Here is a 446,246-nt window from a genome sequence, read left to right as displayed (position 1 = left end):
ACTTCTGCCTCCCAGGTTCAAGCAGTTCTCCTACCTCAGCCTCCCGAGTAGCTGGGGTTACAGGCATGCACCACCACGCCCAGCTAATTTTTTGTATTTTTGGTAGAAATGGGGTTTCACCATGTTAGCCAGGCTGGTCTCGAATGCCTCACCTCAGGTGATCCACCTGCTTCCGCCTCCTCAAGTGCTGAGATTACAGGTGTGAGCCACCACCACACCCAGCAAGAGGTAAATCTTTACGCTTAGGCAATAGGAGGTATGTGCCTTCAGCAGCCTACAGTCATGTAATTAGAGAAACAGTTTTGGCCCGGCGCGGTGGCTCAAGCCTGTAATCCCAGCACTTTGGGAGGCCGAGACGGGCGGATCACGAGGTCAGGAGATCGAGACCATCCTGGCTAACACGGTGAAACCCCGTCTCTATTAAGAAATACAAAAAACTAGCCGGGCGAGGTGGCGGGCGCCTGTAGTCCCAGCTACTCGGGAGGCTGAGGCAGGAGAATGGCGTAAACCCGGGAGGCGGAGCTTGCAGTGAGCTGAGATCCGGCCACTGTACTCCAGCCTGGGTGACAGAGCGAGACTCCGTCTCAAAAAAAAAAAAAAAAGAGAAACAATTTTACAAGCTCTATGGGTGCTTAAAGATGGGAATAGGCCGGGCGTGGTGGCTCATGCCTGGTAATCCCAGAACCTTGGTAGGCCGGTGAGCGGGGGCGGTCAGATCAGAAGGTCAGGAGTTCAAGACCAGCCTGGCCAACATAGTGAAACCCCGTCTTTACTAAAAATACAAAAATCTGGGTGGGCATGGTGGCTCACTCCTGTAATCCCACCAATTTGGGAGGCTGAGGTGGGTGGATCACAAGATCAGGAGATATGACCATAGTGGCTAACGCAGTGAAACCCTGTCTCTACTAAAAATACGAAAAATTAGCTAATCGTGGTGGCACGCACCTGTAGTCCCAGCTACATGGGAGGCTGAGGCAAGAGAATCGTTTGAACCCGGGAGGCAGAGGTTGCAGTGAGCTGAGATGGCACCACTGTACTCCAGCCTGGGCAACAGCGAGACTGTCTCAATCAATAAAATACAAACATTAGCCAGGTGTAGTGACATGTGCCTGTAATCACAGCTACTTGGGAGGCTGAGGCAGGTGAATTACTTGAACCTGGGAAGTGGAGATTGCAGTGAGCCAAGATCGCACCACTGCACTCCAGCCTTGGTGACAGAGTGAGACTCCATCTCAAAAAAAAAAAATGGTTGGGATTAATCAATAGATACATAGATACAGATTTTTTATTTTTTTTGTTTGAGATGGAATTTCACTCTTGTTTCCCAGGCTGGAGTGCAATGGCGCGATCTCGGCTCACTGAAACCTCCACCTCCCGGGTTCAAGCAGTTCTCCTGCATCAGCCTCCCGAGTAGCTGGGACTACAGGCATGAGCCACCATGCCCAACTAATTTTGTATTTTTAGTAGAAATGGGATTTCTCCATGTTGGTCCGGCTGATCTGGAACTCCCAACCTCAGGTGATGCCTCAGCCTCCCAAAGTGCTAGGATTACAGGGGAGAGCCACCGTGCCTGGCCTTTTTTTTTTTTTTTTTTTTTGAGACGGAGTCTTGCTCTGTGCCCCAGGCTGGAGTGCAGTGGCGCGATCTCGGCTCACTGCAAGCTCCGCCTCCCGGGTTCACGCCATTCTCCTGCCTCAGCCTCCCGCGTAGCTGGGACTACAGGCGCCGCCACCTCGCCCGGCTAATTTTCTTGTATTTTTAGTAGAGACGGGGTTTCACCGTGTTAGCCAGGATGGTCTCGATCTCCTGACCTCGTGATCCGCCCGTCTCGGCCTCCCAAAGTGCTGGGATTACAGGCTTGAGCCACCGCGCCCGGCCTTTTTTTTTTTTTTTTTTTTTTTTTTTTTTAAAGACAGTTTCACTCTTGTTGCACAGGCTGGAGTCCTATGGTGCTATCTCAGCTGGTTGCAACCTCTTCCTCCTGGGTTCAAGTGATTCTCCTGCCTCACCCTGCTGAGTAGCTTCACCCTCCTGAGTAGCTGGGATTACAGGCATGTGCCACCATACCTGGCTAATTTTTGTCTTTTTAGTAGAGATAGGGTTTCGCCGTTTTTGGACAGGCTGGTCTCGAACCTCCTGACCTCAGGTGATCCACCTGCCTTGGCCTCCTAAAGTGCTGGAATTACAGGTGTGAGCCACCGCGTCTGGCCTCCTGAGTTTTTTTTTTTTTTTTTTCTTTCTTTAAGACGAAGTTTTGTTCTCGTGCCCCAGGCTGGAGTGCAGTGGCGCGATCGCAGCTCGCTGCAACCTCGCCTCCCAGGTTCAAGTGATTCTCCTGCCTCAGCCTCCCGAGTAGCTGGGATTACAGGTGCCTGCCAGCAGGCCCGGCTAATTTTTCTATTTTTAGTAGAGACGGGATTTCACCATGTTGGCCAGGCTGGTCTTGAACTTCTGACCTCAGGTTATCCACCCGCCTCGGCCTCCCAACGTGCTGGGATTACACGCGTGAACCACCCACCGTGCCCGGCCTCTGGCCTGATGATATTTTTAAGGGTCTCCATGAGTATCAGTCATAAAATACTGATTTGAGGGGACCATAAGAATCATATAAAGGTCTGAAAGCAGGGCAGGTACCGTGGCTTGTGCCTTTAATCCTAGCACTTGGGAGGCCTAGGCAGTCGAATCATGAGATCAGGGGTTCGAAACCAGCCTGGCCCACATGGTGAAACCCTGTCTCTGCTAAAAATACAAAAAAAAATTAGCTGGGTGTGGTAAAAATTAGCTGGGTGTGGCGCCTGTAATCCCAGCCACTTACGAGGCTGAGTCAGAAGAATTGGTTGAACCCAAGAAGCTGACGGTGCAGTGAGATTGTGCCACTTCACTCCAGCATGAACGACAGGGTGAGACCCTGTCTGAAACAAACCTGTGGAATGGTGTGTGTGTTAATGTAGTCTACAGTATTCATACCACCTGTCATATTTTGTGACCTTGACTTCCAGGTTAAATTCTTTTCCTCTTACAGGTATGAAAACGAAAGGGGGCCGGTATAGAAGAAAATGAAAATAACCATTAACCCTGCTAAGTTTGACAGGGGGAGGCGAAGGATTTGGCGTGCTGTTGCCACCCATGTTCTGAAGACTATGAAATGGGAGATCAGGTAGAGGGCAGAAAAGAACCAGCCATGTAGAAGTGAAGCTCAACAACAGAGCAGGCCGGGTGCGGTGGGCGGATCGCCAGAGGTTGGGGGTTCAAGACCAGCCTGGCCAGCATGGAGAAACCCCGTCTCTACTAAAAATAAAAAAATTAGCCAGGCGTGGTGGCAGGCGCCTGTATTCCCAGCTAGTCGGGAGGCTGAAGCAGGAGAAGCACTTTAACCGCGAGGCAGACGTTGCAGTGAGGAGATCGCACCATTGCACTCCAGCCTGGGCAACAGAGTGAGACTCTGTCTCAAAAATAAATAAGTACAGAATTAGCCAGGCGTGGTGGCAGGCGCCTGTAATCTCAGCTACTCAGGAGGCTGAGATGGGAGACTTGCTTGAACCTGGGAGGCAGAGGTTGCAGTGAACCAAGGCCATGCCACTGCACTCCGTCCTGGGTGACACAGCCAGACTCCGTCTCAAAAACAAGTGGCCAGGCTCGATGGCTCACACCTGTAATCCTAGCACTTTGAGGCTGAGGTGGGCAGATCATGAGGTCAGAAGATCGAGACCATCCTGGCTGACACAGTGAAACCCCGTCTCTACTAAAAATACAAAAAATTAGCCCTGCGTGGTGGTGGGCGCCGGTAGTCCTAGCTACGTGGGAGGCGGAGCTTGCCGTGAGCTGAGATCGCGCCACTGCACTCCAGCCTGGGTGACAGAGCGAGACTCCATCTCAAAAAAAAAAAAAAAAAGCCAACAAGCAAAAAAAAACTATGATATTTAGAAAAAAGGAATGAATGTGGTGGGTGTTTTTTTTTTCCTTTTTTTTTTTTTGAGATGGAGTCTTGCTCTGTCACCCAGCCTGGAGTGCAATGGTGCCATCTCAGCTCGCCACAACCTTCACCTCCCAGATTAAAGGGATTCTTCTGCCTCAGTGTCCCAAGTAGCTGGGATTACAGGCGCCCGCCACTCTGTCTCAAAAAAAAAAAAAAGGCCAGGCGTGGTGGCTCACACCTGTAATCCCAGCACTTTGAGAGGCTGAGGCGGTTGGATCACGAGGTCAGGAGTTCAAAACCAGCCTGGCCAAAATGCTGAAACTCCATCTCTACTAAAAATACAAAATAATTAGCTGGGCATGGTGGCAGGCACCTGTAATCCCAGCCAGTCGGGAGGCTGAGGCAGAGAACTGCTTGAACCCGGGAGGTAGAGGATACAGTGAGCTGCGATCACACCATTGCACTCCACCCTGGGCAACAGGGTGAGACCCTATCTCAAAAATAAAAACAAATGGATGATCACGTTCCCCATTTGCTCCTCGTTCAACTTGCCTATCTCAATGTCTATCACCATTGGCCAGGCCACAACTCTGGAGACAATCCTCTCCTCTTCTCGCTCTTAATTTACCAAGTTCTCAGTCTTACACAGTTCACTTCCCTCCCTCCCCACTGCTGCTCCCCTAGTTCAAACTGCCAGCGCCTCTCTCCTAGATGACCTCAACAGCCGCCTAACTGGGCTCCTTGTCACGAGTTTTGGCCCTTCCAGTCCATCCTCCACATTGCAGCCCCTGTAAGCTTTTATATCATCTCCTGTTAGATTATATTCTCCTTCAGCCAGTGTCTCAACTCCCTGCAAAGGGAAACAGAGCTCTTCATGTTCCAGCTCCTTTCCTTCCCAGCCTCATCTTCCTCACTCTCCCTCCAGTGCTCTGGGCTCTAGCCACACTGAATTTCTTGCCCTGTCTTTACCTGACCCACCTGCTCTCTCCTCTGGGCTTTTGGACACTGTAACTCTATCTCATTTTCAAACATCAGTCTTACCTAATGTCCGAATTTGGATTAGGTGCTTGCCCTGTGTCCTGTCTTGCTAACATGCACTTACTGCCATGACCTCACACTGAACTGAGATTGCCCATGAGTGTGTCCATCACAAGGCCACGGCCATTAAATTGTTGTATTCCCAACACCCAGTCCTGTTGGACACAGCAGATACCCAGGGGTTGTATTCTGAACCAAAGAATGAAAACACGATAGGTGGGCTAGGTCATCAAAAGCCACGTGGGGCTGGGCACAGTGGCTCACCCCTGTAACCCTAGCACTTTGGGAGGCCTACATGGGCAGATCACCTGAGATTGGGAGTTCGAGACTAGCCTGGCCAACATGGTGAAACCCCATGTCTAATAAAAATACAAAAATTAAGGCCAGCCACAGTGGCTCACACCTGTAATCCCAGCACTTTGGGAAGCCAAGATGGGCAGATCACTTGAGGTCAGGAGTTCCAGACCAGTCTGGCTAACATGGTGAAACCTTGTCTCTACTAAAAATACAAAAACTAGCTGGGCCTAGTGGCAGGCACCTGTAATCCCAGCTACTCGGGAGGCTGAGACAGGAGAATTCCTTGAACCCAGGAGGTGGAGGTTGCAGTGAGCCAAGATCGCACCATCGCACTCCAGCCTAGGCAAAAGAGCAAGACTCCGTCTCAAAAAAAATAAAAATAAAATTAGCTGGGCATGGTGGCGCATGCCTGTAATCCTAGCTACTCGAGAGACTGAGGCAGGAGAATCACTGGGACCCCTGAAGCAGAGGTTGCAGTGAACCGAGATTGCACCATTTCACTCCAGCCTGAGCATCACAACAAGACTGTCACAAAAAAAAGTATATCAGTTAGCTTTTGCTGCAGAGTAAACCATGCCAATCCTTAGTGGCTTAAAACAACAGTCACTTAGTCATAATTACACAGGTCAGCAGCTGGGGTTGGGCTTAGTGGGGCACTTCTCCAGGTCTTGGCCAGTTTCACTCATGGATGACGTCAGCTGCTGATTGGCGGGGACTGGCTGGTCTTGGATGGCCCTCAGCTGACACAGTTTATCTTTGCTTCGTGTGATATCCCATCCTACAGCAGGGCAGCCTGGACTGGTGGCTATTGGCAGGGTTCCAAGAGAGCAGGCAGTATTACACTAGGTCTCTTAAGATGTAGCCGTGGAATTGACACAATGTCAGTCCCCCCTGCATTCTTTTTTTTAAATCTTCCCCAATTTAAATCTTTTAATTTAAAAGTAAACTTTATTGTCAAAAATGCAAAATTGGGGCCGGGCGCAGTGGGTCACACCTGTAATCCCAGCACTTTGGGAGGCCAAGGCGGGGATCACAAGGTCAGGAGATGAAGATCATCCTGGCTAACATGGCGAAACCCCATCTCTACTAAAAATATAAAAAAATTAGCAGCCGGGCGTGGTGGCGGATGCCTGTGGTCCCAGCTACTCAGGAGGCTGAGGTAGGAGAATGGTGTGAACCCGGGAGGCGGAGGTTGCAGTGAACCGAGATCGCGCCACTGCACTCCAGCCTGGGCAACAGAGTGAGACTCCGTCTCAAAAAAAAAAAAATGCAGACTTGGGGAGGGCAGAAAGATCACACACAAGGCTGCCACTTCACACCTGGAGGGTTGCACAGGTGCCAGGCAGAGGTGCTCCTCGCTTCCCAGATGGTGCAGCCGCCGAATTGCCCTGCATTCTCTTGATCAAAGCAAGTCAGGAGGCCAGCCCAAATTCAGGCAGGCTTTGTCTGCTTGCAGGATCATCATTTTTGTTTAGTTTTGTTTGTTTAGCTTTGAGACAAGGTCTCATTTTGTCACCCAGGCTTCAGTGCAGTGGCATAGTCACAGCTCACTGCAGCCTCGACCTCTGGGCTCAAATTATCCTCCCACCTTAACCTCGTGATTAGTGGGAACTATAGGTGCGCACTACGTCCAGTTAATTTTTGTATTTTTTATAGAGATGGGGATTTCATCATGTTGGCCAGCTTGGTCTAGAACTCCTGAGCTCAATCAATCCTCCTGCCTCAGCCTCCCTTACTGCTGGGAAGTCTTTTCTCGTGAGACAGAGTTTCACTCTATCGCCCAGGCTGGAGTGCAGTGGCACAATCTTGGCTCACTGCAACTTCCGCCTCCTGGGATCAAGCGATTTTCCTGCCTCAGCCTCCTGAGTAGCTGGGACTACAGGTACCTGCCACCACGCCTGACTATTTTTTGTATTTTTAGTAGAGATGGGGTTTCACCATGTTGCTTAGGCTGGTCTTGAACTTCTAAGCTCAGTTAATCCACCTGCCTCAGCCTCCCAAAGTGCTGGGATTACAGGTGTGAGCCACTGTGCCCGGCAGGATCATCATTTTTAAATCAAACGAGGGCACTTCTTTGGCAGGGATACCTTTTTTAATGTCCCACAGAAGTTCCCTATGAGCCAACAGGGCCCTGATATTCAAATGAAAGCACAGAGCTGGTTACTAAAGAATATGCAAGGGCACAAGGCACGTAAAGCAGCAAAATGAAGTAAGCACAAAACTAAAGACACAGTTTTGTTTTTTGTGGTTTTTTTGAGTCGGAGTCTCGCTCTGTCACCCAGGCTGGAGTGTAGTGGCACAATCTTGGCTCACTGCAACCTCCGCCTCCCTGGTTCATGCCATTCTCCTGCCTCAGCCTTCCAAGTAGCTGGGACTTCAGGCGCCCACCACCACGCCTGGCTAATTTTTTTGTGTATTTTTAGTCGAGACGGGGTTTCACCGTGTTAGCTAGGATGGTCTCTTATCTCCTGACCTCGTGATCCGCCCGCCTCGGCCTCCCAAAGTGCTGGGATTCCAGGCGTGAGCCACTGCACCCAGCCAGACACAGCTCTTATTAATGGATCAGAATAAATCATTGAGGAATTGAGAGAAACGAGAGCAAGGAAAAACAACAAAGACTCAGGTTAATATGTCTAAATTGAATTCAGAAGTCACCAGAAAAACAAAGCACACAAAGTCTGGTTTGTTTCTATAAAAGGCAACTCTATAGAGATAGGAAATAGATTAGGGGTTGCCTCTGGCTGGGAGTAGGAATGGAGATTGATTGTAAACGGGCACAAAGTTTGATTTTAGTATGACAGGAATGCTCTAAAATCAGACGGTGGTGATGGCTGGGTAACTCAGTCATATACTAAAACTCATTGAATTATTGCTCAAAATAGGTGAATTTATGGTGTGGAAATTGTATCTCAGTGAACATACTCTTTATTTTGTTTTGTTTTTTTGAGACGGAGTCTCGCTCTGTCTAGAGGTGAGGTTTCACCATGTTGACCCAGCTGGTCTCGAATTCCTGACTTGGGGTGATCTGCCCATCTCAGTCTCCCAAAGTGCCAGGGTTACAGGCATGAGCCACTGTGCCTGGCCCCAAGAAACATATTCTTTAAATATTGTCACTTGTCAGTCTTAGCACAATAAGACCAAAGAAAGGAAGCTTGCAGCAAGCACCACCTCTGAGGTATTCTGGCCAAAAAAAAAAAAGAAAAAATATTTAAGGAATAGGAAATAATTTAAATAGCATCGCAAGAAAGCAAAGAAACAAGTCCAGAAGGCCAGGTGCGGTGGCTCACACATGTAATCACGAGGTCAGGAGATGGAGACCATCCTGGCTAATAAGGTGAAACCTTGTGTCTCCTGAAAATACAAAAATTACCTGGGCGTGGTGGCAGGTGGCTGTAATCCCAGCTACTGGGGAGGCTGAGTTCAGAAGAATGGCTTGAACCCGGGAGGCGGAGGTTGCAGTGAGCCGAGATTGCGCCACTGCACTCCAGCCTGGGCGACAGAGCGACACACCCCTGTCTCAAAACAAATAAACAACAACAACAAAAAAAACGCAAGTCCAGAGTGTGAGATATTTTACATGACAAACAGCCCAGAGTCGTCGTCTTTTCATACATGATGTGAAAAATAAAATGTCCGGGTGCGGTGGCTCACGTCTGTAATCCCAGCACTTTGGGAAGCCAAGGTGGGTGGATCACCTCAGGTCAGGAGTTTGAGACCAGCCTGACCAACATGGAGAAACCTCATCTCTACTAAAAATACAAAAAAGTAGCCAGGTGTGGTGGTGGGCGCCTGTAGTCCCAGCTACTCAGGAGGCTGAGGCAGGAGAATGGTGTGAACCTGGGTGGCGGAGGTTGCAGTGAGCCGAGATCGCACCACTGCACTCCAGCCTGGGCGACAGAGCGTGACTCCATCTCAAAGACAGACAAAAAACAACCGCCTAAACCCACAGGGCATCGACCTAATGGCTAAGGTTAGTATGACCATAAACCACGAATAACATTTCCGAACAGAAACATTCCACACTCCTTCCTGACCAGAGACATGTTAGCCCCGAGATAACCCTCTCCACCCAAGACATTCCAACCCTGCCATGAAACTTACACACACAGAAACATTCCCAGCTTGTAATAAGCCCCCTCACCCTAAAACCAATATATACTCAGTCTGTAAGAGTAAGCACTCTTGACTGAAGTCAGCCAGAAGCCCCTCTCAGGTTTATTTTCTCTAAAACAAATCCGTCTTTAACTGTTGAGCTGCATTTCATGTTTTTTTCCTTCTTTCTTTCACTCATCGAGAGGATCACTTGAGCCCAGGAGTTTGAGTCCAGACTGCAAAATAGCAAGACATTTGTGTCTAAAAAATCAAATAGGCCGGGCGCGGTGGCTCAAGCCTGTAATCCCAGCACTTTGGGAGGCCGAGACGGGCGGATCACGAGGTCAGGAGTTCGAGACCATCCTGGCTAACACGGTGAAACCCCGTCTCTACTAAAAAATACAAAAAACTAGCCGGGCGAGGTGGCGGGCGCCTGTAGTCCCGGCTACTCGGGAGGCTGAGGCAGGAGAATGGCGTAAAAACCCGGGAGGCAGAGCTTGCAGTGAGCTGAGATCCGGCCACTGCACTCCAGCCTGGGCGACACAGCGAGACTCCGTCTCAAAAAAAAAAAAAAAAAAAAAAATCAAATAGAGGCCAGGTGCGGTGGCTCACGCCTGTAATCCCATGAATTTGGGAGGCTGAGGCAGATGGATCACTTGAGGTCAGGAGTTCCAGACCAGCCTGACCAACGTGATGAAACCCCATCTCTTCTAAACTACCAAAATTAGCCAGGCATGGTGGTGGGCGCCTGTAATCCCAGCTACTTGGGAGGTTGAGGAAGGAGAATCGCTTGAACCCAGGAGGTGGAGGTTGTGGTGAGCCAACATTGTGCCACTGCACTCCAGCTTGGGCAACAGAATGAGACTCTGTCTCAAAAAGTAAATAAATTAGGCCGGGCACGGTGGCTCAGGCCTGTAATCCCAGCACTTTGGGAGTCTAAGGCAGGAGGATCACCTGAGGTCAGGAATTCGAGACCAGCCTGACCAACACGGAGAAACCCCATCTCTACTAAAAATACAAAAAATTAGCTGGGCATGGTGGCGCGTGCCTGTAGGCCCAGCTACTCAGGAGGCTGAGGCAGGAGAATCGCTTGAACCCAGCAGATGGAGGTTGCAGTGAGCCAAGATTGCGCCATTGGACTCCAGCCTGGTGACAGAACAAGACCCCGTCTCAAAAATAAGTAAGTAAATAAATTTTAAAAATAAATAAATTTAAATGAATAAATAAATAAAACTAAGAATGTTGGAACATGGAAAAAGACAATAATGAAATAAAGCAAATTCAGCCCGGCCTGAAAGCTCATTTTTAAAAAACTCTCTCACCAAATTAGAATTAGAAGGATCTCCTTAACTTGATAAAAATTATTTATCAGGGCTGGGTGCGGTGGCTTACGCCTGGAATCCCAGCACTTTGGGAGGCTGAGGCGGGCGGATCACGAGGTCAGGAGATCGAGACCATCCTGGCTAACATGGTGAAACCCTGTCTCTACTAAAAATACAAAAAAATAGCTGGACGTGGTGGCGGGTGCCTGTAGTCCCAGTTACTCAGGAGGCTGAGGCAGGAGAATGGCACGAACCCGGGAGGCGGAGGTTGCAGTGAGCCGAGATTGCGCCACTGCACTCCAGCCTGGGCAACAGAGTGAGACTCCGTCTCAAAAAAAAAAAAGAACTAATAAGACAGTTCAGTAAGGCAGTTGGGTACAAGATAACTATCAAAAATCATTGATTTGGGGCTGGGCACAGTCGTTCATGCCTGTAATCTCAGCACTTTGGGAGGCTGAGGCTGGAAGATCATTTGAGCCCAGGCATTTGAGACCAGACAGATCAACAGGGCAAAACCCCATCTATACCAAAAAAAAAGGATTTTTGTATGTATCAGTGGAAGTATAGCTCAATCAGAAATATAAAATAGGGGGAGAGCCCATTTATAACATCAATAGCCTCCTAAATAATTGGGAACAAAACGAATTAGAAATATGTGAGAGGCTGGGCGCGGTGGCTCACGCCTGTAATTCCAGCACTTTGGAAGGCGGAGGCGGGCGGATCACGAGGTCAGGTGATCGAGACCATCCTGACTAAAACAGTGAAACCCTGCCTCTACTAAAAATACAAAAAAACATTAGCCGGGCATGGTGGCGGGTGCCTGTAGTCCCAGTTACTGGGGAGGCTGAGGCAGGAGAACAGCGTGAACCCAGGAGGCGGAGCTTGCAGTGAGCCCAGATCATGCCACTGCACTCCAGCCTGGGCGACAGGGCGAGACTCCATCTCAAAAAAAAAAAAAAAGAAGAAATATGTGAGATCTCTATACATTTAACTATACAATTGTATTTAAGTTCATTTCAGGCCAGGCGTGGTGGCTCACGCCTGTAATCCAAGCACTTTGGGAGGCTGAGGCAGGCAGATTACCTGAGGTCAGGAGTTCAAGACTAGTCTAGCCAACATGGTGAAAGCCCCTTTCTACTAAAAATAAAATATTAGCCAGGTGTGGTGGCACACACCTGTAGTCCCAGCTACTCAGGAGGCTGAAGCAGGAGAATCGTTTGAACCCGGAGGCAGAGGTTGCAGCGAGCAAAGATTGTGCCACTGCACTCCAGCCTGGGTGACAGAGTGAGGCTGTCTCCAAAAAAAAAAAAAAAAAAAAATCATTTCAACAAGGAGATTGGAATAAAATTGGAGAATTTTCCTGAGAAAACTCATTTTTGAACATATCTCCAATTCTTGGGCCGGGTGCAGTGGCTCACGTCTGTCATCCCAGGACTTTGGGAGGGCGAGGTGGGTGTATTACGTGAGGTCAGGAGTTAGAGACTAGTCTGGCCAACATGGCGAAATCCCATCTCTACTAAATGCAAGAAAATAGCCAGGCATGTGGCACATTCCTGTAGCCCCAGCTACTTGGGAGGCTGGGGCAGGAGAATCACTTGAACCTGGGAGGCAGAAGTTGCAGTGAGCCAAGATTGTGCCACTGCACTCCAGCCTGGGCAACAAGAGCAAAACTCTGTCTCAGAAAAAAGAAAAGAAGGCTGGGCGCGGTGGCTCAAGCCTGTAATCCCAGCACTTTGGGAGGCCGAGACGGGCGGATCACGAGGTCAGGAGATCAAGACCATCCTGGCTAACACCGTGAAACCCCGTCTCTACTAAAAAAATACAAAAAACTAGCCGGGCGAGGTGGCGGGTGCCTGTAGTCCCAGCTACTCCGGAGGCTGAGGCAGGAGAATGGCGTAAAACCCGGGAGGTGGAGCTTGCAGTGAGCTGAGATCCGGCCACTGCACTCCAGCCCGGGCGACAGAGCGAGACTCCGTCTCAAAAAAAAAAAAAAAAAAAAAAAGAAAAGAAAAGAAAAAAAATTTTCCAATTTTATTTTAATTAATCTATAAATTCAGAACAGTCCCCCAAAAAATCTACATGGGTCTTGAGAGAACTTTTCAAGTTTATTCTTTTTTTTTTTTTTTTTTTTTTGAGACGGAGTCTCGCTCTGTCGCCTGGGCTGGAGTGCAGTGGCGCGATCTCGGCTCACTGCAAGCTCCGCCTCCCGGGTTCACGCCATTCTCCTGCCTCAGCCTCCCGAGTAGCTGGGACTACAGGCGCCCGCCGCCTCGCCCGGCTAATTTTTTGCATTTTTAGTAGAGACGGGGTTTCACCGTGTTAGCCAGGATGGTCTCGATCTCCTGACCTCGTGATCCGCCCGCCTCGGCCTCCCAAAGTGCTGGGATTACAGGCGTGAGCCACCGTGCCCGGCCATCAAGTTTATTCTAAAATTCATCTAGGAGAGTAAAAGTACAAAAATGAGTGAAATTTTGAAGAAAAAAATATTTAACCATACATAAAAACGTACTATAATGGCATTATATTTAAAATCTTATCGACATAAGAACAAACAGGCCGGGCGCGGTGGCTCAAGCCTGTAATCCCAGCACTTTGGGAGGCCGAGGCGGGTGGATCACGAGGTCAGGAGATCGAGACTATCCTGGCTAACATGGTGAAACCCCGTCTCTACTAAAAATACAAAAAACTAGCCGGGCGTGGTGGCGGGCGCCTGTAGTCTCAGCTACTTGGGAGGCTGAGGCGGGAGAATGGCGTGAACCCGGGAGGCGGAGCTTGCAGTGAGCCGAGATCACGCCACTGCACTCCAGCCTGGGAGACACAGCGAGACTCCGTCTCAAAAAAAAAAAAAAAAAAAAAAAAAAAAAAAAAAAAAAGAACAAACAGATCAGTGGAACTGAATAGAAAGATTCTAAAACCAGACATAGGAAAATTTGAAACATAATAAACATGTCATTTCAAATCACTTTAGATATGGAATTTTTTTTTTTTTTTGACATGGGTTCTTGATCTGTCATCCAGGCTGGAGTGCAGTGGCTCAATCTCAGCTCACTGCAACCTCCGACTCCCTCGTTCAAGCGATTCTCCTGCCTCAGCCTTCCGAGTAGCTGGGATTACAGGCACGCGCCACCACGTCCAGATAATTTTTGTATTTTTAATAGAGACGGGGTTTCACTATGTTGACCATGCTAGTCTTGGTCTCCTGACTTCGTGATCTGCCCGCCTTGGCCTCCTAAAGTGCTGGGATTACAGGCGTGAGCCACTGTGCCTGGCCTGTTTTGTTTTTTTGAGACACAGTCTGTCTCACCCAGGCTGGAGTAAAGGGGTGTCATCAAGTCCCACTGCAAACTCCAACTCTTGGGCTCAAGCAATTCTTCCTCCTCAGTCTCTCAAGTAGCTGGGACTACAAGCACACACAACCGTGCCCAGTTAAGTTTTGTATTTGTAGTAAAGACAAGGTCGGCCGGGCGCGGTGGCTCAAGCCTGTAATCCCAGCACTTTGGGAGGCCGAGGCGGGTGGATCACAAGGTCAGGAGATCGAGACTATCCTGGCTAACATGGTGAAACCCCGTCTCTACTAAAAATACAAAAAACTAGCCGGGCGTGGTGGCGGGCGCCTGTAGTCTCAGCTACTTGGGAGGCTGAGGCGGGAGAATGGCGTGAACCCGGGAGGCGGAGCTTGCAGTGAGCCGAGATCACGCCACTGCACTCCAGCCTGGGAGACACAGCGAGACTCCGTCTCAAAAAAAAAAAAAAAAAGACAAGGTCTCAGTGTGCTGCCCACGCTGGTCTCAAGCTCCTGGGTGTAAGAGATTCCCCCACCTAAGCCTCCTGAAGTGTTGGCATTACAGGCATGAGCCACCAAGCCTGCATAGATTATTTCTCTTTTTTTTTTTTTTTTTTTGAGACGGAGTCTCGCTCTGTCGCCCAGGCTGGAGTGCAGTGGCCAGATCTCAGCTCACTGCAAGCTCCGCCTCCCGGGTTCCCGCCATTCTCCTGCCTCAGCCTCCCGAGTAGCTGGGACCACAGGCGCCGCCACCTCGCCCGGCTAGTTTTTTGTGTTTTTAGTAGAGACGGGGTTTCGCCGTGTTAGCCAGGATGGTCTCGATCTCCTGACCTTGTGATCCGCCCGTCTCGGCCTCCCAAAGTGCTGGGATTACAGGCTTGAGCCACCGCGCCCGGCCTGATTATTTTTCTTTTTACTTTGTTCTTTTTCTTTTTTTTTTTCAAGACATAGTCTGGCCCTGTTGGCCATGCTGGAGTGCAGTGCTGTTATCATGGCTCCCTGCAGCCTCCACCTCCTGGCCTCAAGTGATCCTCCCACTATAGCCTCCCGAGTAGCTGGGAGTACAGGTGCATGCCACCACACTAATTTTTTGTAGAGACGGGGGTTTCACTATGTTGCCCAGGCTGGTCTTCAAATCCTGGTCTCAAGTGATCCTCCCACTTTAGCCTCCTAGAGTGCTGGGATTTCAGGCATGAGCCACTGTGCTGAGCCTGGGCTTTTTTTTTTTTTTTTTTTTTTTAATGCCATTAAGTCTATTGATTTTTTTCTTTTTCTTTTTTTTTTTTTTTTTTTTTTTGAGACAGAGTTTTGCTCTGTCACCCAGGCTGGAGTGCAGTGGTGTGATCTTGGCTCACTGCAACCTCCTCCCCCCAGCTTCAAGTGATTCTCCTGCCTCAGCCTCCCGAGTAGCTGGGACTGTAGGTGTGCTGCCATCATGTCCAGCTAATTTTTATATTTTTATTTTTATTTTATTTATTTATTTTTGAGATGGAGTCTCGTTCTATCGCCCAGGCTGGAGTGCAATGGCGCAATCTCAGATCACTGCAACCTCCACCTCCCAGGTTCAAGCGATTCTCCTGCCTCAGCCTCCTGAGTAGCTGGGATTACAGGCACCTGCCACCATACCCGGCTAATTTTTTGTGCATTTTTAGTAGAGACAGGGTTTCACTATGTTGACCAGACTGGTCTCAAACTCCTGACTTCAGGTGATCCGCTCGCCTCAGATTCCCAAAGTGCTGGGAGTACAGGAGTGAGCCACCAAACACAGTTAATGATATTTTTGTAACATCTTATTTCCTTCTATAGTGCTTAGTAGACTGCCACGTATCCAGGGGCTCTCCGGACGGACGAAGTGAGTTCTTGTTTCTTATTAAAGCAAATTTTCAGTCAGGCAGGGAGACTTACACTTGGGGCTGTGACCTAATGACCTGGAGATTGTTTCAAAGGACTTTCAATAGCACGTGCAGGATCTATTGCCGCAGCAGCAGGGAACAGCAGTGAAGAGCGCAGGACCGTATCACGACAGCCACCTCTGTGCAGCACCAGGATGTTTTAGATCTGTTTATAATCCCAAATGCGACATCAAAATGTTTCTGTGTATATTTTTGGTGCCCTATCAACAAGGTCTGCCCGTTAGTTCCGTGTATTGCGAGAACAGGCAGTACAGTCACAGAAGCAATCTACGTGTAGGATTTCTGCCGTCTCAGCAGTTACTTAGGAAGAGGCACTTTTGGAGAGATTTCAGCGGGTCTAGGAGACGCTGTGCAGAAGCTGCTTTGAGAAAGCGACGACAGAAAGCTGCTTTCCCTAGCACAGACAGCGGCATGTGCACGGCAGCCCTGCAGTCAACCTGGCAGCACAGCTGTCTTTGTAGGTAGCGTTTTGTGAACGTGTTGACCAAATCCGTAATTTGCCCACCCCTGTTGGCCACTCATTGCTGTCAAATTACCTGTCTGTCTTCACTGCTCCTCTCAGGAGACCCCTACACTTACCAGTTCCACTTTCTCGGCTTCCCTGAGCTTCCACCAAACGCAGTCGGCTTCCAACACCATTTTGAAACTCCTCTTGAAGGTCACTAATGACCTAATCGCAATATCCAATGGCTTTCCCTCAGTGCTAATCTTATGTTTCTGCAGAATTTAATTCAACTGACACCCCCTTTATTCTTTTTCTTTTTCTTTTTTTTGATACGGAGTCTCACTCTGTCGCCCAGGCTGGAGTGCGGTGGTGCAATCTCGGCTCACCACAACCTCTGCCTCCCAGGTTCAAGTGATTGTCCGGCCTCAGCCTCCTAAGTAGCTGGGATTACAGCTGCGTGCCAGCGCGCCCGGCTAATTTTTGTATTTTTAGTAGGTACAGGGTTTCAGCATTTTGGTCAGGCTGGTCTCGAACACCTGATCTTGTTATCCGCCCGCCTTGGCCTCCCTAAGTGGTGGGATTATAGGCGTGAGCCACCAAGCCCGGCCAACAGCTTCCCTTCTATTTGGGATGCATGTCCCCTTTTACAACTCCTTTGTGGTCATTTGTACCTGGGTGATCCTTGGGTACCTAAGGATCTACCTGAGGATCCCTGATCCTCTGAACCAACATGTGCTAAAAGGAACTTTGTCTTTCTCTGCATTCCATCAGCAAGTGTTCCTAGCATTCCCATTTTTTGTTAATATTCTCAGGGTGGAGATGGAAAGTCAATTTTTATTATAAGATCTCCAATCTGGGCCTGGAGCGGTGACTCACACCTGTAATCCCAACTTTTTTTTTTTTTTTTTGAGACGGAGTCTCGCTCTGTCGCCCAGGCTGGAGTGCAGTGGCGCAATCTCAGCTCACTGCAAGCTCTGCCTCCCGGGTTCACGCCATTCTCCTGCCTCAGCCTCCCGAGTAGCTGGGACTACAGGCGCCCGCCACTGCGCCCGGCTAATTTTTTCTATTTTTAGTAGAGACGGGGTTTCACCATGGTCTCGATCTCCTGACCTTGTGATCTGCCTGCCTCGGCCTCCCAAAGTGCTGGGATTACAGGCGTGAGCCACCGTGCCCGGCCTGTAATCCCAACTCTTTGGGAGGCCGAGGCGGGTGGATCACCTGAGGCCAGGAGTTCGAGACAAGCCTAGCCAATATGGTGAAACCCTGTCTCTACTAAAAATACGAAAATTAGCTGGGCAGTTGTGCACGCCTGTAATTCCAGCTACTCGGGGGACTGAGACAGGAGAATCGCTCGAACCCGGAAGACAGAAGTTGCAGTGAGTCAAGATCGTGCCACTGCACTCCAGCCTGGGCCACAGAGCGAGACTCCATCTCAAAAAAAAAAAGCTGCAATCTGCTCAGCTACCTGTGGCTTCCTTCTATAGTGCCATTCCTATTTATCCTTTCCTTTCTATTTTCATTGCTCCCATCTATTATCTTTGGTTATCCTCCTCTTTAATCATTGCTATGGAATATTTGTTAATATTTCTGAAATATAACTATGATGGTGTCATTCTCCATGCAAAATCATACAGCTCCCTTGGCCACAAAATAAGATGCAAAGGGCCGGGCGTGGTGGCTCACGCCTGTAATCCCAGCACTTTGGGAGGCCGAGGTGGGCGGATCACAAGGTCAGGAGATCGAGACCGTGGTGAAACCCCGTCTCTACTAAAAATAGAAAAAATTAGCCGGGCGCAGGGGCGGGCGCCTGTAGTCCCAGCTACTCGGGAGGCTGAGGCAGGAGAATGGCGTGAACCCGGGAGGCGGAGCTTGCAGTGAGCCGAGATTGCGCCACTGCACTCCAGCCTGGGCGACAGAGCGAGACTCCATCTCAAAAAAAAAAAAAAAAAAAAAAAAAGATGCAAAGTTGGGTACGTTGGTGCAAGCCTGTAGTCTCCCAGCTACTCGGGAGGCCAAGGTGGGATTGCTTGAGCTCAGTTTAAGACCAGTCTGTGCAACATGGCAAGATCCCTCCCTATCCCCACTTTATTTTTTGAGACAGGGTCTCACTCTGTTACCCAGGCTGGTGAACACTGGTGCAATCACAATTCACTGCAGCCTCAACCTCTTGGACTCAGGAGATCCTCCTGCTTCAGCCTCTGAAACTGCTAAGATATGGCCAGGCGTGGTGGCTCACACCTGTAATCCTAGCACTTTGGGAGGCCTAGGCGGGCAGATTACGAGGTCCGGAGATCGAGACCATCCTGGCTAACACAGTGAAACCCCATCTCTACTAAAAACACAAAAAATTAGCTGGGTGTGGTGGCATGTGCCTGTAGTCCCAGCTACTCAGGAGGCTGAGGCAGGAGAATCGCTTGATCCCAGGAGGTGGAGGTTGCAGTGAGCTGAGATCGCAGCACTAAACTCCAGCCTGGGCAACAGATGGAGATGCCGACTCAAAAAAATAAAAATAAAAGGTTTTTGTAGACATGAGGTCTTACTATGTTGCCCAGGCTGGTCTCAAACTCCTGGGCTCAAGTCATCCTTCTGCATGGGCCTCCCAAGTGCCAGGCACCGAAGCAACGTTCACTGAGTTATTCCTGCCTCCACAATCTTAATTTGATCTTGGTCCAACTCTTCTGTACCCTGTACTCCACACCATCCTCATCTAACAAATTCCCTGCTCCTATTCATGGTGGGCCTAGGGAGGAAAAAAGGTTAAATAGGAGGAGAAGAAAAAGATCAGTGTGAGGGGAAAGTTGATGCCTGACAACTGGAGCTCCCCTGTCCCTGGCTACAACAGGACCCAGTTCTTTTTTTTTTGAGATGGAGTTGTGCTCTTGTTGCCCAGGCTGGTGTGCAATGGTGTGATCTTGGTTCACTGCACCCTCCGACTCCCTGGTTCAAGAGATTCTCCTGCCTCAGCCTCCCAAGCAGCTGGGATTACAGGGGTGCACCACCACACCCAGCGAATTTTTGTGTATATATATATATATTTTTTTCTTTTGAGACAGTCTCGCACTGTCGCCTGGGCTGGAGTGCAATGGGGGGATCTCAGCTCACTGTAACCTCTGCCTCCCGGGTTCAAGAGATTCTCCTGACTTAGCCTCCTGAGTAGCTGGGATTACAGCCATGTACCACCACGCCCAGCTAATTTTTTGTATTTTTAGTAGAGACGGGGTTTCACTATGTTGGCCAGGCTGGTCTCGAACTCCTGACCTTGTGATCCGCCCGCCTTGGCCTCCCAAGGTGCTGGGGTTACAGGTGTGAGCCACTGCACCCGGCCAGGGCCCAGTTCGTTACCCTGAGTGTAAAAGTGTCTGAAATGGGCCCATGACCAGGAGTGGCGGAGAAACCCAGGACGCGGGCCGGGCGCGGTGGCTCACTCCTGTAATCCCAGCGCTTTGGGAGGCCGAGGTGGGCGGATCACCTTGAAGTCGGCAGTTCGAGACCAGCCTGACCAACATGGTGAAACCCCGTCTCTATTAAAAATACAAAAGGTAGCTGGGCTTGGTGGCGGGCGCCTGAAATCCCAGCTACTCGGGAGGCTGAGGCAGGAGAATCACTTGAACCCGGGAGGCAGACGTTGTGTTGAGCCGAGATCGCACCACTGCACTCCAGCCTGGGGAACAAGAGCGAAACTCCGTCTCAAAAAAAAAACAAAAACACAAAAGGAAACCAGGACACGGTAGTGACAGCCGCTGCTTTCGGGGAGTAAGACCTGCCATGACAGAAACCGTTAGCGCCTCCGTCGTTCTCTTCCGCAGGTCGGGCCTCGGGCCCAGGTCTCCCGCCGGCTTTTTTCAGGAGCAGTCCCGGCCGGCCCCGCCTCAGCCCTTCCCGTTCCCCGGGGGCCGCTCCCTCTCAGCAGTCGCAGTTCCCGCCTCTGGGCTCCGGCGCCCGCTGAGCCGACGGAGGAGGAGCGTCTCCTGCGCTGGTTCCAGCCTCTTCGGGCGTCGAGTTCCAGGACCCGCCCCCCGCGCCAGTTGCCAGGGAGCGGTTGCCATAGAGCTGAGCAGTTGTCCGCGTGCGCAGGCGGAAGTCCCGGATTGAGGCGCCGCCATTTTTGCTGCCCGGACGCGGAGCGAGAGGCTGAGAGAGTCGGAGACACTATCCGCTTCCATCCGTCGCGCATACCCTGCCGGAGCCGCTGCCGCTATGGATGATCGAGAGGATCTGGTGTACCAGGCGAAGCTGGCCGAGCAGGCTGAGCGATACGACGGTGAGTTGGGGGGGCAGCGGGGGGCTGGAATTCTCGGACCCTCTGCCGCCGCCCACAGAGGCCGGGAACAGGAGACAAAATGGCGGCATCGTCTGCGAGCCTGGCCCGGGGGCTTGGGTTCGGGAAGCAGGAAATGGCCTGGGAGCTCCCGGGGCAATGGGAGGCTGTATGCCTTGGAATGTGACCCCTTCGCCGTCCTTAACTGCAAACAACTCGCGGGCCGGGAGGCCGGGGAGACGGGGTGGAGGAGTTGGTTGTAAAATGGCGGCTGGGGGGAGGGCGAGTCTCGGGGCGGGGGAGGGGGAGGAGATGGCGGGTGCTGTCTCCGAACGAGCAGCCCTCAGGGGAGCTTCTGGGACGGTCTTGGGATGTGGAGAACAATTGGGTGCGGTGACGGGGGAAGCAGCACCCGCCACATGGGAGAGAGCGGAGACCGGGAGCTGTAGCGCGGGCGCCTTTCAGGGAAATATGGCGGGTGGGGGCGGTGGCTTTTCCCCGGAGGCCCCGTGTGGGGCGGCGGCCGTGGAGTCTCACAAAGGAGAAGCCTTCAGAGCGATGGGCTTCCTCAGGCCTGAGGCGGGGGACAGTCCCGGGTGATGGTGGGGGGAGAGGGGTGAGCGGGAATCACTGCGGTTCGTCTGGGGCGGTGGCAGGCGCCGACGCTGCGATCGGGTTTCTCTCCCGTGGGCCGGCACCTCGTAGTGAGGGGGTTTGGGGCTTTTCCTCCTCGCCGCCTGCTGGGGAGGCCCAGAAAACCCTCACTCCCTCCCCTTTCCTCAGACTTAAAACGGGAGACCTCGAAGTTCCTGTAACCTTTCTCTGACTGCATCACCAGTGGGTTCTGATGGATAGAAGCAGGAGACCAGGAGGCCACGACTCTGAGAGTTCGAGCCTTTGTAGGGCCCGAGCCTCAGTCCACCCGTTTGTAAAAACGATGACTTTACAGTTTGTGCGCACCATCATGACACATGGAAAGACCTGTTGAAATAAAGTTATTTCCAATAGTGTTCAGTCACTGTATTTTGGTTGACTCTGCAGGCTCGGAATGCTGGTCTGTACTTCGTGGGGGAGCTTAACCTATTCCAGGCACTCGGCTGAGGCTGGGGTTTTTGAGTTATGAAGGTTGGAGATCCTGTTGCTTTCTTTTTTTCCATTTCAAATAAATGGGTTTATGTAGAAATTTTAGTAGTTCCTCTTTGTTCGTTGTTCCTTTGCCCATAACGGGTTCTCCAGTCCTTTTTCATAACTTTATCAAAATATCCATTGTGTCTGTCTAGTCATTGTCAGGAAGTTTATTCTTAGTCCTCCCTCCCAGTCCACCTTTTGAAATACCCTCACATTTATAATTGTGCGATACTGTAGTATTAAAGGAAAAGTCATGTATGTGGGTCCTGTGGTTTTAATGCTTTTGTGTGGTAGGGTGGGATGAGACATGGTTGGAATCAAGTATCTTTGATCCTTAGATTTTTCCTGATTAAGCTACCTGTATTTCAAAATGTTATGTAGGGCCGTTGCTTTCCTGGAAATGCAGATTTAGTCATGTGGATAACCTCAGGGCTACTCCCCCTTATCAGAAACGAGGATTCAGGGATTTGAAAATAAGACAAGGCCTCTAGAAGTCAAATTTGGAATAATACTAAACTAAATTTCGTCTTGTAAATTGTTAAATTGCTATTTGTATTGAACAAGATTCCTGTTGGGAGAGGGAGGGGGATTAGGTGGGGAAGTACAGCTCAAGGTCAGCTTTGTCTTTATTTCAGTGTTTAAAAATCAAACAGATAAAGATGTGCTTGTATTGGAAGTCTCCTCCTCCGCTCCTCATCTCCAGATGTTCCCCTCTTCATCTATTAGTGTTCTTGGGAGGAAACAAATTATACTTGAATGCTTTCTGTTTTGTGGGCATTGGAGCTCTGAGTAAACTTGCTGTGATAACTAGAAAGGATGTGAGAGAAGGTCTTTTTTTTGAAAGCTCCTTTAAAAAACCGATTTGAAAGCTTATGATTGTAGTTTCCAATTAAATGACAGGTTAGTGATAATTATATTTTTGATGTGAGTGGTGAAGATTTCTGACCAGAGCCCTTACTGGTTATTGAACATAGGACTCTGATAAAGCCACATCCTTACAGTTGTTAATGTTAGGTGTCCCCTTCAGGATCTAAAGGGGTAAGGAAATAGAATCTGCAAGGTGAGGAGCTATTCCTGTGACTTGGGGCATATGGTAGGGATTCAGTAGAAAGGAGAGGAGGAGAAGGAGACAGACACCAGGAATTTCTACCTGTGTCCTCTGCCTGTGTCCATTCCTTTATTGAGTGCAATATTTTTTTGTTTCTGGGACGAAGTGTTGCCGGAGTCCTGGTCACCAAACAGAATTTAGCAGGTGTCGGTGGTGGAAGAAGGTAAGACAGTATATTAGCAGGATTTCTTTGTTGGATACTTGTACCCAAATGCTGGTTTTCCAGCTGCTCTTTTATCTTTCTGTTAACTGCAGTAGGCCTATTTTATTTTGCTTGCTGTGTTGAATTAATGCCTAAACTTACATGTACCCTCATTTAATTCTATCCTGGGGCGTTGGAATCAATTTATATGGATTATTTAATGGTACGGGAGGAAGAGCTAAGCTGTATTCAGGAAAAGGACACTTTAATGTCACAGGAAATATTTAAGTTTGGGGCCAGGAGGTGAGGATTAAATCTAGCATCTCATCACTTTAACAAGCCAGTAGTCTAAGGAATCATTTTTACATCCTTTGAAACCGTATTAAGCAAGTCCATTATTTCTTAATATTTCTCAAATATTGTTTGAGAATGTATATGAATTAATATAAAATGAATAGTATATATGAATTAGTACAAAAAAGTGGGGAATAGGCCCGGCGCAGTGGCTCACGCCTGTAATCCAGCACGTTGGGAGATCAAGGCGGGTGGATCACCTGAGGTTGGGAGTTTAAGACCAGCCTGGCCAACAAATTATCTGTGCATAGCTACTGAGGAGGTTGAGGTGGGAGAATCACGAACCCAGGAGGTGAAGGTTGTAGTGAGCCAAGATTGTGGCATTACACTACAGCCTGGGCGACAGAGCGAGACTCTTGTCTCCAAAGATAAAAAAAAAAAAGAAAGAAAGAAAGTGAGGCTAGGTGCGGTGGCTCATGCCTATAATCCCAGTACTTTGGAAGTCTGAGGCCAAGGCGGGCAGATCACCTGAGGTCAAAAGTTCAAGACCAGCCTTACCAACATGGAGAAACCCCATCTCTACTAAAGATACAAAATTCTCTGGGGGTGGTGGGTGCCTGTAATCCCAGCTACTTGAGAGGCGGAGGCAGGAGAATCACTTGAACCTGGGAGGCCGAGATTGCAGTGAGCCAAGATCACGCCATTGCAGTCCAGCCAGGGCAACAACAACAACAAAAAATGGGGAATGTAGAGGGGAAAAATGAATAGTTTCCCCGTTTTGGGGGAGCAGAGGGGCAACATAAACTACATTTGGGCTTGTGGAGCAGTTGTTGGTTTTGTGTCTTCCCTGTCAAATTGGCTCCATGGAAGGTAGGGTGAAGTTTTGATGGTCATGTTGGATTCAGTAGGAATGCATCTGTTGTGTTATTTACTTGAGAGCTGTCTTTTTTTTTCCCTCCGCCTCCCGGGTTCAAGCGATTCTGCTGCCTCACCCTCCCGAGTAGCTGGGACTACACCATGCCAGACTAATTTTGTTTTTTTTTTGTTTTTTTTTTTAGTAGAGACACAGTTTCTCCATGTTGGTCAGGCTGGTCTTGAACTCCCAACCTTAGGTGATCAGCCCACGTCGGCCTCCCAAAGTGCTGACATTACAGGCCTGAGCCACTGCAACCGGCTGAGAGCTGTCTTTTTTTTTTTGAGGTGGAGTCTTGCTCTTGCTGCCCAGGCTGGAGTGCAATAGCACGATCTTGGCTCACTGCAACCTCCACCTCCTGGGTTCAAGCGATTCTCCTGCTTCAACTCCAAGATTACAGGTGCCTGCCACTATACCCGGCTAATTTTGTATTTTTAGTAGAGGTGGGGTTTTGCCATGTTGACGAGGTTGATCTCGAACTCCTGACCTCAGGTGATCCGCCCGCCTCAGCCTCCCAAAGTGCTGGGATTACAGGCGTGAGCCACCAAGCCCGCTGAGAGCTGTCCTTTTAAAACACCAGAGCCTCACCTCTAGCTAGCTTATTCTGCTGGTTAGTGAAGAATAGGGAAGGGAGCATGTGCGGAATGAACTTTTTAAAAACTATGGTCTTGTTAGGGAAAAAGTAGGTAGTAGTAAATTAACTTTGTTAATAAGTTTAGAAGCATTTAGATTACCCATTCTTTGACTGTAGGCCAGTAATTTTCCATTGCCATTTCAGTTAATGGAGTAACTTTATGGAATAAAGTTTTTCTCCTTCTTAAATGCATAGGCAGAACTGGGTAATGTGTTAAAAATCCCTTCTGGCCGGGCGCAGTGGCTCACGCCTGTAATCCCAGCACTTTGGGAGGCTGAGGCGCGCGGATCACAAGGCCAGGAGATCGAGACCATCCCGGCTAACACGGTGAAACCACGTCTCTACTGAAAACACAAAAAAGTAGCTGGGCATTGTGGCGGGCGCTTGTAGTCCCAGCTATTTGGGAGGCTGAGGCAGGAGAATGGCGGGAACCTGGGAGGCGGAGCTTTCAGTGAGCCGAGATTGCGCCACTGCACTCCAGCCTGGGTAACAGAGCGAGACTCTGTCTCAAAAAAAAAAAAAAAAAAAAATCCCTTCTATGGCCGGTCACAGTGTCTTGCACCTCTAATCCCAGCCCTTTGGGAGGCGAAGACAGGTGGATCACAAGGTCAGGAGTTCAAGACCAGCCTGACCAACATAGTGAAACCCTGTCTCCACTAAAAACACACAAAAAAACTAGCTGGGAGTAGTAGCGGTCACCTGTAATCCCAGCTGCTTGGGAGGCCGAGGCAAGGAGAATCACTTGAACCCAGGAGGCAGAGGTTGCAGTGAGCCAAGATTGCACCATAGCACTCCAGCCCAGGTAACAGAGCGAGACTTTGTCTCAAAAAGAAAAAAAAGAAAAAAAAAGAATCCCTTTTACAGGTAGTACTTAGCCTGTGTATTTAAAACAGATGCTCTTTTGTGTATCCTTTAGGTGTTTTTGTAAAATTGTATATATCTGGCATATTGTATTTGGTTGTCTCTCACAAGTTTGCGATATATGAAATCAAGAATTCCTGCAATTTGCAGTGAAGGGTAAATTTTTAACTACTGTGGATATGCTGCCCGCCTTGTCACCTTTCTGTGAAAAGATTTCAATTTGAGCTTTTACAATATGGGAAATAACACGGCAGGTATTAAAACAGCAAGATTTTGTAGTCAGTAGGTACAGACAGACACATTGAAAGGCCATGCAAATAGACTTTTCATAACTGTTTTATAGCTTGGTCAAAGGAGTAGGAGATATTTTTAAAATTCCTTGCCTTTAACCTGGTATATACCAAGTGAAATTTCAGCCCCATAGATTAATATATTTCATTTATAAATAAATATGTTTTAAATACTTGATCCAGCTGATCTGAAAGCATTGATTTTTTTTTTTTTTTTTTTTGAGATGGAGTCTCTGTCTCCCAGGCTGGAGTGCAGTGGTGCCATCTTGGGTCACTGCAACCTCCGCCTCCCGGGTTCAAGTGATTCTCCTACCTCAGCCTCCTGAATAGCTGAGATTACAGGTGCACGCCACCTGGCTAATTTTTTTTTTTTTGAGACGGAGTCTCGCCCTGTCACCCAGGCTGGAGTGCAGTGGCCGGATCTCAGCTTACTGCAAGCTCCGCCTCCCAGGTTCACGCCATTCTCCTGCCTCAGCCTCCCGAGTAGCTGAGACTACAGGCGCCCACCACCTCTCCTGGCTAGTTTTTTGTATTTTTTAGTAGAGACGGGATTTCACCGTGTTAGCCAGAATGGTCTCGATCTCCTGACCTCGTGATCCACCCATCTCAGCCTCCCAAAGTGCTGGGAATTACAGGCTTGAGCCACTGCGCCCGGCCCTGGCTAATTTTTGTATTTTTAGGTTCTTTTTTTTTTTTTTTTTTTTTTTGAGATGGAGTCTCACTCTGTCATCCAGGCTGGAGTGCAATGGCGTGGACTTGGCTCACTACAACCTCCGCCTCCTGGGTTCAAGCGATTCTCCTGCCTCAGCTTCCCGAATAGCTGAGATTACAGGTGCACGCCAGTAATCTGGCATGCAGATAATCTGGAGTACAGTGGCGTGGACTTGGCTCACTACAACCTCCGCCTCCTGGGTTCAAGCAATTCTGGCTCAGCCTCCCAAGTAGCTGGGACTACAGGCACGTACCACCACACCCAGGTAATTTTTCGTATTTTTAGTAGAGATGGGGTTTCACCCTGTTGGCCAGGATGGTCTTGATCTCCTGACCTCAGGTGATTTGCCCACCGTGGCCTCCCAAACTGCTGAGATTACAGGTGTGAGCCCCCGCGCCTAGCCAGTTTTTGTTATTTTTAGTAGAGACGGGATTTTACCATGTTTGACAGGCTGGTCTTAAACTCCTGACCTTAGGTGATCCGCCCGCCTCGGCCTCCCAAAGTGTTGGAATTACAGGCGTGAGCCACCTCGCCCGGCGAGTTTTTTTTCTTTGTTTTTTTTATTGTTTTTTGTTTTAGATGAAGTCTTTGTCTGTTGCCCAAGCTGTAGTGCAGTGGCACAGTCTTGGCTCACTGCAACCTCTGCCTCCCGGGTTCAAGCGAAGCGATTCTCTTCTCTCAGCTTCCTGAGTAGCTGGGATTACAGGCGCCTGTCACCATGCCTGGCTAATTTTTGTATTTGCAGTAGAGATGGGGCCTCACCGTGTTGGCCAGGTTGGTCTCGAACTGCTAACCTCATAATCTGCCAGCCTCGGCTTCCCAAAGTGTTGGGATTACAGACGTGAGCCACCGCACCTGGCCCGATTTGGACGACTCTAAGGCTGACTGATAACTGCAGGCATATTTTTTCTTTATATTTCAAGAACACTGTACACCACCAGTAATGACAAGCATAAAGGCTACATTTTTGTTTTTATTAATTTTTTTGAGACAGAATCTCGCTCTGTCACCTAGATTGGGTGTAGTGGGACGATCTTGGCTCACTGCAGCCTCTGCCTCCTGGGTTCAAGCAATTCTGCCTCTGCCTCCCGAGTAGCTGAGACTGCAGGCGCCCGCCATCGCACCTGGCTAATTTTTGTATTTTTAGTAGAGATGGGGTTTCACCATATTGGCCAGGCTGGTCTCTTAACTCTTGACCTCAGGTGATCCTGCCCGCCTTGGCCTCCCAAAGGGCTAGCATTACAGGTGTGAGCCATTGCACCTGGCCTAAATTTTTAATTTTTTTAATGGGTACATATTAGGTGTATCTATTTATGGGAACGCTAAATTTTAAGCTTTTTGTTTTTTTTTTTTTTTGAGACAGGATCTTGCTTTGTGATCCAGGTTGAAGTGCAGTGTCACTATTATAGCTCACTGCAGGCTCGACTGCCTGGGTTTAAGTGACTCTCCTGCCTCAGCTTCCCGAGTAACTGGGACTACTGTGCCTGCCTAATTTTTGTGTTTTTTGTAGAGATGGGGTGTCTGTATTGCCCAGGCTGGTCTTGAATTCCTGGACTCCCACCTTGGCCTCCCAAAGTGCTGGGATTACAGGTGTGAGCCACTGCCCTTGGCCTAAACTTTACATACATTACATATATGTAACATACATGTATGTAAATGTTATATACATATATGTATATGATATTATGTACCTCACAGTTCACAGACCACGTTGACGAAAGTTTTTAATTTATATAACCAGATTGAAGCAGGTAAAGTGTTACTCCCATTTTCTGGTTCAATAAAGTGAATTTGAGAGAGATTTTTCTGTGATCATATGGCTAATCAGGTATTAAATGATAAAGCCAGAACTTAGTGTCTGCTCACCTTTAGACCGGTACACTTATTCTTCTTAGCCTCTCAAAAAAGACCTCTGTTTAAGTAAGGTGGTGCCTTTTAGGAGAGTAGGGGGTGAGTACGGTATACTTCTTTAACAATTCTAATAGCAATTACTTCACATCTTGATGTTTATGATGACTAATATCCATGGTGAATTGTAGACAGTCTTTTCACTTTTAAGCCACAGTGAAATTAAAATGAGGGGAAGTTTAGGTACTCTCAGAATGTTTATTCACATACAGGTTATTAAAAAACAGGGTTTATTGTAGACAGATGTCACCTCTTTAAGCAAAAGGAAAAAACCAAAAAATCTCCAGCCGAGTGCTGTGGCTCACCCCTGTAATCCCAGCACTTTGGGAATCTGAGGCGGGCAGATCACCTGAGGTCAAGAGTTTGAGACCAACCTGACCAGTATGGTGAAACGCAGTCTGTTCTAAAAATACAAAAATTAGCTGGCTGTGGTGGCTCGTGCCTTTAGTCCCAGCTACTGAGGAAGGAGGTTGAGGTGGGAGAATCGCTTGAACCCGGGAGGTGGAGGTTGCAGTGAACCCAGATGGCGCCGTTGTACTCCAGCCTGGGCCACAGAGGGAGATCCTGTCTCAAGAAAAGAAAAGCCCCATGTTTTATCATAATGTCTGTGCTGGAATATGGCTGATGCTGTGCATTTCTGTAAAGTAGCTTTAAACTATTTTCCCCTCTCACTTTTATCTTTTTTTTTGTTTGTTTGTTTTTGAGACGGAGTCGCCCTCTGTTGCCCAGGCTGGAGTGCAGTGGCTGGATCTCGGCTCACTGCAAGCTCCGCCTCCCGGGTTTACGCCATTTTCCTGCCTCAGCCTCCTGAGTAGCTGGGACTACAGGTGCCTGCCACCTCTCCCGGCTAGTTTTTTTGTATTTTTTAGTAGAGACGGGGTTTCACCGTGTTAGCCAGGATGGTCTCTATCTCCTGACCTCATGATCCATCCGCCTCGGCCTCCCAAAGTGCTGGGATTACAGGCTTGAGCCACCGTGCCTGGCTGTCTTTTTTTTTTTTTTTTTTTTTTGAGGCAAGGTCTTACTCTGTCACCCAGGCTGTAGTGCAGTGGTGCGATCTTGGCTCACTGCAGCCTCTGCCTTCCAGTGTCATGTGATTTCCCCACCTCAGTCTCCCAAGTAGCTGTTTTTTTTAAAAATTTAATTTAATTAATTTATGTATTTACTTGGATAGGTGGAGTCTTGCTCTGTCACCCAGGCTGGAGTGCTGGAGTGCAGTGGCGTGATCCATGATGCCCGGCTAATTTCTTTTGTATTTTAGTAGAGACGGGGTTTTACCATGTTGCCCAGGCTGGTCTCAATCTCCTGAGCTCAGGCAATCCTCCCACCTCGGACGCCCGAAGTGCTAGGATTACAGGTGTGAGCCACCGCTCCTGGCCTTTTTTTTTTTTTTTTTTTTTTTGAAACGGAGTTTTGCTCTTGTTGCCCAGGCTGGAGTTCAGTGATGTGATCTTAGCTCACCACAACCTCCGCCTCCCAGGTTTAAGCAGTTCTCCTGCCTCAGCCTCCGGAGTAGCTGGGATTACAGGCATACACCACCACACCTGGCTAATTTTGTATTTTTAGTAGAGACGGGGTTTCTCCATGTTGAGGCTGGTCTCGAACTCCTGACCTCAGGTGATCCGCCCGCCTCGGCCTCCCAAAGTGCTGGGATTACAGGCGTGAGCCACCGCGCCTGGCTTTTTTTTTTTTTTTTTTTTTTAAGTCTAGGGTTTCGCCGCCGTTGCCCAGGCTGTTCTTGGAACTCCTGGACTCAAGCAGTCTGTCAAACTTGGCCTCCCAAAGTGCTGGGATTATAGACGTGAGCCACCACCTCAGGCTACCTTTGTCTTACTGAATGCTGTTAAGTTGCTAGGTTAGTGATGTAGTCATACAACTTTTTTTTTTGTTTGAGATGGATTTTGGTTGTCATCCAGGCTGGAGTGCAGTGGTGCGATCTTGGCTCACTGCAGCCTCCACCTCCTGGGCCCAGGTGATTCTCCTGCCTCAGCCTGCCGAGTAGCTGAGACTACAGACTTGGGCCTTCATGCCCGGCTAATTTTGTATTTTTAGTAGAGACGGAGTTTCACCACGTTGGCCAGGCTGGTCTTCAACTCCTGACCTTAGGTAGTCCTCCCGCCTCAGCCTCCCAAAGTGCTGGGATCACAGGCATGAGCCACTGCACTCGGCCAGATACAGTCATACAACTTTTAGGAGGGACAAAGGTTGGCATGTGATTCACAAATGTTGTTCCAGGTAGTTGGCTAGATAGCTGTCAAATGGAATCCATTAAGGAGTAGCAAAGAGCAGCAAGAAAAAGGGCTGTTTTCACTATTACTTTTGAAATGGTTGGTTAACAGTTTGAGAGAGATACATATACTCTTTTGAGACAAGGTCTTGTTCTGTTGGCCAGGCTTGGATTGCATTGGTGCAGTAACGATTCACTGCATCCTCAACCTCCCAGGCCCAAACGCTCATCCCATCTCAGTCTCCCACGTAGCTGGGCCCACAGCTGTGCACCACAATACCTGCGTAATTTAAAATAACTTTTTTTTCTTTCTCCCCCCGCCCCCCGCCAAACCAGAGACAAGATCTCACTGTATTCCTCAGGCTGGGATGCAGTGTCACAGTTATGACTCACTGCAGCTTCGACCCCCTGGGCACCTCAGCATCCCTAGTAGCTGGGACTACAGAAGTATACCACCACTTCTGGCTAGTTTTTGTAGAGACAGGATTTTGCCATGTTGCCCAGACTGGTCTTGAACTCCGTAGCTCAAGATTCATGTGCCTCAGCCTCCCAAAGTTTTGGGATTACAGGCGTGAGCCACCATGGCTGATAAAAAAAATTTTTTTTGATAGAGGCCTGGTCCCAGCGGATTGCCCAGGCTGATCTTGGACTCCTGAGCTCATGTGATCCTCCCACCAAGTAGCTGGTACTACCATGACCAGCTAATTAAAAAAATATTTTTTTGGTAGAGACGGGATCCCACTGTGTTGTCCAGTAACTCCTGGGTTCCAGCGATCCTCCCATTTTGGCCTCCCCAGAGTGCAGGGATTACAGGCATGAACCACTGCTCCTGGCCAGCTTGATATATTTAGGTATTGATATATCCAAATTGATGAATTGGGTTGCCAGCAGAACTTCATGGGTTGTGCTCTGACTAAATGTTAATGCTAATCATGGCCCTGAGAACAATTTCAGATGTTCATTTAAATTTATTAAATTGTAGCAAGTAATAATTAAAGTCACCGTAATTTAACATCCAAATGAGTACATCTTGAAAAGACGTACTAATTCATAAGCTAGAACAGCAGGCATAAACTGGGATTGTCCTGGGCAACAAACTTACCTTGTGGTCACCCTACTTAAGGCCATTTGTTACTAGATTTTCTCATTTAGACTCATAGAAAAGTTTCCCAAACTTTGTCCAACCTTTTATCACAGAGATATCTTCGATCTAAGTCTCTAGAAGGTTGAATTTCATTTTTTTCCAAATGAAGTTAGCATTTGGCAGAACATAAGTCAAAGGAAAAGTGAAAATTTCCTCCTCCTAGCTCCCTCCTCCACAAATGGGAACGTTCTAGTTAAGGATGTGGTAGTTGCTGAAAATAGAGTTTGCTGGTATTCCAAATCCTCTGATGGTGTCAACACCTAGTGTGTTGGTTTTCTTATGGCTACCTTGAGCCAGTCCTGTGTTTAAAAATATAATAGACCAAGGTGTTGGTAGCAGTGTCCTAAGCTCAGAGCTTTCCCCACATACTTTTTTTTTTTTTTAATTTTTGCAAGTCTCTTTCAAACCAAATACCCACATAAAAATTTAAAGACTCACCCCGTATCTTGTTACAACTGTTCTGTTCAGAACGACAGACTGTGTAGTTCAGACCATATGACCATGATCCTGGCTTATGTCTTTTGAAATTTTAATCTTGAATTTATTGCCCTTTCAACAATTTATCATAGTAGCTGGACAGATCTGTTGTTGGTAGCTTGATTTGTGATCGGATCAGGATTTTGTCGAGCTAAAGCAATATGAAATATGTTCAACTCTTCATATCTAAAGTTTGAAGGAGACGCATTACTGTAAGAGTTAGGACGGTATTTCATAATTTGGCAGTTGTGGTGTATCTGCCATCCCAGAATGCACAGGACTCTCTGGGTTCCTTATCTTTGGAATGGGGATTAGTGATGTCTCTCTTGCCTACTAATTTACAGGGTGGCTGTGAAAGTGTAATACTTGTCAGTACTATTTATTGTGAAACATTCTTTTCTAACGTGAAAGGTCAGATAAGTGTTTTTGTTACTGCTGTGCTAGGATTATATTAGGAGATGATAACCTACCTTTTTGAGTTATTCTTAGCAAGTGTACTCTGCTGGGCTTAGTTCTTTTTTTTTTTTTTTTTTTTGAGACGGAGTCTCGCTCTGTTGCCCAGGCTGGAGTGCAGTGGCGCGATCTCGGCTCACTGCAAGCTCCGCCTCCTGGGTTTACGCCATTCTCCTGCCTCAGCCTCCTGAGTAGCTGGGACTACAGGCGCCCGCCACCGCGCCCGGCTAATTTTTTGTATTTTTAGTAGAGACGGGGTTTCACCATGGTCTCGATCTCCTGACCTTGTGATCCGCCCGCCTCGGCCTCCCAAAGTGCTGGGATTCCAGGCGTGAGCCACCGCGCCCGGCCTGCTTAGTTCTTATGTAAGATCTGCACAAAGAAATATTTTCAAAATCCTTAATCTTACATCTGTAAATTTGCATATCCAAAGTAAAGGTCGTCCAAATTATTCCCAAATAATAATTTTGTCATGTTGAGCTGGTATATAGTTGTTTTGGTATTAAATTTAGATTAATAAGAGATTATTTTTCTTTAGCAAATGTAACACCTTTTGTCTGAATTTGGGATGAAAGCTTCTGTAGTATGAAAGTGTAGGCTGGGCGCGGTGGCTCACGCCTGTAATCCCAGCACTTTGGGAGGCCGAGTTGGGCCGATCACCCGAGGTCGGGAGTTCAAGACCAGCCTGACCAACACGGAGAAATCCCATCTATACTAAAAATACAAAATTAGCCAGATATGGTGGCAGGCGCCTGTAATCCCAGCTACTTGGGAGGCTGAGGCAGGAGAACCGCTTGAACCCGGGAGGCGGAGGTTGCAGTGAGCCGAGATCACGCCATTGCACTCCAGCCTGGGCAACAAGAGTGAAACTCCGTCTCAAAAAAAAAAAAAATTTTAGTGTTAGTAGGGGCCAGGTGCAGTGGCTCATAATCCCTGTAATTCCAATACTTTGGGAGGCAGAGGCAGGAAGATCCCTTAAGCCCAAAAGTTTGAGACCAGCTTGGGTAAGAAAGTGAGACCCTGTTTCTACAAAAAGAAACAAAATTGACTTGGCCTAGTGGCATGCACCTGTAGTCTCAGCTACTTAGGAGACTAAGGTGGTAAGAGGTCTGGCTTGAGCCCGGAAGGTCGAGGTGCAGTGAGCCATGATAAGACCGCTGCACTCCCTCCTGGGTGACACAGTGAGACCTTGTCCCAAAAAGGAAAGAAGAAAGATTTAGTGGGATTGATGACTTGTATTTGATTGTAATAGGTTTAATTGTAAAATAATTAGTTAAGATTTATGATAGGATTACCATGAAATTTTCAAGAACATTATTTGACCAGAAAATAATTGTTATTGTTGTATGATAGTTATGACAGTTTTTGTAGATTTTTAGAAACACATTCATGAGTATGAAATACTTTATGCAGAATATACTGCTTAAGAAACATTAAAATATATTATTAAAGTATTGAAATTTTGGTGAGGGTTTCTTAGCTCATCAAAGAATTGAGGTACCTGTAATCTCATTACTTTTGGAGGCCAAGGTGGGAGGGTCATGTGAGGCCAGGAGTTTGAGACCAGCCTGAGCAACATTGCAACACCCCGTTTCTATTAAAAAAAAAGAAAAAAAGGCTGGGTGTGGTGGCTCACGCCTGTAATCCTAGCAGTTTGGAAGGCTGAGGCGGGCGGATCACGAGGTCAGGAGTTGGAGACCAGCCTGACCAACAGGGTGAAACCTCGTCTCTACAAAAACAAAACAAAACAAAAATTAGCCGGTCCCAAGTGGTGGTGGCGTGTGCCTGTAATCCCAGCTACTCAGGAGACTGAGGCAGGAGAATCGCTTGAACTCAGAAGGTAGAGGCTGCAGAGAGCCAAGATTGTGCCTCTGCAGTCCAGCCTGGGAAACAGAGTAAGACAAGACTCTGTCCCCGCCCATGCCCCCCCCCCCCAAAAAAAAATCCTTACCACTCTCAGCGACTTGAGAAAACAAGTCAAACCTCTTAAAAATCTGAATGGATAATCCTTCTTCTAAACTGAATTGGACCCAAGGGTTATTTATGGTGGTTTTCTTCCTGAGTATTCCAAAACAGAATTTTAAAGTATTTTTTGTTTCAGTGTCTTTTCTAATTCCATAAAAAGATTTAGACTTTGATCTACCTCTTTTTCCTGTACTTAGTGTTTTAGGTCATTGATCTTTCCAGCCTCTTATTTTCCACCTCGGCTTTCACTGGACCTTCACCTCTTTGGTTCTGCTGCAGCCAAATGTGTTTACGAGGGAGTATCCTCATAAATTGAGAGGAGGAATCTCCCATTCTGGTGGACTAGGGGATTACTCCCCTATCCCCAATATTTTTTTTTTTTTTTTTTTTTTTGTTGAGACGGAGTCTCGCTCTGTCGCCCGGGCTGGAGTGCAGTGGCCGGATCTCAGCTCACTGCAAGCTCCGCCTCCCGGGTTTACGCCATTCTCCTGCCTCAGCCTCCCGTGTAGCTGGGACTACAGGCGCCCGCCACCTCGCCCGGCTAATTTTTTGTATTTTTAGTAGAGACGGGGTTTCACCGTGTTAGCCAGGATGGTCTTGATCTCCTGACCTCGTGATCCGCCCGTCTCGGCCTCCCAAAGTGCTAGGATTACAGGCTTGAGCCACCGCGCCCGGCCTGAGCCACCACGCCCGGCCAATATTTTTATTTTTGTTTTTTAATCTTTGTGTCATTCCAGTTTTAGAATGTGGACTGATTTTTATTTCTGTTTTTTAATCTTTGTATTATTCCAACTTTAGTGTATCTGCTGCCAAAGTGAGCACAACCCTACCCTAAATATTGAGATCGAAGGGAAAAGTACCTTTTGCAGTCAAAATTGTAGAATCTTGGTAAAAGATTGTCTTGTTTTTCTTTTTAATCTAGCAGAAGCTGGTTTGGAAAGAAGTCTTAAAGTTCCATAGAAGGTTAAACAATTCATGTTTTACTCTTTTCCTTTTTTCTTTTGAGACGGAGTCTCACTCTCTTGCCCAGACTGGAGTGCAGTGGCGCGATCTTGGCTCACTGCAGCCTCCCCCTCCTTGGTTTCAAGCGATTCTTCTGCCTCAGCCTCCTGAGTAGCTGGCATCACAGGCACCCGTCACCATGCCCAGCTAATTTTTGTCTTGTCTTTTTTTTTTTTTTTTTTTTTGAGAGACAGAGTCCCGCTCTGTCGCCCAGGCTGCAGTGCAGTGGCCGGATCTCAGCTCACTGCAAGCTCCGCCTCCCTGGTTTACGCCATTCTCCTGCCTCAGCCTCCCGAGTAGCTGGGACTACAGGCGCCCGCCACCTCGCCCGGCTAGTTTTTTGTGTTTTTTTTAGTAGAGACGGGGTTTCACCGTGTTAGCCAGGATGGTCTCGATCTCCTGACCTCGTGATCCGCCCGCCTCGGCCTCCCAAAGTGCTGGGATTACAGGCTTGAGCCACCGCGCCCAGCCAATTTTTGTCTTTTCTTTAGTGGAGACGGGAGTTTCACCGTGTTGGCCAGGCCGATCTCAAACTCCTGGCCTCAGGTGATCGGCCCGCCTTGGCCTTCCAAAGAGCTGAGATTGCAGGTGTGAGCCACCTTGCCTGGCTCATGTAGTTTCAGAGTGAGGAGAGGTACCTCTGTTTAGGCCGGCATATGAAGAGGAATCTTGACATCCTTGAGTGTCAAGATTATTGTCTTTTGAAAAACCTTAATCAAGGTATTAAAGTATTAGAAAACAAATTCCCAAACTCATTTGACAAATACTTATTGAATGCCAACTATGTACCAGGCACTGTTCTAGACACTTGAGACACTTGGTATTCATCAGTGAACAAAATAGACAGAAGATCTCTTCAAGGACTATATATTCTAGTGAATATATAATTGCTTCAGAGTTACTCTGTTCCTATGTGTAATTAAGAGTTACTTTGAATTAGTTAACAACAATCGTGTCTGCTGTATGCAGCGTACAGTATCAGGTGTTGGGGGTCGCATATTAAAGACTGTAGAAAGCTCAGTGTCTTCTTCACTGACTACTGGCGTAAAATGGCACTAACAAATTGAAAAACCTCTTTAAAGTGTTTCATTTTGATGATAAAACCCTGTAGTAATAATACCATCTACTGTTTATTGGCTATTTCTCTCACTTGTCATCCAAACAACCATGCAAAGTACTACCCATTTTACAGGTACGGATCAAGTACTTGAGGAGAAGTGACAAATTTGAAATGTCACTGGTATTCTGCCAAGGCTGGTGTCCTGCAAAACTGATACTCCTTCCACTTTGGTGTTTCTTGTAGGCTGGCTGCAAAACTGGTACTCCTTCCGCTTCAGTATTTCTTATGTGTAAACATGTAAACATCAGTCCAAACTGCTTGGGGCTTCCCCCCCCCCCCCCTTTATTGTGGAGACTGAGTCTCTCTATGTTGTTGCCCAGGCTAGTCTCTCAGCTGGGCTCAAGCAGTCCTCCTACCTTGGCTTCCTAAAATGGTGGGATTGTAGCAGTCTTTTGGCTTAGCTTCTCTCTGAATAGTGTTATCTTTTTTTTTTTTTGGAGACAGAGTCTTGCTCTGTTGCCCAGGCTGGAGTGCAGTGGCGCGATCTCAGCTCACTGCAACTCCGCCTCTCGGGTTCACGCCATTCTCCTGCCTCAGCCTCCCGAGTAGCTGGGACTACAGGCACCTGTCACCATGCCCGGCTAATTTTTTGTATTTTTACTAGAGACGGGATTTCACTATGTTAGCCAGGATGATCTCGAACTCTGGACTGGATGATCTTGAACTCTGGACTTCATGATCTGCCCACCTCGGCCTCCCAAAGTGCTGGGATTACAGGTGTGAGCCACTGCACCAGGTCTAATGTTATCTTTATTTTATTTATTATTTTTATTTTTTTTTTTTGAGACCAAGTCTCGCTCTGTTGCCCAGGCTGGAGTGCAGTGGCCGGATCTCAGCTCACTGCAAGCTCCGCCTCCCGGGTTCACGCCATTCTCCTGCCTCAGCCTCCCGAGGACCTGGTACTTTCTGTGCAGGTGTTTTGTTTACCATTTCATTATGTTACATGGATGCATATTTATATCTGACTGAATATTACGTGAATATTTATCTTACATTATGAACTGCTTGTGAATGTTTTTATTGACTAACATATCTAATACTATTTTGTATTGACACCGCAGTGAACTATTTATATCCAAAATGTAATTTTTTGTAATTTGAATTGTTTACTAATTATGAGAAGTGGGATTTGTTAGTAAATGAGCATAAATCTTTTTTTTTTTTTTTTGAGACGGAGTCTCGCTCTGTCGCCCAGGCTGGAGTGCAGTGGCCGGATCTCAGCTCACTGCAAGCTCCGCCTCCCGGGTTCGCGCCATTCTCCTGCCTCAGCCTCCCGAGTAGCTGGGACTACAGCTGCCCGCCACCTCGCCCGGCTAGTTTTTTGTATTTTAGTAGAGACGGGGTTTCACCGTGTCAGCCAGGATGGTCTCAATCTCCTGACCTCGTGATCCGCCCGTCTCGGCCTCCCAAAGTGCTGGGATTACAGGCTTGAGCCACCGCGCCCGGCCATTTTTTATATTTTTAGTAGAGGCGGGGTTTCACCATGTTAGCTAGGATGGTCTTGATCTCCTGACCTCGTGATCTGCCCGACTCAGCCTCCCAAAGTGTTGGGATTACAGGCATGAGCCACCGTGCCCGGCCAAATATAAATCTTTTTACATGTGTACTCTTATTGTTTTGAGATGTGGTCTCACTGTTGCCCAAGCTGGTGTGCAGTAGCAAACACACCTCACTGCAGCCTTTACGTCCTGGGCTCAAATGATCCTCCCACTTCTGTGTCCTGAGTAGCTGGGACTACAGGTGTGCCCACCGTGCTTGCCAAATTTTTTTTTTTTTTTTTTTTTAAACAGGGTCTCACTCTTTCTCCAAGGATGGAGAGCAGTGGCTGGATTTTGGCTCTCTGCAGCCTTCGCCTCCTGGGTTCAAGCAGTTCTCTGCCTCAGCCTCCCGAGTATCTGGGATTACAGGCGCCTGCTTCACGCATGGCTAATTGTTTTGTATTTTTAGTGGAGGCGGTGTTTCACCATGTTGGCCAGGTTGGTCTTGAACTGCTTACCTTGTGATCCACCTGCCTCAGCCTCCCAAAGTGCTTGGATTCCAGGCATGAGCGACTGTGCCCATCCCTCTTCGGCTAATTTTTTAAATGTATGAAGAGATAGGGTCTTGCCAGATTGCCCAGGCCGGTCTTGAACTCTTGGGCTCAAGAAATTTTCCCACCTCAGCCTCCCAAAGTGCGGAGATTACAGGAATACTGTTTCTGTTTTCTTCTTTTTTTTTTCTTTTTTTTTTTGAGACGGAGTCTTGCTCTGTCGCCCAGGCTGGAGTGCAGTGGCCGGATCTCAGCTCACTGCAAGCTCCGCCTCCCGGGTTTACGCCATTCTCCTGCCTCAGCCTCCCCAGTAGCTGGGACTACAGTCGCCCGCCACCTCGCCCGGCTAGTTTTTTGTATTTTTTAGTAGAGACAGGGTTTCACCGGGTTAGCCAGGATGGTCTCGATCTCCTGACCTTGTGATCCGCCCGTCTCGGCCTCCCAAAGTGCTGGGATTACAGGCTTGAGCCACCGCGCCCGGCCTGTTTCTGTTTTCTGAAAAGGTTTATTAACTGTATATAATATTGGCAGCTTACAAAGGTGCAGCACAAAATTTAACTAAAAACTTGTGTTTTAAAAAATTTAGGCCGGGCGCGGTGGCTCAAGCCTGTAATCCCAGCACTTTTGGGAGGCCGAGACGGGTGGATCACGAGGTCAGGAGATCGAGACCATCCTGGCTAACACGGTGAAACCCCGTCTCTACTAAAAAATACAAAAAACTAGCCGGGCGAGGTGGCGGGCGCCTGTAGTCCCAGCTACTCGGGAGGCTGAGGCAGGAGAATGGCGTAAACCCCGGAGGCGGAGCTTGCAGTGAGCTGAGATCCGGCCACTGCACTCCAGCCCGGGCGACACAGCGAGACTCCGTCTCAAAAAAAAAAAAAAAAAAAAAAAATTTAAACAAGGGCAGGGTGCGGTGGTTCATGCCTTTAATCCTAGTGTTTTGGGAGGCTGAGGCGGGTGGATCACCTGAGGTCAGGAGTTCAAGACCAGCCTGGTCAACATGGCGAAACCCCGTCTCTACTAAAAATACAAAAACTAGCCTGGCGTGGTGGCACGTGCCTGTAATCCCAGCTACTGGTGGGGGTGGAGGCAGGAGAATTGCTTGAACCTGGGAGGTGGAGGTTGCTGGGAGCCGAAACTGCGCCACTGCACTCCAACCTGGGTAACAGACCAAGACTCTGTCTCAGAAAATAAAATAAATAAACAACAATTTGTGAAATACAGTTTTTCCACTTGTATTTTTTTGAAACGGAGTTTTGCTCTTGTTGTAGTGCAGTTGCGTGATCTCAGCTTGTGGAAACCTCGTCCTCCCGGGATCAAGCAATTCTCCTGCCTCAGCCCCCAGAGTAGCTGGTATTACAGGCATGCGCCGCCACACCCAGCTGATTTTGTATTTTTAGTAGAGATGGGGTGTCTCTCTGTTGGTCATGCTGGTCTCGAACTCCCGACCTCAGGTGATCTGCCCGCCTCAGCCTCCAAAAGTGCTGTGATTACAGGCGTGAGCCATCACACCCAGACTAATTTTTGTATTTTTAGTAGAGGTGGGGTTTTGCCATGTTGGCCTGGCCAATCTGTAACTCCTGACTTCAGGTGATTGTTGGCCTCCCAAAGTGCTGGAATTACAGGCGTGAGCCACTGCGCCCAGCCTCTTGGACTATTTAATCAATACGTATTTATTTGGCGTGTATTGGGAACAACTTTCCCCTTGTGAGTAATAAATGATTACTTACAATACCTACTATGGAAGAGCTACAGTCTAATCAGGCAAGCTGTGGCTAGAAACGATGATTGCCAGCTTGTATGATAGAGGCATTGTAGAGAAGGGGAATAAGGGATTGTGTGCTGTAGTAGTTGGGGAAAACTTGAGTAGTAGATGAGACATTAATTGGGGGATAAGATTTGGATGTTGGGAGAGTGAGGTTATGTTACCCAAGGCACAGATATGGGATTAAATATGTGAGATGTAAGAATGGAAAATCTGGGTTAGAATAAATGGAGCCATATTCTACAAAAGGCTTTATTAGACTTAGATTCTAAACTCTGTGTTCTTTGTTTAGCTCGCTCTTATATCAGGCACATTAACACCCCCACCCGTCTGGATTCTTGGGTTTTTTTTTTGTTATTTAATCTTGGAAGTGAGGCAAAGAAAAGAAATTAAACATATAATTGAATTCATATTATATGCCAGACAATTTATTCTACAATCTCATTTTAAACTCTCATAACTCAGGGCTGGATATCCTCCATGTTATGAGTGAGAACAAGCTCCTAGAGATTAAGTGGCATACTTGAGGTCAAATAGCATATGAACAAGCAGAAATGGAAATCTAGTCTGGGCTGGGTGTGGTGGCTCATGCCTGTTGTAATCCCAGCACTTTGGGAGGCCGAGGCAGGCAGATTACCTGAGGTCATGAGTTCGAGAGTAGCCTGGTAAAACCTCGCCTCTGCTAAAAACACTAAATTTAACTGGGTACGGTAGCATGCGTCTGTAGTCCCAGCTACTTGAGAGGCTGACGCCGGAGACTCTTGAACCCAGGAGGCAGAGGTTTGCACTGCACTCCAGTCTGGGTGACAGAGTGAGACTCTGTCTCAAAAAAAAAAAAAAAAAGGCCGGGCGCGGTGGCTCAAGCCTGTAATCCCAGCACTTTGGGAGGCCGAGACGGGCGGATCACGAGGTCAGGAGATCGAGACCATCCTGGCGAACACGGTGAAACCCCGTCTCTACTAAAAAATACAAAAAACTAGACGGGCGCGGTGGCGGGCGCCTGTTGTCCCAGCTACTCGGGAGGCTGAGGCAGGAGAATGGCATGAACCCGGGAGGCGGAGCTTGCAGTGAGCTGAGATCCGGCCACTGCACTCCAGCCTGGGCGACACAGCGAGACTCCGTCTCAAAAAAAAAAAAAAAAAAAAAAATCTAGTGTTCTAGTCTGAATCTTTTTTGCTGTAACTGGTGTTTTCTGTGCTGTGGTGGTACGTTCCTGTGCTGTTTCCCAAAGTGTGTGTCATTTTTGTCTAATAAAAGTGCAGGTGGTGTGGGTACTAGAAGAAGAGTCAAAAGTTACTAGGTTAGAATAGGGCCTCTTCAGAGAAGCTTTTTAGTACTTCCATTATTTTGTTTACAGCATCCTGGTTCTTTCACAGTCCTGAACACAAAGTATAATTTACATGTCAACTAATCCTGTTCATTTTACAGTTTATATCTTTTTTTTTTTTTTTTTTCTTTTGAGACGGAGTCTCGCTCTGTCGCCCAAGCTGGAGTGCAGTGGCTGGATCTCAGCTCACTGCAAGCTCCGCCTCCCGGGTTCACGCCATTCTCCGGCCTCAGCCTCCCGAGTAGCTGGAACTACAGGCGCCCGCCACCTCGCCCGGCTAGTTTTTTGTATTTCTTAATAGAGACGGGGTTTCACCGTGTTAGCCAGGATGGTCTCGATCTCCTGACCTCGTGATCCGCCCGTCTTGGCCTCCCAAAGTGCTGGGATTACAGATTTGAGCCACCGCGCCCGGCCCATTTTACAGTTTATATCTTAACTTATATTAAAACACGTTCCAAGAGTGTTTCCTAAATCTTGTCCAACTGTTTACCTCAGGTTACTCCTTCCTTCATAACTCATTGTAACACACCCAGGATACATCCCAGCCTTTTGCTTGTCTTAGTTGAATAGAGCTAGTGATTACTCTTCTTGAATTTTATCTAAGAAAATATGACTTAAGACTCCTCAAGCTACAGATTTGACATTTTGTGACATTCTTAGATTCTTTACATGTTATTTACTATTAGAATTAGTGTACTTGATAATTTGTAAGTTTTGCATATATGAAATCTTTTGAGGCAGAGTCTTGCTGTCTTTGCCCAGGCTGGAGTGCAGTGGTGTGATCACAGCTCATTGCAGCCTTGACTTCCTGGGCTTAGGTGATCCACCCACCTCAGCCTCCAGAGTAGCTGGGACTAAGGTGTGTGCCCCATGCTTGGCTAATTTTTTGTATTTTTAGTAGAGATGGAGTTTTGCTGTGTTCCCCAGACTGGGATCAGACTCCTCAGCTCAAGCAGTCCGCCCACTTCAGTCTCCCGAAGTGTTGGGATTACAGGCACGAGGCCATGTAAAATCTGAAGTGTGTCTTAACATCCCATAGAGCTCTTAGGTGATTTGGAAGCACACTGACATGAGTATAGTCAGCCTTAAAGTGATGGCATCGCAAACTTTGAACAGACTTCAAGCAGCCGAATTAATTATGATAAAATTAAAATTGCCAAATTTGGGCAGAGATTTAATGTTTAAAAACCAATATAAGTCAGGTTAGCCATCTGAGAATGTTTTGTAACTTTCTTGGGGATCATACTGATTCTTTTTTTTTTTTTTTGAGACAGTTTTGCTCTTGTCGCCAGGCTGAAGTGCAATGGAATGGCATGACCTTGGTTCATTGCAACTTCCTCTGCCTCCCAGGTTCAAGTGATTCTCCTGCCTCAGCCTCCTAAGTAGCTGGGATCACAGGTGTGTGCCACCATACCTGACTAATGTTTTGTATTTTTAGTAGAGACAGGGTTTCACCATGTTGGCCAGGCTGGTCCTGAGCTCCTAACCTCAGATAATCCACCCACCTTGGCCTCCCAAAGTGCTGGGATTACAGGCGTGAGCCGCCGTCCTTGGCCCATACTGAATTTCTTTTATGGTAAACTAGTAGTGTTGCTCCTAAAATTGTCTGAATCAGGTTTTTTAGACATTCTTTATAGTACAGAACTGATGCCTCCCAGATTATTTGTCAGTGTGATAGAGAAAGTGCGTGATAATTGTTTTAGAAAAAGTTTTGCTCCACCTTTATATTTCTGAATAGTTAAGAGGAGAGTTCTCGTGTCACTAACAAGATATTGGGACCTTTTAGAAATCAGTAAGGTGGGCTGGGTGCAGGGCCTCAGGCCTGGAATCCCAGCGCTTTGGGGGGGCTGAGGCGGGCGGATCACGAGGTCAGGAGATCAAGACCATCCTGGCTAACACAGTGAAACCCCATCTCTACTAAAAATACAAAAAAAAAAAAAAAAAAAATTAGCTGGGTGTGGTGGTGGGCGCCTGTAGTCCCAGAGACTCAGAGGCTGAGGCAGGAGAATGGAGTGAACCTGGGAGGCGGAGCTTGCAGTGAGCCGAGACTTCGCCACTGCACTCCAGCCTGGGCCACAGAGCAAGACTCTGTCTCGAAAAAAAAAGGTAAGGCAGAATGTTGATTGTCATTGAATTATCTGTGAATTGACTGTGTTTAGTGATTGTCCAGCTTTTGCTTAATTTTACTCATTCCTTGGAGGCTGTCCAAGCTTAATCAGGTTATTTGAAAGCTCCACAATTCCTGGGCATTCTCATGTCGGCCTTCTGCAGAAATGTCCTCAGTTATTTCATGGTGTCAGAAGTATCCAATTGAAGATTGCTTCGCATGTGTAAATCTAGTCATATATTTCCTGCGATGACTCCTTTTTAAGTAAATATCCACAAGGTAAATTCCTTAGAAAGTAGTACCTTGTAAGTGTTTCCCCAACAGACTTGCATACTACCCCTGCCAAACCATCAAAACAATTTGAGGCTTTTATTTTGAGATGGAGTCTTGCCTCTGTTGCCCAAGCTGGAGTGCAATGATGCAATCTCGGCTCACTGCGAGCTCTGCCTCCCGGGTTCAAGCACTTCTCCTGCCTCAGCCTCCCAAGTAGTTGGGATAATAGGCACCTGCCACCACGCCTAGCTAATTTTTGTATTTTTAGTAGAGATGGAGTTTCACCATGTTGACCAGGCCAGTCTCGAACTCCTGACCTCAGGTGGTCCACCTCAGCCTCCCAGAGTGCTGGGATTACAGGCGTGAGCCACTGCTTCCAGCCAGGAAGTCTTTACGTAGTAAGACATTTGAGTGTGATCCAGAGGGGTGATGTTTGCTAGGAGAAAGGAAAGGTCTTGGCTAATTGATTAGCCTTTATATAAAGCAAGCTCAGGACCTTTCCAGAACCTAAATGACCGAACTGTTTCTTTTTGAGAGACAAAGTCTTGCTCTGTTGCCCAGGGTGGAGTGCAGTGGTGTGATCATAGCTCACTGTAGCCTCGGACTCCTGGGCTCAAGCGATCCTCCTGTCTCAGCCTCTGGAGTGGCTGGGACACAGGTGTGAGCCACATTCTCGGTTCTGGCAGAACTTTTTTATGTCAATGCCTGATGCTATGCCCTTTTCTTCCCTTGGTGTGATTTCTTTTACTGTTCTTGAGCTGAAGAATTTGTTTCTGTGAGCACTTTGATTGCAAAGTCATTGAAGTTTGATGGTTAAAAGTTCAGGCTCTTAGATTGTCTGGGTTTGTTTGGGTTTTAAAACATTGTGTGAGTTTAGGAGCAATCCTCTCAGCTTAATTTTTCTGCCTTTAAAATCAGGATTAAGGCCGGGTGTGGTAACCCACGCATGTAATCCCACCACCTAGGGAGGCCGAGTCAGGTGGATTACCTGAGGTCAGGAGTTTGAGACCAGTCTGGCCAACATGGTGAAACCCTGTCTCTACTAAAAATACAAAAATTAGCCGGGCACAGTGGCGGGCACCTGTAGTCCCAACTACCAGGGAGGCTGGGGCAGGAGAATCACTTGAACCTTGGAGATGGAGGTTGCAGCGAGATTGCACTTCAGCCTGGGCAACAGAATGAGACTTTATCTCAAAACAAAACAAAAAAAACTTAGGGTTATGACCCTGTATGCTTTGGTAAGAGGTCCATTAATCCTGTCAGCCAGTACAGAACCTGCTCGTTTTTCCCATGACAGATTCTGAACAGTTGTTTTTTTTCCTGACCCTGAATTTCATTAGAAGCTGTAAATTGTGTCTTGTGACGTGTCAGCCTGATGGGGGAGACCTGCTCCTTTTATGATTTTGTACTCTGTGTTTGTCAGAAACTGTTGAAGCTCAGTGGAGACTTGTTTTACTACTAGGCAGGGACAGTCTTGGGAAGATCAAGTTTACTGGGATGTTGATGTAAAGATACTAGAGGTATGAAAGTAAGCTTTTTGTATTCAGGAGGCTGAAGTGGGAGGATTGCTGGAGACCAGCCTGGGCAACATACAGAGACTCCTGTCTCTTTAAGAGAAAAGAATATAGCCAGGCGCGGTAGTTCAAGCCTATAATCCCAGCACTTTGGGAGGCCGAGACGGGCGGATCATGAGGTCAGGAGATTGAGACCATGGTGAAATCCCGTCTCTACTAAAAAATACAAAAAAAAAAATAGCCAGGCGAGGTGGCGGGCGCCTGCAGTCCCGGCTACTCGGGAGACTGAGGCAGGAGCATGGCGTAAACCTGGGAGACGGAGCTTGCAGTGATCTGAGATCTGGCCACTGCACTCCAGCCTGGGTGACAGAGTGAGACTCCGTCTCAAAAAAAAGAAAAGAGAAAAGAATATAAAAAGCTTTTTTTGGGAGAGGGGTGAACCTCTAGGTGGAAAAAGAAATGTGTTTTAAGTGGGAGCAAACCTCTTTTCTTTCTTTCTGTCTCTTTCTGTCTTTTTCTGTCTTTCTGTTCTGTCTTTTCTTTCTCTCTCTCTGTCTTTCTGTCTTTCTTTCTTTCGACAGAGATTTGCTCTTGTTGCCAAGGCAGGAGTGCAATGGTGAAATCTTGGCTCACTGCAACCTCCACCTTCGGGTTCAAGCGATTTTCCTGCCTCAGCCACCCGAATAGCTGGGATTACAGGCATGCGCCACCACATCTGGCTAATTTTGTACTTTTAGTAGAGACGGAGTTCTCCATGTTGGTCAGGCTGGTCTCGAACTCCCGACCTCAGGTGATCCGCCCGTCTCGGCCTCCCAAAGTGCTGGGATTACAGGTGTGAGCCACCGTTCCTGGCCCCACATTTTATTTTTAAATTATTGTTGAAACTGTGTCTCGCTATGTTGCCTCCGTTGGCTTTGAACCTCTCAAGCCTCTTGCTCTGCAGGTAGGTCGGACTGTAGGCAGACGCCACCATGCCTGGGTCTAAACCACATTTTAATATATGAAATTTGTCTTTCTGCTAGAGTCACTGAAACCAGTTATTTTCCCTCTGTTGTTACAGAAGCAAATAAAAGGATCCTCGTACAGATGCATTCAAATACATATTCAAATCTGAGGCAATATGATTAAAGCGCAGCTCAAGTCCGACCCCCTGAATTGTAGTCCATTGGCTTTGTGATCTGGAATCAGTTTAACCTTTATGTTCTTCAATATATGGAGATATTCTAAGATGGGATAATATTGGTACCTACTTCAGAGGTCTATTTAGAATATTAAGTGCATTAATACAGCGAAGCATTTGGAACAGTGCTTAGTTTAGCATGGGGTGTTTTATTTGTGAATTACTTTGTTGAATGAATGCATAAATACTTGAAAGAACACAACCAAAAACCAAACCTCAGTTAACAAGTCAAGGTAAAAAACTTCTCTGACTCTACTGGCAGCAACAGATTATGGGTGTCCCAGACACAGGCTGGTTCCTCGTGGTGGATCTGTGTCTAGGCTATTACCATACAATGAAGGGAAACTTCCCTGGAACTAAACAGACTTAACCATGTTTAATTAACTTGTGAGGATTATGTTCTTCAGAGTGGTGATTTTAATCACCCACCCATTGTCCCCAAATCATGAAAAGTTGCAGAAATTCGATTTTGTTACTCAAACTTACTGTAGCAAAACTGCCTGTGGATCCAAAAGAAGTGGTTTCGACCATTTCGGTTTTCTGGTTCATAAGTTTTGATCACACCTGCTGCAAGCACGTGACAGCCTTCCCCCACCCCCAAAATGCCTACATCCCAGTGATAAAATACTTGCTGCAAAGGTGACTTCAGGAAGTGCTAATTGTGTTGAGGACCTTTATGTGAATGGTTGGAGTTCATCCTCTACTGAGGGAGGGCTGAAGGGTGTAGTCAGTCTAGAGTTTTGGATAAATCAGCTTTTTCTATATAGTTTTGGGGTACATTATCATTAGTATTATGTTTCTGTTACTGGTGTTAAAAGGACAAAGATGACAGTGATATTAGGAGAGTGTGTCATTGTAGTCATTATTTGTGCGAACTGGTACAAAGCACTGGTCGTAGAATGTTTGGAGAGATTGAGAAGTTAACTTTTCTTACTCCTGAAGGAGTAGTGTGCTGGGTGGTGCGCACCTGTAGTCCCAGTTACTTGGGAGGCTCAGGTGGGAGGATCACTTGAGGCCAGGAGTTTAAGCTACATAGTTCGTTATGATCATGGGCCTGTGAATAGCCTCTTCACTACATACAGCCAGGGCAATGTAGTGAGTGAGACCCTGTCTCTTGAAGCAATAAGTGTCTCCTGACTCATGCTACTTCTGTTCCTTAATCTGCTACCTTAAGGGATGAGTAGCGGGGGTTGGGGTAGAGGAGTCAGTGGGATTTAAAAAATGAACAACTCCTACAAACCAGTAATGAAAAGACAAATAATTAAATATTTGGCAAAATGTTTGAATAGATACTTCTTCAGAGAACACACAAAAGGCTCATAAGCACATGAAAAGATGTTCAACACTATTAGCTATCAAGGAAATGCAAATCAAAACCACAAGGAAATACAGCTTCACACCCACTAGGATGACTAGTTTAAAGCGTAACTAACAGATGTTCCTGAGGATGCAGCCAGATTAGAATCCTGCGTTGCTGGTGGGAGTGTAAAAATGGTGCCGCTCCCGTAGAAAAGTTTGGGATGTCCTTCCTCAAAAAGCTAGTTACTATGTGATCCTCAAGTTCCTCCTAGGTGTGTACTCAAGGGAACTGAAAGCGTATATTCATACAAAAATGTCAAGACTGTTCGTAGCAGCATTGTTTATAATAGTCCAAAAGTGGAAACAACCCAAACGTTCATTAACTGATGAATGGATCCCCCCGCTCCGAGACCAAGTCTTGCTCTGTTGCCAGGCTGGAGTTGAGTGGCGCGATCTCGGGTCACTGCAACCTCTGCCTTCTGTGTTCAAGCAATTCTCCTGCCTCAGCCTCCTGAGTAGCCGGGACTACAGGCGTGTGCTACCACACTCGGCTAATTTTTGTTTCTTTAGTAGAGACAGGATTTCACCATGTGTTGGCCAGACTGGTCTCGATCTCTTGACCTCGTGATCTGCCTGCCTTGGCCTCCCAGAGTGCTTGGATTACAGGTGTGAGCCACTGCGCCCCGCCTTTTTTTTTTTCTTACTTTTTGTTTTTCTTTTGGAGACAAGACAGTCTCGCTCTGTTGCCTAGGCTGACCTGCAGTGGCGTGATCTCGGCTCACTGCAGTCTCCACCTCCTGGGCTCAAGTGATTGTCCTGCTTCTGCCTCCTGAGTAGCTGGGATTACAGACATGCGCCGTCATGGCAGGCTCATTTTTGTATTTTTAGTGGAGACGGGGTTTTGTCATGTTTTGGCCAGGCTGTTCCTGAACTCCTGACCTCAGGTAATGCAACCGCCTCCCAGATTTCTGAGATGGCGTGAGCCACCGCCCCGGCTTAATGAATGGATTTTTAAATCATGGTATATCCATACAATAGGTGAAGTACTGATGCCAGGCTACACTAGGTGTGAACCTTGAGACCATGCTATGGGAAAGAAGCCAGTCACAGCAGGCTCCATACTGTAGGTTCTGTTCATAGGCACACCTTGTTTATTTTACTTCACAGATACTACATTTTTACAAAACAAACGGAAGGTTTCTGGAACCTGCTTTGAGCAAGTCTGTTGGTGCCATTTTCCAACGCAGGTGCTCACTCTGTGTCACTGTTTTGGTAACTTGTGCAGTATTTTACACTTGTTTTTTTTTTTGAAATGGAGTCTTGCTCTGTTACCCAGGCTGGAGCGCAGTGGCACAGTCTCTACTCACTGCAAGTTCCGCCTCCCGGGTTCACGCCATTCTCCTGCCTCAGCCTCCCGAGTAGCTGGGACTGCAGGCGCCCACCACCACGCATGGCTAATTTTTTTTTTGTATTATTTAGTAGAGACAGGGTTTCTCCGTGTTAGCCAGGATGGTCTCGATCTCCTGACCTCGTGATCCACCCTTCTTGGCCCTCCTAAAGCGCTGGGATTACAGGTGTGAGCCACGACGCCCAGCCTCAAACTTTTCATTATATGTTGTAGTGGTTATCTGTGATCAGTAATCTTTGACGTTACTATTGTAATTGTTCTGGGGATCCATGAACTGAGGGAAATTAATTGATGTGTGTATTCCTTTTTGTTTGTTTTTTGAGACAGAGTTTCACTCTTGTTGCTCAGGTTAGAGTGCAGTGGTGCGATCTCAGCTCACTGCAGTTTCCGCCTCCTGAGTTCAACGATTCTCCTGCCTTAGCCTCCTGAGTAGCTGGGATTACAGGCATGCACCACCACGCCTGGCTATTTTTTTGTATTTTTAGTAGAGACGGGGTTTCTCCATGTTGGTGAGGGTGGTCTTGAATGCCTGACCTCATGTGATCTGCCTGCCTCAGCCTCCCAAAGTGCTGGGATTACAGCGTGAGCCACCACACCCGGCCTGTATTCTTTTACTATTGATTTTTTGAGACAGGGTCTCACTCTGTCACCAGGCTACAGTCTTGTGATCATGGCTCACTGCAGCCTTGACCTCCTGGGATGAAGCAATCCTCCTGCCTCAGCCTCCTGAGAAGCTGGGAAGACAGGCACACGTCACCATGCCTGGCTAGTTTTTGTGTTTTTTGTAGAGATGGGGTCTCACCTGTTGCCCAGGCTGATCTTGAACTCCTAGGCTCAAATGATCTTCCTCCCTTCGGCCTCCCAAATATTGGGATTATAGGCATGACCTCTTGTTTGTGTTCTGACTCCTTGTCTCTCTGCCTCCCCTTAGGGTTACCTATTACCTGAAACACAACAATATTTAAATTAGGCCAATTAACAACCCTGCAATTGCTTCTAAGTGTTTAAGGGAAAGGAAAAGTCCCAGTCTCTCACTTTAGGTGGAAACGATTAAGCTGAGTAAGGAAGGCTACCTTAAAAGCCGAGATAATGGTCTGAAAGCTGGTCCTCTTGCACCACAGTTGTGAATGCAAGGGAGACGTTCTTCAAGGAAATTAAAAAGTGCTACTCCAGTGAACACAGCAGTGATGAAAGCAAAACAGCCTTCTTGCTGACAGAAAGTTTTAGTGGTCTGAATAGAAGATCAGAACTGCCGCACTATTCCCTTAAGCCTCATTCAGACTAACCCTCCAACTCTTTTCAAATTTAAGAAAGCTGAGAGAGGTGTGAAAGCTACAGATGTAAAGCTGGAAGCTAGCAGAAGTTGGTTCATGAGGTTTAAGGAAAGACGCCATCTCCATTACTTAAAAAGTACAAGGTTGGCTGAGCGCGGTGGCTCACGCCTGTCATCCCAGCGCTTTGGGAGGCCGAGGTGGGCAGATCACGAGGTGAGGAGTTAAAGACCATCCTGACCAACATGGTGAAACCCTGCCTCTACTAAAAAATACAAAAAATTAGCTGGGCGTGGTGGCAGACACCTGTAATCCCAGCTACTTGGGAAATGGAGGCAGGAGAATCGCTTCAACCCAGGAGGTGGAGGTTGCAGTGAACCGAGACGTTGTGACAGCACTCCAGCCTTAGCGACAAAGTGAGACTCTGTCTCAAAAAAAAAAAAGTACAGGGTCAAGTAGCAGGTGCTAATGTAGATGCTGCATCTAATTATGCAGAAGATTTAGCTAAGATTATTGATGGTGCCGGGCGCGGTGGCTCAAGCCTGTAATCCCAGCACTTTGGGAGGCCGAGACGGGCGGATCACGAGGTCAGGAGATCGAGACCATCCTGGCGAACACGGTGAAACCCCGTCTCTACTAAAAAATACAAAAAACTAGCCGGGCGAGGTGGCGGGCGCCTGTAGTCCCAGCTACTCCGGAGGCTGAGGCAGGAGAATGGCGTAAACCCGGGAGGCGGAGCTTGCAGTGAGCTGAGATCCGGCCACTGCACTCCAGCCGGGGCGACAGAGCCAGACTCCCATCTCAAAAAAAAAAACAAAAAAACAAAAAACAAAAAACAAAAAAAAAAAAAGATTATTGATGGTGACCACACCAAATAGATTTTCAGTGTAGACAAAACAGCCCTTGTATTAGAAGAAAATGCTGTCTAGGACTTTTCGTAGCTAGAGAGAAGTCAGTGTGTCTGGCTAGGACAGGCTGATGCAGTTAGGGGCTGATGCAGCTGGTGACTTTAAATTGAAACCGGTGCTCATTGACCGTTTCAAAAATTCGAGGCCTCTTTAAGAATTATGCTAAATTTACTCTGCCTGGTTTATAAATGGAACAGCAAAGCCTGGAAGACAGCACTTCTGTTTACAGCATGGTTTTCTTTTTTTTTGTTTTTTTTTTTGAGACGGAGTCTGGCTCTGTCGCCCGGGCTGGAGTGCAGTGGCGGGATCTCAGCTCACTGCAAGCTCCGCCCCCCGGGTTCCCGCCATTCTCCTGACTCAGCCTCCCGAGTAGCTGGGACTACAGGCGCCGCCACCACGCCCGGCTAGTTTTTTGTATTTTTTTTAGTAGAGACGGGGTTTCACGGTGTTCACCAGGATGGTCTCGATCTCCTAACCTCGTGATCCGCCTGTCTCGGCCTCCCAAAGTGCTGGGATTACAGGCTTGAGCCACCGCGCCCGGCCTACAGCATGGTTTTCTGAATATCTTAAGCCCACTGTTGAAACTTAGTACTCAGAAAAAAAAAAACTACCTTCAATATATTACTGCACATTGAAAATGCCCCGAGGCTGGGTGCAGTGGTGCACAACTGTAATCCCAGCACTATGGGAGGCTGAGGTGGGTGGGGCACTTGAGCATAAGAATTCAAGACCAGCCTGAGGAACATGGCAAAACCCTGTCTTTACAAAAAATAATAAAAATTAGCTGGGTATAATGGTGTACACCTCTGTAGTCCCAGCTACGCAGGAGGCTGAGATAGGAGCATTGCTTGAGCTGGGAAGGTTGAGACTGTAGTGAGCTGAGATGGTGCCACTGTATCATCTTGGGTGACAGAGTGAGACTGTTTCAAAACACACACACCATACAATTCTTTCTCTCACACTCACACACTGTTCTTGGTCACCCGGAGCTCTGATGAAGTTGTATAAGGAGAGCAAGGTTTTTTTTTTTTAAAATAGAGGTGGGGTTTCACTATCTTGTCCAGGCTGGTCTTGGACTCCTGACCTCATGAGCCACCACGCCCGACCTGCAATGTTGTTTTTGTGCCTGTTAACACAGCAGGTGGGCAGATCACCTGAGGTCAGGAGTTTAAGACCAGCCTCACCAACATGCTGAAACCCCGTCTCTACTAAAAATAGAAAAGTTAGCCGGGCATGGTGGCGCCCGCTTGTAGTCTCAGCTACTCAGGAGGCTGAGGCAGGAGAATTGCTTGAACCCTGGAGGCAGAGGCTGCGGTGAGCTGAGATAGTGCCACTGCCTGGGCAACAGAGCAAGACTCTGTCTCAGAAAAAAAAAAAAAAAAGTTTTTTTTGTGGGTAAATGCTGTCCAGCAGCATCAGATGCTACAAAGAAATCATGCAGGAAAGGAAAAGTCCATCAACATGGCAGACTTCATTGTCTTGCTGCAGCCACTCCAACCTTCAGCACTGTCACCCTAATCAGTCAGTAGCCATCAACATCAAGACAAAACCTTCCAACAGCAAAATATTATCACTTGCTGAAGGCTCAGAAGAGCATTAGCATTTTTTAGCAATAAGGTGTTTTTAAATTAAGATATGTACATTGTTTAGACATAATGCTGTTGTACACTTAATAGATTACAGTGTAGTTTAAACATAACTTTTCTATGCACTGGGAAACACAAAATTTCATGTGACTTGCTTTATTGCAATATTTTTTTTTTGCAGTGCTCTGGAACTGAACCCGCAGTATCTTCCAAGGTATGCCCACACCTGAAATGTGCATAAGAGACAAGTGTGTAGAGGCGGAAAGTAGATCGTGGTTGCCTTGGGCTGGGGTTCGGGTACATGGGAAGTGATCGTTAGTGGGGTTCGGGCCTTTCTTTTTGAAGTGATGAAAATCTAAAATTATGGTGATTGCAGAGTTCTGTGAATATACTAAAAACCATTGAATGGAAGAGTTTATTTATTTATTTTTTGGAGACAGAGCCTCTCTCTGTCGCCCAGGCTGTAGTGCAGTGGCGCCATCTCGGCTCACTGCAACCTCCGCCTCCCGGGTTCAAGCAAATCTCTTGCCTCAGCCTCCTGATTAGCTGCGGCTACAGGCACCCGCCACCATGCCCAGCTAATTTTTGTATTTTTAGTAGAGATGGGGTTTTACCATGTTGGCCAGGCTGTTCCTGATCTCCTGACCTCGTGATCCACCCACCTTGACCTCCCAAAAGTGCTGGGATCACAGGGGCTCACCCCTGCTCCCGGCCAAATGGTACACTTTAAATGGGTGAATTGTTACGGTAGGCGAATTATATATAAATAAAGGTATTATTAAAGGGATAACTAACTGTTGCTTCTATAATTTTACCAGTCTGTGCATTGTTTTGTTTATATCTAAAATGAAGGCATTTATGCTTGAATCTGAAACAGTGGAGCATCACTGAGTGTTATATTTCCCCTTGCATTATAAAAATACTAAGTCTTCATTGTTGAAAATTTGTAAAGCACAGAAATTTGAAGAAAATGAAATCATGTGGAGTAATATTCGAGATATGTAACTGTTAAATTTTTGGTAGTATTGGACATCTGTGCGTAGTTTTTCTGTATAGAATATTGTAAAGCCTTAAAATTAAAAGAATTAATGGTACTGTTTTTGTGTAGCTGGATTAAGATTTACTTTGCGATCAGTTTAGAAAGTTTAATTGGCTGGGCGCAGTGGCTCACGCCTACAATCCCAGCACATTGGGAGGCTGAGGCAGGCGGATCTCGAGATCAGGAGATCGAGACTATCCTGATTAACACGGTGAAACCCCGTCTCTACTAAAAATACAAAAAATTAGCCGGGCGTGGTGGTGGGCGCCTGTAGTCCCAGCTACTCGGGAGGCTGAGGCAGGAGAATGGTGTGAACCCAGGAGGCAGAACTTGCAGTGAACCGAGATCGTGCCACTGCACTCTCGCCTGGGCGACAGAGCAGACTCCGTCTCAAACAAACAAACAGACAAACAAAAAAAAACACGAAAGTTTAATTACAGGCTTACCTCTGAGTTATATTTGACTTGCTGATTTTTGAGAATTAAACTAGTGTGGAGGTGAGATTACTTAGTCCGCTGCTTCTAAATTTAGCCTGTTTCATGACTATAGTTTAGAAAACAAAATTGGGCATGTTTTAAATGAATGCTTTCAGACTCCTACAAATGAATTAATGAGTGGTCTTATTACCATATTGTAAAATTTTGTGTTTTTGGAGACAGAATCTCACTCTTGCCCAGCCTGGAGTGCAATGGTGCGATCTCAGCTCACTGCAAGCTCCGTCTCTGGGGTTCAAGCCATTCCCCTGCCTCACCCTCCTGAGTAGCTGCCACTACAGGCGCCTGCCACCGTGCCCGGCTATTTTTTGTATTTTTGTTTTTCTTTTTTTTTGAGGTGGAGTTTTGCTCTTGTTGCCCAGACTGGAGTGCAGTGGCGCGATCTCCACTCACTGCAACCTCCGCCTCCCGAGTTCAAGTGATTCTCCTGCCTTAGCCTCTTGAGTAGCTGGAATTACAGGCATGTGCCACCACGTCCGGCTAATTTTTTCTTTTTCTTTTTTTTTTTTTTTTTTTTTGAGACGGAGTCTCGCTCTGTCTCCCGGGCTAGAGTGCAGTGGCCGGATCTTAGCTCACTGCAAGCTCCGCCTCCCGGGTTTACGCCATTCTCCTGCCTCAGCCTCCTGTGTAGCTGGGACTACAGAGGCCCGCCACCTCGCCTGGCTAGTTTTTTGTATTTTTTAGTAGAGACGGGGTTTCACCGTGTTAGCCAGGATGGTCTCGATCTCCTGACCTCGTGATCCGCCCGTCTCGGCCTCCCAAAGTGCTGGGATTACAGGCTTGAGCCACCGTGCCCGGCCCTGGCTAATTTTTTCATATTTTTAGTAGAGACGGAGTTTCTCCATGCTGGTCAGGCTGGTCTTGATCTCCCGACCTCAGGTGATCTGTCTGCCTCAGCCTCCCAAGGTGCTGGGATTACAGGCGTGAGCTACCGTGCCCAGTCTAATTTGTGTATTTTTAGTAGAGACGGGGTGTCACCGTGTTGGCCAGGCTGGTCTTGAACTCCTGACCTCAGGTGACCAACCTGCCTCAGCCTCCCAGAGTGCTAAGATGACAGGTGTGAGCCACTGCACCCGACGTGTCATCCTTCTTTAATGGTTCAGAATTGCATTAGAAACCTCAGCTTGAGGTGTACAGTTAAACGTGCCACTTCTACAGGTACAATTCCGTGAGCTCTCCTTTGCACAAAAGCCCCTCACTTCACCCCTGCACCTTGATAACCATTTGCTTTGTCTTTTTAGTTTGTGTTTTTTGTAGTTTGATATAAATGGAATGACAGTCTTTTTAATCTAGCTCTTTTCACTTAATATCTTTTTGAGATTATTCCATGTTGTTGCTTGTTATCAGTTAATTATTTTCTCCTCTCCTCCTCTTCTCTTTCTGGACACAGGGTCTCTTGCTCTGTCATCCAAGCTGGAGTACAGTGTTAGGATTATACAAAGTAATTGTGGTTTTTACCATTACTTTTTTTTTTTTTTTTTTGAGACGGAGTCTGGCTCTGTCGCCCGGGCTAGAGTGCAGTGGCCGGATCTCAGCTCACTGCAAGCTCCGCCCCCCGGGTTTACGCCATTCTCCTGCCTCAGCCTCCCGAATAGCTAGGACTACAGGCGCCCGCCGCCTCGCCCGGCTAGTTTTTTGTATTTTTTAGTAGAGACGGGGTTTCACCGTGTTCGCCAGGATGGTCTCGATCTCCTAACCTCGTGATCCGCCCGTCTCGGCCTCCCAAAGTGCTGGGATTACAGGCTTGAGCCCGGCCACCATTACTTTTAATAGCAAAATCCGCAGTTAATTTTGCACCAACCTAATAGCTCACTGCAGGCCGGAATTCCTGGGCTCAAGCAGTTCTCTTGCCTTAGCCTCCTGAGTAGTTGAGACTACAGGCACACACCCCCACACCTAGCTAATTATTGCAGAGGCAGTGTCTCTCCATGTTGCCCAGGTTGGTCTCAAACTACTGGGCTTGAGTAATCCTCCTGTCTTGGCCTCCCCAAATACTGCGATTAGAGATGTGAGCTACTGTGCATGGACAGTGAATTCTTTACTTTTGAGTGGTGCCCATCTTACAGATATGAGCACCAGTTTGCTTATTCATTTCCCCTCTGGATGCACATTTGTGTGGTTTCCACTTTTTGGCTATTATGAATATAGTTGCTGTGAGTGAGTGAGTGTGTAAAAGTCTTTGTAAAGGTTTATTTTTCTTCTGTATAATACATAGAACTAGGATTGCTGAGTCATGTGGTAAATGTTTATTAAAACATTGCCAATTTTTTTTCAAAGAGACTTTACAAAATATTCTTTTTTTTATATTCCCAAAAGGATTAATTTTTTTTTTTTTTTTTTTTTTTTTGAGACGGAGTCTTGCTCTGTCTCCCAGGCTGGAGTGCAGTGGCGCGATCTCAGTTCACTGCAGCGTCTGCCTCTCAGGTTCAAGCCAGATCTCAGCTCACTGCAAGCTCCGCCTCCCGAGTTTACGCCATTCTCCTGCCTCAGCCTCCCGAGTAGCTGGGACTACAGGCGCCCGCCACCTCGCCCGGCTAGTTTTTTGTATTTTTAGTAGAGACGGGGTTTCACGGTGTTAGCCAGGATGGTCTCGATCTCCTGACGTCGTGATCCGCCCGTCTCGGCCTCCCAAAGTGCTGGGATTACAGGCTTGAGCCACCGCGCCCGGCCCAAGGATTAATTTTTGAAACATATTTTCCTGGATACATTAGGTACACTCCCCTTAATTTAGTAGTGTTTTGGTTTTTGTTTTGTGTTTTGGTTTTTTTTTTTTTTTTTGGATACGGGGTCTCGCTCTGTCACCCAGGCTGGAGTGCGGTGGCGCGATCTCAGTTCACTGCAGCGTCTGCCTCTCAGGTTCAAGCAATTCTCCTGCCTCAGCCTCCATGGTAGCTGGGATTACAAGCGTACACCACCATGCCCAGCTAATTTTTGTATTTTTAGTAGAGACGGGGTTTCACCGTGTTGGCCAGGCTGTTCTCGAATTCCTGACCTCAGGCGATCCATCAGACTTGGCCTCCCAAAGTGCTGAGATTACAGGCTTGAGCCACTGTGCCCACCCAATTTAGTAGTGTTTTATGAAGTCACTATCTCTTTATACCTGTTAGTTAAAGTATACTTATGCTTAGGGTGTTAATGAATGCTAAGGATGCTTATTTAAATGCAGATAATTTTTGTTGTTGTTGTTTTTTTGACACGAGTCTTGCTATGTTGCCCCGAGTGGCAATACAGTGGCGCGATCTCAGCTCACTGCAATCTCTGCCTCCTGGGTTCAAGCTATTCTGCTGCCTCAGCTTCCCAAGTAGCTGGGATTGTGGTGGTGTGCACATTGGTCAGGCTGGTCTTGAATTCGTGACCTCAAGTGTGATCTGCCCACCTTGGCCTCCCACAGTTCTGGGATTATAGGCGTAAGCCACTGCATCCAGCCTATTTTAATTAATTAATTAATTTTGAGGTGGAGTCTCCATCTGTTGCCAGGCTGGAGTGCAGTAGCACAGTGTTGGCTCACTGCAATCTCCACCTCCCAGGTTCAAGCGATTCTCCTGTCTCAGTCTCTGGAGTACCTGGGAGTACAGGTGCGCATCACCACGCCCAGCTAATTTTTATGTATTTTTTGTAAAGATGGTGTTTCACCATGTTGGCCAGAATAGTCTCTATCTCTTGACCTCGTAACGCGCCCACCTCGGCCTGCCAAAGTGCTGGGACTACCAGCATGTCCAGCCTCTATTTTAATTTTTTAGAGACAGGGTCTGACCGTGTTGCCCTGGCTGGTCTCGAACTCCTGAGCTCAAGTGATTCTCCTGCCTCAGTTCCCAAAGTGCTAGGGGTATGAGCCACTACTACTGGCGTAAAATGCAGATTCTTGAGTCTCATCACCAAAGATTCAAACGTGGGTAATGTTGGAGAGCCACGTGGTAATACAGCATCAAAATAAGTTTCTGTTAATGTATTCATTCAGTTACTATTTCTTGTGCTATTGCGCTTTGCATTCACACGCTGTTAGCTGTATTTCCCTATGCTTGCGATAGATCCCAAGGCTTCTCTGGGCCCCTTTCTTTGCTCGCCACCTAGTGGTAACAAATAGGAGTCATCAGAAGTTTCACCAGAAGGAGCTTCATACGAGGAAGGATAGAAAACATCCAAAGTCTGTTGGTGGCCAACCATACACTCCGTACATTTTTGCTGTATGAACAAATTGCCCCTTCTCTTGTTTTTTTGGAAATACTATTTATTTGTAAGACAATACGTTTTAGCATCTGTAAATTCTTAATCTTTCTCTTAAACTGGCGGCTTTTTTTTCCTTTTTTTTGGCTGGAAAATGGTTAGGTATGCCTAATTAGAGAGGTGCTTTCAGACCACACTAAATTATATTAGATAGTATATGAAGTCTTCCTGATTCCATAGAACTTACATTCTAGAGTCTTTGCATTGGCTCTTAGTTTGGTTTCCTTTACATGTTTTTGGCTTTTTACTCATACTAGTTTTGATGATTATGAAATTATTTTTGTTGAAAAATTTTTTTTCCAGTAGCTTGACAGAAAAAAACCTACTTTGAATGGGATATGTTAAGAAAACTTCCAGTTTGTAAGATCTGACTTTTCCTTTTCCCATGCAGAAATGGTGGAGTCAATGAAGAAAGTAGCAGGGATGGATGTGGAGCTGACAGTTGAAGAAAGAAACCTCCTATCTGTTGCATATAAGAATGTGATTGGAGCTAGAAGAGCCTCCTGGAGAATAATCAGCAGCATTGAACAGAAAGAAGAAAACAAGGGAGGAGAAGACAAGCTAAAAATGATTCGGGAATATCGGCAAATGGTGAGATTGCTGTGCCGTCGTCCCCCTTTATGCACAGTTTGAGTTACCTGTAGGACGGTACACTAAGAGGTTTTGAGAGAGAAGGAGACTGCATTCATATAACTTACATTACAGTATGTTATAATGTTTCCGTTATTAATCTTTGTGCCTAGTTTATAAGTTAAACTTTCCCATGGCTATGTATGTATAGGACAAAACATAGTCTATATCAGATTTGGTATTATTCATGGTTTCAGCACATCCACTGGCTGGTCTCAGAATGGATGCCTCTTGGGTAAGGGGGAACTGTTGTTATTTTCAAGCAAAATGATGACTGTTTTTTAAAAAAATACGGTGGGTTGGCTGGGCATGGTGGCTCATTCCTGTAATCCCAGCACTCTGGGAGGCCGAGGCGGGCGGATCACGAGGTCAGGAGATCCAGACCATCCTGGCTAACATGGTGAAACCCCGTCTCTACTAAAAATAGAAAAAATTAGCCGGGCGTGGTGTCGGGCGCCTGTAGTCCCAGCTACTGTGGAGGCTGAGGCAGGAGAATGGCGTGAACCCGAGAGGGGGAGCTTGCAGTGAGCCGAGATCGTGCCACTGCACTCCTGCCTGGGTGACAGAGTAAGGCTCTGTCTCAAAAAAAAACACACACACACACACACAACAAATATACTGGGTTAATTTGTCTCATTCCTCTTCCCCCCGGCCCCCCAGACTCACCTTGTCACCCAGGCTGGAGTGCAGTGGCACGATCTCCACTCACTGCAAGCTCCGCCTCCCGGGTTCACGCCATTCTCCTGCCTCAGCCTCCACAGTAGCTGGGACTACTGCGCCAGCCACCACACCCGGTTAATTTTTTGTATTTTTAGCAGACACGGGGTTTCACCGTGTTAGCCAGGATGGTCTCGATTTCCTGACCTTGTGATCCGCCCGCCTCGGCCTTCCAAAGTGCTGGGATTATAGGTGTGAGCCACCGTGGCTGGCCTTTTTTCTTTTTCTTTTTTTTTTGAGGCGAAGTCTCGCTCCGTCGCCCAGGCTGGAGTGCAGTGGCCAGATCTCGGCTCACTGCAAGCTCCGCCTCCCAGGTTCACGCCATTCTCTTGCCTCAACCTCCTGAGTAGCTGGGACTACAGACGCCCGCCACCTCGCCCGGCTAGTTTTTTGTGTCTTTTAGTAGAGACAGGGTTTCACCGTGTTAGCCAGGATGATCTCGATCTCCTGACCTTGTGATCCACCCGTCTCGGCCTCCCAAAGTGCTGGGATTACAGGCTTGAGCCATCGTGCCCGGCCCTTTTTTTTTTTCTTTTTTTAAAGAGGAAGTTTCGCCCTTGTTGCCCAGACTGGAGTGCAGTGGTGTGATCTCAGCTCATTATAACGTCTGCCTCCCGTGTTCAAGTGATTCTCCTGCCTCAGCCTCCTAAGTAGCTGGGATTACCGGTGCCTGCCACCACAACTGGTAAATTTTTGTATTTTTAGTAGAGATGGGGTTTCACCATGTTCGCCAGACTGGTCTGGAACTTCTGACCTCAGGTGATCTGCCAGTCTAGGCCTCCCAAAGTGCTGGGATTAGAGGTGTGAGGCACCACACCTGGCCTAGTTTTTTCAACAGAATAGAACATATCAGAGTGGAACACTGTAAGCATAAGGATTATTTAATGAAGTTATTTTACATACTGTGTGTGTAGATGCATATATAAAATGTTTCTTATTGTAGGTCTTGTTAAAAAAGTTGTATAGCCATCACTCTAATGCAGCAGTTTTCAATTAGAGGTGCTTTTGTCCTTCAGAGGACATTTGACAATGTCTAGAGATACTTTTGTCACTTAGGGGGTGCTGCTAGCATCTAGTGGGGTGGAGACAGGATGCTGCTAACCATTCTACTGTGCGCAGCACGGCCCCACAGCAAACTCCAGTAGTGCTGCTGGTGAGAAACTGATTTAGTGGAAGAGACAGGCACGTAACGCATGAACGAGAACAAGGAAGAGAATTACAGGGCAGGTGGAAAGTGAGCTTGGTTGGGAGAGGGAAAGGTGGGGGAACCACAGTTACTGACTCGCCAGCTGTACTGGGCACTGTCCTGAGTAGAGAAATATTTCTGTTATATGTATTTGTGTAAGGTAGTACGTGAAATCTTTAAAATAGCACTGGAAGGGGGAGGCATTATCCCAACCTATGAATGCACAAGCCAGGATTTTGAGTGTTTAACATACCTGAGGTCACTTAGAAAGTTGTGAGCTGGGGCCGGGCGTGGTGTCTCGTGGCTGTAACCCCAGCACTCGGGGAAGACAGAGGCAGGAGGATCGCTTAAGCCCAGTAGTGGGCAAAAAAGTGAGACCCTGTCTCTAAAATTGTAAGCTGGGGTTGATGTGTTAACCATTACCCTGAAATATGTTGGGTCAAAGAATTTGGTTGGTCAGTAGACAAGTTGAGTGTCCCAGTGGAAGGAGGAGGTGAGGAAGTTGAAAGTGCTAAAGAAACAAGCCCAGGAGCTCCACTGTGGGATTTCTGTGGGATTTTGGCTGCCTGGGAAAGGGAAGTGGGAATCAAAGACAGCAACTGATAAAGTGGGAGAAGACGTAAAAAGCTCAAGAGTCTGATGTCTTAGATGAGATACATGCATTAAAAAAGAAAAAGTGGCGAGGCGTGGTGGCTCATGCCTGTAACCCCAGCACTTTGGGAGGCCAAGGTGGGTGGGTCACACCTGAGGTCAGGAGTTCGAGAGCAGCCTGACCAACATGGTGAAACCCCGTCTCTACTAAAAATACAAAAATTAGCCAGGCATGGTGGCACGTGCCTGTAATCCCAGCTGTTCAGGAGGCTGAGACAGGAGAATTGCTTGAACCCAGGAGGCGGAGGTTGCAGTGAGCCAAGATCGAGCCACTACACCCCATCCAGCCTTGGCAATGAGTGCGAAACTCTGAATCAAAGAAGGAAAAAGTAAAAGAGTCCAGGTGTCTTGATGAGTCCATAAATAGAAATTACAAGAGAAGAGGAACTGAAAAAGGAAGCCATGGGCCCAGAGTGGAGTGTTACAATTCAGACTGCTAGTATAGGGCAGCGCGGTCATGGGTGTGGACAAGTGGAAGTCTTGGAGTAGAGAGCCAAGAGCTTGTCGAATGGAACACGGCCACACCATACCTTGGTGTGATCTCAGGTATCGGATGGGTTTGCTGTAGACATTGAGTGAATCTGGGAGAAGGGTGTAGAGATCTACTGAAGACAGAAGCTGAGAAATAGAATGTAGAATATCAGCTTGTGAGGAGGAAGGATTTGGAGTAATAGGAGAGCAGTCATTGACTGTGCAAGGAGCTAGGAGAACTTAGAAATCTTCCTTTTCCTAGACCAGTCTCTGTTGGAAAAGCCGTCAGGGCGGTGGTTTATTCAGAAAATGATTTTGCTTGGGATAAGGATGTGATTATAGAAGAAAAAGTGAGAGAATGTTTTACAGTGAAACGGAGGTTCCGGGGGCATGGAGAGGAACGAAAGGTTCAGCAATAGTGCATGAGTTAATAGCAAATAGGAAGCAAGCTGGGGATGTGCGTCCAGAGGTGGTGTACGCGTTCAGCATTATCAGTGGATAGAGATGGTGGCAATAGCTACTTTGGTAGATAGGTTTTTGGTGTCTTAACTAGTTACAGATCTCTGCCATTTAAGGAATTGCCTGGTGACTGTTAGGAATGTGAGTGCTGAAGGCAAACTGCCTGGGTTTAAATTTTGATTTTGTCCCTTGCAACTGGCCTGAGTTCAAATCCTAGCTCTGCTTATTAAATTCTTTTAAGTTGATCTTAGAACAATGTGTTTACATTGCTACCTTGTGGAAGAAGTTAATTCATGTAATTGACCAGCATTTATCAAGAAGCATCAGTGTTTTAGTCATTGGTAATTCTGTAACTGGACTGAGAAGGGAGTGTGGGGGCTGGCGTATGTGCGCCTGCATGTGTGTATGTAACAATAGCATGCAGAAAGGAAAAGATGCTTTTTATAACCTAGAGGCAGCTTTTCTCTGCTTTTGTGTCAAGAAGGAAGAAGGGAGTTGGGAGGTGGTTATTAATTCTTTTTAATACTAAGCTCTCCTCCTAAAAACCAGAGATAGAATGTGTAATAATTTGTAGAATTTCTAGACTTAATCAGATTTTTTAAAAAAATTTATTTTTATTTTTTCAGGTTGAGACTGAGCTAAAGTTAATCTGTTGTGACATTCTGGATGTACTGGACAAACACCTCATTCCAGCAGCTAACACTGGCGAGTCCAAGGTTTTCTATTATAAAATGTAGGTTCTATACTAGAAGGGAAAATGTAAGATTGAAAGTTGGTCCTTTTAGAATTACAACTTTTTTCTATGTGGGTTTTCAACTTTTATTTAAGAATAATTGTTCAATGTTAGAAGGATAGTTAATATTGGAATAAAAAGATGGACTATTATAAAAATGTAAAATTTTTAATAGTTACTCGTAGAAAACATAATTTTATATTTTCTGTTTTAGCATAAACAAGTTTCAGTCTTACTAATGTGTGTTAAACTGTTCTCCCATTTATACTTCAGATTGTTCCCAGCTTTTGCTTATTTTATATTCTTTGTTTTTGTGAGACCTATCCCATTCCCTTCCCCCAAGCGGCATACATTTCACAGTGCTTAGTGTTTTATATAGAAATTTTATTTTATTTTTAATAAACAGTCATGCCATTCCTTGGAACCACTTGCTTAATTCTGGTTTATTAGGTGATAATTTTGTTAATTTTTAGAGGCTCCTCAGTTAATTTCCTTGGGATTTTTGCTTATATTTAGTAATATGAAATGTCTAAGGAAAAACACAAAAGGAAGCCAATTATTCCTGAGGGTATTTAAAATTATTGAAGTATACCTGCTAATTGTTACATATATTTTTGTCGCATATTTTATATAATATAGAACAATTTTAGCTTATTTTCCTTTAAAAATCGTCATTCCTGGTTTAAAATTTTTTTTTTTTTAATTTTGGTTTTGTTTTAGGAAAGGGGACTACCACAGGTATCTGGCAGAATTTGCCACAGGAAATGACAGGAAGGAGGCTGCGGAGAACAGCCTAGTGGCTTATAAAGCTGCTAGTGATATTGCAATGACAGAACTTCCACCAACGCATCCTATTCGCTTAGGTCTTGCTCTCAATTTTTCCGTATTCTACTACGAAATTCTTAATTCCCCTGACCGTGCCTGCAGGTAAGTTGTGGGGAAGAAAAAAGCTCTCAGCTTGAAAGTTAAGGGGTAGCCGGGCGTGGTGGCTCAAGCCTGTAATCCCAGCACTTTGGGAGGCCGAGACGGGCGGATCACGAGGTCAGGAGATCGAGACCATCCTGGCTAACACGGTGAAACCCTGTCTCTACTAAAAAATACAAAAAACTAGCCGGGCGAGGTGGCGGGCGCCTGTAGTCCCAGCTACTCGGGAGGCTGAGGCAGGAGAATGGCGTAAACCCGGGAGGCGGAGCTTGCAGTGAGCCGAGATCGCGCCACTGCACTCCAGCCTGGGTGACAGAGCGAGACTCCGTCTCAAAAAAAAAAAAAAAAAAAAAAAAGAAAGAAAGTTAAGGGGTAGCTATTTGGATTTTCCGTATTGTTTCTTGGGCCTGCCTTTGTAGACTTGGCTGCGTATTGATTCTTTTGACTCTTACTGAAACTACTTTGGATAGTATTAAAACAGACCTATCTCAACCCACTAGCGTAGCAGTCAGGGTAAGTATTTTTATGTGGGATATTTTGGTAGATTGAAATCTAACGTGTTAAAATGAGTAGAGGAAGGGCCAGGCGCGGTGGCTCAAGCCTGTAATCCCAGCACTTTGGGAGGCCGAGATGGGCGGATCACGAGGTCAGGAGATCGAGACCATCCTGGCTAACACAGTGAAACCCCCTCTCTACTAAAAATACAAAAACTTAGCCGGGCGAGGTGGCAGGTGCCTGTAGTCCCAGCTACTGGGGAGGCTGAGGCAGGAGAATGGCGTAAACCCAGGAGGTGGAGCTTGCAGTGAGCTGAGATCCGGCCACTGCACCCCAGTCTGGGTGACAGAGCGAGACTCTGTCTCAAAAAAAAAAACAAAAATGAGTAGAGGAAGGAAATGAGAGGAATTATAAGATAGAATTATTTTAATTTTATATATTAGTTTTCAGTCTTTTTTTAAAATTTGAGACGATGTCTCACTTTGTCTTCCAGGCTAGAGTGCAGTGACGCCATCTCAGATCACTGCAACCTCCACCTCCTGGGTTCAAGTGATTCTTCTGCCTCAGCCTCCTGAGTTACTGGAGTTACAGGGGCCTGCCAACATGCCCATCTAACTTTTTTTGTGTTTTTAGTAGAGACAGGGTTTCACCGTGTTGGCTAGGCTGGTCTGGAACTCCTGACCTCAAGTGATCCGCCTGCCTTGGCCTCCCAAAGTGTTGAAAGTACAAGCGTGAGCCACCACACCCAGCCAGTTTTCTGTCTTTATGGGCATGTTTTTAATAGTTACTCTCGTCGAAAACATAATTTTATATTTTCTGTTTTAGCATAAACAAGTTTCAGTCTTACTAATGTGTGTTACACTGTTCCCCCATTTATACTTCAGCTTGTTCCCAGGTTTTGATAATGTAGATACAAATGTAAGGAATATTTGTATGTACATAGCTTTTTACTTTTAAAAAGTTGTGATAGCCTCGGCGCGGTGGCTCACACCTGTAATCCCAGCACTTTGGGAGGCTGAGGCGGGTGGATCACCTGAGATCAGGAGTTCGAAACCAATCTGACCAATATGGCAAAACTCTGTCTCAACTAAGAATACAAAATTAGCCGGGTATGGTGGTGCATGCCTGTAATCCCAGCTATTCGGGAGGCTGAGACAGGAGAATCGTTTGAACCCAGAAGGCAGAGGTTGCAGTGAGCCTTGATTACACCAGTACACTCTAGCCTGGGTGACAAAGCAAGACTTTGTTTCAAAAAATACACACGCGCGCACACACACACACACAATTTAGTGGCACCAAATACCTTGACAGTGTTGTGTAATCACCACTATTTATTTGAAAACTTTCTCTTCACCCCACACAAAGCAAATTACAGCCATTAAACAAACAATAACTTCATTTCCCCTCTGCCCACCTGCTAGTAACTTTTATTTTACTTTGTCATTATGAATTTTGCGCCCATTCTAGATACCTCATGTAAGTGGGATTATATAATATTTGTCCTTTTGTGGCTGTTTTTATTTCATCTAGCATCACGTTTTTATCCATGTAAAAGCATCAATCAGAGCTTCAGTCCTTTCCGTGACTGAATTCACACAATTCATTTTACGTGTTTTGACACATTGTTTAGTCATTAAACTTTGAGTGGTCAGTGGGTATCTTTCCACCCTTTTTCTGTGGTGAGTACAGTGCTGCTGTGAACATGGATGCATTAAGTATTTGCTTCAGTCCTTGTATTTAACTTCACCTTGAGGTGGAATTGGGACTGAAAATTCTGTGTGTACCTTTTTTTTTTTCCCCAGACAGGATCTTGTTCCGTCTCTGCAGTTGTGCACTCATAGCTCACTGCAGTCATGGCTTCCTGAGCTCAGCTGATCGCGTACCTGAGCCTCCAAGTAGCTGTCACTAGAGGAGGATGCCACCATGCCTGGCCTTTTCTTTTCTTTTCCTTTGTTTTTTGTTTGTTTTGTTGGTTTTTTTGTTGTTGTTTTTTTTGTTTTTTTTGAAGCAGAGCCTGTCACTGTTGCCCAGGCTGGAGTGCAGTGGCACAATCTTGGCTCACTGCAATCTCTGCCTCCCGGTTTCAAGCGATTCTCCTGCCTCAGCCTCCCAAGTATCTGGGATTATAGATGCCCACCACCATACCTGGCTGATTTTTGTATTTTTATGTAGAGACGGGGTTTCACCATGTTGGCCAGGCTAGTCTTGACCTCACCTTAAGTGATCCGGTCACCTCAGCCTCCCCAAGTACTGAGATTACAGGCGTGAGCCACTGCACCCGGCCTCTTTTAAATTTTTACAGTAAATATTGCAGTAGCAAAATGGTTGTTTTTTGCTTTTTTTTTTCAATGAAGTCTTGCTCTGTTGTCCAGGCTGGAGTGCAGTGGCGCGATCTCGGCTCACTGCAAGCTCCGCCTCCTGGGTTCACGCCATTCTCCTGCCTCAGCCTCCCGAGTGGCTGGAACTACAGGCACCTGCCACCAAGCCTGGCTAATTTTTTAATATTTTCAGTAGAGATGGGGTTTCACCGTGTTAGCCTGGATGGTCTTGATCTCCTGATCTCGTGATCTGCCTGCCTTGACCTCCCAAAGTGCTGGGATTACAGACGTGAGCCACCATGCCCGGCCTCTTCTGCTTTTTGTGTGTTTTTTTTTTTTGGTTTGTCGAGGACCACTGCTTAAGCCAAGTAGATTTTTTAAGTGAAAGCCTTTCAGAGATTGAGGAAAGTAGATTAACTGATACATTAGAACTTTAACGTTGACTATTACAGGCATGCTTCACTGTGCTCGACTGATTTTTTTTTTTTTGCATTTTTAGTAGAGACGGGATTTCACCATATTGGTCAAGCTGGTCTCGAACCCCTGACCTCAGGTGATCCACCCACCTCAGCCTCCCAGAGTGCTGGGATTACAGGCGTGAGCCACTGCACTCAGCCAATCTAAAAATATTCTAAATGGCTAGTTGAGTTTGTCCAGGATAGGGGTCATAACTGAAGAAGCTTTGGCTATTTAACTGATACTGGTGGTTGCACCTTTCCTTGTCAGACTCCAGTCTAGCTGTCCCACGTGTAGCTCCAGTTTTAAGTCACTTCCATGCCTTTGCTCATGCTTTTGCTTAAACTTGAAGTGTGTTCTTTTTGCTTTCTCCTGATCCATTAAGGTTAGCTCAAATTTGACCTTCCCATTAATTGCTCCTCCTGGGTCCCTGAGATACTTCATTTAGAGTAGCACTTGAGTCTTCGTCGTCTTCTTTTTTTTTTTTTTTTTTGGTTCTTTTTGTCCAGGCTGGAGTGCAGTGGCACAATTTCAGCTCACTGCAACCTCCGCCTCCCGGGTTCAAGCAATTCTCCTGCCTCAGCCTCCTGAGTAGCTGGGACTGTAGACATACACCACCATACTTGGCTAATTTTTTGTGTTTTTAATAGGTTTTGCCATGGTGGCCCGGCTGGTCTTGAACTCCTGGCCTCAAGTGATCTGCCCGCGCGCATTGGCCACCCAAAGTGTGCTGATTACAGGCGTGAGCCACCACACCCAGCCTCCTCCTTCTTTTAAAATAGTTACACATTTGTCCATCCTCCATTTCTAAAGTTTTAAGGTGATTGTGGACTTAGATTATGTCTCTCTTTTTTTTTTTCTATTGGTATCTGGTATCATTTCTTGGGCATAGTACACAGTATTCAGTAGGTGTGGATTTTCTTTTAAAACTGTAAAAGGCAGGCCGGGCGCGGTGGCTCACGCCTGTAATCCCAGCACTTTGGGAGGCCGAGGCGGGCGGATCACAAGGTCAGGAGATCGAGACCACGGTGAAACCCCGTCTCTACTAAAAATACAAAAAATTAGCCGGGCACGGTGGCGGGCGCCTGTAGTCCCAGCTACTCAGGAGGCTGAGGCAGGAGAATGGCGTAAACCCAGGAGGCGGAGCTTGCAGTGAGCCGAGATCGCGCCACTGCACTCCAGCCTGGGCGACAGAGCGAGACTCCGTCTCAAAAAAAAAAAAAAAAAAAAAAAAAAAAAAAACTGTAAAAGGCTTACATGACCACATTTCCGTGGCTTCTGTGTTGCCTTTTATTTTCTTTGCTTCCCTGCCTCCATTAATGTGAAATTAAATTTTATTAAACTTTGAGGTATTGTCCAAGATTTTCTTTTTGCATTAATACTTTGTTAAATATCTCGGGGGGGGGGTGGTTTGTACCATTGGTCCCAGCCACTCAAGAGGCTAAGGTGGGAAGATTGCTTGAACGCAGGAGTTCAGGTCCAGCCTGGGCAACATAACGAATCTCTTAAAAAAAAAACTTGGGGCCGGGCGCGGTGGCTCAAGCCTGTAATCCCAGCACTTTGGGAGGCCGAGACCGGCGGATCACGAGGTCAGGAGATCGAGACCATCCTGGCTAACACAGTGAAACCCCGTCTCTACTAAAAAATACAAAAAACTAGCCGGGCGAGGCGGCGGGTGCCTGTAGTCCCAGCTACTCGGGAGTCTGAGGCAGGAGAATGGCGTGAACCCGGGAGGCGGAGCTTGCAGTGAGCTGAGATCCGGCCACTGCACTCCAGCCTGGGTGACAGCGCGAGACTCCGTCTCAAAAAAAAAAAAAAAAAACTTGGCCGGGCACGGCGGCTCACTCCTGTAATCCCAGCACTTTGGGAGGCCGCGCCTCTGCAGATCGCGCCACTGCACTCCAGCCTGGGCGACAGAGCAAGACTCCATCTCAAAAAAAGAAAAAATAGTAGTGCTCCACATACCTTTAAGTTAATTTTTATTGTATTTGCTTTTTCTTTGTATCATTGTCACTATTACACACTGGAATAACTGAAGAAGAGATTGATGTCTAGCATGTCTTTTCTAATTCTGATTTTGGATTTAATTTTTATAATACATTTATTTAAATACCTTTAGGTTGGCAAAAGCAGCTTTCGATGATGCAATTGCAGAACTGGATACGCTGAGTGAAGAAAGCTATAAGGACTCTACACTTATCATGCAGTTGTTACGTGATAATCTGACACTATGGACTTCAGACATGCAGGGTGACGGTAAGCAAACACTAGGAAGTAAAAGAGGCACCTCTTTCAGTTGCAGGATTTGTTTTTACTCTCTGTAGACATTCCTTGGCATATCTTTACATCAAGCTACAATTTAGACTCACTGCCTGCTCTCTATGAAATTTTAATTATTGCCTTTATAGGAAATGGTGCTAAAGTACCGAGTTCCATTTTGGGGAACTTAGTTTAAGTCTTCCTTTACACTGTTTCAAAGGTTGAGGAAAGGAAAAGTGGAAAGCAAGTAGTTTATTTTATCTTCGTCCAGATTCAATTTTAGGGGGCTGAAGTTAACTGTATTTAAATCCAGATGGTATCAATAGGTATTTATGAAGTTTTTCTCTTTGTTGAAATTTTTTATCTAAAAGGGAACTAATTTCCCATTTACCTCTGGGGTTCAGCAGAGAAATTGTATGTTGGCCCTTGGGTCTTTTTTTTTTTCTTTTCTTTTCTTTTTTTTTTTTTTTGAGATGGAGTCTCGCTGCAACACCCCGGCTGGAGTGCAGTAGCATAATCTCGGCTCACTGCAAGCTCTGCCTCCCAGGTTCAAGCGATTCTCCTGCCTCAGCCTTCCGGAGTAACTGGGGTTACAGGCACCCGGTATCATGTCCACCTAATTTTTGTATTTTTAGTAGAGACGGGATTTCGTCATGTTGGTCAGGCTGGTCTTGAACTCCTGACCACAGGTGTTCCGCCCGCTTCAGCCTCTCAAAGTGCTGGGATTACAGGCGTGAGCCACTGTGCCCGGCTGTTGTTACTTTTAAGAGGTTTTCATTGCAAACAATTTAGCTAGAGTATTTTACTAAACTTAATTGTGATGGTGAGTGTGTGTGAATGTTTACTTTAAATACAGAAGCCCAAATTTGTTAACGTTTGTTGATTTTAAAGGAAATTTAATTCTCTCTCTCTAGAGAATCATTATTATCCATGGTAGATTGTTGAACAGGGGTGGAGAAGAAGACAAATTAGTGTGATATGAGCATTACATTACAAGATAGTTTTACATTTGGTGGTGCTGGTGCTGGTAGGAGGTTGGAAACAAAGTCTGTTGTCAGTTTTAGCTGCGATTCCTTTAAGCATGTTTCTTAAGCTGGGCTGGGCGCGGAGGCTCAGGCCTGGAATCCCAGCACTTTGGGAGGCCGAGACCGGCGGATCACGAGGTCAGGAGATCGAGATCATCCTGGCCAACACAGTGAAACCCCTGTCTCTACTAAAAATAGAACAGGTGTGTTGGCGGGCGCCTGTAGTCAGTCCCAGCTACTCAGGAGGCTGAGGCTGGAGAATTGCTTAAACCCAGGAGGCGGAGGTTGCAATTAACTGAGATCGTGCCATTGCACTCCAGCCTGGGTGACAGAGGGGAGACTCCATCTCAAAAAAAAAAAAAAAAAAAAAAAAAAAAAAAAAAAAAAGTTTCTTAGACTGAAACATATGTCGCGTTGCTTGAGGCTATCTGTAGTGTCTGTTGGGGAAATCGACCTGCTGTATTGTCTTTGGAAGTGTTACACTTTTTGAAAACGCTTCTGAAAGTGGGCACGTATGTGTCTTTTCTCTGAAAGGATCAAATCAGATTTGTGACTTTTGGGTTATGGTACTAAAGTGAGACTCAGCTTTTAATGCTTCCTAGCTCTAGGAAATGTTTAGGATTTGACTAAATCGGGATTGGCATGAGATACTCATATACATAGGACTTACTTACACGCTTGCAATAGTGCCAGATGGAGCCACGGACCACTTCCCAGCGCAGCATTTCAGGCTGCTACTCCCAGTCCTTGGAACTCAGAAACAATTTACCAACTCTGAACAAGTGGCTTCCAGCTTGAAATCTATCCCACTCTGGTTGCGGTGGCTCATGTCTGTAATCCCAGGACTTGGGAGGCCAAGGTGGGATGATGCCTGAGCCTAGGAGTTCAAGACCAGCCTGGGCAACATAGTAAGACCCTGTCTTTAAAAAAATGAAAAGAAAAAAAAGGCCGGGCGCAGTGCTATGTGCCTGTAACCCCAGCTACTTGGGAGGCTGAGGCAGGAGCATTGCTTGAACACAGGAGGTGGAGGTTGCGGTGAGCTGAGATCACGCCACTGCACTCTGGCCTGGGAGACAGAGCGAGGCTTCATAGAGCAAGACTTTATCTCAAAAAAAAAAAAAAAAAAAACTCCAGTGAGGTTGGGGGATCTTGAGGCTGCAGTGAGCCTTGATTGCGCCACTGCATTCTAACTTGGATGACTGAATGAGGTGCCATCTCTTAAGGGAAAAAAATTGTTTTAACAACTATGAAGAAGAATGGCCAAACAGCTGTGGACTCCTAACAGTCATCCCCAGCTCAGATACTAGCATCTCTCTGCCTGTTGATGGAGGGAAAGCACGTGGAGAGTTTGGGAAGCGGGATTGACTTGAGGAAATGATACCCTCTCACCCCTGGGGATGGGTGTTTGAGAGTAAAAGTAATAAAAAGTAATAAAGGTGACTTGACTTGAATATGTGTGTGTGTATGTGTATTTTATTATTTATTTGTTTATTTTTATTTATTTATTTATTTTTGAGACGGAATTTTGCTTTTGTTGCCTAGGCCAGAGTGCAGTGGTGCTATCTCAGCTCACTGCATCCTCTGCCTCCCAGGTTCAAGTGATTCTTCTGCCTCATCCTCCCTAGTAGCTGGGACTGCAGGTGTCCGCCACCACGCCTAGCTAATTTTTTGTATTTTTAATAGAGACAGGGTTTTACTATGTTATGTTGGCCAGGCTGGTCTCAAACTCCTGACCTCGTGATCTACCCATCTCGGCCTCCCAAAGCGCTGGGATTACAGGTGTGAGCCAGCGCGCCCGGCTCATTTTTTGGTTTGTTTTGGTTTGTTTTGTGATGCGGAGTCTCCCTGTGAGCCACCGTGCCTGGCCATTTTCATTATTATTTTTTTTTTAAATAAAAACATTGCCAGGCACAGTAGCTCATGCCTGTAATCCCAGCACTTTGGGAGGCCGAAGTGGACGGATCACCTGAAGTCGGGAGTTCGAGATCAGCCTGACCAACATGGAGAAACCCCGTCTCTACTAAACATACAAAAATTAGCCAGGCGTGGTGGTGGGCACCTGTAATCCCAGCTACTCAGGAGGCTGAGGCAGGATAATCACTTGAACCCGGGAGGCAGAGGTTGCGGTGAGCCAAGATCGCTCCATTGCACTCCAGCCTGGGCAACAAGAGCAAAACTCCCATCTCAAAACAACACATTTGATGCCAGCTCATGACTAGGTCCTGGATTACAAAATTAAATGGTTTATAGTTAGTAGTGGTTCTGTAGCTCATTATCACTGATAACCAAGAGTTGATTAATGAAAGTAGACTACCTGTCAGTCTACATACAGAACTAACGATATCCCTTATTCTTGGTTGTCGAGTACAGTTTTAGGAAATGGATCATCTTTTTTTTTTTTTTTGAGACGGAGTCTCGCGCTGTCACCCAGGCTGGAGTGCAGTGGCCGGATCTCAGCTCACTGCAAGCTCCGCCTCCCGGGTTCACGCCATTCTCCTGCCTCAGCCTCCCGAGTAGCTGGGACTACAGGCGCCCGCCACCTCACCCTGCTAATTTTTTGTATTTTTTTTAGTAGAGACGGGGTTTCACCGTGTTAACCAGCATGGTCTCGATCTCCTGACCTCGTGATCCGCCCATCTCGGCCTCCCAAAGTGCTGGGATTACAGGCTTGAGCCACCGCGCCCGGCCTGGATCATCTTAAAATAGGGTAATACATTCAGGCGCAGTGGCTCACGCCTATAATCCCAGCACTTTGGGAGGCCGAGGCAGGCGGATCACCTGAGATCGGGAGTTCGAGACCTGCCTGACCAACATAGAGAAACCCCATCTCTACTAAAAATACAAAATGAGCTAGGCATGGTGTCGCATGTCTGTAATCCTAGCTACTGGGGAGGCTGAGGCAGGAGAATCGATTGAGCCTGGGAGTTGGAGGTTGCGATGAGCTGAGATCACACCATTGCACTCCAGCCTGGGCAACAAGAGAGAAACTTCATCCAAAAAGGGGTAATAACTTCGCAGTTTTAAAAAATCTAGTGAAATTCGGCTGGGCGTGATGGCTCACGCCTGTAATCCCAGCACTTTGGGAGGCCGAGGTGGGCAGATCAGGAGGTCAGGAGATTGAGACCATCCTGGCTAACACGGTGAAACCCTGTCTCTACTAAAAATACAAAAAAATTAGCCGGGCGTGGTGCGGGCGCCTGTAGTCCCAGCTACTCGGGAAGCTGAGGCAGGAGAATGGTGTGAACCCAGGAGGCGGAGCTTGCAATGAGCCGAGATCCTGCACTCCAGCCCTGGCAACAGAACAAGACTCTGTCTCAAAAAAAAAAAAAAATTCATTGAAATTAATTTGCATTCCGTTCCTTATTGGGTCTGTAAATCACTTGATTAAATTTGGTTAAGCAGACTAATTTTCACAATTAGTTTTTATTAAATGAAATATTTTTATTTATATAATGTTCCCAGTCATGAAATGGTTCAACAGTGAAAAATTCAGGTTGTCTGCTGACGTTCTGGTACAACTAACAAACTGAATACACAAATATTTGTGGGTACAGAGAAATTTTTCATCAGTTTGAGAAGTTGAATTTGTCAAAAAATAGAGTATTTACTTTTTTCTTTTTTTTTTTTTGAGACGGAGTGTCACTCTGTCGCCCAGGGTGGAGTGCAGTGGCGTGATTTCTGCTCACTGCAACCCCCACCTCCCGGGTTCACACGATTCTCCTGCCTCAGCCTCCCTGAGTTGCTGGGACTACAGGTACTACAGGTACCCGCCACCATGCCTAATTTTTTTGTATTTTTAGTAGAGACAGGGTTTCACCTTGTTACCCAGGATGGTCTCAATCTCCTAACCTCGTGATCCACCTGCCTCGGCTTCCCAAAGTCCTGGGATTATAGGCCTGAGCCACCGCACCTGGCCTAGTATTGCATTTTTTTAATAAATTGGTTTTGAACTAGCCGGGCGAGATGGCGGGCGTCTGTAGTCCCAGCTACTCGGGAGGCTGAGGCAGGAGAATGGCGTGAACCCGGGAGGCGGAGCTTGCAGTGAGCTGAGATCCGGCCACTGCACTCGAGCCTGGGCGACAGAGGAGACTCTGTCTCAAAAAATAAATAAATAAATAAATAAATAGGTTTTGAAACTGCAATGGTGCCTGCCTGTAATTTTAGCTGTGTGGCACTGTGAGGCAGAAGGATCACTTGAGCCCAGGAGTTGGACACCAACTTGGGCAACATAAAACTTCATCTCACGAAATAAAATACTACTTCTGTGACTTGGGTTCCATGGTGATTATAGGAGAATCGTCATGAAATTGGCAGTTTACTAGGATGTGACTTTGCATTTAGTTTAAGAATTATTTAGAGTTTTTTTTTTTTTTTTTTTTAAGAGACAGGGTCTTTATGTCTTTTAACTTTAGAATATATTAATGTCTGTCCCAGCATGTTGGAACATAATTTCTTTAAAGGGAGGGATCATTGCTTTTTCTCAAGTGATTTTAGTCCCTTTACCCTGTGATAAGAGGACTATTTCATATACGAATCCATGGATAGGAAATATGTGTTCTCTCTGCCTGTTCCTCTCCCTCCAGAATGTAGATACACTGGGCAAAGAAACATATCCAGGGAATCCTTTCTCCCCTAGTATCTGTATGCCTTTCAAGAGGCTAGTACACCCTTCGCAGAGTACGAGGAAGGAGGAGACAGATTGTTTCTTAGAGTGAAGTTTACACGAAGTAAAAAGACCCAAGTCTGGCTCCTATGTCATTGATGTTTTCCTTTGTCCTGCTCTGTTGGTTTATTTTTCTTGTAATGTTGCTATCATATGATTGTTCTCCCTCCCTTTTTCCTTGCAATATAGATTCCTAAAGGAAAGCCCAACTCTTCCTTTCCTAAAAACTCTACTTTGTAAGTCATGTTCATGGCACAATGAATTCTGCTTTCAGTTTTGGTTCTTCACTAATCATGCCTATGTATGATCGTCCTGTTGCTTACAGACTCTGCCTGTTCCACTTTCCAGGGCGCTGACCTAAGCCTTTTCTGGCCTGCTCCTCCTGCCTACTGTGGTTGGGTGTGATGTATATGACAGTGACATTTTTACGCCAAAGTTACTTGGAACTTCTGGCACATCTCATGGTTGCTTACGAGCGAGTTGTGTTCTAGTGTTGTGTGTTAACGATATTTTGGCAGCGATTTGCTGTTAACGAGAGTGAATGTTCCTGTCATGTTTCCTGCATTTGAATACATTACTGTCCTTTGAAGAACAGTTGGGTATCCATCAGTTCTTTCATCCCTAAGCAATTTTTTTTTTGCCTTTGCATGTTTTTTTCTGTATTATGAATTAAAGATCTTCATGTATCTTAAGTAGTTTTTTAATTTTTTACACTTTTTTGAGACAGAGTTTCGCTCTTGTTACCCAGGCTGGAGTGCAGGGGCGCGATCTCGGCTCACTGCAACCTCCGCCTCCCGGGTTCAAGCCATTCTCCTGCCCAGCCTCCCGAGTAGCTGGGATTACAGGCATGCGCCACCACGCCCAGCTAATTTTTTGTATTTTTAGTAAGAGACGGGGTTTCTCCATGTTGGCCAGGCTGGTCTCAAACTCCCAACCTCAGGTGATCCAACCACCTCGGCCTCCAGAAGTGCTGAAATTATAGGCGTGAGCCACCATGCCTGGCCAGTTTTTTAAATTTTTTAAAGACAGGGTCTTGCTTTGCCACCCAGCCTGGAGTGCAGTGACTTCAAAGCTCACTGAAGACTGTAACTCCCCCCACCTCAGCCCCCCAAGTACTGGGACTATAGACATGTGGTCCCATTCCCAGCATACATACTACTTTTAGTTTGTTTTTTTTTGTTTGTTTGTTTTTGAAGACTAGAGTCTCACTCTGTCACCCAGGCTGGAGTGCAGTGGCGTGATCTTGACTCACTGCAACCTCCGCCTCCTGGGTTGGAGCGATTCTCATGCCTCAGCCTTCCAAGTAGCTGGGATTACAGGCATGTGCCACCATGCCTGGCTAATTTTTTGTATTATTTTTTCAGTAGCGATGGGGATTCACCATGTTAGCCAGGATGGTCTTGATCTCCTGACCTGATGATTCGCCTGCCTTGACCTCCCAAAGTCCTGGAATTGCAGACATAAGCCACCACACTCGGCCTTATTTTTATTTTTTGTAGAGACAGGGCTTCACTGTGTTGCTCAGGCTTACGTGTTTTTTTTTTTTTTTTTTTTTTTTTGAAGTCACAAATCAATGTCAAACATTTCCATCACAGAAGAGATTTTAAAACTGTCTTCACTGAAACCTTAATGCTGTGACATTTATCACTTTGAGATCTTTTAGGCTGTTTCAAAGCTGTCCTCAGTGTAAATGCTTCATGTTTGTAGGCAGCTAGTTTGGTGGTGTTTGTCCATCCTATTTAAATAATTTAACAAGCATTATGAATGGATGGTCATCTGAACGTTTATGATTCTTGGGTTGATTTTTCATTTATTTATTTATTTATTTATTTTATTTATTTTATTTTATTTTTTTGAGACGGAGTCTTGCTCTGTCACCCAGGCTGGAGTGCAGTGGCCGGATCTCAGCTCACTGTAAGCTCCTCCTCTCGGGTTCACGCCATTCTCCTGCCTCAGCCTCCTGTGTAGCTGGGACTACAGGTACCCGCCACTTCGCCCAGCTAGTTTTTTGTATTTTTTAGTAGAGACGGGGTTTCACCGTATTAGCCAGGATGGTCTCGATCTCCTGACCTCGTGATCCGCCCATCTCGGCCTCCCAAAGTGCTGGGATTACAGGCTTGAGCCACCGCGCCCGGCCGATTTTTCATTTATTTTGATTCAAACTAGTTAAGTATGTAGGAATTGTAAGTGGGTTTTTTTAAGTACAAGTGAATGTAACTTTTACCTGTTACATCATTTTTAAGAGAAAAGCCTGCATGCTTCTTTATTTCGGCTGACTTGTTTAATGCATACTAATAGGTAGACACCCTCCAACCAATAGGCTGGCTTTCTATTGCATGTCATAGTGCAGTTGAAACTCCTTCGGGTAATCACCCTGTTTAAAGGCGAAAGACAAATAGCATGAGTGAAGTGGTCCAAATGCCGTTCTTTAATAACCTCAGTGGTCTGATTTACTTTGAGCATGCTGTGTTTCACTCCGCAGTAGAATCTGATTATAGTTTGGTGTATCTGGCCAAGATACAAAAGGTGAAATACTCATAACAGCAGAACCCCACAATAAAATACTGTAGAACTTCTTGAGAACAGTTTATTGCTCAGTGAACTGTTTTGAATCATTTCTGAAAATTAGCTTGTGGGTAAATTAGATTTTGCAAAAAGTTTGCAAAATACTCTTTGATTCTTGAAGAGGTGAGGTTATTGAGAAAGAGTGTTTTGACCCAAGATTTATGTGAAAGCTTGAACGTCATTCTAGTAAGATGGTTTCCTTGGCTGTCTACTTTAAGAGCTTGTTTAGCATAAAAGCATTGAGTTGTACTGTGCATCAGTTTTTTCATTCTGTTGACCAATAAATACTTTCAGGACCATAATCCCTTCTTGGCTTAGGCATCTCAGGTGTCAAGAATGATAGAATTCCTTTGCCTGTGTTTAATACCAATCGTAGCAAATAGAAGGAGTCTTTATGCTTGGAATGACACCTTTGTTTGTGGCTACCATAGCCTGATGTAGTCAGTACGAAATAATTTAACTTTTTTTCTTTTTTTAACAGGTGAAGAGCAGAATAAAGAAGCGCTGCAGGACGTGGAAGACGAAAATCAGTGAGACATAAAAGCCAACAAGAGAAACCATCTCTGACCACCCCTCCTCCCCATCCCACCCCTTGGAAAGTCCCCATTGTCACTGAGAACCACCACATCTGACTTTTACATTTGGTCTCAGAATTTAAGTTCCTGCCCTGTTGGGTTTTTTTTTTTTTTTTTTTTTTTTGGTTTTTTTTTTTTTTTTTTAAACAGTTTTCAAAAGTTCTTAAAGGCAAGAGTGAATTTCTGTGGATTTTACTGGTCCCAGCTTTTAGGTTCTTTAAGACACTAACAGGACTGCATAGAGGCTTTTTCAGCATTACTGTGTCGTCTCCGTGCCAGATGTGGCGAGATCACCATTAGAAATGGAAATCACATTTGAAAGCCATTAGACTTCTAGGTGATGCAAGCATCTAAGAGAGGTTAATCACACTATAGAGGCATAAGTGGTATCAGTTTTCTAATTGTTTAAACTGTATTTTATACCAGTGTTTGAAAGTAATTGGGTGTTAGCTTGAGATGGTTAAAGGTTGTTTTGGGGAGGGAGTTTGTTGTAATGGTTTTGCTGTAAAAAAATGTTTCAAACTCTGCTGAAATGTTGCTGAAAAGCATGGTGCTGGTAACAGTTCAACAATCCGTGGCTGCTCATTCTTGCCTACTTTACTCTCCCACTGAAGCAGGTTAGCGTTGAAGGTGGTATGGAAAAGCCTGCATGCCTGTTCAATTCTTTGTTTCTTCTCCTTCCCCCTCCCCCTACCTCCTTCCCCTCACTTCTCCCCTCCTTCGCTCGCTCAACCTCTTTTGTTCAGTATGTGTAACTTGAAGCTAATTTGTACTACTGGATATCTGACTGGAGCCACAGATACAGAATCTGTATTGTTCTTACTGAAACACAGCATGGAATTAACATTAAACTTAAATAAAACAAACCTAAATTAAAAATGCCAAATATCATCGCGCCTCCATCCTTTATACTTCTAAAATAAAATCTCTAGTCCAAGCACACTGACAGTATTATGTTTGCCTGAATGTGAAACATTCCTCCTTTTTTCTTCCATAAATAATTTGTTTGCTTCCCAAAGATGTATATTTTGGAAAAAATTTGCCTGTAGCCTAGTTGTGAAGAACACTGAGTCAGCTGATGGTGTGTCTTGTCCTCCAGACCGGGCAGCAACAGGGTATTTATTTTAATCATTAAAGTACAACCTGAGTAGTACAAGGTGTAATTATGGATCATTAAGCGTAGTATTTTGTACAACCAAATAAGGCTGAATGTCTTACAATAATTCTTAGAGGTAAAACTGTGTGCCCTCTTCCTCCAGAGGCCAGTGGCAGTAGTGGAGAACTAGTCAATCCTTTGTTAGTAATCCATGCACACGTTGTAGACAGCAGTGTAGCAGTCTCCTTTCCCAGAAACACTCCCTCTAAGAAGCTTCTTTCCATTAACATTTATACATCAGTGTGTGTAGATACCTAGTTACTGTAGATCTTTTTATGTTAGGCATTTAGATGTGCCTCATTCTGACTCTTAACACTGATGTACACCTGATGTTTGTCAAGATCAGTTTGCTACTTTTGGGCAGGTGCTGCAGTAAATACCCTTGGAACAGTTTCTGCTTAAATATTTGTATATATCTGGAAGGTGCGTTTCTAGATTCCTTGTGTCAGTAAACACTTTTGAGTTGATAAATGCTTCCTCCTCACACTAGTCTTCTAAAATTGGATGTTAAGACTGCAAATTGGCCGGGCGCGGTGGCTCAAGCCTGTAATCCCAGCACTTTGGGAGGCCGAGGCGGGTGGATCACGAGGTCAGGAGATCGAGACTAGCCTGGCTAACATGGTGAAACCCCGTCTCTACTAAAAATACAAAAAATTAGCCGGGCGTGGTGGCGGGCGCCTGTAGTCTCAGCTACTTGGGAGGCTGAGGCGGGAGAATGGCGTGAACCCGGGAGGCGGAGCTTGCAGTGAGCCGAGATCACGCCACTGCACTCCAGCCTGGGAGACACAGCGAGACTCCGTCTCAAAAAAAAAAAAAAAAAAAAAAAAACTGCAAATTTACTCTCAGCTTAAACTCTTAGTAGCAGAGATTTAGGAAATGAACAGATTAGTGATATCCTAGTTGTGTTTAGTGAGTGCTGGCAATGAGAATAAACATGTTTTTGTGAGTTGCTTTTCCGAGAGATAGGGAGACCATTGAATATAATATACTGCTGTCTGGAGCAACCTCCAAGAAGCTTTCAAGTTGATTTGTTCTTGCTTCCAGCACACCTGCTACAGGTCAAAATCCAAGGAATTTGTCAAGTCTGTTGGAGAGTAAAGAAGCCACTCGTGAGATGCAGGGATTTGCTGCCACCACACTGAACACTAATGAGTGAACGGACTCGCAGAGCTCAGATGAGCACATGTAATGGGGGGTGTTCGTTATGAAAACATGCTTAATGGAGGTGGCTCTGCTGTTTATCTTGTAAGGAGGCAATACCAAATGTTACAACTGTCCCAAGTTGGTTCACATGATTTTTGCTTTGTGAAAGGGTTTCTTTTTTTTTTTTTTTTTTTTTTTGAGACGGAGTCTCGCTCTGTCGCCCAGGCTGGAGTGCAGTGGCGCTATCTCGGCTCACTGCAAGCTCCGCCTCCCGGGTTCCCGCCATTCTCCTGCCTCAGCCTCCCGAGTAGCTGGGACTACAGGCGCCCGCCACCGTGCCCGGCTAGTTTTTTGTATTTTTAGTAGAGGCGGCGTTTCACTGGGTTAGCCAGGATGGTCTCGATCTCCTGACCTCGTGATCCGCCCATCTCGGCCTCCCAAAGTGCTGGGATTATAGGCTTGAGCCACCGCGCCCGGCCTGTGAAAGGGTTTCTTAAGACTGTCAGCAGTTTCAAGATGCATGAGCATTTTCAAAGGTGTGGCGATTTTTGCAAGGTGAAAAAACAGAACCTACCACTCAGAGAAACTTAAAGGTAGGTAGGAAAGAGGTGATTGGTACAGGTTTATAAGAAAGATCCTTGTCGGCCGGGCGCCGGTGCCTCACTGCTGTAATCCCAGCACTTTGGGAGGCTGAGGCAAGCGGATCATGAGGTCAAGAGATGGAGACCATCCTGGCCAACGTTGTGAAACCCCGTCTCTACTAGAAATACAAAAATTAGCTGGCGGTGGTGGCACGAGCCTGTACTCCCAGCTACTCGGTAGGCTGAGGTAGGAGACTCGCTTCATTCTGGGAGGCGGAGGTTGCAGTGAGCCAAGATCGCATCACTGCGCTCCAGCGTGGGCGACAGCGAGACTCTTATCAAAAAAAAAAGATCCCTATCAAAAATTGAAAGGCCGGGTGCGGTGGCTCACCCCTGTAATCCCAGCACTTTGGGAGGCCAAGGCGGGTGAATCACAAGGTAAGCAGTTGGAGACCAGCCTGGCCAACATGGTGAAACCCTGTCTCTACTAAAATACAACAAAATTAGCTGGACGTGGTGGTGCATGCCTGTAATTGCGGCGACTTGGGAGGCTGAGGCGGGAGAATCGCTTGAAAACTGAAGGCGGAGGTTGCAGTGAGCCGAGATCGCGCCTCTGCACTCCAGCCTGGGCAGTAAGAGCAGGACTCCGTCTCAGCAAAGAAAAAAAAAAAAAAAAAATTGGCCGGGCGCGGTGGCTCACGCCTGGAATCCCAGCACTTTGGGAGGCCGAGGCGGGCGGATCACAAGGTCAGGAGATCGAGACCACGGTGAAACCTCGTCTCTACTAAAAATACAAAAAAAAAAAATTAGCCGGGCGCGGTGGCGGCGCCTGTAGTCCCAGCTACTCGGGAGGCTGAGGCAGGAGAATGGCGGGAACCCGGGAGGCGGAGCTTGCAGTGAGCCGAGATCGCGCCACTGCACTCCAGCCTGGGCGACAGAGGGAGACTCCGTCTCAAAAAACAAAAAAACAAAAAAAAAAAAGAAATTGAAAGGCAGCCAGGGAAACCTGCAGAAGGTGCCGTCGCGCTGTGAGGACAGTGTCACTCCCAGTTCCTGTATTTGTGGGCTGGAAAGGGAACTGCCCCAGAAGTTTCTGCTCTTGATTTGAGTCCCTTTGAGGATCAGTTAACTTAAATACAACTTGAACGTAGCTAATTAGTGTTTTTTTTTTGTTTGTTTGTTTGTTTTTGAGACGGAGTCTCGCTCTGCCGCCCGGGCTGGAGTGCAGTGGCCGGATCTCAGCTCACTGCAAGCTCCGCCTCCCGGGTTTACGCCATTCTCCTGCCTCAGCCTCCCGAGTAGCTGGGACTACAGGCGCCCGACACCTCGCCCGGCTAGTTTTGTTTTTTTTTTTTTTGTATTTTTTAGTAGAGACGGGGTTTCACGGTGTTCGCCAGGATGGTCTCGATCTCCTGACCTCGTGATCCACCTGTCTCGGCCTCCCAAAGTGCTGGGATTACAGGCTTGAGCCACTGCGCCCGGCCGCTAATTAGTGTTTTGATTACACATCTCAGTACTTTGCCTTGGAAAAGAAAAACCCAAAGCTTTCCTACAATGTTAGGAGCGACAGTAAGTGGGTTTGTGTACATGCTCTGTTCCAGGTGGGTGCCCAGAGCAGCACGTCGTCTGCACAGTTACATTTGGGTCCTACAGGAAGATGGGGATGAACGTCCATCACTGAAAGGGGAAACTGATGGAATAGATGGAGACATTTAATTGGCCCCTGTCCCAGACAATGCCTTGAGCCTCATAAATCTCAAATTAGCTGCTTCCTGATCCTAGGACAATAGAGTGGGCTTGCTGAAAAATCGGGATAAAGGTGTGAACCCTGTTTTCTTTCGAAAATTGTAACAGTAGTTCATGGAAAACTGGTGAAATCCTAGAATGTGTCATTAAAGGAAGCCTTTGTGAGCACCGCGAGAGGAAATGGGAATGCTGCCAGATCCAACCTGGATCAGGAAAACCAAGCCCTGTGTTGTTTTATCCTGTTTCTTTGAGTTCGTAGGATTGTAATTGATACTGTTAATATTTTGCTAACATTGGCCGGGCACGGTGGCTCACGCCTGTAATCCCAGCACTTTGGGAGGCCGAGGTGGGCGGATCACAAGGTCAAGAGATTGAGACTATCCTGGCTAACAGATGAAACCCCGTATCTACTAAAAATACAAAAAATTAGCCGGGCGTGGTGTCGGCTGCCCGTAGTCCCAGCTACTGGGGAGGCTGGGGCAGGAGAATGGTGTGAACCTGGGAGGCGGAGCTTGCAGTGAGCCGAGATCGTGCCAGTGCACTCCAGCCTGAGCGGCAGAGCGAGAGACTGTCTCAAAATCAAATAATAATTTTGCTAACACTGAGTATCAGCTTTGCACCAGGCACTGTGCTCATTACTCAGCAATGTCTGGAATCTAGCACGTAAGTGCTCAAGAGTAATCAGGTGAGCTGCTGCCTGCGTTTTTGCAGATGGAAAGCTGAATGGGAAGTACTTAAGGAACTTGCTGACAGCTGTACAGCTGATGATTCAAATACAGAATTCACTTCATCTGTATCACTGAAGAGTCCCATTAGGCCATACTACCTTTGCTCTTCATTAAAACTCTGTTTTCTCGAAATACTATATTCCCCCTTATTAATATATTCTAAAGTGATCATTTAAAGTATTTAAACTTTTTTTTTGTTGTTGTTTGTTTATGAGACGGAGTCTTGTTCTGTTGCCCAGGCTGGAGTGCAGTGGCGTGATCTCAGCTCACTGCAAGCTCTGCCTCCCAGGTTCACGCCATTCTCCTGCCTCAGCCTCTGGAGTCGCTGGGACTACAGGCGCCCACCACCACGCCCGGCTAATTTTTTGGTATTTTTTAGTAGAGATGGGGTTTCACCATGTTAGCCAGGATGGTCTCGATCTGCTGACCTCGTGATCCGCCCGCCTCCGCCTCCCAAAGTGCTGGGATTACAGGTGTGAGCCACCGCGCCCGGCCACATTTTCAAGGTCAGTATATGTTTTATAATTAATACGTGTCTTGGAAAAGCTGCAATATGCATATTCACCAGTGTATTAGAATTGAAATATAAATGATACCATTATTTAGAGCTCAGGTGGCTACTGTCCAAAAAGTTTATTTTGTAGGTTAAGGTTTTGGCAATTTTTGTTTTTTAAATTTAGCTTAGGCCGGGCGCGGTGGCTCAAGCCTGTAATCCCAGCACTTTGGGAGGCCGAGGCGGGTGGATCACAAGGTGAGAAGATCGAGACTATCCTGGCTAACACGGTGAAACCCCGTCTCTACTAAAAATACAAAAAATTAGCCGGGCACGGTGGCGGGCGCCTGTAGTCCCAGCTACATGGGAGGCTGAGGCGGGAGAATGGCGTGAACCCGGGAGGCGGAGCTTGCAGTGAGCCGAGATCACGCCACTGCACTCCAGCCTGGGAGACACAGCGAGACTCCGTCTCAAAAAAAAAAAAAAAAAAAAAATTTAGCTTAATTTGGAAATTTTCAAGAAAAAATTTTACAATTGGATCAATACTTCATTCCAGTATAAGATACTTTACCTTGGACAAGTAGAGCCACCGTCCACGTGGAGAACAATGCTTATGAGTTGTCGGGTTGCCTAAGAGCCGTAACAGTTTTCTAGAGAACCAAAGCCTTAATACCTTAAGGTCACATTCATTTGTAGCTGCTTTTGGGGGAGACATTTCCAGTGTGCCTGCCTTCTAGGTAACGTTCTCAGCTCCTGCTTTGGGGCAGAGCCTGGGTCAGCCCTCATAGCACCAGCTCACCGTGCTGGACAGGAGGTAACCGGCCTGCTGTGTATAAGGGGAGACAGAAAGTTATTTTTTTATTTGTATTTGAGACAGGGTCTTGCTCTGTCACCCAGGCTGCAGTGCAGTGGCATGATCACAGCTCAGTGTGACCTCAGCATCCTGGGTTCCAGACATCCTCCTGCTTCAGCCTCCCAAGTTGCTGGCACCACAGGCGTGCCCCACCGCGTTTGGCTAATTTCTGTGTTTTTTGTAGAGACGGGGTTTCACCATGTTCCCTAGGCTGGTCTCAAACTCCTGGGCTTAAGCAATCCGTCCGCCTCAGCCTCCCAACATGCTGGGATTACAGACGTGAGCTGCTGCACCTGGCCGGAAAGTTGTTATTTTTTGTAAATCCCTTGCTTTTTGACGCTTGTTTCTCACACAACTGGATTTAAGAACGTCTAAGAGCGTCTAATCACACAACCCGGGCAGCGTCAGTTACGTCCGGGCATTTTCTTCCCTCACGAGAGCCACCAGCCACGCGTTCCAGTCATGCCGCGACTCTGGGCATTTGTTGGCGCTCGTGCTTCTGCCCCATGGTGAGTGCTTGTTCCTGGGTCTTCACAAAGATTTTGTCTTTGGCATTTAGACAAATGCCAAAAGGGCGCGGTGGCTCACGCCTGGAATCCCAGCACTTTGGGAGGCCGAGGCAGGAGGATCACGAGTTCAGCAGATCGACACCATCCTGGCTAACAGGTGAAACACCGTCTCTACTAAAAATACAAAACATTAGCCGGGCGAGGTGGCGGGCGCCTGTAGTCCCAGCTACTCAGAAGGCTGAGGCAGGAGAATGGCATGAACCCGGGAGGCAGAGGTTGCAGTGAACCGAGATTGCGCCACTGCACTCCAGCCTGAGCGACAGAGCGAGACTGTCTCCAAAAAAAAAAAAAAAAAAACAAAAAAAAAAACAAAAAATTCCAGGAACAAACAACCCTAAAGAGGTTTTATCTTGTTTGTCATTAAGGAGATGTAAGCCAAAACAGGAGATAAGATGTCAGTTTCACCTGCTTTAATTGCAGTAATTAGATTTATATTATATCCTGTTATGGTGAGGATGTACAGAAATCTTCTTTTTTTTTTCTTGAGACAGAGTTTTGCGCTTGTTGCCCGCGCTGGAGTGCAGTGGCACAATCTCGGCTTACCGCAAACTCCGCCTCCCAGGTTCAAGCAATTCTCCTGCCTCAGCCATCCGAGTAGCTGGGACTACAGGAGAGCGCCACCACACCCGGCTAATTTTTTGTATTTTTAGTAAGACGGGGTTTCTCCATGTTGGTCAGGCTGGTCTCGAACTCCCGACCTCAGGTGATCCACCCGCCTCGGCCTCCCAAAGTGCTGGGATTATAGGTGTGAGCCGCCACGCCCAGCCGAGACACGTTCTTGTATGCTGTTGCTGTATTTTTAAAGTAAACTTTTATTCCAGTGTAACATAAAAACATAAACCATTAAAAATAGCTTAATGCATTTTGACAAAGGGAATGCACCATTTTACCACCGCCCACATCAAGAACTAGAACAGGACCAGCATCCTGTAAGACCCCGTTAAGATCCCCTCTGATCATTGACTCTCTCACCCCCAAAATGGAATCGAGTATCAACTTTGTGGTAGTTTCTGAATTTGGTATAAATGGAATCATACAGTATTTTCTGGAGTTTCATCTCTCAGCGTGTTGGTTGTATGAATCCATGTCATTGTGATACTTAGCTATGTCGTAATTCTGTGGCAATTGTATACCACTGTTCTGTGGATGGACATTGGAGTATTTTCATGTTTTGGATGTTACAAATAACGTTACAGATATTCTTGGACATGCGTTTTGGTAGATACATGTATGCATTTATAAGTAGGAAGGTGACTGACTGGGTCATCAGACATTACAGTAGATAACTGCAAAACAGTTTTTTTGTTTGTTTGTTTGTTTTTTTGAGACGGAGTCTCCCTCTGTCGCCCAGGCTGGAGTGCAGTGGCGCAATCTCGGCTCACTGCAAGCTCTGCCTCCCAGGTTCATGCCATTCTCCTGCCTTAGCCTCCGGAGTAGCTGGGACTACAAGCACCTGCCACCACGCCTGGCTAATTTTTTTGTATTTTTAGTAGAGACAGGGTTTCACCATGTTAGCCAGGATGGTCTCGATCTCCTGACCTTGTGATCCGCCTGCCTCAGCCTCCCAAAGTGCTGGGATGACAGGCGTGAGCCACCACGCCTGGCCGCAAAACAGTTTTTTAAATGAGTTGTACTATTTTACGGTCCTATCAGCTGGACATGAGAGTTCCAGCTACTCCACATCTTCACTGAGGTTGGATATGGTCAGTTTTGTTCCCCCCCCCCCCCTCCTAAAGAGACAGGGTCTCACTCTATCACTCTGGTGGTCATGCAGTAGCATGGTAATAGTTCACTGCAGCCTTAAACTCCTGGGCTCAAATGATCCTCCCATCTCAGCCTCTTTTTTTTTTTTTTTTGAGATCGAGTTTTGCTCTAGTCACCCAGGCTGGAGTGCAATGGCGCAATCTCAGCTCACTGCAACCTCCACCTCCCGGGTTCAAGCGATTCTCCCACCTCAGCCTACCAAGTAGCTGAGATTACAGGCGCCTGCCACCACGGCTGGATAATTTTGTGTTTTTAGTAGAGATGGGGTTTCATCACGTTGTCCATACTGGTCTCGAACTCCTGACCTCAGGTGACCCACCTGCCTTGGCCTACCAGAGTGCTGAGATTACAGGCATCACGAGGTCAGGAGTTCAAGACCAGCCTGGCCAATATAGTGAAACCCCGTCTCTACTAAAAATACAAAAATTAGCCAGGCATGGTGGCGCATACCCGTAAACCCAGCTACTTGGGAGGCTGAGACAGGAGAATCGTGTGAACCTGGGAGGCAGAGGCTGCAGTGAGCTGAGATCATGTCACTGCACTCCACTCCAGCCTGGGCGACAGAGCAAGACTCTGTCTTAAAAAAAAAAAAAAAAAAAAAAAACAAAACAAAAAAAAACTTGTTGGCTTGATTTCAGTGTCTTTAGGCTTCGGTTGGTGGCCTGCGTTTTCTACTGTGAGGGAAAAAACACTCCATTTCAACAGCTTTCCTACCCCATGTACCAGATACTAAATCACTCCTGCTTTTTTTTTTTTTTTTTTAGGCGGAGTCTGACTCTCTTACCCAGGCTGGAGTGCAGTGGTGCGATCTCAGCTCACTGCAAGCTCCGCCTCCTAGGTTCATGCCATTCTCCTGCCTCAGCCTCCCCAGTTACTGGGACTACAGGCGCCCGCCAGCTCACCCAGCGAATTATCACTCCTAAGTTTTACTTCCACTTGGAGGAAATGAAGATATCAGGGATAATAGACAAAGGAAAAGTAAGATCCTTTGTTTCAGAATGTCATTTTGGTGAAAAACATAGTAAACTGTTAGGCCCCAAATAGAGAGGCATTAATATTTATCTCTTTTTAACAGATATCATTTTTAGAGGGGAATGAAAAGGATTGTGCACTCCGTTCTTTCAAAACTGTGAAGCGGCTCAATTCACGTATTCTCAACATCACTAGGTCTGTCACTTAATCTGATTTTGTATTCTCTGCCAAAAATGTTTTAAATTGTTCTTTTTTGTCCTCGGTCACGTAAAAGTGGGTCTGGAGCAAACAACGGAAGGACTGAACTATTTTTGAAAGAACATGACCACCTTTGAAAGTAGGTGTTATTGAATGTATGTGTATTATCTGGTTTTCCGTGTTTATTAATTCATTTACTTGTGTAACAAACCTTTTATGATGTTTTTATAGAAAGTGCTTTATCCATGCAAATTTATTTTATTCTCCTAGTGACTTTTTTCATTAGAAAAGGAATTGCAAGGCCGGGCGTGGTGGCTCACACCTGGAATCCCAGCACTTTGGGAGGCTGAGGCAGGTGGATCAATTGAGGTCAGGAGTTTGAGACCAGCCTGACCAACATGGTGAAACCCCGTCTGTACTAAAAATACAAACAGTGAGCCGGGCATGGTGGTGGGCGCCTGTAATCCCAGCTACTCGGGAGGCTGAGGCAGGAGAATCACTTGAACCCGGGAAGTGGAGGTTGCAGTGAGCTGAGATCGCGCCACAGCACTCCAGCTTGGGGGACAGAGTGAGACTCCGTCTCAATCAATCAATCAATCAGTCAATCAGTCAAAGCTGTTGAAATCAGAACACAGACAGGGCAAGACCTGTTGAGAATTTCTGCCTGGGTGCTCCCCACGTTGGAGCTGGTGTGTCTGAATCTGTTGGTGTTACTGATTCCCACCAGGGGGCGCCCTCTCCCAGGGTATGTGTCGCTTGCAGCGGTCACAGCTTCGCAGCTGCTTTTTGTGTTTGATCAAGACCACCATACAAAGTATTTTGCATTGCGTCCCAAATTACATTAATACATTCTTGGGGAACACAGCCACTTTGAAGAGATGGCATCGCCTAGTAGCACAGAATAAAGATGAGATGGCACTGTGTTTTTATATTTATTGCCTCAAGAAGCAGCAGTTAGAAATGCAGCAGTTGGCCGGGCGCGGTGGCTCACGCCTGTAATCCCAGCACTTTGGGAGGCCGAGACGGGCGGATCACGAGGTCAGGAGATCGAGACCATCCTGGCTAACCCAGTGAAACCCCGTCTCTACTAAAAAATACAAAAAAAAACCTTAGCCGGGCGAGGTGGCGGGCGCCTGTAGTCCCAGCTACTGAGGAGGCTGAGGCCGGAGAATGGCGTCAACCCGGGAGGCGGAGGTTGCAGTGAGCCGAGATCGTGCCACTGCACTCCAGCCTGGGCGACAGAGCGAGACTCCGTCTCAAAAAAAAAAAAAAAAAAAAAAAAAAAGAAATGCAGCAGTTTACTTTGAAAAGATGATTTGATGCTGAAAAGAGTGAACCATTTCATTACTCCATAACCCGTGTATTAAAACTCTTCTAGTGGCTGGGTATGGTGGCTCACGCCCGTAATCCCAGCACTTTGGGAGGCGGAGGCGGGTGGATCACCTGAGGTCAGGGGTTCGAGACTAGCCTGACCAACATGGAGAAACCCCGTTTCTACTAAAAATACAAAAATTAGTCAGGCGTGGTTGCGAGCACCTGTAATCCCAGCTACTCAGGAGGATGAGGCAGGAGAATTGCTTGAATCCCAGGGCGGAGGCTGCAGTGAGCTGAGATTGCGCCACTGCACTCCAGCCTGGGCGACAGAGCGAGACCCCATCTCAAAAAAAAAGTGGGGATTTGTATAGATAGTGATTGGATCAGTGCCCAGCACACAGTAAGTGCTAAGTACTTTTTGCTACTACAGTAGTTTCTCAATAACTACAGATTCTAAATCTAAGCATTTGATATAAATTTCCAGATAAACTCACTATTCTGATGAAATCTATGATTATTAAGTATGCTTTTTAATTTTTTTTTTGTTTTTTGAGGCAGAGTCTCCCTCTATCGCCCAAGCTGGAGTGCAATGGTGTAATCTTGGCTCACTGCAAACCTCTGCTGCCTGGGTTCAAGTGATTCTTCTGCCTCAGCCTCCCGAGTAGCTCGGATTACAGGTGCCTGCCACTGTGCCTAGCTAATTTTTGTAGTTTTAGTAGAGATGGGGTTTCACCATATTGGCCAGGCTGGTCTTGAACTCCTGACCTTGTGATCTGCCCACCTCAGCCTCCCGAAGTGCTGGGATTACAGGCGTGAACCACCATGTCTGGCTGATGTTCCCTTTCATGGCAAGGGATCTGAGGCTCTGTCCTGACACACTCTCCTCTGATGGCAGAGACACCAAGAAGTCGATAAACAGGTGACTGGAGAATCTCGCTAAAGATATTTGCTATCGGGACATTTTCTTTTGTTTCTCTAAGTCAAAAACTGGCACAAAAACAGGCCTCTTCCTCCTAAAGACACGGATTTGTGTGACTGGCGTGGAGCAGAAAGGAAGGAATGCACCCTGCCTGGTGATTTCCGCTCAGCTTGGCAAACATTTCCCACCTTGGCAGAGCTGCTCAGCTTGCAAAGCTCGTTTCATCGTTAACCCTCTGACGACACAGAAGAGGTAAGACAGGAGGGCGCTGGAAAGTCTTTCTGCTTGGAGGAAGACCAGAGATCACTTGGTGATGTTTTCTTCACCCTCCAAAATTATCTTTTAATCTGTTGTCCTGGTCTGTGGTATTCGGTTTCCCTCCTTGAGAGATAAATCTTTTGCAAACAGCCACTGTCTCTTAACCAGTGCATTTTTTTCTAGAAATTTTCTTTTCTTTTTTTTTTTGAGGCAGAGTCTCGCTCTGTCGCCCAGGCTGGAGTGCAGTGGCCGGATCTCAGCTCACTGCAAGCTCCGCCTCCCGGGTTCCCGCCATTCTCCTGCCTCAGCCTCCGGAGTAGCTGGGACTACAGGCGCCCGCCACCTCGCCCGGCTAGTTTTTTGTATTTCTTAATAGAGACGGGGTTTCACCGTGTTAGCCAGGATGGTCTCGATCTCCTGACCTCGTGATCCGCCCGTCTCGGCCTCCCAAAGTGCTGGGATTACAGGCTTGAGCCACCGCGCCCGGCCATTTTTCTAGAAATTTTCAAACATCCAGTCTTTTACAGAAATTACTTATAGCTTACGTGAGAACAGGCAAATATGGTTGGTAGCCATTTTTATCTTAGTGCCAAAACAGGTTTGGTTTAAACGATTGTTTCCAGGCCAGGCATGGTAGCTCACGCCTGTAATCCCAACATTTTGGGAGGCCGAGGCAAGCAGATCACCTGAGGTTGGGAGTTCGAGACCAGCCTGACCAACATGCAGAAACCCTGTCTCTACTAAAAATACAACAACAACAACAACAAATTAGCCGGACATGGTGGCGCACGCCTGTAGTTCCAGCTACTCAGGAGGCTGAGGCTGGAGAATCACTTGAACCCGGGAGGCGGAGGTCTCAGCGAGCCAAGATCACGCGACTGCACTCCAACCTGAGTAATAGAGCAAGACTCCATCTCAAAAAACAAAAACAAAAAACACAAAAAAAATCCTTTCCCAAAAAGTGACAACTTTTTACTAAATGAATATGGCAGTGTGTGTTTTTCACCCTGGAACAGGCCCTCGCATCCTCTCCGTTTCCCGTTCTATCCCCTGTTGCGTGCTCTGCTGGCTGGGGTCCCGTTGTTTTCGACCTGACTCAGTGCTGGCCACCTCTGAGCCGGTGCCCTGCCTCTCGTGTAAGCCCCTCAACCCACCCTGCACAGAGCTGCCGCCTTATCTTCCTCAGCAGCGTGCAACCTGTCATCTCATCGCTCTGTTCAAGGATATGGTGCAGCTCCCTGCTGTTTGTGACCATGTGTGGTGGTGCGTTAACCCATGAGATGTCTGGCCAGCACTTTGCTTCATACATTAGACCTAACACACACAAGAGCATGGTGGCTCACCCCTGGTTTTTTTTGTTTTGTTTTTGTTTTTTTGAGATGGAGTTTTGTTCTTGTTGCCCAGGCTGGAGTGCAATGGCAGGATCTTGGCTCACTACAACCTCCACCTCCTGGGTTCAGGCGATTCTCCTGCCTCAGCCTCCTGAGTAGCTGGGATTACAGGCATGTGCCACCACGCCCAGCTAATTTTGGATATTTATTTATTTATTTATTTTGAGACAGAGTCTCGCTCTGCTGCCCAGGCTGGAGTGCAGTGGCGCGATCTCGGCTCACTGCAGCTTCTGCCTCCCGGGTCCATGCCATTCTCCTGCCTCAGCCTCCCGAGTAGCGGGGACTACAGGTGCCCGCCACCATGCCCGGCTAATTTTTTGTATTTTTAGTAGAGACGGGGTTTCACCATGTTAGCCAGGATGGTGTCGATCTCCTGACCTCATGATCCACCCGCCTCGGCCTCCCAAAGTGCTGGGATTACAGGCGTGAGCCACCACACCTGGCCAAACCAGGCTAATTTTTGTATTTTTAGTAGAGACGGGGTTTCGCCATGTTGGCCAGGCTGGTCTCGAACTCCTGACCTCAAGTGATCCTCCTGCCTCGGCCTCCCAAAGTGCTGGGATTTCAAGCATGAGCCACCATGCCCAGCCCAGATTGCATTTTTAAATCATTTGAATTATATTTTTCATCAGAGTAATAGGTTGCTTTGAAAACATCAGTACTGAAAGCATGTTTCTTAATGGACGGATGGAGACTGTTCTGTTTCGCCATGAACACTTCAGAAGCTCCACTTTGGTAGGAGATGGGAGCACTGAACCATTAATGGAGTGTGAGCCCTGTACCTTGGGTTATATTCAATCATTTATGGTGGTGCACAGTTGGCAACTATGGCATCTGGGCCTTGGCTCCTCTGAAGCCCCATCAAGCACGACTTGATATTTATATTTAACTGAATATGGTTCCGGCTTTTAAACTTCCTGCTGAAGGTGACCTATGCAAAAAGAACCCAAGAGTGGCTCTCCCAGTTCGCCTTGGATGAGGGTCTTGCTAATTTCTCTTCTCACAGCCACTTTCTGCTTCCAGCGCCGCTTCCCACCCGGGACACGGTGCAGGCGTGTAGGTGCCGTGCCATAGACGTGAGGTAGGTAAGTGCCTCATCCAAGTTCATACCCTTTTAAGAAAGCAATGGAGAATTCACAGTAAATGCTTAATCTTGTAAGACTTCTTTGTGACTCTATTCTGGTCCTGCTGTTTGATCCAGCCCATTTATTAGTTCATAAAAATTTCACATAAACTAAATTTCATCTCCTAGGCTGAGTTCTATCAGATTAATATTTAACTCCAAGGAAATGTGGACATTTGCCTTAAAGAAATTGTTTATGGCCAGGCGCGGTGGCTCACGCCTTTATCTCAGCACTTTGAGAGGCCAAGGCGGGTGGATCACGAGGTCCACCCATCCTGGCTAACAGGGTGAAACCCCGACTTTACTAAAAAATACAAAAACTTAGCCGGGCGTGGTGGCGGGCGCCTGTAGTCCCAGCTACTGGGGAGGCTGAGGCAGGAGAATGGCATAAACCTGGGAGGCGGAACTTGCAGTGAGTGGAGATATCACGCCACTGCACTCCAGCCTGGGCAACAGAGCGAGACTCTGTCTCAAAAAAAAAAAAAAAAAGTTGTTTATTCCAGGGAAGAATCTATACTGTTATTATTTGAATGTCTTTGATTATGGTATGAAATTTTATTGTAGCCCAGGCTCCCACCAATCTTCTGTTGAAAATGGCAAATTTTTATGGATCAATTCACTGGTTCAGCATCTAAGCATTTTTTATTACATTTTTTTCTGACAAAATCAATGTGTGTTTATTATAGAAAATATGGATCGAGGCCGGGCGCGGTGGCACACGCCTGTAATCCTAGCACTTTGGGAGGCCGAGGTGGGTGGATCATTTGAGGTCAGGAGTTCGAGACCAACCTGGCCAACATGGTGAAACCCTGTCTCTACTAAAAATATAAAAATTAGCCAGGCATGGTGGCAGGCACCTGTGATCCCAGCTACTTGGGAGGCTGAGGCAGAAGAATCGCTCGAATGCGGGATGCAAAGGTTGCAGTGAGCCAAGATCGTGCCATTGCACTCCAGCCTGGGTGACAAGAGTGAGGCTCTGTCTCAAAAAAAAAAAAAAAAAAAAAAAAAAAGGATCAAATAGAAAAATAAAAAAATACAAGGAAAATAAAAATTATGTTTCCCTAATATGCTATAATAGCTGTTAACACTGCATATTTTTGTTTTACATGTCTAAAAACAAGCATTTTTTTTTTAATTGGGATCATATGGTACATCCATTTTTCATGTAACAGCATGCATAGCTTCTCGTGTCATTAAACTTTCATATGAAGCATACTTTGTAATGGCTGCATTGAATTTTATTATGCAGACGCCCAACCCCTGATTAATTAACTTTTCAAAGATAGCCAACATCCTATTTTTAACTGTAAAGTGGTTTCCAATTTTTATCGCATTAAAATAACCAAGCAACACTTGATTTTTCTTTTAAAAAATCTTGAAAGCAGGATACAGTCTCCAACTGCCAGACTGCTGTGATATCTGCAGACTTGTGGCTTCTGAGTGTGAGTGTGTGTGTGTGTGTTTTATGAACTGAGCCCCGTCGAGTGCTCCAATTTGCTGAGCAGAATGTCTGGGCTATTTCTTGAACTTGTGGATACAAAAAGAAGAGAAGCCAAGCGAGACGACTCCGGAGTGGAGGGTACAGTCACCCCTTCAGAGCGTGCCAAGAATAGTTTTCATGTAAGCAGCATGGAGGCGGCAGATGACCCCGGAAGCAGAGCGGAGGCGGCAGATGACCCCGGAAGCAGAGCGGAGGCGGCAGATGACCCCGGAAGCAGGGCGGAGGAGGCGGATGACGACCTTTGCAAGGTTCCTTTTAGACTTAAAGTCTCATGGTTCCCACGGTGCTACCTGTTCTTTGGAACACTCCACCTCCTGTTTGTCAGTCCATTACTGCAGGCATGCGCAATCCTTTTAATATATTAGCATCACCTGCAAAAGCGGGGCTTTAAAAACAGCAGCAGCAATGCCGGAATCTACTTCCAGAGTGCTGTTGATCCAGTTTTGATCCAATTAGACTAAGGTGGAACCCAGACACATGTTCCGTGTGTGTGTGTGTGTGTGTGTGTGTGTGTGTGTGTGTGTGTGTGTGTGTGTTTAAGCTCTTCCAATCTGCAGCCGGGGTTGAGAATTTCTGCTTTATGGCTTTTTTTTTTTTTTTTTTTTTTTTTGAGAGGGAGTCTCACTCTGTCGCCCAGGCTGGAGTGCAGTGATGCGATCTCGGCCCACTGCAACTTCTGCCTCCTGGGTTCAAGCGATTCTCCTGCCTCAGCCTCCCGAGTAGCTGAGACTACAGGCGCCCGCCACCACGCCCAGCTAATTTTTTTGTATTTTTAGTAGAGACGGGTTTCGTCATGTTGGTCAGGCTGGTGTCGAACTCCCAACCTCAGGTGATCCGCCCGCCTCGGCCTCCCAAAGTGCGGGGATTACAGGCGTGAGCCACCGCGTCTGGCTTCTTAGACTCCTTGGGGTTTGGGTCACTGGCCTTGGTGCTGAATAGCTTCAGACCACCAGCACTATAGAAGAATCTATACCTCCCATCGGGTTCTGCCAAAGTCATAAGCAGGTGTTTCAAAAATGCTGATGCGGCCGGGTGCGGTGGCTCACGCCTGTGATCCCCGCACTTCGGCAGGCCGAGGCGAGTGGATTAACTGAAGTCAGGAATTGGAGCCTGACCAACATGGTGAAACCCTGTTTTTACTAAAAATACAAAAAATTGGCTGGGCGCGGTGGCTCACGCCTGTAATCCCAGCACCTTCGGAGGCTGAGGCGGATGGATCAAAGGTCAGGAGATCAAGACCATCCTGGCTAACACGGTGAAACCCCGTCTCTACTAAAAATGCAAAAAAAAATTAGATGGGTGCGGTGGCGAGCACCTGTAGTCCCAGCTACTCGGGAGGCTGACGTGGGAGAATCACTTGAACCCGGGAGATGGAGGTTACAGTGAGCCGAGATCGCGCCACTGCACTCCAGCCTGGGCGACAGAGCGAGACTCCGTCTCAAAAAAAAAAAAAAAAAAAAGCTGATTCATGGAGGAACAGGGTATCCCGGCTCTTTCTAAGTGTCTTGGCTGAAAGATCAGTATTTTCTTGCTGCTGCTGCATCTGCCTCCCCAGACAGCCAATTAGCCACAGAAACAGCTGCTGCCTAAGGAGACAGTTCAGAACTGAGCTTTTAACATCCAGAAGCACATCACGTAGCTAAACAATAGAATATTCACATCAAGCAAAAACATCTAGCTTTGAGTGACCATATTTGCTTTCTGGAGAAAGGGGGCCTCAGACGGCTACCATAATTATACTGGGATTACAGGCATCTGCCACCACGCCTGGCAAATTTTTTGGTATTTTTGGTAGAGATGGGGTTTTGCCGCGTTGGTCAGGCTGGTCTTGGACCTGGAGCTTGGTAGTTCCTGGATGGGTAGAGAGGAGGGAAGAGCATGCCTGACACTGTGGGAGGCAGCTGGCTATGGAGGAGGGAGCATCAGACCCAGATCAGAGATGTGGGCTTGAATGTCATTTCTGCTTTAGCCCAGCAGCGTGACTTTGCAGTTAACCCAGCTGGTGGTCAATTCCTCCTCTGTAAAGTGGCGATAAGGATGGCTACCATAATTATGCTCTAATGTCAGGGTTATGTGAGAAAATGCTCATATCAGCAAAGTCAGCTGACCTGACATAAGAGAGATCCTTGGGTTTGTCCTAATAGCCAGAAACTGGGCCTCTTTTGTTCCCCCTCACTGATGTGAGAGAGGAGAGAACATTTCAGAGGTCTTTAACATCTTTAACTTTGATAAAGGCAGCTAAGTGGGGGACATGCAAGCTATGTTCTGTGTGGACAGACAGGTGGAACCCAGCCATCGTTTTAACCAGCTTCCCAGTGGTTCTGATGCAGGCCAAATGTGGAGAACCACTATTTCGTAGTGGCACACTCTACAAACACCCATGTTTTACTCGGTTATTCTCTCTGTCTCTCTCGTTTTTGAGATGGAGTCTTGCTCTGTTGCCCAGGCTGTGCAATCTCAGCTCCCTGCAACCTCCGCCCCCTGGGTTCAAGCAATTCTCTTGCCTCAGCCTCCCGAGCAGCTGGGATTACAGGCACCCGCCACCATGCCCAGCTAAGTTTTTGTGTTTTAGTAAAGATGGGGTTTCACCGTGTTGGCCAGGCTGGTCTCGAATTCCGGACCTCAGGTGATCTGCTCGCCTTGGCCTCCCAAAGTGCTGGGATTACAGGCGTGAGCCACCACACTCGGCCTTTGTCATTCTACTTTCTTTTTTTTTTTTTTGGAGACGGAGTCTCGCTCTCTCCCCCTGGCTGGAGTGCAGTGGCGCGATCTCGGCTCACTGCAAGCTCCGCCTCCTGGGTTCCTGCCATTCTCCTGCCTCAGCCTCCCGAGTAGCTGGGACTACAGGCGCCCGCCACCACGCCCGGCTAGTTTTTTGTATTTTTAGTAGAGGCAGGGTTTCCCCGTGGTCTCGATCTCCTGACCTTGTGATCCGCCCGCCTCGGCCTCCCAAAGTGCTGGGATTACAGGCGTGAGCCACCACACTCGGCCTTTGTCATTCTACTTTCTTAATGGTGGTTTTGATAAATAGAAGTTACGAATTTTAATGTAACCCAATTTATCCATGTTTTTCCTTTGTGGGCAGTGTTTTGTATCCTGTTAAGGAATCTTTGCCTGCCCCCATTGCCATGAAGATAGTCCCCAGTGTTTTTTTTTCTAGAAGCTGTATTATTTTGCTTTTCAATTTAGAACTATAAATATTCTGCAACTAATTATCATGTATAATTTGAGGCAGGGGTCAAGATTCATTTTTCCATATGGATATACAATTGATCCAGCACCCTATGACAAGGTCATCCTTTTTTTTTTTTTTTTTGAAACAGAGTCTTGCCCTGTCACCCACGCTGGAGTGCAGTGGCATGATCTCGGCTCACTGAAAGCTCCGCCTCCCGGGTTCAAGCGATTCTCCAGCCTCAGCCTCCCTAGTGGCTGGGACTACAGACGTGTGCTGCCATGCCTGGCCAATTTTTGTACTTTTAGTAGAGACAGGGTTTCACCATGTTGGCCAGTCTGGTCTTGAACTCCTGACCTCAGGCAATCCACCTGCCTCAGCCTCCCAAATTGCTGGGATTACAGGCGTGAGCCACGGTGTCCGACCTCATCCTTTCTTACTGTACTGACGCACCCACTTTGTCATGAATGAAGCTGTTGTCTAGGTAGCAGAATCTTCTGGATGTTTCATTCTTTTCCATTGGTCTATTTTTCTATCCTTGAGAAAATACCACTCTATCTTAATTACTGTAATTTTACAGTAAGTCCTGATACCTGGTAATAGGTCCTGCGGATTTGTTCTTTTTCCCCAAGGTTATCTTGGCTATTCTTGCTCCTTTGCATTTTTTTTTATCTTTTCCAAGACGGAGTCTCGCTCTTTCGCCCAGGCTGGAGTGCAGTGGTGTGATCTCGGCCCACTGCAACCTCCACCTCCCGGGTTCAAGCAATTCTCCTGCCTCAGCCTCCCGAGTAGCTGGGATTAGGGGTATGCACCACCATGCCCGGCTAATTTTTGTATTTTTAGTAGAGATGGGGAGGATTCATCATCTTGGCCAGGCTGGTCTGGAACTCCTGGCCTCAGGTGATCTGCCCACTTCTGCCTCCCAAAGTGCTGAGATTACAGCGTGAGCCCCTGAGCCTGGCTGGTCCTTTGCTTTTTTATATAAATTGTAGAATCACTTTGTCCGCTTCCAAGAAAAACTTGCTGGATTTTGATTGGCATTACACTAAATATATAGATCAATTGGAGGAGAATGAACGTGTTTAGAATATTGAATCTTCGAGTTCATGTCTTGATATTTCCCTCCATTTATTTTGGTCCTGTCAATATTTCAGTGTCTGTTATTGGCAGATGCTGATGCCTGTCTGATCAATGTCCATATGTCCATTGCATTTTTATCCTCCCTGTTATTGGGGACAGTGAGCAGGATATAAAACTGTAGGTTTATACCTCATACCCGTCAGAATGGCTGCCATCAAAAAACAAAACAGAGGCTGGGCACAGTGGCTCACGCCTGTAATCCTAGCACTTTGGGAGGCCAAGGTAGGCAGATGATTTGAGCCCAGGAACTTGAGCCTGGGAAACAGAAGGAGACCCCGTCTCTACAAATAATAAAAAATTAGTCAGGTGTGGTGGCATGTAACTGTGGTCCCAGCGACTCAGAGGGCTGAGGTGGGAGGATCGCTTGAGCCCAGGAGGTCGAGGCCGCAGGGAGCCATGATCACGTCACTGCCCTCCAGCCCAAGAAACAGAGCAAGATTGTGTCTCAAAAAAAAAAAAAAAAAAAAAAAGTGTTGACCGGGCGCCGTGGCTCACGCCTGTAATCCCAACTCTTTGGGAGGCCGAGGCGTGCGTATCACCTGAGGTCAGGAGTTCGAGGCCAGCCTGGCTAACATGGTGAAACCCCATCTCTACTAAAAGTACAAAAATCAGCCAGGTGTGATGGCGGACGCCTGTAACCCCAGCTACTCAGGAGGCTGAGGCAGGAGAATCACTTGACTCTGGGGAGGGGGAGGTTGAAGTGAGCTGAGATTGTACCACTGCATTTCAGCCTGGGCGACAGAGTGAGACTCCATCTCAAAAAATAAATAAATGATAAATAAATAAATAGTGTTGGTGAGGATGCTGAGGCATTTGAACCCTTGTGCACCGTTGGCTGGAATGCAAAATACTGCAATCACTATGGGAAACAGTAAGGCAAGTCCTCAAAAAGTTAAAAATAGAATTACCATATGATCCAGCAATTCCGCTTCTGGGTATATGCCCAAAAGAATTGAAAGCAGGATCTCAAAAAGATATCTGTGTGCCCATGTTCACAGCAGCATTATTTACAATAGCCAAAAGGTGGGCCGGGCGCGGCAGCTCACACCTGTGATCCCAGCACTTTGGGAGGCCGAGGCGGGTCAATCAGCTGAGGTTGGGAGTTTGAGACCAGCCTGACCAACATGGTGAAACCCCCATCTCTACTAAAAATACAAAAAATTAGCCGAGCGTGGTGGCTCATGCCTGTAATCCCAGCTACTCGGGAGGCTGAGGCAGGAGAATCGCTTGAACCTTGGAGATGGAGGTTGCCGTTAGCAGAGATCGGGCCACTGCACTGCAGCCTGGGCAACAGAGCGAGAATCTATCTCAAAAAAAAAAAAAAAAAAAAAAAAAAAAAAAAGAGAGAGAGAGCTGAATGTGAGAGCAAAATGGAGCTTCTGAGAGTAGAACAGTGTAGCTTGTGGTTTTCCCCCAGAAAATTAGCACTGGGGATAAGATTTTTGGTGAAAATAAAAATACAGTACTTACTGTGGATTTAATTAGTCTGTGCCCAGCCTGTCTGTCCTTTATTATTCTTTTAATGTTTTTACATATTTTTTGAGACAGGGTCTCGCTGTCACCCAGGCTGGAGTACAGTGGCGCGATCTCGGCTCACTGCAAGCTCTGCCTCCCCGGTTCACGCCATTCTCCTGCCTCAGCCTCCTGAGTAGCTGGGACTACAGGCACCCGCCACCATGCCTGGCTAAGTTTTTATATTTTTAGTAGAGATGGGGTTTCACTGTGTTAGCCAGGATGGTCTCAATCTCCTGACCTTGTGATCCGCCCACCTCGGCCTCCCAAAGTGCTGGGATTACAGGCGTGAGCCACCGCGCCCGGCCTTATTTTTTATTCTTTTAATGTTTTTATACATATTTTTTGAGACAGGGTCTTGCTCTGTCACCCAGGCTGGAGTGCAATGGCACAATCACAGCTCTCTGTAGCCTCCACCTCCTGGACTCAAAGGAATCTCCCGCCTCAGCTTCCTAAGTAGCTGGGACTACAGGTGTGCACCACTATGCTTGGTTAATATTTTTTGCTGCATTTTTTGTAGAGAAGGGATTTCCCTGGGTTCCCCAGGCTGGTCTCAAACTCCGAGGCTCAAGTGATCCTCCTGCCTCGGCCTCCCAAAGTTCTGGGATTACAGGTGTGAGCCACTGTGCCTGGCCCAGTTTATCTGAAGTGATAGACAGACTGGTGAACTATTACTATCTTCTATGTGTTTTCTTTTTTCTTTCTTTCTTCTTCTTTTTTTTTTTTAATGGAGTTTCACTGTTTTTGCCCAGGCTGGAGTGCAATGGGGCGATCTCAGCTCATTGCAACCTCTGCCTCCCGGGTTCAAGCAATTTTCCTGCCTCAGCCTCCCGAGTAGCTGGAATTACAGGCACCCACCACCACATCCGGCTAATTTTGTATTTTTAGTAGAGACAGGTTTCACCACGTTGGCCAGGCTCGTCTCAAACTCCTGACCTCAGGTGATCCACCCGCCTCGGCCTCCCAAAGTGTTGGGATTACAGGTGTGAGCCACTGTGCCCAGCTTCCTATGTATTTTCATAGGGTCTTTAAACCCCTGACTTTAAACTCCCAGGAGACCCGTGACTCACCTAATTAATCAGCTATCCAAAGCTTTTTGTTGGATTCAATCTTGTGAAATTCATTTTCTTATCAGCACAAACTAGGGCTTTTGATAAAACAATATCCAAATGAAAAGGACTTTTAGGCCTCCGGAGATGTGCTTCACAGCCTCTTTTTAATTGAAAGCCTTTTACAAATGTAACCCATATTTCTGATTTGATCTTTTTCTAAAAGATGAAGCTTTTATTATTAAATATGTGGTTCCCATTCTAATTCCACTCTGACCAGCTGTGAGCTTCTGAGCAAGTTCTCACTTCTACACAAACCAACCCCAGGGGCTGGGTGGGCAGCTCACGCCTGTAATCCCAGCACTTTGGGAGGCTGAGGCGGGTGGATCACTTGAGGCCAGGAGTTCGAGACCAGCCTGGCCAACATGGTGAAACCCCATCTCTACTAAAAGTATAAAAATTAGCCGGGCCCAGTGGTGAGTGCTTGTAATTCCAGTTACTTGGGGGGCTAAGGCAGGAGAATCACTTGAACCCGGGAGGTGGAGGTTGCAGTGACCCAAGATCATGCCACTGCACTCCAGCCTGGGTGACAGAGCCAGATTCCGTCTCAAAAAAAAAAAAAAAAAAAAAGCCACTTAATGTGAAAGAGAGTGGCTGGACTATGGGATTTGGAGAAATTTTCCTCTTAAGGCTTTTTGCATTTTCCAAGTTTGCTGCAATGATGTTGTATTAATTTTGCAATTGGAATGAAATTAAGAAGGAAGAACCCACTCCAGACCCCTGAGGGAGGTCACCCAGGAGGGAGAAGGTTCACGGCCAGGCGGTGGGAATGTTCACGGCCAGGCGGTGGGAATGTGGAGGCCGTGGGCCCTGAGAGGTTTTCCCGTCCCTTCCCCTTCTTTCTGTGCTGTCGTTATCATGTTGCTCTTATAATAAAACCCCCTGTGCAGGGAGCCGTATCTTGGTCGCCTGGGGTGTGTTTACCTCCTGCCTGTTTAAGCTGCTCCCAAGGGCCATGATGAAAACATGAGTTCCTCCAGCTGGGTTCCCCTGGGAGGGCAGCCGGGCCTGCCTGGAGCCTCGTGTTCCCCTCTCCGGGGAACGTCTGTAAACCCTGGAATGTGTGTTACCGGCTAACGACCAGAGGGAGCCAAGCCTGGGCCCTCTGTGCCCTGAGACCTCGGGGCCCTGGGACTTCCCAAAGCCCCCAACAGGTGGATGAGTTCTGGGAAGACTGTGGGGTCTGGTTTTAGGGGTGAGAGCAAATCACACTGGGCAGTTCTCAGAGCCGGGTTCAATCCCATTACCTAGATTTTCCAGCATCTGTGGTGCCTCTTCACTGGATAGCTTGTGCAGCCACGGGCCCCCCGAATGGCAAAGGAGGTCGCAAAGGGGCTCTGACCTCAGTAAGGAAAGAGGAGGTAGAGGCATCCATTTTCCCCACTGGCCAGGCTGGGGCCCGCAGCCCTGCCTCCAAGTGGGCCACGGGGAGGGCAGGCTGATTGCAAAGGAGACGCTGGAAGCAAGAGCCGGGCGAAAGCATCCAGCTCCAGGGCGAGGGCCAAGAGCAAGAACCAAATCCAAAGGAGGGAGGGGAAAAGCTTTTTTTTTTTTTTTTTTTTTTTTTTTTGAGATGGAGTCTCACTCTGTCACCAGGCCAGAGTGCAGTGGCGTGATCTCGGCTCACTGCAACCTCCGCCTCCCGGATTCAAGCCATCCCCCTGCCTCAGCCTCCCAAATAGCTGGGACTACAGGCGCCCGCCACCACGCCCAGCTAATTTTTATATTTTTAGTAGAGACGGGGCTTCACCATGTTGGCCAGGATGGTCTTGATTTGTTGACCTCATGATCCGCCCGCCTCAGTCTCCCAAAGTGCTGGGATTCCAGGCGTGAGCCACCGCGCCCGGCCGGGGAGAGGGAGCTTCTACGGGCTTCCAGCCCCTCCAGCAGCTCAGGCTGCGCTGCGTTTTAGGTGTCGTTTCAGTCAGGTGAGGCTGATGCATCTTAAGGAGGCAGGTTTGTGGGAGACAGAAGGGGTCTCCTGGCCGGGCGCGGTGGCTCATGCCTGTAATCCCAGCACTTTGGGAGGCCGAGGCGGGCGGATCACAAGGTCAGGAGATCGAGACCATCCTGGCTAACACTGTGAAACCCCGTCTCTACTAAAAATGCAAAAAATTAGCCGGGCGAGGCGGCGGGCGCCTGTAGTCCCAGCTACTGGGAGGCTGAGGCAGGAGAATGGCGTGAACCCGGGAGGCAGAGCTTGCAGTGAGCCGAGATCGCGCCACTGCACTCCAGCCTGGGCGACTAAGCGAGACTCTGTCTCAAAAAAAAAAAAAAGAAGGGGTCTCCTACTTAAAAGCCCCTCAAAGTCTGGCTTCCATGCAAAGGCCACTTAGTACAGCCTTCTATTATAAAAAGGCTGTTGCTGTATCTCACAAATTCGTTTTTAAAAGCCCGGAAGAAAAATGTTCAACTCTTCACATTGATTGCTTCAGCTAATGGATTACAGGGAATCATCTGTCCTCCTTCAGACATTCCTATTTTTTAAATTAAATTATAAATGATAAAGGTAATACATCTATAAATGCTTGGTGTAAGGTTCCAAAGATACAAGGTACGTGGGATAAAACCTGGAGACTGCCTTTCACACCTCCAGTCCCACAGCGACTACCCCAGCCAGGAGCGATGGCTGGTATCAGTTTGGTGCAGAGAACTTAGATGGCTTTTCTGTTTTGTTTTAAATAAGTTTAAAGAGTGAATCTCACATGGACTGGGGAGCACAGAAAATTCCTGCGGAAGATGGTTGCCCTACAGTCAGGGCAAGCATAATGTTTTGTTTTAAATACGTTTAAAGAGTGAATCTCAGCGAGGCGTGGTGGCTCACGCCTGTAATCCCAGCACTTTGGGAGGCTGAGGTGGGCAGATCATGAGGTCAGGAGTTTGAGACCAGCCCTTTAGTTTGAGACCCTATCTCTACTAAAAATACAAAAATTAGCCAGGCGTGGTGGTGCACACGCCTGCAGTCCCAGCTACTCAGGAGGCTGAGGCAGGAGAATCGCTTGAACCCGGGAGGCAAAGGTTGCAGTGAGCCGAGATTGCGCCCCTGCACCCCAGCGTGGGTGACAGAGCGAGACTCCATCTTGGAGGAAGAAACAAACAAAAAAAGTGAATCTGACATGGGCCGGGGAGCACAGGAAGTTCTTGTGGACAATGGTTGCCCTACAGAGTCAGGACAAGCATTGCAGCATCAGACAGGGGCCTCTGGGACTGGTCCTTGCACCATAGTCTTGCTCATACATTCCTGGGAGTGTCCCAAGAAGACCAGGGTCTCCTCTCACCCAGAAACACCTTCTCCTGATAGTCAACTGTGCACAAGGGCACCCTCTCGCCACTTGCTTGAGAACATAAAATTCAAACCAAATTGAGAAATTTGTGGAAGAAAAGCATCTGTCCAGTGAAAAAACAAGTGGGGAAACTTTGAAAACACCAGCACATACGAAGGCAGGAACGAGGGCTCATCTGCTTCGCTTCTGGTGACCCAGCCTCCAATCTGCCCGTTGCACCAGGGAGCATTCTCACTGGGGAGGGGAGAACATTCCCACTGAGGGGGCGGGAGCGTTCTCACTGGGGAGGGGAGAACATTCCCACTGAGGGGGTGGGAGCGTCCCCACTGGGGAGGTGAGAGCCTTCCCACCAGGGAGGGGAGAATTCCCAATGGGACAGAGAGCAGATTGGAGGCTGGGACTTCCCAAAGTCCCCAACAGATGGATGAGTTCTGGGAAGACTGTGGGGGTCTGGTTTTACGGGTGAGAGCAATTCACACTGGCTTATTACTAGATCATGTTCAATCCCATTACCCAGATTTTGCAGCATCCGTGGTGCCTCTTCACAGGACATCTCGCTACAGCCACCCATCCTCCAAATGGCTAACCAGGAAGGGAAGGGGCTCTGTCTGAGGCTTCTGGCTGAGATCCGTGTTCACCTGGCACTCTCCAAAGGCAGTTTAGCCCCCATTCCCAGGGGGTCCCCCAGCCATCCCGTCAGTCCCAGTGTCCCAGGCTCCCAGCCAGCTGGCCCTGGGGCTTCCACGTCTAGCCCCATCCCAGGGGCACCCTCCCTCTTCCAGGCCTGGGTGGTTGCCATGGCGACCCAGTCAGCTGACCCAGCGAGGAGGCAAGGCCCAGCCTGTCTTCTTCACCCTGGCTCAAGAGACGGTGGACCCAGTGGGGCCTCCACAGCAAGGGCTGCTTTTGAAGCACCTTTGGAATTCACTCCCCTAGTGCCTAAGCCCTGTGTTTAAATTATAAGTAGGGAGCGGGCGCAGTGGCTCACGCCAGTAATCCCAGGACTTTGGGAGGCTGAGGTGGGCAGATCACCTGAGGTCAGGAGTTCAAGACCAGCCTGGACAACATGGCAAAAACCCATCTCTACTGAAAATACAAAAATTAGCCGGGCATGGTGGTGCATGCCTGTAGACCCAGCTACTTGGGAGGCTGAGGTAGGAGAATCGCTTGAACCCGGGAGGTGGAGGCTACGGTGAGCTGAGATCTTGTCATTGCACTCCAGCCTGGGCAAGGGCGAAACTCCATCTCAAAACACTAACATCATCAAAAATTACAGGCAGGAAAAAAATGGGAGAGAAACTAGATACCTTAATGCCTGGCAATAGGAGAAATGATAAGTAAATAAAGAAGCTATCATTTATGTGCATTATATAGCCGTCTTTTTTTTTTTTTTTTTGAGACGGAGTCTCGCTATGTCGCCCAGGGTGGAGTGCAGTGGCCGGATCTCAGCTCACTGCAAGCTCCGCCTCCCGGGTTTTTACGCCATTCTCCTGCCTCAGCCTCCCGAGTAGCCGGGACTACAGGCGCCCACCACCTCGCCCGTTTAGTTTTTTGTATTTTTTAGTAGAGACGGGGTTTCACCGTGTTAGCCAGGATGGTCTCGAACTCCTGACCTCGTGATCCGCACGTCTCGGCCTCCCAAAGTGCTGGGATTACAGGCTTGAGCCACCGCGCCCGGCCATATAGCCGTCTTAAAAAGATGTTTACAGATAATTTTTTTGTACGCAGAGTTTTTAATAACAGGGAAATGCTTGGGTTTGCAAATCTAAAAGGTAGCTTTGGAAGAAAATGTTTCTCAAAGAAGGGGCTTGGCAACCCACCGAATTTAGGAAATAATGCATAATCCACCCTTTCTTGGAGGTACATGGTGCACGTGGGTGTATGAAAGTCTCTGAGAAATCTTACTGTCGCGTGCCGTTCAGCTCGATGTAATTCACCGTGTTCCTGATCTGTCTGATGACAGAGCCCTTCTCTAGAGAACCCCTTTTGCCATCTCCAGGGCTGAGATGTGTCACTCTGCCTCCTCGTCCCCTGTTGAGGCTGCCACTGTGCGTCCAGCTGACGGCTGCCACCCACACCTTCCTGGAGGCCGCAGGAGCTCCTTCTCCTGCCTGCCTTGCCCGCCCCTCATGCCCGCTCCCTCGTGGGAGTTTTCAGTAACAGCTTGGAGGACTGGACTGAATTGGAGTCCACGCTTGTTTCTTTTTTTTTTTTTTTTTTTTTTTTTTTTTTTTGAGACAGAGTCTGGCTCTGCCACCCAGGCTGGAGTGCAGTGGCCGGATCTCAGCTCACTGCAAGCTCCGCCTCCCGGGTTCACGCCATTCTCCTGCCTCAGCCTCCCGAGTAGTTGGGACTACAGGCGCCCGCCACCGCGTCCGGCTAGTTTTTTGTATTTTTTAGCAGAGACGGGGTTTCACCGTGTTAGCCAGGATGGTCTCGATCTCCTGACCTCGTGATCCGCCCGTCTCGGCCTCCCAAAGTGCTGGGATTACAGGCTTGAGCCACCGCGCCCGGCCGCTTGTTTCTAAGATACGAATGATTTGATTTTTCTCCCTTTCTTTTTCTTCTTTTCTTTTTTGGGACAGGGTCTTGCTCTGTCGCCCAGGCTGGAGTTCAGTGGTGCAATCATGGCTCACTGTAACCTCCTCCTCCCAGGCCCAAGCGATCCTCCCTCCTCAGCCTCCCAAAGACTGGGATTACAGGCCTGAGCCACCACTCCTGGCCTCCTTCTTCTTCCTCTTCTCCTTCTTTTCTTTTTTGAGACGGAGTCTCACTCCATCGCCCAGGCTGGAGTGCAGTGGCGTGATCTCGGCTCACTGCAACCTCTGCCTCCTGGGTTCACGCCATTCTCCTGCCTCAGCCTCCTGAGTAGCTGGGACTACAGGCGCCCGCCACCACGCCCGGCTAATTTTTTGTATTTTTAGTAGAGACGGGGTTTCACCGTGTTAGCCAGGATGGTCTCGATCTTCTGACCTCGTGATCCGCCCGCCTCGGCCTCCCAAAGTGCTGGGATTGCAGGCATGAGCCACCGCGCCCGGCCCCCTTCTTCTTTTAATGGTGTTTATCATAGGGAATGAGTCATCAATCAATGCCACCACTGTCATTAATCTACCTGCTGGAAGGGATTAATCACCGAATGGTCACAAGTCGATGCTTTCCTGACCTTGCATGTGATGAGCCCAGCACTTGCCCTCCTGGCCCTGACCGACGCCTGCCATCGGCCTGGCTCCGACTGGTCACCTTCACCCCTTCCACACCTGGCCCACGCCCTCAGGCAGAGCTTCCCTGATTCCCTCCATCACATACTTTCACAGACACTTCCTAGTCAGTATCACACATTGTAATGATGTATCAATTTGTTTATTCTCTCCAGGCACTAAAAGTTCCCAAAACACAGCAGTGTCTGCTACATAGTAAGCATTCAACAACCCTTCATTCAGTAAACCAACTGTAACTCGATACCTTATTCTTGATTTGCTGATACCTCCATAGTCCACATCTAGTTGAAACGCTGACTGCCCCACGGTATCCATTCTCTTCCTAACAGAACTGTGGTTTTTCCTTGGGGCATCCGTGTGCTCAGCTGAAAGGAGGGAATTTCCCAGCCTCCTCGGCAGCTAGCGGAGGTTGTATGAGGTACAGTTGTGGTCAAAGAATAGAAAGCAGAATCACTGGACAGGAACTCCTGGAAAGGGAACCTGCTGGTCCAGTGCAGTGGTGTTTACAACGAATTGGTCACTACCAGTCACATTTTTCTTTTTTCTTTTTTTTTTTTTAGAGGGAGCCTCGCTCTGTTGCCCAGGCTGGAGTACAATGGTGCAATCTCTGCTCATTACAACCTCCGCCTCCCAGGTTCAAGCGATTCTCCCGCCTCAGCCTCCCGAGTAGCTGGGATTATAGCCATGTGCCACCACGCCTGGCTAATTTTGTATTTTTAGTAGAGACGGCGTTTCGCCACGTTGGCCAGGATGGTCTCCATCTCTGGACCTTGTGATCTGCCCACCTTGGCCTCCCAAAGTGCTGGGAGGACAGGCGTGAGCCACCGCACCCGGCAATTCTGGATCATTGTTTTGATATCTTCCTACCTCCACCCCTGCCCCTCCCTGGCAGCTCCACCCAGAGACACCCCAGATGGGGCATCACCCCCCCTGGTTCACACCCTCTTCCCTGAAGCTCTGGCCACTTCCACCCTAAGCAGGAGGGTCAGGTACTCAGCAATCTCCCCTTCCCAAGACCTTGGCAACAGTGAAAGAAGCTGTTTATTATAAACAGTATCAGCAACAGCATCTACTCCTGTTTAGGGAACTCGTGTTCAGGACCAGGCCAGCTTCTTCTCACTGTAAACACGACCCACCTGATAGATACACTGTTTCCATTTGACCAATGAGGAGGTGGAGGCTCAAAGAAGTTGGAGGGCGGGGCACCCTGGCTCACAGCTGTCATCCCAGCACTTAGGGAGGCTGAAGAGGGTGGATCACCTGAGGTCAGGAGTTCAAGACCAGCCTGGCCAATATGGTGAAACCCCATCTCTACTAAAAATACAAAAAAAAAAAAGAAAAAAATTAGCTGGGCATGCTGGTGGGCGCCTGTAGTCCCAACTACTGGGGAGGCTGAGGCAGGGGAATTGCGTGAACCCGGGAGGCAGAGCTTGCAGTGACCCGAGATCGTGCCACTGCACTCCAGCCTGGCGATAGAGTGAGACTCCGTCCCCGGGGGGGAAAAAAAAAAGATGCTTAAGGATTCAGCATTTGAACTCAGGCTGCCTGACTCTGGGAGGCCTTTCCTGGGCCTGCTCTGTGGGCGGGAGGAGAAGCTTGAGATTCAGTACGGCCTCCCCCACAGAAGCACATTAAGCAGAGGAGTCAACCCTGAGGGGCGAGGCGGGGAGGAGCCGGGCTGCACCTCAGCTCGCAACCTTCTGTGCTTCCTCGCTCTGATGAATTATTCATACCCACCACCAGGCAGCAGATCAATAATGCAGGAGCAGAAGCCCTGGCTGGGCCCCGCTTCCAGCTGACCGGCTGGGCTGCCACCTCCGGGAAAGGACCCCAGCCGGGCACAGCGGGCAGGCCTGTCCAGGACGGCCTCGCAGACTGTGTCCTGCTCGGGCGGTGCCCGGGACCTCTGAAATCCAGCTACGCTCAGCACACCAGGCTGGGCACCCGGCCGCAAACATCCCAGGAAGGAGAGCCTTTTGCAGTTTTCATGGTTTTTCTGTCTAGGAGGGCCCATTTTGCGGTCAGCACAAAGGCAGCATGTGAACCTGTGCCAACTCTGGGAGCCGGAATTCCTGCCCCGGGACTGGGGTGCGAGAGGCCTCACAGCGTCCCGGGATCCCTGCCTTCTCCCACTTCCTCCAGGCCTAGAGTTGGGGTGGAGACCCAGGAGAACCCAGGGTGTTAATTTTAGTTGTGAGTAGAAGTTTCCATCCAAGCAGCTCTGAGACATCCACTTGGCTGTCCTCCAACCCTGGGAAGGTTCTAGAAGGTTCCAACATCCCCCAGAATTGCACTTTTGAGCCATGCCCACCCTGCCCCTTCAACTTCCTCCCACCCACACAAAGGTCATTTTTTCCACCTGGGCCACAGCCTCGCTGTGACCACGCTGGACGTGGGGTGCAGGCCTCTTCTGTGAGACACCCCCAAACTTATCTGGGGTTTCTCTTATCCTCTTAGTTTCTCGGTACTGCCTAGATGTTCTCAGTTTGTTACAATAAATTCTAGGATGAAGAAAGAAAGGAAGAGAGAGAGGGAGGGGGGTTATTTTTAGAGGTGAGATAAGGGCCCCACTGGCAGGGGTCAAGCCTGTGAGTGCCTCTCAGCTCCATGGCTCTGCCTTTCTGGGACTGCAGGAAAGCAGGCCCCGCAAGGAACACTGAGAGCGGAAGCTGCCTCAGGCATCTGATCAGAGCTGGTCCACTATTTATTTATTTATATATATATATATTTTTTTTTTTTTTTTGAGACGGAGTCTTGCTGTGTCGCCCAGGCTGGAGTGCAGTGGCCGGATCTCAGCTCATTGCAAGCTCCGCCTCCCGGGTTTTTACGCCATTCTCCTGCCTCAGCCTCCCGAGTAGCTGGGACTACAGGCGCCCACCACCTCGCCCGGCTAGTTTTTTGTATTTTTTAGTAGAGACGGGGTTTCACCGGGTTAGCCAGGATGGTCTCGATCTCCTGACCTCGTGATCCGCCCGTCTCGGCCTCCCAAAGTGCTGGGATTACAGGCTTGAGCCACCGCGCCCGGCCTTATTTATATTTTTGACATGAAGTCTCGCTCTGTCACCCAGGCTGGAGTGCAGTGGCTCGATCTTGGCTCACTGCAACTTCTGCCTCCCGGATTCAAGTGCTTCTCCTGCCTCAACCTCCTGAGTAGCTGGGACTACAGGCACCCACCACCATGCCCGGCTAATTTATGTATTTTTAGTAGAGACGGGGTTTCACCATATTGGCCAGGCTGGTTTTGAACTCCTGACCTTGTGATCGGCCCGCCTCGGCCTCCTGAAGTGCTGGGATTACAGGCTGGCGACCGCCCCGGCCTAGTCCAACTTTAAATTGCATACAGAGCACCTGAGCATCTTGTGAAAGGGCTGATTCTGATTGATTGAGGCCAGGGTGTGGCCTGAGTTTTCTGACAGCTCCAGGTGATGTCCATGCTAATGGTCCGGGGACCACACTTTGAGTAGCAACAGCCTCTAGAGTCCAGACTGGTAGGGCCCAGCATTGAGTGTTCACGGGGATCACCTGGAAGGCTTTTAAAACTCTGGTGTGTGGCCGGGCGCAGTGGCTCAAGCCTGTAATCTCAGCACTTTGGGAGGCCGAGACGGGCGGATCACGAGGTCAGGAGATCGAGACCATCCTGGCTAACACGGTGAAACCCATCTCTACTAAAAAATACAAAAAAAGTAGCCGGGCGAGGTGGCGGGCACCTGTAGTCCCAGCTACTCGGGAGGCTGAGGCAGGAGAATGGCGTGAACCCGGGAGGCGGAGCTTGCAGTGAGCCGAGATCCGGCCACTGTACTCCAGCCTGGGCGGCAGAGGGAGACTCCGTCTCAAAAAAAAAAAAAAAAAAAAGAAACTCTGGTGTGCAAGCCGCACCCAGACCAATTAAGCCAGATTCACTAGCAGTGGCACCCAGGTAGCAGGATTTTTAAAATTTTTTATTTTTAATTTTTTAAAATTAAAAATTCTCCTGCCTCAGCCTCCCGAGTAGCTGGGACTACAGGCGCCCGCCACCTCGCCCGGCTAGTTTTTTGTATTTTTTAGTAGAGACGGGGTTTCACCGTGTTAGCCAGGATGGTCTCCATCTCCTGACCTCGTGATCCGCCTGTCTCGGCCTCCCAAAGTGCTGGGATTACAGGCTTGAGCCACCGCGCCCGGCCTATTTTTAATTTTTTTTTGAGACAGAGTCTCACTCTGTCACCCAGGCTGGAGTGCAGTGGTGCGATCTCAGCTCACTGCAACCTCCACCTCCTGGATTCAAGCGATTCTCCTGCCTCAGCCTCCGGAGTAGCTGGGATTACAAGCGCCCGCCACCACGCTCGGCTGATTTTTGTATTTTTAGCAGAAGACGGCGTTTCACCATGTTGGCCAGACTAATTGCAAACTCCTGACCTCAGGTGATCCACTTGCCTCGGCCTCCCAAAATGCTGGGATTGCAGGTGTGAGCCACTGTGCCTGGCCGGTAGGAGGATTTTTTTAAACATCTCAGGTGATTCCAGTGTGTGGCCAGGCTTGAAAAGCCTGCTCCAGGCTGAGTCCCTCCTTTACACAGGGAGACTGAGGTCCAGAGGGAGGCCCGGAGCTGCCCGAGGTCCTACAGCCAATGCGTGAAAGGCCTGGGACCGGGCCAGGCGCTGCTGGTTCCTGGACACAGGGCTGTCTCCTGTTTTGCATCAAGGAACGGGAAGCAGGTGAGGTAGGGCTGGGCCTGGAGGAGATCAGAACATCACGGTCAGCCTGGGGTGCCCAGAGCCTCCCAGATTGTGGGATGGGAGGAGCTGCCTGCTGAGCCCCAGGACGCGGCCTTTTGTGTGTCCTGCTCTCTGTCGGGCCTCCCACAGCCCTGTTTACAGACAGGGAGCCAGAGCCCCCGGGTCCCAGAAGCACAGCGTCTGCCACGGAAGCCTCTGCACGGTGACAGCCTCACTTTCCCCTTTCATGTTCTCCTCCCAACCTGCTTTTAAACTCCTGAAATCAGTGTCTGACAAATGATCCCAAAGAAACTTCAGGCCCCCATGCCTGCTGTAAAAGGGCGTGGCTGTCGCGGACAGAGGGTGTGTAGAAGGGGCCGGCTCACCTGAGTGTGGCTAAGTTGCTGACATTACACTGGTGGCATTTCACCTTAATGACCTCCAGATGGCTGGGCGCAGTGGCTCATGCCTGTAATCTCAGCACTTTGGGCGGCGTGAGGTCAGAAGTTCGAGACCAGCCTGGTCAACATGGTGAAACCCCATCTCTAAAAATACAAAATTTAGCCAACGTGGTGGTGGGTGCCTATAATCCCAGCTACTTGGGAGGCTGAGGCAGGAGAATCGCTTGAACCTGGGAAGGCGGAGGTTGCAGTGAGCTGAGATCGCGCCATCGCACTCCAGCCTGGGCAACAAGAGCGAAACTCCATCTCAAAAAAAAAAGTGTAAGTATACATGTATATCATATCTTCCAGTTCAATCAATGTTTATTTTGAAGCTTGTCAGCTTCAACATATTGGTCAGGCTGGTCTCAAACTTGTGGTCTCAGGTGATCTGCTCACCTCAGCCTCCCAAAGTGCTGGCAGCAGTTATAGGATGTGGAAACGGTCAACTGCCTCGGCAGAGCTGGAGAGGCCCCTCTCACCACAGCATGCTTCTCGGGGACTGTCCTGCACCACTGGCTACTGACTGTATGACCTCAGCTAAGCCCCTGGTGGCTCCTGACTGTATGACCTTGGCTAAGCCCCTGGATCTCTCCGAGTTTTATTTCTTCCCAGGAAAAGGGGAGGATCCCTCGTGGAAGCGTTGTGAGGATTAAATGAGGTAATTCCAGCAGAGCAGGGAGCCCGGCACCTGGCATGCAGGAAGCGGTGCTGTGGCCTCCAGTCTGGATGGAAGGAGCTTTCACTCACAGGAAACCTGCAACCCGGAGGCTCCTGGTGGCTGGGGCCCTGCCTCCTTCCTTCTACAGACTTGGCCTCAGCACCTGCTACATGGCAGGCCCCGTACTGAACCCTGGGGATGCAGACATGTGGGACAGCCTTCCTGGACCATGTGACTCTGATCTAAAGGAAGCGCTCTAGGCAGGCAGAGAGTGTCTCAGTAGTGAGGCCAGCAGGGAGGGGAACCTGGTGGTGTAGGGACTGTCCCAGGAGGTCTGGGAGCCAGGAGCAGGGACATGGCTCGGCTCACTGCAGCTCCAACTTCTCTGGCTCAAGCGATCCTCCCACCTCAGCCTCCTGAGCAGCTGGGACCACGGGTGTACACCACCACGCCTGGCTGATTTTTAAATGTTTTGTAGAGACAGAGTCTCATTATGTTGCAGGCTGGTCTCGAACTCTTGCCTGCCCTCTTCTCTCCATGCCTGAGATCTATGCAGAAAGGACTAAAGGGAGATGGGACTGGCATTACCACCTATTTTACAGTTGGACAAACTGAGTCCTGGAGGGGACAAGTGACTTGCCCAGAGGAATGCCTCGAGTTGGCCACGGAGTGTGCCAGGTTCCCGGTGCCCAGCCTCAGCCTGACCCTGGGGCCACAGGCGGAGTGGACTGCTCACCCCCTTATTGTTTGGAACCCCCTTGACCCCCGCAGCACAAACAGGCCGGAGGCGAGCATGCACATTCAGGTTTATTTCTTTCCATGCGAAGACACACAGCGGTGTCACTGGTGTAGGCAGTGTGAGGGGTGGGTCTTGATACTCCCTGTGGGTCACAGGGGGAGGCTGGGTTAGTGCCTTAAGCCGGGCCACTGTGTTCATGCAGGTCAGCAGGGCCACTGACCCCTCCGGCGTCCAGGTGGTGTGGGGCAGGGGCTGGGGGACCCTCCGTCCAGGTCCCCTGGCGTCCAGAATGGCTTTCTCCTCCAGGGCCCGAGCTCTCCTCCTGCTCTGTGGTCTGCGGGCCTCCGCCTCCTCCACACACCTCGGGGGCCTCTGAGCTCTGTCCCTGGCGCCTGAGGAAACTCTCAAGTCATCCTCGCCTGCCTGGAAGAGCGCCCTGGCTGTGCCCATTCCTGGGGCATCTGCAGTGGCTTCCCCTAAGCAGGGCCTGTGGGCTGTCCTGGATTCTGAGTGTGAACAAGCGTGTGTGTGTGTGTGTGTGGAGGAGTGCATGGCGGAGCCTATTTGTGCGGGTGTGAAAAGGTCTGGGCATGTGTGCGCTCCGAGGGCACCTAGAGTCCCTTCGGGTATCGTGTTCCTCCCGTGACAATCCCTCAACCATCGGTTCGTTTCTCTCCTCTCCCTGGGTTGCTGAGGCTGAGGACCCCGGGGGCCTGCCGGGAAAACACCCATGCATTATCTCCTTCCAGAGCCCGTGCGGGGCCAGTTCCATCGACCTCACGTCTCCCCCGTGTCACGTGACTTCACGAGTGACACAAAGACTCAGTGCTCACACCCTTCCCCCACAAATAGGGGCATCGGTTTTGGCCTCAAAGATCCCATTAAGCAAACCCAACCAGTCCCTTCTGTATGACCAGGAGAGGCTGGAGTTTATTCTGCAGGTGGGGGACGGACATAGGAACACCAGCTCCAAAGGACCAACCTGGCACCCCTGAGCCCTGCACCCCTGCCCTGCAGCAGTCTCATGGGCTCTGGAAGGCTCAGAGCTCCAGCTGTGCATAGACCCAGGGCCCCTCCCTGCAGACAGAACCTCTGTGACCCTGGGCCTCTGAGGAGGGTGGGGAGATGAACAAGGGCCCTGGAGAGGAGGCAGGAGGGTCCTGATGGGGCACAAAGGATGTTGACTTCAACAGCCTTGGGCCAGCCTGACTGTGGCTGGGAACCCTTCCCATGAAGGCGTTGACTCTGGTTGTGAGGTGGGGCCTCCTAGGGCAGGACAGCCTGGAGCTCCCCTCTCCAAGGCCCGGGAGCTGCAGTCGGGGGCGGGGGTAGGCGGGGGCAGGAGAGGTGCCTGTGGCTGGAGCCTGGGCCAGGGAGAAGTCTAGGGAAAATCATGGGCCTGGGACGGGGGAAGAGGCCGAGGACCCCGCTTGGCTCCTTTCGGGGATCCCATTAGGTCCTAAGACAGGCCGTGGCATCCAGGCCCCAGGCTCTGTGCATGCAAGTATATTCCCAAACCTGGTCCCCCTACTCTGCAGACGGGGCCCTTCAGCCGAGCCCTTCCCTCGGTCTCAGGACTGTCAAACAGACCCCCATAAAAACTCTGGCCCACGCCCTTGCAGGTGGCACAAACGCCCCTGACAGCCTGGGACCCCTTGGGAAGTCCCCCAGGAATGGTCCCAAAACCTCCTCCAGGGAAGGCCCCGGCTGTTTGTGGATGGCCAGGGGCCCAGGGCCAAGCGCAGAGCATAGGGCTGGGCTGGAGGCCTGAAACCACCACCTGAGACACACCACCGGGGCCCCGAGCTCGCATCCCAGGCCATTGCGGAGGCCACGGCAGGACAAGAGCTCAGACCTCGGCCCTCCCCACTGACTGACCTTGGCCAGGTCTGGTCGGTGCCCCGGGCTACAGCAGAAGTAGGAGGAACAGGCAGACTGGCTTGTCCTGGGAGACATCCTGGGACCAGAGTCCTCTAGAGATGCTTCCAAAGCTGACAGGTTTGGGAAGAGGCATGCGGGTCACACCGTCCCAGCACCTGTCTTCACAGACACGCCTGCCTCTCGGCACCATCACCTTGCAGCAGAGGATGTCAAGTGAGGCGGTTGCCTCCTTCCCGGGAGCTGCACCCCCACAGGTCCTGCGGCGGGTGGCGGGGGTGTCCCGGGCCTGTGCTGAGCACAGCTCCACCTCTGTGCTTGGGGCCCTGGCTGGGATCGCAGCAGGCGTGTGACACGAAGCATGCAAACAGTCTGTTCTCTCCCCGCTTGAGAAAAATACAAAAGATGAGGCCCCACGTCTTTGCTCCTGGTCCACAGACACGAAGGAACTCTGCTGCGTCTCTCCCCGCCGGCGTGTGTCTCGTTTGTGGGGCTGGGTTTTTTCCTCATCCTGGCAGTTTCGTTCTTTGGTAGAACCCGGGAAATTGTGCGAACGAGAAACAAGCCAGAGTGCTGGGGTTGAAATCCCAGGACACGCCCAGGAGAGTAAACCACGTCACCCGTCGGGTTCGCTGAGCTTTCCTTCCTCTTTCCAGGCTTTCCCGTCGGATGGCGGCTGACAATGGGTGACTAGGGAGTTTCCCTCTGAGTTTGTGCTTTTAGAACTTGGGGACAGGGGAATGCTTGACAGTCACCACCCCGGCCTCCCGCGGTGTGTGGGATGTGTGGGTCAGAGGTCTCCTGATGGCCAGGGCCGGCCTCTGCTAGCCCAGCTCCCTGGTTAAGTTTATTTCTTCTGAACTGTAAAGAAAAGAACAGATAAGGCAGAACAGGGCTCAGAACCCTGGCTCTTCAGGTCCCTGATTGGAGGATTTGGGTTTCTGGTTCCCAGTGGGAAATGGTAATAGGGATAAGGCTAAGGATTGGGGACCTCTTTGTTTTGGGGTTCTTGGAGAAACTGAACGCCTGCCAATAAGAAGACTGCGGCCTCGGGACCAGCTCAGAGGTGGGCACTGGGTTAGAGGTGGGCATGCAACCCTAACTGAGCCAATCTGAATCAGTCCTGAGACTTTCGCTAGGTAACTATTGACACTTCTTTCCCTGCTTAGTTACTGGACTGATTAAAATGTGTGCCACTCTGGCCGGGCGCAGTGTCTCACGCCTGTAATCCCAGCACTTTGGGAGACCGAGGCAGGCGGATCACTTGAGGTCAGGAGTTCGAGACCTGCCTGGCCAACGTGGTGAAACCCCATCTCTCCTAAAAGTATAAAAATTGAATTCTACCATATACATTGCTTGCTTCTGGGGTTCCCCGGCTGGCTGTGCGGGGATTTTAGTGTTTACAAAGCACAGTCACATCCGTTATCTGGGGTGATGCTTACAAAAGCCTCTGTGCTGAAGGCTCTTTCCTGCCACTTGATACCAGCAAACACTGAGGCTTAGCTAGTCAGGAACCGGCCCGGTCCCAGGCCCATCAGAGCTGAGGCTGGAGCTCCTGGCCGCTGACTCTGAGTCTGTGCACTTTCCACACCCTTGCCATCGATTCACTCTCCAGGCATCAGACAAGCCTGCTAGCCCCTCCCTGCTCGGCCGGTCCCTGCTGGGAACTGGTTGCTTTTCTGGAGTGGGAAGATAAGGCCGGGGCCCCCACCGTCCCTTCTCCTTCCCCCAACCCACCACCTCTGTCCCTGAGGCTGGGTACACCCTTGCGCAGTCCTCCCACCAGGCAAGCTGGCCCCCTCCTCTCCAAGGAGCTGGGTTTCACCTGTGAAGTTGACGGTCACGGCCACCGTGATGATGACAATGCCCATGACGATGAGGGTGATGCTGAGCAGCCGAGCCAGGCGGCCCAGCCTCCGGGCGCCGTCCACGTTGCCCTGTTGCATGCTACTTCGAGACTGCGGAGAGAGCATGGAGAGACCCCGGGAACCGGGAAGCCTGTCAGCTTCATGGGCCTCAGCAGGCAGCCCTGGGGTGGTCCTGAGCCTGGGCCTCCATCCTGTCCCCATGCCAGCCCACACTCTAGGGGAGAGAAAGAGGGTTCCCCCTGGAGAAGTGGCCGGGGCCTCTTGTGCTGACCCCTAACCACGCCTGTCCCTTACTGGCTGGGGACAGCTGGGAGCAGAACCAGAAAGCCTGGCGCTTCTCAGGGTGGTGGTGGAGGGGGCGGCGGTGGCAGGTGGGAGGCTAGAGACTGAGGGCCTGAGAAAGTGGACCAGCTCCAGGCCAACTGGCAAGAACAGCCAGGCCAGGCCCCCCGGACTCCAGCGCAAGGCTCACTTCTGCAGAGGCACTGGGATCAAAGACAGCCCCTGGGCTCTTCCTACAGCCGACACACCGGCCTCCTGTCCCCCGTGGGCACCCTCCACCCCCATTGCCATAAAAAGAGACATTGTCGGCCGGGCGCAGCGGCTCACGCCTGTAATCCCAGCACTTGGAGAGGCTGAGGCGGGTGGATCACAAGGTCAGGAGTTCGAGACCATCCTGGCCAACATGGTGAAACCCCGTATCTACTAAAAATACAAAAATTAGCTGGGTATGGTGGCGGCGCCTGTAGTCCCAGCTACTCGGGAGGCTGAGGCAGGAGAATGGCATGAACCTGGGAGGCGAAGCTTGAAGTGAGCCAAGATCGCGCCACTGCACTCCAGCCTGGGTGACAGAGCAAGACTCTCTCAAAAAAAAAAAAAAAAAAAAAAAAAAACTGTCTTCACAGCCTCCATTTCCCACCCAAGAACCACATCCTTGTTCAATGGAGCCCACTTTCCTGATCACACAAAAGCATGAAATGCCTCATGCTTGCCTGGGGAGACCAGGACTGGGTGGGGCCACATGTGGCTTCCTAGGGGCCCCGTTGTATGTATCACTCCTTCTCAGTGAGCTCTGTTCTTCCTGAACCTAGTGAAAACGGATGAGGGTGAGGACAGAGGTCCTAGGAGGGTCCTGGGGTGACTTGGTAGGAGGTGGGGCCAAGCGTCTCTAAGGGTCCTGTGTCCCTGCCTCCCTAGAACAGGAACACGCAGGAGTTCTCTGATGGTGTGGCTGGTTTCAGGGTCTCAGGGAAGTCTCTTTGTTATTTTATTTTCTGATTATTTGAGGCTCCTGAGTTCAACATGGAAATGCGGTTAAGTATGATGACGATGATGACGAAGATGATGATGAGTTTACTTCATGCCAGGCAGCTTGCTAAAGTCTGTACCTAGATTACTTCATTTAGCCTCAGTCACCCTGGGGGTTTGGCAATGCAGCCGCACCTCCCTGAGGAAGAAACTGAACCTCAGAGCCCCGCCCCTTCGTCTCTCTGTTCTCTCTCTGCAGGTGGCCTCCTGGGGTCCTGTTCTCTTCAGTGCTCAGAATTCTAACCAACCTCCACCCAGCCCCGCATTTCATTCCAAGCTCCGTCCGGGACAGTGTGATATCATCACACTCAACCCGCAACATCACCAAACTCAACCTATGCCTTGTGTCTCTCCTCCTCCTTGCCCAGGCCTGAGCTCCTCCCTCTCCATGATGACTCCTCTGCCCTCTGTGATAAAGCAGGAGCATCACTATCTTGAACAAACTCTAAGTCTCCCTTGATTAAAAAACCGCCTAAATCCAGCCCCAAAACATCAGCCTAATGGCTAATGTCAGCATAACCAGAAACATGCCAACCCTGAGATGAACCCCTCTCCAATCAGAAACATGCCAACCCTGAGACACCTCCCCTCTGACCAGAGACGTTCCAGCCCACGGTCAACTTTTCCTCACGTAGAAACATTCCAAACCTGTGATAAGCCCCCAGCTTCCAAAAGCCTTAAATATCCTTAGTCTGTAAGAGAGAACAGTCCTGACCAAAATTGGCCAGAAGCCCCTCTCCGGTTTACTCTCTGAAATAAACCTGTCTGTGACAGTTGAGCAGCTTTTTTTTTTTTTTGATGGAGTCTTGCTCTGTCGCCCAGGCTGGAGTGCAGTGGTGCAATCTTGGCTCACTGCAAGCTCCACCTCCCGGGTTCACGCCATCCTCCTGCCTCAGCCTCCCGAGTAGCTGGGACTACAGGCACCTGCCAACGCACCCAGCTAATTTTTTGTTATTTTTAGTAGAGACGGGGTTTCACTGTGTTAGCCAGGATGGTCTCGATCTTCTGACTTCGTGATCTGCCCACCTCGGCCTCCCAAAGTGCTGGGATTATAGGCGTGAGCCACTGTGCCCGGCCTGTTGAGCAGCTTTTTATGCTTCTTTCCTTTTTTTTTTTTTTTTTTTTGAGACAGAGTCTTGCTCTGTCGCCTAGGTTGGAGTGCAGTGGCATGATCTTGGCTCACCACAAGCTCCACCTCCCGGGGTCACGCCATTCTCCTGCCTCAGCCTCCTGAGTAGCTGAGACTACAGGCGTCCGCCACCACGCCCGGCTAATTTTTGTATTTTTAGAAGAGATGGGGTTTCACCATTTTGGCCAGGCTGGTCTCGAACTCCTGACCTCAGGTGATCCGTCCTCGGCCTCCTAAAGTGCTGGGATTACAGGTGCAAGCCACTGTGCCTGGCCTCTTTCCTCTCAAAGATCCCCCCAGCACCAGTCTCTGTTCTTCCTCACCCTTTCCCCACGTCCCCAATTCACACTGTATACCAGGCACATACCTCCGATTCACACTGTATGTATACCAGGCTCATGACCCCGATTCACACTGTGTATATTTATACCAGGCTCATGCCCTGATTAACACTGTACTTATACCAGGCTCATGCCCTGATTCACACTGTCTGGACTTATACCAGGCTCATGCCCCCGATTCACACTGTCTGTATTTATACCAGGCACTATGCGAGGCCTCGGGATGCAGCGGCATGGAGAAGCATCCTGTTCCTGTTGTCACAGAACTTCCAGCCCACTGGCCGCGTTTGTGATCACACAAAGAAAGGTAAAAATGCAACTGTGGGTAGCATGACAAAGGAGAGGCACGTGGTACCAGGAGAGCTCGTGAAAGGGGAGAACTGGGGAAGACTTCCTGGAGGAAGGACATTTCAGCTGAGATGTGGAGAAGGATGAGCAAGAATTCGATTGTTTCCAAAGGAAGGAGGAGTATCCCAGGCGGAGAGAGCAGCCATGTACGAAGGTGCTGCATGGCAAATGTGTAGATGTTCAAAAAACAGTCGCTGACTGAGGAGGTAGGAGGGACTGGACGGAGGTCAGCGTGGCTGGGGCTGATGGAGGGAGGAGGGCGAGGCTGCAGAGGTGGGCAGGGCCAGGCCAGGCCGGGCTCGAGAAGCACCAGGAGAATGGTCCTTACACCATGAGCAGTAGGGACCGGTGTAGGACGTGAGTCTGGAATGATAGGACTGGATACAGATTTCCAAAACACCGTTCTGCCTGCAGCGTGGGGATCACAGGAAGATGAGTCGGGAGCTGTTGCGAAGGTTCAGTGGGATGATGGTGGCTGAGGCAATCCCAGCTGCTCAGGGTCTTCCACAGAACAAAGTCCAAATGCAGGCCAGCTTTACATTTCCTGTGTGTGTGTATTTGTTTGAGATGGAGTTTGGCTCTTGTTGCCCAGGCTGCAGTGCAATGGCGAGATCTCGGCTCACCACGACCTCCGCCTCCCGGGTTCAAGCATTTCTCCTGCCTCAGCCTCCCAAGTAGCTGAGATTATAGCATCCACCATGCCCGGCTAATTTTGCTTTTTTTTTTTTTTTTTTTTTTTGAGACGGAGTCTCGCTCTGTCACCCAGGCTGGAGTGCAGTGGCCGGATCTCAGCTCACTGCAAGCTCCGCCTCCCGGGTTTACGCCATTCTCCTGCCTCAGCCTCCTCAGTAGCTGGGACTACAGGCGCCCGCCACCTCGCCCGGCTAAGTTTTTTTTGTATTTTTAGTAGAGACGGGGTTTCATTGTGTTAGCCAGGATGGTCTCGATCTCCTGACCTCGTGATCCGCCCGTCTCGGCCTCCCAAAGTGCTGGGATTACAGGCTTGAGCCACCGCGCCCGGCCATAATTTTGCATTTTTAGTAGCAACAGGGTTTCACTATGTTGGTCAGGCTGGTCTTGAACTCCCGACCTCGGTGATCCCAGCCTTCCAAAGTGCTGGGATTACAGGCATGAGCCACTGCGCCTGGCCTACATTTCCTGTTTCATCCTCCACTATTTTCTTCCACAACCACTGGGCCCAGCCGATCTGAGTTGCTCGAGGTTCGAGCGCCGACCTCCACAGGGCTTCGTTCTGGCTATTTCTCCTGCTTCTCCAAAACGCCACGTGTCCAAATCCCTCCATCCTTTAAGGGGTGGCGCCAAGGCCACCTCCTCTGTGAAGCCCACCAAGATTCCTCCAGCTCTGCCAGAGGAATAATAAACCCTGGCACTCTTGCAACATATATCTCGTGCTGGGAACAATGCTAAATGCTGCCACCCATTAGAGCAATTCATCCTCTGCATTAGTCTGCTCTCATGTTGCTAATAAAGACATACCCTAGACTGGGTAATTCATAAAGGAAAGAGGTTTAACTGACTCACAGTTCAGCATGGCTGGAGAGGCTCAGGAAACTTACAATCATGGCAGAAGGGGTGGTAAACACGTCCTTCTTCACATGGTGGCAGGAAGGAAAAGTGTTGAACAAAAGGGGAAAGTCCCTTATAAAACCATCACATTGGCTGGTGCGGTGGCTCATGCCTGTAAGCCCAGCACTTTGGGAGGCCGAGGTGGGTGGATCACCTGAAATCGGGAGTTCAAGACCAGCCTGGCCCACATGGCAAAACCCTGTCTCCACTCAAAATACAAAAATGAGCCGGGTGTGGTAGCAGGTGCCTATAATCCCAGCTACTCAGGAGACTGAAGCAGGAGAATTACTTGAACCCGGGAGGCGGAGGTTGCAGGGAGCTGAGATTGCACCATTGCATGGCTGAGGTGGGCGGATCACCTGAGGTCAGGAGTTCGAGACCAGACTGACCAAGATGGAAAAACCCTGTCTCTACTAAAAATACAAAAAATGAGCTGGGCGTGGTGGCACCTGCCTGTAATCCCAGCTACTCGGGAGGCTGAGGCAGGAAAATCGCTTGAACCTGTGATGCGGAGGTTGCAGTGAGCCAAGACCATGCCACTGCACTCTAGCCTGGGCAACAAGAGCAGAACTCTGTCTCAGGAAAAAAAAAAAAATCCACCAGATCTCATGAGAACTCACTATCACGAGAGCAACACATGGGGGTAACTGCCCCAGGATTCAGTGACCTCCACTGGGTCCCTCCCAGGACACGAGGGGATTGTGGGAACTACAATTCAGGATGAGATTTGGGTGGGGACACAGCCAAGCCGTATCACCTTCCTAACACTCCAACGAGGCAGGGATTGTGATTAGTCCATTTCATAGACGAAGAGATGGGGGCAGAGCACAGACCATGATGTGGATGTGGTACAAGAAGCTACTGGGGAGGGGGAAAACGCCAGATCAACAAGGGCCCTGGGCCAGGAGCAGTGGCGCATGCCTGTAATCTCAGCACTGTGGGAGGCCAAGGTGGGCAGATTGCTTGAGGTCAGGAGTTCAAGACTAGCCTGGGAAACATGGCAAAACCCCATCTGTACAAAAAATACAAAAATTAGCTGGGCGTGGTGGCGTGTGTCTGGAGCTCCAGCTACTCGGGAGGCTGAGGCAGGAGGATCGCTTGAGCCTGGGAGGCGAAGGCCGCAGTGAGCCGAGATCATGCCATGTGCTCCAGGCTTGGCAACAGAGCGAGACTCTGTCTCAAAACAAAACAAAAAAAAAAGTGGGGCGTGGTGGCTCACACCCGTAATCCCAGCACTCTGGGAGGCCGAGGCGGATGGATCACGAGGTCAGGAGATCGAGACCATCCTGGCTAACATGGTGAAACCCCATCTCCACTAAAAATACAAAAATTAGCTGGGCGTGGTGGCGTGTGTCTGGAGTTCCAGCTACTCGGGAGGCTGAGGCAGGAGGATCGCTTGAGCCTGGGAGGCGAAGGCCGCAGTGAGCCGAGATCATGCCATGTGCTCCAGGCTTGGCAACAGAGCGAGACTCTGTCTCAAAACAAAACAAAACAAAAAGTGGGGCGTGGTGGCTCACACCCGTAATCCCAGCACTCTGGGAGGCCGAGGCGGATGGATCCCGAGGTCAGGAGATCGAGACCATCCTGGCTAACATGGTGAAACCCCATCTCCACTAAAAATACAAAAAATTAGTCAGGCGTGGTGGCGGTGCCTGTAGTCCCAGCTACTTGGGAGGCTGAGGCAGGAGAATGGCGTGACCCTGGGAGGCAGAGGCTGCAGTGAGCCGAGATCTCACCACAGCACTCCAGCCCGGATGACAGAGCGAGACTCCGTCTCAAAAACAAAGGAACAAACAAACAAAAAGGGCCTGACGGTCCCATAAGGGAGTCAGGATTTTGTCCTGCAGGTACAGGGAGCCAATGAAGGATATGAAGTGGGGACAGGATCAGATTTTCATTTTAGGAATGATCTTTCTGACTACTGTGTAGAGTGTGGGCTGGAGATTGGGAGCAGACAGTTTCAAAGACTGGAACGAAGTAGAGGATTGAAAAAGAGTTCAGATTTGAGAAGTTCTGAAGGTAGAATCCATGGGTTTTGGTGAAAGGTGAGATGGAGGGTGGAGGAGGAACTGGACTCGAAGGATTCCAGGGTTCCCGGCTTGGGTGCAGGATGAGTGGAGGTGCCCTTCCTCCAGCTGGGAACCAGGAAGAGGGCCGTGCAGTGTTCGGGCTTGGATTTGGGCAGAGGTGGGGAGTGCCACGGGGTGTAGCTGTACTTGGAAAAACCGGCCTCATTGTGCAGGAGTCGTCACACAGGGATGCAGCTGAGGCCATCCCAGGGCAGATGGACAGACAGACAGGACTGTGGGCGGGGCAGATGGAAAGACAGACAGGCCTGTGGGCGGGGCAGATGGAAAGACAGACAGGCCTGTGGGCGGGGCAGATGGAAAGACAGACAGGACTGTGGGCGGGGCAGATGGAAAGACAGACAGGACTGTGGGCGGGGCAGATGGAAAGACAGGGCTGTGGGCGGGGCAGATGGAAAGACAGACAGGCCTGTGGGCGGGGCAGATGGAAAGACAGACAGGCCTGTGGGCGGGGCAGATGGAAAGACAGACAGGACTGTGGGCGGGGCAGATGGAAAGACAGACAGGACTGTGGGCGGGGCAGATGGAAAGACAGACAGGACTGTGGGCGGGGCAGATGGAAAGACAGGACTGTGGGGAACACTGACTCATAAATAAAGGGGGTGCTGGGGAAAAGAAGGCTGGAAGGGAGCCTGAGGAGGAGCGGGAGAGGGCGGGAGGGCAGCAATTGGGAAGTGCAAGATGGGAAAGAAGCAGGGAGTGGCTGACAGTGCCCTGTCCCGCATAGGTCAAGCAAGATAAGGACGAAATATCAAACTATTGGCAATGCTGGGTCGTGCTTACCCTTGGCAGGAGGGTTTCAAAGGAGCCCGTGGGGGGATGAGGGGCCCGTGGGGGGAGGAGGGGCCGGTGGGGGAGGAGGAACGCGCGGGGGGATGGGGGCCGGTGGGGGGATGAGGGGCCCGCGGAGGGATGAGGAGCCCGCGGGGGGATGAGGAGCCTGTGGGGGATGAGGGGCCCGTGGGGGATGAGCCGCCCGTGAGGGATGAGCCAGTTGTGGGGATGAGGAGCCCGTGAGGGGATAAGGAGCCCGGAGGGGGATGAAGAAGCTCAGACAGCATGTCTCGGAGGCAGCTCTTAGGAGCTCACCTGTGGATGCGAAGAGGGTGATGGCAGAGCAAATACAACTGGGTGGACAAAAGGGGTTTCTTTCAGATGGGAAAGGAGGAGAGCTGCAGAGAGGGAAGGGGGATGAGACCGAGTGATGGGTGCTATGATGCCCCCTGGCAGCAGAGAGAGGCTGAGGTCTGGACTAGAGCTCAGGGACGGCCTGTGGACAGAGTGGGGAGGGCAATCTTGTTCTTAGAAATTGGATGAGAGGGCCGGGCGCGGTGGCTCAAGCCTGTAATCCCAGCACTGTGGGAGGCTGAAATGGGCAGATCACCTGAGGGCAAGAGTTCAAGACCAGCCTGGCCAACATGGTGAAACGTCGTCTCTACTGAAAATACAAATATCAGCCAGGCTTGATGGCATGTGCCTGTAGGCCTGGCTACTTGAAAGGTTGAAGCAGGAGAATCACTTGAGCCTGGGAGGTGGAGGTTGCAGTGAGCTGAGATCGCACTATTGCACTCCAGCCTGGGTGACAGAGTGAGGCTCTGTCTTAAAAACAACACAACAAAAAAAGAGTTTGGAACGGTCCCTAACATGTAGTAGGTACTCAGTGAATATTAGTGATATTAGCCCTCAGCACTGGGCTCCCTCAACTCCCTCCTCCCTGGCTGCTGATTTTTCCCTTTAGAAATTCATTTCCACAACTACACTCCACCCCTTTGCCATCCCCCGACCCAACTCCTGCTTTGAAACTCAACTCCTAACTTCCCTCTCACCCTCTCATGCCCTTTGTCTTCTCTGAGCCTGTGGCCGCTTTTCTCTTCCAAGTTTATTACCATCTCCCTGGTCCTGCTCCCTCCCACCCCAGCCCAACCCTTCGGTGTGTCACCTCAGCCACCTCGCCAGCGTCTTCCTCGCCACCTGGCCCTGCTCTCACGGCAGCTCTGCCATCCTCAGCCTTGGGGTGACCCGATACGCATGTCTGGGAACCTGCACCTACAGCTGGAGCAAATCACACGTGGATGGCCAACAACAACACCCCACAGGCCGACAACAACACCCCACAGGCTGATAACAACACCCCACAGGCCACCAACAACACCCCACAGGCTGATAACACCCCACAGGCCACCAACAACACCCCACAGGCCGACAACAACACCCCACAGGCCGACAACACCCCCACAGGCCGACAACAACACCCCACAGGCTGATAACAACACCCCACAGGCTGACAACACCCCCACAGGCCGACAACAACACCCCACAGGCTGATAACAACACCCCACAGGCCGCCAACAACACCCCACAGGCTGATAACACCCCACAGGCTGACAACACCACCCCACAGGCCAACAACACCCCACAGGCTGATAACAACACCCCACAGGCCGCCAACAACACCCCCACAGGCCGCCAACAACACCCCCACAGGCCGACAACAACACCCCACAGGCTGATAACACCCCACAGGCTGACAACACCACCCCATAGGCCAACAACACCCCACAGGCCAACAACAACACCCCACAGGCTGAGAACAACACCCCACAGGCCGAGAACAACACCCCACAGGCCGACAACAATACCTCATGGGCCAAAAACAACACCCCCCAGTCTGATAACAATACCCCACAGGCCGATAACACCCCACAGATCAATAACAACAGTCCACAGGCAGAAAACAACACCTCACAGGCCAATAACAACACTCCATAGGCTGATAACACCCCACAGGCTGATAACACCCCACAGGCTGAAAACACCCTGCAGGCCGATAACACCCCGCAAGCCGATAACAACAACCCACGGGCTAATAACACCCCACAGGCTGATAATACCTCACAGGCTGATAACAACACCCCCACAGACCGATAACACACCACAGGCTGATAACAACATCTCACATCCGTGGTCTCCAGCCTCAGCAGAGGCCTCGGGCCATTGACCTGTCTGTGCCTGGTCACCTCCTCTCCCTGCTGCCACCAGGCCCCTAGTTCTCAGCAAATGACCTTGGGCCCACATCCCTGGAGGCCTGGAGGGCACACAGCGTGAGCTAGCCCCTTCGCTCTGAGCAGTTCCATCTGCCTCTGCCCTCACAGCCTCTCCTTCAAGCTCCCAGGGACGGGGCATCTTTTTCCTGGGCTCTGGATCCCATCTCTTCACTGCTTCCCAGACCTCAGCTCATCAATCATCCCTCTCCATTTTGCCGAGGCCCTTCCATCTCCCAGTCATCAGGGATCTACGTGTGGCCAAGGCAGTGGATGCCTCCATGCTCACTGAACCTGAGCTGCCTCAGAGCTGGCTCCTCCCTCCTTCAGACTCTCTCCTCCCTGGGCGTCTCTCCCTCTTTCCTAGATTTCCTTCCACCTCCTGGAATCTCCTTTTCAAAACATTTTTCTGGCCACTCCCCTCAGCCCCTCTCTAGATGTTAGAGACTCCACATCTCTCATGTGGCTCCAGTTTCTCTCTCCCCTCTACTCCCATCTCCTCCCCTCCCCTCCCCTCTCCTCCCCATCCCTTCCCTTCCCTTCCCTTCCCTTTTTAAGGGGAGTTGCGCTTATTTTATTTTGTTTTTTTCCTTTTTTTTTGTGGAGAATGGGGTCTCGCTATATTACCCAGGCAGGTCTCAAACTCCTGGGCTCAAGCTATCCTCCTGCCTCTGCCTCCCTGAGAGCTGGGATTACAGGCGTGAGCCACCGTGCCCGGCGCCTTCCCTTTTTGAGACAGAGTCTTGCTCTGTAGCCCAGGCTGGAGTGCAGTGGTGCAATCTTGGCTCACCGTAACCTCTGCCTCTGCCTCCTGGGTCCCAGTTCAAGTAATTCTCCTGCCTCAGCCTCCGGAGTAGCTGGGATTACAGGCGCACGCTACCACGCCCGGCTAATTTTTGTATTTTTAGTAGAGATGGAGTTTCACCATGTTGGCCAGGCTGGTCTTGAACTCCTGACATCATGATCCGCCCACCTTGGCCTCCCAAAGTGCTGGGATTGCAGGCGTGAGCCACCGAACCCAGCCCTCTTTAATTTTTTGAGATGGACTCTTGCTCTATTGCCCAGGCTGGAGTGCGGTCACATGATCTTGGCTCACTACAACCTCTGCTGCCCGGGTTTAAGTGATTCTTCTGCCTCAGCCTCTTGAGTAGCTGGGATTATAGGCATGTGCCACCACGCTTGGCTAATTTTTTGTATTTTTAAAAGAAACGGTTTCACCATGTTGGCCAGGCTGGTCTTGAACTCCTGACCTCAAGTGATCCACCCGCCTTGGCCTCCCAAAGTGCTGGGATTACAGGCATGAGCCATCGCACCTGGCCAGAACTTAAATTCCTAGAGCAAGTCCCTGCCGCCTCCCTCTCCCGCAACACCCTTGCAGCCCTCTGCCATGTCAGCCAGACTGTCTACTTATCCGATCCATCTGCTTCCCAAATGTCAACACAGTGCCTGGTTCATAAAAGAGGCACATTCATTCACGGGGCCCTGACTGTCCTCTGCTACTTAGTTCCCTCAACACAAGCAAGTTGCCATTCAGGTCGACTGAATGAATAAATGGTCAGTGCATCCAACTCTGAGAGGGTGTCAGAGCCCCTCTGTCTCTGTCCCTGGCCCTGGGCCCGGCCTCTTCGCCTCTCGCTTGCATTCCTACAAGGGTCCCCTCTGCTAAATATCCAGCCTCATCCCCTCCTCTCACCCTGCCCCAGACCGATCCACCAAAATGGAGATCCAACCACACTCCTCTCGGCTGCAAAGCCTACGACGTGCTGCCAAGGCAGAGATGATGCTTGAAGACGTTATGCAAAGCGAACGAGGCCAGGAACACAAGGCCTCGTACTGTATGATTCCATTTATCATTTAATGTCCAGAATAGGCAGATCTAGAGAAACAGAGAGGAGATGAGTGGTTGTTTGGGGCTGGGAGGGTCAGGGATGGAGGGTGATGGCTAAAGGGGACAGGGTTTCTTTCTTTTATTTTTTTTGAGATGGAGTCTCACTCTGTCACTTAGGCTGCAGTGCAGTGGCTGGATCTCTGCTCACTACAACCTCTGCCTCCCGGGTTCAAGTGTTTCTCCTGCCTCAGCCTCCCAAGTAGCTGGGATTGCAGGCACCCGCCACCACGCCTGGCTACATTTTTTGTATTTTTAGTAGAGATGGGGTTGCACCATACTGGCCAGGCTAGTCTCGAACTCCTGACCTCAGGTGATCCACCCGCCTCGGCCTCCCAAAGTGCTGGGATTACAGACATGAGCCACTACGCCCGGCCAGGGTACAGGGTTTCTTTTGGATATGAGGCAAATGTTCCAAATTGACTGTGGCTGTGGTTGCACCTGTCTGTGAATACACTTTAGATGGGTGCATTGTATGGTATGTGAGTTATATCTCTTTTTTTTTTTTTTTTTGAGACGGAGTCTCGCTCTGTCGCCCAGGCTGGAGTGCAGTGGCATGATCTCGGCTCACTGCAAGCTCTGCCTCCCAGGTTCACGCCATTCTCCTGCCTCAGCCTCCCGAGTAGCTGGGACTACAGGCACCCGCCATCACGCGCAGGTAATTTTTTGTATTTTTTAGTAGAGATGGGGTTTCACTGTGTTTGCCAGGATGGTCTTGATCTCCTGACCTCGTGATCCACCCGCCTTGGCCTCCCAGAGTGCTGGGATTACAGGCGTGAGCCACTGCACCTGGCCAAGTTATATCTCAATAAAGCCATTTCTAAAACACCACGATGCCTTCCCACCTCCCCCGGGAGGCTCCCCGCTGCCATCACCCTGGGGCCGGGCGCGGTGGCTCAAGCTTGTAATCCCAGCGCTTTGGGGGCTGAGGCGGGCGGATCACAAGGTCAGGAGATTGAGACCATCCTGGCTAACACGGTGAAACCCCGTCTCTACTAAAAATACAAAAAATTAGCCGGGCGAGGTGGCGGGCGCCTGTAGTCCCAGCTACTTGGGAGGCTGAGGCAGGAGAATTGCGTGAACCCTGGAGGCGGAGCTTGCAGTGAGCTGAGATTGTGGCACTGCACTCCAACCAGGGTAACAGAGCGAGACTTGTCTCAAAAACAAAACAAAACATAACAAAAAACCCCAAAAAACCATACCCTTTCCCTGTCAGAGCCCCACACCCTCCCGGTGTTGTTCTGAAGCCCTGGGTGTGGCCCGTCTCATTTCACCCCCTCACGGCTCTCTCGTGCAGGCATTACGGTTATGCCCATTTTGCAGACAGGAATGCCGGGGAGAAGAGCCGTTTGAATGACTTTCCCAGCTAATTACCTTAAGTTTATGTCTAGCATGGGTGCTTCTTGAAATATGTCGTAAGAATCTGTTTAAGAGTTCCTTCCCGGCCGGGTGCGGTGGCTCAAGCCTGTAATCCCAGCACTTTGGGAGGCCGAGACGGGTGGATCACGAGGTCAGGAGATCGAGACCATCCTGGCTAACACGGTGAAACACCTTCTCTACTAAAAAATATGAAAAACTAGCCAGGCGAGGTGGCAGACGCCTGTAGTCCCAGCTACTGGGGAGGCTGAGGCAGGAGAATGGCATAAACCCGGGAGGCGGAGCTTGCAGTGAGCCGAGATCCGGCCACTGCACTCCAGCCTGGGCGACAGAGCTAGACTCTGTCTCAAAAAAAAAAAAAAAAAAAAAGGCTGGGCGCGGTGGCTCAAGCCTGTAATCCCAGCACTTTGGGAGGCCGAGACGGGCGGATCACGAGGTCAGGAGATCGAGACCATCCTGGCTAACACAGTGAAACCCCGTCTCTACTAAAAATACAAAAACTTAGCCGGGCGAGGTGGCAGGCGCCTGTAGTCCCAGCTACTCGGGAGGCTGAGGCAGGAGAATGGCGTGAACCCGGGAGGCGGAGCTTGCAGTGAGCTGAGATCCGGCCACTGCACTCCAGCCTGGGTGACAGAGCGAGACTCCGTCTCAAAAAAAAAAAAAAAAAAAAAAAAAAGACTTCCTCCCCGCAGGACTGGAGGCTCTGGGGATTGGCAACGGTGTCTGGTCAGCACTGTATTCCTTGTGTCCAGCCCAGTATTCATCAGACCTGACTCAAAAACCGTAAAATGGGCCGAGTGTGGTGGACTCATGCCTGTAATCCCAGCACCTTGCAAAGCCGAGATGGGAGGATTCCCTGAGGTCAGGAGTTTGAGACCAGCCTGGCCAACATGGCAAAACCCCATCTCTACTAAAAATACAAAAATTAGCCGGGCACAGAGACGGGCGCCTGTAATGCCAGCTACTTGGGAGGCTGAGGCAGGAGAATTGCATGAACCTGGGAGGCGGAGCTTGCAGTGAGCCGAGATCGCATCATTGCATTCCAGCTGGGGCGACAGAGCGAGACTCCGTCTCAAACAAAACAAAACAAAACAAAACCTTTAAAGAATGTAGAAACAGGCCAGGTTCAGTGGCTCACACCTGTAATCCCAGCACTTTGGGAGGCCAAGGTGGGCAGATCATGAGGTCAGGAGTTCAAGACCAGCCTGGCCAAAGTGGAAAAACCCCGTCTCTACTAAAAATACAAAAATTAGCCAGGTGTAGTGGCGGGTGCCTGTAATCCCCGCTACTCAGGAGGCTGAGGCAAGATAATTGCTCGAACCTGGGAGGCAGAGGTTGTAGTTAGCCAAGATCGCACCATTGCACTCCAGCCTGGGTGACAGAGCAAGACTCTGTCTTGGAAAAAAAAAAAAAAAAAAAAAAGTAGAAATGCACGGGGGCAGGTTTCTGTGGTCTTCTCGCCTTAGACTTAGGCTCCCTTTGACAGAGGCAGGTCCTGCCCAGCCTGCACCCTGCCACCCTACCTGGAGATGGATTCCAGCAGCTGTTTTCTCCTGAGCCCTTGGGTGGCTCCCTCCCCAAATCTGGTCTCCCCTCCTGAGGCCTTTCCCTGTAACCAAGAGGTGGGCCCTGCCCAGAGACACTGGCTGCACCCCTGGGTCCTGGCTCTACCTATAAGCAGTCCCCAGGTACAGCAGGCATCACAGAGAGCTGCCCGGAAGGCCCCTGCCCAGCCCTGCTTCCAGAGCCCATGCTAAGTCCCTCCAGGGCCCCCTGATGTCCTGAAATGTGGTACTAGCTTTGGTGGGATGCGGAAGGCTTCCCTGGTGGGAGGCTGGGCCTCACTGAAGTAGACAGAGTTGTTTGAAGAAATAGGAGCTTTCTCAGAGGACAGCTCCTGGGGGTTCGGTGATGGTGACGCTGCAGGGAGTCCCTCTTGGGAGAGCTGCCCGCCCCCCACCCCCCACCAGTCCTCTGGCCCTGACCAGCCTGGGCCAGCAGTTTTCTGCCCCCTGCCCCTGACCTCACTCTGAAAACATTGCTGGGCCCTGCTTCTCCCTCTCCCCGCCCTTTCATAACTCTCTCTTCTTCCTCGACTTCAAAAGTCACTTGCCAATATCTGCTGACATTTTCTATGAAATCCTTTATAAGTAGCTCTACCCAAATGGCTTGGGTTGGATACAGTCTAAGACCATTCAAAACCCCATAGACGTGAAGACCCGGCCACATGCCCCTTCCTGGGCATGGCGGGCCATGCCCTCTGGCTCTCACAGTTTTCACTTGTGACCCAGACCTCCCCTGCCGTGAAGACGGAGGCTGAAATCAGCCCAGCTGAGGAGGTGCAGAGGGCTCCGGAGGGAGCTCCACGCCTGGGGAGGAGCAGCCTGCCAGCTCTCCCCGCTTTGTACGCCCCTCGGGGGAACCTGGCCCCGGAGCCCTCAGCCCACTGCAGGGAAGCCGCTGTGACTCTTGGAAACCGGAGCTGGCAGAGGCTGGGAGCATGTCCAGGTGGCCTGGGAGGACACACGGGGCCCTGGGATCCCCGTCTGGTGCAACCTCTGCTGAGACAGCCCTACTCGGTGATGATTCTTTGGAACCGCCCGTCCCTCCTAAAACAGTAAGACCCCCAGCTGGGTATCTTTCTGCCCTGAGGGATGTACCACCAGGCAACTCCCTGAGTGCCCCTCCCCAGCAGCCATAGGCACAAAGTCAAGCTCTGATGCCCAGAAGCGGAGATGAGAGAACAGAACGGGAGCTCTCCCGGCCCCAGGGCCCCTCTCGAAGGGGAAGGAGGAGGCCAGTGAGGAAAGGAATCTTCCTCAAGCCCCCCACTCCCAGGTGTTTCTTCTCCACACCCTGGGCAGTGTGTTTGGTGCCTGCCCGGGGGACACACAGCCCTGGGCCCAGCCCCCGCCCCTGGAACAAAGAGCAGCACTTACCATGATGGAAATGATGAGGGGGATGAGGTTGAGGGGCCAGACGGGGCAGAAGCAGGAGACGATGGCCAGGATGAGGTAATCTCTGGGGGCTTCTTGGTCTTGGGCATAGGAGGTGGTGGCGACGGAGGACGCCCTCCTTGAGCTGGCCCGGGAGGGGGACCGAGGCAGTGGGGCCTCCAGGTGCCCCTCGGAGATGGCCTTGAAGGGCAGGCCGTGGCCATTCTGCTCCAGGTCCAGAGGCCCCGCGAGGGTCTTGGACAGATTGAGGGTCTTGTCTTCCTTGTCCTCTGCCTTGGTGAGGAGTTTCTCCATCTCCGGCAGGTCCAGGGGTGCGGTGGAGCCTGGCTCCTGTGCTGAAGGAAGCTCGGGCTGCACAAGATTGGCCATGTGGGCCTGGGCCTTGCACGGCTGCAGCTCCAGGCTGGGACAAGGGACTCTGGAGGGACCTCAGTGCACCATTGCCCAGCCCTGACTGAGGGCCTCCAGGTCGGGGGCAGAGGCGTCCCTCAGGCGACGGAGGGCGGGCTGGGTGCTGGAAGGGTTGGGCTGGGCTTCTCAAGGCCAGCTGAGTTCAGAGGCTGTGGCCTGCCTGCTGCCCCTGCGGCGCTCCCAGAAAGATGCTGGAGCCTGCAGCTTCGTTCAAGTTTGAGGCCAACTTTGCTGGTGCTGCTGAGAGCACAGATGGGCAGGGAAGCAACAGAAATCTCAGAGAGCAGAGAGGGGAATGCGCCTCTTCTCAGGGAGGCTGTGTGTGTGTGTGTGTGTGTGTGTGTGTGTGTGTGTGTGTGTGTGTGTGTGTGTGTGCGCGCACCACACGGCCTCCCTCCCTCTCCCCCTCCTTGGTGATGCTTTTCCTTTTCAATTCCCCTCTCCCCAGAGAACTACCCTGGCAGCATTTTGCTCCAGCCCAGCCCAGCCCAGCCCAGCTCTGCCCTGCCCAGCCCGGCCCAGCTCTGCCCTGCCCAGCCCGACCCAGCCCAGCCCAGCCCAGAGGGACCTGAGCCAGCCTCCGGTTTCTGTTGCAGCTTCAGGGCCATGCTCTTCAGGGCGGGGCTCTGGATGGGGAGAAAGACGCACCGGGCCCCACGGGGTGTGTCTTCAGCTGTCCTAGGAACTGAGCCCTCTGCTGCTGCTTCCAAAGCAAGCCTGTACTTCTTCTGCTGGGAAATGCTAGACCCTAGACCCCCTCTTGCATCCCACCCAGCCCCTGACCCCCAACCGCTAGGAGCATCCAGGCCAAAGCCTGGCTCCCGACTCCAGAAGGGAAGGGGAGGTGTGAGCACCAGGGCAGCCCCTGGATCCTGCCTGGACCAGCAGGGCCCCTTGAAAGGGTTTCTATGTAGCTCACCACCAGGTGGGGAAGAGGATAAGGGGGAGTGTTGGATCCGCCTCATGCCCATCAGAGCGACTCTGTGGTGTTAAGAGCCGCTAGGTCCGAGCCGTTCTGGGAAGATGCCAGCTCGGAAGGGCCTCAGGCTGTTTGTCCTCTTGGATTCTCCTCTGCGTCTTTGTTCTCTCTGAGGTTTTCTCCCTCTGTCTCTGCCTTCTTCTCTATCCTCGGCATCTCTTTCTCTCTATATCCCTGACGCCTCTCCTTACATGGTTTTACAAGTGTGACCTGGAGCCACCAGGGATGTGTGTGTGTGGTTTGAAAGTGGTTGGGCCGGGCGCGGTGGCTCAAGCCTGTAATCCCAGCACTTTGGGAGGCCGAGACGGGTGGATCACGAGGTCAGGAGATCGAGACCATCCTGGCGAACACGGTGAAAACCCGTCTCTACTAAAAAATACCAAAAACTAGCCGGGCGAGTTGGCGGGCGCCTGTAGTCCCAGCTACTCGGGAGGCTGAGGCAGGAGAATGGCGTCAACCCGGGAGGCGGAGCTTGCAGTGAGCTGAGATCCGGCCACTGCACTCCAGCCTGGGAGACAGAGCGAGACTCCGTCTCAAAAAAAAAAAAAAAAAAAAAAAGAAAGTGGTTGCATGAAATAGTTTAAAATCCTACAATCAGGCGGGGTGCCATGGCTCATGCCTATAAGCCCAGCATTTTGGGAGGCCGAGGCAGGAGGATTGCTTTAGCCCAGGAGTTTGAGACCAGCCTGGGCAACATGGAAAATTCCCATCTCTACAAAAAATACAAAAATTAGGTGGGCGTGGTGGTGCACACCTGTAATCCCGGCCACTTGGGAGGCTGAGGTAGGAGAATGGCTTGAGCCTGGGAGGTCAAGGCTGCAGTGACCCAAGATCGTGCTGCTCAAATGGGAGATATGGGGCTGAAAGGACACCTGGAAATGAATAAGATTTGAAAATTCAGCCGGGCGTGGTGACTCACACCTGTAATCCCAGCACTTTGGGAGGCTGAGGCAGGTGGATCACTTGAGGTCAGGAGTTCGAGACCAGCCTGGCCAACATGGTGAAACCCCGTCTCTACTAAAAATACAAAAATTAGCTAGGCATGGTGGCCGGTGCATGTAACCACAGCTACTCAGGAGGCTGAGGCAAGAGAATCACTTGAACCTGGGAGGTAGCGGAGGTTGCAGTGAGCTGAGATTGCACCACTGCACTCCAGCCTGGGCGACAGAGCGAGACTCCGTCTCAAAAACCAACCAAACAAAAACAATATTTGTGGCTTTGGGACAACTTTTCAGGTTTCATAAATTTGACTATATTACGAATTTTGCTCAGGCCAGGCATAGTGGCTCATGCCTGTAATCACTGCCCTTTGGGAGGCCAAGGCAGGCAGATCAAGAGGTCAAGAGATCGAGACCATCCTGGCCAACACGGTGAAACCCCGTCTCTACTAGAAATACAAAAATTAGTTGGGCGTGGTGGTGGGCGCCTGTAGTCCCAGCTACTCAGGAGGCTGAAGCAGGAGAATAGTGTGAATCCAGGAGGTGGAGCTTGCAGTGAGTAGAGATTGCGCCACTGCACTCCAGCCTGGGTGACAGAGTGAGACTCTGTCTCAAAACAAAAAAAGAAAAAAGAAAAAAAGAATTTTTAAAGGAAACCCATCGTTATTTGCAAGATGAAGACCTTGGGGAGCTGCCTCGTCCTCCTGTCAGTCCTCAGGGAGGCCAGGTGTGGGGCCTGGGAACGAGCTGGGCTCCCCTACTCAGGAGCGTCCAGAAAGATGATAATCCTGTATAACAGGAAAGCTCCTGCACAGGGTGGCTAGGTGGGTCCTGAGACCCCTGAGGCTCCAAGCCAGTATCCAGTTGGGCAGAATTCCATGGTACAGCCTAGGAGCTGACGCCCGGGTGGAGGGACGACAGCTGCCCAGCCCAATTCAGTAGCCCCTAGCCACATGTGGCTTCCGAGCCCTTGAAATGTGACTCATCCAAGTTGAGATGTGCTGTGGGTGTAAAATACAAGACGTCAAAGACTGGGTCCAAACACACAAAAAATGTAAAATGTCTCATTAATACTTTTTATTGATTACATTTTTTTTTTTTTTTTTTTTTTTTGAGACGGAGTCTTGCTCTGTAGCCCGGGCTGGAGTGCAGTGGCCGGATCTCAGCTCACTGCAAGCTCCGCCTCCCGGGTTTACGCCATTCTCCTGCCTCAGCCTCCGGAGTAGCTGGGACTATAGGCGCCCGCCACCTCGCCCGGCTAGTTTTTTGTATTTTTAGTAGAGACGGGGTTTCACGGTGTTAGCCAGGATGGTCTCGATCTCCTGACCTCGTGATCCGCCCGTCTCGGCCTCCCAAAGTGCTGGGATTACAGGCTTGAGCCACCGCGCCCGGCCTATTGATTACATATTGAAAGGATAATATTTTGGATATATTGGGTTAAATAAAACATTATTAAAATCAACATTATTGATTTCTTCTGTTTTAAAAATGTGCCTAGTTGAAAATTTAATGTTTTTTTTTTTTTTTTTGAGACAGTCTCACCTGGGTGACAGAATGAGACTTTGTCTCAAAAAAAAAAAAAAAAAAAAAAAATTGGGGTTTCAAGTCAGGCACTTACAGTCCCTGCTGTTCAGGAGGATCACTTGAATCCAGCAGTTTGACATTGCAGTGAGCCATAATCACACCTCTACACAACAGAACAAGACCCCCCCCCTTTTTTTTTTGAGACAGAGTCTTGCTCTGTTGCCCAGCCTGGAGTACAGTGGTGTGATCTTGGCTCACTGCAACCTCTGTCTCCTGGGTTCAAGCGATTCTCCTGCCTCAGCCTCCTGGGTAGCTGGGATTACAGGCATCCACCACCACGTCTGGCTAATTTTTGTATTTTTAGTAGAGACAGGGTTTCGCCATGTTGGCCAGGCTGGTCTCGAACTCCTGACTTCAGGTGATCCGCCTGCCTCAGCCTCCCAAAGTGCTGGGATTACAGGTGTGAGCCACCACGCCTGGCTATATGTTAAATTTTTGATTGCATGAAAGGAGGAAAGAAATAACTAAGAAGTCCCCAGAGTAGTCCCTGGCACGAGGCTGCCTGGACGGCTGGGGTGGGGGGAATTAGGGACCCGTTCGTTCCGCCCGCGTAGGATGCTGGATTCTCAGCGCCACCTAGTGGCAGGTAGTGATGAGGGGAATGACCAGAGTGGAGCGAGCAAGAGGGAGGCAGCAGCGGATTTGGGGTCCCCGCTGTGAGCGCAGCCAGCTGCCCAGGGCCCGCTCCAGTCTGCAGGTGCTCCAGGCAGCTTCTCACTTAGGTCTTACGTGAAGGTCTGTGGGCTGTATTCATCACACAAGGTGGGTTTGGCTGGCACAGTGTTGATTCAACTTTTTTTTTTTTTTTTGAGATGGAGTCTCCCCCTTGTTACTGAGGCTGGAGTGCGGTGGTGCTATCTCGGCTCACTGCAACCTCCACCTCCCGGTTTCAAGCTATTCTCCTGTCTCAGTCTCCTGAGCAGCTGGGATTACAAGCACCTGCCACCACGCCCGGCCAATTTTTGTATTTTTAGGAGAGATGGGGTTTCACCATGTTGGTCAGGCTGGTCTCAAACGTCTGAACTCAGGGGATCTGCCCACCTTGGCCTCCCAAAGTGCTGAGATGACAGGCTTGAGCCACCGCGCCTGGCCTCAACACATGATTTTTAAACACTTTATTTCATATTTAAAATTGGGGTTTCAAGCCAGGCACTTGTATTCCCCACTGTTTGGGAGGATCACTTGAGTCCAGAAGTCTGAGGTTGCAGTGAGCCGTGACTGTACTCCAGCCTCAGCAATGGAACAAGACCCCTGTCTTTATAAAAAATTGGAGTTTCAGACTTTTAACATAAAGATCTGGGAATCCTGGTCCAATTTCCTGCAACAGCTGGGCCAGCTGCAGCCGGTTTCACCATGTTGGCCGGGCCTAATTTTTCACCTTTTTAAAAAACAATGATGAAGAATCTAATGAAAATCTGGTCAGGCGCGGTGGCTCACGCCTGTAATCCCAGCACTTTGGGAGGCCAAGGCGGGTGGATCACGAGGTCAGGAGATCAAGACCATCCTGGCTAACACGGTGAAACCCCATCTCTACTAAAAATACAAAAAAAAAAAAAAGAAAAAAAAATTAGCCGGGCGTGGTGGTGGGCGCCTGTAGTCCCAGCTACTTAGGAGGCTGAGGCAGGAGAAAGGCGTGAACCCAGGAGGCAGAGCTTGCAGTGAGCCAAGATCACACCACTGCACTCCAGCCTGGGCGACAGAGAGACTCCATTTCAAAAACAAAGAAAGAAAATTAAGGCCAGGCCCCTCACACTTGTAATGCCAGCACTTTGGGAGACAAAGGCAGGAGGATCACTTGAGCCCACGTGTTTGAGACCAGCCTGGGCAACATGGCAAAACCCCATCTTCACAAAAAATACAAAAATTAGCTGGCATGGTGGCACACGCCTGTATTCTCAGCTGCTAGGAAGACTGAGGTGGGAGGATCACCTGAGCCCAGGAGGTCAAGGCTACAGTGAGCCATGACTTAGTGGCTCTGTCTTACACCTGTCTCTTTCCTTTCTGGCATTTTCCTTTTTCTGTGCATTTCATGCCTATCATTGTGCCTTTTAAACAATATTTGGGCAAATCCTGTGATCTCAATGGATAACCACAATTATTTTTATTTATTTATTTATTTTTTGAGACAGAGTCTCACTCTGTCGCCCAGGCTAGAGTGCAGTGGTGCGATCTCGGCTCACTGCAAGCTCTGCCTCCCAAGTTCACGTCATTTTCCTGCCTCAGCCTCCCAAGTAGCTGAAACTACAGGCATCCGCCACCATGCATGGCTAATTTTTTGTATTTTTAGTAGATACGGGGTTTCACTGTGTCAGCCAGGATGGTCTCGATCTCCTGACCTCGTGGTCCGCCCGCTTCGGCCTCCCAAAGTGCTGGAATTACAGGCTTGAGCCACTGTGCTCGGCCATAACCACCATTTTTTAATAATTACAAAATCTTTTCTTCACCACATATCAGTCATCTTGGAGAATGGATATGATCTTGGGAAGCAGACAGAAAAATCAAGCAAGGGTTCCAGAAAACCTAAACAGTACATAACTAAGGCTACTCAGGCCCAGGATCCCCTGTGGCATCAGAGAGATGAGGAAGCACCTCTCAGGTTGATAACGTATATGGATACCCACGCAAATATCCAAGCAGCCACACATCTATATAAACACACACAAAATATGTACATATCACAAACTCAGAATCCTAGGCAAATACATATCAGCACGCAAACACACAACGTGTGCACCCAAACACACAGCCCTGGAAAAACCATGATAGCAGCCAGTGTGTCCTGGACTTTACAGTTTATAAAACAGCTTCCCATGCATTCTCTCCTTGTAACAACCTTGTGAACTGAGTATGTCTGAACAGCCTCCACTCAGTGAGTGTTTATATAGGCCAAGCACTATGCTAGTGCGTTAAATTCATCGTCCCATTTAGTCTCCAAAACAGCCTATGATGTAAGTACTTATTCTAGCCCGTTTACAGATAGGAACACCGAGGCTCAAAGCCGCCAGGTGATTGGCCCAAGATCACTCAGCTGGTCAGTGAGGAGACGGAAGTCCAGAACTGTGACATCCCTCCCACGGAACTCATGGGGCTGCTGCGCCAGGATTCTGCCTGCAGGAGTGTCCTTGCTATTTCCAGGCTGAGAGCGTGACAGGGTGGGGGAGTAGAACCCTTACTTCTTTCTTTTCTTTTCTTTCTTTCTTTCTTTTTTTTTTTTTTTGAGAGAGTCTCACTCTGTTGGCCAGGCTAGAGTGCAGTGGCACAATCTTGGCTCACTGCAACCTCTGCCTCCCGGGCTCAAGCAATTCTCATGCCTCATCCTCCTGAGTAGCTGGGATTACAGGCGTGTGCGCTACTACACCCAGCTAATTTTTGTATTTTTAGTAGAGATGGGGTTTCACCACATTGGCCAGGCTGGTTTCAAACTCCTGACCTCAGGTGATCCACCCGTCTCGGCCTCCCAAAGTGCTGGGATTACAGGGGTGAACCACCGTGCCCGGCCCCCTTATTTCTTTCAGTCCTGGAATTTAGGAAAGCAGGACTTGCTGGTCCTTGTATCATGTTTCCAGATGATAAATACCTGAGGCTGAAACACGGCTACAGCCTTGTCCAAGCTGGTTTCTCATAAGATCCTAATAGTACACAAACAGTTACAGCTTGTGAACACCTTGAACACCTTCTGTGTGCCAGAAACGGTCCTTTACGAACCACTTACAATCCTCACAGCCACCCTGGAATCATTATTCATGTCAGAGGGGAGGAACTAGAGGCTGAGAGAGGCGGCTGAGCAGGGGCTGGACTGGGGCAGGCCTGGCTCTTTCCTTCCCACTGGCAGCCCGTGGCACTGTGGGGCTCGGCGGGCAGGGCTGGGGCCAGCATCTCACGTGTTGCTGCTCCTGGCTAGACCCCACGTCCCCGCTGAGTAGAGTCAAAGCCTTCCCGTGGTCTGTGGCATGCCTTCCTGTGCAATTGGGAACCCTAAGGGCTGTGGCTGGGGACAGGATGCCGAGCGCGCCAGCCAGGGCTGGGGTTTGCAGACAGCACAGGCATTTTTAATTGTAGTGGTGGGCCTCACCCCACGTGCTCTGGGAAACTCTCCCTGGGTTTATGCCTAATGGCGTTTCTCTAGCTTCTGTGGGATCCCCACTCTGCTGTGGAGAACCCTTCCCTCTCCTGTTGGCAAGAGCCCAGCTCTCCCCCAGCACCTCTGGGCTCTGGCCTAGCAGGCAGCCCCTGCCGCATTAGACCCTTAGCCTGATCCGGGCCAGACACCAGCTCGTCTCAGACGCAGGTCAGCTCTCTGGACAAAACTCCCGGGGCAGCTGGCTGTGCCTCTCACTCGCTCAGCCGGCTTGACCTGAGGCCCCTTTGCCCTCACTCAACCCCCTCCCCAGAATCCTTCCTGGGTTCCAAGTCGGCCCCTCATCATGGGCGCCCTGGGCCACAGTTCCCTGGGAGTTCTTCCTGCCTGTCGCTCGAGGTACATGCACGCAGGACTCACAGGCCTCCAATCCTCAGCCCTGCCCTTGGCCTCCTTCCCTGAGACCCGGCCAGACTCTCCCTTCGCTGTGGCTCACTCCAGGCAGGTCCAGAGACGGGGCTGACCGCATCCCTACCCTCCCAGGCCCCCTTGACCCCTCTCCTGATCATGCCCTCTCCCACCCCAGGGGACGCAGGGAGGGGGTCTCTGGATGTCTTTTTCCTCCCCTTGGGCCCCCACAGTGCTCAGCCACACCTGGGGTCTTGCTATGAACGAGTTCCCCCAGGCGCCGACCTGTGGGCCTTAGGCCCCGCCCAGCGTTCCAAGGCGAGCCCGGGGCCCTCAGGCGTTCCTGCCACCCTGGGCCACTGGGCCCACTGGAGTCGTGGTATCGGACAGAAATGAGTTTTTCCTTTTTATTTGGCTGCTGCTGCTGCCTCTCCCGGACCAGGCTTGGGCAGCAGCGCAGGCAGGGGAAGGGGACTCCGCACTCATGTGCCCACGAAACCACAGCAGGCCCCACCCGCACTCCCACGCTCCCACACCTGCTGCCCCAAAGCCCTCACTCTCCTAAAAGCAGCGAGAGCACACAGGGCTCGGAGGCGCAGGGCTGCGAAGGTGGCTCCAAGACGAGTTCGAGTCCAAGATGAGCTCAGGATCCTGAGCCTTTCTGGGAAATGCCTCCCCAGGTTGGGATGCGGGGGCGCAGCCCCAGGCCCTGGAGCTCCTTCTCTCTGGCCCAGGCTGGGATGTGGGGGGCAGCCTCAGGCCCCAGAGCTCCTTGTCTCTAGGGAGGCCGTGTCTCTTTCACGCCAGGTCTCAGCCCGTCCAGTTCTGCTCTTGTACAGGACGCCTTTGCAGTCCCGGCTTTTGTAGTCCAGCTGCCAGCACGGCCTCCCTCCAGCCCCGCTGGTGCCTCGAGGCTGGTCAGGAGCGCGGGTGGCCCATCCTGGGAGCGGCTCGCAGGTAGCCCCGCGGCCAGGGAGGCAGCCCAGCAGAGGAAGGCCCCGGACAGCGGCGCCAGCTTCCCCAGGAGGCCTGGGTTAGGCCCGGCCCCTCGGCCACCGCGCTGGGCCGTCCCGGGGGCGCGTGCGGGGGGCACGAGGCACAGCGGGGCGCAGACGGCACCGAGGGGTGGGCGGCGTCTGGGCGTGCGAGGCTGGGCCCTGCAGGCGTCCGGGGGCTGGCGCCTGTGTCTCCGGTGTCCCCGCGCGCAGCTGGGCCGTGGCACTCCAGGTGTCCGCAGGGCTCGCGGGGCGCGGGACTGGCGCGCAGGACCAGGGAGAGCGCGGCGATGCGGTGGATGGCTCTGCGCAGCGTGGCGATCTTGGAGAGCCTCTTGCCGCCCAGGTCGTGCCGCAGCGCCCGGCGCAGCGCGTTGAAGGCCTCATTGTAGTCCAGGATGCGCTTGCGCTCCCGCACGTTGGCCGCCATGCGCCGCGCCTTGGACCGCACTGGCCGCGCGCGCCTCCTCCCAGCCGGCTCTTCTGCCTCGCCCTGGCCAGGGGAAGCGCCGTTCGCCCCCAGCACCCCCAAATCACCCCCGGGCTCGGGGCAGGGGCCCCCCAAGTCCTCCGCAGAGCCTTCGGCCCCCTTCCGCGCCTTGAGGCCTAGTCCTGGCTCGCCCCGCAGCATTGCCTCCCCGGGCCCTCACCCTCTGCCCCAGTCCCGGCCCTCTGCCCTTTGCCGTCTGCCCCCTGCCCCGGCCCCGGCTCGCTACGCGGACGGTCCCCGGCTCCTGGGGCTGGACACTCCCGAGACAGGCCCCCTCCAGCTGGGCTTTATGGCACCACGCGGCGCCCCGCCCTCCCATCCATCCATCTCCCTCCTCCTGCATTATTACCGGCCTCCAGGTAGGTCGGCGAGGGAGGAACCGAGGGGAAGAAGGAAAGCGAGGAGGGAAGCTTGCAGGTTCTTGTAAGCGGGGACCAGACGGCAGCCCGGCCACGCTGCACGGGGGACCTTGCCCTGCCTCGCTCCGGGGCTGCTGTGGGGTGTCTGGGTTCCACATTCTTCCTCCCCACTCCCAGATACAGTGCTAAGTTTGGCTTCTAGCAGGAAAGCTGATAGAAATAAAGAGTGGCAGAGGGCTGGGTGCCGGCTCACGCCTGTCATCCCAGCACTTTGGGAGGCCGAGGCAGGTGGATCACTTGAGTTCAGTAGTTCGAGACCAGCCTGGCCAACAGGGTATATAAAACCCCGTCTGTACTAAAAACACAAAAATTAGCCGGGCGTGGTGGCGGGTGCCTGTAATCCTAGCTACTCGGGAGGCTGAGGCAGGAGGCTGGCTTGAACCCGGAAGCCGGAGGTTGCAGTGAGCAGAGATCCCACCACTGCACTCCAGCCTGGGCCACAGAGCGAGACTCCATCTCATAACAACAACAACAAACCTTGAAAGGTCTTGTCAAGTCCTGTGGGCAACCACAGAGATGTCATTGGGAAAAGCACGAGTGTGCCAGCAGGGCTCAAATGGGAGGGGCAGGGCCCTGCAGGTAAGGCTGGCCCAGAGCTTCCGGCTTTTTCAGCTATGGAGTGCGGCTGGCGGCAATTGGGGTTCGGGTTTTGGTTAGGCCTGACTCTCCCTCCACTGCCCTTTGACTCCCCTTCTGCAGACAGAGCTGGGCTGAGTCGGCAGCAGAGGGTGAAGGGGAAGATCCCTTTGCAGCCCTGGGTCCCCATCAGGGGCATCTTTGGGGTCCAGAGCCCTCGGGCAGCCCTATCTCGTGACACAGCTCTGCCAGGTTATGAACTCAATGAGCAGCCTCTCTCCTCTTCCCCCAGGGATTTGCATTTGAAAGAGGGTCTCAGAAAAAAGATGTTTATTCCCAGAGAAAGACCCCCAGTGGGATTTCCGGCATCCACAGCTGAGTTATTTGGAGTACCTGAGGGCCACTCATTCCCAGTCACAACCCAAATGCCTCCAAAATGCCAAGGCCTGTGGCATTGGAATGGGTGTGTGGTTCACATCCATCTCGCCAAGAGAGCGTTGCCAGTAACCCCATTATTTCAAACTGAATGTCTCCATAGAAGAAAATAACAAGGCATTAGGAAGCACAGTGTATGTATTTACTTCTGTGATTGTCTGCCTTGCCCAGTAGGATGAAACCATCCTAAGGACATCTACATTTCCCGGGTTCTATTTCCCCCAAATCTGCAATATATGTGGAATTATAAAGCAGCTAGAGGCCGGGCGCAGTGGCTCACGCCTGTAATTCCAGTACTTTGGGAGGCCGAGGTAGGCGGATCACTTGAGGTCGGGAGTTCAAGACCATCCTGGCCAACATGGTGAAGCCCCGTCTCTAAGAAAATACAAAAATTAGACGGGCGTGGTGGCGGCGCCTGTAGTCCCAGCTACTCGGGAGGCTGAGGCAGGAGAATGGCTTGAACCCGGGAACCGGAGGTTGCAGTGAGCCAAGATAGCACCACTGCACTCCAGCCTGGGCGACAGAGGGAGATTCCGTCTCAAAAACAAACAAAAAACAAGGTAAGTAAAAGCAAAGAAAATGCCCACGCAGCGCGCGTTTCCCGGTGGCGTTTCCCGGCCGCTCCCGCCCTTCCCCGCGCAGGTCAGGAAACGGCCCCACGTGAAAACCCCGAGGACCCGGGAGAAGCGCCCCCTCCTGGAACCCGGGACTCCCGGGCGCTGCGGGGCGCGGCCGACTTCAAAGCGAGCGGCGGCCCCGGCATTTCCGCGGCACCTGCCCGTGCCCGGGAGCGCGAGTTCTCGGCCAGGGCGGGAGGAGGCGGCGGGCGGGCGGGGCGGCGTGATTTAGCGTCGGGCGGCTCCGCCGGCGGCCGCGAAGGTGCCTATTAGCGCCGGGCGGGGCCTGGGGTTCAAAAGTTCCGGCTCTTCCTCCGGAAGTTCCGGCGCCGCTCCCCGAGGGAGGACAGAACGCCCGGGAGAGAAAGTCCGGGAGCCGCCCACGGGGGCCTGGAACCCTCCTCCTCCAGAGAGCGGGTCCCAGGAAGCCCTGAGCCTCCTCCTCTCCCGGGCGACCCACACGCGGCCCAGTGTGGGAGACGTAGGGGCGCAATTTCAGCCTCTGCCCCTTCATGCATTCATTCAACAACGTTTCTGTTTTTCTTTTTTTTTTTGAGACGGAGTCTCGCTCTGTGGCCCAGGCTGGAGTGCAGTGGCGCGATCTCGGCTCACTGCAGCCTCCACCTCCCAGGTTCAAGCGATTCTCCTGCCTCAGCCTCCCGAGTAGCTGGGATTACAGGCACCCACCATCATGCCCAGCTATTTTTTGTATTTTTACTAGAGACGGGGTTTCACCATGTTGGCCAGGATGGTCTCCAGCTCCTCCTGGCCTTAAGTGATCCGCCCGCCTCGGCCACCCACAGTGCTGGGATTCCAGGCGTGAGCCACCGCGCCGGCCCTGAACTGGATTTCAAAGGATGAATAGCAGTTTGCCAAGCAGACAGGAGGTACAGGGAACAGCAGGTGCCAGGCCCTGGAAGTGTAAACCGTCACAGGATGATGCGGAAAATACAGGAAAGTGACTTTGCCAAACCACCAAATATGAGGCCAGGGCGTGATGGGAGACAAGGTTGGAGATCACCAGGCGTCCTGCCAAAAGCTTTTCATCCTGTAGGCAGCTGGGTACCGCAAAAGGTTATTAAACTGAGGAATGACAGTTGTATTTGAATTTCCGCTAGAGCTCTTTGAGCAGTGTGGAGAATGAATGTTAAGACAAATTCTACTTAGGAAGCAAAGATCCTGGAGGAAGGGGGGGGCCTGAGCTATGCAGGCGACGGTGAGAGAAGGGCATGGAGTCAACACCTGTTTGGAAAATAGAATTGACATGTGGGGGTGCCAATGGGATAACGCAGATGACAAAAAGGGGTGTCATCTCCATATCCTACTTTAAGAGCAGAAGCCTTAGTTCAGACGCTCTCTACAAAGTTCCAACTATGGACATGGGGACAAGAAAGCCAGGGCATATGGTCACCTTGGACCCAGGACACCCACGACCAGTGATTTTTGTTTTTTGAGACGGTGTCTCACTCTGCCGCCTAGGCTGGAGTGTGGTGGCGCAATCTCAGCTCACTGCAACCTCCGCCTCCTGGGTTTAAGTGATTCTCCTGCCTCAGCCTCCCGAGTAGCTGTGACTGCAGGCGTGCACCGTGGTGGACGTTTTTGTTATCACTGTTTCCTATGCCGCATTTGAACAGCCTACCTGTCTGAGGAGAAGGGAGCCTCCGTGGTGGGGCTCTGCGTGGCAGAGATTTCTGGTAACTGGGACAGACACCAGTCCAGGCACTTGACTGCCTGACTTGAATCTGGAGTGATGTCCCAAAGAAACAAACAGGTAACAGTGGAGAAATCACGGCGCCAGTGCCAGGGCCGGTGGCCCTCCACGTCCCACACTGGCATCTAGAGGAGGTTCCTGGCTTGGCCGTGGGTCTAGCTGCCCAGGTTCCTGTAATTCTTTTTTTTTTTTTTTTTGAGACGGAGTCTCGCTCTGTCGCCCAGGCTGGAGTGCAGTGGCCGGATCTCAGCTCACTGCAAGCTCCGCCTCTCGGGTTTACACCATTCTCCTGCCTCAGCCTCCTCAGTAGCTGGGACTACAGGCGCCCGCCACCTCGCCCGGCTAGTTTTTTTGTATTTTTTTAGTAGAGAAGGGGTTTCACCGTGTTAGCCAGGATGGTCTCGATCTCCTGACCTCGTGATCCGCCCGTCTCGGCCTCCCAAAGTGCTGGGATTACAGGCTTGAGCCACCGTGCCCGGCCTCCTGTAATTCTTATGAGTTTCCCAACCTTAATTTCCCAGACTTTTTTGCTTTTTTTTTTTTTTGAGACAGAGTCTCACTCTATTGCCCAGGCTGCAGTGCAGTGACGCTATCTCGGCTCACTGCAAACTCTGCGTCCCCAGGCAAGCGATTCTCCTGCCTCAGCCTCCCGAGTAGCTGGGATTACAGGCGCCCACCACCACGCCCGGCTAATTTTTTGTATTTTTAGTAGAGACGGGGTTTCACCATATTGGTCAGGCCTGTTTCGAACTCCTGACCTCAGGTGATCCACCCACCTTGGCCTCCCACAGTGCTGGGATTATAGGCGTGAGCCACCGCACCTGGCCAATAATAATAATTTTTTTTTTTTTTTTGAGATGGAGTCTCCCTCTGTCACCCAGGCACAATCTCGGCTCACTGCAAGCTCCGCCTCTCGGGTTCAAGCCATTCTCCTGCCTCAGCCTCCCAAGTAGCTGGGACTACAGGCGCCCGCCACCACACCCGGGTAATTTTTTGTATTTTTAGTAGAGACGGGGTTTCACCGTGTTAGCCAGGATGGTCTCGATCTCCTGACCTCGTGATCCACCCACCTCAGCCTCCCAAAGTGCCAGGATTACAGGCAGGAGCCACCATGCCTGGCAGATAATAACTAATTATTAAGTGCCCACAATGTGCCAGGTACCGTCCTAAGGGCTTTCTGTGCATGGTGTCATTTAATGCTCACAGCTCTCTTATGAGGCAGTTACCAATCCATTTCACAGATGAAGAAAGTGAGGGTCAGAGAGGTTAAGTTACCTGCTGCACCTCTTGAAGCTGGGATTGACTTGGGAGTCAGAGAGGTTGACCAGGATGGCTGTCAGGAGGCAGGAGAATCGCTTGAACCGGGGAGGCAGAGGTTGCAGTGAGCTGAGATTATGCCACTGCATTCCAGCCTGGTTGACAGAGTGAGACTCCATCTCAAAAAAAAAAAGTTAATAATTAGTTATTGTTATTATTATCCTTTTTCTGGAGAACATACTCAATACCCCAGGGTTGCTTTCTAACAAGCTCATGCACACATTTGGTCCTCTCTGCTGCTGCCACTCTCAGCCCACAGAGCAGCGTCCCCCAATCCAGCACCTGCCGACAGCTTGTTCTTTCTTGCTCTAATGCTGGAATATTGCTTGGCTCTTCACCTGCAGTTACCCCAGCCCTGCCTGTAACACTGAACAGCAGACTGTTGTGTAGGTTCTGGAATAAGCTCATCATTTACTAGCTGTGTAGCCTTGGCCAAGATGCTTCACGTCTTTGAGCCTCCGTTTCCTTGTCTGTAAAATGGGGTATGCAGTGGTACTGCTTCATCAAGTTTGCTGTAGGATTAAATGAAATACCATGTTTTTATGCTCTCGGTGCAGGGCCTGGCTCCCAGAAGGAACTCTGTGAATATCAACTTTCTCCTCTTCTACCCTCTGCTCCTTTCCCCAGCCAGCATGTCCACCGCATCTGTAAATCATCCAGAGAAGCAAGAGCATTCTCCTCCCTCCCACCCCAGTACCAAACTGCTCATCACCTCCACCCACTAATGACCTGGCGATTGGCTTCTCATTAAAGAAATGACAAAGAGGCCTCTGTGCTTTTAGCTGGGGTCTAATCAGCCTTAGGTCTGCCCCAGAGTCAGTCTGGAGAAGGAATTCCAGGTCCGGGCCAGGGCAGGGGTGGAGGGGGGTTGGGGGAGTTGGGAGCGGGTGTAGGGGGGTAGGTAGGTGGGTGCTGGCTTGGTGTGGACAGCAAGCTCCGCCTCCCAGGCCCAGGGCTGCTGAAGGCCGGGAGCTCTCAGGAAAGGGCTCTGTTACTGGGAGGAAAAACGGTTCCTACCTGGTGCCCAAGAGGCTGAGAGCCATGTGTAGGCTCAAGAGATCTTCGCTACCCTCCTGAGGTTCGGCTTTCTCATCTGTTTGAGAGGAATTATAGGCCGGGCACAGTGGCTCGTGCCTGTAATCCCAGCACTTTGGGAGGCTTAGGAGGGCAGATAATGAGGTCAGGAGTTTGAGACCAGCCTGACCAACAAGGTGAAACCCCATCTCTACTAAAAATACAAAACATTAGCCGGGCCTGGTGGTGTGCACCTGTAATCCCAGCTACTTGGGAGGCTGAGGCAGACAGGTATTACCTGCTTGAACCTAGGAGGCGGAGCTTGCAGTGAGCTGAGATCGCACCGCCTGGGTGACAGAGCGAGACTGTGTTCAAAAAAAAAAAAAGGAAAAAAGATGACACCTCCCTTGTGGAGAAGCGAAAAGTAGACTTCTGGTCAGACATGGTGGCTCCTACCTGTCATCCCAGCACTTTGGGAGGCCAAGGCAGGAGGATTGCTTGAGGCCAGGAGTTCCAGACCAGCCTGGACAACACAGCAAGATCCTGTCTCTAAAAAAAAATAAATAAATAAACTAGCTGGGCATGGTGGCACGTGCCTGTGGTCCCAGCTAGAGCCCGAGAAGTGGAGGCTTCAGTGAGCCATGATTGAGCTACTGCACTCTAGCCTGGGTCACAGTGACACCCTGCCTCAAAAAAAAAAAAAAAAAAAGTATATTTCTAACACTTTGTAGGTGTCAATAAATGGCATCCATTACTACATTCCTATTGCCAGTATTATTATTGCTTTAATTATTATTGTCATCCTTGGAACCCAGTTACCAATCTTTCCAACTCCTTTTGGTGACCTGTTCACCCTGCCTCCAGTGATTTGTAATGCCACATATCCGCCATGCCACCTCCAACCATTTCTGGGTAATGCCTATCTGGCTAGGCAATCTTGCAGTCTCGGTTTTCTTTTTCTTTTTTTTTTTTTTGAGACGGAGTCTCGTTCTGTCGCCCAGGATGGAGTGCAGTGGCGCGATCTCGGCTCTTTGCAAGCTCCTCCTCCCTGGTTCACACCATTCTCCTGCCTCAGCCTCCCAAGTAGCTGGGACTACAGGCGCCCACCACCACCCCCAGCTAATTTTTTGCATTTTTAGTAGAGATGGGGTTTCACTGTGTTAGCCAGGATGGTCTCGATCTCCTGACCTTGTGGTCTGCCTGCTTCGGCCTCCCAAAGTGCTGAGATTACAGGCATGAACCATCGCGCCCGGCTTGTTTTTCACTTTCAGAATTCTCTTGGGTGTTCTTGGCTCTTTACACTTCCACAGGAATTTGATTATCCTTTCGCCTGGTCTATAACTCTTCTTCTGTGATTATTTCATATCTCTTCTCCGTATTTTCTTTCTCGCTTTTTTTTTTTTTTCTCTGAGACGGAGTCTTGCTCTGTTGTTGCCCAGGCTGGAGTGCAGTGGCCAGGATTTCAGCTCACTGCAATCTCCGCCTCCCAGGTTCAAGCAATTCTCCTGCCTCAGCCTCCCAAGTTCCTGGGATTACAGGCACGTGCCACCATACCCGGCTAAGTTTTGTATTTTTAGATTTTACCATGTTGGCCAGGCTGGTCTTGAACTCCTGACCTCGTGATCCACCCGCCTTGGCCTCCCACAGTGCTGGGATTACAGGTGTGAGTCACCGTGCCTAACTCATATTTTCTTTCTCAAGGTGGCTTACCTCATAGTGGCAAAAGGGCTGCAGGAGCTCTAGGACTCACATGCATCCTCCGTCATGAACAAGAAGAGGAGGGAACCACCCAGGAAGGTCGCTCCTAAAACCCTGACCCACAGAAACTGAACTAACACATGTTTATGGTTGTTTTAAAGCAGTCGGTTTTGAGGTCGTCTGTTACTCGGCAAGATGTAATGAATGCAGCAGTTCTTCCATTCCCAGGCTTTCCTGCAGTTGACTGAGTTCTCCGGTGACTGTGAGCAGGACTGATGCGTGCCACTTGCAGGCCCACCCATACGAACTTCCCTCCAATACCTGTGCAGCCTCCATGTCCCGTCCTGCAGGCTTCAGGTCCCCTAGGCCAGCCATGGGGGCCACAAACTGAAGACAAGAGGAAGAAGTCTGGGCCCTCATCGTGGCAGGAGGAGAGCTGCCCAGGAATACTGCCTGACCAGAGACACCACATGAGACTCCATGAGCAGGAAATAAATCTTCATGTTTAAGCCACTGAGATTTGGGGATTTATCCATTACAGTACCTAAAGTCACCTTAAACTAATACTCTTTTTTTTTTTTGAGACGGTGTCTCGCTCTGTCACTCAGGCTGGAGAGTGGTGCAATCTCCACTCACTGCAACCTCCGCTTCCCGGGTTCAAGCGATTCTCCTGCCTCAGCCTCCTGAATAGCTGGGACTACAGGCACACGCCATCATGCCTGGCTCATTTTTATATTTTTAGTAGGGACAGAGTTTCACCATGTTGGTCAGGCTGGTGTCAAACTTCTGACCTCGTGATCCACCCGCCTCGGCCTCCCAAAGTGCTGGGATTACAGGCGTGAGCCACTGCGCCCGGCCTAATACTCTTTCATATAGAATTTTCTTTTTTTTCCCAGGCTGGAGTGAAATGGTGTGATCTCGGCTCACTGCAACCTCCACCTCCCGGGTTCGAGCGATTCTCCTGCCTCAGCCTCCCAAGTAGCTGGGATTACAGGTGTGAACCACCTGTCTCACCTAATTTTTGTATTTTTAGTAGAGATGGGATTTCATCATGTTACCCAGGCTGGTCTCAAACTCCTGACCTTATGATCCACCCGCCTCAGCCTCCCAAAGTGCTGGGATTACAGGCGTGAGCCACCATGCCCAGCCTCATGTAGAACTTGAGAGAATTTTTAAAGCACTTTCATAAATTTCCTTTAAATTGGATCCTCCTAACTCCTTGTGTGTTAGGTAGGGCAGAATGCTCTTTTATTCCTGAGGAGAACTGAGGCTCAGAGAGGCTAAGACACTTGCTCAATGTCAGGCAGCTCATGGGTGGAGCAGGAAGCCAGCGAAGCAGGTGGTAAAATAACGTAGTCCAAGCAGGTTAAGCTTGGAGGACAGAGTCCTGTACGATTCCTGAACCCACTACTCACTAGTCAAGGGAACTTGGACAAATCAATCACTTCTCTTTTGATTTCTCCATCTGCAAAATGGGAACCATAACGACTTTCAGAGCTGCCTGGTGACATTCAGCAGATAATATATATACACGCAAGATTCCTGGCACCCAATAGGCATTCAGTAACTATTTGGTGAGTTGATACAGTGTTTAGCACAGCTGGGCACACACTCTCTCCATTGCGTTAGCCATGCGTATTACTACGTTTATATTTTATTTACGTAGGAACATGTTATGGTGGATGACTCTCCAGACTGTCCTTTCAACAAGGCCCTAAGAACTTAGGAGCCCCTCAGGCCTCCTGGAACCCGTCTGGGCTTCCCCAGACATGCCCAGCCCCCGCGCAGCACGCGGCCCGCCCCCCATAAATCAGGCCCCACGACCTGTAATTAACAAGCCACGGCCCCCATCCCAGGGGCTTCCTGCGCCCCCCGCCTCTCCAGGAGTGGGGCGGGGGCAGGGAGCTGGGGGGTCCCTCCGCCGGCCCCTGATTTATGGGTCTCTGTGTGAAGGAGATTTACGAGCTAAGACCGGGGCCGGGACGCGTCGGGAGGCGCCCCAGGGGAGGGACTCGGGGGTCGCCACCCGCCTGAATCCCGCGGCAAGTGGGGGTCGCGGGAGGCGCCGGGGCTGCAGACCCCGCTCCTGGCGCTTCCCTCGGCTCCAGCCTCCCAGGGCCGGGCTCTGAGCCGGGGGCGCCCGCGTGGGGGGATTCTGCACGGTCCTTGTTATCCGTCGCCCCGTTTCCAGATGAGAAAACTGAGTCTCAGTAAGTTCTCCTGGACTGCAAAGCTTCCGTTCTCAATTACTTTATTTACTTAATTTTTTTTTCTTTTTTTGAGACGGAGTCTCGCTCTGCCGCCCAGGCTGGAGTGCAGTGGCCGGATCTCAACTCACTGCAAGCTCCGCCTCCCGGGTTCGCGCCATTCTCCTGCCTCAGCCTCCCGAGTAGCTGGGACTACAGGCGCCGCCACCACGCCCGGCTAATTTTTTTGTATTTTTAGTAGAGACGGGGTTTCACCGTGTTCGCCAGGATGGTCTCGATCTCCTGACCTCGCGATCCGCCCGCCTCGGCCTTGATCCCAAAGTGCTGGGATGACAGGCGTGAGCCACCGCGCCCGGCTAATTTATTTTTATATTTTATTTTCGTAGAGATGGGGGTGGGTGGGGCTCACTTTGTCGGCCAGGCTGGTCTCGAACTCCGCGCGCCTCGCCTGGCAAAGCGCTGGGACTACAGGCCGAGCCACCTGCCCGGCGGGCACTGGGCTCCTTTCCCTGGCATCTCTCCCCACTCACTCCTTTTCCGCCTCTTTTGATCGGCTCCTCTTCTTCCGACAACTCCTTCAAGGTCAAATGTCTCTTTCCAGCTGCAGCTTCTCTTCCAACGTTCAGAGCCGCGTTCCCGTTTCCGGGTGACCGTTCCGCCGACATCTTCATCCAGTTCCCACACTCTTCTCCCTGGCTCCCCACCGGGGTGAACAAGCAAAGGAGCAAGGCCCTCGCCGACCCTCCCACCGCCTCCCGCCATCACTGTGGCGAACTCAGAAGGGAACTTTTTACTCCGAAATCCAAACCTCAGCAACTTTGGAAAGAGAAACGTGGATCGTGAAGAACAAACGTGGAATCCCGGCGCCCTCTTCTGGTCAAAAAGTGGAACTCCAGGCCGGGCGCGCGGCTCACGGCTGTAATCCTAGCACTTTGGGAGGCCTGGGCGGGCGCGTATCCCTTGAGGTCCAGAGTTCGAGACCAGCCTGGCCAACATGGTGAAACCCCCGTCTCTACTAAGAATACAAAAATTGGCCGGGCGCGGTGGCTCAAGCCTGTAATCCCAGCACTTTGGGAGGCCGAGACGGGCGGATCACAAGGTCAGGAGATCGAGACCATCCTGGCTAACATGGTGAAACCCCGTCTCTACTAAAAATACAAAAAACTAGCCGGGCGAGGTGGCGGGCGCCTGTAGTCCCAGCTACTCCGGAGGCTGAGGCAGGAGAATGGCGTGAACCCGGGAGGCGGAGCTTGCAGTGAGCTGAGACCCGGCCACTGCACTCCAGCCTGGGCGACAGAGCGAGACTCCGTCTCAAAAAAAAAAAAAAAAAAAAAAGGAATACAAAAATTAGCCGGGCGTGGTGGCGTGCGCCTGTAATCCCAGCCACTCTAGGCTGAGGCAGGAGAATCGCTTGAACCTGGGAGGTGGAGGTTGCAGTGAGCCCAGATCATATCACTGCACTCCAGCCTGGGGGACAGAGCAAGACTCTGTCATCTCAAAAAAAAAAAAAAAAAATGGAACCCCATGAAGCGCTTAAGTCAGGCCTCTAGTTGGGCTAAGGCCCTGCTGCTTGATGCTGTTCACCTGGGGCAGCCCCTGCACAAACTGAAGTTTTATCTCTTCTCATCAGTGCTGGGAGAGGAAACTGCTCTTTTGCCCCGGTCAGGTTTCTCCTGCGCTTCTCTTGGGGGATCTCCAAGTCTTCATCGCTTGCAACCCACAGTTTCATTGCACACAGCCCACCTCTCCTGTCTCAGGAAAAATTGAGGCCAACAGGTGTGAACCCTCAGCTTCCTGCCACAGAGAGATCTGTCTCACCCGCTTGCACGTCCTCTCCTCCTGCCGTCTGAAGATAACCCTGTTGCTGGGGCGGGGAGCTGGGAAGCATCTCCAGTCTCATCCTCACAGAAGGTACACTTTGAGCCGCTAGCTATTATTCCCTCTCTCCAGTTGCTTTTTGATTTTTCAAGGGTTTTTGTGGGGGGGGGGGTTCTGTTTCTGGTTTTCATTTTTGTTTTTTTTTTTTTGAGACATGGTCTTATTCTGTCACTCAGGCTGAGGGGCAGTAGCATAATCACAGCTCACTGCAGCCTTGACCTCCTGGGCTCAAGCAATCCTCCCACCTCAGCCTCCCGAGTAGCTGGGATTACAAACGTGCACCACCACGCCTGGCTAATTTTTGTATTTTTAGTAGAGACAGGATTTCACCATGTTGGCCATGCTGGTCTCGAACTCCTGACCTTGTGAATTGCTGTGACCGACCACCCATTTTTCATGCTTTAATGAACATTTTTTTTTTTTTTTTTTTTTTTTTTGAGACGGAGTCTCGCTCTGTCACCCAGGCTGGAGTGCGGTGGCCGGATCTCAGCTCACTGCAAGCTCCGCCTCCCGGGTTCACGCCATTCTCCTGCCTCAGCCTCCCGAGTAGCTGGGACTACAGGCGCCCGCCACCTCGCCCGGCTAGTTTTTTGTATTTTTTAGTAGAGACGGGGTTTCACCGTGTTAGCCAGGATGGTCTGGATCTCCTGACCTCGTGATCCGCCCGTCTCGGCCTCCCAAAGTGCTGGGATTACAGGCGTGAGCCACCGCGCCCGGCCATGAACATTATTTTTTAGAATGATTTTAGAGGTACAGAAAAATTAGGCCGAGTGCAGTGGCTCCTGCCTGTAATCCCAGCACTTTGGGACCCTGAGGTAGGTGGATCACCTGAGGTCAGGAGTTCGAGACCAGCCTGGCCAACATGGTGAAACCCTGTCTTTACTAAAAATACAAAAATTAGCCAGGTGTGGTGGTGGGTGCCTGTAATCCCAGCTACTTGGGAGGCTGAGGCAGGAGAATCACTTGAACCCAGGAGGTGGAGCTTGCACTCAGTGGAGACTGTGTCATTGCACTCCAGCCTGGGGGACAACAGTGAAACTGCCTCAAAAGAGAAAGAAAGAAAAAAGATGGACAGAAAAAGTGAGAACCTAATACCAAGAGTCCCCCATATACCCTGAACCCATTTCCTTGTTATTAACATATCACATGACTGTAGTACATTTATTACAATTAATTAATCCATACTGACACATCATTATTAAGAAACCCTATCTCTACAAAAAATTAAAAAATTAGCTGTGGGTGGTGGTATGCACCTGTAGTCCCAGCTACTCAGGAGGTTGAGGTGGGAGGATCCCTTGAGCCCAGGAGTTTGAGGCCGCAGTGAGCAAAGATCGTGTCACTGTACTCTAGTCTGGGCGACAAAGCGAGACCCAGTCTCTAAAAAGCAAAAATAAAAAGGGGGTTTCAGGCCTACAAGGAATCAGAAAAATTTCCCTCATGTGCATGCAATTGAGGCAGCTGAACATGATCAAAGAGACTAGAACTGCCTCAGAGACAGGAGTCTGGCAGGTGAGGGAAAGGAAGAAGGAAGTGCTGGGCAGCCGGGGCAGCTTGGTGAGGGGTGGACTGGTGAGCACAGGGCATCAGCCGTTGTCCCCCTGCCCCCACCGACACACAGCCGGATGGGCCCCGGCTCTGTGGCCTCCAGCTCTCACCGTTGAAGCTGCTGCAGTGAGAGCCCTGAGAGAGAAGCCAGAAAGGAAACTGCTCCCACCCAGCACCTCCACCCACCAGGAGCCCGCCGGTGTGGTTTGCATTTCTGCTTGTTTTCCTGGCATCCACCCTTCCTTCTCTCACTAAAGTGATCTCTCTTGGCCGGGTGCGGTGGTTCATGCCTGTAATCCCAGCACTCTGGGAGGCCAAGGCGGGCGGATCACCTGAGGTCAGCAGTTCGAGACCAGCCTGGCCAACATGGTGAAACCCCGTGTCTACTAAAAATACAAAACTTAGCTGGGCATTGCGGCAGACACCTGTAATCCCAGCTACTTGGGAAGCCGAGGCAGGAGAATCGCTTGAACCCGGGAGGTGGAGGTTGCAGTGAGCTGAGATCGCACCACTGCACTCCAGCCTGGGCGACAGTGAGACCCTGTCTAAAAAAAGAGAAAAAACCAAAAAGGAAGAAAAAAAAATCTCCCTTTTCTGTTGGAGCGTCTCCACTCCTTTGTCCTCAGCACTTTGAACGGGATCGGCGTAAGCCTGTCGGAGACTCCCCTCTTGGCCACAGCACATGGTTCAGGGACGGGCAGTTGCCAGTCAGAGCCAACAAGATGCCCAGAGATGTTTGCTGGAGCTGCCAGGAATGAAATACCTCCTTTGTGGAAATTGCCTGAATAGACTCGCACCTGCTGGACATACACGAGCATGGCTCTAGCTCTGGGAAATGACCGTCTTCACCAGGCAACCGTGAAGATGGGAACAGGTCAGAGAATGCAGCCATTTGCAGCAAGAAAAGAGAGCCGGGAAATGCGGTAAGAGAAAAACTAGGCTCTTGGTCACATTGTTTGAATACTAGATCTCACCACGCCTAAAGATCTATCCCCAAACTCTTCAGTTACATGGGTCAAAATACTCTCTTTATTATTGAAACAGTGTATTGACCTGTTACTTTAGCTGTTGTTTGCAATGGCAATGTGAGGAATCCGAAGGAATACGGATGGTCAGAGTCCATTTAACGCATATATCATGATTGTCAGGCTTGATCTTTTATTTTCTCTTCCTTTCTTTTCTTTTTTTTTTTGGAGGCAGAGTCTCGCTCTGTCACCCAGGCTGCAGTGCAGTGGCGCCATCTCGGCTCACTGCAAGCTCCACCTCCCAGGTTCAAGCAATTCTCCCGCCTCTACCTCCTGAGTAGCTGGGATTACAGGTGCCGGCCACCACACCCGGCTAATTTTTGTGTTTTTAGTAGAGACGGGGTTTCACCATGTTGGCCAGGCTGGTCTTGAACTCCTGACCTCAAGTGATCTACCCACTTCGGCCTCCCAAAGTGCTGGAATTACAGGTGTGAGCCACTATACCCGGCCCTTTTTCTTTCTTTTTGAGACAGGATCTGACTCTGCAGCCCAGGCTAGAGTGCAATGGCGTGATCACAGCTCACTGTCACCTCTGCCTCCTGGGTTCAAGCAGTCCTCCCACCTCAGCCTCATGAGTAGCTGGGACTACAGGCACCTGCCACCACGCCTGGGTAATTTTTGTGTTTTTTGTAAAGACAGGGCTCACCATGTTGTCCAGGCTGGTCTCGAACTCCTGGGCTCGAGCAGTCCACTCACTTCAGCCTCCCAAAGTGGCGGGATTACAGGCGTGACCCACCACGCGTCCCCCCACCCCGCCTTGATCTTTATAAGGACTGTGAGGTGCTTGGAAGATGCAGAGATAAACAAGGTGGAATTCTGTCCTGAACCAGTCCCTTCTTAGTCAAAAGAAGGAGAGGAAGAATGGCTTGAACTTGAACTCTGCCTCTTTTTTTTTTTTTTTTTTTTTTTTTTGAGACGGAGTCTCGCTCTGTCGCCCAGGCTGGAGTGCAGTGGCCGGATCTCAGCTCACTGCAAGCTCCGCCTCCTGGGTTTACACCATTCTCCTGCCTCAGCCTCCCGAGTAGCTGGGACCACAGGCGCCCGCCACCTCGCCTGGCTAATTTTTGTATTTTTAGTAGAGACGGGGTTTCACCATGTTAGCCAGGATGGTCTTGATCTCCTGACCTCGTGATCCGCCCGTCTCGGCCTCCCAAAGTGCTGGGATTACAGGCTTGAGCCACCGCGCCCGGCCTACTCTGCCTCTTTTGAAATACGAATATTCCCAATTAGTGATGACACAGGTTCTATAAAATCAATTAGTAGACGCGTCTTTGGCAGCCCAGCTGTGAAAGCCTGTCTCGGGTCACTGCTAGTCAGGCTGGTGACACAAAAAATTGACATTTGATACTTTTGCTCTAAAGATTTGGGATTATGTCAATGTGTTCATCTATGAAATAGCAGCCTTTGAAAACCCAAATCCCACATCATTAAATGGGATTAGCAAAGCTTTATTATTTATGTATTTAATTTTCTTTTTTGAGATGGAGTTTTGCTCTTGTCGCTCAGGCTGGAGTGCAATGGTGCAGTCTCGGCTCACTGCAACCTCTGCCTCTTGGACTCAAGCAATTCTCTTGCCTCAGCCTCCCAAGTAGCTGGGATTACAGGTGACCGACCGCCAACACGCCTGGCTAATTTTTTTGTATTATTATTGTTATTATTATTATTATTTTGAGACAGACTCTCGCTCTGTCGCCCAGGCTGGAGTGCAGTGGCGCGATCTTGGCTCACTGCAACCTCTGCCTCCTGGGTTCAAGCGATTCTCCTGCCTCGGCCTCCTGCGCAGCTGGGACTACAGGTGACTGCCACCATGCCCGGCTAATGTTTGTATTTTCAGTAGAGATGGGATTTCACCATGTTGGCCAGGCTGGTCTTGAACTCCTGACCTCCGGTGATCCTTCCACCTTGGCCTCCCAAAGTGCTGGGATTACAGGCGTGAGCCACTGCGCCCGGTCAAATTTTTAGTAGAGATGGGGTTTTGCCACATTGGCCAGGCTGGTCTCGAACTCCTGACCTTGTGATCCACTCGCCTCGGCCCCCCAAAGTGCTGGGATTACAGGCGTGAGCCACCGCGCCCGCCGGACATTGGGATTTAAGATTTCAAGGCAGGATTAGGCCGAGGTCCTCGGGTGGCCGTGTGACCTCTGCACACCCGGAGGCGCCTCCTCCCTGCGCCTGCAGACAGGTCCGACGTGTGGAAGCTCTGGGTTCTCCTGGGGCTTCAGCCAGCGCCCGGTCTTTCTGCCTCAGCTCCACGGGGAGCTCTTTGCTGCACCGCAGCGCTTTCCGAGTCCCCAGTTCTCTCCAGTTCCCGCCGGGACTCCAGGAAGGGGCGGTGTTTGAAGGCTCCTCCCACGGAGTGCGAGCGTTTCCTGTGCAGGAGCTGGGCAGCCTCTCCGCAGACTGGTGTGAGCTGGTGCTGCGGGGAAGGTTCCAGAACACCGGGCTATGTTTAACCTGGCACAGGTGCCCAATTCCCAGCTCAGGGAAGGGCTGCGGTAGGTGGGAAACAATCTTGCTTTCATTGCTTATTTTATCATTTCATTGTTTTTTACATTAAAAATATTTTTTTTTGAGACAGAGTCTTAGCTCTGTCGCCAGGCTGGAGTGCAATGGCACGATCTCGGCTCACTGCAACCTCCACCTCCCGGGTTCAAGCAGTTCTTGGCCGGGCGCGGTGGCTCACGCCTGTAATCCCAGCACTTTGGGAGGCGGAGGCGGGTAGATCACTTGAGGTCAGGGGTTTGAGACCAGCCTGATCAACATGATGAAACCCTGTCTCTATTTAAAAAAAAAAAAAAAGGCCGGGCGCGGTGGCTCACGCCTGTAATCCCAGCACTTTGGAAGGCCGAGGCGGGCGGATCACAAGGTCAGGAGATCGAGACCAGGGTGAAACCCCGTCTCTACTAAAAATAGAAAAAAATTAGCCGGGCGCAGTGGCGGGCGCCTGTAGTCCCAGCTACTTCGGAGGCTGAGGCCGGAGAATGCCGTGAACCCGGGAGGCGGAGCTTGCAGTGAGCCGAGATTGCGCCACTGCACTCCAGCCTGGGCGACAGAGCGAGACTCCGTCTCAAAAAAAAAAAAAAAAAAAAAAAAAAAAAAGCAGCCACGCATGGTGGCACACACCTGTAATCCCAGCTACTCGGGAGGCTGAGGCAGGAGAATCACTTGAACCTGGGAGGCGGAGGTTGTAGTGAGCCGACATGGTACCATTGCACTCTAGCCTGGGAGACTGAGCGAGACTCCGGCTCAAAAAAGAGAGATTCTCCTGCCTCAGCCTCTCGAGTATCTGGGATTACAGGCGCATGCCACCACGCCTGGCTAATGTTTGTATTTTTAGTAGAGACAGCGTTTCACCATGTTGGAAAGGCTGGTCTCGAACTTCTGACCTCAGGTGATCCTTTCACCTCGGCCTCCCGAAGTGCTGGGATGACAGGCATGAGCCACCGCACCCGGCCCATTATTTATTAATTTTTTAAATTTTTAATTAATTTATTTTTTTGAGACGGAGTCTCTCTGTCGCCCAGGCTGGAGTGCAGTGGCGCGATCTCCACTCACTGCAAGCTCCGCCTCCCGGGTTCACGCCATTCTGCCTCAGCCTCCCGTGTAGCTGGGACCACAAGCGCCCACCACCACGCCTGGCTAATTTTTTTGTATTTTTAGTAGAGACGGGGTTTCACCATGTTAGCCAGGCTGGTCTGGATCTCCTGACCTCGTGATCTGCCCGTCTCGGCCTCCCAAAGTGCTGGGATTACAGGCGTGAGCCACCGCGCCCGGCCCATCATTTATTATTTTATCAAACATTTAGGATGCCGGATTCAGTGGGCATCTTCACCTGGCTTCGCTGCTAGTTTTCCTTTCCACAAATCCTTCCGGCTTGTTACTTAAGAAATAACTATCTCCCCCAGGGGCCAAAGAGGGCCGGGGAGAAAATGAAATTGACCAAGTGTCAATGAAGGAGGGCAGGGGAGAGATAAATGCTCCATCAGCAGTGGGAGTGGGTCCAAAAAGACTCTTAGACTCCTAAATTGCTCACTTGTCCTCCGTGTAGTGAGTTTGCTCCAAATGGCTGGAAAAGCTATTTCTGCTAATCGCAGCGCAGGCCCGTTGCTGGAAGGGGGCCAGCCTGGGCCCAGCCGGAGTGTGAATTGCACCCGGATTCATTATCTTTATCTAGTCCAACATTTTAGTGGTAGGTTTTTGTTTGATTTCAAAGTGAGATGGTTAGGTCATTATTTGTTAAATTATAGCTTTTAATTAGCAGATCTATTGAAATGAAAAGCCTGGAAGAGACGCACACACAGACACATGCCGCTACGTTTTTGTTTGGAATTTATAATTATTACTGTTCGGAAAACATTAGTTGGGGGTATTAAGGTCTTTTTTTTTTTTTTTTTTTTTTTTTTTAAAGAAAATCTTCAAATTATGCGCTGTTGGGGGAAGGGGGGAGGGAGACACCAGTGAGCTAGAGACCTCTAGTAATGCCATCAGTATTATTACCCAGCCCCGGGTCCTTGTCTTTGCAGAAAAGAGAGGGAACAGATGGGTTTATAATAATTCATATACTTTCTCCTCAGAGTGGGAATCAGATTAAATCAGTGGGTAACCAAGATTGGGTGCGATGGAGTTCTGTTCCGTTCCTAATTCCAGTGGAAGGCAGGGAGGATGGTTGAGGGTGGTGGGGTTGGAGTAGGGCAATGTGGTGGGGAGTGGATCAGCCTTGGTAGATTTGCCCCTTGGGGATTTAGTTTCTGCCTTTTGGAGGAACACGGAGGAGCTAATATTCTCTCTCTCTCTCTCTTTCTCTCTCTTTTTTTTTTTTTTTTTTTTTTGAGAAGGAGTCTCGCTCTGTTGCTCAGGCTGGAGTGCAATAGTGAGCTCTCAGCTCACTGCAACCTCTGCCTCCCAGGTTCAAGCGATTCTCTTGCCTCAGCCTCCCGAGTAGCTGGGACTACAGGCGCCCGCCACCACGCCCGGCTAGTTTTTGTGTTTTTAGTAGAGATGGGGTTTCAACATGTTGACCAGGCTGGTCTCGAACTCCTGACCTCAGGTGATCTGCCCGTCTTGGCCTCCCAAAGTGCTGGGATGACAGGCATGAGCCACCGCGCCTGGCTGGCAGTAATCTGGATCCCCTCCCTCTTTCCCAGGGTTAGGGTGCGGGGGGTGAGTTCCGATTCAGATGTCTTCCATCCTCTCTGATTCTGAAACCCCTTCCTTTGAAAACAGAACACCTTGCACAGGTCATTTGTAACCAGAGGCTTTTTGGTTGTGTGTTAGGGTTTCTCTGAGTGAGCTTTCCCAGAAGGGAAGATGAGAAAATAGCCCATTAATAAGTAGCACGTTGTTCTAAAACATAGTTACAGCTTCTGTTGGAACTGTTGTTTTGATTTTGCAAAATCTGAGTGTGGATCTGATGCTCCCTCTCCCTATCTTGCTTTCATTCTTATGCTTAATAATCACATTCACTCCACTCTAGGAGTAATCAAAGCCAGGCAGCCGTCTCAAAGCTGTGGGGGGAGAACAGCACAGATAAGAAGCCCAGAATCGGGAATTGTCTTCTGATGAGCAAATGTCAAATTTTTTTTTTTTTTTTTTTTTGAGACGGAGTCTCGCTCTGTCGCCCAGGCTGGAGTGCAGTGGCGCTATCTCAGCTCACTGCAAGCTCCGCCTCCCGGGTTCACGCCATTCTCCTGCCTCAGCCTCCCGAGTAGCTGGGACTACAGGCGCCCGCCACCGCGCCCGGCTAATTTTTTTGTATTTTTAGTAGAGACGGGGTTTCACCGTGTTAGCCAGGATGGTCTCGATCTCCTGACCTCGTGATCCACCCACCTCGGCCTCCCAGAGTGCTGGGATTACAGGCTTGAGCCACCGCGCCCGGCCGCAAATGTCAAATTTTATAGATAAGCTTTGGGGATGAGGGAAAGGGTTATCGTGATAGCCTGAAGCAACTTAGATTCGTTGCTGGCGCTCTGACGACAGGATACGTGTTTGGGAGGTGATTCCACGCACAGATTTTGGTCTCCGCAAAAGGCTAGAGCGTGAAATAAATACAAGAAAAGGCTTTAAAGCTTTTTACTCCGGCAACAACAAAAAACAAAAATTTAATCTTTGTAATTTCATGTTATTGAAAATCTCCTCCACTACATGTTTTGTTATTTTTGAAGCACATAATTGCTCCAGTGGCAGCTGTGTGCACTGGTGTCAATAAAATATCATCTGTCATTCACATGACATTTCTTCCCTCCATAGCTCCCAGCAAGGGTCCCGACGAACACAATTAAAACCACTGCACTAGGGGCCGGGCGCGGTGGCTCACGCCTGTCATCCCACCACTTTGGGAGGCCAAGGCGGATGGATCATGAGGTCAGGAGATCGAGACCATCCTGGCTAACATGGTGAAACCCCTCTCTACTAAAAATACAAAAAATTAGCCGGGCTTGGTGGTGGCGCCTGTGGTCCCAGCTACTCTCGGGAGGCTGAGGCAGGAGAATGGCGGGAACCCGGGAGGCGGAGCTTGCAGTGAGCCGAGATTGCTCCACTGCACTCCAGCCTAGGGTACAATACAAGACACTGTCTCAAAAACAAAAACAAGAAAAACCCCACTGCACTAGGCAGGCGCCGTGGCTCACGCCTCTGATCCCAGCTACTCGGGAGGCAGAGGCAGGAGAATCGCTTCAATCCGGGAGGCAGAGGTTGTGGTGAGTCAGAATCAAGCACAGCACTCCAGGCTGGGCGACAATGCAAGACACCGTCTCAAAAACAAAAAGGAGACGGGAATGTCACCAAAGCTTTCAAGAAAAGATAATACCAGGGCTCTTTAAATTGTTCCAATCTATAGGAAAAGAAGAAAAAGTTCCAAAATCTTCTAAAAACATGAGCACAAGGCTGATCGCAAACCTGGGAAAGACTCCACTAAAAATATAAATGTAGGCCGGGCGCAGCGGCTCACGCCTGTCATCACAGCACTTTAGGAGGCCGAGGCGGGCGGATCACAAGGTCAGGAGATCAAGGCCATCCTGGCTAACACGGTGAAACCCCGTCTCTATTAAAAAATACAAAAAACTAGCCGGGCGCGGTGGCGGGCGCCTGTAGTCCCAGGTACTCCAGAGGCTGAGGCAGGAGAATGGCGTAAACCCGGGAGGCGGAGCGTGCAGTGAGCCCAGATCACGCCACTGCACTCCAGCCTGGGCGACAGAGCAAGACTCTGTCTCAAAAAAAAAAAAAAAAAAAAAAATATATATATATATATATATGTATAAATGTAGAAATATCTCAGTCATTAACATTAATGCAAAAAGTACAAATTCAATATTGGTAAACAGAATATAGCATATTGATTTATTTTTATTTTCATTTATTTTCTTCTTTTTTTTTTTTTGAGACAGAGTCTGGCTCTGTCGCCCAGGCTGGAGTGCAGTGGCCGGATCTCAGCTCACTGCAAGCTCCGCCTCCCGGGTTCATGCCATTCTCCTGCCTCAGCCTCCCAAGTAGCTGGGACCACAGGTGCTCGCGACCTCGCCCGGCTAGTTTTTGTATTTTTAGTAGAGACGGGGTTTCACCATGTTAGCCAGGATGGTCTCGATCTCCTGACCTCGTGATCCGCCCATCTCGGCCTCCCAAAGTGCTGGGATTCCAGGCGTGAGCCACCGCGCCCGGCCTGTAACAGTGTTAGGAGGTGGGACCTTTAAGAGGTGATTAGGCCGGGAGGGGCTTCGCCCTCATCTTATAAAAGGGCTTGGCCCTCATGTGTGGTTAGTAGTTAGTTTAATGCCATCATCGTATAAAAGGGTGCGTCTGGGCGCCTGTTGCTGGCTACCCCTCCGCCCTCTGCCGTGTGAGTAACACGCCCCCTCCCTGGATGACGCAACTTTCAAGGCTCCGCTGGGAAGCAGAGACCCGGCCCTCACCTCACCAGGCCTGCCGCTGCCTTTTGCTCTCCGGAACTGTGCATTATCTGTTTTTTTTTTTTTTTTTTTTTTTTTTTTTTTTTTTTTTTTTGAGAGGGAGTCTCGCTCTGTCACCCAGGCTGGAGTGCAGTGGCCGGATCTCAGCTCACTGCAAGCTCCGCCTCCCGGGTTCACGCCATTCTCCTGCCTCAGCCTCCCCAGTAGCTGGGACTACAGGCGCCTGCCACCTCGCCCGGCTAAGTTTTTGTATTTTTAGTAGAGACGGGGTTTCACTGTGTTAGCCAGGATGGTCTCCATCTCCTGACCTCGTGATCCGCCCGTCTCGGCCTCCCAAAGTGCTGGGATTACAGGCTTGAGCCACCGCGCCCGGCCTGCATTATCTGTTATTTATGCATTTCCCAGTCTCAGGTATTCTGTTATAGCAGCACAAAATGGACTAACGCAATAAGCAAAGTCAAATGATAAATGACAAGTTTGGAAAAATATTTTCAACTCACAGCACAGGCAAAGAGCTAAGTTCTCTGGTATTTAAAGAATTCCTACACATGGATAAGAAAAAAATTAACAGCCCAAGAGAAAAATGGGCAAAAGACTTAAACAGATGGTCCAGGTGTGGTGGCTCACACCTCTAATTCCAGCACTTTGGGAGGCCGAGGCGGGGAGATCACCTGAGGTTAGGCGTTCGAGACCATCCTGGCTCACGTGGAGAAACCCTGGCTCTACTAAAAATACAAAAATTAGCCGGGCGGGGTTGCGGGCGTTTGTAATCCCAGCTACTCGGGAGACTGAGGCAGGAGAATCGCTTGAACCCGGGAGGGAGAGGTTGCAGTGAGTGGAGATCGCACCATTGCATTCCAGCCTGGGCAACAAGAGGGAAACTCCCTCTAAAAAAAAAAAAAGCCTCAAACTCCTGGGCTCACGTGATCCTCCCACCTCAGCCTTCCTAGGACCTGGTATTACAGTTGCTGGTCTGGAACTCCTGGGCTCAAGCAATCCTCCTGCCTCGGCCCTCCCATAGCGCTGGGATTACAGGCGTGAGCCACCGCACCCGCAGAGAGTTCTGTAAGGGTCCTTACGTCAACCCAGAACAGACATTTTTGTTTGCCGGTTCCTTTTTTCTTGCCAGCAAGGCTGTGATTTCTCATGGGGAAATTAACGCTTCCCGGGGTCTCAGCCATGTGGTTTAGGTACAGTTAACCCCCCGCCCTCAGCTCCAGGGACAGATGCTAGTTGACTTACAGCAGTGCCACTGGCAGCAGTGATTAGTTTAAAAGAGAACGAGACCATCCTGGCTAAGAAGGTGAAACCCTGTCTCTACTAAAACTTCTAAAAATTAGTCAGGCGTGGTGGTGCAGCCTCTGCCTCCAGGGTTCAAGTGATTCTCCTGTCTCAGCCTCCTGAGTAGCTGGGATTATAGGTGCATGCCACTGGGCCCGGCTAATTTTTGTATTTTTAGTAGAGATGGGGTTTCACCATGTTGGCCAAGACTGTGCCACTGCACTCCAGCCTGGGCAACAGAGCAAGACTCCATCTCAAAAAAAAAAAAAAAAAGAAGAGAAGCCGGGTGCGGTGGCTCACACCTGTAATCCCAGCACTTTGGGAGGCTGAGTGGGGTGGATCATTTGAGCCCAGGGGTTCAAGACCAGCCTGGGCAACATGGTGAAACAAACAAAAACTGAAACTACCAAAAAAACACAAAAAAAACTTAACAAAAAAAATTAGCCAGACTTGGTGTTGCACATGTGTAGTCCCAGCTACTAGGGGGGCTCAAGTGGGAGAGTCCCTTGAGTCCAGGAGGTTGAGGCTGCAGTGAGCAATGAGTGAACCACTGCACTCCAGCCTGGGTGACAGATCGAAACTCTGTCTCAAAATAAATAAGCTGGGGGCTGGGCATGGTGGCTCACACCTGTAATCCCAGCACTTTGGGATGCTGAAGCAGGAGGATCACTTGAAGCCAGGAGTTCAAGACCAGCCTGGGTAACATAGCAAGACCTTGTCTCTACAAAAAATAAAAAATTAGCCAGAGCAAGTCTCTCTCAGTCAGTCAGTCTCTCTCTCTTTTTTTTTTTTTTTGAGACGGAGTCTCGCTCTGTCGCCCAGTCTGGAGTGCAGTGGCCGGATCTCAGCTCACTGCAAGCTCCGCCTCCCGGGTTCATGCCATTCTCCTGCCTCAGCCTCCCGAGTAGCTGGGACTACAGGCACCTGCTACCTCGCCCGGCTAGTTTTTTGTATTTTTAGTAGAGACAGGGTTTCACTGTGTTAGCCAGGATGGTCTCAACCTCCTGACCTTGTGATTCGCCCGCCTTGGCCTCCCGAAGTGCTGGAATTACAGGTGTGAGCCACCGCGCCCGGCCTCTCTTTCTCTTTAAGTTCCAGTTGGAGAAACACCAAATTGGACAGAGTTCCCCCAGGGAGAGGTGCCAGAATGGGGACAGATGTTCACTCTTTTTTTTTTTTTTTTTTGAGATGGAGCCTTGCTCTGTCACCCCAGCTGAGATGTTCGTTTTTTATCTTATATAATTCTGGATTCTTCCAGTTTTCTTTCACAAGCCCTTATTGCTTTTGTAATTTACAAAATGTGAAAAACAAGTTGCACATGAGACCTTTCCTTGCTTATTTCTAGAAAGAGAGGCGTGGAATCGGCAGAGCCCCGGCAGCCTGACAAGCAAACGGACCCCATTCTGCAGTAATTAGAAAACGTCATGCTACAATGCCATGTGAAGCACACACCAGCATCTGCCAAAACGCTCAAGCTGGATCGAATTACGGGGAAACATCAGATGGGTCCAGATTACGCAGGACGCTCTCCCTGATGACTGGCATGGAATCCTCAAAAACAGCAATGCCGTGGAAGACATAAATAAAACAGAACAAAAGGTAGGAGGGCTGGGTGCAGCGGCTCACGCCTGTAATCCCAGCACTTTGGGAGGCTGAGGCGGGTGGATCACGAGGTTAGGCGTTCAAAAACCAGCCTGGCCAAAATGGTGAAACTCTGTCTCTACTAAAATTACAAAAAATGGCCGGGCGCGGTGGCTCAAGCCTGTAATCCCAGCACTTTGGGAGGCCGAGACGGGCGGATCACGAGTTCAGGAGATCGAGACCATCCTGGCTAACACGGTGAAACCCCGTCTCTACTACAAAATACAAAAAAACTAGCCGGGCGAGGTGGCGGGCGCCTGTAGTCCCAGCTACTCGGGAGGCTGAGACAGGAGAATGGCGTGAACCCGGGAGGCGGAGCTTGCAGTGAGCTGAGATCCGGCCACTGCACTCCAGCCTGGGCGACAGAGCGAGACTCCGTCTCAAAAAAATAAAATAAAATAAATAAAATAAAATAAAATAAAATTACAAAAAATTAGCCAGGTGTGGTGGTGCATGCCTATAGTCCCAGCTACTCAGGAGGCTGAGGCAGGAGAATCACTTGAACCTGGGAGGCGGAGGTTTCAGTGAGCCAAGACTGAGGCATTGCACTCCAGCCTGGGCGACAGAGCAAAACTCCATCTCAAAAAAAAAAAAAAAAAAGCCGGGCAGGTGCAGTAGCTCATGCCTGTAATCCCAGCACTTTGGGCGGCCAAGGTGGTTGGATCACTTGAGGTCAGGAGTTCGAGACCAGCCTGATCAGCATGGTGAAACCCCATCTCTACTAAAAAAATACAAAATTAGCCGGGTGTGGTGGTGCATGCCTGTAATCTCAGCTATTCGGGAGGCTGCGGCAGGAGGATCGTTTGAACCCGGGAGGCAGAGGTTGCAGTGAGCTGAGATCATGCTATTGCACTCCAACCTGGGCAGCAAGAGTGAAACTTGCCAGGTGCGGTGGCCTACGCCTGTAATCCCAGCACTTTGAGAGGCCAAGGTGGGTGGATCATGAGGTCAGGAGTTCGAGACCAGCCTGACAAACATGGTGAAACTCCATCTCTACTAAAAATACAAAAATTAGCCGAGTGTGGTGGCACACGCCTATAGTCCCAGCTACTTGGGAGACTGAGGCAGGAGAACCTCTTGAACCCAGGAGATGGAGGCTGCAGCAAGCTGAGATTGTGCCACTGTGTTCCAGCCTGGGCAACAGAGTGAGACTCTGTCTCAAAAAAAAAAAAAAAAGGGGTCCAATATCTAGAACATATGAAAACTCTTACAACTCAACAAAAGAAAGGCAAACAATGCAACTAAAAATTGGGTTAAGAATTTGAGGCCGGGCGCGGTGGCTCAAGCCTGTAATCCCAGCACTTTGGGAGGCCGAGACGGGCGGATCACGAGGTCAGGAGATCGAGACCATCCTGGCTAACACGGTGAAACCCCGTCTCTACTAAAAAATACAAAAAACTAGCCGGGCGAGGTGGCGGGCGCCTATAGTACCAGCTACTCGGGAGGCTGAGGCAGGAGAATGGCGTGAACCTGGGGGGCGGAGCTTGCAGTGAGCTGAGATCCGGCCACTGCACTCCAGCCTGGGCGACAGAGCGAGACTCCGTCTCAAAAAAAAAAAAAAAAAAAAAGAATTTGAATAGACAGTTCTCTAAAGAAAGGCCGGGCGTGGTGGCTCACGCCTGTAATCCCAGCACTTTGGGAGGCCGAGACGGGTGGATCATGAGGTCAGGAGATCGAGACCATCCTGGCTAACACGGTGAAACCCCATCTCTACTAAAAAATACAAAAAACTAGCCGGGCGAGGTGGCGGGCGCCTGTAGTCCCAGCTACTCTGGAGGCTGAGGCAGGAGAATGGCGTGAACCCGGGAGGTGGAGCTTGCAGTGAGCCAAGATCCGGCCACTGCACTCCAGCCTGGGCGACAGAGCGAGACTCCGTCTCAAAAAAAAAAAAAAAAAAAAAAAAAAAGAAAATATATAGATGCCCAGTGGGAATGTAACTGCCTAAGGAGTTCAGCCTGCCCACTGCCCAGACACAGTGGGCTCATCAAGATTGGGGATCGCAATAGAGAAAGTGATTCACGCAGAGCTGGCTGTGCGCGAGACTAGAGTTCTATTATTACTCTAGTCAGTCTCTGTGAGCACTGGGGAATTGGGGAGCAGAGCGATTTTTTTTTTTTTTGAGACAGAGTCTCGCTTCGTTGCCCAGGCTGGAGTGCAGTGGTGTGATCTCGGCTCACTGCAAGCTCCGCCTCCCGGGTTCACGCCATTCTCCTGCCTCAGCCTCCCGCGTAACCGGGACTACAGGCGCCCACCACCATGCCCGGCTAATTTTTTTTGTATTTTTAGTAGAGACAGGGTTTCACCATGTTAGCCGGGATGGTCTTGATCTCCTGACCTTGTGATCTGCCCGCCTCAGCCTCCGAAAGTGCTGGGATTACAGGCGTGAGCCACTGTACTTGGCCAGGGGAGCAGAGTTTTTATTTATTTATTTATTTATTTATTTATTTATTTATTTATGTTGAGACAGAGTGAGCGTCCTGTCCCCCAGGCTGGAGTGCAGTGGCACGATCTCGGCTCACTGCAACCTCCGCCTCCGCCTCCCAGGTTCAAGCAATTCTGCTTCCTCAGCCTCCTGTGTAGCTGGGACTACAGGTGCCAGCCACCACGCACAGCTAATTTTTGTATTTTTAGTAGAGAGGGGAGTTTCACCATGTTGGTCAGGCTGGTCTTGAACTCCCGACCTTGGGTGATCCGCCCGCCTCAGCCTTCCAGAGTGCTGGGACTACAGGCGTGAGCCACCACGCCTGGCCAGGGGAGCAGAGTTTTTAAGGATAACGTGGCGGGTGGGGGAAGCCTGTGAGCCAGGAGTGTTGATTGGTCAGGGATGAAATCATAGGAAGTCAAAACTGTCGTCTTGCCCTCAGTCAGTTCCTGGGTGGAGGCCACAAGATCAGAGGAACCAGTTTATCTATCTGGGTGGTGTCAGCTGATTCATAAAGGGCAGGGTTTCCAAAATATCTCAAGCACTGGTCTTAGGAGCAGTTTAGGGTGGGTTGGAATCTGGTAGCCTCCAGCTGCATGGCCCCTAAACCATAATTTCTAATCTTGGGGCTAAAGTTAGTCCTACAAAGGCAGTCTAGTCCCCAGGGAAGAAGGAGGTTTGTTTGGGAAAGGGCTGTTACCATCTTTGTCTAAACTATAAACTATAAATGAAGTCTCTCCCAAAGTTAGCTCAGGCTACACCCAGGAATTAACAAGGACAGCTTGGAGGTTAGGAGCGAGACGGAGTTGGTCAGGTTAGATCTTCCACTGTCTCAGTCATAATTTTGGAAAGGTGATTTCAAGAACGTGAAAATACGCTTGCCATTAATTATTAGGGAAAGGCAAATAAATCAAAACCACGATGAGGCTGGGTGCGGTGGCTCACGCCGGTAATCCCAGCACTTTGGGAGGCTGAGGTGGGAACACAGCTTGAGCCCAGACTTTGAGACGAGTCCTGGCAGCATAGTGAGATCTCGTCTCTACAAGACAGTTAAAAAAATAAATTAGCTGAGTGTGGTGGCATGCGCTTGTGGTCCTAGCTACTCAGGAGGCTGAGGTGGGAGGATCACTTGAGTACCGGTGCTTGAAGCTGCAGTGAGCCACAATTGTGCCACTGCACACCAGTCTGGGCGACAGAGCAAGACTCTATCTCGAAAACAAAACAAGGCCGGGTGCGGTGGCTCACCCCTGTAATCCCACCACTTTGGGAGGCTGAGGCAGGCAGATCACAAGGTCAGGAGTTTGAGACCAGCCTGACCAACATGGTGAAACTCCGTCTCCACTAAAAATACAAAAATTAGCTGGGCATGGTGGTTGGTGCCTGTAATCCCCGCTACTCAGGAGGCAAAGGCAGGAGAATCACTTCAACCCAGGAGGCAGTTTGCGGTGAGCTGAGATTGAGCCACTGCACTCTAGCCTGGATGACAGAGCAAGACTCCATCTCAAAAAAAAAAAAAAAAAAAAACCCAAAAGGAAACAAAAACCAGAGAAACAACAATGAGAGACCACTTCACACGCACTGGGATGGCTATGATACAAAAAATGCAAGCTAGTGTGGGAAAGAATGTGGAGCAGTTGGAGCCCGTATACACCAGGAAGGTAAAATGACGTAGACGCGTCGGAAACTGTCGGACAGTTCTCTGATAAGCGAAATGCAGAGTAAGACCATACGAGCCAGCAATTTTGCTCCTAAGCAGAAACAGAAAATAGAAAACATGTCCACACAAAATCCTGGACACGGCCGGGCGCGGTGGCTCACGCCTGTAATCCCAGCACTTTGGGAGGTCGAGGTGGACGGATCGCAAGAGGCCAGGAGTTCCAGACCAGCCTGGCCAACAGGGTGAAACCCCCGTGTCTACTAAAAATACAAAAATTAGCCGGGCATGGTGGTGTACACCTGTAATACCAGCTACTCAGGAGGCTGAGACAGGAGAATTGCTTGAACCTGGGAGTAGAGGTTGCAGTGAGCCAAGATTGCACCATTGCACTCCAGCCTGGGCAACAGAGCGAGATTCTGTCTCAAAACAAAAAACCAAAAAAACAAAAATAAGCCGGGAGTGGTGGTGGGCGCCTGTAGTTCCAGCTACTTGAGAGGCTGAGGCAGGAGAATCACTTGAACCTGGGAGGCAGAGGTTGCCGTGAGCCGAGATCAAGCCACTGCACTCCAACCTGGGAGACAGAATGAGACTCTGTCTCAAAAACCAAAACAGGCCGGGCGCCGTGGCTCACGTCTGTAATCCCAGCACTTTGGGAGGCTGGGGAGGGTGGATCATGAGGTCAGGAGTTCGAGACCAGCCTGGCCAACATGGTGAAACCCCGTTTCTACTAAAATACAAAAAAAAATTAGCCAGGCATGGTGGCGGGCGCCTGTAATCCCAGCTACTGGGGAGTCTGAGGCAGGAGAATCACTTGAACCCAGGAAGCGCAGATTGCAGTGAGCAGAGATTGTACCACTGCACTCCAGCCTGGGCAACAAGAGCGAGACTCTTTCTCAAAAAAAAAAAAAAATCCAAAAACTTTAGTCATCACGGCAGTGTGGCGTTGTCATGAGGACAGACATATACATGAAACAGAACAAGGTCCAGAAATAGATCCACACTTTTTTTTTTTTTTTTTTTGAGACGGAGTCTCGCTCTGTTGCCCAGACTGGAGTGCAGTGGCGCGATCTCGGCTCACTGCAAGCTCCGCCTCCCGGGTTCACGCCATTCTCCTGCCTCAGCCTCCGGAGTAGCTGGGACTACAGGCGCCCGCCACCACGCCCGGCTAATTTCTTTTTGTATTTTTAGTAGAGACGGGGTTTCACCGTGTTAGCCAGGATGGTCTCGATCTCCTGATCTCGTGATCCGCCCGCCTCGGCCTCCCAAAGTGCTGGGATTACAGGCTTGAGCCACCGCGCCCGGCCTAGATCCACACTTTTATGGCCAAATAATTTTTTTTTTTTTTTTTTTTTTTTGAGACGGAGTCTTGCTCTGTCGCCCAAACTGGAGTGCAGTGGCTGGATCTCAGCTCACTGCAAGCTCCACCTTTCGGGTTCACGCCATTCTCCTGCCTCAGCCTCCCAAGCAGCTGGGACTACAGGCGCCTGCCACCATGCCCAGCTAGTTTTTTTTTTGTATTTTTTAGTAGAGACGGGGTTTCACCGGGTTAGCCAGGATGGTCTCGATCTCCTGACCTTGTGATCCGCCCATCTCGGCCTCCCAAAGTGCTGGGATTACAGGCTTGAGCCACCGCGCCCGGCCTTTTTTTTTTTTTTTTTTTTTTTTTAAGATGAAGTCTTGCTTGGTTGCCCAGGCTGGAGTACGCTGGTGTGATGTCAGCTCACCGTAACCTCCGCCTCCCGGATTCAAGTGATTCTCCTGCCTCAGCCTCCCAAGTTGCTGGGATTACAGGCATGTGCCACCATGTCCGGTTAATTTTTGTATTTTTAGTAGAAACGGGGTTTCACCATGTTGGCTAGGCTGGTCTTGAACTCCTGATCTGAAGTGATCTGCCCGCCTTGGCCTACCAAAGTGCTGGGGTTATGGACGTTATAGCCTTTTTACTAAATGGTCCTGAAACAACTGGATATCCATGTGGAAAACAAGCAAAAAAAAAGCCTTCTACCCCTATTGGATACCATACCCTCAAGCTAACTGAGAGTGAAAATTACAGACCTACACATAAATTCTAAAACTATTAAATTCCTAGAATAAAACATAAGGGAAATTTTTGTGATATTGGGTTAGGCAAAGATTTATTTTCTTTTCTCTCTTTCTTTTTTTTTTTGAGACAGAGTCTCGCTCTGTCACCCTGGCTGGAGTACAGTGGCCCAATCTCAGCTCACTGTAAGCTCCGCCTCCCGGGTTCATGTCATTCTCCCGCCTCAACCTCCCGAGTAGCTGGGATTACAGGCAGTTGCCACTGCGCCTGGCTAATTTTTGTATTTTTATTTATTTTATTTTATTTGTGAGAAGGAGTCTTGCTCTGTCACTCAGGCTGGAGTGCAGTGGTGCGATCTCGGCTCACTGCAACTTCTGCCTCCTGGGTTCAAGCGATTCTTCTGCCTCAGCCTCCTGAGTAGCTGGGACTACAGGAGCGTGCCACCAGTCCCAGCTAATTTTTTTTTGTTTTTTAATAGAGACGGGGTTTCCCCATGTTGGCCAGGCTGGTCTCGAACTCCTGACCTCGTGATCCACCCTCCTCGGCCTCCCAAAGTGCTGAGATTACAGGCGTGAGGCACCGCGCCAGGCCAAGATTTCTTAAACAGAACACAAGAAGCTCAAACTATTAACAAATTAATAAAAGCTGCTTCATCAAAATAAAAACCATTTACTATTCAGAATCACAGATAAAATGAGAAGCCAAGCCACAAACTGGGAGAAAATTATCTGCAAAAAATATATCTGGCCGGGTGCGGTGGCTCATGCCTGTAATCCCAGCACTTTGGGAGGCCCAGGTAGGAGGATCACCTGAAGTTAGGAGATTGAGACCAGCCTGGCCAACATGGTAAAACCCAATCTCTACCAAAAATACAAAACTAGCTGGGCGTGGTGGCACACACCTGTAATCCCAGCTACTCAGGAGGCTGAATGAGGCAGGAGAATCATTGAACCTGGGCGGCGGAGGTTGAAGTGAGCCAAGATCGTGCCACTGCCCTCCAGACTGTTGCTCCAGCCTGGGCGACAGTCTCAAAAAAAAAAAAAAAAAAAAAAAAAAAAAAAAAAAATCCATCCATCCATCCATCCATCTATCTATCTATATCTGACAAAGAGCATGAATAAATAATATAAAGAATTAGGCCAGGTACAATGGTTCAGGCCTATAATCCTAGCACTTTGGGAGCTGAGGCAGGTGGATCACTTGAGTCTAGCAGTTTGAGACCAGCCTGAACAACATGGTGAAACCTGGTCTCTACAAAAAATACAGAAATTAGCCGGGTGTGGTGGTATGTGCCTGTAATCCCAGCTACTCGAGAGGCTGAGGTGGAAGGATCGCTTGAGTCTCAGACAGATGTTGTAGCAAGCTGAGATGGTGCCACTGTACTCCAGCCTGGGTGACACAGCAAGACCTTATCTCAAACAAACAAACAAAAAAACAAACTAGAGCATACTGACTCATGTCTGTAATCCCAACACTTTGGGAGGCCAAGGAGGGAGGATCACTTAAGCCCAGGAGTTCAAGACCAGCCTGGGAAACATAGGGAAACCCTGTCTCTACAAGAAAAAAGAAAGAAAGAAAAAAAACAAACATAGCCAGGCATGTAGTCCCAGCTACTTGGGAGGCTGAGGTGGGAGGATTACTTGAGCCCAGGAGTTCCAGACCAACCTGGGCAACAGATCTCAAGACCTTGTCTCAAAAAATATAAAAATAAAAAAAGGACTATTACAACTCAACTCTAAAAGGATATCCAATAAAAAATGGACAAAAGGTTTCACAAACATTTCACAAAAGAAAATATGCAAATGGTCAATAAGTACATGAAAAGATGTTGTACATCATTAATAATCAAATTAAACCACAACAAGATAGCATTATATACCCACTAAAGTGGCTAAAGCTAAAAAACTGACACCACCAACTGTTGACATGCACATAGAACAATGAGATGCACACACATTGCTGTTAATCATGGAAAACGATGTGGCGGCTCACACCTGTAATCCCAACACTTTGGGAGGCCGAGGTGGGTGAATCACCTGAGGTCAGGGGTTCGAGACCAGCCTGGCCAACATGGCAAAACCCTGTCTCTACTAAAAATACAAAAAAAATTTTTAAAAATACAAAAAAAAAAAAAATAGTACAGACACTTTGGAAAACGTTATATGGTAATATCTTTAAAAGTTAAACGTACGGTTTCCTTACAACCCAGCAATACCATTTATATTTATTTTTTGTGGGGAATATAAATGAAAACATATGTCCACACAGAGACAACTCAAATATCTATCAACTGGAGGATAAACAAATGGGGGTGTATTCAGACAATGGAATATTCCTCCACAATGAAAACGAATGAATTATGTAAACTTGAATAACTATCTTATTTTTTTCGAGACGGAGATTTGCTCTTGTTGCCCAGGCTGGAGTGCAATGGTGCGATCTCGGCTCACTGCAAGCTCTGCCTCCTGGGTTCAAGGATTCTCCTGCCTCAGCCTCCCGAGTAGATGGGATTACAGGCACCTGCCACCACGCCTGGCTGATTTTTGTATTTTGTACTTTTTTTTTGTAGTGAAGAGGGGGTTTCACCTTGTTGGCCAGGCTGGTCTTACTCCTGACCTGAGGTGATCCGCCCGCCTCGGCCTCCCAAAGTGCTGGGATTACAGGCGTCAGCCACTGAGCCCGGCCCTGAATGACTGTCTTAATCTCATCAAACCACGCTTGTTTATCTGCAAAATGATGATGATAACACTTTTGGCACGGCATTAGAATGAAGGCTGAATGCCTGTCTCCACCTAGTATGTTCAAATGCCTATTTCCGACCCTGGGGGAAGGGAAGGAAGGAAAGAGATGTAAACACACAACAGTGCAGATCAAACTCGGAAACCCTGGGCTAAATTTCAGCAGTCCAACACCAAGACTACATTCTTTCATACAAGATTCTAGGAAGGGGGGCCGGGCGCGGTGGTTCACACCTGTAATCCCAGCACTTTGGGAGGCTAAGGTGGGAGGATCGCTTGAGCCCAGGAGTTTGAGACCAGCCTAGGCAACAGAGTGAGACCTGATCTCTACAAAAAAAAAAAAAAACAAAAAAACCAACAAAAAACACCACATGTGGTGGCCTGTGCTGTGATCCCAGCTACTTGGAAGGCTGAGGAGCGGGGACCACTTGAGCCTGGGAGGTCGAGGTTGTAATGACCTGTGGTTGCGCCACAGCACTCTGGCCTGGGAGATGGAGTGAGAGCCTGTCTAAAAAATAAAAATAAAAAAAAGTAATTTCTAGAAAAGGTAAGACTGTAGTGACAAAAGTTCTAGAAAACTGGGTTCCTGTCAGGGTGCAGTGTCTCACGCCTGTAATCCCAGCACTTTGGGAGGCCGAGGTGGGTGAATCACGAGGTCAGGAGTTCGAGACCAGCCTGTCCAACATGGTGAAACCCCATCTCTACTAAAAATACAAAAGTTAGCCGGCCATTGTGGTGGGTGCCTGTAATCCCAGCTACTGGGGAGGCTGAGGCAGGAGAATCGCTTGAACCCAAGAGGCGGAGGTTACAGTGAGCTGAGACGGCGCCACTGCACTCCAGCCTGGGTGACAGAGTGAGACTTCGAGACTCCGTCTGAAAGAAAAAAAAAAAGCCCTTCAGAGATAGCAGCCAGGGGCTGTTTATTAACCAACCTCTATTTCCACTGGCCTTGGTCCAGCCAGTGTTAATTGGCCATGGCTCTGGGGGTGTTAATATCCTGTCCCCTATCTTGGCCGTTCTTGAGAGCTTTGTGACTTTGACAGAAGCCCTAAGGCAGAGAAGTAGAGAGCAGTGTGGGAGGTGGCGCTCAAGGTGAGAACCCGCAGCCCCCAAGGACTGTCCACTGCAGACACCCAAGATAGGCCAATGGGAGGTGGCACGGGACATGAAATACATCTGCTCCAGAGGCCACTTGTGTTGGGTGCTGAGTGGGTGTAGCAGGCTGGGGAAATTCAGGAAATGGGGTTGGAAATGTCAGCTGGGGTCAGGGGACCCATTTCAACAGGTCTGATATGCCAGGCTACAAAGCTTAAACTTGCCAGGCGCCATGGCTCATACCTGTGATCCTAACACTTTGGGACGACAAGGCAGGCAAATGGCTTGAGCCCAGAAGTTCAAGCCTGGGAAACATGGTGGGACCCTGTCTGTACAAAAAATACAAAAAATTAGCCAGGCTTGGTGGCATGCACCTGTGGTCCCAGCTACTCAGGAGGCGGAGGTGGGAGAATCCGTTGGGCCCAGGATGTTGGCTGCAGTGAGCCAAGATTGTGCCACTGCTCTCCAGCAAGACCCTGTCTCAAAAAAATGAACCAAAAACAAAGTTTAAACTTAATTTGCCAGGCCCTGGGACCTAGTGGGTGCTCAAGAAATGTTTATTAAATAAATAAATGCCACTGACAGATGCACCTGGACCAAGCTCTTACAAAGCTGCGGGACTACAGAATCCAGCAGGCTGAGCACGGTGACTCATGCCTGTAATCCCAACACTTTGGGAGGCTGAGGCAGGAAGATCACTTGAGCCCAGGATTTCAAGACTAGCCTGGGGAACATAAGGAGACCCTGTCGCAAAAAAAAAACCAAAAAAACAAAAAAACACGCCGGGTATGGTGGTGTGTGCTTGGGAGATTGGGGTGGTAGGATGGCTTGAGTACTGGAGTTCGAGGCTGCAGTGAGCTGTGATAGCACCACTGCACTCCAGCCTGGGTGGCAGAGTGAGACCTTGTCTCTTTTTCTTTTCTTTTTTTTTTTTCAAGATGGAGTCTCACTCTGTCACCCAGACTGGAGTACGGTGGCACGATCTCTGCTTACTGCAACCTCCGCCTCCTGGGTTCAAGCGTTCCTCCTACCTCAGCCTCCCACCTCAACTGAGTAGCTGGGATTACAGGCGCCCGCCACCACACCTGGCTAATTTTTGTATTTTTAGTAGAGATGGGGTTTCACCATGTTGGCCAGGCTACTCTCGAACTCCTGACCTCAGGTGATCCACTTGCCTCGGCCTCCCAAAGTGCTGGGATTCCAGGCATGAGCCACTGCGCCAGGCCTGCCCTGTCTCTTTTTTTTTTTTTTTTTTTTTGAGACGGAGTCTCGCTCTGTCACCCAGGCTAGAGTGCAGTGGCCGGATCTCGGCTCACTGCAAGCTCCGCCTCCCAGGTTCACGCCATTCTCCTGCCTCAGCCTCCCGAGTAGCTGGGACTATAGGCGCCCACCACCTCGCCCGGCTAGTTTTTTGTATTTTTTAGTAGAGACGGGGTTTCACCGTGTTAGCCAGGATGGTCTCGATCTCCTGACCTCGTGATCCGCCCGTCTCGGCCTCCCAAAGTGCTGGGATTACAGGCATGAGCCACTGCGCCCGGCCTACCCTGTCTCTTAAAAAAAAAAAAAAAAAATTCCAGCAGACTAGCTGTGTGGCTTCTAACCTCTTTGACCTTCCGTTTCTGTCTGTCTGAAGCGACGACAATAATACCTTCTTCACAGGGTTGTTGTGAGGAATTAGATGAGATTAAAAATGTATGGCAACTAGAGGTGTGGATTCAATAAATGTCAGCACCCTACCCCTGTCCCCATGAGGGCCCAGAGCCAAGTCATAAAGCTGAACTCTCCACCAGCTGGGGACAATGAAGGCTGCTCCTGGGATCTGTTTACAGATGGATGCTGGCGTTTCCAGCTCTGTTGATCCTTGTGGAAAAAATTAGTGGTATTGGTAACGATTTCCTTGGGCCAGAAGAGAATCATACCATGGCTTTAATTAAATGACAGACTGGAAACTCTCCTCCCAGGGAACTTACACATTCAGAAATGGATGCTTATTAGGAACCTGTATTTTTCTTTTTCTTGGTGCATTGAAATATACATATTGAAACAGCTTCCAATCAATATGCTGTTCCCTGGGGTCGTCCATCACTTCTGGACTGCTCTTCCTCTCCCATTCTGAAATCTTTACACAGGCCAAGCTGTCTGCGGACTCCCTTTGATGGAGTCTCCCTGGCATGGGCTGGCGATAGACAAAGGAATCTTCTCAGTCCTTCTCAGTGGACAAAGGAGATTGTGAAGACCCCTGGGGTGTGCAGCAAAGGTGGGAGAGAAAGCGGGTTGAGGAAGTAGGTGAAGGACTGAGAAATCACTCAAACTGGGGAATAGTAAATGAGTGCATTTCATTTTTATTATTTATTTATTTATTGAGACGGAGTTTCGCTCTTGTTGCCCAGGCTGGAGCGTGATGGTGCAATCTCGGCTCACTGCAACCTCTGCCTCCCGGATTCAAGCAATTCTCCTGTCTCAACTTCCTGAGTAGCTGGGATTACAGCATCCACCACTACACCCGACTAATTTTTGGTATTTTTAGTAGAGACGGGGTTTCAACATGTTGGCCAGGCTGGTCTTGAACCCCTGACCTCGGGTGATCCGCCTGCCTCGGCCTCCCAAAGTGCTGGGATTACAGGTGTGAGCCACCGCACCCGGCCAAAGTAGTGTATTTCAAAATACATCCGCGGGGCGCGGTGGCTCATGCCTGTAATCCCAGCACTCTGTGAGGCCGAGGTGGGCGGGTCACTGAGGTCAGGAGTTCAAGACCAGCCTGGTCAACGTGGTGAAACCCTGTCTCTACTAAAAATATAAAAATTAGCTGGGTGTGGTATCACGCGCCTGTAATCCCAGCCACTCGGGAGGCTGAGGCAGGAGAGTCACTTGAACCTGGGAGGTGGAGGTTGCAGTGAGTGGGGATTGCACTCCAGCCTGGGGGACAGAGTGAGACTCCATCTAAAAAAAAATAATAATAACAATAATAACAAAAAACATATCCATTTCTCCATGGCAGTCTGGCATGCAGACAAACACTAGGATGATTCATGCCAGTGGCACACCAAATTAAAAAAAAAAAAAGAAAGAAAACAAGGAAGAGGGGTATGGCTAAAATGAGTAAACACAGACTTTGGCAAGAAAGGAAATTTTTAGAGTTGACATGTGGGAAGCAAGTGTGCCCCAGTCAGGAGTGATTCAGGACAGGAGAAGCCCAGCAGGAGGCAAGGGTGGGGGTTGCTGCATCTGTCTGTTTGTTCATTAATTTATTCATTTCTTTCCTTCAACAATGATCAGTCGTCTCTATACCACACTCTGCGAGAAGGAGCCGGAATACAAAAATGAAAAAAATCTGTGCACTTGAGGGGTTCTTAGAGGAAGGGAGACAAAAGGTCTCACTAGTAACTATAATAAGGGGAAGTCCAATATGGTGGCTCATGCCCATAATCCCAGCACAGCGGGAGGCCAGGGCGGGCCAACTGCTTGAGTCCAGGAGTTCCAGACCAGCCTGGGCAACACAGTGAGCACCCCATCTCTATGAAAAATAAAAAAAAAAAAAATATGGCCGGGCGCGGTGGCTCAAGCTTGTAATCCCAGCACTTTGGGAGGCCGAGATGGGCGGATCACGAGGTCAGGAGATCGAGACCATCCTGGCTAACACGTTGAAACCCCGTCTCTACTCAAAAAAAATACAAAAAACTAGCCGGGCGATGTGGTGGGTGCCTGTAGTCCCAGCTACTCGGGAGGCTGAGGCAGGAGAATGGCATAAACCCCGGAGGCGGAGCTTGCAGTGAGCTGAGATCCGGCCACTGCACTCCAGCCTGGGCGACAAAGCCAGACTCCGTCTCAAAAAAAAAAAAAAAAAAAAAAAAAAAAGCCAGGTACGATGGCACATGCCTGTAGTCCCAGCTACTCCGCAGGCTGAGGATGGAGGATGGCTTCAGCCCAGGGGGTCCAGGCTGCAGTTTGGGGGTCCAGGAAATGTGCCACTGCCCTACAGGTGAAACAGCTCCAGTGGCTCATGCTGGTAATCCCAGCCTTTGGGAGGGAGACAGGGTGGACTGCTTGAGCCCAGGAGTTCAAGAGGAGCCTGGGCAACATGAGATGATGGGGCAACAGCAGTGACCATGACTTTGAGATGGTGGATTTGTTTTGGTTTTGGGGGAATTTTTTTTTTTTTTTTTTTTTTTTTTTTTGAGACGGAGTCTCGCTCTGTCGCCCAGGCTGGAGTGCAGTGGCGCGATCTCAGCTCACTGCAAGCTCCGCCTCCCGGGTTCACGCCATTCTCGTGCCTCAGCCTCCGGAGTAGCTGGGACTACAGGCACCCGCCACCACGCCCGGCTAATTTCTTTCTGTATTTTTAGTAGAGACGGGGTTTCACCGTGTTAGCCAGGATGGTCTCGATCTCCTGACCTCGTGATCCGCCCGTCTCAGCCTCCCAAAGTGCTGGGATTACAGGCTTGAGCCACCGCGCCCGGCCAATTTTTTTTTTTTTTTTTTTTTGAGACAGAGTCTCGCTCTGTCACCCATGCTGGAGTGCAATGGCGTGATCTCGGCTCACTGCAGCCTCCGCCTCTTGGGTTCAAGTCATTCTCCTGTCTCAGCCTCCCTTGAGAGTAGCTGAGATTACAGGCACCCGCCACCACGCCCAGCTAATTTTTGTATTTTTAGTAGAGATGGGATTTCATCATGTTAGCCAGGCTGGTCTTGAACTCCTGACCTCAAGTCATCCATCTGCCTCGGCCTCCTGAAGTGCTGGGATTACAGGCATGAGCCACCACACCCAGTCGAGATGGTGGATTTGAAATTTGTTCCATTTGCTCGTGGCCCCCTGCTGGTTCAGGGACTGAGATGATGTGGAGAAGCCAGCTCCTCTCTACAGGAAAATAAACAATAAAAGGTGGAACAAGGGCAAACAAAGATAAAAGCCAGGCCCCAGATCCAATGCTGATACAAACAAATCAGAGGGGGAGGTCCCCAGGCAGTGGGGACTTTTGCGAGCGTGTAGGGACAGATGAGAAGTTCTAAGGAAGAAGAAAAGGGTGTGAGGTCTTTGGGGCCGGCTTTGAGCTGGCAAAGCTAAATTATAGGAAGAAGGCAGAGAGGTGGGCAGAGACTAGATGTGGGAGGACTTCCTGTGTCACGCTAAGGAGTCTGGACTCCACCCTGTAGGGGACAGGAGCCAAGAAAGGGCTTGGAGCAAACACATGGCACATTTGTGGTTAACAAACATCTTCCTTGTAGCCTTGAGGGATGAATTAAGGGGCTGGAAAAGTGGGAGCAGGACGGCCTGTACCCGTGGTTCAGGTGAGAGCCGGGTGGGTGGTGGGGGCTGCGGAGAAGGTGGCTGAGTTTAGCTCCAGTCCCCAAAGGGTGCTGTGGGGAGGAAGAATTTCCAGCTGCCAAGTTGGCCTCTTTTTTTTTTTTTTTTTTTGAGACGGAGTCTCGCTCTGTTGCCCAGGCTGGAGTGCTGTGGCCAGATCTCAGCTCACTGCAAGCTCCGCCTCCCGGGTTCACGCCATTCTCCTGCCTCAGCCTCCCGAGTAGCTGGGACCACAGGCGCTGCCACCTCGCCCCGCTAATTTTTTGTGTTTTTAGTAGAGACGGGGTTTCGCCGTGTTAGCCAGGATGGTCTCGATCTCCTGACCTTGTGATCTGCCCGTCTCAGCCTCCCAAAGTGCTGGGATTACAGGCTTGAGCCACCGCGCCCGGCAAGTTGGCCTCTTAGATCAGTTTCTTTTTTCTGTTTTTTTGAAACGGAGTCTCACTCTTGTCGCCCAGGTGGAGTGCAGTGGCGTGATCTCGGCTCACTGCAACCTCAGCCTCCCAGGTTCAAGCAATTCTCTTGCCTCAGCCTCCCGAGTAGCTCGGATTACAGGCATCTGCCACCATGCCCGGCTAATTTTTGTATTTTTGTAAAGACGGATTTCACCATGTTGGCCAGGCTGGTCTCGAACTCCTGACCTCAGGTGATCCACCCGCCCCGGCCTCCCAAAGTGCTGGGATTACAGACATGAGCCACCGCGTCCGGCCTCTTAGATCAATTTCTTCATGCTTAAAATGAAGGAAACGTGAATCATTGATAAGGTGAATTGATAAGGTGAATAAAAACGTGAATTGATAAGGCGTCCCCTCTTTCCAAAAGCACGAGGTGGCTATCAGGGCCTCTCCTCGCAGGCAGTGGGGTTTCACCCACAACCCCGGAGAAGAACTGGAAAGCGTTGCTCAGCCAGGTGCGGAGGGCAGGGCCACGTGGCACCGCCATCCCCAGGCCCCCTCTCCAGCTCCTGCTTCTTGTCCTCCCCAGGGGAAGTATCTGAGGCGGCAAAGAGGAGGTGGACTGGGGGGTGGTCCTCGTAGACACCCACGCGGGCCCTCCGCCAGGCCGCGGCCGCTGCAGCCACGGTTGGACTCAGTCCCCCGAGAGTCCAGGTTTGAGGTCCGGGCGCCTCCCGCAGAGCCGCTTGGCGCCGTCGTCCTTGAGTGTTTTTCCCTGGAAAAGGAAGCTTACAGGGGCCAACAGAACCCCAAAGCGTTACCCCCGGATTTGGATTAAACTGCTCCGTGTTCTTTGTCAAGTTAGTTTAAGGCATGATCTCGCCACTGTGCTCCAGCCTGGGCGACAGAGCGAGACCTGGCCTCAAAAAAGGAAAATCAATCAATCAATCAATCAGTCCCCGCGCAGGGCGACCCCGCGGGTCCGCGGTGACACCAGCCACATCGCCTTCAGCCCCCACGTCTTCCCGCGACCCGGCAGGAGGGTGTCCGGGGCCCCGCGCTCGGGTGCGGGGAGCGGGGCCGCTGGGGGAGCGGGGCGGGCGGGGTCCGGGGCCGGCAGCGCGCGGCGGGGAAGGCTCGAGTCCAGGCCCCGCAGCTCCCGCCCTCCCCCGGCGGCTCCGCGGCCCGAGCTGGCTGTGGGATGCCCGGGGCGGGTTCTCATCCCCCAGGCGCCCGCCCCCGCCGCGAGGAGCCGCTGACGTCAGGGAGGCGAAACCCAGGAGGGGAAGAAGAGGAAGAAGAAGGGGAAAAGGCGCGAGGGCGGAAGGGGAAACTTGGTTTTTCCTCTGGTCTGTTCGGGGCCGCGGGGAAGGGTCGGCGCGGGCGGAGCTCGGGGCATGTGGGACCCCCGCGCGTTCGAGCGGCGCTGGCGGGCCGAGTTCCCCGGGGCGGAGGTGCCGGTCCCGAGGCTGGAGTCGGTGCGCGACGCGGAGCGGGAGCTGGAGCGCTGCAGACTCAACCTGGAGCGGCTGCAACAGGTGCTGGCGGAGGAGCAGCTCAAAGCCTCCCTCCTGCAGGCCGCGCTGGCCGGGGACCCCGAGCGCCCCGACCCCGAGGCTGCGCCTCCCCGCGGGGACCCCGAGCGCCCCGACCCCGAGGCTGAGTCTCCCCGCGTGGACCTGCCCGCCTGGCCCGGGGCGGCCGGAGAAGCGGGCGGGGGGAGGAGCTGGGCCGACGCCGTCCACCAGCAGCTCCTGCAGCCGCAGCTGCGGTTCCGGGCCCGGGAGGACGACGCGCCCCTCGGGGACCCCCACGCGGCTCCCGGCACGGACGAGGGGGGCGACGGCAGCGACCACGACTTCGAGATAGTGGATTTCAACGAGAAGTTCGTCCTCGGCCCCTGGCTGGCGGCCCCTTGCCGGTTCGGGACCCGCGAGGAGGCGGAGAGGCCGGGGCGCGCGTGCAGCCCCCACCGCTGGACGCACCTGATCCCCGGGGGGTGGCGGCCTCAGCGGGGGACCCGCGACCTGGAGCAGCGGGAGGCCGAGGCCAAGGACCGCCCGGGCTCGCCCCTCGCCGCGGAGGAGCCCCCCAGGCGCGAGCACCTCCCCCCGTGGAGGCGCCAGAGGTTCCTGCGGGTGCCGGAGCGAGACTCGCCCGGTCACAGCTCGCCGGAGAGAGACAGCGACGGCAGCCGGCACAGCTCCGACCGCGAGGACGGCTTCTCCGCAGGTGGGCGCCCCCCTCGGACCCCGCTAGACCCCGCCGCGCCCCCCACCCCAGGCTGCAGGGGCCCCTCCCCGGCCGACTCCGTGGCCCTGTTTAACCTCAAGCTCGGGGCTGGGGAGCGGGCGGGAAGGAGGATGAGCTGCATCTGTTTACCCCAAAGCCACTTGTGGAACTTAGAAAAAACGTGCAAAGCGACGTTAAGCTCGGGCGACTCTATGAAAACGAGCCTGTGGCGGCGGCAGGGCTGATGGAATGGGGAGTGTGGCCGACCCATGGGAGGAGCCTGCGCCCAGGCCTCAGGCTTTCAGCTCTAGCCATGACATCCCTCACCCCCCATCCCTCCGGCCAGACCCCCGCCAGCTTCCTTCGCACCACCCGATGCTGTCACCCCTCTGTCACCCCTCTCTGCACACACTCCAGGGGCTTCCCGTTTCCCGGAAATTCCCGGTCCCTCTGAGCTCCGCTTTCCTAGCCGTGGAAGGCCAAACGTTCCACTCAATTTTCTGAACTCAGACTCCTCTTCTCCAGGCTGCTTTGTGTGTTGGGGCCACATGGAAACTTCAGGGAAGGTCCATGGCCCTCACCAGCCCCCTTTGCGGACTCGTTTTCTTCTTAGAAGGCTGCGCCCGGCCTCTTGGCTTTCTAGGAGGCTAGGAGCATGAGAGGAAGGGAAAGGCTTAGGCCCGTCTGGTTTTCCAGCTGGCCTGGTGCCCAGAGATCATGTCTAGTCCAGCGTCTTCGTTCGATAAAAAGAGGAAACTGAAGCTCAGAAAGATTAAATGCTCGTTGGGGTGAGCGGAGACCTTCACCCCGTCTCCTGGCCTCTCTCTCCCCTCACATCTGCTCTCTTTTCTGAGGACAGGGCCTGGTCTTAGTCATCTTTGAACCCCCTTCTAGTGGTACGCGCGGTGCCTTGCGGCAGTCAAAGCTCAATGAATAATGGCTGAATAAATGATTGCCTGGAATCACCGAGCTCTTCCACCGAGCTCCACCGAGCGTCCACCGAGCTCTTCCTAGGTCAGGGAGTGGGAATGCAGCTGAGGAGGAGAGGTCAGGTAGGGATGGGAGTGGCCTGTGAGCCCCTTGCTGTGTCTGCGAACTGTGAGGGTCTCCGTAGCCACGCGGAAAGCAGGACACTGGTGGTGTCTGGTTGGGTGAAGCTGCAACCAGGAATTTGAGATGCCTTCCTGCCCAGTGAAGGAGGAAAAAAAAAAATCATTGATGCTGGGATTGTTCCAAAATCTCCATTATTAGATTTTATCTGGGTGAGTTTGCATTTGAATGAAAAACTGTCCACTTTGCTAAAAGCACATTTGGAAGGTCCATCAAGTCATCTGTTTTGATCAATTACACTTATTCATTAGCAAATATTGGCTGTGTTTCCCATAGGCAATGCTCTTGCCGCCCATGCTGGTAACATTTTTATATATCCCTTTACCTTAAGGGAAGAGCCTGAAGATTTCACCCCAGTGCCAAGTTCCAAATGCCCCCGGTGGAGGCTACCCAAGTGGCCCCAGCTGCTTCAGAGCTGGCTCCAATCCCATCTCCCCCCAGACCTACATCCATCACCCTGCCTGGGGTGCCCAGCACACTAGATTTTCCCCAGGGAGTGATTTTTATTTCTGTGAGTCGTCGCCTGTCTCCCGTAGGACACTCTAGCACACAGGGTACCTTGATGCACCTTAGGAATCGGCACCGTCTGGGTGGACCAATGATAACAAGAGTCTCCTTCCTCTGGACTACAGACGTGAGCTGGGCACATGTCTGGCACTCATGGCATTGGCGATCGATGCCTGGGCTAGAGTTCAGGCCCCATTCCAGCCCCCTCTGCGGGGCAAGCTCCTGTGGCAAACTGCAGTCACATGTTTGGGTTCTGCTTCTGTCTCCAAAGATGCCTCAGTGAGGAAGTGAGTGGGGGGTGGACCTGCACATGGTTACATGCATGCACACACGTGCATAGCAGCACATGTATACACATGGTACACTGCCACTTACATGCACTTACACATATGCCTGCACACGTATACACGTTACATTGCCACAAACATGCATGCACACACACCTGCACACGTATACACTTGGTACACTGCCACAAACATACATGCACACACATACACCTGCACATGTATATATACATGTGCACACTAACACATACATGCATGCACACATTCACACCTTCACATGTACATGCATGCACACACATCTGCACATGTACATGTGCAGTGCCACATACCTGCATGCACACATATACACACACCTGCACACGTATATACACGGCACACTGCCACATGCATGCACACACACCTGCACATACATGTGCACACTGCCACATGTGTGCACACACAATCTAGGAGAAAAAGCCTTCAAGCATATAGGGAGGCACTAGAGTAGAGGGATTAAGGGAAGGGGTTTTCACGCTGTGGGTAACAGCTTACTGAGATTAGTGCAGTCGGCAACAGAAGCACCCGGGAGGTCTTCTTTGGCCACCCTTGTCCTTTGCTGCGTCATTTTTCTTTACAGCGTTCCCAAAATTACCACCGTGGATGCCACAACTTTGCATGTGGATCTTATTCACTGTCTCCCTCCAGTCAAATGCAGGCTCCAGGCCGGCAGGGGTTTTTATCTCTAAGGATGAGTGCGTTGGCTACGGCGAGTATTATTCCGTTTTTGGACTCCGTTTCGATTATATGCGGATGTGTGTGGGTACACTGGGAGCTGGTGTAGAATGTATGTCTTGTTGTGAGATGAACATAAAGGTTTGAAAACACGGATTAAAACCGTGTTTCTGAAGCTAGACTGCCTTCGTGACGTTGGGAGAAGTTACTTGACTTTTGTGAGCCTGAGTCCCTCATCTGTAAAGTGAGGCTAACAAGCACCTCTTCTCTCCTACTATTGCCACAATAAATAAATGGGATCATATTTCTAAAGGATTTTGGACAGGTCCTGGCACATAGTAAGCACCCATAAATGTTAATTAACCACTACTACAGGTCATTTTTCTTTGAGTTGTTTCTTTTTTCTTTCTTTTTCTTTTTTTAGACAGAGTCCCGCTCTGTCACCCAGACTGGAGGGCAGTGGCGCCACCTCAGCTCACTGCAACCTCCGCCTCCTGGGTTCAAGTGATTCTCCCGCCTCAGCCTCCTGAGTAGCTGGGATGACAAGAATGTGCCACGACGCCCAGCTAATCTTTGTATTTTTTACATGAGATGGGGTTTTACCATATTGGCCAGGCTGGTCTTGAACTCCTGACCTCAGGTGATCCACCTGCCTCAGCCTCCCAAAATGCTGGGATTACAGGCATGAGCCACTGCGCCTGGCCGAGTTGCTTCCTCAGAGCTTCCCACTCCCCAGTCGTTCTGGATCACAGATGATTTGGTTTTCCGTGATGCCTGTGGCTGAGTACAATGGCTCACACCTGTAATTGCAGCACTTTGGGAGGCTGAGGTGGGGGATTGCTTGAGGCTGGGAATTTGAAACCAGCCTGGGCAATAGAGTGAGACCCGATTTCTTTCTTTTTTTTTTTTTTTTTTGAGACGGAGTCTCGCTCTCTCTCCCAGCCTGGAGTGCAGTGGCGCGATCTCAGCTCACTGCAAGCTCCACCTCCTGGGTTCACGCCATTCTGCCTCAGCCTCCTGAGTAGCTGGGACTACAGGCGCCCGCCACCACGCCCGGCTAATTTTTTGTATTTTGAGTAGAGACGGAGTTTCACCGTGTTAGCCAGGATTGTCTCTATCTCCTGACCTCGTAATCTGCCCGTCTTGGCCTCCCAAAGTGCTGGGATTATAGGCGTGAGCCACCGCGCCCGGCGAGACCCCATTTCTGAGAAAAAAGAAAGTCAGTCAGATGTGGTGGTGTGCACCTATAGTCCCAGCTACTCAGGAGGCTGAAGTGGGAGGATCACTTGAACCCAGGAGGTCGAGACTTCAGTGAGCTATGATTGTGCCACCGCACTCCAGCCTGGGCGACAGAGCGAGTCCCTGCCTCTAAAAGGTACAAATGAATAAGATGCATGTTTCCCCCTCCCAGTAAGGCTCTGACTCTTTCTAGAACCTTTCAGGCAGCAGGGCAGGACTCAAGGCAGAGGTCATCTTGGCTCATGAGTCTCTTTTTGCTGGATTGGCCCCCACCAGCAATCACACTCATTATCTGCATTCAGAGGTCCTTAAGGTCAGGTTTTACTGGGCAATCCAGGCTTTGCCTTTGTCTCGGGGTTTCAGAGAGAGAACACGTGAGGCCTCACCTACAGAGGCCCAGAAGCAGGTGAAAAGGGCCTCCTTTGAAAAGGGCCATTTCCAGGCCGGGCGCGGTGGCTCAAGCCTGTAATCCCAGCACTTTGGGAGGCCGAGGCGGGCGGATCACAAGGTCAGGAGATCGAGACCACGGTGAAACCCCGTCTCTACTAAAAATACAAAAAATTAGCCGGGCGCGGTGGTGGGCGCCTGTAGTCCTAGCTACTCAGGAGGCTGAGGCAGGAGAATGGCGTGAACCGAGGAGGCGGAGCTTGCAGTGAGCCGAGATCGCGCCACTGCACTCCAGCCTGGGCAACAGCGTGAGACTCCGTCTCAAAAAAAAAAAAAAAAAAAAAAAGAAAGAAAAGGGCCATTTCCTTTTAGATGAGGGGCAGATTCCTAAGCCAAAACACATTTTGGCTTTTTTGTCCACGCATGATGGCAACATCAGAGTGTAAATAAGTTAGTCTGCCAATTCGTTTAGTATCTTCCTTTTCGCACCTTGCAGCCTTGCTTGTTCCAGAAGAAAGACAAAGACCAGGCCGTGTTGGTGTGGTGAGGAGCGGGGGGACGGGCAGAGCTGGGATCAGCTGTGTTGGGTGGTACGTGCTGTGAAGTCAGGCCTGCCTCTGCCCAGGTGTGAGACCACCGGCCAGCCACTGGCCCATCCAAGCCTCTGTCTCTGTCAGATGGGAATAATAAACATGGCTAACCCTGAGGGCTTACTTTTGCCAGCTCCTGTTCTGAGCACTTTATATGCTTTAATTCATTGATTCCACACAGCACCTTCATGAGATAGGCACCGATAGGGTTTGGCTCTGTGTCCCCACCCAAATCTCATCTCGAAGTGTCATCCCCACGTGTTGAGGGAGGGACCTGGTGGGAGGCACTGGATCATGGGGACGGTTTCCCCCAGGATGTTGTCCTAATGCCAGGGAGTTCTCATGAGATGTGGTGGTTGTAAAGCATTTGGAAGATCCCCGCGGGCTCGCTCTCCTGCTGCCTTGTGAAGAAGGTGGTTGCCTTTCCTTTGCCTTCCGCGGTGATGGTAAGTTTCCCCAGCCATGTGGAGCTGTGAGTCAATCAAACCTCTTTCCTTTATAAATTACCCAGTCTCGGGTAGTTCTTTACAGCAGTGTGGAAACAGACTAATACAGGTACTGTTGTTATTTCCAGGCCTGGAGAACTTAAATAACCCTGCCCACGGTCACCCAGCTTATAAGTAGCACTTAGGATTTGAACCCAGGCAGTCTGGCTTCCAAGTCCATGCTTTCGAACACCAAGCTGTACCGCCTCAAATATTAGTACTTACCTCTCAGGATAGTTATGAAGATTAAGTGCAAGAGAATATTTAAAGACTTCAGAATACCTGGTGTAGAGTGACCGTGGAGGGTATTCGTGTCTATGTATGTGTGTGTGTGTTGTTACGGTTTTTTTTGTTTGTTATGGTTTTTTTTTGTTTGTTTGAGAGGGAGTCCTCCGAGTAGCTGAGATTACAGGTGTCTGCCACCAAGCCCGGCTAATTTTTATATTATTTTATTTATTTTTTTGAGATGGAGTATTGCTCTTGTCACCCAGGCTGGTGTGTAATGGCAAGATCTTGGCTCACTGCAACCTCTGCCTCCTGAGTTCAAGCAATTCTCCAGCCTCAGCCCCCTGAGTAGGATTACAGGCATGCGCCACCACGCCTGGTTAATTTTTGTATTTTTAATAGAGACGGGGTTTCGCCATGTTGTCCAGGCTGGCCTTGAACTCCTGACCTCAGGTGATCTGCCTGACGTGGCCTCTCAAAGTGCTGGGATTACAGGCATGAGCCACTGTGCCTGGCCTATTTTATTTTTAAGACAGGGTCTCACTCTGTTGCCCAGGCTGGAGTGCAGTGGCATGAACACGGCTCACTGCAGCCTCCACCTCCTAGGATCAAGCAATCCTCCCACCTCAGCCTCCCACGTAGCTGGAACTACAGGCACATGCCACCATGCCTGGCTAATTTTTAATTTTTTTGTAGAGACGGGGTCTCACTATGTTGCCCAGGCTTGTCTAGAACTCCCGGGCTCAAGCAATCCTCGCTCCTTGGCCTCCAAAAGTGCTGAGATTACAGACATGAGCCACTACACCTGGCCCTGACACTTTTTATTTTTAATCTTTATGGGAAATGAATTTCCTACTAGGTAATCATGTTACCTGTAACCTGGTTCATCTGTAACCTGATGGGTTTTTTGTCCTTCCCATCAGTGACTAATGAGATTGCTGCTCCAGGAAGAATTCCTTGTGGTCAGTGGGTGTCTGAGTAACTTCGTTTGAAGGATTGAATTTTCAGCTTTAGCTGTGATAGAGTCATTTTTTCATCCCTATTGTGAAGAGATGTTAAGAAGCCATTTGAGGCCGGGCACAGTGGCTCACGCCTGTAATCCCAGCACTTTGGGATGCCGAGGTGGGTGGATCACCTGAGGTCAGGAGTTGGAGACCAGCCTGGCCAACATGGTGAAATCCCATCTCTACTAAAAATACAAAAGTTATCCGGGCAGAGTGGCATGTACCTGCAGTCCCACCTACTTGGGAGGCTGAGGCAGGAGAGTCGCTTGAACCCGGGAGGCAGAGGTTGCAATGAGCCAAGATTGCGCCACTGCACTCCAGCCCTGGGTGACAAAGCGAGACCTTGTCTCCAAAAGAAAAAAATGCCATTTGAGACACATGAGCTGGTGGTTTGCTGATTCCTTTGTAACCCGAGTTGATATTGCATCACTGTTTGCTGGGTTCTTCAGTACTTCCCTCCATCCAACCCAAACCGCCGCTGTCTTCACCTCACGAACGCGTTACCTGCCACCCAAAGGGTGGAGGGTGAGTTTGTTGAACAATTCCAGGCCGGGCGCAGTGGCTCAAGCCTGTAATCCCAGCACTTTGGGAGGCCGAGACGGGTGGATCATGAGGTCAGGTGATCGAGACCATCCTGGCTAACACGGTGAAACCCCGTCTCTACTAAAAAATACAAAAAAAAAAAAACTAGCCGGGCGAGGTGGCAGGCGCCTGTAGTCCCAGCTACTCAGGAGGCTGAGGCAGGAGAATGGCGTGGACCCGGGAGGCGGAGCTTGCAGTGAGCTGAGATCCGGCCACTGCACTCCAGCCTGGGAGACAGAGCGAGACTCCGTCTCAAAACAAACAAACAAACAAACAAACAAAAAAAACAATTCCTTCCTCCTGTACAAGCAGTAAATGCAGCCATGTCTGGAAACTTTTCCTCTGGTCCATCTGTTTTTCTTCTGGATAAGAGACTATTCACAAAGCAATTGGCTCAATATTTGACTGTGTATCTTTTCTTTTCTTTTTTTTCTTTTGAGACGGAGTTTCACCCTTGTCGCCCAGGTTGGAGTGCAGTGGCACCATCTCGATTCATCGCAACCTCCGCTTCCTGGGTTCAAGCGTTTCTCCTGCTTCAGCCTCCCAAGTAGCTGGGATTACAGGTGCCCACCACCACGCCCGGCTAATTTTTGTATTTTAGTAGAGACGGGGTTTCACCGTGTTGGCCAGGATGGTCTCCATCTCTTGACCTCTTGATCTGCCTGCCTTGATCTGACAACCTTTCCAGGTCCCCTGGGGTTCCTGATGCTTCCCCCGTCAAGCCCTGTCTCTCCTGACGTCTGCAAAGCCACCGTCTGGCTTCGTATTTTCTGTTTTCTACGCAGATGCTTTCCGCCAATGCTCATTCCATCCGGCATCTTTTCCTGTGCTCTTTCTGGCATTTGAAGTGCCCTCCCACCTCGACTTCCCCAAACCAGCCCCCAAACCAACCCTTCCTTTAAGGGCTGATTTTCCATGGAATCTGGGATTGGTTGATAGGGGTTTGCTGTATATGACAAAACTAAAAATAAAGTAACTTAAACAAGATAGAGGCTTATTTATCTCACATGTAAGGGAATTCCAGCAGCCAGCAGTCCGGGCGAGAGTATGGTGACTCCATGATCATCAGGAATGCAGGTTTTTCAGTCTTTCTGCTTCTCTGTCCTCAAGCTCACCTCCTGGTCTGAAATAGCTGCTAGAGATCTGGCCATCACGCTCACGTTTCAGGCAGGAATTAGAAGAATGGGAAATGCAGCGTAAGAGTGAGTGGTGGCGGTGGCTCAAGCCTGTAATCCCAGCACTTTGGGAGGCCGAGACGGGTGGATCACGAGGTCAGGAGATCGAGACCATCCTGGCTAACACGGTGAAACCCCGTCTCTACTAAAAAAATACAAAAAACTAGCCGGGCGAGGTGGCGGGCGCCTGTAGTCCCAGCTACTCAGGAGGCTGAGGCAGGAGAATGGCGTGAACCCGGGAGGCGGAGCTTGCAGTGAGCTGAGATCTGGCCACTGCACTCCAGCCTGGGCGACAGAGCGAGACTCTGTCTCAAAAAAAAAAAAAAAAGAGTGAGTGGTGGGCCGGGCGCGGTGGCTCACGCCTGTAATCCCAGCACTTTGGGAGGCCGAGACGGGCGGATCACGAGGTCAGGAGATCGAGACCATCCTGGCTAACACGGTGAAACCCTGTCTCTACTAAAAAAAAAATACAAAAAACTAGCCTGGCGAGGTGACGGGCGCCTGTACTCCCAGCTACTCGGGAGGCTTAGACAGGAGAATGGCGTGAACCAGGGAGGCGGAGCTTGCAGTGAGCTGAGATCCGGCCACTGCACTCCAGCCTGGGCGACAGAGCGAGACTCCGTCTCAAAAAAAAAAAAAAAAAAGAATGAGTGGTGGCTGTTGGTCTCCCTTTTAAGGCACTTTCCTGGGAACCTCTCTTGACAATTTCTGTTTCTCCTTAGCCACCTCGAGCTATAAGAGAGGCTGGGAAATGTAGTATTTTATCTGGGGATACGGCCACCTCACGTAAAATAGGGGCTCTGTTACAAGGAAAAATAGAAGAATTGATATTGCGTAGGCAGCTAGCAGCCTCTGGTACAGCCTTTTCCAACGACTCCAGCCCATCTTGCCGTTCTTAGAGTGGGCCCACACGGCACAATTGTCTTATTATTATGCCATCTATTAATTTATTGACCCAGTGAACACATAACAACAGACCCACTGCCCTGTACAAGGCACTAGCCTTTGACGTGTTTACTGTGAAGTGTTGCTGTCAGACTAAGCGGTTAGTTGGCTCCTTGAAAGCAGAGACCGTCGTTTAGATCCCTTTTCTCTCTCACAACAGTATCTTTCACAGGGCTGGGCTCATGGCCGGCACTTGATACGTTCCTGGTTGATTTTAGAATAGTCACGAATGAGAAGCTCAGTGAAAACAAAGACATTCCCTGCCTTGGTTTACTGTGCTGGAAAATTCTGGTTGTGTAAGGTTTGTTTTTAGCTTGTTCTCGTTTTGAGGAACCCGTGGCAAGGAGGGTGGAGAGTGGATCGTCTCCAAACATCAGGGCTGTGTTGCAGTCACAGGGGCATCAGGTGTTGGGGCAGATTTGGCTGTTTTGGAAACTGGGCTCTGTCTACCGTACTAGAATCATAAACAGAAATCCCTGCCTTTGTACCACCGCTCTGTGTGGCTGTATTCACACCACGCGAATCTCTCCTGTTATTTTGGCGCTGCGTAGCTGCAGAGTAAATCCGCCGTCTTTCTGCGGCGATCCTGCTCCTGTCTTCCCATTTGATGCTCACTACAGTCAGCTTGAGATAACACTGTCTGAGGGGAGGTTGCCCGGACCTCACGTTGCATTTTTCTTTTCTTTTCTTTTTTTTTTGAGATGAGAGGCTCTGTTGGCTCTATTGCCCAGGCTGGAGTGCAGTGGCACAATCTCCGCTCACTGCAACCTCTGCCTCCTGGGGTCACGCCATTCTCCTGCCTCAGCCTCCTGAGTAGCTGGGACTACAGGCGCCGCCACCTCGCCTGGCTAATTTTTTGTGTTTTTAGTAGAGACGGGGTTTCACCATGTTAGCCAGGATGGTCTCGATCTCCGGACCTCATGATCCGCCCTCCTCGGCCTCCCAAAGTGCTGGGATTACAGGCTTGAGCCACTGCGCCTGGCCTCTTTTTTTTTTTTGAGAGCATTTTTCAACTGCTGAGAAAAATGATTACTTTAAAATTTTTATAGAGACAGAGGTGGGAAGGAACTAGAGTATCTTTAGCATCTACTCTCTGCAAGGCACCAGGTTCAGTGCTTTACCTACACTGTCGCATTTAGTTTTCAGAACAGCCTCCTGAAGTGAGCGCTACTATTATCATTGTGCAGATGGGGAGACTGCGGCTCTGACTGGTTCACCAGCAACCCAAGGTCTCTTAGTGCTGAGTGGTGGGATTGCTCTTTCCCTGGTTTTAAAAAATAATTATTTTATTTTTCTGGGGACGAAGTCTCGCTCTGTCGCCCAGACTGGAGTGCAGTAGGGCAATCTCGGCTCACTGTAACCTCCGCCTCCTGGGTTCAAGCGATTCTCCTGCCTCAGCCTCCCGAGCAGCTGCGATTACAGGCATGCACCACCACGCCCAGCTAATTTTGTATTTTTAGTAGAGACGGGGTTTCTCCATGTTGGCCAGGCTGGTCTCGAACTCCTGACCTCAGGTGATCCGCCTGCCTTGGCCTCCCAAAGGACTGGGATTACAGATGTGAGCCACTGTGTCTGGCCAAAAATTAATTAATTTTTTTTTTTTTTTTGAGACGGAGTCTAGCTCTGTTGCCCAGGCTGGAGTGCAGTGGCCGGATCTCAGCTCACTGCAAGCCCCGCCTCCCGGGTTCACGCCATTCTCCTGCCTCAGCCTCCCGAGTAGCTGGGAGTACAGGCGCCCGCCACCTCGCCCGGCTAATTTTTTTTGTATTTTAGTAGAGACTGGGTTTCACCGTGTTAGCCAGGATGGTCTCGATCTCCTGAACTCGTGATCCGCCCGTCTCGGCCTCCCAAAGTGCTGGGATTACAGGCTTGAGCCACCGCTCCCGGCCAAATTAATTAATTTTTATTAAGAGATTATTTATGTTGGTCAGGCACAGTGGCTCATGTCTGTGATCCCAGCACTTTCGGAGGCCAAGGCAAGTGGATCATGAGGTCAGGAGTTCGAGACCAGCCTGGCCATCATGGTGAAACCCTGTCTCTACTAAAAATACAAAAATTAGCTGGGCATGTGGCAGGTGCCTGTAATCCCAGCTACTCAGGGCTGAGGGAGGAGAATGACTTGAGCCCAGGAGGCGGAGGGTGCAATGAGTCAAGATCACATCACTAAACTCCAGCCTGGGCGACAGAGTGAGACTCTGTCTCAAAAAAAAGAAAAACAACAACAAAAAGAACAAAAGAATATCTAGACACTCATGTCATCATCCTTCATCTGAACCACTGCAATCACCGAATCTTCTGCCTCCTGGCTTTTCCCTCCAGCTCCCAGCTTTTATGTTCCACATTAAATCTAAATGATTTATCTAGCCCCTATGTCCAATTACGCACCCCCTGCTGGCATTCTTCTATGGCTTTCTGTCACCTACACAGTAACAGCTGAGCTCCTTAGATGCAAATGTGCCAGGCTACCCGTGATCTCACCCTCCCCCAGTGCAGACACTGGATTCCCCAGCAATGCTGAGCTGCTCATAGTTTCTGAACTAACTTACCTCGCACACTCATTTTTCAGCATTTCCATGGATATGCCCTCTCCACGTTGTCCATGAGGCAGACAGATTCCTATTAACTCAGGTCTTGGCTAGGAGGCTGCCTCCTCTGTGAAGCCTTCCCCGCCTTCCCTAGGTAGAGCCAGGAGTTAGTTAGGTTTCAATTCGGAGTGCGTTTGGCAAACAGCAGCAAACCCTCTATCACAATGGCTATGGTAGGCAGAATAATGGCTCCTAAACATGTCCACATCCTAATCCCTGGAAAGTGTATGTTATATTACATGGCAGAAGGAACTCTGCAGATGTGATCAAATTGAGGACTCTTTTTTTTTTTTTTTTTTTTGGTAGAGAGTCTCGCTGTGTCGCCAGGCTGGAGTGCAGTGGTGCAATCTCGGCTCACTGCAACCTCTGCCTCCCAGGTCCAGGCGATTCTTCTGCCTCAGCCTCCTGAGTAGCTGGGATTACAGGCACCTGCCACCACGCCTGGCTAATTTTTGTATTAGTCTGAGACTTTAATGGGAGGCTGGCCACATAGGCACATCCTGCTACACAACCAGCCATGGCAAGATAAAATAAGGACCCCATTGCTACAGGTGCAATATTATTTTATTTATTTATTTTTTTTGAGATGGAGTCTCGCTCTGTCGCCCAGGCTAGAGTGCAGTGGTGCGATCTCGGCTCACTGCAACGTCCGCCTCCCGGGTTCACGCCATTCTCCTGCCTCAGCCTCCCAAGTAGCTGGGACTACAGGCGCCCGCCACCACGCCCGGCTAGTTTTTTGTATTTTTTAGTAGAGATGGGGTTTCACTGTGTTAGCCAGGATGGTCTCGATCTCCTGACCTCGTGATCCACCTGCCTCGGCCTCCCAAAGTGCTGGGATTACAGGCTTGAGCCACCATGCCCAGCCAATATTATTAAATCACTAATGTAGTGAGAAGGATCCTCCTTGTCACCCACGAGCCAGGTGTGTGAGGCCATGGCTGGGCACGGTGCCTCACACCTGTAATCCCAGCACTTTGGGAGGCCAAGGTGGGTGGATCACTTGAGCTCAGGAGTTTGAGACCAGCTGGTCAACATGGTGAAACCCCATTTCTACTAAAAACACAAAAATTATCCAGGCGTGGTGTCGTGCACCTGTAATCCCAGCTACTCGAGAGGCTGAGGCAGGATAATTGCCTGAACCCAGGAGGCAGAGGTTGCAGTGAGCCGAGATCGTGCCACTGCACTCCAGCCTGGACAAGAGAGTGAGACTCCATCTCAAACAAACACACAGAAAGGGATACTAGAATTAAAAACCATGCAAACCTATTGTGTTCCTGATGTCACTGACCTAGTAGTATATTAACTGCATTTGTGAGGGCAGAAGGCCCAAAGCTGTGATTGCTCAGCTCTCTGAAAAACGTGATTTCCTTGGGGATTTTGCACATTTGGAATGTATGAGGAATTCAGAGAAGTCTCGAAGTACGCTGCAGTTTTCCAAGGTCTTTGTTAATTAGACTTGGGGGGCCATCTTGGCGACCTACTCATCACTTACAGCATTATTTCAAATCATAAAGAACAGACTCATCAGCAAAAGTTTGAAATCGTCCATTTGTAATCTGGGGATAGCTGACTATAATGAGATGGTTTTGGCATGCTGAATGTGGAGAAGTGTAGCTTACACACATACTTTAATCAGTATGTTCCCATAAGACTAAGGATCATTCTTCTCATTCTATACTAACGAGTCTAGAGACATTGAGTCACTTGTCACACAGCTCACAAAGGACAGAGCCAGGATTGGAATGCAGCCCTTTCTGGGGCCAAAGTTATTCTCTACTCCAGCTCACCACTAACTGTTAACTTCTCCAGACTATAGCTTTTCACTTTAAAATAAGGTGATTGGACTAGATAATTTTCCAGACAGACCTAAATTTTATGGACCCCAGTAAGTTAAATGAGCTGGGACTATGTACCAAGTAAGGTTAAGATCCTGGCTTTGAATCAGAGGAACCTGGGTTTGGATCCAGGCTGTAGCCACTTGTTATTTTGTGTCCTTAACCAAATTAATTCACCTGTCTGTAAACCTATTTTCTTTTCTATACAGTGGGGATCATTGTACCTCACTTGGTGTTGCAAAGGTTAAATGAAATAACGTAGCACGGGGTCTGGCATATGGTGAGCTTTGTATAAATGAAAACGGCTACTGGTGTGATCAAGAGCATGCTGTTCAAGGTGGTGGATCACTTGAGGTCAGGAGTTCAAGACCAGCCTGGCCAACATGGTGAAACCCCATCTCTACTAAAAATACAAAAATAAGTTGGACGTAGCATGTGACTGTAATGCTAGCACTTTGGGAGGCCGAGGCGGGCAGATCACCTGAGGTCAGGAGTTCAAGATCAGCCTGGCCAACATGGTGAAACCCCGTCTCTACTAAAAATACAAAAATTAGCCAGGCGTGGTGGCAGGCACCTGTAATCCCAGCTACTTGGGAGGCTGAGGCAGGAGAATCGCTTGAACCTGGGAGGTGGAGGTTGCAGTGAACTGAGATCGTGCCGTTGCACTCCAACCTGGGCCACAGAGCAAGACTCTATCTCAAAAAAACCAAATAAAGGCTGGGCGCAGTGGCTCAAGCCTGTAATCCCAGCACTTTGGGAGGCCGAGACGGGCGGATCACGAGGTCAGGAGATCGAGAACATCCTGGCTAACGCAGTGAAACCCCGTCTCTACTAAAAAATACAAAAAAAAAAAACTAGCCGGGCCAGGTGGTAGGCGCCTATAGTCTCAGCTACTCGGGAGGCTGAGGCAGGAGAATGGCATGAACCTGGGAGGCGGCGCTTGCAGTGAGCTGAGATCCGGCCACTGCACTCCAGCCTGGGCCACAGAGCGAGACTCTATCTCAAAAAAACCAAATAAAATAAAATAAATAAGAGCACACTGTCTAGGGCCACATTGCCTGGGTTCAAATCACAGCTCTGCGACTTAACTGCTACATGACCTTGAACAAGTTCCTCGACCTTTTTGCGCCTCGGTTTTTATATTTGTAGACTAGGGGGCGATGATAATACAGTATCAATAGCCGGTTTAGTTGGTGTGAAGGTTAAATCAATCAATCAGTGTGTATACAACATACCTTGAACCAGACCAGACACGTAGTAACCACTCAGCATGTGTTGGTTAATTTTATGATTATCACCATCGTTACTAGTCTGGCCGTTTCTCTCGCTGAAATAGACTATAAAGGTGAAACATGGTATCTTGCTCATTTCGTTGCTTGGTCATAACCTTAACTGAAACTGGAAATCCTGCAATTTGAATAATCCAAGAGCTGGAGCAGCGAAGCATGAAGCATCCAATTACGGACGCGTCACAGCTGCAGCCTGGGGAGGACGGTGAGGCCACCACACTGTGGGGCTGGGGTTGGGGTCCTATTACAGAGAAAGCCTCGTTTTGTAGGCAGCTGCCTCGCCTTCTGTTTGGCTGCATAATTGCACCTTTTTGTTTTATTTTAAAGTATCTTGAGGAATCCAGAGCCCACTCCCGCTGACAGCAGGGAAAGCCGTGGTATGTCGCATCTCTAATGAGCCTCTGTGATGCTCTGTGGCCCCGCCTAGGCAGCAGGCTGGGCCGGCATCCACTGGCTCTCTGAGCACAGCCCACCAGGCTGGGCTTCATTATGAGGCTCGCTGAACACCCCTAAGATCCCCCCACGCCTGTCCTCATTGTCTCAGAGGGCACAGAGTGGCTTCCTGAATGCCGCGCTTGTTGGTGACCTTTGTGGGCTGGCAGTGGGCACACAGAAATTAATTATTCATATCAACGGGCCTGAAGATGCTGTCGTTCATTGAGGTGACTTTGGCCACAAGACCCAGAATTCCCCAGGGCCTTTGGACAGGCAGAGGACAGTGCCGTCCCTAGAGACAGCTGCTCTGACAGCAGGTGCCGTGTGGCCGGCCCCAGGCTAAGTTCAGTCTGATGTGCTTTGTTTGGGCTACAGAGGGTTAAAACAAAATTGGATCCGTTTAAAACCAGGAGGTTTTACCTAGCAGTCTGGATTTCTGGCTTTTCTTGAAAGATGGGAAGATGGGCGATGTGTATGGGAGGTGTTAGTCAGAGCCGAGGGGCCACTTCAGGCTGGACGTGATTTTTCCGGTGGCGTCAGCTTTCCTCTGGCCCCTTTCTCCACTTCCACTGGGAGAGGAGTGAGTCTGGTGCAGGGAACGGAGGAAGACTCGGAGCTGGGTTTGCGTCTGCCTCTGCCACTCACTCCCACATGACCCTAGGTGAATGACACAGCCCTGCGGGCCCTGCTCTCCTCCTTTGGAGGAGCTTCCGGAACTGCCTCGCAGATTTGTGAGAACTAAGCAAGTTGATATAAGGGCTGAGCTTGGCACGTAGTAAGTTCTATTTAGGTGTTCAGTTTCCTTCCTTCTCTCCTCTCTCCTCTCTCCTCTCCTCCCCTCCCTTTCCCCCTCCCCTCCCCCCTCCCCTCCCCTCCCCCCCTCCCCTCCTCCCCTCCCCTCCCCTCCCCTCCCCTTTTCTTTTGAGACAGGGTCTTGCTCTGTCGTCCAGGCTGGAGTGCAGTGGGGAATTCTAGGCTCACCGCAATCTCTGCCTCCTGGGTTCAAGTGATTCTCCTGCCTCAGCCTCCTGAGTACTTGGAACTACAGGCATACACCATCACACCTACCTAATTTTTGTATTTTTTGTAGAAACGGGGTTTTGCCATGTTGCCCAGGCTGGTCTTGAACATCTGGACTCTAGCAATCTGCCTGCCTCTACCTCCTAAAGTGCTGGAACTATAGGCGTGAGCCACCCCACCTGGTCAAGAGCAATACTTTTTTTGTCTGAGGATTTTATTTGGAGAGAAATAGAACTTGGCCATTGAGCTTATATACACCGAAATAGCTGCCACATTATGGGGAAAAACTATGTACAATCAGAATTTTTTTTTTTTTTTTTTGAGGCGGAGTTTCGCTCTTGTCGCCCAGTCCGGAGTGCAATGGTGCGATCTGAGCTCACCGCAACGTCTGCCTCCCAGATTCAAGTGATTCTCCTGCCTCAGCCTCCCTAGTAGCTGGGATTACAGGCATGTGCCACCATGCCCGGCTAATTTTGTATTTTTAGTAGAGACGGGGTTTCTCCAAGTTGGTCAAACTGGTCTCGAACTCCTGACCTCAGGTGATCCACCCGCCTCGGCCTCCCAAAGTGCTGGGATTATAGGCCTGAGCCACTGCACCTGGCCAGGATCAGAATTTTTATACACAAATCTTAAATCTCTCCTTTATATTCCTTTAAATTGCTATTGAGTTAACTGTAGACAGTCAGCATTGTTAGGGTAATTTAAACTTCTTATGGAATAATTTAAATATTTTGTCTAAGTCATTCCTGAGGTAGTGGTTACTCATGGAGAGGAAATATATATATATATATATATATATATGTGTGTGTGTGTGTGTGTGTGTGTGTGTGTGTGTGTGTGTGTGTATAGTATCATAGATTCAAAAACTGATGATAGCCAAAATAAATACTCATTTTAGGTTGAAGAGACCTAAAGTTACAGCTAATCTTTAGGTTTAAGGCGGTAGGGGTGGAGGGGGGAAGTCCAAGTCCTGTATAACATTTCACATCTCAGGCCAGGCGCAGTGGCTCACGCCTGGAATCCCAGCACTTGGGGAGGCCGAGGCAGGTGGATCACCTGAGGTCGGGAGTTTGAGACCAGCCTGGCCAATATGGTGAAACCCCGTCTCTACTAAAAATACAAAATTAGCTGGGCGTGGTGGCGGGCACCTGTAATCCCAGCTACTTGGGAGGCTGAGGCAGGAGAATCACTTGAACCCAAGAGGTGGAGCTTGCAGTGAGCCAAGATCGCGCCACTGAACTCCAGCCTGGGCAACAGGGCGAGACTCCATCTCAGAAAACAAAAAACAAACCATTTCACATCTCTCCAAAATAGAAACAGTGTCTTAGACTGCCTTGTTTTAACAGTTTTGTCTCTTTGGAACCACAGAGCCTGTCATCTTTGAAGAAGTGAAATCACTGTGGGGTTAAGGACAGTATGTTTGCACAGTGTGTGCCCAATCTCTGAGAAGCTAGCACAGAAGGACTCAGGAGTTAAGACTGTGATCTTTGGCCGGGTGCGGTGCCTCACGCCTGTAATCCTAGCAGTTTGGGAGGCCGAGGCGGGTGAATCACGAGGTCAGGACTTTGAGACCAGCCTGACCAACATGGTGAAACCCCATCTCTACTAAAATAAATACAAAAATTAGCCGGGCATAGTGGCGCACACCTGTAATCCCAGCTACTCAGGAGGCTGAGGCAGGAGAATCGCTTGAACCTGGGAGGCGGAGGTTGTAGTGAGCTGAGATCACGCCACTGCACTCCAACCTGGGTGACAGGAGGGAGACTCTGTCTCAAAAAAAAAAAAAAAAAAAAAGAAAAAGATCTTCAAGCTCTGCAGCCTTAATTCACACCAAATAATATGTGCTTAGTCACCTAAACTATGACCATCTTCCTGTTCTTTGGACGCCCCTTAGTTTGCTAGTTTGGTCTCAAAACATGGTAGGTGAATTAATGGCAGGCACCGTGTTTGGGAGAAAAACAGAATCTGCAGTTTCACATCTCATCATTTTCTGATCTGAGCTGTCTCCCACCCTGAGCATATTACAAAATTAAGAGGTTTTAGAAGCTGAAAAGTGGAAATAGCCAGCTTTCATTTCTGGACTGCAGCTTGTTTAGTGCCACATCTTGGAGAAGGCTCTGTGCGGTGGTGAGATGGGTTGACGCTGATGGTCTGCAGCTCCGTTCATTGGAGAAGGCTCTGTGCGGTGGTGAGATGGGTTGACGCTGATGGTCTGCAGCTCCGTTCATTGGAAAAAGCTCTGTGCGGTGGTGAGATGGGTTGACTCTGGTGGTCTGCAGCTCCGTTCACTGGAGAAGGCTCTGTGCGGTGTTGAGATGGGTTGACACTGATGGTCTGCAGCTCCGTTCATTGGAGAAGGCTCTGTGCAGTGGTGAGATGGGTTGACGCTGATGGTCTGCAGCTCCGTTCATTGGAGAAGGCTCTGTGCGGTGGTGAGATGGGTTGATGCTGATGGTCTGCAGCTCCGTTCATTGGAGAAGGCTCTGTGCGGTGGTGAGATGGGTTGACGCTGATGGTCTGCAGCTCCAATTGTCTGTTCAAGGATTTGTTGGGGAAATTTCACACTCCTTTAGCTGTTTGGCAAAAGGGTGAAAAATTTCTTGCGTCCAAATCCCCATCCCAGATATAGCTTTTCTCCAAGTACCTCTTTTTATCTCTCTCTCTTTTTTTTTTTTTTTGGACACAGTGTCTCACTCTGTTGCCCAGGCTGGAAAGAAGTGGAGAGATTTCTGCTCACTGCAACCTCTGCCTCCCTGGGCTCAAGCACTTCTCCTGCCTTAGCCTTCTGAGTAGCTGGGACTATGGGCACCCACCACCATGCCCGGCTAATTTTTGTATTTTTAGTAGAGACGAGGTTTCACCATGTTGGCCAGGCTGGTCTCAAACTCCTGACCTTGTGATCCATCCGCCTCAGCCTCCCAAAGTGCTGGCATTACAGGTGTGAGCCACCACGCCTAGCCAGGAATCTATATTTTTAATAAGTTCAGGAGATTTATCAGCAGCCAGCCCAGCATCCCGGAGTTTGGCAGGCTTTGCCAAGTGCTTGATAAAAGGTGGTAAATATCTGGTGCGTTTAAAATATAGGGCCCTTTCCGTCCATCTGACTCCACAGGTTGACATTAAAAGGATGCAAAAATATGGTTCTCATTATACTTAAGAGATTAAGGTTTGTCTAAGCAAAGCATGGAGGAAAAAGCCCCTTTGAGTTTGTGTGTGATTAGATAAGGAGTTGCCAGTTGGTTGATAAAGTAATAAAGTAATCCTTTTGTGTTAGGAGCCAGGAAGCAGAGAGAGGGGAAGCAGCTCGAAGTTATCTTTGGCTTGAGAGAAAACACAACAGCAGAAAGCTGAGTGATACCTGGACGTTAGTGTGGACAAGCTGAGTGACAAATGGACGATAGTGCGGAGAAGCTGAGTGACACATGGACGATAGTAAGGAGAAGCTGAGTGACACCTGGACGATAGTGCAGTGAAGCTGAGTGACACCTGGACAATAGTGCAGTGAAGCTGAGTGACACCTGGACGATAGTGCAGTGAAGCTTAGTGACAAGTGGACGATAGCACGGAGAAGCTGAGTGACACATGGACAATAGTAAGGAGAAGCTGAGTGACACCTGGACGATAGTGCAATGAAGCTGAGTGACACCTGGACGATAGTGCAGAGAAGCTGAGTGACACCTGGACGATAGTAAGGAAAAGCTGAGTGACACCTGGACAATAGTGCGGAGAAGCTGAGTGACACCTGGACGATAGTGCAGAGAAGCTGTGACACCTGGACGATAGTGCAGTGAAGCTGAGTGACAAGTGGACGATAGCGCGGAGAAGCTGAGTGACACATGGACAATAGTAAGGAGAAGCTGAGTGACACCTGGACGATAGTGCGGAGAAGCTGAGTGACACCTGGACGATAGTGCGGAGAAGCTGAGTGACACCTGGACGATAGTGCGGAGAAGCTGAGTGACACCTGGACGATAGTGCGGAGAAGCTGAGTGACACCTGGACGATAGTGCGGAGAAGCTGAGTGACACCTGGACGATAGTGCGGAGAAGCTGAGTGACACCTGGACGATAGTGCGGAGAAGCTGAGTGACACCTGGACGATAGTGCAGAGAAGTCCATTAGATCTGCCACTTCAAAACACTCGGCCAGCTGGGGTTTGAATCCTGTAGGTGACCCTCTCTCTGCCCCAGTCATCGTGGTGTTTGAGGGTGTCAGGTTCTGGTTTTCAATGCTCACCCACATCCATTCCTCTTGCCACACTCTGGGGAAGGAGGGCACTGGGGTGGGCTCAGAACTTTCTTTTTATTTTTTATTCTTAATTTTTTTTTTCAGATGGAATCTTGCTCTGTCACCCGGGCTGGAGTGCAGTGGTGCAATCTCGGCTCACTGCAACTTGCGCCTCCTGGGTGCAAGTGATTCTCCTGCCTCAGCCTCCTGAGTAGCTGGGATTCCAGGCGTGTGCCACCACACCCGGCTAGTTTTTGTATTTTTAGTAGAGACGGGGTTTTACCATGTTGGCCAAGCTGGTCTCAAACTCCTGACCTCAGGTGATCCACCCGCCTCAGCCTCCCGAAGTGCTGGGATGACAGGCGTGAGCCGCCGCGTCCGGCTTAGGTCTGAACTTTCTCCTCAGGTGAAAGCCCCCGCAGTCCCAGAACAGTTGGGCTGAGCTTCTCCCTCTCCAGGTTCTGTTACTTTCTACCTCTTTCTCCCTCTCTCTCTCAGAGATCAGCCTTCACTAATTTAGTGCTTTACTAATTTAGGTGTCCTTGCCGTGAAAAATACGTGTTTTCTTTTTTTAGTTTGTTGGCTGTTCTGAAGGCACTTTGGCATATGCATCTGTTTTCTTCAGGAGCAGAGATCATCGTGGAGATCACGTGGCAGCTTTGTTGTGATTTGTAAATTTGCTGAATTTGTAAATAATTGGGGATACCTGCTGGACTTTGATAAATGCAACTTTTTTTCCAGTGCTTAAAAGAATTGCTGCGGAGGCCGGGCGCGGTGGCTCACGCCTGTAATCCCAGCACTTTGGGAGGCCGAGGCGGGCGGATCACAAGGTCAGGAGATCGAGACCACGGTGAAACCCCGTCTCTACTAAAAATACAAAAAATTAGCCGGGCACGGTGGCGGGCGCCTGTAGTCCCAGCTACTCAGGAGGCTGAGGCAGGAGAATGGCGTAAACCCAGGAGGCGGAGCTTGCAGTGAGCCGAGATCGCGCCACTGCACTCCAGCCTGGGCGACAGAGCGAGACTCCGTCTCAAAAAACAAAAAACAAAAAAAAAGAATTGCTGCAGAAAGCGTAGAGTGATTATACCTCCAAACTGCTCAATGAAAAAGGTCAACAAAATAGTATAATTATCTATATGTACGTGTAACTCATATGTGTGTAGAGTGTCCATGTCACCAGGTCTTAGAAGGTTGAGAGAGAAGGATGTGGACAATAAAACACCACCCTCGGGAGGCTGAGGCAGGAGAATGGCCTGAACCCGGGAGGCGGAGCTTGCAGTGAGCTGAGATCTGGCCACCGCACTCCAGCCTGGGTGACAGAGCGAGACTCCGTCTCAAAAAAAAACAAAAACAAAAACAAAAAAAAACACCACCCACTTCAAAGCAGGTCCAGAGAGTAAGGCATCGTATGTCTGATTTTAGGACCACAAGAGGTCAGTTCTGGGCTACTGTAAACTCCTTCTGGAAGAGGGGGGTTCAGGCACCATTCAAGCAAACTTTGGCTGAGCCTGGTGGCTCACTGGGAGTGAATCACCTGAGGCCAGGAGTTTGAGACCAGCCTGGCCAACATGGCGAAACCCTGTCTCTAGTAAAAATACAAAAATTATCCGGGTGTGGTGGTGCACACCTGTAATCCCAGCTACTCGGGAGGCTGAGGCAGGAGAATGGCTTGAACCCAGGAGGTGGAGGTTGCAGTAAGCCAAGATCACACCACTGCACTCCATCCTGAAGGACAGAGTAAGACTCTGTCTCAAAAAAAAAAACTTAGGCCGGGCGCGGTGGCTCAAGCCTGTAATCCCAGCACTTTGGGAGGCCGAGACGGGCGGATCACGAGGCCAGGAGATCGAGAGACGATCCCGGCTAACACGGTGAAACCCCGTCTCTACTAAAAAATACAAAAAAACTAGCCGGGCGAGGTGGCGGGCGCCTGTAGTCCCAGCTACTCGGGAGGCTGAGGCAGGAGAACGGCGTAAACCCGGGAGGCGGAGCTTGCAGTGAGCTGAGATCCGGCCACTGCACTCCAGCCTGGGTGACAGAGCAAGACTCCGTCTCAAAAAAAAAAACAAAAACAAACAAACAAAAAGCTTAAAAGAGAAGGATGCATACAGTAAAACACCACCCATTTCACCCATTTCAACGCAGGTGCAGAGAGTAAAACTTTGTATGTCTGATTTTATGACCATAAATTCCAGGCTCCCATAAACTCTATTAATTCCGGGCTCCCATAAACGCCATCTGGAAGAAAGGGATACAGGCACCATGAAAGCAAACTTTACTGGCACCTGAATTGAGCCGAGCGGTGACCCAAGGGAAAGAGTTCAAAATTCTGCTCCAGGAGCCTTCAGTGTAACTGTGGTACTAGGCTAGTAAACAGGTATTCGCTACATACAGGTATGTACAAGAGAGACTCATACTAAATGCTTGGCGTCTTTTTTTTTTTTTTTTTTTTTGAGACAGAGTCTCGCTCTGTTGCCCAGGCTGGAGTGCAGTGGCCGGATCTCAGCTCACTGCAAGCTCCGCCTCCTGGGTTCACGCCATTCTCCTGCCTCAGCCTCCCGAGTAGCTGGGACTACAGGCGCCCGCCACCTCGCCCAGCTAGTTTTTTGTATTTTTCAGTAGAGACGGGGTTTCACCGGGTCAGCCGGGATGGTCTTGATCTCCTGACCTCGTGATCTGCCCGTCTTGGCCTCCCAAAGTGCTGGGATTACAGGCTTGAGCCACTGCGCCCAGCTGCTTGGTGTCTTTTAACCGACTTGCCAGGCACAAAACAGGCCTTTTTTTTTTTTTTTTTTTTGAGACCGAGTCTCGCTCTGTCGCCCAGGCTGGAGTGCAGTGGCGCGATCTTGGCTCACTGCAAGCTCCGCCTCCCAGGTTCACGCCATTCTCCTGCCTCAGCCTCCCGAGTAGCTGGCACTACAGGTGCCCGCCACCACACCCGGCTAGTATTGTAGTTTTAGTAGAGACGGGGTTTCACCAGGTTAGCCAGGATGGTCTCAATCTCCTGATCTTGTGATCCGCCCACCTCGGCCTCCCAAAGTGCTGGATAATAGGTGTGAGCCACGGCGCCCGGCCAGCAGCTCTCTCTGAACCTCCCCCTTACAGAGTCAAAAAGTGAGCAGTGGTCAGCACTCCTCTACCACGACGTTAGCATGAGAACTCGAATCTCATTAGCAGCAAGGACTTCTCTGCCGCAGATGTGGCTCTGAGACTGGGTCTTCACAGGCTGACAGGTGACCCTGGCATGCAATGATGGTGTGGGAATCACCCGATGGAGACGCAGCACAGGCTGCCACTGTTCCTGCAGAGGAGAATGTCAATTCCTCAGTGCTAAGCCTGGCTGAGGGCACTTCACACTGGGGTGCCCCTCGTTGCTGCTCCTGACACCCAGTTCCTTCAGGTCACAGACAGAGCTGCCTCCCGTGTGTCAGTTGCCCGGGAAGGCCAGGAGGAACAAGTTCTAGTATCCATCATTTCTTTTCTCCCCAGGGACTCATCTGGGGATCGAGCAACTTCTCTTTTATAAATCCTCATAACTGTGGGTCTGCTACACCCTCATTCCTAGACAAGAGCAGGGAGGCCATCTCTGATATCAGTGTCCCAAAAGTGGTTGATCTGGCCGGACATGGTGGCTCCTGCCTGTAATCCCAGCACTTTGGGAGGCCGAGGCGGGTGGATCACCTGAGGTCAGCAGTTTGAGACCAGCCTGGCCAACATGGTGAAACCCCATCTCTACTAAAAATACAAAAATTAGGTGGGTGTGGTGGTGGGCGCCTGTAGTCTCAGCTACTTGGAAGGCTGAGGCAGGAGAATCCCTTGAACCCAGGAGGTAGAGGCTGCAGTGAGCCAAGATCGCACCTGTGCACTCCAGCCTTGGCGACAGAGTGAGACTCTGTCTCAAAAACAAAACAAACAAACAAAAAACAAAGTTGCTGATCTTCTAAGAGAGGCTGTGCAAGGAATTATAGTCATAAGGTCTGTGATTCCAACGGTTTCCTTTCTTCCCCTACTTCTCTTTTTTTTTGAGACGGAGTTTCGCTTTTGTTGCCCTTACTGCCCAGGCTGGAGTGTACTGGCGCGTCCCAGCTCACTGGCTCACAACTTCTGCCTCCCGGGTTCAAGCAATTCTCCTGCTTCAGCCTCCCGAGTAGCTGGGATTATAGGCATGCGCCACCACTCCCAGCTACTTTCGTATTTTTAGCCTCGGCCTCCCAAAGTGCTGGGATTACAGGCGTGAGCCACCGCGCCCGGCTGGTCTCCATCTCTTGACTTCGTTATCTGCCCACCTCGGCCTCCCAGAGTGCTGGGATTACAGATGTGAGCCACCGCGCCTGGCCAATTTTTATATTTTGTAGAGATGAAGTCTTACTATGTTGTCCAGGCTGGTCTCAAACTCCTGGGTCAAGCTGTCCTCCTGCCTTGGCCTCCCAAAGTTCTGGGATTATAGACGTGAGCCACTGTACCCAGCCAATGCATTTTCTTTTTCTTTTTTTTTTGAGACTGAGTCTCTTGCTCTGTCGCCCAGGCTGGAGTGCAGTGGCGCAATCTTGGCTCACTGCAAGCTCTGCCCACTGGGTTCACCCCATTCTCCTGCCTCAGCCTCCTGAGTAGCTGGGACTGCAGGTACCTGTCACCACGCCCAGCTAATTTTTTGTATTTTTAGTAGAGATGGGGTTTCCTGGTGTTAGCCAGGATGGTCTCAATCTCCTGACCTCGTGATCCGCCCACCTAGGCCTCCCAAAGTGCTGGGATTACAGGCATGAGCCACCGTGCCCAGCCCACATTAAGTCTTTAAATGCCCCCAGGCGTGGTTTCAGGCGCTAGGGACTAAGATGCCCCTGGCGGTGGCTTCTGCGGGGCCCAGGCGGAGATGAGGGAGAAGCCGGGAGGAGTGGGCTGGGCTGGCCCCTGGGCCGGGGGGTCGGTGGTTTCTCGCGCCCTCCCCTCGACTCCAGGGATTTCCCCTGTGGACCCGGCACCGAGGCCCGGACACGAAAGCACTTTGAGCCAAGGATTTATGTTAAGTCCAGATGAGGAACTGAAGCTGGTTTCTCCTCCCGCGTCAGGCGGCGCCACCGGAACGTCCTGGCGGGACACACACTCACGCCACACCCCCTGGCGGGTCCCTCCCCAGGCGGAGAGAGCGCCCGGGTCCCCTTGGCCCCGCGAGGTGCCGAGGGTGTAGACACGCCTGGAGGGTACCATCCGCCTTCAGGCCCGGGCCCTGAAGGCGTCTGCATCGCAGCTCCCGCCTAAACTTCAGAAACGGAGGCCGAACTCTCGCCGGGCTCCTCGCAGCGGCTGCGGGCGGCGACTCAGGGATTCCCGAACTGCGGTTTAAACCGAACTGCGTTATTTAAACCGAACTGCGTTATTTAAACCGGTGACCCGCGGTTTAAATAACGCGGCATCATCACGTGACCAGGACCGGCGGCTCCGCCCCGCAGGTCCCGCCCTCACAGGCCCCGCCGCGCAGGCTCCGCCCCCACGGGCCAGGCCACGCCCCCTGAGGGCTGGGCGGAAGCCGGGGTGGATCCGAAGCCCCTTCCAAGGGGCCGCCCCAGGATGGTCTGCTCACACCGGCGAATGGAAGACCTGTTAAAAGGAATGGGGCCGGGCGCGGTGGCTCACGCCTGTCATCCCAGCACTTTGGGAGGCCGAGGTGGGCGGATCACCTGAGGTCAGGAGTTCGAGACCAGCCTGGCCAACATGATGAAACCGCGTCTCTACTAAAAACACAAAAATTAGCCAGGCGTGGTGGTGGGCGCCTGTAATCCCAGCTAGTTGGAAGGCCGAAGGGGGTGGATAATCTGAGGTCGGGAGTTGGAGACCAGCCTGGCCAACATGGGGAAAACCCATCTCTGCTAAAAATACAAAAATTAGCCAGGCGTGGTGGTGCGCGCCTGTAATCCCAGGTACTTGAGAGGCTGAGGCAGGAGAATCATTTGAACCCAGGTGGCAGAGGTTGCAATGAGCCGAGATAACGCCATTGCACTCTGGCCTGGGTGACAGATCCAGAAGTTCTTCTGGATCCCAGCATGCCCGTGTTATAATGCTCAGCTATGTCCTAATTTATTGCATAGATGTATAGATGTGTGTGTGTGTGTGTGTATGTGTGTATGGATACAGGCTCATTTCTGACTTTGAGAAAATTTTTTCTTTATTTCTTTAAAACGTTTTGATTTAATGTCTACTCAGGACAAGTCAATGTCTAAATTTTTTTTTTTTTTTTTTTTTTTTGAGACGGAGTCTCCCTCTGTTGCCCAGGCTGGAGTGCAGTGGCTGGATCTCGGCTCACTGCAAGCTCCGCCTCCCGGGTTTACGCCATTTTCCTGCCTCAGCCTCCTGAGTAGCTGGGACTACAGGTGCTTGCCACCTCTACCGGCTAGTTTTTTTTTATTTTTTAGTAGAGACGGGGTTTCACTGTGTTAGCCAGGATGGTCTCTATCTCCTGACCTCGTGATCCACCCGCCTCGGCCTCCCAAAGTGCTGGGATTACAGGCTTGAGCCACTGCGCCTGGCCCAATGTTTAAAATTTTAACATACAATTAGTCATATATTTTTTTGTTTCGAACACACTTGGACACATAGAGTCTTCAGACCTCAGTTTCCCTTTTGCTCTAGAAGAAGGCTCTACATTGGTACCTTGGAGAAAATTCTATTTCTTTTTTTTTTTTTTTTTTTGAGGTGGAGTCTCACTCTGTCACCCAGGCTGGAGTGCAGTGGTGAGATCTCAGCTCACTGCAAGCTCTGCCTCCTGAGTTCAAGCAATTCTCCTGCTGCATCTTCCCAAGTAGCTGGGACTACAAGCACCTGCCAGCATGCCTGGCTGATTTTTGTATTTTTAGTAGAGACGGGGTTTTACCATGTTGACCAGGCTGGTCTCAAACTCTTGACCTCAAGTGTTCTACCCACCTTGGCCTCGTAAAGTGCTGGTATTATAGGCATGAACCACCATGCCCAGCCAGAAAATCCTATTTCTTAAAAAAGTTTAGGCCGGGTGTGGTGGCTCACACCTGTAATCCTAGCACTCTGGGAGTCTGAGGCAGGAGGACTACTTGAGCCCAGGAGTTGGAGACCAGCCTGAGCAACACAGTGAGACCTTGTCTCTATTTAAATTTTACAAAGAAATAAGAACATTATAGTTTCTTTTTGGATATTACAAAAGTTGATACTGGCCGGGCGCGGTGGCTCGCACCTGTAATCCCAGCACTTTAGGAGGCCGAGGCGGGTGGATCAAGATGTCAGGAGATCAAGACCATCCTGGCTAACATGGTGAAACCCCCTCTCTACTAAAAATACAAAAAATTAGCTGGGCATGGTGGGGGGCGCCTGTAATCCCAGCTATTCACGAGGCTGAGACAGGAGAATGGCGTGAACCCGGGAGGCTGAGCTTGCAGTGAGCTGAGACTGTGCCACTGGACCCCAGCCTGGGCAACAGAGCCAGAGTCCGTCTCGAAAAATAAATAAATAAAATGAGGTGAAGGGATTATGTTTTTCTAGATGGACCTTCTTTTTCTTCATCTAGCTGCTCTTGAATAGCAAAGTATGGGAGGAACACACTTATGAAGGATAGCGTTGCTTTGGCTTTTTAAGAAACACTAGTAAGCTACCTCTACAATGACAATGAGACACCCCCAGAAAACAAAGCATGTGGTTTTGCTTTGGTGACCTTCACACAATGCACAGTATCAGCTTGCTGTCTTCTCTTCAGGGGGCCTGTTTCACTTTTTGTCTTGTTTTTACCCTCGGGAGAGAGGTGTTGCGTGTGTGTGTGTGTACCCATTTTATACAGGCTCACATAAAAGTCAGCCAGCATCATGATGATAGCTAATACTGCATGAGTGCTAATGAGGGACCCGACGCTGTGCTGGTTGTCTTCTATTCATGATCTTCTATTCACGGTCCCCTTAACAATCTCAGTTAAAAGCAGTTACCATCATTACTGAAGAGACTGAAGCTCAGAGAGGTTCAATACGTCATGACACCTGGCCTTGAACCGGGTCTGTTCTGTCTGTAGAACCCACATCCTGACCTAAACCATTATGCTTTGCGCCCGGAGCAGCAGCCGCGTGGACACTGGCCCCGTGTAGCTATTGCTGATGTGAACAGTCTTGAGTGATGCGGCTGCCTGAGGGGGACCAAAGTCCCTGCAGCTGCTCCCCTGCTCGTTTTGTTCCTATCAGGGTTTGGGGCTTGGGCCCTGAATGCAAATCAAACTTTCTCTTTACAAGTCTTCCTGTACTTCCGTCCCCCCATCCTCCTTAGTTTCCATTGCTGAAAGGCGGATGACACGAACACAGGCCCTCCTGAGGCAGATGGGTAGCCCTGGCCAGCCTCAAGACTTTCTCCCAGTCTCTAAGCTGTAGCCCGGCCCAGAGGAAGGAAGAGCCCCAGGACGTTGTCAGGAGCAATTCTCAGCTTGTTACTGGGGACGTTATAGATGAGGTTTTATCTCTGGTGTCCCTGGACGGTGCTGACAACCCAGGTCATGTTCCTCTCTCCCTGAAGTAACCGGAGACATCGTGCACCATGAACAAACTGGGATGACGTGCCAGAGTTTCCACAAGGGAATCCATCTTTGTGTTTGTACCACGGAGGCCCCGAGTAAAGCGAGGTCATAGCTCATGTAGGCGAAATTTGTTCTACTTGATGTCACGGGACAAGGGGAGAAAATGAAGCTGGACTGGCCAGAGATCAGGCTGAGAAATTCCTGGGCACAGTCTGGAGAGCTACTCCAATTACACCTGTGCCTCCATTTCCATGGGGGATTGGCCCCAGGACCCCTCACAGATACCAAAATCCCAGGACGCCCAAGTCTCTTATACAAGGTGCTGTAGTATTTACATGTAACCTAATTGCATCTCCCATATACTTTATTTTTTAAAATGTTTTTTTAATAGAGACAGGGTCTTGCTATGTTGCCTGGGCTGGTCTTGAACTCCTGGCTTTAAGTGATCCTCCCAAAGTGTTGGGATTACAGGCGCGAGTCACCATGCCTGCCCCCCCAATATACTTTAACTTATCTCTAGATTATTATTTTGTTTTGTTTTTTTTTGAGACGGAGTCTGGCTCTGTTGCCCAGGCTGGAGTGCAGTGGCACAATCTCGGCTAATTTTTTTGTATTTTTAGTAGAGACCGGGTTTCACCGAGTTAGCCAGGATGGTTTCGATCTCCTGACCTTGTGATCCGCCCACCTCGGCCTCCCAAAGTGCTGGGATTACAGGCGTGAGCCACCACGCCCGGCCTAGATTATTATTATTATTATTTTTTATTTATTTATTTTTTTTTTTGAGACGGAGTCTCGCTCTGTCACCCGGGCTGGAGTGCAGTGGCCGGATCTCAGCTCACTGCAAGCTCCGCCTCCTGGGTTCACGCCATTCTCCTGCCTCAGCCTCCCGAGTAGCTGGGACTACAGGCGCCCGCCACCTCGCCCGGCTAATTTTTGTATTTTTTAGTAGAGACGGGGTTTCACCGTGTTAGCCAGTATGGTCTCGATCTCCTGACATTGTGATCCGCCCGTCTCAGCCTCCCAAAGTGCTGGGATTACAGGCTTGAGCCACCGCGCCCGGCTCCTAGATTATTTTTAATACCTAATACATTGTAAATGCTATGTGGTTGTTACACTGTATTATTTGTATTTTTTATTTTTGTAGGTTTTTTTTATTGTTTTCCCCCCAAATGTTTTTTTTTTTTTTTTTTTCTGAGGCGGAGTCTCGCTCTGTCGCCCAGGCTGGAGTGCAGTGGCTGGATCTCAGCTCACTGCAAGCTCCGCCTCCCGGGTTCCCGCCATTCTCCTGCCTCAGCCTCCCGAGTAGCTGGGACTACAGGCGCCGCCACCACGCCCGGCTAATTTTTTTGTATTTTTAGTGGAGACGGGGTTTCATTGTGTTAGCCAGGATGGTCTCGATCTCCTGACCTCGTGATCCGCCCGTCTCGGCCTCCCAAAGTGCTGGGATTACAGGCTTGAGCCACCGCGCCCGGCCCCCCCCCCCAAATATTTTTGATCTGTGGTTGGTTGAATCTGAGGGTGCCCTTGGATAGGGATAGTGTGGCTTCCCGGCCAGATAGGAAGGCTAACTATAAAACTTTATGGCCGGGCGCGGTGGCTCACGCCTGTAATCCCAGCACTTTGGGAGGCCGAGGCGGGCGGATCACAAGGTCAGGAGATCGAGACCACGGTGAAACCCCGTCTCTACTAAAAATACAAAAAATTAGCCGGGCGCGGTTGTGGGCGCCTGTAGTCCCAGCTACTCGGGAGGCTGAGGCAGGAGAATGGCGGGAACCCGGGAGGCGGAGCTTGCAGTGAGCTGAGATCCGGCCACTGCACTCCAGCCTGGGCCACATAGCGAGACTCCGTCTCAAAAAAAAAAAAAAAAAAAAAAAAAAAAAAAAACTTTATAAAGAACTCAAAAAACGCTGGAAAATGCTGATTGGGGTGGTGTATTTTATGGGTCACATTTTACTCTTATGGTCTAAAAGTTTTTAAAATTCTGGCTTTATGACTTACGACAGAAAAAAAAACTGAATAAACTTACAGTTAAAAAAAAATGGGTCAGGTGCTGTGGCTCACACACATAATCCCAGTACTTTGCGCAGCTGAGGCGGGCGGATCACCTGAGGTCAGGAGTTCAAGACCAACCTGGCCAACATGGTGAAACCCTGTCTCTACTAAAATTGCAAAAATTAGCCGGGCGTGGTGGAAGGCGCCTGTAATGCTGGCTACCCAGGAGGCTAAGGCAGGAGAACTGCTTGAACCCGGGAGGCAGAGGCTGTAGTGAGCTGAGATCGCACCGCTGCACTCCGGCCTGGGCAACAAGAGTGAAACTCCATCTCCCCATCGCCCCACCCAAAAAGAAAATCTCACCGGCTACAGTGAGCCATGATTGCACCACTGCACTCCAGCCTAGGCACCAGAGCAAGACCCTGTTTCAAAATAACCAGAAAACAAAAACCCCAACAGCCTGTGTGCCTCGTACCTTCCATGTGGCCTCTTGGTGGTCTATGACGTGTGTACAAATGGGCCCCTGCTGCGTGTTAATGGCAGTGTGGCTTCCGAGCCAGCAGCCTGGGTGATCTTCCTAGCGGGGCTTTGGCTCACTGCCTCTGTGTCCCCCAGTCTTCCCTGGCACCTACAGAGCCAGGGAGACCTTTTGTTTTCCAGAACCAGGCACTTAGGACCCTGACCTCCCCTGAACAAAGTTTTCACACCTTCCCCAGCTCCCTCAGAGGCATGAAGGTCTGGGAGGAGATAGTGCCTCGTCCTTGGAACTGGGCACCATTTTTTTCTTTTCTTTTTTTTTTTTGAGTCAGTCTTGCTGTGTTGCCCAGGCCTGGAGTGCAATGGCACCATCTCGGCTCACTGCAACCTCTGCCTCCCAGGTTCAAGCGATTCTCCTACCTCAACCTCCCAAGTAGCGGGGATTGGCCAGGCACGGTGGCTTACGCCTGTAATCCTAGCACTTTGGGAGGCCGAGGCCGATTGGCCTAGCACTTCGAGGATCACGAAGTCAGGAGATCAAAACCATCCTGGCTAACACGGTGAAAGCCTGTCTCTATTGAAAATACAAAAAAAAAAAAAAAAAAAAAAAAAATTAGCCGGGCGTGGTGGCGGCGCCTGTAGTTGAAGGCTGAGGCAGGAGACTGGCGGGAACCCGGGAGGCAGAGCTTTTAGTGAGCCAAGATCACGCCATTGAACTGCAGCCTGGGCGACAGAGCGAGACTCCATCTCAGAAACAAAAACAAAAAACCAAGTAGCTGGGATTACAGGCGCACGCCACCATGCCTGGCTAATTTTGTATTTTGAGTAGAGACGGGATTTCGCCATGTTGGCCAGGCTGGTCTTGAACTCCTGACCTCAGGTGATCCACCAGCCTCAGCCTCCCGAAGTGCTGGGATTACAGGCGTGAGCCACTGCGCCCCGCCGGAAGCAGGCAGCTTTGATTGCAGAATCAGGCAGGCCAGATGGGAAGCTGCTGTCTCTTGGTGTCTCAGGCCATGCTCTCCTTGGCCAGACAGAACCTCTTCCTTTTTGGTCCTGAAAGTCACACTAAAAATCAGCAGCAGCTCGGCCTTGGGTAATGAGCCATGTGTACTGACGTTGGGGTTCGTGGTCTTTGCAGGAAGTCGAGGTTCTTTGTGGGCCTGGAAGGAAATGTGGCCTGCGTGTACATCCTCGTGTGTGGTCTCTGGGAGGGGGAGCAGACAGAACCCGGAGCCCCAGAGACTAGGGAGGCTTCTCTGTGGTGGCTTCCTCATTTCTGATTAGTTGTGGCAGGGTGCAAATACAGTCTGTTTTGCAAAAGCAGCTCCTTTACGTCCAGAAGGCAACAGCTCAGCTCTTCTTTAGGGCCTCCAAAGAACTAACCCCCAGTGTGGGGCCGTGGCCAGCCGGACGCAGCAGCAGCAGCAGCAGCAATGTTCCTGTCTCAGCAGACTGCAGTGTGGCCTTGATCTGGCGGTCAGCGGGGTATATTCGCCCCCAGAGCCAGGGGTCTGAGGAGCCCAGCTCCAGCTAGGTCTTAGGTGGAGGCACCGTAGGTGCTGCTCTCTGGGGAAAACCAAGTCACGATCTGATTTGGGTGAGCGCTGATCTTCCCCCCAGTGTGACCCAAAGCTCCCTGGGATGTTGGCTATAGGGAGGAGTGGGGAGCCACTCCCCGACTCCGGGGACCAGCCCGGGGTCCAGGAAAGGAGACTTCCCAGCACCCTCCCCCTCTCTGCTGGGGGCCCGGCATGCCCCTCATGTGATAGGCATGTGGCTTTTTGGAGGAAAGAAAATTTCACAATCAGACAGAAACGGCAACTGGGAAAATAACTCATGCAGGGGATTGAGCAATGAGTGTCTAGAAGACTGGGGGCCACGAGAAGGGGATTAGGGTGAGGTTTCACCAGAGCCGTGGCTAAGATCCCAGGAGGCTCCTGGAGCTCGAGGCTTCAGAATGGTCAGGATCCGGAGGGATGGTGTCTTTCTGTCTCCAACCTGTCAGAACACAGACTGGGCATGGGGCTGACCCTGCCCAGAGACGGAGGTTTGAGATCATTCCCTCCGGCATTAAGTGGAGGTGGCTTCCGCTCAGAGCCGCCAGCCGAACCCTCTCTGCCCCACAGCAGGAGATCAGGGCCTGTTCCCAGAGGCTCTGAAATAGGAATAACTCTCCTTACAGTGCTCCTTGTGATACTCGGCCAAGCCTGGGCTGGGCAGGGCTGGGGGCTGCCTTGAAGAAAGAGATGCCTCCGGCCGGGCGCGGTGGCTCAAGCCTGTAATCCCAGCACTTTGGGAGGCCGAGACGGGCGGATCACAAGGTCAGCAGATCGAGACCATCCTGGCTAACACGGTGAAACCCCGTCTCTACTAAAAAAAAATACAAAAAACTAGCCGGGCGAGGTGGCGGGCGCCTGTAGTCCCAGCTACTCGGGAGGCTGAGGCAGGAGAATGGCATGAACCCGGGAGGCGGAGCTTGCAGTGAGCTGAGATCCGGCCACTGCACTCCAGCCTGGGCGACAGAGCGAGACTCCATCTCAAAAAAAAAAAAAAAAAAAAAAGAAAGAGATGCCTCCAAGATCCGACACCCTCGGGAGTGTGGCAGGATGCGTCTGCCCGGGAGCACTGCAGGGGAGCTGGGATTCCTGGAGCGTTTGGGAAGGTTTCTGAGCAGCGCAGTGTCCTTACTTAGGAAGCTGGGTCTCGGCCAGGCACGGGGCTCACGCCTGTAATCCCAGCACTTTGAGAAGTCGAGGCAGGCGGATCACCCGAGGTCAGGAGTTGAGACCAGCTTGGCCAACATGGTGAAACCCCTCTCTACTAAAAATACAAAGCAAAACAAACAAACAAAAATAGCTGGCCGTGGTGGTGTGTACCTGTAATCCCAGCTGCTTGGGAGGCTGAGGCAAGAGAATCACTTGAACCTGAGAGGCGGAGGTTGCAGTGAGCCAAGATCGTGCCATTGCACTCCAGCCTGGGTGACAGAATGAGACTCTGTCTCAATCAATCAATCAATCAATAAAAATATAAATAAAGAAAACGAAGAAGAAAGAAAATACCCTTGCCACCAGAGATCCTCCAGGTACAGACCTCACGTTCAAGGAGGAGTCAAAAGAACCCAGGAGCTTGTCAGATTTCAGTTGAGGAGAAAGACAATGGAAATTCATCTTCATGTCTTCCTTCCTTTGCCACTTTCCCTGGAGAGTAGCTTTAAGAGCTGCACTGGCCGGGCGCGGTGGCTCACGCTGTAATCCCAGCACTTTGGGAGGCTGAGGCGGGCAGATCACAAGGTCAGGAGATCGAGACCATCCTGGCTAACATGGTGAAACACTGTCTCCACTAAAAATACAAAAAATTAGCTGGTCACAGTGGCGGGCGCCTGTAATCCCAGCTACTCAGGAGGCTGAGGCAGGAGAATCGCTTGAACCTGGGAGGTGGAGGTTGCAGTGAGCTGAGATCACACCACTGCACTCCACACTCCAGCCTGGGGAATAGAACGAGACTCTATCTCAAAAACAAAAACAAAAAGGCTGCACTGATGTACTTGACTTAGCAGCAGGTGCCAGTGCTGCCTGGCCTGCTGGAAACCGAGCTCTTTGTGAGTGAATGTCAGGGGGCATCCAGTCAGGAGGCTTTCCTGAAGCTTCAGGACTGGCGGCCAGGTACAGTTGCTCTGGACCGAGCCAGACCAGGGTGTGAACTTGACTCCTTCACTCGCTAGAAGTGTGACCTTGAGCCTCTTCTGTAAAGTGGGCGTTGTGACTGTGGCTTCCACACAGAGAGGCTGCTTGCGAAGAGTGAAGGTTACGTGTTTAACCTGTGCCTAGAACGTAAATACTGGTGATGCTCGGGACACATCGGCCAAAGGGCTTTCAGCAAACTCGCCAGGAGAGGAGGGGAGTCCTGAATCCTTGTGTGTATTGAGGGGGAGGGGGTGTCCCTGAAAGGCTTCTCTTTAAGGTGGATCCAAGAAAAGCTGCTAATTCTGTTGTTTTCCTGGATTCATGCTGAGGCCACACATTAGATTAGTAGCAGTTTCTTTCTTTTTTTTTTTTTTTTGAGACGGAGTCTAGCTCTGTTGCCCAGGCTGGAGTGCAGTGGCCGGATCTCAGCTCACTGCAAGCTCCGCCTCCCGGGTTTATGCCATTCTCCTGCCTCAGCCTCCCGAGTAGCTGGGACTACAGGTGCCCGCCACCTCACCCGGCTAATTTTTTTTTTTTTTTTGTATTTTAGTAGAGACGGGGATTCACTGTGTTAGCCAGGATGGTCTCGATCTCCTGAACTCGTGATCCGCCCGTCTCGGCCTCCCAAAGTGCTGGGATTACAGGCTTGAGCCACCGCGCCCGGCCTAGTAGCAGTTTCTATATTCGCCCCCGGTTCCCAAAAGAACCTTCTCCACAGTCATCCATTCTAGCTCTTCACTCTATTCCCACGTCGGTCTCTGTGCAATTTTTTTTTTTTTTTTTTTTTTTTGAGACAAGTTTTGCTCTTGTTGCCCAGGCTGGAGTGCAATGGCGCCATCTCAGCTCACTACAGCCTCTACCTCCTGGGTTCAAGCGATTCTCCTGCCTCAGCCTCCCCAGTAGCTGGATTACAGGCGCCCACCACCATACCCCACTAATGTTCTATTTTTAGTAGAGAGAGGGTTTCACCATGTTGGCGAGGCTGGTCTCGAACTTCTGACCTCAGGTGATCCGCCCACCTCAGCCTCCCAAAGTGCTGGGATTACAGGTGCCTTCCACCACGCCCAGCTAATTTTTTGTATTTTTAGTAGAGACGGGGTTTCACCATGTTGGCCAAGCTGGTCTTGAACTCCTGGCCTCAGGTGATCTGCTTACCTTGGCCTCCCAAAGTGCTGGGATAATAGGCGTGAGCCACCGTGGCCGGTCCACATTCTTTCTAGAAGCATTTAGTCATCAATTCAGTTTGAAGTGGTGCTTCCCTCCTACCCCCTCCATAACTCACTGTCCAGACCTCTCTCTCTGCTTTCCCTCTTTGTGATTTCTGGACATGTCCGAAGTCCATTATCATAAGCAACCTGGGAAAAGGAACTCTGGCTTATACAGTAGGGCTCAGGGAATATTCAATGAAATAATAAGTAACTTTTCTGCAGGGTGCAGTGGCTCATGCCTGTACTCCCAGCGCTTTGGGAGGATGAGGCAGGAGGATTGCTTGAGCCTAGGAGTTCGAGACCAGCCTGGGTAACATAGTGAGACTCTGGCTCTACAAAATAATAATAATAATACAACTTTTCTAGCTCTGAAAACCCATTAAACTTCCGGGAATATAGGAACTGAAGGATGGGAAAGAGGAAAGATTCCCCCCTCCGTTATTAGCTGCTGCCGGGGACTTACCTCTCTTCATGTTGAGGTGAGGAAATCAAGGGACAGACGGGGAAAGGCAGCTCTTCAGAGTCACACAGCAAGTGAGTGGCAGAGCCAGCAGCTAGATTCAGGCTGTGCGCGGCTGAGCGTTCCTTCCCTTCTGTTGGAGAGAGGCATCGGGGTGTTGAGGGGCTAATGTGTGGCTCCTGGAGCGGTCGTGTGGCACTGTGACAGTGACGTGATTTAATACATGCAAAGTCCTTAGGGCAGCCTGGGCACAGTAAGCGCATGGAAGTGTTTGCGGCATCATTTCTATATTACCCTCTGTTCTTCTTCCACACCCCTACTCCTTTCACCAGGCCCCTCATTTCAGGAGAGAGAAGAACCCTGACACTGTTAAATATGCCAGAACAGGCTGGGCGCTCACGCCTGTGATCCCAGCACTCTGGGAGGCCGAGGCGGGTGGATCACCTGAGGTCAGGAGTTTTGAGACCCGCCTGACCAACATGGTGAAACCCTGTCTCTACTAAAAATACAAAAATTGGCCGGGCGCGGTAGCTCAAGCGTGTAATCCCAGCACTTTGGGAGGCTGAGACGGGCGGATCACGAGGTCAGGAGATCAAGACCATCCTGGCTAACACGGTGAAACCCTGTCTCTACTAAAAATACAAAAAACTAGCCTGGCGAGGTGACGGGCGCCTGTAGTCCCAGCTACTCGGGAGGCTGAGGCAGGAGAATGGTGTGAACCCGGGAGGTGGAGCTTGCAGTGAGCTGAGATCCGGCCACTGCACTCCAGCCCGGGTGACAGAGCAAGACTCCGTCCCAAAAAAAAAAAAAAAAAAAATTAGCTGGTCATGGTGGCACATACCTGTAATCCCAGGTACTCAGGAGGCTGAGGCAGGAGAATCACTTGAACCCGGGAGGCGGAGGTTGCAGTGAGCTGAGACTGCACCACTAGACTTCAGCCTGGGCAACAGAGGGAGATTCTGTCTCATAAATAAATAAATAAATAAATAAATAAATAAATAGAAAAGAAAAGAAAAGAAAAATGCCAGAACATCCAGAACATCGTTACTAGGCAGCGGTGAAAAGCTGGTGGGAAGCTTGGTGGACTAACCCCTGTCTGGTGGGATGACTTTCTGGATCTTTACAAACTCAAGGCCCAAGAACCGGATCTTGATTCGACATTGGTTGTTTTGTTTGTTTATTTGCTCTGGTGATGGGAACATGGAAAGGAGCCGTCCTCCTTTCCGTGCACAGGCCCCCAGCAGACCAGGAGTCCGGTGCCGCGCTTTGCAGGACCCTCGGGTCGGCGTGCTGGTCACCGTCACCCAGCGCAGTCTGCACCTGCAGAAGTGTTGCCCGAGCCCTGTCTGTCAGGCCCTGCAGACTCGCTCAGGCCAGCCCCTCGGGAGTGTGAAGGCCCGGAATCCGTTTCTATCCTATTTCTCCCCATTGAACTGAAAGCCAGATTTCCCATCTGTCGGGTCGGAGGTGCATCAAGTCATCCCTGGGAGTTGGTGAGTCACAGCATCAGCCTGCAGCGCCGTGGGGCAGAGGGGTAAGCATACCGTGAGCAACTGGCATCTTCCTTCTCGGAACCCCGACAGACGGCGAGAGGAGACGGGACGGGCACGTACCCAGAAACTGCTTTCTTCCCAAGCTCCCTCCCCCAAACACAAGTTTTTGTGTGTGTGTTTTTTTGAGATGGAGTCTCACTCTGTTGCCCAGGCTGGAGTGCAGTGGCATGATCTCGGCTCACTGCAACCTCCACCTCCGCCGCCTGGGTTCAGCGATCCTCCTGCCTCAGTCTCCTGAGTGGCTGGGATTACAGGCACCCACTACCACGCCTGGCTAATTTTTGTATTTTTAGTAGAGATGGGGTTTCACCATGTTGGCCAGGCTGGTCTCGAACTCCTGACCTCAGGTGATCCACCCGCCTTGGCCTCCCAAAGTGCTTGGATTACAGGCGTGAGCCACCGTGCCCGGCCTAAAAACAAGTTTTATTGCAAATTTGGAACAGGCCTCGGAGAAGGACTCTGACAATTGAGACCGAAGTTCCCTTAGTGGGCTGAATGATTTCTGGGTTTCTATGCCGTTTCCATGTTGGAGCCTGATTGGATAAAAAGGAGTACAGCCTCCAGTACTGGCTGCTGAGCAAGGCAGCCCTGTGCACTGGGGAATTTTCAGCTAGGGTTTTTCATGAGCAGTTAGAGAACTAATTGGAACAGCAATTCTCCCACTCCAAACCCCGTTCTAGGGGCCGGTTGTTCGTTCTTCGCGTCTTTCCAGAGAGGGTGGTCATTCTGGACGTGGTATCTCAACCAGCCAAACAGTTGTCTTCCAGTCGGTGGAGTTGGGCTGGCTGGAACATCTGTACTGCCTCATTCCGGGCTGTTTGTGACCAGGAATATACTTGTTCATTCATTCACATTTGCTCATTCATTCACTGAAACTATTTGTGCAAGGTCCTGGGGTTACAGTGAATAACGGAGACGTGGTTCCTATCCTCCCAGAGACCTCAGTCTAGCAGGAGAGACAGGCATGGAACGTTTACAAGAGTACTGAGCATTGAGAAGGAGGGAGCGACGCAGGCCTTCCTGGTCTGGTGGGTAGGGAAAGCTCCCTGGAAGACGAGATATTTAAGTTAAGACCAGAAGGGTGAGTAGGAGTTACCCAGGCAGAGTGGGGGCAGAGCATTTTCGCCAGAGATACCAACCTATGCAAAAGTTCCGAGACAGGAAAAAGTAGAAGACAGCAAGGAGTAGAATGTGCCAGATGAAGCTGAAAGGGGTGCAGAGGACCGGCCACAGGGCCCTTAGTCCACCAAAAGGATGTGTGGGTCTCTATCCTGACAGCAGTGACTCGGGAGGCTGAGGCAGGAGAATTGCTTGAACCTGGGAGGTGGAGGTTGCAGTGAGCCGCCGAGATTGCACCATTACACCCCAGCCTGGGGCACAACAGCAAGACTCCATTTAAAAAAAAAAAAAAAAAAGGCCGGGTGCGGTGGCTCACGCCTGTAATCCCAGCACTTTGGAAGGTTGAGGAGGGCGGATTATGAGGTCAGGAGATCGAGACCATCCTGGCTAACATGGTGAAACCCCGTCTCTACTAAAAATACAAAAAATTAGCCGGGCATGGTGGCGGACGCCTGTAGTCCCAGCTACTTGGGAGGTTGAGGCAGGATAATGGCGCGTACCCGGGAGGCGGAGCTTGTAGTGAGCTGAGATCGCGCCACTCACTCCAGCCTGGGCGACAGAGACACTGTCTCAAAAAAAAAAAAAAAAAAAAGGAAGCCATAGACAGCTCTTAGTAAGAGGAATGACATGCCACGTGTTTTAGGATGTTTTAGAGCAATTCTTTAGTTGCTATGAGACGCTGGGAAACTCTTTCCTCTAATTAATCTTCATATCTTTGATGTCAGTCTCGTGAGCCTGGGACGGCTCCAACCAACGGACCCAGCCAAAACGTGGCCACTGTGGCCGGAGTCTCACCCTTCTTCACTCTCCTTTCGGGAGAACACGGGTCATGTGTGCTCGTTTCTCGTACCAGCTCCTGGCACCGGCCTGTGTGTTCATGAGACTGAACTGACCAGCTCGGGACGAGGCGCCAAGGGCTTGGGGAAGAGGAAATTAGGAGTCACGAGGTTTCACGATCAGAACCCGAAAGTGCCTTATGGAAAATTTGCATGTCCTGGGTGCAGCTCAGCCTAAGAGAACCCGGTGCGGTGTGTGTGTCTGGCTTCTGGGAGAGGCAGCCAGAGGCACCGGCTTCCCTTGTGAAGGTGGCTGGGTCAGACTGCCCCCTCCCTCCACCCCTAAGTTTGTGAAGGTGAAATTTAGTTAGGAAGGACATCCAAAGCAGCGTGATGGGGAAGGACGACCAGCTGGGGGTGGGGTGAGAGCTTGCCATCCGCCATCCTCCGTTTTCCCCAACCGGGTAGAGTTCTCAATGCTGTTGGCATTTATGACAGATGTTCTTGAGAGCAAGTCCTGCAGGACATTTTAACATTTCTGGCTTCTGCCTTTTGAAGGGTAGTAGCGACCCCTAGTTATTATGACCTCTTTGTTTTTTTTGAGACAGAGTCTCACTCTGTCGCCCAGGCTGGAGTGCAGTGGCGCAATCTCAGCTCACTGCAAGCTCCTCCCAGTGGGTTCAAGTGATTCTCCTGCCTCAGCCTCCCGAGTAGCTGGGACTACAGGTGCCCGCCACCACACCCGGCTAATGTTTTTGTATTTTTAGTAGAGATGGAGTTTCACCGTGTTAGCCAGGATGGTCTTGATCTCTTGACCTTGTGATCCACCTGCTTCGGCCTCCCAAAGAGCTGGGATTACAGGTGTGAGCCACGGCGGCCGGCCTATTGTGACCTCTTCAAATGCTCCCGCACGTTGTTATTTTTATTGACTTATTTGTTTTTTTGAGACAGGGTCTCGCTCTATCTCCCAGGTTGGGGTGTTAGTGGTACGATCTCAGCTCACTGAAGCCTTGATCTCCTAGGCTCAAGCGATTCTCCTGCCTCAGTCTCTTGAGTAGCTGGGACTACAGGTGCCCGCCACCACGCCTGGTTAATTTTGTTTTTTTTTTTTTTGAGACGGAGTCTCGCTCTGTCGCCCGGGCTGGAGTGCAGTGGCTGGATCTCAGCTTACTGCAAGCTCCGCCTCCCGGGTTTACGCCATTCTCCTGCCTCAGCCTCCCGAGTAGCTGGGACTACAGGTGCCCGCCACCTCGCCCAGCTAGTTTTTTGTATTTTTTAGTAGAGACGGGGTTTCACCGTGTTAGCCAGGATGGTCTCGATCTCCTGACCTTGTGATCCGCCCGTCTCAGCCTCCCAAAGTGCTGGGATTACAGGCTTGAGCCAATGCGCCCAGCCCTAATTTTGTATTTTTAGTAGAGACAGGGTTTCACCACGTTAGCCAGGCTGGTCTTGAACTCCTGGCCTCAAGTGATCCACCTTCCTTGGCCTCCCAAAGTGCTGGGATTATAGGCGTGAGCCTCTGTGCCCGGCCCAATTTAAGAATATTTTATTTTATTTTATTTTGTTTTAGAGGAAGCCTCACTCTATCATGCCCAGACTAGAGTGCAGTGGCACGATCTCGGCTTACTGCAACCTCAGCCTCCCGGGTTCAAGCGATTCTCCTGCCTCAGCCTCCAGAGTAGCTGGGATTACAGGTGCCCGCCACCATGCCCGGCTACTTTTTGTAATTTTTTTAGTAGAGATGGGGTTTCACTATGTTGGCCAGGCCGGTCTCGAACTCCTGACCTCAGCTGATCCGCCCACATCGGCCTCCCAAAGTGCTGGGATTACAGGCGTGAGCTGCCACACCCGGCACATTTGAAGGTGTTTTAGCGAAGGTTTTGTCCGGCGGGATAGTCATTCTCCCCATGTCACTCCTGGGGGCTTCTGCTCTCTCCTGCCTGGACGGAGTTCCTCCTGACTCTCCCAGCTGTGTTCCCACCAGCAGCCTGCAGCCCCGTGTCCAAGCTGGAGATTGTTGTCCAGGCACTTGCGGGCCGCTTGGCAGGAAGCCTCCGGTGGCCGAGGTGCTGCTATGCGGCCACCAGATGGCGCTGGGGAGCACCCCACTGTCTGCCGCAGGCCGGGCAGAGGCAGGACTGGACTGCAGAGGGAACTTGCCTTAAAGAGGCCTGGTCCTTAAAGACACAGCACACACGGCCTGACTGGCAGTCCCAGAGCCAGGCTCCACTGATGGCAGGCGCCCCTGGCTAGGCTCTGAGGTTCTTTTGCCCTCGCCTTGCTGAATGGTGAGCCTCTGACTCTCGGAGCCCGTCTCCTTGACGGCCTGCCCTGAGCTCCTGCACCCACTCCTGGGCCTGATGGGGACAGGGCCAGCCTGCTGGGTGGTGTCCGAGGTCCTGGCACAGCAGCGTAGGCCTGGGATGCGTCTGCAGAATTCTGGCTGAACGAGCAAGGAGCACGGCCAGCTTCGGGGCCGTGGTGACCACAGGAGGGCAGAGGGCCAGCGCGTGAGCGCTGACCCCAGCTGGACGTGTTCTTGCTTCCCTTGGGGCTGAGGAGATTGGAGCCCCAGAACTGAATCTCTGGGTTTGGAGCCTTAGAGAATCCACTGTCTCTTCTGCTGGCATCTTTCTGAATGCTGATGGGGACTTGGTGGTAAGTAATGAGGAGGGGACTCCAGGCCCTGCTGTCCAGCCCTCGGAAAACTCTGCTGTTGACCTCTGGGTGGTGTCATCTGAGCCATGTCAAGTGAGGGCCATGTGAGCTGGGGCTTGGTGAGAGACCCTTCTAAAACTGTGGCTCGGGGGGTGCGTAATCTAAGCCAGCGGCTCTGTCCACGATTCTGCACTTGCTGTGGCCCCTGGCCGTGGGAACGGGGCTTCAACTCGGCCCCTGGGAAGTGTGTGGGGGCGTGTGGGGAGTGTCACAGCTGCAAGGACCTGATGTCACTGTGCCTTATCCTGCAGTGATGCCTAGAGAGGCAGCGAGAGGGGGAGCAGGTCTTCCCATGACTCAAGCTGACACAAAACTTCGGTGGAGAAATGACTAACTGGGAAGGGCTTTCAGTTCACCTCTGTTGCCTGTAGGTCTCACTGGCTACCGGAAAAGCCAGGAGGCTGAGCGGAGGGCAGGGGAGAAGAGGGCAAAAGACAGACTCCTAGGCTGAGCCTTCGCCCTTAGAGATGACGCTATGGAGGCCTGGGGAATTTTCTTTCCCCAGACTAGAGGGCTGAGAATGAATCTTAGAATAGTAAATGCTGCCCGGGTGCAGTGGCTCACGCCTGTAATCCCAGCTCTTTGGGAGGCTGAGGCGGGCAGATCACCTGAGGTTGGGAGTTCGAGACCAGCCTGGCCAACATGGCAAAACCCCATCTCTACTAAAAATACAAAAAATTAGCTGGGCGTGGTGGCGGACATCTGTAATCCCAGCTACTCGGGAGGCTGAGGCAGGGGAACCGCTTGAACCTGGAAGGCGGAGGTTTCAGTGAGGCAAGATTGTGCCACTGCACTCCGGCCAGGCAACAAGACTCTGTCTGAAAAGAAAAAAAAAAAAAGGAAGAATATATGCTGCTTTACTGTACCAAGGAAATGGAAATGGAGCAAAGCGTGGCAAACAGGCCTCCCCAGGATCTGCCAGGAGAGTTTATAGTCTGCCGGGAGGTCATCTTCTTGATCCACCTGGGCACACTTTTTTTTTTTTTTTTTTTTTTTCCATGAGACGGAGTCTCACTCTGTCGCCCAGGCTGGAGTGCAGTGGCGAGATCTCAGCTCACTGCAAGCTCTGCCTCCCGGGTTTAAGCATTTCTCCTGCTTCAGCCTCCCAAGTAGCTGGGATTACAGGTGCCCACCACCATGCCCAGCTAATTTTTGTATTTTTAGTAGAGACGGGGTTTCACCATGTTGGCCAGGCTAGTCTTGAACTCCTGACCTCAGGTGACCCGCTGGCCTCGGCCTCCCAAAGTGCTGGGATTACAGACGTGAGCCACCGTGCCTGGCCCTGGGCGCACACCGTCTACAGATGTGAACACTGAGGCTGGAAATTCTTGAGATTGGCCAGAGGCATCAATGAAATGGGGTTTTGCCGGGACTGGCATTTGGGAGATTGTCACTGGACTTTGTTCAGCTTGTCTCCATGGTCATCTGGCCTGCTGTAGTAGATACGGTTTTCTTGGGAAACCAGTTCTCTTCCTACTTTATCATCAGTGGCCTCGGGAGGGTTCTGAAGTAACGCTGCGTGCCTCCCTCGTGTAGCTCTGATTTCTTCCTCCCTGAGTTTAACTTCATCCTGTTCGTTTCTTCATTCAGTAATTGTCGCTCAATGCAGAGATTACCCACGGGAACCCCAGATTCAGGCTTAGTTCGTTTCCAAGCATCGCCATCTGCTAGTTAGTCAGTGGCTTAGCCTCTCTGCACCTCAATTTTGTCCTCTGTGAAATGGAGATAATAGTAAATTGGCTTATTGTAAGGATTAGGTGAAATAAACTATGTAAAGCAGATAGAGCAGTGCCTGGCACTTAAGAACCACTCGGCCGGGCGCGGTGGCTCACGCCTGTAATCCCAGCACTTTGGGAGGCCGAGACGGGCGGATCACGAGGTCAGGAGATCGAGACCATCCTGGCTAACACGGTGAAACCCCGTCTCTACTAAAAAAATACAAAAAAACTAGCCGGGCGAGGTGGCGGGCGCCTATAGTCCCAGCTACTCGGGAGGCTGAGGCAGGAGAATGGCGTGAACCCGGGAGGCGGAGCTTGCAGTGAGCTGAGATCCGGCCACCGCACTCCAGCCTGGGTGACAGAGCGAGACTCCGTCTCAAAAAAAAAAAAAAAAAAAAAGAACCACTCAATAGACCAGGCATGGTGGCTCACACCTATAATCCCAGCACTTTGGGAGGGTGAGCCAGGAGGATCTGCTTGAACCCAGGAGTTCGAGGCTGCAGTGAGCTGTGATAACGCACTGCACTCCAGACTGGGTGACAGAGCAAGACTTTGTCAAAAAATAAATAAATAAAAAAAAGCACTCCATAGCTGTTAGCTGTCATTAATTTTATTTGTTCAATGTGCATTATTGAATGCTTATCTGCTGGGCTTTCGGCAGAAAGCTGATCTGGAGGCACAGTGCAGTCATAGCTGCGTTGGGAGTCTACCTGAGCCTTGTTCACCCCCTGCGCCGAGCACTGGGTCTGCCCAGTGAGGAAGGTGCAATCCTGGCTTATTTATTTATCTTTTTTGAGACAGAGTCTTGCTCTGTCACCCAGGCTGGAGTGCAGTGGCACCGTCTCGGCTCACTGCAAGCTCCGCCTCCCAGGTTCACGCCATTCTCCTGCCTCAGCCTCCCGAGTAGCTGGGACTACCGGCACCTGCCACCTCGCCCGGCTAATTTTTTGTAGTTTTAGTAGAGATGGGGTTTCCTCGTGTTAGCCAGGATGATCTCATCTCCTGACCTCGTGATCCGCCCACTTCGACCTCCTGAAGTGCTGGGACTACAGGTGTGAGCCACCGCGCCCGGCTAATTTTTTGTGTATTTAGTACAGAGTTTCCCCGTGTTAGCCAGGATGGTCTCATCTCCTGACCTCGTGATCCACCCACCTTGGCCTCCCAAAGTGCTGGGATTACAGGCGTGAGCCACTGTGCCCAGCCCCGGCTTTTGTTTTTTTTGAGAGAGAGTCTCACTCTGTCGCCCAGGCTGGAGTGCAGTGGCGCGATCTCGGCTCACTGCAGCTTCCATCTCCCGGGTTCATGCCATTCTCTTGCCTCAGCCTCCCGAGTAGCTGGGACTACAGGCGCCCGCCACCATGCCCGGCTGATTTTTTGTGATCTGCCCGCCTCGGCCTCCCAAAGTGCTGGGATTACAGGTGTGAGCCACTGTGTCTAGTCCCGGCTTTTTTTTTGAGAGGGAGTCTCACTCTGTCACCCAGGCTGGAGTGCAGTGGTGCGATCTTGGCTCACTGCTGGGATTACAGGCACATGCCACCACGCCCAGCTAATTTTTGTATTTTTAGTAGAGGCAGGGTTTCACCAGGCTGGCCAGGCTGGTCTCGAACTCCTGACCTCAGGCTATCTGCCTGGGTCGGCCTCCCAAAGTGCTGGGATTATGGGTGTGAGCCACTGTGCCCGGCCAGTCCGGCTTTTAAGGAGCTGATGGGCCATTGAGGGCCAAACTCTCGGTGGTTTGGTCATCAAAGTCTATTTTTGGTTTTGGTTTTTCATTTTTATGTAGAGGGACCCACTCCCTCCCACCCACTGTGCATCCAGCCTCTGCACGCACCGGGGCTCCCTGCATGGGAACATATTTTTGTCATCAGTGCTGACCTCTGGGTGATCAAGGAAGCAGAGACTCCTGGGGCCTTTCTGTCGTGTGCAGTGGAGCTGAGCTGCTAACATGAGAAGGGAGGAAAAGTGGAGATACCCAGTTTTGGTTCTAGGGACCGTCCCCTTTTTTCCCTCTTGGTCAAGTGATTGGTAGAAGCAAGGGTTGCTTGTTGGAGAGGCCGTGAGTAGCACATGCTTGGGAATTAGGAGCAGGGCAAATGGCCTTGAAAATGGGATGTACCTTCTTCCCACTCAGCCCCTCATCATGAACCCAGTGCTCCTGGCAGTGCAACTAACCATGAAATTCCCTTTAAGTCCAGTGATGAGGCAGAAGCAGGCAGGTCACCCCGGGGCTGGAGAGCCGCAGACAGTCTGAGTGCACAGGCTGGAGGGAGGGCGGAGGAGGGTGGAGAGCACTGGCCCCATGGACTATCTGGGGAATGGTTAGAGAAGGGGTCTGGAGGAGGCAGCGTGATAGGTGGGGGTTCAGTGCCTTGGGGAGCACTGGCTGGTCCACATTTAGCTGAATCAGGAAGGTCTGTCTACCACAGCTCCCCGCTGCTCTGACAGATTGGGGTTGACGGTTGCGGTTAAGAGCACTTCAGGGTAGCATCATCTTTGGCAAAGCCCAGACGGGGACTCTTTTTTTTTTTTTGAGACGGAGTCTTGCTCTGTTGCCCAGGCTGGAGTGCAATGGCATGATCTCGGCTCACTGCAAGCTCCGCCTCCCAGGTTCACGCCATTCTCCTGCCTCAGCCTCCCGAGTAGCTGGGACTACAGGCGCCCGCCACCTCGCCCGGCTAGTTTTTTGTATTTTTTAGTAGAGACGGGGTTTCACCGTGTTAGCCAGGATGGTCTCGATCTCCTGACCTCATGATCCGCCCGTCTCGGCCTCCCAAAGTGCTGGGATTACAGGCGTGAGCCACTGTGCCCGGGCTGAGAAGGACTCTTTAACTCCTTCCTTCCCAGTGCGTGATGTTGCATCTCCCCAACTCCTCAGTGCCAGGGATGTGGAGGTTTCTGTCCCCATCCCAAATCACTGTGGTGCTCAAAGGCTCACACGCTTGTCTGTAGGGCCGAGGTTAGCATCTGGCCGTGTGGTGTTAACATCTACTGGAAGCCATCCAACAAAGGCATCAGGGGAATCTCGAAGTGTCTGCCCTTTCCCGAGCCACGTTGTCTGAGACAGACGTCTGGAGATGGAAGCGGGTTGACAGGGTTTCCCAGAGGGTGGTCTCTAACCCCATAGACCCGCAGAGATTTCTCAGAACCTTCATTACCCGGTGATCCGCAGTTAGCTGGCCGTGGAGGCAGCGTGCGTGGTGTTTAAGAGGATGAACAGGCCGGGCGCGGTGGCTTACGCCTGTAATCACAGCACTTTGGGAGGCCGAGGCGGGTGGATCACGAGGTCAGGAGATCGAGACTATCCTGACTAACAAGGTGAAACCCTGTCTCTATTAAAAATACAAAAATTAGCCGGGTGTGGTGGTGGGCGCCTGTAGTAGCAGCTACTCAGGAGGCTGAGGCAGGAGAATGGTGTGAACCTGGGAAGCAGAGGTTGCAGTGAGCCGAGATCTCGCCACTGCACTCCAGCCTGGGCAACAGAGTGAGACTCCATCTCAAAAAAAAAAAAAAAAAAAGAGCATGAACAGACTGCCAGGGTTCAAGTCCCAGTCCTCACTTGCTCTCTGGGTGGGTTACTCAGCTGCTCAGGGCCTCGGTTTTCTCACCTGGAAAATGGAGAAAACAGAGATAACAGTGACATTCACAGTGAGATCACGCTAGTGAACGAAGCACTAAGCCGGGCACACAGTAGGCATTCTGTGTGTGTTATTAGAAGTTTTCCTCCCTAGAGCCCTCAAGATTTGTCTCTCCCTCTACCCTCTATCGTGCTGTGGAGTGGAAGGTCCGAGAGTGCCAGGATTGGACAGAATGTAGACAGAAAAAAGCAAACTATGGCAATGCGAAGGAAAGCAACTGCCACATTTTAGCTTGGAGGATGCTGAAAATAGCTTGTTCAAGCCTTTGTAGATAAAAATGTAAAATGTACGCAAATGTATGTGACTCACACAGAAGCATACATCCATGGCTCCTTCACAGTCAGCGCCGGATGTGGCCATCAGGAAAACCCCGCAGTGTGGGGAGAGGGCCCAGGCTGTCTTGGTGGTTGTTGTTTTGAGGAGGGGACTGTACTGCTGCCTCCTGGGCTGGTGGCTCCTGGTGGCAGCAGCTCACGCCCCTGTTTCCACCTTTCTTCTGGGCTGTCTTCTGAGTGTTCCATGTGGGAAGAAGAGACGCCCTTGGCCCCTCATGGCTCCTCCAGCCTCGCGGTCCTCCGAGAGCCTGCTCGTTCCCTTCCCATGCCGAAGCTCTATTTCTGGAGCATCTCATTGGAGATGCACGCCCCCTCCCTGCCAAGCTCCAGGTGCCTGCTTGGCCCTCCCAATCCTGTGTGCCAGTCAGGGACGGTGGGAGGGTGACAGCTGTAGGGAGGGGCGGCAAGAGACAGCGCTGGTGCCTGACCAGGAGGATTGGGGCGGGGGGAGCCCAGGGGACGCAGGGAGGGGCTAATAATATTGAAAACCACTTGTGCCGCAGCCACCTGTAGAGGCTTCCCCACCCAGAGCATCATCCCCTGCGTCTCCCAGGGGCTCCCCAGCCTGTGATGAATGGGTGACCCCCATCTCCCCAGGGGCAGCTGCAGAGGCCTCTGCTCAAGCCGCTTATGGGGCTTCCTCTCAGCATCCTGGGGGAGGAGCTGCTTCTCCCCTTAAGAAGTAGATATGTGTGTGTCTGTTTGGAGTGACGAGGACCGACCCCCACGCCCCTCCAGGGTTCTGCAGGTGCTGACCACACCCGGGCCCAGCAAAGGCCAGGCTGACTTAGCCTTCCTGGTGGGCCTCTGTAGGGCTGGGCTCCAAGAAGGTTTTCCCCTTAAGCTGCCTGGGGATGGGGTGGGGTGGGGACAGCTCCGGGATCTAAACTGTTACTCTGGGGTACCGGGCACCCTGGGTGGTCCCCACTGTTTCCCTTCCCCTGGGTTCAGGAAGGGGCTTCAGCCTCACTGCCCTGGACCCCGCTGGCCTGACTCTCCTCCCCTCCTTCCCTGCTGCAGGGTCACTTGGCCCAAAGAGGTCTATGTGGAAGCTGCCATGGCTGCCACAGAACCAGCCCACGGGAGACAGGCATGGGGCCCCCAATCTCTTCACTGCCCTTGGGCGAGGGGGTCTTCGTTAGAGGGAATTTCGTCTCTAAACGTTCTGTACTCAGGCGTCTTAACCCGACTTCCCACCATTTGTAGGTGACGATGCAAACAGGATTCGGGGTCCCCAGAAGGGGTCCTGGAGGGGAACACGTGGAGCCCCTGGTGCTTCTCCTGGCTCCAGTTTGTCCTCCGCCCAGCAGGGGCACATGTGGGACTGTCCTGGCCCCACGGCCCCGGGACTTCGGCCCTCCAGTGTCTCCAGCCGCCCCCCTCCATGTGTGGCGGGAACGGCCGCGCTCTGAGGTCAGGGGTGTGGAAAGGGACGAGCTGGGTTAGGTTCGGGAGGAGAGAGGCGCCTCCGCGGCGCGCAGGACGTTCACCTCGTGGGTGCCGCAGCGGGTCTGGCTGGGGAGGGGCCCGGCCGCGGTTCCCGCCCCCGAAGCCGCGCTTGGAGATCCCGGGCGGGAGGTGATGTCACCCCTGCGGCGCCCGGGCCCCCCACGGCACCTGGTCTGCGGGTCGCCAGGATCCTGCTGAGGCCGGCGCAGGGGGGGCGAGGGGGGCCTGGGTCTGCGCCGCCGCCCGGAGACCCCCGAGATCCCCGCGGCCCCTCCTCGCCCGGTGCCAGAGCCCCGCTGCACCGTTAGCCCGGCCGGGGGCGTCCTGCGGGGGGCGGAGCCTCGAGGAGATTGGTCCCGCCCTGACCCCGCCGCAAAGCCCCGCCCCGCCACGAAGCCCCGCCCCCGCCCCGCCCCCCGCGAAGTTGCTCGTCGGCTCCAGGATCCGCAGCTGAGCTCCGCGCGGCCGCAGGGGCCGGGAGGGTTCGGGAGGGTTTTGGGGGCGCCCGCCCCGCCCTCGCCCCCGCCCCGGCCGCTGCGCGCTCCTCCCGGGGACCTGGTTCCAGGCCTCCTCGCTCCGCCGCGCTCGCAACTTCGGCCTCCCCCGGCTCACGCCCGCCCTCCCTCCTTTGTTGCGCGATGAGGGTCGGGTTTCGGATCTGACCGAGCCGCCGCCGCGGGATGGAGCCGCTCAGCCACCGGGGCCTGCCGCGCCTGTCCTGGATCGACACCCTCTACAGCAGTACGTGCGCCGGGCGGGGGCGGAGCGGGGGCGGGACCCCAGGATCGAGGTCGGGACCCCAGGATCGGGGTTGGGACCTCAGGCGCCGGACTGGTCTGGGGGACGCGGGCGGGTGCGGGATCGGGGTCCGGATTGGGGTCGGGGTGGGAATCAGCATCAGGGTCGGGACCCAGGCGCCGGGCTGGTCCTGGGGGCGCGGGCGGGGGTCCCCAGAGCGGATTCCCGCGGGCCGGGGGCGGGGACCGTGGGCGGACCGAGCCGAGAGCTGTACCCCCCTTCCCACCTGTTGTGAATCTGGCCTCTGCTAGCCTCGGGTGAGGGAGACCCTTCGGGGTGCTGCCCCCGCCCCCGGACCAGCAGCTTCTCTGTCCAGGCTGAAGCCTAAAAGCCATTTTGAGAAAGTCGTTGGCACCCAAGTTTGCCACCCAGGGGCACTGGGGCTGTGTGGGGTTCGGGGCCCGGGGGTTCGGGGCAGGGGTGGGATCGAGTGGGAGGGGAGACGATGGGTACAGATATCCGCGGGGGCCCTTTGGATGTGGGAGCTGAAAATCCCGGGCTCAGCAGTCTTTCCTGCCAGCCTCATCACCACCCCCACCCTCATCATCACCACCACCCTCAGAAGGGAAAAAAAAAAATAAACCTTCTCGAGTTCTCCACCCCCTCGCTCCCAAATCTGCCTGGGTCATGTGATTGGTCTTGCGTGGCCCCAGGGGACACATAACTGATCACGGGTAATGGGGGGGCTTGGGGCGATCGGAGAGCCACCCCCCCACCCCACCACCGCACCTTTCGCGGGTGCTAGAATGGCACCGCCCCTTCTCTCCACCCCTCCCTGAGACACCTTCGCTGGATGCGCTCAGGGATTAGGAAGATGGTCCTCCTGGGCTTACATAGTGGATTTCACCCTTCCTAAGGCCCACATGAGTGGGACCCTCCCACTCTCTCAGCTCATCTTCCAGGCAGGAGTTGGGGGAGGCGGGTGGGGCCAGGTGGAGCCTGGTTCAGCCTCATTCTAGGCACTGGATGCCATAGAACAGGAGCATTTGTTTTATTTTATTTATTTATTTATTTATTTATTTATTTTGAAACGGAGTCTGGCTCTGTCACCCAGACTAGAGTGCAGTGGAGGATCCTGGCTCACTGCAGCCTCTGTCCCCTGGGTTCAAGTCTCTGCTCACTGCAGCCTCTGTCCCCTGGGATCAAGTGATTCTTCTGCCTCAGCCACCCGAGTAGCTGGGATTACAGGAACCCACCACCATATCTGGCTAATTTTTTGTATTTTTACTAGAGACGGGGTTTCACCATGAGGTCAGGATGGTCTCGAACTCCTGACCTCAGGTAATCTACCGGCCTTGTCCTCCCAAAGTGCTGAGATTACAGGCATGAGCCACCGTGCCCGGCCAACAAGGGCATTTTTAAGCGTCATCCCAGCTAGAGTTCCTTGATAAGTCATATGGGGGGGGTGGGAGGAGTAGAAAAGGGTGATGCCTCGAACCCCAGAGTCTTACCCTGGAGGCTCTGTGGTATCCAACATTTAACCTCTGACCTCAGCATCCCCTTGGGTCCAGGTCATTCCCTGTATCTTCTTCTCCACCCGCCTCCTCCTCCATCCCAGGTTCCTTCCTCTCCTCCCCCCAGGAGCTGTCCTTGTGATGGTTCATTCTGCTTTGGTTTCTCAACATCAAAGGGGCAAAGCCGGATCCCCTGGGTGTGGGTCCTGTGCCAAGTGCCGCCGCTCCATCTGCTCCTTCCCCTGCAGAGGCCAGCGTCGTTGGGTGAAGGTCACGGCCCACGGCTGTGTGGCATGTGTGTGCACGTGTGTCTGCATGAATGGGGGCACACATCTGTTCAGAGCGCCGGTGCAGATCAGCTCCTGACCCGAAGGCAGGATTAGTGACCCTGTCTTAGCTGTGCGCTTGCAAACAGCTTGCAAACAGCCGTCATAACAATGCCTCAGATTCACATGTGCTTAGGTTCCTGAGTATTTCTGGCTCTTTGCAAAACCCAGTTCTTGTTTCCCTATTTCCTGAAGTGTGGAATCCTATGGAAACCTGTCTCTAGCTTTCTCTGTGGCAGAAGACGACTCCCCTGACCTGATCATTTCCAAGGCTTCCATAGCCCACCCTCTTTCCCCCATGCCTGGAGCAAAAAAGCAAAATTGCTTGAGGCCACCTTACAAATTCCTGACCAGAGGAATGCCAGAAAAGGGAATTAGGCCAAGGCCTCTTAGGGGGCTCTGTTGGGCAGCCCTGATTCAGGCAGACTGGCACCTGGGCTGTCGACCCTCCTGCTGCTGCCCTGGCCTCTGGGCGGCTCCTGGGGTGGCCTGGATGGTGGGTGGGAGGGGGCGCTGATATGGCTGCAGTGTGAGAAGTCCCTGCCTCCCACTTCTGAACATCTTATTGGAGAGCTGTAGCAGGAGGCTTCCTGGGGAGGTGCTGTGCAGTCATGTTTGGGCTGTTAGCCATCAACTTTCCTCTTGACAAGAGCCTAAATTAAAACAAATACCCGGGCTGTCATTTGCCTGGCAGTATGGTTTTGTGGCTCCCAGAGGAAGTTCCTCTGCTTCTCAGGAAGCTGTTTGCTTACCAGGCTCGCAGTCCTGGGTGACAAATCTCCACAAAAGCCAGATCCATAGGGAACTGTAAAGGTGGTATACTCAGGGCGTAGGGCGGCAGTGTGACTTTGAGATGGGAATGACTCAGTGGTAGAGGTTCCCTGCCTTCCCCTCTCTGAGCATTGTTCCTGGTGACAATGATAATAGCATTTCCAGAGCACCTGCTGAATGGCAGGCACTGGGATGGGCACTTTCTCTCCCTCCCTCCTTCCCTCCCTCCCTCCCTCCCTCCCTCCCTCCTTCCTTCCTTCCTTCCTTCCTTCCTTCCTTCCTTCCTTCCTTCCTTCCTTCCTGTCTCTCTCTCTTTTTCTCTCTTTCTCTCTCTCTCTCTCTCTTTCTCTCTTTCTTTTCTGAGACAGGGTCTCCCTCTTTGCCCAGGCTGGAGTGCAGTGGTGCGATCTCAGCTCACTGCAACCTCTGCTTCCTGGATTCAAGCAATTCCCCAACCTTAGCCTCCTGAGTAGCTGGGATTACATGTGTGCACCACCACAACCCAGCCAATTTTTGTAGTTTTAGTAGAGATAGAGTTTCACCGTATTGGTCAGGCTGGTCTTGAACTCCTGACCTCAGGTCATCTTCCCACCTTGTCTTCCCAAAGTGCTGGGATTACAGGCGTGAGCCACTGCGCCTGCCCTGTGCTAGGCACTTTCTATCCATTTTCTCCAAACCTCACAACTCTGCAACTCTTACAGATTAGGAAAGAGAGTCTCAGTTAGCACAAATCATATACCTAAGATCACATAAGTAACAAATAGCTGAGCTGGAATTCAGATTGTACCCTAGAATAATGAGGAGGACCCTGAGTGCCCCCTGGGTATGTCTTAGTTGATTCAAGGCCTTGGAATGTCATGGAATGGGGGGCACCATTCTCTACAGTCCTCTTTGGCAGAGTTCTCCCTGAAACGGTCTGGCAGAGTAAATGGCTTCAATGGATCTGACCCCAACCTGGCCCTGTGCCTCTTGTAGGACCTGGGGGCTGGGCCTGGAGCCCAAGCAGGGACAGCGGAGGCTCTGTCTGAGCTCACTGAGGCTGGTGACTCTCTGCTCCTAAGGTACCAGCCTGCCAGCCAGCCCCTCCCCTCACACACTTCTTGCCTTTGGGGTTGGCAGTTCATTCTTTCTGGTTTTGCCAGGAGGAGTGTGCCCACTTCCATCACAGGTTTGGTGGTCGTTTGATGAAGGGTGGGCAGCAAACGCCCCATCTCTCCTATGGTAGAAGTACTGAAGGGCTGGGGTAAGTGTGATTTGTCTGACTCAAGGAGAAGGGTTGGATCCCTGCTACCAGGGACTCTGGGACTGATGGGAGCAGAGTCCTTTGCCTGTGGAGTGACAGATGGTTTCAGACATCCCCCAGTTCCTATGTCTGCACCACTCATTTGCCTGCATTAATGTAGCAATGTCAGTTTCACCCCTCAGTACCTTACCTAGATTCTCTCCCTGGGGCTGGTGTGATGCTCTCTCTGAGGCTTTTTCTTTTGTTTTTGTTTTTTTTTGAGACAGAGTCTCGCTGTCTCGCCCAGGCTGGAGTGCAGTGGCACGATCTCGGCTCACTGCAACCTCCACCTCCCTGGTTCAAGCGATTATCTTGCCTCAGCTTCCTGAGTAGCTGGGATTAGAGGAGCCCGCCACCACGCCCGGCTAATTTTTGTATTTTTAGTAGAGATGGGACCATGTTGGCCAGTCTGGTCTCCAACTCCCGACCTCAGGTGATCCACCTGCCTTGGCTTCCCAAAGTGCTGGGATTACAGACATGAGCCACTGCGCCCTGCCATGTTTTCTTGGTTATAAGCCCTCTATGTCTTTTACCACCCTTTCCACTAAACACTTACCATCTTCTCTTTGTTTTTATTTTATTTTTTATTTTCCCAATCCCGTGGGATTAGATTGGATTAAATTAAGTTCTGCGGAGTAGCCCAAAATGGGGGCAGAGCTGTGCTCTGAAACTGTCTCTGTCCCTGGGATTCTCCAAGCAGATCTGGATTAAGACATACGTGTGCCCCAGGCAGGTTGATTATCTGGCACCTCTTCAAATGGAAAATCTTTATATTTGGGTTTAGGACTTATTTAGAGGAGAGGCAAAGGCTACATTTAAAGCCTCTCCCTTTTCCATTTCAGCCTCCATTTGGTCCCAAGTAATTTAGTCCTGGTCTCAAACATACCTTCCCTACTGAGCCAAGCAAGAGCCTGCAGTGACTTGGCCCTCATGGAAGGCAGAACGTGACCATCTGTTGTTACTAGAGCCTGCCTTTTGGAGCTCACTTCTCTTACCCCAAGCAACATTTCCAAGGGCGATTTCAGTCTCTTTTGGTATTTTCTTGCCCTTTATAGACTCAGTGCCTCATCCATGGGCCAGGAAAGTATCTGGGGCAGTGGGGATGCAAGCCTGTCTCCAGGTGATCATGAGCCTGCCTCAGTTTCTCATCTGAGCCCTACGTTTCCTACACCAGGGACCAAGCCACTTGACTGACAGCCTGTGTGCGTTTGATCAGAGCAGCTCAGTTCTCGTGGCCGTATCAGACCACTCCACGTGTGCTAGTGAGCGCCTGCTGGCGGATGTTCACATGTTCTCTGAATAGCCCAGTAATTTATTCCTTTTTGTCAACACCGGCCCATAATCGTCATGGCTGCTGGAGTCTCAGAGGTGGGGCTGACAGAAGAATTAAGTCATCTACTCAGAGAAACTGAAGTTTTTGTGGTCGTGATTGTTGCTACTGTTGTTCTTTGGGAAAAGGAAGGAAATTTGTGGAGAATTGGCTGGAAGATGCTGCTAGGAGGCTGGAAGATGGGGAATGGTGAGGAGGCTCTGCCTCACTCTTGGGGTAGGATGGAAGACTTGTTCTCTGTCTGAGGTACGATCTGCTTTCTGGGACGATTCCGGTACCTTCCTTGTGCCCGTTCCTCTGAGGGAGGGCATGACGGCTCTCATGGGTGTTGTGTGGATTAATTCATATGTATAAAGTGCTTTGAAGGTGAGGAGTGCTGTTGAGCTGCTCAGCTGTCTGGCTCATCCGCTCTTCATCCGGGAAAGCCTTGAGGGACTGGGAAAGGCTGGCACGTGACTTAGGAAGGGGCAGGGAATGTGGCAAGAGGACTGGCAGGAACGGTATTGGACCAGCTTTGAGGCGGCGCCTCCCCAGCGGCTCCTGCACAGGCCCTCCATAGGTTTTGGTTGCCTGAGTATGGGCAGGAAAAGAAAACTCAAGTTCTTGGCTCCTTGAGCTCCTCCCCCAGCAGAAATCCCTGTTAGCTGAAACCTGTTCGCTGGCCCGTTCACGAGCTTCCTGGTGTGTGGATCTGGTCGTTGTAGTCGCTTGTAGTGGAGTCAGAGACCCCCAAGGGAGTCTTGTGCTTTGGTAGGGTGTGTGATTGGAAGACTTCACTGCCAGTGTTTGCGGCAGCTGTTTGGCTCAGCTCGAGCCCTTTGGGGCAAACCGAGGGCAGGCAGCTTCAAGACAACCCCGCACCCGCTGACCCTGCCAGGCCCTTGGTGGTGGCAGGTGACGGTGATGTGTGTGGGGTGGGCTGAGGTGATGTGTGTGGGGTGGGCTGAGGTGATGTGTGGGGATGGGCTGAGGTGATGTGTGTGGGGTGGGCTGAGGTGATGTGTGTGGGGTGGGCTGAGGTGATGTGTGTGGGGTGGGCTGAGGTGATGTGTGGGGTGGACTGAGGTGATGTGCGGGGGGTGGGGCTGAGGTGATGTGTGGGGGGTGGACTGAGGTGATGTGCGGGGGGTGGGGCTGAGGTGATGTGTGGGGGGTGGACTGAGGTGATGTGTGGGGGGTGGGCTGAGGTGATGTGTGGGGTGGGCTGAGGTGATGTGTGGGGTGGGCTGAGGTGATGTGTGGGGTGGGCTGAGGTGATGTGCGGGGGTGGACTGAGGTGATGTGTGGGGTGGGCTGAGGTGATGGGGGTGGTGGACTGAGGTGATGTGTGGGGTGGGCTGAGGTGATGTGTGGGGGTGGACTGAGGTGATGTGCAGGGGGTGGGGCTGAGGTGATGTGTGGGGGGTGGGCTGAGGTGATGTGTGGGGTGGGGCTGAGGTGATGTGCGGGGGTTGGGGCTGAGGTGATGTGTGGGGGGTGGGCTGAGGTGATGGGGGTGGTGGACTGAGGTGATGTGTGGGATGGGCTGAGGTGATGTGTGGGGTGGGCTGAGGTGATGTGTGGGGGGTGGGCTGAGGTGATGGGGGTGGTGGACTGAGGTGATGTGTGGGATGGGCTGAGGTGATGTGTGGGTTGGGCTGAGGTGATGTGTGGGGGGTGGGCTGAGGTGATGTGTGGGGTGGGCTGAGGTGATGTGCGGGGGGTGGGGCTGAGGTGATGTGTGGGGGGTGGACTGAGGTGATGTGCGGGGGGTGGGGCTGAGGTGATGTGTGGGGGGTGGGCTGAGGTGATGTGTGTCGGGGGTGGGCTGAGGTGATGTGTGGGGGGTGGGGCTGAGGTGATGTGTGGGGGGTGGGCTGAGGTGATGTGTGGGTTGGGCTGAGGTGATGTGTGTGGGGTGGGCTGAGGTGATGTGTGGGGATGGGCTGAGGTGATGTGTGTGGGGTGGGCTGAGGTGATGTGTGGGGGGTGGGGCTGAGGTGATGTGCGGGGGGTGGGGCTGAGGTGATGTGCGGGGGGTGGGGCTGAGGTGATGTGTGGGGGGTGGACTGAGGTGATGTGTGGGGGGTGGACTGAGGTGATGTGCGGGGGGTGGGGCTGAGGTGATGTTTGGGGGGTGGACTGAGGTGATGTGTAGGGGGTGGGCTGAGGTGATGTGTGGGGTGGGCTGAGGTGATGTGTGGGGTGGGCTGAGGTGATGTGCGGGGGTGGACTGAGGTGATGTGTGGGGTGGGCTGAGGTGATGTGTGGGGGTGGACTGAGGTGATGTGCGGGGGGTGGGGCTGAGGTGATGTGTGGGGGGTGGGCTGAGGTGATGTGTGTGGGGTGGGGCTGAGGTGATGTGTGGGGGGTGGGCTGAGGTGATGTGTGGGTTGGACTGAGGTGATGTTTGGGGGGTGGACTGAGGTGGTGTGTAGGGGGTGGGCTGAGGTGATGTGTGGTTTGGGCTGAGGTGATGTGTGTGGGGTGGGCTGAGGTGATGTGTGGGGTGGGCTGAGGTGATGTGTGGGGTGGGCTGAGGTGATGTGTGGGGGGTGGGCTGAGGTGATGGGGGTGGTGGACTGAGGTGATGTGTGGGATGGGCTGAGGTGATGTGTGGGTTGGGCTGAGGTGATGTGTGGGGGGTGGGCTGAGGTGATGTGTGGGGTGGACTGAGGTGATGTTTGGGGTGTGGGCTGAGGTGATGTTGGGGGTGGACTGAGGTGATGTGTTGGGGGTGGACTGAGGTGATGTGTGGGGGTGTGGACTGAGGTGATGTGTGGGGTGTGGGCTGAGGTGATGTGTTGGGGGTGGACTGAGGTGATGTGGGGTGGGGTAGAGTATCCTCTCCGTTCCATATTCTTGGTACTTTCCTCATAGTGACTGTATGGGGTGGGGGGAGAGTTCTGCAGCTTGCCCATCTCTAGGGTTGTGACGGGGGGAGGCTCTTTGTGACATGTGATCTTGGCTCGTCTCCACAAGTGAGAAAGTCCATTGCTGCTCTGGGGAATAACTTGCTTTTTTTTTTTTCTGTTTCTTTTTTTTTTTTTTTTTTTGAGACGGTGTCTCACTCTGTTGCCTAGGCTAGAGTGCAATGGCGTAATCTCGGCTGACTGCAACCTCCACCTCCTGGGTTCAAGCGATTCTCCTGCCTCAGCCTCCCGAGTACCTGGGATTACAGATGCCCACCACCATGCCTGGCTAATTTTTGTATTTTTAGTAGAGATGCGGTTTTACCATGTTGGTTAGGCTGGTCTCGATCTCTTCACCTCGTGATCCACCCACCTTGGCTTCCCAAAGTGCTGGGATTTCAGGCGTGAGCCACCGCTCCTGGCCCGGGAGTAGCTTGCGTTTCTTAGGGCAAGATATGGTCAGTTGGGGACATGGTGATCCTGGGAGGCAGTGGGAATGTTCCACTGGTCCCTGAAGCTTAAGGAGAACCTGACCCAGACCTTGTGAAGGGGGGAGGGAGAAAGAAATCAGGGCAATAGGCAGGCTATGGAAGGCACCCCCATTTGGAGGCTGAAGATAATGCCCAGTCCTACCCCTGCCTCGGCATTTGGCAAAGAGTCCTTTGAACCAGCTGAGGCCGTGACTACTTGTGGATGGGGCAGCAGGTTCTCTGTCCCCGGATCGAGACCTGACTGGGGCCTCTCACTCAGTTTTCTCATCCAGGCTTTATCCTGCATCCTCCTCCTGCCCTTCCTTCCTCCCCACACACCAGAGCAAAAGATGAATCTGGGTTTACCGGCCAGACGGAAAATGTCAGAGTCAGCCTGGGCTTCAGTAGATGGGGCCAGATGGGGTGGGCTCTATGGTGACCTGATTGATTGATTGGGTGCCACTCCCCTCCTTCTTCTTTTTTTGAGATGGAGATTCACTCTTGTTGCCCAGGTTGGAGTGCAATGGCATGATCTCGGCCCACTGCAACCTCTGCCTCCCGGGTTCAAGCAATTCTCCTGCCTCAGCCTCCCGACTAGCTGGGATTATAGGCATGTACCATCATGCCCAGCTAATTTTGTATTTTTAGTAGAGATGGGATTTATCCATGTTGATCAGGTTGGTCTCGAACTCCCGACCTCAGGTGATCTGCCTGCCTCAGCCTCTCAGATTTCTGGAATTACAGGCATGAGCCGCGCCCAGCCTTACTCCCCTCCTTCTTGTCCCTGCCCTCACCTCTGATGCCTTGGTATGCCTCTAGGTCACAGGTGGACATGGCAGATGTGATAGGGCATTTTGCCTAAGGTGAGCAAGGTCTCCAGAAAGGCTTGGGTGGCTGGGAGGCCTCAGGTAAACCAGAGCCAAGGGAGCTCAGAGTCCTTGTCACTCTGGGCAGCGTGGCCGTTGGCCTCCCCAGGGGCATCGGTGGAGCTGGTGCTGCCTAGGGAAGCCCGGTATTGACCAGGGATCTATGGGTTTACTCGGGGCTGTTGGGGAAGGATGTGACCATCATTACCTTCGTGGGATTGAAGGGCTGCTTCTGTGAGTGTTCTGGGCTAACCCCTTCCTCTTGGGCATCCGCTCCTGGGCAGCAGCAAAGGTTTAATGGGTCGAGATTATGGGGACCAAAGACGCGGTGTAATTAAGCCAGTTATTTCTCTAACTGGGAGCATCTACTCCTCGCAGCCGCAATTGACTTCCTCACTTGTGGTTACCCCGTTCGGTGTGCACTACCTTGGGCCTAACAACCCATATGTCATCTTTTTGAATGAGTCTCTCCCTTGAAGGCGACGTTTTAGGAGAAAGACCCCTCTGGGAATTGTGGGGTCAGGGTGACAGTGTGTGCTATGCAAGGATGCCCCCTGGAGTTGTTCTGTGCAATGGCGCCCATGGGGCCCTCTTTGGGAACTGTGTCTGGGCTCTGTAGAGGGACATGGAAACCTCATCCTTGAGTCTCCCAGGATCCTGGGGCCCAGTGTAAAGAAAGTCCATCAGTCCTGCTGGGTTCATAGAAATTAGTTTCTAATTTGGTCTAGAAAGAATGGAAGAGACAGGCTGGGCACAGTGGCTCACGCCTGTAATCCCAGCACTTTGGGAGGCTGAGGCGGGTGGATCACCTGAGGTCAGGAGTTGGAGACCAGCCTGGCCAACATGGTGAAACCCTGTCTCTACTAAAAATACAAAAATTAGCCAGGCATGGTGGTGGGCGCCTATAATCCCAGCTACTCAGGAGGCTGAGGCAGGAGAGTTGCTTGAACCTGGGAGGCGGAGGTTGCAGTGAGCCAAGATCACACCATTGCACTCCAGCCTGCGCGACAGAGTGAGACTCCATCTCAAAATAAACTAAGTTAATTAATTCAAGGTCACAGACTACAAGCCAGGAATTGTGCACTAGGTTGGCCCCGCTCTAAACTGTGCTCTGTCTCCCACATTCTTACCCTTCACAGTGGTGCCAGTGGAGGCTCCTTGATGCTGATATTTCACTGAGGTTGATGGATCTGGGTTCATTTCTCTAGCTAGAAAGACAGTTGTGAAGGCTGCATCTTGCCCCCGACCCCCCATGATATGAGGAGACAGCCCTCTGCCCCCAGGTATCCTGGAAGCACTGGGAGCATCCACCAACGGGGCTGCCTCTTCCTAGAGGGATGAGCCTAAGGAAATGTCCTCATGGGCACTTGGAGCCCACGTGCCCGCATTACCCACCTGCCTGCATTACCCACGTGCCTGCATTACCCACGTGCCCGCATTACCCACCTGCCCGCATTACCCACCTGCCCGCATTACCCATGTGCCTGCATCATTACCCACGTGCCCGCATTACCCACCTGCCTGCATTACCCACCTGCCTGCATTACCCACCTGCCTGCATTACCCACGTGCCTGCATCATTACCCACGTGCCTGCATCATTACCCATGTACCCGCATTATCCACCTGCCCGCATTACCCACCTGCCCGCATTACCCACGTGCCTGCATCATTACCCACGTGCCCGCATTACCCACCTGCCCGCGTTAGCCACCTGCCCGCGTTAGCCACCTGCCCGCGTTACCCACGTGCCCGCGTTACCCACGTGCCTGCGTTACCCACGTGCCTGTGTCATTACCCACGTGCCTGCATTACCCACCTGCCTGCATCATTACCCACGTGCCCGCATTACCCACGTGCCTGCATTACCCACATGCCTGCGTTACCCACATGCCCGCGTTACCCACCTGCCTGCATTATTCCTGTGCCTGTGTTACCCATGTACCTGCATTACTCACATGCCTGCATCATTACCCACGTGCCTGCATTACTCACATGCCTGCATCATTACCCACGTGCCTGCATTACTCACATGCCTGCATCATTACCCACGTGCCTGCATTACCCACCTGCCTGCATTATCCATGTGCCTGTGTTACCCACGTACCTGCATTACCCACATGCCTGCATTACCCACGTGCCTGCATTACCCATGTGCCCGCATTACCCACCTGCCTGCATTACCCATGTACCTGCGTTACCCACGTGCCTGCGTTACCCACGTACCTGCATTACCCACGTGCCTGCATCATTACGTGCCTGCATCATTACCCACGTGCCTGCATCATTACCCACGTGCCCGCATTACCCACCTGCCTGCATTACCCACGTGCCTGCATTACCCACATGCCTGCATTACCCACCTGCCTGCATCACCCACGTGCCTGCATCATTACCCACGTGCCTGCATTACCCACGTACCTGCGTTACCCACGTACCTGCATTACCCACATGCCTGCATTACCCACATGCCCGCATTACCCACCTGCCTGCATTATCCATGTGCCTGTGTTACCCACGTGCCTGCGTTACCACGTTCCTGGGATTATTGGCAAGAAATGCTGATTGTTAACATACACAAACACACCCCCCCACACACAAACACACACAAACACAAACACACACCCCCAACACAAACACAAACACAGAGAAAGGGAGAGTGAGAATAGACTTTGGCATTTGGGATGGAGCAGGGCCAGTGCCCAGTTTCTAGAGCGAGGCCAGGGGCAAGGACATGGGGATTTGGCAGAGCCCAATCATGCTGGCCTTGCTCTCCAGCCTTTTAAAATCCACCTCCACAGTTTCGAAAGGAGAATAAAGAGAGCCCTCAGCCATAAATCAGGCCACTGAGCACCGAGGTCCTTTGCTGAGGCCCAGGGCCTGCTGGGCTGCAGAGCCAGCTGCTGTGTTTGAACTCTCCCGCGTGCAGCATGTTAATGACGGGGTGGTGCAGACCCTCCAGACCCAGTCCCACACCCATGACCGCCCTCGAGCCCAGAGAGTCCCCCGCAGAGAGGCCAGCCGCCTGGGGGGAAGCCTGTGTCTGGGGGGCTTACACCTTAGCAGAGCCCCCGTTGGCTGGGACTTCAAATCAAGCCAGACCCTTCTGTAGCTCTGGATTCTGGCCAGATGAAAGGCAACCCCTGACACAGATCTTTTGAGCCCGTTTCCCAATAGGAATAAAAGTAACAGCAATTGATTGGACACTTCATGGGTGCCACAGTCGAGCGAGTGTTCTCACGTTTGTGATCTCCTTTCATCTTCACAGTAAACCTATGAAAGGTTGTTACCCTGATTTGAAGAATAAGAAGGGGGATGGCCATTGTTCTTGGCCTCTGCTGGTGACTTCTGCCATGGGGGGCACCATGAGGGGGACACACGAGGTCTCCTCTGCCCTCCTCTGCTCACCCTCTTCCTGTGTAGCAGAAGCTCAGTCATCCTCTGACTTTGCTAATGCCTCTGTCTAGACAAAACCCACGTCCTCCCTACCTCCTCTTTCCCCTGCAGGGCCAGCTTTGGTGTTAATGGAGCAGAAAGCCTTGGTAGTTACTTTGTGAGTGCGTCACGGGGAGGGTCCTGAGAGACCAGCTGGCGTCCACCCAGCCGCGTGGAACAGCCACCTTGACTTGGTCGAGGCCAGCAGGCATTTTGCAGACCTCGTGGCAGCTCCTGACCCATGTTCCCCCTTGGGAGGCCTGGATGAGCTGGGGCCCCACGTGCCATGCTTGGGTGTAGAATCTTCAGAAACCAAAGGCAGGAGCTCATTCGGTCTCCTGCTCTCTGGCAAGAGAGGATGGAACACACATTGGCTGTCAGGAGAGCTGCTGCTTCTAGCCGGACGGCCCTGCCGCAGCCGGTCAACTGCCAGCACAGCCAGGCCCTTATCGGGGGTGCCTGCAGTGTCTGTTGTCAAGCCCCTCCCTGAGTTAAGGAGCTTGTTCCCTTTCTAATTGCCTGTGGCTGAGCTAAACCCATTTTCTCTCCTTCCGTGGGTTCAGTGGGTTATCGCCTTTCCTGCCATATTCAGTCCAGACTGGGGGAGCCTCTTGTTATCCATTCCAGTTTCCCAGCACAGTGCCCGTTCTCTAGCCAGTAAGGCCCCTCACTTTCCTGCAAACCTTTGTGCTTCAAGGATCTCCTAACCAGCTTCAAGCCTCAACTCAGCTACCACCATCTCCAGGAAGCCCTCCAGGCCTGATTCGAGCACTGGTCTTAGTGAGATCCCTAATGCTGCTTGTTCTGGCTCACATCACTTAGTACTTTCTTTTTTTTTTTTTTTGAGACGGAGTCATGCTCTGTCGCCCGGGCTGGAGTGCAGTGGCCGGATCTCAGCTCACTGCAAGCTCCGCCTCCCAGGTTTACGCCATTCTCCTGCCTCAGCCTCCCGTGTAGCTGGGACTACAGGCACCCGCCACCTCACCCAGCTAGTTTTTTGTAATTTTAGTGGAGATGGGGTTTCACCGTGTTAGCCAGGATGGTCTTGATCTCCTGACCTCGTGATCTGCCCGTCTCGGCCTCCCAAAGTGCTGGGATTACAGGCTTGAGCCACCGCGCCCGGCCCACTTAGTACTTTCTTATCTTTTTTTTGAGACAGAGTCTCACTCTTGTTGCCCAGGCTGGAGTGCAACGGCGCAATCTCCACAACCTCTCGGCTTACTCCTACCTCTGCCTGCCAGTTAGTGATTCTCCTGCCTCAGCCTCCCGAGTAGCTGGGATTACAGGTGTGCGCCACCACGCTCGGCTAATTTTTGTATTTTTAGCGGAGACGGGGTTTCACCATGTTGGCAAGGCTGGTTTTGAACTCCTGACCTCAAGTGATCCACCCACCTTGGCCTCCCAAAGTGCTGGGATGACAGGCGTGAGCCACCGTGCCCGGCTGATACCATATTGCTTTCTAGTGTTTACCCGTGCAGTGTTTCATGGCAGTTGTCATCTCTTCTCTGCCAGACCCTCAACTCCTTAAAGACACGAAGGATAATAACAAAGGCTGCCGTGATAGGATGCCAGACGTTGTCCTGTGCGCTTTGCTAACAGTATCCCATTTAGCCTCCAGCCACCTGCTGAGTTCTTAGCCGTTTTTATCCTGTTTCATGCTTCCCCAAGACTTCCCAGAGGTCACACAACACAGATCTGTCTGGATGCCTCAGCCTGTGTTCTTTGCCAGAAGTGCCCAATGCCAGGGTCTGGGGCATGAGACCCCAGGTTGGGGCCCAGGCCTCTGCATGTCTGAAAATCTCAGCTCGCGCCCTCTGCTCAGGGGACCGAGCCTTCACCATGGTGGTTCTCCCTTCCCCACAACACCCAGCAGGTGAAACCCTGGGAAATGCTGCTTTGTGGTTGGCTGGGGTTGGAGGTGGCTATGAAGAGAGGAAGCGCACTGGGTCTCTGGGTCCCTGGATCCAGCACTTGGGATGCCCCGGAGAGTCTTGGAGCAGGGAGGATCCAAGCAGGAGGTGGAGGTGCGTGTTAGGAGGGAAGAAGGGCCATCAGAAGGGGATACTGGAGACATCCAACCAGTGGCCTCTCTCTCCGCCCAGCCAGAGCTCAGGGCTTTGCCTCACCAGAGAAGATGAATCACTCGGGTATCATGGGGTCCCCCAGCCCCCGGGGAAGGTCCGCCATGATGCAAATGCAGGTTCTGATTTGGCAGGTCCGGAGCCTTGGATTCTGCATTTCTTTCTTCCTTTTGTTTGTTTGTTTGTTTGTTGTTTTTGAGACGGAGTCTGGCTCTGTCACCTGGGCTGGAGTGCAGTGTCATGATTTCAGCTCTCACTGCAGCCTCCTCCTCCCAGTTCAAGTGATTCTCCTGCCTCAGCCTCCCGAGTAGCTGGGATTACAGGTGCGTGCTACCATGCCCGGCTATTTTTTTTTTTTTGTATTTTTAGTAGAGACAGGGTTTCACCGTGTTGGTCAGGCTGGTCTTGAATTCCTGACCTCAGGTGATTTGCCCACCTCAGCCTCCCAAAGTGCTGGGATTACAGGCATGAGCCACTGCGCCCGGCCTGGATTCTGTATTTCTAGCAAGCCCCGGGTGAGGCCTGTGCTGCCCACACTGGGTGGGAAGAACCAGGCACCCGTAGCATCTGCCCTCCAAGCCTTCGTAGCTCCCTCCTTCCTGCAGGATAAACTCTAAACTCCTTAGCACAACGTGGGAGCCTTTTCAGAGACTGGCTCCAACCATCTCCAGCCGCAGCCTCCCCTCCTGGCCCCACTACAACACCCCCGGGCCTCCGGCCACACTGAGCCTCTCCCGCTTTCCCAGGCATACCACGCTCTCCCATTCATAGTTTGGTGCCTTTTGCACATGCTGTTCCTCTACCTGGGGATGCTGTTGGCCTTTCTCAGCCAGGTCAAGAGGAGGCTGAATGTCACCTGCTTGAGTGTCAGGACCGGGGACTGGGCACTGGACCTAGACTCTTGGCCCTGGAGAGAAGCCCTCCACGGGGCTGCAGCCCTCCCCTGTCCCTGTGCACAGAAAAGCTCAGCCCTGCAGCCTCGTGGAGTCAGGCGACTTGGCTGTCCTGCTTTGAACGTTTGGCGTTCCTTATCACCTCTGAGTAAAAATAGAGCTGAGAATGACCGAAGTGAAACTCCACCTCGGGCTCTGGGAGAGCGGAGGTGGGACTGTGCTGGGGAGGGTGGGTGCGGGCACCCTGGGGGGCAGGGGCCGAGGCCATCTGCATGGTCTCTGGGAGAGCAGAGGTGGGACCGCGCTGGGAAGGGTGGGTGCAGCACTCCGGGGGGCTGAGGCCATCTGCATGGGCTCTGGGGAGGGGGCCCTGAGAGCCAGGCAGAGTTGCCGGGCACTGGGGTCTATGCCCTGGACTGAGAGACCATGGCACCCTCAGGGCTGCTCTCACTTGAAAGTTTTCTGGCTCATGCCTGTAATCCCAGTATTTTGGGAGGCCGAGGTGGGCAGATCACCTGAGGTCAGGAGTTCGAGACCAGCCCAACCAACATGGTGAAACCCTCTCTCTACTAAAAAATACAAAAATTAGCTGGGCCTGGTGATGGGAGCCTGTAATTCCAGCTACTCTGGAAGCTCAGACAGGAGAATCACTTGAACCCGGGAGGAGGAGGTTGCAGTGAGCCGAGATCGCGCCATTGCACTCCAGCCCAGGCAACAAGAGCAAAACTTCATCTCAGGAAAAAAAAAAAAAAAGTTTTCACTCTGGGCTGTGGAACTATTTCAGGACTTCCTGAGGGGTTTCCTCTGGAGCTTCCTGAGTTTTCTCCTGGATGTTTTCCCTCCGGGTCCCAGCGCCAGGCAGGGGCGGCTCCTGGAAGCGCTGTGGGTGCCACCCTGACTGACTGCGGCCCTCTCCCGCACCTCCTTCCGGCCACCCACCTGCAGGAGGCCTTCCCCCGGCACTGGCTTGTGGGGAGCTCCCTCTTCCAGGGAGAAAATGGCTCCTCCGGGTCACAGGCTCCCCTCCAGGGACTGAGGGGCATTTTTGGATTGTGGGAAGGTGCTCCAGGGCCCGGTTCTCTGGCCCCAGGCCTGTTGCTCAGGTGGGCGGAGGTACCTCTGCAGGCCGGGAGCCTGGTCTTTCAACACCTGCTTGGCCTGTGACCTCCGGCAAGTTACTTATGCTCTAGTGAGCTTTGTTTTTCTCACCTTTAGAGTGGGAACAACCTTACCAACCACACTGAAAGGGTTGCTGAGTGTTTCAGCAAATAAAAATAAAGATGCCCAGTTACATTAGAATTTTAGATAAACAATGAATAATTTTTAAGTATAAGTATATCCCATATGGTTGGGCATATTGGGAGGCTGAGGCAGGAGGATCACTTGAGGCCAGGAGCTCGGGACCAGCCTGGGCAACATAGTGAGAACTTGTCTCTAATAATAATACAAAAAATTAGCTGGGAGGGGTGGCTCACGCCTGTAGTCCCAGCTCCTAGGGAGTCTGAGGTGGGAGGATGGCTTGAGCTGGGGAAGTCGAGGCTGCAGTGAGCCGAGATCATGCCTCTGTAGTCCAGCCTGGGCAACAGAGTGAGACCCTGTCTCAGAGAAAGAAAAGAAAGTATATCCCATACAAAACTTGGGATATAGTAGACGGAAAGCTTATCTGTTGCTCACCTGACCTTCGTGTTCACGGGGCGTCTTGCATTTTATCTGGTGTCCCTGCATCTAGATTCAGTGCTACGTGTGGCACTTTGCCAGGGTCCCACCCTGATCCTCCTTGCTCATCTTGTTACTTGCTTCTCTCTTTTGTGCCACCCCCTGGCTTCCAGAGGCCAAGCTGAAGAAAAGTGTCTATGGCATTGTCACAGAAACATTTGAGATTTTGCTTTTACAGAGTCGATACAGAGTCCACACAAAAAATCATGGTGCGATTGATGGAGAGTGGCCAGTGATCACAGCTAACGTTAGCCTAGCACTTGCTGTGTGTCCCACACTGTTGCAAGCCCTTTGTCTGTATTAACTCCCTTATTCTTCACAAAGTCTATAAAGAAGATACTTATCATCTCCAGTTTACAGGGGAGAACACTGAGGCACAGAATAATGGAGCCTCATTAATTTTTTTTTTTTTGAGATGAAGTATCACTCTGTCGCCTAGGCTGGAGTGCAGTGGTGCAATCTCGGCTCACTGCAAGCTCCGCCCCCCAGGTTCACGCCATTCTCCTGCCTCAGCCTCCCGTGTAGCTGGGACTATAGGCGCCTGCCACCACACCCGGCTAATTTTTTTTTTTGTATTTTTAGTAGAGATGGGGTTTCACTGTGTTAGCCAGGATGGTCTCGATCTCCTGACCTCGTGATCTGCCCACCTCGGCCTCCCAAAGTGCTGGGATTACAGGCGTGAGCCACCGTGCCCAGCCTTTTTTTTTTTTTGAGACACAGTCTTTTTCTGTCGCCCAGGCTGGAGTGCAGTGGCCCGATCTCGGCTCACTGCAACCTCTGCCTCCCGGGTTCAAGGATTCTCCTGCCTCAGCCTCCCAAGTAGCTGGGACTAGAGGCACCCGCCACCATACCCAGCTAATTTTTGTATTTTTAATAGAGACGGGGTTTCACCATATTGGCCAGGCTGGCCTCAAACTCCTGACCTCGTGATCTGCCTGCCTCAGCCTCCAAAAGTGCTGGAATTACAGGCGTGAGCCCCTGTGCCCAGCCAATTTTTTGTGTTTTTAGTAGAGACAGGGTTTCACTGTGTTGGCCAGGCTGGTCTCAAACTCCTGACTGGCCAATGTTAATGTTCTTAGTGAGAACCCTGCACTTCAGGCTTGCTTGCTGTTTCCTACAATCAAAGCATGTATAGTTTTTTCTTTTCTTCTTCTTCTTTTTTTTTTTTGAGGCAAGGTGCCTTTCTGTCACCCAGGCTGCAGTGCAGTGGTATGATCACAGCTCACTGCAGCCTCGACCTCCTCAGCTCAAGCCATCCTCCAACTTCACTTTCCCACGTAGCTTGGTACCCATTACCACATCCAGCTATTTTTTGATTGTTTGTAAAAATGGGGTCTCACTTTGCTGCCCAGGCTGGTCTCAAACTCCTGGGCTCAAGCACTCCTCCCGCCATAGCCTTTCAAAGTGCTGGGATGACAGGTGTGAGCCAGTGTGCACGGCCTAGCCTTTCAAAGTGCTGGGATTACAGGTGTGAGCCCCCGCGCCTGGCTGCATAGTTTCTTTAAGGTCAAGGACCTGGAAACCCACAGGGATGGTTTCACAAAGCAGGTGATAATGCAGCATTATCTCCCCAGCATGTATCACCTGAGGGGGAGGTGTGACTTCTGTTCCTCTGAGATCCTTGCAGAGAGAGAGGGCCCAGCCAGGCATGTGGAGCTCACGTGGGCTTTATACCTTCCTGTCCGCCACCCCATGACTGTTATGGAGACATTGGTCACGTGCCAGCCTGTCCCAGGTGCAGACAACCCCAGTGTATCCTGAGTGTTTACTGCGAACATCCCTGATGCCAGCATCCCTAACAGGCCGGCTTCCAGGCCCTATTGATCTCCCTGCCTGCAAATCCTAATTCCCAGTCCATTGCAGACCTAACTGATTCACAAAGAATTGTGGTCCAATGTGATGTCTCCCTTCTCCTTGAAAATCTTCATTATTCTCCCGGATAGGATATTCTCCCTTTTGTAAAATGAACGCATGGAGCTAATGAGGATTAGGAAAATATCTAAAAGCAGAAGGAGGGAAACCCACGTCCCGCTGCCCCACCCGCTGAGAAGAGCCCTCCTCTTTGCTCTTCTCCACCACCCAGGGTTTGGCCGTGCAGCCCGGCGATGTGCTTCTGGTGGAGGCGAGGCTGGAGGCCAGTGCGTGACAGAAACCCTAAGTCCCAGCACCAACCTTGGGTACTTAGGCCATGGGGAACACATGGGAAAGAGGGTCTCAGAACCAACAGGTGGCACCTCCCTTTCCCAGAGTCTTGGCTGGCTCCTCGAGATGGCAAGCTGGGCATCAGGTGCCTGCAACCTCCCCCTCCAGCCATCAGCTGCTCACCTGTCCTCGCCCCAGGCCCCTTCCAGGAGCAGCAGTGTGGAAATGCCCATTGCTACAAGGGTGCCCAGGTCCTCCTCTCAGCTTGTGAGCAAAACACTCCTAGGTAGCACCAGCAGCCTCACTTGGCCCGGAACCTACATTCCGAGTTCTCTCCACTTTTGTTCCCACCGTGGGCCTCCCCCAGGCCCAGCTTCTCAGCATTAGGATCTTTTTCCATTCTCCTAAGGTCAACTCGGGTTAATTCAGAGAAATCTGAGATGCAGGAGCTTTGCTTGTTGTTTCTGCTACCAGCTCCTTCCAGTTCCTTCCCGTCTTCCTTTTCTCCCTGTCCCTCCCCGCAAGTCCCCAAGAGACTACTCAGTGATGTTTGTTGTGGGGTCCGGAGAGGCCCTGGTTCATCCGTCAAGAGACCGGAGTTCCCAGACTTTGAACTGCTGGCTGCCGCATCCATTAGGGCCCGTCAGGAAGCAGATGCCACACTCAGGCTGGGAGTGTGAGGAGAGCTGTGACGGAAATGTGGGCGGGGTGAGGGGAGGGTCTGTGTCCTAGATCTGGAGGCAGAGGCCATGTAGTGAGGGCTTCTGTGCAGGAGTGTGCACAGCCCGGGTGGCCCACAGTGGGGAGCTGGGGGTACCGCGTCCCAGCCTCATGCCCTTGCCTTCCTCTCATCTCCTGCTGGGGTGGAAAAGAGGATGGAGAAGCAGGGAGAGGGGATCCGGAGGGGCACATGCCAGGAAACTAGGCTGTGTCCAGGTGCAACTGTTCTTGCTGAGTCTCTCCTGTCTGCAAAGTGAGGGCTATAAACGCCTGCCCCACGTATGTCCTGGGACTGTTGTAAAAATCAGCTAAGAAGCTGGATGCTGGTGATGTGTGTTCATGGCACTGTTCTCTACCAGAGTAAGGGATGATTGTTACTCTTGATAAACACTCACTGGGTCCTCACCACAAAGTGAGTCTTTTAACATCCTCACTTCTGCTGGGAGTCTCTAACCTCTGGAGGATGTGTCGGCAAAGGAAAGAGAAATTGCAACATGGCAGAGCCTGGATTTGAATCCCAGAGTCCCAGTCCGTGCAGCACTGGGAGAGTCATTTAATGAGCCTCCGCAGTGAAATGTATCTCCTGGGCTGGTTTGGGGCTTCCATGGGAATGGGTGCTATGATTACCGTTAGCTAGTGGTGCAGGGGGTGGAAGAGGACCTAACAGGTGCCTTCAGCCCAGCTATAAAAGGAATGACGTCTGGCCAGGCACGGTAGCTCACACCTGTCATCCCAGCACTTTGGGAGGCTGGGGCGGGCGGATCACTTGAGGTTAGGAGTTTGAGACCAGCCTGGCCAACATGGTGAAACCTCATCTCTACTAAAAATACAAAAATTAGCCGAGCTTGGTGGTGCACACCTGTAATCCTAGCTACTGGGGAAGCTGAGGCAGGATAATTGCTTGAACCCTGGAGACGGAGGTTGCAGTGAGCCAAGATCACACCACTGCACTCCAGCCTGGGCTACAGAGCGAGACCTCATCTCAAAAAAAAAAAAAAAAAAAAAAAAAAAGAGTGCCTTTGACCAGGCACGGTGGCTCACACCTGTAATCTTAGCACTTTGGGAGGGAGGTAGAGGTGGGAGGATTGCTTGAGACTAAGAGTTCAAGACCAGTCTTGGCAACGTATCAAGACCCTGTCTCTACAAAAAAATTTTAAAAAATTAGCCAGGTGTGGTGGAATGCCCCGAGAGTCTTAGCTACTTGGGAGGCTGAGGTGGGAGGATCTTGTGAGCCCAGGAGTTTGAAGTTACAGTGAGCTGTGATCACATTCTGTACTCTGGCCTGGGCAAAGGAGTGAGAGCTTGTCTTTAAAAAAAAAAAAAAAAAGGCCGGACTTATGGGTGACGGGGGTTCCCTGCAAAACCTTCCCAGGATAGGTGCCGGGAGGCAGATGAGACTCGGGCGCCCCAACCTTGTGTCCCTGAGAAGGGATGGTGTCCTTGGAGCGGGAATCCACATAGATATTTAGAAGGCAGGGCGGTCCAGCGACACCTGCCCCCTTCTCTCAGCCCAGGCACCGTCTGCAGCACTTCCGGAGGTGGGGGAGCCAGAGAGCAACGGCTCAATGGAGTGACGTTACCTCCTCCCCATGGGCGTCCCACCTTGGGAGATTTCCATATCGCTGAAGTTCCTTTTGTGGAGCGTGGACTCTGTGAAAAGTGTTAATAATTCACGGTAGAATATGTGCTCAGATGCGCTACATCTGTCCTCCCCCACTTCTTCAACAGAGAATGGCAACACCTCCATTAACCTGAATGTGAGCTCCTCCGGGGCAGCCCCGTCTGAGTCATCTGTGCCGCCTCCCTCCCCAGAGCCTCGTACGCGCTCCGTGTGTGGCTGTTGCATGAAGGTGGCTCCACAGGGCAGACCTTTGGTCTGTTTACCGCTCTGTCATACCCTTGGCTCCCAGAGCAGTGCCTGAAACGTGAGAAGTGTCTGGTGAGTGAGTGAATGGATGAAGAATGAATGAATGGACGTTTGTTGGAATTCAGTTCTCCTTAGAGTCAGAGAGACGTAGGAGTCAGTGCTGATTCGATGAAGCTGTTGCATCTTTGAGCGTTTCCTCATCTGTGTTTGGGGTGTAATTCCTACTGACTGTGCAGTTGCAGAGCTAACATTTGACGAACTTTGCTTAAATAATGTGTGAGTGCCTGGCCCATAAGAGGATGTGTTAGTCCTTTTGTGTGTGTCGGGGGAGGGTTTTTTTTTTGTTCGTGTTTTGTTTTTGAAACGGAGTCTTGTTTTGTCGCCTAGGCTGGAGTGCAGTGATGTCATCTCAGCTCACTGCAGCCTTCACCTCCTGGGTTCAAGTAATTCTTGAATCTTGTACCAGAGAGGAGCGGTACAGCAGTCCTAGACCCCAGGGCTCTGCTCCTGTTGGTGTTAGCGTTTCCTCCTGCGTCCTTCCTCCCTGTCTCCAGGCAGGGCCTGCTGTGGGTCCCTCTCCTCTCAGCCCTGAGTGACCTGTTCTCTCAAGAAGGCACCTGCCTCTGCGGTGGCAGCATCACGCGTGAGGCCTGCAGTTCAGGGCCAGCATCCCTTATCCCTCAGCCGAGACCAGGCCCTGGAGGGGCTCCCATGGGTCTGACTCAAAGGCATGGGTCCCTGGGCCTCCCTCCTCAGCATCACTGACCCAAAACCAAGGATGTGGAAGGGATTCTGAGGGTGAACGCTAGTAAGTGTTGCTGGCTTTTACTGAGTGCTTCCCAAGTGTGAGTACCACATTCTTACTTCTCCTGTGTGAGTACCGCATTGTTACTTCTGTGTGTGAGTACCGCATTCTTCTCTTGTGTGTGAGTACCTCATACTTACTTCTCTTGTATGTGAGTACCGCATTCTTACTTCTCTTGTGTGGTGAGGACCGCATTCTTACTTCTCCCCGCATTCTTCTCCTGTGTGTGAGTACTGCATTCTTACTTCTGTGTGTGAGTACTGCATTATTCTCTTGTGTGTGAATACCGCATTCTTACTTCTGTGTGTGAGTACCGCATTCTTGTCTTGTGTGTGAGTACCGCATTCTTACTTCTCTTATATGTGAGTACCTCTTTCTTCTCTTGTGTGTGAGTACCGCGTTCTTCCTTCTCCTGTGTGTGTACCGCATTCTTCTCTTGTGTGTGAGTACCGCATTCTTACTTCTCTTGTGTGGTGAGGACTGCATTCTTACTTCTGCCTGCATTCTTCTCCTGTGTGTGAGTACCACATTCTTCTCTTGTGTATGAGTACCGCATTCTTACTTCTTCCCGCATTCTTACTTGTCCTGTGAATACCACATACTTACTTCTCCTGTGTGTGAGTACTGCATTCTTTCTTCTCCTGTGTGTGAGTAATGCATTCTTACTTCTCTTGGACTCCTGAGAGTTTCTATGACTAGGACAGTATTTTAATATAGTTGGTTTCCTTTGTCATCCTGCATAGTTTAGTTTTATGCATTTCAAAACATTCTTCAGAGAAGGATACCTTGGCTTCACCAGGCTGCTGTGGGTCCAGGGCACAAAAGCATGAAGAGTCTCTGCTGATCGCCAGAGGACTGTGAGTCCCAAACAGGCTCCCTGTAGTCTGAACAGGCTTCAGCCTTCTCTGGGTAATTCTGGGCCATGGTTACAATGGTGGCTTTTGCTGCACTGGGAGGCAGGAAATCTGGGTTTTTATTCTAGCTCTGCTACTCCCAGGCCAGCCCTCTGTGTCCTCAGCTGTAAAACGTAAGGGTTGGACTAGCCCTACACACTTTTGATTCCTTTTTTTTTTTTTTGAGATGGAGTCTCACTCTGTCACCCAGGCTGGAGTGCAGTGGTGCGATCTTGGCTCGCTGCAACCTCCACCTCCCAGGTTCAAACAATTCTCCTACCTCAGCCTCCTGAGTAGCTGGGATTACAGGTGCCTGCCACCATGCCCAGCTAATTTTTGCATTTGTTGTACAGACGAGGTTTCACTATGTTGGCCAGGCTGGTCTTGAACTCCTGACCTCAGGTGATCCACCCTTCTCGGCCTCCCGAAGTGCTGGGATTACAGGTGTGAGCCACCGCACCCAGCCGTTTTCTGTGTTATATGTGTAAGGTACCATATATGCGAAACAGCACATACAATGTCTGGGTTTGGTTTATTAAAGACGAATGAGATGGCTGGGCGCAGTGGTTCACACCTGTAATCCCAGCACTCTGGGAGGCTGAAGCAGCTGGATTGCCTGAGCCCAGGAGTTTGAGACCAGCCTGGGCAACATGGAGAAACTCCATCTCTACGTCAAAATAAATAAATTAATAAATACATAGATACATAAATAAATGCAAATGTAAAAAAAGAATAAAAAGAAGAAGAATCACATTGTAAGTATGTTTCTGTGACCTGCTGTTTTCTGGTTAGATGTATGTTTTGAGGTTCATCGTCGCTTCTGCCTGTAGCTCTAAACTGTGCATGGTCAAAGCTGCCTGGAATTCCATTGCACGAATAAACAGCGACTTACTCAGGGGTGGTCACGCTACTTCCACCTGTTGGGACAGAATCCATAGTGGGAAAATCATTTCACACTGCAACTTGGCACAATATGTACATCTGCACACACACACATATACACACGCACGCTTGAAATAAGCCTTATAAAGTAATACCTGCCCTTATTAGGCGAGATAATCCTTTTCAATCCGTTCCAGAGGGTGACCTACCAAACTGCACGATCCATTCCCAGACTGACCTGCAGCGTGAATGATACGGGGCCGAGTGCACCCCCTCGTGGGTCTGCCTGGTGCCCCTGTGGTTCTGTGCCTGGCAGGCAGGCTCAGGCCATGGTCCTGCTGCTCCCGCTGGGCTGTCTGCCCGCACACGCATTGGCATGAGAGCACCGTACCTGCTGGTTCCTGTCCTTCATCTGCCGGGATCGTTGGCTTCCCCCTGCTCTGCTGGGCATGTTCCAGCAGCGGCTTTTCTCTTGTAGTTGCTGCTTCTCATGGCCTGTGGCCTGGGGGACCAGCCTCCTAGGCAAGTTAGAACTGTGTGCACTGAGGCCGGGCGCAGCAGCTCTCGCTTATAATCCCAGCACTTTGGGAGGCAGAGGCAGGCAGATCACCTGAGGTCAGGAGTTCAAGACCAGCCTGGCCAACATGGTGAGACCCTGTCTCTACTAAAAGTATAAAAATTAGCCGGGCGTGGTGGCAGGCACCTGTAATCCCAGCTATTCGGGAGGCTGAGGCAGAGAATCACTTGAACCTGGGAGGTGGAGGTTGTAGTGAGCTGAGATCGCACCTCTGCACTCCAGCCTGGGCGACAGAATAAGACTTCATCTCAAAGAAAAAAAAAGTATGTGTGCTGTAGCATAACTGACTTAGTAGCAAGAGAGAGGGTAGTGTCTGAGACCAGACTGCCTGGGTTCCAAGCTTTGCCACTCAGCAGCTGTGTGGCCTTGGGTCAGTCATGTGACCTCTCTGAGCTTCAGTTTCCTTATTGGGATTATATAAAATTAATATATATATAAAAAATATATAATATATAATATATATATAATATATAATATATATAATATATAATATATATATAATATATATAATATATATATAATATAATATAAAATTATATTATATTAAATTGGGATAATATTAGTGCCTGCCTCCCGGCGCGGTGTGAGGCTGCAGTGAGTTAACTTATCATGTATGTGTGTGGACCGTTGTTACCGCTGAGGCTGCCTGTGCGTCATAGCCTGACATTGATCTAATTCTTCGCTGGTATCCCTGGACACAGTGACTGTGTTCAAATGGGGTCAAAACACTCGGCTAAAAGGAGGCTGGAGGTGGACGGAAGAGCCGCTTCTCAGGCTGCCTGTATTCAGATCCCAGTTTCACCATTAACTATGTGACTATGAGCAAGTTAGTTCATCTCCCTGTGCTTCAGTTTACTCCTCTATGAAATGGGGATAATAATAGAACTCACTACTCACCATGTAATTGTTAAGAGGATTACATAAGATAATGCACATAAAGCTTTTTTTCTTTATGAGACCGAGTCTTGCTCTGTCACCCAGGCTGGAGTGCAACCTCCACCTTCCAGGTTCACGTAATTCTCCTGCCTCCACCTCCCGGGTAGCTGGGATTACAGGTGCATGCCACCACGTCTGACTAATTTTTGTATTTTTAGTAGAGATGAGGTTTCACCGTGTTAGCCAGGCTGATCTTGAACTCCTGGCCTCAGGTGATCCTTCCACCTCGGCCTCCCAAAGTGTTGGCATTACAGGCGTGAACCACCGCGCCCAGCCACATAAAACTTTTAGTACAGCATTTTGCTCTGCCGTCTACCTGGCTACCCAGCCAGGAATTCAGGAGAGGCCTTTTTTTTTTTTTTTTCCCCTCACATGAAAAGAGGTTTATTTTCTCACTGGACACTGTTGCCCACGTGAAGGGAGCAGCCACCTGGCCCCAGGTTCCCTCTCAGCAAAGGCTCAGTCTTGGGAATGGCTCCTCATGAGTCCCCTGCAGCCGGAGGCCTGCGCTCTTCCCCGCGGCGTGTGCTCCTCAGACACTCGTCACCCTGCGCTCTTCCCCGCGGCGTGTGCTCCTCAGACACTCTTCACCCTGCGCTCTTCCCCGCGGCGTGTGCTCCTCAGACACTCGTCACCCTGCGCTCTTCCCCGTGGCGTGTCCTCCTCAGACACTCGTCACCCTGCGCTCTTCCCCGCGGCGTGTCCTCCTCAGACACCCGTCTCTTCCCCGCGGCGTGTGCTCCTCAGACATCCGTCTCCCCGCGCTTTCCCCCCCGGCGTGTGCTCCTTAGACCCCCGTCTGCTCTCTGGTGTAGGCTGGTGGGCATGCGTTTCTGAATGTGGGTGCCCACGGCGCCCCCATTGAGGATCGCAGTGTTGGAGTTGAACTTGAGGCCACCTGGGCACCAGGACACAGCGTCCCACAGGGAGCACCTCTCCTGTCCCTGATGGCCAGCAGGATCTGGTCACTCACCCACCTGCCACCCTATCCTTTTTTTTTTTTTTTTTGAGACGGAATTTTACTCTTTCCCCCAGGCTGGAGTGCAGTGGCGCAATCTTCGCTCACTGCAACCTGCGCCTCCCAGGTTGAAGCGATTTTCCTGCCTCAGCCTCCAGAGTAGCTGGGAGCATAGGCACCCGCTACCAGCCTGGCTAATTTTTGCATTTTTAGTAGAAACAGGGTTTCTCCATGTTGGTCAGGCTGGTCTCGAACTCCCGCGCTCAGGTGATCCACCTGCCTCAGCCTCCCAAAGTGCTGGGATGACAGGTGTGAGTCACCGCGCCCAGTCTCCATCCTGTTCTTATTACAGACATGAATGCCAAGGAGAAAAGGAGGGTGGCAGGGGATTTTCCCCAGGCACTAGGTCACCATCTCTTTCCAACCCTCCACAGCTGGTCAGTCAGAACCACCCCTCTCTTCGCACCCACTCTCAGCCACCTTACAGCTTCCCCAAGCAAAAATCAGAGAGAGCCTCCCTCCAGCTTAAAATCCTTCCGTGGCTCTCCCTCACTCTGAGGAGTCCTGCTACCTGGTGCAGGCTCTGGGCCTCTGTGGTCTGCCCTTGTTGGCCTCTCCAGCTTGTCCCTCGCCCGGCCCTGTCGTCCCACCTGTAGCTTAGCTTTTAACCCCTTGGCACTTCCAGACCCTACCCTGATTCTTGGCCGTGTGCCTCTGTGAGTCCCCCTTCCTTTTTTCCTTGCATGATGAAAACGTTTAAACCCATGTCACCATCACCTCCCTTAAGCAGATCCCTGATCACTTTTTAAGAGACAGTCTCCCTCTGTCATCCAGGCTAAAGTGCAATGGCATGATCATAGCTCACTGCAGCCTTAAACTCCTGGGCTCAAGTGATCCTCCGGCCTCAGTCTCCCAGTAGCTAGGACTACAGGCATGCACCACTGTGCCCTGCTAATTTATTTTTTATTTTTTGTAGAGATGGGGGTCTCACTCTGTTGCCCAGGCTGGTCTCAAACTCCTGGCCTCAAAGTGAGCCTCCCACCTCAACTTCCCAATGTGCTCGGATTACAGGCTGCACCACTGTGCCTGGCCTGAATCACTTCAGATAATGGACAATATTATGTAATGGTTCAGAACATAGGCTCTAGAGCAGACAGGCCTGAATGTGAATGTGAATCTTGGTCAGACAACTTAACTGGCTGTGTGACCTTGGGCTGGTTACTTAACCTCTCTGTGCTTCAGTTTCCTCATTGATAAGATGGGAATTCTAGGAGTACCTGCTTTATTGTAAGGGTGAAGTGAGCTAATCTAGGTGCTGGGCATATACTAGATGTGTTTATTATCTGTTCATCTCATGTGAGCCTCCTGAGGGCAGAGGCTGAGTTTGCTTTGCCTCCCAGCTATGTTGCTGTTACCTACCACAGTGCCTGGTACATAATCCATGTACACTGGAAATCTGCCAATTGAATGAAGGAGGTTCTGCCTTCATCTTCCTTGGTGAAATATCTATTCAGATCCTTTGCCTAGTTTTTAGTTGGGTTAGATGTCTTTTTTTTTTTTTTTTCTGACACAAAGCCTTGCTCTGTCACCCAGGCTGGAGTGCAATGGTTCTATCTTGGCTCACGGCAACCTCCGCCTTCCGGGTTCAAGAGATTCTTTTGCTTCGGCCTCCCGAGTAGCTGGGATTACAGGCACCCACCACCATGCCCGGCTAATTTTTGTATTTTTAGTAGAGACAGGGTTTTGCCATGTTGGTTACGCTGGTCTCAAACTCCTGACCTTGTGATCCGCCCGCCTCGGCCTCCCAAAGTGCTGGTATTGCAGGTGTGAGCCACCGTGGCCGGCCTAGATGTCTTTTTATCGTTGAGTTGCAAGATTTTTAAAATATAGTCTAGGTATGTTTCTTATCAGATATATGATTTGCAAATATTTTCTTCCCTTCTGCAAACTGTCTTTTCACTTTCTTGATGGTGTCCTTTGAAGCACCAAAGCGTTCATTGATGACTTGCGGTTTTACCCGTTTACTCTGTTGCTTGTGCTTTTGGTGTCCTATTTAAGAATCCTTTGCCAAGTCCAAGGCCACGAAGATCTACCCCCAGGTTTTCTTCTACATGTTGTTTAGCTTTAGCTGTTACATTTAGGTCTTTGATCCATTTAGAGTTAATTTTTGCACATGGTACAAAGTAAAAAGTTCAACTTTTACATGCGGCAATCCAGTTGTCCCAGCACCATTTGGTGAAAAGATTCTTTTCCCCATGGAAGGGTCTTGGCGTGCTTGTTGACAGTCTGTCGACCGTGGATATGTGGGTTTCTTTCTCGACTCACTCAGAGTGACTCCGTGGATCTGTGTGTCTGGAAAGCTACCCTCAGCCTGACAGTTTTCCTCTGCCCATCTGCTGTGGTCGTCCTGGAGGCTCCCTTAGTACCTGTTGCTGGGACATCCCAGAGCTGAACACCTCTCAAGTGGCCTCAGAGGTTATTACTTCCCGCAGGCCGGGGTGACCACGGGGAGGGCCCAGCGTGACTGACTGGCCCCCAGGACGCCCGGGAAGGAACTCACAGAGACTGCTTCCCTCCTCCTGGCGCAGCCTCCTGGCAGGGCGCACGGTCCCAGAGCAGGCCCTGTTTGTGCTGAGGCCTGGCTGGGATTGGGTGGATGCCTTGGTGAGGGCCAGGTAGGAGGGAACGCAGGGTGGGAAGTGGCTGCTGGAATGGGGAAGGGAGCAGGGCCTGCAGGACGGAAAGCATTCTTGGCACTAGCAGCATCTTCACCAGGACACTGGCCTTGGGAGGGCGAACGCTGCATCCATGGGTAGGCGCCAGAGCCTGGAGGACATGGTGTTGCCAGGCTCTCGTCCTGTGGCTTCCTTCCCTGTGTCCGCCGTGCATGGGGGGTGGGTGGGCAGGCGGGACGAAGTGACCCCCGTCCTTTCTGCGTGCTCGTTCCATGAGACAGGAGGATGTGGATGCTTGAACGGGCTCTCGGCTGGTGTGCCTTCCATGCAGAGGAGGTGACACTCCCCAGGGCAGCCAGAGACCCCTGCGGAGTAGGACGGAAAGCTGGGAGGAGGGGGCTTGCCGGCACCATGGAGGTGCTTTGGCGTGCAGGGGGATTCTGGGCTTTATGAGCACTTCAGTGCTACCAGAGCAGGCAGCCCCATGGGACGGGGAGCCGTGAGCCACACCTGTTGAATTCCTAAGGGCCGGGCTGCCTGTGGGCCCTGGGAAGTGGGGGTGCCCAGCTGGTGGGGTGCAGGCGGGGAGGGGACCATGTGGTGGTGGAGACGCCATGGTATAGCCTGTCTCCCACTCCCCCAGGTCCCCTGAGGCCTTAGAGATGACTCTCCCAGAAGTGGCAGCTGCGGCAGGGACACCAGTGTCATGAGGGGCGTGGGAGGTGAACCTGCTGCTCACTTCCTGACCCTCGTCCCTTAGACCCAGTCCTCGGAGCAGAACTGGGGGAAGCTGAGGTTTCTGTGGGCTGTGTGCCTGCCTCCTCCCTCGTCGTTGGTCCTCCCACGTGCCCGCCCCCAAGTGGGAGCAGAGCCGTGTGAGCTGAGTTGGAGCTGCTCAGTGCCGAGAATTGCATCAGCCCCGCCTGGCAGGCTGGAGCGGGAGCCTGTTGCTATGGTGACCACCAGGCTTCAAACCAGTGAGAAGGATGAGATGGTTGCCAGGCGAGGTTTTCTCACCTTGTGATGTGTGTGACAGGCTGACAGGTTCGGTAGACCTGGACCCCAGCCCTCCCACAGGTGTCCTGGACCCCAGCCCTCCCACGGGTGTCCTGGACCCCAGCCCTCCCACGGGTGTGCCTGGACCCCAGCCCTCCCACGGGTGTCCTGGACCCCAGCCCTCCCACGGGTGTGCCTGGACCCCAGCCCTCCCACGGGTGTGCCATCTGCTGGGGGGCATGATGGGCATGGTCCCAAAAGCCGTCTAGGCATTGACCAGGCTAGGGAGTATGACTTAGGGACACAGGGGGCCATGCCAGGCCCATGTGGTGTCAGGGGGCCTTCCTTGGTCCTTCTGCCTAGTTCTGAGGGAAGGGGTATGGTGGGGATTTGACCAAGTAAACCTGATGATGGATCAGGAGAGGGGTCCAGACTGTACCCCATCTCCTGGAACAGAGGGCTGCTCTGGATCCCAGCTTATTAAACCTGCCCAGGCTGCATCCGAATTTTTTTTTTTAATGGAGTTTCTCCTCTTGTTGCCCAGGCTGGAGTGCAATGGTGCAATCTCGGCTCATTGGTTTAAGTGATTCTCCTGCCTCAGCCCCAGTAGCTGGGACTACAGGCATGCACCACCACGCCTGGCTAATTTTGTATTGTTGGTAGAGATGGGGTTTCACTATGTTGGCCGGGCTGGTCTTGAACTCCTGACCTCAGGTGATCCACCCACCTTGGCCTCCCAAAGTGCTGGGATTATAGGCATGAGCCACCAGCCCGGCCTGTCCTGTCTTTTTTTTTTTTTTGAGACGGAGTCTCACTCTGTCGCCCAGGCTGGAGTGCAGTGGTGCAATCTTGGCTCACTGCAAGCTCCAAGTTCACACCATTCTTCTGCCTCAGCCTCGCGAGTAGCTGGGACTACAGGCGCCCACCACCACAGCTGGGTAATTTTTTCTATATTTTAGTAGAGACGGGGTTTCACCGTATTAGCCAGGATGGTCTCCATCTCTTGACCTCATGATCCGCCTGCCTCGGCCTCCCAAAGTGCTGGGATTACAGGCGTGAGCCACTGCGCCCGGCCTCTGTCCTTTTTATTGTATCCTTTCCCTCACCTGGATGTAGGCAGTGCTGTTCCTGTTTTGCAGAAGAGCAGGATCGGGCAGCCAGAGAGCTGAAGTGAGCTGCCCAAAAGGAGTTAAACCTAAATCCTTGGGCTTCACGTCCAGGGCTCTTTAGGATGTCAGCTATCCCAGAATCAGGCATTCTTAGGATGTCCTGCGAAGAAACACACTGTACGTCCCCTGGGGAAAAACCATGACAGTCTCTCCGCAGGGAAGAACACGGCTTCGAGGTGGGGAGTGGCTGGCCCAGGCCCTTTGTGGTTTCTAAACAGCAGGAACAAGAGAGTTGGGGGCATTCAGGGTGCCACCTGTGAACAGGAATACCCAGGAAGCAGTTGCAGAGGGCAGGGCCGGGCACTGACCAAGCCCAGCCTGGGTGCAGGAACTGAGCTTGGGATTTTTGCTTGGGGCAAGAATCTAGGGGCAAAAAACCTAATCCCTCTAGGAATTGGGATGAATTGTCAGGTGAGTTCTCAGCAGAGAGGGCTTTAGGGAACTGGTCCAGGGAAATAAGACGTAGAACCAGAGGGCAACCAGGGCTTCTGCCAGAGCCTGGCAGTCGTAAGATCTGACTTGCTGAGCTTCTGAGGTGTGGCAATAGTAACTAATAACTCTCTTCAGTGTCCTTTGATTTTTTTTTTTAAATTTCTTATTATTTATTTATTTATTTTTTGAGACAGAGTCTCGCTCTGTCGCCCATGCTGGAGTGCAGTGGCCGGATCTCAGCTCACTGCAAGCTCCGCCTCCCGGGTTCACGCCATTCTCCTGCCTCAGCCTCCCGAGTAGCGGGGCCTACAGGCACCTGCCACCTCGCCCGGCTAATTTTTTGTATTTTTTAGTAGAGACGGGGTTTCACCATGTTAGCCAGGATGGTCTCGATCTCCTGACCTTGTGATCCGCCCGTCTCGGCCTCCCAAAGTGCTGGGATTACAGGCTTGAGCCACTGCACCCGGCCCTTTGATATTTACTTATTTAATCGTCATGAAACCCTGTGAACTTGGGTGCTATTGTTATTCCATTTTGAAGGGAAAACAGAGGTACGGAGAGGTTACATGACTTGCCCAAGGTCACGCAGCTGGTAAGGGGTGGAGCCTGGGATTCGGGCCCAGACAGTCTGGCTGCAGAGCATGAGCTCTGAACCAGAATGTTCTCATGCCTCCACTCTTACCTTTTAGAAAGATGACGGGAAGTTGCTTGTGTGACCTCCTCGCCCCCAGGAGTGTGTGTTTGCACGTGTGTATATATATGCACACATACATGCACCAATAGCTCAGCGAGGGAGGGAGGCTCAGGACCGGCCGGGCTCGTGGGCCTCTGTGTGTTGATGGCTGGGTTTGCGGAACCTAGGGAGTCCGGCGTCTGTGTGTGTGATGCTCTTCCCTTCGTCCCTCCCTGCTTGTGTGGTTCCCAGCAGCTGGGGTGCCCTGTTGCCTCTGGTTTAGAGCTGTGGAGGATGTTACTGCAGACCGCGTACCGGGATCGCTCACCCACCCTTGCCGAAGGGCCCTGGACTCCCAGGAAGGGGCTCAGATCTAGGGCTGGGAGTGGACGGCGGCCGCCGGAGGAGTGAGAGTGGGCAGTGTGCTTGCCATGCCTGGGGCCCGTCCTCCTGGGCCTCTCTTGGCGCTTGGGCAACCCGTGTGTTGCCCACACACGTGCCGCTGCTTGCAGCTCCTGGCGACCACCCTCCTACCTTCTGTCTTGCTGCATCTGACTGCTCTAAGCACCTCTTCGGGGTGGAATCATACAGGACGGTGTCTGCTGCAACGCCCGGCACACGGCAAGTGATCAGCACACCCCGGACACAGACTTTGTACCTCCTTTCCCATTGTAGGCAAAAGATGAGAGAGGAGATCTGAACGCAGGCCTTGCACTGGCTCGGCCAAGCGCTCCCTTGTCTTCAGCAAGATGATGAGCTCTGTCAGGTGGTTTACAAAAAGAATTCTGACACAGCTGGGCGCGGTGGCTCATGCCTGTAATCTCAGCACTTTGAGAAGTGTGTCAGCCCTTGAGAAGACACCGAACAAGCTGGCCTTCCTTTCGGTGTCTCTCCCAGGTCGGGACTGTGGGGAGAAATCATAACAACAGTGACAATAGCAGTGACAACATCGGTGATGACAATAACAGCCACTAACGTTATACCACGTGCCAGGCCCTGTTCTTAGAACTTCGCCTGAACTCATGTAACTGTCACAAACGCTCTATGGAATGCTGGTGTTATTGTTATTATCTTCATTTTATAAATGAGGACACTAAGGCACAGAGCGGTGAAGCAAGTTGCCCCAGGTCACACAGCTAAAACTGGGATTGGAACATGGAGAGCCTGGCTCCTGGCATTTAGAGCTGACAGGTGCCCGGCAGCCCCTACCTAGGGTCGAGCTGAGCTTGTCTTGTGCCAGGGAGTTGGCAGCAAAACAGAAATGAGCTCTGGGCCGGGTGCAGTGGCTCATGCCTGTAACCCCAGCACTTTGGGAGGCCAAGGCGGGCAGATCACCTGAGGTCAGGAGTTCGAGACCAGCCCGGACGACATGGTGGAACCCCATCTCTACTAAAAATACAAAAATTAGCTGAGTGTGGTGGTGCACACCTGTAATCCCAGCTACTCTGGAGGCTGAGACAGGAGAATCGCTTGAACCAGGGAGGTGGAAGTTGCCATGAGCTGAGATCGTGCCACTGCACTCCAGCCTGGGCAACAAGAGTGAGATTCTGTCTCAAAAACAAAAACCAAAACCAGAAATGAGCTCTGGAGGTGGGATCTGCCTTTGTAATTCAGAAGGTAACTCCCAACCCCTCTTTAGAAGCTGGGTGGACTCCAGGCCTGGTTCAGCCCCCTGGCCTCCTGTCAGTACCCATGCAGGGGTCTCTGTCCCCGGTATTACTCCTTTCCTGTCTACTTTTTTTTTTTTAATTTAGATTTTATTCTATTTTTTTAAATTATGGCAAAATAGGCTGGGCGTGGTCGTTCACGCCTGTAATCCCAGCACTTTGGGAGGCTGAGGCAGGTGGATCACGAGGTCAGGAGATCGAGACCATCCTGGCTAACACGGTGAAACCGTCTCTCTATAAAAATATAAAAATTTAGCTGGGCGTGGTGATGGGCAGCTGTAGTCCCAGCTACTCAGGAGGCTGAGGCAGGAGAATGGCGTGAACCCGGGAGGTGGAGGTTGCAGTGAGCCGAGATTGTGCCCCTGCACTCCAGCCTGGGCGACAGAGCGAGACTCCATCTCAAAAAAGAAAGAAAAAAAATTATGGCAAAATACACACGCCTAAAATTTGCCATCCAGTATACACATAGGTGGCCTGAGGCACGTTCACGCTGCAGTGCAGCCATCAGCACCCGGAACTCTCACCTGGCTAAACGGAGACTCTGCATCTATGAAACCAGCGCTCCCCAACCTTTTTGGTCCCGGCTTCGTGGAAGACAGTTTTTCCACGGACCGGGGAAGGGTGGGGAGCGCTTTCGGGATGGAACTGTGAACCCTCGCACGCGCAGATCACAACAGGGCTCGCGCTCCTATGAGAACCTGATGCCGCTGCTGCTCTGACGGGAAGTGGGGCAGAGGGGGTAATGCTCGCTCGCCTGCCGCTCACCTCCAGCTGTGCAGCCTGGTCCCCAGCAGGCCACGGACTGGTGCCGGTCCATGCCCGGAGGGCTGGGGACCCCTGTATTAAACAACAACTCCCCATTTCTCCAGCCCCCAGCTCCTGGCCACCACCCTCCCACTTTCTGTCTTGATGAATCTGACTGTTCTAAGCACCTCGTCCGAGGGGAATCATACGGTATTTGCCTTTTTGTGACCAGCCTCTTTCACGTAGTCTAATGCCCCCAAGGTTTGCCTGTGTCAGAACTGGGCTGTGTCCGAATATCCTTCCTTTTGTAAGGCTGAATAATATTCCGTTTTATGTAAAGGCCACGTTTTGTGTATCTATTCATCCACCCATAGACACTTGGGGTGCTTCTGCCTCTTGGCGATTGTGAATAATGCTGTTAGGAACGTGGGTGATGACTTTTGGGGTTACTTCACTCATCAGCAGCAAGCAGGCCATCCTTGAAGCTTACGGTGGGGTGGGCCCACTGATCAGCCTGGGGGGGAGTGGGTGGGTCATCATGCTGGCCGGGAAGGCGTGGCCCTCGGGTGCCGCTTCTACCCAACACTGAGCCGTTGGTGCTCCTGGCAGTTACCTACTGGCGGAAGACATTCCACCTTGCTCTCCCGTCTTTCCCCAGAAGAGGGTGCTGGGTTTCTGGTTCTCTCCTGAATAGGGAAAGGGCAGCTGCAGCCTGCCATGAGGCTGGCGTGGGTGGGGTTAGGAGAAAGGACTGTCAGACGCTGTGTTGGGAAGCATGTGTGAAGCTTCCATGAGGCTGGGGTTGGTCTGCTGAGCCTACATGGAAGGGCTGAGTGGGAGCAGGGTGTTAGGGTAGCCGGTCATGCCGTAGAACCAAACTAATGCTGAAGGCCGGGCGCGGTGGCTCACACCTGTAATCCCAGCTCTTTGGGAGGCCGAGGCTGGGCGGATCACAAGGTCAGGAGTTTGAGACCAGCCTGGCCAACATGGGGCAATCCCATCTCTACTGAAAATATAAAAATTAGCCGGGTGTGGTAGTGGGTGACTGTAATTCCAACTACTCAGGAGGCTGAGGCAGGGGAATCACTTGAACCTAGAAGGCGGAGGTTGCAGTGAGCCGAGATTGTGCTACTGCACTCCAGCCTGGGCGACAGAGTGAGACTCCGTGTCAAAAAAAAACAAAAAAACCCCCACAAATTACTGCTGAAATCCTCATCACTTAACACAAGCAAGGCTGCTGCTTGCTCACAGTGGTCCTGGTAGACAGGGGTCTCTGCTCCCTGTGGTCATGCAGGAATCCAGCCTGATGGAGATGGCACCATTTGGAATGTGTGGCCTCCAAGGGTCACAGGGGGAGGAGAAAAAGCTGTGTGTAATTTTCCACTGTTTAGCCATGAAATGAAACCTGTCACATCCACTTACATTTTGTTAGCCAGGACTGATCACCTGGCCCTGTCCAGGGACTGCCAAGGGGCCAGACAGTACAGCCTTCCATGTGCTCAGAAAGATAGGAGGATGGAGATATTGCTGGGCACTGGTCGTGTTGACCACATAACAGCACATGGCTTATGTGAAGGATGAAGGCCCTTGAGGAGCCTGCTCTGTGGCTAGGGCAGTGGTGGCATAGTGGCAGTGGTGGCATAGTGGCAGTGGTGGTAGTGGTGGCAGTGGTGACCCGGTGGCAGTGGTGGCATGTGGCAGTGGTGGCAAGTGGCTGTGGTGGCATGTGGCAGTGGTGGCAGTGGTGGCATGTGGCAGTGGTGGCAGTGGTGGCAGGTGTCTGGGCACTGAAGGGACTTGGGTGTCGCTGACTTCTAGGAGAAGTGGCAGAATCATCATCATCTTCATGTACCCCATGCTGTGCTGAGCTATTTACAGATGTCATCTCATGGAATCCCCACAGCAATCCTGTCATTCCATTTCACCTCTGGGGAAGCCAGAGAGCAGGGTCACACCTTCCAAGTGATGGCTGTACTTGCTGGTAGGAGGGTGCTTATGGCAGCAGAGAGGCTGGGGGCTGAATGAAGTGTGGGGTCCAGAGGTGGCAGGGCCACAAGGAGGCCAGAGGTGGCAGGGCCACAAGGAGGTGATATGTGTGTGTGTGTGTGTGTGTCTGTCTGTCTGTCTGTCTGCATGTGCCTGCGTGGATAGAAACAAGCAGAGACAAGCTGGCCGGGCTTTTCCCCTTCCCCAGCGCCGTGCACACCTCGCTTTGCACCACTCTGGAGGAACGGTGATGTCGAATGTCCAAGGAAGAGGCTAACCTGGGCACGTCCTCTTACCTGCCCTCCATGAGTGACATGAGACATCGGAAGTCACAGTCACCGGTGCTCTAGAGCTGGGAATGGGGAGAAGGAGGTGACTTCTGAGGCACTCTGACAGCCCAGTTCAATAGTAGAATTATGTTTAAGGTCCGGAAGGCTCTGGGTGGAGAGCCAGCATTCTGAGCCGAAGGCCTGTGAGTGTGGCCACCCAGCAGCACTGGGCAGAGGTGCGGCTGCTTCTGCAGGTGTATGTGTGAAGATGTGCACATGGACGCTTGGGCGACTTCTGTGGACAGGGGCAGGAGCCCGGAGCTGCGTGGCTCTGGGATTGAAAGGCGCCCTGGGGTGGAAGGCAGGGGTGGTGCATCCTGGTCCTGGCTGCTGCCACCCTTCAGGGCTGCTTTGAGAATCTCGCTGGCCTCTCTGGACCTGGCATTACTTGTCTGTTCTCTGAATTGTCTCTTCCTACTTCTCAGCACTGGCTTGTCGTTTAATATTTCATAAATACCCTAAGGACTTACAAAGCTGTAGATGGGAGGGGGGTTCTGAGGAGGCCATCCCAGGCGGGAGCACCGTTGGATTGAAAGGTCCTCCCAGGTCATCACCTCCTGGCCATCCCCCTTCTGCAGCTCTGAGGCTGAGTGGCATTTCCCACTGGCGAAGACAGGAGGAAGAGCAGAGCCTTAAATCAAATCAGCCCAGGATTATTACTTGTTATCAATTCTTGAGGAGGTTCGGAGGGGAAGCAGGAAGTGGGCTAAAGCTGTTAACTCTAATGAGGGTTAGAACTCCTATGGGATTTATCAGAAGGACCTCCTGGCCCCCAGACCCTAAATAATTGAATTGGTTGTTATGGGAAGAGATGAGGAGGATTATTAGGAGATCGTATCACTCAGCCAGCAGTTACTGAGTATCGGCTGTGCGTGAGTCCTGTCCCGGGTGCCACAGACAACAGGCAGTGAGCAGAAGAGGGCCACCACCTCGCGGGGAAGACAGAATATCCCAGACTTGCTTTCTTTGTAGAGGATTTCTTTTCTTTCTTTTTTTCCTTTTTCCTTTTTTTTTTTTCTTTTTTTTGAGACAGTCCCACTCTGTCACCTAGGCTGGAGTGCCGTGGTGCCATCTGGGCTCACTGCAACCTCCACCTCCCGGGTTCAAGTCAATCTCCTGCCACAGCCTCCTGAGTAGCTAGAATTACAGGTGCCCGCCACCACAACCGGCTAATTTTTGTATTTTTAGTAGAGACGGGGTTTTACCATGTTGGTCTCGAACTCCTGACCTCAGGTGATCCGCCCGCCCTGGCCTCCTAAAGGTCGAGCCACCGCACCCGGCCCTCATTTTTGTATTTTTAGTAGAGACAGGCTTCACCATGTTGGCCAGGCTGGTCTTGAACTCCTGACCTCAGGTGATCCACCCACCTCAACCTCCCAAAGTGCTGGGATTGCAGGTGTGAGCCACTGAGGCTGGCCCCCACCCTTTTTTTTTTTTTTTTGCCTGATTGACTGAATGCTTTATTGTTTGTGAAATGCTCTTTTTATTTGCTATCTCTTGTCGCTCCACAGGGGGCAGCCCTGTGAACTGGGCAGAGCAGCCGTGTCTTGCCCATTTTACAGATAAGGAAGTGGCAGTTCCTAGAGATTAGGTTGACGCAGGACCCAGATCTGCCTCCTGGCCCCGTGCCCGCCTCATTGAATCCCGTTGCCTTTCCATGGGCGACTCATAACGGACCTGGGGGTGCTGGAGTCTGTGCCCACCACTGCATCTGTTGTGTGATAGCTTAGGAGATGTTTGTTGAATGGCTGATGCTTGCGTCCACATGCTGTCAGCTTTCGTGGTATCACGGTAAGGTTATACGGCCCTTCTGCAATATCGTTACTCTATGTTCGGTGGGCACGTAACTGTCTTTCCCACAGAAAGATGAGGAATTTTAGTTCCCTCTGTCTAGATGGGGGATTTTGTCAAATCACAGCAAACAATGGCCGTGGTCCAAAGAGCAGCTTCAATGTGGCTCAGTTGTTTCTCAGCCAGGTGGCCTTGGATGAGATCCAGAAGCCTCAGTTTTCCCCATGTCAAAGGGGGCCATTCATAGCTACTTTGACAACCTCCCTGGGCTATGAGGATGAAATGAGATGCCGGTCGTGGGCTCACCGTGTAAAACACCGTGCAGATAATACTCAGCATGTCCCATCCATCCCCAAGAGCTGGAGACTGGTGAAGCCACATGCCCTTCTCTGCCCAGGGCTGCTGGCCACGCTGATACCCTGGTCCTCAGCCTCTGCCCCTGATGTCCAAGACCTGTGATTCTTTTGTCTCAGGCTGTGGAGCCCTCAGCTTCTCCAGGCGGCCACTTCTCCAGGAGGCTACGGTCTCTGCCTCCCTCTTCCAGGGATCTTGGAGGTAGATGATTGGATTTCATCTCCATGACAACCGGAGAGGCCATGCCGCCCGCCCATGGGGGACCTCGAGTCTGTTCCCAGAGCCGGAGCAAACCACTCCTGCAACGGCAGCTGCCCCCCAGGAATGAGCTGCCCCCCAGGAATGAGCTGCCTCCCCAAGAATGAGCTGCCTCCCCAAGAATGAGCTGCCCATGACCTCTGCCCGGCCTCCAGGAATGAGCTGCCTCACGGCCTCTGCCTGGCATCCAGTTGCCGCTTTTCTGGGCTAATGAGGGGCTCCAGGCCTCGGGGTGACGGTGGGGCCATCTGTGCTCCCAGTGGCTGCTACAGGCCAGGCCGAGGGCCCTGAGTAAATGAGACAGGGGCCATCCCCCCACCCCACCCCTACCTGTCCGTGGTTCACAATCAGAGCAAAGCCCTTTCCGTCCGTCTCTTCTTCTCTTCCCAGGCGAATCCCACAGTCCCCAAGACTTAGGTCAAGCCCTGCCTCTTCCAAGCAGGCTTCCTCCCGGTGCTGACTGAGTTGATCATGCGCCTGGCTGGTGGCTTCACAGGCTGCCTCAGAGTCTTTTTTTTTTTTTTTGCGATGGAGTTTCGCTGTTGTCGCCCAGGCTGCAGTACAATGGCATGATCTCAGCTCACTGCAACCTCCACCTTCCGGGTTCAAGCGATTCTCCTGCCTCAGCCTCCCGAGTAGCAGGGACTACAGACATCTGCCACCACGCCTGGCTAATTTTTGTATTTTTAGTAGAGACGGGGTTTCTCCATGTTGGCCAGGATGGTCTCGAACTCTTGACTTCAGGTGATCCGCCCGCCTCGGCCTTCCAAAGTGCTGGGATGACAGGCCTGAGCCACTGCACCTGGTGAGGGTCTTAGTTCCGTTTGGCTGTAAAGACGCTAACTTCAGGGTCCTTGTCTGATCCTGGTGACTCTTGGCCTTCCTATACATTAGAGTCACCTGGGGAACTTTTAACAGGCCTGATGCCCGGGCCATTCCATACCAATTCAGTAGGAATCTCGGGTAGGAGCCAGAGAGCTTCCCAACTCCCCAGGGATTCCAGTGTGCAGTGAAGATTGGAACAGGTGTCTTAGGATTCAAGTCATAAACTGGCCGGGCCTGGTGGCTCACGCCTGTAATCCCAGCACTTTGGGAGTTTGAGGCGGGCGGATCACCTGAGGTCAGGAGTTTGAGACCAGCCTCACCAACATGGTGAAACCCCGTCTCTACTAAAAATACAAAATTAGCCGAGCATGGTGGCGGGCGCCTGTAATCCCAACTACGCGGGAGGCTGAGGCAGGAGAATGGCGTGAACCTGGGAGGTGGAGGTTACAGTGAGCTGAGATTGTGCCATTGCACTCTAGCGTGGGAGACAGTGATACTCCACCAGCCTGTGCTGAATGATGGAGGCTGACTGATGAACAGCAGAGTTCGCTGACAAAACGTTTGCTGTAGCCTTAACTCATTGCAAATTACCAGAGCTCTGGTTTGCTTTTTAAGGGCTGGGAGGTCCCTGAGGGTTCTTGGTACTCAGGAAGGACAGCACGGGAATAATAATAACAGCTGCCATTTAGTTGGCACCAGCTTTGGGTCCGGTGCCTTGCATGGCATGTATTTTCTCACTGCAACCTCACAAAAGCTTCATGAGGTGTACATCTTGTTTTTATCCCCATTTTAGAGATGAGAAAACCGAGGCTCTGAATGGTTAAGTAGCTTGCCCAAGGTCACATGGCTAGGAAATACTAATCTCGGGAATGGAACCCGAGTCTGATTCCAAAGCCTCTGCCCTTGACAACTGAGCTGTCCTGGCTCCTCAGCCTCTGCTCCATCAATCAAAGAGGGGGGGCCCTGAGAAGGAGGTGGCTTGTCCTATAGGAAAGATGCTGGTTTCCAGGATTCCTCCCCTTGGAGCCAGGCCCTGACTGAGGGGCCTCCGAAGGTATTAAATATCTCCTGGATCAGCTGGGGTCACCTGGACCCTGAAGATGTCCACTCTCCTGTTCCCTACGACACCCACTCGGCTTCAGCCGACCTCTCCCGAGGACCCTTCTGCCCTGATACTGTGCCCAGTTCTTTAACCTACATCATGTTATTTAATGTCATTCTCACAGCCACCCTGTGACATGGTATCGTTATCCTCATCTTTTTTTTTTTGAGACAGAGTCTCACTCTGTCTCCCAGGCTGGAGTGCCATGGTGAGATCTCAGCTCACTGCAACCTCTGTCTCCAAGTGCAGTAGAAGATTGGCTGGGCACGGTGGCCCATATCTGTCATCCCACCACTTTGGGAGGCCGAGGTGGGCAGATCACCTGAGGTCAGGAGTTGAAGACCAGCCTGGCCAACGTGGTGAAACCCCGTCTCTACTAAAAATACAAAAATTATCCGGGCATGGTGGTGCGTGCCTGTAATCCCAGCTACTCGGGAGGCTGAGTCAGGAGAATTGCTTGAACCCAGGAGGTGGAGGTTGCCGTGAGCCAAGATCACACCACTGCACTCCAGCCTGGGTGACAGATTGAGACTTTGTCTCCAAAAATAAATAAATAAATGAACAAATAAGTGCAGTAGAAGATAATGGCCTTATTGCTGTAGGTGAGGTGGTAGATTTTGTATCTGAGCCACCATCCCTGCTAAAATTGCCCCAGACAGGTTGATCTGGTACAAGTGGCACCCAGGAAGTGGCAGCCACGCTTCTGCTGGCCGGTTCCCTGGTTCAGGGTCGTGGGCCTCCCAGATCCACACCTGTGGTCCAGACTCTGTTGTCTGGCTGCCCGTTGGATCTTCTGACAGGGATGACCATGAGTCTTCTCAGTCCAGACATGTCTCCACCTGGACTTAGGGTCTGTTCCCCAGGAACCAGCTCCCCGTTCCTGTCCATCACTCAGTCCTTCAAGCCCAGAGGACCTCCTGTGGCCTCATTTCCAGTCAACTCTCCCATCGCTAGACTTTGCCCTTGGTTCCTACCATGGTCACCTTTGACAGCCCGTGGAGGGACGGTTTGTCCCGTTCCACATCATCTCATGCACCACGGTCGGCTTCGTTTTCCTGCAGTCATCTCTGAAGTCACCTTGCCATTTTGGTGTCCGTGGCTCCCAGCGTGCGTGAAATCGGACGTCCGTGGCTCCCAGCGTGCGTGAAATCGGACGTCCGTGGCTCCCAGCGTGCGTGAAATCGGACGTCCGTGGCTCCCAGCGTGCGTGAAATCGGACGTCCGTGGCTCCCAGCGTGCGTGAAATCGGACGTCCGTGGCTCCCAGCGTGCGTGAAATCGGACGTCCGTGGCTCCCAGCGTGCGTGAAATCGGACGTCCGTGGCTCCCAGCGTGCGTGAAATCGGACGTCCGTGGCTCCCAGTGTGCGTGAAATCGGACGTCCGTGGCTCCCAGTGTGCGTGAAATCGGACGTCCGTGGCTCCCAGTGTGCGTGAAATCGGACGTCCGTGGCTCCCAGTGTGCGTGAAATCGGACGTCCGTGGCTCCCAGTGTGCGTGAAATCGGACGTCCGTGGCTCCCGGTGTGCGTGAAATCGGACGTCCGTGGCTCCCGGTGTGCGTGAAATCGGACGTCCGTGGCTCCCAGTGTGCGTGACATCGGGCTCTTCAGGACGATGTTCCAGGCCCTCCACAGTCTGACCCCTCCAGAGCTTGGCTTCAGTGGTACCAGTCTATTCGTCAGGGCCAACCTCTTGTGTCCTGCCCCCGTCCTGCATGCTGAGACCCTGCTGCAAATGGACCTTTTCCTTCCTCACGCCCTGTGACTGTTTGTTTCTTCCACGTGAACCCTTGAGGGCAGCCCACCCACCTCGTTTTTGGTGTTTGTACAAGTCCTACGTATTATAACAGTTTAAGAGCCGGGTTGTGGAGTCAGATGACCTGGGTCCCTCTGGTTGCCCACCTGACCGCCGTGAAATCCTGGGCTAGTAACTTCTCTCCCTGTGCTTTCATTTACTCCATTGTAAATGAATTATAATGGTGCTGAGACAGACATTTAAAAATAAATACGTATTTATTTATGCCAAGAAAAGTAACAGACAAGGCAAGGGTTAAAAAGAAAAAACAGGCTGGGCATGGTGGCTCACGCCTGGAATCCTAGCACTCTGGGAGGCCGAGGCGGGTGGATCACGAGGTCAGGAGATCGAGACCATCTTGGCTAACATGGTGAAACCCCCTCTCTACTAAAAATACAAAAAAAATTAGCCGGGTGTGGTGGCGCACACCTGTGGTCCCAGCTACTCCGGAGGCTGAGGCAGGAGAATGGCGTGAACCCGGGAGGCGGAGCTTGCAGTGAGCCGAGATTGCGCTACTGCACTCCAGCCTGGGTGGCAGAGCGAGACTCTGTCTCAAAAACAAACAAACAAACAAAAATCAATTTTTTTTTTTTTTTGAGATGGAGTCTCGCTTTGTCACCCAGGCTAGAGTGCAGTGTCCGGATCTCAGCTCACTGCAAGCTCCGCCTCCCGGGTTCACGCCATTCTCCTGCCTCAGCCTCCCTCGTAGCTGGGACTACAGGTGCCCGCCACCTTGCCCGGCTAGTTTTTTGTATTTTTAGTAGAGACGGCGTTTCACCATGTTAGCCAGGATGGTCTCGATCTCCTGACCTTGTGATCCGCCCGTCTCGGCCTCCCAAAGTGCTGGGATTACAGGCTTGAGCCACCGCGCCCGGCCAAAAATCAATTTTTTTTTTTTTCTGCCTAGCAAGCTCACTTTAAGGACAGTTATAAGATAACGCTGGTTACGAAGCCAAGGCTAAAGAAATGGGCTCCACACACCTGCCTTTTAGAGCAAGGTTGAAGGAAAAAAGAAAGATTCCTTTACTGTTACTCCTTTCCCTGGCTTCTTAAGCATAACTGTGCTTTACAAATGTCTGGATTTAGCCAGTCCTTGTTTTTCTTTTGATGAAGCTACAAGGCCACAAGGCCACAATCACTATATGATTAACTGCTTTTGTTTTACTATTGTTAAGTCTGCTTACAAAAACCCCACTCTGTCTTTATTCAGTGCTTAGCTTTACAGATGCAAATCCACTGAGCTGGTGCCTACCTAAAATAAACAGTCCTTCTCTTCTCCATATCGGTCTCTCCGGTCCTCAGATTCCCGCAACAGTACAACTTAGATTTTAAATTTTTAGGACGTTTTTCGGGCAGAGCGTGGTGGCTCATGCCTACGATCCCAGCACTTTGGGAGGCCACGGTGGAGGATTGTTTGAGGCCAGGAGTCTAAGACCAGCCCGGGCAACATAGCAAGACCCTGTGTCTACAAAAACTTGTTTGAATCAGCCAGGCATGGTGGTGCACGCCTGTGGTCCCAGCTACTTGGGAGGCTGAGGCAGGGGGATCGTCTGCGCCCAGGAGTTCGAGGCTGCAATGAGCTATGTTTGCGCCACTGCACTCCAGCCTGGGCAACAGAGTGAGACTCTGTGTCTAAAAAACAAACAAACAGGCCGGGCGCGGTGGCTCACGCCTGTAATCCCAGCACTTTGGGAGGCCGAGGCGGGCAGATCACGAGGTCGGGAGATCGAGACCATCCTGGCTAACACGGTGAAACCCCGTCTCTACTAAAAATACAAAAAATTAGCTGGGCGAGGTGGCGGGCGCCTGTAGTCCCAGCTACTCGGAGGCTGAGGCAGGAGAATGGCGTGAACCCAGGAGGCGGAGCTTGCAGTGAGCTGAGATCCGGCCACTGCACTCTAGCCTGGGCGACAAAGCGAGACTCCGTCTCAAAAACAGCAACAACAACAACAACAACAAACAAACAAACAAAACCTTTTCAAGTGCACCAGTCTTAAGCATAGAGTTTGGTGAACATTGCCATAGATCTGCTTGTGTAACTAACACCCAGATCAGGATATGGGACATCCTTAGTGTCCCAGAAAGTTACCTCCTGCCCCTTCCCAGCCAACACTCCCTGTCCCCATCGTCCACCCCCAGACAACCACTGCCATGGACTTCTATCACCATCCATTTGTTTTTGCCTGTTCTTGAGCTTTGTATTTAGGCTGATGCAAAAGTAGTTTAGAGCTGGACATGGTGGCTCACGCGTGTAATCCCAGCACTTTGGGAGGCTGAGGCATGTGGATCACCTGAGGTCAGGAGTTCGAGACCAACCTGGCCAACATGGTAAAACCCCATCTCTACTTTAAAAAAAAAAAAGGTCGGGCGCGGTGGCTCATGCCTGTAATCCCAGCACTTTGGGAGGCCGAGGCGGGCGGCTCACGAGGTCAGGAGATCGAGACCATCCTGGCTAACACAGTGAAAGTGAAATCCCCTCTCTACTAAAAATACAAAAAAATAGCCGGGCGTGGTGGCGGGCACCTGTAGTCCCAGCTACTTGGGAGGCTGAGGCAGGAGAATGGCATGAACCCGGGAGGCGGAGCTTGCAATGAGCCGAGATCGCGCTACTGCACTCCAGCCTCGGCGACAGAGTGAGACTCCGTCTCAAAAAAAAAAAAAAAAAAAAAAAAAAATTAGCCTGGTGTGCTGGTGTGTGCCTGTAGTCCCAGCTACTTGGGAGGCTGAGGCAGGAGAATTGCTTGAACTCTGGAGGTGGAGGTTACAGTGAGCCGAGATCGCAGCACTGCACTCCAGCCTGGGGGACAAAGTGAGACTGTTTCAAAAAACAAAGAAAGAAAGAAAGAAAGAGAGAGAGAGAGGGAGGGAGGGAGGGGGGGAGGGAAGGAAGGAAGAAAGGAAGAAAGGAAGAAAGGGAGGGAAGAAAGAAGGGAAGGAAGGAAGGGAAGGAAGGAAGGAAGAAAGAAAAGAAAGAAGAAGGGAGGGAGGGAGGGAGGGAGGGAGGTTCAGTGTAGTGAGGAAGGCTTGTTGAAAGCCAAGACAGGCTGGAAGCGGAGCCTCTTGTACCAGTTAGCCAAGTTGTGAACGCACAGGAAGAGTGTTTGAAGGAATTGAAGGTGCTCCTCCAGTGAACACAGGAGTGATAAGAAACAGCCCCTTTGCTGATATGGAGACAGTTTGAGGGTCGGATAGAAGATCAAACCAGCCACGGCACTCCCTTGAGCCGAAGCCCAATCCAGAGCAAGGCCCTCGTGCTCTTCAAGTCTGTGAAGGCTGAGAGAGGTGAGGACGTTGCAGAGGAAAGTTTGAAGCTGGCAGAGGTTTGTTCATGAGGGGGATTTGTTCATGAGGGGTCAAGAAAGAAGCTGCCTTCATAACAGGAAAGGGCAAAGTGAAGCAGCAGGTACGGATGGAGAAGCTGCGGCCAGTTGTCCAGAAGATCTAGCAAAGACCGTAAAGGAAGGTCACTGCACTAAACACCAGATTTTTGGCCAGGCGCCTAAATCTGATGGTGGTTCACGCCTGTAATCCCAGCACTGTGGGAGGCCAAGGTGGGTGGATCACTTGAGGTCAGGAGTTCAAGACCAGCCTGGCCAACATGGTGAAACCCCCATCTTTACTAAAAATACAAAAATCAGCCAGGCCTGGCGGCGCACACCTGTAATCCCATCTACTCAGGAGGCTGAGGCAGGAGAATCACTTGAACCTGGGAGGCAGATTGCAGTGAGCCGAGATCACGCCACTGCACTCCAGCCTGGGCAACAGAGCCAGACTCTATCGCAAACAATAACAACAACAAAACAAAACAAAAACAAAACATCAGGTTTTCAATGTAGACAAAACAGCCGTCTATTGGAAGAAGACGTATGTAGGACTTTCATCCTAGAAAAGGCGTCCATGCCTGGCTTCGAAGCTTCAAAGGACAGAAGGACAGGCTGACTCTCTTCTTAGGGGCCAAGGCAGGGGGTGACTTTAAGCCAGTGCTCACTGAACATTCTGAATATCCCAGGGACTTTAAGAAGAATGCTCAAACGATGGTATTCTTTACAGAAATGGAAAAAAATGCTAAAATGTATATGGAACCAAAGCAAAAATAACAAAACTGGAGAAATCACATTACCTGACTTTATTTATTTTTTATTTTTTATTTTTTTGAGATGGAGTCTCGCTCTGTTGCCCAGGCTGGAGTGTAGTGGCCGGATCTCAGCTCACTGCAAGCTCCGCCTCCTGGGTTCACACCATTCGCCTGCCTCAGCCTCCCAAGTAGCTGGGACTACAGGCGTCCGCCACCTCGCCCGGCTAGTTTTTTTGTACTTTTTAGTAGAGACGGGGTTTCACCGTGTTCACCAGGATGGTCTCGATCTCCTGACCTCGTGATCCGCCCGTCTCGGCCTCCCAAAGTGCTGGGATTACAGGCTTGAGCCACTGCGCCCGGCCACCTGACTTTATTTTTTTGAGACAGAGCTTTGCTCTGTCGCCCAGGCTGGATTGCAGTGGCACAATCTTGCCTCACTGCAACCTCCACCTCCCGGGTTCAAGTGATTCTCCTGCCTCAGCCTCCCGAATAGCTGGGATTACGGACAGGCACCTGCCACCATGCCCGGCTGATTTTTGTATTTTTAATAGTCGGGCTTTTACCGTGTTGACCAGGCTGGTCTCAAACTCCTACCTCAGGTGATCTGCCCGCTCCAGCCTCCCAAAGTGCTGGGATTACAAGTGTGAGCCACTGCACCCGGCCTCTTTGAGGACTTTTGATGCTGCTTTGGTGGAATAATGGTCAGGGCTGGGCTCCCTCAGCTGCTCTTCCCTCTCTCACTCCCATCCTCAATTCTTGGACAGAAAATAAGTTTATCACCTACAATCAGCCTTTGTATCACCCTTGCGACGGGCTGGAGGGTGTCACTCCAGCTTGGGTGACGAGTGAAACTCTGTCTCAAAAAAAAGAAAGAAAAGAAAAAGAATAAAAAATAAAGTTAGCAATATTCAGCAATGATGTGGCCAACAAGAGCCTGTAGAGGGTCATGGGCCAGGTCCCCCGTCCTCACTGAGTCCTGAGCAGCTCTCGGCTCAGCCCACGAGGCTCTCAGGAGCAGGTCCCTGCCTCCTCTCCAGCACGGCCCTCTCCCCCTCCGCTCACTGTGTTCTAGCCCTCCGAGCTATTTATAGTCCCCTCCAGGGGCCCTGCTGTTTCCTACTGTGTGCCACTGCCAAGCCTCCTCTCACTGCCTGAAACTCTGCTCCTGTCCCCCACCCGCCTGGCAGGCACCCACACAGCTTTCAAGATCCAATTAATAACATTAATAATAGCAGCTGAGATGGATCGGGTGCTTCCTATGTGCTAAGTGCCTTACGCGTGTTATCCAGTTTAACGCCCCCAGCGGCCCGTGCGCTCGATCCTGTGTCGTCCCCCGTTTCACACGCATTTATTAAACCCGTATCCATGTAGGAGCAGCCGCCCTGTGCCAGGCACTCTTCAGAGGCACAGAGAGGTTAGGAAGTGCCAGAGCGTGGGCTGGAACCTCCGCTGCCGGACCGCAGGGTCTCTGCCCTCAGCCACAGCAATGAACTGTCTTCCTTAGCGTGGCACCGAAGCCTCCTCAGCCACCTCCTCGCCCCGAGTGTTGCCCACTCCCTCCCCCTGCCTCGCCGGGCCTTCGAGGCCTCTGTCATAGTATCTCGGAGATGTGATTGCTGATTGGACTACCTTTCCTGGATATTATTTGGAAATGTGTTCATTTCAAGCAGCAGAAAGCCTAATGTCTAGGGACTTACATTTCGCATTAGCACGAAATGAGACGAGCTCTTCCTAGTGTGGCTTAGTAGCTGAACAGCATGAGGGAAATGGCTCTGTTCTTTCTTTTGTGTATTTATTTAATTTCATTTAATTAATTAATTTATTTTTATTTTTTGAGATGGAGTCTCGTTCTGTCACCCAGGCTGGAGTGCAGTGCCACGATCTCAGCTCACTGCAACCTCCGCCTCCTGGGTTCAAGCGATTCTCCTACCTCAGCCTCTTGAGTAGCTGGGATTACAGGCACCCGCCACCATACCTGGCTAATTTTTGTATTTTTAGTAGAGACGGGGTTTCACCATGTTGACCAGGCTGGTCTCAAACTTCTAATCTCAGGTGATCCACCCGCCTTGGCCTCCCAAAGTGCTGAGATTACAGGTGTGAGCCACCGCGCCGCTAATTTTTGTAGTTTTTTGTAGAGATGGGGTTTTACCATCTTGCCCAGGCTGGTCTCGAACTCCTGACCTCAGGTGATCTGCCCGTCTCGGCCCCCCGGATTGCTGGGATGACAAGCGTGAGCCACCCGCCCGGCCTCTGTTCTTTCTTGACCTCTTCCTGTGGCAGCGGTAAAGCCGCTGTAACTCCAGTCATCCCCTATGAGTTCAAGGCAAAAAGTCCCTTTGTCATCATCAGAGGCAGGGCCTTGCCAGAGGCCCCAGAATGCTTCACTTGGGTCTCACTGGCCAGAATGGTGTAGGGCGGCCATTCCTGGTTATAAGAGAGGCAGAGAAAGGGGGTACCTTGCCTGGGACTGGGCTGTTGCCACTTCTAGAAAATGAGGGTCGAGTAAGCAAGGATGAAGGGAAGGAGGGTGTTGGGTGTCTGCCATGCCCTAGAGAGCAGAGGCCGTATATTCATTTTTTATAAATTTCCAGAATCAGAATGCTCTAATAATTTCGTGTCGTAGCCTTCCGGCCTTTTTCCTATGCACATATATTTTTACTTTTTTCAGACATTGTAACACACTGTACATTACCGTTATTAATCTTTTTGCACTTGATAAGATACTATTCATCATCCATATAGTTTTTAATGCTATATAGCAGCCCTTCTTGTAGAAAAACCGTAATTGACTCAACCAATCCCATAATTCAAGTTGTTTTTAATATTTCACACAAACAGCCCTGTGACTTATAACTTTATTTTTATGTTCATTTATAACTAGTATCATAGATCATAATCTTTTTTTTTTTTTTTTTTTTTTTTTTTTTGAGACGGAGTCTGGCTCTGTCACCCAGGCTGGAGTGCAGTGGCGCGATCTCGGCTCACTGCAAGCTCCGCCTCCCGGGTTCACGCCATTCTCCTGCCTCAGCCTCCCGAGTAGCTGGGACTACAGGCGCCCACAACCGCGCCCGGCTAATTTTTTGTATTTTTAGTAGAGACGGGGTTTCACCGTGGTCTCGATCTCCTGACCTTGTGATCCACCCACCTCGGCCTCCCAAAGTGCTGGGATTACAGGCGTGAGCCACCACGCCCGGCCCATAGATCATAATCTTATTACGCTGGGTGTAAAGCTTGTACCAACCACTAAACCTCTTGATACCAGTTACCAGATTGACTCTAGAAAAGTTGTGCCAGTTATAGGCAGTCTCCAAGAGTTTCTGCGAGTACCTGTGCCCTGACAACTATGGATATTGTCATTATTATCTTAAAATCCTTGCCAGTTTGATACGAACAGTGAAAACTATATAGAACTTTACATTTTCTTTGATTACAAATGAGGTTAACGTTCTTTTTAATGCACTCTGAACATTTGTAGTTCTCTTTTTAGTTTTCTGTTCATTTCTCTTACACATTTAGAAAGTTGAGGTTTTCATCTTTTCTCATTGGCTTGTAAAAGTGCTTTATTGGCCAGGTGCAGTGGCTCACGCCTGTAATCCCAGCACTTTGGGAGGCCAAGGCGGGTGGATCACGAGGTCAGGAGTTGGAGACCAGCCTGACCAACGTGGAGAAACCCTGTCTCTACTAAAAATACAAAAATTAGCCGGGCGTGGTGGTACATTCCTGTAATCCCAGCTATTCGGGAGGCTGAGACGGGAAAATGGCTTGAACCTGGCAGGTGGAGGTTGCAGTGAGCTGAGATCGCGCCACTGCACTCCAGCCTGGGTGACAGCGAGACTATCTCAAAAAAAAAAAAAAAGTGCTTTCAGTATTCAAGTATTGTCGTAATATGCAGAACATAGGAAAGTTCCTAAGAGAGGGCACAGATGAGGCAGATTTGAGGACAAAACAGGATTTCATCAGGTGGACAAGGGGTAAGGAGGGATATGTGTGTGTGTGTGTGTGTGTGTGTGTGTGTGTGTGTGTTCATAGACACAGGGTCTCCCTGTGTGGCCAGGCTGGTTTCAAACTCCTGGCCTCACGTGATCCTCCTGCCTCAGAGGATGCCCCACATCATAGTGCTGGGATGACAGGCGTGAGCCACCATGCCCAGCCAGGAGGGTTTTCTAGGCACAGGAGCAGCATGTGCAAAGAGGGGGGAGCTGTGTGCATGTCAGGCGCTGCATTTGTGTCTTAGTGCTGCCGTTAGAGATTGCCATGAACTTGATGGCTTAAAACAACAGAAATTGATGTTCTCGCAGTCTGAAGACCAGAAATCTGAAATCAAAGTCCCAGCCAGGCAGGCGGTGGCCCCTTCCCAGGCTGCCGGGGCAGAGTTCTCACTTACTCCCTCTCCCGGTGTCTGGTGGCTCCAGGCATTCCTTGGTTGGTGGCAGCCCCACTCCAAACCCTGTCTCTGTCGTCTCCTCTGTCTGTGTCTGCCCCTTTCTCTTTCCACAGGGACACAGCACTGGATTTAGGACCCACTGGTTAATCGGTGATGATCTGTCTCATCTTGAGATCCTTAACTTATTTATTTTTATTTTTATTTTTTTTTTTGAGACAGAGTCTTGCTCTGTCGCCCAGGCTGGAGTGCAGTGGCCGGATCTCAGCTCACTGCAAGCTCCGCCTCCTGGGTTCACACCATTCTCCTGCCTCAGCCTCCCGAGTAGCTGGGACTACAGGCGCCCGCCACCTCGCCCCGCTAGTTTTTTGTATTTTTTAGTAGAGACGGGGTTTCACCGTGTTAGCCAGGATGGTCTCCATCTCCTGACCTCGTGATCCACCCGTCTCGGCCTCCCAAAGTGCTGGGATTACAGGCTTGAGCCACCGTGCCCGGCCGAGATCCTTAATTTAATCACATCTACAAAGAATTTTTTTCCAAATAAGGTCACGTTCCCAGGTCCCAGGAATTAGAGTCTGGGCATACCTTGTGGGGTGTCATCATCTAGGTTTTAAGCCCCACATGCATTAGATATTTGTCCTAATTCTCTCCCTCCCCTTGCCCCCCACCCTCCAACAGGCCCCAGTGTGTGATGTTCCCCTCCATGGGAACAGCAAATTTTTTTTTTTTTTTTTTGAGACGGAGTCTCGCTCTGTCACTCAGGCTGGAGTGCGGTGGTGTGATCTCGGCTCACTGCAAACTCTGCCTCCCGGGTTCACGCCATTCTCCTGCCTCAGCCTCCCGAGTAGCTGGGACTACAGGTGCCCGCCACCACGCCCGGTTAATTTTTTATATTTTTAGCAGAGACGGGGTTTCACCGCATTAGCCAGGATGGTCTCGATCTCCTGACCTTGTGATCCGCCCTCCTCGGCCTCTCAAAGTGCTGGGATTACAGGCATGAGCCACCGCGCCCAGCCGGGAACAGCAATTTTTAAGGGATAGGTAGAGAAAGAAGATTTCACCAAGGAGCCTGAGAAGGAACAGTGACAGTCACAGGAAAAGCACCAAAGTGGGGTCGTCAGGGAAAAATCACCTTAGGTTTGACTTCGGATAATAGAAAAACCAAGTAACAGAGGCTTAAATAGCATTGGCATTTTTTCTTTCTTTTCTGTAAAAACGTTCAGAGGTAGGCCATCCTGGGGTGGGCTCCACTGTGCCATCAGTGACCTGGACTCCCAGCTTTCTGCTCAGCCGTCTTCAGTGCTGGCTTCTATCCTCAGCTCACCTCATGGTTCAGGATGGCTGCTGGGGCTCCAGCCATCCCATCAACTCTCCAAACCAGCAACAGAAGGAGGAACAAGGGCAGCGTGGGTAGTGTACCTTTTCGCTAAATCAGTCTCTTTCAGCAGCTTCCTCCAAGTTCCACACGTATCCATGTAACATCTCGTGGGCCAGAACATAATCATATGGCTCACACCATCAGGAAAGGTGTCTTTGAACTAGCCGCTGGGTGCACTGCCACTCCGAATACAGTAGGATCTCTGTTAGTCGGCGGGGAAATGGTATTGGCTGCCAGCAGCCTTGTCTGCCTTTTCTTCTTTTTTGAGATCTGGTGCGCAAGCCACTGTCTGCTCAGCGTACCCACCTGTGGCCGTTGGAGACTGAAGCCTGTGCTCAGTTAGGTCCCCATCTTCCTCCCCCAGGGCCTTCTCTGAGGATTGGTTTCCCCATCTTTTCTGTACCCCTTTTCCTGGTTGGCGTCTCCTGGGCTCTTACGGTTTTATGGGGGCAGAAATGAAAGGAGAAGGCCCTGGAAATGTTCGCAGACCAAGCACTTTTGCTGCCCCTGGGCCTCCCCTCCGCCAGACCCCGTCCTCAGGCCCCCCATGTTCAGCTCCATGGTCAGCCCCCCTTAACGAGGAGGGATATGGAAGAGGACTTCTCTGGAGTGAGATTCAGAGGGAAAGGGAGGGCATTTGAGACCTGGATTCAGATCCTGTGACTTTCAGCAATTGTATGTAAATGGGCGAAAGAACTGCCTCCCCAGAAACATCCAGGCTGGAAGGAGCAGGAGATAGCAGGGCCAGGGGTCCTCTGCTCTGATCAGGAGGAACTGTGCCCATGGGGAGACGGGCAGAGAGACCTTCAGCCGCCTTCCCTGCCATCCCTTTCCCCCGTGCTCTTGGACAATCTCCCAAGTGTGTGGGTTCCATTGCTGCGACCCCTGGGAACTGGTCAGCGTACAGAAGAGTGTGCTTGGTCGGCTGGAATCTAAACTGTGGGCAAGGCCGGGGTCTACTATTCCTTATTTTCCTTGTCCTTAACTCCAGGCACTAACAGGGCAGCCTGGAGCCTTCTGGAGAGGAGGAGGCAGGAGGGAGGGGCCAGTGGGAGGCTGCCCTCCATCCCCTCCTGTGCTTCTCCAGAGTGAGGGGGTCTCACCAAACGGCCAGACCCCTCTCGGAGCCAGACTCAGGCCAGCTGGGTGGTGCTGTGCACCCAGCTTCCTCCTCCCCCTGGAAGGACCAGAGTCAGTTCACATCCCGCCAGCCACAGACACAGGTGTCATGGCCTCCAGGGCACTGGGCCTTATGTCCCAGGTGTGTGGTGTACACATATCTCAGTGGGAGGGCGTCCTGGGTCCTGCCCGGGTGTGTGGTGTACACACATCTCACTAGTAGGTATCTCTGGGTCCTGTGGTTCTTCATACACAAGCCTGTCTAGGGAAAAAACTAGTCCATGTCCCCTGGCAGCTGAATGGGGCATTGGCTCAGGGACGAGGAGAGGCAGCCGACAGAAGCAGGTGCAGCGAGCCTGGGGGAAGCGCTCGGCTGCCAAAAGGCCAGATTGGGCAGAGCATGGCTGTGGCCAGGCATCCTGGTGACCTGTTGACACCATTCTCCGGCTGCTGGTTGCCTGTGGGCTGGGGTGTTGTGACAGCAGAGGGAGGAGCTGGGGCCCCCGTGGAGAACTTGGCTGGCCGGGACTTGGCTGAAGCCTCAGACCTGAGACAGATGGTGCGATCCTCTGCCCATTCATTCGCTGCACACACTTTCCTGAGAGCTGCCACAGGTGGGGTCGTGGATGCTGGTGCACAGTGATGACTGAGACGCCCACCTCCTACCCCAGGGGCTCAAGGACAAAGGGGCAGGATTCACTAAGGTGCCAGGGGGCCAGGTGCCATAGGGAGGGCGACCTGGAGGAAAGGATGTCTGGGCAGATGGCAGGGCAGGCTCAGCCAGCCTCCCCCATCACACTGCACAAGATTCAAAGATGCCTGGCCAGGGAGTCGCGCCTGGAAGATACCTGGGGAGTGTTTAGCAAGCAGATGCCGCCACTGGGCAGTCCAGTGTGTAGGAAGCTCCCGCTGGCCCCAAGGCTGCCGGCACGGTGATGTTCATGTCTCCAGGACACACTGTGGTGCCGGCTCCCGCTGGCCTGCACGAGTGCTGAGTCTTACCCCTGTCCGAGTGTGACAGGGGTGTCCATCCCCCCGCTGGCGGCCCCAGCCCAAGGAGGTCCACCACGGCCTCTGGAAGCAACACTGTCGCGTTCTCCATTCCCGGTTGTGGCGGGTCAGGGCTGGGGAAGCAAACAGGCCAACGGGCAGGGGCCGGTTTGTGGGAGGGTGTCTCCTGCAGCCTTGCTGGTGGGGCTGGACGCAGGGGCCTTTCCGAGGCCACCCTCGTAACCCTTTCGGAAAGTGTGAAGCCCTGAGCTGCTGCCCTGCACACCCCCCTCGCTGCACGGGCTCAGCCTCCCGTCCCAGGGTGGGTGGGCTCCGTGCCTGGACTCTGGAGCCCGTGTGGTGCTGGCAGCCCTGGGGGGTTAACGGGACTGAACTTCCCGGTCGCCTTTTCTTCCCTCCTCCTCTGAAGGAAGCCCATGTTGGGGTGATAGAAATAAGTGCTGGCTCCAAGGAGTCTGCTGTGAGCCCCTGTCCCTGCCAGGCCTGGGCACAGCCTCCTCGCCCACGCCCTGCTGCCTTGGGTTCCGTCCTCCATGCAGGGCCTTGTTCTGAGGACTGAGGGCTCCCCTCCCACACCCCAGAACCTGCCCTGGCCCCCTGGAGGGAGTGGGCTCAGTACAAATGGTACCCAAGGAGGAGGGCCACAGGAAGTGACATCGCCCGGCCCCCCCCACCTCCTTATTCCCTATAAAAAGCAAAATGGTGACTCAGATAGGAGAGTTGGAAGCGTCCTGCCTCCTGCTCCCACTGTTAATTTTTACACTTGGAATTAGGCAGAAGGCAAAGAAAACAGCAGCTTGAAATACGCGGCTGACATGCTCTTCAACGGGTAGCAACAGCAGAGCCGTTCCTCCCCGCCTCCCAGCAGCCCCGGAGCGTGCAGAGCCTAGTGCCTGCTGGTTCTCCCCGGCCCCTCACCAGGCCCAGGCCCCTCACAGCCCCCATCTGGGCCAGGCGTGGATGGTGCGGCCGGGGCCATGGCAGCCGGGGGCCGCCGCCGGCGCCCACTGCGCTACCAGTCCCTGGCAGCTCTGGTGGAGGATTCTCAGTGGCCTTTCTTGTTCCTTGTCTCAGACTTCAGCTACGGGACAGACGAGTACGACGGAGAGGGGAATGAGGAGCAGAAGGGGCCCCCGGAGGGCTCAGAGACCATGCCGTACATCGATGAGTCGCCCACCATGTCCCCGCAGCTCAGCGCCCGCAGCCAGGGCGGGGGGGATGGCGTCTCCCCGACTCCACCTGAGGGGCTGGCTCCTGGGGTAGGTACACCGGCTTTTCCTTCTGGGTTTGGGGAGGGGTGACGGGAAGGCCTGGGCGTCGTGGGCCAGGCCCTGCTTGGGTTGGTCTCGAGAGATTGGGACTGGAGACATTTGGACCTGGCTGTTCTTGGTGCCTTGTCATCTCGTCCTGGCCCTGGGCCCCTCTCAGGCTCAGGCTCCCCTCCCCACCTGCTTTGCCAATGCTGCCACCCCTGTCTCTTACCCCCTAGTAGCCATCTGCTCCCTAGGCCTCCCAGACCCCTCTCTGCCTCTTTCAGCTTTCCCCCGTTAGCCCCTTTCCTCAAGAGGACCCAGGAGAGAACTAGGCTCTCCTCCCCTCTGCACCCAGGCTGGGCAGTGGCTACATGTGTGGCCCGTGGGCTCCAGGTATTCGGATGCTGCCCCTGCAAAGCCATCTTGGGCCTGGCGCTCCCTGTGGGTGCAATGAGCTGCCCCTCCAGCCCTCCTCTGTTCACTTTGGAAGGGAATCAACTCTGATGGCGTCCACCTCTCCTTGTTGACAGAGACGAGAGCTCTGCTCCGGAGAGAAGCGTTGTAGAAGGAATATTAAGTATGTGCTCTGAGACAGGCCAGGGATAGAAACTGTGGAGGGTGTGCAGTCCTTGTCATTAACGTGTTCCTGGTGACAGGGACTGACGCTGTCTGGGTGCAGCTTGTGTGTGCACATCAGAGACACATGAACGAGCAAAACAGAGATTCTAGGGGGTTGTTTGCCTGAAGCTGCGGAGAATCCAAGCGGGTCCTCTGGTCAGGGGTGTGTGTTGCAGGGGGCGGTGGGAGTGCCCCATCCTTGCTTGATGAGGCTCATCCAGGCACGTTTTGTGGGGGGGTCTCTGTTCTGCCTTCCGACGTCCCCAGAGGAGCAATTGCTGAGATGCCACGGGCTGCCTCTTCCTCCTCCAGGGGCTAGTGCCCCCTACTCCAGCTGAGGCCACCTGAACGCTCCCATTCTTGAGAACCCCCCTACTCCTTCCCTCGCCAGCCTCCCTGGCCACCCTCCACCCCCCCACGGAGCTCTCACCCCCTCTTCACACACTGGGGTGGCTGTTATAGCCTTTGGCAACAGGGGCCTTGGCAACGGGCTTCCCACTTGGGGGAAGCCACATTGTTGCCGTGGCAACAGAGGCCGAGGCAGAGTTTCGCGGCAGCCCAGCCATGCACGTTTGGGAAGGGCTGGCAGGGGGCAGGCAGGTGGGAGGCAGAGGGGCCGACGAGGGGGTTGGTCGGTGTTGGGCCCCCCACAGCTGACATTCTGGGGTGTTTTTGCCCTGCCCTAAGACGGGGAGCGGGTTAGAGACGAGCATCTCAGACCTGCAGGGGCAGGTTTCTTGCCCTGGTCCTTTGGAGGCATTGGGCTCAGGGTACAAATAGTAACCCAAGGGGGCAGAGCAGGTGTTTAGGGATGTGAACGGGGCCAACCAGGGGAGAGCAAGAAGAAGACTTGCTCCCATCTCTGCCTTCAGCTCTCACCACAGCAGGGCTCAGAGCCCCGCCCGGGGGACTCGGCTCCCACCCCACGCTGAGAAGCTGCAGGAAGATGCTGTGGGATCCCGGTGTGGGGCCAGGGTCTTTGCCGCTGCCTGTCCTCGCGCCGCCTCCCTCTTTGCTCCCTGTCCCCGTGCCACGTCCTCGTCACGTGACCACCACGGCTGGCGTCGGTGTCTGTCGATTTTCCGATTCCTTGGTGCTGGCAGGTGCCTTCTCTCGGGAGACAGATCACGGGCGTCACGCACAGATGCCCCCGCCTGGCGCTCTGCGGCTTCAGGACAGAACTTGACTTAGTGGCTGTGCATCTTGCTTGGTGGCTCACGAGGGACCCACTTGGCTGGAGGGCCCTGATATCCAGAGATGCTGGAGTGACTGCCCCCTAAAGTGCTTGTGGTTCTCAGGTTTGATGTTTACACTGTCGGCTGGAAGCCACGCAAGGCAGAGGTGGGGAGCACGTGTCCAGCCTGGGGATGGTCCCGGCACAGGTCCTCTCCTGGGCACCTGCCTTCCCTCCTGGGGCAGCGTGTCTGCGCTTTCCGCTGGGTCACTGGCCCCACCTAGTGGACTCTGCAAGTATTGCTGTTTACACGGGGTGCCTGGAGGCCACTGACGCTGCTTCCTGAGTGCTTGGTTGGGGATGTTTTGGTTTAAAATATTGCTAATAAAAGACCCAGGTTTCTGCGACTTGGCTGTGCTTATTTGGCCAAACAGGTCCCCTCCCCTACCAGGCTTCCTGCTGGGGCCTTGGGAACAGGGAGGACTTCTGGACCAAATCAGACAATTGTTCTAGATATTCAGATATCCGGCTTCTGGCACGGCCTTGTCGCTGAGCCTTCCACGCCCAAACATGCAGCCAACGGGAAGCCCAGGGTTGAGTCTTTGTGTTCGTCAGTGTTCTCTAGAGAAACAAAACCAATAGGGTGTGTGTGTTTATATCTATATCATCTACATACGAAGAAATGTATTAGAAGGAATTGATGCAGGTGATTATGGAGGCTTAGAGGTTCTAATCCCTGCAGTCAATTGCTGGAGACCCAGGACAGCCAATATTAGTTCCAGTCCAAGTCCAAAGACCTGAGAGCTAGGAGAGCCAGCGATGTAAATTCCAGCTCCAAAGCCAGTGGACTCGAGGCTCAAGAAGGGCCAGTGTTTCAGTCCGAGCCCAGAGGCTGGAGGAGGCCAGCATCCCAGTCCACACCCAAGGAGTCAGGCAAGAGGAGTTTCCTCTTATTCTACCTTTTTGTTGATTCGGGTGTTCGGTGGATTGGATGAGGCCCAGCCACACTGGGGAGGACTCTGTTCTACTCAATACAAATAATCAACCTCATCCCAAACGCCTCACAAATATGTCCGGATTAATGTGTGGACAAATATCTGGGCACCTTGTGGCCTAGTCAAGTTGACCTAGAAAATGAAGTATCACACTGTTACTCTCTCAGCTGCCCAGGATGGAAAGCAGTTAAGCTTTGCACAGATGAAAATCTACTGCTCTCAGGCTGGGCGCGGTGGCTCACGCCTGGAATCCCAGCACTCTGGGAGACTGAGGTGGCCAGATTACCTTAGGTCAGGAGTTCAAGACCAGCCTGGCCGACATGGTGAAACCGCATCTCTACTAAAAATACAAAAATTAGCCAGGTGTGGTGGCAGGCGCCTGTAATCCTAGCTACTCAGGAGGCTGAGGTGGGAGAATCGCTTGAACCTGGGAGGTGGAAGTTGCAGCGAGCCAAGATCTTGCCACTGCATTCCAGCCTGGGTGACAAAGTGAGACTCCATCTCAAAAGAAAAGAAAAGAGAAGAGAAAGAAAATCTGCTACTCTTTTTTTTTTTTTTTTTGAGACGGAGTCTCGCTGTGTCGCCCAGGGTGGAGTGCAGTGGCCGGATCTCAGCTCACTGCAAGCTCTGCCTCCCGGGTTTTTACGCCATTCTCCTGCCTCAGCCTCCCGAGTAGCCGGGACTACAGGCGCCCACCACCTCGCCCGGCTAGTTTTTTGTATTTTTTAGTAGAGACGGGGTTTCACCGTGTTAGCCAGGATGGTCTCGAACTCCTGACCTCGTGATCCGCCCGTCTCGGCCTCCCAAAGTGCTGGGATTACAGGCTTGAGCCACCGCGCCCGGCCGAAAATCTGCTACTCTTTAAGCTGTGAGACACTGGGCAAGTGTCCTCATACCGCTGAGCCTCAGTTTTCTTGTCTCTAAATAGCTCTAACTCCCCTGAAAGGTAGTGGGGAGGAGGCCCCACTGTGGGCAGCTGCAGGAAGGTGCTGCGGAATCTCAGCATTAGGGGAGGCCTGCAGCGTCAGGCCTGGCTCACTGAAATGCACAGCCCTTGGCCACCAGGGCCCTCGAGACCTTTCTCACCGGGTTTAGAGGGCTGGGGGACCAAGAGCATTGCAAAGACCGAGTCTGATCAATATCGGCTGCACAATGACCGAAACTGCTTTTGCAGTCAACCTCCTTTCTGCCACGTGGGGTGGCCCCGGGTGAGGCTGGGTCTCTGCGGTGTTGACAGGGCATATGCTCCTCTCTCTCCAACACGCCCTCCCACAGCCTTGCTCTCTGCCTTTGTCTTCGTTTGTGTCCCCAAGACATGCACCCCACAGAGGTATTAGGGTGACACCTGAAGCTGTATCCCACAAACCCTGCCCAGGTCCAGGCTGAGCAGGGTAGCACGGCAGGGCCAGGCCCATAGACCACTGGTGGCTCCATTCAGCTGAGAGTGCCCGGATTCACTCTGAGAAGGAAGGCCCGGGACTCATCTCAGCTACAAGTGGAGATGGAGATTCCTAAGCCAGGACCATGGTGTTCCAGAAAATCTGACTCCCCACAGGCCACAGACTCCTCTGTCTCCCCTCCTGGGAAGCTCAGTAAAAAGAGGCCGCAAGGCAGAGAGAAGAACTGGGTTTTGTCCCTGCTCTACTGCTGTCTCGCTGTGCGGCCTGAGGAGTGTCACTCACCACTCCCTCCCCGGAGCTGCAGTTTGCTCATCTGTAGAGTGAAGGCACTGAGAATTTCCTCCCTCCTGACCTCACACGGCTCAAACCTCACAGCTGTTGTGAGGTTTCTGTGAGATGGTGTTTGGTAGAATGCTTTGTCAGTGTAAAATTGAAACAGGTTTAGACTCTAGCCTGCAGGAGAACCCAAAGATAAGGGTGGAGGTGAATTGAAATCCTCACCATTAGCCGGGCGTGGTGGCTCACACCTGTCATCCCAGCACTTTGGGAGGCTGAGGTGGGTGGATCACCTGAGGTCAGGAGTTTAACACCATCCTGGCCAACATGGCGAAACCCCGTCTCTAGTAAAATCACACACACAAAATTAGCTGGGTGTGGTGGCAGGTGCCATCCACTAGTAATCCCAGCTACTTGGGAGACTGAGGCAGGAGAATTGCTGGAACCCAATAGGGGAGGAGGTTGCAGTGAGCTGAGATTGCGCCATTGCACTCCAGCAGCCTGGGGAACAGAGTGAGATGCCATCTCAAGAGAAAAAGAAAAAAAAGGAAAAAAACATCGTAATTGTCCCTTTCATCCTCTTCCTCCTCCTCCTCATCACAGCTGCTTAAAGAGGCTTGTCCGGAACCTTTTATGTGCGTGGTTTCATTTAAGACCCTCAACAACTCTTTGAAGTAGGTGCTGTAACCATCTCCACATTACAGGTGCGAAAACTGAGGCTCAGAGAAGCTAAGATGAGCTGGGCATGGTGGTTCACTCCCATAATCCCATCTATGTGGGAAACTGAGGCAGGAGGCTCGCTTGAGCCCAGGAGTTGGAGGCTGAAAGGTGCTAGGATCACGCCTGTGAATAGCCATTGTACCCTCACCTGGGTGACAGAGCAAGACCCCATCTCTTTTTTTTTTTTTTTTTTGTTTTGTTTTTTGAGACGGAGTCTCGCTCTGTCGCCCAGGCTGGAGTGCAGTGGCGCGATCTCGGCTCACTGCAAGCTCCGCCTCCTGGGTTTACGCCATTCTCCTGCCTCAGCCTCCTGAGTAGCTGGGACTACAGGCGCCCGCCACCGCGCCCGGCTAATTTTTTTTGTATTTTTAGTAGAGACGGGGTTTCACCGTGGTCTCGATCTCCTGACCTTGTGATCCGCCCGCCTCGGCCTCCCAAAGTGCTGGGATTACAGGCGTGAGCCACCGCGCCCGGCCAAGACCCCATCTCTTAATAATAACTATTAATAATATTATTGTTTGTCCAAGACCATGCAGCCAGTGGGGCCAGAGCATTATTGAGACTTGGGTTTCTGTGATGCCAGAGTCTGCACAGTGCTGCCAGGTCCCGCTCACACGCCCTCCCTTGTGAAGCTTTCACACCCACCCCACCACTGACCCCATTGCAGTTCGGAAGATGTGCACGGTCACTTGTGGGGTGCATCTGCCCTGTGAGATCAGGACCTTAATCCCTGATCATCTCTGTGGCCCCCAATGGAAGCTTCTCGGCACCTAGGGGTTCTAACTTGTATTTGTGGAATGGAACCAAGTAGTTCTGGGATGTTCAGTCAGGAGGAAGGGAGGAGCAAAGGAAGGCTCAGGCAATAATGCTGAGAAGAACTCAGGCTCAGGGTTAACGCTGGGAAGAACTCAGGCTCAGGGACAATGCTGGGAAGAACTCAGCTCAGGCAATAGTCCTGGGAAGAACTCAGGCTCAGGGTTAATACTGGGAAGAACTCAGGCTCAGGGATAGCACTGGAAAGAACCCAGGCTCAGGGCTGGGAAGAAGTCAGGCTCAGGAATAATATTGGGAAGAACTCAGGGATAACGCTGGGAATAACTCAGGCTCAGGGCTGGGAAGAACTCAGGCTCAGGCAATAATGTTGGGAAAAACTCAGGCTCAGGTAATAACACTGGGAAGAACTCAGGCTCAGGGTTAACACTAGGAAGAACTCAGGCTCAGGGATAATGCTAGGAATAACTTAGGCTCAGGCAATAATGTTGGGAAGAACTCAGGCTCAGGGTTAACACTAGGAAGAACTCAGCCTCAGGGATGATGCTGGGAAGAACTCAGGCTCAGGGATAATGCTAGGAAGAACTCAGGCTCAGCGATGACACTGGAAAGAACTAAGGCTCAGGCAATAATGCTGGAAGAACTCAGGCTCAGGGATAACGCTGGGAAGAACTCAGGCTCAGGGATAATGCTGGGAAGAATGCAGGCTCAGGGGTAATGCTGGGAAGAACTCAGCCTCAGGGATAATGCTGGGAAGAACTCAGGCTCAGGGACATCACTGGGAAGAACTCAGGCTCAGGGATAATACTGGGAAGTACTCAGGCTCAGGCATAACACTGGGAAGAACTCAGGCTCAGGCCATAATGCTAGGAAAAATTCAGGCTCAGAGATAATGCTGGGAAGAACTCAGTCTCAGGAATAATGCTGGGAAGAACTCAGGCTCAGGGATAACGCTGGGAAGAACTCAGTGTCAGGGATAATGCTGGGAAGAACTCAGGCTCAGGGATAATGCTGGGAAGAACTCAGGCTCAGGGATAACGCTGGGAAGAACTCAGGCTCAGGGATAATGCTGGGAAGAACTCAGACTCAGGGCTGGGAAGAACTCAGGCTCAGCAATAACGCTGGGAAGAACTCAGGCTCAGCAATAATGCTGGGAAGAACTCAGACTCAGGGATAACACTGGGAAGGACTCAGGCTCAGGGCTGGGAAGAACTCAGGCTCAGCAATAATGCTGGGAAGAACTCAGACTCAGGCAAAAATGCTGGGAAGAACTCAGGCTCAGGGATAACACTGGGAAGGACTCAGGCTCAGGGCTGGGAAGAACTCAGGCTCAGCAATAATGCTGGGAAGAACTCAGACTCAGGCAAAAATGCTGGGAAGAACTCAGGCTCAGGGTTAACACTGGGAAGAACTGCAGCCTCCTCTTCCCTTTCTTGGTCTCTTCTAAAGGCTTGGGGTTGGAATTCGAGGTTGCTGCTAGGTGAGTGAAGAAGCGGCATGGGAGCCAGGAACTCCTGAGATGGTGCCTGCTCCACTCCCTCCTGACTGCTCCGGACCTGGGTTAGGTGGGTGAGGGACGCCCATGGCAGAGTCAGGGACTCCTCGAGTTTCAACCTCCACCCCCAAGCAGCCGGGCCCTGCATTTCTCCCCTTCCTGGATCTTGGGTCCCTGCTGCAAAGAGGACACGAGCTGAACCCTCCCATGTGCCAGGTGCTGTGCTAGGAGCCCAGGGGCTTCCCTGCCACCCAAGTCCTCCAGCCATGGGGCTGCGCCGGTTTGGTAGATGAAGACAGGAGGCTCAGGGTGGCTCTTGGGCTTGTCCCAGTTGGGAAGGACGTGAGTCGGAAGTAGGTAGACTAGTGCCTTGGTTGTGACCCTCGGTCCTGTCATCGCTGGCTCCCTCGTCCTCTCTGGCCCTCCCCCATTCACACCTGGCTGGTTTCTTCCTCACCTTTCCATACTGTTACGCTTCCCTGATGAACCACACCTGGCTGACCTGGCTCATCCCACAGCTCTCATGCCCCGTCTGAAATCTCCGTCTCCGGGCTAGCAGCCCTAGCGTTGGTGCCAAAATTACCCCCATTCTGCAGATGAGGAAACGGAGGCACAGGGAGCCTAGATGACGTGCCCAGGTCACGCAGTTGACAAGAGGCGGAGCTGGGGCTCAGACCCAGGGTGCAGGGAAGTATCGTTTCTGTTTGTTTGTTTCACTGTATAAACAGTGTCATGTACCGGCGTCTCAACATTAGCTTTATTTTGTTTTACTTTATTTATTTGTTTGTTTGTTTGAGATGGAGTCTCACTCTGTTGTCCGGCTGGAGTGCAGTGGCACGATCTCGGCTCACTGCAACCTCTGCCTCCCAGATTGAAGCAATTCTCCTGCCTCAGCCTCCCGAGTAGCTGGGATTACAGGCGCCCGCCACCACACCTGGCTAATTTTGTATTTTTAGTAGAGACGGGGTTTTTACCAAGTTTGCCAGGCTGGTCTTGAACTCCCAACCTCAGGTAATCTGCCTGCCTCAGCCTCCCAAAGTGCTGGGCTTACAGGCATGAGCCACCTCACCCGGCCTATGTATTTCATTTTTTTGAGACGGAGTCTCCGTCTGTCACCCAGACTGGAGTACAATGACATGATCTCAGCTCACTGCAGCTTCCACTTCCTGGGTTCATTCTCCTGCCTCAGCCTCCCGAGTAGCTGGGATTACAGGCACCTGCCACCGTGCCTGGCTAATTTTTGTATTTTTAATAGAGACGGGTTTCACCATGTTGGCCAGGCTGGTCTCGATCTCCTGCTTCAGGTGATCTGCCCGCCTCGGCCTCCCAAAGTGCTGGGATTCCAGGCGTGAGCCACCGCGCCTGGCCAACATTAGCTTTATGTAGTTGAACTCTGTATGTGATTTTGGAGTGACTTGTACTAGAACAGAGAAAGAGGAGGCAGAGGGAGGAGCAAGGTGATCTGGAAGGTGACTAATCTGGTTCCATCTGTGGCTGTAGTTAGTGGCTGCACCTGCCCTGGCACCTACCCTTTGGCGTCGGTTCCCATTGGTGGAAGAGCTACTGATCTTCATACAATCTGGAGGTGGGGCTTGAGTTTCTGCCAGGAAAGTTGAGAGAGCCAGGGAAAAGCAGAGAGGCAGGAGAAAGTGCTTCAAGCCGAGGACCTGCCGCTGTTAAAGGCCTGGAAGTGAGAACGTGCCAGGCCCTTTGAGAGGTGACTGTCAACAGTGAGATGGGTGAGTCATCGGCTGGGGCCCCACCGCCCTTGTTTGGGCTGGCTTGGTGGCTTCCTGCTGGGCACAGAGTGAGCAGTGTTTTAGAAAGAGTCATCTGATGTCACCGGGAGGGATGCAGGACAAATGTCCTGTCACACCTGGCCTGAAATCCTTCAGCACCTTCCCTTTGCCTATAGGGTCCCCCTTCCCTATAGGGCCCCCCTTCCCTTTGCCCATAGGGCCCCCCTTCCCTTTGCCCATAGGGCCCCCCTTCCCTTTGCCCATAGGGCCCCCCTTCCCTTTGCCCATAGGGCCCCCCTTCCCTTTGCCCATAGGGCCCCCCTTCCCTTTGCCCATAGGGCCCCCCTTCCCTTTGCCCATAGGGCCCCCCTTCCCTTTGTCTATAGGGCCCCCCTTCCCTTTGCCCATAGGGCCCCCCTTCCCTTTGCCCATAGGGCCCCCCTTCCCTTTGCCCATAGGGCCCACCCCAAACCCTTTGCATAGCTGTCAAGTCCTTGTCTGACCTGACCCCTGGACCCCCTGCCTGCCTCTGTGGCCTCAGGACCAACTCCCTGCTAGAATGTGAACTCCCACAAGAGAGAGATTTTGTCCGTTTTGTAACAAAACTTTTGCTCATTGTGCTCTCTGGTGCCTAGAACTGTGCCTGGCACACAGTGGGTGCTCAGTGAGTATTAGCTGAATGAATGCATGAACCAGGCAGACTAAACTCACGTCATTGTGCCTCACAGCCTGTCTCCTGTCTGTCCCCCAGCCCCACTGGCACCTGTAACCACTGCTTTTTTCTTTTTTAATTTTGTTTTTGAGACAGAATCTCTCTCTGTCACCCAGGCTGGAGTGCAATGACATGATCTCGGCTCACTGCAGCTTCTGCTTCCTGGGTTCATTCTCCTGCCTCAGCCTCCCAAGTAGCTGGGATTACAGGCACCCACCACCACGCCCAGCTAATTTTTGTATGTTTAGTAGAGATGGGGTTTCATCAAGTTGGCCAGGCTGGTCTCGAACTCCTGACCTCAGGTGATCTGCCTGCCTCGGCCTCCCTGGGATTACAGGCGTGAGCCACCGCGCCCGGCCATAATTTTTTTTTTTTCCTTTTTTGAGACAGAGTCTTGCTCTGTGGCCCAGACTAGAGTGCAGTGGTGTGATCTCAGCTCATTGCAACCACTGCCTCCTGGGTTCAAGTAACTCTTGTGCCTCAGCCTTCAGAGTAGCTGGGATTACAGGCCTGTGCCACCACTCCTGGTTAATTTTTGTATTTTTAGTAGAGACAGGGTTTTACCATGTAGACCAGGCTGGTCACGAACTTCTGACCTCAGGTGATCTGCCTGCTTCAGCCTCTCAGAGTGCGGGACTAAAGGCGTGAGCCACTGAGCACAGTCAAATTTTTTTTTTTTTTTTTTTTTTTTGAGACAGGGTCTTTCTCTGTTGCCCAGTCGGGAACACAGTAGCACAAACACAGTTCACTGCAGCCTCAACATCCTGGCCCAAGCAGTCCTCCTGCCTCAGCCTCCCAAGAAGCTGGGACCGGAGCACAAGAGCACGCCACCACACTCAGCTAACCATTTTTAAAAATTTTTGTAGAGATGAGGTCTTGCCCTGTTGCCCAGCTGGTCTCAAACTCCTGGGCTTGAGTGATCTTCCTGCCTTGGCCTCCCAAAGTGTTGGGATTTCAGGCATGAGCCACTGCACCTGGCCTATATGTACAGTTTATTTGTGGACAGAAATGTATAACTAACTCCTAGAGGTTCCCTCTGTCAGAGGCAACCAGAGGAGACTTTCTCTTTCTATATTATGTGTGTCCGCAGAGTTAGAATTGTTAGTGATGTAACAGGAAAATAAAGAAGTTAAAAAAGAAGTGCCACGATTGGGAACGTAGAGTGGGGTCTGAGGGCACCAGCAGGCACATCTGACGTGGCCAACAGGGGAGTCACGGGAGGCTCCCTGGAGGAGGTGACGTTAAAAGTCGAATCTAAAAATAAGCAGTGGGCCAGACGCTATGGCTCACACCCGTAATCCCAGCACTTTAGGAGGCTGAGGCGGGTGGATCACCTGAGGTCAGGGGTTCAAGACAAGCCCGGCCAACAGGATGAAATCCTGTCTCTACTGAAAATACAAAAATTAGCCGGGCATGGTGGCGGGCTCAGTAAATATTAGCCGAATGAATGCATGAATCAGCCAGCCTAAATTCATGTCATTGTGCCTTGGGAGGCTGAGGCAAAAGAATGGGTGGAACCGAGGAGGCAGAGGTTGCAGTGAGCCGAGACTGCACCACTGCACTCCAGCCTGGGTGACAGAGCGACGCTCCATCTCAAAAAAAAAAAAAAAAATGGCAATAGGTGTTTCCCTGTTACCCTTTCCAGGAAAGTGGCCCCTCAGCTGAGCAGAGTTCTGACACTGCTTCCCTCCCCAGGATGGCCCTGCCCGTCCCTTGACACTGCCTTGGGAGTCAGTCACCAGGTCAGTCTGTCTCCAAGACTGTCAGGTCCACTAGGGTAGGCACGGGTGTCCCTGTCCGTGGCTACATTCCGAATGCCAGCACAGTGCCTCGTGCACAGCAGGTGGTTAGTAAATGCCTGCTGATTGGGTCAGGGAAGGAGGGAATGGAGAGTGGGTATGGGGGAAGGCTGTCTGTGGGGAGTGAGCCTTTGGAGACTGAGATTTAGATTTGATGGTGTCAGATATCTCAGTGGCTGCAAAAGATTTCAAACATTAGCTGGGTGTGGTGTGTACTTGTGGTCCCAGCTGCTCAGGAGGCTCAGGTGGGAGGATCGCGTGAGCCCAGGAGGTCAAGGCTGCAGTGAGCCATGTTTGTGCCACTGAACTCCAGCCTGGGTGACAGAACAAGACCCTGTCTAAAAAATATAAGTTTCCGTGGGTGCCCCATTCGTTGCCCTTGGGGGAGTTCATGCCCCTCACCCTCCATGGTGCTGTTTAGGCCACTTCTCCAAGTTCATCTTCTGTCCTCTAGCAAGCAGTGCTTCTTAACCTACCTTCCTTCCTCCCTTCCTCAAGACAGAGTCTGGCTCTGTTGCCTAGGCTGAAGTGCAGTGGTGTGAGCATAGCTCATTGCAGCCTCCAACTCGAGCTCAAACGATCCTCCCGCCTCATCCTCCTGAGTACCTGAGATTTCAGGTGTGCCACTGCACCCGGGTTGCTGAAGCTGCTTAACCCTTTCCTTTTGGGCCTTCTCTTCTTTGCCTGGAAACCCTTCCCTATTTCCAAACGCTGCTCAGAAACCACCATCCTGTGAAGCTTCCACTCTCAGGCAGCGTTAGTGCCTCTGTCCTCCGTCCCCAGGCGGCTGGTAAACGAGAACACTGCCTTGTGCGTTCACACGTCCTCACCCCAGACAGATCGAGAACCTGCGAACGGCAAGGGCCCCGTCTCCCAGCCTTGTATGTGTGTCATGCCAGGCCTTTTCTGGGTATGTAGGAATGAACAGACAGATGGACAGACAAGATCAGGAGCGAAAGCGGGGAAGTATGTGTGGTCATGTGGGTGTAAGAGGCTGTAAACCTTGGTGGGGTGGTGGCTTTGGCAAAGGAAAAGAAGGAAGAACCGAAGGACTCGGTCAAAGGGATGTGGGGGTTGAGGGAAGGAAGACTCGCAAGTTGGCGGCCGCACTAACAGAAGTGGAAACCCAGAGGGGGAAGCTGTTTCAGGAGGAGGAAGGGTCGTTTGGTTGGGACGTGTGGAGTGGAAGGGCTGTTGCTGGGGCTTCCAAGTGAGGAGACCCAGTGGCCAGGGCAGGTGCTAGACCGAGAGCCCAGCAAGACACAGGGGCTGGAGCTGGCAGTGGGCTGCCATTGGCCTGGAAGGGAGAAGGCATGCGTCTTCGGGGGAAGGGAGCAGAGGGCTGAGGCTGGGCTCAAGCAGGAGCGTCCACATGTAGAGGCAGCGGGAGAATGAAGGGTCAGCCTACACCAGAGAGTGGTCGGGGCAACACCTGCATCAACAGGGCAGCTGAGGGCTTGGAGAAACTCTGGACTGCAGAGGCCAAGGAGTTGGAGAGGGAGGCCTCTGGCTTTGGGATAAACCGTTTTGGGGGCCTTTGAAGCAGCCTGCTTCTCTGGAGAACATTAGGAGCCAGGCTGAGGCAGACGGAGTGTGGACCTCAGGTCCAGGGCTGGCTCGGGGCGTTTGTAAGGGAAGGGGAGGGGACGAGGTGAGTCACTTCCCCTCCAGGGGGGGCACCAAGGGCCTGTGAGTGGAGTCTGTGTCTGATGGAGGGGCACTCTAGTTACTCACTGGAATTTCCAGCCACCGGGGACAGGGTGGAGTAGAGAGGCCCTGGATACTCAGGGAGCCGCTTGTGTGGGGTTCAGGGATTTCGGGAAGAAGTGGGCGTCAGTCTCACCATGCCGCGTGGAGGCATGGGGAACGGGGATGGGGATATCCTGGCGGACTTCCAGGGGCACCTCATGGCCTCTTGGGTGGAGGAAGGAACACAGCAGGGGCCTGTGGGGTTTTAGGCCCTTCTTCGTGTCGCCTGCAGGTCTGACCCGTGTGGGCAGCCCATGCCATGCACTTGGAGCCCGCCGGGCGGGAGACAGAAGAACCTGTGGCACCAGGCCCTGAGCTGGCATACTTGTGCCCTGGGGAATGCCAGGCCTGGTCGTTCCCAAGCCCTGGCCCCAGCCTCACCCGCCCAAACCAAATGAGGAATTGTGGCTGAAAGGGCTGTTCAGATGCGCCCTGGCTATTTATAACCCAGCCAGGCAGGGACAGGGGAAAACCAGGGGCTGGAAGGAGATGGGTGGGGTGGGGTGGGGTGGGGGTGTGTCTCTGCTGAATCCTGGTGGCAGTTCTCTGACCAAAGGCTGTTAGCCCTGGGGTCCCCCAAGGGCTTACCCCCAATCCCTCGCTCTGTATTTTAGCTCTGGAAACAGGATGGAGCCTCTCTCCAGAGAGGGCAGCTTCTCTGCTGCTAATGGAATTGCACAAGCCCCACCTAGAGCCCAGATCTTCTGAAGAATTCTGGGGGGAGTGGAGGACTGTGGGCCGAACTCGGGCCACAGGTGTGGTTCATTTAGACGGCACCATGTTGTTTTAAAATGTAAATTGTCATCGTTTTAAAATTGGGAGCGTTCCTGTTATTAAGCCAGAGTTTAGCTTATTTTGAACAGAGATCAGGCAGCCGTGAGCCTGCGTTTCCTCCAGCAGCCATCAGCTGGAGTGAGTGGTGGTTTCATCCAGCCCTACCTGGTTCGCTTCACCGGCTGGCCTCACCCGCACCCTCATGGGTGCTGTTTGCAACCTTTGCTCCATTGTTGGGTTGTAAAAGAGCTTTTCCCAGGGCCTCCCGTGGACTCCTCCCCGCATGGAAGGAGATGTATGCGCATCCAGGAACTAGGGCTGGGACCAAATGTGGCCTCACTCCCTGCACAGTTGGGGGTTCTGCAACCATTGGAGAAGCCAGGGGAAGCTGGCTGGGAGTGGGCAGGGCCAACAATGGTGCCTGTCCTGGGTTGTGTGTGCCTTCCCCTCGCAGGCTGGCTCCCTGGGGTGGGGGAGCTGGGGGGTCTGCTTGGAGGAGCTGGGGGTGCTGGTCTCAGCAGTGCCTGGGAGTCAGGGGGAGCTGCTCAGAGGAGGTGGGGGTCCTGGTCTCTGCAGTGCCTGTGAGTGGGGGGTGCTTGGAGGAGGTGGGGGTCCTGGTGTCAGTAGCATCTGTGAGTGGCGGGGGGCTGGTCTGTGAGTGGGGGGTGCTCGGAGGAGGTGGGGGTACTGGTCTCAGCACCCGTGAGTTGGGGGCTGCTCGGAGGAGAGGGTCCTGGTCCCTGTGAGTGGGGCGCCCATCGCCCGTGAGCAGGACCCTGGTGGCGCCGCTCTCCTGCTGCGGAGCAGGTCAGGCCTGTCTGTTGCAAAGCCTGGCTGGTCCTGCGGCGGCCGAGACGCGGCTGTGGCTTCTGGGCGGGCCGGGACCTCCCCTCCGGAAGGGGGCTCCGGCGCATGGGACCCCGGGGTGGCTCTGGGGGTCGCCCCTGCCCGCCGGGCTCCCGGCTCGGCCGCGCGCGGGGAATGAAGCTGCGTCTGGGAAGCGGCCTCCCCCCTACCCCACCCCGGCCCGGCCGCGGCCTCCTCGCTCCTCCTCCGCCGCAGAAGCCTCCGCCAGCCGCGGCCCCGCAACCCCAGAGGACGGGCGGCTCCACCTCGCGACGCACGTTTCCTGTGTGTTCCGAGCGAGCGCGAGCCCTGGAGGCCGGGAAGGGCGGGCCCTGCGGGGCCGGGAGCGGGGCCGGGCGGGACACGGAGGAGGGCGCCGGGCTCCGCTGCGCTGCGGGTTCGCCTCCGTCACGGGCCGGGAACGGCGTCAGGGGCTGCCCGGGCCTTGCTCCCCCTTTCGCCGGGCGAGGACGCGTGAGACGGCGGCGGAGCGGGGCGGACTAGGTCCGGGATGCAGCCCCGGGTCGGGAGCCCCAGGCCGGGCGCGCGGGTGTAGACCTGCCCCCCCCGCCCCGCCCGCCTCCTCCCTCCTCCCTCCTCCCGCCGCCGCTGCGTGGACCCCGCTTCCTGTCTGCCCTCCGCGGGCTCCGGCTGCCATGGAGGAGGAAGAGGAGGCGATAGGCTTGCTGGACAAGGTTCTGGAGGACGAAGATGTGTTTCTCCTGGAGGAGTGCGAGCTGGGAACCCCGACCAGCCCCGGCTCAGGGTCCCCCTTCCTGGTGGCTGTGAAGGTGGGAGCGTGACACGCCCTGGGCGCTGGGGGGGGCCGGGCCGGCGCTGCCGAAGGTGCGCGGGAGAAATGGCTGATGGGGGCGCAGAGCGCGCGGCCGGGTGGAAGCCCCTGGCGGAGTCCGTGAGGGTCCCGGCCCCGGCTGCTGTTCCCGGGGGAGAGGGGTGGGCCTGCCTCCCCGACCGGTGTCCTCGGGGGAGTGGCTGCCGCCCCCTCCAGGTCAGCCCAGCTCAGGGCGGCTGTGCCAGGAGTCACCTGGCGGGCGTCAGCTGCTGCCTCCCGGGAGGCGGTGGGCAGGAATCTCCTGTTTCCACAGCAACCGCAAGAGAGGGGCCACCCTCTTCCCAGCCAGGAGACGGGACTCGGTGCCTCTGAGCTGAGGCAAGAGAGTGTTTGCAAAGGGCAAGAGCCAGAGGTCACTGAGCTTCCTTGAAGGAAAAGCACTGGGTCAGCTGAAGCGGGGCAGGGAACAGCTGGCTTGGAGGCTCCAGCCAGGTGGGCAGGTGCGCTTCCTGGGGGGGGGATAGGCAGGGAGCATCTGCTGGGCCCTGGCCCACGCGCTCTGGGGCTGAGGGCGTCCTCTGCAGCAGTGCCCCTGTCCTGTGGGAGAGGTTGCCTCCCGGTAGAACTGGACGGCAGTGGTGGCCAGAATCCCGTTGAGGAGCAGGGCGGCCCCAGAACCACGCCGGCTCTGAGTCTGGCCCGGCACACCACAGCGGTCTTCCTTTCTCTGGCCTGGACACACCTCTCAGAGCTTCAACCTCAGCCTTTTGCTCAACTGCTGTCTTGTTCTGTGTCAAGAAAGGAGGCCCAGTGAGGATGCATTTCAGGGAGTTTGCTGACTGCTAAGCAAGGCTGCCTAACCGAGTGCCCATCTGCGGGGCCTAGGAGGCATGTGCAGAGAGCATTGCTGGGGACAGGAGGCTGTCCCTGAGCCTCCCTGGGCCTCCCTGACCCTCACAGAAGGTGGGGATCACAGTCCTGCCCCACCCACTCTACAGTGTGGCTCTGAGGAGGAGCCAGTGGAGGTAAAAATAGATGCAGAACCACGGTAGATGGCTGATGTGTGGAGTCTGGGTGGAGCGGTGGCTGCAGGCCTGGGTGGGGAGCGGAGCTGTAGGGAGGCTGGCAGTGGCTGGCACCCCACCCCGTGTTCTCTGAGCTGGTGCTGGCGTAGGGCCGTGGGGGTAAGTCACGTCTCTGGGTAGGCTCAGGGAGGCCTCTGCACTTCAGGGTCTGACCAGCCTCCCCAGTAGGAACAGCGTAGGAAAGTCTGCTCGTGAACCAGGAGTCGGGCTGGGAGTAGCAATGCTGGGGTGGCAGGTGTGTGGCCCTCATGGGCCTTCTCTGGAAAGCCCCCAGCACAGATGTGGGCCCCCTGAGAGGCTGCCTCCTGGACCTCCCCTTCTGCCGGACCCTGGCATATGCCTCAGCTAAGCCCATGTTTCGTTCTGCTCAGAACTCTAGACATTTGCCTCCATGGTTATGTCCCATTCTCCTTGAGGACGAGGACCATGTCCTATTCGTTGCTGAACACTGCACAGTGCTTGGTGTGGGGCTGGTGCCAGTGAGAGTCTGCAGAATGTGTGAGGCCCACTGGGGCCCATGAAGGGTGTACCAGGTTCCCAGCCTCGCTCCGTCTCAGAGGTGTCCTACTGCGGTGGCCTACAGATGCCGAGAGAGCCTGAGCACGTATCACACCGAAAAACACTGCTCCTCGTGGGTCCTCATGAGCACCTGGATGGGGTCTTCCTCTCTACTTTGTTGCCAGAATGGGGGAAGGGGACCTTTCTTGAATGCTGAGGAGTTCCAGGCTCCCTGCCTCATCCTGAACACCTAGAGTTCCTCCCTCCTCTACTGACATTGGCCTCAGAGGGAGAAGACAAGCAAGGTGGCTACAGAGCGGTGGGAAGAAAGCTCATGGATTCACTCAACAAACATGCTCAGGTTGGGTGCTATTCAGAGATGTAGAGATGACCAGAGGAACAAGGTGTGATTCTCCCTCAGAAGGCATTCAGAGCAAGGGGCAGGTACAGGGAGTAGGAATAGAGTACAGAAGTAGTCAGGGTGAGCCGGGTGCGGGGGCTCACGCCTGTAATCCCAGCACTTTGGGAGGCTGAGGGGGGCGGATCACCTGAGGACAGGAGTTCGAGACCAGCCTGACCAATATAGTGAAACCATATCTCTATTAAAAATACAAAAATTAGCTGGTCGTGGTGGCGGGCGTCTGTAATCCCAGTTGCTTGGGAGGCTGAGGCAGGAGAATCACTTGAACCCGGGAGGCAGAGGTTGCAGTGAGCTGAGATCGCGCCATTGCACTGCAGCTTGGGCGACAGAGTGAGACTCAGTCTGAAAAAAAAAAAAAAAAAAAAAAAAAAAGGTCAGGGCTGTGAGAAGAGTACTGATAAAAGGGCACCAAATTCAGGGGAGAAGGGACCACTTCTAGCAGAGTTGTAGTTGGGGATGGCCTGAATGTGTCCACGTGTATGTGCGTACGTATGTGTATGTGTATGTATGTGTGTGTATGTGTATGTGTGTGTGTGTGTGTGTGTGTATGTGTATGAGTATGTGTGTGTGTATGTGTATGTATATGTGTGTGTATGTGTATGTGTGTGTGTGTATGAGTATGCGTATGTGTATGTATGTGCATGTGTGTGTGTGTATGTGTATGTGTACGTGTACGTGTACATGTACGTGTACGTGTATGTGTGTGTGTATGTGTACGTGTACGTGTACATGTACGTGTACGTGTATGTGTGTGTGTATGTGTGCACCTGCAGGCCAAGGGTCATTTCTGGATGATACACTCCTGGGGTGCGGACGGTCTTGGCACACCCCTCCCTGGAAGCTGGTAGGAATCCAAGGCAATTCTCTTTGCTATTACTTTACTTTAGGAGTACTTACCTGAAGCAGCAGTTGCGTCCTAAGCATGTGCCCAAGTGCCAGGCCCAGAAATCAATCCTGTTTCCAGTGTAATTTCCAAGACGCTTCATCTTCCTGGGGGGCAGAGGCGAAGTTGGCCTCAGTTTTCTCCAAAGCTATAGCTGGAGGTTGCTGCGTATCTCAGCCCAGACTGACCTTTGAAGAGTTACTGATGTATAAAACTGATAATGCAAATACTGATAGCAGTGTCACGTTCCATCTGTAAAATGGCATATGCTTTCCAAAAATGTTTCATGCCATTCTATTTAAAGATAGGTAGGGTTGTGACAGGGGCCTGGTAGAAGGTGCTATTTTAAGGAACTTATTTGTCAGGAATAAAAACCCTTTGGTAATGCAGATTAACCCTTTAGGTGTTTTTCTGTGCCATTTTTTTTTTCTTTTGATACAGAGTCTCACTCTGTCACCCAGGGTGGAGTGCAGTGGCACAATCACGGCTCACTGCGGCCTCTACCTCCCAGACTCAATCAATCTTCCCACCTCAGCCTCCCCCTCACTACAGGCACATGCTACCACGTTGGGCTAATTTTTGTATTTTTGTAGAGACAGGGTTTCACCGTGTTGCCCACGCTGGTCTCTAACTCTTGGGCTAAAGCGATCTGCCCACCTTGGCCTCCCGAAGTGCTGGGATTACAGGTGTGAGCCACTGAACCCAGCCCAATCCTGTGCCAGTTTTTAATGGATCATCTGAAACATCTCTATTTCTGTTTCACCTGAGCAGGTCTCTTCTGCCTCCACATCATGCCTGTATCCCCCATTTGGATGTTTTTCTAAATACAGGCCCCACATGTGGTGATTTGAGAGATGATCGGTGGCACCTCAATCTGTGTGTTGCATTTTAATAGTTAAGTAGATATTTTAATGTATATTAGAAAAAATATGACCTGTGCATTTTTCTTACAATTTCAATTATGTGTAGGATAAGACTGCTTTTTACAAGTCAGTTCTGGGGCGCGGTGGCTCAGGCCTGTAATCCCAGCACTTTGGGAGGCCAAGGCGGGCGGATCACGAGGTCAGGAGTTCAAGACCAGCCTGCCCAACATGGTGAAACCCCGTCTCTACTAAAAACACAAAAATTATGTGGGCGTGGTGGTGCACGCCTGTAATCCCAACTACTCGGGAGGCTGAAGCAGGAGAATCGCTTGAACCTGGGAGGTGAAGGTTGCAGTGAGCCGAGATCGTGCCACTGTACTCCAGCCTGGATGACAGAGTGAGACTCTGTCTCAAAAAAAAAAAAAAAGTTATTGTAAAGAACAGTATTGAGTAAAGAATAGTGCAGGTGGTGGTATGTGAGTATGGCAAAATTTTAAGGGTGGGATATGAGCAACCGAAATTTCAAAACACTGCGTGTGCCCCGTGGCGCCTGCCTAAGACTTCAGAGAGCACCAGGGAGCCCGGAATACGGGAATCCACCCTTCAGGAGAGAGGAGCCTCTGGAATTCGGTCTTTGTCCCCCAGCAGTTGACCCTGTCTTCTCTGTTCTAAATTCTGCCAAGGACGCAGCTGAAAAAGACTTCCTCAGTGCCTAGCGCTGGGAGAGGAGAGGATCTCTCCATGTCTCTGCACTGCCTCAGCTGTCCTGAGACTGAGACGGGCCAGTTGTCCTGAGGTTGATGCTTGGTGTCGGTATAAGCCCCAGGCACGGCCACCCCCCACCCCCAGGCCCAGTGGCATCTACTCTGAGCAGATCCTGCTGGGTACTCCTGGCAGCCAGCTGTGGCCTGTGGACTAAATTCTGCCATCTGTGAAGGCTCAGACCCTTGCACCCTTGCTGCATGCCCTGTAGCCTTGAGTCACAGCCAGAGAGCCCTGCTTGTTGTCTTGGAGGTCGGCGCTCCTGGAGAGATTGTGTCTTCGCTTGTCCTGGAACCAGACGTTTGGAGGCTTTATTTAGCTTCTAAACTCTGTGGAAGACCAGGCCTGAGCTGGCCACACCTTATCTCTAGACACTGTCCCTCCCAGAGTGACCTGACGTCTTTGGTTTGGCGGCTTCGAGCTGCCACACCGTCAGCCTAGCACATTGTGCAGGTGCAGGATGCTGAGGATAAACGAACCCACCGAGGCTGCATTTCGTCAGTTCTGGCTGGGAGGAAGTGAGGACAGGCCGCTTCCCGGTGCTGGAGACTGGCAGGCAGCGTGGCAGAGGCTGTGGGACCTGAAACTCTTCAGAGAGCTGACTCTGGCGCATTCTGGGCACGTGGGCACCTCTGAAGTGCTCCCTGGGGGGGAGATGATCTGCTTCACCTTCGTGCTCCCGGTGGGAGTGGGTGAGTGAGTGGTGAGCCTGGGCTTCGATGAGACAACAGTCGCCCCACAAAGACTGAAGAAACGATGGTGAATTTCCTCATGGCTCTGAACTGAGGAAAGCTGGAAAAGATGGGAATGGAAAAGGCCTTTCTTTGGTGGTGACTGAGCAACCGGTCTCCCATTAGCCAAGTGCGCCGAGAGGCTGATTTCCCATCCGTGAGCTCTCCAACGCCTTTGCTCCCATTCCAGCCGAAACTGCAGTGTGAACAGGGCCCGGAGCGGGGGCTCTTGCGGCTGACTCTTCATTGCCTTTTGAGGGAGGGTCTCCTGAGCTGTCTTCCCATCAGAACCAGCCTTTCAAGACTGGACGGTGAATGGAAGTCTTGAGGGGAGGATCTAGCAGAAATGGGCGATTACGGGGCTCTGGGGTCTACGCTTATGCTGGGGGAGGGGGTGAAGCTTATTTGTGGATGGGGCTGCAGATCCCATTCTTCCCCCCATCCGAGTCCAAACAGCTCTACAGTTAAAGCTCATAGTGTATCCAAGTGACTTCCTCTACAGGGCATTTGCTAAACCCTCAGGCAGATCCTGAGGCCGGGAACAGAGGGGTGCTAGCCCCCAGCACCGGGGATGAGTCCCCATGTGTCAAGGCTGGGAAGCAGCAGGAAGACCCCCGAGGGTCTGACCTGGAGGGGCTGGGGCTGGGGGCTGTTCCAGGCTCTGATCTTGTCCCCCAGGGGTTCGTGTGCTGCAGGCTCTGCAGGCCTCTGACAGTCCCGACTCTCTCTGTGCCTCAGGAAGTTGATAACACTTGCCAGGTTTTTGAGACTCTGATGAGTGCTAAGCACAGTTCCTGGTATTTGTGAAGCTGCCAATAAGTAACTATTGCCCTTTCCTAAAGCATGGGGTCTGTATTGCTTTTCTAATGCTGCTGAAACAAATTGCCACAAACTTAAGGGCTTAAAACAACACAAATTTATTCTATTATACAGAAATCTAAAAAGGATCTCTGCCCGACACCGTGGCCCATGCCTGTAATCCCAGCACTTCGGGAGGCCGAGACGGGCAGATCACCTGAGGTCAGGAGTTTGAGACCAGCCTGGTCAATATAGTGAAACCCTGTTTCTACTAAAAATACAAAAATTAGTGGGTGTGACGGTGGGCGCCTGTAATCCCAGCTACTTGGGAGGCTGAGGCAGGAGAATCGCTTGAACTTGGGAGGCAGAGGTTGCAGTGAACCGAGATCATGCCATTGCACTCCGGCCTGGGCGACAGAGCGCGACTTTGTCTCAGTATATAAATACATAAATAAATAGATTAATTAAAATAAAAAGGATCTCCAGGGCTGCATTGCTTCTGGAAGCTCTAGGGCAAGCTTGTCCAGCCTATGGCCACGCGTCCCAGGACTGCTTTGAGTGTGGCCTGACACAAATTTGTAAACTCTTTTTTTTTTTTTTTTTTTTTTTTTTTGAGACGGAGTCTCGCTCTGTCACCCAGGCTGGAGTGCAGTGGCCGGATCTCAGCTCACTGCAAGCTCCGCCTCCCGGGTTTACGCCATTCTCCTGCCTCAGCCTCCGGAATAGCTGGGACTACAGGCGCCTGCCACCTCGCCCGGCTAAGTTTTTTTTTGTATTTTTAGTAGAGACGGGGTTTCACTGTGTTAGCCAGGATGGTCTCGATCTCCTGACCTTGTGATCCGCCCGTCTCGGCCTCCCAAAGTGCTGGGATTACAGGCTTGAGCCACCGCGCCCGGCCTGTAAACTCTTAAAACCTGTTATTTTCTTTTAGTTCATCAGCGGTCGTTAGTGTTACTGTATTTTATGTGTGGCCCGAGACAATTCTTCTTCTTCCAGTGTGGCTCAGGGGAACCAAAAGATCGGACGCCCCTGCTCTAGGGGAATGAATTCATTTTGTTGCCGTTTCCAGCCTCCAAAGGCTCCCTGCATTCCTTAGCTCATGGCCCCATCCTCTGTCTTCAAACCTACCAGTGTAGCATCTTCCAGGCCGTCCCTCACCACCACCCTGTCTCTGACTCTGTCATTCCCCTTCTGTGGCCATGATGCCTTGCGGAAAGATGGCATTTTAAGCAGCAGGTACAGAAAGAACCAAAAGCTAGAGGCCTTTGAAGATGAGGAAGCTGGTTCTGCATGTGGGAAGACCGAGCGGTCTCCTGGCTGTGGGAAGGACTGGAAGGGTAGGGACGGGCACCTGGGCCCCTGAAGGTATCTCATAAGGGATATGGTGGGCCTCATGTCCCAGTCTAGGGCCGAATCTTTACTTGTTTGTTTTTCACATGTCTTTCCCACTAGATTCTAAGCCACGTGAGAACAGGGGCCACTGTCTGTTTCCCATGGTATCTATAGGGCCTGGTGGACATTCAGTAAATATTTATTGAATGAATAAATAAATGGACACATAGCGCAATGGAATTCCTAAGTACTCACATTTTGCAGTCTTCATACTCGGTCCTTGGCAAGCCTCGGGCAAGGCGGCACTCTTAGAAGATGAATCCAGCTCTGGTACGTGGGAAAGGCAGGAGGAGAGAGGAAGAGAGGGAGGAGAAGTCGATTCGGAGAACCCAGGCGACAGAGTGAGATGCAGGGGGCCTCAACCACAGGAGAGGGGAGGGGTGGGACAGAGGGAACGGGAGGCAACAGATGAGCTAGGAAGCGTGGAAGGGCTTGGGGGAGATGAACAGCAAGCATGGAAGGGCTTGGGGGCTCAGTGTGGCAGAGGGAAAGGAGAGAGAAGGAAGAGGGGCCCAGGGATGACTCTTGGGGGTCCTGGCTGAGAAGAATTACTATGTATGTTTTTTCACTGAGGAGAACTTTGGGGGTACTTTCTCTGTGCCAGGCACTGTGCTAGTTGGTGGACATCCAATGCTCAATGGCGTGTGACCTCCACGCTAAGGAGCAGCAGTTCTGGAGGGAGGAGAAGGCCACTTTGGGTCTGTTCCTGGCACAGTGAGGTGACCAGGGAGTGCTGCAGCGAGTGTGCGGGGTGGGGCAGTGTAAGGCTGAGGGGCTCACAGCCGGCCTTCTGATATGGGATGGAACCCCAAGGACAAGAGGATAAGGACAGAAGTGTAGCTGGGAGGCCTCAAGGCTGGGGCCCTTCCATTCAGTTCTCTCTACCCACACTTCTCTTGGTTTGTCTGTCACTTCCTCTGGGACCCCTCTCTACCCCCCAGACTTAGATTCTGGCCCCTGCTGTGCCCTGCCTTGTGACCATGCCCTGCCTCAGTCATGATTCTGATTTTCCCTCCTGAACATCCTTGTCCCCGCACCGCACATTAAACTGCCCAGCAGACCTGGGGCAGGTCCTTGTGTCTTGCTCACCGTGAGAAGGTTGACTTGGTTGACAGGTGGATGAATCGATGAATATCAAATGGGGAAATGTGGAAAATAGATTGAGCGAAGCAAAACAAGATGTTACAGGAGGAATATGGGTGATTGTTTTCCCTTTTGTATTTCTGCATGTTTTATATATATATTTTTATCATAGTATCTGACTTTTATCTCGTATGAAAGTGTCACTTAAGGGGAAAGGGACAAGGGTGGCTGGGCGTGGTGGCTCACGCCTGTAATCCCAGCACTTTGGGAGGCTAAGGCGGGTGGATCACCTGAGATCAGGAGTTCGAGACCATCCTGGCCAACATGGTGAAACCCCATCTCTACTAAAAATACAAAAATTATCTGGGCATGGTGGTGGGCGCCTGTAGTCCCAGCTACTCAGGAGGCTGAGGCAGGAGAATCGCTTGAACCCGGGAGGCGGAGGTTGCAGTGAGCCAAGATCATGCCACCGCACACCAGCCTGGGTGACAGAGCGAGACTCCGTCTCAAAAAAAAAAGAGGGAAAAGGGTAGGGAAACAGACAGTCCACTCAGGATTTTGGCCTCCTTGCTCATGAGCTGTTGCCTGTGCTTTGCTTTTGTGCAGGTGGAAGCAGGGAAAGGCCTGGAGATGAGGAAGCTGGTTCTCTCGGGGTTCTTGGCCAGCGAAGAGATCTACATTAACCAGCTGGAAGCCCTATTGCTGGTGAGTACAGTCCCTGCTCTGGGGCCTTCTGTTCCCCCGCGTGGCGGATGATGTCATGCTCTGAAGCTGCTTTTGGAGTTGGAGAGGAAAGAGGACCTGTACCCGTCCCTCCCTGTGGACAGAGTGCAGCTGCTCTGCGTCTAGCTGGGGATCAGGCAGCCCAGGTCATTGCCAGAAAGGGCCCATGCCGCTCAGCTCCAGCTCTCAAAAGGCAGGAGAAGCAGCACACCCGGGTTAGGGGTGGCAGACACACCTGTCATCCGCCACCGTGGCATAGGGCATTGCTAACCCATCACGGTGCTCTGCCCGGGCGACGGCCAAGCGACTCCTCTGCTGTGCTCCGGACAGTCACTCCCAGTCAATCCAGTTAAGAAGTCTTTGCCATCTTGGGTCCACGTCCTTCTACCTCCCTGGGCGAGGGAACCATTAACACCATCCTGAGGCCAAGTGTCAGGAAATAGGAGGTGGCAGGCTGTGTTTGTTGTTTGTTTGTTTGTTTTTGAGACAGAGTTTTGCTCTTGTCGCCCAGGCTGGAGTGTAGTGGCGCAATCTTGGCTCACTGCAACCTCTGCCTCCTGGGTTCAAGTGATTCTCCTGCCTAAGCCTCCCTAGTGGCTGGAATTGCAGGTGCGTGCCACCACACCCGACTAATTTTTGTATTTAGTAGAGACGGGATTTCACCATGTTGGCCAGGCTGGTCTCAAACTCCTGACCTCAGGTGATCCGCCTGCCTCAGCCTCCCAAAGTGCTGGGATGACAGGCGTGAGCCCCCGCGCCTGGCCTGTCTGTGTTCTTTGGAGAGGCAGCACAGCTCTGAGGCATCAGGCCAAGCTCAGCCCTCGGTAACATGCCTCAGTTTCCCTCCCGGAGGGAGGCATTGTTGTGAGAATCCGATTGGGAGGGGAATATGAACATGTTTTCGGAAGATAAAAGTATTACACAGATGTGCGGTGGTTTTGCCTTGGGAGAAAGCGCTCCTGAGATGCGTCTGGATATTATGCCGAGTGATCGTGGCGTGTCAGGTTCTTTCTCTGGGTGTTTCGCAGCCTGAGACATAAGGTAATTGTCAGAGAAGGGAGACTCAGAAGTGTGGATCTGTGGACGCTCATTCTTAACAAGAATTCTAAGATACACATTTAAGTACTTGCCATGACGTGAGGTGCTGTCACGTGTCAACCCTGAGATGCTGTCAGTGTCCCAGAGGACTTGACATTTATATTACCCAGGAAAGACTGTGTGAATGTGCAGATGCAGGCCGGGTGTGGTGGCTCAATGCCTGTAATCCCAGCACTTTGGGAGCCCGAGGTGCGCAGATCTCTTGAGGACGGGAGTTCGAGACCAGCCTGGCCAATGTGGTGAAACCTTGTCTCTACTAGAAATACAAAAGAAGAGCCAGGCATGGTGGTGCATGCCTGTAATCCCAGTTACTCAGGAGGCTGAGGCATGAGAATCGCTTGAAGCGGGGGGCGAAGGTCATAGTGAGCTAAAAGTGTGCCACTGTACTCCAGACTGGACAACGGGAGTGAAACCCTGTCTCAAGAAAGGCCGGGCACAGTCGCTCACACCTCTAATCCCAGCACTTTGGCAGGCTGAGGCGCGTGGATCACCTGAGGTCAGGAGTTCGAGACCAACCCAGCCAACATGGTGAAGCCCCATCTCTACTAAAAATACAAAAAATTAGCCAGGTGCGGTGGTGGGTGCATGTAATCTCAGCTACTCAGGGAGGCTGAGGCAGGAGAATCGCTTAAACCCGGGAGGCGGAGGTTGCAGTGAGCCAAGATCATGCCACTGCACTCCAGTTTGGGCAACAAGAGTGAAACTCTGTCTCCAAAAAAAAAAAAAAAAAGAAAAGAAAAAAAGGAATGTGCAGCTGCTTTGCCACACGCCAGGCTGAATGTGTCCCATATCTCCGGGAGTTTATCTCTATACACGGAGCTGTTTTCCAAGTGAGGGGCAGTGTGGCAGGTAGCTGAGGGTCCTGGTCTGGGGCCAGAGCTGGGGCAAGACGTGGCCCGCCCTGCCATGAATAGCAGGCGTATTGCACCGTTTCTCAGACTGTGCCTCTCAGCCCATCAGTGCATTGTGAAATCATTACAGTGGGTTGTGAAACCAGTACAGTGGGTTGGGACAGCATTGGTTTCATTTTAAACCAATGAAAACATACCAGTATGCATCATACACAGGAAAGATAAGTGAGGGAACTTTCAGTTTGTTGTCTGTGTGCCTGTGAATATATATGTAATTGCTGGGCCCATGGTATCTTGTACCTGTTGTGGGTTTGAAAACTGCTGGCTTTGGCCAGGCGCCGTGGCTCATGCCTGTAATCCCAGCACTTTGGGAGGCCGAGGCAGGAGGATCACGAGGTCAGGAGATCGAGACCATCCTGGCTAACACGGTGAAACCCCGTCTCTACTAAAAATACAGAAAATGAGTCAGACGTGGTGGCGGGCACCTGTAGTCCCAGCTACTCGGGAGGCTGAGGCAGGAGAATGGCGGGAACCCGGGAGGCGGAGCTTGTAGCGAGCTGAGATCCGGCCACCGCACTCCAGCCTGGGCGACAGAGCGAGACTGTCTCAAAAACAAAACAAAACACAACAAAACAAAAACAAAACTGCTGTCTTTGGGTGAGCTATACATAAATTCCCTGAGCCTCCGTTTCTGGATCTCAAGATGAGAGTGATGCCGGTTTTTCTGTCTCTTTCCATGGGTCCTTTCAGGACCTCGTACGGTGTTGAGTACTTAAGACACTCAAATGTTAGTGGAAGAAAGGAGGACAGGCAAAGAGACCACCGTCAGACACTCGTGAAACTCGTCTTTGAAACCATGAATTGCTGTGCCAAAAAAGAACATAGTTGTCCTGACTAACAGGATGTATATTTGAAAGGAGTTCGGACAAAGGATCCAGACTGCCTGGCCGTACTGGCTCCAGGCTTTCAGCAGGTGAATGAGCCTTTGTGCCTCAGTTTTTCCATCTGCAAACAGGGTATATGAATAGTATGCTTTTCATGGGGTCGTTGTGAGGATTAAAGGAATTTATACACAGAGTTATTATTATTATTTTTGAGACGGAGTTTTGCTCTGTTGCCCAGGCTGGAGTGCAGTGGCACAGTCTTGGCTTACTGTAACCTCCACCTCTTGGGTTCAAGAGATTTCCTGCCTCGGCCTCCCAATTAGCTGGGATTACAGGCGCCCACCCCCACACCCAGCTAATTTTTGTATTTTTAGTAGAGATGGGGTTTCACCATCTTGGCCAGGCTGGTCTTGAACTCCTGACCTCATGTGATCCTCCCGCCTCGGCCTCCCAAAGTGCTGAGATTACAGGCGTGAGCCACTGCGCCCAGCACATAAAGCTCTCAGAACATAGCCTGAGTGTTCGTTGATACTGTTGATTTCTCCAGTGCCAGGAGAGGAAACAGGTTAGGGCTTATTGGTTCCTGCCACAACACACCTTTTCCCTGAAGGAGGGAGCGGCGCCCGTCCCCATCAGACACGACACCCTTAGATCCCACCTGCCATCCGCGAGCCTCTTCCCCTGGGCCAAGACCGAGAGCCCTTCCTTCCCTGCCCTGCCTTTCTAACAGCTCATGCCCCAAAGGCAGAATCTGTGGGGTAGGGGCCCCCTTCCTGATGTGCCCGGGGCAGGTCCCCCCGCTTCTCCAGCTCTCTCCTCCTGGGCCCCTGCTTGGCTCTTTCTTGAGCAGGGGCCAGAGGGAGCGACGGAGGAACTTGCTGGGAGGCCAGGTCTGTGGCAGGAGGGCTCAGGAAGCAGGAGTGGGACCTTCCACAGCCACAGCCTCAGAAGAAAACCTCAGAGCGAAAGAATCACGCCCTCCCCCATCTCCTCCCTGAGCTGGGAACCCCCACACCCTCCCCACCCCTCAGCAAGGAGGAAGCTAAACCTGCTCTTCGGGGCGGCCTCACAAAGGGGCCAGCCCGAAGGAGAAGAACATTCATCCCCTCCATGCTCGCTTTCCCGCTCCTGACCCCATTCCCACCGCTCTGCCCCGGCCTGTTTGCTTTCAGCTGAACGCTTCCTGATAGTCAGAGGGCTGGGTGTGTGTACCTAAAACCGTGTGCACACACAGGGCAGACGAGCCTCCGCACAGAGGCCTCCGTCCTGGCCTCTGGGTTGCTGGTGGGGGTCGTCTTCTGGGGCCCTCCTGCTTCCTGGTGGGCTCCGATTACAGGGAAAGCCTGGGAGCCTGGGCCGAGGCAGGGGGTGAAGGAAAAAAGACGAAGCCAAATGCATCGAAATTCTGGATCTCCTTGACGCTGGGAACTGAGCTTGGGAACTGCGTCTTGCTATGCCGGGGCCACAGGGTGAGGCCACTCCCCACAGCCCCTCCCACTGCTGGCCACGACTGGCCCTCCTGGGGTGGACTGTCCTGGCCATGCGTTGGGGCTCATAGCCACCCTGTATCGCAGCCTCTTTATCTATAAAACAGGTGAATGACGCCTTCCTCCCTGGGCTCCAGTGACGAGTAACTAGGGTGGCGTGGCAGCAAGCATGCCAGGCCTTCTGGGGCAGGAGGCGGAGGAAGTGGGTACATTTCTTTCCCCTATTTCGAAAGGCCAGTCGCTGTGGGACAGCAGACAAACGGCTGTGTGAAGTCCCACTGGCAAGTGAGAACCGGCCCAGGCCCGTCTTCCTGAGAAGCAGCTGGGCTGGGAGCCAGGGTGGAGGTCACTCGGGGTCCTCTCCGAGAACTCTCATGGTGAAATGGAGAGCCGGGGCCTGCCCTTGCCTCTGTAGCAGGACTGGGGAGGAGGGGGTGCCTGAGTGGTGTGCTAGCACTTTGGCAGAACGGCTGTGCCGTGCCAAAGCTCAGTGTGCGTCACCGTGGCTTTCAGTCCACCCTCCTGCCCCGAGCCCATGTGGGACTTCACCAGAGAAAAATAACGGCCTCAAGGGTCCTGGCCAGCAAAGGACACACACCCAGCCCTGTCCCCTCCCACCAAGTGAAATCAGAAGTAAGAGCTAAGCTCCCCATTGTGTCATGAGAACCATCTGATGCCCCAAACACAGGCCCCGTCCTTGTGACTGGCTGTGGGTAAGCGTCCATTTCTTCCCCTTTTGCAGACAGGGTGGGAAGTTTAGAAGGAAGCAGAACCACTGTGTCTTGTCTTTGCGTGGGTGGCAGACGAGCGCGTCCTCGGCGGCTTCTGAGAAATCCTGTCTCCTTGGCCTTCCTGCTTCCCTGTTCCCTCCTCAGTGGGGACTGCACCAAGGCAGGGACAAGAATTCATGGATTTGGGGACTTTGTGGCGACGTGGGCTCCTCTGTGGGGTCCTGCGTCGAGGTGAAAAGGATAAACTCTTAGGACTATGTCAATCCTGAAACTCCATGTCCCTCATGGAGGGTGGGAAGTCCCCAAAGCTTTCAGCTCACCCACCTGGACTTGGGGGGACACTCTTCCCTTGCTCCTGCCCCCCAGTGCCTTCTGTTCCCCTGTCTGGGATGCCTCCCTACCCCCCTACTCCTCCACCTGCTGAGCTCTCCAAGGCCCTGGTATGGCTTCCTCCTCCATGCAGCCCTCCAGGCTGCTCCAGCACAACTTTGGAACCACATGGTTGGTGTGCACAGTCAGTCACATTGTCCATAGTCATTTTATCTGTATTGGTCCATTTCACCCAACTGGATTATAAAGGTCTCAGCTGGGGGTGGTAGCTCACGCCCGTCATCCCAACACTTCAAGAGGCTGAGGCAGGTGGATCACTTGAGGTCAGGAGTTCGAGACCAGGCTGACCAATATGGTGAAACCCCGTCTCTACTAAAACTACAGAAAATTGCCGGGCATGATAACGCATGCCTGTGATCCCAGCTACTACTCGGGAGGCTGAGGTGGGATAACTGCTCGAACTTGGGAGGCGGAGGTTGCAGTGAGCTGAGATTGCTTCACTGCACTCCAGCCTGGGTGACAGAGTGAGACTCTGTCTCAAAACAAAAAAAACAAAACAAAAATGCAGTCTGGGACCATGGTCATGTGTGCACTGACCGGAATGTCAGTAGGTAGCGCATGGCCGTATTATCCCAGTTTCACAAACGAGTCTGCTGGTGACAGGAAGCCCGGGGACCCTGAGTGATGTGCCCACAGCAGAGCTGGGACTGAAGCCCACGCTGCCTGGCCTGCACCAGGTTGAACCCCATGCGTTTGCCTAGCAAGGACTGGATGCTGAGAGGCCACTGGTTCTAGCATGGCAACAGTCAGAAGGAGGGGCCTGCTCTGTCCTGCGTGGATTGTTGCATCTGGGCTTTTTAGAGCTCGGAGGATGAGGGAGCCAGAAGGCAGAGCACCATCTGGGTGTCTGAGTAGATGAGAATTCTTCCAGCGAATGTGAGTTCTGCCTCCATCAGAGTGAGGTGATGTGAATGAGTAGATGAGACATCATCAGATGTGAGGCTGGAGTGAGGCTGGACCGGGAGCTTGCCGTGGTTGGCTGGAGCTGGTGATGGCTCCAGAGGGAGCTGGCGATGGCTTTGGTGTTCCCTTCAGTGCAGCATTTTCAGCAGTGGAGTCACCCATTGTCTGCTAGAATACTTCTCTTGTCGGAAAGCTCGCTACTTAATCCTATGGGGGACGGCTCTCGTGAGCCCAAATCTCACCCCATAACTTTTCCCCACTGTTCCTGGGTCTGCAGAGCAACCCAGACTAAGTCTAAGACTCTTTTTTGTTTTTGGAGACAGTCTCGCTCTGTCGCCCAGGCTGGAGTGCAGTGGCGCAATCTCGGCTCACTGCAACCTCTGTCTCCTGAGTTTAAGCGATTCTCCTGCCTCAGCCTCCTAAGTAGCTGGGATTACAGGTGGCTGCCACCATGCCCGGCTAATTTTTGTAGTTTTAGTAGAGATTGGGTTTCACCATGTTGGTCAGGCTGGTCTCAAACACCTGGCCTCAGGTGATCCACCCGCATTGGCCTCCCAAATTACTGGGATGACAGGCATGAGCCACCGCGCCCGGCCAAGTCTAAGCCTCTTTTTTCGTTTTTGGAGACAGACTCTTGCTCTGCTGCCCGGGCTGGAGCACAGTGGCACGATCTTGACTCACTGCAACCTCTGCCTCCCAGGTTCAAGCAATTATCCTGCCTCAGCCTCCCGAGTAGCTGGGACTACAGGTGCGTGTCACCACGCCTGGTTAATTTTTGTAGTTTTAGTAGAGACAGGGTTTCACCATGTTGGTCAGGCTTACTTGTCTCGAACTCCTGGCCTCCCAAAGTGCTGGGATGACAGGTGTGAGCCACTGCGCCCGGCCAAGTCTAAGCCTCTTTCCACGTGGCCTTCGGTAGGTGAAGAACATCGACAGAATCCAACATGGCTGCTGTCCTCCTGGCCGCCCTGCCCTTCCCTGCCACGCCTTCCCTGTACAGCTGGTTATCAGGCCCTGTCTCCTGCAGTGGCCTTTGCAGTACAGCCTGGGCATCTCTGTTTTTTTTTTTTTTTTTTTCTGATTATTCTTATTTACTCATTATAGGTGATTTATAAAATGCAGAGAACCACACTGAGGAAATGCCTGCACATCCCATTATCCCACAGTCCCGCCGCTGGGCTGGAAGGTGATGGCGTCAGCTTGGGTGCTGGGGGTTGGTCTCTGTTGTCTGCCGTCTCACCGTCTACACTGGCAGGGCCTGGAGCACCTTGGTATAGACAGGCAGGCGTTCAGAAAGAGTCTGAGACTGGAGACCCCTGCCATGCGCTGTGGGAAGGACCACCACGGTCGCTTAGCATGTCTACCACGGGAGTGGGATGCAGTGGGAGACACGCGAACCCCCATCTCTTTCCCTGTGCCAAGTGACGGGAACTTGGAGTATCATTGAGGCCAAGACTGGTCTTGAGTAACTTCGGGTCCCTACCCTCTGAGTCCCAGAACCACGTTCTGTTTCGTGTAAGGAAACAGCTATGGGCTTGAGTTCCCAGTCAACCCTCCCTTCCACTGAAGTGTGACAAGGAGCTTATGACTCGGGGCACAGGATATTGTGGAAGAAGGACGTGGACCCTGTTAACCCAGTACAGGCCGCTGCTGAGTTCAGGTGCGTGGTAGGGGAGTGAGCCCCGGCACCACCCCTCGGGCCTGGCAGAGCTGCCGGGCCAGGTTCCTGCCGTTCAGTGTGTGGCTTGTTGGGGCCTGTGGCAGTGGCTCCTTGATACAAAGCTCGTTTCAGTGCCCTGCCTTCGGCGGCCTTGTCTGGGCAGGACTTGGGCAGCGGGAAGGACTAATGATCGGCCTCGGGGCCTGCCGACACTCTGGTTTATTTACCCCGACCTCTGCTCTTTCTTCCCGTCTTTCTCCCAGCCCATGAAACCCCTGAAGGCCACCGCCACCACCTCCCAGCCCGTGCTCACCATCCAGCAGATCGAGACCATCTTCTACAAGATCCAGGACATCTACGAGATCCACAAGGAGTTCTACGACAACCTGTGCCCCAAGGTGCAACAGTGGGACAGCCAGGTCACCATGGGCCACCTCTTCCAGAAGCTGGTGAGTCCCCCAGTGATGGAGGGTCCTCACGCGGGGCCTCAGCGGAGCCGAGAGTGTTGAGGGAGAGGACGGGGCAGCCCTCTTGGACTCCTTGAAGGCCTGAGTCGTCTCCGAGTTCTGGAGGAAAGCCTGGGCCTGTGTGTTAATGGGGCACCCAGGGCCGGTGCCTTGACTCTAGGCCTCTGCGGTGCAGCCTTGGGAGCTTCTAGGGCTGGTGGAGACGGGCTGTGTGGATAGATACTTCTAGGGGTGGTGGAGACGGGCTGGGTGGATAGATACTTCTAGGGGTGGTGGAGACGGGCTGGGTGGATAGATACTTCTAGGGCTGGTGGAGACGGGCCGGGTGGATAGATACTTCTAGGGGTGGTGGAGACGGGCTGTGTGGATAGATACTTCTAGGGCTGGTGGAGACGGGCTGTGTGGATAGATATTTCTAGGGGTGGTGGAGACGGTCTGGGTGGATAGATACTTCTAGGGCTGGTGGAGACGGGCTGGGTGGATAGATATTTCTAGGGGTGGTGGAGACGGGCTGGGTGGATGGGCGCTTCTAGGGGTGGTGGAGACGGGCTGGGTGGATAGATACTTCTAGGGCTGGTGGAGACGGGCCGGGTGGATAGATATTTCTAGGGCTGGTGGAGACGGGCCGGGTGGATAGATAGTCTAGGGCTGGTGGAGACGGGCCGGGTGGATAGATACTTCTAGGGCTGGTGGAGACGGGCTGGGTGGATAGATACTTCTAGGGCTGGTGGAGACGGGCTGGATGGATAGATACTTCTAGGGCTGGTGGAGACGGGCCGGGTGGATAGATAGTTCTAGGGCTGGTGGAGACGGGCCGGGTGGATAGATACTTCTAGGGGTGGTGGAGACGGGCTGTGTGGATAGATACTTCTAGGGCTGGTGGAGACGGGCTGTGTGGATAGATATTTCTAGGGGTGGTGGAGACGGTCTGGGTGGATAGATACTTCTAGGGCTGGTGGAGACGGGCTGGGTGGATAGATACTTCTAGGACTGGTGGAGACAGGCTGGGTGGATAGATACTTCTAGGGGTGGTGGAGACAGGCTGGGTGGATGGGCGCTTCTAGGGGTGGTGGAGACGGGCTGGGTGGATAGATACTTCTAGGGCTGGTGGAGACGGGCCGGGTGGATAGATATTTCTAGGGCTGGTGGAGACGGGCCGGGTGGATAGATAGTCTAGGGCTGGTGGAGACGGGCCGGGTGGATAGATACTTCTAGGGCTGGTGGAGACGGGCTGGGTGGATAGATACTTCTAGGGCTGGTGGAGACGGGCTGGATGGATAGATACTTCTAGGGCTGGTGGAGACGGGCCGGGTGGATAGATAGTTCTAGGGCTGGTGGAGACGGGCCGGGTGGATAGATACTTCTAGGGGTGGTGGAGACGGGCTCGATGGATAGATACTTCTAGGACTGGTGGAGACGGGCTGGGTGGATGGGTACTTCTAGGGCTGGTGGAGACGGGCCGGGTGGATAGATACTTCTAGGGGTGGTGGAGACGGGCTGTGTGGATAGATACTTCTAGGGGTGGTGGAGACGGGCTGTGTGGATAGATACTTCTAGGGGTGGTGGAGACGGGCTGTGTGGATAGATACTTCTAGGGGTGGTGGAGACGGGCTGTGTGGATAGATACTTCTAGGGCTGGTGGAGACGGGCTGGGTGGATGGGTGCTTCTAGGGCTGGTGGAGACGGGCCGGGTGGATAGATACTTCTAGGGGTGGTGGAGACGGGCTGGGTGGATGGGCGCTTCTAGGGCTGGTGGAGACGGGCTGTGTGGATAGATACTTCTAGGGCTGGTGGAGACGGGCTGTGTGGATAGATACTTCTAGGGCTGGTGGAGACGGGCCGGGTGGATGGGTGCTTCTGTGGGAGCACCATCTCTCTCTCCGAGGGTGCTCCGTCTCTCTCCCGGAGGGTGCTCCGTGGAACCAGCCCTGGAATGGAGGCTCCTTGCTGGGCTTCTAGTCTCCTGTCCCTCAGTGAACAGAGGGGCACCTGCCGGGTTGGGGGCGCGAGGACTGCTCCCCTGAGACCTCAGGGATTCACTGCATCTCAGTGCTGCCTCTGTAAAAGGAAGCAGTTGGACCCATCAGCCAGTGATCCTCTCCTGAGGTCCCAAGAGCAGAAAGCACTAAAGCCCAGCCCTGCCCAGCATTGCAGGGTTGGGAGTGGCAGGAGCGGTGGGTTAACATGCGGATTTCGTGTTGGAAAATGCTCACGGAGTCTTCTGGTTCCCTGTGTTTTTTTTTTTTTTTTTTTTTTGAGACGGAGTCTGGCTCTGTCGCCCAGGCTGAAGTGCAGTGGCCGGATCTCAGCTCACTGCAAGCTCCGCCTCCCGGGTTCACGCCATTCTCCTGCCTCAGCCTCCCGAGTAGCTGGGACTACAGGCGCCCGCCACCTCGCCCGGCTAGTTTTTTTTTTTGTATTTTTAGTAGAGACGGGGTTTCACCGTGTTAGCCAGGATGGTCTCGATCTCCTGACCTCGTGATCCACCCGTCTCGGCCTCCCAAAGTGCTGGGATTACAGGCTTGAGCCACGGCGCCCGGCCAGTTCCCTGTGTTTCTGTGACACCCTCTCCCCCAGCTCTGCCCCATCTCTGGCTGTGTCCCCTGGAGGACCCCCAGGTCAGACCCATGGAGCCCCCTCCCCAGCTCTCCTACGTAATGTCTGACAGCCCAGCAGGCAAGAGGGAGACTGGAAGTCCAGGCCGCGGTTCTTCTCTGGGTGTGAGTGGCCAGAGGACCTTCTTCTCCTCCACTGCCCTGTTCTCTGGGTGTGAGTGGCTGGAGGCCGTCTCCTCCTCCTCTGCCCTGTTGGGCTGAATGGACAGGGCTTTGCCTTTCTCACACTGGAGAAGATTCTCCTGCCTGGACATGCCTAGGGCTTCCAGCCGAGAGTGTTCACAGCTGAGCTCCTTGTCTCTGAGTTATCTGCTCCGCTTCCTGCCTTTATCTCAGTGAGTGCCTCAGACTCGTTCTTGCTGCCCCCCTCCCCCCACCTGTCCTGTGGAGTCCACTTTTTGGCCATTGCTCACCGCTGCCTTTTCCTTTTCTTGGCCACCCATGGCCCTCACCTGGACAGCTGTGTGTCCTCCTTTGTGGCTCCTGGCTCCTGCCTCCAGGCCCACTCCCCTCCCACCCCCACCTCTCCTTAGAGGGGAGAGAGTCACTGAAAACCCTGACAGCCCCTTCAGTGGCTCCCCACGGCCCTCGGATGAAGGCCAGGCTCCGAGGAATGGCTCGAGAGACCCTTTGCACACTGACCTGTGTCCAGCCCTGGCCTTGGCAGCTTCCTCCCCGCACCTCTGTGCTTCCTGACTCTGGACTTTCTGTTCTCAGTTCCCAGGGCAGGCGCTTTCTTAACTCTTCGTACTCGAGGCCCCACCTGCCTGAAATGTCCTTCGCCCTCTCCTCTGGCTTCCCCTGGCCAGCTCCCAGCTTAGAAGGGACCTTCTCCGAGAAGGCTTTCCAGGCCCCCAGATGCAGGCCTCGTGCCAGTGCCCGTAGTGAGCACGGGTGACTGCCTGACTCCCCCGAACCACAGCGAGCTCCAGGAGGACGGGCTGACTTTCTTCTTTTGTTGAGTCAGAGTCCCGCTGTGTCGCCCAGGCTGGAGTGCAGTGGTGCGATCTCGGCTCACTACAAGCTCCGTCTCCTGTGTTCACACCATTCTCCTGCCTCAGCCTCCCAAGTCCTTGGGATTACAGGTACCTGCCACCACGCCCAGCTAATTTTTGTAGATTTAGTAGAGACAGGGTTTCGCCACGTTGGCCAGGCTGGTCTTGAACTCCTGACCTCAGGCGATCCACCCGCCTCAGCCTCCCAAAGTGCTGGGATTACAGGCGTGAGCCACCGCGCCTGGCCTGCATTTTCTTCTTAGACCCCCGGAACCAGCCCAGTGGTCGCTCCATGAATGAGTGAATGCACCGTGACCTTGACCACTGGGCCTGGGGAGAACCCGGAGGGGCATCGAAGGAGACGTCACAGGCCCCGAGGTTTCTGTCCTGAGAGCCCTGTTTCTCACGCACAGCTTCTAGAGCCAGATCACAAAGTAGGCTTGAATCCCAGCTCTGCCAGATTAAACCTGCACCTGGGCAACTTACCCAACCGCTCTGCATCAGCTTCCTCATCTGTAAAAATGAGGATAGTGATAGTGTTTCCCTCATTGGGTGATTCTGAGGAGTTAATATCTGAAAAGTGCATGGAGCTGAGTGTGGTGGCTGATACCCGTAATCCCAGCACTTTGGGAGGCTGAGGCCGGAGGATCAGTTGAGGCTTAGAGTTCAAGCCCAGCCTGGGCAACATAGCAAGACCCTGGCTCTACAAAGAAATAGAATAGGCCTGACCGGGCGCGGTGGCTCACGCCTGTAATCCCAGCATTTTGGGAGGCCGAGGTGGGTGGATCATGAGGTCAGTAGTTCGAGACCAGCCTGGCCTACGTGGTGGAACCTCGTCTCTACTCAAAATACAAAAAAATTAGCCGGGCCTGGTGGCAGGCGCCTGTAGTCTCAGTTACTCAGGAGGCTGAGGTGGGAGAATCGCTTGAACCTGGGAGGTGGAGGTTGCAGTGAGCTGAGATTGCGCCACTGCACTCCAGCTTGGGCGACAGACTGAGACTCCGTCTCAAAAAAAAAAAAAAAAAGGAATAGGCTTGGGGCAGGGGCTTACGCCTATAATCCCAGCATTTTGGGTGGCCAAGGTGGGCAGATCACCTGAAGTCAGGAGTTCAAGACCAGCCTGGCCAACATGGTGAAACTCTGTCTCTACTAAAAATACAAAAATTAGCCAGGCGTGATAACGCACACCTGTGATCCTCCAGCCTCGGGAGGCTGAGGTGGGAGAATTGCTTGAACTCAGGAGGCAGAGGTTACTGTGAGCCGAGATTGTGCTACTCCACTCCAGCCTGGGCAACAAGAGCAAGACTGTCTCAAAAAAAGAAATGTAATAAAATAAAGTAAAAGGAAAAGTGCTTGGAACAGGGCCTGGAGCATCATAAATTAATAAGTACTTAGTAACTAGTCATTATCATCAGTGCCATTATTATTATTATTATTAAATCGGGAAGAGGCACCCCAGAAGGTATCCTTTCAAGGGAATGCCACACTCTGGTTCTAGCAGATCCACCTGCTTCCTCCCATTCAGGGATGATGAACACCTGTCATCACTGCCTGCTCGCCTGAGCCGAGTGGCCTGGGGGGCATCCTCTCCTCATCCCTCAGAAGTAGAAGAGAGCAAGCCTAGGGTTGTTGGAAACGCTGTCACAGTTTATCTTTGTCACGTGGACCTGGCTGTCCCCTCTTCTGGTCTCAGCTCCACAGGCCTGGCCATGAATCTACTACCCACCACCTTCCCTCCCCAGCATTGGGAACTGATGCCTGAGGCCGCTGGGGCTGCAGGCCTGGGAGGACCCGGGTGGAGCCAGGTCAGGCCTGGCATCTGGAGGTGGTTTATTTTCAGCCGAAGTCTCTGGGTATTTGATTATTCGTTACTGAGAGAAGCGAATTAGCATCTCTGCTGTTTGTTTTGTGAGATCACTCCAGTGCCAGGCTGCTGTTTCCAAGCAACCTGCACTTCCCAATTAATGTACCTGCCAAACCAGGCCTTGGGTCCTACAGCCTGGGGTGACTGTGGCGATGGCAGTCCCGGAGATGACCGTAACCCTGGACTCAGGCCTCCGCACAGCTGGCTCCTGGGAGGGTGGTGTGCCAACCTGGGCCTCCAGGCTTGCTTCTTCTCATGGGAAAGGGGACAAGAGGGGCCCTTTCCTGGAAGAATCTTGGCGATTTGATTTTGGCTTAGGAAGCCGCTGTCTAGCACATCTTCTGTAGCGTGGGCACTGATGGGCCGGGCCTCAGTACTCCCTGGAAAGCAAAATAAACGCCCTCCCTTCCAGCCCCGCCCCCTTTTAAAGTCCAGCCGCGTCCCCCCCTTTTTAAAGTCTGGCCCTTCTGCAGCTGAGACCTAAATGCCTCTGGCCTTGGCGTCACCCCAAGCATCCCCACTCTCTCTCCCCTCTCTGGCTTTTCCAGATTCTCCCCACTCCTCTGCCCCACCAGCTTCCTCAAAGGGTTCTGCCTCTGTCCTGGGAGGTTCCAGGCTCAGCTGATGCTGCGGCCAGCCTGCCCCCACCCCTACCTCCACCCCCACCCCTACCTCCACCCCGACCCCTACCTCCGCCCCCATCCCCACCTCAGCCTCTCTGGGTCCTCGGGGAACATGAGGATCCTGCAGAAAGCAGGTGGTCCGGGGTTGGGGTCCACAGCAGCCCACTTCCCCCAGCACCTTGGTGGGAAGCGAGGCCCCTGAGGAGGCCAGGCAGCAGCTGTATCCCCCTTGCTACTGTATTGAAAAACATTTAAACCAGAAACTCTGGAGAATAACACAGCAAAACCTTCTGATGAAGAAAATACAGCGTCACACGTTAAGGTGGAATCTCCCCTCCCTTCCTCCTCCCTTTTGAAGCAGCTACTGGTGTGAATTTGGTGGACAGTCTTCCAGACTGCAGTTTGTGTGCTTACTACATATCTATATTTTGGGTGGCCTGTACTTTAAAAACAAAAAAAGGTCTTGCTATGTTGTCCAGGCTGGACTTGAACTCCTGGGCTCAAGTGATCCTCCCACCTCAGTCTCCCAAGTAGCCAGGGCTTTAGGTATGTGTACCACAGCTCCCAACTGCATGTACTTTAAAAATGTATGTAAGGCCAGGCATGGTGGCTCACGCCCATAATCCCAGCACTTTGGGAACCCAAGGTGGGCGATTACCTGAGGTCAGGAGTTCAAGACCAGCCTGACCAATATGACGAAACCCCATCTCTACTAAAAATACAAAAATTAGCTGGGTGTGGTGGCGGGTGCCTGTAGTCCCAGTTACTCGGGAGGCTGAGGCAGGGAATTGCTTGAAACCCAGGAGGCAGAGGTTGCAGTGAGCCAAGATCGCGCCACTGCACTCCAGCCTGGTGACAGAGCGAGGCTCCATCTCAGGAAAAAAAGTGTATCAGTATACACGTGTATTATGTCACAGTTCAATCCATGTCCGCTTTGGAGCTTGTCAGCAATGCTATGTGTGAATCTGGTGCATCCACGTTCATGGCTGTGCGTGCGGCTTCCCCCGTGTGCGAGCATTTGTTTCCAGTCCCTCCTCTACGAGGAGGAAGAGTGAGGCGGTGAACACCCCTGAGTCCCCTGGGGCACACACAGGCCATTTGTTCCAGAGCGCTGCTGTCTAATGGAAATAGCTTATGAGCCACATACGTCATTTCACATTTTCTAATACCCACCTTTTTTTTGTTTTTTTTGAGACGGAGTCTTGCTCTTGTCGCCCAGGCTGGAGTGCAGCGATGCAATCTGGGCTCATTGCAACCTCCACCTGCTGTGTTCAAGTGATTTTCCTGCCTTGACCTCCGGCGTAGCTGGGACTATAGACGCCCGCCACCACGCCCAGCTAATTTTGTATCTTTAGTAGAGACGGGGTTTCACCATTTTGGCCAGGCTGGTCTTGAACTCCCAACTTCAGGTGATCTGTCCGCCTCAGCCTCCCAAAGTGCTGGGATTACAGGTGTGAGCCACCGCGCCTGGCCCCTAATACCCACATTTTTATAAGTAAAAATAGGCAGGTGAAATTAATTTTGAGAATATCTTTTATTTATTCCCGCAGATCCAAATATTATTTCAACGTGTGTAATCAGTATTTAAAAATTAACGAGGTAGTTTACATTCTCTTTCACATACTAAGCCTTTGGAACCCCCTGTGTGTTTTACATGTCCGGCACATCTCAGTGTGAACCGACCCTGTCTCAGGTAGCTTGGCAGCCTCACGTAGCTGGTGGCTGCTGTACTGAACAATACAGCTCTGCGGTTTGTATGTAGAAGTGGATTTGCTAAGCAGTAGATGGCTGTGCCTATTCTCAGCTTTATTAGTTCAACTGAAAATAGGCCTGGCCTATTTTCAGCTTTATTAGTTATTAACAAATTGCTCTCCAAATAATTGTACTAATTTACACTCCCCCAAGTAGTCTGTAAGAGTTTAAATTGGCCGGGCGCGGTGGCTCACGTCTGTCATCTCAGCACTTTGGGAGGCTGAGGCAGGCAGATCACCTGAGGTCAGGAGTTCGAGACCAGCCTGGCCAACATGGAGAAACCCTGTCTCTACTAAAAATACAAAACTAGCCGGGTATGGTAGTGGCGCATACCTGTAATCCCAGCTACTCAGGAGGCTAAGGCAAGAGAATCGCTTGAACCCGGGAGGCGGAGGTTGTGGCGAGCCGAGATCCCGTCACTGAACTCCAGCCTGGGCAACAAGAGCAAAACTCCGTGTCAAAAAAAAACAATGAGTTTAAATTTCCACATATGCTTGCCAGCCCTTGCTGTCAATTAGACTTTTAAATTTTGACCCTTCTGATAAGCATAAAATATCTCATGAAGGTTTTAATTTGAATTGCTACCCTTTTGGTCCCTTGAGAGGAAGTGTGTATACACAGCACAGTGAAGGCTTTCCATAAATATTTGGGGAATTGACTTACGGAGCCTCGGTTTCCCCTTTTGCAGAAAGGGGCGATGGGATCTGCCCTGCCTCTCAGAGGAGGCAAGGCTGTATGTGGTTGTGACTCAGGAAAAGCTTTGTGTTAGATTCTGAGTGACAGGCAAACGTGTACTGAGGCTGGGGCTTTGGCTCCTTGGAGGTAGAGGAGGTGGAAGAGGCGAGGACGGGGCCTTGAGGCCAAGGGACATGGAAAGACAGCACCTTCATTTGTTGTTTTGTTTTGTTTTTGAGACGGAGTCTTACTCTGTCACCCAGGCTTCAGTGCAGTGACGCGATCTCCCCTCCCTCGCTTGCCCGTCGGTGAAGTGGTTACTGTAATGGGTAACACTTAGCCTGATATTTGCTTTCCTGCAACTGACATTTTCCCTCTTAATAGAAGATGATCTATTTTATTTATTTTTTTTATTATTCTCTTTCAGGTTAGAGAGAGCAACAGGGGAGGCAAAAAAAAAAAAAGTGAAAGGCCTCCCAGGTTCAAGTGATTCTCCTACTGCAGCCTCCTGAGTAGCTGGGTTTACAGGCACGCACCACCACGCCTGGCTAATTTTTGTATTTTTAGTAGAGAGAGGGTTTCACCATGTTGGCCAGGCTGGTCTGGAACTCCTGACCTCAGGCCTCCCAAAGTGCTGGGATTACAGGCGTGAGCCACCACACCCGGCCAAGACCGCACCTTTAAATGCTGTGCGTCATGCTCCACATGGGGAGGGAGGCCTGAGCAGGCCACACGTGACAGCTCCACCCAGCACACACACACACACCCCTCTCTCCCTGCTCCAGCTAATTCCCGGATGTGAAGGAAGTATGAGACATTAAGGGATTTCAAACCCTGGGAGACCTTGATGGTGCTGAGGAAAGCTGGATGCTGTGAGGAGTTGAATTTCTAGCAGGCCGACAAAGGCGCTAGCCTGGTCTCCCCAACCCCAGACCCCCTGGTGAACCTTATTGGCTGAGCTGGTTTCCATGGAAACTGTCCAGTTCAAAGGGGCACTGTAATATGTTCATCCCTGCGTTTCCCGGAGTTCCCAGCGAGCCCTCTGGAGCTGAGTGAGAGGTTTTCAGTGCACGGGAGCTCCAGGTACTCTGAAGCTTTCATCCATTCATTAATCCTCTCCCCTCCCACCCTCCTCTCCCTCTGTTCCCTGACTCCTCCCTGCAGGCCAGCCAGCTCGGCGTGTACAAAGCATTTGTGGATAACTATAAAGTCGCTCTGGAGACAGCCGAGAAGTGCAGCCAGTCCAACAACCAGTTCCAGAAGATCTCAGAGGTAGGCAGCTCCCTGCACAGCCTCCCTGACGGACACAGGGTTTTGGAGGCTGCTCAGAGCCCTGCAGCCCTTGGGTCTCCCCTCCCTCGCTTGCCCGTCGGTGAAGTGGTTACTGTAATGGGTAACACTTAGCCTGATATTTGCTTTCCTGCACCTGACATTTTCCCTCTTAATAGAGAATGATCTATTTTATTTATTTTTTTATTATTCTTTTTCAGGTTAGAGAGAGGAACAGGGGAGGCAAAAAAAAAAAAAACAAAACAAAAAAAAAAATCAAGGCAGTGTTCTCCCACACCACACTGTAGTGACCTTGAGCAAGTCACGTCCCCCCTCTTGGCTTTTATTTCCTGTGCTGTAGAATGAGGGGTTTAGACTTGGCCAGATAATCCTTTTTTTTTTTTTTTTTTTTCCTAAGACAGAGTCTTGCTCTGTCACCCAGGCTGGAGTGCAGTGGTGCAATCTCAGTTCACTACAATCTCCACCCTCTGGGTTCAAGTGATTCTCCTGCCTCAACCTCCCAAGTAGCTGGGATTACAGGTGCCCACCACCATGCCCGGCTAATTTTTGTATTTTTAGTAGAGATGAGGTTTTGCCGTGTTGGCCAGGTTGGTCTCAGACTCGGGTGATCTGCCCGTCTCAGCCTCCCGAAGTGCTGACGTTACAGGTGTGAGCCACTGAGCCCGGCGTGGCCAGCTAATCCTAACCTTGCTTGATAAGAATCACTGGGGCACTGTTTAAAACACAGATTTTTCAGGCACCTTCCCTGGAGTTTCTGATTCGGAAGTCTTTGGGTGGGGCCCAAGATTCTGTATTTGAACAAGCTTCTGGGTGATTTTTATGATAGGGAATACTTAAGGAAATTCGGACTATAGGTCGTCTTTTAAGGGTGTTGCCAACTCTAGCAAGACTACAATCCCGTAAACACAGAGAGGGCAAGAGCCGCTTATGTGGAGAAGGAGCCTTGGAATCCCTGGCCGGGAACACGCGTGCTTCTGCTCCTGTGGCCCAGTCTTCCTCCCGCACTCCCTGTCTGGAAGCACACGTGTTCCTGTGGCCCAGCCTTCCTGGCCCAGAACACGCGTGCTCCTGCCCCTGCAGCCCAGCCTTCCTCCCGCACTCCTTGGCCGGGAACACACGTGCTCCTGCCCCTTCGGCCCAGCCTTCCTGGCCCAGAACACGCGTGCTTCAGCCTTTCTCCCGCACTCCCTGGCCGGGAACACGCGTGCTTCTGCCCCTGTGGTCCAGCCTTCCTGGCCCAGAACACGCGTGCTTCAGCCTTTCTCCCGCACTCCCTGGCCGGGAACACGCGTGCTTCTGCCCCTGTGGTCCAGCCTTCCTCCTGCACTCCTCTGCAGGGCAGAGGTGCAGTCACATCTGCCATCAACTGGCATGGAGGGGACGGTTGCTTAGGATCCTTCAGGACAGAGCCCAGTTCCTCCCTTTGTCCAGAAAGACCTCAGTGACACCCCTAAAGCACTGGCCTTGCAGGAACAGCCCCCAGTTCAGGAAAAGAGAACCTCCATCCTAGAAAGGGGGAGAGGCTTCTGCAGTTTTGGGAGTCCTGCCTTAAAGGCCCCTCTTGGCCCTTTGTGTCCCCATCTCAACTCTAACACTAGAAGAGTTGGGGAAATGCAGGATCGTTTTCCTGAAACTTCAAGGGTGACGGGCGATACCCACGTTTGGAATCCACTGAGAGGCAGTAGAGGAGCTGACAGGTGGAGATGAACATGTCAGCTTCATCACTGTTAAAATGCAGCTTGGAAAATGTGGATTTGTATCTGTAGCCACAGTGAGCTTGCTGGCAGTTCACCTCTGGAATGAAATTATCTGTTGAGGCCGGGCGCGGTGGCTCACACTTGTAATCCCAGCACTTTGGGAGGCCGAGGCAGGCGGATTACCAGAGGTCAGGAGTTTGAGACCAGCCTGGCCAACGTGGCAAAATCCCGTCTCTACTAAAAATACAAAAATGAGCCAGGCGTGGTGGCGTACACCTGTAATCCCAGCTACTTGGGAGGCTGAGACAGGAGAATCACTTGAACCCGAGAGGTGGAGGTTGCAGTGAGCTGAGATCGCACCACTGCACTCCAGTCTGGCGACAGCGCGAGACCCTGTCTGAGAGAAAGTATCTATTGAGTGCCTTGCAGGAGTAGGAAACCACAGGCCCCCCCACCCCAACAATGAGGACAGAGCCCACGCCTCTCACCCAGTGTGCAGAGAGAGGACGGCTGACCACAGTTTCTTCTCCCAGACCCATGGAGCAGATGAGTCACCCTCTGCCTGGGAGGACAAAGTGCAGGCTGGGGAAGTCCCTCTCCATGGAGTCAAGAGGCTGGAGAGGCCGGGTGCAGTGGCTCACGCCTGTAATCCCAGCACTTTGGGAGGCCGAGGCGGGAGATTGGCTTGAGTCCAGGAGTTTGAGACCGGCCTGGGCAACATGGTGAAACCCCGTCTCTATTAAAAGTACAAATGAAAGGGGCTGGAGAAAGGGTGCTTCCTTCGCGGTTTCCAGCCCCACCCGGGAACTACCTGGACTCCTCTGGTCTGTGTTCAGAGCAGCCCTGCCAAGGCTGCCCAAGAACCCAGGGTCAGATATGGTGCAGAGGGTGTGGGGTCTTCCCTTGGCCTGGGCTGACTGCCTGTTCCCTGTGCATAGGCAGAAACCCCCACACCCAACCGTAAGCCCCTCAAAGCCTGCCCACCCCAGAGGGCAGAGCCAGGCCCCTGGCTTTCTGCCAGGTGGCTTCTCATCCTGACTCACTCGATGACGTCCTTGCTTCCTGCTGGTGCTGCCACTTAATTACTGCAATTGGGCTCCTTCTGCAGCAGGAGTGATTTCACACCCCTGGGCTTCACCGGAGGGGGGCGTGAGGAAAAAGTCCCGAAATCTGGGAATCCAGGCACCAGCCAGAGACACAGCCTAGGGACGCTGAGTAACCCCACCCCCCGCCCCCCAAAATACACACGCACCCAAGCTCAGTCTCTGGGAGTTTTCTCTGTCTGGAAACAGCTTGAGACAAAGTAGGAAGTTCCTACTGTCTGGGCGCTTCCTTCCCTGTAGGCCGAGCAGGTGACATCACCTGAGCCCCTGACCTTGGCCTCACCTTGCCCCCTGCCTTCCCCCCCACACCCGTCTTTGAGGCTCCGTGTGCGCGGTCTGCCAAGTGAGGATGGCATTACAGCTCCGGTTGCAGGCTGCACTGTCCTGCTAGCAGAAGCTGGGGCTGGAACCTCTCTAAAGGAGGATGAAGAGGCTCGGAGCAGACAAGTCATTCCTGGGGTCTGTTTCCAGTACTCACTACCTGTCGCCTGGCTTGGGGTCCAGGAGTGGCATTGGCTCTTCCTCCCTCGAAGCTTCCTCTCGGGCCCCCAGCACAGGCAGTGGTGGGTGGGGAGTGTCGGGGGTGCTGGGAGCTGAGTGCTCTCTGACGGGGGCAGGATGCAGCTCACTGTCCTGGGGAGCTCCGCGTCTCTGCCACAGATCCACCACTTCCCTGCTTCCACTGCGCAGGCGTGTGGGACCCCTCCTTCCTACCTCACGGGTTGCTGATGCCCGAAAGAGCTGCTGGAGTACCTGGCGCTGGTCAGCTCAAACCCTGTCTGCCCTTGGCCGATGTGTAGGGTTCATGAGTTGGGGTTCCTGAGATGGGTTTCCTGTAATCACGGGGCTCCCTGCCAGCCCCTCTCATCTCTGGGACCTGGAGTCCCTTCCTTCTTGCCCACACCCCAGCCACTGGACTCCACCAGGCTCCAGGAGTTCACAGGTGCGGTGCGGGGGATTGGGGTTGCAGAGGCAGCCAATGGCTGTGGGGCTCCTTTGTCTCTGTTCTCTTTTTTTTTTTTTTTTGAGACGGAATCTCACTCTGTTGCCCAGGCTGGAGTGCAGTGGTACGATCTCAGCTCACTGCAACCTCCGCCTCCCGGGTTCAAGCGATTCTCCTGCCTCAGCCTCCCGAGTAGCTGGGACTACAGGCTTGTGCCACCACACCTGGCTAACTTTTGTATTATTAGTAGAGACGGGGTTTCACCATGTTGGCCAGGCTGGTCTCGAACTCCGGACCTCAGTTGATCCGCCTGCCTCAGCCTCCCAAAGTGCTGGGATGACAGGCGTGAGCCACCGCGCCCAGCCTCTGTTCTCATCCTTGCATCCCGAGTCTCACAGCCCCCCTACCTGCCAGGCTCACGGTAGGGGCTGGGGGCGGTGAGGGACGGAGCAGGCCGTGACTCCTCTCCTCCCTCTGGCAGGAACTCAAAGTGAAAGGTCCCAAGGACTCCAAGGACAGCCACACGTCCGTCACCATGGAAGGTACCTCGGGGAGCGGGCTGGATTACCGGCACCTGCCTTTGTCTGGCTGTGTGGGCGACGGGCTGCATGAACGCAGCGCCCTTCCCCCGTGTGCGCGTGTGAGTGTGAGCGCGCGTGAGTGTGAGCGCGCGTGAGTGTGTGCGCACACGCGAGGACTCCAGCCTCGTGCCCAGGCAGCCAGCCAGCTACAAACGTGCTCCTCTTCAGGATGCCAGCAGGCCGCTGGGTCCCTCCCTCCCCGCCCCTCCTCCCCACCCCTCCTCCCCTTCCCCTTCCCTCCTCTCCTCGCCACGCGCCTCCCTCCCCTCCCTCTTGCTGGAAGAGCACTCGGAAGCGGCTGCTCGATGCTGGAGTCTGTGCGGCGGCATCAGCAAGGGGGCTGAGTGGCCGGGCTGCTGGTGGGCGCTGGGGAGCCTGGAGCGATGGCTGCACGCTCCCGCTGCGGAGACAGAGGCTGCCATGGAGATTCTCCTCATTATTCGCTTCTGCTGTAACTGCACCTATGGTAACCCAGGTGCCCGCTGTGGGAGGCGGCAGACCCTCCCACCTCTGGGGGCCAGCTGGAGTGGGCTCAAATGTGTCTGGCGAGGTTTGAGGGCCACAGGGAAGGAGGGTGGGCAAGTGGCTGGACCTGAATTCCCCCTTCGTTTCCGCCGGCGTCCAGCCTAGAGTTGAAACCTGGGGGCTGCTCAGGGCAGGGCCGTTTGCAAATGGAAGGACCAGGCTAGAGGGCCAGGTGCCCCCAAGGATCGGCGGGGAATTGGTGGGCTAGTGTGAGAGAACTTCCTGGAGGCTGTTAGGGAGAGACGGCGAGGAGCTGTGCCCGCAGATGTAGTAGCCCTGAGGCCAGGGAGAGGGTCCGTGGGGGCCAGGCACAGCGTGGCCATGGGTGGTGATGGTCCGGATGGTGGCGTTGCCAGCCGACAGGGCGCCAGTGTGAGCCGGAGGGAGAAGTTGGGAGTTTCTTTGTTTCTGGAGAGAGGAGCGGAGGCTGGGCGGCAGGGTATTGTGTGCTCCAGTGCACATGCTGCCAGCTCTCGGAGCAGCAGGCGGAGGACACGGAGGGGCTGCGGGAGCAGGAAGGAGCTGAGAGGTTTGTTTTCAGCCATGAAAGACACCGGAGCCGAGGTCTGGGTCCTTAACTGGAAGGCAGGTCGGCAGTGCCAGCGGGAGAGGGGGTGTGGCAAGCTGCTTTGTGAAGGTCACACACACCCCACCTTTCGGTGGAAGGAACCCAGACCATCCTCCTTGCAGCTCCCGAAGCTGGCTGGGGGGGATGGGGGAGGTCCCGGGACAGGTGCATGTCATCAGCACGACTGTTGGTCATAGGAGGATGAAGCCGGCCCAGGCAGGAAGATGTGCAGAAGCCCGTGGACCCTGCCCCAAGAGGCAAGGCGTGCCAAGGGGTGCCCTGTGGCAGGCAGTGGGGCGGGCACATGTGGCTCCCAGGCCAGAGTCTGTGGGAGCAGCGGGCGGCTGGTTTTAGGACCTTCCTCTTCCTTCCCACCAGGTGTTTCGGCTCTGCCCCCTTCTCAGTCACTTTCCCTTCCTATCTCCCTGGTAACCCGGAGCTCCTTGGAGCTCCTTGTCGAAGGCTGACGTGAGGGGGGTGGCAGCTTGCAGAGGAGAGACGGTAGGTTTCCTGGGCTCCTTCCCAGAGGCAGCCATGGTGGAGGGGCTGTATGGGGCCACTGTCCCTTGATCTTCTCGGGACCCTCTTGAGGGAAGCAAGCTCTGAGGCAGCCTTTCTCCTGCGGCCCGGCAGGATGGCCGCGGGAACCCTGTTCTCGCTTGAAATTGGCCTGGTCAGCGATCGGAGGCGAAATGGTCTTTTTGATCTGGCCTAGGGGTTGGTCAGGTCTCGACTCTGCCTCCCTGAAAAGGAAATGTAGCCTTGGCTTCCTCTCTCTTCCCCACAAGGAAGCTTCGACCCGGGACCTGGAGTTCACGCTGCTTCGGTCTCCGTGATACTGTTGTTGAAGTCAGCTTCAAAGTGGGGAATGAGGAGTGAAAGGGCCAGCTTGTGAGGAGGGGGCTCACCCCGTCCTGGTCACTCTTCCCAAGAACCCTCCTGTGGGTCATTGAGATTTTACAGGTGCTGCCCTCCCCTGAGGAAGGGGCAGCTCAAAGCCAGGAGCATGAGTGGATCTGCGTTCAAAGCCCAGCTCCCACCACTTGTAGCTTGGTGATGGGGAACAAGCCACAGAACGTCTCTGGCCTCAGTTGTCTTGTCTGTAAAATGGGGCTAGTGAGAATTTCCTCCCTCTTTAATCACAGGAAATAATGTGAGCAAAGCAGTGAACTCAGTACCCTGGGCACACAGCGAGTACCCAGCAAACTAGAGCGAGGCCAGCTTGCCGCCCAAGTCAGTGGAGAGGGGTGGGGAGAGTGGGTGAGGCCGGGCAGGAAGCAGGCCAGCCTGCCGGAGCCTGGGGACAGGGAAGGGCCAGAGCGAGCGCCTCCCCCTGAGTTCTCAGGGGACCCTGGCGTGCAGGGGCCGTGGGGAGCACAAACTTCAGGGCCGCTCTTGCTCCCTTGGTTCCCTCTGTATCTGACGTGGTCCCAGCGCCCCCTCCCTGTGCACCTGTCCTCCTGGCCGCCCTCCCGGGGCTCATTCCGCAGCCCTGCTCAGGTGGACTCTGGAGGTGACCACAGGCATATTAATAACCCCTCTGAAACCCAACCTGCCATGTGTGCAGACCTCTGAGCTTAGTCAGAAACCTCTTCCTCCTGGGACCCAGGAGAGGGCTGCGGGGAGCCAATAATGCAGTGTCAGCTTTCTGTGGAGCTGCCACTCTGGGGCCCACTCCGGCAGGTGTCTGCTGAGCTTGTGCTTTCTTTTGGGTCTCTGGGATTCTCGAGTGTGATTTTTTCCCGAAGATGGGCTGAGCCACAGGTGGGTGCCTTAAACAGTCTCAGAAATGGACCCACCTGAGCGAGGACCTGGGCTGTACCCTCAGTGCCCCAGGACACTCCAAGACTGGCCTCGTTCCTTCAAGCTTCCATTGCCCATGGGGAGGGTCTCTGGAAATTGCTAGATAAGAAAGGGCTACAAATGTGTCATGTGAAGTGTATTTACGTAAACCAGTGGTTGGCCGGGTATGGTGGCTCATGCCTGCAATCCCAACATTTTGGCAAACTGAGGCAGGAGGATTGCTTGAGGCCAGGAGTTCAAGACCAGCAACATAGTGAGACCTTGTCGCTCGCTGTCCTCCCTCCCTCTCTCCCTCCCTCCCTCCCTCCCTCCCTTCCTTCCTTCCTTCCTTCCTTCCTTCCTTCCTTCCTTCCTTCCTTCCTTCCTTCCTTCTTTTCTTCCCTTCCTTCTTTTCCTCCCTCCCTCCCTCCGTCCCTTCCTTCCTTCCTTCTTTCCCTCCCTCCCTACTTTCTTCCTTCCTGTCTCGCTCTGTTGCCAGGCTGGAGTGCAGTGGCACGACCTCAGCTCACTGCAACTTCCGCCTCCCGGATTCAAGAGATTCCCTTGCCTCAGCTTCCCAAGTAGCTGGGATTATAAGCACCTGCCACCAGGCCCTGCTAATTTTTTTATTTTTAGTAGAGACGGGTTTTTGCCATGTTGGCCAGGCTGTTCCTGAACTCCTGACCTCAAGTGACTCACCCGCTTCGGCCTCCCAAAGTGCTGGGATTACAGGCATGAGCCACTGCACCCGGCCCCTCATCTCTCTATTTTTTTAAAAATTAAAATACATAAAATACAAAGCAGTGGTTTTTAACTACTATTACACATTCAAATCAGTAAAGAAGCTTTTTAAAAATGCTCATGCCCCGTGTGGTCTTGCGGAGATTTGGGTTGAGTTGACGGGGCAGGGGGCAGGCATCTGTATCTTTTAACAGCTCCCCTAGTCATTCTGATGGGCAGCCAAGCTCGGACTGCAGATTAGGCTGGTGGCCCCTGCTGAGGCTGCGTTTTCTTCACAGCCTGCAGATTGCTCCCTGAAGTGTCTGCTTAGCCGCAGGGGATATTTATATCTCAGGCTGTGGAGAACTCTTGGGTTTGGGGCCCGGCTAGGGCATGCATGTTCACGCTGGGACCTGTCACATCCTGGTCCTATGGGACACCCAGTCTGGGATCCTTCTTCCTAGATGAACACCATGCCTCTCTCACTGCCCAAGGTCCTGACCCCAGGGACAGAGCATCCAGGTGCAGAACTGAAGCTGAGCCTCCTGCTGGGAGGGCGGGCACAGCTGCGTGCAGGAAGGGCGTTGGGAAGTGTTGATCCACCAGCTGCCACCTCCACCTGTCCCTGCTGAATCCCAGCCATCCTCACTTGGTGTCTGGGTTGTGGAGGGTGTGGCTCTTGGGGTCCTGGACTGGTCTTGCCTGGGTTCTCCCAGCCTCTTTGGGGCTCTCATATGTGAGGCCTAACTTGAGTTGCTTCAGGAAAACTTTGCCCCTCGGGCTGCCACGTGTTGAGAGCACAGCCTTTCTTTTCTTCTTTTTTTTTTTTTTGAGACGGAGTTTCGCTGTTGTTGCCCAGGCTGGAGTGCAGTTGGTTCGCTATCATCTCCGCTTCTCGGGTTCAAGTGACTCTCCTGCCTCAGCCTCCCAAGTAGCTGGGATTATAGGTGTGTGCCACCATGCCTGGCTACTTTTTGTGTTTTTAGTAGAGACAGGGTTTCACTGTGTTGACCAGGCTAGCCTCGGGGAGCAGAGCCTTTCTGTGGAGATCAGGCCAGCCTCCCTGGCCTCCAGCCTCCCTGCCTCCGGCCTCCCTGGCCTCCAGCCTCCCTGCCTCTGGCCTCCCTGGCCTCCAGCCTCCCTGCCTCTGGCCTCCCTGGCCTCTGGCCTCCCTGGCCTCCAGCCTCCCTGACCTCCGGCCTCCCTGACCTCCAGCCTCCCTGGCCTCCAGCCTCCCTGCCTCCCTGGCCTCCAGCCTCCCTGCCTCCAGCCTCCCTGCCTCCAGCCTCCCTGGCCTCCAGCCTTCCTGTGCTTGCTCTGGGGTTTGAGGATGTGGGGAGGGGTCTTTCCTCTGAGAGATGAGGCCAGTCCTGTGGGTCACAGTGAGGCATGCCAATCCCAGCTGTCTGTGCCCAGCCTTCAGCTGCAGGAGCCTGAGAATGATAAGGTCTGGAGAGCTGCCCTTCCTAGAAACACAGAATGTCTCGTTCCCCGTTCTGGGGTCCTGCGTGTGGCAGGTGTGCTGGACTCTGCAGGGCGTGGCTGGGTGGAGCTGTGTGATTCTGGGGTCCTGCGTGTGGCAGGTGTGCTGGACTCTGCAGGGTGTCGCTGGGTGGAGCTGTGTGATTCAGGGCTGGGGGTCCAGGGGAGCATCTGCCTTGAGCCACGTGAGGCCAGGACAGGCCTTGCGGGGGGCACGTGGCTCTCGAGGAAGCCACATCGGATTGGAGAGGAGGCAGGGCTGGAGAGGGAGCTGGGGCTGCCAGGGCAGTGTCCGCTGCTTGGTCTGCCTGGGGAGTGAGAGCAGAGGTGGGGGCTGCCGTGGGCTCACTCTGGCATCCTGCGAGGGGTGTTCACATGGGAAGCAGGCGGGTGGGGGACGACACTGGTCTCTGGGGTGCTGGGTTGCCCTTGTCCATCATCCTCTTCCTCCTTCTCCCTATCTCCCAAACAGCTCTGCTCTACAAGCCCATTGACCGGGTCACTCGGAGCACCTTAGTCCTACACGTAAGTGTCAAGCCCCTGAATGGCCAGAGAGGGCTTAGGAGTGCGGTGGAAGACTGAGTCTGGGGTGAGAGGGTGCTGGAGTCACTGAGAACAGCCCACGTGGGGAATCAGGGGGTCCCTAGGCCCGGAGGATGCCTTTCTGGCCTGTAGTATCCATGCCACCAGGCCAGGGCCTGAATACAGCTTGGCTACTAAGCTTGACACTGGCCAGGTGCTCCCCGGGAGGCAGGCACTTCCTGCTTCCCCACCGGCTGCCTCCTGGTCTCCAGCATCCTTGGAGCAGCTGCAGGGCGGACACGGGTTTCTCTCCCAGCTGTTCAGGGGATGAGCCTCCACCTGGCGTTTGGTTTCTCTCCCAGCTGCTCAGGGGGATGAGCCTCCACCTGGCCTCCCCACCGGGGAAAGAATAATGACTGTAACTGGGAGAAGAGGGAGCAGCCAGGGCCCTCCACCTGCTGCACTGGCTCTTCTTTTTATTTTTATTTTTTTTGTTTTTTATTTTTACTGTCACCCAGGCTGGAGTGCAGTGGCACGATCTCAGCTCACTGCAAGCTCCGCCTCCCAGGTTCAGGCGATTCTCCTGCCTCAGCCTCCCAAGTAGCTGGGACTATAGGTGCCCGCCACCTCGCCCGGCTAATTTTTATATTTTTACTAGAGATGGGGTTTCACCGTGTTGCCCAGGCTGGTCTCGAACTCCTGATCTCAAGTGATCCTCCCGCCTCGGCCTCCCAAAGTACTGGGATTTCAGGCATGAGCCACTGCACCCCGCCTGACTCTGATTTGTAGTTCAGATTTTTCAGGAATTAGGTGGGTCCCTGAGTGCCCATCCTTTGGATTCTTTGGGTGGGGACTGAGCACTCCCCTGTGGCCACACATCGGGCCCCAGAGCCGCTCCCCTCAACTCACTGCCTCACCCTTCCCAGGACCTGCTGAAGCACACACCTGTGGACCACCCCGACTACCCACTGCTGCAGGATGCTCTCCGCATCTCCCAGAACTTCCTGTCCAGCATCAACGAGGACATCGACCCCCGCCGGACTGCAGTCACAACACCCAAGGGGGAGGTGAGCTCAGGGCCCAGCACGGCCCCTCACCCAGGCTGAGAAGTATGGGGTGGGCCAGACCCCTTGTCCCCTTCTCTCACACATGGGCGGCAGATCGCTCGTCCCCTTCTCTCACGCACGGGCGGCAGATCCCTCGTCCCCTTCTCTCACGCGCGGGCGGCAGATCGCTCGTCCCCTTCTCTCACGCGCGGGCGGCAGATCCCTCGTCCCCTTCTCTCACGCACGGGCGGCAGATCGCTCGTCCCCTTCTCTCACGCAGGGGCGGCAGATCCCTCATCCCCTTCTCTCATGCACGGGCGGCAGATCCCTCGTCTCCTTCTCTCACACACAGGTGGTGCTGGGTGCCCCATGCCTCTCCAGCCCTGATTTGCCATTCCCAGCCAAGGAGAGGTCTTCAGTCCTTGGTCACCCTGATGACCTGCAGCATTCCAGGCCCTAGGCTGAGAGATTTTAAGTCCAGTGTGTCATTAATCCTCATAATAATCTAGGGAGGCTGGGCGCGGTGGCTCACACCTGTAATCCCAGCACTTTGGGAGGCCGAGGTGGGTGGATCACTTGAGATCAGGAGTTCGAGACCAGCCTGGCCAACAAAGCCCCGTCTTTACTAAAAATACAAAAATTAGCCGGGCATGGTGGTGCGTGCCTGTAATCCCAGCTACCCAGGAGGCTGAGGCAGGAGAGTCGCTTGAACTTGGGAGGCGGAGGTTACAGTGAGCCAAGATCGCACCACTGCACTCTAGCCTTGGCGACAGAGTGAGACGCCGTCTCAATAATAACAATCCAGTGAGCCAGAAGAAGAACGTGAGGCCGGGGAGTCTCTCCAGGTTCACCACACGGTCTTTCAGCCCCAGGTATCAGAGCTGGATTCCTCGCCCGGGGCTGTCTGGAGGCTCCATGCGTTCTCCCCCATGCCGGGGAAGCCGGCCTCTGGGTGCCTGGTTCTTGAATGCAGACACCTCCCTCTGCCAGTGTGATGCTGTCAGCGTCCCCTGGGAAGCCAAGGGAGCAGGAGCTTGGAGCGGCTTCAGCTGGGCCTGCACGAGCAGTAGCTTGGGGGGAGCCCGCAGCAGGAAAAGCTGGTGCTGAGGTGACAGAGGCCGTCCAGGTTGCTGGAATGTCCAGCGGGCACCTGCATGTGGGACAGCCATTCCCCGGGGGGCCCTTCTTGGTGGAAGGGTGGGGACGGCCCAGTGAGGGGAGTACCAGGAAGCATGAGAGGGACGGTTGCCCTCTTGGGTTGGCATCTGGGCACAGGTGAAAGGCTTCCTGTCCGGGGGAGGCCATTAGGAGTGAGGCTGACGGGGTTTCTGCTCCTCTGGTCTGTTTACGAGCCCCCAGGTTCTCCTGGGGAGAAAGTGGTGAGGGACAGGCCTGGAGAGTGTCCACTGGGCAGAGAGCTGATCCTCTGCAGCTCCTGGGGCTGGTGTGCAGCGTCCGGGGATGCCCTCGTCTGTTTTACTCTGGGGATATCTGAAAAATCTCCAGAGGGCTCAGCCTTAGCGTACCCTCAGTTTTCGGTCATCTTTTTTTCTTTTTTTTTGACGGAGTCTCGCTCTGTCGCCCAAGCTGGAGTGCAGTGGCGCGATCTCGGCTCACTGCAAGCTCCACCTCCCGGGTTCATGCCATTCTCCTGCCTCAGCCTCCTGAGTAGCTGGGACTACAGGCGCCCGCCACCACGCCCAGCTAAGTTTTTGTATTTTTAGTAGAGATGGGGTTTCTTTTTTTTTTTTTTTTTTGAGACGGAGTCTGGCTCTGTCACCCAGGCTGGAGTGCAGTGGCGCGATCTCGGCTCACTGCAAGCTCCGCCTCCCGGGTTCACGCCATTCTCCTGCCTCAGCCTCCCGAGTAGCTGGGACTACAGGCGCCCGCCACCTCGCCTGGCTAGTTTTTTTTTTTTTTTGTATTTTTTAGTAGAGACAGGGTTTCACCGGGTTAGCCAGGATGGTCTCGATCTCCTGACCTCGTGATCCGCCCGTCTCGGCCTCCCAAAGTGCTGGGATTACAGGCTTGAGCCACCGCGCCCGGCCGAGATGGGGTTTCACCGTCTTAGCCAGGATGGTCTCGATCTCCTGACCTCGTGATCCACCCGCCTTGGCCTCCCAAAGTGTTGGGAATACAGGCGTGAGCCATCACGCCCGGCCAATGGTCATCTTTTTTTTTTTTGAGACTGAGTCTCACCGTGTTGCCCAGGCTGGGGTGCAATGGCGCAATCTCAGCTCACTGCAACCTCCACCCTCTGGGTTCAAGCAAATCTCCTGCCTCAGCCTCCCAAACTCCTAGCTGGAATTACAGGCAGGTGTCACCACGCCCAGCTAATTTTTGTATTTTTACTAGAGATAGGGTTTTACCATGTTGGCCAGGCTGGTCTCGAACTCCTGACCTCAGGTGATCTGCCCGCCTCGGCCTCCCAAGTGCTGGGATGACAGGCATGAGCCACCGCGTCTGGCCTCGGTCATCTTAATTGTATAGTTTGAATACGCTCACCTACATGTTACAGCAGACGTAGGTCACACCGTGTATCATATAGGAAAGGCTGGGACAGATGGGGACGGCCTCCTGGCTCTGAGCGGGGGTTGGAAACTCTTGAAATCCCATGTGGAGCAGAAACCACCCAGAGCCCGAGTTAGAGTTGGCTGCAGGTCCCCTCTGGACACGGCTGCAGCCCCAGGCTGGACCACCCAGGTCTCGTCCCCGGGGGGGCTAGAGAAGCCAGGGAGGAGTAGCGCGGACAGGCCTGAGCGGGTCTCAGCTCTCGGTTGAGCCGGAACTAGATGAAGTTCTCTGCCGCGGTCAGGAGGGATTGCAAGCGGGGATGTACGTGCCCCAGGATGGAGAAACCAGGTTGTCCTGGGCAGGGGGCACCAGGGGTAGCTGCGGAGAGCCCCATGCGTTGCGCACACTTGATGTGGCAGGCACTGTGCTGTTGTACACGCACCATCTCGATGAGTCACCTTAGGAGGCAGACATCATCATCCGCACTTTACAGCAGGTGAACTGGGATTCAGAGAGGTCAGGGAGCCGCCTGAGATCACAGCTGAGAAGCCTGTCGGGATCCAAACCCACATCCGTGTGACTCCGAAGGCAGTGCTTGACCCACCTTGGTTAAGGGGTTACAGGCTATGTCGCCCCTCGGTTCAGCCCTCCCTGGCTGGCCGTGCCCCCGCATGCAGGCTCGGCCCTCGGCCGCACTCCCCTCTGAGCAGGCTGGGGTCTGCCATCTCCCTCAGACACGACAGCTGGTGAAGGACGGCTTCCTGGTGGAAGTGTCGGAGAGCTCCCGGAAGCTGCGGCATGTCTTCCTCTTTACAGATGTCCTACTGTGTGCCAAGCTGAAGAAGACCTCTGCGGGGTGAGTGCGAGTCCGGGGACACGGGGAGGGGGAGGGGGCCGGACCTCTGCGGGGTGAGTGCGAGTCCGGGGACACGGGGAGGGGGCCGGACCTCTGCAGGGTGAGTGCGAGTCCGGGGACACGGGGAGGGGGCCGGACGTCTGTGGGGTGAGTGCGAGTCCAGGGACATGGGGTGGGGGAGGGGGCTGGACCTCTGCGGGGTGAGTGCAGTCCAGGGACACGGGGTGGGGGAGGGGGCCGGACCTCTGCGGGGTGAGTGCGAGTCCATGGACATGGGGTGGGGGAGGGGGCCGGACCTCTGCCGGGTGAGTGCGAGTCCGGGGACACGGGGAGGGGGCCGGACGTCTGCGGGGTGAGTGCGAGTCCAGGGACATGGGGTGGGGGAGGGGGCTGGACCTCTGCGGGGTGAGTGCGAGTCCAGGGACATGAGGTACGGGAGGGGGCCGGACCTCTGCGGGGTGAGTGTGAGTCCAGGGACACGGGGTCGGGGAGGGGGCCGGACCTCTGCGGGGTGAGTGCGAGTCCGGGGACACGGGGAGGGGGAGGGGGCCGGACCTCTGCGGGGTGAGTGCGAGTCCGGGGACACGGGGAGGGGGCCGGACCTCTGCGGGGTGAGTGCGAGTCCGGGGACACGGGGTGGGGGAGGGATCGGACCTCTGCGGGGTGAGTGTGCGAGTCCAGGGACATGGGGTGGGGGACGGGGCTGGACCTCTGCGGGGTGAGTGCGAGTCCAGGGACATGGGGTGGGGGAGGGGCCGGACCTCTGCGGGGTGAGTGCGAGTCCAGGGACATGGGGTGGGGGAGGGGGCCGGACCTCTGCGGGGTGAGTGTGAGTCCAGGGACACGGGGTCGGGGAGGGGGCCGGACGTCTGCGGGGTGAGTGTGCGAGTCCAGAGACACGGGCCAGGGGAGGGATCGGACCTCTGCGGGGTGAGTGTGAGTCCAGGGACACGGGCTGGGGGAGGGGGCCGAACCTCGGCAGGGTGAGTGTGCGAGTCCAGGGACACAGGGCCGAGGGAGGGAGCTGGACCTTTGCGTGTTGAGTGTGAGTCCAGGGACATGGGCTGGGGGAAGGGGGCCGGACCCTGCCCCCCATGGAGGCTTCAGCAACTTTGTGGGTTTTTTTTTCTTTTGAGACAGGGTCTTGCTCTGTTGCTCAGGCTGGAGTGCAGTGGTGTGATCTTGGCTCACTGCAACCTCCACCTCCCGGGTTCAAGTGATTCTCCTGCCTCAGCCTCCTGAGTAGCTGGGATTACAGGTGCACGCCACCTCACCTGGCTAAATTTTGCATTTTTAGTAGAGACGGGGTTTTGCCGTGTCAGCCAGGCTGGTCTCGAACTCCTGACCTCAGGTGATCTGCCCGCCTTGGCCTCCCAAAGTGCTGGGATTACAGGCGTGAGCCACCGTGCCCAGCCGGATTTTTCCTTTTAAAAACTGTATTAATTAACCTAATTTCACCACATAGCCTTTTTTTTTTTTTTGAAAATAAGTCATGTTTTTAATTATAAAGATAATATAAGGACATTGGAGGAAACCCCGTTCCCCACTGAAGCATGAGGTCTGCCTCCTGCCGCGCTGCTTCCTTCCCTGTTTTTAAATGTTCTCATGTTTCTTCACACAGTCATAATCACAGCGAATACCCAATTTGGGGCTCTGCTGTTTCTATTTCGTGTCATAAGCAGTTTCCCTGTTGCTGCCTCATCTTCATAATCATCCTTTTACTTTCCTGCACGGTTACCAGTGGATGTGCAATCGTTTACTTAAGCATTCTCTTTTTATTAGACATCTCTGAATTTCTGCTAACTGCAGTGCTGTGAATATTCACCACGTCTCCTGCTACTATTTATTGAGGGTTTAGGCCATGCCAGGTGCTGTGACACATCCTTTGAATACATGATTTCTAGTCCTCCCAACAACTCCACAAAGTAGTGACTGTTGTTCCCTTATCGTAGATGAGAGAAGAGCCTTGGAGAAGGTAAATAAGCTGCCCAAGCTTGCACAGCTAGAGGCACAGGTGGGATTGGAACCCCAAGCTAACGTGCGAGCTCCTTTGTGCCTCCTCCTCTCTACCCGATAATGTGGGTCGGCTCTGTGCCTCGAGCAGAGAGGCTCATTCCGCGTTCATTCACACATTCTTCCACCCACACTTACTGATCACCTACGACGTGCCAAGCACACGCCTTCTCCCAGCTGAGAAGCGACAGTCTGGATTCAAACCCATGTCTATGGGATGCCAAAGCTAGTGTGTTTACTACCAGGCTATCCTGCCTCTCCCCTTCAGTCCTCCCTGGCTGGCTGTGCCCCCAAGTACGGCACAGGGGTAGCAGGCCGTGCACCCACCACAACACTTGGGTCAGAATGAGAAGTGCAAATCTAAGTCTTAGGGGAAGGATCGATTATTATGAACTTCAATAAAGGGATGACTGGCCGGGCGCAGTGGCTCACACCTGTAATCTCAGCACTTTGAGAGGCCAAGGCGGGTGGATCACCTGGGGTCAGGAGTTCGAGACCAACCTGGCTGACATGGCGAAACTCCGTCTCTACTGAAAGTACAAAAATTAGCTGGGTGTGATGGCGGGCGGCTATAATCCCAGCTACTCGGGAGGCTGAGGTAGGAGAATTGCTTGAACCCTGGAGGCAGAGGTTGGAGTGAGTGGAGATCGCCCCATTGCACTCCAGCCTGGGCGACAAAAGCGAAACTCCATCTCACAAAATAAAAATAATTAAAAAATAATAATAAAGGACATGACTCCCTGGAACTAGATCATGTTTGAGATTGTTCTGAGGCAGAGATGGCAATAATAAGCACACATGCCTCTGCCTGTTGTCCTTTGCCGCGGCAGACATTGCTAATCACACATGCCTCTGCCTGTCATCCTTTGCCATGGCAGACATTACTAATCAACCAGAGCACACTTTCTTGCTAGACTTGGATGTGGCTTTGTAATCCTCCACCCAGTGTTGACCCATGTGACCTCTCTTGATAAGAGTTGGCATTCGGAATAACACCTGTATTCCATTGCTAGCCTGAAGGATATTGAACGTGGATAGTCTAGAAGGGAGGGAGGAGTGTGGGGTGGGGAATAGGAAAATGTGAGCCCAGCCAGGAGGGCTTTGCTCTTCTTGATACCCAAGTGGTTTGGGATGTTTGACAACATGAATCGTCTAGGCCAGAAGCCTGGTAAGGTGATGGGGTGGAGTTGCTCCCTGCAGGCGGGACAGACCCCAGAACCCAGCTCTCATCACTCCATGTGCTCCACGTGTGTTTCCTAGTCAGGCTTCTCAGGAGCAGGGATCGTTCTTGCTTCTGTCAAGTTCTCAGTCAACCCCTGTCAGTGGTTCTGTGGTTCTGGACCCAGGAGTTGAGGCTGGAAGAGCCAGGCTCCCTCTAGCTCATGGCTCCCTCTGGCTCATTTGCAGGAAGCACCAGCAGTATGACTGTAAGTGGTACATTCCCCTGGCCGACCTGGTGTTTCCGTCCCCCGAGGAATCTGAGGCCAGCCCCCAGGTGCACCCCTTCCCAGACCATGAGCTGGAGGACATGAAGATGAAGATCTCTGCCCTCAAGAGTGAAATCCAGAAGGAGGTGAGCAGAGCTTGGTATCTGAGCCTGGGGCCCTTTGAGCCAGCTGTGCTGGGGGAGGTGGAGGTGGGAAGTTGTAAGGTTTGAGAGTTTGAGAGGGAGCCTTGAGTGTGTAGTTACTAGGGGAAAGACCCCAACTACAGTAGCTCCAAGCAGATCGAGGGGGTCAGTGCTCAGGATTTCGTAGGGCTAACATGGAGAGTGCCCTGGAAAGCAGTGCATGTTGAACACGATAGAAAGGGGAAGCAAGCAGCCAGGCGCAGTGGCTTACACCTGTAATCCCAGCACTTTGGGAGGCCGAGGCAGGTGGATCACCTGAGGCCAGGAGTTTGAGACCAGCCTGGCCAACATGGTGAAACCCTGTCTCTACTAAAAGTACAAAAATTAGCTGGGCACGGTGGTGGGTGCCTGTAATCTCAGCTACTTGGGAGGCTGAGGCAGGAGAATGGCTTCAACCCGGGAGGTGGAGGTTGCAGTCAGCCAAGATCATGCCATTGCACTCTAGCCTGGGCAATAGAGTGAGATTCTGTATTAAAAAAAAAAAAAAAAAAAGGCAGGGGGGTTGGGGAAGCAAGAGAAGAAAAAGGAGGCTTTTGTAAGGAAAAGCAGGACCTGTGCAAGGAAGAAGACCTGAGAGGCCTCTCAGAAACTGACAGATCAAGTAGGCAAATAAATAAGGAGAGAGAGAACCTGAATGCCACAATTAACACGCTTGGCGTAAAAATGCCAAGAAGCTTGTGCCCTGACAGAAAACTGAGATTGTTGTCACACATGTGTGCAACATTCACACTTATCCTATAACAGGCCACTAAGGAAATCTCAACATTTTTCAAAAAGTTGATAGCATACAAGTCATGTTCACAGACCACAGTGGAGTAAAATTAGAAGTGAACAAGAAAATTGGTCAGCCTGGGCGCAGTGGCTCACACCTGTAATCCCAGAACTTTAGGAGGCTGAGGCGGGTGGATCACCTGAGGTCAGGCATTCGAGATCAGTCTGGCCAATATGGTAAAACCCCATCTCTACTAAAAATACAAAATTTTCCAGGCGTGGTGGATCACGCCTGTAATCCCAGCACTTTAGGAGGCCCAGGCAGGCAGGTCACCTGAGGTCAGGAGTTCGAGACTGGTCTGGCCAACATGGTGAAACCCCATCTCTACTGAAAATACAAAATTAGCCGGATGTGGTGGCTTGCGCCTGTAATCCCAGCTACTCAAGAGGCTGAGACAGGAGAATTGCTTGAACCTGGGAGGCAGAGGTTGCCGTGTGCTGAGATTGCGCCGCTGCACTCCAGCCTGAGCAACAGAGTGAGACTCTGTCTAAAAAAAAAAAAAAAAAAAAAGAATATTGGTTTGGAAAGTTCAAACTGACAAGGTAAAGAGGAAATCAGAATTCAAAATGGGAACTGCAAACTGTTTAGAGCTGCCTGGAAATGAGTGTACTACATACCAGTGTGCATGGATGCAGCCAAAGTGCTATTTAGAGGAACATGCATAGCCCTCAGTTCACACAACAAGAGTGTTTAGAGGAACATGTAAAGCCCTCAGTTCACATAACAAGTGTTTAGAGGAACATGCATAGCCCTCAGTTCACACAACAACAGTGTTTAGAGGAACATGTAAAGCCTTCAGTTCACACAACAGTGTTTAGAGGAACGTGTAAAGCCCTCAGTTCACATAACAACAGTGTTTAGAGGAACGTGTAAAGCCCTCAGTTCACATAACAACAGTGTTCAGAGGAACATGTAAAGCCCTCAGTTCACGTAACAACAACAGTGTTTTAGAGGAACATGTAAAGCCCTCAGTTTACGTAACAACAGTGTTTAGAGGAACATGTAAAGCCCTCAGTTCACATAACAACAACAGTGTTTAGAGGAACATGTAAAGCCCTCAGTTCACATAACAACAACAGTGTTTAGAGGAACATGCATAGCCCTCAGTTCACACAACAACAGTGTTCAGAGGAACATGTAAAGCCCTCAGTTCACATAACAACAGTGTTTAGAGGAACATGTAAAGCCCTCAGTTCACATCATAACAGTGTTTAGAGGAACATTTTAAAGCCTTCAGTTCACACAACAACAGTGTTTAGAGGAAGGCACCGCAAGAGGAGCCTCCCAGGGAGCAGAGGAAGGGCCTGGAGCTGAGGAAGGGCCTGGCGTGGAGGAAGGGCGTGGAGCGGTTTGGTCAGTCTGGTCTCTTTTCCTCACCTCTCAGGTTCAGCTTAGGCCTCACCGCCCCTGGGAAGCTTCTCTGACACCCACGGCCACCACAGTCTGCATTGGGTGCCCTGTCCCCAGATCCTGTGGCTTTTTGTTTACCTGTGGCTTTGCTTAAATGCTACTGAATTATAATTGCATTGTCAGCCTCTTCTCTTCCCCAGTAGAAAGTGAACTCCACTGACAGCGCTGTTTTCTTCTGTTTTATGTTCCTAATACTTAACACGTAAAAAATAGGTACTTAGGGCCCAGCACGGTGGCTCACGCCAGTAATCCCAGCACTTTGGGAGGCCATGGCAGGTGGATCACTTGAGGCTAGAAGTTCAAGACCATCCTGGCCAACATGGTGAAGGCCCTTCTCTACGAAAAGTACAAAATTTAGCTGGATGTGGTGGTGGGCGCCTGTAATCCCAGCCACTTGGGAGGCTGAGGCAGGAGAACTGTGTGAACCCGGGAGGTGGAGGTTGCAGTGAGCCGAGATCGCGCCACTACACTCCAGCCTGGGCAACAGAGTGAGTGGGACTCCATCTCAAAAAAAAAAAAAAAAAAGGTACTTAATAAACAAACAATTATTGAAGAAAACATGACCAGATGGCCTCTCTAAGGATTCTTTCAACTCAAGCATCTCTCTTTGAACAGGGGAAAGAAAGATCACCATTATAACCCAGGAGTGTTCAGGGCCGGGGATGTCCTAGGATGGGGGTACATCTGCCCAGAGGGAGCTCCCTCACCAGCACAGCTGTCCCCCTCCTGAACCGCTGGGCCCTGCCCACAGTCCCCGCCCAGGAGCATCCTGTGTGCCGGTTTCTCACCCGCCCGGGAGTCAGCAGGCTTCCTGCCCCCACTGTTGCCCCAGCTGTGCAGACGTGGCCTTACACCCAGTCAAGTCAACACTCACTGAGCCCCACTGGCTGCAGTGCCTGGGGTGCGCCGGGTGCCTCATGGATATCCCTGTCCAGTGGAGGAAGCAGATACGCCCCTTGCTGACCACAGAGCGTGGCACATGTGGTGAGTCACTAGAGAGGCACAGGTGCCGTCCTCTGAGTCATGGAAGAAGCAGTGATTTGTTCTTTTTTTTTTTTTTTTTTTTGAGACAGATTCTCACTCTGTCACCCACATTGGAGTGCAGTAGCATAATCTCGGCTCACTGCAACCTCTGCCTCCCGGGTTCAAGCAATTCTCCTGCCTCAGCCTCCCAAGTAGCTGGGACTACAGGCGCACGCCACCATGCCCGGCTAAGTTTTTGTGTTTTTAGTAGAGACGGGGTTTGACCGTGTCAGTCAGGCTGGTCTCGAACTCCTGACTTTGTGATCCACCTGCCTTGGCCTCCCAAAGTGCTGGGATTACAGGCGTGAGCCACTGCGCCCGGCCTTGTCCTTTTAATAATAATTTTTAAAACTTTCGTGTTTTTTCTAATCACCAGTGTAATACTGGCTTGTTATAAGGAGAAATGCTCATAGTACCAGCATGTACAGGGTAAAGCTGGTCGCCACCCACCTCCCATTGCTAACAGCTGGAGGTGTGTTCTTCTGAACTCTTCTTTGCTTATACTGGTGTGCACCTGTGTGTGTGTGTTTGTGTGCGCACGTATGTGTACAATGAGACTAGACTACACGTGCTGTTTTGCAACTTCAGCATTTCACCCCACGGTGGGTCTTTGAGCCCTTTGGATGTATCAGATTCTTTTTGAGATGGAATCTCGCTCTGTCACCCAGGCTGGAGTGCACTGGTGAGATTTTGGCTCACTGGAACTTCCACCTCCCGGGTTCAAGCGACTCTCCTGCCTCAGCCTCCCGAGTAGCTGGGACTACAGGCGCCCGCCACCGCGCCCGGTAGATTTTGCATTCTCAGTAGATACGGGGTTTCACCATGTTGGCCAGGCTGGTCTCGAACTCCTGACCTCAAACGATCCGCCCACCTCGGCCTCCCAAAGTGCTGGGATTTCAGGCGTGAGCCACTGCGCCCGGCGGCATCAGATTCTTTTTAACAACTGCGTCCCGCTCTGTCGCTTGACTGCATGCAGATGTTTCTGGATATTTGGATGGTTTCTGATTCTTCGCTGTTAGCAGGCGGGTCGACAGTAAACACCGCTGCGCGTGTGCGTCTCTGCAGTAGATCCCCTCCGGGGGGAGGGTCAGGGCAGAGTGAGTGTGCCCTTCATTGTCAGGCTTACGTCTGAAAAAGCTGTGACCGATGGCATTCCCCCCGCGGTGTGTGAGGGTGACAGTCCCCCACGGTGTCACAACACTGGCTGGGAACATTCGTTACAATTTTGCCAGTCCAGTGGGTTAAAAGAACAAAACGCTCCAGAGATGAATTCTAACTTAGGAGCTTGAGGATGGCCTTGCACGCTGAGACTTGAAGCATAATCGCGGTTAATAAAAGGGAGAGGATCCTTTATGAAATAGACAGAAACTGGGAACACTGAGGGAGCAGGCTCTGCCCACAGAGGATGAATGGCTGGTGAGGGAGGGAGGCTGAGCCGAGGGGGCCGGGTGGGTTGTCCGCGGGACGGGGGGCCGGAACCCTGCTGTGGGGGCCTCGGTGCCAGGCTGGCAGGCGGAGCTTCAGGCTGAAAGGTGTCTGAGGTTTTCCTAAGCAGTTGTCTCTGTTGTGCCCGGAATTGAATGTGTGGAGGCAATAGAGTGACAGTCCAGAGAGGCTAATGCTGCTGTAATATTTGTGTTATTTAGGGTTCCCAAGAGAAGGAGGCATAGCACCCCGCCCAGGGCCACATGGGGAGGCGCCAGCTTTGAGCAGGAGGCAGGAGTGGAAGGAAAGTGTGGCCACAACTTTTCCGTGGAGAAACAGGGCAGGGCAGGGAAAGGGCTTGGCACTGGCTGGCTTCTGTTACGTTGGCAGCCCTGGGCTAGAGGGGTGGTCTCTAGTGACCTGGTCCCCGGCCCTGGGTGACGTGGGGCAGAGGAGATGCTGGCTTGGTGAGTGAGCGTCGGGTAGAGAAGGTAGCTGGGGACATGGGCTCTGGATCAGTGGGTGTGTGAATGACAGCTGTGCTCACAGGGCGTCACTGACAGTCTTAGAAATTAGCGAGCCCTGCGGGGGAGCAGTTTCTCACCCCGGTACCCGCCTCTCCTGCCACAAGATGTCAAAACATCATGAAATACGGAAAATGTAAAGAGCACGATTAACACACAGCGGAGTGTCGTGCCTAGTGCTGCTCGTGAGAAAGGCCCGAGTGTGAGCGAAACCCTCTGTGTCCCCACCTCCTACAGAAAGCCAACAAAGGCCAGAGCCGGGCCATCGAGCGCCTGAAGAAGAAGATGTTTGAGAATGAGTTCCTGCTGCTGCTCAACTCCCCCACAATCCCGTTCAGGATCCACAATCGGAATGGAAAGGTCAGGAAGGGTGGGGGTGGGACCAAGACAGCCCCTTCCTTAGTCCAGAGCGGCCCAGTCTATGGCTCCTGGCCCCAACCTGTAGGAACCAGAAACTCGGGTCCCTCTTCCTAAGGAGGCTGCCGTGGCTCCAGCTGTTGACTCACTCTCCCCACTTGTGTGGAATGAGTGCCCTCTGCTGGCCGTCCCTGGCACGGCTGCTCCTGTCACCTTGGCTTTCCAGGAAGGAGCTTCCCCTTCACCCACACACCCCCAGCTGCCTCCTTCTCCAAGGTCAGCCGTGCCGGGATAAGGAGGAGCTTTGGGCTGGGCAAGGTGGCTCCCGCCTGTAATCCCAGCACTTTGGGAGGCTGAGGCAGGCAGATCACCTGAGGTCAGGAGTTTGAGACCAGCCTGGCCAACATGGCAAAACCCCGTCTCTACTAAAAATAGCAAAAATTAGCCGGGCGTGGTGGCGCGCACCTGTAATCTCAGTTACTCTGGAGGCCGAGGCAGGAGAATCGCTTGAGCCTGGGAGGCGGAGGTTGCAGTGAGCCGAGATTGTGCCACTGCACTCGAGCCTGGGTAACGAGTGAAACTCTGTCTCAAAAAAAAAGAAGGAGCGGCTGGGCGCGATGGCTCAAGCCTGTAATCCCAGCACTTTGGGAGGCCGAGATGGGCGGATCACGAGGTCAGGAGATCGAGACCATCCTGGCTAACACAGTGAAACCCCGTCTCTACTAAAAAATCCAAAAAACTAGCCGGGCGAGGCAGTGGGCGCCTGTAGTCCCAGCTACTCGGGAGGCTGAGGCAGGAGAATGGCGTGAACCCGGGAGGCGGAGCTTGCAGTGAGCTGAGATCCGGCCACTGCACTCCAGCCTGGGCGACAGAGCGAGACTCCATCTCAAAAAAAAAAAAAAAAAAAAAAAGAAGGAGATTTGGTGGGGTCCCCAGTATCTGGGAATACGTTTGGCCTGACTGTGGTCACCCACTGCATTCTCGTCTCTCTTCAGAGTTACCTGTTCCTACTGTCCTCGGACTACGAGAGGTCAGAGTGGAGAGAAGCAATTCAGAAACTACAGAAGAAGGGTAAATTCCTGCCCCTTCCGCACTCCCCGAATATGTCTGTGGCAATGATGGGCCTTTTGTATTTCTAAGTATTTCGTGTCCAGTATCACGTCTTTGGCCCTCACAGTCACCCTCAAAGGTGCCGGGGATGGGCATTTAAGGATGTTGTATATTGAGACCCGAAGAATCTAAGTGATTGGCTTAAAGACATGATGATTTAGTCCTGGGACTGGACCCAGGGCCCAGCCTGGGCTTTCTCTTTTTCTCTCTGCCCCTCTTTTTCTTTTTCTCTCTCTCTCTCTCTCTCTCTCACACACACACACACACACACACACACACACACACACACACACACACACACTCTTTTTCTCTCTGCCCCTCTTTTTCTTTTTCTCTCTCTCTCTCTCTCTCACACACACACACACACACACACACACACACACACACACACACACACACACACACAGGCTGGGTGCGGTGGCTCACGCCTGTAATCCCAGTCAGGAGTTTGAGATCAGCACACACACACACACACACACACACACACACACACAGAGGCTGGGTGCGGTGGCTCACGCCTGTAATCCCAGTCAGGAGTTTGAGATCAGCCTGGGCAACATGGTGAAACCCCATCTACTAAAAACACAAAAATCAGCCGGGTGTGGTAGCAGGCACCTGTAATCCCAGCTACTCAGGAGGCTGAAGCAGGAGAATCCCTTGAACCCGGGAGGCGGAGGCTGCCTGTAATCCCAGCTACTCAGGAGGCTGAAGCAGGAGAATCCCTTGAACCCGGGAGGCGGAGGCTGCAGTGAGCTGAGATCACAGCACTGTACTCCAGCGTGGGCAGCAGAGCGAGACTTCTTCTCAAAAAACAAAACCAAAACACATACACCACACACACACACACACACACACACACACACACACACAGCACTGTACTCCAGCGTGGGCAGCAGAGCGAGACTTCTTCTCAAAAAACAAAACCAAAACACATACACCACACACACACACACACACACACACACACACACACACGCAAACCTCTTCAGTCAGATTCTCCTACTCTGACCCCTCTGACAGCACCTATACCCATCCCCCTGTGTCCACAAATCCTTCCCCCTCCCTCGCAGGGACCAACTCTGCCCCAGGGATTAGGCCGTCTTCCTGCAGCCCCCAGGGAAGAGCAGAGGGTCCTAGTGGACCAGTGCCCACGCTCCCTTCTCTCTCGGCTCTCCCTCCAGATCTCCAGGCCTTTGTCCTGAGCTCAGTGGAGCTCCAGGTGCTCACAGGATCCTGTTTCAAGCTTAGGACTGTACACAACATTCCTGTCACCAGCAATAAAGATGGTAAGCTTGGGAACCTGAGGTTGCCCAACCGGCAGGTCCCAGCCCCCAGAGCATGGCCGGCTTCCCATAAGGACCCAGGCAGACACGTAGCTGTAAATGGCTGATCCCTGCTCGGCTGTGCTGAGACTGTTCACTGGCCAGGGACACAGAGAGCCTGGGTAGGGGCGACTGTCTCCTGAGTTTCCAGATGACCTGGGCTTTTCCTTGGGCCGCTCTGTCTGGCTTGGGAGAACTGGCACCCTGGTGCACTGAGATAGTGCTGTTAATATATCCATGAGAGAGTGGAGCCGGTGGATAAAACGGTGTATGGGAAATGAGGCTGGAAGTTTCCAGGGACCAGCTCTTGAAATGCCTCAAATGCCAAGCCAGGGAGTTTGGAGTTAATCCCGTAAGTCCAGGAGTCTGGGGGCGGTTTTGAGCAGTGGGGAGCTGTGATCAGGGCTGGGAACTGACCAGAGTGGGTGGATTCTCGCTGCCTGTGTGCTGGAAAAGGGTTCACTTTGTGAACGGGGTTCTGAAGGCAAGCTTTCCTCGTCATAGGAGGGGCATCTAGGGACCCCTGTGTCCCAAGCGGGGGCAGAGCTGGGCCTTCTCTCTGCCATTAGCAGAATGATTTCTCATATCGGTCAGTTTTCACTACCAGGATAGGCAGGATTCGGAGGGAGGGACCGTAGCCATGGGGAATGGCACTAAGTCCCTGGGCCAGGATGGTGGGTGTGCTGGACACCCCCAGGCTGAGTGGAGGAGAGAAGGACCCTCCAGCCCTACCCCGGGCAGCTCACATCCGAGGAAGCAGTGGCCTTCGGAAACTTTTTCATCTGGCCACCAGGTGGTGATGTTGGACCAAGACTCAGCTGAGTCTCATCCCCCATCTGCCTCCTGCCGGCCTCCAGGCCGAGGGACCCGCTGACCACCCTCTGCCCTGGGGGCTTTTCTCTCTTGCAGACGACGAGTCTCCAGGACTCTATGGCTTCCTTCATGTCATCGTCCACTCTGCCAAGGGATTTAAGCAATCAGCCAGTAAGTGCCCTAGCCAGGACGAGGTTGGGTGGGCCATTGTGGATCCCGCACTGCTCTGCTCTGCCCAGGATGGGGGCCTGCCAGCGCGCCTTTAGGCATGGGGTATTCCCCTGAAGGCCAGAAACCAGCTCCTCTTGGCAGGGAAGTCACCCCTGCCCTTTGTCTCCAAAGTCCTCTTTCTCAAGCCCTCCCTGAAGCTGTCTGAAACCTAGGGGCTGGGCGCGGTGGCTCACGCCTGTAATCCCAGCACTTTGGGAGGCCCAGGTGGGCAGATCACCTGAGGTCAGGAGTTCGAGACCATCCAGGCCAACATGGTGAAATTCTGTCTCTACTAAAAATACAGGCTGGGCGCGGTGGCTCAAGCCTGTTATCCCAGCACTTTAGGAGGCTGAGACGGGCGGATCACGAGGTCAGAAGAACAAGACCATCCTGGCTAATTCGGTGAAACCCCGTCTCTACTAAAAAATACAAAAAACTAGCCGGGCGAGGTGGCAGGCGCCTGTAGTCCCAGCTACTCGGGAGGCTGAGGCAGGAGAATGGTGTAAACCCGGGAGGCGGAGCTTGCAGTGAGCTGAGATCCGGCCACTGCACTCCAGCCTGGGCAACAGAGAGAGACTCTGTCTCAAAAAAAAAAAAAAAAAAAAAAAAGCCAGGCGTGGTAGTGGGCAGCTGTAGTCCCAGCTACTTGGGAGGCTGAGGCCGGAGAATCCCTTGAACCCAGGAGGCGGAGGTTGCTGTGAGCTGAGATCGCACCACTGAACTCCAGCCTGGGCGACAGAGCGAGAATCCTTCTCAAAAAAAAAAAAAAAGAAACCGAGGGCAACAAACACGTGGACTCCAACTTCATATCTGCCCATGACAAGCTGTGTGACCTTGGGCAAGTTTCTTAACCTCTCTGGGCCTCCACTAAAAGCCAATCACGCTTGTGAATTTTGACAGGAGAGCAGGCTCGGATATGATGGTGTGTGTGCAGCGTTCCCTGTTGTCTCCTCTATTTGTAGATTCGTCGTACTAAATCTGTTTTTAGTGTTTCACAAAGTACGATTGCACTTCTTTTTTAATTTAAAAAAAAATTTTTTTGTAGAGACAGGTTCTTATTATGTTGCCCAGGCTGGTCTTGAACTCCTAGACTCAAGCCATCCTCCCACCTCAGCCTCTCAAAGTGCTGAGATTATAGGTGTGAGCTGCTGTGCCCAGTCTGGTTGCACTTTTAAAATTTAATTTAATTTTAAATTAAATTGACCCCCAGGCTGGAGTGCAGTGGTGCGATCTCGGCTCACTGCAACCTCTGCCTCCCGGGTTCAAGCGATTCTCCTGCCTCAGCCTCCTGAGTAGCTGGGATTACAGGTGCCTGCTACCACGCCCAGCTCCCGCAGTGCTGGGATGACAGGTGTGAGCCCCCGTGCCCGACCTTGTTGCACTTTTTCTCTACTTGTTACCCGCACGGGAATTTGTGAGTCAGTTAGACAGCTGATAGTTTCTACCTATTTGCCAGAGGAGGTAACTGAGTTACAGAGAGGAGAAAAGACTTAACATCACAGAGGATCAGAAACCCCGGGCTCCTGGCTCCCTTCCCACTCCCTGCTCCTCACTGGCAGGTGGGGTCTGCCCTCGCCCCTTCCCTGCAGCGCCCCACACAGAGGTGACACTGTGGGCCCTCTGCCTTTCCCAGGAAGCCTCCCTGAGTTCCTGGGGCGAACTGGGCTCCCTTCGTTGTGCCCCCATCCCGCTCAGGGCAAGCCGGTTATAGCACCTGTCGCACCTGTCGTGCTGTTTTGTCACTTACAATTTGCCTCCCACTGAGTTCTCTGAGGGCGGGAACCGGGTCTCCTTTACCCCGGCGTGAACAGGAGCTCAGAAATGTGGAATGAAGTTGTTAATTTACACAGCACCTGCCGTGCACCTGGAGAAGATGAGACCGTGGCCGGCGTGTGGACATACTCACACGGTCAAAGCCCGTGGCGTGTTCAAAGCCTCTCAGTCTCCGGCCCGCTCTGAGCCTCCGGCGTCCTGCCGAGGTCACGGAAACCATCCCCATTTTACACACAAGGACACTGAGGCTCGGAGGGGCTCCAGGTTCCTTCCTGGGGTCAGGCAGTAGCTGGTGGTGCAGCAGAATCCACGTCTTCCGGCACCAGAGCCCGACCTCTTCCCTTTAGGGCAGTTCTTGAAGTCTGGCCAGGACCCCCACACGGCCACTCAGGCTGCTTGTTAACGTGGAAGCTTCCTGAACTCTCTCCAAACCCACAGACCCCCCTTCTGGGGGCTGCTGCTCAGAAGCTTCTGGCTAGTGAGCTCCGTAGGACCGTCCCGCCCGTGTGTGGACCAGGCGCCTCCACTCCGCGGCCCCCAGATGCCACCCCTCCTCCCTCTCCTGCTTCCCGCTGGCTGGGAGGTCCTCACCTCAGGGAGCCAGGCCCGTGGCGTGGAGCAGGCGTTCTTCCTCCAGCCTGAGCGGGTGTCAGGGGCGGGTGTCAGAGCCCGGCTGAGCTGCTCCCAAATCTCTCCTTACCCCCAGATTATCCTCACTCCCTTCTCCCCCGCCGCCCCTGACCCACTCACACGTCCGTTCTCACTCAGAGGTGAGGCCCTGTGTCTTCAGCGGTGGTCACCTCAGGACCTCAGGACAGGCAGGCCCAGGGTGTAGGCACCATGACTGTTCCTGCTCTGCAGACAGGGAACCCGGGGAGGGAAGTGAGGTGGTTTGTGCACAGCCGGGGTGTGGCCCAGATGGTCTGACTCCGGAACCCTCGCTCTGACCCTGTGAGCCGTCCCCAGCCCCTTCCAAACCCTGCTCTGACCCTGTGAGCCGTCCCCAGCCCCTTCCGGAACCCTCGCTCTGACCCTGTGAGCCGTCCCCAGCCCCTTCCGGAACCCTCGCTCTGACCCTGTGAGCCGTCCCCAGCCCCTTCCGGAACCCTCGCTCTGACCCTGTGAGCTGTCCCCAGCCCATTCCGGAACCCTCGCTCTGACCCTGTGAGCTGTCCCCAGCCCCTTCTAAACCCTCGCTCTGACCCTGTGAGCCGTCCCCCAGCACCTTCCTGAACCCTCGCTCTGACCCTGTGAGTTGTCCCCAGCCCCTTCCGGAACCCTCGCTCTGACCCTGTGAGCCATCCCCAGCCCCTTCCGGAACCCTCGCTCTGACCCTGTGAGCCGTCCCCCAGCACCTTCCTGAACCCTCGCTCTGACCCTGTGAGCCGTCCCCAGCCCCTTCCGGAACCCTCGCTCTGACCCTGTGAGCCGTCCCCCAGCCCCTCAAGGAGGGTTTGCTCACACTGACATCAGTCGATGATGACAGCACTTCACGGCCCGTCTCAGACACACAGACCCCCTCCCTGGTCTGGCCCGGGCCGGGGTGCTCAGCGCCTCTGTGTTGTTCGCCTGCGAATCCGCCGCACCCACGTTCCGTGTGTTCTGATGCCCACCTGGGTCTCCTTTCTGTTGCTCCAGCTGGAGGCTTCTTGGGGCAGCTGCACTCTCCTTTCTGTGGGAAAGCCATTCTTGTTTTTGAGACAGTCTCGCTCTGTCTTCCAGGCTGCAGTGGCGAGATCTCGGCTCACTGCAACCTCTACCTCCCGGGTTCAAGAGATTCTCCTGCCTCAGCCTCCTGAGTAGCTGGGATTACAGGCACACGTCACCACACCTGGCTAATTTTTGTATTTTTAGTAGAGACGGGGTTTCACTGTGTTGGCCAGGCTGGTCTGAAACTCCTGTCCTCCGGTGATCTGCCCACCTCGGCCTCCCAAAGTGCTGAGATTTATAGGCATGAGCTACTGTGCCCGGCCAGGGAAGCTGTTCTGATGGAGAACAGCCCAGCTGGGCAGCTCCGGGAGCCAAGCGGAGTAAGCCACCTGCACCGTCTGCCCGCACTCTGACCTCTGCCTTGATTCACGCTGCAGAGAGTTGGCCGTGGTGCCCCAAAGGCACCCCCCTCACGGCCTCCGGTACCCTGGGAACAACCTCGGCATCTCCTTGGAGGTGGGAGGACTGCTGGGGTCTGAGCCCAGTGGGGCTGTGGGTTTGCAGAGGGCCTGGGGTCCGGGCCGGTGCTGTGGCCTCAGCAGTTGTGTCCCGGGATAGATTTTCAGCCTGAAGGCCAGGGTTCAAGATGGAAATGCCGGGGAATGCCCCTGGCCCTGCCGTCCCGCCCCAGCCTCCCACCGCCTTGTTACCTGGAGCACTTGGTGGTGGTCAGACCCTCATTCGCCGTGTGCTGGCTGGGTTCCCAGGCCTGTTCTTGGTACTGCGGGTGCACCGGCGGGCAAGAAAACTCAGGCTTCTCCAGTGTGGTGTTTATGTCGTGGGGGGAGAGAGACTAGGGACGCACGGGTAGAGCAGATCCCTTTGGTTTATGTTAAGTGCAGCAGAGGAAACCATGGCACCCTGGGCTTGGGGGGGTTGCTCCGAGCATTCAGGACCCAGAGGCAAGTTGCTAAACGCCTCCAGCACCTCCCACCCCAGAAATGCCACTGTTGAGACCTGGGCACCAGTGTTATGGGGCGAGGTGGCACCAGGGTGCTCAGTGAAGAGTTTGTGGTAACGTCTCCATGGTGAGGAAGATGCAGACACAGCACAGTTGAGGGCCCTTTAGAGGGAGGAGGAGGCCAGAGTGTGGGTTGGGCCGAGGTGAGGAGGGCAGAGCGTGGGCTGGGCTGAGGTGGGGAGGGCAGAGCGTGGGCTGGGCTGAGGTGGGGAGGGCAGAGCGTGGGCTGGGCTGAGGTGGGGAGGGCAGAGCGTGGGCTGGGCTGAGGTGGGGAGGGCAGAGCGTGGGCTGGGCTGAGGTGGGGAGGGCAGAGCGTGGGCTGGGCTGAGGTGGGGAGGGCAGTGTGGAGTGGGCTGAGGTAGGGAGGACAGAGCCCCTAAGAAGGGGGCAGGGAAACAGGAGGAGCCAGATGGTCCAAAGCTTCAGGGAGGCGAGAGCCAAGGTGCCGTCCTCAAGGATGTTGGAAAGGACAGATGTGATGTCCCCCTCCATCCTGAGCGCTGCCCCACCGGCCCCACCCTGGCCCCACTCATACGGTATCTCCGTCTGTCCTTCCCCACAGACCTGTACTGTACCCTGGAGGTGGATTCCTTCGGCTATTTTGTCAGCAAAGCCAAAACCAGGGTGTTCCGGGACACAGCGGAGCCCAAGTGGGATGAGGTGAGTGGTAGGGGCTGGTGTCTCTGCAGGGACCCTCGAGTTTGCCACTGAGTGTGCCCCCACCGCCCTGAGTGTGCCCCCACCGCCCTGAGTGTGCCCCCACCGCCCTGAGTGTGCCGCCACTGCCCCATGCCCATGGCCTGTCTGCTGGGGACGGCCAGGCCCGTTGGTCAGACCAGCTCTGCCTGTGCCCCCCTTTCTGCCCCCTGCTCCTGTGGTTTCTGATCACGGTGTGTGTCTGGGTGTCAGACCCTGCGCCGTCAGCTCAGGCCCCAGACTCCATCGGCGACGGGAGGCCTCTCGGAGCTCCAGAAAATCTGACGTGTTCCTTGTGGGCCGTGCTTACTCAGTCCTCCTTGCGGAGCTGAGGGGCCCGCACCTGCCGGAAAGCCAGGCCTCCCAGCTTCGGAGGTTCAGGGCCCTTTGTCCCATCTTTCCCCAGGAGTTTGAGATCGAGCTGGAGGGTTCCCAGTCCCTGAGGATCCTGTGCTATGAGAAGTGCTATGACAAGACCAAGGTCAACAAGGACAACAACGAGATCGTGGACAAGATCATGGGCAAAGGGCAGATCCAGGTGAGGCCAGGGTGCCACGGCAAGGCTGGGGAGCCTCCGGGAGGCGGTTCCAGTTGAAAAGGAGTCCTGGTCAAGGAGCCTGCTCTTTGGTGATTTTGGTTCCAAGCTGGTTGGAGGAAAGTTCCTCAGGAGGTGGTTCTCCCCTGCTAGAGGTGGCTGCTTGGTGTGGCCTCGGAAGCCCAGGTGTGTGCCTGGCGTCTCAGGTGGGTCATCCGCGCTTCTGCGAGATGGAAGCAGCCAGCTTTGTTTTCACACCCCAGCTTTAGTCTACGGGTGGCTTTTTCGTGGAACGCCGTAGTGAGAAGGATTCTGAGGCTGCGTCGGCGAACGGGGGGAGGAATGCTGTGTGTGAGGAGCTGTGTCTGCCGTTGACGGGGGCCGGAGGGAGGCACACGGACCAGGCGTTTGCTGTTCTGCCCGAAGGACTTAGGGGCCGTCTGGTTGGCTCGGGGGCCGGGGGTGGTCTCTGACTTGTTGCTGGGGTGGCTGGACCTTACTCAGCTGTGTTGGGAGCCTGAGGTTTCGGGTGGGAACTTGGGTGTTAGTAGAGGCTGCACCTCAGGTTAAGGGCGTTTATGCCACTGGGTGCAGTGGCTCATGCCTGTAATCCCAGCACTTTGGGTGGCCAAGGCAGGTGGATCACGAGGTCAGGAGTTCAAGACCAGCCTGACCAACATGGTGAAACCCCATCTCTACTAAAAACACAAAAATTAGCCGGGTGTGGTGGCGTGCACCTGTAGTCACAGCTACTCAGGAGGCTGAGGTAGGAGAATCGCTTGAACCTGGGAGGCGGAGGTCGCAGTGAGCCGAGATCGCGCCTGGGTGATAGAGTGAGACCCTGTCTCTAAAAAAAAAAAAAAAAAGAGCATTTATACCTCAACTGTGCTTTTGGCTCCCTACAAACATAGGTAGGAAAAGAGCCTTTGTGTGTGCTGCGCGTGTCTCTGAAACATTCTGCCAGTTTTGAAGATGGCTGCTATTGACCAGGCTATTAAGAGAACTAGGCTTGGGAGCGGGAAAGGCGTGGCGTGGTGGATTCACACTCCCATCTGGCCCCTCAGGTAGCCTCGCACTGTGCCGCAAGGGGTCTGGTTTGGGGGTGGATCCTGTGATCATGAAATGAAGGGAGACAGTAACTAACAGGTACTTGGATTGAGCCTCGGGCGTTGGGTGCGCTGGGCTTCTTAACGGTAGCCCTGGACGTGTTCCAGGCGCAGGCCGTGATGGCTCCGTCTACAACAGGGGGCTGAATGATGCTTTTTAGCAGGAAGCGTTTGTTCTCTGATATATTGTCAGGGCCACCGAGTTGGGTGTCTGGCTCTTACCTGCAGGTCCTTGGTAGCATTGCCCCCGGGGAGCCGTGTGGGTCTCCCACTCCCCGCCCCGCCTCAGGCTCCAGTGTTTGAACCAGGGACCCCACATGGAGGGGCCTGGCCTCCGCCGCATACACTCCGTGTTCTAAACACGTCTCTTTCCAAAGATGCTGTGGGGCCGGCACCCTGCTTCTCAGTACTCGTCGCCAGGGAAACAGGGCTGCCAGGCAACTGCCAGCCAGTCCTTCGTTATTTGGAAAATGGGCTCTAGAGATTCAGTCCCTGGGACCTGCTCTCTGCAGGGATAAGGGGTGAGAGCCCCATCCTGGGACAGGCACGGAGGGGTTCTGGGCTGGCTCGTCCAGCCCCGGGAGACGCCCAGGCAAGAGACAAGAGTGGCCGCCACGCCACACTCCCTGGGCCACTGGTGTCTGTGGAATAGAAGAGTTATGGGGGTGTGCCAGGCAGCCAGCTCTGTGGGCACGGCGGGCCCCAGCCCCTCGAGAACTCAGCCTCCAGGGCCCGAGGACACATTCCCCCACCTGGACTTCAGCCCCATCGCCTCCCTCCTTCTCAGTTCTGTGGGCACGGCGAGCCCCAGCCCCTCGAGAACTCAGCCTCCAGGGCCCGAGGACACATTCCCTCACCTGGACTTCAGCCCCGTCACCTCCCTCCTTCTCACTCAGCTGCACAAGCCCTGGGAGAAACACACCGTCAGTCACTGCAAGCCTCTTGGAGACGGGAGCAGATGGAGGCCGTGGGGGAGGGAGGAAGCCAGGTTACGTTTGGCAAAGCAGAAGGCAGAGTCTGGTAAGGGAAATGTTTTTGTGTTTAAGCTTCGAGGAATGTTAAATGCCTGGGAGTTGATATTAAAAGAAACACAAACCTTCCTGCTGCCAGCTGACCTGGGTCTGTGAGCGGGCAGTTCAGAGCCAGCGTCCCCTGGAGGCCTTTGAAGTCCCCCAGCACTCAGCGTGCCGAGGCCCGGCCCTGGCCCTCCGCCGCAGAACCATCTCACCAGCTTCCTCCGGTGGGGGAGGCATCCCCCGGGGGCGTGGCTCAGAAAGTCTCGCCTGTGACTGCCCTCAGAGCCACCGCGGATGGCCAGGCTGGGAGAAGAGTCGAAACAGAGCTGTTCCCACGAACCTGGACCCCACGGAGTCATGGAACAGTCTGTCCCCACAGCTTGTCCCTGCCTCCCCTCCAGCCACGCATCTAAGGAAGGGAACTGGCACTGGCCTCTGGAATGCCGTTTTGCTGACCCCCAGCAGGCGCTGAGGACGTAGTCGGAGGTGGCTTTGAGATAGGGTCCAGCCCTCAGGGATATTCACAGGGCCTGAAGGAAAGGCAGGAGGAGGAGGAGGGCTGCCTCTGGGGCCCCCACTTCTCTCTAGGCCCCCTCCCACCAGCCCATCCAGAGAAAGCAAGGGCCTTACGGCCTCAGCGCAGGCGTTTGCTGCTGTGATGAGGCCCCCACTCTGGGTCGCCTGTTGGGGCAGTGGGGCAGGAGTCGGAGCGGCGGGCTGGGGTGGGGGCAGCATTTAGTGACAGACAGATGGCAGCACGCGTCACCGGTGTGTGTCCAGCACTCGTGCTCCCGGAGGCCGCTTCCCGAACGTCATTTCCTCGTGTGATCCTTGTCGTGGTCCTCCAGGGAGAATGACAGTCCCTGTGCCCCATTTTACAGATGAGGACACTGGGGTACTGAGGTTAAGTACCTTGGTCAGGCCACCTCTGCGTATGGTATGTGGGGAAGGCCATGCTCCCTTCTCTGTGCAGTGGCCCCACGTCTCAGGCCTTTGTCGACAAATCCCCCAGCCCGGCAGAGGGCCGTGGCGTGGCTGGTGGCCTGGAGAGGCAGCTGAGGTGCTGCTTTATGGCATAAGGCAAGCCTCCTTTGTTTTGGAGTCCCCGGGGCAGGGGACACTTGTGCCTGGTGCCCCTGGGAGGAAGGAGAGGAGCACACGTGGGAAAGAGCAGGAGGCGGTGGGCAGATCACAAGGTCGGGAGTTCGAGACCAGCCTGGCCAACATGGCGAAACCCCGTTCCTACTAAAAATACAAAAATTAGCTGGGCCTGGTGGCTGGGCATGATCCATAATCCCAGCACTTTGGGAGCCCGAGGTGGGCGGATTACGAGGTCGGGTGTTTGACACCCCCCACCCTGGTCGACATAGCGAAACCCTGTTTCTACTAAAAATACAAAAATTAGCTGGGTGTATGGCTCACGCCTATAATCCCAGCACTTTGGGAGGCCAAGGCGGGCGAATTACGAGGTCGGAAGTTTGAGATCCGTCTGGCCAATATGGCGAAACTCCGTCTCTACTAGAAATACAAAAATTAGCCGGGTATGGTGTGCGTGCCTGTAATCCCAGCACTTCGGGAGGCCAGGGCCAGGGGATCACCTGAGGTCAAGAGTTCGAAACCAGCCTGGCCAACACGGCGAAACCCCCTCTCTACTAAAAATACAAAAATTAGCCAGACGTGGTGGTGTGCACCTGTAGTCCCAGCTACTTGGGAGGCTGAGGCAGGAGAATCACTTGAACCTGGGAGGTGGAGGTTGCAGTGAGCCGAGACTGCTCCATTGCCCTCCAGCCTGGGTGAGACAGAGTGAGATTCTGTCTGGGAAAGAAAAGAAAAGAAAAGAGGAGGAGGGGCACTTAGTGTGATCTGTGAGGTCCCAGCTCCGCAGGTGCAGGGTCCTGGCCTCAAGGGACCCACTGTCAGATTGGAAAGACAAGTCTGTTGGTCCATGTTCTCCAGTGAGAAGAACGCAAGATGCCAGTCACAATAGCCGTGCACACATTGGCGAGCCCAGGACGAGCCCAGCACGGTGCTAAATGCTTCCGTCTGCTGTCTCAGGGGATCTTCCCAGGACCCTGTGGGAGAGGAATGGCATCACAGCTAGAAAGACGAGGAAGCTGGGGCTGAGGAGCCCGGCCAAGGCCATGTGCCCAGGAGTGAGCCAGGGCGGGCAGCTGGCTGCAGAGCCCATTTCTAGATGCCCCGCTGCCTCCTGCCGTAAGAAGACGGGAGATTGTCCCGCAGGAATTCAAAGTCAGAAGGGTCACCCTGGGCTGGAATTAGGGAGGCTTCAAGGAGGAGGTGGAACGAGAGTGATTTGGCAGCCCTGGGTTTTTTAATTCCGGAAGCAATGTTTGTATGAGAAAGAAAATTGCAGTAGAAGCAAAGAGACTTGAAGCATAATCAGAAACCATCCCTACTCCCACTCCTCCAAAGCAGCCAATTTATTCTGTGCCTTTTCCCTTCTCGAGGTATACACATTTTTATAGAGATTTAATCAGGGCCTGGATTGTCTGTTTGTATATTTTCATGGATTGTTATAAACCTCCTCTTTTTCTAGGGCTGTACGGAGTCTTCCTAAGCACTTTTTTGGATACTTTGTTAAAAGTAGTTTATATTGTTTATAGAAATCGTTGTATAAAATGGCCAGCACAGTTGCTATGCTAAGGCTCTGTGTTATTCTAGCAAGGTGAGCAGGCTCTGCATCTGCAGAAAGGAGTAGAGTGGGCATTCCAGGGAGGAAGGAATGTGAAGGGAGGGTCCCAGGAAATTCAGGAGCCTCAGCAGGGGTGGTGCGGGAGCTGTGAGCAACGCCAGTAGAAGGAATGAATAAAAGGAGAGGATTCGTGGGGGTTTTGGCCGGAAGAAGTCTTTTTTTTTTTCTTTGAGATGGGGTCTCTCTCTCTTGCCCAGGCTGGAGTGCAATGGCGCGATCTCGGCTCACTGCAACCTCTGCCTCGCAGGTTCAAGCGATTCTTCTGCCCCAGCGTCCCGAGTAGCTGGGATTACAGGTGCCCACGACCATACCTGGCTAATGTTTATATTATTAGTAGAGACGGGGTTTCACCATGTTGACCAGGCTGGTCTCGATCTCCTGAGCTAAGGCGACCTGCCCGCCTCGGCCTCCCAAAGTGCTGGGACTACAGGCATGAGCCACCGCGCCTGGCCTGGAAGAAATCTTAGAGGGCATTTCATACAATCCTGTTTTTTGGAGAGAAGGAAATGGACACCAGCAAGGGTGAGCAAGACAGCTGCAGTCACAGAGCTTGTTAGTGGGTGAACGAGGGCCCCAGACTCAGGGACGCCATCCCAGTCCGCTTAGCTGGGAGCCCCCCACCGCCCGGCTCTTGCCCCTGCCCCCCACGTAGTCTGCCCTGGTTCCTGGTCCCAGGGGACTCCAGTCTGTTTATCCTACTCTATTTCCAGCCTTGCCGTTGGAGCGACCTACCCGCAAGCTGATTAGCATATTCCCAGGGTCCGGCCCTTCTTGGCTGGCTGGCTCTGAGGAAAGAGCTTTTCCTTGGGGCCCCACAGCTAAGTTTCTGCCATAGTCCCCAGACTGGAGAAGGGTCTGAGACCAAGGAGCTACTTAAACCCGAGGGGCCCTCTGCACCCCCTGCCTGCTCCCCGGCCCTGCTTCATCCTTCCCTCGCTCGCTCGCCGCAGCCCTCACCCCACACTCCACCTCTGCTGCCTGTGCCTGGGAGGCAGCTGCACTTCCCCACATGCCTGCCAGGGCCGCCCTCCCTGGGCACAGCAGCACTGAAGACCCTGTGGTGGGAGGGGCAGGTTCTAGGCCAAGAAGGAAACTCTGACGTCTCGATGCTGGGGCCCCGGCTCACCCTCACCCCCGACGGCAGAGTTTGGGGGCGGTGGCTCACCCTCACCCCCGACGGCAGAGTTTGGGGGCTAGGCTCACTGTCACCCCCGACGGCAGAGTTTGGGGGCGGTGGCTCACCGTCACCCCCAATGGCAGAGTTTGGGGGCGGTGGCTCACCCTCATCCCCGATGGTAGAGTTTGGGGGCGGTGGCTCACCGTCACCCCCAATGGCAGAGTTTGGGGCCCCGGCTCACCCTCACCCCCGACGGCAGAGTTTGGGGGCGGTGGCTCACCGTCACCCCCAATGGCAGAGTTTGGGGGCGGTGGCTCACCCTCACCCCCGACGGCAGAGTTTGGGGGCGGTGGCTCACCCTCACCCCCGATGGCAGAGTTTGGGGGCGGTGGCTCACCCTCATCCCCGATGGCAGAGTTTGGGGGTGGTGGCTCACCCTCATCCCCGATGGCAGAGTTTGGGGGCGGTGGCTCACCCTCACCCCCGATGGCAGAGTTTGGGGGCGGTGGCTCACCCTCACCCCGATGGCAGAGTTTGGGGGCGGTGGCTCACCCTCATCCCCGATGGCAGAGTTTGGGGGCTAGGCTCACCCTCACCCCCGACGGCAGAGTTTGAGGGCTAGGCTCACCGTCACCCCTGACGGCAGAGTTTGGGGGCCCCGGCTCACCCTCACCCCCGACGGCAGAGTTTGGGGCCCCGGCTCACCCTCACCCCCGACGGCAGAGTTTGGGGACGGTGGCTCACCCTCACCCCCGACGGCAGAGTTTGGGGGCGGTGGCTCACCCTCACCCCCGACGGCAGAGTTTGGGGGCGGTGGCTCACCCTCACCCCCGACGGCAGAGTTTGGGGGCGGTGGCTCACCCTCACCCCCGACGGCAGAGTTTGGGGGCGGTGGCTCACCCTCACCCCCGACGGCAGAGTTTGGGGGCGGTGGCTCACCCTCACCCCCGACGGCAGAGTTTGGGGGCGGTGGCTCACCCTCACCCCCGATGGCAGAGTTTGGGGGCGGTGGCTCACCCTCACCCCTGATGGCAGAGTTTGGGGGCGGTGGCTCACCCTCATCCCCGATGGCAGAGTTTGGGGGCTAGGCTCACCCTCCCCCCTGACGGCAGAGTTTGGGGGCTAGGCTCACCCTCACCCCCGACGGCAGAGTTTGGGGGCTAGGCTCACCGTCACCCCTGACGGCAGAGTTTGGGGGCCCCGGCTCACCCTCACCCCCGACGGCAGAGTTTGGGGCCCCGGCTCACCCTCACCCCCGACGGCAGAGTTTGGGGGCCCCGGCTCACCCTCACCCCCGACGGCAGAGTTTGGGGACGGTGGCTCACCCTCACCCCCGACGGCAGAGTTTGGGGACGGTGGCTCACCCTCACCCCCGACGGCAGAGTTTGGGGGCGGTGGCTCACCCTCACCCCCGACGGCAGAGTTTGGGGACGGTGGCTCACCCTCACCCCCGACGGCAGAGTTTGGGGGCGGTGGCTCACCCTCACCCCCGACGGCAGAGTTTGGGGGCGGTGGCTCACCCTCACCCCCGACGGCAGAGTTTGGGGGCGGTGGCTCACCCTCACCCCCGACGGCAGAGTTTGGGGGCGGTGGCTCACCCTCACCCCCGACGGCAGAGTTTGGGGGCGGTGGCTCACCGTCACCCCCGACGGCAGAGTTTGGGGGCGGTGGCTCACCGTCACCCCCGACGGCAGAGTTTGGGGGCGGTGGCTCACCCTCACCCCCGACGGCAGAGTTTGGGGGCGGTGGCTCACCCTCACCCCCGACGGCAGAGTTTGGGCCTGATGGGGTCCCTCCCCTTCCTCCTTTTCCTTTCCAAAGCTTGGAGCCTGTGTCTGACGGGAGGAGTGGCAGGAAGACCTAGGTAGTTTCTTTGACATTCTTGACCTGCCACCTGGAAGCTTGAGAGAGATTAGAGATATTAGAACTGACACTCTGAGGAGGTCATGAAGGCCAGTCCCCTGCTTTGGGACTGGGAATGGCTCACAAAGCCCAGATTGGCAAATCCGATGGTGTCTACACCCTCTTTCTTTCTATTCTTTTTTTTTTTTTTTTTTTTTTTTTTTTTTAAGACGGAGTCTCGCTCTGTAGCCCAGGCTGGAGTATAGTGGCGTGATCTTGGCTCACTGCAACCTCTGCCTCCCGGGTTCAAGCAATTCTCCTGCCTCAGCCTCCCGAGTAGCTGGGATTACAGGCGCCCACCACAACACCTGGCTGATTTTTGTGTTTTTAGTAGAGACAGGGTTTTACCGTGTTGGCCAGGATGGTCTTGATCTCCTGGCCTCATGATCCGCCCACCTTAGCCTCCCAAAGTGCTGGGATTAAAGGTTGGAGCCACCGCGCCCGGCCAAGTTTCTTTATTGATCCAATGGGGATAACTATTCCTACTCCACCTTCAGCACTAGCTTAAAGGATCTCACGTATCTGGAAGAGCCAGTCGGTGCTGTGACATGCATGTCCACACTTTTCACGAGTTTACTCACTTGTTTCTGTTTATGATACATCTTCTGAATGGCAGGCCCTGGGCTGTGGGTACCAAGAATGACCAGGACCTCACCATCTGGTAAAGAAAACAAGAGAACTTAGGCCAGGCACAGTGGCTCACGCCTGTAATCCCAGCACTTTGGGAGGCCGAGGTGGGTGGATCATGAGGTCAGGAGATGAGACCAGCCTGGCTAACAGGTGAAACCCCGTCTCTACTAAAAATTAAAAAAAAATTAGCCGGGCACGATGGCGGGCTCCCATTATCCCAGCTACTTGGGAGGCTGAGGCGGGAGAATTGTTTGAACCAGGACCCGGGAGGTGGAGGTTGCGGTGAGCTGAGATTGTGCCATTACATTGCAGCCTGGGCTACGGAGCGAGGCTCTGTCTCAAAAAAAGGAAAACGAGAACTTGGATTATTCAGCCAGTGTTGCCAGGGTTTTGAGGCCAGATGGATCTTGGGGGCCTGAGTCTACCTTTCTCCGTCATTAGTTGGGAGAACAGAGTGAGTACCTTTGCCTTTCTGAGCCGCAGCTTCCTGACCTGTCAGATGGGCTGTAACGAGGACTGAATATGAGGGTCCATGAAACCCTTGACCCAGGGCCTGGCATGGAGTCAGTACTGGTTTGCCCTCAGCTGGCAGGTTCGGGCACCCTGTCCCCCACCCCCCTCCAGTGGTTCTGGGTGTCACTTGTCCAGCAGCCCCCTCCTAAAGGCTGTCACCTACAAGTGGTCCCCTGGGTCAGGGCCTTTGGCTGGCCGAGGCAGCATTATTTCTTAAGCTAATGGGGTCAGACTGGGCTTTGCCGAATCAACCTCAGAGTAGGGGCGGGGAAGTCAAGGTTGGGGCCCTCACCGCCTGCTGGCCTGAGGTTTCCCTACCATGACCCGGCGCGGCACCTCTGAGCTTGGCCTGGTGTGGTCGGGAACAAGGGGCCTTTGTCAGCAGCTGGGGAGCAGCTTCTGGTTTCAATTACTCTGCAGAGCACGAGGAAGCTTGCAGCGAATGTGGGGCCGGAGCCCGCCGGGGCAGGAGGCAAGGGCTCCCCTGCCCCACTTCCCTCCCTCTGGCCCCCAAGGGGTATCTTGTCCCCGTTCAACTCTGCCTGGGGGTCCTGCGCATCCTGGGGACCCCGGAATCTTAGCCCAGAGCCCCTTCCCGCTCCGGCCCCCTCATTCATCACGGGTGGTCCTGGGACCCCTCCCAGGCAGATGATCCACGTCCCTCAATGGGGGTCCTCAGTGCCTTCCCCCGTGCATCCTTCCAGGCGTCATGCATGGACCACACTGACCACAGCTGGGACACTGGCCCTGAGGGAGGCCTTGGTTCAACTGGGAAGGAAGACAGGCCTTTCCCTTTGGTTCCACCTCGCCTGTCCCCAACCCCTGTCGTGGCCCTCACAGCCCCCGTAGCTCCCTGTCCTGGGACACTGGATTGGCCTCTCCCTGGAAGATCAGTCCCACATCGGCGCCCACCAAGGCCAGGAGCGCATGTCAGGCTGCGCGTCCGCTCCTGGTGTAGGAGTGCTGCCCTCACAGCTGGCCCGCGTGGGGCTCCTCCCTCTGCCGCCACCCCCACCCCTATGCCAGTTCCCCAGGCACATGGGGACCCGGGAGGCTGTGCCCCAGGCCTGGTTCTACTTCCTCCTCACTCTCCACTTCCTCCCAGGGCCCCCTGACTGCAGCCATTGTCCTGCTCTGGCCCCGCCCGTCCCAGCTGTTTCACGCACATTTGTTCTCCAGCCCAGACTCCCACCTGCTGTCCCTCTTCAAGGCAGGTCTGGACGCCTGGTTCTCCTTGGAGAGTGGGCGGCAGAGCCTGTCCTGGGTGGCGGAAGTCAGGGGCAGGGTCCCTTGAGAATGCCTGCCCTGCCATCGAAAGCTTTTCCAAACATGGGGCACAAACCTCTCTCGTCAGCCCTGCTCGGCCGCCTCCATCGCCCAGGTGTTCCTGATTTTGGGAGCCTGGTCTCTGCCCAGTGGATTCTGGGAAGGAAGCATCCAACGGGAAACAGATGGAGGCGTCAGTCGGCTCCGCCCGCTCCCCTCCACCCCTGGGAAGTGCCGCCTCGTCAGGCAGGCCGGGCGCCCGCTCCCCCTGACCCACCTCTGAGGGGCGGGCACCACGCAGAGAAGCCGGTCCAGACAGGACCTCAGGAGCCAATGCAGTCAGGCCCTGAGAACATCCAGCCTCCCGACAAACCAAAACAAAGGTGTTCTCAGCTCTGGGTGCCCGGCTCCCAGACTCAGAGGCACAGGACCCGGGTGGGTGCCTGGCTCCCAGACTCAGAGGCACAGGACCCGGGTTTGATCTCAGCCGGCCAACCTCGGGTGCCCCTTCAGAGAGTGTCGTCTTGGGTCTGTGGGCGTTCAGTAAACTCGCTGAGGCAAGAGCCGCAGACATAGATGGCTCCCCGGCTCCTCCCTGCAGGCGGAGGCTACTGCTTCCTCCTCGGAATCCAAAGAATCAGCCCCAGGGTTGTCCCACTTTCCGTGTTTTCTGAAAGCTTCGAGAGAAGGACACCACCGAAGGGTTGCTAGAGAATTCCTAGAGTTAGGGCTGAGGCTGCAGATGAATGCTGAGCGGGGGTCACCTTTAGGGTCGGCTCTGCTGGCCTCTCTCAAGCCTGCGGCCACCACAGACTCATAGCAGCCCCTCATGGCCAGCCCCTGCCTTGCCGTGGACAGTGGTGGTGCTGGCTGAGGGTCTAAGCCCCAGTGCAGCCTGCAGCCTTGGGCTGGGGCAGGGAGGGCTGGGCACAGCGTGTTCACGCCGTTGGAGGCAAGGCTGAGCTGCCCTGCCTTCAGGAAAGACCATAGCGTGACTGGAGATGCAAGACGACCTAGACAGGCCCGCCTGACCGACTAGACAGGCGCTGTTCCCTTGCGAGGCTGCTGAGGCGAACCCACAGCCACAGAGCAAAAGCCCCGAGTTTCCCAAAGCAGGGAGAGAAGTGGAGACAAGACATGAGCTGCAGGTTCAACGTCTGACCCGGAGGCGTCCTCACAAAGGCCCTAATCTCTCTCACCCCCACACATCGCCCACCTCGTGGGAGAGCGAGGCCCTTGGGAGAACTGCCTGTAGGGGCTGCTGGAGGCTGCTGGCGGCCCAGGCACAGAACCTAAGGTCTGAGCTGTAGATGCCTGAAAGGAGGGCAGGGCGGTGGGGTGTGCCTCAGATTCTGCCTGTGGGGCTTGGGAATTCCCGGGAGGGACGTGAGCCCCAAGGCAGGTGAGGGGTGGTGGAAAAGCAGGTGTGAACAGGTGGGCCCCACATCCCCTCTTCAGCCAGGGCCCCTGCTCTGTCTGCTTCTGCTTTTATCGGACGAGGTGGGCAGGGAGACTTTGGCATAAAATTTCATTTGGAAATAAAGGCAGGGGTGCATCCTCAGCAGAAAAGAAATGTCACCGGAGACCGTTTGTCTGTTCCGAGCTCCTGATTTGACAGCTGTGGAAACTGAACCCAGAGAGAAAAATGTGGCTGTAGAGTCCACAGGTCCCTGGCTCCCAGGGCCTGCTTCTGGCCACCGTGAGCTCGGAGCTTGGGTGGAAGGGAGGTGTTCGGGAATCCAGGATGAAGAAAGAACAGGGAGGCTCAGCCGACCCCATCCCACCTTCAGGTCTCAGCCCCTCCTGCCTCAGGCTGCCATGTCCGGCTGTGCTGGGAGACCCAGCCACACCCCGTCCTTCCCGGGAGGAGGAGCAGGCAAGCAGCCCAGGGGGCCTTCGGCGGCAGGGACAGCACACTGAGGGGCCACGCCCTGCCCACTCGGTCCCCCGGTGGGTTTTGTTCTAGATAAGCAAGATGTTCCCAAAGGCTCAAATGCATTTTTCACTCTTTTCTGTGACTAAATATGCTGTGAGAATCGCTAGGGGTTGCCAGGAACGGGTTGTCAGGACACTTCTCCTGCAGCAGACAAGCTCTTGGGCTGTTTCAGTCTCTCCTCTGCATCTAGAACCAGCGAGCGCCCTGGTGACACCAGCCTGATGTAGGCAGAGGGAGGCTAGAGCTGTGAGAAGCAGCACGTACTCGGGACTGCCCTGTGAGCCGACGCAGGCCTTTGGGGAGTTGGGAGGACAGCAGGTTACCTTGGGCAGGCCTAGGTCTGGGCCGTGGAGCAACTCGCTTTCATCCTGACTGCCTTCTTCCTTACACTGTGCCTATCTTTAACCTTGAGCCTACCTAGGACCCCTCTCCCAGCCCCACCTGGATGGATGGATGGATAGAAGGAAATGTAGTTCCTAGGCTCTGCTCTGCCATTGGCTGCTGGGTGACTCCTGTCCCTGGGCCGAATGCAGGCTCTGAGCATTGCAGATACCCAGAGGTATCCGACCGGTGGGGAGAAAGATCTAGAGTGAGTGAGTCTCAGTGTCTCATGCTGGGAAGACACTTGGCCTTCCAGTCCGTAGGTTTTGGTTAGGGTCAGTACAGGAAATGGTCAGAACACACAGTAAGAATGCAGTGACCACAGAGTCACCGAGTTAGGGGGACACTCCCGTCCCCACTCCCCCACAGCTGTCCCCAGAATGTGCCATCCTACATGCCCTCTGCATGGTCGCTGGGCACTCTGGGCTCCCATGCACAGCCTGCTTGTCTCTCTCTCAGCCTGGAGCCTGTGCCTGTCTTTGAGCAGGACCCACTGGCAGGCTCTCTGCAGCCCCCAAAGCCTCGGGCCTGCCCCACTCTTCTCCAGCACCTTCTTGCCTCCCAGTTCTGCTCCTTTGATGCCCACTGGGTGCCATGAGCCCTGGGGCTGAGAGAGGGAGTATTCTTGGCAGACCTGAGCCACATCCCCCTCGCTGCCCGTCCCCAAGGGTGCCAGGCTCCTCTTGGGCTCTGAACTCTCTGGGTGGCCTCTTGGGGCTCTCCCCACCACAGCTGGTTCCCAGGCTATCCCCACTGGGGTGCCTGTGGCCTTGGGCTAGCTGGCTGCTCAGAAACCCCCTCTTCTGGAGTCATTTGCGCTAAGAGAGAGGACAGGGAATCGGGGTTCTAGTGTGGGCTGGGGGAGATGAGCGTCGTTCTGGTGGGAAAAAGGAGGTCACTCTGGAAAAGCGGCAGCTGCACTTCTAGGTTCTGAGGCAGAACCTTCCTCCTGGTGCTCACAGGCTGGAGGATTTGCCTGGAAGCCGTCCCCACCCCCAGCTGTCACCAAGGCAGCCCCACCGCAGTCCTTGCCCCTCCCGCCCACACGGTGCCGGACGTGTGTTATTCCCTGTTGACCTTTTTTCCTCGTTGATGCTGCTGCTGATCACCTTAACGTGATTTTACCTCAATCGCGGCTGTGCTGGGTAGCATGACCCCCGCCCTAGGCATAACGCCGGGTCCCACCCACATCTCCCCAGGGACAGCCCCCCTCATTCCCCTGGCAGAGAGTCTGGGGAGGGGCTGAGGGAGGATGGGATGGTCCACTAGGAATGTTTTTAATTCCAAAGGCAGTGACATCTGTTCGTGGGGGTCTTTTACCACCCAGGCTCTGTTTATTCCACCAGGGGAGTCTTGTAGTTCATCTGAGGAGGGCTCTGCCAGGTGTGGGGGATGAAAGGGGTGGGGGAGGAGGTGTGGGGGATGGAAGGACTGGGGGAGCAGGTGTGGGGGATGGAAGGGATGGGGGAGCAGATGTGGGGGATGGAAGGACTGGGGGAGCAGGTGTGGGGGACGGAAGGGCTGGGGGAGCAGGTGTGGGGAACGGAAGGGGTGGGGGGAGCAGGTGTGGGGGACGGAAGGGCTGGGGGAGCAGGTGTGGGGAACGGAAGGGGTGGGGGGAGCAGGTGTGGGGGGTGGAAGTGGTGGGGGGCAGGTGTGGGGGATGGAAGTGGTGGGGGAGCAGGTGTGGGGGATGGAAGCGGTGGGGGGAGCAGGTGTGGGGGATGGAAGCGGTGGGGGGGCAGGTATGCGGGATGGAAGGGATGGGGGAGCAGGTGAGGGGGATGGAAGGGGTGGGGGAGCAGGTGAGGGGATGGAAGGGGTGGGGGAGCAGGTGAGGGGATGGAAGGGGTGGGGGAGCAGGTGAGGGGATGGAAGGGGTGGGGAGCAGGTGTGGCTGGATGGAAGGGGTGGGGAGCAGGTGCGGGGATGGAAGGGATGGGGAGCAGGTGAGGGGATGGAAGGGGTGGGGAGCAGGTGCGGGGATGGAAGGGGTGGGGAGCAGGTGAGGGGATGGAAGGGGTGGGGAGCAGGTGTGGGGGATGGAAGGGGTGGGGAGCAGGTTGAGGGGATGGAAGGGGTGGGGAGCAGGTGTGACTGGATGGAAGGGGTGGGGAGCAGGTGAGGGGGATGGAAGGGGTGGAGGGGAGCAGGTGTGGCTGGATGGAAGGGGTGGGGAGCAGGTGAGGAGATGGAAGGGGTGGGGAGCAGGTGAGGGGATGGAAGGGGTGGAGGGGAGCAGGTGTGGCTGGATGGAAGGGGTGGGGAGCAGGTGAGGGGATGGAAGGGGTGGGGAGCAGGTGTGGCTGGATGGAAGGGGTGGGGAGCAGGTGAGGGGGATGGAAGGGGTGGGGAGCAGGTGAGGGGATGGAAGGGGTGGGGAGCAGGTGTGGGGGATGGAAGGGGTGGGGAGCAGGTGAGGGGATGGAAGGGGTGGGGAGCAGGTGTGGCTGGATGGAAGGGGTGGGGAGCAGGTGAGGGGGATGGAAGGGGTGGGGAGCAGGTGAGGGGATGGAAGGGGTGGGGAGCAGGTGAGGGGATGGAAGGTGTGGGGAGCAGGTGTGGGAGATGGAAGGGGTGGGGAGCAGGTGTGGCTGGATGGAAGGGATGGGGAGCAGGTGAGGGGGATGGAAGGGGTGGAGGGGAGCAGGTGTGGCTGGATGGAAGGGGTGGGGAGCAGGTGAGGGGATGGAAGGGGTGGAGGGGAGCAGGTGAGGGGATGGAAGGGGTGGGGAGCATGTGAGGGGATGGAAGGGGTGGGGAGCAGGTGAGGGGATGGAAGGGGTGGGGAGCAGGTGAGGGGATGGAAGGGGTGGGGAGCAGGTGAGGGAGATGGAAGGGGTGGGGAGCAGGTGAGGGGATGGAAGGGGTGGGGGAGCAGGTGAGGGGGATGGAAGGGGTGGGGAGCAGGTGAGGGGATGGAAGGGGTGGGGGAGCAGGTGAGGGGGATGGAAGGGGTGGAGGGGAGCAGGTGTGGGGGATAGAAGGGGTGGGGGAGCAGGTGAGGGGATGGAAGGGGTGGGGAGCAGGTGAGGGGATGGAAGGGGTGGGGGAGCAGGTGAGGGGATGGAAGGGGTGGGGAGCAGGTGAGGGGATGGAAGGGGTGGGGGAGCAGGTGAGGGGATGGAAGGGGTGGGGAGCAGGTGAGGGGATGGAAGGGGTGGGGAGCAGGTGTGGGGGATGGAAGGGGTGGGGAGCAGGTGAGGGGATGGAAGGGGTGTGGAGGAAGCAGTATGGCCACTTCCCCGGTAGTTGGGACAGTCTGAACTGAGCCCAGCAGAGATGAGTAGGGTCTGTGGTGGGCTGTAGGGACTAGAATTCAGACTTCTGCTTTTGCTGGGGACATTTGTCTTGCATGGATCCTCTTCCACCCAAGACCATGGACTCCAGGAAACGATGAGTCGGGCTTAGGGGAGAGAAGGCAAGTCTGTGCCGTCCCCAGAGCAAGCCCCCAGTCCAGAGGGAGGAAGGGAAAGATGAGCGTCTCCGGGGAAGACTCCCAGCTCGGCTACCCATCTGCGAAGGTACTTCTATCACCATGGAGACCAGCTGGCCATCGTGTATCCAATCTGAGCTTGTTTTATCCAGACAAGTATTGAGCCTGTGGTTCCTGAGACAGATGAGTGTCGGGCTTTGGGAACGGGATTTACACTGCCCCCTTCTCCCACACACCCGGCGGCAGGGAGGGGCACGCATTCTCGCAGTCTGCACCCTGTGGTGTGGGACCCAGCCCGAGGGAAGGGGACCACACGGAGCCAGTGAGGGGCCGGTTCCAAAGTTAAGTCACGGCACCAGGAGCACTGCAGCGCAAACGTGACGAGCAGTTATAATGGCACCTTACCAACCAGTTACACAACAGCCATTGCACATTTGCTGGAGGGAGGTTGAGTAAAGCTGGGTCCCAACGAGGGTGGATGGCCTTTCCCCACAGCCCCGAGGGCCCCACACCGACCCCTCTCCTCCAGGAAGCCTTCCCCGGTTCCCTCCAGCTGGAAATTGTGTCTCTCGACATGCGTGGTATTTTGTCTCTCCTGTTCTGAGGCCGTAATATGGGATTTTGTGAGGGCTTTGTCCATCTGGGCGTGGCGCCTGGTAGGTGCACAGCGACCTGAGCCAAATGCACACATGCCTGTCTGCCTCCTGCTGGTGCACATCTCTGCTCTCCCGCATCTCTGCTCTCCCGCATCATCTCTGCTCTCCCGCATCTCTGCTCTCCCGCATCTCTGCTCTCCCACATCATCTCTGCTCTCCCACATCATCTCTGCTCTCCCGCATCATCTCTGCTCTCCTGCATCTCTGCTCTCTCGCATCATCTCTGCTCTCCCGCATCATCTCTGCTCTCCCGCATCATCTCTGCTCTCCCGCATCTCTGCTCTCCCGCATCATCTCTGCTCTCCCGCATCATCTCTGCTCTCCCGCATCATCTCTGCTCTCCCGCATCATCTCTGCTCTCCCGCATCATCTCTGCTCTCCCGCATCATCTCTGCTCTCCCGCATCATCTCTGCTCTCCCGCATCATCTCTGCTCTCCCGCATCATCTCTGCTCTCCCGCATCATCTCTGCTCTCCTGCATCTCTGCTCTCTCGCATCATCTCTGCTCTCCCGCATCATCTCTGCTCTCCCGCATCATCTCTGCTCTCCCGCATCTCTGCTCTCCCGCATCATCTCTGCTCTCCCGCATCATCTCTGCTCTCCCGCATCATCTCTGCTCTCCCGCATCATCTCTGCTCTCCCGCATCATCTCTGCTCTCCCGCATCATCTCTGCTCTCCCGCATCATCTCTGCTCTCCCGCATCATCTCTGCTCTCCCGCATCATCTCTGCTCTCCCGCATCATCTCTGCTCTCCCGCATCATCTCTGCTCTCCCGCATCATCTCTGCTCTCCCGCATCATCTCTGCTCTCCCGCATCTCTGCTCTCTCGCATCATCTCTGCTCTCCCGCATCATCTCTGCTCTCCCGCATCATCTCTGCTCTCTCGCATCATCTCTGCTCTCCCGCATCATCTCTGCTCTCCCGCATCATCTCTGCTCTCCCGCATCTCTGCTCTCCCGCATCATCTCTGCTCTCCCGCATCATCTCTGCTCTCTCGCATCATCTCTGCTCTCCCGCATCATCTCTGCTCTCCCGCATCATCTCTGCTCTCTCACATCATCTCTGCTCTCCCGCATCATCTCTGCTCTCTCGCATCATCTCTGCTCTCCCGCATCTCTGCTCTCTCACATCATCTCTGCTCTCCCGCATCTCTGCTCTCTCACATCATCTCTGCTCTCCCACATCATCTCTGCTCTCCCACATCATCTCTGCTCTCCCACATCATCTCTGCTCTCCCGCATCATCTCTGCTCTCCCGCATCATCTCTGCTCTCTCACATCATCTCTGCTCTCTCACATCATCTCTGCTCTCCCACATCATCTCTGCTCTCCCGCATCTCTGCTCTCTCACATCATCTCTGCTCTCCCGCATCATCTCTGCTCTCTCGCATCATCTCTGCTCTCCCGCATCATCTCTGCTCTCCCGCATCTCTGCTCTCTCACATCATCTCTGCTCTCCCGCATCTCTGCTCTCTCACATCATCTCTGCTCTCTCACATCATCTCTGCTCTCCCGCATCATCTCTGCTCTCCCGCATCTCTGCTCTCTCACATCATCTCTGCTCTCCCGCATCGCTGCTCTCTCACATCATCTCTGCTCTCTCACATCATCTCTGCTCTCCCACATCATCTCTGCTCTCCCGCATCATCTCTGCTCTCTCACATCATCTCTGCTCTCCCACATCATCTCTGCTCTCCTGCATCTCTGCTCTCTCACATCATCTCTGCTCTCCTGCATCTCTGCTCTCTCACATCATCTCTGCTCTCTCACATCATCTCTGCTCTCCCACATCATCTCTGCTCTCCCGCATCTCTGCTCTCTCACATCATCTCTGCTCTCTCACATCATCTCTGCTCTCCCACATCATCTCTGCTCTCCTGCATCTCTGCTCTCTCACATCATCTCTGCTCTCCTGCATCTCTGCTCTCTCACATCATCTCTGCTCTCTCACATCATCTCTGCTCTCCCACATCATCTCTGCTCTCCTGCATCTCTGCTCTCTCACATCATCTCTGCTCTCCCGCATCTCTGCTCTCCCGCATCATCTCTGCTCTCCTGCATCTCTGCTCTCTCACATCATCTCTGCTCTCCTGCATCTCTGCTCTCTCACATCATCTCTGCTCTCCCACATCATCTCTGCTCTCCCGCATCTCTGCTCTCTCACATCATCTCTGCTCTCTCACATCATCTCTGCTCTCCCACATCATCTCTGCTCTCCCGCATCTCTGCTCTCCCGCATCATCTCTGCTCTCCCGCATCATCTCTGCTCTCCCGCATCTCTGCTCTCCCGCATCTCTGCTCTCCCGCATCATCTCTGCTCTCCCGCATCTCTGCTCTCCCGCATCATCTCTGCTCTCCCGCATCTCTGCTCTCCCGCATCATCTCTGCTCTCCCGCATCTCTGCTCTCCCGCATCTCTGCTCTCCCGCATCATCTCTGCTCTCCCGCATCTCTGCTCTCCCGCATCTGCTCTCCCACATCATCTCTGCTCTCCCGCATCTCTGCTTTTTCGACTGCAGCTTTGTTAAGCACTGGCTTTTGATTCGTCTTTGTGATGTCTTAACCCTCACCGCAGGGTCGGACACGCAGACAGGCCCTCAGTCACTGCCTCTAGTGTGACATGACGGGGGCCGGGCACAGTGGCTCACGCCTGTAATCCCAGCACTTTGGGAGGCTGAGGTAGGCGGATCACGAGGTCACGAGATTGAGACCATCCTGGCCAACACGGTGAAACCCCGTCTCTACTAAAAATACAAAAATTAGCCAGGTGTGGTGGCGGGTGCGTGTAGTCCCAGCTACTCGGGAGGCTGAGGCAGGAGAATTGCTTGAGCCGGGGAGGCAGAGGCTGGAGCCGAGATTGCACCACTGCACTCCAGCCTGGGTGATGGAGCGAGACTCCGTCTCAAAAAAAAAAAAAAAAGAATGACATGAGTGGGACCAAGCAGTGAGGCCTGAGGAGTGAGCAGAGCCTTCCTGGAGGAGATGGTTCTGTGGTGGAGGAGATGGTTCTATGGTGGAGGAGATGGTTCTGTGGTGGAGGAGATGGTTCTGTGGCTGTGTGAAGGGGCTGCCTGGGTCCTCCTGGAGCCCTGGAAGGGGCAGGCGAAGGAGAGGGGGGAAGGGTGACTCAGGCCTCAGTTAGTGGACACAGGCATGTTCCTACCTCCATCCGTCTCTCTACCTCCCCCTCAGGAGGTGCTGGCGAGGCGCTTGTGGCTCAGCTCCCACTTAGCAGCTCAGGTGTGAGGAGGCTCCGTGTGCACTGTCCGGGAGTCAGTGGGACATGTGAGCCAGGAAGAAGCAGAGCTGGTCTGGCTGCCCCTGCAGGGACAGTGAAGACCCAGGCCTGGTTCTAGCCTAGCAGGACTAGGCAGGACGCCCAGGAGCCCCCTCCACCAGCCGGGCAGAAGGCAGTACAGGGCCAGATCCTGCCACACTAGAGCATCACAGTAAGTGACAGGGGTGTGGGCTTTGGAGTTAGCCAGACCTCCGTTTGTGTTCTGGCTTGTCCTGGCCTTGGACACGTAGCTCAGCTTGTCAGAGCCCTTCGTTTCCTCAAAGGTAAAGTGGGGATGCTGGAACTGACTTCATAAAGTTGGGAGGGATTAAGTGACGTCATCCATCGTGCCTGGTCCATGCCAGCCTTCCATGAAGGGCAGCTCTGACTACAGCTGTCTATGCCGGGAAGCCGCCCATTTCTCAAAAAACACCAAGGCCTCCAGAGAAATCCTGACATCTGCCTGACCATTGACGCCAGATGCCGAGGGCTTGTCTCTGGACTCTGACCCACCTGCCTTGGGGTCAACCAAGAGATGTCCTGACCCAGCTCTTTTTCCTTACTCCAAAGTAAGGCACAGTGCTTGTGAGCACCAAGGGCTTTTGGGGGACCTCTTCGTCCTCACTTGGCACTGTGTAACGCTGGCCAGAACTGGAACTCCTGACCCTCTGTCCTCACCTCTCTAAAACAGGGCAGTAACACCAACATCACAAAAATGTGAGGCTCAGCCGGGCGCGGCGGCTCAAGCCTGTAACTTTGTGAGGCCGAGGCAGGCGGATCACCAGCACTTTGGGAGGCCGAGGCGGGCGGATCACGAGGTCAGGAGATCGAGACCATCCTGGCTAACACGGTGAAACCCCGTCTCTACTAAAAAAATACAAAAAACTAGCCGGGCGAGGTGGCGGCGCCTGTAGTTCCAGCTACTCGGGAGGCTGAGGCAGGAGAATGGCGTAAACCTGGGAGGCGGAGCTTGCAGTGAGCTGAGATTTGGCCACTGCACTCCAGCCTGGGCATCAGAGCGAGACTCCATCTCAAAAAAAAAAAAAAAAAAAGTGAGGCTCACAGGCAGTTGGGCATTTGAAAGACCTGGTTTGTGGTTGCCACGGTGCAAATACGGGTTTCCTTTCTGCGCCGTGAGGCGGTCTGCAGAGGTCTGAGTCCCAGATACCCCTGGGTTTTGCATAGTTAACCTTTTGGGATTCAGCCTTTCCCTTTTCTCTGAATACCATACTCTAACTTGTCCTGTTACTTGGAGACGTAATTCCTGTCCTAGTCTGCAGTTAGAAAGTTCACTAACTTGAGGGTGAAGAACAAGCTCTTCTCTCAAGGCGCCCAGCACAGACGCGGGTGGTTGCCCGTGGTGTCCTCGGCGCCCAGCACAGACGCGGGTGGTTGCCCGTGGTGTCCTCGGCGCCCAGCACAGACGCGGGTGGTTGCCCGTGGTGTCCTCGGTGCCCAGCACAGACGCGGGTGGGCTACCCGTGGTGTCCCCTGCCCCTGGCAGCAGAAATCTTTTTTGGTGAGGTGCGAAGGGCCACGGTTCAAAGTGACCCCTCGAGAGGCGTCTCTGGCTGGACATCTGTGACCCATGTCATTTCGGGCTTTTGCTCGTGTCCCGCTTCCCACTGAGATTCCCACACTAGAGGTCTCCTTTATCCTTAAATTTCTCACCTGAGGAGGCTTGTGAGTGCTCGTCCACAAGTGTCTGGCCCCATCACTAAGCTGGTTCTGAGGAAGGTGCCTGGGGCAGAAGTTGGGGGTGGGCAAGTGCGACCGCAGGGCAGTGAGAGTCTTTTGGGGGGGGGCCGCTGTTTGTGGCCAAAATGCAGCCCCCGCCTGGCCCTGGCACCTGGTGGCCCCTCCGCGGGGACCCAGCGAGGAAGGACTGGGGTGTGGGGCTTGTGTAAACTTTATTTCGTGGGGTGGCCTCCGTGGAGGGAGGGCCGCGGGGTCGGGGAGGAGCAGCGCCCTTGCCAGGGGTGAGACCCGGGGTTGGAGCTGCGGAGGGGCGGGGAGGCGGCGCTCAGCCCGGGTGCAGCCTCGGGGAGGGCGGGGAGGGAGGGATGCGGAGGAGGGAGGAGGGACGCGGAGGAGGGAGGAGGTACGCAGAGGGCGGGAGGGAGGGACCGAGGGGAGCGCAGGGAGGGAGGGGAGCGCGGGGAAAGCCGGCGGGACTAGGCGAACTAGCGGGACTGGCGGCCGGGGCTGAGCGCTCCGCAGGCGCCTTCTCTCCAGCGCCACGTCCCGGTCCCCCGGCATGACCGACGTCCTGCCCCAGCCCGGCTGCAGCTCAAAGGCGGGGCGCGAACCCCTGGAGCTGGAGGAGTCAGGGAGCGAGCGCCCCCGCAACACCGGCGCCCGGCTCTGGGGCCGCGTGCGCAACAAGCTGCTCCGAAACAAGGTGCCCGCGGGGGCTGGAGGGTCCGGGGGGGCTCGGGAGGCTCGCGGGGGCCGAGGGGGCTGCGGGGGCTGCCGGGTCCCCCGCTCGCCTTTCCCGCTCCCATCCCCTCCGTGGAGTCCCCGGGCAGAGCGGAATCTGTGCGCGTCGCTCTCAGTGGCTTGAACTTGATGGGGAACGCCTGGGGCCGCCCCACCCAGACCCTGGCGCTCCGGCCTCTGCCCCTGTCTCGGGAGAAGGGAGGTTTCTTCTCGGCAGGTGGACTCTGCTTTCCAGGCAGGGAGCGCAAACAGGCAACGGGGAGACGCCTGCCTCTGGGTCTGCCCTGTTCATCCTCAACCTGACCCATGTGTTCAGCGGGCCTTGCTGGCTGCCCCTTTGCTGAGGGGCGCCGACCGTGTGAGGTTTCCTCTGGCAGGGTTGTGCGTGGGGGGATGCTGCCGGGTCCGGGGGCTCCAGGCTTCCCTTCAGGGACCACCCAGCTGACTGCGGGCTCAGTGCCCGCCGGACACCAGGCGTTCAGTCGGTGTGCCAGGGGGTTCTTGACCCAGCAGGCAGCTCAGATCAAGCCGTGCCAGGGCAGACCGCCGGTGCCCCTGCAGCCCCAGACCTGAGTTGGGATTAAAATCTGAGATAGAAGCCGACTGTCCTGCAGCTGGGCAGGCTGCCTTGGGGCTGGCTTGGGGCCCTGGCATCGGGCATCTGAGGAAGAGCCAGACCCAGCGCCCAGCACACAGGAAGCGCTCGATAACTGCAGATCAAATCTGGTCCCAGGGTGCCAGTCCCGGCTGGCCAGGGCTGGACCCATCCCTCAAGAGAGCCACAAGGGAGGGCTTGGCCAGTCGGCGGTGGAGGTCTGAGATCCCCTGAGGCTCACAGGACCCTCTCTGCAGGCTCTTACTGCCAGCCGGCATTGGGGCTCCTGGCATTGGCCAGGACGAGGTGATCTTGGGCTCGCTGGCCCCTCGTTTCGTTTCAGCTCCTGCCGTGGGGCATACTTGACCTCCCAGAGGTGACATCAGCCCTGGAAAGTGCTGGGCAGGGCAGCAACTTGAGCTGTCCTGCACTGGCCCCTGTGTCACCTTCAGCCTCCCTGAGGACCAGGCTAGCAGAGCTCTGCTGGTCCCAGCTGCTGCCAGAGCCCCTCTGCTGAGGCAGCTGTCTGTGCCCGACAGCATGGACTCATCCCCTCCCTAGCCCCTGCTGAGGCCAGCAGACACGAGCCCAGAGCTCACTATCCATCCCCAAACCTGAGTTGGCAAGAAACTGACCTGGCAGGTTCCGGGTCCAGTGCCAGCCAAACAGGGCGCTTCCAGTTTACCTGCCCCTTTGAGGAGGCGCCTGGTGGGCAGAGGGTCCCAGACTTTCAGTTCTTTCCCTGTGCATTTTGTGGCCGGCAGAACTGAGAAGCCCCTTCAGGAATTCCTCAGCTGGGTTTGCCCCGGCAGTGTCTGGTGGCTCCGTGTCTGATGGGGATCTCTGGGCAGGGACGGCGGCCAGGCAGACACCGGGCTGCTGAGCTGACGAGCGGGTTGGCATCAGCGTAGCTCAGGGTGGCCCTGGCCCTGGGCTGCTCTGTGTGACGAGCGATTCAGCCCTCTCGCCGTGCTGTGTGGCACAGTGTGTCCGTGTCATGGAAACGGGGGTCAGCGCTGTGGTGGACAGAGGGACGTCTGCCCTGTGCTTCCCACCTCGCTGTGCGCAGGCCGGCGGGTGAGCAGCAGAGTTGGGGGGCCGGGCCTGCCAGCCTCTTGCTTTCTGTCCTCGGCCACATTAACCTGGTGTTTTCCTGAGCTAGCTTCACAGTTGGGCCGAGGGGCTGGGATTAGGCCGTTTCGTTTCGGTGGGGTAAGGGAAGGGCACCTGGTACTGCTTAGCCTGGCAGGAGGGGTCGCCTCATTAACTCCTCATTAACTTTGCCCTGAGTGATGCTGCGGGTGCGAGAAACAGCCGTGGCCCTCCTGCTTGCACGGACCTGAAGATTCATTAAAGGCTAGAGGCGGGGGTGTGACTCATCCAGGGCTGGGACTGAAGAATCTGTTCATATGGAAAGGTCTCGTTAGAACTGAGCCTTTAAATAGTGCAGGGCCTCTGGTTTCTGGGGGAGAGGAGGCAGGGACACTCACGGAGGCTCCTTTGGGTGCCAGTGGGGGTCCCCGTGGTTGGGCCGTTCTTGTCCCCAGAGGAGAGAGTTCAGGGGCCGAAGCCTCATTCCAGCCCGACTTGGCAGTCAGCTTGTTGTGCGAGCATTTAGCCGGGAGACACGTGGCATCTGGGTTTGTGGGTTCAGCCAGGGCTGTCGGTATTGAACTTGGCGTTTCTACTTTTCTTTTTTTTTTTTTTTTTTTGCCTCAAATCACACTCAAGTAGACCAGGCCTGGTGCCTTGCTTTCCCTCCCGTCCTTCCCTCTTCTGGATTCTCGGTTGAGCTTTGGAGGGGAAGGGGCTGAAGGAGGAACCCCCCACCCCTGCAGCATCCCCTTGTGGGAGCCATGAGGAGGCTCAGAGGGCCTGAAGGGAGGCTGGTCCAGAAGCACTTATCTGTGGGTGAGGTTGAGCCCTTATGTAGCAACAAGACCAAGATGCTTCTGACCCAGACCAGGCCAGATGCTGGCCGGGGGCGGGGACTCAGGCTGAGCTGGCAGGGTCTGAGGAGGAGATTGAGGGCAGCTTCAGGTAACCTTGTCTCTGCCTGGAGGCACAGCCATGTGGTTCCGAGAATTCCCTACCTCCAAAGAGCTCCTCTTAAGCTGGACGCCAGCACTGCTGAGCCCCACAGTGAGTCCCGTGTTCTGTGGTGGGAGCTGCTGCCTTTGCTTCAGAGAGGATCAGAGGTGTTACCGAGGAGGGGTGGGGTGGGAGAGTCCCCTTGGGCCATTTGGGGAAGCTTCAGGCTCGCGATGGTCTTAGAAGAAGGTCCCTTTCTTGGATCACCTGAGGTCAGGAGTTTGAGACCAGCCTGGCCAACATGGCGAAACCCTGTCTCAACTAAAAATGCAAAAATTAGCCGAGTGTGGTGGCAGATGCCTGTAATCCCAGCACTTTGGGAGGCTGAGGTGGGTGGATTACCTGAGGTCAGGAGCTCGAGACCAGCCTGGCCAACATGGTGAAACCCCGTGTCTGCTAAAAGTACAAAAAAAAAAAAAAAAAAAAAAATTAACCGGGCGTGGAGGCAGGTACCTGTAATCCCAGTTGCTTGGGAGGCTGAGGCAGGAGAATCGCTTGAACCTGCGAGGCGGAGGTTGCATTGAGCCGAGATCACCCCACTGCACTGCAGCCTGGATGACAGAGCGAGACTCAGTCTCGGGGGTGGAGAAAAACAGGGTCCCTTTCTTTGTCAGCTTGGTCTCCACCGTAGGACAAACCCACCCCTCTCAGAGCCTATTGTTTATTCCTTCCTGACGGCACCAGGTGTGCATACCACGTTCACGCCCGAGGTTCACTCTGCCACTTACTTGGCCATTGAGGGTACACAAGTGCTGGGTACAAGATACAGATTTATCTTGGGCTCATTTACTTTTTTATTTTTTATTTTTTTATTTTTATTTTTTTTTTTTGAGGCGGAGTCTCGCTCTGTCGCCCAGGCTGGAGTGCAGTGGCGCGATCTCGGCTCACTGCAAGCTCCGCCTCCCGGATTCACGCCATTCTCCTGCCTCAGCCTCCCGAGTAGCTGGGACTACAGGCGCCGCCACCTCGCCCGGCTAGTTTTTTTGTATTTTTAGTGGAGACGGGGTTTCATTGTGTTAGCCAGGATGGTCTCGATCTCCTGACCTCGTGATCCGCCCGCCTCGGCCTCCCAAAGTGCTGGGATTACAGGCTTGAGCCACCGCGCCCGGCCAATCATTTACTTTTTTATAATCCAGTCTGGGCGTTGGGAAAGATCTTGCAGTCTTCTGCAGTAGAAGTCTGGCCTAGCCCAGCTGCCCACCGCCCTTTCTTGTTTTCTGCTGGGAAGGAAGCTTCATCGTGTGTCTTCTCTGTTCACACACACCCCCCTATAGTGACCCCTCAGCCACAGACAGGGGTCTACAGTGGTGCCTCCCCCCGAGAGCTGGAGGCCCCTGCACCAGCCCATTTCTTCCTGGGCCTCTGTGTGGGTCCTGACTGCAGCCAGGCTGACTGGCAGGTTGGCAGTGGGGTCGGGTGAGCCTCCCTCATTTCCACAGCACTTACCCACCCCTGAGGGGGACGACTCACTGCTGGGGCCTCATGAGTACTCTCCTGACCTGTCTGCCAGGCCGGCTCCTAAGAGGCCTGCTTGAGTCCACAGAGGAGGAACCCTGGACTCTGAGAATCTGATGAAGGTTCTGGAGGCCCCCCAGACACAGAGCCACGCCATGCACACACTGTGTGTGACTTCAGACGGGGCTGTGGACACCAAGGCGGGAACCCTGCTCGGAGTGAACTTGGCAAGGTGCTGCTCTTGGTACCTGGGGAGGGTAGAAGGGCGCTGGTCCTCCCCAGCCTCCCTGCAGCCCACAGCTTGGCCAGCCAGCGGTGCTGGGCGTGGTGCCCCAGCTTTTGGATGGCTCTGGACCAGGGCGAGCAGAACATGCCAACCGAGGGGGTTCCTCAGAGGCCAAAGCTGCCCGAGCCCAGTGTTGCCGTAGTACCCAGAGGCAGGGAGGCCCCAGACATTTGGGAAGGAGCCCAGAAGCCTGCAGGTGTGGGTTTGGGGGAGCTGCAGCTGTGGGTTTGGGGGAGCTGCAGCTGTGGGTTTCGGGGAGCTGCAGCTGTGGGTTTGGGGGAGCTGCAGCTGTGGGTTTGGGGGAGCTGCCGGGTGTCACAGGGTATTGATGCTGGAAAGACCTGGCTCTCTGCTGAGTGGCCTCGCTGACTGCCCAGGTGGTTGGGAAGTGGTCGACAGGTGCTATTTTTTGGCCTCCTTTCCCCTGTGAAATCATGCTGGGGCAGGAAGATGTTTGTGTCCTGACGGCCTCCTGGCACCTTCGAGGAACAGACAGTCCCCTGTGCCTGTGACCTGCCTGCCCCACCCCCGGGAGAAACCCAGCATCAGCCCTGGATCCAGTGAGCCGAAGACACTGGGCCCTCCAGGATGGGCCCTAGAGAGGCGGGAAGGGCCCATGGAGCTGCTCTAGGGCTTCTGCAGAGAGGCCAGGAGGCCCCAGGATCCCCATGGCCCCGCTTCAAGACAGTGGAACTAGCTCCTGAGCGGGAATCTGGAGGGATCTCTATCCTGAACCGTGACCCCAGCCGGGGCTGGCACCGATGACGGGCACAGCCAGAGCCGTGACATCCGCAGCACCCTTCCCATCCGATGCCTGGACGCCGTGGCTATGCTCGGGGAGGCCTCCGGGGTCCCCAGCCCTCAGGCTCCTGTGGCACAAGGTGCCAGAGAAGACAGGGCGGCCAGGCTGGTGGGAGTCACGGTTTTCCATTTTTCTTGTCTTGGTCTGCTACTTAACTGCTGTGTGCCCGTGAGTACATCCCTTTACCTCTCTGGTTCTCTGCTGTCAGCTCAGTGAAGGAGCAGAACAGGGTGATCTCCTAGAATCCAGTTCATGTGATGATCTTGGCCATGTCTCAAGATTCCTAGTCCTAAACCTTAAACCCTGAGCACCCTGGGAGAGTCTGTCACAGGGCTGCCCCTGGGCCAACGCCAGCCATTCAATGAACACAGGAGCAGGGGGTTTAGTGGGAACGCAGGGCTTCCGGACCCCTGTCCTGAAGCAACCTTGGCAGGGAGCCATTGTCACCTCCTTCCCCCAAGCCCCAGGTGGTTCCTCTGGCCTGTGAGTGTTGCTGGAGCACCTCCCACGTGCTGGGCCTGCAGGAGCTAGGGACACAGGCACCCGAGACAGACGAGACCCGGTCTGCAGGAGGAGTCCATCAGCAAGTGAGATCCTTGCAGGTCAGACGAATGCTGTGAAGAAAATAAACACAACTGGGTAACACAGTAGAGAGTGACAGGGGGACGCCTGGCTTGAGATGACCACTTTTGAACGAAGATTTAAATGACAAGAAGAATTCAGCTGTAAAAACTGGGGACAGTGCATTTCAGGCCAAAGAACCAGCAAGGTGCACACCCCGAGACAGGTGTGTTCAGAGGCAGAAGGGAGCAGCCGGGACAGCGTAGGGCATTACGCAGGGTCAGGGGACGGCAGCCAGGCGATGTGGGGCCCTGCGGTTCAGGACAGGGAGCTCGGCCTTTAGTGCGAATGCGGCGGGAAGCCACGGGGAGTTCAAGCACAGTTTTGTGGCGATGATATGTTTTGTGGTGGTGATATGTTTTGTGGCGATGGTATGTTTTGTGGTGGTGATATGTTTTGTAGCGGTGGTATGTTTTGTGGCGATGGTATGTTTTGTGGCGATGATATGTTTTGTGGTGGTGATATGTTTTGTGGCGATGGTATGTTTTGTGGCGGTGATATGTTTTGTGGCGATGGTATGTTTTGTGGTGGTGATATGTTTTGTGGCGATGGTATGTTTTGTGGCGGTGATATGTTTTGTGGCGATGGTATGTTTTGTGGCGATGGTATGTTTTGTGGCGGTGATATGTTTTGTGGTATGTTTTGTGGTGGTGATATGTTTTGTGGTGGTGATATGTTTTGTGGCGGTGATATGTTTTGTGGCGATGGTATGTTTTGTGGTGGTGATATGTTTTGTGGCGGTGATATGTTTTGTGGTGGTGATATGTTTTGTGGCGATGGTATGTTTTGTGGTGGTGATATGTTTTGTGGCGATGGTATGTTTTGTGGTGATATGTTTTGTGGCGATGGTATGTTTTGTGGTGGTGATATGTTTTGTGGCGATGGTATGTTTTGTGGCGGTGATATGTTTTGTGGCGGTGGTATGTTTTGTGGCGATGGTATGTTTTGTGGCGGTGATATGTTTTGTGGCGATGGTATGTTTTGTGGCGATGATATGTTTTGTGGCGGTGATATGTTTTGTGGCGATGGTATGTTTTGTGGCGATGGTATGTTTTGTGGCGATGGTATGTTTTGTGGCGGTGGTATGTTTTGTGGCGATGATATGTTTTGTAGCGGTGGTATGTTTTGTGGCGATGGTATGTTTTGTGGCGGTGATATGTTTTGTGGCGATGGTATGTTTTGTGGCGATGGTATGTTTTGTGGTGGTGATATGTTTTGTGGCGATGATATGTTTTGAACATGTACTGAGTACGAGGCATCATTCTTAGCCTGTGACGCAAGTGAGGTGACGCCTACGAGGTGCTGTTATTATCCACACTGTTTTGTTTGTTTGTTTGTTTGGGTTCTTTGTTGTTGTTGTTTTGAGACAGAGTCTTGCTCTGTTGCCAGGCTGGAGGGCAATGGCGCAATCTCAGCTCATTGCAACCTCTGGCTCCTGAGTTCAAGCGATTCTCCTGCCTCAGCCTCCTGAGTAGCTGGGATTACAGGCACACGCCACCATAGCCGGCTGATTTTTGTATTTTTAGTAGAGACGAGGTTTCACCATGTTGGCCAGGCTGGTCTCAAATTCCTGACCTCAGGTGATCCACCTGCCTTGGCCTCCCAAAGTGCTGGGATCACAGACATGAGCCACCGCGCCCGGCCTAAATGTGTTTCGAATTTTTACATTTTTAATTTTTTTGTTTTTTTAGAGGGAGTCTCACTCTCTCGCGCAGGCTGGAGTGCAGTGGCACCATCTCAGCTCACTGCAGCCTCCATCTCCCGAGCTCAAGCAATCCTCCCACCTCAGCCTCCCAGGTACCCGGGTCTACAGGCATGTACCAACATGACTGGCTAGTTTTTGTATTTTTTTCTAAAGACGAGGTTTCACCATGTTGTGCAGGCTGATGGTGAACTTCTGGCTTCAATGGATCCACCTGCCTCAGCCTCCCACAGTGCTGGATTACAGGCAGGAGCCACCGTACCTGGCCCAGACTGTTTTATATGTGAGGAATGAGGCTCAGAGAGTGACCCAGATGAGGTCACATGAGTGGCTTAGCCGAGGGGCAGCACTCAGACCCAGCAGCTCAGCCCCAGCGCAAGCTCTCACCCGTGGTGTCCTCCTTTCCGTGGCTGGTTGGGGTTGGGCTACATGCCCTGAATGGGGGAGTCTGGAGATGCTGGGCTCCTGCCCATCAGGCATCAGTGTGGTGCCCAGCCTGGCATGTGTGCATAGCAACAGGCACAGCAGTTCTTCTCGATGATGCCACTGAACGTGAGACTTGGAGCAAAGCGAGGCCTGGGAGGGGCCGCTCAGAGCCCGCTTGGGCCCTGGAATTGCTGGTGACCCTCATGTCCCCGGCAGTAAGCTCCACGCCCACCTGTCCTGGGCAGGGAGGGTGAAGCCGGTTTCAGAGAAGGCAGTTGATGCTCTTTTTTTTTGAGATGGAGTCTCGCTCTGTCGCCCAGGCTGGATACAATGGCACAATCTCGGCTCACTGCAACCTCTGCCTCCCGGGTTCAAGCAATTCTCCTGCCTCAGCCTCCTGAGTAGCTGGGATTACAGGTGTGTGTCACCACACCCAGCTAATTTTGTATTTTTAGTAGAGACAGGGTTTCTCCACGTTGGTCAGGCTGGTCTCGAACTCCTGACCTCAGGTGATCCTCCTGCCTCGGCCTCCCACAGTGATGGGATTACAGGTGTGAACCGCCGCGCCCCGCCCTGTTGATGCTTCTTAACCACTCCAGGTCCAGCGCGAGGCTTTGGAGCCCGTGGAGGTCTGACAGGTCCTCGGCCTTCCCATGGCCGCCAGCATGAATCTTCCTGGTCAGGACCACAGCAGGTCTTTCATCTTGGACTTTGACCTCTGAGGGAGCCCCTTTCCTTTCAGGAGGGGCTGCTGAGGCCGCCTCTGTATTGCTTTCGCCCTGGTCTGTTCCTTTTCTCAAGAGGGCCCCACTGCCCCTACCCTTGCTACCCTGGCATCCCCGGCCTGCCCTGGGCGGGGGCAGGGCCAGCTTCCTGGTTGGTATTTGCAGCCCAGTTCTGAGCTGAAACCTCCAGCCTGCCTGTGTGGGGAGGCCGTGGTGGGGTAGGCTGGCCCTGAGGAAGACAGAGCCCCAGGCTGCCGGGGGAGATGTGCCTGGCTGTGGGGCCTCCAAGAGCAGCCCAGGTTTGGGTTTTTTCTGCTTCTCCTCAAGGTCAGCCATGCCCAGCCTGGGGGCTGAAAGCGAAGTGGGTACTGGGGCAGGCAGAGGTGCTGGAGGGGCGCCAGGAAAGGTAGAGGTCCTGGGTGGACGTGGGGCAGGCAGAGGCGCTGGAGTGGACGCTGGTGAAGGCAGAGGTCCTGGGTGGACGTGGGGCAGGCAGAGGCGCTGGAGTGGACGCTGGTGAAGGCAGGTTGCCGCGGGTGCTGAGAGGCTAACCTGGCTTCAACAAAAGCCTCGTTCAGAGCTGCTAAACCCCTTCCTTCCATGAGGCTCGGGGAACTTAGATGTTCTGGGGTGTCGGAGGGGAGGCAAGCGGAGGCCCTGGGACACAGTGTCAGCCCTCGCCTATCTGTGGCTGGCCTGGGTGTGCCAGGCGGCCACACCTTGGCTGCAGGGCACCTTGGCTGCAAGGGAGCCTGGCTGGCCCTGCAGGGTGAGGGCTGGAGAGGCGGAGCCTGCCTGGCCTAGCAGTGGGGATGCCAGGCCATGGGAAGATGTGGGGAGAGTTTCTGGAGCCCGACCCGGTGTCCCCCACCCAGCTGCTGAGCTGGAAGCCAGGGGTAGGTCACGGCAGCCCCTCCCTCTCTGCCCTGCCTCTCTCTTGGAGCAGCCACGTTGACGGAATCCTCCGGCGCCTCCTCGAGGGAGGAGAGCCAGGCTTTTGGCAGCTCCCGTCTCCCCCGTTGCCAGCTTGCCAGCCCTGCCGTGCCTCTCACGCCTGTGGTCTGCCCCAATGACAGGCCGGCTTCGGTGTCCCAAGGGGACCCAGCCCTGAGTGTGGGGCTGCCCTTGGGGGAGGGCAGGGGAAAGCCAGCCCGGGCTGCCACCGTGGCCGCTGGCCTGGGAGCCACAGGAAACGTGCCCACCCTCGGACCCGATGTCTGGCTCAGGGCCTGGGTTCCACAGCCCCTCCAGGGCAGGCGTGAAATGCCACAGTTCCACCTTCCACGTGGTTCCCGGTCTGGGTGCGTCTTTCACTGAGGTCCTTCGGGAATCCTTTTCTTTTCTTTTTATTTTTTTGAGACAGAGTCTTGCTCTGTTGCCCAGGCTAGAGTGCAGTTGCACTATCTTGGCTCACTGCACCCTCTGCCTCCCGGGTTCAAGCGATTTCTGGCTAATTTTGTATTTTTAGTAGAGACGGGGTTTCGCCATGTTGGCCAGGCTGGTCTCGAACTCCTGACCTCAGGTGATCCGCCCGCCTCGGCCTCCCACAGTGCTGGGATCACAGGCGTGAGCCACCGCGCCCGGCGGGGATAATTTTCTAGCGTTCCTGTCCCACCTCTCACGAGGAGCAGATTCACCACCTTTGTTGTAAAGAAGCATTTCTTTTTTCCCCCGAGACAAAGTCTCGCTGTCACCCCGGCTGGAGTGCAGTGGCGCGATCGTGGCTCACTGCAACCTCCAGCTCCCAGGTTCACGCCACTCTCCTGCCTCAGCCTCCCAAGTAGCTGGGATTACAGGTGCCTGCCTCCACGCCCAGCTAATATTTGTATTTTTAGTAGAGACGGTATTTCACCATCTTTGCCAGGCTGGTCTCGAACTCCTGACCTCAGGCGAGGCCCGCCTCGGCCTCCCAAAGTGCTGGGATTACAGGCGTGAGCCACTGCACCTGGCCGAAGAAGCACTTTTTTTTTATGAACCTCTGCAACCCCCTCTGAGGGAAGCCCTCCCACCTTCTGGGATGCCAGGGCTCAGAGGGCGGAGGGTAGAGGAGCGCCAGCTGTGAGAGGAAGGGCAGGGTTGTGCCCAGGAAGCAGGGCTCCTCGGGGGGTTGACCCTGGGCGGTGGGAGTGACTGAGTGGGCTCCTGAGGGAAGCAGCTTTCAGGAAGGAGGTGGAGGTCTGGGAGCCCTTGGGGCCCTGGCGAATGTGGTCTTCAGGTTCCCATCGTCCAGTGAGCCCCTGAATCACATCCCGAGTGACGTCTACTGAAGGCCGCTCGGGACCTCTGCCTCCTCCTCCACTGAGAGCCCCCCGTGGCCAGTTCTAAGTTCCACCTGCCTTGGGTAGAGCCCCTCGCTGCGGATTAAAGGGCTCTGGGTGAGGGCTTGGGGGAGGGGAGGTGGCGGAAACCCACCAAAGACTTTGGGGCGAGCTGCCTGCTGGAGTGGAGAGCATGGCCCGGCAGGCAGGGGCACCGGGTTGGAATGGGGCCTCCGCCACCTCCGAGGGAGTAGGAGTGGAGACTGGAGGGAGCCTGCCCCTGAATCCGAGAATGGCGCTGGCCGGGAGCAACCCTCCAGGCAGTGGCGGGAGAAATGGGGTCACCTGCCCCAGGGGGTGAGAGGTGGGCCAGGGGGAAGGGCTGAGACCCTCAGGGGCATCCCCAGGATGTTCCTGAAACTCAGCTCTGGACGACACTCAGGTGTGCGTAGAGCACCCTCTGCCCTGGAGCCTCGAATCCGCTCCCTGCTGCGAGGCCACTTTGCTGATTCCTGCCCCAAACGTGAGGTCGTTTCAGTCCAGAAAGACGAGGTGACCTCCCCCAGCCACCTCTGGGATTCTTGGTGGAGAATCCACGCCCACCTTCAGGTCTTCACTCCTGCCCCTCGGAGGTGACGGAGCCCCACTTCAACCTGGTGCCCCTGCCTGCTGGGTGTTTATCGCAGGGGACCCGGTGGTCTCCTGGACATGAGTCCCCAGGGTCAGCGTTTCTCTTTGGGAGAGGTCTGAATGCGCAGTCATGATTTGACCATGGCTAAGTGCCCAGACAAAAAGAAAATAGTTGGCCAGACGTGGCGGCTCACGCCTGGAGTCCCAGCACTTTGGGAGGCTGAGGTGGGCGGATCACCTGAGGTTAGGAGTTGGAGACCAGCCTGGCTAACATGGTGAAACCCCGTCTCTACTAAAAATACAAAAATTAGCCAGGTGTGGTGGCTCGTGCCTGTAGTCCCAGCTACTCGGGAGGCTGAGGAAGGAGAATCGCTCAAACCCAGAGGTAGAAGTTGCAGTGAGCCGAGATCGCGCCACTGCACTCCAGCCTGGGCAACAGAGTGAGACTCCGTCTCAAAAAAAAAAAAGAAGAAAATAGTTGAGCTGCTCTCAGTGACCATGTGGGGCCCAGTTGTCCGCGCCTGGCCTACTTGTCTGCCCCTGGCCCAGTCGTCCGCCCCTGGCTCAGTTGTCTACCCCTTGCCTGGCCGTCTGCCCATGGCCCACTCATCTACCCCTAAGCCATCCACCCCTGGCTCCCTCGTCTGCCCCGGCCCAGTCGTTCGTCCGGCCTTTGGCTCCATGATGTTTTGCGGCCTATTTCTGTCTCCCGCCTGTGGCCCACCTTGGGGAGGTCCCAGTGCTCATGTGCCCTTGGTGGTCTTCCCAGCCTAGCCCTTCACAAGCTCCCTCTGTCTCCCTGCTTCAGGTGATCGGACATCCCCCAGGTACCTGCTCCCCTGGGCCCATGGATGGCACATGGTGACTGCTGGGACCAGAGGGTGAGCAGTCAGGTGTCCCATCCACCAACGTCCCAGGGGCCAGCCCCTCCACCCTGGTGCTAATCTCATCAGGAAATAGCAGAGTCCACATTTCCCAGGAGTTATAAATAGCCGGCGCAGTTTTGGGCAGCAGCATTTCTCTGGAAAATGTACCCTGTCCCTCTGCCTCCCTCCCTCTGTATTTAAATGATATCCTGAAATAGACTTGGTTTCTGGAGGCTGATGGCCTCCCGGGAGACAGAGTGTCGTGGTCAGGGTGCCGTGGGGCCAGGCAGGCCTCTCTGAGAGGATACCAGGGCCACTCCTGCAGCAGGCACTGGGAAGATGGCCGGGGTTCAGGGGTTTGCAGCTTAGGAAAGTGCCCGTGACCCAGGCCTGGCCTCAGAAGGGGCTGGAGTGTGTGAGACAGCAGCAGGTATAGCCCGGGAGGCTGCAGAGGGGCAGATCTTAGCGGAGCAGGAAGGCAGAGAGGACCCAGAGGTTCCCACCGTGACCTGGGGCTCTCCGAGAAGGATCTCTGGGGGAGGTGAGGCAAGAACTGGGCCTTAGCATCAGGAGTTGCAGTCCTGGGTCAGATGCTCCCAGGAGAACACAGGGTTGAACCTGGCAGCTGGAGCGGGAGTGACGGGCGTGAGGCGGTGGGAGGGCTGTACTGGAGGTGCCCTCCCAGCACCCAGGTCTTGCCCACCAGGTCGGGACACACACCGGGAGGCCTGATGTCGCTTTCTGAGGAAGCAGCAGTTACAGCAGCTGCCAGTCATGGACTTCACACACTCTGCAGTTTCAGCAGAGAGGATGCTGGGGGCCTTGATTTTGAACCCCAGCTCTCACTTCCTAGATGTTCTCTGGGTAAATTCCTTGCTCTCGTTAAGCCGCAGCGTCCTCATCTGTGAGACGGGAGCAGCCACGAGAGCTTAAACCGCACACGTTTGCTATGATGATGAACGGAGATGCTGTGTGTAGAGGATTCGTCAGTGTCAGACTTGCAGGAAAGGCTCAAGATACGTCCGTTGCTCTCACTCTTTTCCGTAACAACCCCGTGAGGCAGGTGTGGACGCCTCCACGAGGAAATCGAAGTTCACGGAGGTGAAAGGCCTTGCCCGAGTGCACACGGTTGAATGGAAGACTCGGATCAGCCTCTGAATGCTGCACACTGCCTCCACCAGGCTGTGTCCAGGTCCCCCTCTGAGACTCGGGAAGGACCCTTGGCTCAGCTTCCTGCAGAAGCTGCCAGGAAGCACCCGGTGGTGGGAAGCTGGGGCCGAGGAGGGGCTCTGGGTGAATCCGACCAGGTGCCGTGGAATTGGCCTGAGGCTTATGCTGATGTGTGGAGAGACCTGCCTTCAGAAGGGGTGGTCCCAAAACGTCAAACTGTGCCCCACAAATACGTAAAACTTTAACGTGCCAATTAAAAAATGAGAACCCGCACAGTGGTGCACGCCTGTAATGCCAGCTCTTCAGGAGGCCGAGGCAGGAGGGTCACTCGAGCCCCGGACAAGATAGCAGCCTGGACGACATAGCGAGACCGCATCTCTAGAAAAATAAATAAATACAGGCCGGGCGCAGTGGCTCACACCTGTCATCCCAGCACTTTGGGAGGCCAAGGCGGGCGGACCACCTGAGGTCAGGAGTTCAGGACCAGCCTGGGCAACATGGTGAAACCCCATCTCTACTAAAAATACAAAAATTGGCCAGGCGTGGTGGCGGGTGCCTGTAATCCCAGCACTTTGGGAGGCCAAGGTGGGTGGATCATTGAGGTCAGGAGTTTGCAACCAGCCCGGCCAACATGGCGAAACCCTGTCTCTACTAAAAAATACAAAAATTAGCCTGGTGTGGTGGTGCGCGCCTATAGTCCCAGCTACTTGGGAGGCTGAGGCAGAAGAATTGGTTGAACCTGAGAGGTTGCAGTGAGCCAAGATCGCACCATTGCACTCCAGCCTGGGCAACAAGAGCGAAACTCCGTCTCAAAAAAGAAAGAAATGTAAGAGGGCATGGCCGTTCCAGAATGTTTCTCTTAAGGGTAGCATCTCAGTTGACAAAGAGCATTTGATCCCTCCACCCTGTGTGGCCACTGCTGGGGGACAGAGCTGGGGACAGACCCAGGCCCGGCCCCGTGTCCAGATGAGACGAAGGAACTACGAGGACAGCCTGTGTGGTCCAGGAGGGTCTGCAAAGAACAAAAGCAGCGTAGAGGGGAGAAGAGAGGTTTCGGGAAAGCGAGGCCAGAACTGGGGCTTCCTTTGAGACCCTGTAGGACCCTTGCCTCCAGCCGGGCAGGTGGCGGCCTCACACCTCCCGTGTGTGAAGAGGTGCTCGGAGCAGTGGTTCTCCCCGAGGGGTGCTTGGTTCTCTGCACGTGCCTGAGTTTTTCTGTCTCCTGTTCTGGGTCCATCTCTCCTCTGGGCAGGGAACAGCCAAAGACAGGGCCTGGGCCACCGCTGGCCCCAAATGCAGGGCTCAGGGCAAACCAAGTGCAGACCCAGACCCCGTCGGAGGCTTGGGTACCACCTGTCCCCAGCCGGTGTGTGGGTGATAGAAGATGTGGGAAGGACCTACATCGAGCGGCAGGAAGCCCAAGGCTGACCCAGATCCAGTTTCCTTTCCGTGATGACAGTGGCCTGTTATAGCAACAGTGTTGAAACCGTGGCACGCACACACCTCAGAGTGCACAGAGACATTCTGAGGGTGACGTGGGCAGGAGAGTTTTAAGGAAATCAGTTTGCAGATCCTCAGCTGCCACATAGGTGCTGTTGCCAGAAAGCCCATCTGCCCGAGAGCCGGCATCTCGCCATCCTGTCCTCTGCAGAGGAGAGGCCGAGGCTCGCTGTGGGGGCTGGGCCCAGGGTGCCCAGACCTCCTGGGTGAGGAACAGAGGGGCTTTTAGAAATGTTGGGGTAGTGGCCAGGCACAGCGGGTCACACCATAATCCCAGCACTTTGGGAGGCCGAGGCGGGCAGATCACCTGAGGTCAGCAGCTCAAGACCAGCCTGGCCAACATGGTGAAACCCCATCTCCACTACATATACAAAATTAGCCGGGTGTGGTGGCGTGCACCTGTAATCCCAGCTACTCGGGAGGCTGAGGCAGGAGAATCGCTTGAACCCGGGAGGCAGAGGTTGCAGTGAGCTAAGACTGCACCACTGCACTCCAGCCTGGGAGACAGAGCAAGACTCTCTCAAAAAAAAAAACAAAAAACAAAAACAAAAAAACGCTGGGGTTGGTGCTTAGAAAGTAAAAGACTCTAGTGGCCACTTACAACTTTTCAAAAGTCAGGTGGTATCCAGTTCTTTGCCTTCCACAAAACTGATGGAGGACTTCATTTTCAACTGAGAGATCATTTCAAGTAGTTTTCAGTGATAGATATATATGCGATTTAAGGCGGATAGCATGGAAAGAGGTTAAAGAATGGTGTAACACGGCTGTAATAAGACTCTTTTTGACCTCATCTACTTCTTTATGTGAACAAAATGTTTCATTGTTCACATCTTTTTTGCTCATTTTAGAGACATGGTCCTACGTTGCCCAGGTTGGTCTCGAACTCCTGGGCTCAAGCGATCCTGTAGCTGGAAGCCACTGCACCTGCATGTTTTACAACAAAACCAGAAACATGAACAGAATTGATGCTGAACCTCATTTCACTCTAGCAAAAAATAACATATAGATACGTGAACTAAAACAAAAAATGTTCCGCCCATCTCATTGAGAGAGAATTCCACCAAAAAGTTACTTTACTACTTAATATTTATGAAAATGTATAATGAGGCCGGGCGCGGTGGTTCACGCCTGTAATCCCAGCACTTTGGGAGGCCGAGGCGGGTGAATCACCTGAGGTCAGGAGTTCGAGATCATCCTGACCAATATGGAGAAACCCTGTCTCTGCTAAAAAGACAAAAAATTTAGCCAGGCGTGGTGGCAGGCGCCTGTAATTCCAGCTACTCGGGAGGCTGAGGCAGGAGAATCGCTTGAACCTGGGAGGCGGAGGTTGCTGTGAGCCGAGATCACGCCATTGCACTTCAGCCTGGGCAACAAGAGCAAAACTCTGTCTGAAAAAAATAAATAAAATGTATAATGTGTAGGCTTATTTTATTTTATTTTATTTTATTTTTTGAGACAGGGTCTCACTCTGCCACCCAGGCTGGAGTGCAGTGGTTCGATCTTGGCTCACTGCAACCTCCATCTCCCGGGTTCAAGCGATTCTCCCATCTCAGCCTCCCAAGTAGTAGCTTGGACTACAGTGCCTGCCACTACACCTGGCTAATTATTGTACTTTTAGTAGAGACAGGGTTTTATCATGTTGGCCAGACTGGTCTCGAACTCCTGAGCTCAGGTGATCCACCCACCTCAGCCTCCCAAAGTGCTGGGATTACAGGCGTGAGCCACCATGCCTGGCCATCTTTTTGATTGTCTACTGCCAATCATGGTACTAACTAATCCTGAATATATTTTGAATATTTGGAACCTTGTGATCTCTGGAAATTTTTGTTTTCAATGTATACAGATTTTTTTGTGGAAGTAAAATATAATGGTGAATAAAGGACTTGAAAATATAAAAGTATAAACTAGGACAACATTCTTTTTTTTTTTTTTTTTTTTTTTTTTTTGACACGGAGTCTCGCTCTGTCGCCCAGGCTGGAGTGCAGTGGCCGGATCTCAGCTCACTGCAAGCTCCGCCTCCCGGGTTCACGCCATTCTCCTGCCTCAGCCTCCCGAGTAGCTGGGACTACAGGCGCCCGCCACCTCGCCCGGCTAGTTTTTTTTTTGTATTTTTTAGTAGAGACGGGGTTTCACCGTGTTAGCCAGGATGGTCTCGATCTCCTGACCTCGTGATCCGCCCGTCTCGGCCTCCCAAAGTGCTGGGATTACAGGCTTGAGCCACCGCGCCCGGCCTAGGACAACATTCTTTAGGAGAAATGGAATGGAAACAAATTCAAGGAGAGAAGATCCAGGAGCTCTGTGAGGGAAAGAAGAGCTTGTTCATGTAGGTTTTTTTTTTTTTTTTTTTTTTTTTGAGACGGAGTCTCGCTCTATCGCCCAGGCTGGAGTGCAGTGGCCGGATCTCTGCTCACTGCAAGCCCCACCTCCCGGGTTCACGCCATTCTCCTGCCTCAGCTTCCCGAAAAGCTGAGATTACAGGCCTCCTCCACCACGCCGGCTAATTTTTTGTATTTTTAGTAGAGACGGGGTTTCACTGTGTTAGCCAGGATGGTCTCGATCTCCTGACCTCGTGATCCGCCTGCCTCAGCCTCCCAAAGTGCTGGGATTACAGGCATGAGCCACTGCACCTGGCCTTGTGTAGTTTTTAAATGGATGAGTGCGGGTATCACGTCGCTGGGGTATTTAGATCCCACTGAATCCATGGGAAGGAACGATGTAACACTTTTATTTTAGGATGGCAATATTGACATGATTCTGGAAATCATACTCTTTGCAACTATTTAAACTTGGAAATGTTCAGATGTTGACTTTAGAATGTGCCAGGGTGCATATTTGCTCAGAATTAGTTCACAGGTGCACAGGCAGACAGGCTTGAAGGCAGACCCCGAGTTACAGAAACAGAACGTGAAACAGTCCTGTGTGAGGGGTGCCTCTGACCTCCCCTGACCCAGGGAGGGTCTGCACCTCCCTGGGCTCCAGCCCAAGCCTGGGGACTTCCCCTGTGGAGGATTTGCTTATTTGGGAGCTGACGGCTCGACCCAAGTTGCCTCCCTGAATCTTCACAGCAATCCCAGGGAGGCAGGTTCTGTTGCTGGCTCCCGTGTGCAGATGGAAAAACTGAGGCTTAGTGAGTTTAAAACTTGCTGGGATTCAAACCCAGGCGGCCTCCTGAGCATGGGCTCCTGACTCGGATAGGCCGGTTCCCTCCTGATGGGCTCCAGCACCTCCTAATCAGGTGCTTACCTTTTGTGCACCTCAGTTTCTGCATCTGTGAAATGGGGTAATAATACGCATATCCCGGGCTGGCAGTCACGAGTGAATAAGGTGTCACGGGCAGGAGTGCCTAACAGGGTGTGCCCCGCCTCCCTCATGGCGGCCACAGGGGCCTGGGGGCTAGGGCCCCCCGAAGGGTTGATTTCCAGGTAAACATCAGCTTATCCCAGCTGCTCACATCGCCTTCCTGACTGTGTCGCTGGCTCTTAGCAGTGCTGACCCACGGGGAGAGCTCTGGCTTGGCCTCCGAGTGGGCACCTCCCTCACCCACATTCTCTCTCTGCAGCTGGACCCACAAACTGTGGAGACCAAGAACTGGCACACAGACGTGATTGAGATGAACGGGGTGAGCCGGGGATGGGAACGATCAACCGGGTGAGCCGGGAGGTGGAACATCTGTGCAGCGGGTGGGCAGCCCGGCCCTCTGGCCGCTCCTGGGGCTGCTGTGCCGCCTGGACCTCCCTGCAGCCCAGCCCCCCTCCCCTCCTGCCCACACCCTGCCCGTGCCGTCCTGCAGGTGTTGAGGGAGCCCTGGGTGTGAGCCAGCCCTCGTTTGCAGTCTTGGGGAGGGGACCCCTGTGTTTTGGGGGCATTCCTTGGGCACTCACGCCCTGGGGAACTTGTACCTGCCTCACCCCCCAACCAGATCAAAGTGGAATTTTCCATGAAATTCACCAGCCGAGATATGAGCCTGAAGAGGACCCCGTCCAAAAAGCAGACCGGTGTCTTCGGTGTGAAGATCAGCGTGGTGACCAAGTAGGTGCTGCCTCCAGTCTCCCAGTCCTGGCGTCGGTGCCCCTGGTCCCCACCAACCTGGGCCCCTGGCCCTCCCCGCCTAGGCCCATCCTGGCACCTAATCAGTCGCTTTAGAAGCACGTGAGCCGGCACTGAAATGCTGGAAGGTGTCTTGTGAGATCCCAGATCGTCTGTTCCTCGTAATGAGCGGGAAGCTCTGTCAGCCGGGGGCCCACGTTTGGGCTCGGCACCAACAGGGACTGGCTGCCCCTCGGGAAAGGGCATGCATCCCCCAGTTCATCGCCACCCCAGCCCCTTGTCTCAGGCCTGACCCACCTCCTCGTGTGGGCTGCCTTCCGGGCCTCCTACAAGCGTCTGAATCTGGGGGGCGTTCTTTCCCTAGAGTCTCGGCCTGACCGTCTCAAGTTCCCAAACCTTCTCCTGCCCACTTCATTCGCGGCCCCTCCGCAGGCAGGCCGCGGGTGGGCAGGCTAGGGTGGGGTGCGGTGGCCTCTTTCTCTGCCCTTTTCTTGCCCTCCCCGCCCCCCTGCCCCGTCTCTCCATTCCAAATGCTAGAAGCTCTCCGGGGGCGGGTGTGCTGGGTGGGGGTTGCTACGGGAGAGTTGTCATGGGGGCCGCCCTCCACCCATCCTCACGCCCCACCCCAGGCGGGAACGCTCCAAGGTGCCCTACATCGTCCGGCAGTGCGTGGAGGAGGTGGAGAAGAGGGGCATCGAGGAGGTTGGCATCTACCGGATATCAGGCGTGGCCACGGACATCCAGGCGCTCAAGGCCGTCTTCGATGCCAGTGAGTCTGGAAGGCCCAGCCGGGGTGGGTGCAGGCTGGTGGGATGGACGGGAGAGCTCGGGAGAACCAGGAGCCTTCCTGGAGAGGAGCCTTGGTCTGTTTCAGAGTCCCTGTGGCAGGTGCTTTTTCTGCGTTTTCTCACGTAATCCGCTCCCTGCGAATCTCTTGTCCGTTGCTGCAGGGAAGGAACTGCAGAAACTCAGAAGGGCCGACTTGCTTGCCCAGGATGACCCAGCTTGTGGGTTTTGGTTCTGGACTTAAACTCAGATCTAACCAGAGTCTGCGTGGCTGGCTTTCTTGCTAGTTCCTGGGTGCCTAGTGAATCGCGGGGAAAGAGCTTTGAGCCTGCACTGCTGTCTCCAGGGCCCCAAGTCCCCGCCGGGGCAGCTCTGCCTCTGCATAGTCCACCATGGTGAGGCCTGACCTTTCTGGTTTCTCCTTCCTGCTCCTGCTGGTTCATGCTGCAGCAACCACACACCCAATTGTCAAGAAACCTGCACTGACCAGGCAGGATGAATCTGTGGGGAGCCTGGAGTGGAGGACCGGCTGGGGCCTGGGAACTTGCTGGCCTTGGCTCCTCTGTGCAGCCTAGAAACTGAGGCTTTGTGGGAACGTGCTTTTACGTGTGAAAAGCGTGCAGTGCCTTCCAGACAGGGGCTTAGCGATGGGGAGGTTCCCGTTGGAAGGCAGGTGCAGGCCGCACGGTATGAATGTGGCTGTGAACTCTGGGTGATGAATTTCACTCCCCAGACACCCTCTCCCGAGCAGCCGCAGCAGATGGCCCCAGGCTGTCTCCCCGTTCCCCCGACCCCGACCCACAGACACCTGTGGGCATTCTCTATGTCCTGCCTTTCCGGGGCAGACCAGAACCAGAGATGGAGTGGGTGGGGGCATGGAACAGGGCCGCCGGCCCAGCTAAGGCTGTCTGACCTCGGCCCCACCCCTGCAGATAACAAGGACATCCTGCTGATGCTGAGCGACATGGACATCAATGCCATCGCCGGCACGCTCAAGCTCTACTTCCGGGAACTGCCTGAGCCCCTCCTCACGGACCGACTCTACCCAGCCTTCATGGAGGGCATCGGTGAGGCCCTGAGGGCTCCTAGGGCTCGGCTGGGCCGGACTGAGCCAGGACTCCCTGCCCGGAGAAGTAATCAGCAGGAGAAATATCTGTGGCTTCCTCTGCTGGCTGACCTTTCCAGTGCACTGGGGCCTGTGGCTGAGGGGCCCGAGGGTGAGGTGTGGCCTGCTAGGACCTGGTGCAGACACTGGGCCCTTTCTGGCCTGCCTCTTGCCCCTGATGTCCCCATGGGCAGCCCCCTCTGCTTCCTATTTGGACATTGGCCTCTTGCTCGAAAGCTCGAGCATCCAGGGCAGACTGCCCTGAGGCGAGTGGCCAGAGGCTGGCATTCCAGAGCCGAGGAGGAGGCTGGTTCAAGCCAGAGGGTACTTGAGACTGGTTGTGCTGAGCCTTCCAGCGAGACCACACACCGTCCTGTCACCTCTGCTGAGGGCCCCGGCCAGCAGGCCTTCTGCCTCCACCCACCTGGGCCAAACCCAGCCCCAAGGGCATCCCTTCAGCCTTTTCTTCTCCTGGGGCAGACCAGAGCTTCAGCCCCCCCGCGGAAGGTTGCTCACACCCACACGCCAGCAGCAGAGAGGGCTGAGAAACAGAATCCACCACTGGCAGGATATGTGCCTACTGGCTTCATCTTTAGCCACACAGACCAGGGGGTGTCCTGTTAGGAGACCCGGGATGCCCCAGCGCCCAGGCCCATGCAGTCGGCTGCAGGAAGGGGGTCTGCTCCCACCAGCCGGCCTCCTGGCTGAGTTACCAGTCATGGTGAGGCCTCCTGAAGGAAGCAGCTGCTAATAGCCCACCCAGACACGAGGCCCTCCCCTGTGGGATCTGCTTCCCAAACGCCTGGAAGCCTGGGGTCTCCTGCAGGGGCCCACAGCCTCATGACCACAGGGGCTCTGGTGGGAAGCCCCTGGAGCTGAACGCCACACTGGCCCTTCTCTCCCACAGCCCTGTCAGACCCTGCTGCCAAGGAAAACTGCATGATGCACTTGCTCCGTTCCCTGCCCGACCCCAACCTCATCACCTTCCTCTTCCTGCTGGAACACTTGAAAAGGTAACAGGGAGGGGCCCCGGCCCCACCTCCTCAGTCCCTCCGCGTGGGCGCTGCCTCTGTTGGGCTGTCTGTGGGGGGTGAGAGTTTGCTCTCCAAGTTCTTGCACTCACGTTTTTCTGTGTTGAGAAATATTTGGGTCCCGTAACGAGTAGTAACCTCAAATATTGACCACAGAATGCTCAGGACTGCAGGCAGGTTTTATAATCAGTGGGTCCTTGACCTACCAGTGGTTCATTGAGTCCATTCAGCCTTCTGTAAGTGAATGGAGAACAGATAGTATTAGGACTGTAGGCAGGTTTTATAATCAGTGAGTCCTGACCTACTGGTGGTTCATTTAACCAGTGTAGCCTTTTCTGAATGAAGTGGAGAACGGACAGCAGTAGGATACACTGCAAGCCTTGAGTGCAGGTGCTGCTGTTCAGTTACCTGGAGGCGTGTGGACTGTTACAACGGGCTGTATTGTGGGCCACAGTCAAAACAGGTGAAACGCACTGGTCTTGGCCCACACCTCACTTGACATAGGGAAACTGAGTCCCCACACCAGGCGGAGACTTGCTTGGGTTAGTAGCAGATCTGTCCTTAGAGCCCTCAACTTCCAGATCCTAAATTCAGACCTTTCTTGCCCTCCCACCACCCTTTCTAGACAGGTCCAACCAAGAGTGGCTAAAGTTGGTTGTACCCATAGCAAAGTTTAGAACTGAAAGTGGCCCTGAAGAGGTCCTCAGGCTTGTGTGGGGAGGTGGTCCCTGGGCGTCCCTTTAACCCGCCTGCACGCCAGGACCAGGGAGCCCCTCAGACTGCTCTGCAGAACAGTTCCTCCCTGAGCTCAGCCCCAACTCAGGGCCAGGCCCCCTGCTGCAGCTCAGCCGGGCCAGGCTCGGGAGAGCCAGCGGAGACCTGGACGCGCCCGGGGCTGGTGTCTTGTTTTTCCCATCATGAAACATTTTTCCTCTGGTTTGGCCAGGACTAGAGCCCTGACCAATTCCGAAAGCGTTTGGCAAGCCTTGTGGGGAGGAGTGAGAAGGGAAAATTCATTCGACTTCCACCCTGGGAACTGGGCACAGTCTGTTCCCACATCTGGGCCCCTGGCTGGGCCGTGTGCGCGTGTGTGGTGAGGGGCTGGCCCCGCTGCACAGCTGCCTGTTGGCATCACAGTGTTTGTTTGCCTGTTTCCAAAGCAGGCGCGGCCACAGCTCCTGCCTGGAGGGTGGGAATGATGGTATGGAGAGGGGTGAGAGGCGCTGCTTAGGCTGGGTGGGTCTCAGCCCAGAAACATTTTCTGAGACTGAAGGAGAACCAGAGCCCCTCTGATGTGTTTGCTGACCCTGGGCCTGCCTGGACACCAGCCCTGATGGCAGCTCCTGCTGTTACCCCAGGGAAGCATCGCAGAGCATCTGGCCTGTTGAGCAAGAGAAGCAGGGGGGGATCCGGAGGGAGGACAGCCCTGGGTCCCACGATGCAGACAGAGAGGCACAGGAGGCAGCCCTGGGTCCCACGAGGCAGACCCTTCCTTCCGGAGAGGCACGGGGCAGCCCTGGGTCCCACGAGACGGACCGGAAAGGCATGGGGGCAGTCCCTGGCTCATCTGGAAGTAGGGTTGCTCCTGGCCCAGCACAGCTGGCAGAGCCCCAGGTCTAGCTAAGGACTCCTGCTGGGCTCCAGGCCCTGCCTACCTTTCTCACCTGCCTCACCCAGGTTGACTCTTCCTTTGGACCACTTAGCATAGGAGTAAGTGACAGAGCGGTTAAGAGCATAGGTCCTGGAGGCAGCCACCTGCGTTCAGATCCCAGCTCTACCACTTGCTAGCTGTGTGACCTTGGGCAAGTCACTTACGCCCTCCTTACTTGGGTTTCTTCATCTAAACAATGGGGATAATGATAATCGTACTCACCTCAAAGGACTGCCTCGAGTGTGAGCTGGTACAGGGGAAGTTTTTAGAGCAGCACTTGCTCTCAGGCCAGGGAGCTGGGGTTGGCCTCTGTGGCTCCCTGGCTCTGGCAGTTCACCGTCAGTTCGGGAGGGCCCAGCAGCTGGAGATGTCAGCACAGAACCCAGCACCTGGCTGGGCCCTGCTCTCCTGGATGAGTCCCCTTCCCCCGGGGGAGGTCCCCACTCCTAGGAGAGGGAGATGGTGACCCCCGTCCAGGAGTCGTTCAGGAGCTCCTACAGCGAGGGCCGAGTGTCCCGGCGTCCGAGTGGCCGCGGAGAAAGGGCTTCTTTCTTCCCCGAAATCTTCTCCTTTTTAGGGTTGCCGAGAAGGAGCCCATCAACAAAATGTCACTTCACAACCTGGCTACCGTGTTTGGACCCACGTTACTGAGACCCTCAGAAGTGGAGAGCAAAGCACACGTCACCTCGGCTGCCGACATCTGGTCTCACGACGTCATGGCACAGGTACCCCGGCCCCCCAGCACCGCCCAGGCCCGTGGCTGGCAGAGGGTGACTCTGGTCCCACGACGTCATGGCACAGGTACCCCGGCCCCCCAGCACCGCCCAGGCCCGTGGCTGGCAGAGGGTGACTCTGGTCCCATGACGTCATGGCACAGGTACCCCGGCCCCCCAGCACCGCCCAGGCCCATGGCTGGCAGAGGGTGAGACAAGCCCCCTCAGGAGGAGAGAGAACAGCTCAGTCTCCACGCCTCTTCCCTCATGGGAAGCTCGGTTGATGGGCTGTGGGGTGTCACCAGGGAGGCAGGACTGCAGACACTTCTGCCCCTCCCAGGCCAAAACAAATGCGTGAACCTAGACCAGGGCCCAGAGAATGTCTGTCCCAGATGCCGGCTGCATTCTCAGGAGGGCCTCGGTCTCAGAAAGCAAGCCCGGGGGTGGGGGAGATGCTGGGTCCTTGTCCTCACACATGGAAGCTCTGAGGTTGCTTCCAAGGGCAGGAGGCCTCCCTGGGATTCCTGCAAGACCCAGAGCGGGGGTCAGACTGTGGCCGCCTCAGGACAGAGCGGAAGCCTATGGCCAGGTTGGGGAAGCGGCCCCAGGCCCCCGCAACCCTCTGCCCTGTAGCGCCTTCCACGGCTGCAGAAAGGCAAACACCTGGACTGCCCAGGAAGGGGGGGTGGCCGGAGCCAGTCTAGGGAGTGGGAGGGGCAACACAGGCTGGAGCCAGCAAGGACCACGTCTTCGCGCACGGCCAAGGCCAGGGAGCCCAGCCTCTGCCTTCCTGTCTCCCCACAGGTCCAGGTCCTCCTCTACTACCTGCAGCACCCCCCCATTTCCTTCGCAGAACTCAAGCGGAACACGCTGTACTTCTCCACCGACGTGTAGCCCGAGGCAGGGTGGCTGCGGGGAGGGGTGGAGCCAGCCCCTCCAGCCCGGGGCCCAGCCCAGACTTGAAAGACTGCAATAGAAAACTCCCAAACCCAGCGCTCCAGACTCGAGGGAAGCCAGCTTCCGAGAACTGGAATGCGTCCGTCTTTTGTACCACCTTGTACAAAGCCGGCTGCCCAGCCCCAGCCTCACCACCGCCTCCCACCTCCTGCCCTCTGTACCTCTAGTTGTGTCTGATGCTCCGTGCTGTTCGGGAATTGTTTCATGTACACTTGTCATGCGGAAAAGGTAGTGACCGGCCCGGCGTGGGCACACAGACAGCCCGCTTTGTTCCTTCATTTCCTCCAGCACTTTCTTTCCTCCTGAGTCCAGCCCAAGGCCTTTTATTTTGCGCTGTGTAACTGCTGCCAGCTTCTCTCTTGGCCCTGCTCCCAGATGGCGGTCTCCTGGCAGCCTCCCCTGTCTTCCTCCACCCGCTCTTCCTTCCCGGCCTGCCTGCATGCATGTGCACCCTCGGTCTTCGCTCCATCACCTTGAAAGCTCTGAAGAGGCCCCGGGTGGCGGGGACAGCGGTGGCCTGTTGGGTGCTGCCGTTTGCCGCTGCCGGCCTCTCCTCGACCTCCGCCTTTGGGAGCACACCTGCTTTGCCTTGCTGCCTGTGCAAATGCTGGACAAGGACATACACTCACACTCGTCCCCAGCTTAGCACAGAGCTGGAGCACCCATTTCTGGAATTTTCCGTTTGGGAATCTCCACTTCTGGGGTTTACCTGTTCAGCCTCCTGCCTATCAGTGAGGCATCTCTGACTGTTTCTTCTACTGCTTTTCAGTTCCCTTCCCTGCTGTTCTATTTCCTTTGAGTGTAAAGACTCACAAGTGACCTGCTATTGAGATAGCCAGAGGGTCAGGAGAGAGTGGGGGAGGAGGCAGTCAGCCTGCTGAGAAAACACCAAGGGCTCAAGTGGGGAGGAATGCACAAGCAGCGCTGGGTGTCCCGGGTCTCAGGTGGGGACGGGCTGAACGGGGGAGGTACGCATACGCAGCGTGTCCCGGGTCGCGGGTGGGACAGCTCTTAGGAGCAAGTTGTGGGGGCTTTTCGAGTGGGGCCAGGCTTCCTGGAGGGTGACTGATGTGGCTGAAGCAGGTGTCCAGGCAGGCAGGTTGCAGCCAGGAGGTCCCTGGGACCGCAGGACCTCGTGGTACTCTTGCCTTAGATTTTACACACTCTCCACAGCCAAGCACTGCCACGGGTCCTTCAGGACCTGGGAAGGAAAGGCACAGGCCCGCGGTGGCCAGCCATTGTGCTGCCACCTCAGCTTCTGGACGCAGCCTTTTGGGTAAACGCTGGGAACTCCAGAAGTTGTGGGGAGTCAGACAGCTGCCTCTCGGGGCTGGGTTCTGCTGGGGCCTCCTTGTTGGTGCTGTAGGCACCCACCAGGGAGTAGGGACCCGAAGCTTCCATTCCCAACTTGGAGACTTCCTAGGAAGGAGTGAGGTGTGTTCCCACCGCAGTTTCCCATACGAGCTGTGGCTGCCAGCCTCGGGCCTTCAGCCTAGGAGAGCACACTCGGCTCCAGGGGCTTGAGTTACAGCCACAGTTAAGCTGCTGGCTCTTCTGTGTGGCAGAGCGTCGTTTCTGGGCCCTCAGGACTGGGGAGCTCAGTTCCCATTCTTGTGCTCAGGGCTGAGTCTGAAAGAAGGGTGTGCTGGCCCTAACACTGTAGCACTTGCTCAGTGAGGGGCAGAGCCCTTTTGGATCCCATTTACTCCTGTTGCCTTGGGCAGAACAGTAAATATTCTGTGCACGGAGGAGACATGCCCAAGAGGAAGGAAGTCCTGACCATCAGCTGCCTGTAAGGAGCCCGTGCTCCGTGGAACAGGCAGCGAACTTGAGTCTAAAGACCCAGCGCCTGGCCCTTCCTGAGGTCCCTGCCTGGCATCCGAGTGTCGGTGTGTGGCACAGAAGGCTCCTGCTTGCTTCCAAAGCGATGGACAGGAAGGGGCAGAGTGAGTCACGGCCCAGAGTGGGCACCTTCGCATCTCAGCCTCAGGGAGCCCCACGGCCCCAAGCTTGCTGAGGCAATATGAGAACAGGCTACGGGAAGGCTGCAAAGGCTGAGAAACGCAAAGGCTCATATTTATAAATCCCACCCCCAGAGCGGGGAGGGTCAGGTGCCCGACCTGGACTAAACTGCACCAAGCAAACACCCAGCGGGGTCTCCTGTGAGCCGGGACCGTGCAGCCTGGGACCTCCAGTCACTGCACCTCGCAGGAGTCAGGAGCCAGGGACCGTGCAGCCCGGGACCTCCAGTCACTGCACCTCGCAGGAGTCAGGAGCCGGGGACCGTGCAGCCCGGGACCTCCAGTCACTGCATCTGGCAGGAGTCACGCTAAGGGTTCTCCTGTGAGCAGGGACTGTGCAGCCTGGAAGCTCCAGTCACTGTGCCCAGCAGGAGTCAGGCTAAGGAACCCCGGTCTGCCTGTCCTTGCTGGGCAATGGCTGATGGCTGCCAGTTTCTGCTGATACACAGGTAGGATGGGACCTGTCATGAATATCTGACTTTAATAAGTTGGTAAGGATATATTTTTTTGTCTATGTTCTGTTTCAACTTATGTAGATTATTATAAATTGATGTAAACCACGTGAGAGGAAAATGTTAATAAAAAAGGCAAAGCCCCAACATTTGCACAAAACTCAGCCCTGGTGTGTGGATGTTTGTGTTCGCAGTGGTCCAGGGAAGCCACCAATCTAAATATTTAACTCTTCCAGCTGCATCCAGATGCGAGTTTCCAGGAATCTGTTTACCTAATTCACTCCCCTTGAGCCTCCCTGTGGCCCATGGGGGCTGGGGCAGCGCTGCGGGGAGGTGGGCTTGAGCCCTCTCCTTGCTCTTCAGAAAGGCCTCCAGATCGGCCAGCATCCAGGCTGCTTCTGGCTCACCTTTGCCATGTGCTGCTACAGTACAAATGTCCCACCCGGGACCTGGCCATTGGTGTGCCTTGAAAGTGGCATGACGTTGTCCACTGGAGAGGAAGCATCTTCTTTGATGTAAACGCTTCTCTACACTTTCCTTCCAAGTGGCACATCTTTGAGGCAGCCTTTTGGTCTGATCTGCTTGTCAGAGAAGCTGGGTCTCTGAGGGCCTACCCTCCCTTTGGGTGAACCAGTGGCATGAATATCGGCTCCCACCAGCCGAAGCAACTGGACACTGAGTTTATTCTGAAGATCAGGAACAGATGTCTCTGAAAATTGCTGTTTGGTTTATGAGCTCATACTGGCTCCCCAGCCATCTAAAACAGGAAACTATTCATCTCTCGAGCGAATAGGCGGTGTGGACAATGCTCGGCTTACGGAACCGATGGCTACTGACAGCCCTGGAGCTCATCTTTCCAGGCAGCATTTCTTGCATTTGCTCCCATGTGCTAGACTGAAAGATGGAAGATCCCAGGCCTCCTAGGACTTTGACAGGTACCAGGTAGAAGTGTCTGCCCTTGCTTCAGAGTGCCTGCAGGTGTCCTGTATTCAGGGACAGTAGAGGAAACAGTTTGTTCTGAGCTCTAGGGAATGCTCCAACTGGCCTAGTAGTGATGAAGCCTCCTAGCTGTGAGACTGGGAGGGGCATTATATAGAATTCACCGTAAAAGGACATGAGCCTTGAGCAGGAGCTCATATTCCAAGGAAATGGCAAACATGACCCAAGGAAGGTGTTACCAGCTGGGTTTGACATCACTCATGTGTACACACACACACTCGGGCCACCAGGCCATGTAAGCTGAGTCTGAACTCTGGTTAAGAGTGTGTGGGCTAGAAGACGGGGCAGATGAGGAAGGAGGCAGAAAAAGAAAGGGCAGAGGAATTAACTGTATTATAGGAAAAAGGAGACTTGTTACCACTGGCTGAAGGGGCCCAGAATTGTGTGGCCCCCACCAGGCTACCTGCCTGTGCCTCTCCCAAGAGCAAAGGCCTGACTCCATCAGTGCCATCTCCCCCGCAGAGCACCAGGGTAAAGCAGCAGCAGTGCTGAAGCCCAACTGTAGACGGCTTTTTTTTTTGTTTTTAAACCCATGGCACACAACTAGTCCAAGAAAAATACCACAAGGTCAAGTGGAAAACACGACATGTTAAAACACGTCCCTGACACTGGAGAACGAGGGTGGTGGTGAGCTGCCCCTCAGCGACGTCTGATCTTGGCCAGTAGCTGCTGTGACCGAGTCACCAAGATGACCACAGCAGGGCCCTTCACGTGTGACCTCGAGCTCAGCCTGGTCCAGCAGTCACGCTGTGAAGCCAGTGTGTGCCTCTCGGCCAGCACAGGAGGCCCAACGAGTTCATGGATGGGATTTCAGTGCATCCCAGGAAGAGGCTGGGCTGGGCTTCTTGAGGCAGGCCCTGGCAGATGTAACAATCTTGGTGAGGGTGACAGTTCTCTAGCAACCCTGCCTCAGCCTCCCCATCCCCAGCCTCCTCAGAGCTTTGCCATTCTTTCCCTTCAGATGGTATCTCTGGGCCACCTGGCACTGTTTTTAGAATTAGGGAATTTGAAAATAGAAATAAACCAACCTTTTGAACTGTAAGGTGTGTGTGGCGGGGGGTGGGGGTGTATTTTTTTTAAAAAAAGGATGGCAGAACACAAAACAAGTGAGATAATTGGTTGGACGGCATCCGTCCGCCTTGCCCTGCCCTGGTATTCGAGACGGATAGTTGCACGGAGTTCCAAAGTAGAACAGCTTCCCGGGTGCCTGTAGAGACACTGCCACCTCTGTGCCCACAACACCAAACAACCTAGAGGGCCAGCTGTGGTCAGGCCTGAAGCTTTGTGGAGCTGAATTCCTATATGTCAACATCCTGTCTCCCGATCTGCTCTGAGAGAATCCGGCATGGGACGTCCTCTGTGAAGGTTGGCTGGAGTCCAGGAGCAGCCAAGTGTGGCTCCCCGAAGGCTGGAGGCAGAGAAGCCAGGCAGCTCCCTCAGAATACCAGTGACACGAGGGGAAACGAATGTCTTCAGGCCCTGAAGCCAGGCCCTGGTGTGGTCCGGACACTGTCCTCCAGAGAGCAGCCTGGGCTCACTCTGGAGAGCTGGCATCGTCCTTCCCCACGGGCAGTTACTCTCACCGGAGGTAATAATCAATCGCAGCAGAGAAAGCAGCAAAACCTCCACAACCAATGGCCCCAGCCTTTAAGCCAGCTGTCAAACAAACAGAAAGAACACGACCTGTGGTGAGTGACACCTGCTGGCTGAGGAGGCACTCGCGGAGTCTGCACACCCTCAGGTGCCATGAAACAAGCTTAAGCACCGCGAGTCATTCAAGCGATCACCGCTCCGGAAGACATCAGTGAAGCAGTGTATGTGATCTAACCCAGTGTGCTTTATCTAACTACATTTGTTTAGCTTTTCTCCTTCAAAGGGTATTTCTAGTCTTAGGGAAACAGCCCCTCACAGGCAGGAAACTGGTTAAGAGAAGCAGCCCTTGGAATCAAATGAAAGCATATGGCCTTGACCCTGGTTTGTTTATGGAATAAGTTCCTGGGAAGGTGATCAAAGCAGTCCTTGAGACAGCAGCGCTTCTCAGAGAGGCCCTGGCATAGCTGAGCCATGGGACGACCGGCAGAGAAGTTACTTGGTCAGTCATTAATGGTGCCTGAGGAGCAAAACCAGTTTCATGACAGCAAATCATCCTGTCCCTCAGAAGATGAGAAAACCAGCTTTTTGCTCTGGGTAAGTCAGGGCATGACAGATGGAAAGTGGCCCAGTGATAAAACACTGATGCTTCTAGGAAAGTCAAGTCACCAAGGCCCTCCCCCACACTCTGAACGGACATGCCAACAGGGAGAAGTGGCAGCAAATTGTTTTTTTTTTCCTCTTTTTTTTTTTTTTTTAGAGCTGATAATCTAATATTTCTAGAATATCTGTACTTAGCATTCAATGGGTAAAAATCAGAATCCCTGAGAGCAGAAAGATATTACTGTTATAATTTCTATCTAGAATTAAAACAGACAATTGTCTAGAATTATTGAGAAAAATGTTGGCCACATGTGGTGGCTCACGCCTGTAATCCCAGCACTTTGGGAGGCTGAGGCAGGCAGATCACAAGGTCAGGAGTTTGAGACCAGGTGAAATCCGGTCTCTACTAAAAAAATACCAAAAAAAAAAAAAACATTAGCCGAGCGTGGTGGCAGTTGCCTGTAATCCCAGCTACCTGGAAGGCTGAGGTAGGGGAATCACCTGAACCCAGGAGGTGGAGGTTGCAGTGAGCCAACATCATGCCACTGCACTCCAGCCTGGGCAACAGAGTGAGATTCGGTCTCTTTAAAAAAAAAAAGTTACAACTGACAGGGATGCTGCTTGCATCTCGTGGGTAGAGGCCGGGGGTACTGCTAAACATCTCAGAATGCACAAAACAGACCCAATCCCAGCAAAGACTCATCTGGTCGAAAATGTCAATAGTGCCAACAATGAGAAACCCTAATCTAGATCCTAGCGAGTTTCCAAACCCGAGTTAACACAGAAACAAACATGATTTATTTGTCAGAGGGGAAGAAGATCAAGTGTCCCTGGAACACTCGTGTGTTTGGAAATGACAACCTCAGCACGTTGTCCAAGGCCACAAAGGAAAAGCATTCGAGAGCCGTTTACTAACCTCTGAAACCAATGGCTCCTCCAGTGATGCAGCCACTAATGACACTGTTCTTCCAGTCCGATTTTCCCCGGTACTGTGGGCGGAGAAGTACATGTTAGAGCCAAAGAAACAAGCCAAGCGGGACCATTAAGGAAGAATACACAGGGTTGCTAGTTAGCTCATTCAGTCCCTACCCAAAGGAAACCTAATCTTTCTCAAAGATACAGTTCATAAGTATACAGCGTGTGTGTGTGTATATATGTATATATACATACTGTGTGTATATATACGTGTGTATATATATAGTATGTGTTCATAGATGCTTCCTGCAGGTGGCACCGGAGTGCTGAAACCAAGTCCAGCATTTGAAATGTAATCAAAATTTCTTCAAGGGGCTCTCCAGTAAGTCTCATGTTTAAAATCATTAGCTACCTTCTAGCCTACAAAAAGTAAAATATAATGCAAGCCCATACTGTAAACACACAAAACGTCTGCATTAGAGACTATTTTATGGAAGTTCAACCTAGAACGTATCTGATGCTTCTGATCTGCTTTCTAGTAACAACTTTCAAATAACTTTTAAAGAGCAGTTTCTCTTTAAAAGTCATGAAATGGTGGCCCCAGCAAGGATTTCTCAGAAGGCAGAGACACTTACAGATTCTACCAAACACTCAGTACAAGAAAACATGGCTCCCACAATGGCAAAATTTTTGGCATAGGACATTCCTCTCTGCCCCATGTCTTTCAGAACTTCTTTCGCAGTCGGTGTACGGTAAGGATCCTTCGGGTCAAAGCCCACGTTCGTATCGATGCCAGCGGTAAACACCCCAAATGCACCTCCTAAGACAAATCCTAGAAGCAAACACAGAGATGAAGGTGTCTTTGGCATGTTTTCTGGATTACTGTATTGGGATCATCCTGGAAGGGCCATACTTTTGGATGACCACTGGTGCAAAGGACACCCCCCTCTTGCCACTCAAACTCTCCACTTGCCTGGTGGAGAGTTTTGCACAATCCAGGGTCTGTCTGACTGACATCATCTTCTCTGTCTCCTCTAGGATTTCTTCTTCCCTTCCCTAACATTTCTCAAGATTCCATCTTTAACCCTCTTATTCTCTCTACACTCTCATATGTAAACTAGTCACCCTCAAGTTCAGCTATCCACTTTGCAAATCACTCTCTTGGCCACTGTGACATTCACAGTAATGCTTTACTGAGCACCACATGCCAGATATGCCACAGCCTCATTCATTCTTCACAATAATCCAGTGAGACAGATGCTATTAGCCTCTCCTTTCTATAGATAAACTGAGGCTCAGAGAGGTTAAGCAACTTCTCCCAAGGCCACACAGCTACCTAATGGCAAATCCCACACTGTTTTCCACATCTGACCTTCCTGAGCCTGCTGGACATGTCCATGTGGATGCCCTCTCATGGCTTCATGGTCAATATGAGTTCAATACAATCATGGGCACCTCCCCTCCAGACTTTCCTGCCTACAGCTCCTTCCTTCCAGTCATGCCATCTCCAAACACTAGGAGCACCTCTGACGGCTTCTTTACTTCCTCCTATAACCAGTCAGTCATGAAACACGGCAAAATCTTTCATCCTACTTTTGCAAGTCAAGTCCATCCCTGCCTACGTCCACAATTACCACCCCAGTCCGGGGCCTTCATCACTTCAACTGTGGAGCACTATGAAGACCCCATTCATCCTTTCAACAACTCTATCAGTGATTTATTAGGGTCAGGCGGAGTGAGGAGCAAACACCCAGTCCATGCCCTCATGAAGCTTCAGTCTCGCAAACTTCCTCTCTGGCCTTCTCATCTACAGATTTTTCTTTCCTTCACCAGACTCTATCCTAATTCACTATGTTCATTACCTCTTGTTACTCTTTGTAAAAAACATCAACTACTGCCCTAATGCCTGTAAGCGAAACGCCCAAATCTCCCCCCGACTCAACCCCAAACTTGAAATAACATTTCTCCTTTGCTTAAGTGTATTTTCTTCCTTTTTTTTTGAGATGGAGTCTCTGTTGCCAGGCTGGAGTGCAATGGCGTGATCTCAGCTCACTGCAACCTCCACCTCCTGGTTTCAAGCCATTCTTCTGCCTCAGCCTCCCGAGTAGCTGGGATTACAGGCACACACCACCATGCCCAGCTAATTTTTGTATTTTTAGTAGAGACGGGGTTTCACCATGTTGGCTAGGATGGTCTTGACCTCTTGACCTCATGATCCGCCTGCCTTGGCCTCCCAAAGTGTTGGGATTACAGGCATGAGCCATGTGCCCAGTCCTTTTTTTTTTTTTTTTTTGAGACAGGATCTTGTTCTGTCACCCAGGCTGGAGTGCGGTAACTCAATCACAGCTCACTGCAGCCTCAACCATCTGGGCTCAAGAGATCCTCCTGCCTCAGGCTCCCGAGTAGCTGGGCTCTCAGGTGCATACCAGCTAATTTTTGTATTTTTCGTAGAGATGGGGTTTCGCTATATTGGCCAGGCTGGTCTTGAACTCCTGGGATCAAGCGATCCACCTGCCTCAGCCTCCCAAAGAGCTGGGATTATACAGGAATGAGCCACCGCACCCACTCTGCCTACCTGTATTTTCTCAATCCTTCAAGACGCAGCTCCAGTCTCACCTATGGTCTTACTCAACAACAAAAAAAGACCTTTCTTCCTACTTCACTTGTTTTCATTGACATTCTCACTACATTCATTTCTTAAATGTCTTTCATTCTCAGTGAGACTTAAACTCATCTGCAAATGGAGCCAACCTATTTACCCTGCACACAGAAGGAATACCGTACATTCTCAAATCTCCAAAAAGCTTAAGGGAAACGTAGAAGGACAAGTGCAGACTTCGTCTCTCCTTGCTCGCTGCTGTCTAGTCACAGTGGTCTTTCAGTTTTCCAAACTTCAAGCAACCGCTGCCCTAGCGCCGTCTGCATGTGCATTTCCATATGTCTGCATCATTCCTCTGCAGAGTTCCTGCTCGACATTCTTCTCCACATAGTATAATACGGCCCCGTGAAGACCAGGCTCTTGTCTCTCTCCTGGCACGTGATAGTTGCTTAGGAACGATTTGTTGAAGGATTTAAGAGAATGAGCGAATTCAAGGGAATGAACGGATGAATGAAGTCACCCATGTAATCACTTTTTTCTTTTCGAGATGGAGTCTCGCTCTGTCGCCCACGCTGGAGTGCAATGGCGCGATCTCGGCTCACTGCAACCTCCGCCTCCTGGGCTCAAGCGATTCTCCTGCCTCAGCCTCCGAATAGCTGGGAATACAGGCACCCACCACCATGCCCGGCTAATTTTTTATATTTCTAGTAGAAACAGGGTTTCACCGTGTGAGCCACGATGTCATGTAATAACTTTTAGGCCCCAACCACAGCAATTTTCTGATGCAATTTTCATCAAGAAAGCTGAGCTGAGGGGGCAGGAGAGGTGACGTTCACGGAACGAGGTGGGGGTGTGGTCAAGGTCAAGGCCCGCAGTCCCTCGCCTCCCAGGCGCGTGGTCTTCTCTGCAGAGATCCCCACTGCCGTCCAGGCCCTCAGCCTCCCAAGCATCCCACTCGCCCGGCCTCACCTCCCACGCAGGCCAGCGCAGCCTTGAAGGCACAGCTTTCCATCACCTTCTCGATCATCTTCTGCTCCTCACTCTTGGCTGGACTTGGGATCCCGCCCAGGCTCCCAGGCTCCAGGAGTCGGGGCTGACGCTTGTCACCCACCAGGTACTGCAGGAGAAGGCTGTACTGCAGCGGAGCTTCGGCGGAACCCGCTGCCTCAGCGGCCGAAGCCCCGGCATTGGAGGCGGCCGCCGCCATGACAGTCGCTGCCCAAGCAACCCTCGCGTCCTTCCCCCCGCAGCAGATTCGACAAGCGTCACGCTGCGAGCCCTGACACTAGCCACCGCCTGTAACGGCAGATTCGCAGCAAGAGGAAGCCGCGGCCGCAAGAGACGTCGTGCGCGCATCAGCGACAGCGCTATCGTGTTTCCAAAAAGAAAGCCTCTTGTGAAAATGGAATTGGGCTTGAACAGCTTTCCCCATGTCACAGACAAACGAGATTCAGATTCACCAGAAAGCGCCCACACGGTCGGGGCTGCAGCGCGGTGAGTACAGAGATTTGTAGTTCCAATCCGACATCCAACTACATTTCCCAGGAAGCGTTGCGCGTGCTCTCGCGTCTCGGCCCCGCGCGGGGCTCCTACGCGCTGCTGAGGGGAGCGAGGAGCGGCCGCGCGCTCCGGGGCTGCCGTGCTCCGGATCGCCGGGAGGGGGCGCGCGAGCATTCTCGCTGCCCTTTCCGCCTCCTGCTGTCATCGGGCGAGGAGGCGTTAAATCCTGTGGTCCCGGAAGGTGCGGTGAGTGCTGGACGCTTTGTAGACACGCGTGAACGTGTGCTGGAAATGCTTGGACCGGGCGCGGGGGCTCACGCCTGTCTTCCAGCACTTTGCGAGCCGAGAGCGGTGGATCATGAGGTCAGGAGTTCGAGACCAGCCTGACCAACATGGTGAAACCCCATCTCTACTAAAAATACAAAAAAAAAAAAAAAAAAAAAAATTAGCTGGGCATGGTGGTGCACGCCTGTATGCCCAGCTACTTGAGAGGCTGAGGCAGGAGACCCCGTCTCTACTAAAAATACAAAAATTAGCCAGATGGTGGCAGGCGCCTGTAATCTCAGTTACTTGGGAGGCTGAGACAGGAGAATCACTTAAACCCGGGAGGTGGAGGTTGCAGTGAGCCAAGATCGCGCCGTCCTGCTCCAGCCTGGGCGACAAGAGCAAGACTCGGTCTAAAAAAAAAAAAAAAAAAAAAATCCTAACTTATAGCATTTGCTGACTTGAGTGGTGTCAATATCCCCATAGTGGCTGATTTCAAACTACCAAGCGAGGTCATCAGTCAGAATTGGGAAGACTCACAGCAGTATGTGGTTAGACAATGTTTCTATCACACAGATACAATCTATAGAAATAACCTCAACAGCATAGATAGGAGTACGGTGTAGTAAAACTTTTAGGAGGTGGTGAGTTTTGAGCACACATTACCTGTTTTTAGTGTAATTTGATTATAAATGTATAAAATGTAATTTTTAATAACAACTATGCTTAACAATCAGCTAAAAAACTGATAATTTATTGCCTTTTAAAAATTATTCTTTTGAGACAGAGTCTTGCTCTGTCACCCAGGCTGGAGTGCCGTGGCACAATCTCGGCTCACTGCAACCTCCACCTCCTGGGTTCAAACAGTTCTCTGCCTCAGGCTCCCCAGTAGCTGGGATTACAGGGACCTGCCACCACACCCGGCTAATTTTTATATTTTTAGTAGAGATGGGATTTCACCATGTTTGCCAGGCTGGTCTTGAACTCCTGACCTCATGATCCACCCCCCTCGGCCTCCCAAAGTGCTGGGACAACAGGCATGAGCCAAGAATGTAATGTTTAATAATAACTGTACTTAACCAGCTCAAAAACTCCTGATAATGTATTGCCTTAATTTTTTTTTTTTTTTTTTTTTGAGACGAAGTCTCGCTCTGTCGCCCAGGCTGGAGTGCAGTGGCCGGATCTCAGCTCACTGCAAGCTCCGCCTCCTGGGTACACGCCATTCTCCTGCCTCAGCCTCCCGAGTAGCTGGGACTACAGGCGTCCGCCACCTCGCCCGGCTAGTTTTTTTGTATTTTTTTAGTAGAGACGGGGTTTCACCGTATTAGCCAGGATGGTCTCGATCTCCTGACCTCCTGATCCGCCCGTCTCGGCCTCCCAAAGTGCTGGGATTACAGGCTTGAGCCACCGCGCCCGGCCGTATTGCCTTAATTTTTAAAATTATTCTTTTGAGACAGAGTCTTGCTCTTGTCACCCAGGTTGGAGTGCCATGGTGCAATCTCGGCTCACTGCAACCTTCACCTCCCAGGTTTGAGCGATTCTCCTGCCTCAGCCTACTGAGTAGCGGGGATTACAGGCACGTGCCACCATGTCTGGCTAATTTTTGTATTTTTAGTAGAGACGGGGTTTCACCATGTTGGTCAGGCTGGTCTTGAACTCCTGATCTCAGGTGATCCACCCACCTTGGCCTCCCAAAGTGCTGGGATTGCAGGTGAGAGTCACCGCTCCTGGCCAGTTAGGGCCTTTTTGTTATTGTTGTTAAACATTTGCCGTTATACCACTGCACTGCAAGCATATTTTGGGAACCAAGAACACGTTCTCCTCTTTGAGGAATCCAGAATCGGGGCCTGGAGGCAGGGAAATTGGGAATGGATTTCTGGTCGTATCCAGGAAAATCCTAGGGGACGTTGGAGGGAGGTTTTCAGTCCCAAGAATGCTAACACTTTGGCATCATTGTGCACTCCTGGTATGAACAAAATGTGGCCTGAGAACACCTCTGGGCATTTAAGCCCACTTTTTGTTAATGGCCCGAAGGCAGTGCCGTAGCAAGCATCTGCTTACTTGGGCCAGGGGCTCTCAGAAGATGTTGATCAAAAAAGATTCCTTTGCTGGGCATGGTGGCTCACACCTGTAATCCCAGCACTTCGGGAGGCTGAGGCAGGAAAATTGCTTGAGTCTGGAAGGTTGGGACTGCAGTGGGTCATGATCGTGCCACTGTACTCCAGCATGGTAATGGAACCAGACCCTGTCCAAAAGAAAAAAAAGACTCCTCTAAGTAAACAGTGGTCGTTTTATTCAGAAGGCTGAAACACAATTTCCATCAAGAGCTGCGAAAGGACTGGGGTCTTCCGTAGCCCAGGAGCCTCACAGATATGTGTGAGTTGTAAGAGGAAGTGAAGTGTCCTCTTAAGGACATTGGCCGGGCGTGGGGGCTCACGCCTGTCATTCCAGCACTTTGGGAGGCTGAAGCGGGCGGGTCACAAGGTCAAAAGATAGAGACCAGCCTGGCCAACATGGTGAAACCCCATCTCTACTAAAAATACAAAAATTAGCTGGGCATGGTGGCCGCACACCTGTAGTCCCAGCTACTCGGGAGGCTGAGGGAGGAGAACCGCTTGAACCCACGAGGCGGAGGCTGCAGTGAGCCGAGATGGCACCACTGCACTCCAGCCTGGAGACAGAGCGAGACTCCATCTCAAAAAAAAAAAAGTTGGGGGGGGGGTCTTTGGGTACCTAGAGAAGAAATGGGTGGGACCTAATGAGCCTTACTGGAAGCCATACTTTTGGGACACGTTGCCCCAGATCAGGATGGAATACCCCACCCGGCAAAAATGGAGACCAGACAGCTGCACAGGCTTATGTGGGGGTGGAGTGGCTCTTAGCTTTTCTCTCTGAAGTCACTTTCCCCACAAGAGGACATTTATTATCTGGGCTGGTGTGACAGATGGGATAAGGCTTGACGCTGCTGGCTGCAGCAGATGGAAACAAGGCAGAGGGCGTGGGGCCTCCAGCCATGAGTCGTGGGGTCCCATGGGCAGCCAGCGATAAACAGCACCCCAGGCTCCGGATGGAGTCCCCCAGGCCCAGCCCTGAGCACCATCGGTCCCCGCCTTCTGTCTCCACAGTGAAGGTCATGTAACAGCATCGTCTGTTCATCTTCATAAATAGAGTATTGGCCAGGCGAGGGCTGGGCTTCCTGCAGGTCCCTGAGACTGCCCCAAACCATCACTGAGAACCAGGTGGTTAAGCTGCTGAGTGCAGAGTTAGTTTCTGACTAAGGTCTGAGGTGGGTGTGTACATTTTGGATTTCCCAGGTGATGCTACTGCTGGTTGGGGACCACATTTTTTTTTTTTTTCTTTTTTCTGAGATGGACTCTCGCTCTGTTGCCCAGGCTGGAGTGCAATGGTGTGATCTCGGCTCACTGCAACCTCCACCTCCCAGCTTTAAGTGATTCTCCTGCCTCAGGCTCCCAACCCCAGCTACGGGCGTGAGCCACCGTGCCCAGCTAATTTTTTATATTTTTAGTAGAGACAGAGTTTCACCCTGTTGGCCAGGCTGCTCTTGAACTCCTGACCTCAGGTGATCTGCCCGCCGCAGCCTCCCAAAGTGCTGGGATTACAGGTGTGAGCCACTGTGCTCAGACCCTTGTGAACTTTTGCTAGTAATTCTTTTTTCTTCTCACAACACTCTACCCATGCCCCTCAGTTCTGTCTTTAAAAGATTCCTGCCCTTCAAAACTTACCTTTTCTGATTAATCTAATTGGAAGTAATGTCTTCTCTGAGCCTCTTTTTTTCTGAGACAGGGTCTTTATGGCCCAAACTGGAGTGCAGTGGCACCATCACGGCTCACTGCAGCCTCGACCTCCTGGGCTCAAGGAATCCTCCTACCTCAGCTCCCCCAAGTAGCTGGGACCATGGGCGTGTGCCACCATGCTAGGCTAATTTTTAAAACCCTTTTTTATAGAAACTAGTTCTTACTCTATTGCCCAGACTGGTCTTAAACTCCTGGGCTCAAGCAATCCTGCCACCTCAGCCTCCCAAAGTGCTGGGATTACAGGCGTGAGCCACTGCACCCGGCCTTTTAATTAATAGGCTCTTAACTGGTTTTGGGACTCCTACCTTGCTCTTCTCCAAACGATTCACAGAATGATCTTCCCACACAGGACTGTGATCGTGCTCCCTGCTCTGAATTTTGCTTCATGCCAGGAGAAAATCTGAACTCAACGTGTTGCTTTTACAACTTGTGCCCAGGAAGACACAGGTGCTTCTGTCCAAGTTTAGCGGGTTTTGTTTTTGTTTTTGTTTTTGTTTTTGTTTTTTTGAGACAGAGTCTTGCTTCTTCACTGAAGCTGTAGTGCAATGGTGAGATCTCGGCTCACTGCAAACTCTGCCTCCCGGGTTCAAGCAATTCTCCTGCCTCAGCCTCCCAAGTAGCTGGGATTACAGGCATGTGCCAGCAGGCTTGGCTAATTTTTGTATTTTTAGTAGAGACAGGGTTTCACCATGTTGGCCAGGATGGTCTTGAACTCCTGACCTCAAGTGATCTGCCTATCTCGGCCTCCCAAAGTGCTGGGATTACTGGCGTGAGCCACCATGCCCCACGTAGGAACAAGTTATAATCCTCAGATCTGATCTGAAAAGTGTTGGAAGCAGATAGAAAAATGCATAATGTTTTCTCTAGCACCTTACGCTTCTACAAGGAAGTCAGAAAAGAGTTAGGAAACTTGTTTAGGAAGTGGAGACTAATGGCCAGGCATGGTGGCTCATGCCTGTAATCCCAGCACTTTGGAAGGTAAGGCAGGAGGATCACTTGAACCCAGGAGTTCGAGACCAGCCTTGGTCACATAGTGAGACTGTGTCTCTACAAAAAAATACAAAAATTAGGCCGGGCGCGGTGGCTCACACCTGTAATCCCAGCACTTTGGGAGGCCAAGGGGAGCAGATCATGAGGTCAGAAGATCGAGACCATCCTGGCTAACATGGTGAAACCCTGTCTCTACTAAAAAATACAAAAAATTAGCTGGGCGTGGTGGCGGGCGCCTGTAGTCCCAGCTACTCGGGAGGCTGAGGCAGGAGACTGGTGTGTCCCGGGAGGTGGAGCTTGCAGTGAGCCAAGATTGCGCCACTGCACTCCAGCCTGGGTGACAGAGCGAGACTCCATCTCAAAAAGAAAAAAAAAAAAAAAAATTAGCTGGGCATGGTGACAGGTGCCTGTAGTCCCAGCTACTTGGGAGGCTGAGGTGGGAGGATTGTTTGAGCCCGGGAGCTCGAGGCTTCAGTGAGCCATCATCGTACCATTGCACTCCAGCCTGGGTGACAGAGTGAGAACTATCTCGAAAAAGAAAAAAAAAAAACCCAGACACCAGACTTGTCCTGCTTTGCTAAGGGATAAAAGGAATAATAGAAAGAATAATAAATAATGGTGGCTTCCCACAGTTACAGGTCAAGTTGGTGCCAGAAAGATCTGCACCACACGTCTGCCATAGCTCTTTCTTCATCTTGATCCTTGTCAGATCTCACCTCCATATTCTGCTTTATGTACTTCTCTATCAAGTAATTTTCTTTATTAGTGGATCTGTCACAAAATACGAACTTTTTAAAAAGGAAAATATAAAACAGACATTAAAACTTGTAATACAGGCCGGGCGCAGTGGCTCACACCTGTAATTCCAGCACTTTGGGAGGCCGAGGTAGGCGGATCACCTGAGGTCAGGAGTTCAAGACCAGCCTGGCCAACATGGTGAAACCCTGTCTCTACTAAAAATGCAAAAATTAGCCGGGCGTGGCGGTACACACCTGTAATCCCAGCTACTAGAAAGGCAGGAGAATCGCTTGAATGCAGGAGGCAGAGGTTGTAGTGAGCCGAGATCGTGCCACTGCACTCCAACCTGGGTGGCAGAGTGAGACTCCGTCCCAAAAAAAAAAAAAAAAAAAAAAAAATTGTTAATACAGCATTAATCTGCAAGTGAAATCTTTTACAGGCAACTCCCAAGTAAATGGGATAAATTTTTCGTTTGCATCCATTTTGATTCAGATTTTGTGGAATCAATTATTTGCTGAATGAACTGGACTGAGAAAACGTCTATCATCCAAATGTTCGTTTTCTGCTAACATTTTGTAGAAATAACAGCTTTGTTATGATGGAATTTGATTTTTCCTGTGTGAGATAATTTTTCTCTTTCATTCAGAGTTGTCCTGCTGTATTTTAAATATTTCGTTCTGCACTTACAGTAGCTTATCCTTTGAATAAGTTCTTATTCAAAAATTCAAAAACTAGTTTTGGACTAAAATCATACCTTCCATATTTTTCTCGCATCTATTTCTAGTCTTCCAATTCCCTTCCCCAAGCAACCTGCTACTATTCCTTCAATGTCTTTCCAGATCTATTTCATGCATATGTAAGCATTATATTTGTGTGTGTGCGTGTGTGTGTGTACACATGTTTTTCACCACTTAAAAGACTTACAAATGGGGCCGGGTGCAGTGGCTCATGCCTGTGATCCCTGCACTTCAGAAGGCCAAGCTGGGAGGATCACTTGAAGCCAGGAGTTCAAGACCAGCCTGGGCAGCATAGTGAGACCTCTGTCTCTAAAAAAAAAAAAAAAATTATCCAGGCATGGTGAAGTGCACCTGTAGTTCCAGCTACCCGGGAGGCTGAGGTGAGAGGATCACTTGAGCCCAGGAGTTGGAGGCTGCAGTGAGCCATGATCATATCACTATACCCCAGCCTGGGAGATAGAGTAAGACCCCATTTCTTCCCCACCCCCCTTTTTTTTTTTTTAAGATGGAGTCTCACTGTGTCGCCAGGCTGGAGTGCAGTGGCGAGATCTTGGCTCACTGCAACATCTGCCTCCCGGCTTCAAGCGATTCTCCTGCCTCAGTCTCCTGAGTAGCTGGAATTACAGGCGTCCACCACCACACCCGGCTAATTTTTGTATTTTTAATAGAGATAGGGTTTCACCATGTTGGCCAGGATGGTCTTGATCTCTTGACCTCGTGATCCGCCCGCCTCGGCCTCCCAAAGTGCTAGGATTATAGGCGTGAGCCACTGCGCCTGGCCAAGACCCTGTTTCTTTTTTGTTTTTTTTTTTTGTTTTTTGTTTTTTGTTTTTTGTTTTTTTTTTTGAGACGGAGTCTCGCTCTGCCGCCCAGGCGGGAGTGCAGTGGCCGGATCTCAAGCTCCGCCTCCCGGATTCACGCCATTCTCCTGCCTCAGCCTTCCAAGTAGCTGGGACTACAGGCGCCCGCCACCTTGCCCGGCTAGTTTTTTGTATTTTTTAGTAGAGACAGGGTTTCACCGTGTCAGCCAGGATGGTCTTGATCTCTTGACCTCGTGATCCGCCCGTCTCGGCCTCCCAAAGTGCTGGGATTACAGGCTTGAGCCACCGCGCCCGGCCTAAGACCCTGTTTCTTAAAAAAAAAAAACAGACAAGTCATAGCTTAGTATTTCCTACCTCTTCTGCACCTTTCTTTCTCTTGTGCTACATCTTAAAGATACCTCATGTCAGTGTGTGTGATGGGTAACTGTATGTGTCAACTTGACTGGGCCATTGAGTATCCAGATATTTAAAGACAACACAATCCTCATTTGGGTGTGTTAGCCTGACCTAGTTATAGAGTGACCTGATACAGAGTGAGCTTTAAGAGGGACCAGAGCGAGAGACGGCATTGCAGCAGGTTCTAACTGCGATGCAAGCTGCTCTCCACGTGGGCCTCGTGATCCAGCCGGTCCAGTGGTGCTTGACGAGACCGTGGCAGACAGGGATGCTGTCTGCAGCCTTTGGCAGGCCCTACAGGTGAATCAGATCAAGCCTATAGGATTTTGGAACAAAGCTCTGTCATCCTGTGGACAGTGCTCTCCTTTTGAGACACAGCTTCTGGTCTGCTCCTGGGCCTTCTGGGAGACTGATGCTTAGCCATGGGCCACGGAGTTACCATGTGGGCTGAGCTGCCCGTCGTGAACTGGAGGTTCTCTGACCCATCAAGCCGTAAGGTTGGGTGTGTGCAGCGGCAGGGTGCTTCACCATCTAATGGAGATGGTATACATGTGACCGGGGCCAAGCAGGCCCTGAAGGCACCGGGAAGTTAGATGAAGAAGCAGCTTCAAAGGCCTTTGGTTCCCACTCCCGCAACTCCACCCTGCCTCCCCTCTCCCAGCACCTCTAGCGTCATGGAGAGTCCCCCATGACAGAGAAAGCGAAGACTCAGGTCCCAGTTTGCGGATGGTTCTATACCACGTGCAGGCTCCGCCCAAAACTGAGCAGCTGCCCTCCAGCCTCTTCCTTGGACGTCCCTGAAGGGCAGTGGCGGAGGCAGATCCTCCTGGTGGGCAGATGTTGGTGCAGTGCACCTGGTTGTTAGTTGTGCTTGGAAGGAGAAATGGCCGGACGTGAGAGCATACACCGATTCACGGACTGTAGCCAATGATTTGCCTGGAGAGTCAGGGACTTGGAAGGAACATGACTGGAAATTTGGTGACAAGGAAACCCAGGGAACTGAGAGAAGAGGTATGTGGGCACAAACCATGAAGATACTTGTGTCCCGTGTAAATGCTTGTCAAAGGGTGGCCTCACCAGGGAAGGGTCTGAATCATCAAGCGACAGGATGACCCGTGCTCCGGGTGCTGCTCCGCCTCTCGCCCCCGACATCATGGGTGGTGCCCAGTGGGCTCATGAACAAAGTGGCCATGAGGGCGGGGATAAAAGTTATTCATGGGCTCACAGCACAGACTTTGACTCACTGTGGCCATCCTGGCTACAGCCACTGCTGAATGCCCCATCTGCCAGCAACAGAGACCAACCCTGAGCCCCCGACATGGGGCCATTGATCCCTGGGGTGATCAGCCAGCAACCCGGTGACCCGATTCCCTGGGGTGAGATTGGCCACCGACCTGGTGACCCCATTCCCTGGGGTGATCAGCCAGCAACCCGGTGACAGGTTGATGACACTGCATCACTTCTATCACGGAAGGGGCAGCATTTTGTCCTCACTGGAATAGACACTTACTCTAGATTGGAATTAGCCTTCCCTGCACGTCACGTTCCTGCCAAAACTAGCGTCCGTGGACTCACAGAATGCCGTATCCACTGTCACAGTATGCCACACTGCACTGCTTCTGACCAAGGAACTCACTTCACAGCAAAGAGAGTATGGTAACGAGCCCGTGCTCGTGGAATTCACCGGTACGACCATGTTGCCGACCATCTTGAAGCAGCTGGTTTGATAGGATGGTGGAATGGCCTTTTGAAGACTCCAGTACAGCACCAGCTGGGTGGCAGTGCCTTGCAGGGCTGGGCCAGAATTCTCCAGGAGGCAGTATATGCTCTGAGTCAGAACTGAGTGTAGGGTACTGTTTCTCCCACAGCTAGGATTCATGGGTCTGGGAATCAAGGGGTGGCAATGAGAGTGGCACCAGTCCCTAGTACCCCTAGTGACCTCGCAGCAAGATGTTTGCTTCCTGTTCCCATGACCTCGTGCTCTGCTGGCCTAGGAGTCGTATTTCCAAATGGAGGAATGTTTTCCCCAGGAGACCCAACAATGGTGCCACTGAACTCGAAGTGAGGACTTCTGCTGGGCCTGTTTGGCCTCCCACAGCCTCTGAATCAGCAGGCAGATAAGAGAGTTACTGTGCTGGCTGGGGTGACTGATCCTAGATTGGACCACGAGTCCACAATTGAGGGGAGCAAGAATACGTCTGGAATAGAGGAGGCCCCTCAGGGTGTCCTAGTAGACCATGGTCTGTGATTTAGGGTAATGGAAAAACCACAATGATTCAATCCAGGCAGGACTACCAAGGACCGAGACCTTTCGGGAATGAAGGTTTGGGTCACCCACCAGGAAAAGACCCACAGCCAGCTGAGGTGCTTTCTGAAAGCAAAGGGAATACAGAATGGATAGTGAAAGGTCATTTTAAATACCAGCCACAACCCATGGCCAGTTACAAAAACACGGGCTAGAATGTTCATGAATATTTCCTACTTGTTTGGTTATGAATACGTTTCTGTGTGTTTATATACAGGCATACCTCAAGACATTGCAAGTTTGGTTCCAGACTATAGCAATAAAACGGGTATCTCAGGCCGGGCGCGGTGGCTCACGCCAGTAGTCCCAGCTACTTTGGGAGGCTTAGGCGAGTGGATCACCTGAGGTCAGGAGTTTGAGACTAGCCTGGCCAACATGGTGAAACCCCGTCTGTACTAAAAATACAAAAAATTAGCTGGGCGTGGTGGCGGGCACCTGTAGTCCCAGCTACTCATGAGGCTGAGGCAGGAGAATAGCTCAGCTCACTGCAAGCTCCGCCTCCCGGGTTCACGCCATTCTCCTGCCTCAGCCTCCCAAGTAGCTGGGACTACAGGCGCCCACTACCATGCCTGGTTTTTTGTATTTTTAGTAGAGACGGGGTTTCACCGTATTAGCCAGGATGGTCTCAATCTCCTGACCTTGTGATCCACTCGCCTCAGCCTCCCAAAGTGCTGGGATTCCAGGCGTGAGCCACCACGGCTGGCCAATTATTATTATTATTAGTAGTATTTTTTTAAAAAAACAGGGTCTTACTCTGTCGCCCAAGCTGGAGTGAAGTGGCACAATCACGGCTCACTGCAGCCTCAACCTCCTGGGCTCAATCGATTCTCCCACCTCAGCCTCCTGAGTAGCTAGGACTACAGGCATATGCCACCATGCCAGCTAATTTTTCTTTTTTTTTTTTTTTTTTGAGACAGGGTCTTACTCTGTCACCCAATCTGGAGTACAGTGACACAATCACAGCTCACTGAAAGCCTTGACCTCCCGGGCTTAGGTGATCCTCCCACCTCAGCCTCCTGAGTAGCTGGGACCATGGGTGCATGCAACCATACCCAGCTAATTTTTTTATTTTTAGTAGAGATGGGGTTTCGCCATGTTGCTCAGGCTGGTCTCGAACTCCCTACCTCAGGTGATCCACCCCCCCCCCTTGGCCTCCCAAAGTGCTGGGATTACAGGTGTGAGCCACTGCACCCGGCCTACATCATGTGTGCTACTGTTTCTAAAGAGCAAAGACTGTGATTTATGCATCTTAAAAGTGACAAGTATATATTTGTGCTGTGTGTATTTTGTGTGACTTCCTGTGCCTTCTAATGCAATTTCTGAAGAGAAAACTCTGTAATATGTTCTGCAGAGTGCGATACATGTTGAGGCTCATTTATACATATTTTAAAACAATCATTTTCAGAATAGCCAAGTCAATTCATGTGACATCGCTAGCTAAACACCAGTGGGGACATTCTCCTTAAGTGAACCACATACACAGAGAGAGATTTCTGTAACCGAGAGCACACTGGCTAATTCTTCATAGGATGCCAAATGACTCTCCTTGGGCTTCTTGTAACACCCACTACAATTATGATTCTGGGATCGTTTCCATTGCAAATCCCCTCTTTCCACACCCCTTTAAAAGGCAGCTGTGATATTTGGCTTCTAACAAAGGCCTGCCGCATCCACAATTCTCTAACTTTTATTTATATTTCATGTGCAGTGTGTTTGAACCCTCCCTTCCCCAGGTGCCAGATGCTGGTTTGGACACAGTCCAGTGGAAAGTGCTTTCCTGTAAAATAAGAAAAGTAAAAAACGGAACAAACCTCCTCTTTATATCAGACTTGCACCAAGTATACCAAAGTTAATACTCTAATAGTTGCAATATTTGCAGTCCTCCAAATTCCCTCTTCACCGGCTTCCGTACCAAATACCTTGCCCTTTGGCTGCCATGGCATGTAAATGCTGATAACCCTTTTATATTTCTTTAGTTTTCATAATTTTGAAAGTGTCGGAGTGTAGGACTCTAACACTCTTTCAATAGTGCCTAACCCATGTACCCAATGCATAGGCTTTTCAGATAGGATTTGGATAAGATGATAAAACACTGTAACCATTTACAGGATTTTAAATGATGTCTAGTAACTTTATATATATATATAAATATATTAAAAATATATAAATATATAAAAAATATAAATATAAATATATACAAATATATATAAATATATAACAAATATATAAATATGTATATAACATATATATGTTAGATGGAGTCTTGCTCCGTTTCCCAGCTGGAGTGCAGTGGCGTGATTTCCGCTCACTGCAAACTCCACCTCCTGGGTTCACGCCATTCTCCTGCCTCAGCTTCCTGAGTAGCTGGGACTACAGGCGCCCGCTACCATGCCCGGCTAATTTTTTGTATTTTTAGTAGAGACGGGGTTTCACCGTGTTAGCCAGGATGGTCTCGATCTCCTGACCTCGTGATCTGCCCACCTCGGCCTCCCAGAGTGCTGGGATTACAGGCGTGAGCCACCACGCCCGGCCTAATAACTTAATATATATGATACGAGTAGCTTTAAATGTTTTCACCAAGGCTGGGCGGTGGCTTATGCCTGTAATCCCAGCACTTTGGGAGGCTGAGGCGGGCGGATCACTTCAGGCCAGGAGTTTGAGACCAGCCTGGCCAATATGGTGAAAACCCTGTCTCTATTAAAAATACAAAAAATTAGTCGGTGCATGTCAGTAATCAGAGCTACTTGGGAGGTGGTGCATGCCTGTAATCCCAGCTACTTGGGAGGCTGAGGCAGGAGAATCACTTGAATCCGGTAGGTGGAGGTTGCAGTAAGCTGAGATCGTGCCACTGCACTCCAGCCTGGGCAACAGAGTAAGACTCTGTCTCCAAAAAAAAAAAAAAAAAAAAAAAAAAAAAAAAAAAAAAAGATTTCACTAAAAAGTGATGCTGTGTGTGTTTTAGAATAATATTGTCCCTAGAGTGGCACGTACTTTCAGCATGACAGTCTCCTAAGAATTAAGGTGGAATTCGACTTTACAGTAGGATTCTAGCGTGCTGGAAGGCGGTCCTCCATCTAAGATCTTACCTGTGTCATGAGCAATACTATCAGGTGACTAAGGAAGTGGATATAACTGGTAGAGACACCAATCCACTTTCTGCTCTCATCTGCACCTCTCCCACCTGTTTTATATGGTAACATTTCACCGAGCTGAAACCCTGCACCATTCCTTCTTCTACCCTAGAAAAACGGAGAACCTTCGATGTGAACGCATATGTTTTGTGCCAAAAGCTTGAAGTTATATTCTGAGGTTTAAATTAGCTCCCGCAAAGCGTCCTGTCATTTGTATATGTGGAAAGCTGCTGTAAAATAAAAGCATTGTGCCTGGTGTCCCGGCAGTGTCTTTTCACAGATGGAGTTTGTTCGGCCTCATTTTTCACTCTTTCCATTAGGTGGCGATGGATACCCGGGAAATACTCTCCAAAGCGCGGTGGAAGCTCTGAGGGGCGGGTTTTCAGCTTTTATTATTTTGCTTTCGCTGAGTCGTTAGTAGCTGATCCACACTGGCGGCCTGTTATTGTGGATGGGCTCGGATCTGCACCTGCTTCGTTCGCCTGTGGATTGGGTTGGGGGGAGGCGCTGGGTGGCCCGAGGACTCGCCACGGACCACCTGTTTTTTGTTTGTTTGTTTTGTTTTGCTTTGTTTTGAGACGGAGTCTCCATCTGTCCTCCAGGCTGGAGTGCAGTGGCGCCATCTCAGCTCACTGCGGCCTCCGCCTCCCGGGTTCAAGCGATTCTCCTGCCTCAGCCTCCCGAGTAGCTGGGATTACAGGTGTGCGCCACCACGCCCGGCTATTTTTTGTATTTTTAGTAGAGGCGGGGATTTCACCATATTGGCCAGGCTAGTCTCGAACTACTGACCTTGTGATCCACCCACCTTGGCCTCCCAAAGTGCTGGGATTACACCGCGCCCGGCCCAGACCACCTGTTTAATCCAGTTTCTCCCTAAGCATCGGGGAGTATCCTGCCAGCTGGCAGGGGAAAAAAAATCTCTCGAAATGTTCTCAACTATCCATAGACTTGCCATAAGGATGGAGCGGATTCAGGAGCGCGGCCAGCGTGGGTCTGGAGGCCCCGTGGCGTCCTCTGCATCCATTTGTGGGGCTGGAAGACAGATTCGCTGGGGGCAGTGGCCCTGGCGACCCCTGGACGGAAATCCCACACTGCGACCTGGCACCCTAACCGGACCCCACCAGAAGCGTCCTCGACCCCCTTAGAACAGCTTGAAACACACAGAAGAGTCAGTGTCC

At 52.7% G+C, this 446,246-nt stretch overlaps 5 protein-coding genes and 3 long non-coding RNA genes across 33 annotated transcripts; 4 read left to right on the top strand and 4 right to left on the bottom strand.

Annotated features, from left to right (window-relative positions):
* The first annotated feature begins 10,382 nt into the window (after nt 1–10,382).
* Nucleotides 10,383–20,254, top strand: LOC144335230 (uncharacterized). The gene is made up of 3 exons (XR_013405892.1): nt 10,383–10,523; nt 15,755–15,800; nt 20,113–20,254. It is a non-coding gene; the product is annotated as an uncharacterized LOC144335230 (long non-coding RNA).
* Nucleotides 20,255–20,404: 150 nt separating this feature from the next.
* Nucleotides 20,405–80,379, top strand: YWHAE (tyrosine 3-monooxygenase/tryptophan 5-monooxygenase activation protein epsilon). 4 transcript variants are annotated; one of them, XM_077969783.1, is made up of 8 exons: nt 20,405–20,567; nt 53,791–53,823; nt 59,758–59,957; nt 64,107–64,213; nt 64,934–65,140; nt 70,526–70,662; nt 76,543–76,589; nt 79,400–79,445. In XM_077969783.1, the coding sequence occupies exons 3-7, from the start codon at nt 59,760–59,762 to the stop codon at nt 76,548–76,550; spliced, it is 657 nt and encodes a 218-aa protein (XP_077825909.1). In that variant the 5' UTR covers nt 20,405–20,567; nt 53,791–53,823; nt 59,758–59,759; the 3' UTR covers nt 76,551–76,589; nt 79,400–79,445. The 4 variants fall into 4 exon arrangements, with proteins under 4 accessions (XP_077825909.1, XP_014973668.1, XP_014973667.1 ...); XM_015118182.3 differs by lacking the exon at nt 76,543–76,589 and having other exon boundaries at nt 79,400–80,379; XM_015118181.3 differs by lacking the exon at nt 53,791–53,823 and having other exon boundaries at nt 79,400–80,106.
* Nucleotides 80,380–116,223: 35,844 nt separating this feature from the next.
* Nucleotides 116,224–137,010, bottom strand: TRARG1 (trafficking regulator of GLUT4 (SLC2A4) 1). Of its 2 annotated transcripts, none has more exons than XR_013405886.1 (3): nt 135,957–137,002; nt 119,872–120,128; nt 116,224–118,907 (listed from the first exon to the last, which is right to left on the bottom strand). XR_013405886.1 is itself a non-coding variant. In XM_015118174.3 (3 exons), the coding sequence occupies exons 1-3, from the start codon at nt 136,341–136,343 to the stop codon at nt 118,894–118,896; spliced, it is 534 nt and encodes a 177-aa protein (XP_014973660.3). In that variant the 5' UTR covers nt 136,344–137,010; the 3' UTR covers nt 116,224–118,893. The 2 variants fall into 2 exon arrangements, 1 of the variants encoding a protein (XP_014973660.3); XM_015118174.3 differs by having other exon boundaries at nt 119,872–120,004; nt 135,957–137,010.
* An 8,280-nt stretch (nt 137,011–145,290) lies between these two features.
* Nucleotides 145,291–145,998, bottom strand: BHLHA9 (basic helix-loop-helix family member a9). Its single transcript, NM_001194728.2, is given in 1 exon segment — nt 145,291–145,998. A coding segment is annotated over 1 exon segment (708 nt).
* Nucleotides 145,999–148,243: 2,245 nt separating this feature from the next.
* Nucleotides 148,244–151,695, top strand: LOC114673031 (uncharacterized). The gene is made up of 3 exons (XR_013405889.1): nt 148,244–149,675; nt 150,473–150,600; nt 151,490–151,695. It is a non-coding gene; the product is annotated as an uncharacterized LOC114673031 (long non-coding RNA).
* A 36,416-nt stretch (nt 151,696–188,111) lies between these two features.
* On the top strand, nt 188,112–423,825 carry ABR (ABR activator of RhoGEF and GTPase). Of its 22 annotated transcripts, none has more exons than XM_077969711.1 (24): nt 188,112–189,007; nt 297,202–297,386; nt 322,364–322,462; nt 330,748–330,933; nt 340,640–340,747; nt 344,990–345,050; nt 350,639–350,691; nt 351,615–351,755; nt 354,983–355,104; nt 358,525–358,690; nt 364,139–364,261; nt 365,254–365,329; nt 366,550–366,654; nt 367,600–367,674; nt 372,720–372,817; nt 373,260–373,391; nt 414,462–414,521; nt 414,822–414,931; nt 415,579–415,718; nt 415,900–415,956; nt 416,668–416,802; nt 417,748–417,853; nt 420,100–420,247; nt 421,040–423,825. In XM_077969711.1, exons 1-24 carry the CDS (start codon nt 188,173–188,175, stop codon nt 421,127–421,129), a joined length of 3,411 nt encoding a protein of 1,136 aa, XP_077825837.1. In that variant the 5' UTR covers nt 188,112–188,172; the 3' UTR covers nt 421,130–423,825. The 22 variants fall into 22 exon arrangements, with proteins under 22 accessions (XP_077825837.1, XP_028691674.2, XP_077825835.1 ...); XM_028835841.2 differs by having other exon boundaries at nt 420,100–420,323; XM_077969709.1 differs by having other exon boundaries at nt 420,100–420,399.
* On the bottom strand, nt 413,600–419,730 carry LOC114673030 (uncharacterized). The gene is made up of 2 exons (XR_003723572.2): nt 417,964–419,730; nt 413,600–416,033 (listed from the first exon to the last, which is right to left on the bottom strand). It is a non-coding gene; the product is annotated as an uncharacterized LOC114673030 (long non-coding RNA).
* A 1,407-nt stretch (nt 423,826–425,232) lies between the features above and the next one.
* Nucleotides 425,233–431,596, bottom strand: TIMM22 (translocase of inner mitochondrial membrane 22). The gene is made up of 4 exons (XM_028835843.2): nt 431,341–431,596; nt 428,408–428,604; nt 427,774–427,846; nt 425,233–426,320 (listed from the first exon to the last, which is right to left on the bottom strand). Exons 1-4 carry the CDS (start codon nt 431,576–431,578, stop codon nt 426,244–426,246), a joined length of 585 nt encoding a protein of 194 aa, XP_028691676.2. The 5' UTR covers nt 431,579–431,596; the 3' UTR covers nt 425,233–426,243.
* Nucleotides 431,597–446,246: the final 14,650 nt, after the last annotated feature.

Source organism: Macaca mulatta, chromosome 16 (assembly GCF_049350105.2).
Source record: "Macaca mulatta isolate MMU2019108-1 chromosome 16, T2T-MMU8v2.0, whole genome shotgun sequence".
NCBI lineage: Eukaryota > Metazoa > Chordata > Mammalia > Primates > Cercopithecidae > Macaca > Macaca mulatta.
The sequence above is the reverse complement of the archived record's forward strand: the minus strand, read 5'-3'. Positions and strand labels throughout refer to the sequence as shown.

Coding starts and splice junctions, on each gene's coding strand:
- YWHAE (XM_015118180.3), top strand. CDS start 20,504: ATGGATGATCGAGAGGATCTGGTGTACCAGGCGAAGCTGGCCGAGCAG. Junction 59,958..64,106: donor TTCGGGAATATCGGCAAATG/GTGAGATTGCTG, acceptor TTATTTTTTCAG/GTTGAGACTGAGCTAAAGTT. Junction 64,214..64,933: donor AAGGTTTTCTATTATAAAAT/GTAGGTTCTATA, acceptor GTTTTGTTTTAG/GAAAGGGGACTACCACAGGT.
- TRARG1 (XM_015118174.3), bottom strand. CDS start 136,343: ATGGCCAATCTTGTGCAGCCCGAGCTTCCTTCAGCACAGGAGCCAGGC. Junction 120,005..135,956: donor CCCTCATCATTTCCATCATG/GTAAGTGCTGCT, acceptor CTCTCTCCGCAG/TCTCGAAGTAGCATGCAACA.
- ABR (XM_028835841.2), top strand. CDS start 188,173: ATGTGGGACCCCCGCGCGTTCGAGCGGCGCTGGCGGGCCGAGTTCCCC. Junction 364,262..365,253: donor TCCACAATCGGAATGGAAAG/GTCAGGAAGGGT, acceptor GTCTCTCTTCAG/AGTTACCTGTTCCTACTGTC. Junction 373,392..414,461: donor TGGGCAAAGGGCAGATCCAG/GTGAGGCCAGGG, acceptor CTCTCTCTGCAG/CTGGACCCACAAACTGTGGA.
- TIMM22 (XM_028835843.2), bottom strand. CDS start 431,578: ATGGCGGCGGCCGCCTCCAATGCCGGGGCTTCGGCCGCTGAGGCAGCG. Junction 427,847..428,407: donor CTGAGTGTTTGGTAGAATCT/GTAAGTGTCTCT, acceptor CTCCGCCCACAG/TACCGGGGAAAATCGGACTG. Junction 426,321..427,773: donor AGGAGCCATTGGTTTCAGAG/GTTAGTAAACGG, acceptor TTTGTTTGACAG/CTGGCTTAAAGGCTGGGGCC.